We start from the raw sequence: 576716 nt of genomic DNA, 5'->3' as shown, positions 1-576716 counted from the left end.
TTGTTCCCACACAGTAATCTTTAGCACAAATTGCTGCAGATTACTGAAACATTACTTTCCACTTAGATTGAGGATGAAGAGAAAATGGAGGGGATGGGAGTTTTAACTCTTAAAACCCCCTCTGTTATCTGAAAGGTATACATTTTTTGCCAAAACACAATTCAGATTTGTATGACAGCCTAAATATAAACCATAAGGTTTTACAATTTTTAACATTATATGGGTCAACCTGTTCAGTAGAGTCTTTTTTTTAAAGAAAAGCTTGCAGTCTGGTACACGGGCTGTGATTTCTTTAAGTAATTGTACAATACAATGTTTTTCAGCTACTGCTATTCAACTGTATAGTGTATGTCCTATAGTAATTACAACCAAATTCAAAACGACTATTTCAAGATAAAATTTGGACAACACAAACTGTTATGACCTTAAAAGCAATAGTTGGCAACCCTGCAAGGAGCATGCAAGACTGTCTGTTGTAATATCATAGGGTTGATTCACTAAAGTGTGTTAAAACGTGCACTATTTATAGCATGCGTTAAAAATTTTATCCCATCTAATTTTTTGCATTTTAACGCACGATTCACTAAAAATATATTTGCGTTAATTTAGACGCAATGCTGTTTGCGTTATTTAAGTCGCGAAGACTATTTTCGTGCGGTATTTGACGGAACACGAGCTAATCAAGCATCGCGCACAAATAGTCACCGCGTGCGAAAAAATGCACGCCATATTAGCCATACATGGCATTACTTTCGTAAAACTACTTTTATGAAAATGACCATTTCCCTACAAACTGGAGGCTACATCACTCTGGGGCCAACACAGACTTGAATAAATCCCACTGCAAAGTCCATATTGTGTTGCCAAAAGCTCATTAACTGTACTTTTTTTTCCTATAATTACCGCCTGCCTCAAGTTGGTGTTAATTTTCGCACAGACAAATGCGATATTTAGCGCGTCTCAGTGTTCGTGAATCATGCGTTAGTATTATTTCGGCGCGCAAATTAACGCATGTGTTAAAATTAAAGCATGGGGTAGAGCGAAATTTAACGCACGCGATATGCGCCTTAATGCATGCGTTAATAGTTTAGCGTGTTGTGCGTTTTTTTGCGGCAATTTTAAAGCAAAAAAAGTGCAATAAAACTTATCAACCTTTAGTGAATCAACCCTCATGTGTTTTATTGCATAAAAAAGCCTTGTATCCTGCGCTATTGCATTCATTTGCTGTGTTTCTGGGGCACAAGCGCATTGTGACTGTAGGCAGTGCTGCTGCTGCTGTTGTGCGCAACTTCCCCTCTCCTTTTTCTACAGGACGGAGCACCCCTGCTATAGCACGCACAAAGGAAGCACCCACCTACCCTTATTGCATTTAACTTTTCTGTTAATCCTGCACTGTACTTGTATTGAATTCACCTTTGGATCCTTGCCCTTGAACTAGGGGGTAAATATGTACATCACATGCCCATTGATGCAATGGCCGGCATTGGTTTGTGTTTAATGGTTATAAAATAAGAAATGGTTTCCATTTGCAAAAATAAGTATTCGTTGGGGCAAGGATCTTTGTATAAACATGATAATAAAGCTGTGGCCGACTTCCACCCAACCCAGTAGTCTCACCTCTGTTCTTTTGGTATATGCCACACCGGGGGGGAGGGGGTCTTGAGGTGAAATGCTATATATCTGGATATAGTGAATCTGGAATCATAGCATAAAAACTACATCTGCACTGAAGGGAGGTTGATTATAATCAAGGAGTGTCCAAATTTTATGAGGGACACTGTTACATTCTCCACAATATCTAGGTTTACTGGTACACTGTAGCTGAAGTCAGAACTTACTGCATTATGGCTGCATTACAGTACCAGTATGATGTTAAGATATTTACCTTTTCTTTGTTCACTTAGCTATGTTTTTTAAACAACAATCATTTAAAAGAGTGACTTTTGGTAGTCAATTGGTATTGCCTTCATGGTACCTTAAAGTCATTGTTTTAGGATAGAGCCTTGTGTCTTTTCTTTGAAATGTCTTTGTTTACTAAGATAGCTATATTGATAAACATAGTAAATGTGATTACTTTCTCATTTTGCTTCTCTATCATAAACTAAATATATTGTTTCCAGAGATGCAATAAAGAAGGCACAAAGACATGCCATTCTGGTTCCTTATTCATTTTTATATATTTTTTGACTAGTAAGGTGACTTTCTTTGACTTTCCCTTGAAGGAATTTTCCGTGGCCTAACTTTTTTCTTTCTTTTGGACACTGGAAATGGAATAACAATTCCATAAATGTATCTCCTGAGAGCGAGGCCACAATTTCAAAGAAGGAACCAAATTTAATTATCTATATTTGAGAACATATTGCTGGTCATATCTGCCCCTGTACATTGCTATTTCTCAGCACCATTTCAGAAAAATCCTTATGTCACTCTAAGGTCTTGAAGCTTCAAACAGCTTTCATTACTGATCTTCCAAGGCTTTACTGGGTCACTGCTCATGTCAAATCTTGTTTAGTTTCATTGATTAGAAGTTAGCTGCAGGCAAAATAAGAAGCATTCTATAAAGGACCATTCATATCTAATGCTTGACTTTTAAGGGCTTTTTACATTAATTATAAGCGATCCCATGAATATTTACACAAAATGTCTTAGTGCAGCAACTACTTAGCAGTTATACTAACCTTTGTTCTACACAAAATTATTCAGTCAAAAGAAATGTAATAAAGTAGGTCTATATTACTGTCTTATTGAATTCAAAATGATGGTTGTGTATAAATAAGCCATTTGCTAAGAGAAAAAATACTGTAATTGCATTTATAAAAGATAATCTTTATGCAGAATATAAATTGATGATTAAACACATATATCTTTTAATTTTTTTCTCCGACTATAATCTATAAAGCAATTATCTAGGATTCTTTTAGGATGGTTTATGGTTGTCGTAGAAGGCTCCCTCAGCAATATTGTCGCATCAACACCGCAATTTATTCCAGGCATTAAAGACAACTATCATATTCCCAAGGCAATAGATGAGCTAAAACAGGAGGTTATATATAATAATCACAAGATAAACCTTATGTATGGAGTAGATAAAAGACTGTACTGAAGTGTAACACTATTATGTAAACATTCTGACATATAGTTGTGTTGTGTACAGTAGATTGAGGGAGTTGCTGTTGAGTGACAGTGGTATCTTTATTCAATGAGAGAAATATACAGCAGCCTCATTTACTATAAAGGGTAGGGTGCAAAATACAAAACATGAAGTGCAAACAGCTGTGTTTTTTTGTACTTTGCACTGTCCCAAGCTTTGTGCACATAGGTCTTCAGAGATCTGTGTGTTTCTCAATAATATAGTACAGGTATAGGACCCGTTATCCAGAATGCTCGGGACCAAGGGTATTCCGGATAAGGGGTCTTTCCGTAATTTGGATCTCCATACCTTAAGTCTATTAAAAAATCAATAAAATATTATTTAAACCCAATAGGATTATTTTGTATCCAATGAGGATTATTTGTATCTTAGTTGGGATCAATTACAAGGTTCTGTTTTATTATTATAGAGAAAAGGAAATCAGTTTTAAAATTCTCAATTATTTGATTATAATGGAGTCTATGGGAGACAGGCTTTCCGTAATTCTGAGCTTTCTGGACAATGGGTTTCTGGATAAGGGATCCCATACCTGTATAGTGTTCAGATATACAAGCTAGAGAGCGCCAATGGCCAAACAGTGCTACAGAACCCTGCTTACCACATCTGTTGGATTGCCTTGGTTATGTAAGTTTTTTTTAATTACTGGAGGCTAAAACTAAATATAAAACTATTTAACAAAATCCTGTTGCATATTATCCATACAAATGTTCATTAAAAGTGCATATCACATTGTCCATTATTACTTTATATGAGCTCCTGCTGTACCTAACAAGAAAATTATTTCTCAGTGCAGGACCCCACATCTTTAAGAAACTCCTTAAAACACACCACCAACAAGGGACTATTGTTATGGGAACAGTTTTCTATCTATACGTTTTACATTACATTTACAGTTAAAATAACAAACAAGAAGCAAGAAAGCTGTAGGAACAGGCGTGTTTCCACTCCCTTTACCTTGAGGTATACAGATTTAGTCAGTGATTAGGTTTCAGAGTTATGAACAGTCTGAAAAACACTGATAAATATACATATATGTATGTATGTATGTATATTTTATTTATACAGGGCGATGTAAGCAGCACTGTACAACAGAACAGTAAAGGGAAGTTTGAGAACAAACTTCATGTTGGTTTGAACAATAGTGTGAGAAAGGCAGCATTTTAAATTTAAACTAAAAAAAATTCAATGGGTGACGTCTGATTGGCTGTTGGTGGCTCCACTCACCTTTTAAAACCTAGAAACGCAGTCCCCTAGTGACCCTGGTGTTAATACTGCAAGAATGTCAGCAGGTTGAATTTCCCCATTGAAAGTCAATATGTAAAATCTGTTGGTGGCTCCACCCACTTTTCCTAACTCTGAACCGCAGTTACCTGGTGACTAGGTCAGCTTAGTATTAATATTTAAAAAACGGCACCCGTTTAAATTTAAACGTATGACATCTACAGGTGAAATCTAATTGGCTGTTGGACCCGCCCAATTTTCTTTGTGCAAGTTTGGAGATCCTGACATTAAACATGTGAGAATGGCAGCAGTTAAAATTTCCCCGCTGAAAACAATGAAAGAAATGTGATTGTGAGTATGAAGTCACCCAGTGACTGACTGTGCAAAGTTTGGGAACCCTGGCATCAAACCAATAAAATTCAATAGATGAAATCTGATTGGCTGTGGGTAGCTCCGCCTACTTTTTTAAAACTAAAACTGAAGTCACCTAGTGACCAAGTTTGGGGACCCTGGTGTTAATACTGTGAGAATGGCAGCAGGTTGTATTTCCCCATTGAAAGTCAACAGGTAAAATCTGTCATTGGGTGACATTTGATTGGCTGTTGTTGGCCCCTCTCACATTTGGTCATCCAACAAATGTTGCTATTTCATTCGGGGTGACCCCATGATTATGTTATTCAAGTTTGGGGGGTGTAGCTTCAAAGTTGTAAGAGTGGCAGCAGTTTAAAATCTCCCCTGTCAAAGTCAACGGGAAAATTGGGGGGTTCGCAGCGGCGCCACAAAAAGACGGGGGGGGGGGCGGGATCGCTTATAAAAGCACAAGCAACCAGCTCCGCTATAGGGCAAAGAAGTGTGGCGAGTGTGGGTGTTGTACCCCTAAAACTGTAGGAAGAGTATCTTTTAGAAAATTGGGGGCGCTAAGAAGAAGAAGCAGAAAAATAAGCTGAAGTGAAAGAACAGTATGTTGGGTTCAAGTTAGGAAGGCAAGTTGCAGTATTCTAGTCAGGATAGGATGGGGCATGCATAAGTGTCTTAGTTGTTGCTTGTGAAAGAAAGTGGCCAATTTTGACAATATTGTGTGAAGAAACAGTGACAGGTTTCAAAAGTTGTGTTAATATGGTCAGAGAAGGAATGAGAGGAGTCAAAGATTACCTCCAGACAACATGCTGAGCTGACAGGGTTAGTAAACATGGCATCAACAGTAACAGGGAGGGGGATGGGCCAGGCCAGGTGGGAAGACGACAAGTTCAGTTTTTGTTACGTTCGGTTTAAGGTGCCCAGTTTGTGCAGGAATTCGAAATATAAGTCTACGTTTCACTGATATATAGGTTTAAAGTATATTTGGAAATCATCAGCATAAAGAGTGCATTTAAAGCCAAATGAGCAAATGAGATCTCCCAAAGACAAATTGTAGAGTGAGAACAACAACAGACCAAGTACAGAGCTTTGTGTCTGGCTCTTCTATTTATAATCCAACCTGATGCATAGTGTTTCAGTTATGTGCCTATTTACTAGAATTCTGGCAGAAATTCGCCTCACCCTATTCTGAGTGATTTTGGAAGGCCAATACAGTTGTAGCAAAACCTATTTTATCTCATTATCCAAATGTAAGAGGCCAAATAGGAGAAAGTGATGGGAAAATATCTGACAAGCAAAAAGCAAGAGGACAGGAAAAAGAAAAATTACTTTAATTTTGGTTCCTATTGGTCTCTGATAAATTGGGAGCAGTATGATACAACCTCAAACAGTAGCCTTTAAATGCTTTATTTTTATGAAATTGCATTCTAACATCTTTTCACATCTGCTGTGTAGTTTGCTCAATATCCTTCAAATTGATATGTATTTAAATACAGTGTCACCATTCAGAGACTGAGGAGCTAGACAGAAGTATGCTTTTACTAAAGGGATTATTTATTTATTGAACAGGAATGTTGGACAAACACAGCGGAATCAATGTATAATTTCTCTAGCAGCAGCTGGGAAATGATTTTTTTAACCCCCTGACATTCCATGGGGGATGGAGATGAGAGTTTTATGAATGCCACGCGCTAGGGATCAGTGTGCAGAGTTCTCACATTTAGGCTGATTACATCCCTAATCTATCAACATAGTCATAGTCTAATCTAAGACATAGTCAATAATTCTATGCAATTTCAGGGACGAAAATTCATCTATTTGGTAATAAACTTCTAAAGTTTTGTCTTCAAAAAAAGCACCCCAACTGTATGTTTTGTAGGTTAATAGGGATGGCTACATTCACAGAAATTAAATGTACCAATTGCAGAGATTTATGCTACAATTACTTATGTATTTAATGAAGAGTGCATGGCAAGACACCCAAAAGACATGTGGGAAAATAGAAAATTGGGATATAATCACAGCAAACACAATTATTTCCTTATGGCATATTCTTAAATTGAAGTGGCTAATAAGATATAGGAGAGAAATGATGTCTGTAACCTCATGAAGTGGTGGGAATCAGAAGTTGAATATATAATTACTTGTATCAGTATTTATTATGATGGGCAACAGCAATAATGATTGGGAAATATCCGTTCTCTGTTCTAACTTGATTGAATACATTTGTGGACACTTGAATTCATTTACAAACACCAGACAAACCAATCAGGAATTAGTATTGATTATTCTAATACATACATGGCAAAGCAGACTTTCGAGCCAATATAAAATTGTTAGAGAGGCAAGGATCCTGGAGCACTCCCAACAGCTGCTAACCTACAAACTGTACCAGTGAATAACTAAAAATATCTGAATATGCCTGGAAGGCTGCATCTCCCCATCTCAGCACCAGTATTATAAGGGGTTGTTTATTTAGGGGTACAGCAAGAAAGGCTGAGCTCTCTAAGTCCAACCTACTAAAACTGCTCTTGACATGAACTCATATTAAGGGACAGTTTAAATATTATTCAGGCATCGAGTTCAGGGATATAAAGGCAAAAAACGTGAGCTCCTCATTTCGTTTTCAGGCATTCATTTTATTTTATATTTTTTTTCACGTTCTTTCTATTTTTATAACGTTTTCACGTTCTTCAATAAGTAAAAAGCTTGCCAGGTTTTATGTGGCGAATTTCAAAAGTAATTGGTGCCTGAAAAAGGAGTTAAATAATGGACTTCCATTTTTGCCTTTTTATCCCACTGTGAACCTGATTCCCATATAATGATAAATCTGTCCCTTAGTATCCAGAACCCAACTGCCCAGTTAAAGGGAATCTGTCATGGAAAAACATGTTTTTGTTTTTTTTTTATAAAATGCATCTGTTAATAGTGCTGTTCCAGCAGTATTCTGCACTAAAATCCATTTTTCAAAAGAGCAAACAATTTTTTTTTTATATTTAATTTTGAAATTTTACATTTCTTAGTTTCCCAGGAGCCCTCAGCCATGTGACTTCTGCTCTGATAAACTTCAGCCACTCTTTACTGCTGAACTGCAAGTTGGAGTGATAACACCCCCCTCCCTTTTCCCCCGCAGATCAGATCAGCAGAAACATGGGAAAGTAGCAAGATAACAACTCCCTGACATCTGTATTGCTTAAAATGCTCCCATGCCCCACATAGTAGTAGATATAACAGCACTCAACACTAAAAATCCAAGTGTGGCTCAGCCAATTCATGAATGAATTATTTGTAATGTACACAGTGTAATTTAGTAGTAAAAACTACACCATAAAATCATGACTGAATCCCTTTAACAAGCCTTCTCAGGACCTTTAAACAACCACTATCCAGTCTATATGTAAAGAGATTTGGCCTAGCACCTTCAAAATATAGAACACCTAGCATGCCCTCTGTACTACCCAGCATGGCAGTGGGCAATGCACCAATCTAGTAACATACTATTGACTTCATTCTTGAACTAGCATGAAGTTGCCATAGACTGGAACTTTATATCAGACCTACTGTATGTGGGAATGATTGGTCCTTTGTGTACTTTATATACTAGGGCCTGTTTTGAAGCTCAGTCTAGACGTAGCTGACTTACAGTAAATAGTTAAGCACAGTTCACAATGTCTTTAAGAGTAACCAAATTGATTTGATTAGAAAAAAACAAAAACATGATGAAATAATGAAATGTATAAAATAATGAAATACAATCGCTATATATATATATATATTATAAATACCGTTATATATTATATTATATATTATATATATCACACTATAATTGATAGCGTTAAGCCAGAAAGTATCTGTAAACAGTAACATTAGCAAAATCTATATTGTCGCAATTAATATTTTTGGAAACATATCAATTACAGCAAATAGTGGTGTGGGCAAAAAGAAATACCGTTTTGTGCAAAATTTGTTAAACAAGATACTAGATTGACAGTAATAGCTGCTAGGTAACTCTTATTTTCCTTCTGCTTTTTTTTTCATCCCAACTCTACATTTATCTTAATGTTTACATCTTCGGCCTTGTGGCAAGCACTTAAGAGGACCCAATAAATTTTGCATGGCTTTGAAAGGCAATCAATAGCACTGCAGTCCCTTTAGAGAAAGCTAATTAGTTTTTTTTTCATTGTCAGGTTCTGTGTTCTGTTCTGAAATGCTGTGCTGTGATTTGTACAGTAGCTATCAATATGAAAAGCTTCCATGGATATAGGCTTTAGTCAAAATGAATGGTCGGATACTTGAGACTTTAAACAAAGCAACTTCTGGAATTTCTGAAACCAACTGTAACAATCAACATCCATGGTCGTCCTAATAGTTTAATTCATAGAGCTAGATGGAGCAATATTTATTGTTTATACAACAGAATCATTTTAAAGTTTTTATGATAAATGACAAGTGTCTATATAGTTCCAACTCTAAAGAGGTTGTTTATCAACATATTTTTTTCCTTCATGATTCAATTTTATGGTGATAAATATCATGATTTTGAATAATAGTTTTAAAAAAGCATAACAATTTTGAATACAAAACTTCCCCATCCAGGTTTGCAAGGTAAAGTCAATGGGAGCTGCCCTAGGCAAGATGTAAACATTTTAGTCATTTTGAGTTTTTTCAATCCTTTTGAGCTTGTTGACCCATTAAAAATTATGGTGTGTTTCTAACATTTAACATTTGCATTTTTTTAAATTTGAACTCATTCAAAAACATATAGTTTATAAATATAACATACAAATATATATTTATACAGGAAGTTAAAATGATATATTTTCTACAGGGTCATATAACATTAACAAAAAATAGAAACATAAACTGCAGCTGCCTTTTCAACAATGATGTTCAAATTTATCCTCTATTTATATTGGGGCAACCATGCATGCTCCCTAACACATACACCAGATTAATAATAAGAAAGCCTACCAAAACCCTTAGGGCAAGGGCAATTGGAAAGTGGACAATCTACTTATTGAGGTGGAGTGAGCACTTCACAATGAGAGGGCACTGGTTGGGATCCTCAGTACTCTGGGGCATTGGTACTAAACATACTGTAGTACCCCTGTGCTGATGATTAGGCTTCACATTGGAACAGATGATTAGGCTTCACATTGGAAGGCTTATTTAGATGTAGACCCATATTTACAAGCTAATGTGCCAGTTTCCTATTGTATGTATAATGGGTTCCATAGAATAATAGGAAACTCTGGGTCCCTTAATAACAAGGAGTCTTTTGATCTTTATATTTGCATAGATTTTGCAGAAAACAACACAAATTTAGGTCAAAATAATAGCTGCAAAAGGCATAACAAAAGGGAATGCTGCTATATATATAATGTATCAGCAAATAGAAATTACAGCATGAAAAGATTATAGCAGACTGTTAATATTAGAAGCGAGGGTAGGAGCAAGACACTGGAGGAACCTGGAGCAGGCACGCTTTTGGTAATCTATTTCTACAGAAAAAATTATTGAAAAATCTTTTAATACCCTCATAATTAGAACTCAGTGAGCTCTGTAAAATGCTTTTAACCTATATCTACTGTGTCAGTGGTACTTCTGCCCATGCTGGTGTCAAAAAAATAATAGAATTAATGAATTTATTTGAAGTGTTCTCTCTGAAATGCTATCCCTGAATTCCTCAATAGGGAACTCTTTCTCAACATATTGAAAATAAAAAGTTTAGATCCTAACTTTTGGAGCTCTACAACATTATCTAGTCTAGTCCTGGCACTCAAGGGCCAATGTCCAAACTTTTGTGCACTTTTACCCTCCAATTTCAGCCTGTATGTTATCCAACTCTTAAGGTGGCCATACACGCACCGATATTATCGTACGAAACCTCGTTTCGTACGATAATCGGTGCGTGTATGGCATGTCGGCGAGTCGACCGATATCGCAGGAAGCTGCCGATATCGGGCGACTCGCCGATCGGACAAGTTTGAAAATTTTGATCAGGCGCCATAGAAGGCGCCTGACCAAAATTCTCCCTTCAGAGCTGAATCGGCAGAAGGAGGTAGAAATCCTATTGTTTCTACCTCCTTACCTGCCGATTCAGCCCTGAATGGTGTGTGGCGGATCTTACGATGTTTCGTGCGACCGATGGTCGTACGAAACATCGTCAGATCGCCACGTGTATGGCCACCTTAAGACTCGCTTGATAAAAGGTCTTATGTGACCTGAAACGTTGCTGCTATTGTTGTTTGCCCCAAAAAAATGTTGCAATAAAGGCATTTTAATCTACAAAGACAAGAGGTGCTGTTCCTGTTCTTCTGTACCAGGATATGCCGATGGAAAGTGGCCATTGGGGAACCTGCACTACTTCTAACTAATCACAAGGCTTGGTGCTGACTACTACTCTCCAAATCCAACTCTTAGGGGCTGATTTACTAAGACACGAATTCCGACCGAATTGGAAAAATTCCGAATGGAAAACGAACATTTTGCGACTTGTATTTTTTGCGATTTTTTCGGCGCCTTTACGACTTTTCGGAAATTATCGCGACTTTTTCGTTACCAATACGATTTGTGCGAAAAAACGCGAGTTTTTCGTAGCCATTCCGAAAGTTGCGATTTTTTCGTAGCGTTAAAACTTGCGCGAAATGTTGCGCTTTTTTCGTAGCGTTAAAACTTAAAAGGCGCGACTTTTTGCGCAAGTTTTAACACTACGAAAAAATCGCAACTTTTTGCACAAGTTTTAACGCTACGAAAAAATCGCAACTTTCGGAATGGCTACGAAAAACTCGCGTTTTTCCACAAAAATCGTATTGGTAACGAAAAAGTCGCGATAATTTTCCGAAAAAAATCGCAAAATACCGATCATTACGAAAAAAACGCAATCGGACGCATTTGGCCCGTTCGTGAGTAAGTAAATGGGCCCCTTAGACTGCAAGCTTTATAGCAGGGACCTCCTTCCCACTGTGTACCATATGATACTTAATTTGGCTATATTTACTCATTTATTTTATTTATTATAATAATTGTCCTCACTGTTTGTACTTTTCTACTGTACAGTGTAAGATTTTTCACCACTATATATCCATGTTTCATAGTTACACATGCATAGAATGACCAAAGCCCCCTGTATCAACAAATTCCTCTCTGCCGTGGTTACTTTTGTTAGGCCTTGATTTGGGTAATATTTACTGTCCTGCCTCTAATGCATTGTTTCTGTGAGGTGCGGAGGGGAGAATTTTTTAGCTTTAATTACAAATGAAACCTTGCAAAGGGTTCTGCTAAAAATGATTACCTTATCCCTAAGCATAATTTGCAGGTCATACAAGCTACAAGGTGCAATATAAGAGCTGTCATAGCAATCAGGACCAACTGCTACAATACTTCTATACTGTCATGTGGACTATAAGTTAGATATGTATTCCTCCAGTATGTGAAACTGTTTAGCTATGCATGGGATAATTTAATCAGTGGAGCACATAAAAGCAAGTTGAAACTGCATGTCTATGACAGACTGCTTGGCTCACATAGCAGCACCAACTTACTCATAAAAATGCTGTAGGGCATATTCAAACCTCCATAGCTATTTCTTTGCAAACTTCAATCCCATGTTGCTTTAAGATATTCTTTAAGACCTAACAGCAAATTTTGTATTATGTGCTTAGATATTGAAGTTTTTAGTCACTGAACTTTTAGCAACTAATGGAACAAACCCCTTAAGACAGTCACAATTTACAGTTCACTGGAAAAAGAATTCAAGTAAGATATTTTCTAATGCAGAATAAGATGTCTGGGGAAAAAATTACAGAGCTGACAAATAAAGGCAAAAACTATCTGTCAAATCTAAGTGAAAGAAAGCAAAGGTTTATATGGTATGTTGGCCATAACTCTTACTTTCATGTATTGCAATATCTTCAGTACCTCTGTATTATAGGTAAGCAGGAATTGAAGATAAACAATGTCTCCAAAAGAAGTCGCAGAAACCTCTAAGATGTGGGCAGTGAATATGCAGTAAAGTGGGAACTGCATAATAGAGTATAAAAGGGTAAATAGAAGGAGGCAGTTACTATAGGTGCAAAAGAACAACTGGACAAAAGTGGGACTAGAATTCATTATTTTAAACTAAATGTTATCTTCATATTAGCATTCTTATCTTGACCTGCAATGCCAAAGCTTTTATATTGTTTGTGCTAACAAAATTTATATTGAGCTAACAGCCATCCTTAATGAAGAATATTGATCATACCCAAGAAGTCTGCCTAAAGTTTTAGACAGCCGCCATAAACATCTGGTAACTATAGAAAGGTGCTTTAATTTAGACTAATTCAAGACCTGTTGTTAAATTCCATACTGAAACGGAATGTGGATAGTAAATACAGATGCTACAGCACAAGAGGTTATTGAGAAGAGGCAGCAAGTCCATGGGACTTTGAATAGACCTTTGTGGATTAACTCTAGAGGAATAAACAATGTCAGTGGTAAAACAGCAGGAAAATCATACTCGGGTCTTCCTATCCTTTATCATTTGTAAACAGTAGTTCCATGAAAATATTTTTGTGTCTCCCAGAAATTGAAATTCATTGGAGGTAAAGAGTCTGATTTAGATTATTGTAAACAAGGTCCAAAGATGAAAAAAATGTAGGAGTGTTTTAAATAAGCCTTACAGGTTTGCTAAGCCAGAAATTGGGTTTGGAATACATATACACTGGATTTCAATTAAGAAATTTCCATAGAGGAGTCCTTGGAATAATATACTTGATAATGAAAATTCAGAGTGAGAGGCCCCTTCTGTGCTGCTGCTGATGTTTTTATGGGTTAGGGTCTGTTTTTAAAGGAGAACTATACCCCCGGGTGCAAAAGGCTCTCATAACTATCACTGCCTAGACCTCCCTCACCTCTCCCTCAAGTTTAATGACTGTCCCTATCGCAAACCGCTATATTGGGCCCCCTACCTGCCCAACATCTTCTTACTGACTGAAGACATTTCTGGTCTCACCGCCGAACCTAACCAGCTTGTGCATGCCCAGTTGAAGAGAATTTCCTGCTGCCTCCAACTGCACATGCGCAGGCAGGTACGTATCGGTGAAGAGTCCAAAAAAAACCAGAAGTGTCTTCAAGATGCTGGCGAGGTACGCGGCTACGCTTCTCTGCATTTTAGTTAGCGGATAGAGATAGGCATTCAACTTAAAAACAATGCTATAAAGGAGAGGTGAGTACAGTAGTAGTGTATAGTTCTCCTTTAACCATTTTTTGCTTCTTCATTTTGTGTTATGTTAATAATAAAATATTTTCTTTCTTTTTAAATGGCTTTGACTGATAGATATAGGTTAATCAGGGGTTTAGTTCATTTAGATTGAAGTATGTTTGTGGATTTTAACACTGAACCATTCTGGATTATTAAAAAATGAAAAACCATGTGCTCACCTGGACAGAAAGTTTTTAATGGTGATATTGAGTAAAGGAGGACAGCACCCCTACAACACGGAGAATACCAAAATCTCCAGCACACGCGTTAAATGCAAAACCCCTGCTTTTACTTGTGTCAAACTAAATACAGGTATGGGCCCTGGATAAATGAGATTTCCATAATTTGGAAGGTACTGTTTTATTATCACAGAGAAAAAGGAAATTATTTTTAAAAATGTGAATTATTTGATTAAAATGAAATCTATGGGAGATGGCCTTCCTGTAATTTGGAGCTTTCTGTATATTGGGTTTTCAAATAACGGATCCTATACATCAGGGGTCCCCAACTGCCGGGCCGCGGACCAGTTGCGGGCTGTGGACGGCATGGCAGTAGGCCGCAGCGACCCCCCCCCAGCGCGTCGCATGTATTACGCGCCCCTCTCCCCTCTGCCTCCGGTCCGTGGAAAAATGTTTTTGCCTCCAACCGGGCCATGGTGCTCAAAAGGTCGGGGACCCCTGCTATACATGTCATTATAATTGTAAGTGTTTGGTTTGACACAAGTAAAACCAGGGGTTATCCCCATTCTGCATTTAGTCAATATGTTGCCGTGTTTTGTATTCAGTCTGTAATCTCTCAGTCATCCTGCAATTGTTATAAATACATTCTAGTTAACACTTACAACTCATCATAGGAGTACTGGGTTGTACTCTTAAAAATATAGAGAACTAATAGGGATCAAGAACAGGTAACATGACATCCATTGCAATCTATTCAGTGTTAGTTGGAAAAATGTACTAACATGTTTAAAATTGCTCACCCCCTTAAATAAGCATACCATATATTATTATTATTATTATTATTAACAAGTACTTAATAATAATATGCTCCAACATATTCTTCAGTGCTGTACAATAGAAACATGTACACATACTATATACAAATTAATAGAAATACTGCCCAATACCAGTGGTAAAGCCCTGCTCAATAACGCTTACAATGCAGGCTGAAAACCACACTGAATAAAAAAAAATAGATTACTAATTAGCCATGTAGTATCTGTTTTACAAGAGACACAAATCAATGCATATCAGCATATTTATTTGAATGTTAGAGGGCCTTTGACAGCAGACAGCTGAGATGAACTTCAGGAATTGAAGCCCTTTCAAGTGTGAATAAAAACTGATGCCTGTCGGTAGGTCTTGATGGTGATTGCTACAAGGCACTCTAACTAATTAGCCAGAAATGTTTTCACTAGTGGCATTATATCAAGTGCCTGGAAGTCAAGACTCTTGAGAATATGAGTATAAGCTCACAGGGGATAAAGGACCTTTACCGTGATCAAACAAATTATTGAAGTCTTCGTAGACTTTCCTATAAAATGAACTGTAGCAAATTAGACAGCCGTACATTTGTTCTTCCAACCAAGGTACCAATTTAGCAATGTGCAAATAGGACTCCTGCACTTGCCGCACTAATTAACACTGCTCAATAATTTGTCAGGATTTCTACTTTTTTTTTACAGTACATTCCAGAAGGGTTTCAGCTGCAGCTATCCCACTGTGAAAAATTGAAATGTTTTCTGTAGATTTACCAAGTTCTCCCAGTAGCAAAACCAACAGCAACTCTCATGCTTAAAAAATGTAAATGTGATTTGATTCCTATTAAGGGCATTTAACTTGCAAATCTGAGCATTGCTCTGCTAGCATCTCCAGTCTCGGTTCTGCATTCTGATTAGCCTCAGGCTGTGATGCCTCTGATGAATTAGTAATAGATGTAAGAGGAAGTCATAAATAAAGGTTAATAATAATGGTGAAAGTCAACTTTGCTGTAGCTCTTTCAGCACCATGCCTTCTTTGGTATTTGGATTTTATGCTGCATTGCCTTTTATATTGAAATACATATATAGATTCCTGTTTACTATATTCTGAGATTAGCAGGAAATATTTAGAACAGTAATATTTGAGCAAGCTTTTTATCCTCTGTTTGTTTTTATTCTCAGGGTAGGCTGACAAAATCAAATGTTTAACCAAGGACTCTTGCTTAAAAAAAATAGTGTTTTCCCAATGTTATTCCTCATGGATGTCCACCTGGGTATATAATTAGATAAGGGCCAAGTTAAAGGTGATGAGAATGAAACCAATATACACATAGGTGTTTAGGGATGTTGCTCATCAGTATCTAGACTCATGGGGTTCTCATTGGGATTGCAAATCTCTTTGAGAACCCCATTTCCTGTACACTTTGTTATCTTGAAGACCTTGACCTTTGCTATTTCTGGTTTGCGAATTGCGTGCATATGAAGGCACAGTTATCCCTTTAATAAGCTACCTTTATAAAGATCAAATTGTTCCTGGGGCTAAAGGGGTTGGGATATTTTTTTTTAAAAGCTTTTATGCTCATCATGAACCAGTAACTTACAGTACATCTCCAGCTCTCTTGTCAGTGGTTTGACTGATGAACAATATCTGTACATTCGCACCGGAGCTATGGTTGATACATCGTATAAGAATTAATATGTTAAGTATTAAAAGGCAATGCACCTATTTGTATTCTTACAACTATGCCATTTTATATCTGTATTAGAACACACAAGAAATAAAAGACATAAGGTTATCACTGTGTGTAATAGTTTAATTGCACAAAAACATTGATGGGGAGTAATAACTACATCATCTCAGTTTTATTCCCACTGTTGTGTTGTTATGAGATGATGCAGAGCATTCAGGTGTGTCTTACACACATGGTTTAGAAAAACATTAAACAAATATTTTATTCATTAAAACACTGCTCACCAGCATAATTTTATAAAAAAAATATCAGGCCAATAGCCATTTCCCAGCATACTCAGTGTTCATCTTGAGTCCTGCTATTGTAGGCAATATGTAAGCCCTTCTCCTCCTCTGAACACCAGTATTTTTTAGCTTTTGCAGTCCTCCTGGTTTTTTTGGGCTGAAGGAATTTCAATATCTTCAGCATATAGTGAAGGAGGGTGGGTCAGCTTTTTCCTGCTCCTTGGGAAAATCTGTGTAGATGCTCCTTACACGTTTCAGGACATGTGACCCGTCATCAGCGGATGCTGTTCTCTGAATTCCCCTTCCTTTTTAAAGGCACAGTGGCACAAGTTAACTCCAACTTGTACCACTGTGCCACTTGGTTTCCAAACTGCAAATTGTATATCTTTTACTTTTTTCACTTCAGTAACATGAAATGGATTAAAACAAGATTTGAAGTGAATAAAATCTAATTTGAACCACAAAAATATTTTTGGTGCCATATGTTTAAGGTACAGCATGTACTGCTTGGCCCAGTAATGAAGGGGCCTCCTCCCCCTGCACAAAAGAACCACCTGTAACAATAAAGAGTAATGTAGAAAAAAGCCTCAAATCATTTAACATCTAGAAGAATCAGATAAGTGAAGAAAAGGAAATTCTGAGCAGCTAACAACACAATGAAGAGCAGGGTTTTTCTTGAAAATATTAAAAAATTGTCACCTAAAACCTGACAAACTTTTTACTTAATGAACAAATGCTAATGAATGGAAAAAACATGCTTCCAATTTAAAAACATAGATAGCCTTTTTTGAAAAAGGATTTACCTGGCCCCCCTCCTGAAAGGTTAAAAATCAAAGCCACAAACTGATGAACAATACCCCAACTTTTGTACAACAAAAACACTGATGTGTAAGGTGGATTTTTGTTATACAGGAAGAGGGAGGATTCACAAATAACTTTAAGATTTATCTTAGGACTCCAAAACTGACTTTGTCTGGTCTTGCCTTCTGAGATAGCACTGAGGTACTATTTTGGTTTATGCCCCTATACAGGAGCAACTGTTTTTTCAAGTCCCATCCTAGGTCATAACAAAGTTACATGTGTAAAAAAATATGTATGTACTGTATGTTTATCTATATGTATAAAGTTCTACTTATATACGCAAAGCTGTACAGTAAAACAATAAACCAAAATATTGGTTTATCAGCCATAATTCAGATAATTTTACTGTGTTTACCTTGAATCCCACATTAACTGACCATCTAGCTGGTTTTTAAGGTTTATTCCTGTAACCAAATAGGCATTAATGCCAAATCCCAGCTGAGCCTTTAAGCCAGGGGTCCCCAACCTTTCTTACTGAGCCACAGTCAAATGTAAAAAGACATGGAGAGCAACACAAGCATCATAAAAATTCATGGAGGTAACAAATAAGGGCTAAGATTGGCTATTAGGTAGCCTCTATGCACACTATCAGCTTACAGGGGCTTTATGTGGTAGTAAATCCTGTTTTTATTCAACCAAAACTTGCCCCCAAGTCAGGAATTCAAAAATAACTACCTGGTTTGGGGGCACTGGGAGCAACATCCAAGGGGTTGGTGAGCAACATGTTGCCCCCGAGCCACTGGTTGGGGATCACTGCTGTAAGCTAAGCCTTTTTGTCACTCCACAATTTGGAACTGCCACTGTAGCCTTGCTGTTCAAAAAAAAATATCTATGATATTGCCATCTTAGGCATGGATAATCTTAAAGATCAAACAACAAAAGCAGATAAGGGGACAGAAAATGGGAGAAAAATGTAATGTAAATCTGGCCATACACGCACCGATAATATTGTACGAATCCTCGTTTCATACGATATTCAGTGCGTGTATGGCATGTCAGCGAGGTGACCGACATCACAGACGGCTGCTGATATCAGTCGTCTCGCCCATCGGGCAGATTAGAAGACTTTGCGCCCGAGCAAAATCTATGTTCAGGGCTGAATCGGCAGAAGGAGGTAGAAATCCTATAGTTTCTACCTCCATATCTGACGATTCAGCCCTGAATGTCAGTGGAGGGTTGGAACTATCTTTCGTGCGACCATCGAAAATAGCCACGTGTGTGGTCAGCTTAATGGCTGTTTTTACAGGTTGGTGCAGGTGCTTTTAGTCTTTCCTCTTCCAAATAGTAAATGGAAAAATGAATTCCATATCAAGTAGCTGTAAACAGAAAAATCTGTGCATAAGAATAATCTGCATACATTGTCTTGATTTCATTGCTTGATTGTGTATCTATTGCAACAAGTAATTCCTCCTTGTCTTCTCTGAATGGAGTGGTTTTCTTTGTGGTATATAACAAGCAGAAAAAGAAAGCTCTCCAGTAGGATTTGGTTTTGAGAATAAAATATATTTATAGCCTGTGCTTTAAGCATAACTTCTTTTTATTTCAGTTTTATGTAGCTTTTGAGACCACATTATCCCTCAGCAAAGCATGTCTTTCTCTTGTGCAAAGGTTTTAAAGGCATACTGCCATCATGCAATTGCCCCCTTTATATAATACAATTTATTTTTTTAGAAAGACTTCAAAAGTATTCTGTAACTTTTGGTACTTTAAAGGTTTGGATTTCATGTATTTGCATTGTTTATAAGGGCAATCACAACTATGCCTCCTTGGTGCAAATTCCTGAAGCAAGTGCTAACTGCAAAATATGGGTGGAAATCAATATGTTTTATCCACGTAGTTCCATATTGTTTTCCAGAATTCCAGCATAATTGTAATCCCCTTCAATTAATAGTGTAAATGCCTTACATGATTCCTGTGCAGGTTCAAAAACATGATTTCAGAGTAGGGAGGGCTTAATTTTTGCCTTACAGAGTTAATTACTGCATCAGTATGCAATTCTCTTGGAAAGTCAGTTGGGTCCATTGACACAGCTCTTACCAATGAGTAAGGTTTCTGTTGTTTGCCTGATTATTGTGGTGTTTTGTAAACACGTGTTAAAACTTGGTACAAGAGATAAACAAGTGGCCAAGGCAGAATGCATATTAATATTAGTAAAGCATAATTTATCCCTAAATAACACATGTTAATCATCACTCTGAATTAATGGTCAGTATATCCTCACCAGAGAGTCTATCCTTCTACCTCCAGTACAATAATTGCTTTCATATTCACATTGGTTAGTAGCACTTTCTTACATTTTATTCACAGATATCTTATCAATTTATCTCAAATTGGAAATATGACTTGACGTTACCTAGGACAACTCCCATTGACTTCTATATAAACTCACAAGATTTAGATGCTGAAGTTTTACATTCGAGGTTTTGGGGGGTTTTGCACTTAATACATTTCAGACATTCATGTTGAGGAATAATTCAAATTTTGCAACTTTTAGTTCAGAAAAACTTGAAAGACCATGAAAAAAATAAAAATTCGACCGTTGAATTAATGGTTTAAAAAAAGACCTTTGAATATGGGAAATACATGTGGTGGCTAAACAGTTTAGAGTTTTTTTGTTATTCTTAATGCTGTTCTGTTTGGAAATGGTTTTGTCTGATGAAATAAGTTTTTTTTTATGCTTTTTTTGTACTGTGCCCTAATCCCTTTCTTGTTGTTCAGTTACAGGAGCTATGAGAGAATTTTATACAAACTTCCAGTTCTGCTCTCAGTCAGTATATAACTAGTGATATACCCCGCAAGGTTATACTGGACTATACAGAGCTCATACACGATAATCCACTTGTCGCACTTTGTTACCAAAATATAAAAACGAAAAAGTTGACTTACTGGACCTTCTGAAGCCGATCAATGAGATTCTTGCAAATTTCAAAACTTAATTGGTACTTTTAGGATTTTTTATTTTCATCATAGACATCAAGCTGGATGTGTTTGGTTGTATCCAGATGCTGCCTGACAGACATAAAACATGATGATGATGATGATGAACATTGATTATATGCACTGCTGCTTTGTTGTTTCTATACAGGGATGGGATCCATTATCCAGAAACCCATTATCCAGAAAGCTCCCAATTACAGTAAGCCCATCTCACATTATAAGAAAATAATTCTAATTTTTAAAAATGATTTCCTTTTTCTCTGTAATAATAAAACAGTACCCCGTACTTAATCCAAACTAAGATATAATTCATCTTCATTGGAAGCTAAACGATCCTGTTGGGTTTAAATGACGCGTAAATTATTTTTTTGTAGACTTATGGTATGGAGGTCCAAATTATGGAAAGATCCCTTATCTGGAAAGCCCTGGGTCCCGAGCATTCTGGATAACAGGTCCCATACCTGTATTTGTTAGTCTGACTAGTTGAGAATAAAACTGTTAAACACTCTGGAATGTGCATCAACTCAAATGTTTGGTATGGGCCACATAGAAGCTTGCTGTATAGCTGGTTAGTAATCATTTATTAATACTGGCTGAGCTTGAATTTTTGTCACTTTAATTTTTTTTAAAACTTTGAATAAACTCATTTTCACAAATGTCAGATATTTATAAAAATATCTGAACTGAAAAAGCATGTGTGGGATACATTCACGGAAAAGACATGATAACCGCAACTTTTTCATATTGTCGCACAAAACCCAATGTCAAAAATCCAAAAACTTATAAAAATTAGGAAGCAAAGAAAGATCTTCCAATTGTAAAATGGGACATCTGCCATTGACAGGTTTTAGATCAGTGGTTCTCAACCTGTGAGTCGGAACCCCTTTGGGGGTCGAACAACCCTTTCACAGGTGTAAAAAATTGCTCATCTTGGGTGCCATTATTTGTGTTATATACATATGTGTTTGGGTCTCTATACATATTTATGTGTTATACACTGAGTATGGAGGAGTTCTACTGATTACTATAAACCAGTTGTCCAAGGCACACCCGAAGCCAAATCTCCATATCAAAGGATTTTTCTGTGGATGGTGGTGGGACAGTAGGTCCCACCACCACAAAAACTCAACAACTACCTAAGACCATTGGAAAACACATATTTCCGATGATCTTAGGAATAACTTTATGGTTGGGGGTCACCACAACATGAGGATCTGTATTAAAGGGTTGTGGCATTAGGAAGGTTGAGAACCACTATTTTAGATGGAATATTTTTGGATTTGGAATAGTCGCAGTTTTGTCTCATAATAAATCTTGGCAAAGTTGTGACTTTTTTTTCATAAAAAATACGATTTTTAGAGTAAAAAAATCCATATTGTGAAAAAAAAAATATGAACGTTAATAAATGCCCCCCTTAGTCTTGTAACTGATTATACTACTCTATTATGCCCATATTGCTTGCTTGGGCTCTTGCAAATCCATTCCCAGGCAAATTACTGCCTCAGCTTCCAAGTAAAGCAGTGCAGCTATTTTTTATTTTTTAAATAGGGAATGTATTATGCCTTTAAAAGCCATAAACGACAAACCTCATCCATTTTTTTTAAATCTATAGATTAGGCCAGAAGCAGGGCAGTTTGAGAGTCTCTAATTCATTCTGAATGACCAACTTGTGTTTAAGCCAGAAATATGGCCTCAGATACCCTTGAGCACATTGTTTTACACTGTTGGCCTCAAGTAATCAGAAGTCCTTGTTAACCGCAAGAAGCATCCAACTTCCCGGACACTGAAGTATTAAAAAAAAAAACAAGGAGCACTATTCAGTCATACAAAAAGTGCTCTTGATACACTGCCAGATTTAATGAATTCCTCCACTCAACTGTATACAGATCTGCATTGCTGAGCCTCAAGGTGCACAGAGAAGCCAGCATATGTGAACTGTAATTACCCTTGTTTCTTAAATTCTTCATAATGAATATAGACAGCAGGGATGTACAGAATGACTTTTAACCTCTTCCATTCCACAAGTGCCAGAAGAGATTTGCAGATTTCTTGGCACTGCTAGTACTATCAAGCAGGTTAGGTGTTAAAGCTGTAAGAGAAAATTTATCATGCATGGCGGCCTTTATGAAATGTTCCTAGACTGAATTTTTCATGAATATGTTATACATGTAATGTACAAAAAATATCATATGGAATTATGTAGAGAAAAAATATTAAATGAAAGCTTTTTAGCTTATGCTAACTCATTAAACATTAAAATGTAAGACAAGATGTGATAGGAATGCACATTTACTCTCTATTTTCCATACCAGACACGGCTAGAATGGAATATCTATCATTTTAAATCATTTGTATGTCGGCCCAATGAAAGTGTATGTTTAGCCTTTGAATATTATAAATAAAACAACAGAAAACACAAGACTATTTTTTTCTGAAAAATCCTGTTTTGGATGACAGTTAAAACCAAGGCCCAAACTATGTGTTGTTCTCTGATGTTCCGGAAAATTCATGTAGATGTAATGTTGTTTTGTACTACATCCCCAGTTAGGGCTGTCTGCTCAGCTTACTCTTTTGGAGCTTTTAAAAAACTAAGCATTTATTGCTGCCATAAACTAATAATTACGCAACCGGAGTATATGCACAAATCCAGTTATTGTACTAATCCACCCATGCTAGCTGAAAATATAATTATTAATAAGTTCCTACCCAGCCTCAAGAGTCTCCTCATAAGAGCAGCGTTCCATTAGTTTTGTCTAAAATGTCACTGAAAAACACCTCTTCCCAAGTATAATCTGTGGTCTAAGGACTAAACTCCATAAGTGTTTTCATCAAATTTTGTGGGCAGATTTTATCTTTAAATACGCACTACAGACTGCACAGCAATCCAGTTTGCAGCTAAACAAATTCCTTATTACGCATAAAGGATTAAACATTTGTGGTTATAAAGAGGTAAGGTGTTGACTTTAGATACATATTAGTTTATTTGTGCAATAGTGTAATCTGGCAAATAAGGTGATGACATGAGTAACTCCAATACGGAGTAGGAAAAAGGTAGTAGGTAGTCATGGATTTGCTGCGCTTCAAGAAAGTCTTGCAGTAGCTGCATTCTGTGCTGACAGAGCTCAAAGAAGCCTCTTGTGACACATATAGTATGAACTTGGAGCATGTGACTCATTTAACCACCACAAGGAGCAGGGCCGGATTTCTACTTGGGGCGCCCCAAGGCGCCCCCCCCACCCCCGCCGCGAATGCGCAAGCGCCTAACTTGCGCATGCGCGAACAAGCCCCCCCGTGACCGCTAATGCACATGCACAAGCGCCTAATTCAGAACTCCCATACGGAGCAGTGGGGAGATGTCCCCATTGCTCCGTATGGGAGCAAAATGTTAAAATTTGCTTGCGGCGGGGCGGCATGCCGCCCCTGTGTATGTGCCGCCCTAGGCCCGGGCCTTTGTGGCCTCGCCACAAATCCGGACCTGACAAGGAGGAGAGAGGAAGTTGGTCCGGGATCTAGTGTGAGATGGCTCACTGCAGATTAAACCTTGTAAGCTTTGGTTAGGGCAACCAGTCATAACCAGTAGAAGGGATAGTTTTGTTGTGTAATAGCCAATGCATCAAGTGATCAATCAAGGGGCTCATAATAGGAAAGAGGAATGATTATGAGGGTAGTTTAGTATAAAGGTAAAGCCAAATCTTCCTAAAACATTTTAAAAAACTTCAAAACCAAAAAAGGTTTGTCCATTCCCTGGAGCTGTGGATTTTGGGGTTGGAGCACTTGGACCATTTGCTTTACATTGATAAGCTTTTTACAGGCTATGGGTGCCTTTCTGCTAAAAAATATATATGAGATGTTATACTACCAATCTATTTCATAAAAAGTTTACCCTTAGAGGAAACTGTTACCTAGACATAAAAAGCTGTATTATAAAAGTCCTTTACAATACAAATTCTTTTTTTTATTAAAACATCACTCATTAAAAAGTTTGTTGTTAATTACATTTTGATCTAGGTTTATTTAGAGGAAGCAGTGTTTTACATGTGGGCTGTTTTATGAGATATATTTGTATAGAGACCTGCTGTTAAGATATGCAATAATATATGTGCTCTCATACAGATCTCATACAGATCTCACACTGATCTGGTGTCATGTGACACAATGTCTGTTTGTTAATGCAGAAGTGTTAATAAAGTTGAGACTTCCTGAAGGAAGAGAAGCATGGTGTCTGTGTGCAGTTTCTCCTCTGTCTAAAAGAAAGCTGAATGCTCAGATATCACATACCGGTTATCCTGTCTCTTAATCAGAATGGCAACAGGTTATGGGCCCAGGAGAGATGGAGGAAACCGATGGAGCAGGCTGTTATTTGACGGAGATGAAAAGAATTATGAACTATGGGAGACAAAGTTTCTAGGCCATCTGCGCCTGATGAAACTTAAAGAAACCATCCTGCATGAACCCTCAGATGATACAGACTCAGATGGGGACACAAGTAAGAAAGAGGAGGCTTATGCTGAGTTAGTCCAATTTTTGGATGATAAAAGTCTGTCTCTGATTATGAGAGAAGCAGCTGATGATGGCAGGAAAGCACTGCAAATCCTGAGAAACCACTATGCTGGCAAAGGTAAGCCACGAATAATTAGCTTATACACAGAGCTAACATCTCTTCAGAAAACTGCAAATGAAAGTGTTACAGACTATATCATACGTGCAGAAACAGCTATTACAGCACTGAGAAATGCTGGAGAGACACTGAGTGATGGTCTGTTAATTGCAATGATTCTCAAAGGTTTACCTGAAACATTTAAACCCTTTGCTATCCATATCACACAAGGTGATGGAAAAATGACTTTTACTGAGTTTAAAACACAATTAAGAAGTTTTGAGGACACTGAAAAATACCGTGTCAGCCCAAACACTGATAATGTGATGAAGGTCAGCACCCCTGTTACAACAGCAAGGGAGAGAGGAGACCTTAACTTTATTTGCTACAACTGCGACCAAAAGGGACATAAAGCTAATGCGTGCCCAAGCAAACTAAATAAAAGGAGGTCACAGTGGTGTAACTATTGCAAGAGCCCGACACATAAAGAGGCATTTTGCAGACGCAAAGCACGGGATAATGTAAAGCAAGTGACTGATGACGCAGAGCAAACATTTGCCTTTAAAATAAGTGAAAACCAGTCAAACAGTTTAATAACCAAAGGACTAATGGTTGATACAGGAGCAACATCACATATTATTACAGACATTAAAAAGTTTCAAAGATTTGATGACACATTCAAGCCGGAAAAGCACTACATGGAGTTGGCGGACGGGAAAAAGTCTTCTGGAGTAGCACTCAGGAGAGGTGACGCAGAAGTGTGCCTGACTGACAGCAAGGGAAACCAAGTGAAGACGACGTTACTTAATGCACTGTATATCCCCACATATCCACAGGACATTTTCTCTGTTGAAGCAGCAACAAGAAATGGTGCATCTGTTAAATTCCATCAAGATGGGAGCGAATTGATCCATAAGAACGGTACCAAGTTCATCATAAAGAAATATAATAGGCTTTATTATCTGAACACTTTTGATGAGACAAATGACAGCTGTCACGGCTGTTATGATATCCAAACGTGGCATGAAATCCTTGGTCACTGTAATTATGATGATATTTTAAAACTACAAGGTGTAGTAGAAGGAATGAACATTAAGGGTAAGGTTGATAAGTCTAATCTAAAATGTGAAATTTGTACCCAGGGAAAATTTGTTCAAAACAGGAACAGAGAACCTGACACTCGTGCCAAGCACTCACTTGAACTAGTACACACTGATTTATCAGGCCCTATAGAACCAGTAGCAAAAGATGGTTTTAGATATGCCATAGCATTTACTGATGATTATTCAGGTACAGTATTTGTATACTTTCTGAAAAATAAGAGTGATACAGTGTTAGCCACAGAAAAGTTTATTGCTGATACTGCCCCCTATGGGACAATTAAATGCATGCGGTCTGATAATGGCACAGAATTTATGTCAAAGAATTTTCAATCACTGCTCAGTAAGAAGAGTATAAGGCATGAGACCTCAGCACCATACTCACCCCATCAAAATGGGACTGCTGAGAGAAATTGGAGAACGCTATTTGAGATGGCGAGATGTATGTTACTTGAGAGTAAATTACCAAAAGAGTTATGGACATATGCAGTAATGACTGCTGCTATGATTCGCAATAGGTGTTTTAACAATCGTTTAAGGCAAACCCCATACTATATGCTAACGGGGAGAAAGCCTAATCTTTCAAAGATGAACATTTTTGGGTCAGAATGCTTTGCATACCAGTATGATAGAAAGAAACTAGACTCAAAGTGTAAAAAGGGAATTTTTGTAGGATATGACAGAAATAGTCCCTCATACCTGGTGTATTACCCAGAGACTGGAAAGGTTTTTAAACACAGGCTAGTGAAGTTTATCACAAAGTGTGTAACTGAGAGACAAACGGATCTGTCAAATGATGATGATGTCATTTATAGGGAAAGAAGTGTACGCCCTATATCAAATCAAAATCCAGGGGAGGCCCCAGTTTCTCAAACTGAGATTACAGAGGGTAATGATAATGGCCAAATTCAGGATAGCCATTGTACACGATACCCCAAAAGAGAAAGAAAATCCCCTCAGTACTTAGATGATTATGTACTCAAGTCAGACTGTAATGATCAGATACTGACAAATATTGATTACTGTTACAGAGTACATGATGTACCACAAACATTTAGAGAAGCAATAGATTCACCCCAGTCACAGGTATGGCTTAATGCAATGAAAGATGAAATGGATTCATTAAAGGAGAATGATACTTTTACACTGACTACCCTACCAGAAGGTAAAAATTCAGTGGGGGGTAGATGGGTATATGCAATAAAAAGCAATACCGATGGATCGGAAACATACAAAGCTAGATATGTAGCTAAAGGTTACAATCAAGTAAAGGGAATTGATTACATGGAGACATTTTCTCCAACTGTAAACTTTACTTCTATACGCATTTTGATGCAAATGGCAGTACAATATGACTTTGTCCTACATCAAATGGATGTGAAAACAGCTTATTTACATGCCCCAATTGATTGTGAGGTATACATGGACCAACCAGAGGGATTTGAGGTCAAAACTGAAACTAATGATAGGTTAGTTCTCAAACTAAATAAGTCATTGTATGGTCTAAAACAATCAGGTAGAAATTGGAATAAAATGTTACATAACTATCTATGCACAAGTGGATTTGTACAGAATTCAGTAGACCATTGTGTATACATTAAACAGTCTGGAAGTGAGAGAGTAATACTATTGATATGGGTTGATGATCTTATTATTGCTGCCAGTAATGAAACACTACTCACTGATGTGAAAGCAATGCTCGCTACAAGATTCAAAATGAAAGATCTTGGCAAGCTTAGGTATTTTCTAGGTGTAAATTTTGAACAAACTGGTGAAGTGATAAAGATGAATCAAAAGAAATATATATCAAAAATACTTGAAAAATTTGGTATGTCAGATTGTAAACCAAGATTGACTCCTTGTGAGCAAAAACTGGAGCTTAATGACAGTGATCCCACAGATGCTAAAAGGTATCGGGAGGTAGTAGGCAGTTTAATTTATGTGACAACATGTACAAGACCAGATTTGAGCTGGGTGATAAGCAAACTGTCACAACATTTTTCAGAACCAAATGAACAGCATTGGACTATTGCTAAACATGTGATGAGATACTTAAAAGGTACTATTGATTTTGAGTTGTGTTACAGAAAATGTAACGAGAACCTAAAACTTGAGGCATACAGTGATGCTAGTTGGGCTTCAGACCTAAATGATAGAAGAAGCACAACGGGATATTGTTTTAGTCTAACCAAGAATGGCCCATTAATTTCTTGGAAGTCAAAGAAACAACCCACTGTTGCACTATCTTCCTGTGAGGCTGAATATATAGCACTAGCTGCTACTACACAGGAGAGTTTGTACCTTGTACAGTTGCTCAAAGAAATGGACGGTGAATGTCAATATGAGCCAGTAAAGATTTTTGAAGATAATCAAGGTGCAATAGCACTGACAAAGAATCCAGTTTGCCGTCAAAGGTGCAAACATGTTGATATCAAATATCATTTTCTTAGATCTGCACTGAGTGAGGGTAAGATAACCCTAGAGTATTGTTCCACAAACAAAATGGTAGCAGATGTTATGACTAAACCAGTAACAAAGTTTAAACTGGAAGAGTTTACAAATTACATATTTGGTGAATGAACCAGTGTATTATAAATTTATGATAAATAAGTCTTTCAGTAGTATGTGAGCAAGTGGGGGTGTTAAGATATGCAATAATATATGTGCTCTCATACAGATCTCATACAGATCTCACACTGATCTGGTGTCATGTGACACAATGTCTGTTTGTTAATGCAGAAGTGTTAATAAAGTTGAGACTTCCTGAAGGAAGAGAAGCATGGTGTCTGTGTGCAGTTTCTCCTCTGTCTAAAAGAAAGCTGAATGCTCAGATATCACATACCGGTTATCCTGTCTCTTAATCAGAATGGCAACACCTGCAATGATCAGGGTTAAAGTTTCCCTTTAAGCAACAAATTCTAGTTGTTCCTGGCTGTTGAACTCTGTTATTGCTTCTTATTCTGAAATACACTTACTATGCAGAAATCAATGAATCTGGGAGCCCTGCAGGGATCTCCAGGAAATCATCTTTTGGATATTCACATTTAGAAGAAATTTGTCGCTTTTCTGTCCTGACACAAAAACTATTACCAATCATACTTTGCTAACAACATTCAGTACCCATATAAATTCTGCTTAATGTTTGAATTAGGTGCAACCATGTACCAGGGATAAAACTGTGTTACTGATAGAAATAACCATTTTTGCTTCAAATAACAAAGTAATTGAGGTATAAATATTGTTGCTTTCTCATCTGCTTTGTTCTCAAGCACCCTCATATTTACGGCTGCAGTCAGTGCATTCCTGGGTCTCACTTGACAGAAAAGAGTACGCTAACTCCTTAAGGCAGTCATTACTTATTCAAAGAATTGTGCTGTGGTGTATGTTTTCTTGCAGGAAGCAACACCGCACTCCTACTTTATCACTGCTGCTTCTGCCTTTATTCGTTGATAAGTGTGACAATCCTCAGGGGATACAACTGTGCTATTCAATGTGGAAAACAATGTATCTGGCACCGAAAGGTTATACTGACTTTATTACATTCGAAAGGTGAAACTTATAAAAATACAAGTCTTAATTTGCCTTTGGGATAGAAGCATTAGGGATAGTAGGTAACACAGCTGGATCATGTATAACTGGCCTTCGCCTCCCCACCATCTCTGGAGGCCAAGGTTGGGAAGGTGAAAATTTGTCTGTTCCAAAGCTAGTCTCTCTCAGTCTGGTTAATACAGCAGGTAGAGGTTAATAGTTTAGTCAGCTGGCTTGGTCAAAGCGGTGAGGAGTTCCTCTGTTTAAGTCTAATAGGCATGCACGCAGGGTCTATACTAGAGGTGGGCAGAAGCACATGCCTAGGGCAAAATTATTTTGGGTTTGTAGGGGTACATAATTCCTTTTATCAGTAAAGTAGCAAGTACACACAGGAAGGGTAGTGGTGTCAGTGAACTATCATCCCATAATTATAAAGGTTACAGGTAGCCAGCCAAGATCCAGTGCACATTGTCAGCAGAGATATCCTCTCCACTGTGTGAAATCAACTGTCACAGGACAGTAAAGGTGGCCATACACGGGCCGACTATAGCTGCCGATATCGGTCCCTTGGACCGATTCGGCAGCTAATCGGCCCGTGTATGGGGAGAGCAGAGCGGCCTGGCCGACCGATATCTGGCCTGAAATTGGCCAGATCTCGATCGGCCAGGTTAGAAAATCTGGTCGGATCGGGGACTGCATCGGCTCGTTGCTGCGGTCCCCGATCCGACTGCCCCATTGCCGCCCACATAATCCGATCGTTTGGCCCCAGGGCCAAACGATCGGATTATTATTTTTTTTACCTAAATGGTCCCCGATATCGCCCACCCGTAGGTGGGGATATCGGGGGAAGATCCGCTCGCTTGGCGACATCGCCAAGCGAGCGGATCTGCTCGTGTATGGCCACCTTAAGTGCTGCTCACAAAGTGGCTGGCTATAGGTTTAAGGCTGCAGTGCTACTCAGTAGGAGCAGCCAGTTGGCTCAGCTCAGAGTTAAACAGTGTGGGCCTGCAGAGTAGGATTCTACGTGAGCTTACTTTGTAGTTATTGCTTACATCATAGTTGTACTTAATCTGCCATTGCCTGCACCGCAACATTAGGCAAGAGGGATCAAGAGAGAAATGAAAAAAGAAGGGAGATGGCAGTGGATGTGGGTGGTTTGAAAAGTCAATAGCTCTGGGAGGAACAGTGTATATGAGCAGGAACATGGTTTTTATTTTTCACTAATATGTAAATTTATAAACTTAAATAATGTATTTTTAAACCGTAAAAATACATACTTTCTCATAAGCGATTTATATTCTTCCCATGGCACTGAATACCTTTGCTCAGATATTACCAGTTTCTCTTGTGTTAAATATTTTGCAGATAACTATGCCAAATACACTAATAACATATAATTATTTCTAATTAATGTTGCAATAACAAACAAGCAACGCATACATTATAGTCATTAATATATTCTTAAACAGTCTGCCAAAAGAAAGTAGTATGGTACCATCTTGTGGCAACACAAGAAATTGCTACACATATAATTCAATTAAAGTCCTCCATCCAAACACTATTTTATGCTGTGAAACAAAATATAACTCAGGAGTCAGAACCAGGAGTGCAGAGGGTTTTAAAAGTTGTAAAAGTTTTAATTTGACTGGAGTTTTAACATGACTGGAGTGTGTACCAGGTCTCTATCTGTGGTGGCTGAATAGATTTATGCATTCACACTTTAAATACTTCTTAGTTATTTTTATAAGTACATTTTGATATTTTTAAGGTTATCACATAACAAAGATATTTTAGGTTAATGCTGATTAGAGTGGAGTCTCATTTAGGGTGGTTCTCGCATGTTTAAGGAACTCCTAGATCCTGCCCTACCAGGTATTCTGTAGCACACAAAAAGAGTCTCCCTCTTGATATGGATCTCTAAACAGAGGCAATATGGGACAAAATGGAAATTTGGAAAAACTAATGACATGCATATAATAAACATTTGCATGCACATAGGAGGTTTTCAAACTTAATTGGTTTTACACCCCTTCCAATGCTTTTGGCTCTGTGCTGCTTTTTTTTGTCACGCCCACTTGTAAGCGCACCACTTTTAAAGTAAAGTGCACAATTAACATGATACATTCCAAACACAGTAACCCCAGAAATATATACAGGTATAGGATCCCTTATCCGGAAACCCGTTATCCAGAAAGTTCCAAGACAGCACTTTATTTGCTTTAGTAGACTCTGAATGACATTCTTGAGTGCACAGTTACACAGTTTTTTATCCACAAAAATCCCAAAATCTTTCTCAACTGAGGATACTTCCAACACAATTTAGTGTATAACTCACATTAATGTTATTTCTACTAAAGTGCATATCTTTGCAACATCAACACTGAACCTGATTTACCAGTCTGCTGCCCAGTACAGTATAGCGCCTATAAATAGAGAAGCTGCAAGAGAGCTGCCTGCCCAAACCTGCCCGACCCGCGGGTATCACTAGCCCAGTATTCAAGTTCAGTCTACAAAGTGCTTATAGTTTTGCACAATTTTGTATCATCAGCAAGAACAGAGACAGTACTTTCAATACATACTGGTCCAAATAGAAAATGTTCATTTTACCACTACTCCTTCAGCCAGTTTTCTATCCCAGTACAAATATTTTGTTCCAACCCAATATTCCTTTATTTAATCAGTAACCTTTTGGGGCAGATTCATCAAAGTACAAGTTCGAATCCTGAAATGGGTAATTTTCGGATTAGATAATCCGAAAATAATAATAATTTCTGATGATCGAAAATTTAATGAAGATGCTTACAAAAAATCGTAATAGTCACGATAATATTGTATTGGCGATCCGAAAGTCACAAAAGTTTTACAGTATATCCGAACAATTGTAAACGACGGGAAAACCTTTCTGACTTTGATCCTTCTGTGAATGTTTTTTGAAGCCTCCCATAGGACTCAATGGCACTCTGCAGCTCCAACCTGGCCCAAGGAAAGTCTCCCATAGGACTCAATGGCACTCTGCAGCTCCAACCCGGCCCAAGGAAAGTCTCCCATAGGGCTCAATGGCACTCTGCAGCTCCAACCCGGCCCAAGGAAAGTCTCCCATAGGACTCAATGGCACTCTGCAGCTCCAACCTGGCCCAAGGAAAGTCTCCCATAGGACTCAATGGCACTCTGCAGCTCCAACCTGGCCAAAGGAAAATCACGATAATGAAGCTGTAATGAATCCGAAACTTTCCTACTCGGCGCGACAAATACGATTTTCTTGCACAAATTGTTTTGCAAATTGTCACAAAGTACGAAAAAGTCGCAAAAAATACACTCAGTAGGAAAACTTAAAAAAAATACAAATTTTTTATCATCAAAAACAATCATACTTTGATAAATGTGCCCCTTAGTGTGGTAAAAATCAAAGTCTTTAGTAAAGTCTGAACAGATCACATCCATTGCCATCCCAGAGTTTAGGTTCCTGCTCAATTCAATTAGTCTGGCAACATCTAATATGCATAAACCCATGCAGACACAAACTTATGGTATTGTGATTTTTTTTATGTATTTAGGTTTCTTATCCCTTTATTACCCCTACCAAAAGCTTTTCTTCCTCTGAAGTCAAACTAACAGGCTCAAATGAGATCCCTTTTTAAAGTGGCACCACATTAGCAATTCACTAATTTGTCACTACCATGCCAGAAACTCAAGAAATCCTAAACAATTAAGCAAAGAAGTTAAGCGATAACAGTGCCAAGGTTATTTAGTATCCTGGGATAAATATAATGCAGTCCTGGACTTTAGTTTCCCTTCACATGTTTCCTCCTGAATCCCCCCATGCAACAACTGTTGTGTTAATAGAATTAGGTCTATTTATAAAGGAAGCTTTCATTAGTTGGTCCCTCAGTTGTGTAGATAAAAAATGTACAGAGGAAAACAGTTCAGAATCTCTGCGTTTTCCTTGCTGTCATCAACCAATTGACCTAGCTCTGATAATAGGGCTCCACCCCTTCTTACTTAATTTTTTGCTACTTACTTTAAAATTTAAAAAATAATTTTAGATTTTCTCTTCACTGCAATACCCTTCCATTTCTGATATACATTGTCCGATAGCTTTTTTTGCATCATAAAAGTTTTAGATGTCCCAGCTAACTTGAATGCCAGCACTTCTATTAAACCATTGTAGGGGATCAGAGAACCCTGTCCCCTGTTTCTCAGTCTGTGATCTCATCCAGCCTAGCTACAGCCTAGGGAGGGATCTGATTGGCTGGATGCCCCAGTGCACGTCTGGGAGAGGTGTGCCTAAGTTTTGGAGCCAAAAATCTAGGGGCGTGCCCAGCAGTTTATAAAGGGAGCCCCTGCTGTTGTTTGCCAGTACAGAGATAGAGACCCAGAGTGAGCAGTTAGCACAAACTGTGTTCAGACTAGAAAGTATAAAAGTCTGCTGGGCTGCCAGGGAATATAAAGTCCTCTGTGGTACTCTCAGTGTGTGTCCCCTGAGTGAACAGATATTGCTCGGTTACCTGCTACGTGGGAGCAGCCACCCTTTTCAACAGGGAAGGTACTCTGGGGCAGGTAGCGCTACCTGGGGGGACTAAAGAGCTCTTGGGGAAGGGACTGATCTGATTAAAAGGTTGGGGGGTCTGTCTGGATCAAAGTTGGGGCTGGGCAAAGTACAGAGACTGTGCCAGCCGTGGATAGCCCACACAAGTTCCTCAGGACAGGATTATCAGTCATCTCTAAAGCTGTTCTACTTTCTATTTCAAAGTTATATAAAGTTTGATATTGCTGCAAACCGTGTGTGATTATTTCCTAGTGGAAATCCCCTAGAGGTGTGTTCCTCAGTGTCCACTAGGTGGAGGCACTGCGCTGTTCCCAGTTCCCAGTATCAATATTCTTTGAGAACACACATCTCCTGACATTACAGCCCAATATTAAGTGAATGTGCCAAGAAAGGGTTACACCATAAAGGTTTTGCTGTCCTTGCTTACAAGGGCATTATGCTGACAAGTATGTTTGTTAAGCAGCATCGTTAAGACATTCCATTTCCTTCTGTAAAAAAAAAACTGAAAAACCCCATAAGTATATTGCAGAGATGCCCCTATACAGGTACGGGATCTGTTATCCAGAATAAGGGTCTTTCCGTAATTTGGATCTCCACATCTTGCATCTACTCATAATTTAAACATGACCTAGTTGTCAAGCCTCCTTGAAGCTCTTTAAGTACCCCAGGTAGTGCTACCTGCACCAACATACCTCTCCCTTTGGATAAGGCAGTTTCTCCCACGTAGCAGGCACATGATCAACACCTGTCCTCACACAGGGGACCACACTCTGGAGTCTTCCAAGGCTGCTCTCTGCTTCTCTGGATCTATTTGGATGCTGCCACAGGGTCTCCTTTATAACCACTCATGCACTGCTTGTAAATTTGGTCCCTCACTTTTCACAGAGGTGCACTGGGGCTAACACCCAACTGGATTGCTCTACAGCCTGTAACAGGAAAAACGGGAAAGGGTTCTCTGAGCCTCTACAAATAATTTTCTTTGTAACTTTTACCTGAACTAAAATTATTTCCCAAAGGGGTCCACACCCGCCTCAAGAACCTTGGGTTTTCCGGATAAGGAATCTTTCTGTAATTTGTATTTCATTACTATGATTCTACTAAAAATATTTTTAATGTTAAATAAACCCAATATGATGGTTTTGTAAGCAATAATGTTAATTATATCTTAGTCGGGATCGAGTACAAGGTTCTGTTTTAATATTACAGAGAAAAAGGAAATCATGTTTAAAAATTCCAATTATTTGATTATAATGGAGTCTATGGGAGATGGCCTTCCAGTGTTTTGGAGCTGTCTGGATAATGGGTTTCCGGATGACGAATCCTATACCTGTACAAGCAATCAATTTCAGTTCTCCCATTTTACCTGCCAAACTCTGTGCATTTGCCAGCAGCCAGCGGAGGTTTTTCCATCATTCTGTTTTACCCATGTTAATGGTAGTTAAAGACATTCCACTGTTCCTTGTTAAGGTTCTTGTTCATATGAATATTTTTTGTTAGAGGTGCCATTAGTTACTGAAGAATAAGTTTTACCTCTCTGGTTCTGGGATTATCTTTGTATCTAATTCTAAGACTTTGTAGAAACAATTTCTAATTCCTCAAAGCTGGTTCTTGTATGGTCCAAGATAATTCACTGAGCATTCTGGCAGAATGCCTGAAATCTTTTTGTGTCAAATGGACCAAATGTATGTCAGACATGAAAATATCTTGTTTTGACCATGATATCTATGGAATGGGTCTCTACCAAGCTGATATGGAGCACACACAGTTGAAGCTGATTTGGTTCCGTCTTTAACTGAAGATGCTCTGTGTCCATGATTGTGTTGTCTTCTCTTCCTCCTCCTTCTCTTCTGCGTGAGGCATCTAAAGAGCTAAAAGTTTGAATTAGTATTAGATAGACCTGTGGGGAACCCACACAAATACACAGCTGACTGCATTCATTGGTGCTGTATTGGTGAAGAATCCCAACCCTTACTCATCCACTAACTTGCACATCATTCAGACGCAACAAGGCCGTCCTATGGCATGCATTAAGGAGATGGCTTTCTGACTAGCCCAGTAAAGTACCTTTTTGCCCAGTAAAGTTTAGCAGTGAAATTAGTGGTTTAGCAGTGAATTATTTTATGAATCTGTACTTTCTCTATGAGATCTGTTTCACCAGAAGACACCCCCAGCAGATGTCATTAACTCGCCTCTTGCCTTCCACATCTGCTGCTTCTTTGCTTTCTGAAGAGACAGCTGCATTCACTACAGTGTATAATTAATAGTAAATTAAAAGGGGGCGTTTTATAGGCGGAGGGTGACTTTTTGTTTGGGGAGGCTAAAGATGGGTCATACATAGACTGGCCTAAAGCTAATGTGAAACTAAGTGGATTCAATGCTGGTGTAAAAGATGAACCTCCCAACTACCTATTGCTGTCCCTACTGACTTCCAGGGGTACTGTGCTAAAGTGCATTTGGGAATGCTTTTTTCACTCTAAAATGCTTAGGATGTAAAAGTATTTATACATGCACTTGTGCTTGTGATCAGTTAGTTTTATAGAGAGAAAGGCAATGGGTACTGACATTTCAGGAACATTATACAAATCCAGCACAATACAGTGAGATGCAGTGGGTGCTCATGCCAGATATTTAGACATACCCTCGCACTATAACAAAAAAACATTTAATTTCAGCAAGTGATTCAGCCTTTAGAACATTTACAGTATAGTACTCTGTGGAAGTGGGATGAAATCTGCACCAAAAGCAAATGGGGTCCTTAGGTAAAGTTTACAGTCTGCAGCTCCTTTTTACCAGTCTTCACTTCTGCACTGTCTTCATTATGTAATACCTCCACAGCCCTGCTTACATCTGTGCCTTGATTGGTCAATTTTACTGTCTGTCAAGAGTGCTTAGCAAGGGTGACCAGCAGTTCACACACACCCAGGATCACAGTTGCAGACAAACATTCTGGGATTTCAGAGATGCACATATACACACTGGTACAATATTCTATGCAGGCTAGTTGTACAAATCATTACTGTCCGGAGGACTCTTACTCAAGAATGGCTAAGCTGGGTTCTCACACTTGTCTCCAGTCCCTGGGAATCCCTGTTCTCCACCTGTCTCAGCAATCCGGCATTCACTGCAGTGCCCCTTTGCTATTCCAATGAGGCAGACCTTTGGCCCAAAGCCCATCAAACCCTTCTTTGCTAGCCTAACTCTATCTGCTGGGTCTCTATCTTGTGGATGATCCAATGGGAAAACTATTTCCCGCTACCATCCTTGTTGGAGCAGTAGACAGCCCATGCTAGCTAAGCTAATGCAGACATCTAATGCCTGCTCCACTTCCCTCTTACCTATACTTGCCTGATTCTATCTCTCTCCATCTGGTCCTCTTCTCTTCCTAACATCTGGTCTGAAGCTGTTTCCTCCCATAAAGACACTGAATCTGGGTGTGGTTTCCTTTTTATACCCTTTTACCTCTTACACCCCCTGGTGGCCAGCATTACACTAAACTTATTTTTTACATATATAAATAACATTCTATGTACAATAGTTTCTTACTGCCACCTACTTTTTTAACAAAAACATGCAAAACAGCATACAATCAGCGCCGGATTGGTGTTCTGGGCGCCCCAAGGCCCCCCCCCGCTGGTCGCTTCCCCCCCTCACCTAGTGCACATGCACGAACCCCTCCCCCCCGCCGCGGCAGAGAGCGTGAGCATACATTTAAACTCCCATATGGAGCAGTGGGGAGAGGTCCCTAAATTTCTGCCGCCCCAGGCCTGGGCCTTAGTGGCCTCTCCACAAATCCGGGCCTGCATACAATATACAATCATGCTTTTAAACCTACAATCAGAGTGTAGCTGATTACAACAGAACCGGAGCTTACAGGAACGCAAGAACATTTCCCAATGTTACAGGTTCCAGAGTAGTGCATAAACGGAGTGATTTTTAAGGTGCTAAGTAAGCTTAGCCTCCCATAGCCTTACTGATAATATGCCTATGTTTTGATCAACATAATTAGGAGACTTTCTAGCATAAGCAAAAATTGACAATATGGGAAGATACAAATCCCAATTTAACACATATATTAGTTTTATTGGGGCCACATATTAGTAGTCATTGTACCATTTTATGCTGATGGTCACTGTACGGTTTCATAATGGGGTTCACTGTGCCTTTTAATGCCTAGGGTTTAACTTTTTATAGTGAAAATCACTTATCAATAAATGGTGTGGACCAGAGAGATAATACATATTTCTGTTTTAAAATTCTAGCAGTCTCTGGGAAGGAACCATAGTTGTTGCTGGCCTCATATTAGAAGATCCACTCTAAAACATCAATTTCAGTAGCTGTTGGAGTGTTAAAGATTGCTTTTCATTGCTGATTAATAATCTGCCCTGCAGACATGCCATGTGTGTTTGAGAGTAGATCAAATGTATATGTCTGTAACTCCAGGAAGAAAAATAAAGAGAAAGCACATAAGGGCAACAAAAAATGATCTAAAACATTTTTTGCATTTCAAACAGCTATTATAATGTGCCATGGGTGTCACACATGTAGCCCACATCTGCTGCAGCATCTTCCGAAGCTGCAAATCTGAAGTGTACTGATGGAAGAAATTGCTAATATTTGCTCTGCTTCCAAATCACTGCATTATAGACATGGCAGCTTTTTCTGAGGAAAGGGGACATATGCTATAATTATAAGCATCATAAAGCATTATAAAGATATTGATCTATCACCATGTTACCCAGTTTAAATAATCATTACCATTTTTCCATTAAAAAAGAACTCTGTGACATTTTGTGCCTTGATGTGCCTTATGAGCTGCTCATGGTCATAACAAAGTTTGTTCCATCATCATTTTTCTATTATTTTCCCTGCAAAATAAGGGACATAGGTTGCAGAGATGATTGCTTCCCTGTATATTTCCATACATAAACATAAGAGATAGAGCTGTCATATTATATGTACAGTCAAAGGCATCCTCCATCCACCTCAGTAACAATGCAGCCCCATTTTGTTTACTAATTATTACTTAAAGCAACATCCTTGGCATTGACTTTTGCTTCCTTGCAATAGATCCCATTGAATTGGCGCAGTGGTTAGCCATAGGGTCCTGAGCTTAATTTGTAAGGAGATTGTAAGGGTCTTTTCCCAATCCCCAGGGCACAAGAAAGTGCCTCTTAGGGCTCTGGCACATGGGGAGATTAGGCGCCCGCAACAAATCTCCCTGTTCGCGGGCGAGTAATCTCCCCAAACTACCATCCCACCGGCGAAAATGTAAGTCGCCGGTGGGATGGCACACGCTGCGCAGGCGATTTCGGCAAATCGCCAAAAATGCCTCGCGAGCCAACTTCGGCGATTTGCCGAAATCGCCTGTGCAGTGTGTGCCATCCCACCGGCAACTTACATTTTCGCCGGTGGGATGGCAATTCGGGGAGATTAGTCGCCCGCGAACAGGGAGATTTGTTGCGGGCAACTAATCTCCCCGTGTGCCAGAGCCCTTAGTGTTCACTTACCGAGCACTTGCTCTCCACAGTGATTGCCCCAATGTATGAATGATGCACAAGTTTGGAGACAGCAGGCAGAACCCCTACATGCCTCCCTCCTGCTCGCCCCTTTTGAATAGGATATTCACTAATACAGGTAACAGTTTATCAAGGGGCCCCAGGTCTCTGCGCTGCTGTGCTAATAAACAATCACTGTAAAATGCTTTGTAAACATAATAATAAAATAATTCTTCTTAAGCCTAAAAATATATAATATAAGGAAACACTATTCCAAAAGCCCCTTAAAAGTCTCTCAGAGAGCAACAAGAGATCCTCTGCACTCCCCCATTATCAATATCTATAAGACATTCTGTGCATTAAGCTACCAAGAAATACCCTTCCCTTTAAGCACAACAGGGATTGTTTGTCCTTATATTTACGATATACTTCAAGCTGGCCAACTACATTAAAGTCATCCCCAGTCTGGCCAGTCCTACACTCACTTTTATCTGATTCATTAAGAATTCTACTGCTTTAATATACATTTAACAAAGGGACTGAGTTTTACCTGCAGCTTGCTTGCTTTCAAGTAGTGATGAGCTAATCTGTCCCTTTTCACCAAAAATTTAGCCAAACTTTGAAAAGATTCACGAAATGGCGTTAAATTTACGAAACACCGAAAATGCAGCGCATCAAAATTGTTGCGTGTGTAAAATGTTTTTGACCTGTGTCATTTTTTTTATGCACACAACAATTTTTTTTCTCCCGTTACGCAAAACAATCCACTAATGGCGAAATTTGCCACCAATCCATGCCTTCCAAAAAATGTTGCTCATCACTACTTTCAAGGTTAAAACCCCCAAATGGCTGCCCTTTTATTGGCTCCACTGGGATCACCTGACTGTACCTGGGAATGGAAGCTATAACATGGAGCTGGCCACTGCTCCTGTATAAACTATAGCAAACAAGGGAAAGTTGTGCTCACCACTAAATTTTTAACCATTAGGCAGGGTTGCAATGAGGCTGTGACCACAAAATTCATACAGACAGCGATAAGGTTTTACTCTCTCTCTCTCCAGCTAATGGTTAAAAATTTTGTGGTGCGCACAACTTTTCCTTGTTTACTAAAGTCTCTCAGAGATTAAGGCCTTGGAAAAGACTTGATTTATAATGTATTGCAATCCCTTTGAGTTATTTATTTTTAGCAAACATCATTTTATACTTTGCAAGGTTCTAAAAGTCCACTAGGTGTCACTGTTGATCTTCTGGCTGTAGAATATATTTTCTTTGTCTAAAAAGACACAAAGGATCGGCTCAGTGCTCAATGGCAAATAGCAGCTGTGGTAATCGGTGTATTTGTGTGTGAATAGAGAGGACTTTGGTTTGAGCTTGGATCTTATCTGGATTCTTTGCTCAGTGTTGGACTGAGGTGCTAAGGGCCCACCAAGAAGCCTTGGACTACAGGCTCACAGTCCAAACTAATTTCCTTCACTCACCTTCTTTATCCAGCTTTCTGTCATTCATTAATGAGTAGTGGCCATGATTCAGACACGCAAGGCTACATGGTTGGGTGAGCAGGAGGGACCACTGCCATTTGGACTCACTAGGAATTTTCCTGGTACCCTGGTGGGCCAGTCCAACCACTGTCTTTGCTCTCTGCTTATAATTCATCCTCAGTACATATTGAAATCTCTCTTAATCTCTTTGCTGGAAATAGAAAAGTACATGAATTTGCTTTAACAAAATATCTTGCCTATTGTTTAAGAATTTCCAAACAAGATGCCAGAATATGAGTGATCTAGTAACCCAGTAGGTTTGGTAAGATTACTAGGGGTATGGCCAGACAAACAAGAGCATAGCTTACAAATGAATTCCCTTCTTGTTCCAAATGCATTTGCTTTAAATGCCTGTTACCCTTAAATATACTGTATGTGACCTATCAACTCCCTAGAGGGGTAGTTCAACTTCACAAAACTTTTTATATTTTTATATTTAAATTATATAAGAAATAATTACTCTGCTTCCTATTTTATTTGTATTTAATTTCATCATTCATTTCTAAAATGTATGTTTCTAAAATAATTTAAGTCTATTTTCCGGCACCTTTGTAGGCGTGCTCACCAATTCCCTAAACTGTTAGCATTTAATACAGTAGTTGCTGGCAGGTCCCAGCAGGACAGTAAGGGCTAAAGCTGCTGATGGATGGAAATGCCAGCAACTAATGTGCCAGCAATGGTGGGGAATTTAAAAAATAATTTCATTATTTGTTATTTACAAAAACAATACATTTTGTAAAGATGAACTACTCTTTAGGGCAGTGATCCTCAACCAATGGCTTCTGAGCAATATGTTGAACACCCACCCCTTAGATGTTTTTCCCAGTGGCCTCAAAGAAGGTGCATATATTTGAATTCCTGGCTTGGAGGCAAATTTTGGTTGCATAAAACCAGGTCTTGTGACAAACAGAGCCTTCTGTAGGCTTGTATTGCTGTATCCTATGTGGATAGGGTCTACCAAATAGCCAATCACAGCCCGTTTTTCTTTTTTGGCACCCCAGGATTTTTTTTATGCTTGTATTGCTCCCCAACTCTTTTTACATTTGAATGTGGCTATGTGGAGTACACAATTTGTAGTTTTATCTACAGTAATTCTCAGCACCCATAATGGAAAGGAATTTTCATAGTGACAAATCACGAGACAAAATGCCACATTTGTCAGCTATGGGAAAAGAGACAAGTACATTGATTTGAATAATGTAAAGTAACCCAACCACACACAGTGCCAAACCATCCAAAACCTCCCCCATTGATTTCTATGGCAATTGCCTGTAATGTTTGTTAGGTAATTGCTGCATGGATATGTGGCCCTTCCTTTGGAAGACTTTGCATAAGAGGATCAATAGAGCAATATTTTTAATATCTTTTCTAAATCTTATCTAGGTTTTCTGTAAGAACACTTTAAAATCTCCACTGTATATTCTGCACAGATACATATACCATCCATTTCAATGCTGAAACGGTCAAAACAGAGGAAAAACAGTGCACCTAAATATACACAAAAAAAATCCACAAAAAGTCAAAGCAAAAGAAATATTGCCATTGGACACTAGACAATACTGGGAGTTACAGTTCAGCGACAGATGGTGAGCTCCAGGCTAGCTACTAGCACTCGGCATTGGCAGCGAAAGGGGTTAATGAATTCAAAACGACTCAAAGACCCGAAGCATATGGTAATATTCTGGAATCTCAAGAGCCATATGCGCAGACATACAAACTGCCGAGATGTTACACGCTGCAGATAATATCCGTGATAAATTATTCACTTAACCAAAATCTGTACATCAAACCTCAACAGCTGCTAGAAGCTGGCTCAGTGCCCAGCACATTAAGGAAGTTTGCTTCCCCAAAGCGCTATTGTACTTCTGGGGATTTAATTATGCATGTTACCATGAAAGCTAATGCTGTACATATGCATCCTGCGTTATTATTAACCTTATCAGGCATGGGGGGGAGCAGAGAGAAAGCAGCTGTTTTCAAGGATTGTCTGAAGACTGTCAGAGTATTAGGAGAAGGACACAATACTATGACCATATGGCTTACTATTTTGTCTGTTACTTTACCAAAACACAGGAAAATGTGAGCACACACACACTCTAGTTTTTGTTAAACAAAGCACATCAAGCATGGCCTTTTCCATGGAGTCATAACCTTGTGTCTGGGCTGGTGCATGTGTCTCTTAAAGGCAGCACTGGTGCGGGATACTGTCTTCTAGAGCACTGCACTACGGTGTTTGAGCCACTTCCCAAGTATCCCCCGCTCCTCTATAATGACTGTACTGTACTTTCGCCTACCCAGGGCAGTACAGGGATTAATTGGGTAAGACAGTGCTCTCCAACTGAAAGGCCCGCAGCCCCCCCTCTGTGTGCCCCCCCATCTGTGTAGCTGCTGTGACTTCTTACCTTTGTGTAAGCTTTAAATGGTATCAGTACTGAGATCAAACAGCCCCTGCATTGTCACACCTGTAAGCCCCTCCATTGTTCACACCTGTGTGTGCCACACTTTTCCTGCCCTACAATGCTTGTGTGTGCCACACTCTACTTGCCCTGTGCTGCATGTGTGTCATATTCTGTCTGCCCTATGCTGTCTGTGTGTGCCATACTTTGTCTGCCCTATGCTGCCTTTGTTTGCCATACTCTGCCTGCCCTATGCTGCCTGTGTGTGCCCTACTCTGCCTGCCCTACCCTGCCTGTATGTGCATACTTTGCCTGCCCTATGCTGCCTGTGTGTGCCATACTTTGCCTGCCCTGTGCTGCCTGTGTTTTCTATACTCTGCCTGTCCTGAAATGCCTGTGTGTGCTATGCTCTGCCTGTCCTGCTCTTCCCTGCCTGTGTGTGCCATACTCTGCCTGCCCTACCTGTGTGCCCTACTCTGCCTGCCCTATCCTGCCTGTGTGTGCCATACTCTGCCGCCTGTCCTGCTCTACCCTGCCTGTGTGTACCATAATCTACCTGCCCTATGCTGCTTGTGTGTGCCATACTTTACCTGCCCAATGCTCCCAGTGGAAGGTGAACCTGGCAGGGGTCTGTTCTAAGAGTTTGTTAGCATTTGGATATAGTTGTTAGGGGGTCCCTAAGTTGTATAAATATGTATTGGGGGTTACTGTGCTATCCACAGGGGAGAAGATGCCATATGGATTTAAGGACATGCATTAATATGACTTCTTCACATAAGAGTGAAGGGTAATATGTCTGTAATGAGCACCAACCGTTTGTCTTTTGGTGTGCTACCACGATTAATGTGGATATGGTCTTAAAAATGATTGTGTTAATATGGGTGTGGTTTAAAGTGGGTGTGGTTTAAAAAAAGGAAGTTGGCAAAACTGACTTCCATTATCGACCCTCCACCATTCTGGAGAAAAATTCTGGCCCTTGGTACCACAGAAGTTGGACAGCACTGGGGTAAGGGATCAGACACAGCCCAGTGCAAATTTTATGGAAGACTCTCACCAGCCTAAGACACAAAGTTTCCCTCATTGCCCAACATATTGGCACCAACAGTGTTTTGAGCATTAGTGTTCCTATAAACTCTGCTGTATAAGTGGCAATGCTGTATTTTATCAATATAAATGTGGAAACCTACACTCATGTTTTTCTAACATGTTTTTGGAATGATACTAAATAGATTATTAAATCTGAGGGTAGGTTGGGATGTTGCCTTTAGAGCCACATACAGTCTGGGGCCTCCAGTTTGAATAGCCTTTTTCTATGTTATCTTTACATCTCTAGTGTCTGGCTATAAAGTTTCTAAATACTAACAAATACATGGAAATTAGTCACCCGCGATAATTCTCCCCTTTTAGAAAGTCCTGAAGCCAGCCCCAGCCTCTCCCTACCTGCAAAACTATGCATTTTCCCCAATATCCTATAAGTGTGTCTGCACACAGGCCAAGACCATGCTTGTCAGTGGAGAGACATTGGAAGAACAAAGGGGAGCACATCAGCTTCTCTTTCCCTACAGAGAGAAGCCAAGGCTGTAACTCGTGTGATATAAGCCTGGGGATAAAAAAAAATTTGACCTTTTCATATTGGTGATGTATGATATACTTTAGATTTAAAGGACATGAAACCTCTACCATGTATAACAGTTTGGCACATTTTCCCCACCCAAACAGCATCATTTGTATTGCATATATCCCCTCCATTCACCAGCACCATCATTTTCCTAAAACAAATAGTAGCTTTCACCCCGCGGCCATTTCCCCTACAACACATCATCAGTGACATTTACATCTGCAAACAGCACGTGTGCTGTAAAGTTCATACAATGAAGAAAGCAGGCTTACACAGGCAGAACTTTCATGAAATGTCCAGCTTCGATTGAGCACTGTGATGGTTAAGCTAAGCTTAGGACAAGAGGTTAGGAGAAAACAATAGGAGCAGGCAACTAGAGCAGAGTATCTATGGGAACTAGGGATGCACCAAATCCAGAATTTGGTCCTGGATTCAGCCAAGATTGGGCTTTTTTAGCAGGATTTAGCAGAATCTATCCCTCTGGTGAACTGAATCTTTAAAATCATGTGCTTTAAGTCACATACACACGCTTCCCTCGTGCTTCTCTTTGCACATTCAGATTCAGTATTCAGCCAAATCTTTTGCAAAGGGTCCTAAAATAGTGGATTCAGTGCATCCCTAATAGGAAGCAGCATTGCCAGCTTTTCATTGGCTGCTAGACTAGAGGGCTTGTTTAGTAATCTGAGCTGAGAAGAACTGAGCATGCTCAGTAGCCAACGCCAAAGTAAATTCCTGAGGGTGGGGGCTGAGTGGGTTAGAGGTGGAGAAGGAATCCTGCAGCCTTACTATTAACCTTTGAACAACAGGAATGGCAGGTATTGAAAGATTTCAAAGAGGCTGTTTATTGATTACATTTGTGTGTGGGGGATTTACATGTCCTTTAAGTAAATCGTTGAAATGCATGCCTATTACTGATCTATGTTTACAGGTATGCAGGGGCGGGCCAAGCCGACCGGGCGCCCTAGGCAACCCGGTCGGCCTCCCCGCCCCTGCACCTTTCGCCCCCCCCCTCGCGATTCAGCGCGCATGCGCAGTTCGGGGGGGGGCAGCGGCGGCTACGCGATACTTCATTGCCCCCACCGCGTAATGACAAACGGCAGGGGCAATGAAAAAGGAGCTAGGGGTAGGCAGGAGAGGCTCCTGCCTGGCGCCCCCCAGTCGTTGCGCCCAAGGCAGCTGCCTCTTCTGCCTACCCCTAGCTCCGGCCCTGCAGGTATGTCCAAGTTGTTTGGATTCTTTAGGAAACACCTTTGCCTTTTTCATTATTTTTTGTGGGAATCTATAATCAGTTTTGGCAGTCCACTTTGTTTTAATACTATCTGTTTAAAAAAAACAGCCAGGTAATTGTTCAATACTTATTACAATAAAGATTGGACAGGAACTTGCTTACACGATAGGTGCAGCAAGGCTCCTCAGAGGTTAGTTTATGGGCATTACATCATACGAGATACATCACTGTCAATCAAAATCAATTGTTGCTTGGTTGTTGATCAAAGCACTGGTTGCATATTTGCCAAGTCTTAGTAAATGCCACTTTGGACTGGGAACCTGGGGCCTTATGGGAAAGCTGTCACTGGCCAACCAACCCCCTTCACATGTACATGTGTGCCTACATTTGCACAACCTGACTCTAAACCACCCTCTCCTAAATCAACCACCCATGTCTGGGAAAGGCCTAGTGCAGGTATATTACAGATTGCAGGTGCGTTGAGAGAGTTTGAGTTGGAGGTACTCACAAGGGCTGGGGCCCACTTGTTCTTTTTTCACTTGTACCCCAGTGGCCCAGTTCAATAATGAGTAAATGAGCCCCACTGTCTTTAACACAAGAAAAGATCTGAGCATACACAGACAGTTTTAGATCAGTAATTCCAGTAATAGAAAGAATACTTGATTCATATCAATATGAAGGCATTGTGTCTAACTATATGCAAAAGAACCTTTAGATAAAAGAATAAAGTGGTTATTAATGCCGTCAGTCAGAGTTAGCGCTCCTAAGCGAACACTGAGCGCCATGTTTGTCTGTTAAATGAGCTCTGGCAGGATGCTTCTCTTCTGAAGCCGCTCTATTACCTGCCCATATTGGAGCTTTGTGAAACAATGTTCTCTCCGTTTCGGCTCTTATCAGGATTATCTGCCCATGTGTGATATTGACCTGCCATTCACCCCTTTTAAATCTAGAAGATGACTGAAAGCAACAGTTAATATTGAAAGGACAACACTGGGACGGTTGAACTACAACTGACCTCCCCAGACTATCCAGAGTCAGTGAATCAAAAAGAGCTAGCGTTATTTGGTAATCCAATCTCAGGAAAAGAAATACAGCTGTGAAGTTTACCAGCGTTGCGTGCTAAGTTCCATTGTTCCACGGCCATTGAAAACACCCTGGTTCCTGGAGAGGTTAATGTGTCTGGTAGAGAAGTGTCACTGTCTGGAACTGTATTGGTTCCACTGTAACAGCGCTCAGTAATGGGAGCAGATAGAAAGGTCAAGAAGAAGAAGTGGTGCACATTTGTCAATCCACTTTATAGGACTAAGTCTTTATTTGCCCCTGTGTGACCCAAAGACCCCAAATCCACACAGATAGGTGCCACTCAGCTTTGCTAATAAGGGCATTTGAATGATTTTTATCACAAAAGTCTAAAAAAACATAATGAAATAATTATTTCCTTAAAACTTTTTAATGCCAGATAATAATAATATTAGGCCAGTCTGGGTAAATATATTTGAACTTGCCCGCTTTAAGCTCATGTGTGGTCCCAAAACAATCCACATTAGCTGAAACTTCTATCTGTGCCCCTCTATAAAGAAGTAGCAAACTATTACTGAAACACAAAATATAAATAGAAGTCAATAGTGGCATCAAAACACTCCTTCAAGTCTGGACTGGGATTCAAAATAGGTTTAGTTGCCCGTGGTAGCAGAGATCAATTGCAGGCAGCTAATCTCTGCATGGGACATTAGCCTACAAAGTGCAAGCAAGTAGCACAAGTGACATGAAAACTGAAGCTTACAAGCTAAACTCAATGGTTTCAACTGAAGGACTTATAAGTGATAAAGGAAATCAAAGCATGAGGAAAGCCAAGGAGTAAAACAGATAAGAAGAGCAAGGCAATTTGTCTCTCTACAGCCTGGTCAGCCTGATTTGGGCCAGTATTTAGAGCAGGGATCTCCAACCTTTTTGACACCTGAGCCACATTGAAATGTAAAAAGACTTGGGGAGCAACCAAGCATAAAATATGTACCTGGGTGCCAAATAAGTACTGTTATGGTAGCCCCTATAAGGACTGGCAGCCCACAGGAGGCTCTGTTTGGCAGTACACCTGGTTTTTATGCAACCAAAACTTGCTTTCAAGCCAAGACTTCAAAAATAAGCACCTGCTTTGAGGCCACTGGGAGCAACATTCAAGGGGTTGGGGAGCAACATGGTGTTCATGGGTCACTGGTTGGGGATCACTGCTGTAGAAGGTTCAATTAGGCAAGATATCAAACTTTCCAAACAAGCATACATGCACATACATGCATGGCCATACATGCACCAATAAACAATGATTTCTGGACCATTTGTGGGCTCAGAATTACATCCCGATAATTTTCATACCATGGCGACTGGTCATTTAGTCATTCAGACAGGTTAGAAAATTTTGATTGGATAATGATAAAAATCTGTGCATGTATTGTGTATTGGACGATATCCTTAGGGGACCTACAATGGATTTTACATTCGTATGATTGTTGCCAACTATTTCATGTTCAGTACATCCTCAGATTTGTATTTTTAGGACTTTATCCTACAATTTCAGTCTGAATGTTAGTTTCAAATTGTTGCATTTAAATGTACAATATCTGATATCGGATAATTAATATCCGAACATTCGTCAGAGGAAGACCAAAGTCTGAATGTGTATGGCCAACTTTAAGCATTTTAGATAATATTTATTACAGGGAATCACCTTGAAAATTATGCACAGAATAATATTTGTGCATCTAAAAAGTCTGTTCTCTCTCTGTACTGGTGAAAGCTTCACCTGGCCACACCCAGACCAACCACTGTGAATCTGAATGAGGATAATGCAGAATAACTCAGAATGTCACTTTATATCATGTGACTCTAAGTGGAAACACATGATGGGCAAATTGTGAGAAAACAAAATCCACTGTCCCACGCAGTCCTTGCTGTTGGGAATTTCCAGCTAGGCCAGTTAATACCTGCCGGAAGTATGACAAGGTATTGGACAAAGAGCTGTCATTTTGGTCTCAAACAGGTCAATTTGCTGCTTTTAAGAGATGCCAGGTCAGCAGGGAGTAAGGCCCACATATAACCAGTTTTAGTCTGGAACTGAAGAAAGTCAACAGATTATCATTGCAGAACTTTCTAAAGATCAAGGTGGTTATTTATCACAGAAAATCTAAAACAAAGACAGCAGCACTAAATAAATGTGCTTACTCTGCGAAAGGTTTTGCTGGAATTACTTACACAAGGTACACTATATTACACTGGAATAAGTTATGAACCTCGGGAAAAGTCCACGTTGTAATGTATTGCTGTGACAAATAACCTTAAACACATTTTTCACTTTCAAGATTAACCATTATCTGTTTCCATTGTACTAAAGCCTCCACTGCTTCCATAGTTTGTTCTGCTTAGGACACCATTTGGCTTACATTGACTTTTGGTAGCAGACAGTTAAACTGAACTGTGTAAAATAAAACAAATCCAGATCATTTTATTGCTGCACTAAATTCTTGTTTGCTAATCTTCTGGCATGACAACTTCAGATTCTTTTACAGGTACCCAGAGAACATGCCCCAATGATAAGACCAGTGATAGGTAGTACCGTGCCAAAGTAGCTAGCTCTGCTGCCTTGGATTTATTTCAGACCATAATCTGTAGGGAGTTTATATGATATTCTTGTTTCTGTGTAGGAAACCCCTTTATTCTCTAGTTTTTTGCCATTAATAATATTTTGGTATCTTAACTGGCTTTTCATTAAAGCAATCCAAATATGTGTATATTAGCAAGAATGTGAGAGAGAAATTAGTGGCCAGCCACAGTCACTTGCATATCTGGTGAGACCTGACGGAACTCTTTGCATCTCGAACATGGCTGTAGATGTTTCTAGAGCTCCACAATGTGGGTCAAAATGTTGCTTTCCTATTGTTTTGGAATCAATGTAAAAACACAGTAGTAATGGATTATACTATTTACCCTTCATTATTATTATTGCTGTGCTGTTGTTGTTGCGATCTAGGGAGCAAGCTGAGTTCTGGCTTTTGTATTATGTACCAACAAGATTCATTTAAAAGCAGCCAATCACATAATGTTGGTTCAACTATCAGCATTGGTTTAAAAGTGACAAATCTGTAACCCACCCTTTGTCTGGCTCCTACATTGACTTTTAAACAACAAATGTTTGTTTTTCACCAATACAGGCGGGTGCTGAAATGTAATAGTATGGGCCATTACCCTGAGGAAGGCACAAAAAACAGCCGATTAGGAAAGCCAATTAAATGTAAGATTGTTAGGACTGTTAGCAGATTCCCAAGAGATTCTGCACAATGAGCCTTGCTTGGCAATAATTGATTCTTTAACTTATATTGATTCCTTGATTTCCAATGTGTGATCGTTCAGCTAATTTCCAAGGTAAAAAATGCTTGCAATTATTATTCAATAAAAGTGATGCAGCTGCTGTGTGTGTGAAATCATCCTAAAGGGAACACAGAAGTGGATTAAAATACATAGTTATGCTCGTAGCCACTGCTCCTTTGGAAATAGAATCTGAAGGAGAGAGTCAATCTTAAAAAAAAAAAGCAATACTTTGGGAAGAAAACGTTCCACTGTGAGCAATAAGATGCAATCCTGCGTTCTGAGTATACAGTACTAATAATGATGAGGATGTTTGGAGTCTCTTTTATACTTCTCAAATTTTGCCACATTTTACTGTTTTGGGTTTTTTTTTAGGTGCCTAAAGCCACACAGATGCAGAACTTCATTCGTAGGTAACAATATGAAGAATGGCTGCAATAACATGGACAAGCACTCACCATAACTAAAATATATGTGTGGTGCACACCCTAACTTTCTGGGTTCATGCATTTATGTACCATGTGGATGCATGGACCAGTAATAGAGAGAGGACAAAGTAAGTACCAAAAGAGAGATTGGGGGTATAAATGAATAGGTATGGGGCAACTCCCAAAGCAAATTGGAATAGCATCCCTATGCATTAATAATAACAAACACTCAGGTCTGGACTAGGATTCAAAATTGGCCCTGGCATTTCCAGTATATAAAGGCCTAAACAGCCCCCACCAGCCTGTCTATGGCATCTTACAGCAGCCCCTCTGGCATTTGCCAGAATCCACAGATTGTCAGTCTGGGCATGCCAACATCTAAAGCACTGAGGATTCTTGCTCTGCTGTCCCAATTACGTACTCCTTTGGTATGCAAGTTTATATATATTCATATATACAGTACATACACATATATATTATCCACAAAAAAAACAAATGTGTATTTTTTTTGTATTTTGCCTTTCTCAAGGCAATATATATATTAGGGATGTACCAATTTAAGGATTCGGTTCAGTGTTCGGCCAAGATTCAGCCTTACACGGCACCATTTGACCGAATCCATGCTGAATGGTGCTTAGTGATAATACTGGTTTCAGTGAGTCATGTGACAAATTACATCACTGAGCAATAATTATAACTGACAAATTACATCACTGAGCAATAATTATAACTGATGACATCACTAAGCACCATTCATTAGGATATAATTTATAGTAGATCCATTGTGTATTATATACATATTATTTTTGTGGCTCCTTCTCTGGATAGAGCAAACACCTCTCCAAAGATACAACAGCACTGTTATTGAAAAGGTATTGTTGTCTTGATTAGGGATACAGTACCAAAGGGTAACGAGCACAATCAGTGCAATTCCTTATACTGCCATTGCTCCCCAGCAACACACTAACTGAGATGCATGTTAGAAGAAATGGAGCAATTAGATGGTGAAGCCTTATAGATTAAAGTGTGATCAGACTTCAGTCCCCTGTGTGAGTCTGCTATTGGCAGTCTTGTCAGGGACTATGCAAATAACCGCTAATTAACTCATTAATATGTATGCAGGCAAACCTAGTCTGCTGCATACATAATGTATGTGCTAATTAGTTATCTACAACATGGAGTATACAAAGCAATGTTGCCTAAAGAAAGGCAGGTACCTGTCCAGGAATAGCTGGTGGTTTTACCATTGCTGATCATGTATATGCATGTAGGTGAGACACCTTTAGATATTTAGAAGAGGTGTAACAATAAGGGGAGCATACCTTGTAAATGCTGTGGGACCAGGAGTGCAGAGGGTCCACAAATAATAGTTAATTTGAAATTATAGTGTGTGTTTGTGCTTGCATATGTGCATCTATGTGTATTGTAGCTTTAATGTTACTATGGTCCACCACAAGCTCTTATTAGAGGTGGTACCCCATCCACTGAGACAGAGAGGTGCTGAAGACTTCTCAGTTCCACTTTCCATTTTGTTTGCAGTTCATGCCTTCTATTATTTTTCTGTTTGCACACTAAATGCCCCTCCACTAGTATGGAGCATAAAGCATATTGATATTTGACAGTGCTGTAGTATTTACAATTTACATAGTTGAAAACAAGACACTAGTCCATCAAGTTCTACCGCCTCCAAATGACCCCAGTGCATTAATATACACAAAGATAATACAAACATTATCATTTTAAGCATGTACACTTGAGATTGTTAAAAGCTTAGATTGTCAGACCAGTGAATCTTTGTGTTGCTTGTACTCTTCTTTAGCTAATGGCAAGAAGCCTTTTTAATCACTGTCTAATAGTTACATAGTTACATAGGGTTAAAAAAGACCAGAGTCCATCAAGTTCAACCCTTCCAAGTAAACCCAGCACACATAAACCTATACTGACCAATCTATACTATTACATACATAACTTATACATACAAACATCAATACTAACTGTAGATATTAGTATCACAAAAGCCTTGGATACTATGCCCACGTTTGGTTGGACTTGTTGCCACCTTTTCCGTAAAAGAAAAACTGACCTTCTTATCTGTAATATCTTTCTAACCTATTAACATTTGCATCCAGTATTTGTTTAACCAACTGGGCAAGTATATACACCCAGGAGGCAACCTGCAATAAATAATGGCAGCCAAGAACAACTGGCTGCGATCTGATCCAGCTGGAAACCAAGGCCTAGTGACAAATGAATCAAAAGAATCAGCCTAGGTAAAAATAAATGAAATACACAGAATATTGGCTGATGATATTTCTTAACACATAACCAAATTTACATAACAACTTAAAGGAGACATATCATATAAAATTAAGAATGTACCAGTGAATTATACTCCTCGAGATATAGAAGGATTGTGCTTAGAAAAGTTGTGTTGTGGACTGATTTATTGAGAAATTGCATCAAAACCCCACTAGTCCATCTGTTCCACTTTGTGCTGGCTGAATTCTCTGGATGTGCAGGGGAGCCAGAAGCTCTCAGTACACTGCACTGTAGGATAGGAACCAATCAGCAGTTAGGCCAACCTGATAGGGAACTGAAGCCTGTCTGTGCTTGAGTGAGTGCAAGGCTGTGATTGGCTATTCCCTTCCTACTGTGCTTCTGACAGGGACTGTTAGGAAACACCCACCCTTAATTTGAAATACGGACAGAGAACTAATAGGATCTATAGCCTTGGCTCCAATAAAGGGTCCATTTTTATAGATAGGATTAATGTTTAGCCCAAAATTATTATTCATAATTGCCTTGAGGATTAGGGTTTTTTCCATTTATATTTCTCCTTTAACATAGACCACTTTTGTGCATCTCAGTAACAAAACAAAGCTGTTTTGCTTCTTGTGGCATTCAGACACAGACAGTAGTGGCTGGAATAGCCTAATCAATACAATCTTACCCAGTTATTGTGCATATTAAGGCAAGGGCCCCAAGCTAAGTGGCATTAGACACATATGTTTAACTGGTAAAGTGAGCCATCGTACTGAGAGCAGTTCGGCAACAAAAAATTTGGACTTAGTGGAATTGCAGTGAAATAATGTAACCTTTTAGACGTTTAGACATTTTATAGGCTTGATTTAGCTATTGACTTAACATTATATTGGTGTTTTTTTTGTGTTCCAACAAAATATATAGATGTTGTTATGAATTTAAAGGATACAATCATTTTTTCAATTTCAAATGATAGTGAAGAATGACACTATATATATACTGTAAATATATAAATATATATGTTGTATGTCCCTAGCTGCCATTTACAATGGCCTATGCTCAATATAGAACTTTTTGGACGGTTTCTGCATTGTACATATGGTAAGTTTAAACATGCACAGCAGTGGCACAATTTCGGGGTTCCAAAAAAATCGCAGGTCATCAACAACATGCAGAAAACAATGGCTTACCTGCGATTTATACCATGTCTTGGGTCACCTGACCCATGGGCAGTAGATGACGGATCACCCACAACCCCCTATTTGGAGCCCCCTGTTCCCTGGGCCCCACATGACTGTGGGTCTGCTTTGCTTATAGTTATGCCAGTGCTGCACAGGAAACACCTGGGAGTAGATGTCAGTGGCCCACTCTGGATGTACTCTGGATACCCTGCTTTTTAAAGGGGAGCACCAGCCTGTGTTAGGACATAAGCAATTAGAGTCACGTAAGGGGTGTCCAACAAAACAGCCACCCCCCCCTCCCCATGTGTTTACATTGCCTAGTGCTTTAATGCCCATATTAAACCTGCCAAAATATTTAGAATGCAATAGTACACATGTACTGTTGCATACAATGCAATTTAATGATATCTTTCTGTATCCAGACATAAGGGAAGCAAAAGCAATTTAGCACCTTTAAGTAAATCAGCCCCTGTGTGTCAGGATCAATTTTACAGAGTCTCCTAGTAATGTGCTTGTTAGCAGATTGTTAATATACCTGTCTGGAGAGCTGTGCAAGCTTCGCTGAGCGCAGTCCCTGCTTCTAAGCAAGTCATTCACTTCTAGCAACATCTGCAATGCAACACAATCCCACACAGCAAGGTGCAAGGGAATTGCAAGAAGGAAATGTCACTTTGGCAGTGAAACATATGCCTACACATTTCAGAAGATTTTAGTGCCCTAAGTGTCCCTCCCTTAAGTGTACTAGAGAAAAAGATTACCCCCTCTAATCTGGAAAACATCTTATCCATTATCTTTGGGTTGTAATTAAAGTTATTATTATTATTATTCTTTCTCTACACCGCACTGACATATTGTGCAGTGCTGAAATCATATTTGTAATTTTTTATTTGAAAACAATAGATTTGACATCACTGCCGTCAGATTATAGACAGGTATCCAAACTATATGAGTGAATTAAATGTGGGAGTAGACTTAAGACTTAAGACTGTCTTTTTCACATTTGATAAATACATCCCCTTATGTATACATAGAACCCTCTCAGTTTAAACATATAAGCAAGTGTAATCTTAGAAGCTATCTGGTGTACCCCTATGCAACATTGTATAGGTATGGGACCTGTTATCCAGAATGTTTGGGACCCAGGGCTTTCTGGATAAGTGATCTTTCCGTAATTTGGATCTCCATACCTTAAGTCTACTAAAAAATAATTTAAACATAATTTAAACCCAATGGGATTGTTTTGCTCTAATAAGGATTAGTTATATCTTAGTTGGGATCAAATACAAGGTACTGTTTTATTATGACAGAGAAAAAGGAAATCATTTTTAAATATTAGAATTATTTTCTTATAATGGAGTCTATGGGAGATGGCTTTTCCGTAATTCGGAACTTTCTGGATGATGGGTTTCTGGATAACGGATCCCATACCTGTAGAGACAACTAATGTGCCATATAAAAGTGCAGTTAACCCTGTGTATGTGGTTTTTAAAGAATTCTCAGATATATTTAATTAATATATCCCTCTGTTTTGGACAAAAAGAAAATCAATAGCATATAAATACTGTTATAAGAAAAAGGCAAGTTAAAGCTTTTTAGTCATTTCAACAGTAGGGGGAGCTGTTTATTTGTGAATCAAATCATTGTATATCAGAGCACACATTTTAAGTCTCTCAGCACTCTTTCACTGCTGCAGAAGCTTGGCATCATGTTTATGTGTTGGCTCAGACTGACAAAAATTGTACTTAATCCACAGCAGTATATTAAAGTATGTTAAGATTTCTGTAAATTAGCTGTTATTATTATTAGCTGAATTAGCTCTTATCTCAATGGGATTTTTTATGCCATTAACCTGACAGACTTTTCAATTACCTCATCAATTTTTTTTATGATATGAAAGGGATAATTTGCTGACTACATTGAAAAAACTGGCCAAATATAATTTTGCATATGCAGGTCTGACATCTATTATCTGGAAACTGAAATTCAGTATGTTCCTAATTACAGAGGGTCATATTCCAACTACAAAGTCTGTGCCACTTCAAATCCCAATAATCTAATTATATATTATTGTTTGATCCTTCAGTGCATGATTTTGGAAGCCTCCCATAGGACTCAATGGCACTCTGCAGCTCCAACTGGGCCAAAGGAAAGTCACGATAATGAAGCATTTCTGAATCCACAACTTTCGTAATCGACGCAAGAAATAAAATTTTGTCGCACACATTGTCACGCAAATAGTCGCGAAGTACGAAAAAGTTGTGCAAATTAACAAAAAAGTCGCAAAAAATACGCACAGTATGAAAAAACAATCGTACTTATAAAATGTGCCCCATAATGTATTCTTGGCAAGCAGAAAAACGCTACCTCTACGGGAAGCTTGGGTGCAGGCACATGTAGCTGATATCCACCAAAAAACAATGGTTTATCTGTGTATATCAGCTACATATGCCTGCACGCGAGTATATTCCGTGCAGGCACAAGTAGAAGTTTTTTCAAGCATATGGCCATATTCTCGGAAAGCATTTTTTGGCTACGTGTGACATTAGCCTTAAGGTATAGAGATCCGGATTACAGAAAACCCATCTCTGCAAAACACCAGGTTCCAAGCATTTTGGATAATAGATCCCATACCTGTATCAAGCCCTCCAGCTGTGACAATTTTCCTTGCTAACTACAAATGATAAGTTAATTACCAAATATCATGTTGTTAAACCCCCCTAAAAAGACTGGCATTTAGCAGTTGTCCTGTTTTCACCCCAGGTGAGATACATGCAGCATTTCTTGTGATCCAGAGGCGCAGACTGTCAGAGCAGAATTGATGGATGAGATTTCTGGGCAGCAGGCCCAGCCCTGGTCAGAATTAGTATGCTTATTTAGCCGTTGATGGCTTTCCATTACAATATTGGTTTGAAAGAGCACTAAACAAGAAAGCTGTGTTTTTATATTCACGTTTAATTACCTCCATCAGGGCCATAAATGAGCTCATTAGTTGCAGTGGCAGTAATTTGTACAGACAGTGTTACATTACTGCTACCAGTGGATGGAGTTTAACTAGTTTAGCTCCAAATGATTGCTGCAGACATTTAATTGCAAAACGCAATGACTGGGATTTGATTTCTAGGGCCCTACAGAGATAAATAATACATTGCAGACTCTCTGGTGATCAGAGAGTTATTAATCTGTGTCCATAGCAGGGGACTGCAAAATACGATCATGGTCCACATTGAATACCTCCCTAGCCAAAATGTGCTTCATTCCATCTGCCGGCTTGGACCCTAGCCTGTTCCTAGGCAGTCATACCAAAATGGGCTTGTGCTTAGGACTGGAACAGACGACAGAGAACAAAAGATTCTCCATATGGTGCCCACTTACAAATAGGGCCTAGCCTGCTTAGAATTTATAAACTGAAAACTGGGGCAATATTTTGATATGATTAGGATGCAAATCTTTATGGAATTAATAGTGAGTATATAAATAAAGATGTTGAAACATAATGAGTTCAATTAAGTGCTTAAAGGGGTAGTTCACCTTTAAATTAATTTACAGATAGAGTTGCCACCTGGCTGGTTGCTACAAATAGCAAATGGCATTACAAATTTACCAGCAATATATTTGTGTGTAAATTTGTAACTGTCTCTTGTTCCAACCCTGTCCCACCCCAATCCCCACCTCCAGCTCCACCTCTTTTTTCCTACTTATAGAGATCCTCCCAGATTGGCCTAGATCTGGCTGTTTATATCATGGCTCTTGTGTCATGATATACCTCTTTTATGTCACAGCTTTTCTGCCAATTCCACTGTCAAAGGCCCAGAATTTTTCAAACAAAAAGGTGGCTACCCTACTCACTGAGCAATAATAATTTGCCCAATATCTCCACTTACATGAAGATATCACTCAAAACCTGACAGGTTTCTACTCCCTTAATTCTATTGGACACAGAATGCACCATTGAGGCAAACAAGCTGTACATGGATGTGTGTCGAGGCTGTTTATTACCCTCAGCATAACTGGCAGTCCTGGCAGCAACTGGTGTAATAACTGTGCAGGTTATTGCCGTAGTGTCCAAATTGCAGCACTGATCCATTACCAACAATAAATGTGGGTCCTCTGTATGTCCCCAGAGACACTGTTGGCGTGACAGAGATGCTTACAATCAGATTTACAAGCAATTGTTTCAGCTGCTAATTAGTTGTATTGCTGTAAATTCCATATAAAATGACTTCTACACTGTCAAGATATCTGACCTCAAAAGCCTGCTTAAAATAACTAATAATTTTGTTAATATTTTCTGGAATGTACACAGAATTTTGTCATTTCCAGGCACAAACTGGGGGGGAAATATTGCATTATGTGTAAGACAACACAGAAGCTGTTTACGGAAGTGCACTTTGCAGACTGGGCTTGTGGTAAGTAAATGACACCTATTGTAACTTTAATCACTATATCAGCCAAAGAGATGTCTGAAAATTTTGCTTGGATCCTCCATCAGAAAACTGAACTGTCTCTGGGGGCTCTAACCACTGTGCTTTTTCCAACCTTTTGTTACTTCTCTAGTGTGGTCCCACATACTCTGGGCAATCTACCAGCTGGGCACTCAGTCACAAGCTTGTACAGCTTGTCTGGAGCTGCTGCTTCTTCATTGGGTTCCAAACTCAATGTATAAGGTAGCCCACCTTTTTGGCCACCTCATTGCAAGATACCAAGGCTGTTATCCATCCCCCCAGAACTGCTTCTGGTAGGCAATATATCCCATCCTTGTTCTAAAACTTTTTCTTAGGTCTTCCCCACAACTTGTTTTAGACGGTTATTATTAACAGGGGCTGAAACCAATATGGCAGCACTAACCATAACTTGGACTACTTCACTTCCATATGGGCATCTGGGAGGGCCGCGCAAACAGACAATTAAGGGCACAGTGGGCAGGAAAAATAAAAGTGTATTTATACTAGTGCATAGTATGGCTAAAATTAGGTGTCATTTTTAAAGAACTGCTTTATTTATTGCAATTTGCACACTACATTTGTGTTTTTATTTATGTCACCACTTGTTTTTACACTTTCTTTTTGACAGCTTGCAGATAATCTGAGCACAATTTTGTTTCCAAGCCACAACATCAGTTTGACACATCTTTTAAGAACCATGAGATTGTGCTGGCAGATCCAGTAGCAATGGCTGTTTAAAGGAGTCACATTACAAAGACTGCTTTTCCTTCACATTGCTCCTAAGAAAGGAATTATTGGGAACATAAAAAAGTGAGAGTTGCTCTCTAAGTGCCAGTTGTGCTACCAGTACCACTTAATAAATAGCAGCTCTTTCTGCCTACTCACATTTCTCTGCCGTAACTAAATAAGTTAATCACTTTACCAGTAGGAAAATCTGCAGGTGCCTTAGAGGCTTTGTTAACACAGTGCCTAAGCCGGATCTGTACTCTTTTCTAATCCTTTCAAAGTCAGTGGAATAATCTGCAATAAGTTTTAGTGTAAGGAACAATATTCAACAGTTCCAGAATGCCACAACACATATGGAACATCTCACACCACACATATTAAACCACATTCACACTGTATTCCACTGTGAAAAACAAGCTTTATGCTAAGACAAGCACAGTGATTGTCATTAGGGGGCATTTACTAGTACTGTAAATGCATTGGGCTAAGTGCACTCTCAACCACAATTGTCATTTCTTTTTACCAGAAATGCAGTGTTTTCCAATGATTCCAGTGTAATTGTGGCCACAAGGGAGAATGTGGCTGATGCATTTTGCGGCCAAAGCTTCAAAACGAATGCAGCTTCTAAGTCCAGTTGGTGTCCGGCATGGAAGTGTGCACCTATTTTATCATCACAACTGCACAGCCATGATTGACGAAGGCCACTCTGGAAACCCTAGATTTAGCATCTGGTTTGGAAGTGGCGGGGTTTTCCCTCTGTGTCAAAAGAACACAACTTTGACACCAATTGCAATTATACAGAAGTGCAAGGAGTGAATATTGATGCAAGTGCCTTTAACAAATGGGAATTTTGGTGCAACTGACTGTGGCCAATTTAGCAGCCCCACAACTGCCCTTGCAGTCATAAATGACTATTATACTGGGGAAAAAATGATACCAGAAATGATTAGATAAGAAGTCTCTGCCCCAAGTAAAGATCAATCTAAATTTGGAACCTTAAAACTCGAAGGGCTGACACCAGAATATTATAAATGTTATTGTAATGACCCATGTTTGTTCTATGAATGTATTATTCTGCCTAACAGCTGTGTATTCTAGAGGCACGATATAAATAAATATTATGCATACATGCATTGATCTCAAGAGAATGTTGCCCAAAATATGGCACCTTCACTCAGGAAACTGGCTGTCCAGCATTTGCCAGTGAGAGTTGCCAGTCGCTGGGAAGACAAAGCATGTTCTATTTGCATTGCATACAAGTAACAGATGGCCGGTTTAGCACTAGCTCAGAATAACTGTTGTCAGGATCCAGTGACTAAACAACACTCTGGAGAGGTCAAGTTCAATACTATAACACAGCCCCCGCATAGGTCACAGCAATTCAAACTGTCAAGTATCCAAATGTCATGTCCTGCTGCAGGGACCCAGTGCCACTTCACACTGCTGAGTTTTACACTTGAAAAAGCCTTAGGCAGGGAATAAACATGCCAGAAGCCCAGTTAAGTTGGGTGGTTGTTGGTATGAATGACCCAATAACAGACAGGTTATTTTCTCCTTAGTTTGGCAGATACATGTGTGGTTCTCAGAGGATTCTAGTGTGTGGCTTCCAGTAACAACATATTATGCCACAGGTAGCAGGCGCTGACAAGTCTTTGCTACTTTCAACAACGGTATATTGGTCTAGTGTCTTACCGAGTCAGGTGCTTCTAACAACTCAGCATTAGTTTTCACCAAGAATATATGAGAGCAGTGCAGTCTGCAGTTCAGCATCCTGGGCAAATTTGGAGTTTATTTGATTAATGAGCCAAAATGAAATGGAAACCCAATAGAAATGGTTATGAACAAAGTAGGTGGTCCAAACGCATTTCATCTGTCCTCAGATACTTTGTTGGCACGTTACCATAAAAAGCAACCTTCCGGACATGTCACAGACCACTTAGCACTGTAATGCTCTGCTTCTTACAACAACTACTTTATTTGTGAGGCTCCATTCATAGACCATATAAAGCAAGTAACACTGCACTATGAAACCAGAGATGCAAACAAGCCCCTATTGTTCTTCTGTATTTATGAGGCCTACGTAGGATTAAGTCCTTATTGGTTATCATGTGCTGAAATACTGTGCCTTCAGCCGAGTAGCAGCAATGTGCGTATTTTACATCTGTTTAAACTTTATTATTTGTTTTTATATAATAAGTAAACTTGTGCTAATTTGTATTTTTATTGGGGTTTTTTTCAAGGTTACATGAGAAGGTCACAAGCTGGAAGACAGCTGAAAGTAGAGAAGGCCTCAGGAAATCAGACGAACTCCAAGCTAAATGAAAACACAACTCCTATTTCATGTTTATAAAACCAATTGTTCAAGTTCCAAGAGAAAGTAATTTTTTTTCTGCTTTTATGACTTTCAGCTGGTGCATATTATATATATATATATATATATATATATATATATATATATATATATATATATATATATAAATTTATATTTATATATATATGGATTCCCTGCAATCTGAAGCAAAAGCAGTTCTAAATGATCAGCAAATATTGTTGCAAACTTTCATGTAGCCCCAGTGCGCGCGTAAACAAGGGCTTCCAGCATGTCTGCGGTGCCTTTGTTCTGCAATTTACACTGTAGATTATATGATCGGCTGCTGGAGAAATAATCAGTGCAATAAAAGTTTTATGTCACATGTATATTAAGCTTTTGGCTGTTCTGTTGTAATGAAATAATACAATGTTCTTGGGGGTAACTAAGCAGCACAATATATACTGTTGGCAAAACAATCCTACTGGATTTATGTGATGTTTAAACTACAGAAAACCCCAAGCATTCTACATAATAATCCCCATAATTGCACTGCTATATCACTATTGTGGTGCATGTTTTGCCTTTTGCCGTATTTAACATTCTCCCCCTCAATGTCTGTGGCTAACACTACTGACTGATGTCTGCATAAATGCTCTGTTAATGTGCTAAATGAAATACTATAGGCAGCTCAGAAGTTTGCAAGCGCTTCATCTTATATTTCCCCAGTGCATACACCAGTTTATTCCTCCCGAACCTCAGCCTTGTCCTCATCTGCACTTTCTCCCCAACCTCATTTTAGTCTATATCCTCTTGTCGTCTGCTCTTGTCTCCCTATTTTCTTCCTCCACGTCTCCTTGCCAGGCATATTTTATTTGCTGTCACTTTCTCCACCCTCCCTCCCCTCCCTGCTTATGACTGGAAGAACCAGTTTCCTATTTACCTTCCACAGTATAGAGCAATCATTCTTTCAGTGCACAGTGCGGTCGATAATAATCTGGCGGAAATTCTCAGTAGCATTTACATCCATACTCATGAACATACCTCTTGTAACCACAATAACCACAAGAGCATGCTTTTACCTCACAGAGTTACTAAGCTGTGAAGTCCTTTTTTTGTGTATAATAGCGAAGAATGAATGACAAAACTGGCAGAATCTTGTTTTGCACAAACCACAAATGTGCAACCAGTAGTACGATAAAAATTTGTGCCAATTCTTGACCACAATTTATTGAGGTGCTGGAAATCTTTAACACTATCTGACAGGCTTTTCAGCAGTGCTGCATATTTTTGGCAACAAACTAAGATAGATGCAACCTGTTGTGTACAGTAATCATGTATTTCAAGATCCTTAACTCATCTTTTTTGCATCTGTTCAAACAATAAATCATCTTAACTTTAGACCATAGATGACTGGTGTATATTACACAAAGTAACTCTTAATCTCATTTTTCTTAAGCTGGCCATACACGTGGCGATCTGACGATGTTTCGTGCGACCATCGGTCGCCACCAGCGCCCGATCAAAATTTTCCAACTGGTCCGATCGGCGAGTCGGCCGATATCAGCAGCTTCCTGCGATATCGGTCGACTCGCCGACATACCATACACGCACCGAATATCGTACGAAACGAGGTTTCGTACGATATTATCGGTGCGTGTATGGCCACCTTTAAGCTAAACTGGACAAAAAGGGAAGCTACTCCATTTCTGGTTCTTGTGACGTTGACAATTGGATAACAAGTACACAGATAAACAGAAGTCTATTGTACACTGGGAATCTAATTATCTGCCTCACAGAGACCAACCATAAAGTAGCTTCAGTTTCCCTGTTTGCTCTGTTTCGCCCAAGATTATGCTACATAAGTGAACCTAAATAGTTCAGCTTATGTCAACCTTTATATCATCATAGTGTCAATGCTGGAGAAAACAAATTGTGATTGTGATCTATATTATGTAGTTTAGGGTTTTTATGTGGTTTTATTAAAAACTTCACAAAAGAGAATTAACAGAACTCAGACCGACATGCCGGCCAATAATTTCAAGTTACAACTAAAAATTCACCCCCCCAGTCCACTGGCCAAATGTCCTGATGAAGATCCTGACATATGGACAAAAGCAGTCTCAGTCCTGGGGGATAGAGGCAGTGGCATAATTACTTACAAGCAGGCCTGGGGCCTGGGGAAGAGGGGCCCAGTAAAGGCCCTCCCTCCTGCCTACCCCTGCACTGTCTGATCCATGTTCTCACAATAGCATATAGGGGGTGCATGGGCCCAAAACACTTTTTGCAAAAGGGACACTCAAGTTACACCACTGGATAGAGGTTGTATTGATCCATTACAGGGTAGTCCTGTGCAGAGAAGGGGTACTGATCCATTACAAAGAAGTTCTGCTGACAGCTTTCAATAATGTGATATTGCATGTCTAGGCTTATTGATTTTTGTTTCTAATTGCTTGCGTGACCTCCCATAATGTGTAACTGCAAAGATATGATCTTGAATACTCAAAAGATCTAAATCATTTTTCAAGAAACATTGCTTTGTTATTATGAATTTATAGTACATCATAAAGGGGCAGTTCACCTTTAAATTTGATTACAGCATCTCATAGATTGGTCTATTCTTTGCAACTTTCAGCTGTTCTTTATCTTTTTTTGTTTTAAATTTACCTGACTTTCTGTTCTGCAGTTTTATATCATGTTTCTGGTTGATAGGGTTTTGTACCCCAGCAACCAAGCTCCATGAGGCTAGATGTTTATTGGTACAGTTACTTATTGCTTATTTTTCTATAGAGGCCTTCTCATATTCATCTTACATTCTGACTTGTAAACAATTGGGAACCCTAGCAACTAAAAAGGTGTTGCAAATTGTGTTCAAATATTACTGTTTGCAACATGACAAGTGAATTTTAATTAAAGCAATAAAACAGCAGTATGCGACAGGATGCAGCATGGATCACATAGTAACTGCATGTTGTAGATCCTGTAGTACTGTAGCACAGGACAGCAATGCTCCCCTATTCTAGATGCAATAACATAGCATTTTTTACCGTTGCTCGTTCTAAAATACCAGGTATGTCTTTACAATAGAGGAGCTATACTTGCCTAATTTTGTTCTTGCTATTTGTTTTCTTCTACACTACCAGACAAAGCTGTATAAATAAAGCAAATAATCTGGATTATTCAGAGAAAGTTTATTTCAGTATCATCCAGGTATGCCTTTATAGCTTTTCCTCATGCACCTTAGGGCTACAGACCCAATTTTCCACTGATCACACTGTACGCACAGAAGCCACAAGGCAGAGGAATTATTGGCTGACTTGCTATGTACCCCCACCTCACTACTCCCTGCCTTGTTATTATGAATTGCCTGCCTCCAGCGTATGAATCACCAAGGAACAAACAGAGGACACAGAGGCTTGGATCTCTGAGAAAGGCCCCAGAGAGCCTGCTGCAGATGCACAGAACTAATGATCAAGACATGGGATTTACAGCGGTGTATCTCTCAGATCTGTATTATGAGCACTCCAGAAAGGGGGCTCTGGGAGATGAGTTAAGACCTGCTGGACTAAGCTACGAAGGATTAGCTGTTCTTTTCCGCCTGCCACACGCAAGATGAGCAAACACAGAGTGAAATACCAGACAGTCTGTTGGAAAAAACCTTACTGACTTTAGTGGAAACAGTATATAGATAGATAATGACCATAATGCACCAAAACATAAGATGGGCAGTTGAACTGTGAAAAAGAGGGATAGCAGTGTTGGAGTTCAAAAAACAACACTTACATTGGGGCAATAATAAGATACAAATTACAGGAGCAAGTTAGAGTAGATAGGCAAGTTTTAGTTTGGTTGATTTGGTATCAAGAAGTAGACAGTAAATTACAAAGTAATGTGGCACGTACAGATAAATGTTTTAGTACATGTGTGCTTGAGGTTCTTAAAGCACTGTTTGCTGGAACTTCATCTTTTAGAGGTCGCTTCAAGATGGTTATTAACCATTCCAGCACTTCACAGTACAGGCATGGGACATGTTATCCAGAATGTTCAGGATCCGGGGCTTTCCTCAATAGGATTATTTTGCCTCCAATAAGGATTAAGTACAAGGTACTGTTTTATTATTACAAAGAAAAAGAAAATAATTTTTAAAAATTTGAATTTTTTTTTTTTATCTATGGAAGACAGATTTCCTATAATTTGGAACATTCTGAATAACAGGTTTCCGAATAATGGATCCCATACCTGTATTCCAAATGGATACTTTTGTGATGTTATTAAGCCTGACAGGGCATTACTCAGTAATCACAAACAATTATCCAGTCCCCAGGTGCCAGGGCCCTCACAGTTTGTCTTGGGATCTTTCTGTCCCTTAAGGTGGCCACACACGTGGCGATCTGATGATCTTTCGTGCGACCATCGGTCGCACGAAACATCGTCAGATCCGCCACACACCGTTCAGGGCTGAAACAGCAGATAAGGAGGTAGAAACAATAGGATTTCTACCTGCTTCTGCCGATTCAGCCCTGACGGCAGATTTTCTATGGCGCCCGATCAAAATTTTTTAACCGGTCCGATCGGGGAGTCGACCGATATCAGCAGCTTCCTGCAATATCGGTCGACTCGCCGACATGCCATACACGCACCGAATATCGTACGAAACGAGGTTTCGTACGATATTATCGGTGCGTGTATGGCCAGCTTTAGCCTTGATTTATTAGGCTGGTGAGTAACACCCAGAAAACTAACCTTTTTGTTTTGTTTTGGAGCTTCCGATTGCTCTGCTAACTACCATCAGATTAATGAGCTATGACAGGACCTAACCTCACTTTGGCTAGTCCTATCTTCTTAAGCTTCTCCTCGTACTTAAGCCTCCAGAGTATCAGCACCAATCACACCCTCCAGCAAGTGTGGTCCAAAGTGAGGGAACCTGGTGCTGCTTCCTCTTTAGAAGACTATGGAACACCTGACATCCTTATCCACTAAGGAACTCCCATGGCATACCTTAACCTGAAAAAGGAACCCTATATATACTCAACCATTTATAGATGTGTCTGAGATAAAAACATGCTCCACATTCTTTGACTTTGCTTACGTAAAGGTACAACAAAACCTTTTTGTATATATTTGTATATATGTGTCTAAAATAAAAACATACTGTACTTTCTATTTCTGGCTATAAAAAGAAACATTCTAGCAAAAGAATCAAAGATGAAAAGGCAAATCAAACAAAAGGAAACATTAGGTACCCAGTGTCGAAAATAGGGCCAGAGTCTGCTAATAACAGTTATTTAAAAGCCACGTGGGTTTTTGGTGAACGGCATCTATAAAAAAATGTTCAGCGGAGAGTCATTAATAACTAACATTACTCCCCTAAAATGATAGCAAGCCAAAGCTACCCAAAAAAAGAGAGCTTTCTTCACTGGGTAAATTGATATTTTAATGCTGTCAACTGTCAGGAATAGATTTATTGGCATTAATAACAGTGATTTGCCACATTTTGCTAGTTAAATTACAGTGCTGCATAGTTAGGCCCTCAATAAAGGCCTGGAGTTGTGCCAGGCACTCAGGCTCGACAAGCAGGATGTTGGCCGTCTGCCCAAACTGGCATTAAACCCAGAGTCAGAAACATAACAGATGCAAAAACAAAACACAAGGTTGCTCCAGGGATCATGCAAAGACAATTAAAACAAATTACCAAATACGTTTAAGCGGCATCTTGAATGGAGAGGATCCACTCTGCTGGTGGTAAGTAAGGGGCCACAAGAGCCAATGGTGCTATTGTACCTGAAGCGAAGGGCAGCACAAATTCTTACCTGCAAATTCAAATGGAATCATTTTAGTAATTTTCTCAGCTTATGCAGAGTGGGAAATGAAATGGGTTTATAATCTGCAATCACTGTAATAACTGTAATAAAGGCAAGATGTTACCCCATTTATTTTCAGTATGTATAGAATACCATTAATCATGTACAAAGTACAAGACAGGGTGTAAAGTGCCCTTTACTATGGCCTATGTCTCTGTGCTCCAGCATTCAGCAGCCCTGTATTTATGAGGGTATGCTGAGGCAGGCACATTAAACTATCACAGGCAGTAGAGACATGGCTGCTTTGAACCTGCTTGAGCTACACTTTGCATTTAAAGCTCCATTTTTAGTGCAGCAAGAGGTGTAGAGTATAGCTAGTCATGGACAAGTACTTACTAAATTAACACTAAAGGTGGGGCAATTTTGCAGTCCTTGCATCCAGGGCATTTTAAAATGAGGCCAATATGTTTTTGTTTTGAGATACTTCACTGCAGACTGTATAGAAAATACACAACTATGGGCCATTCTGTAGTTGTAGTTAACATGTATCAATAAGTATGGCCTATTGTGCCCTGCAATAGGCATGTACAAATTGGTTCAAGCAGTTTATTTTATATATTGTATAGCCTTACACAGCGTAGGCTTGTATAAGATTTTTTTCTAGAGGTAAAATCCATTTTATTCTATTTTCACCCTTTGTTAAACATCATATACTAGGGCATAAATATACCCCTAAGCTCCCCTGTGAACCTAGACAAAGTATCTGCTTGAAACCCCTTTTTATAATGCACAATAAATGAAGCACTGGCTGTTAACTCACAGAGCTTAAATTCTAATGTGTAAAGAGAGGAGAAAGAATGCTGCCACAGCCATTAGTACCATTGCTATTAGAAAATGTACAGCTAGTCTGGCATAGTTACTGCATAAAATTCCTCTCTGACCATCATACAAAAGAGCTCAGTAATACGCACTGAGCAAAGGTTTGTCTGGAGTCTCTGTAAAATAGACATGAGGTTTATACTTCAGGAATGCAAATTTCCTTGCTGCCTGCGGAGACCAGCTGTGTAAGACAAATATGGCTATTCTAATGCAGGAGCAGACTTGTAGCTGGAAAAGTCACCTTCCTTTCCAAGTCTTTCATATGGAGTTGTCAGACTCCTGGACTTAACTACTGTTGTGAGACACAGCTCACCACTTAGTCAGCTCAAGAAGAACTAGCTGCCCTTGTGTCGTCATCTGCCAGATGGGCATCTTTGATCCAAATGGTAATGCTGTGTGTAGTACCAAATTATTGGCTTTTGCTCAGTGTCTGACTGGGGTCTAACTGGGGTTTATTGACATAAAGAGCATTATTCATGGGCCACATTACTAGTGCAGACAGCACAACTGCAATCACTGCAGTAGAAAAAAATAAATATTTTTTAAAAAAATAATTAAAACCTACCATTCTGGCTATGTACCAGCAGAGGTTGCCAAGAATTTTGCATTCCAATTCATCCAATGTTTGGTTGGGGTTGAGTCAGGTCTCTTCTACTTCCATCTCTGCAAATCAGCAAAATGTTTCCACATAGGATGCACAGAATTGTCAAGAACATACTTTTATAATGCAGTGGTACCTGTGGCAGCAATGATGGGTGTGGCTTAAATACACAGCCACCAGTGGTTCAAGAGCAAAGATCTCATTGGTGAACCTCCACTGCTGAGTCAAGAACAGGACTACCCTCAAGCATGAGAACTTGAATACAATAAGGCAGGGAATAATCAGGCTCCTTTACAATATGGAGGGCAGGATGCAAAGTGCAAAAAAAATGGGTGCGCTCTGCACAAACTAACTGCAACACAGGAAATTCTGCATTAATGGGTGCAGTCATTGCCTTCTGTAAATGCAATACAAAGATCTGTGACTGCCCTTAAGAATTCAGCAATGTGTATATTTAGCATATTCAGACATTCATATTCAGACATGCAAGGGCTGGCCTAACCAGCTGTACAGCTCACTCCGGATTTTTTACTTACTTATTGATTAGTGATTAGTAAGTAATTGCTTTTAGAATGTAAGCTATCTTGGGCAGGGCCCTCTTTATCTCTTGTACTGGTTACTGGTCTGTTTAATGTGTACACCCATTTATTGCACAACTGAATGTTTTGGCATTTTATAAATACATGTTAATAATAATTGCTTACTGACTTGGTATATGGTGATGTTCAGTCTAACATCCAGAAAACTCCAAGCACTACTAAGGGCCGTGACAGAGGGGAAGATTAGTTGCGCACAACAAATCTCCCTTGTCGCAGACGACTAATCTCCCCGAAATGCCATTCCATCAGCAAGAATGTGAATCACCGGTGGGATGGTATATGCGGTGCAGCGAAGTTGCCTTGAAAGGAATTTCAGCGCCACGTATGCGATCCCACTGGCAATTTACATTCTCGCCGGTGGGATGGCATTTCGGGGAGATTAGTCGCTGGCGACAAGGGAGATTTGTCGCGCGGTGACTAATCTCCCCATCTGCCACGGCCCTAAAGAAAAAAAGGTGAAAATTGTCTATATACCTCGTTCATGAAGGGCAGGATGCAAAAGTGCAAAAAACTGGCACAGACATGCTTTCTGTACTTTTGCCATCTGAACAGAGGCCTTTGTGCTTCCAAATAGAAAGCACTGCTTTAATGAAAGGCAAGCTGAGGGAACACATAGGTGTCCCCTATGAGCTCCCTCACTGGGGTGCTGGTTGGTGTAAGGTGCAGCAGAGCCCTGTACTTACTGTATTACTATGGTAAAGCACAGGAATGCTCCAGCTGGACGTGTCTGGGACACATGTTAAGAAAATAAAAGTTTCCTAGAGAGACATCCACTGTAGTTATGAAGGACAGGCTGAGGAAGTGCATAAGTGTCCTCTACCAGTCCCCTAACTGTGGTGTCGTAGGGTGTAAGGAGCAGCAGAGTCCTGTTCTTAATGTGTGGCATAGGCCCTAAGCCAACATCCACCTAGGTTAAAATAAATGGCCATTGATTTCCAGCTGTTTGAAATGTTTAACTACAACAATTTCAACAACACTACAACAATTTCATCTTAAAAAATAAAGCCAAATGGCTCATTTATAAAAGGGGTGGGCAGAAAAAGAACGTGCCCACACTCCCCCCACGCTGTCACTGTACATGCATGGGCACACCTTGGGGGGGTATGGGTTGACCGGTCGAGTCACCTAAAGCACCCAGGCAGCTGCAGACACAAAACACTACAGCAGGCGTGGACTGGCAATCTGTGGATTCTGGCAAATGCCAGGGGGGCTGCTGTAACATGTTATGGATTGTCACTATTAATTGGTCTGGTGGGGGGCTGTTTGGGCCTCTTAAAATGTCAGAGCCTGCACTACAGATGTCTTTTATGACCTTTGGAGCTGTGTGCAAAGTGCAAAATGCAAGGTGCCTATTTTTTGCACTTTGCACATGCCTCTTGCAGAAAGATCTCTACAGTTACCCCTTTAAATAAAGTGCTGTCTGCATTTAGCAAAAATGGGAGGATGGGGGGGCATCCAGTCATTTAGACACACAAGTTAGAGAGGGGCAGAGGACACAGGCTCCAACAGGACCTTGTTATATGGTCATCATAAATGACCCCTTATGGGTTTTTCCCACAACACAACTCAATTCATGAACATCCATATGTACCTACTTGTGCATCATTCATAAAACACGAGTAGGAGCACTTGCAGGTGCAAAGGTGCAATGCACATCTGTAGCCCTCTGTAAAAAGGTTCCTTTTGCTTCACTGGGCGCTATTCTCTGCACCTTGCACCTACCCATAAGTGGAGTCCTCAAAACCTTAATTCTCTTTTATTGCTATGTAATTATTTTTCATCTGCTCTCTTTTTGTCCACACATACATAAAGTCTGTGTGTGATCTTAGTGGGATACTGTTTAACAATTCATTCAAATAAAAACACTGATGAGCCCAGCTATAAAACTCATACAAAACAGTCACTAGATGGCACTTTTATCCAAGTGGTGATGATAATGGCAGCTACTGAATAACACAGAGAATTCTTCCATGGATTTTAACTATTGCTGGATTTTATGTAGCCTGAAGTGGTAATGGTGTGCAGCTGCATACTATGTTAAGCTTTGCACAACCTCACATATGCCAATATTTAGTGCAGAACAATGCTAAACAGTTTGTGAAATAAAGAGGTGTACAAAACAGTTTTGAAATAAACAAATACTTTATTGCTACACATAAAATCATATTTAGTTATTAAGATATGTAATCTTTCAATGCTTCCACTTTTTATACAATTTTTGTGTTGGAATTAGTCCCATTGATTTGATGGGTTATGCCCTGTTTTAGGTGGTGTAAAATAAATTGCTGTGTTTAACTGGCTGGCATAAACAATCATCTTTACAAATACACTCGTACCCCAATTAGATCTTCAGGATTTATGGCATTCATTTACATTTGCCATGTACAATCAGATATAGTTGTAAAGCTATGTAATGATTAAATACAATTGTGGAACTGAGAATCATATGCATAAACAATACACTGCAACTAACTATAGCTCTAACAAGTCCCTATTGTCAAAATAGGAGAAGCAGTGCCAGTGGTTGCAGGGGGGCCAGGGGCACTCTATAGCCACTCCAGTAAGGTTTGTATGCCTGAGCTATCAGTAGCAAGCACAAATGAGCAGGCAGCAGGTTGGGTAGTTGTGTGCAATGGGCCCCTCCGAAGATTTTTTTGTGGGGGGCCAGGCCCAGTGTCACTTTGCCATTGCTTGCAGAAACCAGCATCAGGTTGTAGGAAGTAATCACTTGTGATAAGCAATTTTCTTTCGCCAGACATGGATTCGCAGTGAATTTCTGCATTTCACCACTGGCGAATTGTTTAGTGAAACTTCTGTGAAAATTTGCACGGAATATTTTTTTGTCGCGCGTCAAATTGGGCGAGGTCATGTCAAAAAAGGGAGCAGACGCGTCAAATTGGGCGAGGTCGTGTCAAAAAAGGGAGCAGACGCGTCAAATTGGGGCGCAGTCATGTCAAAAAAAGTGCGTGGCCGTGTCAAAATTGGGCACGGTTGCGTCGAATTTTATGGCAAAGCGAAACAGGACAGATTCGCTCATTACTAGTAATCACAGCAGTGCCAGTACTGCACATGCTACAGTCCCTTCCTTAATAATTTTTATAGAATGAATCATATTGCCAGCCAATAGAATTCATGTTATGCCAATGAACCAGGAGGAGGCATCACTTGCTCTGCTTTGCTGTGAAACAACTGGAGACCATGAGAAACAATGTTGGACCCTCAGGTAAGTGCCCACTTTTTTGAATAAATAATTATTTTGCCCATAGGGGCTTATTGAACAAATGTCAACAAAAAGCTGGACATCCCCTTTACCAGAATATGCCATCAAAACATCATATGCAGGGCACTGCATATTAATTGTTACATTTCTTTTCCCAGTTTAGATGCACATCTCTGCACTCTCTCCAGCTCATTAATATCCTTCTTAAGGACTGGAGCCCAAAACTGCACTGCATACTCAAGGTGAGGCCTTACCAGGGACCTATAAAGGGGCAAAATTATATTGTTATTCCTAGAGTCAATGCCCTTTTTATGCAAGACAGCACTTTATTTGCTTTAGTAACCACTGAGCGATAGTGCCTAGAGGTATAGAGTTTGTTATCCACAAAAATCCCTAAATTCCTCTAATTTAAAAAGTCCTCCAATACACTACCATTTAGGGGTATATTTATCATGCTGTGTAAAAAGTAGAGTGAAGAATTACCAGTGATGTTGCCCAGGGCAACCAATCAGCAATTAGATTCCAACAGTTAGAAAATCAAAGCAAAGCATCTGATTGGCTGCTATGAGCAACATCACCGGTGATCTTTTACTCCACTTTTTACACAGCATGATAAATATACCCCTTAGTGTATACCTAGCATTTATTTTATATGACTTTTGCATGCAAATATGCTCCTTGCACTTTGTACAGCTGCGCCACAGGCCTCAGCATTCATCCTGTCTTTTCTGATGTATTGAGCATGTATGCCTATTGAAACAAGGCAACCCTGCAGCTACTGCCACTTTAAACATGGCTGTAATTCCAGGGTTTTTACTTTGGCTGCGTCAACAGACTTGCACACAATCACGTGTAAACAAATTTTAAAGTCAAGCCAGAAATGACAAAATCCCCACTCTGACAATTTTGCATACAACCAATTCATACAAACACATATCAGTTGGGTCCTAATCTCACACCTGGTGGAAGTATGCCTTAAACTGCCTGTACAGGAAAGCCTTGGAGCTATAAGCACAGGGGATGCATGACAAGGAATCCGAATGATCAGCAGCCAGATTACACTGGTTTGTGTTTAGAGATTGGCAGAATCAGGTGCAACCATAATTAGGTGAGAAGGAAAGTGTTAAGGCAGGAGAAAGCTGAGCTGGGGGCAGAGAAAGAGAGGGATGTGATGTTAGCAGGTAGAAACATTTCACTTGAGAGTTAGCATTGTTTTAATCCATGTTAACTACGATTGCTTGATCCAGGGGGAATATTTCCGATCGCAATGGGGGTCAGGAAGGAATTTTTTTCCCTCTTGAGGCATAATTGACATGGGCTTCAGGTTGGGTTTTTTGCCTTACTCTGGATCAAATAGTGGATATATGATAATGCATTTTAAGTTTTACTTGTCACAGCAGCGGTAGGACCTTGCCAGAGTACTACACAGGTAATTTTAGCAGAGGGAGAAAGTAGGTTTTCTCCTGTGACTTTACGGTGGATTGATAGATACAGACGCTACTACTGCTTATGCTAGGTGACAGTCTGCTTGGATTTCCTGTCATCGAGGCACTGCAGATCCAGGACCGACAGCAGGGCTGCTGAACTTCTCTCTTCTCTCATGGTTGGTGATGCAGCTCCTGCTGGTAGCAGAGTTTGGGGCCATCCTCTCTGTAGGTAGAGGAAGCCTAATAGTGGTGGATATAATGACATAGTGCTGATCTCAAATGGCAACTATGGAAGTAAAATTCAAGTCTTCAGCGAGGAACGGCAGAGCATAGTAGTGACCTCTTATGGAATTCTGGCTTTGAATAATGCCTTGGGTTCGGCTGGCAAGGTCCTATTTATTTGATAAAATGTGAATAAACGCTGTGGCCATCTCTGTCTCCTGGTGTTTCATTAAGGTATGTAACAAGGGGGTTCAGTGGGGTGCCTCAAGGTGAAGGGTCAATTGAGGAGTCCCCTTGTCATGCTCAAAGGTGAATGGAAAAATATCTGTACCAGTGGTGAAATGACAGGCAGTTGCTATTAAACTCTATGACAGATGGCACAGATGGTTTCAAGCATTTGTCCACAGACATAAATTCACCACCACATTAGTCTTAATGATACTTTCATAAAATACTGCTATCAGCTTTGTCTCAGCCACTGAATAATTAGCACATAATGTATGGTCTTATTCACACCACGAATGTTAGTCAGAACAACTAGTCAGAGGCAAACTTTGCAGCTGAACCATGTGATCTGAATCTGCATTGAAATTCAGAAGGATCTGCCTTTTCTACTGCTAAAATTTTGAGTCTGTAGTGCAAACAAGACCTTGGCCACAGCATTTCAGGCATGTATTGTTTAGGCTACTATTGAAGGAGAAGTGAAATAAAACAGACTCGGCTCTATCTAACTATAAAAGAGAAGCAAGCAGTTGCTATGATTTTTCTTAGTAATCAGTTTGCACAAAGCCTGCCGTGATTTTTTATATATATTGTGTTAACCTAATCAATTTCTCATTTACAGGAACTGCGAGCAGAGTTGTCTGTTTCTAGGAAATACAGATCTTCCTATCATTGTTATATTTACTCATTATTAATAATGAAAATAATTACACTGTCAGAAAGTATCCGTTTTACCAACCAGACCAGTCATATACCAGTTAGGTGCAAGCATTAGGCCAGTGCAACAGGATAGTAACATAGGGAAGATTCTCGGCCTGCGGATAAGCACACCTGCCCCTCCTCTTTAAAAATCAGCAAGTTTCACCTGCTTCCGTCTGGGTGCAGACACTGCATATTTCAGCCCGAGACTGCATACTAGAGTAGTTTTGGGCTGAAATACACTGCATGTGTCTGCACCTAGGCGAAAGCAGTGCTTCCAGGTGCAGGCACAACTTGCTGATTCTTCAAATGTAAGTGTGATGCCAGACGTGGCGTAGGGCTGATATTTTCGGCAAGCAGAAAAATGCTTGGCGAAAATACAGCCCTACGTCTGCTACTTGTGCCTGCACCCGAATGAATGAGATACACTCGGGTGCAGGCACATGTAGCCGATATACACATGAAAACGTGAGACTTTGCATTATCTTGCGTTGTTATGCGTATATTGGCTACATGTGCCTGCACCCAAGCGTATCTCATTCATTCGGGTGCAGGCACAAGTAGCAGGCGTAGGGCTGTATTTTCGCCAAGAGTTTTTCCACTTGCCAAAAATATCAGCCGTACGCCACGTCTGGCATCAGCCTTAAGGCAGATTCTCAGCCTGCATTAATCCAAAAGCTGAGAATCAGCCCCGTGTGTCACTAGCCTTATCGTACACACAAACCTAAAATGCAGCGTATGCCCTTAATCGGTGGTACTAATGCATTTTTCTTTGCAAGATACTAACATGCATTAAACAGTAATCAGTAGTGAAATATGTGATGAGTTTCAAGATTGCTTTTAAAATTCATGGGACCCTTATAAAAGTCTTTCTGTTGCTCAGCAACACTTCTCACTTGCAGCCAATCAACCGGTATCAAAAATACCCTTCCAAAATCTTTTGAACCAAATTTCTCCAGGGGCAGCTGGCATCTCTTGCTACCTTTAGGGCTACAACACACAAGCCCTCCTGCTATCTCTTGCTTGTGCTATGAAACAGCACACTGCCAGTAACTATTGCCCTAAATCGTAGTAGTCTTACCATATGTAATAAATGATACATTTGCCTAAGTTCAGTGACTCATAGCAAGCAATAAGATTATAAACCTACTTTTAAATAGGTGACCTGTTAATACTTTCTGGTTTCTATAGGTGATTAGACCTTTATGAAACTTTGTACTGTTTATTACATAACACTGTTAAGCATTGCAAGACCACATATGCAATTTAAATAAAAAAAAAATAAATGAGTGCTTTGACCAGCTGCTTACTTTAATATGCCAGTGCTACTCCCTTAGTGGCTCTGCTGATATCACCAGCTCCATATGATATCCTTCACTGACAGAGAGCCCGAGGAGCACTCAAATAGCAGTTCAACTGCAAATATTTCTTTATTTAGGTGACATGTTTTGAACTATGTTTGGCAAAGAAACTTGTGAGGATTAAAACAAGTCAGATAAATAAAGTTTTTGCAGTTGAGCTGCTATTTGAGTGGTCCTCTATGTCCACGTATACTTCTCAGATGCATCTCAAGTTGGAAGCATTGATTTCAGTGATTGGATATAAGGATGCTACCAAATATTTTTTTGCCCATGACTACCCCAATACACCAAATGCAATTTTCTAACTCTTTCTGCAGGAGAATTTTCAGAATCATGTACTGGTATAAGGCACCTCATCTCTTTTGGTGCAGCCAAAAATGCATTCAACGTTCTCCAATTATTATTTCAAGTCGATATTTTTCATTATACTACAAAAAATTCATACGCTTCCTGGTTTGTATTTACAGAGGCTAGTATTCTAATATCGAGACATGCCTGCACAGAGCTTGTTATTATAATATCCTCCACTGCCTCTACTGAATGTCACTGTGACAGAATCCCAGGGACATTTCTGCATATGTTTAGCATGCCGTTGGCAGATGTCAGGGAACATTCACAGACCTGTCACTCAGTCCATGGAGCTTTAAACACTCACTCTATGGAATTAACATCACATTGATGCATGGTCCTGCTATACAGACGCAGGTGTCTTATTTCAAAAACCACAATTATAGTTTTGCAATACAAGCGTGCCAAAGAAGTGTTTATGATATGATCGCACTTTTTAGTGTCACGCGCTGCAGGCTGAATAGAGCCACTTGGATTGAAATGAAGTCTATAAAATCAATGATCACTGATCTCAAGTCAATGAGAGATGACTGAACTCTATTACACTGAAATTTACTCAAGTACCTCCTATGAAATGGTCTATGTATTCATTTACAGTATCTATCTATCTATCTATCTATCTATCTATCTATTTATCTATGTATTATCTATTTCTATTTATGCACACCTCAACCCATAACATGTCAGGCAGAGCTTTTACAATATGGGAAGCAGTTCCTGTTACTGGCACAAGAATTTACTGCAATTTCAATGTGTTTGCAAAACAGATCATCTAGCTGGTTATGACAGGCTCTAAAATTAGTTCCTAAAGTTCCTAATTTTGTAACATTAATCTTGTGTTATGGTAAAAATTAAATAGACACTCCACATGCAAACACAAACATCTAGTGTAATGTTTAAACAAAGGCAAATAAAGCTTTCTGCAAAAACAACATAACTTTACACAAAACAACTTAATGGTCAGAGCCACAATCAAAGACTTAATACTTTGATGCCAGTAAGCCTTTGGCTAAATTCTAGTGAAGAGTTTTGTCATTGAGAGAGTCTGCGAAGGATAATATGGCTGGCGGAATGTAGCAGGTTGGGATTAGAGAACAGAACATTGTAAGAGATTTATTTTTTGATAATTGGAGAGGCGTTTGAGGCAGAAGAGGTATAAAGAACCTTGTAGGCAAGTGTTAACAGTATTTATTTAGTGGATGCATTACAGTGTCAGGCAGTTGACTATAGATGATAATTCCCACTCTTCCTTCTAAGGTCTATGCATACAGAACTACTTTTAAGCTTCAAAAGTTATAGTCTTTTCCAACAAAACCAGCCCTACCCTGGAATCCATCTGGAGTTTAATTGACTGTGCGGCTTTGTGGTCAGATGCATTGTCAGTACAACCAGGATTTAAAACCCTCTTAAATAAACACAAGGATTAAGTTATCAAGACAGCAACAGAGAGAGACAGGAAGATAATTTAATATTTGTGTTAATCCGATATTTGCTTGCCTGTGAATTCTACCCTTTGACCTTTAATAATACTTGTTACTCAGATTTAATGTGTCAAAAATAGAAGTCTATTATCGAGGTAAAGATAGCATCTTCCCATCATCCGAGTACCAAAATAACAGGTCACAGAGGTACTTACTGCAAATAATCTTGGAACTAATGTTAGGAAGTGGCAGCCTAGTAGGAAGCACACAGAATTGTAGCTAAATTTGAATGTAAACTATTAGTAAAGTTATAGTATGAGCAAATTAGAAGATTGTTTTATGGGTGTTTTAAGCCACAATGCTGGTACATATAATTTAGATAAAATATACAGTACCTGGGGTTTTCTATGTAAGGGGTCTTTCCGTAATTTTGGATCCCCAGTATACACAAGGTATACTGATGCTAAAAAAACTACTCTTAAAAATATTAATGTACATTAAAAGTTATTTATAGGTCATGTTGATCATTTCTCGCTGATAGGCCTGCTATATGGCCTGCGTTATGATAGATGTAACAAAAAGGTTTAATTTCTGGTGTCAGTATCTCTTTAAGTCTACTATTACATACAGTTAGCGAGGCACTGTATCCTTAGGCTAGTATAAAAAGGGTGGTTTTCCTGTGCCAAAATAAAGGAATACACATATGAACTAGCTTGAGCTGTAAAAACGCCAAGTAGTGATGTGCGAATCTGTCCTGTTTCACTTCGACTAAAAATCAGCAAAACTGCTGAATAATTTGCAAAACGGTGAAAAAATTTTGAAATTCGCCTACCATAGTTACATAGTTACATAGGGTTGAGAAAAGACCAGTGTCCATCAAGTTCAACCCATCCAAGTAAACCCAGCACACCTAACCCACACCTACCAATCTATATACTCACATACATAAACTATAACCACTAATACTAACTGTAGATATTAGTATCACAATAGCCTTGGATATTCTGCTTGTTCAAGAACTCATCCAGGCTCCTCTTAAAGGCATTAACAGAATCTGCCATTACCACATCTCTAGGAAGGGCATTCCCCAACCTCACTGCCCTCACCGTGAAAAACCACCTATGCTGCTTCAAATGGAAGCTCCGTTCCTCTAATCTAAAGGGGTGACCTCTGGTGCATTGATTGTTTTTATGGGAAAAAAGAACATCCCCATACCATGCGACTTTGAAGCCTGTGACTTTTTTGGCACAACCACAACTTTTTTTTATGCAACTGCAACTTTTTTTGGAAAAAATTTGCAAATTTTTTCAGCAGTTTCTCCAAAAAATTTGCAATGCGGAATTTCACAACAAATCCATGTCTGGTGAAAAAAATCACTTATCACTGGCGCCAAGTCCAACAAGGTCAGTCTTTTGTCAACCTTATATTAATTGTTTTGGAGAATGACAAACTAAGCCACATAGATTGACAACTGTTAGCAACTAAATACCTTTGTAGTATTTTTTTTAATGTTTCTATAATGAACATTATTTTGACTTCTAAAATGTAAAACTTTTTACTGTTGTTGAAGGTCATCTGACAGTTACATTCCTTTTTATCCAGATTATTTAAATTCATCTGTCAGACACATCTTTTATACAGCTTTCATTCCTCGGCAAAGACAAACACTTCAGTATCCAAGAAAATAAATAAGAGGATACAAATAAAGCTCCTTTAGGACCCTTAACTAAATGCCAGTAAGTCCTAGTGTTTTTATCTTATTATATTATTATCCTTTATTTATATAGTGCCAATGTATTCCCCAGTGTTTTACAGAGATTATACATTCACTTCTAACATTTACATGGTTCCCAGGGGGCTGGTAAACTTATTCCAGTTGCGTAAAGTGCAAGGCATGTTACCTACGCAGTGACAAATTATAGTTAACATAGTAGTTGACAGTCAGCAGTTACATTCCACTTGCTGAATCTTATATTGCACTCACCTAAAGGATCCATCATATGTCCATGAGCTTTCTGAAGTATGAGTATTTTATCTGCAGGCATATCCCCAAACCACATACAGTACAGGTATAGGATCTGTTATCCGGAATACTTGAGGCCTGGGGTTTTCTGGATATGGGGTCTTTAATTTGGATCATCATTTAAACATTTAAAAACCCCAATTGGATTGTTTTGCCATGAATAAGGATTCATGCAGCAATTGTTTTATTACTACAGAGAAAAATGAAATGGTTTTTAAAAATTGAACTTATTTTCTTAAAATGGAGTCCATGGGAAAAGGGGTTCCCATAGTTTTGAGCTTTCTGGACAACAGGTTTCTTGATAAGGGATCCAAACCTGTACAAAAAAAGAAACCTCAAGGACAAAATTTAATTCCTATAGGACTACTGTAACTGTTTTTACTCATTTCATCCAGAATGATAAACTTTTCTCTCGGGGAAAACGAGAGGAGAAATTTACTTTAGCTTTAGTACCTTTCCCAGGTCCAGTCCAGTACAAATTCCCAAGAAGAGAGATAAGAAGTCAATGGAGTGCTTCTCTGGGGCTAATAAAGATAGATCTGTGTGAGTGTTAATGCTAACAGAAAAAAAAAATCTAAATGGAACATATGCCTAATAAACTAAAATATATACATTTACTGCAGTTACAACAAAGGATTGACCCCCTTAACACAGTTGACTTACAAAAGACAAAAGCAACTAACATATACAGAAATGGAACATTGGAGGGCCTTGGTGCTAGAATATTTAGGGAAAAAGATTTCTGAGCAGTTATAGAACCATACTACCAGCCCACAGCTGTTGGTGGGATTCTGGAAGTTGTAGTGCCACAGCATCTGAAGGGCTGCAGGCTGCCTGTGCTTGAGCTATTTTAAAGAAATTAATGGACAATATCAGTGTCGGACTGGCCCACCAGGATACCATGAAAACTCCCAGCGGGCCCAGATGTCAGTAGGCCCTCTTGCTTCTAACTATTTAGCCTATTTCATGGTCATTCCCTATTTCTGTATGGGAACAAGGAAGCTTGATAGATGGAAGAATAGAGTATAGTATGTAGAGAAAAGAGACTAGGATAATAAACAGTTTGAGGGAGGAGAGGAGGAATTAAAGTTTTGAGAGTGGACCTATGGTCCAGGGTTTTCTGGAGGGCCCCTGCCATCTCAGTCTGACACTGGACAATATAATGATAATTTGTATTGCTGTTTATCAGTACATTCAACATAATGTGTATATTATTGCACATAATGTGGGCCCTCCTCAGATATATACTAAGCCCATGCTATAATGATCTATTGTGGGCATTTTTGAGACTTAATTCTATTTTACTGCTTACAGTGAAGAGGAATTAGGTTTCAAAAAAATGCAGGAATGGATCATTATCTAACTAAAAGGCCCCCCGACTTGCATACATGCTTCAGTGGTTGAGCAATATAGATGAAATCAGCCAAACTGTCCCACCAAACCTATGCACACATACAGTAGCTAGCTTTCAACTGACTTGTAGCCTGTGGTTTACTTCTGGGAGGGATTTGGGTTTAAACAAATTCATTTTTTTTGAACCCTTATGTTGTCCCCCAGATAAATCTGAACTCTTCTTGTCCTGTGACTGCACTATGCATAGCTTTTTTTTTTATTTTAATTTCAATATGAAAAGTAGAATTTCCCTTGCATTTACTTCAATAACTCAGCATGTGATAATGACTTTCAGCCACAATGCAAAAATAATGTATTGAACTTGCCTACTTTTCACTTTCACCTAAATAAGTCAGCAATAGCTTAAAGTTGCAGTTCAGCAACCAGCAAACAAGGAAGCCACTTTGTACTGCATATTGGACTGACAGGTCATTACATTAAATATGATCAATAATGTTTATTTATAAAGTACAAACACCTAGAGCAGCCATACAGTGCTTTTATGTGTTGTTTCTGGTAAATGAGTATGTTTAAATGAGTCTTGTTGCCGGGTAATCCCAAGCTTTCTAGCCATACATAAAACATTCTTTGCCGCTGATATAATTAGCAAGCAGAATTTCAATATTAGAGCCTTAAAGTGATGCTTAATTAGTTGACTGAGTGCTCTGCTTTTATCAGTGTTGACAGATCGTAATTAAAGCTCGGCTGCTGAGAAATAGTGTAGCAGCTGATAGATGCTCCGGCATCCACAACATCTCTATCAGGGCACACAGGCACAAAGTGAACCAGAGCTCTTAATCCTTACAGTGCTGGAGTGAGGATCAGAGCTCTGTTAGTGCAGGGTACACTCTACTCATACCCATGTGTTCCCAGTGACCAACAGTTTCTTAATATTACTCCCTCTATTCACACTTAAATGCCTGCTTCTGGAATTGTGAAGTGGGCCCTTATAGCCACAATATTTCACTTTATTTGGTGCATACAAACTGATGCACCCAGCATGCAGTGCACCCCTGGCTGGAGTGAGCAATACAGAGCTGTATCTTTGTGAGCTCAAGTTAAATAAAGACTTTGTGCAACAATTAGTTTTATAAAGTACTTTAAAAGGTTATAAGCAGGTGCTATTCAGATTTGCAGTAAATGTGTTTAGTCACTAGATGGCAGTCTGGTACAGGAAGCCTCATGGTGTGCAAGTGTTAGTAAGGGCAAGGGGGGTTCCTTGACAATGTCATAAAAGCTAAAGGTGACTTGTCCTAGGTCATTTTATGGCTGATAGTCATGACTCAAATGAAACCTGAGGTAAAAGGCAATACTATCAGTATTTAGGAGCTAGGCCAGTTCACGATGGGGCAGATTGTATAAAGCTTACCTTAGTGGGTGTGAGTCAGGAAGAGGCCACCTATCTGAGCAGCTTAGGCTCCACTTAGGAGTTTAATGGAGTCAGCACCCAGACAGACACTCCATCAGTTCAGGGCAACAAAGACAAGGTCCTTGGAAATTATTATTGATGAACCCGTTGTGAAGAACAAATGAAATCAATTCCATAGGTGTCTAGTAGCAATGAGGTTTTACACCTTGCGCCTTCATCCATATTTTCTACTATTGCCATTCCATTGCTCCATCATTGGCTTTGGTAGGGCACTGATCTGCTCTAAACCCCCTGCCAGCAGCAGTATAGACATAATGGAGTTGAATATAACAGACAAAGATGCCTTTTTACACCTTTGTGTCCACTGCAGTCATTACACAGAAAGATCAGATATTAAGATGCAGTCCATTTTACTAAGCATGAGTACACCAGCTCCTTGCCTCATAGATAATAATTTTAAGCAAAGTCAGCAAAGGGAATATCAGGAAATTCTGCTGTTAAGTGGAAAAACATCTTGAATGCACAGGTTTATACTCCAGCAATCACACTTGTCTTGCTGTTATTGACCAGTTACTTCTTAATTTAATATTGGCATTTGGTGTGAAAAACACTTTTCTCTAGTAGGATAATCCTTTCAGTACACTATGCCAAACTGCTCCCAATGTAATTATATAGCCAGCTCTCATGCAAAAGGCACAGGCCTCGAAGTGAGCTATTACCAAGTAATTATCCTGTAATTATGGGGCAATCAGAACACATTACAAGTGCCCCATGCAGTAAATGCTTTCCCTGACCTCCCTATTAAACAAGCATTTTGACGCTTCCTCATGATGGTTTCTCAGAAAAAGATCTCTCGTAGAAACCAAAGATGGGGGGTAGAAAGCTGACAGCGGCACTGTACAAAAAAAAGTAGAAACTGCAAGCTCACATTGACTTTAATTAATGAAATATTAAAGGGAGGTATACCAATGAAAAAACACCACAGACATCTGTGTATTGTGGATACAGCATGACTGTGCAGATTTTAACTGTGTATCCATATAATTATACTATATATCATCATCATTTAATTTTATAGCTTAAGCAAGGTATGCAGTGCTTTACAATAATGTAGCACTTATGTAGGTTTGCCATTAAACTGTCCTTTCTTCATTTTCATGCATTTTCGGTATATTTTGCTAATCATTAGTAAAAATGTTTTTTTAGTATTTACCCACTCCATCTTTCTTGTAATAATGACTTAGAATTCAAAGAGATTAGTTGGAAACACTGTCACTCTAACCAATTGATGTCAAAAATAAAAATTTTGGAGTAGGGTGGTGCAAAAAATCTAATTATAAAACTGGCCAGTCCTACACTCACTTTCATCGGATTCAATTAAGAATTCTACTGCTTCATTATACATTTTACACAGGGACTTAGTTTTACCTGAAACTTGCTTGATTTCAAGGTTAAAGCTCCAAAATGGTTACCCCACTGGGATCATCTGACTGTAGCTGGAAAGGTGGGAGCCAGTGCCGATCCTGGGGCTACTGCCGCCTAGATGTCGCCCCCTCTCTCCCACTCAGCGCTTACAACTTTAGCATCAGAGCGTGCCCAGAGGGGGCTGCATCACTAGCTCTCTCTGCACTAGAAAAGCCAAAAATGTACTCTATATATTTATATATATATATATATATTGAAAGCAGAGAACCTCTCTTCTTTGTCTGTTTGAATTCTGTGGTCACAGCCTCTGGTTTCCACCCTGTGACTTTATTGTATCTAATTTTAGATTATATAACACTTTCAGCATATAATATAGTTTAAAAAAACCTGCTGTAGGTTGCATCTAAAATACTTGTTTATTACATACACAGGAATGTGTCTGGCCTGGCCGACCGATATCTGGCCTGAAATTGGGCAGATATCGATCGGCCAGGTTAGAAAATCCAGTCGGATCAGGGACCGCATCGGCTCGTTGATGCAGTCCCCGAACCGATTGCCCCATGGCCGCAATCCCCAGGGCCAAACGATCAGATTATTTTTTTTTAAGGTACTTGCTACCCGATATCGCCCACCCATAGGCGGGGATATCGGATGAAGATCCGCTCGTTTGGTGACATCGCCAAGCGAGCGGATCTTATAGTGTATGGGCACCTTTATTTAGAATGCTCGAGACCTGGATTTTGTCTCTAATAAAGATTAATTTTATCTTAGTTGGGATCAGCTACAAGGCACTGTTTTATTACAGAGAAAAAGGAAATCATTTTTTAAAACTTGAAGTATTTGATTAAAATGCAATCTATAGGAGACAGCCTTTCTGTAATTAAGAGCTTTCTAACACATTTCTGCAGAGTTTACAGATATTATAAATCTTTCATATTAGTTGCTGCCCCAGTGAAGCTAACAGTCTAAGACTTCTATCACATTCATTATGATTAGTTTAATTAAGAGCCAATTAGGCAGCCTGTATGTTTGTGTTAGAGGAAACTGGAGTGCCCAGAGGAATCCCACATAGAAAACATACAAACTCCTTGCAGACATTGCTCAAGCTGGAATCGTTTTCAGGACCCCAGTGCAGCAAGGCACAAGTGCTACCCACTAAGCCACTGTGCATTATGAAAGGTTGTCCTGAAATCTATGTAGCCCAGCACCAAGCTCATTACATTCATATCTAAAAATCACCCCTTGACAACAAATAACAACATTTCCCTATACCGCATACAACTATATACCAGCCTTCCTCTACAATTTGTAATGTTGCAAGAAAGCAGAGATTTGTACATAACTCTTAACAATGTTCTTCTGTAAGGATTTCTAATTTAAGGGAATGATGGAATTTGGTACATGAACTATAGGGGGGAATATATAGTGTAGTGGCTTAACTAATGGCTTCCAGTGCAGAAACCTCCCCGACCTCTATAATTCTTTCTCTCTGCCCACTCATATCCATCAGTCCCTGCATGTAGAATTGTGTATTGGCTCCTTAACATTGCATTATATCTAACCTCTCTAACCTTGAATTATTTTTGCCTATCAGCCACTATGAGGTTCCTCGGCTCTGATGCATTTTCTGCCCTCTGGTTATATGCTGTTACAATCCCCACAGACTTTAATTGAGTTAGTACTTTGATCAACTGTATGGAGTGACAAGCTTTATGGTATAGTATCTATGCATTGTTCTCTCAAGCTGCTCCGTATCCATTTCTGCTCACAAAATGACTGAGAAAATGGCCAGCCATGAAAGAAAGGCAGCCGCTCTGTGGCAGTGATGAAATCAGATGGCAGCAGCTGTTCCATATCCTCTCACAATTATCCTCCATTTACCTCCCTAACTAATAACAGCTCTGAGCAGCCAGGCCTGAAACAAATCCAGAGAACCAAGTAGTGGAAATGTTGCTCCTTTACTGTATATAAGGTGTCAGGTCTTGGGTTTCATTAGTTACACCAGTGAAAAGGCAAGAATAATTTACAGTGCACCAACTAATCTATGAGTATGGAAACATCTCTGCAGGAAAAGGTTATAAATAAGATATATTGTTATTTTCCAGCTGTATTTCACTGGTCTGGCTTCTCTCTACAGCCAGCAATCCAGTACACGACAGACTCTAATGCTGTAGCTGTGCCAGCTGCTTACAAGCAAACCCCAAGGAACCCCAGTAGCACATGCAAGAGGAGGGGAGTGGATTAACCTGTATTTAAAACAGTTACTAATTTTGAATACATTATACTTGAAAATCTTGACAATGGCCAATTCATTATTAATTAAATGTAAACCTTGTTTTGTGTATTGTGCAAATTTTGTTCATAGAATGCAATAGTATATATAATATATATAGTACTGTCAGATAGTACAAAGTACCTACCAGGGGTGCACCAGATCCATAATTTATGGCCTTTATTCAGCAAATGTATACGGAGTAGAGAGCCTGACCTTTCCTAACACTAATGCAGTTAAACAGCTAAGAGATGTGAGTGACAGACCAATTGATCTATAATATTGGGTCCTACAGCCATAGCAGAACAGTGCAGGCTGTGTGAGAAATGATGGGAATACCACTGTTAAATTGTGCCTGACAAGTGCAAGCAACGTTCCCAGAAAGCATTTGCTCCAAGTGGCCTTTTTGTCTCACTTGATAAATAACTTGCAAAGTGTCTTGCTTGGATTTGTGTCTTGCTAATCTTGTGTAATACAAGGTTGCCTGGGAATAAATCTGCATCAATTAATCGGGGATAAAGAACTGTGATAAAGCAGACAGCTCCTGGGCAATGCTACAGTCATTTAAAATGATCCCAGTAATTGTGTAATCCATTAATCAGACTCAAAAATCATGGTAATACAAATGATATTCTGCTGGGATTCAACTTGTACAGAAGGTGTTGTCCCACATTGCTTTTATTATCGACATAATATAAACAATTGAACTCTGTGACATGATCACAATACAGGGTGCAAGTCCACTGGATCTGGAGGATCATTTGTGTGTATATAATAATAACGGCAGCAATGCCAATAAGCTGTTGTAAGAAATTGGGTTTTAAAGGATCACCAAACCATTGTAGCAGATTCCCATGTCAATGCAAGTTAGGCAGCACTTTAAGAAAATATTAAATCAGGTAGGAAGACACATTATTAAGTAACAGAGAATGCATAATAAAACAAGAGAAAAAAATATAAAGATCTGGGGACCAATCAAAAGGTTTTGTGTTGCTGTAAAGAGGTGTTCCTTTTTCTTAAAGTGCATTGGTTATCCAAAATCCATGGTGTGTGTGGTTGGTAAGTATGCCACTGTGAGGATTTACAGAGACACGGAGAAGCATGTAAAAAAAAATTCTCTGAAAGAGGTTTGGAAAATGGTAAAGATCAGAAATAGATCAATGGAACATTAAAGAAGTTTGTAAATAAGAGGCCAAAATAAGGAATCTAAGGAACATTAATCATTGCAATAAGGAGAAACCACAAACCTCATCCACCAGATGAGCTACAGAATATTTTGCCATACACCAGCCAGCTATTAGCTACAGTGGCATAATAGTGACCCACCAGGTCCCAACATAAAAAAAATCTTCAGAGGGACTCTACGTCACCTGCCCAGACCTCTCGCCAGCCCCAGCCTGTGTACTCCACTCCCTGACCACTCTCACTGAGTAGGTAAGAGAGCAGCTAGGGTGGAGGCACTTCTTAGTCCTATAGAGGAAACGAATGGCTGTCCCCTGGGCCCCCTGCAACCGTGGGGTCTGCTCTCTCTAGTTATGGCACTGATTAGCTAGTGCAATTGGTACAGAGGGCAATACATGATTGTATAGTCTAGAAGAAGTAGAAAACAAGAGAAACATAGTGGGGCATATTTACTATTTTTATCTCACACGTTAGCCTCAATTCGGCATTTTTCACAACATTTATCATATTCACTAAAAACAAGTATTCTGTTAAAGGGGTGGTTCATGCTTACATTAACTTTTAGTATGTTATAGAATGCCATATTCCTAGCCACTTTGCAATTTCCTAGCCACTTTGCAAAAGCTTTCTGCAGCTGGCTAAAAAAATCTAACTACTGATTGGTTGCTAAAGGTAACTGCCCTGGTTCAAATTAGCCTAGTGTTCACAATGTGTTATAAGAAGTTCCCCTGCAGAACCCAGAAATGACTGAAGAGCTGGTCATCCATGGGTTAGTGCATATGTAGGAGGCTTTTCCAAACAAATGACTGCATTTTCTAATAGAGAAGCAGTGTCTCACACCTTCAAAACAGTGTTAATAGCTCATGAAGTGCTATCCTGGTGGTGATCCAATGGACACAATACTCTCCCTAGGATACACTCTGATACGGGGCTTTAATGCCCATGTCATATTACCAATGGAAGAAAGTACCAGCAACTGGCTAGTGGACTGACCTGGAGTGAACCTGATCCATTTACTCTGAGTCCAGCACAAATGTCTATTTATAGCTTGTATAATGGATAGAGTTTAGCATAGCTAAACATCTCCTAAGATATTTGTTTGTTAACCCATAGATGTTGTTAGTGACATGCTCGAACCCAAGGGGTGCTGTATGGCCTTTCTCTTTTATTCTTCCATATCGGTTCTCTAAATGAATGTCTGTGACTACTAAGCTTTACAAGGGCTAAGAAAGAAATCTTAGCATTTGACATGTATTACAAGAAACATTTCTCATTTGAGAGAACCCTATATCAGTATAACGGCTGTCTGCAACCCCATTCTGGACTTATCTATGACCCAACACATCCACTTCCTGTATAGCCAAGAAGGTTACAGTCATTTTCTTAACTGTTTATTCTCCTGCATTCACAGGATAACATGAGAGATACCAGATTAATCCAAAAGCAGCGCATTGAAATTCCATAGTACATGGGACCTGTTATCCAAAATGGTCAGGGCATCAGGGCCTAGTTTTCCAGATAAGGGGTCCTTCCATAATTTGGATCTCCATACCTTAAGTCTACTAAAAAATCATTTAAACATTAATTAAGCCCAGTAGGGTTTCCTCCAATAAGGATTAATTATATCTTAGTTAGGATCAAGTACATGGTACAGGTATGGGATCCCTTATCCGGAAACCCATTATCCAGAAAGCTCCGAATTACAGAAAGCCTGTCTCCCATAGACTCCATTTTAATCAAATAATTCAGATAATATTAAAACAGTACATTGTACTTGATCCCAACTTAGATACAATTAATCCTAACTGGAGGCAAAACAGTCCTATTGGGTTTCATAAATGGTTTATTTTATGGTTTAATTTTTTAGTAGACTTAAGCTATGGAGATCCAAATTATGGACAGACCCCTTATCCAGAGTACCCTTGGTCCCGAGCATTCTGGATAACGGGTCCTATACCTGTACAGTTTTATTATTACAGAGAAAAGGGAAATCATATTTAAAAATGTTAAATTATTTGATTACAGTGGAGTATATGGAAGATGGCCATCCCATAATTCGGAGATTTCTAGATAATGTGTTTCCCGATAACAGATCCCATACCTGTAGTTAATTCCATTTCCTGTGACCTTCAGTTTGTATAATATACTTGGGATACTGCAGCTGTCGGCGGTTATATTCCGTATGAGAATCAAGGTTTGAACAGGTTAATTTAAACAGAAATAGAATACAAGTTATTCTTGCATGAAAATGAAACTGGGAATTGGGAATCAAACCAAGATGAAATTAAAATGAGATTTTTAAACATGAAACTTGAGTAAAAGAGGAAATAGCCTGGCTAAACTGAGCCGCTCAGAGGTTCTCAGAGCAGGGACCTCTTTATGAATTTTACAAGAGGCAAAAAACACTGAATAATTAAAATGTGCATTAATCCCATCTCCTGGAGAAGCAGCGCATGTACCCATAACAGTGTGGAAGCAATATAAGCACTGTGTGTAAATAAATAAGACTGCACTTCTCACTACAAAACTAACAATAAATGAGCTTTTTTTTTCACTCCTACAGCATGCAATAAACATTGTCCTTATTCTTTGGATTGCATTTTTATTATCCTTTATTCTTGAGAAGCAACATGTTTTGCACGCACTTTACAGAGATTCTATGCCAGTCCCTTTCCCAGTGAAGCTTACAATCTAACCTTACACACATGTTGGTCAATGTTATAGCGAATTAGCCTAATATGAAAATCAGTGTTCCCCAGAGGATTCCCACACAGGCACAGGCAGAACATACTAATTCCTTGAAAACAGAGCCCTTGTTAGAATTAAACGTAGGACCCCAGTACTGCAAGGCAGCTATGCTAACCGCTATGCATAAGAACTGCTAGGACTAAAAGGAACCAGTAATTCTAAAAAATGTAAATTTGATTTGATATATCAGTGATTTTTTTATACAGTAAATATAAATAATACTGATTGAATCTGTTTTGCTTTGCTGGTAAATTAACTAAACCGCAAAAAAAATTCCCAAAATGCTTTGAAGTCGATGGGCATTTTTCGGCTTTGCTTTTTTTTTTTTTTGCACAAATAGCATTGAAGTCAATGGGGCTTTTTTCCATACAAAATACATTGGAGTTAATGGACATTTTTCACTGCAATTTTTTCACACAAAATGCAATAAAGCAAATGGGCATTTGTCACTGCATCTTAATTTTGTCGTGTGGTTTTTCCATGGTAAAAATCTGCACAACATTGTCGTTGTCTATGTCCTCAGTTGCCTCAGTGTCTTTAAGACATTATTTAATAATTATTCATAACTTGGACCAGACAGAAAGCCCTTCAGTATAAAAGTAAAAGGGTTTTAATAAAAAAAAAAATCCTATGCAGTCTAATAATACACTAGTAGGACACACGTACTCTTATCATTCCCACTCTATGTTTAGGTGGTCCATTAGTGCTAAAGAACATCTAATACAGGCAATTTATTACATAGGCACATCCCAAAATAAGGCATAAGATTTGTCCTTGGTGATATGCTGTAATACATTTAAACTAAAAAAAAGGAACTAAAGAAATGGTCAGAACTAATAGTTACTGGATTTGTATTAAGCCCTATATTAATTAACCAGTGCTTTTACATTTATATGATTTAGCCTGTTCAGTTGCACTGCAGGGCACTATGTAGTGATTTCTCCTATCACATAAACACCTTAGCTACTCAGTTGTATCCATTTATGAGGACGTGCAAGTTATTAATGTGCTCTCTGATATAAGTTCCATAGGTAATGATGTGAATGAATAAACATACTCTGTAAAGGGTTGCTTGTGTTATATAAATGAGCAATCAGAGCTTGAGTGATAGTGGACTGGTGTGCACACAGGCAGAGAACTGCTGACCTGGCATTAGCCTGATGGTTATAGTAAGGAAAGGTTACACTATCACAGTGATATAGGGGTGTATTGTAATTACAGTAGACAAGTGGAAACATTTTAGTACAGGTATAGGACCCATTATCCAGAATGCTCGGGACCAAGGGTATTCCGGATAAGGGGTCTTTCCGTAATTTGGATCTCAATACCTTAAGTCTACTAAAAAATCAATAAAACATTAATTAAACCCAATAGGATTGTTTTGCATCCAATAAGGATTAATTATATCTTAGTTGGAATCAATTACAAGGTTCTGTTTTATTTCTACATAGAAAAAGGAAATCAGTTTTAAAATTCTGAATTATTTGATTAAAATGGGAGACGGGCATTCCGTAATTCGGAGCTTTCTGGATAACGGGTTTCCGGATAAGGGGTCCGATACCTGTATTACATTTTAAACAAAAATATAAAACTTATATTTCCATTGAAATTTCCTGGCATGATACAGTCCTCACCTCGCATCCTCCCCCATTTCCTCATTTGGATCCAGTGGCCTTCAAAAAATTCCCAAAGGTATTGTGGTATTAAACTCTGTATTCCACAAGATCTGACAGCAGAGTCAGCTCCTTCCCTATCACTACATGATGCCTGCTCAGCAATACATTGTACTCTAGTGTCCTTCATGAGAAAGAATAAAGAGATGAGTAATGAAATGTATGTAAAATATATAGAACTTACCTTCAGAAAGGACATTAGAGATTACTTGAACTCAAGCCTTGTCTTCTAATGCTGGAAATAATTAAAAGGAATTAGCTACTGGATTTTATACATAAGGGAAACAATAATGTCAGCCCTGTCAAATGTCATGTCAGACAGTGATGGAAGTAGCTGTGCAATAGCAGCTGAGAGTTAAATAACAGATGCAGAAAAAAAGAAAAAACAGTTTATTTAAAGACCATGTAAAGGTTAAAACACTGGGGGTGGCAATATGTTGGGGCTCCCCAGTGAGTCACATTAAGAAATATAATGATACCTAACCCACAGTATATTAGTGGAAAAAATATAATTAGTAAGGGTGCACCAGCTCCAGAGCCTCATCAAAGGGAGCAGAAAAACCACATACATCAACACATGGAAATGGAGTTAGGCACTCAGGAACCATGTAGGCCAGAGATCCCCAACCTTTCTTACTCGTGAGCTACAGTCAAATGTAAAAACACTTGGGGAGCAACACAAGCACCATAAAAAAATATGCAGGAGCCAAATAAGGGCTGTGATTGGCTATTTAGTAGCCTCTATGCATAATCTCAGTTTACAGAAGGCTTTGTTTGGTAGTAAATCTTGTTTTTATGCAACCAAAACTTGCCCCCAGGTCAGGAATTAAAAAAAAAACACCAACTTTGGGGGCACTGAGAGCAACATCCAAGGGGTTGGGGAGCAACATGTTGCTCTCGAGCCACTGGTCGGGGATCACTGATGTAGGCCATCATAAAAATAATTAAGAACAAAAAAATTTTTGGCACAACATCTCCATAGCCCTCTGTGAGTCCAATCACTAACCTTGTGTCCTGGGCTCGTGTGAGTTTTCAGTGAGAATCTTACCAGACTGGGATACTTTATTAAAGAACGCTACATCACTAAGTTGTATCCAAGTATCCCCTGCAGCTAGTAGGTACCTACATGTGCAAGTACCCAGAGCTGCTGTGATTTTTATGGAAGATGGACAGAAGCCACAGGGATAGCAATTATACTCACATGGCAGTGCCCAAAATATTGGCAACCCCCAGTATTTTAACCTTTACTTTTGTTGTAAACCATGAGGCTTATGCCTCATTATTAGCATGAAAAGCACTTGACTGTATATAAATATATAGATATTCCTGACCCCTTGATAATACATCTACTAAACAGATGTTTATTGGAACAAAATGCTAATAACTCTGTCCTGACACCAATGGATACTTCATCAGATGAAGGGCCTAATGCAGTCACTAAAAAGCATTGAAACTTTGAGAATAATGCAGACAATGATATTCTCAGACAATTTGCAATTGGTCTGCATTTAATAATGTTAACATTGAAACGTGAGGGCAATTAAGTGCAATTTAGTATATATGTGTCTGCATGCAATTGTGTTATTTCAAGTTGTGCAATGAATTTTCACATGAAGGGGCCTTAGAGCTCCGAAAGCTTGCAATGTATTTTTATTGTTAGTCAATATAGGTATCATTTCTACAATACTCTTGTATTTGTGTTTTGTTGTTTTTTTATTATTATTTTTGACACTGGCTAACACGGTACTACAGTTTTTGTTTTGTGATTCACATTTTATAGAAACTGATATCACAGCTATAGATTTTCTTCAGATTTTCTTGGGAAGTCAGTAAAATAAGCAAGTTAATTACAGTCGTTTCGTTTTGTCTTGCCCTTACTCCTACTTAAAAAGAACAACAAATGGCAGAGTTTAATTTGAGCTGTAATTGTGTTTAATGGAACATTAAGGACAATCAGAGCTTTCACTGCCACCTCTGCTTACCCTCCAGGGTGATTAGCATTTGAAGGAGAGAAAGCATTGACTCCTCAGCAGGAATTTAATAACAGCCTGAAGGGTTAAGCAATTAACCTCTACTCTGCCAGGAGCCTACTGCCACATGTTCATTATGTGAAGGCCAGACAGCTATTTACAGTTTTAAGCACAATAATATTTTGTCACTTTCCTAAAGACAAACATTATTTCTCCTAGAGTGTTAATTAGATGTGCCTTTATCCATGGTAAGAAGCATAATTTCCTTCCTTCCTTCAATCCTTCCTTTAAATCAATTCCTCCTTATTTATATACCTAAAAGTTCAGGTAGCACATTACCCCTCCATACACTGTAACAAAGATTCACCCAAGTTAGGATTCAATGGAAAATGAGTTTACGCTGCATGTGCAGCTTTTATGATTCACACCAATATTTGTATTTATCAGAATGCTAATTACCCCTATCCATCTCTAATTTGTACCAGTCCAGGAACCAGGCCAATCGGATGTCTGCTGTCATTATGCTATCAAGCAAAGGGAAGTGCTGGTTTTTAAAAATCCCATAGGAATAAATAGAAAGTGGGTGAGTTTTTCTGTTGTGAGCTCGAATCTCACATTTTGATAAATATACCCCTAAGTATGTGCAATCAACATGCTAAAATTAGAGACAAAGAGCTTGGGTACCCAAGACAAGGGTGACATATTGTGGTTCTACTACACCATCTGATCTTGCAGAGTTAGTTGTGGACCGTGACCAGCTGACAAGGGAAGGGTAAGGAGAAGCAAGCAGCTGGTATAATGATGAGCCGCTCGCGGAGCTTGCTGCTATGCATACCAACATAATCACTGTGCCCAGATGGCTTCCTGCTTTGCAAGTGCCTCTGTTCTCTGAATCCTTGGATTTTATACTGCTCACGTACTGTCATGTGACTATGACATCATGGCGTCACCTGTAGCAAGTTGGAATTTGGCTAACTGTATTATATTAAAAGTGGAGACCAGAAAAAGGGAAACCCCAATGGTGCAGGCACAGTGGACACACCAAGAAAGCAAATTTAAAGGTATAAATGCAGAAGCATGTGTAGTGTAAGGGTTCCTACTCACAAGCATGTTTTCATGCAGTGCAAAAAATGCATATATTGCATTTATTTCAGTTTTTTACTGTAGCTGAGTACATTTATGTCAGTTCCAAACACAACCCTCTATTCTATTGAAATAAAAACGCAAGTTCATTACATGATATGCGTTTACTGTTGCAGTGGTAAAACAGAATTTAGGGTAAATAATTAGTACAAACATTAAAGAGCTTCCTTACTTAGTCTGATATGTAAAGGCTATGAATTTTAAAGCACATGTAAGCAAACAAATACAGCAGAAAAGTAGTAGCCATTTTTAAATCAGTTCTTTTTTTTTTCCAGCTGAAACTAGTCAGTATACATATTATGGCCTCAAAAGTGAAATCCTAATCCCTGATCTAATTTCCTATTAGAAAACATTTTATATGTGCTAGTGCTAGATGGACTGGATCCTCTAGGGGCATTTTGCATTTTCTTAATACTAATGTTACTTACACAGCGATTTTCTTCCAATGGGACTGCCCCAATTTCTGCTAATTATCTGCCTTTAAGTGGAAGCCTTGGTAGAGATGGCTATTATATATTTTTAATAAAGAGTAATACTTTGTAGGTGGTGGTATCTATGTCAGTACAGTAGAAAGTTAAGGAGGCAGACAACTGTAAAGAATTTGACACAGTTGAGTATGTTTGATGATATAAACTTACTGCTTTTATACTTTTTTTAACCCAATTGGATTACACACTATTCACTGCACTCCCTCCTCTCTCATGTGGAGATATTATCCCCACACCGTCTCACATAACTGTTCATACTCGCTATCCTACATCTGCCTCACTCTCCTAGATCAGCGTTTTTCAACCACTGTTCCGCGGCACACTAGTGTGCCGCGAGATGCTGACTGGTGTGCCGTAGGCAGGGCCGCAATTTTTACTTTCAAAGGGGGCCCGGCGATGCTACAATTTTTCTTAGTAGCTCGGGCCCCCTTTAATAAAATCTGGGCCCTGTCATTGGTTGCGCCCCGTGTGTACGGGTGACGTCAGTACGCACGGGGCGCAACGTTATAAAAGGGCCTGTGTGCGGTCGCGTGTAGGCAGAAGTGAAGAGGCGGCGCGCCTGAGGGATACGAAGATGCTGCTGAAGCCACCGGAGAAGCCGCCCAAGAGCAGAAGTAAAATGCTGCTGGGCACCAATGTATTAGGGGGGGCCACGTGGCACACTGACTTATGGGGGCACTGCTGCTGGGCACCAATGTACTAGGGGGGCTGGCTCTTGGCACCAATGTACTAGGGGGGCACTGCTGCTGGGCACCAATGTACTAGGGGGGCACTGCTCTTGGCACCAATGTACTAGGGGGGCACTGCTGCTGGGCACAGAGTTAAATTTTTTAACATTTTCTAATGGTGGTGTGCCTCGTGATTTTTTTCATGAAACAAGTGTGCCTTGGCCCAAAAAAGGTTGAAAAACACTGTCCTAGATCATGTTATAGCAGGAGCGAGGCTTACACTTTACTTGCCCTCATTAACATGGTCAATATTATATTGGACAAACAATCTCAGTTCGTTAAAAGGTGAAGGCATATAGAATTTAAAAATGAATATCCTTAAATGTATCAATAATAGTTAAAGTTCAGATTTCTTGCTTGTACATTATATGGTCTCAGTCTCACTGCAAACCCCGCTTTATAGTCATAGAAGCACTGTAGAACACTACATTTTTTTCTATAATGGAGTCAGTTAGTGTATCATGCAGTGTCTAATTACCCATACGAAGCCAGTTTCTATCATTGCTTCTCTTCCTGAAAGGCACAATGGGAGTATCCTCTTTTTCATTAAGTTGAAATTCTTTTCACATTTTTAAACACCAAAGAAAACCATTTTTTGGAAAGGCACAAATACTATGATGATCCACAGTGAGAGACAGAATTAATAAAACACACAAATGAGCTCTGCAGATGGCCAGAAGAGTACTGAAAACTCCATTAATGTGTTACCTTTAGTCAGGATGACAGATTACACTTGTGATCTTGCAAAAGCATCCTTTCAACCTAACATATGTTATACTTAAATACTTTATAAATACTTCACAAAATAGCACAGTGCCCTCCCATTTCCCTGCCTGCATGTTGCCTTAGTGCTACCTGCTGCCTACAATACGCAGTCTCCAAGATACTGATCTCATCTAGCCAGGGAAGTATGTCTTCCAAAGGCAGCAATGACTGCATTGTCACAGAGTGCCAAGAAGATGGTTATCCAGGCATGGCACAGGGTAATAACTTAATTATCAAAACAAAGTTTCCTGCTTTTTATTGCTCCACGGGAGCCACAAAGGGATAAAATCAATATATTGTGCCTCTGCATGATGCCATCAAGTACAATAGCACATGTGCATGAGCTGGAAACTCTTATTAATCTAATAATGTGCATTAATATTTGCTGCCCTGATTCATTATTCTTTCAAAAGAAACCTACCAGCAAGCCAGTCTTCTGCAGGTTCCACTGTAGAAAATAGCTGAGAAAGGGGGTTATTCAGATGGAATAAAAGCTCTTATGCCTTTAACCTGAAATACTATTGAAAAAGTATATGATCCCTTCAGAGCTGCCTAACCTGAGCCATGACCCCATTTTCCAAGCTAACAGAAGATTAAATACAGTACACGACAACTGTGATCTGGTCAGACTTTGATTTTATAGGGGATGAGCCCTTGCAAAGCTTAATGTCTATTGCCAGGATATATGAAGGGACAGTAAGTTGTCAGTTTGTGAAGGAAGGTGCAATGGGGTCACAGGGCTGTAGACTCTGCTGCTCATCAACAAGCCTGATAGAAGGAGATGTCTGGGGACACGGGTTGAGATGCAAAAAAAAAAAAAATAGTGGGGATGAGATAGCTCTGTTGCCAAGTCATATACTTTATGAATAAATCAGTATCATACCTTTTATTATTATGGGGGTAATATATACACATTTGGAATAGCCTACTGCATGGTTTACTGGTTTTATTACTCTTGTTATTTTGAGTTACTGGAGGTTCTGGTATCCCTCGTGGCTCAGTTACCTCAGTTCAGACATCCAAAGGTTAGGCAAGGAGGCTTGGAGGATTATTGATAATTCTATGTGTCCAGGATTTGGAACTTGTACACATATACTGTATTTGTGAATGTTGCAAAATGAATTTTTATCAAACTGTGCTTTTGGTTTTGTGACTATTTAATAAATAACAGATTATGGTTGCAGTATTTAAGCATTTCAGTGAACAGGACTTGTGCTTAACATACCTTTTGCATGATGTTTTAATATTAAAAACTGATTCATAATTACCACCTTAAAAAAAGGTGTTATAATTAACTTTTTCTCTAATATATTTGTGTAAGTACTATGGTCAACAAACACCACTCACCAAGGTGATATTTAAAGTATATTTAATGTGTGGAAAAGAGTTACAGAAGTTACATACAAATTACCAATGATTAAGCCAGTCACAAACAATATTGACAGCTTCCCAATACAATACAAAGTATGTATGTATTAATTTAAAATAGTAACAATGTATGCATATGTGTTAGAGTGAATATGTGTAAGTGAGAGCTTGTGTGAGTGTGTAAGGGTGTGTGTGTCTGTATATCTGTGAGACCAGCCTTTTGTTGCTGATATATATCCCTGTTGGAAAATCCTCCCCCACTGTATTACCCCTAAGACCATATGTTTCCTATCAATCACATTCCAGACTCAAGGAACAATGGGGTATGTATAGTGTATGTATAGAGATATAGTGTAGATTGTGAGTCAGGGTGCACATTTGAACCATGTTAACTCATTCAGGCCTGGGATACAACTTATTTTCCAATACCCAATATTTAACATTTCCCCCTTTGCACACTGACTTGACAAGAACATAATATTTGTACACAAACTGGAAAAGAACTTTGAAGAGAGAGTCCTTGAAAACCCAGTCTACAAATTTCCAGAACTCCTTTGCAATACACCAAATGTTCATTGTACAAATGACAACTGATGTAATATCATGTAATGAGATGGTAAACAGTGATAATTTAGAAGATTTAAAATAATCTATCTATAGGCGGTTCCATCCTCTGCTCATCCATTCACTGTTTCCTGGTTTGACTTTAAAAATCTTCCATTACAGTCTTTGGTCATAGCACTGTGTTTCACTGCAATTGAAACTGTAACTGCCACTGCACTGCCAATTAATTTCTTACCACACCTCTCATGGTCTTGCATTAAAATGTGTCAGCAAACATCAAAAGTGGCAAATGAAAGTACGGTACTCAATTATGGGAGTCAGTTATACCAAAATACAGTCTCTGGCATTCCTTGTTACATTGTGTTATTCCATATTCATCAAACATTTCTCCTGTGAATGAATCCAGATGGGCTCCCTGTAGCTTGGGTAAATCCCCGGCATCCTGCAACCCTTTGTCCTGTAGGGCCCAATGGATTTAAGCCTTGGCTCTTATAGCAGATCAGCCACTAAGCACCTGTATAGAATCAGGGAGTTGTACCAGTACCGGCATCACCAATGCCCCTCTGGGGTTCTTGGCATTTTTGCAACCATAACATAGGCCGTACCCAATGAAAGGATGGTGGGACTTGAATAAGCAGTAATAACACAGTCTTTAGCAGGATCTTAGAAAAACAGTCTGTTAGAGACTGAACCAGACACAGACAGAATCAGGAGGGATAAGACGGTCACTTTGTGAACAGTTCATAAAGTTCAGAATCAAATAATTTCTCCGGTAACCCTTATGAATGTTATCTTTCAAGTATAATTTCACCCTGAGTCACAGTCTGTGTTGTAAATCACTTCACACCAAAACCAGCACTTCTCTTCAAAGGATGTTGTTCCTCTTCTGTTGTTTTGCAGAGTCTTGTCCAGCGCGGCCTATAGCTACTGCTAAACTGCACATTTTATACTAATCTAAAATTCTATCACTGTATTACCATGCCATTCTCATGAATATGATGTTATGCATTTCATGATTAAAAATGTCCTTCCTATTGAAAATCATAAATATCTTATGAAAATGCAAGGAAAAAATAAATGGGAAAAAATTATAAATAAAAATGAAAACATATAAAAATTATGCCTTCTTCCCAGTTCTTAACAAACATGTGTTTCAGGCATAGACATAAAAATCATTATTGTCCATTCATTACTTTAACCTTTTAAAATGTTGTAAGTAATAACTATTTTCATGGTCCCAACATAATTGCATATTAAGGAAAACATTCTTAAACTGTATAATCTGTTATCTATCGCAGGATGTTTTTATCCATGTGATACTTTTCCCCATGATCAACACATTTAATATTTCCTATGAAATATAAAAGAAATATTTCAGCAGCTGATGTTATTCAGATGTTTCTTCTCATCCAGATGAGTGTATAAGATGTATTACCTGTACAATGAAATGTTAAATCCCCAACTTTGCTTTATTTTGTTGAGCCGGCCCATTAGCCATGAAAACTTTACTCTTATTTATACAAATAATGATACCACATATACATGTTGTTAAAACAAGAATGAGTTCTTTGTTCTTTGCTTTGGAAAGTATTTGTCACTGGAGCCTTATGGTCTTATCATTTTTCATTAGTGTTAATATAACTATTGAGAAAAAACAAAATCAAACTCCTAACACATACACTTTATACCCTGTATTAACTATATAATATATAGATCAGTAGTATGTGTGTATAGTATGGAACCACATGTGTCCTTGTGTAATAGGATACCAAAGCCCATCTGTTTCAAAGACCCTTAAAAACCAAGGTTCTCAACCAATTTAACCAGACTCCATGTTAAAACAAATAAACTTACATAGTCAAAAAGACCATTATTTGAGACCTTAAAAAACATAATCCTATCCATCCCAGCAGTTGCCTCATGCCTTAATAATTCCTGCCTGCATTAAAGTTGGTCATCATTCTTACATCATATCTTAATATGTGGTCCATAGTAACATTTCTATAATGACATCTTCTTTCATCGATTTAGAAATAGTATCTAGATAACATTTCTTATTTATATTAAGTTAGTTAACCTCTTGCAATAATGCACCTATCTACTGGAAACCAGTTCAATAGTTTGACTAACCCCATACAGATTAAACTAATTAACCTGTGCAATTTAAACTTTGCTGGACACCATATTTTACATTACATGTATAAAAAAATTAACACTGAGTATGACTTTATACCTCCAAACAAAACTAAAACATATGTATATACAGTTGATGATCTTGTAAGAAAAAATATCGGATCCACAATCATAACTTTCATAGTTATTAAACATATACATCTTATAATCATCTTTGATAGGTTTAAACATGTCATCACATAACTGGCCAGGTCATATGATAATCCAAACCATCAAAGGTCCATAAGCTGTATATAGAGTACTCTTCCAACATATTCATAATATCAATGGATTAAAAACGTACGTTATCAATAATAATTTATATAAAAAAAAAACAATTTATTAACCTGCGCAGGACTTCAGTATGTGCACCTTTAAATTTCAAATTTAAACACATAAAAATTACTTGGATCCAGTACATTGTAGTTAACAGAGAGCAGATTAATCAATGTTAATTAGGATTTTCCTGCATTGGAAGCGTGCAATCATGCTCCTGTTAGTTACTACAAACAAACATATAACAAACTTATGAGACAAAGGATTGACAGACAATCCTTATAAAGTTCCTTAAACAATCATCTCATAAAACCACACTGCATGCATTGTCTATCCATTGACTACCAGAAGACAACACCTTTCTTTATTATCCTTGGTCTGTTCAGTAGAGGAAGAAACCCATCTGAAAAAATCACAAAAACTTGGCAAATTTCACAATTAGTAAACAATATATAACTTAGTATGCTTTCATTTTACTAATTTACAAGGTCCTAACATTCTTTACACCTTCAGTAAATTCATCTGTTTAACTTTTACTCTCCTTATGTATCACTCAGGGCCTAAGCCTTCCTTTTACTCTCTGTGAATCCCCCTCGCAGATGTTAGTGTATTCAAGCTTTTTCCCATCTTTCCCTGTTACCCTTTATCTAAATACAAACCAAAAATTGTACTAATGCAATTATAGATTAGAAATGTATCTACTCTCTTGTTCCTGTACTTATTTGGTAAAGGTTAGTGAAATAATTCCCTTATTGGCAAATATGCCAAAATTTCCTATAATAATAATTTCCCTCCGTTTATGAAACAATTTACATGGAAATACAATGCAATCTTCACAAAATAAGCTTTGTTTAACTGTCCCAACTTTTATACAGTAGAAGTATGCTCATTATATGAGCACAATACCTATGACTGAGCAATTCTACACATCACTCCCTGGTGTAACCTGAATGTTACCAGTGTGCCCCTTGGAACCAAAGACTGCTATAATAAGGCCCCTGTATGAATGGGAATGACCGTATGGCATTTTTGGAGAACCAGATGAAACAACACAATGAAGACAGAGGATGTACACACAAAAGGGTTCCCAGGGCCTGAGTTAGGGCCCCAACAGCTGAAAAAACAAATGGAAACTAGACAAAGTCTTAACAATTTCTGGGCCCCCACATCCATCAAAGATCATGCTCCATGCCTACCTTCCCCCTCTGAATCCACAATGTGCCTACCATATACCCTATATTATATGTTTCAAGACTATCCAGCCCCATAATGTCAATCAATCACTGGGCATATGCTTCTTCAAATCACCTCGGATTTTGTTAGAGACATTATCTTTCTAACATATTGGTCAGTGGAAACACAACATTCTACTGGTTCTAGTTAGACAGACTAGAAAAACATGACACAGGGATGGGGGTTGGTACAATATTCCTGAGAGCCTTGTTTAAACAGGAAAACAGTGCTACAGTGCTGATACCTTTTAACTACACTGAACCTTAAAAATCCTCACAAGCAAACTTTAGATGCCTTTGAGCAATAGATTAATAAATGCTGCTCCACAACTTTTGGGTGAGATCATTCTATTTCCTTTAATATTCCCTGTCTCCCTTATACCCATTATAATATCTGGGCTGCATAATCTGAAGAATAATTTCCTGACATTTGGGCTACAGACAGTATAACTTCAAAACCCATATTGCATACAGAGACACTTTATGCTACAAATAAAACAATACAATTCTGATGTTTATGATTCCACTGCCAAAATAGCTTTTCAACCAACCTAACTTGGCATTTGGCTAAATAGGGGGTTATCATTTGCAGCAATTCTACAGTATAAAACTTTTAACATACATTAAACTTCCCTGCTTCTGCAGTTCAATGAAAAAACATTACAATCACAATAACACTGCTACATATTTCCATGTAAAAGTTTTTCTCCATAGGTATACCCAATTATATTAAATTACACAATGTTTACAAACCTTTAAGAAATAAGTACTAACATTTCTTTAGCACTAACCCTATAATGTGCATATTCCTTTTCTCAGTAACAATGAGTAACTCCTTTTCTCTTCAGTCCTGGGTCTTTTATACCGACAGACTGGTCTATTCATGGGACACTGGGAGCGGCCATTCTGTGCATCAGGCTCCCTTGCCTGTTTAACAGCACAGACCTGAGCTTGCTCTTGCCTCATTTCAGAATCTTTATCATTTTTAATTTGCTTTTTGATTAAATTACGTCTCTTAAAACATCGCTTAAAGAAGTGACCTGGCTTTCTGCAAAAATGGCAGATTGCATGGGTATATGCCTTTATCTTTGCTTTATTTGATTGGCATATTTCCCTTATCACGTGAATGATTGAGGGGTCTGAGTTCTGCAGTATAAGCTGTCTCCTGTACTTATCTATATGTGATGCTGCTTTCTGAAGAGTATCCAGACTGCAAGCAAAAATATTAGCACCAGGATCTAGATATTTAAACTTGTTTACAAAAGCTTTTATCATTTGCTGTGTAACTTGATCTTCTTCAATGCCCATAACCAGTCTGTAAACTTGCTCAAACAAAACCAGAAATGTAAAGGGGTCATCATCTATAGAGGTCTCTAGATTATTAAGCACCTCTATATCAAGTACCTTCTCACCATTAATTATATAATTAAGCTGTAATAGCCTGTCCCTTCTTGTGCCATGTATTAGATTCCCATCTATATCAGTGCCGGGAGCACTCACAGGGATTGATAACCTCTGGGAAATACGTGCTGGCACCCACAGTTTGAACACTTTATTCTTCTGTTCTTCACTTAAATCATATCTCTCTATATGAGACTCGAACAGATCACAATTCGTTAAAACACTCTTATTTGCATTAAAATGTGGAATGTTTTTCACAATTTTTAAAAGTTGTTTATTAACTTTTAATTGCAGTTTTGCCCTATCATAATCTAATTCTGGATCACTGAGATCCGGAATAAACATAGATCTCTGTTCTTTTGTAATAACCGAAACCTGGTTATTCCTTTGCAAAACTGATTCTACTGCTGCCAATCTCAGTTCATGCTGAGCAATCCCCTTAGCCAGACAGTCAGTACTAACTGTGTCACATTCCACTTTTTCCTCATCAGAATGAGAATTAGTCTTTCCTACATCATTTCCCTTCCTACCTGAGCACATCAACATATTAAATGTTTTTACCATTAACATAACATTGTTAATTTTGTGCTTCATTTTAGAAAATGACATTCCTTCCTCTAACTTAACATTTGCCCCCACACACTGACTATACATATCTGACCATATCTCTGCATCAGACATAATGCTATGAGGGATTTTAAACTCAAATTTGCTTTTCCTAGCCAAATTATCAAGAAAATCCATACTCACCGGAAAGCAGAATATTCCTCCTGCGCCCGCTATTAATACTTACACAAGTTACTTCTAGGTTCTTTTACTCATATAGACATCTGGAAGCTTCAGTTCAGCTACACCCTTCTGTCCCCCTTTGAAGCTGACAGAGTGTGTATATGTGTAGTGTCCAGGGCTATATTTTGGTTGGACTCGCCATCTGTTATAATTAACTTTTTCTCTAATATATTTGTGTAAGTACTATGGTCAACAAACACCACTCACCAAGGTGATATTTAAAGTATATTTAATGTGTGGAAAAGAGTTACAGAAGTTACATACAAATTACCAATGATTAAGCCAGTCACAAACAATATTGACAGCTTCCCAATACAATACAAAGTATGTATGTATTAATTTAAAATAGTAACAATGTATGCATATGTGTTAGAGTGAATATGTGTAAGTGAGAGCTTGTGTGAGTGTGTAAGGGTGTGTGTGTCTGTATATCTGTGAGACCAGCCTTTTGTTGCTGATATATATCCCTGTTGGAAAATCCTCCCCCACTGTATTACCCCTAAGACCATATGTTTCCTATCAATCACATTCCAGACTCAAGGAACAATGGGGTATGTATAGTGTATGTATAGAGATATAGTGTAGATTGTGAGTCAGGGTGCACATTTGAACCATGTTAACTCATTCAGGCCTGGGATACAACTTATTTTCCAATACCCAATATTTAACAAAAGGACACCTTTAAAAGGCATTTGTGCATTTATGTCTTTTGGGAGTTGGTTAGCAAACCATGTGTACGCAATGCTAAGAAATTTATATTAGACATTAACTCCCATATGTAAAGGCACTAAGTTTGCCCAGGAGCAGTAACCCATAGCAACAAATAAGCTATTTGGACATTGTGCAGGCAGACGAAGCATATTTCAGCCCAAAGCTGCATATACAAGCAGTTTCCGGGTGAGATACCCAACTGAAATACAAGGTATATACAGGTACAACTTTCAGATTCTCCAAGATTCTTGGCCTGCATTTATCAGCAGAATACGCCCCCCTATGGCACTAGACTTACAATAATAAATATGCAACTATATATATATAGCAGACCGGAGGGGGCCATGCAACAGGGGGCCAAGACCACGGGGTCTGCTGTACCTTAGTACTCCCTGACCCCACTCCTTCTTTAAATATAATGGTGTGGTCAGGGCCCTGGAGGGGGTGGGGCAGGGGAGGAGGGACTGGTCATGCCAGGCCCTCTCAAAAGATTTTTCTTCAGGAGGCCCGGCCCGACCAAGTTACACCGCTGCAGGCAGGTTAATTGGCTTTAGACTAAAGTGACCATAGTGTTGTGTGTATGCGATAAGGACTGTAGATTGTAAGCTCTTCAGGGGAAGGGATTGATTTGAATGTTTAATAATCTCTGCAAAGTGATGCGGAAATGTTTTGGTGCTATATAAATAACAGGCAATAATAAAGAAATAAATAAACCTCAACATTAATAATTGCAACCCAGAAGCTCTAATCCCTATGCAATCATGCCAGATAATGCTGGCTGGGTGTCAGCACTTTATGATAATGCCTGTGTTATTTTCAGCTTTTTAAAGTGAAACAAAACACATGGAAAAATCTGCCACGGACCCACAAAAAAAATGCTGTAGTATTTTTTGTAATGTATACATTTTTAGGGTGCACATCTCCTTAAGAATCTCCATTAATATCTAGTTCTTTTCTTTTCAGCATCACTTGCATGATTTACTATAGATCTCCAGATAGCTCATTGCATCACCAAATTTCCTTAATACCACTGATTTATACATATTTAAATCTAGTGCAGATACTTTTCCTGTCTTGTCAGTTCTCTAAGTTACTATTTCATGGTTAGAGTCAAGCTGCTATAAAACTCAACTCAACTGTAGAGGTTTTAGTTTTTAGAATTACTTTTGGGGTTTAATTATTTTCAAGGCAATAGTCTTGTCTTGTCTTTTTTTTTTTTTTAAAAAGGAACCTCTCCAAATATTCAGTAGACAAGAAATGATTGTGTTTATTGGCAGGATCATGTACACGTGTAATAGCATTTGTATCAAAGTACCAAATTGTTCAAAGGCACAAAAAGTCAAATAGTTTCCAAGCTAATAATCAACTGGATTATTTATAGAATAAGAAGTATCATTATCTGCATTGTGTCTAAATCCAAAGTTCTAAAAAGTGTTTTTCCATGGTAAAAAAAAAAAAAAGCTATTCACCCCATCTAGCATACCAAAAACCTTGAAATCATAAGATGAACAAATAGATAGACCTTTGGAAAAGACTATTGATCCAAGCTTAGAAGGAAAAAGAGATCTAATTTATTGTCTGTTTCAGACTATAATATTTTCCCCTACCTGCTTTCTGCCCTGCCTTCTCTGTAACTGTTGCACTCAAGTCTCCGCTCACCAATATACATCAATAAATAATGCGTGTCATTTAGCCTTACAAACACAGGATGACAAGTGGGAGTTCACTGCAACGATCTAAAGTTTCTGCAAATAAGACATTGCATGATTAAATGGAAAATGTAATTTTAAATAGGATAAGGGTTTGCACACAAGAAACACAAGCACAGTGGTAGTATTCAAAAATATAGTCCTTTATATAGTATACAAAAGATTTAACAGCAGTCAATTTTAATTGCAAAGTTACAAAAAGTACATAGATTAATAAGATAATACATACCACAAAATGTGCATAGGCAAAAGAAGACACACAAGTTAGAGGATACACTTGCCAAAGATGAGAATTAGACAAATGGAAAATGTACCAGATCTATAACCAGTATATTTTTCTGTAATGCCCAGGCCCGTGCTGGCAATCTGTGAGTTCTGGCAAATGCCAGAGGGGCTGCTATAGGATGCTATAGACAGTCACTATCTATTGGGCTGGTGGGGGCTGTTTGGGCCTCTCTGAACCTGAAATGCCAGGGCCAATTCTGAAACCCAGTCCGGGCATAGTAATGCCTTAGGATAAAAGCTGTTTACACATGACATTAGTGGGGCATTTGACCAATCCCATCTAACATTGGATTTTTTTTCACAAATCGTATTTTTGCACGTCAAAATATGATTTTGTTACAGAAAAAACATGATTTTTTACGATTTGTTATGCAAAAATCCAAAAGCAAAAATAAGCCATCTAAAAGCTGTTGAGATCATGTAGAAGTCAGTGGCAGATCTTCTTTGATTTGTGGTTTTAGATTCTTACAATATTTTTGACGCTTGCATTTGTGTGACAGCATGGAAAAGTTGTCATTTTCATATTTTTCCATGTCTTTTTTCGCTTGTGCTTTTTCAATTTGGATCTTTTAATAAATGGCTTGACATTTGTGATTTTTTTGTGGAAATGAGACAAGTCATGGTTTCAAAACCCTCTAAAACCACATGTATCAGAATGTTAATGAATCTGCCCCTAAATGTCTGCATTGAAGTGAGAACTGCAGTTTTGCTTCTCATTAAGTACATATAATAGTTGCCCTACACAACTCTCCTCTGTAGCTGTAGTTTCACCTGAATTATTTGTGATAGTAACATAGATGAACCATTTCCATGCTATCAATTAGAGAATCAACACCACCTCCACTTAAAAGGGCCATAGAAGCACCACAGCAGATGCTTCCTCTCTTTGATCTGGGCTCTGCCTTTATTTCTATGGCAGTGAATTCCATAGATCAAAGAGCTGACCATGGTACTGAAAAGGTTAAAAAAAACTTGTTGATCTTACCAAAATGAGTGTCTCGTGTCTGGTACAGGCCTGCATGGTTTTCTTCTTCTTGCCAAATACAGATACTGCTATTGTTAGTAAAGAGTATGACCTATAATCACAATCATCTAGTCTAACATACTTTTAGAGAAAAGCAAATCATACTTATATAGAGTATTTATTCAATAAAAGGGCAACTGAACTAAAACAGAGGTTTTCTGGTTTGCTTGCAGTTCCATTTCTAGTCTTGTTATCTGCATACACCTATCTCCTGAGCCATCTTGTTTCTGTGGCACACTGCACTTGGGGTTGGTTGCTAAAACCAGGGAGGAATCATGACAGTGAGTATTTTTATTGTTTTGGAATGGTGTCCATGTCTTACAGCAGTTCCTACATAACCAAGCATATTGACAAAATATGTGTATTTTCCACTTTCAAACCATCCAAACAATTGCTAGATATCTCCATTGCATTGACCGCAGACTTAGCACAAGAAAATATGATTTAGCTTGGCTTCTCCAGTAAATGTCTTATAATATGCAAACTCTTGAGGGCAATTTGTTTTCCTAATCACGTTTACTTTAGTTTTACTTCCTTTTCTCTATCATAAAGCTTATAAGCAACACATATGTATTACCACTGGATAAATAATATCACAGACGTTTAATATTTCACTGTCTAATTGACTTGTAAGCAAAGAGTGTAAGCACATCTTATAAATATTTCAAATACCTCTCCATTGTAAAGCATTGCAAGGTATATGTAGAAGCCAGGGTCAGGTCACAGCCAGTCACTGTGCATGGGCAGTTACATTTGAAGTATTTTCTATTAAATGTTTAAAAAATAAATAATAATAACTTAATTAACAGTATATTCAAATTTCTAACTGATTGAGATTTTAAGTAACAGCCCACAATGTCCCTGAGTCTTTTAGCCCATACCAAGCTGTCACGTGACTGCTTTCATTTATCTAATGGCAGTGGACAAATGAAAGTGAACTGCTTATACAGTGGGTAAATTCTCTCTCTTTTAGTTTATAACTCCCTATTTTTTCTATTTTTCTCTCTAGATTAGTGAGGTACTTTGGGTTCAATTTCTGGCCCCTAATGCAGCTAACAGCAAACCGGCACAGGCAAAGAATAGTAAAGTGCTTTTGGCCTAAAAATATTTCCTTAATGTTGGCTTATGAGACACTGTTCTGTACAACAGAAAGAAACCACAGAGACTGGAAGTGTGAATAGTTAATTAAACATTGCCATGTTGTACATTTAGAATATGAATATTGCATGGTTGAACAGCTTCCAATGCATATTTTATGTGTATGTAGTGGTATATTGGATGCTAATGCTCACCACCTGGGTATAAGATGAATAGTCAGGCTACATGCTGATCAGAACCGGACCAGGCGCTCTTCTTGCAGTTCTTCAGCATAGTGCAGGATTTTTGATCACCAAATTCAACAGTAGCTGGAATGTGATCAGCAGGTTTCTGTAATATGAAAGAAGTTGTCTGCTTCCTAGTAGTCCTGTTCACCATATAAAATGGAGCGCTTTTTTTTAAAAGTTTATTATGTGCTCTGTGTGAATTACCTCAACGTTTGTAGATTAAAAGTTCTAGACTACTTTGAGGTCTGCCAAGAGCAAAATAGGTCTGACACCCAGGATCTGATCAGCACATCTAATACCCTCACTTCATGGAAGCCAGTGGTTAAGTGCTAGCCTATTGGGTTTTTCTATCAACACTAACAAAATGAAGTTAAAAGTCTGTTTTCTGTTCTGCTGTATATATAAGAATTTCTCTCTCCAAGCCCCTGCCAATTTAGCTTTAAAGAACCAGTCTCTTATATGGCTACAATCTTTTTCCAAGCCTCCCACAATTATGGGAAGATAATATGTAATACTTGTTTGCTGTTGGCACTGGTGAAACTTAACATGTATGTAAGTAAATCGGCCCCAATAAATGGTATTTGATGCAGCTATTTGAGAGAGCAGCTGACCAAATGGACAGTATCCATGTAAAAGAATGCATGTATCACATAATTAAACCTCTTATAATGCCATAAGATATTTTCATTTTAACTGTCTTGTTCAGCATTGGACTGGTTACGGGGATGGGGGGGCTGCATTGTTGGGGTGGTGGGCACATGATTTGGCAGCCCCTGATGGGTCCTGGACACCCCAGTCCAACACTGGACTTGTTATTAATTTATTGTTAGATTAGAGTGTAGATTTTATAAATTTAAACTATCGTATTTATGTTTTAACATGTACACCCATTTATTGAACAATGCTATGGAATCAGTTAGCCCTTTATAAATAATAATAATACATTGTAGGCACCCACAGCTGCTATTTATTTAGTGCTATCAGCAGCATTTTACTGTCTTAGAGTAGATTATTCTTCTTGCTTCTGCTACAGTTAATCTGTGTATTGTTTACTCCTCGGTACTTACGTAGCTTTAATGTGTGTCCACAACTCTCCAAACTGTCGGCACATGTATAAATCAGACTGTTACTTACTTCCCCCTAACAGGAACAGTGAAAGGGAAAACAAAACATACTTTAGTGTTATGTCATGTTGTTTGAAGTCTACAAAACAAATGCAGCAAGGTCCCGAGGTCATTCTGTGGTCTGACCAGGGCACTAACTTGTAAACTAGACTCACATCCGCCTGTGCAGCTAAAGTTAATTATCTGTAAATAGCTTCCAGAAACCTCAAATCAATTTATGAAAACAAAAATTAACTTTTCGTATAAACATAATTACAGCGATGGAGGTACGCAGGCCAGCACATGTTTAGGAAGCTGGGCTGAAAGCCAAATGAGTTTATTAGGCAATGCAATTAATAATGGCTTCTCTGGCTCCAGGACGCTCTTAACGTTCAGAGGAGTGAGGATCTAATGGAAAACAATTGTCAGGTTTAGTGAAGCGCTTTGGTGAATGAGCGCTCTGTGGTAATGCACAGCGAGGAATAGGGGAGTGATTATTTCACATTCCTAAATTTCCTACAAATATTCAAAACTAAATAGTGGTGTAGGAGACAGAGTGAGTACAAATGGACTTGCTCTCCTGCAAACAAACAAGATTTTTTTTTTCTTTGTATGTACCCCATGCTCTGGTACATACAAAGAATAATGAGAAGGAGAGAACTGGGGATCCTTTCTTCCCTGCATACTTTCCATGAAGTTCCCATTTTTCATATTACCTGAGCACTACATGAACAGACGTGATTCTGGGCAAACCTAGACTCATTAGAAATGCATGAGCGGGAGAGCTGAAAAGGTATATTATTCCTGAGGGATTGTAAACATTCCTGTTTCTACTCATCTGCATTTTTATAACTCTGGTATGTACAGACTCTTCTGATCGCTCTTTAGATGCTTGAAGTCAGCTTTATGGTTATATTATGTATTATTATAGAAAGGAACTTTACTTAGATGTAGAACATTGGACACGGAAGTTAACTGGGACCTGGAAGCGATTGATGCAGAGAAGAAAGAGATAAAATGAGACTCCGCAGAGCAGAATTTCTATCAATCTAATAGAATATGTATGCTGTGTAACACTTCCCAAGTTTCTCCGACAAACATCACAAAACACAGGGGACCGTATCAGAGCGGTGTACCGTGATACATTCATTCTAATTCCATTGATGTCAGTTTAGTTCAAATACTGCTTTGGAACATGTACTGTGTGTACTGCAAAGCCTTGATCCATGCTCTTTCTCTACATTTGCTGCAATATATTGTAAACTGAATGCAAAACCCATAAACAGAACAGAAATTCATATCACTGTGTTGCATTTTATCATCATTTATAAAAGAGCGAAAGCTGACCTATCCTATCCTAGGGTTTTGTGTTGTTATTTTGTCAACAAGGTCTTTTTTGTGTATAATTTATTGCGACTTGTTTCATATTCTGTCAGCATATTGCCCTTAGAAGTCTGAGTAAGAGTTAAGTAAACATAGGTCTTGCTAAAGAACCCATTGTAATTGGTTGCTCAACAGCTCAACAGTCTAAACCAGTCTTTATTAAAGTTTTGCAGCTGTAAGCATGGACAAGCAAGTGCAAATTGGGTAGAATATTTTTACCAATGCTGTTATGTAACATAATCTTGCCGATTCTTCTGCTTGCTATTTCTGTCCTTGTGCAAATCAAAGAGCCAATATCACCAGAGAGAAGATATGTTATTTACAATAAAAGATTATAGGGTTCATTTACAATGTTTGGGGCATAGGTGCTAATTGTTTTGCAATTTGCCCCTTGCCCCTAGAGGATTTGCATGGTTCACAGAATATGTGAAACATGGAATGCAATGAGCTGTATCCATTTATTTACCCCAAATTTTAATTTTTATTTTACTGAGCTTTGTTAATTTTATAAACACAGATTTCAAAAATCGAGATGGAAAGGAAGCCCTGAAGCTATAAATGCAGGGGCTGCATGACAAGGGATCCGAATGACCAGCAGCCAGATTACACTGGTTTATGTTTAGAGATTGGCAGAATCAGATGCAGCTGTGATTGGATGAGAAGCAATGAGTTAAAGAGGGGGAAAGCTGAGCTCGGGGTGGAGAAGGTTAGGGATGTGATGTCACAAGAGAAGCAGTTCACTTCCTATCTTCTGAACAGGTAGAAACATTCCTCCCACCCTCCCCTCTTTTTTACATATTTAAAAAAATGCCAGGATATTCTCTCTATGCGCTCATATTATCTATTAATAACAGAATGTGAATGTTTTCCTATATTATATTGTGGTTTCGATAACGTTATACAGTATAAATGTGCGAATCTGCATGGTATCATTTATGTTAAATGAAAGTCATATCCTTGATCCAGGGAATTTTCCAATTGCCATGGGGGTCAGGAAGGAATTTTTTCCCTCTTGAGGCAAAATTGGCACAGACTTCAGGCTGGGTTTTTTGCCTTCCTCTGGATCAAAACCGTGGCTGCATCGTAATGTATTTTAAGTTGTATCTGTCACAGCAGTGGTAGGACCATGCCAGAGTACTGCACAGGAAATTTTAGAAGAGGGAGAAAGGAGGTTCTCTCCTTTGACTGCACGGTGGGTTGATTGATACAGATACTACTACTGCTTGTGCTAGGTGATAGCCTGCTTGGATTTCCTATCATCAAGGTACTGCAGATTCAGGACCGGCAGCAGGGCTGCTGAACTTCTCTCGTGGTGGGAGATGCAGCTCCTGCTGGTAGCAAAGTTTGGGGCCATCCTCTCTGTAGGTAGAGGCAGTCTAATACTCAATGGTGGATATAATGACATAGTGCTGATCTCAAGTCTTCAGTAAGAAACAGCAGAGCATAGTAGCGATCTCTTATGGAATTCTGGCTTTGAATATTGCCTTGGGGTGAGGCTGGCATGGTCCTATTTATTTGATAAATGTAAATAAATGCTGTGGCCTCTTTTTACCCATTTCTGGCTCCTGGTGTTTCATTAAGGTATGTAACAATGGGATGGTTGAAAGCAAAGGGCAATTGAGGAGTCCCCTTGTCATGTTGGGGCTTTAGAGGCTGTTGCTTTTCGGCAGCCCATTTATATTATTCCACCTATTACAGTGGGAAGTAGCTTTGTTCTGAGCAGCGACTGACAGATCTGCTGGACAAAGTTATGTGCGCTGCATTGGGAAAACCTCTTACTCAGCAATGCTTGTCAAGTCTGTTCAGCTTCAGTTATTACTCATAATTAAGAGCACTGCTTGCTCTCTACAGTTCATTTTCTTAACTCCTTTATTGCGAGATGGATTTTCATTTTTTTATTATTGCATTCCATTCTCAGCACAAAGGCTCCTTTCAGTTGTTTCTTTCTGCCTTGCTGGGGTATAACATTGTACATGAGACTGCCTGGGGCTCTCAGACTGTTGCCAAGAGCTGTAAGATGTAATTATTATGAGGTTTGTCAAAGCTTTATGTAACAACTGTAAGAAAAGATTTTTATACTCATCTCTTCCTCTAGTGTCAGATCAAATTGATTATAACATTAGTTTTGTACAAGATTGCAGAGAAAAGTTCAAATACACACTTTCTTTAAGGAATTTGCATGTTCAAGAGAGCACAGAGCACAAGGAGATTCAACAGTGAAACAGGGGCTAAGGAGGTTGGCTGCTGTTCAGTAGAGCCCAAAGCCCAAGTTTTGTTGATTTCTAGGAAAAAAACTGTAACACTTGTTTGGCTTAATAGGGGTATTATTCCCAGGCTAGTTGGACATTAGAGCACGTGTTACAGCAACCCCCTTTCCCAGGATGGGCCTCCGCTATATGGGAGCTATGTCAGGGGCTATATGGTGTTGCTGAACTACAACCCACACTGGTGTTGTGCAATACAATAAGTGATAGGACGCCAGGAGCTCTTGCAGTTAACTGGATAATACTTTATTGGACAAAGGCACATATGGAATAGTGCAGCAGGGTATATACTCACAGTCACAGCAGTATAGAACTTGGTCACAATGGATACAGCAAATGTGACACTTAAGGAACAGTATAGCCCACTTGGAGGATATGCAGAGTATTAGCTGTGAGCCCAGGATGGATGCCCTTTACTGGGACGGATCCCTTCCAGCCAACTATGGTTCAGGGTAAGGAACTGCCTGAAACCTACGTCTTAACTGTGGTCCCTACAGCAAGGCATACAAAGCCTGGGTTAGACTAAACCCTTACAGTCTCCTTTGATGGGGCTAGTGCTGCCCTTACTAAATAAGCTATCTATGCTCACCACTCCTAGAGGGTGCTATTATATATAACTGACTGTGCTGGCTTGATCTCATTCACGGGCCCTGTCCACGACTTACAAATTGGCAGGTTCTCCTTACTGGGGCCGAGTGCCTCAGGCTCAGTGAAGTGCAGCCTTGAGACAACAGCAGCCAAAGAGGAAGACACTTCCTTGTGCAAGACACTATATAGTCTGACAAGGGGAGTGGTCAACCTGGCTAAACCTATAGGGGGTAGCCTAAGAACTGTAATCTATGTGTAGAGGGCTCTGCCCTATTACAGCACAGATAAGGAAAAGATAGGGGATAACACCATAGGGAGCTTAACCCTATGGGTCCCTACAAAACACCTAGCGAATACTAAAGGTGCCAGAACAGCTTATGGTTTTCATGGGAATTCCTTGGAACGGGGCACATACGTAACTGAATTAAAATTACATGCGAAGTCAAGAGATACTAAAGTATAATGATATCAAGCATTATTGCCTCCAAGAAGCCTTTTCATGCGAGTACAGTATTTTTTACCCTTGTCTCTTGCTGTCCAATCTAGACAGAATATGTAATGCTGCTTTTAAAGGGGAACTCCGACTTCCGAACCAAAATTTGTTAAAGAACCCACACAACACAGAAACCCCTAATAAACCTAGGAACTACATAACCCACAGTGCATTGCACTATCATGATTATTAACATCACATGTGCAGTGAATTGTGGGATTTGGAGGTTGCAGGCTGGAGGCAGGCTGAGGACAGGTGATGCATTTACAATTTTTTTTGAGTCTCAAAGTAGTCATCCAGATCAGCAGGAGAACAGGGGGCTAGACTAAGGTAACTGTTCCAAACTATATTATTACATTAAAAATCATGAAAAGGCTCCATATATTTTTTTAATTAATATATATATAGCAAAGTTGCTTGAAATTATGTTTACTTTTCTAAAAAAAAGTTGTTTTTGGGTGGAGTTCCCCTTTCAGTATGGGAGTCCTTACTTCAATTCTGACAAGGGCAGTCTTTACACAGAATTAGTATGTTCCCTTCTAGGTCTGTGAGGGCTTGTATTCTTTTTTTTTTGTTACTTGTAATATCCACTAAGACTGCTGTAATAACAAAAAAGCTGAAGGCTCTGCAGTACTATTTCCTGTATAAACACATGGCAGAAATGCCCCTAATTGTCACTATAGGTTTCTGTCTGGTGATATCCCTTATTTCTCCACCCAGAACTAGCTTAACTGGTGTGGAGCACCAGTTACATTAGACCTTCTGTCACAGCTGAGCCCTCACATACATGTGTGGAGGAAGGGAGAGCTGTTGCAGAACTGTACCTCTCAGGAACACAAGCAGAACAGACACCAGGAACGATTAAACCAAAAGCAAATGTTTATTTTGCATACAAATATAGTACTAAAGTAGTACCAGGTAAAGTGGTGACAGCAATATAAAATGGCAAAGCATAGCATTTACTGACTCTCTCCTCAGACGACACTCTTAGCAGGATCCCATTTAACCTTTGTGACACCCTTTAGTAGGCCTGGATCACCTCCAAGGAAATCTTCTAACCTCATTCCCTTTCCACTGGGATCCCTACACTAACGGGCAGTCACCTGGGGAAGATACTTCCAATCTATCACTCCAATGCTGGAACTTAGAAGTTCTCTTTCTAGCTCAACCGATCTGCCTTATACTCCTTGGGTATATTATAACAGGAGCTGATCTACCAGTATCTACATAATTTATTCATGTGGCCCTAACCCCCATTTTCACTAAAGGTTCCTTTCACTTAAGGGCCTTCCTTTACTAGGGCCTTATGTCCCAAGCTTCCCAGGAAGCATCCACCCTGGAGCAGCCAGCTGCCATTTACTATATAAAACTCCATACAAATCGGTCACCACCCACACAGGTCAATAAGGAACACATCATTATTTGCTTTCCTTTATATAAAAATAGAGGGAAAACCAGATAAGGGATTTAACACTATGGGGAGTTATCACTATGGGTCTATACACTGGTTATTAAGCCTTAAAAACGGGAAATGCATTTAATATAGCAGTTGTCAACCTGATTTTATCAGGGCCTCATCTTGTTGGACTATCACTACAGAAATTGCAACACTAAAGCAGTAGTAGCCATGCCATATTATGGGGTGTAAAATGCTTGTGCAATATCACATTTACATGAATTTTTCTTTACATCAAAAAAGAAAGCACTGGTCTAATTAATTTTGAATAATTAATTATTTCTATTTTTTTTTATATTTTCTTACTGTGTGTAGGCTAGTCATAGGTCTCTTTCTAAGAGATTCAGAAATAAATTGCTATTGCGCATTATATATAATGCAAATTTAAAGACATTATACTGATGCCAGTACATAGTCTTTACCACTGTGTGTTTAAACAATTTTTCACATGCATGTAAAATCACATATGTGATTTTCCCAAACACTGGGAGTGGAGAAACCTTCCCCCATATGTAATAAAAGGCACTAAGTTTCCCTAGGAGCAGTAACCCACTGAGCATAAGTTTACAAGTCTTGAAGGTGAAAAGGCTCAACCTACAAAGTCTGATAGAATTTGGCATTTGGCATTTAGAACACCTCACATAGCAGTAATAATATAACACCATACATTACATTAACAGTGTAATAACCTGAGAACACGCTAACATGGCATAAAGTTCTTTAAAACTGGATATAGTATTAATGTATATTTACATGTATGCAAAGCCTAGAGCCTTATCAAACTGTATGAAACAAAGTGCAAAATGATCTGGGATGAATGGGTATAGCAGAGTATAACTAGATTACCTAATTTAGAAATTTGGTAGGGCAGGAACATGAATAGACAAGTGGGCATCCTGTAATGTCTCCAAAGAACATACGCTATTTGATAGTGTTTTTAAAAAGAAACAGTGTGAGAAGAGAACAATCATTTATTGCTTCAATAAAGGCAGCCAGGTTTAATTATTGAAGAACTTGATTTGGATAGATGCCACAGACAGGTATAAATAGGAGCATTAAATAATTCATGTAATGCTGTTTTATCTATGACCTTCTTTCACTGAAGTCTTCCTAAACCTTGTAACTTCCAGGCCTTTAGTAGCAATATTTTTTAGAGCTAATTAGCTTTGTATAGTAGAAAGGCATCTCGATCTAAACTAGTTAACGCATTTCAACAAATTGTAAAAAAACAGAGCGTGATTCTGTATGATGGTAGGGATGTCTGTCTTTCAATAAAAAGTTTTACTGCCCCAGTTTTAACTTTAGTACTTTTAGGGGAGTGGTGCAGCTAGTGAGCCTGAAAACAATGATATACTTTATAGTGTTTATAATGTAAAAAGAGATTGTGTACAGTGGCATAACTAGAGATTTACAGTCCACCTCTGTTGCCTTCTTACTGCAGTGCCTTAAGCCTTCTGGTGAGCCACCTGCAGTCACACTCCCAATAGTTGCCCAACTGATTGTATAACAAGAGTCATACATTATATACAGTATATATAATGCTGTAACTACAAGATGCAGTTCTGTTGTAGTCACATTGCTGTTTCATTCTTTTCAACTAGCTTAGTAAAAACCAAGGTTATATAGGATGGGCCTGTGCTATGTTTGAATTGCGGTATAATCAAGGAGTTATGGGGGACTAGTTATTGGGTCCCACAACAAGATTATTGGGTTACTAAACTACAACAAGATTATTGGGTTACTAAACAACATTGGGTTACACAACAAGATTATTGGGTTACTAAACAAGATATTCCATTAACATATATTGCAGCTGCAACACCATTTTTTGGTGTTACTATTCCTTACTAGGTATAGTGCCAATAACTGTGGGGAAATGGCTTGAAAGTATGGCACCATGATAACCTGTCCAAAATTTGCAGGGAAACACCTTTTAAATGAGCAATAACAAAACTGATTTAAAAGTAATAATTTTTTTTTTTTTTTGGATATTCTGAAAGTTTGCTCTGATTATTATTTTAGTTACCCAGAAATCCCCATAAGGCAGGCACAGTGTTGAACTGGGATGCCAGGGGCCCACCAGAAAACCTTAGACCATGGACCCACTCTCCAAACTACTTCTACTCCACTCCTTACTGAACCTCTATATTTTCCTAGTTTTTTTTTATCTTTACGCACTATAGTCTATTCTTCTGTATATTTAGTTAATTTGTTCCCATAGAGAAATGGAAAATGACAATGGTTTCGGGTAAATGGTTAGAAGCAGGAGGGCCCACTGACACCTGGGCCCACCGGGAGTTTTCCTGGTATCCCTGTGGGCCAGTCCGACACTGGGCAGGCACTCTGAAATGTATCAGGCCAATACAGAGAACATAGAATTTATTGCAGAAATAACAACATTCCATGTTGCTATACATTAGGCTTGTTGCTAAATCCAGTTTCTTCCAGTAATACCTTTTATGTTTCCTTTGTTCCATTGTCTGTGGGTTTCTGTAAGTGCCTGATGTTTCTGGGATTAGGTTCCTATGCTGAAGTTCTGGGGTATGGGCCTCTGAACCCCCACTTAGGGAGCATTTATTTCTATTTAGCAGAACTGTGCTGACTTCATTGTATACATCAGTGATCCCCAACCAGTGGCTCAGGGGCAACATGTTGCTCCCCAACCCCTTGGATGTTGCTCCCAGTGCCCCCAAACCAGGTAGTTATTTTTGAATTCTTGACTTGGTGGCAAGTTTTGCTTGAATAAAAACAAGATTTACTACCAAATAAAGCCTCCTGTAAACTGATAGTGTGCATAGAGGCTGCCTAATAGCCAATCTTACTTGGCACCTTCATGAAATTTTATGATGCTTGTGTTGCTTTCCAAGTCTTTTTACATGTGACTGTGGCTCATGATAAGAAAGGTTGGGGACCCCTGCTATACATTATCATCAATAAACCTTTACATTACATTTTTGTTTTCTTATTTCAAAAGTGGTACCCTGCAACTGGTATAACACTAGTTATATACTACTTTTTACTAAACAGTCAAACAAAATTATGAACTATAAATATATACTTTCTAGCAAGAAAAAAAAGAACCAGGGAGGGACATTTTCTTTTCAAATGGGTTCTCTAGCCTACGCTTTATTATTGCACCACTAAGAGGCTAAGAAAAGATTAAGAGGCTTATATAGAAATATAGACAAGAACCTGCTTTGTTCTAACATTTTGTTTATTTAATATTTAATTGTAAATATGTAACTAGAACTCCAGTCTACAAGTTGTGGCTTGTGGAAACCTTTGACTACAAACATGTTATATTACCAAACCATAAGGTAGTGGTACACAGTAGCAATTTGCCTTATAGCAAAATAAATGGAGAGGTATGCCTCCAACAATGCAGATACGCAATAAACTATGGTGAACAATAGAAATGGAAAAACTCATAGCATTACAACAATCTACACAATTTTGAAAAAGTATGGGAAATATGGTTATTTCGACAAGGACTGGTACAAATTCTCTAAACAATATGGGCCCGATTCACTAAAGTCCGAAAAAAGGAGTGCTATTTATAGCATGCGTTAAAAATCTTATCACTTATTTTTCGCTCGATTCACTAAAAGGACACTTGTCATAATTAAGAAGCGATGTTCTTGGCGTTATTTATCTTGCGACTACATATTTTCAAGCAACGTGCTGCGTAATATGTTGTGTGCTGCGTAATATATTGCTTGAAAATATGTTGTCGCAAGATAAATAACGCCAAGAACATCGCTTCTTAATTATGACAAGTGTCCTTTTAGTGAATCGAGCGAAAAATAAGAAGTGATAAGATTTTTAACGCATGCTATAAATAGCACTCCTTATTTCGGACTTTAGTGAATCGGGCCCTATATGTCTAAAAAATGTATATTCAATCGCTAGTTCAAAATCAAGTGTCTGTTACTCGGAGAGCACAATTACTAGGGGTCATCAGTGTTCTGCAGGATTCTCCATAAAGCCCTTACTATAAAAATACAGAATGACAGAACAATTCAATGAATAGTGATGGGGTGGACTTAATATTAGTAGTAATTAGTTTAAATTTTTGTAGGGCAGGGTTATGGGAGCACCAGATGACAACATTTGCAGGAGGAGGAACAGTCACTTTTCTAGAGTCAGGGAAACACCAATAGCAAGTGCTACACAAGACACATCCACAACTTGCTCTGTGGAAAATATACAGTCCTACATTATAACCCTTTTTTGTTCAAACCTTAATTTAAAACTATGTTCAGTGTTAAGAACCAATAGATACTATTGAAGTAAAGCATCTAGATTTTCTGTATTAATGTGGTCATACACAGGCAGATAAAAGCTGCCAACAACTGGCAGTTTATCGACCCGTTTATGGGGCTATGGGGCCCTCAGATGGGCCTACCCCGCAAGGAACAAAACACACCATCCGACTTTATCTAATGCAGCTTACATTACAGTTGTGGGATCCAATTTTGTAGAATCCCTAAAAATCTTGTGTTGTTGCATGCTGATACTTGACAAGATTTTGGGGGTCTGATAAAGTCTGACCCACATAATCTGATAAAAATCATGTAGTTTAGGGGAGGTGAATAGCTTCCAGGATAAAAAGGGGGCTCCTGCTGGGGTCTGAACAAGAAGTTAAACAGATAATTTCTAAAGACATGCTGCATGTCTACGCCAGTGATCTGTTTTGCTCGGTCCCATAATATGAACTATATCAACAAAGTAGCTGTCAGACTACAGTGTATGAAAATCATATTTATCTGACGGTCACAGCTTCAGTTATCTATAGCAAATCAATAAGAGACACAGATGTTTCAGCTAACATATTTGATTTAGGCCCATGGAGATATGATCCTATACTGCTTGGCTTGTCAACATTATTATATATTAGTAGCACTGTATAAATACATAATGCCAATAAAAAGTGTCAATAAAAAGAACATTCAGCTAAAAAGACACCAAGTTTTAATCCTTGCACTGCAATTTAACCTCTTTAATGTACGACTGGCATCTAAGACTGAAAAAAGATTAAATAAAAAATCTTGCCAAGAATTTAAAGAAAGTGAGTAAAACGAGGTTGTTTAATGTTCCTGGCACACCTACTCTCCTTTACATGAGGCCAGCCCTTGGTAATATACTATAATAAAAAATACTTTTATTTACTGCCACTAAATACATGTATAATAGCTCTGCCAGCTTGTGCTTTTATGACTGGGATTTATGAGGCGTTTGATTTAAATAAGGGTCTTTATCAGTACCAGCTTTTAAATGTTGGTATAAGTAAAAAAAAGTATCCCTGTTAAGTGAATGGGAGTTGACTTCAAGATTCAATATTCATAAATGTCAATGGGCTGCAACCCCAACAATATAGGTATAGGCAGTAAAGAACACATTTGTGGACAGTAAATGGGCCTAGAGGCACTAGATTACATACTATAGTAGTAGTACAGCAAGGACTTCAATTTATCAGAAGCCCAAGAGTTCTAGAAAAATATTGCTACAAAGAACGTTATTCCCACCCCTGATAAACAGAATATCAGGTAGACCAGTGGTTCACAAACTGAGGTGGGCCCATACTAATGGGGACTAGTCTGAGGAACGATAAGGATAAGTATTTATATACTTTCTTGTCCGCTGCTGCAACAATAATCTAGGACAGTGAACATGTTTCATATATTTGTAACCTTGTTATGAGCAAAGAGGGGCCAAAAAATATTTAACCACAAATGTGGGCCTGACCCCAAAGACAGTAAACAAATGTTAAGAATACCAGGTATCTTAGCATATCATTAACTAACAAATTCATTCATTAATAGAGCTTAGAATTTGTTCAGATGATCACTTTAGTGCTCACATAATAGACAATATGGGACTTTAGCAGCTGGGACATTTATTGGCTTATTAATAAATTTTTGAGTTTGTGAATACGAGTTTTGTTTTTCTAAATGGAATAAACTTGCATATCTAATGCTCGCTTATTTATTAATCTTGTTTGAAAATATAGCTTCACTTTTCCTAGGATAACTCCGATTGACCTCCATGGAAATTCACAAGTAGCTGGTGAATTTTTCCATTCCAGTTGTCAAGTTTTTTGCACTTAATTAATACCAGACATTCAAGCTTTTGAACCATAACTTGAATTTGTGTTTTTTCATCGTATCATGAAAAAAATCAAACTTGAACACTGATAGATCTCCTCTTAAATATTACAGCTGAGCAGGCTCAGACCTCCCCCTAAATATTATAGCTGAGCAGGCTCAGACCTCCCCCTAAATATTATAGCTGAGCAGGCTCAGACCTCCCCCTAAATATTATAGCTGAGCAGGTTCAGATCTACCCCTAAATATTACAGCTGAGCAGGCTCAAATCTCCCCCTAAATATTACAGCTGAGCAGGCTCAAATCTCCCCTTAAATATTACAGCTGAGCAGGCTCAAATCTCCCCCTAAATATTACAGCTGAGCAGGTTCAGATCTCCCCCTAAATATTACAGCTGAGCAGGCTCAAATCTCCCCCTAAATATTACAGCTGAGCAGGCTCAAATCTCCCCCTAAATATTACAGCTGAGCAGGCTCAAATCTCCCCCTAAATATTACAGCTGAGCAGGCTCAGACCTCCCCCTAAATATTATAGCTGAGCAGGCTCAGACCTCCCCCTAAATATTATAGCTGAGCAGGCTCAGACCTCCCCCTAAATAATTTAGCTGAGCAGGTTCAGATCTACCCCTAAATATTACAGCTGAGCAGGCTCAAATCTCCCCCTAAATATTACAGCTGAGCAGGCTCAAATCTCCCCCTAAATATTACAGCTGAGCAGGCTCAAATCTCCCCCTAAATATTACAGCTGAGCAGGCTCAAATCTCCCCCTAAATATTATTGCTGAGCAGGCTCAAATCTCCCCCTAAATATTACAGCTGAGCAGGCTCAAATCTCCCCCTAAATATTATAGCTGAGCAGGCTCAGACCTCCCCCTAAATATTATAGCTGAGCAGGCTCAAATCTCCCCCTAAATATTACAGATGAGCAGGCTCAAATCTCCCCCTAAATATTACAGCTGAGCAGGCTCAAATCTCCCCCTAAATATTACAGCTGAGCAGGCTCAAATCTCCCCCTAAATATTACAGCTGAGCAGGCTCAAATCTCCCCCTAAATATTATTGCTGAGCAGGCTCAAATCTCCCCCTAAATATTACGGCTGAGCAGGCTCAAATCTCCCCCTAAATATTATAGCTGAGCAGGCTCAGACCTCCCCCTAAATATTATAGCTGAGCAGGCTCAAATCTCCCCCTAAATATTACAGATGAGCAGGCTCAAATCTCCCCCTAAATATTATAGCTGAGCAGGCTCAGATCTCCCCCTAAATATTACAGCTGAGCAGGTTCAGATCTACCCCTAAATATTATAGCTGAGCAGGCTCAGATCTCCCCCTAAATATTACAGATGAGCAGGCTCAAATCTCCCCCTAAATATTATAGCTGAGCAGGCTCAAATCTCCCCCTAAATATTATAGCTGAGCAGGCTCAAATCTCCCCCTAAATATTACAGCTGAGCAGGCTCAAATCTCCCCCTAAATATTACAGCTGAGCAGGCTCAAATCTCCCCCTAAATATTATAGCTGAGCAGGCTCAGATCTCCCCCTAAATATTACAGATGAGCAGGCTCAAATCTCCCCCTAAATATTATAGCTGAGCAGGCTCAAATCTCCCCCTAAATATTACAGCTGAGCAGGCTCAAATCTCCCCCTAAATATTATAGCTGAGCAGGCTCAGACCTCCCCCTAAATATTATAGCTGAGCAGGCTCAGATCTCCCCCTAAATATTATAGCTGAGCAGGCTCAGATCTCCCCCTAAATATTACAGCTGAGCAGGCTCAAATCTCCCCCTAAATATTATAGCTGAGCAGGCTCAGATCTCCCCCTAAATATTACAGCTGAGCAGGCTCAAACCTCCCCCTAAATATTACAGATGAGCAGGCTCAAATCTCCCCCTAAATATTACAGATGAGCAGGTTCAGATCTACCCCTAAATATTATAGCTGATCAGGTTCAGATCTCCCCCTAGATATTATAGCTGAGCAGGCTCAGATCTCCCCCTAAATATTACAGCTGAGCAGGCTCAAATCTCCCCCTAAATATTATAGCTGAGCAGGCTCAAATCTCCCCCTAAATATTATAGCTGAGCAGGCTCAAATCTCCCCCTAAATATTACAGCTGAGCAGGCTCAAACCTCCCCCTAAATATTACAGATGAGCAGGCTCAAATCTCCCCCTAAATATTACAGCTGAGCAGGCTCAAATCTCCCCCTAAATATTACAGATGAGCAGGTTCAGATCTCCCCCTAAATATTATAGCTGAGCAGGCTCAGATCTCCCCCTAAATATTACAGATGAGCAGGCTCAAATCTCCCCCTAAATATTATAGCTGAGCAGGCTCAGATCTCCCCCTAAATATTATAGCTGAGCAGGCTCAGATCTCCCCCTAAATATTACAGATGAGCAGGCTCAAACCTCCCCCTAAATATTACAGATGAGCAGGTTCAGATCTACCCCTAAATATTATAGCTGATCAGGTTCAGATCTCCCCCTAAATATTATAGCTGAGCAGGCTCAGATCTCCCCCTAAATATTACAGCTGAGCAGGCTCGGCACTGGCAGCTTGTATGTACATGATTGCTGTGTATGTGTGAAGAGTGTATCTGCTAATGTTTCCTGTTGATTAATCACTTGCCACACATCTCGGTTAACAAAACAATATGCCAGCACCACTTTCAGACAACTCTGTAAATTTACTTTGGTCTTGAGCAAACCTTGTGCACAGCAATAAAACTCAAGCTAATGACTTGTTCAGTACAAAGCCAGCAATTTCTTGCCAGTACACTTTACGGATGGCTAACACCAGGGTTAATTATCAACTATGGGTTTAATCTACATAGATATCTCCACAGTGGTAAAAGCTGCAGGTACTTAACATTTTATTTGTAACAAAAAACTATTTATATTTTTTATCATTATATTTAGATATTTGGATGTTAGAATGCTTTTAACTGCATGTATAATGTGTCAAATGGTGATTGATTAATACTGCTTTACATTCTAATTGATGTGTTTTTTTTTAATAACTCCTGATAATAAGTGGGGTCAATTAACAGAAAGACAGACCTTTGCCAAGCCAAACAAATAAAAACACACACTCCCCAAATTCACCCCAATTCAATTAGAATCAAGGTCCAATTCCTCCCACTTGCCAACCTCACACATCCTTGGTGTTGGATGTAAGCAAATCTCAACAACAATATTAAACAAAAGCCTTCCCAGGAAAGTAGTGCAGTTGCTGTTATAGCAGCAAAGGAAAGATCAACTGGTTTGGGAAATGAGTTTGGGCAGAAAGGTGTCCAGATACTATAGCCATAAAGTGTGTCTCTGTGGATGGATGGTTGAATGAATGCAGGGTTGGACTGGGCCGCCAGTCCCCGCAGGGTGCTCCACCAATCAGCCGGTCTCTCTTCCCCAACGCGCTGCAGGTAATTTTACTTTACACGCAATCAGCGGAGGGGGTCGGACAGGTGGGGTGGCCCTGCGGGGGAAAAATGAAAGCGGCGGGGGCCATTGGGGGGTGCAGGGGCCCCTGAGGCAGAAGCAGAAGAGAGACCATGTGGAATCTGCCTGCAAACCATGCAAGTGGCAAGAAGTAATAAAATATATATATGGCTTTGTATATGGGATTTACATAAAATGATAATCATTTTATATATTTGTATCTATTTTTCTTGATAATAATTTAGATATATGCAGAAGAAGGCTCAAGATTGCGCTATTACAATCCTTTCTTTTGTGTAATGGAACAGACAGTTCTCTCTTTCCTTTAAAAGGCTTTTGTTTGCATATACTAAGCCAAAGCCAAGATGAACAGCAACAGTTCAAGTATCAAGTACCACTAATTAGTCGTGCACCTCAGATGTATTCAGGGACTTCAGATGAGTTCCCTCTCTGAAAAACATGCAGATCTTCCTTTTCCTCTTGGTTCTTTTATCATCTTAAATACACGGCTGACTTTTCCATAGTTGCCAATTCCTGCACAGGTAGCTCAATAACCAAAAAATATCATTGGCACTTTTCAGTTTTTTTCTGGACTTACAGTATCTTCAGATGTGTTTTCTTGATCTGTCTCTTGTGACTAAAGAGGAAAAGACATGTAGATTATTAGCAAGCTTTCCATATAATGTATTGTGACAAGATGGGCAAAAGATCATACAAATTTCTAATTCATAAATCCACATCCCCAGCCCCCTAACACCAATGTGTGTGCCAGTGAGGTGACCCTGGTATATTTGTTAAATGACAGCCTCACAATAAGGAGCAGATGAATTGTTTTGGAATAATAGCACTGCTTGGCCAATCCTACTGAACAAACTAAATCTGTCACCCGGATGGAAAATACTGACAGACAAATTTATTACCTTTCATGCTTTCATACAGCAACTCAATTTCCATTACTCCCACCGGCAGAAGTGCTGACAGCCCAATACACTGCTGCAGGAGGAAGCTACTGCTAGAACATCATTAACCAATTCACTGTCTTTTTGGCACTAGAATTGCACAAATGGTGCTCTCTTAATAGTAAAGAGCTAATTAGGTGCACCATGTGCTGCATTGCTTACCATTGAAATCTACAAACATCACATATTATGAGCTATATTTATTTTTACTGCACGGTTAAAAAAAAATTTCAGGAATTTCTGCTAAGCTATATATGCCCTTGATGGTCATGTTGTAGGAAAAAGGGCTATTTTACATGTGTGTCCTTTACCATCTGTATGCAGGAAGCTATAAAAAGATTTAGCTGTTTCCTCTGGGGACAGTTTGTACATGTACCATTATGCTTTGAAAAAAGTCTGCTGCACTTTTCCTTCTGGTTTTATACATGTATTCCAAATGAAGCACAACATCAAAAGCAGTCAAGTGATATACAATGTCTTATTTTCTTAAGATATGACCTACCTATGACTACGTGTTGAAAGACACGAAACGCGTCAGGATTATTGTGAATAAAGCTTTTTCTTAACCACCTTAACCTGTGTCTGGAGTGCATACCAATCGAGAAATTGTGCTTGTGACTGGTGGGTCTCCCTTTGCGATGGGTCTGGGGCGCTGCACCCGGACCACTGGATCAGTGGGGTGAGTGTCCATGAAAAACTTGGATTTATGTGATATTTTAACAAAGAAATAGTCATGGAAAAATTTTCCCTGAGTGAAGGGTCCGGGACAAGGCAGCTGACCCACTTTGTGAAGGGGTGAGCAAATGCTAATTGAGATTGGCTGTTTTAAATTTGGTTAGATGTGGTGGGTGACTTAGAGCAAGTTTGGAATAATTGTATTTAGTTGAATTAAGGATGTAACAAAAACAGAGCAGACAATAATGCTGCTTGAGAACCTCCTAATAAAGGAAGGCCATGGAGCACAATACCCAATGTGCAGGTGTAAATGTATTTGCAGATAAAGTACAGATGAACTTTAAGTACTTATATATCTATCTGATCTTATTATCTTTTATAAGACGAGCAGAGCCCCATGAATGAGGCATTAGATAGTGGCAGATGTAGCTCCCTTTATAGTACACTCTGGGAGTGTAAGGCAGTTAGGGTTGAGCTAGAAAGAGCAGTGCTGAGCTCCTACATAGGACTGGCAGTATTGGAGATATCTCTTCCAGGCCACATTGCCTGTAGTGTAGGGATCCAACTGGCTAGGGAATCACAATAGAGAATTCCCTGAGGTGATCCAAGCCACTACAGGGTCTCACAGAGGTAAAGTGAGATTCCTGGCAATCTGTCCTCAGGGGAGTGTCAGCCTGTATTGCACTCTGCATGTTATTTTGCCTGTTCCACTGGCCTCTGAGAAATTGTGCTGTGAGTAACCCTGTGGATGTTAAATAAACCCTTGTTAATTTTTTTGTTTGCAAGAACCTCTGGAGCCATCTGTTATAGCAGCAAGAGAGGTGTAGTTGCCGAACTCCCTTACCTTCCCCTTCCACTTAGCGAAGGATCATTCTGGATGAGAGAGTCCAGTGTAATCCATGTTCTGCTGGTCCAGTAAGGCAGTCATTGAGCCGAACTAAAGGTTACAGAACATAACATTTCAGACTATATTTTCTTTTTTTCTCTACATTTAGCTTTGCCAGCTACAGTCATTCTATATGCCTTATACTAAGTTGCTCTATCTAGTAGCAGAAAAAACACTGTCCTTGCCAGTATGGATAAGATCACCTTCATGAAAGTCACTAAGGGGCCTGTGATTGACACACAGAGTTCAGGAACAGTTTACCATGTTTGATCTCCTAGTCCCATAGTAACAGGAGAAGGATGTCACTCCACAGTACACAACAAACTTGTAAATGTGAACGGGTGCATAAGCTCTTAACCATATTTCTGCAAAGACAAGGTTATTTTTAAAGCAACGAATTTTGGAGGAGTTGTGAGGTTATAATTAACATGGATGCAACAGGCTATAGATATGTCAAAATGTGTTGTTTTCTTCTTTTTCTCTATAATCAAGTTTTTAGATTCCATTGGCTTTCCCTGAAAAAGCAAGGCGATTTTAAGGGCATGTACACATGAGCGATTTGATGCTCTTTGACCTGTGTTCACATTGCCTTTAATCCACCTTAAATGCATGGGAAATGGAAAGTTCTGTTTTCTAAATGAAGGATGTAGTGGGAGCATTGGACTGTATACCTATCCTAATGTCCAATTTCCTTTCCTACCTTTTCATCTGACCTACTGTAAGAGTCAAAGCAAAGACTTACAGCCATCTGTCTAGGATTACACTGCTGTAGAGTGTAATATACAACATAAAATCAGAAGCAGCACTGACAAATGTTGTCCTATTCATATTTTGAAATATCTATACCATTTTTTCAGATCATTGAGAGAGGACTGAGTGATGATGGCGCTAGTGTTTATATGCATCTTGCCCTTGATACAATAAGAGCAGATTAAGCTAGCGATACACATAAAGATCTGGTTGTTTTCATAACCTAATTGTTTTACTGTCCAACCATATCAAGAGCAAATATTTATAAAGTTTTTGCTGAAAGGAAAGCACTCACCAAAAACAGTCATGTCTGTATGAGTAGATGTAGGTATAAAAAACAAAAAGTAACAATAAGCTACAAATAAATACATTCATTGTAGGCAGGATTCTTGCCATTCTTAATTTATTAATATTTAAAGGAAAAATAAAGTCAAAGTCACTTGGGGGTGCCAAAATGTTAGGCACCCCCAAGTGACTTTGACCGCCTACCTTTTACCCCGGGCTGGTGCCCCTGTGAGGAAGGAACAGCACCAGCCCGGGGTAGCTGCCGGCGCTTCCTTTTCCTGATTCGCTGCGCGCGCATGCGCAGTAGAGTGAAAAGCCGAACTTAAATGTTAAAGTCGGCTTTTCACTCTACTGCGCATGCGCCCACCGCTGGCACTCAGGAAAAGGAAGCGAGGAAGACGGAAGCGCTGCGCTCCAGGTGCCCCGGGCTGGTGCTGTTTTCTCCTAACAGGGGCACCAGCCCGGGGTACGAGGTAAGCGGTTAAAGTCACTTGGGGGTGCCTAACATTTTGGCACCCCCAAGTGACTTTGACTTTCGTTTCCCTTTAAGTCAAAGAAGTTAAAGGAGAAGGAAAGGTAAAATTACGGGGGGATGCCAAAATGTTAGTTTTCTTTCTTCCTAACATTTCGTCATCCCCACTACCTTTCCTTCTCCTTTAAACACAACATAGTTATCAAAAAGTAGAAACCAGTTCCCTAGAGGGGGACTCCCCAGCTGTCTTTTCCCATGAATAGAATACTTATGGCCATATTTATCAAATGGTAAATATAAAGTTTACTAATTTTCTTGCAGTTTAAAAAATATTCTCATGTTATTGATCAACCCTTATCAACAGACCATCATTCCTTTTGTGGGAACCCAAAATAATAATTGTGACCAATGACATGAGAATTGAACACACAAGGGGGCCTATTTATTATGCTGTGTAAAAAGAAATTAACTGAATAAACGGTGTAAAAAGCTGTGTAAAATAAATTGTATGTATGTATGTATAACTGTATTTATAAAGCGCCACAAGGGTACGCAGCGCTGTACAATCTTACAATATACACAGTTACACACAGGGAGGACAAGTGTTATAATAAATACAATGAATAAATATAAATACACAGGGAGTTAGAACCATGTGGTATGAGACACAGTAGGAAGGAGGTCCCTGCCCTGTAGAGCTTACAATCTAAATTGCGTATTTTGCTGTCTGATCAGTGGATTTTACATAAGTTTCGACAGAAGAAAAATGCAAAAAACTACGTCATTTTCTACATGGTGAAGCCTGCCAATTTGTGACAAAATTTGTCATCATTTTTTACACAGTATAAGAAATAGGCCCCAAAGTGCAGAGCATGGTTGCCCAGTAACGTCTATTATGTATGGCCAAACTACCCCAGATACTGTAGGCTATAGATTGTTTATGTGGGTCCAGCACAAAGTTTGCAGCAATAGGAGATAATGCAGTCTATAGAAAGTAGGACAATTCAGTATAGGATTATACACAGAACATTAGCTTATACTGGCAGAAACATCAGTTAACAGTCTAAGGGGCCTTTATTAAAGTACGACAGGTACAAAATACAAAAAATTTGTATTTGATCATACTGTGCGTATTTTCTGCGTTTTTTTCGTATAGTTGCACAACGTTTTCGTATTCTGCGCAACTTTTTCGTACTTTGCGACAAAATTTGTGCAACAAAATTGTATTGTCGCACCAAGTACGAAAGTTTCGGATTCATTTAAGCTTCATTATCGTGCCTTTGCTTTGGCCAGGTTAGAGCTGCAGAGTGCCATTGATTCCTATGGGAGGCTTCCAAAATCATGCACTGAAGGATCAAAGTCAGAAAGGTTTTCCCACTGTTTACAATCTTTCAGATACGAAAATTTTGTGACTTTCGGATCGCCAATACGATATTATCGGGACTAATATGATTTTTTCGTAAGCATTTTCATGATATTTGCAATCATCAGAAATTATCATATTTAATCCATATTTTTCCCATTTCGGGATTCGAACTCGTAAAGAATAGACCCCTGCGACTGTATTCCAGTTTATACCACATGTCAAAGAGTAGAAAATGCCTTGGCAAAATTGGGACCGGATCAATGATGTCTTATTGATGCTATGGAGTTAATTTGTGTCTCAGTACTCTGTGTCCTTAGGGAACAATTTCTATGTAGCAAAAATGTTATCCTGTTCCAGAGGATATTTCATCTCCCTGATGAAGGAGATTCAGATCATTGACTCAAATCATCATCATGTCATGAGCTGTCATAGTGACACCTCCAGCCATTCAGATGACCATGTGATTGTGAGAATCATTAGGTTACTTGCTCTAATAATGCCAGTCCCTTGCCTGTGATATGAGCACCAGCTTTATTAGGCAGCAGAGAATTATTTGAGCTAACTGAACACAGCTCCCACCTTATCCTGGCATTTTAAGAGCGACCTGAGGCTCATAACAGCCTGCTGATCTCATTAGGAGTTTTGTGCAGTTATATTCAGACCCGCGAATGAGATGAGCCGTCTCTGGCCATGTTAATCTAACTCCAATAGTGCTCTAGGTTAAGTGCATTAATCTGAAGGATAATTACCAACTGCACTATGTAAAATCTATTCAAAATTAGCTATAGATTTCTCCATTCTGCTTTTAATTTCCCAGAAATGGTGATTTGTATAAGGCTTAATAAAAGGTTTTATACAAAAACAGAGATGAAATGAAATGCAAATAAAACTCAAATAAACAGATCTATTAAATCTGAGTGACCAATTCATAACCCAACATAAAAAAAGTGCATTTTTAATACTATTAAGGACGTTAAAAAAACCTTCACTGGGTGGTGCCAATATGTTAGGCACCCCATGGGAGCCAGTGCGCTAACTCTGAAAATATTACTGGCAGTTATCACTTTCACATTTTCTTTATTCATATTGCTGAAATCTAAGCTACAATCATTTATAAATCAGCCCCCAATCTCACAAAGCAAAGTAAGATGTCAATGTGGAGCTGCTTTTGTACCCTATGCTGGTTGTTTTTATTCTTTATTTTATTTTTAAAGGGGCCCTGGAAAAAACTATTACATTCACTGAGGGTCCTTAATATATTGACACCCAGCCAGTGAATCCTTTGTTCAGTTGTCGCAATATGTGTTGATACTGTTGTCTGCCACAGTGTAGTTGCTAGGAAAAACATTTACCTTAGGGCTATAAAAAACAAGTCATTTATTGCTTATGTTAAAGCTCAGTTTACAAACTTTCTGAATTTGCCAACCACTGAAATCACTGCAGGAAAATTGTCAAATTTGTGCATATAGTCAAAATTGCTCACCAGTGTATTTGCATTTAATTATTTGATTGACTTACCTCCAGCAATTCCAATGGTCAGCAATTGCAGGATATTTTGGATATTTTGCCAACCAACCTGTCATAGCCTCCTTGCCTGGAAAAAGTATTGGTACTTTTTATGACTGCAAAGGTAAAATCCATTTCAGTGTGACTCTATTGCCTTTCTGGCTAACAAGCAATGCCTTCTCTTGCTTTATAGCAGTGATTCTACACTCAGGGTCAAACCCAGCATCATGCAAGATTAAGTAAGAACATTTACTACATTGCTGCTTGCAAATGCCTCTGGCTGATATAGCAATGAAAGTGAAATAGCCAAGGGACAGTAGCTATGACAAAGTAAATGGATGCATTCAATTTACAAATAAGATAAATATATGAAATGTGAATTGGTAATGAGCATTTAAATAGGAGTGTCCCTTTCACACTGTATGTTTTATCCACCTCTTATGCACCTCTTTGGTAAGTAGCTATTTTATTGCAACTCTTCTTACTGGCCAAGTTTTCAGAAGGATAATCAGGAAGTGTTTAGGAGATGGGTTGTAAAAAAGAGGAAATGTTTTTCTCTCATTTCTAAAAGCAAGCTTGTAATAACACTGTTATGGGAATAAGGTTCCAGGCCAAGATTTTAGTGTTGATCAATACACATCCAGATGTATTTGCAATATAACAGCATATATGGTGATACAAGCCATGGAGCAATAACAATACATCCCGCAGTACATATAAAAAGTAAATATAAGAAAAATAAGGCTCATGTAGCTGAGATGATAGACATTAGTTTGGTTGTCACTTTTCAGGCTTTTCTCAAGAGGAATCCCTTGTTAAGTAGATATTTATTTCCTCACCACCTTTAACTGTTGCTGGGTGCTGGGAGTTGTACTCCAACAACAAAAGAAAGGCAGCAAGTTGGACTGTACTGGCACAAAGTGTTATTGTTGCTAGCTTTCCTTTCTGTTGCAGTAAGCCCTATTATACGTGCTATCCCACAGACTCAGTACCTTCCCAGAGGCAATTATCACCTCGGAAACTATAGGCACCGTCTGCACATTCAAGAGGTATTTTCATGCTTTAATAGAAAGCTTTCCAGCATTCTTTCTATGTACAACAGCTGAGCTGTTGGGCTACAGTATATGTAGCTCCCCATGCTTAGACCTCCACCCTCCCCCCACTAAGGGCAGCTCTCTCCATAAGTATGCCATCAGTTTGCTGCAATTTAATGGCTACATTTTTTGTATATTGTTGTTATATTTAGAAGGGGAAGATATATTTAAAAACACATGACATTTGTGTCAGAGCTCAGATTGTAAGCTCTACGGGGCAGGGACCTCCTTCCTACTGTGTCTCATACCACATGGCACTTATATATATATATACATATATGTATTTATTGTATTTATTTATTATATCACTCGTCCTCCCTGTGTGTAATTTTGTATTCTGTAAGACTGTACAGCGCTGCGTACCCTTGTGGCGCTTTATAAATAAAGTTATACATACATACATACATATTTTATTAATTCATTAAATGATTTAAGTCATTAAAAAATTTCATACACATTTTCACAGCAAGGCTTGTTACAGCTGGTAGCTCCCAGTCATGGTCTCTCTTTCTCTATGTACCATGAGTCGGTCCCTTTCAAATACCATAATCTCTGACACACATCATTGTGTTTATATGCCGTTTTGAATAAGGAGGTCACACAGCCAGTAACATTGCCATCATCTGCTAGCTGATCCCTCAGGCTCCAGGTCAGTTAATTGGATAATATGCAAGAATACCCAGATTGTAGGGGGGGGGAGGAGGGAGGTGCCAACCCACTATTTTCTCCCTCACACATTTATCACCTTAGCCAACCAAGAAAAGTCTAGAACAAACCCGTATCCACATACGAAAATTGTATTGGTTGATCACTGTACCTGGTCACAGTATCAATGATGTGGTTGGTGAGTTTTACAAACAACATTTTCCAGGAACAGAGTATCAAAACCAGCGAAGCATTTGGAACTTTGAGAAGATAAAATAGGTGCAGCTCCTCTTCAAGGCCTTATCTGTCAGTACACCATGCACTCAGCAGCATGATGCTTTAGATTTAGAAGATGCCTTTTTTAAACAGGACCATTTATAACCCAATAGGAACACATTCTCAGATTGTTGGCCCGTGCAGTTGAAATCAGCCAAGCTGCCCAACCAAATCTATGGATGTTTAGTCCCAGTATACATCCTCTTGTCACCTATCCAATCCAATTAAAGAAAATCTTATTTAAAACTGTTTTATACAGAGCTTGTACAAACTTGTACAATGGACTTTGCTTTAAAAAACATAGTAGCCTTTAATTGTGACTAGTATTTCTGCTCACTTCTCAGGTTAATAAAGATACCTCCTACTTGTTCTAAGCCTTATTCTCAGAGGTCCCCTTAATAAGTGGTCTGGCAAGACTGCTGTGAGGGGCCTGAAGAATTTTGGCTATTGGCTGGCCCTTTAGCAGGAGGCCCTCTGGCTCTCGAGCTCTCACCAAAAAAATGTCTGGGTTCTACTAGAACTTTAAAAAGCTGCTGCTCTTATTATGGGAGATGAACTCCAAACAAGATTTCTAATGTTTGCCCTGCTTATATGCAAATGAATACACTGTTTTCTTGTGGGACATGATGCAATACATGAAACAAAAAGATCATGTTAACAAGCATCTTTTTTTTCATGGTTCTTAAAGGGTTAACTTTTTTGTGCTAATTAGACTGGGAAAAAAGAAATGTACTGACGGCACCTTGCTGAACATGTTCCAGCGGAGGGGTTTACAGAATCAATGTAAACCTATTAAACATTTCGCCCTGGCTCCAGTTCTATTTTCTTAGTATGCACACAATGTTCAGTGCCTAAGGAATTAAACTCCGTTGGCCCCACTCTTAATTGCTAATTAGGATGCAGGACGCAGAACTGTAAATTTCCTATGGGATGCTCATTATATAGAGCATATGAATGGGTTTTAATCAAGCAAATTAGTTGCTATGGTAAAACACAAGCGGCATGCTTTTGCCTCTTGGGTGGTACCTTTTTAATTCCTAGATACCCTGGCAGTATTTTGACTCGTATGTATGTGAGAGAAGAGAACTAAAGACATGGAGGGAACTAGTACACTAAAAATCCATTTTTCTTGCTTGAATGCTTTTGGCTTACATAGATGTTACTCCCTTATTGTTTCCTAATAATTGAAGGGCAGAGGTGCCTGGGCTATAGCCTACCAGCTGCCGTTGAACAACCACTGCCAGTTTTGCTCAGCTACAACTAAAATAAGCAGAAAGCTTTTTCGTTTAATATCAGGAAATGATTTAAAATCATTTGTTTGTAAATGCCAGATATTGTATAATGTTTTGATAGATCCTATTCTGACAGTACAAAACAATAATGTACTCTTTGTACTGTAAATTTTGCCATACAGAAATTGCACTTTTGTGTCAATATAACAAAAACACGTTGAATAATAAAAACAGAATTGTGCAGAGCATCACTTTTGATCATTTTAATAAACTCTTTGCATAATTGTTTGCCTTACTTTTGTTGAAGGCCAGAAGCCTAAAACGCATGATTCAATAAAAATTGTTACGGTGGTATGCCCTTCTAGCTTACAATCTAAAGTCCCAATGAAACACTCTGGTTAATTTTTATCATTCAGTTATCCCTCTTGTATGTCATATTTTTTGGAGCATGGGAGGAAACCCAGGCAAGTATATAGTGAACATAAAAGGGGTGAATGAACATACATGAGGGTGTATGGAAAGTGCATATTGAAACAAAGTGACTTCAGTCAAACTTCTGCACTTCAGTATGGCTGCCAATGCTTCCATTTTGCTCCTTCAGATAAATGATGTGCAATTACAGCTACTGACACTGGGGAGCCTGGAGCTGTCACTACCCAGAACCCATTGGTGACAGATTTTCCACATTGGGTTGCCTCAACAGACACACCGCATGTTCGACCGTTGAATTGCAAGCTAACACCATTTTCAGTGTGTATTCTGGAAGTGATGCAACCACCACTTTGCTTACACTTGTGTTTGTAGATGGCCCTTATAAATGCTTTGCAGGTAGTATCCTGGCTGGAATCTAACCTATGAACCAGTGCTGCAAGGTAGCAATGTTAACCACTGAACCATGTGTTACTCTTTTGGATGATTGTTGTTTCACCATGTGTGTTCTCCATGTTTATATATAGTGAACTATGCACCCCCATTTTAAAATTCAAGCATATTTTATTTATATATATATTGCAACCCACAGGTAATTTCCATAATGTTCCATCCCTACTGTACATGATTGCTGCGAAAATTATGATCTATATAGTTGTTCCTCTTCATGCATGACTTCTTAGGGGCTGATTTACTAACCCACGAATCCGACCTGAATTGGAAAAGTTCCGACTTGAAAACGAACATTTTGCGACTTTTTCGTATGTTTTGCGATTTTTTCGGATTCTGTACGAATTTTTCGTTACCAATACGATTTTTGCGTAAAAACGCGAGTTTTTCGTATCCATTACGAAAGTTGCGTAAAAAGTTGCGCATTTTTCGTAGCGTTAAAACTTACGCGAAAAGTTGTGCATTTTTCGCGTAAGTTTTAACGCTACGAAAAATGCGCAACTTTTTACGCAACTTTCGTAATGGATAGGAAAACTCGCGTTTTTACGCAAAAATCGTATTGGTAACGAAAAATTCGTAAAGAATCCGAAAAAATCGCAAAATACCGATCATTACGAAAAAAACGCAATCGGACTCCATTCGACCCGTTCGTGGGTAAGTAAATCAGCCCCTTAGTCTTGCAGCTTTTCTGAAAGAGGCTTCCATCCCTTACAAGATAAATCCCATATGAACTGAAATCATTGCCCATTCTCCATTTTCTCTTGGAAACAACACACTTCCTTCAGTAACATTTAAGTAATGTTAGCCCCATAAGAACAACAGATGCCTATCTGAAAAGTCAACATGGAACTTTGGTACGGACTGACAGCTATAGATTTAGTAATGGTATGTGGATAGCTCCAGGTCACTCACAGAACAGAAGAATTTATTCTATTTTACCAAAAATGCTTCAATTAGTATTAGTTTTTCTGCAAGCTCCCAGATGATGTAAAGAATGAAAAAATACTTTTAACTCCAATTTCCTTCATCTCAGCCATAAAATGTTGTGAATAATCAATAATACAAAATATCAGAGTGCACACCTTACCAAAACCTGAATAAAGAGCGAGGTGCAGTACACTGGAGAAAACCCATTTAGCAACTCCAGAAATAATCACATATGCAAAAAAGTGTCTGCACACTCAAAAATTGCAAAAGAAAAGAAAATTTTATTAAACACAAAACATAGAAAATAAAGCTTTATTTTCTATGTTTTGTATTTAATAAAATTTTCTTTTCTTTTGCAATTTTTGAGTGTGCACACACTTTTTTTTCTTATAAAATGTTGTGAATCAGAATAGCACAAATCTAAAACAATGAACTATACATATTCTAAATGAATAACTAAAATGTCAGCTCCCTATCAAGAGCTCTGGACTTTGCAACTGTGGTGAATTCAGGGAATTTCTGCTACCCATGTACAACGTAGATGCTATGCTATATTGCAATACTAGCTATACATTTTACCTGCAGAACTAGCATAATTCATGCTGTGGTCTCAAGTGCATGTTTTATTCAATTCTAGTATGGTGGCAGTCATTGTCCAAACATGGTATCATCAGACAAGACTGCACAGGGGCCAATTGACAAAATGGGGCCTGACCTGCCACAAAAGAGGTGGGGTTATCCCCTAAAGGGATGGGATTTTGGCAAATTAACAAACAAAAGGAATTCTGGGAATGAAAGAAAAAATCCCATTTACATGGGTTTATCCTATAGGCTACAGCTCACCCACTGGGTTTGAAGCTGAAGCCAGGATAATAGCTGATCAGATTCCCAACTACAGACCGGTTTCGCCTTTCTTGAGGCTCATCAGTGTAGTGCAGGGTTTTCTGATCAGCTTAGGTAGAGTCACCATGTGGTTCTACAAACAAATAAATAAGGTTGAGGAGACTGCCTCATACAGACAAAATCTAAGCTGATCAGAAAACCCTTTTTCCTTCTCTAGTTCTTTCCTAAGGTTGAGTTGGATGAGGCACAGAGTAATGTATCCAAATGCAGTTTTTTATTGACATACAGACTTAGTATAATTTGCACATTAAAAATAATATTTTTGTAAAAATATTATTTTGAAAATTAATATTTGCATTATGTTTTTTATTCGTTTTTTTTTTCTTTCTTTATGCTGTCTGTTTACACAAAGCAAGCAAGGGAAGAAGGGTGCTCGAGAGATAACGGTCTGATTCTCAGGCTGCAGAAGGGACAGGATTTGGGTGTGTTAAGGGAGGATTAGGGACATGGTTAAGTGGGAATTTTAGTTGGCTATTTCTATAAATAATTAGGGCCCCATTCTATATTGATGCCAGTGTCCAGGTGGCCCAAACAAACCCTGGAATAATAACTGGAGCGGCTACAGTTATTATGGGGGTAGGGTCCTATTAACTAAGTACTACATAGCCCCATGATTTCTGATGACAGGCCTGGGCCAGGTCACTGGTATATAAAATAAATATAAATAAATATAGCAGTTGTTAAAGGACAAGTCAACCCAGAACATAATTTTTTGCCTAATGCAAGAAAACAAAATTTGAAGCATTTTGCAATATACATTCATTACAAGTTGCTTAGAAGTTTTCTTTTATTAGGCATAAACTTGCCTCTCAGCTCTGACCTGGTCTTTTCAAAAATAGAAGCTGAACTGGTAACATTCAGAACTGATCAATTTTGCTGCTTACTTTATTTCTCAAATGTCAGCAGGTGCACCAGTAGCAGCCAGGAGCCAAAATAATGCAATGAAATCATAAAACACCAGCCCCGTTGTTATATAATTGTAGTTATGCTAAGCAAGATTCCAAAGACTATAAACAAATGTAACTTACAGCAAAAACTGTACAATTTTACTATTTTCACTCTAAACACTCTTGGGTTCAAGGAGGCAAGGTGGCAAATGCAAAAAAGAGATATATTTTCTGCACTTTGCTTCACTCAATTCCCATAGTATGGGGTGCTGCATGTAGGCTTGGTAGAACATGTGTGGAATTTAGGTGTCCCTGAACACACAACCTTGGAACAGAAATAAGCTCTGCAAACCATGAGAAAGTGCATGAATTGTAAGTTTTTGGGATCTAATAGAGCAAATTTGCACCCCATATCACTTTAGTACTTGTGTCACTGACCATAGTAAATGAGCCTCACTTTCGACAGATGAAGGTTAAACATCCTTTCTTTTAATTGTACAGAGAATCTATGGGACGATTTTGTAAACAGGTCTCTTTTTTACTGACACTGAAAATTTATTATACCCTATTAGGCAGTTCATCTCTAATGTAAATAAAATCCAGCTTGAGAAATTCCATTATCCCTTCACATCAATATTGCTGACCCTCTCTGGACTCCCTCTACGTTGGCATTGCTTGTTACAGCTATGTCTATTATTTATAAGTATTTATAGATCCTTCTCCATCAAGGTTTCACTTAACACAGGCTAATTAAAGGTGTAAGTTGCCTGCACATTTGTTTAACCCCAAATGCCTAATGTGCACTTTTCTACATTAAACGTATAGGCCCAAACTGCTGATCTGTCCAGGCCACTCTGCATGCAGTTTTCTCTCGTTTGCAGACACAAAGGAATTGTGACAAATTAGGAATTTCATCAAACAGATATTCACCTAATTTAGATATTTACTAGGAGAAATGATTTCAAATCATAAAACCAGATTAAACATATTTTATATCCCAGTGAGATCACATTTAAAAGAACATTTATTTCCAGCTATTTCATCCCAGCCCAGTGCTAATGATGGTAGGGCGGCTCCTGTATAGGAAATTAACCCCTGGTCATCAAGCCTAAAGGCATCCGCAATTTGCTGCGGGAGCTAGAAGAGAAATGAAAAGAATGTCCATGACCATCTCATCATTTTCTCTGCCCATTTCTAAGATGTTAAAATAATATTAAATTAAAGATTCTGTAATACTGAACCCCTCCTTAATACATTTTGTCATTCAGTGCTCAATGGCTGAGACTGAAGGCTAGGGAAACGGTCTGCCCCTGATATATATTTGTTGCTGTTTATTTTTTATAATAAAATAGAAACATATAAAAACAAGATCCAGGCACTCTAATATGTATTCTGTGACTGTATTCCTTGCAGTATTTTTTGCCTAATCTCTTCTATTTCTTCCTCTTTTGGTTATATGACTGATTCATATACAGGTATAGCCTCTATTAGCTAGAAACCCATTATCCAGAAAGGTCAGAATTACAGGAAGGCCATCTCCCATAGAATTATGGGAAGGCCATCTTCCATCGGCCATTGTAATAACATTTTTTTAATGATTTCTTGTTTCTCTGTAATAAAAAAATAGTTCCTTGTACTTGATCCTAGCTAAGATATAATTAATTCTTATTGGAGGCAAAACAATCCTATTATTAAATGGTTTTTTTGTGTTATTTTTTTGTAATTGTATTGTTTTTTTGAAAATATATTATATTAATATTATTATTTTATTATTTTATTGCTGGCATTAGTATTTATGCAGTAGTTTATATTTATAGAAAAGAAAGGTACAATACAATATAAGAAAGAAAATAACTATTTACAACATATGCAATTATATTGAAGAATAAGTCCCACATTATAAAAGACACAAGAGGTAGTTACATAGTTACATAGGGTTGAAAAAAGACCAGTGTCCATCAAGTTCAACCCATCCAAGTAAACCCAGCACACCTAACCCACACCTACCAATCTATACACTCACATACATAAACTATAAATACAACCACTAGTACTAACTGTAGATATTAGTATCACAATAGCCTTGGATATTCTGATTGTTCAAGAACTCATCCAGGCCCCTCTTAAAGGCATTAACAGAATCTGCCATTACCACATCACTAGGAAGGGCATTCCACAACCTCACTGCCCTCACCGTGAAAAACCACCTACGCTGCTTCAAATGGAAACTCCTTTCCTCTAATCTAAAGGGGTGACCTCTGGTGCGTTGATTGTTTTTTTGGGAAAAAAGAGCATCCCCATCTGCCTATAAACCCCTCTAATGTACTTGTACAGAGTAATCATGTCCCCTCGCAAGTGCCTCTTTTCCAGAGAAAACAACCTCAACCTCGACAGTCTCACCTCATAGCTTAAATCTTCCATCCCCTTAACCAGTTTAGTTGCAGTCTCTGTACTCTCTCCAGCTCATTAATATCCTTCTTAAGGACTGGAGCCCAAAACTGCACTGCATACTCAAGGTGAGGCCTTACCAGGGACCTATAAAGAGGCAAAATTATGTTCTCATCCCTTGAGTCAATGCCCTTTTTTATACAAGACAGCACTTTATTTGCTTTAGTAGGTAGGCACAGAGTTTGCTCAGGTGCAGTAATCCACTGCAACCAAAAAGATGTTTGTTTTTAAACAGGTGATTAGTAAATGCTACATGTTGATTGGGTGCTATAGGCAGACTTTCTACTATATAACCCCATTAGTGGGTGGGGACCTTAAAGACACAAACAGAAGGGTAAAAAGTTTTGCAGTTTACAGTGATGTACTGTGTCTGGCCTAAGGGAGGATTCTCTATGGAAGAATTCAGGGACAGCATTATAGCAGAAAGGAGCATCAACTGAGGAAGGGTTAAGGCAGGATACAGCCATAGAGGTGGCTGGTGTAACCAGATGGTGGCTCTAAGAGGCTCAGAGCCAGCCAGGAATTTATGGGCACAATAGAGTAAATGTAGCAGGTTGCAGAGCAATGAAGTTTTTTGAAAGTCATGAGAAGGAAGTTGTTGTTGCATGATTCTTTGTACTGTAATAACTGATAGAGTACAACTGTACAGCCACATTGTATCTCCGGTGTGTTGTCTATCTACTATTAGATTTGCTGACCATGTCAAGAAAATGGTAATCTAGCAGCCTGTGAGTGGGACAGCCTTGCACATATTCTCTCTGACCTCTGCCATATAACAGAGCCAGGCAGCTTCTTTTTGCTTTAAAATGTACAAGACATAGCACTACTGTTGTCTGTGCTTAAATGTATGAAAGTGGCAGCCTGACAATGAGGCTGTCTGTCCTTTGTGAGAGGATTAGCCTGGCACAGCTGCTCTCTGTCACAGTGTGTGACTGCGGAAAGGAACGACTTCTGTATGTGATGCAGGCCATTGCAGAATAAATCAGCCTGTGATGTTTCAGAAAAAAATACTTGTATTACTGCCATTTAGTATTGACTATGTTTTTTATCTGGAAAGTGGTGGCACTAGCAGCACAGTGTGCCCTGTACTTTGTGAGCAGGGCAGTCAGGCACCGGATACTTTGTTCTATGTAAGGCAGCAGCCTGACATTGCACTCAATGTACAACAATTTGCGATGGAGCAGCCTATCAACTCCATGCTTCAGTGTGTGTGCTTTTATGGAAGGTCAGTCTGGCACTGCTATTTATGAAGTATAATACTTATAAGGAGCAGTCTGTGGTATAATGTATGAGAAGACTATTATTATGGTTAGGCAGCTGGCAAAAGGTTTAAAAGATGATTGATTTTGGGTTTTCATACCTAGCAGTTAATCTTACACCCACATATGCCACAATTCACAGGGAACTCACTGAGAGAAAGAACGCCCTCTGTGACTATCCATATGATCTGCAGTAGCGCAGCAATAGTGGGTTATCCAATATAATAAGGCTTTTGTGAGAAACTGATACAAACAACATTTTTTGAGGAGTTTAGGATATGTACTTTACTGTGTGAGACTAGCAGGCTAATACATCTTCTGTGCTATTCCATTTAGGAGGGCTAGATCTGCACCACTATTGCCTGTGCTTTAAAGTGTAAATTGATAGCCTGACCATTTTGTAATCACACACTGTAAAGTGCTACAGAGCACAGCTCTCTGTGCTGAAATGTGGAAAGAATCAGCCTAATTGTGCTCCTCTTTCTGTGCTGTACTTTTAGACAGAATTCTCAGGTTCACTGAGATCCCTTATCCGTAAACCTGTTATCCAGAAAAGTCACATACCTGTACAAGCTTTATAAAAGGGGGCAATTTGGAATTCTAGAGTGTGTTTCATTTAGGATCAGGGGTAGGCCAGCTTGCTAATGTATTATACTATCAGCTGTTGGTGCATATACATCAGGCATGCCTGACCTAAAGACACAGGTTGGTCAAAGCTTCTACTGAAATTACTGTATTTTTAAGAAGGCTAGCCTACTGTTATTCCTACCTAAACTGTAATGTATAGTCTAAGAGCATGATTTTGGGGTATCAGTGCTGCTTAAACACACACGAGCTGGTATGAGAATGAAGAGAAAGATGCCCAGATATCAAAGCATGGATGCAGGAGCTTGTAAGATTTCTAAGAGAAAGCATTACATTTTATTTTTTAGCTTTTTAAAATTCTTGTTTTTAACCTTCCATATCCTAAGTTAATTCATATAAATGATCCACTTAAGATGGCTGCATAAGTTTTAAACCTTAGTGCATAGCCTAATATTTACATCCAATGCATTTCATATGTTTAATTAATGTTTCATACTCTCCCTGCAAAAATTGTAACTCTTGAGAATTATCATTTAGTTTACAGTATAAACTGGAGTCAAAATCATGCTCAAAATTTGTAGGAATAAACAAAAGTGCTGCCAGAATAGTGCCCTGTTATAGAGATGTGGGTATTAGATGTGTCTTAGGTGGGAAAACAGAGTTGGTTGAGGATAAGGAAGCCCAAATGCATTTTCAATTCCTTTTTCACCTTTCTTCTCCTTTGGATAATTTCACTTCCAGAGTCAAGTGACAAATGATAATTCTGGTTTCTTTGTGACCAACGGGAAGTGGGTTGGGATGTGGACAGAGTTTTTGTGGGTCAAATTAGGTAGCAAGTCTGAAGGTATAAAAATGTGGGTACTGTATGTAGGTCAGCTGGTCAAGTGCAGGTCTACTCAATAGACTAGTACAGGTCTCTGTTGGGTTTTAAGGTGGCTTTAACTAAAACAAACTTGATGGGAGCCCCTTCTGACACTCATGCTAATTCTATACATAGTGCTGTAGATTTTGGACAGTCATCATCAGAACACCTCCTCATCTACAAGGTACAACTACAAGTTACCTGTTATTAAACTAAATTTGTCTTGGAATATTTGCGTTGCTGTTGGCACAAGCCAAGAATTTATTTCATTTAACCCCAAAAACACATTAGCAGAATTCATGTGTCTAAGGCTCATATATGGGAGGGTATACAGAAGAAACAAAATTTTTGAGAAGTTTATCACCTAGGCACAGAGCATAATGCATCATCTTTTCCATTATTTTACATACAAGGGAAAATTACAATGGATAAGTTGCATGATTCCTGTGTTTTCTATAACACAAAAACAGCAAGTATAGCTATCAGCTGTTTTAATGAACACAGTGCTATAAAAGCCTTTCAGTTGCATAGGGGTTACTGGAACACCCCAGGGGTTGGAGTGTTTTAAGTTGTTCAATTGTAATGAAATCTTGTCTTCCATGGTTCTTAACCACTTGACATTAGAACAAAAGCTCTCTAGTACAGAGCAATTTGCTGGGATTATAATAATGAAACACGTTACACCCACGCTTGCTGAATTTAAGATTCCATTTGAGAATCATCCTGAGTGTTTCTAATATGGTGGGGGTGAGTATCAACATGTGTTTAACTAGTTGTTTGCAATTCAATTCAACAGTGTAATGGTTTAAAATAAGTAACTGTCTGACAGTGGATATATCAGTATGTCTTTTATCTGAAAAAGAGACAGATTCCCATCATATAGCAATACCATCATTTTCTTCAGAACATAATTTGATGAATTATATATTATTTGCACAGAGACATAGATCAGCACTTATAGTTTTGGGTTTTCATCATTTTGACATCTCCAGAAGTGAGTAGTAATAGTAAAGAGGGATGTACATGACTATAATCCTTTTTGTTTCCATAACACAGGGCTCTTGCAGGTGATAAAGGAATAAATCATCAGCCACAGCAAACCATCACATTGCACTAATGCACTAGAATAGTTGCTCAGTTTTTAAACTCTATTGTTATGATTACTTTTGACTAAACAAAGGCTGAATTGGCAATGAGTGAAAACCATGAAAATGGGAAGGGCACATGCATTTTGCTCGTGGGAAAACATTTACTGAGAGCAAAAATTGTGGGCTATCTGCTTATCAACCTTCATGACAGCATCCAGAACCTCTGTTTGTTGGGAACCCAGGCATTTGTTTCCAGTTAGAGGGGGTGCATCCCCCAGCAATTAGTGTGCTCACAAATGGCACCGAAATAGACTGGCAGGTAAATAAAAAGCTCCTTGCCTCCTCTAAAACTAACCAGTTGTGATGCATATATGCATACTTACTGTATTTAATAAAAAGGTATCTTCCTTTATATACACCTTCCTATTAATAGCTATAATTGGAATGGTCTTTATGTTAAACACCTTGAGTTCATATAAGGATATGCTGAAAAAAAAGCACTGCTTGGTTCTTTGAAATCAAGGAATTGGAAACGCTTGTACTGTGCTGATCAGAATCATTTAATCCCCTTAACAACTTGTATTACATCTAGCCCTCCCTTGACTCCAGAGCAATTTTCACACCAGTTCACAGGGAATTCCTACCAGGTCAAGTTATTCCCTGCATAAACATAGGAGCATTCCTTAAACTGAATTAACAGACCAAGTGATTTTGCATGAACTCCATTGTGTCAGTGCAAGGCATCAGACTTGCAAGAATTATTTTTATTGCATGTCCTTGGAAATGAAGGCAGTGCACCAGTTCTGGCACTACAACCTCTATAAACGCAGCTTATCCCTTTGAATATTATGATTATTCATTGTGCCAACATTGTCTCCAGACTTTGCCAGTTTAAGGGCATCTCTGCAATGTGTCAACTGGGAAAGGCTTTTCATGGGGTTAGACACAGAAGGAAAATGGAACATCTTTAAAACATTGCTTTGCAGGTATACACAACAGTATATTCCCCTTGTAAGCAAGGAGAGGCATCGCAAAGCAAAACCCTTATGGCTGAATAAAAGAGTTAGGGTCGAGGTTGGTAATAAAAAACGTGCTTTTAAAGCATTCAAGTTAGCTGGGACAGCGGAAACTTTCATCAGGTACAAGGAAGCAAATAAAGCATGCAAAAAAGCTATCAGGCAAGCTAAAATAGAGATGGAAAGGGATATTGCAGCTAGGAGTAAAAAGAATCCAAAATTATTTTTTAATTATGTGAATAGTAAAAAAATGAAGCAAGAAGGGGTGGGAACTTTATTATCACGGGGGGGTACGTTGGTTGATGAGAACGGGGAAAAAGCTGAAATTTTGAACTCTTATTTTTCATCTGTCTATACATCTGAGGAGCCAGATAATGAAGGCTTCCCTTTTAATATACCCAGTGCTAGTAATTTAGCTACTGGCGCATGGGTCACTCAGGAGGAAATTCAAAAGAGACTTGAACATGTAAAGGTAAACAAAGGTCCAGGACCGGATGGGATTCATCCCAGGGTATTAAATGAGCTGAGCGCTGTGATTGCCAAGCCTCTTCACATAATTTTTCAGGATTCGTTGAGGTTTGGCATGGTGCCGAGAGACTGGCGGATTGCTAATGTGGTGCCGTTATTTAAAAAGGGATCTCGTTCTCAGCCTGAAAACTATAGGCCTGTTAGTCTGACATCAGTAGTAGGAAAGCTTCTGGAAGGGGTAATAAGGGATAGGATAGTTGAATACATTGCAGTTCACAATACTATTAGTTTGTGCCAGCATGGTTTTATGCGTAATAGATCTTGCCTGACTAATTTAGTTGCCTTTATGAGGAGGTGAGCAGGAACCTTGATGCTGGAATGGCAGTTGATGTCATCTACTTAGATTTTGCTAAAGCGTTTGATACAGTACCTCACAGAAGGTTAATGATCAAATTGAGGAATATTGGCCTAGAACATAATATTTGTAATTGGATAGAAAACTGGCTGAAGGATAGAGTACAAAGAGTGGTGGTAAATGGAACATTTTCTAATTGGGCCAGTGTGGTTAGTGGAGTACCGCAGGGGTCAGTCCTTGGTCCTTTGCTTTTTAACTTGTTTATTAATGACCTGGAGGTGGGCATAGAGAGTACTGTTTCTATTTTTGCTGATGACACTAAATTGTGCAAAACTATAAGTTCCATGCAGGATGCTGCCGCTTTGCAGAGCGATTTGACAAAATTGGAAAACTGGGCAGCAAACTGGAAAATGAGGTTCAATGTTGACAAGTGCAAAGTTATGCACTTTGGTAGGAATAATATAAACGCAAACTATCTACTGAATGGTAGTGTGTTGGGGGCATCCTTAATGGAGAAGGATCTAGGGGTTTTTGTAGATCACAAGTTGTCTAATTCCAGGCAGTGTCATTCTGTGGCTACTACAGCAAATAAAGTGCTGTCTTGTATAAAAAAGGGCATTGACTCAAGGGATGAGAACATATTTTTGCCGCTTTATAGGTCCCTGGTAAGGCCTCACCTTGAGTATGCAGTGCAGTTTTGGGCTCCAGTCCTTAAGAAGGATATTAATGAGCTGGAGAGAGTGCAGAGACGTGCAACTAAACTGGTAAAGGGGATGGAAGATTTAAGCTATGAGGTTAGACTGTCGAGGTTGGGGTTGTTTTCTCTGGAAAAGAGGCGCTTGCGAGGGGACATGATTACTCTGTACAAGTACATTAGAGGGGATTATAGGCAGTTGGGGGATGTTCTTTTTTCCCATAAAAACAATCAGCGCACCAGAGGTCACCCCTATAGATTAGAGGAACAGAGCTTCCATTTGAAGCAGCGTAGGTGGTTTTTCACGGTGAGGGCAGTGAGGCTGTGGAATGCCCTTCCTAGTGATGTGGTAATGGCAGACTCTGTTAATGCCTTTAAGAGGGGCCTGGATGAGTTTTTGAACAAGCAGAATATCCAAGGCTATTGTGATACTAATATCTACAGTTAGTATTACTGGTTGTATATATATAGTTTATGTATGTGAGTGTATAGATTGGTTAGTATAGGTTGTGTGCTGGGTTTACTCGGATGGGTTGAACTTGATGGACAATGGTCTTTTTTCAACCCTATGTAACTATGTAACTATGTAACTGTGTGCATAATTTATGGAAGGAGATGTATGACACAAGGACAGGTCAAGCTGGAGGTCCAGTGGCTCTGAACAATGGCAAATTGTATGTTATCTCAGAAAGTAATTTTCTATGCTTATGGGTCTGTAGCCATTGGATTGAAAAAAAATGATGAGCTAAAAAATTAGTTCAAAACAGTGCTCCTTCGCATCTTCTCATACTTTCCCAGAATGGTACACTAACCTGCTTATATAACATCTTGCCGTTGGGTTGCTTCTGGATCCCAGTCATTCCTGGCATTCTCCTCAGTGGTGCATGTAAAAGAGAACCCTTGGTGCTATATGTACTTTTCAGTGCTAAAAAGTAAATTAATATGCCCTATTTCCCTGTATTTATATATCTTTAACACTGTGCCTATAATATTTTATTCCATAGCCACATCTAAATCCTGACCCTGTTCTTGATATCTTTAATGCAAACATAACTATTGAAACATAGTTACTTGAGGCAAGCCAAAATAGCTGTTCAAGAAATAAACCCTGTCAGTTACTACATAGGAGTACCTAATTGTAAGTAGTCATTAAGCAGTACCCATTGGCAAGTACAATCAAATGCATATGGAAATTATATAGCCATAAACAAAATATCATGTTCAAGTATTTAAACTGCCCCCATTGTGCCCATGGGCACAGGGAAACTGTTAGTTACTAATACTTATCAATTTCCATGTGATGAAAACAAGGCAAAGATACAATGTTTGCCAAGGTCTTATATTCCAGTTCAACCAATAAACAAATCTCAATAACCTCCAATTGCAATGACTGACTTTGTTATAAAAACAAAGGCCACACAACAATTACTCTACAAGTATAATCCTCCATTTTAGTTTTGTTCTACCAATCGTCCTGGAAGCCTCTGTTTGCCTACAGTTGAGTTTCTAGACATTTTTTTTTATGAGAACACTGATACAATGTTTTCTGGCATTGTGTTTGAAAGCATTGACCGGCAGATGATGCAATCACCATTCAATCTTATTGAAACCACATGGGTTCCATTTTATCCATTTGTTCATTAAGACATCCCACTTTTCACTTCAAATATATGTCTTCTTCACTGCACTAAATTATAGGGACTGTATTTCACTGCTGCCTGGATGCAATTATACAAGCCAAAGATTCCATCTCTTTTGGGAGGGCAGAGTAGGTTTGGATCATAATTTTAGCTTTCCTTTCATGCAGAGTGTTCTTAGTAAATCATTACTCATTCATTGCAGCCCATAATTCCTCCTCCTCTGACACTGCTCGAGACAGAAGCTTCTTTTAAGAGGCAAGAGAGCAACAGCTTGAACACAGAACACTGCTTGCGGCCAGCAGATATTTCAAGCAGGTTTTCATCCATGTGGCTTGTATTAAAATACCTTTCATTCCCTAGAGTGTGAGGAGCCACATCCCTAAGTATAAGCCGGCATGTAGTGCTGTAAGCCCTGTTTCCACAAGAGGGACTCTCAGTATATTGCATTTGGGTTAAAAGGTCACACTCCAAATCCCAAATCCCAGCTTTCCACACCTGCACCTGTTGGTGAATGAGATATTTGTTTTGAATAATGAAATTATTTTGTAACCCTCACAAGCTCCTTTAGTACAGGGTCAAAGACCAAAATACTCAGGGCACATAACTGCTGGAAATCAGGCAAAGCTGAGAACCCCCCATGGTACTGTGAGAAAGATTCTTACACCTGGGACTTAACTGGGTAGTGCCTCCATCTAATGGGTCCAAAGGAACTCAGCTCAGGGTCTCCCACTAGGAAATAATACTGTAACATACAGCAACCAAAACTTTATAAGAAAGAGAAAAACGCAACAAGTATCTAATAAAATATAAACGCAAGTCCAATGGTGATGCAGGGGGGATCTATGTAAAGTCACAGTTCATTTCCTGGCACAATTATCTTCCTTTCCCCATGTATCACTACACCACGAAGTAGCTCTCCTTAACAAAAATTAGTTGGGAGCAGGCTCACAAACAAGGCCTGTCCTTGCACAGGGGCCACAAACTTGTACCTCTGCCAATGTCCTCCCAGTAGTTGTTTACTCACAGGTCTGCTTGCAAGGGCTTGAGTTCACAAGTAGTTCTGCAGCACTGACTCTCCACAGTGGCATCTGCTGTTATCTCAAAGAAGACTGCTGGGGGCGTCAGACAAAAGGGCAAAGATCCTATGACATACACACCATTCTAGAATTATTTTATATTTATGAATAAAATGTTTTACTCTTGACACCAAGATCGTACGCAGAAAAAGATGGTCAAACAACATATTTACTTACTAACTGTCCCCTGTCCCCGAAAGATTTCTGTAAAATATGACATCACTTTAGCAGAATCTGCCTATAAATACCTAAAACAAATCAATGCCCCACTATTTGGAGATAAATGTCATGATTAATGTTTTCCTCAGATTAGTAACAGTTTGTTGCACAGAAACACTGCTCCATTGAAACAGGCATGTTGATGATCCCCACGTGATAGTATAGAGACCCTACACTTCCAAAATTATTGCTACAAGCAAAATGCAATAAAACAAGCTATTAGATGAAGTCAGCTGGCATTTTGATGACTCTATAAACTTGGCATACTGGGATATGATTAATTGCACAAAACAACAGTTCTGCATAAATGGCAACATTAAGAAGGAATCGTTCCTTAGCAAGCAAAATATCGGATGCCTATTACAGTTTTACTGTCTTGTGTTGTCCCTGTATAGGTTTAGAAGATCAGAATGCATTAGCTCACCACGTTTGCAATCAAGTTATAACACTAAACATTTGTGTGAATGTTATTGATGCCGTATATATCGCTTTTTTAGGCATGGTGATTGAGAAGTACGAGTTCATTGTAGCAATATAGAAGATAGAGGACAATGAATTTTTTCATAAATGACTTAGGGGAGGGTATTATAAGTAATGTATCAGTGTTTGCAGATGACACAAAACTCTGCAGACCAGTCAGTTCTATCCAAGATGTGACATCCTTGCAGCAGGATCTTGACCAACTGGCAATCTGGGCAGCTAAGTGGCAGATGAGATTTAATGTGGATAAATGTAAGGTCATGCACCTGGGATGTAAAAATATGCAAGCCCCGTATACCCTTAATGGGACTGCACTAGGCAAATCCATAATGGAGAAGGACCTTGGAGTCCTTGTAGATAATAAACTTGGCTATAGCAAGCAATGCCAGGCAGCAGCTGCAAGGGCAAACAAGGTTTTGAGCTGTATTAAAAGGGGTATAGATTCACGGGAGGAGGGGGTTATTCTTCCCCTTTACAGAGCGCTGGTAAAGCCCCATCTAGAATATGCTGTTCAGTTTTGGTCTCCAGTGCTCAAACGGGACATTATTGAGTTAGAGAGGGTCCAGAGAAGGGCAACTAAGCTGGTAAAGGGTATGAAAAGTCTCAGTTATGAAGAAAGACTGGCCAAGTTGGGTCTGTTTACACTGGAGAAGAGGCGCTTAAGAGGTGACATAACTATGTATAAATATATAAGAGGATCATATAATAACCTTTCTAATGCTTTATTTACCAGTAGGTCCTTCCAACGGACACGAGGGCACCCACTCCGTTTAGAAGAAGGGAGGTTCCATTTAAATATTCGGAAAGGATTTTTTACAGTGAGAGCTGTGAAGTTCTGGAATTCCCTCCCCGAATCAGTCGTGCTGGCTGATACATTATATAGCTTTAAGAAGGGGTTGGATGGCTTTTTAGCAAGTGAGGGAATACAGGGTTATGGGAGATAGCTCTTAGTACAAGTTGATCCAGGGACTGGTCCGATTGCCATCTTGGAGTCAGGAAGGAATTTTTTCCCCTCTGCGGCAAATTAGAGAGGCTTCAGATGGGGTTTTTTGCCCTCCTCTGGATCAACTAGAAGTTAGGCAGGTTATATATAGGCATTATGGTTGAACTTGATGGACGTATGTCTTTTTTCAACCCAACTTACTATGTTACTATGAAAATGGTGATTTAACTCTTAATGTTCCAGGCAATAGTGAGCATGAGCTACATTACTCTCAGGATCCACACTCCCACTGTGAGCCAGAGAAGACATTAAGATTGACAGTGGTGCACCAGTTGTGCTTTTATACTTAATATAATAGTGTATTTATTAATTATTAAATGAACCCTAAGAAAAAGTATTTAAAAAGTAGAGGAACTTCTAAAATAGGTTGATACAGGAGCTAGTTTTCATCCACATGAACTTTTCTTCTGAACTTCTTCTAAGACACACTCCTACTTATTATTATTATTCTCTAGTTATATAGCACTGACATATTTCACAGCATTCTTCAGAAATTATAGATCATTCACATCACTCCCTGCCCCAGTGGGGCCTCTAAGATCCTTATCACATTGACACACAGTATCACAATATTGTCAGTTTTATCAGGAACCAATTAACCTTCCTGTATCTTTTTAGAATGCAGGAGGAAAAGGAAACGAGAGTACCCAGAAAAAACAAGCAGAAACAAAATATGTTAATGGTGGGTGATAAATGTGGAGTTTGCCATTTAGTAGATTTAAAAAATGACCACTTATAAAAGATTTTCAAAATGCTTCTGTAAACATTTGCTTTGCATTTATATTACCTTACAAAAAATATATTTCATTGATTGATGAAAAGTCTTGAGATAAGGTCTTGTAAGTATGACTGCTCTTATCCTATTTTTAACTCTATGACCCTAATGTGTTAAGTTAGTGCAAGACCCCTGTTGGCTATCACTGCATAACTTGCTGGTGCTATATAATAAATAAATAAATGATGATGAACTGGAAAAACCAATGCATAATGAGTGTGTAACTTTCCTCAGATGTAAATTCTTATTTCTGTCAAACCATTAAAGTAGAAATGGATTATTCTGAGTATGCCTAGTCCACTGGCCTTACCACAAGCCCCAGTAGTTCTCTGTTTGCCAAATCTGTGAAAGAAAAGCAAAGTAGCACAACAGGTTAGCGGGCACCTGCTTGTTTTGCTTGATATCATGTGCCCATTACTCACCAACCAGAAGTAATTTGAAGTGAAGAGCTGGGAAAATGACATCAAATGATACTAGATAGAGGCCACCAACCCCACTGCACTACTCTGCTTTTTCTTCAACGTTATGGCACACTAGGTAGTATTGGGGGGTCTGCTGTGATGTGGTTTGGGAGGAAAGCATTGGAGGGATCCTAGGAATTATTCCATTTATTCTCCTTTATTAAGACATGTCATTAATTATGCTGCATCATAGCTGACTTGACTGCCTTTTAAAAATCCTCATACCACATTCCTTTGAGGTTCCATATTTATTCCTTCCTTGCTTCTTGCTTTTCTTTTCACACATTAGTAACCTAGACTGCATTTCTTTGACCTTAATCACCAACATACTGACTGTGCTCAGCTGCTATACTGCAGATGTGATGCAGGCTGCATCCAAATAGGGGGTTATGCCAATGTCTTGCATTAATTGCTCTCCCTGTTCAGGAAGTCCCATGGTAGGGGTGTATGCTTTGCAAGAGAGAGACATTGCCATTGGTCCACATGTAGTGTGGGAATGTCCTGGTTCCCAAGTGTATCAAAGAGGAAGGAGTTCATGATTTTATCTCATTGGACTCCACCTAGTGTAGGGGATGGATGTGCAAGAAAACTAACCATCTTAATGAAGTTAGGCAAAAGGGTCCCAGTGATCAAGGTTAGACAAGTGACACAGACATGCGTTACACATAACTCTTAAGTAGGTTCTCACTGCAGTAATAGAGAAAGGGTTCTTAGTAAGTTGTCCTCCAGGGGTTTTAGCATACATCTCCAGTATTAGGAAAATGTTCCTATAATTTCTCTTTAACTGCTATATTGTTGAAAATTTCCCAAGAGACAATTTAACTCATAATCTTAGCTTTTTCTCAAATACAGTATAGCTGCAGATACAGAACAGTACATTCACTTCTGGAATCAATTCACAGATTATCTTTCAATAATAATATTTATTCAGTAGGTGTACAGCCAAAGAGTAGAAGGCCCTCACAGCAGTGCTTGAGTAGTAATCCTTTCACTGTCCTACATGAATCCTCTGACTGCTCTATTATCTACAGCAGTGTTATCCAACTGGCGGCCTGGGGCCCCCCTTCTGTGTGGCCCCCCACCTGTCTGGCTGCTGTGACAGTTTGCCTTTGTGTAGCTTTAAATGGTATCAGTACTGAGATTAACTGGCCCCTGCGTTGCTCACACCTCAGATTCAGGCTGTAAACCCCTGTGTTGTTTAAACATGTAATCCCCTGAACTGTTCACACCCTTTAGTCCCTGCATTGTTTATCCCCTGCATTGTTCACACCTCAGGCTCAGACCGTAAACCCCCTCATTGTTCACTTGTTCATATCTCAGATAGACTGTATGAGCAGGGCCACGTTACAACCATTTGGGGCTTTTGCTGCACTACCAACATTAATGTGGGTATGGTCTTAAAAGCCCTTCTGATAACATGGGTGTGGTTTAAAGTAGGTGTGGTTAAAAGGGGAGTGGTCAACACTGGCTTCCATTATCAGCCCTGCGCGATGTAGGCCAGAAAAATTCCGTACCTTGGTACCACAGAAGTTGAACAGTACTGATCTGCACTACACTTATCTCTTACTGCTACAGTGGACTATTACATAAGCCAAGCCTCACTCTAGCTAGTCCAATATGCCTCTGGCTCATCTGCACTATCCATCCACTTCAGCAAGTGGAGTCCAAAGCAGCTGAACCTTTGGTTTCCCTCCTTTCAAAAGGACTAAAAAAAACAGTTTACACCCCTGGTCAATAGGAAACTTACTGCTTCCCCCCTGATGTGTACATTTCTAACTTGGACAGGGGAACACCATCTCCTTCTAATTCTCTACATGTCCATTCCATATTTGGATTTAGATGCACAGATCCCCTCTCTTTTTTGTATGTTCATATTTGGATTTACCACCTTTTGGTAAGGAATGGATAAATTACCTACTCAACCACACTATATTTTGCCATAAATCTCATTTTACAAATGCTCTTAAATACAATGACATCAAAGATTTGCAAATTTCAAAGAAGAGGATAACACCTCACTTTTAGTTGGTTTATCATTTCTACTACAGTCATATAAACAACTATAAAATGAGCATTTTAAGCACCCTTATAGTTATGACTTTGCGTATAAATCCAAAAAACAGTCAGAATTTCTCTGATGATAGAAAAATGTCTTACTTATTTAGTTACTACATCAAACAAATTCAAAGTCAGTAACTGCTCCTCTGGTGAAATTAGTGATTTACTTCATCAAAGCTCCTTAGGACTGTCTTTCTGTTTCTATTAAAGGACATGTATTATTCTCAGCTTCAAAATTAAACACATTATAAAAGCTTTTATGCTCCCAGAACAAATGAAATATTAAAGAAGCTCAATTAGTCTCTTGGAGGCTTTTTTCTCTATAAGTCTTATTTTATGTATGTTTTGCATATAACATTTGCACATTGAACTTGCTAAATAAATGAGCCCTTCTGCCTTTTTAGCCCACAACCTACTCACAATCTAAGTTCTGATTATGAATGGAAAAAGCTAAAGTTAAAAAAACATGCACACAATTTATCTAATGTTTACCTCTTGAAAAAAGATATAAACATTTGGTGTCTTTCCATGATGTTTTTCACAGCCTGTAGTCTTACTGCAAGGGATCTTGGCCTAATTAATTATAAGACCTGTGTTAATATGCCAACTGACATAGCGGTTTAGACATTGTCAAGTCTTGTCTGCCAGCTTGGCCAGGCCCTGGCAAATCTGTAGGTTACATAGTTACATCACTAATTTGGAAAAAAGACCAAAGTCCATCAAGTTCAACCTAATCAAATAATCCAAAGTGTACATATATACACATACCTATACAGACCTATCTATACATTTGCATATATAAATGATATATACCAAAAGCTATACTAACTGTAAATCTTGAGATCTACTTCACCTGAAAGGGCATTCCACAACATCTATACTAACTGTAAATCTTAAGATCTACTTCACCTGGAAGGGCATTCCACAACATCACTGCTCTATCTGTAAAAACCCAGCTGCTTCAACACTGCTTCAACTCTCTCCAGCTCTCCAGCCTTACCAGGGACCTATAAAGCGTCTCTTGAGTTAATGCACTTTTTTTTGCAAGACAGTACTTTATTTGGTTTAGTTGACACTGAATGTTGCTGCCTAGAGTTACATAGTTTGTTATCCATAAAAATCCCCAGATCCATCCAAATTGAGGATACCCATGTCATAAACATTAATGTTATTCTTACCAAAGTGCCTACCCTTGCACTTTTCAACACTAAATCTGATTGCCAGTTTCCCCTAAAAATGTTGCATACCTGTCACGATCGGTATCCCAACACTCAGAACAGACTCCACGGATCCGGTCTCGGCTCACGCTTCTGCCTATAACCGCCGCCTTTCACGTCGGGAGGAGCCCTTCGCTACTCAGATGCCGCCAGGACTTGTTGTGAGAGACCCGAGGAGAGAGTTCTGAGCAGGCACGGGAACCAATCGTATGAAAGGAAGGTGGGGGAACACTTAGCGTAGTCAGGACGGGCCGGGGTCAGCAACAATCGAGCAATGCAGTACAAAGTCAGGATCCAGTAGAATAGTCGGTCAGGCAATGGTCGGTCCAGGCAGCAGGCAAGAATAATCAGGAACAGGCAAGGTCAATACAGGCAGCAAACAAGAGAAGGTCGGGTACAGGCTAAGGTCAAAACACAGCAGGAACACCAGAGAAACACACCCAGGAACTTACAGGAAGCAGAACCTACGTTGGGCAAGGGTTTCAAGCTAGAAGCGCCTTAAATATGTGAATTTGGCGCCATCATGACGTCATATGCGCGCGCCGAGCGTAGACCCGCGTGCGCCATGCGCAGAAGAGCCGGACGCGAGCGCGCATGCACACAAGGCAAGGGGTTTAAAGGGCCGCGCGTCGTGCGCGCGCGCCTAGGGAGAACCGGCGGGTGTCCCCGCAACGGAGGAGGCGGCGGGCGTCCCCGCCGCCCCACTAGACCACCAGGTACCCTTACAATACCAAGTTGATTATACTGGCCTAAAGGTTCAGTATTTCTATCTTGCACATGCTCAGTGTGTCTCTGGGCAGCTGTTTAGAAGCTAAGTCATCATCAAGCAGAAAATAAGATTTGCGCGTCATAGATGCTGATGCTACAGGGCTGATAATTAATTTCTGACACTAATTGCACTGGTTTTGGAGCTGTCATATAATGTAACTCTGTATTAATTACTAATCAGCCTTGTATCGTGACTTTCATACTGCATATACAGTATATTGTGAGTTGGCTCCTAAGTTCAGGTAACTGACAGCAGCACAGAGCATGTTCTGAATCGACTGAAAAGAAGATGGGGGCTACTGGAAGCAAAATCTGAGGCAACTGGCTGTGGTGGCCTTGGGTTATTACATCTAGGCGAACTTTGTGCATATATCACAAATGGGGTTAAGTGTCTATACACTATCCCCTAAAGCAGTAGTTTCCAAACTGTGGGTGTTTTGAGCATTTGTTGGGTGTCTGAGGCTCAGCCTGAAGGCCAATTAATATTTATATCTGTAACATTGTTATTAGCTATGGGGGGTGCTAATCTGACAGATACTGCACTGCAGAGCATATTAATTATGGTATAGGCCAACATCACCAACATCACCGGTAATGTTGCCTATAGCAACCAATCAGATCTTTGCTTTTCTTTTCTAACTTGTAGGTAACAGTTAAATTCTAATTGCTGATTGGTTGCTATGGGCAACATCACCAGTGATGTTGGTTTGCACACTGTAATAAATATGCCCCTTAAAGTCCAAGCTGTGATAAGCCACCAGGATCTATCTGTTCAATGCTATAGATCTGGCAGCAAAATTGCAATGCACTGGGGATTTCTGTCTAGGAATGTATTAATATAATTTCAGGCATCTCACGTTTTCATTTTTCATGACTAATATTTTTAAAAATGAGCAGCTGCCTTTGCTTTCTACATGAACTCAATTCTTCTAACAATAGGTACAAAGAAACCCATTGGAACTAGTCTCTGTTCAATTAGTTATTTGAACTAGTGAAGATTGAGCCAGTGTTCCCACATCAGTCGGCCGCCCCCTTTCCACCTTGTAGCATAATCAGTGTTTTACATCTCGAGAGGAAAAAAAAATAAAAGGCCTTCCCGAGGACACTATCTGACTCGGGGTCATACATCACACAAGATATATCGTTATTCATGTCAAGAGGGATGATCAAGGTCTTCCTGTTTTATCAGCGATTAGGCTGCAGAGAGAAGCAGGCTGCTGTACTTGGCAGCCAGCCACAGATCCTCTTTCCATTTCCATATGAGTGAATCACAGGAGAGGCCACTGCTCTGTATAGCCAACAGCATATTTATATATAACCGTATTCCCACAGTTCTAATGTTTATTTATTAATTCTCCTAAAGAACTAAGCAATGGAGACCTAGGCATAGATCACTCTTTCTACACTAGTATGGCATGAATAGATGGCAGGGAAAAAAACACTAAACATTTTTATATATTATATATATATATATATATATATATATATATATATATATATATATATATATATATATATATACAATAAAAGTGGTCTGTACTCCAAATATCTGCGTTTCTCAAAGTGGTTTATTCAGTAAATTTCACCAACATTTCGATCCTGCTTGGGGCCTTTTTCAAGGTTAAATAATACAAAGTGAAACATACCATTTATACCATGTGACAATTATTGACAACTAATCTCCTCACATGCCTATTAATTATACATGTGCCAACTACTTATTCATAATAGTTTGCCAGTGAATCTGTATACTTATACCAAACACCGCCTTTACATATATATATATATATATGTGCATATTTAGTAAGGGGTGGCAATAGGTTTTGCTGCAGTTTGTTATGGGGGAACTTCATAGCTTTTTGATCACTTCGATTGGATTTTTAGGGACATATTTATCAATTGATGAAAATAAAGTTTAGTTAATAGTTTAATTTAGTTTAGTTGAAAACTGACCCTTACAATTGAAGTGAAAACAGAGTTATTAAATTCCCCTGTTGTAAACTGTGGCAAAATCTATTTTTACCCTTTGATAAGCATATGTATTACCTATAGAGAGCAGCAAGCAGCCAGTGAGCCGAGCATTATATCAAACCATCTTTCCCTGCATTGCCTTAGTTGCACAAGACAGTAGTGCCTGTGACTTCCCTACAACATCTGATACTATAGCAAAGGGGATAATATACACCAACATAAACCACACAAATAGACCTTGTATTGAACATATGATCTGCCTTACTTTTACATTTGGAAAAAAATTGTACTGATCCTTTTTGTTTTTCTGTTACATAAGGCTTATATCTTAGCTGATATCTTGTCTTAGGCTAAGGGCAGGCACACTTTTATATTTGTGTTTCTTGCTTAGGTGGAGAAAAGCAGATCTGCTCCCATCCACACCTTTATGTAGCTCCACTGACTGACATCGGCCTGTGTGCAATTACACTGAGCAGCCTTTGGGTTCATGTTCAATTCAGCAAGATTTTGACCCTTTATGTTGCAGCATTCAAAAGCAAATAGCTGACCTGTTGTTTGGAAAATCTTCAGATGCTTAGAGTTGCGCTATCCATTTAGCAATATAATCTTTACATTTTTATATAAAGCCACTGTACAGATGATTGAATAAATACCATTCTGCGGGAATATTGGTAGGTATAGTGACCTTTTTATCATACCACTCCCTCATGGCCCCAGTTCATATACCACCCCCTTTTTAATTCTATCAACCCCCCTCACATTCATTTTAACCACAGCATCTCTACCCTTCTCCATTTCATTTTACTACCAGTACTTCCTCCCTCCTTTGACTTCTGTTCATTTAAACTTCACAACTCAGTCCTTACCCAGTATTAATTTTAACTCCACCACTTCCTTTCTCCTCTCACATTATAACCACAGCAGTTTCCCCCATGCCTTCATTTTGTTTTAACCACACCACTCCTTCCCTCCCCGGTCTAGAATTCCCACATGGACTCTGCAATGCCACATCTCCTTTTTATTGGACCTGCTCCAAAGAAACTGGCTTCTAAAAACCAATAAAAGGTTAATTAGTAACATCACTGACTACTTTTGTTTCACTGCAATAAACATTGTGCTAGGTGCTACTTTTTGTACTCTTGTTACACATGGCATAGAATGAAAGGCATTTATAGAGGCCAGTAAAGGGCATTTATTGAGGAAAGTGAGCTAAAAACAGAAACCACGAGACAGAATAAACAAGACTAGAATGCTGCATTCAGATTTACTAAACAATTAAGAAAGTTATGGCGTGCATGCTTACAATCCTGTGCTAAATTGTAAAACTTTGTTTTTATTGTTTGCACAAACAGAGAACCATACCTTGATGTTAGCACACAGTCACAATACAATAAATACAGATATCAGTTAGATAAAGTTATAGATATAATTCTCCTCCTATGCAAATGTATAACTTAATGTGCATTTAATTTTATAGTAAATATCCTTATTTATTGGTGCTTTAAGTTCAATCTGAACCACATAAGAGTATTTTCTTGTAAAGTACAAATATTAATTTAATATTAATATTTAATTACGCTTTGGTTTTTCTAGCAATTACTTCTGCCAAGTGACACAACAGTATTATATGCAAGTACAATCCTTTCCTATATACAAATACATTATCCAGGTCTGGACTGAGATTCAAAATAGGACATGATCAAGAAGTTCAAATAGCACAGGCCTAATTGTTTCTTACAGCAGCCCCTCTGGTCAGAAGCTACAGATTGCCAGTCTGTGTCTGACACAATTTTTCTTAAATCTGTAATTGTCCTTTAGCTCTGAAGAAGCAAAGTGTTTCTACACTGCTGTCTTAAGTGTTAAGGCACTTATGAAACCTCTGCACCAGCAGTAGGTCGAGCTACTAAAACTATAAAAATCTGCCACTACCCTACCAGGGCCTACTTTCAAGATATTATTCCAATAGCATTGGGGTAAGTGTAATCTGTAACTAAATGGAGACCCATATGCATTGGCACATTACTTAACATTACTTAAAGCCATTTCCAAACTGCTGGGCTGGTGGCAGCTAGCCTGCAGGTCGTTAAGGTGAGATTTGTGACAATATTTATTTCCCGCCCTAGAAAATTCTTAGAAACGATGATGAATTGATGAATTAGCAATGTTTTTATTTATCTTGAACCTTTAATACACTAAAAGCAGAACTGACCAAATCTTACGTGACATCATTAAATTGGAAAAGGGGAGAAAAGGCTGAATTTAGGTCAAGCCATTAGTATTGATTGAACAGGCCAGAACAGCAGCCTCAATGTCAGACCAAGGATCAGAACTGCCACTGCACAAATGCAATCAGTAGCCAGGCCAGATACATGAGCAAGAAGCTAGGTATCAATCTGTAGACAGGACTGAGGTCAGCACAGAAACCCAATTCCTTAATCTATGGACAGGGTGATAGACAGCCTCAACATAGTAGACTATTTGGATGTTGGAGCAGCTTTGCATCATGGTAAGTAGACGGGCTGGAAGTCAGGGCAGACAGCTATGCAGCAAATTCAGTAAATAGGCTGAAATTTATGCAAGTCAGCTTTTCATCATGATCAGAGAGGCCAGCGCAGACAGCTCATTATTGTTGTCAGTAGAGAGGCTGGAAGTCAAGGCAAGAAACATAAAAGCATTGGTCAAATATACAAGTTGCTAACAAAAGTTGGAGCCAAAGAGACAATGTTACACCGAAATAACAGTGTTGTAGAAACCTATGGACACAGTGATTTTAAGCAAAAAATATGTTTTGTAATTTATTACAATGCACTGTTATTAATATTAGTCTTACTTTAGATATTATAATCCAACATGGACATATAAAGGTCCACAATATAGCGGGCAGTTTTTACTTCAGACACAGAACCAAAAAAAAAAGATGTGTAAAAACACAAAATGTGCTTTTTAATTATCAAAGATCTAACTCAGTGCATCACATACAGTTAGAAACTAAAACTAAGGAGCAAGGATTCATGTGGACAAGATCTTTTTGAACTGTTATCGGAAAACTGACATTAGTACCAGAATCTTATTGATCACCAACCTTTGTATAGCACCATTCAAGACTAATGTAGACTAAAGACTACATTTTCTTCTCAGGCAGTACAACTACCACTAAACTGCCAGCATTATCCCAGAGATAATAATAACATTTTTAAGTGCTGAACAAAAAGTGCTTTTAACACTGTTTAGTGAATCTGGGCCTATGTCTCACACCCATATGTTGATCATGCTGCCTACCACTGCTATCATTGTTACACAAAAGTTACCCTACCCTCTGGCCCAGAAAGCCAGCTAAAACTGTTGGCTTGAACTGACTGTTTAATAAGGTGAAGTCATTTTTCATCATATTTACTTAGCTGATACCTTACTACATTCATTTCAGTGGACGTCATACGTGTTTCTGGCCATAATTCCCCATGTTCTTCCATTTTCATATCAGAGATAAGTGCACCAACCTAATGAGGATTTTAGAATATAAATGGTTACGGGGCTGCTAAACAAATAAATATTTATGCATTGTATAGTAGCCCAAAGTTGCCTTTATAAATTCCACTAGGAATGCAACAATAGATGCTTAATCTCCTCCAGTGCAGGTAACAAAATGTACTGTCTGCCAGGGAAAGTGTTGAACTGCTCTACACTGGCATAAAATTTGCTATGCATACATATATTGCTTTGAAAAGCCGTTTGTATTTCCTTTTTAAGTCAATCCACGTGGAACAAGTCCTGCTCTGAAAAGAATATACTTTCACTCACCTGAAAAGTTCAAGAATAATAGTAAAGTGCACCAAAAAATGTTCTTTTGCACAAACAGCACAGGTTAGCATTTGGAAAACTAAGGTGTGAGAATGCAAGAGAGAGTCACAGCCTTAATGCTTGTTAGCAGAGCATTCAGGAAAGCCTGTTCTGTGCCTGACTCCTGTAGTGAACTGCTGCCAAGTCTCTACTCACACAGCCTCATTTTGTACCCTGACAGGATGCATCTAAGTGGAGCAGGAAATGAAGCCATCACTTTTGGGGAATGACTTAGTCCAGGGGACTAACTGTATGTATATTTACAGCACTGTATGCTAATGCTGCCTGAGGCCTGTGGCGTGTCCACTCGAACGCTGGGAAGCTTGTGATGCGGTGCCAAGGGATATGGCTCAGAAACTTCATTTCCTAAAGCTAAACTACTGAATTCCTGTTCATTAGCTCACAGGCCAGCAGCGTGTCTGCATATTTCACACAGGCCTCTCCTACAAACCATTTTACAAGAGCTACAGCTTCCCTTTTGACAGGTTTGCCCAGAAGCATTTTGAACTGTTGTTCTGTTGAATTAGAAAAGGAAACATTAATCATGTTACAATAATGACATGTGTAAACATATTGCAAAAAGTATAAATGGCAGGTGAATATCCAATGAGATGTATGTCTCAATAGCTTCTGGCAGATGGGTTATAAAGCTCCAGTCAATTTCATTAGCTCTGCACTGCAGGGGAGCATTGTAACAACTTTTGTGATAAAAATGAAAGAAAGGGCCCTGTCTGCCAGTCCTATGTAGTGCATATGTATATTACCGTATATACTCGAGTCAAGCTAGCCTGCAGGTGTGTTAAAAGAAATGGCTGCCATTATTTTTATTGTTTTCCCTTCGCTTGAGAGGGGACTGTCAATTCTGAAAATACACAGCTTAATTCATACAGTGTTCATACACCATTGATGTGTATATAAAGAAATAATCACATTGGGTTTTTTTGCACTCTGCTCAGTTGTGAAGCATTAACCTCCTCCAACATGGATGCATGTTCAAAAATATACAACAAGGAAAACTTTAGGCAAACTTTTCTCACCCCCATCCACTGGATGATCGTTACCTAGAGCTTCTGACAAGCAGCAGTTGAGAACACTGCTCTGATTGGTGGGGGATTCAGTGCTCAGAAAGGTTAGAGCTCATTGCCTTCTCATTTTCATGTAACATTGATAGAAATATATTTGTTAATACATAAGTGTTCTGGAGATATGTTAGTTGACTATAATACATATTATTGCTCTTAATCTGCAGCTGGCAACATTACATATTTATGTAGAATTCACAGGGGGTCACGCTGAGTGTCCTTTAATTAAATATTTGATTATTGAAACTTAGCAGAAGCTGCTGCATTTCCCACCCTACGCTTATACTCGAGTCAATAAGTTTTTCCAGTTTTCTTAGGTAAAATTAGGTACCTTGGCTTATATTCGGATCGGCTTATACTCGAGTATATACGGTACTCCACCTTCAATTTATAGACTAGGAGGTCACCTGATACTAGTGGGTTGTGCTAGATCTTGCACTTCACTACCCCAGGGTAACGCCACCCTGACAAGTTATATCTCCATGGAGATATAACTATAATGGACTTCCTTTCCTAGAGTAGAATATCAGCCCCACCCACTTGTAGTGTTGCCACTTCCTGGCCAGTAAAAATTATGCTTGATGCCAATGTTATTAATAGGGGGAAAAAAAAAATTTAGGAAGGCTGGTGTCCAGAAAGGCAACCCTACCTACTTGCCTAGGACAGTGGAGGTCTGAGGAGGAAAAGGTATTTCCCATAGAGCATAGATGCACTTTGGCTGGTCAGTCTAGAATCCCCTTGACAAAGGACTGTGTTCCGAAACATTGGGGTTTTCTCAATGCATTAAGTAATTGATTGGTGGGCCTAGATTTCCCTAGGACTAGCATTCACTCTAGGACTGAAATTTATGCTTACGGTAGCTGTAGAGCAGTAAAACGCCTTTAAGGTTAGTATTCTAGGCATCACATGCAAACCTAGGGCCTCGAGTGGATAGGTACAGGAGTAGAGAGATGCCAAAGAAACACAGTTGTGAGAGCCTTGTAACCTAAAGCTGGACACCTTTTAGTGAATACTGTTGCTGGTTTTAACTACTGTCCTGTCTGTGTCTGTAGCATCTCAGAAGCTATTAATTGTTTACTATTTGACAGAAAGGTCTATTGAGAGATTGCGGTCCAGAAATGAAAAATGGACTTTTAAGACCCACCTGTGAAAAAGGCAGGGGTGTAACTTTAAAGGAAGCAGACCCTGTGGTCATAGTGGGGCCCAGGGGACAGGGGGTGGGGGGCTGACCATGGGGTCTGCTTTCTCTATAGTCGTTAAATTTCCCCCTCCCCAGCCACTTGAAGTGAAAGGACTGCAAAATAAATGTTCCCACACACTTCTATTGATTTCTACATGACCTTGCAAGCTTTTAAATGGTGTATTTTTATATTTGTGTTTTTTGTGGTTTTGACGCATAATAAATTGCAACAAAATGTACATTTTTTTTAATAAAAAACTGTGATTATGAGCACAAAAAAATACAAATCACAGAAAAACAATATGAACGTTAATAAATATAGCCCTTAATGTTTTGTACCGCTCTCCTAAAAGAAAAAGATAGCATAATACCTATAAACAGCCTTTCAATAAGAATATTTATCTGTAATGAGTTTGTGAAATAAATTTCAGTGTTTGCCATTATTAATATATTTTATTAAATTACTGTTTAAAAGTCAAAAGGGGATTATAAAAACAGATGATATAAATACCGTTCATTTTTGATTATGCATTCATACAGCAGTGTATAATTCCTGGTGCCAAACTAATCCACCCATAATAAGTTACATAATGATAGCTATTTCATGTTTGTTTACATATTTGCAACCTGAGTTAATGATGAGCTCAGGGAAAATGTTAGAGATGCAGTAACAGTAAAATTCAAGGCTTTGACAAGAACATGTTGGATTGATACAGACGTAAAAAGCTTAAAGAAACAACCCTCACATTTTTCTGCAGTTATTGCTACAGATGAATGTCTATATATCAAATACCTAATGGACCGCTTGGAACATTCTGCTTTCCCAACGTATTTGCCAATCCGGGAGAAGACCCAGAAACTGCAGTTCCCCTTACAGTTGAGACATGCATTCCAAGCTCAGTTCACCACTCTCTCCCCTCACACAAAAGGAAATACTCCATTCCTCTACCTCTGTCAAACTAAGTCTAATATTTGCCAAATCCTGATGTTAACAGGTCCAAAACCATTTAGATCAGCAGAGGAACCTACCTCCCCTGAACATACCTCTGATGATTGGGAGAAGGCAACTGAGCACATTTAAAGTGTCTTTATTTGGATATTTCGTACCCTTATTTTTGACAGGCTTATCCAATATAAAACTTTTCATCACCTATACATACCACCCATGATATTATACCAGATAGCAAGAGTATCTACTAACTTCTATACTAGATGTGACATGGCCTTAGCCAACTTTTTTCATATGATTTGGTCCTGTTTACAATCTGAGCAGTTTGTCCGCAATAATAGAATTCCTGGCAACCTGGCAACAACATGCTTTTTACAAGCTGTAAGTGTATATGACAATGTAACTTAATTGAATTGATTTTCTTTTTTTCATTTTATTTCCTAAATTTTTGTTTATTTTTGAAAACAATAAAGCTTACCTTTAAAAAAAAAAAAGTATACCATCAATCAACCAATCGACAGGGGTGCTCAAGAAGTTACTGCTGTAACTGCACTAGTATCATTGCTAGTGCAGGGAGCACTCTATGCACCAGAAGAGCTAAATTTCCATTTTAAAGGAACAGTAACACCAAAAAATAAAAGAGCTTTAAAGTAATAAAAATATAATGCACAGTTGCCCTGCACTGGTAAAACTGGTGTGTTTGCTACAGTAACCCTACTATAATTTATATAATAAGCTGCTGTGTAGCCCCGGGGGCAGCCATTCAAGCTGGAAAAAAGGAGAAAAGGCACAGGTTACACAGCAGATAACAGATAAGCTCTGTAGAATACAATAGTGTTTTATCTGTTATCTGCTATGTGCCTGTGCCTTTTCTCCTTTGAATGGCTGCCTCCATGGCTACACAGCAGCTTAATTATATAAATTATAGTAGACTTTCTGAAGTAAACACACAACTTTTACCAGTGCAGGGCAGCAGCACATTATATTTTAGTTACTTTTATACACTTTCATTTTTTGGTGTTACTATTCCTTTAAAAGAAGTAACATTTACAAAAGGTGTATTTTTGCTGCCTGTGGGAAAGGTTCTCACCTTGCCTCACGCCTGAAACTCCCCTGTCTATGAAAGTATATGGATATAAATTGGTGCAAGTTTAGTTAACTTGTTTGGAAACCGGTGTAAGGTACTACTAAATATGCAAATACACAATTTAATTAGCTATGATGGTTTCTATACAAGACTACTGAACATTTCCTGCACAGTTTTCAACTCCCAGCATTTCATATTATTCAAAAATGGGCACCACTTGCACCAGTTAAGACTATTTGGTCTCTGTGGGTAAGAAGGTCTTTTTATAGCAAATGATGCATACCATACGCTTGTATGCATATTGCATATGATTGTGTCCCAGAATAGCCACCCGCACCCTCCCTCCTGCAGTGGGCGGCAATTTTTCCTGAAAAATAGTATTTTTTCCCCCAAACAGAGTGCTGGCTCTATTAGCACACAAACCCTGATAGGTGCCCTTTAAAAGCCAAACTTCCTGTTTGAGAAGCTCAGCTCCCCTACTGGATAATCACTATACCACTGCAGTTAGAGATCCTACACCCCAACCTGCCATGGGCCAGGTAAGGGGTAGAATGGCCTGCATGGATTTACAGGTCGCAGTTTATGTGTGTAGGCAGAGAAAGCCTTGGACATAAAGTACATAAACTCTAGCCTAATTGCTCTTATTTTACACAAAGAATTTTGTCACAAAGACAAAGTTTATTTAAGAGCAGAGAAAACAAAACCACACAATGTGATACAGAAGAAACTGTGACACCTTTGAATTTGCTCAAATGTCTGCACAATAAAACTGCAATTGTGGAATGACAGCATCATTCTAATGGGCAATATACATCTTTGTTCAATTTGAGCATGATAAATGAGGCTTGAGATGGAAATGCGTTCCACCATTTGCCTGACTAAAGCTTTTATTTGCTGTACTAAATTACAAAGAACAATAAACTTCTTCTTTAGAGCAGTTGTGGGAGAAGGATAAAACTATTTGGTCAGTAAGACTATCCAAGTTCATTTCCTTATACAGGTATACATAAGCAGAGGGTGACTTTTTTGCTGGGGAGGCTAAAGATGGGTCACACTAAGGGGCACATTTACTAACCCACGAACGGGCCGAATGCGTCCGATTGCGTTTTTTTTCGTAATGATCGGTAATTTTGCGATTTTTTTTCGGCGTCTTTACGATTTTTGCGTAAAAACGCGAGTTTTTCGGCGTCTTTACGATTTTTGCTTAAAAAAGCGAGTTTTTCGGCGTCATTACGAAAGTTGCGCAAAGTCGCGATTTTTTCGTAGCGTTAAAACTTGCGCGAAACGTCGCGCCTTTTAAGTTTTAACGCTACGAAAAAGGCGCGACTTTGCGCGCAAGTGTTAACGCTACGAAAAAATCGCGACTTTGCGCAACTTTCGTAAAGACGCCAAAAAACTCGCGTTTTTACGCAAAAATCGTAAAGATGCCGAAAAAATCGCGTTTTTACGCAAAAATCGTAAAGACGCCGAAAAAATCGCAAAAAATACGAAAAAGTCGCAAAATGTTCGTTTCCAATCGGAATTTTTCCAATTCGGATTCGAAATCGTGTCTTAGTAAATCAGCCCCTTAGACTGGCCTAATCCTAATGTGAGACTAAGTGGATTTGATGCTGGTGCAAAATGAACTCCCAACTACCTCTTGCGGTTCCCACTGTCTTCCAGGGATACTGTGCAAAAGTGCGGGTGGGAGTATTTTTACACTCTAAAGTGCTTAGGTTGTAAAAGTATTTATACATGCACTTATGTGAGGAGTTCTCCATCCATTTGTGTTTGTGATCAGTTAGCTTAAATGTTTTAGTTAGTTTTATAGAGAGAATGGCAATGGGTACTGACATCAATAAATACAAGGTACTAGGGCTCATTTAAATCTGCAGAAGCAGTGGGCAAAGTGCAATTTCAAGCACTATTGGTATGTCTTTTTCCCAAAATGCAGCAGTTTTTCCCAGAATGTAAGCGTCATTGCTGATACGGCAAAGCTGATGCACATTTTGTTCAATTCGAAATCAATTGATTGAAAGTCCATCTTGCATCATTTGCAGTGTTTGGCATGTAAGTGATGTCTGTTCTTGATTGACATGGAGTGCTAAGGGAAACCTGGAATAAACACCTGGTCAGGAGGTGCTGGTAGCTCTAGGGTTCCCATGTGTCAGTAGGCACAGCAGTGCTCAACTGGTATGGAAGGCAGAAGGACTGAGCAGTGCTGAACGCAAATACTGTACATATGCAAAGATTATCTTTAAATGTTTAATAAAAGTGTTTTTTAGCTCCACTGACTGCAGGCAAATATGCAATTGTCCACTGCACTTGTGGACTTAAATGAGCCCTACTGCTTTATTATAACAAACAAAAGGAAATATAGTGTATCTAAGCATTGATAAATGTGTCAGTTATTAAAAACTTTCCTAACAAGAAAGTTTTCATAAATGGGAAAAAAAAATTGAGAACATAAGCAATTATTCTTGTGTTTCTGAACAAAAACATGAGCAATAACAAAATTGAAGTCTGTAACTTAAAAAAAGAGGTAGCAAATAAAGCAGAAGTAAATAAGCTTTAATATGTTTCACCTACAGAAGTTAAAAAGGTTTTAGATCTACAAATATCTTTTTTGAAAACAATAAGTCTTAGGGAAAAAACTCCTGCCTCTAAGCAAGATGTCATATGGTTCATCAAGACATCTTGTAACAGAATTGGCTTTAGTCTGACTTGGTAAATATTTCTATTTTAAGATGCTGAGTAAAGAAAAAATATGGTTTTGATGGCATAAGCAATAACTCCAGCCCTCACACAGGGTGCCTATGCAGTCGGAAAATTCATCAGTGCCACAGCAGAATAAATATTTATAAACGGATTTGTTCTTCATGTGATAAATTATCCTTATCATCCCTTAACAAATGTCTTTTTTCTAGTTGGTTTAGCTAGATGCCACAGTATCTCGATGCAGAAGCAATCAGAAAACTCCTACATTTCTCTTTTTGACCACATTTTGCGAGTTGCATGAAATCCACAAGCCTTTTAGCTCTCTAGGACTTTCTGTACCGTGACTGATACTAATTCCAGTTGTCACAGACTGCAGCAGAGCCATGAGAAAAGAGGATGGCTGGTCGCTCTGTTTTATCCAGTCAGTTTATCATTGATTTAGGATCCTAGTTACAGAATATGTAGTTACATGATAATAATGTGTAAGAAGCATAATCCCTACAACCATAATCGGAAATGATTAATAAATAAATTGATACTTTTTTATTATTTCTTGCAGCTGTAATTAGAAAATTGTGCTATAATGAAATGTTTATACATGCATATTGTTACAGGGGCTATCATTTCATAATGATTTATTTCTAAAGGGCAGTAAATAAAGTGAAATATTTCTTTTCTGTCCTTTTGGAACTTGTAAGTGCTATGTTATTGCATAGCAAGCTGATATATACTTTATAAAGTATTAAAAACTAGACTGTTTAGAGATCCATTCATTCTATTTTTCATAACAGGCAAATCCCTAAGCATGCAGGCACCAAGAACAGCCAGATCAGTTATGGAGTTCTCATCTGAATTAACTGGCTTAGTCAGTAAGAACAGATTTTCTCCTCTGGTATCAAATTATGGAATTAAAAGCCAGTTTGGCTTAAGTAGGCCAAACCAAATCTGCCTTAGTATGCCTTGAATATGAAAACTGTATGAAATAGATTGTTGCAGCAATCCAGCTCAATTCACCAAGGGTAGAAAACCTGAAGTACTAAAGATGTTGCTGACTTCAATTTCCAACACCCCATGCAGCTAAATCCTAGGTAGATATAGTTTAAGGATATGGCTCCAAGAGATCAATCCCCTTGTGCTTATGGGGCAGCTGTGGATCACTGCTCCTCAAAGAGGATTCCAGAATGCACAGAAAATGCATTACAAGAGCCCCATTGGTACTCATGAAGAGATATTTGTTATACCCCTACAAGAAACGTCTCTGCTGCTGAAGGTGGCAGATCGATTTCTGCCCATAATTAGACAAGATGATGAATTTGGGATGTTGAATACAGGGACAATTCTAGCCCATAAACCACCCTAAGGTGAAGAGATAAATTTCAGGTTTAGCAACCAGCAATTTGGCTCTTGAAGTTTTTTTTGCTGCCCTTGGAAACTTGGGAAGCGCTGCCATCTGAGGCAAGGTTCTCATCTTTCCTCATTTTAGCAGCAACCCTGATTGAATAAAGAGTGCACCAAAAAAAGCCAAATTACCAGGAGTTTTGACTAAAAATTACCAGGGTGAGCTACTAGTCATGCCTGCTTTATGGTTAAAATTACCCTATTCTTGATGTATTTCGTACATTAATTTGCAGCCATTACCAGCTTAGCTGATTGTTGGCCTAAAAGAATGGAGGTGGACAGCAACCTCTTATTGCTTACATTGTAGCAGTTTCTGGTGCAGATCTATCACTTGTCTAACCATAGTACCCACCCTACCTATATTAAAGACACATCAAAAATATTGTGTATGGAAATGTGTTAGGGATACTGCAGTAAGTAAAAATAACTCTGGGTCACTAAAGATTAATATTTGCAATTTATAGCACTGCTCTTGTGTTGTGTTGGGCATTTATATGGGAGTGGCAACAATTGCCAGAATCCCTCATATCCTGTCATGTTTATACATACACACAGTTCCCATTCTAACACTGACAATATCCGAATGTCTTTGCTTTTGGAATACGTAGGAGTGAAACCCATAATCTAGAATTTAAAGTGTCTCCAGTGTTGCGATTAAAAAAGACAGTTTTACAAAAATGCCATCTGATGTGTCATTCTTCTGAAGGATACTTCAAGGAGTCATAATACTGCAGGCTGAGAGCTAAACAATGCCATTTTATTCCTAGTAGCACAGTGAAATTACAGACAGCTGCTGTCTCGTTTGAAGATTTCTGTAACATATCTCTCTGAGGTATTTAGGCTGCCTTTAGAAAACACACAACTCTATAAATAGTGAGATTTAGTCATCCAGACGTATTCCATCAAAAGAGGGGAATCAAAAAAAGATGACATATCAAAGAAAAACACAAAAAGAAACTGGGCCCTGATCTAAGTGTGTGCTTAAAAGTTCATATTATTGCCAAAATCTAACCAGGCAGAATACAATTAGATAGGTTGAATCGCCATTCATCAAGATTATTGCCTGTTTTGTAGCTATGCTCTTTGATTTAAATGACAGACCTGACAGGTCCCTCATTTTAGTCAATCCCACAGCTTGGAAAGATTTACTCCAGTATTTTGTTTAAATGATATGAAACCACCCAGGCTTTTTTTATTTTTGTTTGGGATAGCAATTGTATGTATGTATACAATGTATACATTATTTTCCTTATTACATGTGAGAGGGAAAACTATGTAACACTACCACTGGAAGTTACAAACATTTTTATACAAAATTATTATTTTTTTATACAATATTTCATCTAAGCCCTTGCTGACTTGATTTTTAGCAATGCTTTAAATGCAGCCAGTGTAATTCTAAAATATATTATAATTCAACTGTTATTTTTTTTAATAAATTGAATTAACATACCATACTGAACAGTGCTGGGCGAAGGAGAAAGGAGGCCCAAGGTCAGTCTCCGCACTCATTCAAATCACCCCCCCTGCACTCATCATGGGCATCCTCCCATAAGTCACCTCACCCTCCCACATTTCCTATACTCTGTCACTCCTTCAGCCACTGTTGGGTTATAGAAGGGCCTGAACCGAATAAGGGGTAGGTAGACAGAAGAGGTACATGCTTGGTGCCCCCACTACCACCATTGCCCTTTAGATACATTCCTTTTCCCCTAGTTCTGGCCTTGGTACCAAAGCTCAGTAAGTTGGAATTGGTATCTAGTTGCTAGAATGTAACAGACCCTAGCAACTGGGCAGCACCTGGAACAAAAGAGGGACATTAAAGAGCCTGAGCAGAAAGTAAATTAAGTAATTTAATGAGGGTTTTAAAAAAATGTCACCCTGAAAACTAGTAATAGTAATTTTCAGGTTTTAAAAATGCTGTATAGAAAAGGAAATAATTCAACCCTCTCCCAAAAAAATAAAAGAAGACAAATCGCAATGTGTCTTAGATTACATCATACTAAAAGTTAATTTCAGAGCAAATGTCCCAAATACTACATATGCAGAACAATGGGGGTACATCCAACCATGCAAGCAAATCTGACTTATCTCAGTTGTCAAGTAACCATATTTCAGAAGAAATTAAATGATTTTATTTTCAGTAGATATGCTGAATTCACAGCTCTGCTTTCTATGTGAATTGCTTGTTGGAGATATAAATAGAAGCTTCCAGAATGTAATGTTGTAAAGAAAATGCTTAACACTAAGGGGCAGATTTATCAAAATGTGAGTTTAAAATTTCATACATAAAAATTCACCCACATTCTATTCATTCCTATGGGATTTTTAGAAGTGTATTTATCAAGGGGTGAAAGTTAGAACTCACCATTAGGAATGAATAGAATGTGGGTGAGTTTTTATGTATTAAGCTCTAAACTCATATTTTGATAAATCTGCCCCTATGAGACCTTGAAAAACATAAAGGCCAAATAAAAATGCAATCATTGATATCAGCCAGCCATGTCAAGTGCAATGTATGCCCTACACCTACCCTGTTTTGACCATGTTTCAAAGAAGGAGTTGAATGTATTGTAATTTTGGACAGCATGTAATAAAACAGAGGAAAGAAAGAAGCAGAACTCCAGCAGCTGTTAAAACCATGTCTTAGTGCAAATTGATGAGCCATCCACAAATTAATTACACAAATAATTAGATGTAAGTTAATAAGCTATCTGACCTCATATTGGGAGCTGCAGGATTTAAGTTATCGCGTTCCCATCGAGCAGTAATTCCCTACATGATATCAATTATCATTGTTTAAGGGATGTTTTTTGCAGCCTAAGCTGTCCCTTTTGGTAAATGCCCAGTTAACAATTTGTGTTCCAAAAATGCACCTACATTTAGGCTTTAGAGGGACTTAAAGTAAAAATGAATTCATGAACAATTATCAGTAGGTAATTAAAAACAGTTACACAGCAGACAGCTTCCAGGATCCACAAAATAAAAATATTTAATTTACCTGTATTTGCTATCTGGGCAGAGAACAAAGCAGCTGAGAGATGTGGCATAAAACCAACTCATAATATAGCAGGAAACATTTAAAATTCAAGGAGTCAGTCACAACCTGCATACCTCTATAGGGGAATTAGGAAAATATAAAAAACATGTACTATAACAGGGATCCCCAACCTTTTATACCCGTGAGCCACATTCAAATGTAAAAAGTGTTGGGGAGCAACACAAGCATGGAACTGGTCCCTGATGGTTCCAATACAAGCAATAGTTGGCTATTTAATCGCCCCTATGTGGATGGGAAGCCTACAGAAGGCTCTGTTTGTCATTATACTGGGTTTTTATGCAACCAAAACTTGCCCCAAGCCAGGAATTCAAAAAGAAGCACCTGCTTTGAGGCCCCTGTAAGCAACATCCAAGGGGTTGGGGAGCAACATGTTGCTCACGAGCCACTGGTTGGGGATCACTGTACTATAATAATATATATGATACTTAATTTTAGTTTATTAAATTGTAATTTAATTGTTATTAAAACCGCCAATGTGCTACATGCTAATGTAATATTCTTCGGTGTATGAGGTGAAGCAAAAAAGTCAAATCTATCTTCCCTCAATAAGTGGGGGATGGCATAATGAAGGAAAATGCAATTGTAATCATCTATCATCTTTCCAACACTTCATCATTTTCTGATGGTTGTAAAGTTATTTCTAAATGTAATTGAAGTTGAAAGTAGTGTTTATCTATTTCTGTTCTCTGGGTCTGACTCTTAAAAGAATCTAAAAAGAGCATCAGCTTTAAAGCAAAACTATACCCCAAACAATGTAGGTCTATAAAAATGTATTGCATAAACAAGCTTATATATAAAACCTTGCTTCATCTAAATAAACCATTTTAATAAAAATATACTTTTTAGCAGTATGTTCCATTGGGTAATCCTGAATAGAAAACTGCCATTTTAAGAATTAAGGGCCGCCCCCTGGGATCATAGGATTCACAATGCACACAAACAAGCCAAGGCACACATACATGTTAGGCCACATCAGCCAATTAATGGACAGAGTTCTGCCTTTTGCTTCCACACTACTTCCTGTTACAGTTAGAGCTGTAATATTTCTGGTCATGTGATCTCTGAGGGAGCACACAGCCCATTACTAAATGGTGGCTCAAAGGAAAGAATGTAAAAGGGCAGTATTTACTGCTATATATTCCAGTTTGGTGAGATTCTTTAATAGATCACTTAACGTAATATAAACTATCAGTTGGTTAAGTATTCATTCTGGGGTATAGTTTTCCTTTAATCTGCTGGCTTGTAACATCAGAAGTCAGAGTCAGGAATGAAAAGAGTAAACCACCAGACACATGCTGTTTCCTATAACAATTACATTTACAAATAGTTTTAAAACCAATTGGACATTAATGTATATTGGATAGTTGCTTAGCATTACATCTTCTTTTACTAAACAAAAATTTGTTTTTGGGTGGGGGGCCCATTAAGAACACCCAGTTTCAAGTATTAATCACTTGACAACAATTCCTAACACACCTTATTAGTGACCAGCATCCCATATCTATATTATAATTAAAAATACTTCCCTGAAGAATTAGATAGATATGAATTAAGCTCATAAAAAGACAACATTTAAGATGTAATGGCAACAGCTGGTCTGTGTGTTTAATTTTGTCAATAAGTGCTCTAATGATAACTATATGTCTCTCAGTCAATCATCAGTCAATGAGGCCACCTTCTGCACTCCATCATTATTTACCCCATGTCAAGGATCAGCATATAATAAAATATAAATGTAGGTAATCCTACTGCAGGAACAGATCAGTAGAAGAACATTTTTCCAGCGTACATTACAATTATTTCCTGTAGTTTATAACCATTATTATCCTTTATTTACATAGCTCCAGCTTATGCTGCAGCTCTTTTCAGTTTCATTTTATTAAAGCACAACATATTATTCCTGAAAAAGATACTGTAATAGTTACATCCTTAGAAAAACATGTTGCGAATTGACATATTGAGTAGCTATAAAGAATTTCTTAAATAATTTAGAGGGGGGATATAAGAGGGATTACTAGGTAATGACATTTCCTACAAGTGGTTAGTTAACTACTCTTTAAAGCCATACAATAGTCAATCCTGCATCTCTCCAGTAGCTGAATTCAAAAGCTTTTTTTTAATGCCAAAACGTTTAAGAAAATATCGGGTTATATAACAGCAATTAACAAATATGATTGTTTACAATGATTTTTTAGTAAAGGAACTCTATATTGTTTAGGGGGTTTTTGTACCTCAATTAAAAAAAATCGTGTCAGTGCCAGTGGAGTAAAAGGACTCCCCATTACAATAACTAGATCCATTTCTACTATTCTCCTTAAAGGGGTACCATTGTGAAAATGAAAATTTAATTCACCTTCATCTCACAGAAACATCAATCTTTCTAGAACATAATCAGTTAAAAATTCTGTACTGTTTCTGAAATAATCAAGATAATGTTGAATATCCAGTTCAGTGTTCAGTGTCAGATTTAAATTGACAGTTACCTGAAAGACAGTTAGCTTTAATAAAGTGCAAAACAGGCAGCAATTGGTCATTTTTTTGCACTTTGCATTATGTGTCTGGGTGTGCGCAAATAGCTAGAGGCTTCTGGGCTCCGCTTCTGCTCTCTTGAACCCCTTAGTGTTCTTGCACTTGTGTCCACATGGCCAAGAATAACCCCTAATGTCTTGGCAAAGAGAGCACACTCCAATGATATATTAGAGCTGTCAATCAAACTCTGACTCTAACTTGCATGAAGAAACAATGAAGAGACATAGATTGCCGTGAGGGGGATATGGAGGAGTAGCTTTATTATTTCAGACATGAAGTTCATATTAAATTTTCATTTTCACAATAGTTCCCCTTTAATGAGTTTTAACTCTATCAGTTCTAATAGCTCAGGAATAGATTTTGTAGAATAAAAAGCCTTGGGGTTCTTGGAGAGTTTTTCCCAGATTGCTTGTGTAGTGCAACTAATGAGCAATTGAGAAGAAATAATAATAATATGAAAAGCAGGTTACCCTGTTGAACAGTGATTAGACAGACTGCATACAACGTACAGGCTCTTGCCCAGTGCAGAGACAGCAGTATATTCCTGTAGAGGCGCAGTAATAATATTGTTGCTTTATTCCACATGAGAGTGCAGCAAAGTTAAGCAACAGAATAGACATAGGTCAAGTTCAGAAATCATTAGGCAATTCCAATATTAGAATGAATTGTTGACATTTTGCTCCTGACTCCTGTCCAGTAAGAAGTATTCTCAGCCTAAACTTGCCTTTACTGTTGTATGTTATGTGGACCCAACAGCACAACCTAGCACAACATATCGTCAAAATCTCAGAATTCTCAGTGAGGATGAAGCAGGATCAGTTACCATTTATCTGGCTTATTAATAACAGTTCCTCTTGGAAATCGTGTGGCTGATATTACAGTAAGTAAAACAGAGAAGTAGGCTTAGCTGAGGCAAAGTAAATGTATGCGTAAAACATATAAGCAACATAAATATATTGAGACACTAGTGCAATACAATATATAAAAGACTCCAACTCCGATATGTAATAAAAGGCACTACGTTTGCCCATGTCCAGTAACCTATAGCAACCAATAATATGTATCCTTTAAAACATGACGAGTATTGCTGGCTATGGATTTCTGCATCTGGGCAAACTTGTAATACGTTAAGGAGGGTTGTTATTTGATGACAGCATTCCTTTAAATCAGGAATAATAATTGGAAAATGATGGAAATGCTTGTCCTTGTTCAGTAAAGCACAATGTGGCATAAACTCCATTTATTTTACAAAGCAAATTAAGCAGCATAATACAGTTGTAACAGTAGTGTTATGCTAATGTAACTGACATATTCAAGGTTGCTTTTGCAAATCCTACATAAATCAGTAGAGCAAAATTGTTTCTGCCAGAGATTCTCATGCTGGAGATATGAGTGTAACCAACACTCAATTACACTTCTCTGCCTGAACCAACACCATCATTTCTTCCCTTTCTATCACTCTGTTTAAGTTCCATGGACAGGTCCTTTGTTTTAATACATTTTCTACATTTTTGCTGTAGTTGTTCTGGCTATAAACTTCCCGCACAGCTCACTGCCTACCCACATTTTCTAGCAAAGTACAAACAAAATCACTAGCCCTAGTTCCCACTCTACAGTAGGCTTGAAATAAAAATTTAAAATAAAAGTGTTTCCTTCCAGAACCATTATTTGTACAACCTGTTGTAAATACATTTATCTTCAGGTAGTATTACTGCTTCTGTGATCTCTGAGACCATGATTCGCTTGGATAAATGCAAGGTCTTTCACCTATAAAACAAAACAAACTGCAGATTATTGTTTCCTGCTTTAGAGGAAAAATGCCCTTTTCATAAGTAGCATTTATCATCCATTTATATAGGGAGGCATACACAGTAAAAGGTGTGCTAAATATCTCTTGTCCACATATTTGTATACGATTGAATGAGCACACCTCTCAGCTGCTTTGATTGCAGTGTGATATTCCAAACTTGTGAGCTCTAAAAGAGAAAGGCTTTTCAGAATGTAAGCAGGGATACTAGCAGATCAGGCAGGTGTCAGGCATTAATGGGCATGGACAGGGCAGATAAAGTACCCTTTTTATTTTCAAAAATTTTGAAAAAATCTTTACAATGCCTGGTAAATATATATATATATATATATATATACACAAACATACTTATTTACAGCTTAATTTGTGTGACAATTTATGCCTAAGTATAGAGGTGCAGAGTACTTAATGTGACTGTGATATCTATATGCTCCATTAACAGATACAAACTTGAAAATTCATTCATTTCATTTTTCCTGTTACTGGTTCTTTAATATATGGAAGGATATCACTGGATGTTTGGGTTTGAAGGCCATTTCTCCAGATTCAGCACTGGCAGGAGGTGGAGGATCTACAGTGCCAAAATTCTGGGGGGAAATAGCATAACATTCAAAGAATGTATAAACTACTCCACTAAGGGGTGAATTTTTCTCCTGACTAAATGCTGCCAAAGTTTGCCTCAGTTAACCAGGTGCATTTTCACAACATCTAATATTTACCAAAAATCGTAAGTATGTTGTGAGAAAAATATTTTGAATACAGTAAAACTAGATCAGTATGTGAAAGTTTTAAATCTATACAATTAATGAACTTTAGCTCCTGGCATTCATGACAGCCAATCCTGAGAGCTGTAATAGCAGTTAAAAGGTTACAGTTTGTACATGCACTACATTCATAGAAAAATATTTGTCTCCTGTTTATATATGTAAAAAACAAAATTCATACCTAAAGCTCTTTGCTGGAATACTGCTGGGAGGCCAATGGATCAGGATGAGAAATGTGTTTATTGTTTTACTCTCCTTTATTATAATGGCTTATATTCAATAAAATTTTATGTTAGAAAATAGTCTGAAGCCTTTGTAGAGTTCAAAGCTGATGAAGTTAGAATGATAATGGATTTAATCTTTAAAGATCATAAAATAACATTTGTGCTACTAATAAAAAGTTTGTCTTTTTGTTACCAAACATGCAACAGTGTTTCCTGACACAAATAATGTAGCCGTTTCAGTGCATTGTTTGAAAAGCATGCTGTTAATATGATCCCGGTGCTTAACACTGTATTGAATACAAAGACTCCCTGATGCAGCTAACACAGTAGGACAGGCAGATCTGAAATGTCAGCTCCACTGCTGCAAATACTCGGCACTGTTAATTCTTACATCTGCCTCCATTCAGAAGACTTTTTTGAGCACTGTTTGCTGATACACAGAGCCACATTGTTGTGAATAACAAAACAGCAGATAATACACATCTGTTGTTACATATCAGTAGGGAAGTACAGACAAAGAGGGACCTTGTAGATATGTGGTTGTTTACAGAGTTATGTACAATCTTCAAAATTTCACTGCCAATAAGGTTTATTTATTGAATCCATGACCAAGTCAGTGAGGAGGACCATTTACATTCTCTTAACTGCAGACTTCAAAAGTCAGAACACTTTTGCAGTTATTTTTATTACATAAGCACCATGGTGGCCTGCTGGGGTCGGGCCTTATTAATTTGGATATAAAGCACACAAAGTAGATTGCCAATTATGTTGCACTTACAAGAGTTAGTAAATAATAAATGCAGACAGAAACATTCAAAGCCCTTGCCTGCAGGCTTACAGCCAAATGGGAGAGCTGACAACATAAAAGGGAGTTGTCAGAAATGTGTAGGAGTAATGTAACCTTTGGATGCTATATGGAAGCTATGTGAATTCCTTTCAAAATTTGAAAGGGTCACCGTTATTTCATTCAGTGTATTTTATATCTCATAATTGTGGCACTTTCCATAAAATAATGGTTTAGGTACTGTGGTCGTGATTGCTTGGAGTTTATTTGGCTTTCTTATCTCTCCCTCTTTGCTACTTCACATTCCCATATTAATCGAGCTATGACATTTCCGTCTTTGTTTATAAGCTCAGTCATAAAACTTGGCTATGAAGAGAGAGAGAGAGAGTAGATAAAACTCACATCATTTATATGAGATAAGCTTCTCCATGAGAGAGATTTACATTTTTACAGATCTACAATACTTTAGTCAATGTTAGAATTGTTATTCTTATTTTATAAATCGATGGTAAAAGACCAGTTGAGCAAAAGAAAGGAAAATTATAACAAGTTTATTTACCAGTGAGTTATTTCATGCACTTAGTAAGACCGGGCCATTCAGTCTCAGTTCCAGTGTTTTATTTAATGCATTTTCATGATTTGGCCCATAAAAACCCACACTGCATTTTTTACACCAGACTAACACCTAAAATGACACCATTATTTTGCACCACTCTAGGCCTGGAATAATCTACTATAGTGAAAAGGACAAATAATTTCTGGTGTGAAAAGAGTTGTATAATGCTGTATAAAAGTTAATGCCTTGTTTTACTCCAGGAATTTACATTCCTATAAAATCATTACACAGGTTTATAAAAAATATGTGATTTTACATCATAGGGTTCATGTTCAAATGTCTGGTGTATTTCAACTAGGTTTTCTTTTTACACACTTTTATAATCATGGCCCTGAGCAGAATATTTATTAAAATGTAATAAAAGGGGTTTTTTTGTTTTGGTTTTTTAGAAAATCATGGTCAAAAAATTGCAATTTTTTATTTTCCTGAAAGCTTAAAAATGTCTCAGAACCTAAAATTTGTCCAGGCACCGTAAAAGTCAATGGGAAGTGTATTTTCAACATTCAAGCAAGCTTCTTGTCCAGGTGCTATAGAAGTCAAGGAAAGTGCATTTTCAACATTCAAGCAAGTCACCTTTTTTCCCCATGACAAAAAGCAATCTAGATTGGAGGGCATTTTTTGCACAAAATATCTTAATGTTCTTTGGATTCCTTGTCTGTATGAAATTGCAACCTCCTCATAATATAAAATTGTTTAGTGGTAAGTACACCTTTCTCTTTTCCTACAGTTTATACAGGAGCCATGGCCAACCCCATGTTGTCACTCCCATAATTCCAATTTCTGTCATGTAATCCCTGTGCTGTTGAAAAATAAGGCCCACTATTGGAAGTTTTAACCATAAAAAGCTAGAGGCAGATCAAACCTAGTACCAAACATAACGAAATGCTGGAATTTTCAAGTTTAGGAAAGATACTCTGTATACTATTCACAAAAACAGGGGTGAGCCAAGCACCCTAGGCAACCCAGCTGGCCACTTCACCCCCCTCCCTGTTCCTGCACATGTGAACGACAGTGCTCATGTGCAGTGGCCCAGTGGCGCAGTAGGGCCAGCACTAGGGGTAGGCATAAGAGGTACGTGCCTTGCACCCAAAAGATACATACTGATGGGCAGAAAAGAAATATGCACAGTGACAATTTTATAGAAAAGTGCAACATGCAACACTTTATCACACTTTAACAGCTGAACTGTTACTGCTTTTGTATAAAGGCTAAATTAGCTCTAAATTAGCATTTATATAATGTTAAAAAGCAGAAGGTCCTTTTTGTACCAGCAGTAAGAGGGCCATAACATGTTTTTTTTTTAAACAGAGAGGGTAGGGGTTGTTGGTTTATCAGCTCCATCAGTACAGCATTAGAGCAGTTATTTTGTAAGACAGGCCTTGCCTGAAATAATCTGTCTTCTCATTAAAGGCAATCCATGTTCCCTGTAACAACAAAGTCGCGTTAGTTACATCATTTAAAAGGCAATTAGGACCAAACGTGTGCAGAGATGTCAGGTTATGATGCAATTAAGTAGCAGAACTGAATCAGCAGACAGTAAACACACAGGCAGCGAGAACATCTCTTTTACATATTCATAGGCTGTTTGTTACTAAATTCTTTTTGTCATAAGTTAATTGTTTAGTGCAGTCTATACCGACAGTGCTAAATTCTAAGCATTTCTGTTATTATGTGGAAGTGCATTACACACCTCCCCAGACTGCTGTATTGCTTCCAATCCAAACACAAATGCCTAATATTTCAAGGCGGCAGCTGAGCCTTTTGGATATCTGGTAACAGGAAGGGATTAGAGGCTCCTGCACTTACTGATCGGATTGGTTTACTAATGTCAGCAAGGCGAGAAGGGGAGCGGGAGCTTGCTCTCCTCTACAACAGAATTGTGCAAAGGCTCTGACTGCAAGAAGCTGACAGCCAAAGTCAACAGCCCTCAATCCCAGAGGGGCTGAGCTGGAGAAGGGAGGGAAGTACAAACCCAAGCAAATGCAGACAGAGTTTTTAAAGCTGCAAGCTTATTTACAGAGGGATTAAACAAGCATGCCTTGGTCAGTATGTTTAACCCTTGTGTCTCCTGTGGTGCTTGCAATTTAAATTGTCACCAAAGAATGCAAATTAAGGTGATTTATATCCTTGTTATGTTCCAAAAGGACATTTGGTGCATTACATTTATTATTATTTTAATGTCAAGTAAACTGCATGCAAATTGTAGTAGTCAAGTTTCAGGCAATGGCTGATGCATTGTTACAAAACTGATTGTAACTGCTGAGAGGGGATATTCAACCTGTCAATCAGCCGCTGTCCTTAATACATAGTTTCCATTATATGTGCCCTGGAAGTATTGGGAAAAGTCAATATCTCACAGTCAGTTATAATTGGGGTTGGATATAGTAAAAAATAAATCTTACTGTAAAGGGTGCGTTAATCTTAAAATTAACTATTAGTACATGTAAATGGACATTTACATTTTAAGACAACTGATGTTGGTACTTTCTTGACTTATGCTTAGCATCCAAAGTAGGTTGATTATGAGGCTGCATTTTTATTCTTTACCAAGCCCAATGGCAACTCCTCTGAAACATGTCTGTAATGAGAGTCTGCAGGAAGGAAGGAGAGGACACAATTCAAAATTAAAGTTAGGTTTTAGGGAGATAGTGATGTGATAGTGATGTGTTTCTTATAAGTGTGGAAGGTGTCATCATGGTTGGTCTACCAAGTAGCGAGGATTAATAGGACCCTTAACCAATGCTATACCAATTTGAAAGTTCTGCAAACATGATATCTGGCTAAATGTCTGCTGAAGCTGAGGGTTATAGGTAACTCAGATTGCTGACCGTTTATAATCTGCTGGACACCCAGACCACTGCAGTAGTAGTACAGGTATAGGACCCCTTATCTGGAAACCAAATATCCAGAAAGTTCCAAATGACGTAAAGGCCATCTCCCATAGACTCCATTATAAACAAATACTTCTAATTTTTAAAAATGATTTCCTTTTTCCTCTATAAAAATAAAACAGTATCTTGTACTTAATCTCATCCAAGGTAGTAGTGTGCCCTTAAAATTGTTCTTTGAGAGATCACTGACTTTCTACTCAGTTACTGAACAATTAAATCATTTTGGTAATTAACTTTAAGAGCACAGGCTACATTTGTTGACATGTAGGAGATGTAAATAGGCTGTAAATAGGCTGTTTGGTTGTTAACCAAACATATATGTGCTTTTATGTAAAGGTGTATAACAAAAGGAAAGAACACAACTCGTGTGATCTTAGCAGAACTCCAATTATCCCTGCCTGTCTAGCACCCAATGTGCTTCTGTCCCTTGCATGAGAAGAAAGAGATAGAGAGGCAAGGAATGATTCAGGGGAAGAAAAAGGCTAATGCAACAATGTATCTTTACCTCTCCAGCCTTATAAAGTATATATACTACTGTTGTCTCCTCATCACTTAGTAACTTAGCTTCCTCGCAACTCAGTAAAGAGATTTGTGAGTGTTACCAACTATATTCTCCCAACACATGAGATAGCCGATGTCTAATTACCTCTCTTCATCAGTGGAAAAAAAGTGTGAAGCTCTTGAAACATTTGGTCTGTATGTGCACTCCGTAATAAACAGGTTGGAGGTATCTTTTTACACCAGCAAATCGTTTTGTGTGCTTTTTCCTTTTTTTCTTGTGCTCATTGTTATAGGCACCTGGCCAGGTGCATCAGGAGGACCTGCACCAGTGGATAATGGACTGAGTTAGCAAGGAACCGTGAGTGTATGGACTTACTTTGTTTGCTAATTACCTCTCTTAAGGTGCCCATACACATTAAGATCCGCTCGCATGGCAATGTTGCCAAGCTAGCAGATCTTCTCCCGATATCCCCACCTACGGGTGGGCAATATCAGGAAAATGTAGGCTAATTCTAATGGCGTCAATGGCACAATCGGGTATGGCCGTCGTTTCTGCCCCTACATGGGTTCAAGAGACCGATATCGGCAGCTACAATCGGCCTGTGTATGGCCACCTTTAGCACAATCACCCACCCTGGTACTACTAATAGCGTTTCAATTAAGCATCAACATGAAGCCCTAAAAATTTGACACAATCACCCAACCATCATCAGACCCCATGATTAATCTACCCTCACAATTAAAAGCCCCATCAACACCCTTCAACAGAAAATTCTTGGAATTTTAATTACCAAGATAGACACCAATTTATATATGTATACTATATGTAAATATTTTTACACACGCTCTTTTATATAATATGATTTAAAAGTATATGAAACCATATATTCTAGTATCCACAGAGCCAACATTTTGCACAGCCTACAAAGCAAATCCAATTTATTTGATAAACTTTAATATATAACCACTACAACTTTAGCATTGCATATTAACTTCTGAAACAGCAATGATCGATAAAGCCAGAGCTGTCAAAAGGGATCACTCGGGAGTGTGTAATCCTAATGCAAAATTTAGAGATTCATTTATCAATATTTGGATTTTTGTGGTATTAGAGGTTTTTTTTACACCACGACTAAACTAATTTCCACAAATGTAAGTCATTTAACAAAAAATCCAAACAAAAAAAGAAATGAAAAAAAAAAGACACAGAAAAACACCAAAATTACAACTTTTTGTTATTGCTGAACTAAAACCATTACTTTTTCGTATTGTCATACAAGTGACAGGGAAAAAAGTTTTTTTACATGACAAAATCATAATGTGGTGCCAGAAAAAATCAAATTGTGAAAAAAAGTTGAGCATTAGTAAATGTCCCCCTTAGTGTTTTCTATGTCAGTCTGTGTCAATACAAAAATAATCCTTACCTAATTCTACAATTAATTGCCTAGGGCAGTGGTCCCCAACCTTTCTTACTTGTGATCCACAGTCAAATGTAAAATGACTTGGAGAGCAACACAAACATCATAAAAGTTCATGGGGGTGCCAACTAAGGGCTAAGATTGGCTATTAGGGGCCTCTATGCACACTCATCATCAGCTTACAGGAGGCTTTAATTGGTAGTAAATCTTGTTTTTATCCAACCAAAACTTGCCACCAAGTCAGGCATTCAAAAATAACTACCCGGTTTGGGGGCACTGAGAGCAACATCCAAGGGGTTGGTGAGCAACATGTTGCTCACGAGCCACTGGTTGGAAATCACTGGCCTTGGGGCATAGACTGGTAGATGAAATTGTTATCTGCCATCATTAAAGAAGGCTTTACATGGGCCACGTGACTAATCCTCAGGTCAAACAGCTGAATGCCATACCCCCTCTATGTCTAAATAGTATTGATCCATTTGTTATGGACCAATGTGCTAAATTAGTAAATCGGAATAGAATTTGCTTCACTCTCTTCTGAATTTGCCCTGCTTAGAAGGTCAATTGGCAGATGTAGTGCCTATAAATTAAAGGGGAATGTTTGCCTTGGTTAACTTTTAGAATGTTATAGCATACATTATTTAAACATTTCTGTTGATTATTTGTTATAATCATCCCCTTTTGCCTCTTTTAGCTGTCAGATGGGGCAACAAAAAACCTATTGCTCCGCGAGGCTACAATTTTTTTTGTTGCTGTTACTTTTTATTACAGCACTTTTTATTTAGGCCCTCTCTTATTCATCTTCCAATTTCTAATTCAAACCACTGGCTGGTTGATAGCGTAAACTACATACAAGGGTCCTAGCAACAAGTTAGCTGCTGAATAAAATACTGGAGAGCTGTTGAATAAAAAGCTCATTCAAAACAATTGCAAATAGTCTTAGAATATACATGTCTACATCATACTAAAAGCTAATTTATAGCTCTTTAACAGAGCTTCACTGAAATAGGAAAGCTTTCATAAAACCAACTGTTCAATGAGTTAATTCAAGATGATACAAGCTTGGAGCAATATATACTATAATATGAAATGTATCTAACAGGCAGTAATAATTGCTGGTTGTTAGTTATGTTTCAAACCATCAGTGGAACATACCTACCATGATTTTCACCTTACAGTGTGCAAAACATATCAGCACTAAATGCTTGGTTTCATTCAAATACATGGGCCTACTTGATGCTTTATTCATGCTTACAATTCTTCATGAGGAACTGAGAAATGTGAACAAAAACCAACCTTGCAGAGCTCCACTACAGGACAGACTTTATGCCCATAGCATAGGGCTTTCTACCAAAATATTGGTACATGAATCACAGAAATAAACTATAAGTGGTCCTTCCCAAGGTAACAAGGGGCTGAAAAAGGAATGTTAAGTTTGCAAAAACAATTACAGCTAACAGCTATTGTATCTGTGCTATTGAATGAATGGCACTGTAAACCCCTATAATCTATCATTACTGTTCGTTTGATAATTCTCCATTTGTTTCCAGTTTATATATCTGTTTGGTATGTTTAGTAGATGCAATTTTATTCAAATTCAAGATAAAATGCATACAATAATGAGTAATATAAACATGCTATTTTGCAAGGCCAAAGGATTTTATATATTAAGCCTAATCTGATCTGAAAATAGCTGCAGTAACCCTAATGTTCTCCTTTTTTACTTTGCTGCTTTTCACATTCCTCTCACGTGGCTGGGATGAAATGCACGAGTGTAAGCAAAGTAATGGAAGCTGACAGCTAAAATTTAAAGGAAAGCATGCTTATTTTCAGATCAGTTCATTCAGCAGTTAGTCAGCTGGAAATCAATGTGCTGTTAACAGAGGGAGAGACAAGTATTAAAAGCACCGCAAAGCAACAGCATGATCTGATCCACTTCTACTACAGTACGTGCAACCAGCAATGACTTATTTAACCCTTTGGTTATCAGTGATAAGCAATGCATAATGAATGGCAAGAAAACAATCCTGAAAAACAGATAGTTAATTTTATTTCACGTGTAAAATACAGTGCTCCACACATTCAATCTACAGTGGAGGAAATAATTATTTGACCCCTCACTGATTTTGTAAGTTTGTCCAATGACAAAGAAATGAAAAGTCTCAGAACAGTATCATTTCAATGGTAGGTTTATTTTAACAGTGGCAGATAGCACATCAAAAGGAAAATCGAAAAAATAACTTTAAATAAAAGATAGCAACTGATTTGCATTTCATTGAGTGAAATAAGTTTTTGAACCCTCTAACAAAAAAAGACTTAATACTTAGTGGAAAAACCCTTGTTTGCAAGCACAGAGGTCAAACGTTTCTTGTAATTGATGACCAAGTTTGCGCACATTTTAGGAGGAATGTTGGTCCACTCCTCTTTGCAGATCATCTCTAAATCCCTAAGGTTTCGAGGCTGTCTCTGTGCAACTCTGAGCTTGAGCTCCCTCCATAGGTTTTCTATTGGATTAAGGTCCGGAGACTGACTAGGCCACTCCATGACCTTAATGTGCTTCTTCTTGAGCCACTCCTTTGTTGCCTTTGCTGTATGTTTTGGGTCATTGTCGTGCTGGAACACCCATCCACGACCCATTTTCAGTTTCCTGGCAGAGGGAAGGAGGTTGTCGTTCAGGATTTCACGATACATGGCTCCGTCCATTTTCCCGTTAATGCGAATAAGTTGTCCTGTGCCCTTAGCAGAAAAACACCCCCAAAGCAAAATGTTTCCACCCCCATGCTTGACGGTGGGGACGGTGTTTTGGGGGTCATAGGCAGCATTTTTCTTCCTCCAAACACAGCGAGTTGAGTTAATGCCAAAGAGCTCTATTTTGGTCTCATCAGACCACAGCACCTTCTCCCAGTCACTCACAGAATCATTCAGGTGTTCATTGGCAAACTTCAGACGGGCCTGCACATGTGCCTTCTTGAGCAGGGGGACCTTGCGAGCCCTGCAGGATTTTAATCCATTGCGGTGTGATGTGTTTCCAATGGTTTTCTTGGTGACTGTGGTCCCTGCTAATTTGAGGTCATTAACTAACTCCTCCCGTGTAGTTCTAGGATGCTTTTTCACCTTTCTCAGAATCATTGACACCCCACGAGGTGAGATCTTGCGTGGAGCCCCAGAGTGAGGTCGATTGATGGTCATTTTGTGCTCCTTCCATTTTCGAACAATCGCACCAACAGTTGTCACCTTCTCTCCCAGCTTCTTGCTAATGGTTTTGTAGCCCATTCCAGCCTTGTGCAGGTCTACAATTTTGTCTCTGACATCCTTGGACAGCTCTTTGGTCTTTCCCATGTTGGAGAGTTTGGAGTCTGCTTGATTGATTGATTCTGTGGACAGGTGTCTTTTATACAGGTGACTAGTTAAGACAGGTGTCCTTAATGAGGTTGACTAATTGAGTAGAAGTGTCTAACCACTCTCTGGGAGCCAGAACTCTTAATGGTTGGTAGGGGTTCAAAAACTTATTTCACTCAATGAAATGGAAATCAGTTGCTATCTTTTATTTAAAGTTATTTTTTCGATTTTCCTTTTGATGTGCTATCTGCCACTGTTAAAATAAACCTACCATTGAAATGATACTGTTCTGAGACTTTTCATTTCTTTGTCATTGGACAAACTTACAAAATCAGTGAGGGGTCAAATAATTATTTCCTCCACTGTATAGCTGCTTGCAATATGTTACATTGAGACAATGTTTAAGAATACTGTATGTCGGCCCCCCTGCATTGTTCACACCTTAGATTCAGGCTGTAAGCCCTTGCATTGTTGACAACTTAAAGACCTTGCATTTTTTACTTCTGTAAGGCCATGCATTGTTCACATCTGCAAGCCCCTCCATTGTTCACACCTCAGATCTATGCAGCCTGTGTGTGCCCTACATTGCTTGCCCTATGCTGCATGTGCGTGCCATACTCTGTCTGCCCTGCTCTACCCTGCCTGTGTGTGCCATACTCTTCTTGCCCTATGTTGCCTGTGTGTGCCATACACTGTCTGCCCTATGCTGCCTGTGTGTGCCATACTTTGCCTGCCCTATGCTGCCTGTGTGTGCCATACTCCGCCTGCCCTACGCTGCCTGTATGTTCTGTACTCTGCCTGCACTATGCTGCCTGTGTTTGCCATACTCTGCCTGCCCTATGCTGTCTTTGCCATATGTCGGGGACAAAAAAAAAACAGGAAAAGGAGTAAAATTCACTAATTTTGAGAGCAACCTACTGATCCACCAACCTCCATCCATAACTACATGTTCAAGTCCTGTCCACAAAATACTTGCTTTTCTGCAAGTACGCATCACAATTCAGGGCACTAGCACAGAGTTTCTACCCTAGTTCAAGTTCCTAACCTGTAAAATTAATTGGCTACATGGGCTATTATTAACACCAATTGGATTACTTTAAAAAATATTAATGCCAAGTATTGTGATAAAGAAAGTGCTGTGGTATTCAGATCCAACTGGACTTGGCATTTTAGAGAGATGTCCCTCTTTATTTCACCCCATGCATTAAAGAGCATAAGTATACTGCAAAACTTGTTAGGAAAATTTGCCTGTAGAAATACATTTTCAAGATTCTGAGTGTCCAGTGGCATCACCTGACAACCCCTAGGCCCTGTTATCTACTTGTTAGGAAAAGCTACAGGAAGTAAAAAGGAAGGCATTAGGAATAAGTCTGAGACAATATCAGTTTAGTCAATACCAAAAATGCAAGCTCATGCATTAAAATGAACTAAGGAAATATAGAACAGCTAAAATAGCTCAAAGATACAAAGAAAAAAATAAAAACGTATAACTAAATCTATTGTTTGGGCAAGGATTTCTTTCTTGTCCCTCCCAACACACTTATTACAAGGCAATCTCTAATGCTGAAATCTTTAGTGCTCCATACCAATTAAACAAGGAGAACATTTTTTAAAAAAGCACATACACACATGAATAATTCCATACAAACATACTGGTAACTCTAAAATCAAAGAATGGAGAATATATTGTAATTCACACAACTGTCAGTCTCTTGAACAGCACTGAAGCACCACGTCCTGCATTTCCCAGTCTCAGTAACAAGGCAGCTGGAGAGGCAAATCCACCAAGGGTTATATTATGAAGCAATGTAATCACAGAGATGAGGTATTAACAATCACTGACAGTCTGCAGGATGGAGAATATAAACACTTTAATGACAGAGGCCAGAATCACTCTGAATACCCTGCTCTATTTTCTATCCTTTTCACGACCATTTCTCAGATATTGCAATGTATCTAATCATCCCTTCATTATGATCTGTATTCATTTATGTTTTTATCCTTTGCAAGCTGTTCCATCTCTGGCTGAATATAATGTTTCCTGCACATTGAGATGAAATGTTCAGGTGGCTGCCTTTTTTCTGGTGATATTGTACTTCTACATAACTTCTATGATTCTTTTAAGTCCACCACATTCTTTCAAGTTAGACTGCCATCCTGACATTGCCCTTTGGCCAGGCAGTAAAAGACCTGACATGGCAAAAAAAGGTAGCAATATACTTTAAATGGCTACTTACATGTTGATTTGCAAAAGTGGCCCTTATATACTTCTTGTTAAAAAATAAACAGGCAATGTATTTAGAAACCAATGAGGAAAGAAATTTTCTAGGCTCTTCAGCTGCTCTCAAACTGAACTCCTAATATGCTATGGCCTAAACATATCTAGCTTAACCATAGATCTAGATGAGAAATAACCCTAGCATATTAGGTTTGCACAGAACATCCAGATTTTACTGTAGGTTGGGATGGGTCTGGATGATCGATCTACACTACTTTTTTTGATTTGCCATGGCCCTGTCCAATCCACCATTGATAAATTAACAAAAGTGGCTTAAAATGAAATTGGAGTAACAAATGTACTAACCAGAATAAAAATTGGAGTCAAAAATGCCAATTCACAAAAGCCTTAACATGTTTCATGAATGCCACTTACCAAATTTACACAAATCTGGAGTACAACTCAAGCCATGTTGAAGTGTTTTTTTAGGTTAACTTCATTTTGCTGGCCTTAATAATGTCAGTTTCAGAAAGATGGAGTTAAACTAAGAAAAATCATTATGGCATAGGGTGGCTTAAAATATGGCTGCAGTTTAAAACTAAATTTGTCTTAATGTCACTTTTATGGACATTTATTTGTCCATTCTCAAGTGCATGCCTGTGAAATTTAACTGGAAGATGTCTCTTTTCTACCATGTAAACTGTGTGCACTTAATAATAGTTCTGCCTTACTTGGGTCACATATGAGGTCTAGATTCCCTTGCTTACACTCTCTGATAGGTTGTTTCACTCCATACTCACATGTATCCTGTTATGGATATGCTTTATCCCTTGCTCTGTTATGTACTTTGGGTACTAGACAGCGTCTTTCTCATTTATGCTTCTGCTCTGTATATCGGGGGAATACCTTAATTCTCTGCACGGGTATGCACACTGAGAAGTGTTCAATTGTTGTTAATCTAATATATAATCTGTGTGCATGCATGTGTTTTCCCTGTTCACTTACATGAGACATGCCTTCTGTTAATTTATATGAGATGTACTTCCCCTTCATTGCTCACTTTCACTCTTTCAACAGCGATGTACTTTCCCTCATTGTTCATTCAGTGTATTCCCCCTTGATGGTTCATGTTTTGCACACTGGGATGGACTTTCCTCTCCATTCACACAGTTCACTAAAATCTCACTCAAGATCTGCTCAGTAGAATGTACTCCTCACTCACTCAAGATCTGCTCACTAGAATGTACTCCTCACTCACTCAAGATCTGCTCACTAGAATGTACTCCTCACTCACTCAAGATCTGCTCAGTAGAATGTACTCCTCACTCACTCAAGATCTGCTCACTAGAATGTACTCCTCACTCACTCAAGATCTGCTCAGTATAATGTACTCCTCACTCACTCAAGATCTGCTCAGCATAATGTACTCCTCACTCACTCAAGATCTGCTCCCTAGAATGTACTCCTCACTCACTCAAGATCTGCTCAGTATAATGTACTCCTCACTCACTCAAGATCTGCTCCCTACAATGTACTCCTCACTCACTCAAGATCTGCTCAGTATAATGTACTCCTCACTCACTCAAGATCTGCTCAGTAGAATGTACTCCTCACTCACTCAAGATCTGCTCAGTAGAATGTACTCCTCACTCACTCAAGATCTGCTCCCTACAATGTACTCCTCACTCACTCAAGATCTGCTCGCTAGAATGTACTCCTCACTCACTCAAGATCTGCTCAGTAGAATGTACTCCTTACTCACTCAAGATCTGCTCCCTACAATGTACTCCTCACTCACTCAAGATCTGCTCAGTATAATGTACTCCTCACCCACTCAAGATATGCTCACTAGAATGTACTCCTCACTCACTCAAGATCTGCTCAGTAGGATGTACTCCTCACTCACTCAAGATCTGCTCAGTAGAATGTACTCCTCACTCACTCAAGATCTGCTCCCTAGAATGTACTCCTCACTCACTCAAGATCTGCTCACTAGAATGTACTCCTCACTCACTCAAGATCTGCTCAGTAGGATGTACTCCTCACTCACTCAAGATCTGCTCCCTAGAATGTACTCCTCACTCAAGATCTGCTCACTAGAATGTACTCCTCACTCACTCAAGATCTGCTCCCTAGAATGTACTCCTCACTCACTCAAGATCTGCTCACTAGAATGTACTCCTCACTCACTCATGATCTGCTCGGTAGGATGTACTCCTCACTTGCGCTGGGCACACTGGACTATACTAATAATTATCTGCTCTTACACATGCACTTTTATATCACTTTCTTGTCTCAGGTTCCCCTCGGGACTGTGCAAGTACAAGTTATTCCCCCTTAGTCACTATTGCTAGTAGCAGACCATATGTGCTTATTAACCTGATTTGCTCGGGGACTCCCCGTTTTCTCGCTTTCCCTTGCCACCGGTGCCTGCCTCATCCTTTCATCATGTCACTGTCACTTATGCCCTTGCTTACACCAGCAGTCCAAGTTTGCGTCTCTCGTTCCGGACTTTCCGCATGACACTTTTTCTCTCCGGTAGAAATCACGTATTTCCACTTATCAGAAGGTGACGAAGCCTTTCGTGTGGGATCCCCTTGGCTCTCAAGCGAACTGCTTGGGTTTGGAACTTCTTTCTAAGGCTGGTGCAGCGGAGTGATATGAATCAGCCCGACGCCTAGCGGAGGTATCCTTTCCGTGCTTTCCTGTCAGCCCGTCCCCATAGAGACCGCCCGGATCCGTCGCCGTGCAGTTAAGTAACCGATTTTATGTCTGTCGTTCGAGCTCCGTTTCCTCCTAGTTGCTAGAGCCTGGCGGGCGAGAGTGAGAAGGTGACGAGAGTGGGCGAGACTCGGTCTTGTAGCTTCTGGCTGGGGGAGGGGGCATAATTATTAATAACACACATATGTTTACTTATATGAATACATCCCAGAGAATACGTAGTGCAGAGAGTGGAAGCACAGATCACAGGGAGCAGCGCACCGGGGATTACCGTATATACTGTCAGCGCTCCTCTGGGCGCCTGTGTATGCTGTGCGGGCATGGCATAGGGACATCCAGTATGCGTCCCTCCGGCCATTGGCTGGATACAACTTCCACAACCCCACACTGCCTCTATATATCGGGGGGTACTAGGACTTACACTACAGTAATAGCAGAAAGGCCGCAGTTGGGTATCTGTGGTCCAAGGGAAGAGCAACAGGAATGTTCAGCCTGATGAGGAAATCCTTTAGTTAGAATCTTTGTGTGTCACAGACCCAGATTTGCAAAAGTCTGTGTATAGTGTGTGCACATTTGTATATGGATATAAAGTATATGATCAGGCCAGGTTTACTCATGCCAGGCTGTGTTTTTTAAGAAATGACACTTGAAAGAGTTAATAGCACAAAATGGCATAAGCCACCAAATAGCTCAAGTTCATATTTTATTGTAGTGCTTTGTGCTATTTATACTGTGCCAATAGAAGAGGCTGTGTTCCCCCAGCTTGGGGGTGACCAGGGAAGCGCCTAATCATATTTTTTCTATAAACACATAAACATTCTCTCTGTCTCCCAGCTATAATTTAAATTTAGTGCACGCCTGATATTTTTCATCTGTCGGGCAGGTCCTTGCTATTGGCTGATGTACCTGATAGAAATGAAATGTTGTTTAAAGAAAAATGATCTTTACAAAGCAAGTGTTTTGTCTGCAGGTGACAGTATAGGAGAAAGGAACATTTTAGTCACTTTTATAGATTCTTCCTGTTCATACAACTTCCTACAGCAAAGGCCAGATGAAAGACTTTGATGCCATGCTTAAATGTTGAAAGGAATCCCCCAAATGTCTAGAACTATTTGTCAGTGTCTGCAGTGCATCCATACTTGCCAGTGACATGAGAATGCCAAGGTGCCTGAGTCTCTTGTAATGTAATCATCTTGTGGCAGCAACTTAAGATGGTTGGCCAGTTTAGGTGTTTAGCCAAGTTGAACGTTGTTTCTTTATCATTTTGGCTGATTGCAATTATATGCTCTGGTCTAAAAAGTACTGACCAGACTAATGGATCAGTAATGTTTGTGTGGTCAAACGGCTCATGATTTTTTTTTAACCTGCATTAATTGTCAGTGAAAAGTTTCCACTAGGATTTAATATATTTAACTGACATGGAATATAAAGTACAACTGAAACCTTTATTTAAAGTGTGCCTGTTATTTTACCCACATCACAGACAAGATGCACATGACAGGTGAGACGGTGTATTCACAATATGGAACCCCATAAAATCACCACTATCCTACTCTTTAACAAAGAGCTGTCTTCATTATTACCCCCCACCCCAACAGCACTGCCAGTTTGTGCATTAATAGTGCATTTTAGGCTAATGCATGTGCCCTGGGCTATACATGTAAGTGGTGAACAAAGGATGTATGCAGTGCCATTGGTAGGAGGCCAAACTGTTAGCCTGAGGTGAATGCAATATTTCATCTTCTGTATGTGTTCTACAATCCTAACATAGGTTCTTGTGCTTTGCAATATTTAATTGAAGGCGTTAGTGTCAAAAGCTCGGTCAGTGCACGTTTTCCCCTTTCACAACAGCTAATAATGTAACTTACTGTATCAGGGTAATTCCTTTGAATATACTAATAATATTAATTTATTAAAATACACCAATAAAGGTTTAACGTGATACTGACACTAGAAAACTACTCTTCAAAGTAATAATGTACATAACATGTTACCTATAGGTCATATTGATGGTTTGTTGCTGATTTGTAAGTAATTGTTACTTGCTGCATTTGTAAGTAATTGTTACTTGAAGTTCCTAAATCTGACTCTTTTGCCAATCTGACAGTCCCTTTTCAACCTGTCTATTATATCTTCTAATGATAACGGCCTCCTGCTGCACAAATATGGCAGCCCCCTAATACAGGAACATGGGGGATCAGACAGGTAATGCAAAAGCATAGGGCAAATACTTTTATGGTGAAAATATAAATAGCATTCAAAGACAGTGTAATGACAGATGTAAAAATAGGATTAATTTCTTCTGTCAGTATCTTTTTAACAATGGGCAAGCAATAATCACCAGATTTGTTAGTGATTTTTTCAGGTCCAAGTGATTTCTCTACAAGTCATTGGAGGGGCAATTGCCATTTCAAAATGCTGGCAGTCTCCTTATATGCAACTGCCCTAATTCTGATATACTCAAATGAAGTGAGATGACCTTTGCATTAAAATGAGCCCTAGGACTCATTAGAAAAATTTGCTTGGGTAAGCAGTGAAATAGATAATTATCACAAAGTAACCACAGTCCATCTCTTCAAAGCCACCTGCTCTTCAGGGTTATTTGTCTGTGCCAGTATGTATTTCTGCTCGGCGTCTGGGAGTTGGACTGGGGAGCAGAGAAAAAAAAAAGCATGATAAGTGCTTGGTTTGTCAAAATAAATGCCAAATAGGTATAAATTTGCCAACCCTGTAATATCTACTGTGGCTTCAGGGTTCCTCTCAAGTCACACGTTTTATGTGTGAACAAAGCAAGGGTGGCCCACAATTTCTAAATTTTTTGTTTTGGAAGCTATTTGCAATTTGTAGGTCTGCTTGTGAAAGCATTATATACATTGCAGGCAGCGAATGCCGTAGGTACAAGTCTTGGAAAGCTCCTTCAATAGCTGACCGAGTAGTGCAATACATATTCCAGGTTGTGTCAAAAAGCAGGTGTTGTCTGTCCCTTGTCACCCATCAGTTCAACCAAAACTGTGCTTCATACGTAAAGGTGTTTTAGGGGTTGCGCTCATTTTTTATAGCACATGACTGAGTCGTTTAGGGCAGGCGTCCTTATTTTCAGCCATCAAGCAGGCACCAGTGAGTTTGTTAGCGACCACTGTCAGTGTCTATTCACAGCACCCAATTATTTATTTTCTAACATAGTCATTATGCAGAATGCTGCTCAGCTTGTTGCTAGACATGCTGGCAGTGTGTGAGGGGAGGTTGCCAAACGAAACGTCTGTGCAAAATGAATCACAAGTTCTTTGCTCATCTCTAGTCACAAACCAGTACAACAGGCATTAGAACAGCACTGCCCATCTGGGTCAGACAACATCTTAGGGTGCTGGATTATATTAAAATTATGGAATAAAAAAAAAAAAGAATGCCATACAGTTTATGTACAGCAAACAAAAAATATCCCTTGCAGAGACACATCAAGATTGTTGGTCACCATCTAGACAGGCCTGCATTGGTATAAAAGTATTCTAAAGCAGAATTTACCTTAGGTTAATAACTGCCATAAACAACATAACTATATTTAGACTGTGTAAATCTATAGTTTCCAGTAGATTTAGTGGAATTACAGGTAGTGTACTCACTCGAGTGCTAAATACAAAGGGTGTCCAGACAAAAAAGTTACAGGAGATAAGCTTGCTACAGGAATCCAGGGGAAACCTGGATTTTGCATCCTTGTTACATGTGGCTTCATACATCTTGATATTTTCTATATGGGAAATAATATTGTAAAATTTAAAGGTAATATAAGTCACAGAAAAGTTCCAAATCTATATAAAAGCATGAAGCTATAGACTGACTGTTTTATACAGGTCGTGGAACTACATGGTGACTTCTAATATCCTCATATATTACAAAAGAGGGTAGATACTTTTTATAATATACATTTAGTGAGTTATGTAACACAAATTACACCACGAAGCACTGGTTATAGTATAACTAGGTACCATTTATAAGAATATCATTTTAAGGATATTAATGGCTCTTGTGTATTTACAACATATATTGTGAGAGATAAGTAAGGAGGCAAATAGCGCAAATAGCGCTATCAACTTTATCATTTAAATTACAGAATTGTTGTTATAAACATTAAGAGGCAGATTTATGAAAATGTGAGTATAGAGCCTAATACATAAAAATTCACCCACTTTTTAGTCATTCCTATGGAATTTTAATTCGCATATTATCAACTGGTGAGCTCCAACTTTCACCCATTGATAAATATGCTTCTAAAAATCCCATTGGAATAAATAGAACATGGGTGAGGTGTATGTATTAAGCTCTTAATTCTTTGATTAATCTACCCCTTAGGCTCATTTACTAACTAAAGTGTAAAGTGCACAAAGGCACTTGTGTCAGTACCCCTTATTTTTACTTCTTGCACCAAAAATGGCAGTTGCTTCCATTCTGCTGAAGAAGGTGCAGAGTACAGAATGCATAGATGCAAGGCAGTGATGGAATAACACCTGCCTAATGACAGTTTAGGCAGGATATGTGGCATGATCATAATATTTACACCCCATCAACACAAATGAATGCAACGTGGGTGTGAGTTGTAACAAATGCTACATTGTGGATAATAATAACGACAATTAAAATTGCTATGTAGGTAAAATACGTGACAATTTGCATCCTTTTTGCACTTAACTTTAGTACAGTTGAGTAAAGTTCTGTTAAAATATAATTTTTACTCTGTATATGTTGATGCTTTATTCTTTTCATTTGTTTTGTGTCAAGGTATTTGCAAGTAGTAAAAAAATAATCTTTTAAACATGTTTTATAGAAAGTTGCCATGAACCTTTTCTGTAAAATGGAATCCGCTTCTCTCGCCAAATTGTATCTGTACCACAAATAGTTATCTCTGTTTGCACAACATGATCCATGCCTACTTATTCATGTTGATAAACTACCCATTCACATTTGCTTTGATTACAGGGACTTAAATCACTTTCCAGCCATATGGACTGAGCAAGTTTATCAACAGAGTACCTCAGACATTAAAATATATTTAGGTGTTCCTTTACTGGTGTTTTCCCTGCCCCATTGGTCTGATTGCTCATGGTATGCAAGGGACATTGAGAAACACCTATACATAACCATGTACCCTATGTATGAATGGAACTCAGGTGACAGCCATATTTTACTAATGCAAATAAAAGACTGCAATATCAGGTTTTTATGCCGACTGAAAACTGCCAGCGCACAGTATGCCTTGTGTGCAATGAACCTTACATGTATGCTCCTAGTGGGGAGCAGCTCAAGAAATGGACTGCTATACAGGAAGTAAAGAAAGGTTTCATTGCTATGCATTGGCACAGATAGCCAGAAAAGATTTTGGGACAGAAGAAGCTAAATCTAAGTCATTTTCTGCAGTTTTTTTATGAAAAGTATCCATCCATTGGTCAATAAATTTCTTACTGCCAAGAGAGAACATTCTTAATTTTTAAGTCTAGCATACAACAGGAATCCTCCTATAAAGGTAATAACTATTCTAAGAAGACATTTATTTGGCAATGAACAGAGACTTGAGAAAGCCCACTCCATTGTGTTTGTTCTGCAAGTTCTTATGGCTTTAAAGGACAATGAAAGGTTAATATAAATTAAAAGTAAGTCTAAAGACATTATTTTTAAGTACTTACTGCATATCTAAATTCCCAGATCCCTGCTTGCTTCTCTGAGATATGGTGCTGGCAGCCTACAGCAGTGTGAAGACTACAGTGACATCGCTGAAATCTCTCTGTCCTTCCTGCAGGCTGCCAGCGGCAGCCTTCCTATTCTCTGAGCATGTGTGTAACTTGATCCTGTCTCCTGTTCTGAGCTACACATGCCCACCAGCCAATCAGAAGCGGATCTGGCAGAGGGGAGTGGGGGCGAGGGAATCAAACACATGTGCAGTATGAAGCAAGGAGGGAAAGGAAGGGAGAATACCTTTTTAGAGATGGCTGTCTGTTCTAGAAAATGTGAGTGTGACTGAGTAAATATTTGATTAGGTGAGCCAAAAGTGTGGCGTTTTTACTAAACAATAGGAGGACTATTGGGCAGTATGCTTTTTAAATTTTGACTTGCATTCTCCTTTAACTATAGTAAATATTTTCAGTAGACCCTACTCACCATTCTCCCTTATTTAAAGTTTGTTACAAAACTGTTACATTTCGATACAGTAGTTGCTAGAAAATGCCAATATGGAAATCCTAACAAGTGTATCTAATTGTAACAGTTTTATTACTTGTGGTCCTGCCTTACTGAGCTTCTACTGGGAAACAAGAGTGTGGGGGGGGGGGGGATTTATTTCATTTGTAAAATATACAGTTTAGAAAAACAGTGAATAAAATATTTGGCAATTAGTTTTGTACAAAATAAAAAATTGTACATAATAAGTATTAAAGGCCTCAGCCCCCCCCCCCCCCCCCCCCCCAGTGGCTACTACTGCTTACCTCCTACCCTAGGCCAGTGCATTGTTTTCTGCAGGCAGGACACAACTTTTTTTTCCACTTTCTCAGTCCCTGTTGATGTTAAAGGAACAGTAACACCAAAAAATGAAAGTGTTTTAAAGTAATTCAAATATAATGTACAGTTGCCCTGTGCTGGTAAAACTGGTAAGTTTGCAACAGAAACGCTACTATAGTTTATATAAATGAGCTGCTATGTCAACACGGGGGCAGCCATTGAAGCTGGGGAAAAGGAGAAAAGGCACAGGCACATAGCAGATAACAGATAAGCTTTGTAGAATATAATGGGGTTTTATCTGTTATCTGCTAAGTAACCTGTGCCTTTTCTCCTGTAAATGGCTGCCCCCGTGGCTACACAGAAGCTTTATTATATAAACTATAGTAGTCTTTCTAAGGAAAACACACCAGTTGTACCAGTACAGGGCAGCATTACATTATATAGTAATTGCTTTTATACACGTTCATTTTTTGGTGTTACTGTCCCTTTAAGGCTGATGGCAAACAGTCATTTTCTCCACTAGCATATATACACCAGCATCTGTTGCCCTAAGTAGCTTCTGTGTGTGTTCACTGACAAGTTTAAGATCAGCCTGTTAGGGAACACAAAAAAGTTATAGTGCTAAAATGCATACATAGTGCATAAAATGCATTTTGTGCTTTTGCACCAAAATCTGCCAGTAGAGAAAATTACGGTATGACATTAGCCTAAGGCTGAGGGCTCAATAGCCACTCTGTAGGCCACTCTCACTCACTCTTTATGACCCTTTAAAGTCCCCGTGACACCTTTATTACCATAAAGCAGTGTTGTCCAGCTTCTGTGTTATCGAGGGCCTGTATTTTTCTGGTGGAGGACCGATAATGGAAGCCAGTTTAAGACCATACCCACACTAATGGTGGTAGCACAGCAAAAACCAAATGGTTGGTGCTTACTGTAGGGATATCACCCTTCATTCATATGTGAAAGAATTATATTATGACATAACCTTCCTTCCTCTTTCCCTATGGATAGCACAGCAACCCGCAGCATATAATTACACACCATGGAAACAAACCATGGAAAAGGGTTTTGTGCATGCACGCTGACTTCTGTTAGCTGCATCAACCAACCTGGCCAATCTGTGACAAAACATAAGAGCTGACACACGCACAGTAGCTCTTTGCTCTCTATTTTCCCATTGCGATCTGAATATTTGCTTTTCCTTAAAGCACACCCTTTATAAATCCATTATAATGGATAAATCTTATTTAACAAAGTCCTACCACTCTGGTAGGGCTTTGCAAAAAGTGAACATCCCCTTTAACATTGAAGACAAACATCACCAGTAATGGTGCCAATAGCAACCAATCAGATCTTTTCTTTTGTTTTCTAACTTTTAGGTGACCGTTCAAATTTAATTGCTGATTGGTTGCTATGGGCAACATCACTGGTGATGTTTGTCTCCAATATTAATAAATACACCCCTATAGTATCTCTGTCTCCAGTTTTATATCCATATACAAACAGCATCACACAGACCTCAGTTTAAAAAACAAAATTTAATGTGGCACTGTATCAAATCAAACTTCCTACATCATAAAAAGAAAATAAAACCATTCAAATTACTACTCCCAACTTGTAGATTCCAGTTTCTGACATTCCTTACAATTCCATCCAATCCCTTTTTTTTTTACATACTGGTATGGGATACAATATCTGGAAACCTGTTATCCAGAAAGCTCCAAATTACAGGAAGGCCATTTCACATAGACTCAATTCTAATCAAATAATTCACATTTTTAAAAAAGATTTCCTTTTTTTCTCTTTAATAATAAAACAGTGCCTTGTGCTTAATCCCAACTAAGCTATTATGATTTCTTATTGAAGGCAGAACAGTCCTATTGGGCTAAATTAATCTTTAAATTATTCTTTAGTAGACAAAGTATAGTGATCCAAATTACGGAAAAACCCCAGGTCCCAAGCATTCTGGATGACAGTTCCCATACCTGTACTATTGCAACATTGTTTTAGTAATCCGCTTTCCTATAGCCAGCACTCCAGTTCAACAAATGTCTTGCATGTTCCATAGATAAAGGAGAAAGAAAGGTAAAAACTATGTAAGCTTTATCAGAAAGGTCTATGTAAATACAGCCATAACCACTCACAGAAAAGCTGCACTGAGTCCTCTATCAAAAGAAACACAGGATTTCTTGTCTTCTTTTGTGTAAAATGTTCTTCAGTATCAGAATTCCTCTCCTTTAGGGCTCCTTCAGGTTTGGGGCACAAGCCTGCGCAGCTCTCTCCTCTCTCCCCCTCCCCCTCCCATCAGAATGTGTGATTTGAATTGCCAGTTGCTAGAGCTACAGCATTAAGCTACTGATGCCAAGCTAAAATGGCAGCTGCTATCTTAAACAAAGGAGGGAGCTTCTAGGACTGTTTACTCAGGTAAAGTTTTCTGCAGAATAAGTATAGTGTTCTAGGTGGCACTAATGTGGCAAATCTATTGTTTAGCCAAGACCCACTCACAGATGTAGTATTGCTTAACACTTTACTACCTAAGCTTTGGGCTAAATAGGTTTTTGCAGATTCATGTTTCACTATATGGAAGCCATAAACTTATACTGTTATAACCATATGAAATATTCTTGTAGTACATGTTATTTTATTTTTCTGGCTTGTTACCTTAGGTCAGAACTGGGTTTCAGGTAATTATACAATAGCTTTTCTGTTTGACAAGATTGCAGATGAAGGCTGTATTTGCCAGACTTGATATTACATTTCAGTGTCAAGTAAATGGGTGCTCTACAGTCACTTGTAAAAGGAGGCATTGCAGAGGCAGCTGGCAAAAGAAACAGCAGGGCCTCACAACTCATTTTGGTAGTTATTGGCTGAAGTGAGATAAACAATCAGTTAATTCAAAGCTAATTCAGTACACTTTGCAATAGACCAAAATGTCAGGTGCTCAATTCAGAAGTTAAAAACAGGAAAGGAGAATGGCAAGAAAAACACTTGAGATGTTTTGGGCTAGTAGCTCGGGTGGTAATTATTTAAAATACAACCACAAATTGATACTTTTAAAAGAAGAAAATAAGTTACAAAAGTGTGACACAAGCCTATTGACTGTAAGACGCATACTTGCATAAATTCTCTTTTTATCATTCCAACTTTTGACTTATCTGATGTGTGATAGGTCAACAGCTCAGAATTTGTGGGACTTGCCGCCAGTGACACCATTTAAATGGCAAATTAGGTCATTTTGGCGGGGCCATATTTTTGTTTTTTTAGGTGACTTACTTGTAATTGAATCTCAACAAATAGTTTAAGGATCCCTGCACTAGATAGAAGGTGTAACTGCTAAAAACGGTCATCCAATATAAAAAAACAAGTTGTTGTAGTGCTTTAGCTAGGGCAGAGACAGTGTCCTGCTGCTATGCAAAGCTAATTTGATGTTACAAGCAACAGCAGTAAGCATACTTTTGGTTAGTAGAAGGGGAACACTGTTATGCAGTAGTTCGGTGACAATCTGGCCTTTGTTTCTGATTTGAAGCAGCGTAGCTATTTATTTTCCAGGGATAATAGTCAATAACATGACTTGAATGAAATTTATTTCAAACTCTGCAATAAAATTATGCTACAAACACAAAGTACAATGCTGTTTGTAGCTTAAACAGTTTTTTCATATAGGTAGCTCATATCTCAAGTGTTTATGTCCGAATTGGTGCAGGACTGAAATCACATGTAACATCAGCTCTTGGACTTTATCCCATATCATTCTGCTCACAATAAAGATTGTGTTCTGCTCCTCCCACCCGGTCAAGCCTGTGAATAGATAGACTTTGGTGTTCGTGAGCCAAAGGTCTTTGCTTGCATAGCTCTCTACAAGAAGCTTGGCTGTTTTGTTTCCCAACAGACTAGAGCTAAGCATCAGCATGTTGCTGTTATGTGTAAGGTGAAAATGGAGGATAGAAGTTTGACTTGAATTCTATCAGGCTAGAACCGCATCAGCGTTTTGATACAGTGCCAGTAGGCCCACAGTACAATCCACGATTTGGCCCTGTGCGTCAGTGACCAAATTGGACTAAGATCTGCTCTTTTGGTGATCCCTTTAAATGAGTGGAACTTTAAATTTATGATCAGCATTATGCTATCATTACATGTGGGAATAGTGAAAAGTCCAACCTGTATGATGTATAATGGAAACCACCTGTTCAGGCTCATACAAATCATTTAGTCAAAAAATGCTTACTTTTCAATCATCCAAACACTGCCTGTACCAGTGGTTACAGATAGTTTCCATTATGCTCCATAGAGTGTGGAACATGCAGTTTTAGGTGTTTTGCTGGCAGTGAAATAGTGTAATTTGACATCAGCCTAAAGTCATCTAGAACCACTAATATCACTTCAGCCTATTTTAAGTGAAAGTACAGACAGGCAAATTAACTAAAAAAGTAAAATGTATTTATTATTACAATATGCATATATAGAAACCTTTTTTATGATGATAGTGACCATCAAAAATAGGCCCACACAAAGGGGGTAGTCTATGTAAAAGTAAGTACTGTTAGTTTTCAACTGATTGTTACTTCAAGAAAATAGGACTGATGGGAGCTACTCCTGAAGTAAGTCTTATAAGAAAGTATTTAGTACCTTACAGTTAAAGTTTACCTTTAACCTCCATTGTTCGATGGATCTATTCTGAGTTATACTGCATTGTGACTGCTTTTTACCTAACCCATCAGTATGCATATAGCTTATGAAGATTTTTTTATATGTTGTCCAGTATATGGTTTTTAAAGTATACAGGTTTTCAGGAAATAATGGAGAATATCTTAATGCAGATTTGAAAATCTGTTATCCATAAAGATCCAAAACCAGCAATACAGGTTTTCCAACTGTGCCTTGTTTTATTAGACTGTTCTCAATATATGACTGATTTGTTTTTCTCTTTTTGCCCTGTACTTGATGTTATCTAATGCAGCATAAATCCCTGTTGATGGCAAAACAACCTTTTTTAAAGATATTTTTAAGTAGACTTTAGACATGCATTCCAAATAAAGACTTTGTATCAAGAAACCGCATTCTGGATAATACAACATGTAAAACTAGTGCTGTGTTTTTTATTATAAGGTCATTGGTGTCAAACTGGGAATTGAGATATATCTGAAAGGCATTTTCATGGTTTAGTACTTTTTTTTTTAAATAATTATTATTCTATCAATTATTGTACAGTGCATAAAATATTTCAAATAGATTATTCCATACAAGTTCCAAGACCATTAGCGTATTATCATTATGTATTAGTTCAGTTGTCTGGTTTTATGGTATCTATATGGCTGGGGAAGATCCACATGTTATTAAAAAGCAGCTATTTTTGTCATGTAAATCTTGAATAATTGAATGCACTGCTAAGGTATAATTGTATGTTGAAATAAAAAGCATATTTTTATATAAACTAATAAACAGAAAAGAAGAAAAAAAACAATAGCAAGACATATTTACATTGTAGATATAATCTTATATATGTGGTCTCTAGTGAGTTTTTTTTATTATTATTATTAACTCCTTCAGAGGTTATCTGGGGTTAACTCCTCTTTCTGTCTCTAATTGTATAGGTCATAACAGGATTCTGGGAAGAAATTCCTTTAGGCTCTTAGATAAGTCCCATTTACATGGGCTTGTCCCATTTACATGGGTTTATCCTATAGACTAATGCTGACCCACTGGGTTTTCAATGCAAAAGCCAGGATAATAGCTGATCAGATTCCCAACTACAGACCGGTTTTGCCCTTCTTGGGGCTCATCAGTGTAGTGAAGGGTTTTCTGATCAGCTTAGGTAGAGCCAGGAGTGGGGATACACAAACAAGCTAAAAGGGTTGAGGAGACCGCCTCATACGTATGCAAATGTCATAACAGGATTCTGGGAAGAAATTCCTTTTGGCTCTTAGATAAGTCCCATTTACATGGGCTTGTCCAATTGTATAGGTGGGACACCTCTCAGTGTCTGTGTTATATACCAATTGGTAGTTTTAAAGCAGTTATGTATTTTGATTTTCAGTGCCTGTGGAATTATTCTAATAAAATATTCCCATGGTTCGAAAACTAATGACTGGTTTAGTACTTTTTGTCTTGTCTCTTGCTGTTAGTTTTCTCCCGTGACCAGGGCTGGAACTACGGGTAGGCAGGAGAGACAACGATGGGTGGATGCCAGGCAGGTACATCTCCTGCCTACCCCTAGCCTAGCTGTTCTTTTCCCAGTTGTATGTTAACTTAATTTTATGTAATTGTAATACCATGTTTTTGGGTTGACATATAGTGGATCTGTACTTCTTGGCTGATAATGACATCTCTAATGTGAATTGGCAACCTGTAGCCCTCCAGATGTTGTGTAATAGGAAATCATGGTTCAGTAACATCTGGTTATGTGTGTGCTGCTTAATGAAGGAAAGTGTCATAAAAGAAGTGATGAATTTCATCAAGCAAAGGTGACCAGTCATGTCTGATTTTAAAGACCCAGGGCCTGAACTTATTTCAGTGTTATTGTTTAAATTAAACAAATTAACAGCTCATTGTCTCCTTTTCATGTATGCAACCATGTCTTGTGTGCTAAAGCCCTTTCACCCATCTCTGCACAGACCCATGTGATCTTGACCAACACCATAATGCTACAGAAATGGTGCATCAGATTAAACGATTTATGAACCCATCAATATGAACATGAATGCTGGTTGTAATTGTTGGGCCACCATAGGTGCCTGTATGTCCAGCTTTACTCCCTGAAATGTAGTTTTGTATGTGATATAAAATATTGTTGATATTATAGACCCATATGTAGTTACAGCTGCGAGACACAGAAGCTAAAGCAACATATATACAGTTCTGTCTAGGTGAACAATAACTCTAGAAAAAAAGATCTTAATTTTGTTCTACTATGAAATTAAATTGCAGAGCTTGTACTTAAAGGTGCAGGATACCCCCTTTTCAACATAAGTTCAGTTCATTTGAAATGTGCTGAACATAGTTAGATTGTTTTTATCTAAAAAAAATAAATCTATGTTTTTTTTATTTCTTGAACTAAACAAGGAAATTGGTACTACTCCAAGTATAGTTTTTGCAATGTAGATTATTAATTTATTAGCCAGTTCAAAGATAAAATTAGTTATTTTCTGTGCACTGGTAATCTAAGGGTAAGGTCATATGGGCATATTGTTAGTCTGTGCTAACATGCAGCCGATATCTGCCAACTAACGCAAAACTTGCCATTTGTCGGCGAATATCACTGCATGTGCCTGTACCCAGGCAGATTCAATGCTTCCGGGTGTGTGTTGTCAGCCTGCACTTATCTGAACACCAGTTAAATCAATGTGTGGTGCTTAAACGTGATCTTCAACAAACATCCAATATCCATGTACTAAATTGCAGCCTTCTGAATCATTCCCTATAGGGAGTCCAAAATCTGATATAGAAGTAGTAGAAACTATATAGTGTTGTAAGTTAGTACAGATTGTGTATTTGTCAAGATATATGTGAAAAAGTGAACAGTCTGCAGGCTGCTAATACGCCCATGTGACCTTACCCTAATTCTGCACTTTGAGGTGGGTGATATCGGCTGATCTGATTGATTAGCCCACAGGACAACCAACCAGTCGATTAACAGTGACAGCAAATGAAGGCCGTCAATGATGCAGTCCTCACCTTGACAGGATTTTTAAACCTGCCAAATCAAAATCTGCCTGATTTTTGGCCAGATATCATAATGGCAGGCTTGTTGGAGATCTCCATACATGGGCCAGTAAGCTACTGACTTGATCCAAAATGACCAAATTGGCAGCTTTTATTAGCCTGGGTATGTTCACCTTTACACAGGAAGATAAGTGGTCCAGATGCCATTAATGGCTCTTTATTGGTCTATATAATAAATATCTCTCTCATATAAAATAGGTCATTTGTTGCCAAGTAATTGTTTCTTTGTAAGTTCTTACAAAATGAAAAAATCTTTTCACTTTTTGGTGTTACTGGTCCTTTAAGGCTTATATTATTGCCAATAACACCTTTCCAATCATCAGCTGTCTGGCTCTTGTATGCATTACACTAATTTTTCCTTTGCTTTCTATTATAATCTGTTCTGCAGTAGCCACTGTATTGTAGATTTTGACTTTGTAAAGCTCTTATACTGTTTTGGTTGGAATGTTTGGTCCCATGATTATTATGTTTGGCAGTTGCTGACCTTTTTCATGTTACACCTTTTCTCTTTAACCTATAATTTTAACACAGTTCTTCCACTCAGATGCTATCTATTCATCCTTTATGAAACTTTCATTACCCTGAACATGTTTCCTCTGGATGCATCAAGTAGCGGTTTTCAACTCTGCTGTCCTTATTGAACAAGGGACAGTGATTTGCACTTTGTAATCCAGCCATTTTTTTCCCCAAGTTACAAATACTGTACTTTACATATACAAAAAATACATATTTGAGCTGTATGCTATTAAAAACACAACAACAAAACAGGCTGTTTTAAAATTGCAACATTGCACAAACATTTGCCTCTAATACACACACTGTTTTTTTTATCTACAACTACTGTATAATAGTAGGTAATTGTTAGCTGTCCTTTGTAAATGCTGTATGGTTTCTGCTCTACACATTGAACTTCAGAATGCTTATTAGTGCTCTTGCAGTTTCTGCAGTCTCATTGAATTTTTTTTCCTCCCAAACTGTGTCCATAAACAGTGTCTGTTTGTTTTTGATTGGCACCTTTGGAATTCTTTGCATGTATCATTTGCCACTTATGTTAAACATCCAGACTGGTTTTCTTCTTGATTTACATAACAGGCCGCAATATGTTTTGCTGTAAAATAGGCTTGTGACGCACAACATAAATAAAGGCAACAACATAAGTGATACTTTAGAAAGCATATATCAGTTTTATTTGCATGTACACTTCCAGTCTTTGTTTCTTATTTTCCTGCCAGTGCTAATTTATCATTTCTTTACACATAATGGGGAATCATATGTAGGAAAATTAAATGCTGGTTATAACAGTCATTGTCATATAAGGGTGAATGAACTCCTAGCCAGAATCTCCTAATGTGCTGTCATTACAGTAAATTGTCTATAATGAGCATTCTTGTTTAGTATCACATATGTTATACTATCTACAGTGTGTAGATTCACTATTAGATATTATTTTATTACATTTGTTCAGTGATTGTTCCTTTGAACATATTTAACGTTTTCATTTATGTCAGGGTTAAATATGTGCATTGTATACATTACACATTAAACCATTTAACAAGCTTAGGAAATTAATATGTATGTAATATCAGCAGCTGTTACACATTTTATACTTCTTGCCAACTAGGTCTATCTTTATATATTAAAGATAACATTGTTTCTTAAGTCCTTCTTCTTTTAGAATGTCAGCTCTTTTGGGCAGGGCCCTCTTTACTTCATGTAGTTATGGGTTGTGTTTGTATGTAATTTTGTTTGTTCAGTGTATACACCTATTTTATTGTATAGTGCTGTGGAATATGTTAGTGCTTACATCATAATAATAATACTTAACACTGTAAATATTCTATGACTAGCCACACTAGTTAATTGGAATCTCATTGCCTTTATTAAGCAGTAACAAGAACCCTGAAGTTAGTATTCGTATGCACTAGCTGCCTTCTGGCCAAACTGTCTGCCATAGACAAATGCATAGAAAGTGGCTTTAAGCAGATGCCAGTGTTTTGATTGTCTTGATTGCCTTACTTCTTCCTAAATAAGCATTTGTGCAGTTAAATGCCGGACAACATCAAATAAATGGCACTGACTTGAAAGTACCAGCATGGTAGTTACGAGATGAAAATGAATGTTGCGGTGGGCAAAGGGTTAAAAGTTTTATTTATATATATATATATATATATATATATATATATATATATATATATATATATATATATCTACAGTGGGGTAAAATAAAAAATCAAATAAAATTATAAAACCCTGTTGTCACCTCCAACTTTATACCTGTAAAATATATTTGAAGTGTATCTTACAATTAAAAATAGTATTCAAAGTCAACTGAACTGAGGATTTAAGAAGTATACAAATATGTAGTGCTGTATTATCTAAATAATAGTAGTGTGTTTTTAGTAAGAATGTGACATGGTTTATCACTTAATTGCAATTCTTATAAAGTCTGCTGAAATGCCCTACTTGTAGCTTAAGTGAACAAGTAATCATTTTCCAACAACACACAGTGGCAAAAAGCCAAGGCAGAATGTCACACCTGGCAGATCCGAGTAACTTGATGCATTAAAAGTTCATAATTAACCCTATTACTACTGGCTGATGTTCTTGAAAATATTACAGTTTTGTAGGTGTTTGGCTGTTCAGTGTGGGGAAAAATTTTCAAGAAAAGATCATAGTGGCAAAATTAAAAAATGTTAGTTATTAAGGGTCATTCCTGTTATGTTTGTGTGTGTTTATATGTATATATACAAAAATTATTTTTACAACTGGCGCACCCTATGTAAAAAAGTCACAACTTTATTGTGAATGCATTGCACAGAATGTGGACTAACTCTGTGCAATCTGTTTGCAATAAAGTTGGGATTTTTTACATAGGGTGTGCCAGTCCTGAAATAATTTTTGTATACACTTAATTTGGCTGGGCACCCCGCAATACAATTATTTTTGGCAGACACTCCAAGGATTGAAATATATATATATATATATATATATATATTGTTGTAAATTATAGAATCTATCAAAAGGAAAAAAAAAAGATCTCCACAAATTTACATTAACTACAATGCAAAGAAACTAAAAATAACTGATTGCATAAGTATACACCCCCCTCCCTCCAAGTCAGTGATTAGTAGTGAGCAGCAATTACAGCCCTTGAGTCAATGTGGACAATTCTCTTATCTGCTCTGCACATCTGGATATTGTAATTTCCCCATATTCCTTTTTACAAAACTGTCAGGTTGCAAGGGTTTCTTGAGTGGAGATCCTTTTTCATTGCAGACACGGACCTGAACCTGGCCAATAACATTGTTATTTTTAAGCAATTCTTATGTTGTTTTGGCTTTATGCTTGGGTCATTGCCTCACTGGAACACAAATTTTTCAAGGTACTTGCAGCATGCATCAGGTTTTATTCTGGGATTTCACAGTGTTTACCTTCATTAGTTATATCCTTTACTCTCTCAAGACTGCAGAGAGGTATCCCACAGCATGATGCTTCACGGTGGGAATGGTGTTTTATGATGATGGCCAAAAAGGTCATCCGAGCATAGAATCATTTTCCAGCTGACTTGAGAGCTCCACACTTGCCTTCTGGCAAACTGTAGGTGAAATGTCATGTGAGTTTTAGTCAACAGTGTTTTCTTTTTGCCGCTCACCCATAAAGCTATGACTGGTAAAGCACCCTGGTAACAATTGCTCTATGTATAGCAACTTCAGTGTCACTTGCTGAGGCTTGTAATGCCTTCATAGTTGTCTTCGATCTCTTGGTGGCCTACCTCACAATTTACTTTGCACATTTACTCACTTTTCCATTTCTGAAAATTGATATAACCATACTCCAAGGGATTCTGTAATTTTTTACAGTATCATGTATCCCTGCCTTATGTTTTTAGCCACCTTTTTATGGAGTTGCTTGGAATGTTCTTTTATCTTTAGGGTGTAGGTTATGACTAACAACAGACGCCCCAAAACATACCAATACCCAGAAAATCTACTCACTGCCACCATCTATCATTAGGTAGTATGATTAAGTTATACATTTAGGCATAAGCTTTCATACAGGCTAATACAAAACTTATGAAATTTTAGATTTAATACTATTACAAAAAAAAGATGTTACAAATAGTGATGATCAATTTTTTTTCACCAGGCATGGCTAAATTCCGCATTTCGCCATCAGCGATTTTTTCCACAAACCTGAAGCAAAAATTTGCCACAAAAAAAGTCACCAAGACAAAAATGCGGGCAAGATAAAAAAAAGTAGACACAAAAAAAAGCTCATTGACTCTAATGCATTCGGAGTAAGAAAAATTAGTAAAAAAAAAGTTAGTAAAAAAAGTTGCTCGTAATAAATATCACGCATAAAAAAGTCACATATTGAATTCAATGCATTTTGCAAATCTTTCTGCAAATGTTTTCATAGATTTTCTCGCCACTAGTTACAAAGAAGACATACAAATAAAAATACATATTAAATACATATATACATACATATTAAATTAGGGATGCACCGAATCCAGGATTCGGCAGGGTTCGGATTCTGCCGAACCGAATTAGCATATGCTAATTAGGATTTGGAAGGGTTAATGCCGCCACATAAACATGGAAGTGTTAAAATTTTTGCCACACGCAACATTTAACCATTCCAAATCCTAATTAGGGAAAAAGTAGAAGTAGAAGCGGAGCGCCGGGCAATAGTTTAGTAAAAACATGTATTTATTTCCATATCATTAAAAACATGAAAAACATAGAAGAGTGTTCTCACCCATACAGCTTGACGCGTTTCGTGGCTAGCATGCCACTTCCTCAGAAGCTGAATTGTAACTCAGACCACCACCAGTTTTTAACCAATAAAAAAACTGGTGGTGGTTTTCTGGCCTGCTGGGACATTCTCCCTCATTACGTTATGCATGAGGTAGGAGTGCCATTGATTACTCTTTGTTGGTGGCTGTTGATTTCAGGCCAGTATCCGGTAATGTAATATAATATTGGTATTTACCAGTACCCAATATTATAAAGAAAATAGGGGCATGTGTTTATATACATATGTGGGCTGTCAGAATTATATCAAACATTAGGGGTGTCTCTTGTTCCAGTCCCCCAGAAAGTATCCCTCCTAACTTGTGGGTATAGGCTGGCCCTGTTTGGAATCATTAGGAAGAATGCAACTCCTCATAACTAGTATGTGATTTATGAGAATATGAACCTTATAGCAGAGGAAATATGAATCCTTTCCTATAAACCAATGTATTTTTCAACTGCTCCCCCTTCAGATCAAGGTTCACGGTTTCTTTCTTTGATCCATAGATCAAAGAAACCAATTGTCCCAGCTTCCTTGCCCAAATGGTCTGGCTTGAAAAAGTCCTATATGACAGTAAGTGTGACACCTTTCCAAAGCCTTCTGCTGGAATATCTAATTTAGAGTCTCTTTGTGAGCCTGAGACCAAATGTTTTCGGTGTTAACTCCTATAATGATGATCTACTGGTAGGTCTGATATATCTGATATTGGATATATCTGATATGGGTAAAGTCTGGTACACCTGTTACAGGGCTTTCCATCAAGCTGCAAACATTAAAAGTGGGATATAGATATTAGAGGAGCTGCCTGTTCACAAAGGAGGTCAAGTAAATACTGTATTTATGTACATATTGTATGTCAGATTATTTTGATGTTTAAGTGTTTATGCCTTTACATAACATTTTATTTGTGATAATGAACCTAGCTTCATTTGTATTGGCTAAAAATATGTCACTTCCTGCGTTTTACAGAAAGGTGGCCAAATATATCAAAAATTTTTTGGACAGTTTCACAGAGCTGAACTTTACAGCCTGACCATCTGTGTACTTGTATGCATTTCCACCTCTGAGAGAGGAAAATTCCAATAGTCAAAGCCTTTTCTTACACGAAAGATGAATTTTTATACTTGGCCCATCCACTTGAAAGGCCATACTGATTGGGCAGGGAGTTATGAGTTTATTGCGAGCATGATATGACTTTGGGTTGATCTAGAAACAATTTGCTGTGCTTTGGCTGTGACATTTGGAAAGTGTAATAAGTGTCAGTTCCTATAAAAGCACTGTGTTCTGTAGAACAAGATTGTAATTCTACCAGTTCCCAGCATATGCTCTGCTGTGAAGTGTTATCTTGACAAGAACAGGTTTATTTTGATAACACAGATGATAAGGTCACAAATTATTGTAGCTAAGGAAATCACATAAACATTCATCAGAACAATGGCATTATTATCTGGAAATCCAACAGCACTCTATTTTTAGTTAAGCAAAATCTGTATGCCTAATGACTAGAATCCCTGGAGGGATAAACCCAGGGTTAGATATTTTAATAAAATGCCTCTTATTGGAAAGCAAGATCACATTCTTAGGTACGGTTTCAATTTAACATTTGGATAAGCACTAATATATAGAAGAGTGTCTTGTTAAACTTGTGCTGCCCATCTTTAAATGTATGTAGCATTTACTAAGGGGCATATTTACTTACCTTTGAACATCAGTGGTTGGGCAGCCAATTGATGAAAAAACATGTTAGTTCCTGATCTCATTTTTTTTTAACAATCGAGTGCTCTGGCTTGCTGCTGGCCAGGTTTTAGGTGGAGACTGATGGAACTAATGGTGGAGATATGACTGTATTCCACCCCCAGTGGGACTCTTTGAGAGGCACAGCAGCAGTACTATGATAAAAGCTGCTTTGGTTATGGGATGCAGCCCAGGCATGAAGGTTTGTGGGCAATGCAAGGGGGATAATATGATACATTTTGCACTAGGGACCATAAGCCATTGGTTGGGTTATTGTAAGTGGTTGCTTCCCTGGTTTATAAAGCTATTTTTAAATATCAGATACCTTTGATCCCTTGTATGGGCAAGCAGAAGTTCCAAGGATTATGAGGGCTGCTAGAGTGTTGGCACTGACAGCTTCATTAAAATTTGCTGGCTTCTTCGAACTTGTCCACCACATATAAAGCCTACCTGATCTCTGTCCACCAGTCTAGGGTTTCACAGAAAATAGTAGCGGAGCACCACAGGGGTAAAAATAAAAATCAGTCTTTATTCCATCATCGGTAAAAAGCACACACGTGCTTTTTACTGATGATGGAATAAAGACTGATTTTTATTTTTACCTCTGTGGTGCTCCGCTACTATTTTCTTTAAAATTTCTGTTGTTGGGACCATCTGGGAACGGGTCCAGGAGTAGCACACCTGGGCTTGAGCGGTAAGTGCTCCCGTGTATTGTTCTTTTTTGCACCAGTCTAGGGTGTATGCTACTGGCCAAATTATTTGTAAATAGCTTTTGATCTGAATGTAACACATCAGTATTTCTGTTGCATCTTCATATGTCTTGGTATAGTATTTCTTTATGAATTACTGTAATAAATGAAGCATATGTGGCATAATACTAACACCTAACTAGCCGAGACAGTTGCAGGTGAATCCTTTACCATGTGAATCTATAGGTTTAACTATAGGTCTATCTGCACATTCTGTAATGTGCTTTGAAAGTACAGCTAATTTCTCTGAGTCTTCCAAACACATCAGTGGGGATATCAAGAGTGGTTTAACCATCTGGCCTGTCCCCTTGCACTCCCAGCAACTAAATGCTGTTCTGAAATCTGCTGCTAATTCCTCAACAGAATAAGGGAACATGCTGGGCACCCTAGCCGCTTAGCCTAAGGGACTGCATCTTATGGCATACAATTGTGTTATTTCCTTCATAAAGTTCTAGTACAGGAGGCATGACACACTGGAAACAAATGTTTTTGTGTTTGGAGGGTTTTTTGTAATCTGTGGTAATAAAATCACCCTGATTCATTTCTTCAGAAGGGTTTTCCTGAACACACTTTCTGCATAACAGGAGACCATTCTTAGACATTTGAATCATTTCTGGAGCATGTTATTCACAGTTACTGGAAGATGTGAAAGTATTTTACATAAAACATTTGTAGCTATTTAAAATTGTTGCCATTAATGCATTTTACAAAACAAATGTTATCGCTGTTGATGAGATGCTTATTACTGTAAAGGTAGCACTCTACTAGTATTGAGGTGAATAAACTATGATAATGTTTCTATTCAAGCATACATTCAACAAATGTCTATTAAGACATACTTTTAATACATTTTCTTTAGCTGCATTTTCTTAATCTAAGCAGAGTTTAAAAACTTTCACACAAAATTCAGAATGTATGTAAATAATAAGATATATCATCTAGTCCTTTTCTGTGATCATATTGCATTTTCATGATGTAATAAAGATTTCCTCAATCAGTATAGACAGAGTGACATATAAAGCTGTATAAAAAATTGCTTTCACATATAGAAGATATCACCACTTAATGCCATGCTTCACTCTCTAAAATCATCGGCTTATGATATGTATGCAAAATAATAACAAAGTGTAAAATCTGGTAAAAAAATAAGTGTGTGCTTGAAAAAAGCCAAATAAAAGTTATAGTTGACTGATGAATCTATCTACATTTTCCAAACATAATATGTCTAGAAAAGTGAGCGGGGAAGGGAGTATTATTGAAGAGAAATCAGTGTTAGGCTTGTGACCACACTTACCACAAAATCCAGTGTCCTTAAGTGAATGCAACCACATATTCATTATGGCTTTAAGTAGACAGTTACTTTTCATTACAGACTTTTTAAAGTACTTGCTTTAGGGCAGGGGTGTCAAACTCAATCACATAAGGGGGCCGAAATCTAAAACACAGGCTAAGTCGCGGGCCAAATTTTTTATTAATAAACTTAGTATGATACTAAGGGGTATATTTATCACAATGTGTAAAAAGTGGAGTAAGACATTACCGGTGATGTTACTCATAGCAGCCAATAAATGCTTTGCTACTGTTGAAATCTGATTACTGATTGGATGCCTTGGGCAACATTACTGGTAATGCTTCACTCCACTTTTTACACAGCATGATAAATATACCCCTTAGTTTTAGTTACTATGTGAGGAAAATGGAAATTGATCAGGCTGGATGGTCAGACACACTCACTAAGGGCCACATAAAACAGCCAAGTGGGCCGGATATGGCCCCCGGGCCTTGAGTTTGACACATATGCTTTAGGGTGTTGCATTTTTGCCTTACCTACTGATTCACTAGTTTACTTATGAGGGAGATCTGAGTTCAGTCCCTACTTTTTTTTTTTACATCCTTGATACATATGGGATGTATTATTTAGAATGCTATGGACCAGGCTTTTCTGGATAAGATTTTTTTACCATAATGGGGATCACCATTGATGGATTTATCCAGCTTTGTTATCACTGTTAAAAGGTAAAGTGTAAAATGCACAGTTTTATTTTTTACAAATTTTAAAAAAATATCATTTGGAGGATTCCGGGTATTGGGTTTCCAAATAATAAATTCTTTATCTGTACCTAATAAGCTATATATTATATTGGGATAAGCCATTCTTAAGGTCTGATTTTATTTATACGTATACAAGTTGTGGGGGTGCCACGGGTTAAAACCAGGCCAAGGGGGTGCTCTGATGACATTGGTGGGGTGCGAGAGAATGTAATAGCAGGACATTGTAGTGAAGGTCATAAAAGAGGGGGAAGTAACCATTTTCTTACAATGGGTGTGTACAGTGCATTGCAATAGTGGTTAATGCAGGTTAAAAGGATGGATTGAAAAAGGTTGATTCAGAGCAACATTGTTAAGTTATATATCTTATTCATTGAATGAACCCGACACTGCTCATCACATTTTTAGTGTGTTTATTTTCACTTTTATTTTTTTACATCTGTCACAGCACTGTCACTGCATTCTACTGTTCAACAGCAAATAGTGTACGATGCACATCATATTCCTATAATGCTTGGTTAGGGGATTATCTGTGGTGACAAAGGTTTATGATAAATCTCTGTCTTTATCTTTCTTCAGATTAGAATCATTACTGGATGCTTTCTGGCTGTTTTAAATAAAACGGTTGTATATTTTTATTTTGTGTCACTTATGTTAGTAACACTTGTTTGCATTTTGCCAGATAGGTGAATTCCCGTAGCATGTAAATTTTCTTGGGGAAAGCCACCCCTTGTAACAAAATATTTGTTAGGTTTGCTGTTAGTTCTAGGATGTAAGCATACTCTTGCAAACATAAATAAGTTTAGTGTACATTTCATTTATGTATTGTTACACAAGGGTCAAGAATTTCATTCATACTGAACGACCCTAATCTGCTGATTCCTTTAATGTACAGGCACTATGTTTTTCCTGAACATATTGTTAGATGTGCAAACTATCTCTCTGCCCAATGCTACTTAAGTAGCATGTGATTTTTGTTCTTCCTAAGAATAGTCCATGTAAGTTAGTAATAGCAATTTATGCCTCACTTTGTCCTTTCAGGTACAAGATAGAATTGTGATCACACTTTCTTTTCTGGCTGTGTCTGTGACCTCTGACAAATGAAGTGGTGATAGCTAAAGACAAAGATATGACAGTGTGATTCTCATGGGACACTTATGATGAATACAATTGTTCAAATTAGAAGTGAGAACACAACAGACTGCATACACCATAAATAAGTTAATGATTTGACTGTGAAAAAAAATCACACAATATAAACTATTTCTAGGGCTATTTAAAAGGACAGTGTGAGTTATTTAATTCCAGAAATATTCAGTTGCAAACATAGGAGAAACAACAGGTTACCTGAAAGCAGTTCTAATGTGTAGCGCTGGCTCCTTCTGAAAGCTCAGACACAGGCACAATGCACTGAGATGGCGCCTACATATCCATATTACAACTAAACAAAAATATATTTGTTGGTTCAAGATTTTAAATGGTAGAGTGAATTATTTACTATGTAAAAAGTGTAATTTAGAAATAAAAAGTATACAATAAAAATCATGACAGTATTCTGTTAAGAACATTTGAAGTTAGTTTTAAGGGAGAAATTAATTAACAAATGGTAGAGCTATACTATGGGGCACATTTACTTACCCACGAACGGGCCGAATGCGTCCGATTGCGTTTTTTTCTTAATGATCGGTATTTGGCGATTTTTCGGAAAATTGTCGTGACTTTTTCGTTGCCATTCCGAATGTTGCGCAAAATTTGCCGATTTTTTTCGTAGCGTTACTACTTGCGTGAAAAGTCGCTACTTTTTCGTAGCCTTCGCGCCGAGTACGAAAGATTCAGATTCATTCAAGCTTCAGTATGGTGACTTTTCTTGGGCCAGGTTGGAGCTGCAGGGTGCCATTGAGTCCTATAGGAGGCTTCGAAAATCATGCTAAGTCTGAAAGTTTCGCTCGCTGCTTACGAGCGCTCAATACGAAAAAGTTGCGACAAGATACGAGTGCATCGTAATGGCTACGAAAAACTCGCGTTTTTCTCGCAAATCGTATTGGTAACGAAAAAGTCGCGACAATTTCTGAAAAGTCGTAAAGGCGCCAAAAAAAACGCAAATAATACGAAAAAGTCGCAAAATGTCCGTTTTCCAATCGGAATTTTTCCAATTCGGATTCGTGGGTTAGTAAATGTGCCCCTAAGTATCTTTAATTTGAACAATTGGGAATCTGTACTTCCACTTTAAATACTGGACACATTTCTGCATAGACAAAAGTGCTTAGTTGCACATTGTATGTGAAAGGGCATACAGTGCCTTAAATAATATATTTGTGTTATTTATGCACTACTGTAAAGTTTATCTGTTACAACAACTGGAAGAATAAACCATCTAATTCTCCCTCTAACTACATACCTACTTATCAATAATGAATCCTCAATTAATAATTGATTAACAGCAGAAAAAGGATGATGGTATTTTGTAGATTATTTTATTGTTTCCTTTTGGGCACCAATGTCATAATCTTTGCTGTATGGTTGGGACAAGGTTGTCCAGCTGCCAGCTGTTTGGGCATATACAGGCCACAGTTGAAAATACTGTGGCTCACAAAGCTATTTATGGACTATTCTTAATCCAGAGTTTTCCCCTTTCTTCTCATTCAGTTGCTGGCTCCCTCACTAACCTATTAAAACCACCTCACAAAAAAAAGTAGATTGGACTCTGGAGGGAGATTTAAACTTTGGTTAAGCTGTAAACCAGTTCCAGTATTGCACACAACTTTTTCTAACTGTGTGCAGTTAGAAAAAGAAGCAATGTTGGATGTTGAACCAAGCTAATAGGCGGAGAATAGAAGATAGGAAGGAAAATGGGGAGCACAAAATATAGGTGGATCAGGGGAGTTCATAGGAAGTAATTTACAAATAAGGCAAAAATACAGATTCCTATTTCTAGGATGCAAGAATAAAGCTTAGTTTTTAATAGTAATTAGTTATGAAACTAAATAGTATTAATTAATATTTAAGGCAATTACCAGGGGGAGGATGGGTAAGGGATGTAAAGCCAATATAAAAGGGATCACAAGACAAACAGGGTAGAGAAATGGAACAAGATAGAATGTTCTGAAAAAAAAAAAAAGAAAAAAAATAGTAAGGTCAGAGAATGGATAAAATAACAAGGGGAAAAGGGGAAGAATGGGTTGGGGACAATATAAAGGTGACAACATAATGAGACTGGTGAGCGGTGAGTGTTGAACCACAACATTATACCCAACATGTTTCATCAACAAAGTGAAGTCAACCCCTGAGGAAGTCATCCCCAGAAATGCATTGGGATTATGATTCTATTGATGGATGAGCAATTTAACCATTTTTGTTCTGTAAGTGCAATTTAATTAATAGAATAAAATTTTGTAAGCGTATTACACCAGGTGAGCACTTGTCTTTGTGATTTGTTTTAATGTCCCTGTGGCTTTTATTTCCTTACTGAATATTAATGAGTGAAGTAAGGTGTCATAATGACATGTGATCATTGTCTGCTATAGAAGTGACAACAAGGTGTGAAATCCCTAATCCACTGTTACCAAGTGATTTGTACAAGCTGGACACATCTTGTCCTGCCAAAATCACAGAAGGCAATATAACTTTTAAATTGAAAGTCAGTGTTATGACGTTTGATGTGTCTTTGATGAAAGATTGCCCATTTGCTGCCAATATTGCTAATAATTTATCTAGAAAAGTGGCTGCAAGAGCCAGTAATGACCCAATAGTCTGCCTTTAGTTGACACAACAAGCTGGACACTCAAGCTATCAGTGTAAGTTACAGGGTACCTTCATGCTCCAACTTGTGAGCAGTACCAACAGCAGCCCAATTCAGTAGAACTACTTTAGAACTGGAAATATCTACTGACATGCAGATGGTACAGGGGTTATGTAAGGAACATTGCAGGGAGCCTAAGGTATTGCGATGGATGCATAGGGACTTTGTTGTGTGTCATGAGTGGCCTGCCGTATTATTTATTGTTCTTTTACACAAGCACCACACAATAGGGAACATTGCCATTAGCATTAGTCTGAGGGGCCAGTGGGTTATTTTCACATATGTTGGTTTAGGAATATTCAGAAACAAAAAATGAGATGGGCACCCCTTTTCCTTCAGTTGGCATTGTCAAGTCAAGTCAAATAGAGCTTTATTGTCATCCCAACAATATAGTTAAAGTACACAGTGGGACGAAATATCGTCCTGGATCAAAAAGGTGCAATACACAAGATATTACGTAACTATAATGAAAAAAAAACGAAAAACAATAAAACCAAGAATTCACAGTATAATGAATATATAATATGCAGTGGTGCACACAGTGTAGAATAGTGTGACACAGAACTATGCAACACATAATCAGTGCAGTGTTGGAATGGCTAGATGAACAGTGCAATACAAGAATAGTGCAATATCATAAATATTGGAGAGGGGTAAGCAGCATTGTAAACATTGTTCTTTTTTTTTTTTTTCTTCTTCCTTCCTTTTTTCAATTGTGCAATACAATAAATGTGCAATATGCAAGTTTGTGCAAAAGTATGTTCAAATAAATATGAGTGTAAACATATACACTTGTAGCTATATTAAGTAAAAGAAAAGTGTTATGGTACAGTGTTATGTAGTCCATAGAGGGTGTGGAGTAGAGAGTCCAGTGTGGAGGGGGGCAGCATGGTGTTTAGGAGCCAGACTGCTTGGGGAAAGAAACTATTGCACAATCTAGCAGCCTTGCTCCTGATGCTGCAGAGCCATCTTCCAGATGGAAGAGGAGTAAACAATTGTTGGTAGGGGTCTGCCATGATGCTAGTGGCTTTAGGAAGGCAACATGAGGTGTGAATATCCTGCAGACTGGGTAGAGATCTGCAGATGATGCGCTCAGTGGTCTGCACAATCCTCCTGAAAATTGTAATTCCAATCCCATTAATACTGTATATTACTTGTTTTCTTATATGGTAAGTAATGTAATTATATGTAGCCACTGGCTACTTAGGTTCCAGTGACTAATTCTAGTTGTAGCCACTATAGCTACACCCCTGTTAAACATGAATAGGATCAGTTATAAATGAGTGCCTAAAGCAACAAGATTGAGCAGTTGTTACAATCCCATCTAACCAACTACTCTACAATTTTAAATGTGATACAAATTAAGGATAAGAGCGGACCTCTTGTTAGAAGTCAATTCTTTGGAGTCGCTGAGCTGCTCACATGGTTCGCTGACACTGGCAGGAATGTTCTGATTGTTATCTAGATTATGTACAGACTTGGAGCAGTAATTCACTGTGTCTGACGAGTTGGCTTTCTAAGCCCCTGGATAAATAATCATCCCTCTGATACTAAGCCTGCTGTCAGAAGTGCCTTTCTGCCTTTTACTCCGACACAGTGTACTATTCAATTTCAGGTAATAAACGCTTTAAATATATGCGTAGGCGTAATATTCTGTGCCATCAGTTAACTGTTTTCTGGAATAATAAATATTTCTCTACTATGATTATAGAAATATTATAAGTAGAGATAGGTACACAGCATGTTTTCAGTCCAGCTGAGCCAGGTTTAGGTTGCTCCATCTCTGTTCTGCTGAGAGCAAAGCTTCTTTACTGTAGGGATCAGAGATGTGGCTACAAGAGAAATGATTGCTAGCTAGCAGGAAGACAAAGAAAATAAAGCTACAGAATTCGGCAGCAGCAGTGTCACAAATTTAAGTAAATTAGTTTTGGGCACAAACATTAATATTAGATTAAAGAAGCAACATAGAAATATTCACTTTTATTTAATCACTTAATATTAATTGAATTCACATAAGCTTGTTTGGTAGTATAGTCCTTCTCAACGATATCCAATCCTCTGGTATTACATTTTAAATCTGTCCCACAATTGGTGAAAAAGCACCTAGCAATGACGGTTTTGAGGTGTCTATAGAAATATATGCCAAGTACGGTTAACAATATAACCGGTTTCTAACTGCTCAGATTTTGTTTCAGCAGACCAAGACTTCTGAATTCCATTGAAATAGACAAATCTGCTTAACCTGCAGTGTACATAAGGCTTTGTTGGGAAACATAGACCAATCCACAAACAAACCTACTAGGGAGCCTCCAATGAGTGAATCAAACCATGCTTCAGGAAAGTACTTGCAGTTTCTTTTAGATATAGGACCTGTTAGGTATAGGACCTGTTATCCAGAATCCTCAGGACGTGGGGCTTTTCCTGATAAGGGATCGTCATACCTTATGTCTACTAAAAAATCATTTAAACATCATTTAAACCCAGTAGGATTGTTTTACCTCCAATAAGGATTAATTATATCTTAGTTCGGATCAAGTACAATGTTCTGTTTTATTATTACAGAGAAAAAAATTTTTTTTTTTTTTTAGAAAAATTAGAATTATTTGCTTATAATAGAGTCTATGGGAGATGGCCTTTCCGTAATTAGAAACTTTCTGGATAACGGGTTTCCGGATAAGATATCCTATACCTGTACAATGAACTTGAAATTGGGATTTACCTGAGGAATCATCAGTGGTGTCCTTGCCCAGACAGGGATTCAAAATGGGTAGTGGCCTTGTAATTACACAGAGGCATAAACAGCCCCCAACTAGATAGTGACTGCCTATGGTATCTTACAGCAGCCACTCTGGTATTTGGCAGAATCTACAGATTGGCAGTCTGGTGGGCCTGGTGGTATCCAGAACATGTGGTGCAAGTACATCTCTGCAAAACAAGCACAGCTTAATTCATTGCTTGAAAGGCTTTGCAGTGGATTTGTTTATTATAAGTTACTTGGGAGAAGCAGGCCTGACCAGTGTTTGATTGAGCCTGGTTTAAATGACTTAAAGGAACAGTAACACCAAAAAATCAAAGTGTATAATGTACTGTTGCCCTGCACTGATGCAACTGGTGTATTTGAAACATTACTATAGTTTAGTAAATGAAGCTGCTGTGTAGCCATGGGGGCAGCCATTTAAAAGACAAAAGGCACAGGTTACATAGCAGATAACAGATAAGTTCTGTACAATACAATGGTGTTTTATCTGTTATCTGCTATGTAACCTGTGCCTTTTCTCCTTTTTCCAGCTTGAATGGCTGCCCCCATGGCTACACAGCAGCTTTTTATATAACTATAGAAGTGTTTCTGAAGCAAATGTGCAAATTTTACCAGTGCAGGGCAACAGTGCATTGTATTATGATTACTTAAAACCATTTTTATTTTTTGGTGTTACTGTTCCTTTAAGTGTACAGCTATATACCTCAGAACTGTGTATTTTTGTCAGGAATTCTTGGTGATCATGTGCAGTTATAGAGGAGAGAGAAATGAGCAACATGTGCAAAAGTATTCTGCCAGTTGCATTTCTCACACGGGCAGCTCCAAATACTTGGGATATAGGGATGATTTAAAGAATTGCTTAGTAGCTTCCATTGTTAGGGAGTGCAAAAACAGCAATAATTACACAAGGGAGAAACCAAAGAATATGATTCTAAACTGTTTTATCTAGGGACGCACCAAATCCAGGATTCGGGCAGGATTCTGGCTTTTTCAGCAGGATTCGGATTTGGTTGAATCCATGGTCCTAACCGAACCAAATCTGTGCGGCTCTTGGTTTAAACACCTTCTGTACCTTAATTTGCATATGCAAATTAGGATTTGGTTCTGTATTTGGCCAAATCTTTCACAAAGGATTCGGGGTTTGGCCTAATCCCAAAATAGTGGATTCGGTGCATCCCTGGATTTATCCTCTTTAATAGAGCGCTGAGGAGAAGTATTATAAATAAGGTGAAGAATTATATATGATATGCTGATCATACCTTTCAAAGGAACACATGTTTCATGTGCCCCCACATAGAGAGACCTACTGCATATATAAACAAGAGAAGATCGTTAGCAGTTGGAAGAGAGTCCAGTGGAATGGAATACTGGGGGAAAGCCAGGCTCTAGTGAGGAGCTTGCTTCACTGAGTAAAGAAAGCATACTGTTGCTATACTGGGATCAGCAGTAGAGTGGTACTTGTAGGCTGGCCTCAAGATATGGGTAATGGCACACTGGGCATTTTGAGCATTTCTGCCCTCAAGTGGAAAACAGTTGAGATCAATACAACCCAAAGCTGCAGAATGTAGGTGCCAAAACATACTTCAAGGTTTGTTTGTCACAGCTATGTGTGTCTGTCCAATATACACTGTAGCATCAGTAGCTGTGACTGATGGGCAGGGTTGTTTTCATTACAACAGTTTTCCTTTGCAGTGTAGCGACAGTCAGAACACCCCATGTACTGCTACTCTTACTGAGATGTCCCTGGCAGGCTGAGCATGATAGACTGCACTACAATAACCATAGTGTAATCATCAGTTGTTTGATAATGTTGGCCACTGGCATTTTGAAGTTAGGACAACCACAGGCAGTCATCATTTACAAATACTGGATCCAGTGTGATAGCCTGTGCCCATTCGACAGTAACAGCCAGTTGAAGACCAATATGCATTTGTATGTGTATGTGGATCTTAGTAGGTTCTGGCCAACTTAGAATTTTTTAACAATGGGCTTACTGATTATGCCTAGATTTTGCTTAGTTTGAATGCTCTTTTATTTATTTATTTATTTTTTTGAAAAGAGTAATGGTTGAGAAAGGTTCAATAGCAGAAACCTGTTACAAAGAAAGTGCTTCAAAAGGTAGCATACCCTCTCAGAAGCCATATTCCAATATCTTGCTCTCTGCAGATTTGCATTTAGAGCTCTGAATTATTTGACTGTATCTATACTATTAAACCAGCAGATCCCAATGCAAAGTTGGCCACAGGATCATAATGGAGTAATGTCCATGTCTCCACTCATAGGTTAAGGCCTCTAATTTCTGTTTTTTAAACAGTGCTATGTGTGTGTGTAGCATTAAGTAAGTGAATACAGTCTGGTCTTAGCAATTGTCTCAAGAATGCCACTTGAGACGTTATCCACTCAGTATCTTAGATAACACTTATCTAACTACAAATTTGGTCAATTTTGGATGATTTCTCATGGCCTTGAGCCTATGTCTGACAGATGCTGTTCAATTGTATTCAAAGGTAACACATTTATAAATGCATGCACAAATTTTATTCATTTGTTTTGACAAATTTACAATTGATTTCCTTAAGTCTAGGACTGACATTTTACTGGTTGCTGCAAAGAACAGTATGACAACACCTTGGCCCGATCCTGAAATCGGACAGATCTTAATCAGGCAGGTTTAAAAATTAGTTGGATTGTTGACCGCACCGGCTTGTTGATATGGTCCCCGAAGCGACAGACACCTATACCTGTTGTTTTAATTCGATCGTTTGGCCCCAGGACCAAACGTCCGAATTAACCCTATATTGCCCACCCATAGGTGGGGATATTGGGAGAAGATCCGTTTGCTTGGTGACCTTGCCAAGCTAGTGGATCTTAGCATGTATGGCCACCTTAAGTCTCCTGAGATCAGTATAGGCACAATGAGGACAACCACAGGCAGTCATGATGTAAATGAATAAGGCATCATTTACAAATGCTGGACCTAGTGATTGCCTGTGCCCATGTGATAGTTGAAGATCAATTTGTGAGTCTTGGCAGGCTCTTGCCCACCTAGCAGTTTTTACCACTGGACTTACTGATTATCCCTGGATTTTGCTTGGTTACTTTTATGAATGCTCTTTTTTTTTTTTTGGAAGGAGTGATGGTTGGCTAAGGTTCAACAGCAGAAAACTGTCACAAATCATCAGTAAGCCTCCTCAGATCCCCCGCACATAACCTTAATATGCATGTGCTATTTAACAACAAACTTTTAGGGCTAAATTCCTTGAGTGCTTTTGACCAGATTTTGTGGGTCAGATTTTATCTGTTCTTGTCGTGCAACAACTCAAGATCCTAGAAAATCTAATTTCCATTGGATGTAATATAATGTCTGATCTAATTAATTAGAATGTTTTCTTGTGTTTATTCAGTATATTTCAATGAGAAAAAATGTCTTTCCAACACCAAGTCCCATTATATTTTGACCCATGTGACTACATCCGACTTGTCAGATGTGATCTCTTGATCTGACTTCATCCAACAAAAGTCCTCTTGGAGTTTAGCCCTTCCATATTAGTTGAGGGCAAGGTATTGTGCTATGTTTTTTCTGCACAAAGCACCTGTCCACCCAGTAGTCTTTGTTCCTTTATTAGAAAGGGCAAGTGCACACTGGCAGCCACAACTTGTGCCTTATATACTATACTTAAATCTTGTGTTTGCCTGACCCACTGACACTGTTGAGGATCTGAACTGAAAAATGCAAGACATGACAAAAGCGTTGGGAAATGTATTCAATAAATCTCATCTGGCTTACCAATCAAAGAGATGCTACTCAAAAGAAAATGTGTAGCAGCTTTTCAGGGAAAGATGAACCCTACATTTGTTTTAATTTCAGATTGTATTAGTCCTTTAAACATTCTGATTTACTGCATTCATCTCAAGACTGTTTGAAATGTGCATTGTTTCATTTCCCTGGGCTTATTAGGAGTCCTGTAGGGGAATATTTGATGAATGCAAGATTGTCTCCTATCAGATCACAAGCATATTTCTTAAGCACACAAAACAAAGCTTTTGGGAATTAAGTAGCATGAAGCTGCTTGCTCTGAGGTCACATTTATCTGCTGCTTTTTATTTGTTAGTATAGGTAAGAGTAAATCTGAAGTATGATAAAAAATATACCTTATAAACAATAAATTGTTTGGAAAAATTATTATGTATAATTTTTTGACTTTGTTAGTTTTTTGGTGGTGTTTGGTGCCTTTGATTCAATTTAAAGGCCAATTCCCCCTTTGAATTTACTTTTAATATGTTGCAGATTAAAGCTTTTCAACAGGAGGTCCATGGGCTGGATCACTCAAAGGTATTTTTATGGCCCTCTGACTGCCCATCAGGCTCTTTAAACTTCACTGTATGATAATGTGACTTGTAAATAATAGTGCCCTTAAACATGTGGCAGATCATATAATGTCCCCATAGCAAGTAGAAAGTTGTTCAGTTATGATGTAAAACATGATTCTTAGGTCGGCCCTTTAGGCTTCACTAACTGGGCATGTTTTGTAGGCAGACTCACCTGTCTCCCATCTGGAGCACCAGCTGGTACCGAATACTACATTTGCTCTTAGAGCCCTTACACACAGGCATCTCAGTGTGCATCTGTAAAAATCCACACTAAACACATCAAAACCAAATAGACTACATTTAGACATAATTTTGTGGGTTGAGAATGCATTGCTTTATTATAAGTTATTTAAAAAATGCAACATTTTGCCTTGCATTAAAAAATACAATGAAATGCAACTGTGCTTAAACACAGCTCTAAATGCTGGTGAGTTCTTTGAGGCAGTATGAAATGTAATCAGTTAGCTTACATGTTTAGGTTAGCTCAAACTAATTAAAAAAAAAAATATGCTGGCCTAGTGATCCCTGATGATATCTGCGTACTATGGATATTGATCAGTTTGTATGACAATTTTACCTACCAGTACACCATTTCGGCCAGTGTATGGTGCATCTACAGATGAATAAGTGGATTTGTAGCTCCCCTATGGTTCTTGCTGTTTCTGTCTTTCAGGCCTTCAGCCTAAACCAGCAGAACAATAGAAAAGTGGCTATATTGTGTATAACAGGGTGTCTTCTTTTCCACTATAACAGGGGTAGGGAACCTATGGCTCGGGAGCCAGATGTGCCTCTTTTGATGGCTGCATCTGGCTCGCTGCTAAATCTTTAATAAAAAAAAATAACGGGGGCGTGCCCTGCGCTCGGCGGATAGAAGACGTGTTCTAAGCCTTAGAATACGTCTTCTATCCACCGAGCGCATGCCACGCCCTCCTCCGCATCCGGCATCCTTGGCACTCACCCTACCTTGCCCCTGCGCTCGGCGGATAGAAGATGTGTTCTAAGCCTTAGAATACATCTTCTATCCGCCAAGAGTGCAGGCCACACCCTCCTACGCATCGCATCCGGCATCCTTGGGACCCACCCTACCTTGCCCCGCAGCATCCACAGCCAAACATATTGTATGGCTCTCACGGAATTACATTTTAAAATATGTGGTGTTTATGGCTCTCTCAGCCAAAAAGGTTCCCGACCCCTGCACTAGAACCTCAGGCAGATCTTCCGGACGCCATGTATTATCAGCCCATATGTGGCTGTCTCTAAAGTGCCCATTAATTGTAGTGCACTTGTGCCATTATGGAAAGTAGATAGAAAACATTCACTGCTGGTGTGATATGAGGACAGGTTTGTGATCTTGCCCAAGTATTTAAGGACAGTAGTAAGGTATCTGTTGATTTTCTTTTTAAGCCATATCTGTGTTTTGTTTTAGTGAAGTGCATAGATCATTTTAGACTCGTAGCTCAGGACTGGAACTTTTTCTTGCTTCAAAAATAAAAACCCTTTGAAAAGATTTTAGGTCAGAAGAGAGTGGCTTTTATAACTTGTAGATGTATAATGCACTGTAAACTCGTACAAATTGCATCGCTAACAGTTCCCCTGGCATCAGTTGTAATCTCACTGCTTTTCTATGCTAGAGGCTTGCATCCCTTATCATGCATCTCATTTTACAGCCTCTGATCGTTTAGCTTTTGCGGGCAGTCATTGGATTCAAAATAGAACTTTGTTTGTATTTTATATTGTGAAATGCAGAATTGATTTGGCTGCGAAAACATACAAAGAGTAGCGCTAACTTAGTATTATTTCCTAAATATTATATGTGTGTTTTTATATTGCTAATTAAACAGGCAGTATACTCCCTTCTTTAACATGAATTAATTGAATAGCGCTTGTACTGAGCATAATTTTTGCCTGTTGTTTTGTTTTTTAGTTAATTGTTTTGTTAACAGATGTCCATTATGTGCACTTTTAATTTATTATTGTGATTAAAACAATAAATACAAATGTATGGTTATTAAATGTGTGATTATAGTACAGGTATGGGATCCCTTATCCGGAAACCCGTTATCCAGAAAGCTCTGAATTACGGAAAGCCCGTCTCCCATAGACTCCATTTTAATCAAATAATTTAACATTTTAAAACTGATTTCCTTTTTCTCTGTAGTAATAAAACAGTACCTTGTAATTGATCTAAACTAAGTTATAAATAATCCTTATTGGATGCAAAACAATCCTATTGGTTTTAATTAATGTTTTATTGATTTTTTAGTAGACTTAAGGTATGGAGATCCAAATTACGGAAAGACCCCTTTTCTGGAATACCCTTGGTGCCGAGCACACCTGTACCTTTTTAAATTTGCCTGTTGCCACCAGTTCCATATAAAAAAAAATATAAATATATATATTTATTTATTTTTTTGCTTCCTTTTGGCGCCTATTGCACAGAGCAGATGGCCTGACCAGTGACTGCTTACGTTTCTGCAGCATTAGAGCAGGGCCTGAGTAATGTGCATTGGGGCATTAAAGAAAGTAGATATACCTTAGTGCATTTTTAGAGATCCCTTTCACCGGCGATTCCCTCTGTTGCCAGTTGAAAGGCATTTTGGAGAAAGTAGTCGCCCGCAGTAGCAGAGATCTGTCACAGGTGACTATTCTCTGTGGGGCATTAGCCTAAACCAGCCTGGTTTCTGCTATCTGATCTTAAGTTTAATGTTTTAAAGATAAATGGCTAGAAAGGTGCCGAAATGTGCAATTGAAACTAATCCCTGAATCATTAACCCATTAACATTTTAGCAATAAAGTATGATTTATACCACTTTAAAGCTGGCCATACACGTGGCGATCTCACGATGTTTCGTACGACCATCGGTCGCACGAAACATCGTCAGATCCGCCACACACCATTCAGGGCTGAATCGGCAGGTAAGGAGGTAGAAACAATAGGATTTCTACCTCCTTCTGCCGATTCAGCTCTGAAGGGAGAATTTTGGTCAGGCGCCTTCTATGGCGCCCGATCAAAATTTTCTAACTTGGCCGATCGGCGAGCCGACCGATTTCAGCAGCTTCCTGCGATATCGGTCGGCTCGCTGACATGCCATACACGCACCGATTATCGTACGAAACGAGGTTTCGTACGATAATATCGGTGCGTGTATGGCCACCTTAAGAGACATTTTTAGGAGTCAAGGCTTGATGTATAGTTTAGAAGGTTTTCATTGTGTGGTCTAATTTGGTTGGGTAGCATAAACCAATCCAATTTAGTAGAATCATGCCATGATCAATGAATTTCCATGCATAGCTGGTGTTGGAAAGCATTGCAGCCTTAAGCAACTTTTGTAAATCATAATTAAGCAGTCTAATATTTGCATCCACAGCCATCTCTGTAGCCCTATTCCAACTTAGTTAATTGTATCTGATTTTATAATAGAGAATTATAGTTTACATTATGAATTTATTGCACAGGGTTACCATACTAGCTCTCTGGTGCATCAGCCCTATGCTGAATAATCCCCTCAATTCCTACCCTTGCACGTTTATAGTATATTGTAGTGTGTTAATAAAGTATGTGCTAGATATAGAAAGTTCAGGCTGTGGCTTGTTTAATTTACAGGTCTTAAGATGGCCATACATACACGGATACAAAGACCAAAAATGAATGTTTTGCAGATTATCTGTGCAAAATAAATGGTTCAGGGATTGATAAGTTTGAAAATTGTATCTGCTGATGTACTTTATTGCCATGGCAAAATGTGAAGAGGAGCCACCGTTCCGTTTCACATCCTTTTATTCCGATTGTTCCTGCATTCGAATGGAACAATAGAAAGGTGTCCATACCTTGTGTATGCTGTTTATCTATTCATTCTATGGCTTTAGGGCAATGAAACCAATATATCTTTTTTGAAAAAAAAAAAAACAGTGCTATTTCTCTAACAGATTCTATCTTATGATAGAGAAGTGCTTTAAAAATCCAGAGACAGTTTGTAAAAACTAATTATTGTTTTTAATTTGTAATGCTTTGATATTGAATTGTGTGGTTGTTAAAGAGCTAATTACACTTTTTAAAATGTAAGTGGAACAAGAAACTCAAGGTATCGGTTATAAATTAGAATTACAAATACAGCACAGTAATATACCTGGAATTACCATTTACTAAGAAAAAACAGACTGACATAAAACTGTATGAAGATAGAAAGATTGGTGCAAGGGGGATAGTGGAAAATTACTTATTTTAAAAATGGTACATAACTTTTAATCATATTTAGAAAGTCTGTTATTTCTATGAGATGACACATACTGATGTATTTATAACAGTTCTATTTTAAGATGTTTATACTGAGGTGTGATCATATACAGCAATTGCTTTTCGGTCACTGTGTATGCAGATTTGAATAGATCTTGACAGGACTGTTATTGTTTTCAGACTTGGACACTCCTAAATTGGCAGATTCTTGGACCCTGTATGGGGCCAAAACTATACAGTGATATGTGTTCAAGGACAGGCCAGTGGTCTTTTGGCCAATGTATGGTTTGTTTTAGAAATGAAAAAGGAGCTAACATTTGGTACAGAAAAGCCAATATTGCAAGGATATTTCAAGGATAAATACTATCAGTGTCATACCCATGCATATCTTTAGACTCTGCTTGGGAGTAGGGTGACCAGATCACTTGAAAATTCAGGTACATGTCTAATAAATGCACGTTGCAGGGCAGCACTGTTTGCATAAATACACTGCAATCAGTTCAGCCCTGCTAGCTGGATATTATATATATATTTTTTTTTTAGATGTGTCCTGAATTTAATTGATCTGGTCACTATACTTGGGTGAAAATGGCTTTTGATCTGACTTTATAGAAAATCTGTTTATATGATAATAGCATTGTCTTGTGTATAGTCATGCCCAAAATGACAATGAAAGTTTCCCCAGAATCTGGTTGTTTGGCCATTTGCCAATGGCCCACCATTAGCCAGTTTTCTGCAATCACTTTTAAATGATACACACCCTTATTTTTTTCTAATCAGGTACAAAAAAAAAAAAGATAAAAGCAAAATATAGAAAGAAAGTTTGTTGGTTCCATTCATTGTGTGTATAAGCTAAGCCCTCCAAAGGATTTGTATGGCCCTCAGCAGTCTGAGGCTCCATAGACTTCACTGTATGACATCATCATTTAACTGAATCTGGCCCTCCAGCACCCTGTATGAGGTATAACTGTAAAAGGTTGGATAGCACTGATGTGGGCTATGGATAGCTCTGTGAATTATGATATGAAATACATATTAAGTCTTGTTATTGTTCAGGTTTCCCAGTATAGAATAGGTCCAGATATGCTAACTCTTGACTTTTTCCCTAGGCTGCAGCTGTATATGAAGTATCATTATACACCTGTACTTGTGGGGGGAATTATAGGTAATATGGAGAGATTCAAAATTCCTTGCCTGAGTATTATGGTCCCTCCGTCTGTCACTGTATCACAGACATATATGTATCAGTCCTGGAAATGAAAGAGTTCTAAAACAAAAAAGGAAATGCAAAAATAGAGGTTTTGTTGCTGCATATGGTGTGCACCCTTTGTTGGACTATATATATAATATATATGATGTAAGCTACAGACAGTAGTACCGGTAGCTGTACCAAATGAGCCGGCACACCGCAGGTTAATGCTGTCAGGCCTATGTGTGGGGTTACGGGCAGCGCTGTGCCGGGGTTACCGTGCTACAGTCGCTGTAGGGCAGCTGCTCAGCTCAGGGCTCTCCCGGCCGGCCGTTCCGGGGTTGCAGCGCCTCACAGCCGCCTGTAGCACACGAGAGGTTAACCGAGGAGCTAAATGTAAACTCTTTTAATAAAGTCGCTCACTTCCTTTGGTAATTACAAGCTGGCGGAAGTACGTCAGTTATCTGCTTTGGGCTTTTTTTCCTGCTGCACTGTACAATTCACTGAGAAGAAATTTCCTCCCCCTCCGCCTGTCCCTTTAAGAGCTGTGATCGCTGATCTAATATTTCCCCCCGTTTGTGTCTGCTTTCAGGAGCGGAGTGTCGGGGATCGGGGGAGCCGTGTGCCTCAGCCTGCACCCCATCCGGTTCCAGAATGGAGGTTATTTAACAAGAGACAACGAGGAGGGATAATAATGGCAAAGGCAACAGAGAGGAGGTACAGGATCGGCATTGAGCGTCTGTGATTAGGATCTGGGCTTTTCTCTTTTTCAGCCTCTCACATTCTTCCTGTCATCTGCGGTGCAATTGATCAAACGCAAGAGGCATAGGGAAACAAGGATTGCTGGCTTTTCCTGACAAGGGTATCTTTACTTTTCTCAACCCCACGACATGAGGGTGTTCTGATCCCCCCTCCTGTTTTTACCAGGATGCTGTTGCTGCAGCCTTTAAATGATCTTGGGCAGGGTCTAAGCCATGAAAATAAGGAAATATTATGGCAATATAATTGAATCAAAAAAGTTGCAATACAAGTGCTCACTGATCACCTTATGGTTTGTGGTGTCATAAAGTGGTTGTCAGCTTTGAGGTAATACTTGGATTATTGGCAAAGAAGAGTGCGTTCATCTCTCTGGATCATAAAAACACACACTTGTAGAAACACCTATTGGATTGCTGGAGTCAGGGGCACACCGTGGATCTTACCTGTGGATTTATAATTATTACAATAATTAAGAAATAAAGGAAGATGGATATCAAAACTAAGCAACCAAGCAGGCGGTCCAGGTCCCAAAGGGATAGGGTGAGGAGGAGAGATCCTTCTGTCAGAGATCCACGAAACCAGAGCCCATCCTCTGGTTCTGAGGCAGAAAGGGGCTTGGGAAAGGAAAATTCGAACCAGAATGGCACAAATGGGAAAAATCCATCTGCCAGAAATGCCAGACCGCCCAGACGTAAGAGGAGAGAATCTAGCTCTCAGGAGGAGGATATAATTGATGGGTTTGCAATTGCCAGCTTCAATACCCTGGAAGCCTTAGAGGTAAGAAAGAGTTATATTATCTCTTTAATAATGGATTTGCAGGATACTGCTTATCTTTCGTGCATTTTTAAGAATAAAAGGCAAATGGTTTTTACTTTTTTGCTACTTCCCCTTACCCACTGTCAAAGCATTTTGTGTCATGTCAAATGTGTTCTTACAATCATGTATAGATGATAGAAATGTAAAAAAATAAATAAAATATATAGCATTTTTTAAAACACAAGTTTTCCTCTAAATCCTTTTTTAGTCTCCATACCTGAGGAATATTTAATATGAAATCGTATTTATTAAAGGGTGATTCATATTATAGTATTTACATTTTAACAGTGGAATTGTAATGCAGAAGCTTTGTGTTCCTTATTTTGCTCAGATGAGCTGCATTACATTGCAATGTTTACACCTGAGCATATCACCCCCACATTTTATCTATAAAGCATATATGCTCCTATTGTTATGCTAATGAGGGTCAATGGTATAAAGCAAGGATTGGGGGTTTGTCTGGGTATAATCCTGCAACTCTTGAACTTGGCTGTTAGCTGACCTAGCTAGCAGCATGTGACAGTCCTTTTTAAGAAATTCACAGTCCTTTTTTTTGTCACCCAGCTGAGTTTATTGAAAATGTAAATATTATTGTTGCTATTGGTCACTTCCTAGCTTTTGAAATAAGGGCATTTTGATCATCATGGGTTTTGTTAAGTGTGACTATAGGACTTACGAATGAATTTTGTGAGTAAATTTCATTCTAACATTACAGAAAAGTGTAATTATTATGTTCTATGTTTACAAATATTATTGGAACAAATATGTGTTTCCCAGACTGTGGCCAACCTCATTTCTGAGTTTTGCTTTGTAATTCTTGTGAGATTTTTGTGGTGTCCTTGCTCCCTTATAATCTCAACATACAAATTTGCTGCAGCAGCAAACCTCTTCTTTTGTTTCTGAATGTTCTATTATAATTTTTTTTCGTTTATTGTAAAAACAAACAGACAAAAATATTCACAGACACTGTTAATTTAATGTAATATTCAGATGTTGTTTTCAGTTTATATGTGCACACATTGCAACACCAGTGTGTTGCTGTGTTAGAAATATGTTTTTCACCTTTTGAGATCTGTATTCTGCACTTGTTATGCAATTGAACTGTGTTAAATTATTCAAAAACTGCTAATATACTCCTACTTCTCGTCTCCACATGTAAATGTACACAGATTTTATCACTAGAGTAATAATGTTAGGTTATTTTAAATTTTTTGTCTTTTTAGCAAACTTTAAATTTGACTATTTACTTTTCTGTTGCCCTCCATGATGAATAAGTATACTGGGTAATGTTTGGTGTTATATGATTAATACAAAACTGCACTGTTTTGATTCCCATGAGTTGTATGAAATTGCACCTGCCTGCATTGTATTCTTCCAGCTGTCTGTAAAAGCTTTATAGGAACTGTCAGTATCAGCTGTGTATCCTGACCTTAAAGGAAAAAAAAATGCTGATAATGTACATGTACAAGTAAAATGTAAAGCCTTAGGTGCTTTCACTTCATTCTTTTCTTTGTGTAATTATGGATGGGAACTAATGTGGGGTCTCTCCATTGCCCTGGTTAAATCTAAATAGAATCTACAGAATAGAATGGTTGCTTGGCATAATCAGGCATTTCTGCTAAGCATATGGAAATGTCCTTGCTTTACCCAGCAGCAAATAAAAAGCCTAAACCCTAACTGGTCAGTATTATGTCCCTTTGCTGTAAGGTCATGAGTTGTTTTTAAACTGTGGTATGGCCAATGTGTTTTTGCTTGTTAGCTACAGTGCATGCAGCAGTGTTTGTTACTCTTATAGAAACCCTTATAACTACATTGTTGTACACAAATATAATCCCTAGAGACATTAAATTAGGTGGGAACAGGTACTCACACTTTTGTGCTGATGTAATGATTCCTAAATAACTTTGTATTCTTTTAGATTGTAATGTTTTTTTGGGCAGGGCCCTTTTTACCGCTTGTATTTTTTATAATGGAATCTATAGGTTCACTGTATACACCCATTTATTGTACAGCACTGGGGAATATATGGGCACTTTATAAACACAGGATAATAGTAATAATCCTGAGAGACATTGTCTATATCAGTGGGTTATAGATTTTTGGACTAGCTTTTTGTTGTCAGGTCAGCCTTACTAACACAGTAACAGGTACATGAGAACATTGTGACTTAAAGGAATACTGTCATGGAAAAACATGCATCAGTTAACCAAGCTTCTCCAGCAGAATCCTGCATTGAAATTTTTAAAAGAGCAAACAGATTTTTTTATTTTTAATTTTAAAATTTCACATGGGGCTAGCCATATTCTTCATTTCCTGGGGGGCCACAGCCACGTGATCTGTGCTCTGATAAACTTCAGTCACACTTTACTGCTGAGCTGCAAGTTGGAGTGATATCATAGCAGCTACCTGACACCTATGTTGCAAAAAGTGGTAGATATCAGAATAGCACTCAATAGTAAAAAAAAGTCCAGTCCGCTACAAAAATCCCAAACTCCTCCAGTTACATGGGAGTATGAGAAATATTTTGCTATGTAAACAGTGTAATATAGAAAAAATAAAGTACACCATAAAAATCATGACAGAATCACTTTACATGTTATGTTTCCAAGTAAATAAGGGATCACCCTGTAGCTTGCAGAAACTGATATTTGATTATAAAAATCTGAGAGCCCCTGGCTTTGACACTTGACAATTTTAAAGCTAAGTCAGTATAGGGTTTTTTTTTTTTTTTTACTGTTGCTGCATAATTATATATAGTGTATGTAGGTGTGAGGTAAAGACAAATTAAAAAATAAAGAAATAATAGATGCAGAATCCCAACACTTTTTACAGGATTTGAGTATTATTTTTGTGACACCTGAAAAGGGCCTCTTTCTCAAAGCATGATGTGATCATTTAGTTAATAATGCACAACAGACATGTAAACCTGGAAATGGTTTAAAGTTTTTTTCAGTACATTTTACTGCACTATTTTTTATTAACATTTTGACAGCATTTGCATTTGGAAATTTAGCAGCATTTTATTGTAAAACCATTTTTTATGATGTAAGATGTTCTACATGAAATACAGAAAATACAATTTTTACAGTGCAAGAATGTGCTCTTGGAGGGGTTGTACACCTTGTAAATATATTTTCCATGAGTTGTTTTTTTTTTTTTTGTTGGTACACCAGAAATAAATATTTTCTTAATTTGATTCACATTTTTATTTTTGACCATTTTTAAAGGAGAAAGAAAGGTAAAAACTAAGTAAGCTTTATCAGAAAGGTCTATGTAAATACAGCCATAAGCACTCACAGAAATGCTGCACTGACTTCTGTGAAAAGATTTTCTTGTGTCTGTAATTCATGTGCCAGAGACACGCAGCTTTCTCTTTCTCCCCTCTCCTGCTCCCCCCTACCTCAAGAATGCTAAGAACTCACTCCCCCCCTTAGGAATGTGGATCTGAGCCAATCAGCAGGAAGCTTCCTCATAGTCTAACTAACTGAACATGTACACTTGATCTTGGTCTCGGTGCAGGAGTGAGGCATTATGGGAACTTTCTTTACACAGCTCAGAGTTTTTTCTTCCTGTTTGGCTTCTGATCATCTGAACGGGAGAAATATGGGGAGACTTAAGGGTACTATTGAGACAACTGAAGGTATGCCTGCAGCTTGAAATTAACTCTTTACTAGCCTTTCCTTATTAAATTTAATCTTCTACTGTTTCATTCCTTGGGCTGGCAGCTGAGTATTCCAGGTGCAGATTCTGAATGTTTACTATTTGCTACATTAGGTGATACATTTTTCAGGAGCATCTGTTGACTGTTAGCAACTATTGTATCAGTTCTTAGGCCAAGAGCACACAGAGTGTTGGCTCTGAGGCTTTAAGCTGGCTTTTTTCTGCAGGCTGAGAGAAGCGAATGTGCTACCTTCCGCATCTACGTATATCTGAATTGAAAATGACTGCTTCCGCTTGAGTGCAGAAGCTGACCAGAAAAGGCCTGCTTTCACGTTTTTCAGGCTGGCCTAAACTCCGCTCCATTTACCTGCACTGAAGCACAAGCTCTTCTTTTCAGTGCATATACACAGAGGTGCAGAAGGCTAACAGCTTCCTTTAATGAAACTTAGGAATTATGCTCAGCAGGGCCAAAGATGAGAAACATATCAACTAAAGTGGTGAATTTGAACTTTTAGAGTCAGTCACCCCCCCCCCCCCCCAGCTGCTTTTGGGAAACAGGTGAAAAAGAAAATGTTTAACTAGAAAGCAATTGAAAAGCCTTTATTTCTGCTGTACCGTAGTTACTGTGGTTAAGGAAACCTGAGCAGGAAAGGTGTTTGGAAGGTGAACAACTCGTTTAAAATGGTCTCTTTAAATAAGTTATTTGAATTAACTTTTATGATATCTTTTTATTTTGTACACTAAATTGTACCATCATGAGTACAACTTAGTGTGGTGGGCCACACTGTCCGATTTGAATGGTCCACCATGGGCCCTTGGCCAGATTTTTGGACGGATATCTATTGGGAAAGCCTGTGGAGTAGGCCTAAACACAGGAAGATAAGCTGCAGACATGAAGGGGCCACTTTAAGAGGTATATGGAGGCAAGGGCAGAAATATTGGACAGGAGTCCTACATTTGGCAGTTGTGAAGTGTTATGAAAGATGCAGAGCCTGCCAAGAACATCATTGCCCTGGGCCTTTATAGCAGCCCTGTGTATGTGTTGATAACCATTACTTTGAAACTGTCGCACCATGTTGACGTCCATCTGGTTTTGGCCTAAGGCCCTTGGCAAGAGTGGTTAGCTGAAATTTATCTAAAGCCACTTACCATTCATTTGTGATTCAGCTCCCATTGCTGGCATGTGGGCTAAGGAAGCTGACTATTTTAGATGTTTTAATGCTGAATTTTCATGAGGAATGTTACAGGTAAAACAGTAGCAACATTGCCCCTCTACTATAGGCCTATACAGGGCATATTTTCTATTTAATGAAGCAGTTTATCTTTGTAAGTATAGGTTATGTCACTGCTCATTTGTGAACCATTTTAAGAGGTCTTGCACCTGAAATATTTTGAATAGGTATGTTTAAAAACACATTATTTAACACTCAACAACAATCAGCAAGCTGATGGTTCTGACTGCACACACAGAACTTAAAGTGGTGACGTTAGTGACTAGCAGGGCCCTTTTAAGGCCTTGGTGGGCCCTGGGCAATGATTCAACTGTCGGTCCCCATGATCCTGCCACACCCACTTTTGGCCACACCCTTAAATACCACACCTATTTACCCAAAGCATAACACAGGCATGCCAGTATAATAACTACAGAAAATGAACAATGAACACATTAACCGTAGACGTGCCAATATGGTCCCTAAGGAAAATGAATAACTGGTATATTTACCATGGATGTGCCAGTATAATTACTACAGAAAATGAATAATCAGCATATTAACCCCAGGCATGCCAGTATAATTGCTACATAAAATTAATTATCAGCATATTAATTCCAGGTGTACCGGTATAATTGCTACAGAAAATAATCAGCATACTGACCCTAGCTGTTTCTATATAATGTCTGAAAAATGGCCAATAAGCACTCCATGAACTCCACACATGCCTGTACATTCACTGTAAATTATCCAATAAGTACTCCGTTAACTTCATACATGGCAGCAAGATTACTGGAAAATGGCCAATAAGCACTCCATTTAACTCCAGACATGTCAGTCAGGTCAAATAGATTGAAAGCATTATTTGCAGAAGCAGAATACCAGTAGCCAAGTTTTATTCTTTCCAGCCTGGCACTCTCTCTTTCTCTCTCCCTGCTTGGTTAAATACTTGTGAAGAAATCCAAGATGGCTGTGTGTTCCACAGCAGAATGCATGGCCATCTTGGGTTTTCTCATAAGAGCAGGGAAGGAACTGAGCACTAAGCGAACAGAGATGCAGCACTGCCACAGAGATGAGGAGGGCAGTAGCAGAGGCATGGAGGGTATATCTAAGAGGGATGGAGGGAGGGAAAAAAATTAAAGATGTAGTGGCCCAGATGCCCCTTTTGCCCATTTTGCCCATTTAGTAAAGCAGCCCTGTGAATTATAAGGGATTTGTAGCAAACTGTGCAGTTCTTATACAATTTATATTACAAACCAAAGTGTAGTGGGAAGACCTTGATTTGCAAAGACAGCCTGGTGAGCCAGTGTGTATGCACATTGTACTTATTATATTTAACTAAGACTGCTGATTTCTCTTGGCAAATTAACCAAATAAACATGATTTGTGCTTCACATAAATAACAGTTATAACAAAAATTTATTTCACATTTATATTAACTTTTAATATGTACACAATGATAATCTGAGACAATTGGTTTTAATTTTTAATTTTTTGTGTTTTTTTTTTAATTGTTTAGCTTTTTGTTCAGGAGCTCTCTTATTTGCAATTTCAGCAGCTATGTGGTTGCTAGCATCCAATTTACCTTATGAACCAAACAATGGTTTGAATGAGACTAAAATGTATAGCAGAGGGCCTGAAAAGGAAGCTTACTAATAAAAGTTACAATACAATTATAGCCTCACACAGCAAACTGTTACAAATATAAAATGAAGACCAAATAATAAGTTGCTTATTTTTAACATGTTATGCAATTATTAATGTGAATTACCTTTTTTCAAGTGGACTTGCCCAGCTATGGATTTAGCAGGGTCTAAACATCAACTTTGCAGTATAAGGGTATACTTTTCTTAGTAGCATATCTGATCAAATAGCTTCCAGGCCAAATCTGCAGCTTATTGGCCCATGTATGTTGCCAGCCAGTGGGCCTTCCCAACTGATACATTGCTGAAAATTGGGCAAATATCTTTTGGCAGGTTAGATTTTTCTGTCGGATCAAGGACTACATCTGCACATTACGTGATCCTTGCCCCACGGCCTACATTAGCAGCAGTTATGATCTAATCATTGGCCCGAGGGCTAATCCATCAGATCAGCTTGATGAAAAGGCTAGTGAAAGTGTATTTTGTTTTTTACTAATCATCACTGACTTCTCTTTTTTTAAAATAGGAAAGCTCTTTATATTACTGCATAACCCAACGTGTAATTGGATCACGATAACATAATGACTTCCATGTAAAAGGAGTGGAAAGATCACTGAGACATAAGAAAATGTAACAACAGGAAAGAAGGAGAGAGTGGCAAGTTGTGATTGAATGAGGAGATTGTTACATATGAGGAGAATGGGTAAAGTAGCAGAGTATCGGAATCTGTAGAGGGGGATAAGACAATGGTACATGGGAAGAGGAACAAGTGAGAGGTTAGGTTATGGAGGACTGGAAATTAATTGGGGTAAAAAAGGAAAAATGAGAGAATGTCATGTGGTGAAACTTGGCAAAGGTAAGTGATAGAACCAAAGGAGGGACAATAAAGAGCAGGGACCGTCACACCTAAAATTACAGTGAGAAGAGTGGAATGGCTATAATGAAGTAAAATAAAAACAGGGAAACTAGAAGTGTGGAAGACACATCACAGGCTGAAAGGTAAAATAGACTTAAGAATTGGTTGTCATACAAGGGGGTTGGACCCTGTGCTTGGATTGCCTAGGGCACCAAAATACCTTGACCTGCAACTGCACTGTGGCATATGATAACATTCATATATCATCATTCACAAAAGTCAGTGGATCCTAATAGGACCACAAAAATCCTTTGGAGGATGCATTTACCTGTGAGCCTCCAGTTACACTGCTCTGCCATCCAGCCTTGTATCTGTAACATACTTTACTAAAAGTGCTAAAGGGGCCTTCACTGGGCCTATGCAGTGTCATCTACATTGCCCCAGATATTATTATTATGTTGGGTTGAAAACCCCAACATTACTGTTCTTTGACTTTACCTTATTCTTCCGCTTCTTCTTTTTAGCACCCCCCATTTTCTAAACGCTACTCCTCCTACAGTTTTAGGGGTACAACACCCAAACTCCCCACACTTCTTCGCCCTATAGCGGAGCAGGTTGCTTGTGCTTTTCTAAGCGATCCGGCCCCCCGTCTTTTTGTGGCGCCGCTCCGAACCCCCCAATTTTCCCATTGACTTTGACAGGGAAAATTTTTAAACTGCTGCCACGCTTACAGCTTTGAAGCTACACCCCCCAAACTTGAATAACATAATCATGGGGTCACCCCGAATGAAGCAGCAACATTTGTTGGATGACCCTAAAGTAGGAGGGGCCAACAACAGCCAATCAAATTTTAATCATTGACTTTAATGGGGAAATTAAAACTGCTGCCAATCTTACAGCTTTGAGGCGACACTCCCCAAACTTGAATCACACAGTCATGGACTCAGCCTGAATGAAAATAGGATGATTATTGGATGCCCAAAAGTGGGCGGAGCTGTGAACCACCAATCAGATTTTACCTATTGATTTGGTGAAAATTCAACCTGCTGCCATTCTCACAGTAATAACACCAGGGTCCCCAAACTTTTTACACTTGGTCACTAGGGGACAGTTTAAGTTTTGAAAAGTGGGCAGAGCCACCAACAGCCAATCAAATTTCACCTATTGATTTTTATTGGTTTGATGCCAGATTTTACAAACATTGCACAGTCACTGGGTGACTACGCATTCAGGTTTTTTTTGTTTTTTTGTTTTTTTTAAACCCGCAAAGTGGGAGGGGCCAACAGCAGCCAATCATATTGTACCCATTGACTTTTATGAGGAAATTGAAACTGCTGCCAAACTTTGAGGCTACACTCCCCAAACTTGAATCACATAGTCATGGGGTCAGCCTGAATGAAAATATGATGATTGTTGGATGCCCAAAAGTGGGCGGAGATGTGAACAGCCAATCAGGGTCCCCAAACTTTTCACAGTTGGTCACTAGGGGACTGCAATTTTAGTTTTGAAAAGTGGGCGGAGCTCCAACAACCAATCAGATTTCACCTATTGATTTTTATTGGTTTGTTGCCAGGCTTCCCAAACTTTGCATAGTCAGACACTGGGTGACTACGCATTTAAGGTTTTTTGTATTTTTGTAAGTGGGTGGTGCCACCAACAGCCAATCAAATTTCACCTATTGATTTTTATTGGTTTGATGCCAAATTTTCCAAACATTGCACAGTCACTGGGTGACTACGCATTCAGGTTTTAAAATAAAAAAAACCCCGCAAAGTGGGAGGGGCCAACAGCAGCCAATCATATTGTACCCATTGACTTTTATGAGGAAATTGAAACTGCTGCCAAACTTTGAGGCTACACTCCCCAAACTTGAATCACATAGTCATGGGGTCAGCCTGAATGAAAATATGATGATTGTTGGATGCCCAAAAGTGGGCGGAGATGTGAACAGCCAATCAGATTTTACATTTTTTTGGCAGAAATCCAACCTGCTGCCATTCTCACAGTAATAACACCGGGGTCCCCAAACTTTGCAGAGTTAGGCACCAGGTAACTGTGGTTCAAGGTAAGAAAAAGTGGGCGGAGCCACCAACAGCCAATCAGAGTTTACCTATTGACTTTCAATGGGGAAATCCAACCTGCTGCCAGTCTCACAGTACTAACACCAGGGTCCCCAAACTTTTCACAGTTGGTCACTAGGGGACTGCAATTTTAGTTTTGAAAAGTGGGCGGAGCCACCAACAACCAATCAGATTTCACCTATTGATTTTTATTGGTTTGTTGCCAGGCTTCCCAAACTTTGCACAGTCAGACACTGGGTGACTACGCATTTAAGGTTTTTTGTATTTTTGTAAGTGGGCGGAGCCGCCAACAACCAATCAGATTTTACCTATTGACTCTAAATGGGGAAATACAACCTGCTGCCATTCTCACAGTATTAACACCAGGGTCCCCAAACTTTTCACAGTTGGTCACTAGAGGACTACAGTTTTAGTTTTGAAAAAGTGGGCAGGGCCACCAACAGCCAATCAGATTTCACCTATTGAATTTTATTGGTTTGATGCCAGAGTTTGCAAACTTTGCACAGTCAGTCACTGCGTGACTTTGTACTCAAGGTTAGAAAAAGTGGGCGGGGCCGCCACAAGCCAATCCCATTTCTTTCATTGTTTTCAGTGGGAAAATTTTAACTGCTGCCATTCTCACATGTTTAATGTCAGGGTCCTCTAACAAGTTTAGAAAAGTGGGTGGGGCCAACAACAACCAATTAGATTTCACCTATAGACTTCATATGTTTAAATTTAAACTGCGGCCATTCTTTAAATATTAATACTAAGGTATTTGCAGAGCTAGTTACCTGGTAACTGCAGTTCAGAGTTAGAAAAAGTGGGTGGAGCCAACAACAGCCAATCAGATTTTACCTATTGATTTTCAATGGGAAATTCAACCTGCTGCCATTCTCACAGTATTAACACCAGGGTCACTAGGGAACTGCATTTTTAGGTTTTAAAATTGGGTGGAGCCACCAACAGCCAATCAGACTTCACCTATTGAATTTTTTTGGTTTATATTTAAAATGTTGCTTTGCTCACACTATTTATGTTAGGGTTCCCAAACAAGTGGGAGGAGCCACCAACAGCCAATCCATTTCCACCCATTAGATTTCATTGGTTTATATTTAAACTGATGCCATTATTTAAATATTAATTCCAGGGTTGTTAAAGTTTCCAGAGTTAGTCACTGGGTATTTGCCATTCAAAGTTAGAAAAAAAGTAGGCGGAGCCACCAACAGCCAATAACATTTCACCTATTTACTTTAAATGGGGAAGTGTAAAATGCTGTCAGCCTCACAATGAATGCCTGAGTCCCCAAAATTTGCAAAGTTGGTCACTGGGGGACTGCAGTTCAAAAATAGGAAAAGTAGGTTGGGCCACTAACAGCCAATCAGATTTCATCCATTGAATTTTATTGGTTTAAATTTAAAATGCTGTCATTCTCAAACTATTTATGCCAGGGTGCCCACTGTTTGTTACTGGGTGACTTCAACTCAAGGTTAGAAAAAGTGGGCGGAACCACCAATCACAATTCACCTATTGACTTTTATTGGTTTAAATTTTAATTGCTGCCGTTCTGTAACTATTAATCCTAGGGTCCCTAAACTTCGCAGAGGTAGTCACTGGGTCACTGCAGTTCCAGGTTAGAAAAAGGGGGTGGAGCCACCAACCGCCAATCAGATGTCGTTGACTTTCAGTGGGGAAATTTAAGTTGCTGCCATTCAGACACTATTAAAACCAGGGTTCCCAAACTTTGCACAGTGGTTTTTACTGTATAACTGTGGTCCAAGGTTAGAGAAAGTGGGTGGAGCCCATTCAGTGACTTCATGTTTTTCAACCCAACATGAAGTTTGTTCTCAAACTTCCCTTTCTAGTTATTATTAATATTTATTTATAAAGCGCTAACATATTCCGCAGCACTGTACAATAAGTGGGTTTCATACATTGGACATACAAAGCATATAAAGCAATCAATAACGATACAAGAGGTGAAGAGGGCCAAAAGAGCTTACAATCTACAAGGAGATATATGACTGATCTCCATAATAGTTGTATGTTTGTACCATGAGCATCCTGATCTTCCGATGATGTATAAATCTGTTTCCTGTTATAATCAGTTGAAGTCATGCTAATCATGACACAACACTCAAGTAACTCAGCCAAAAGCAGAAACCACTTGGATGTTCTCTAGTTTTATGACAAAGCATGCAGCATACCATAATAGTTTGGATGCTTTTAGTCTGTTTGTGTAGGCATGCACAGAGTTTGGGAGATCAATTTCAGGCTTTTATAGTAATGTATTTATGATTTTCACAGTTGTAATTGTCCCCCATTCCCTACATTTTCTCTATTCTATTTCCAGCTGGTGCAGGCAGTGTTCTGCTTGATCTAGTGAGTTTAATGCACACACACTTGAAAATGTCAATAATTTCTAAGCTAAAGTGTTCTAAACAATTGCCATGGTTACCTCTCATCAAAGGCTAATTGTGAGAGCACAACATATAGACTGAGCAATACGTAAAGCATTAAGTGTCATCCTTTATGAATTATGTAACTGATTCTCCAGAATGCTGATAAGTCCAAAAAGCCGCTGCATATTGATTGTAAAGTTTTTTTTTAAGTATTTAGCTTATAAAAACAGAAATGCAGTTTGTATTTATCACTTTTTATGGTCCTTCTTCTTTGATTAGGTTTTTTTCTGCTGCACACAAGGAGAAAGCATTCATGCTTTGTATTAGAAAGTTTTAATGAAGGGGCATTTCAGTTTAGAAAGATATTGATTGGAGATCTGGAACTGTCAACATGACCACTTCATAGCAGTCCGTAAAGACTCCAAACAGAAATGGCACTATCTTAGATATACCAAACTATAGCAACAAAGAACACTATATATTCCCACCTTAGACTGTAAGACCCTGCAGTGTTCAAACCTGTAAGACTTCAGACATTAGGCACCCACATTGTTTACCTGTTCATACTTCAGGCAGACTGTAGTAGCAGTGCTGACATTGTTTCACTGTATGTTCTGCAGTACAAACTGTTCATCTTGGAGTGCTCATGATCAGTAACTTACATAGACACAATAGGTTTCCCTGTCTTCTTCCCTACTCTGCCTGTCATATGCTGCCTGGCTTTCTCTGCCTGTGTGCCATACTCTGTCAACCCTATGCTGCCTGTGGGAGGTGAATCTGACAGGGGTTTGTTCTGGGATTTCATTATCATTTGTGCTGGGGGCTGCTGTGCTCCTCCACCCAGTGGACCAGAAAAAGTATGTCCCTTGGTACCACAGAAGTCTGATAACACCGCTCTATAACATTGTTTCAGTAACCAAACTCTGGTTCAGTTTCACTATAAATGTGAAAAAGGAAAAACAGATTAGCCAATTGACCCTGCTGGCATGTATTTAGAGTAAATGGTAAATCCACAGCTGAATGGAGCTGTAATGCTGCATTAGTTATAACTGATCAGTGGTTAGTCCCTTGGCGGCATGGTTGTAAAGAGTTTGGCCAATCACCTGTAACACCCTGAGCAGCTAGTACAAGCTATAGCAAGTTGTGTCTGTATGGAGAATACCAGTGTTTGTTGAAAGGGGACTGAATCGCAAGAGGAGCTCATAATTCTCTTTTTATAAAGCTCAGTGAAGGCAACATCTGTGCACTATAGTTTTAGTCTCTAGTTCATGAAGTTCAAGACATTATGGTCATTCCATCAACTGACTCACTGAATAAAAGGAAGATCACAATAATGAAGATGAGCTGGCCAGATTGGGTTGGTTAACACTGGAGAGATTGTGCTTAAGGGCGGGCATGATCACATGAGTTTATTTAGTGCACCCTGTCATTTCTGCAGGTGCTTAGTCATCGTAAATATAAAGATGAGTACACAAGAGCATCATATAATAAAGACAGTGAAGCAGAGAGGGAACATAATGTTTTCTGCAAATAAACTGCAGGTTTATTTGTGTTAATACATAGAATTCATTGTTGACTTAGGAACTAGTCAGATAGCAATAAATGATTTTGGAAGGATTTTTTTTTACCTTTAAAGGACAATGAAAGGTTAATATAAATTAAGAGTAAGCCTAAAGGCATTCTTTTTAAGTACTTACTGCATATCTAAATTCCCAGATCCCTGCTTGCTTCTCTGAGAAATGGTGCTGGCAGCCTACAGCAGTGTGAAGTGACATCACTGAAATCTCTCTGTCCTTCCTGTAGGCTGCCAGCGGCAGCCTTCCTATTCTCTGAGCATGTGTGTAACTTGATCCTGTCTCCTGTTCTGAGCTACACATGCCCACCAGCCAATCAGAAGCGGATCTGGCAGAGGGGAGGGGGGGAGGGAATGAAACACGTGCAGTATGAAGCAAGGAGGGAAAGGAAGGGAGAATACCTTTTTAGAGATGGCTGCCTGTTCTAGAAAATGTGAAGTAAGTGTGACTGAGTAAATATTTGATTAGGTGAGCCAAAAGTGTGGCTTTTTTACTAAACAATAGGAGGACTATTGGGCAGTATGCTTTTTAAATTTTGACTTGCATTCTCCTTTCAAGAATGATTGATTGTGTTAGATGCAATTCACACTGGCCCTTATGTAGACTGATCCTCTTAAATGCTTATGCAATTTACTGTACAGTCAGTGACTGGTTTTTTTTTTTTAATTTATGTGGCCATACAAAGACGTTGGCATCTGACTTGGCCATCCTGACTCAGTCTTTGGCTTATCAACACATGTATGCAATGTCACATTCTGTCTGAGGCTCCATGGTGGTTTCAGTTTGCATGCTCCTAACCGCCAATCCTGCGCCATAGCTTCTGCGCCATATGCACAATATATCAACTAAGAGGTACTGCTGCATCAGCAGCCATGTGTTCAAGCAATTAAGTGGGCTTAGTTAAAATGAACAAGTAAGCAGTATAAAAATAGACATGGCTATTTGCTTTCATTAAAGGCTTTACAAGCATGTCTCTAATTTATTTAATTATTTCATCATTGTAAAGGCAGACTAATTCTAATTGTCTGTCCTTGCCTCCATTTTGTTCTCCATGTAAGTGTATGTTATTAGCTTTAGAAGGAGATTGTTGCTTGCCGTGATTGCATTATGTTCTATAGACCTTACATATAAGTTACCAAATGTCTGATAGCTTTTTGAATATTTGATATTTGAGCTATTTATGGTTTCAGCATTTTCTTATGTTATGTAAATATGTGTCCTATAGATTTTTCAACTTGAAAGGCTAAAGCCATGTACTGTGGCAGTGACATGTATTTACCAGAACTGGGTTTATTTTTTGTTTTGCTGTTTTCTTGATCACATTAAATTGGAATACCCTCTGCATCCATTAAGTTTAATTTCAATATATACATTGCCTGGAATTGGAACTGAACAAGTATTTTTATTTCTACACCACAAACTGCTAATAAAAATGTATTTCCCCACCCTGGGCTCATCAAACACTGTAGTGGGCCCTTTCAAATCCCAGTTTTAAACTTCTCTTTTTGTATTGTGGGTATATGGCCAAAATAATTGTACTCAATTGAGATAGGGGTCTGTTCTCATAGGTGGTCTTGTAAAAGCTGCCTAACTGATATCTGAACTACGCCTATTTAGATATTGAGACATCTTGGAAATCTAAGGGGGTCATTAGTACATGGGCCAGTAGATTGATGATATGAACAAGAGTGGCAGTGATGGTGATCATTGTTCCCCTATGTATGGAGTGCTTTAACTTAACTGACTTTTATTTAAGGGGTTGTTCACCTTTAAATTGACTTTTGGTATAATGTAGACTAGAGAGTGCTATTCTGAGACAATTTGCAATTCGTCTTCATTTTTTATTATGTGTGGCTTTTTGTTCAGCAGCTCCCCAGTTTGGAATTTTATCAGTTATTTTGTTGCTGGGGTCCAGATTGCCCGAGCAACCAAGTAGGGGTGTGAGTGAGACACTGGAATATGAATAGGAGAGTCCTGAATAGAAAGATAAGTAATAAAGTATAACAATAAAATTGTAGCCTTACAGAGCAATAGTTTTTTTTGCTTCTGTGGTCAGTGACCCCCATATAAACCTGGAAAGAAAAAAAAGGCAAATAATTTAAAATATAAAACATTAAAAATGAAGACTAATTGAAAAGTTACTTCTCCTGTAACATAAACATACTAAAAGTTAATTTGAAGGTGAACTACCCCTTTAAAAGAATACTGTCATGTAAAAAAACATGGTTTTTTTTTCAAAACACATAACTTAATAGAGCTTCTCCAGCAGAATCCTGCACTGAAATCTGTTTTTCAAAAACAGATTTTTTTTTATATTTAATTTTAAAATGTCACCTGGGGCTAGCCATGTTCTTCATTTCCCAGGGTGCCACAACCATGTCCCAATTGAAGTGATATCACCCTCCTCCCTGGGAAGGCAACAAGATAGCAGATACCTGACATCTGTATTGCTAAAAGTGGTAGATATCAGAACAGCACTCAATATTAAGAAATCCAAGTTCGGCTTTTGACTCCTCCAGTTACATGGGAGTAGGAGAAACAATAGGTTACCTGAAAGCAGTTCTAATGTGTAGCGCTGGTTCCTGCTGAAAGCTCAGACACAGGCACAAAGCACTGAGATGGCGCCTACACACCTATATTACAACTATAAAAATACATTTATTGGTTTAGGAATAACATTTAAATGGCAGAGTAACTTGTTTACTATATAAACAATATAATTTAGAAATAAAAAAAGAATTCCTCGAAGCATCTTTATTAAAGGGGATATATACCATACATTTTTACAATGCAGTAAACCATGTAAAATAATGTAAAATAGAAGTAAGTGCTTTTATTTTAATACCTTTGGGTTCAAATATGCCCATAACTGCTTAAAAACTGTGCTCTACCCAGACCTTTTGCCAGCTTCCGGTTTAGGCTGATGCCACACGCGGCGTAGGGCTGATTTTTTTGGCAAGTGGAAAAATGCTTGCCGAAAATTCAGCCCTACGCCTGTTACTTGTGCCTGCACCCAAATGAATGGGATACGCTCGGGTGCAGGCACATGTAGCCGATATACGCACGAAAACGCGAGAGAATGCAAAGTATCACGTTTTCATGCGTATATCGGCTACATGTGCCTGCATCCAAGTGTATCCCATTCATTCGGGTGCAGGCACAAGTAGCAGGCGTAGGGCTGAATTTTCGGCAAGCGTTTTTCCGCTTGCCGAAAATTTCAGCCCTATGCCTCGTGTGGCATCAGCCTTAGACTCTTTAAGTATGTGGCTCTGGGCCGCAGGCCCTGATGGACTTCAGTAACACACCGCAGAGCTACTTAAAGTGCAGTGAATATGCATAGAGTGGGCAGGGCTTAGCAATGTCACAGGCAGTCTGTTCCTGCTCTACTTGCTCCTCTCCCCCTGCTCCCCCCCCCAGCAGCAACACAAGCAGAGAGACACAGAAGGAGGGAACTGGGAGGGGTTTTCCTTGCTACTGTTGAGTAAAGCCTGTCAGTGCTGTGACCACTTCCTGTGGGAGACTGAAGCGACACACCCATGTTTCATTTTGCTCTGGCTTCTGATTAGAGAGGTTGTGTATCCAGCTCTCATATAACGACAGTTTTACGAGGTAAAATGCTTTCAAAACATCTTTCTTTCTGCATCATTTCACATTTTGAGGGAGGATGAATTTTATAACTGAATATGAACTTAATATAAAATGTCTCCTTTACAGGAGAAAGAAAGGTTAAAACTAAGTAAGCTTTATCAGAAAGGTCTATGTAAAAACAGCCATAAGCACTCACTTAAATACTGCACTGAGTTCTCTGTCAAAAGATTTGTTGTGCCTGTAATTAATGTGTCAGAGACACGCAGCTCTCTGCTCTCTCCTGCTCCCCACTCCCTCAAGAATGCTAAGAACCTCCCCCTCTTAGGAATGTGGATCTGAGCTAATCAGCAGGAAGCTGACTCATAGTCTAACTAACTGAGCATGTTCACTTGGTCTTGGTCTCGGTGCAGGAGTGAGGCATTATGGGAACTTTCTTTACACGGCTCAGCGTTTTTTCTTCCTGTTTGGCTTCTGATCATCTGAACGGGAGAAATATGGGGAGATTTAAGGGCACTATTGAGACAACTGAAGGTATACCTGCAGCTTGAGATAAACTCTTTATTAGCCTTTCCTTCTCCTTTAAGAAAAATAATGTAATTGTTTATATTGATTTATACCAGATATGAGATGCAATTTTTCTAGTGTAAAATAATGATTGCAACAGATGAACTTATGTTAAGGGAATTTCATTTTGCTTATGTTAGATATAGTGGGATGCAGTACTATGCAAACAGGATAAATCCAGTTATCCGTAGTGGTGTGCAACACAGGCTGGTGATATCTTACCTGTACATGGTAATAAAAAGCATTAATACATCACTGTGATTATAGCTTAAATCCACATTCTGTAAAATCACTCAGCAGGAAAAACCTTTCCTTTGAGACTCTGCAGTCACAGTGACACTGGAATAATTTAGAGTGATAGAACTATAAATATTTGTGATAACCTTGCAGACTAGGAATTAAGCATTGACTGCAGGGTAAAGACGTTCATGTACGGCTGAGAGGCTAAAGTAGTGAAGTTATTTGAATAAATCAGTTATCTTAAAAAAATATAATGTTGACATCAGCTCATTGTCCCGTGGGAGCTTATTAAAAACTTTGCATGTCTGGAGTCTTCTGTATGAAACGTTGCTCTACTGCCAAATCTCTTAATTCTATGAATACATTACAGAGCTACAGTCTGATCATTAGTAACACTAAGGTTATGTGCCAAAAGCATGCTGGTCCCTACAAATGCCCAGATTTATCCTGCACTTAGCTGACCACTGCACTTTAGTTGCCCTGTAGGCTTATTATTTGTGATTTGATCGGTGCAGTCCAGAGTCCAGGGGGGGGGGGGGGGGGTTGGCAGCTAGTAGAAGGCTAGACATCTCTGTGGGAGATGGCCTATAATTTGGAACTTTCTGGATCAGAAGTTCAGGATCCCATACATGTATTTGTTGAGTAGGGTTGGAGTCCATAGCAAAAGTTATATTAGCAGCTCCTTTCTGTCCCTTCCTGCGCATTGTCATAAAAACAATGTTGCATGACTCCTTTAGTCAAGACTGTGTTCTTTAAACATCTGTCAGCTGGATTCTGCTACATTGTTTCAATCGTCAGAAACAGAGATGTCCAGAAAAAGGGCTAGAGTGAAACTGCTTTCAGTTACAATTCCATTTACAAAAACATTTTAATATTTTGACTCAATGTATATTAAAAAGTTGCTTTGGATTACATTTTTATTCATGCCTAAAACACCCACCCCCAAACAGTCCTGTTTCCTATTAAATGTCAGACTTTAAGATATTTATTCTGAGATGAGATTTTAAGTCTGCCATGGTATGGTTGGGCATCCCTGCCCAAATGTAACAGCAAGTGATCTGATCATTTCCTGCAGATGGAAATGCAGGCTGTTGTTAGGTGATACGTCATAAACATTTCAGAGCTCTGTTACCCATTTTTGTAATTTCGCACATGTTTCTAAAGCAACTAATTGGTGTGCTGGTCCCTGCTTGAGATAAATGCAGCTCCTGCTGTACTTTAATGGAGGCTCTGGAAGAAACTGATGCAATCAGAAAACTTAATAATGTGTCCTCTACACCTTCATAATTCACAAGCTCATATAATTACCAGTACATATTAAATTCAGATAGCATCTCAGCTTTGCTCGAATCAAACAGGTTGGCTGGAGGATTGCAATTTATCTTGGTGTGACAAGCTCTCTGGTTAGCTACATTTGTTTTGAATGAGAACTCATAGTACCAATGGGATTATAATGTATAAAATAATCAAAAACTAAAGTGTTAGCTTTTATCTAAAAACAATAGTTAATAAAGTATTGTAGTTTTGTAGAATATTATATACTGCCCTAAAAAATTATATTTACTCTCTGTGCTTGGCTGGGGGCTGTTTGTTCGGAGTTCAAATGTTAAAACTGCCCTACATTAATACAGTTATGGTGCTGCTAGCTGGTATGGTGGACTTTGTATAATACAGCAAGGAGAGTGTAAGCTAGAACCAACAATTTGGTGAACATATATAAATAATATCAAAACATATATAAATAAATTAAACATTGACCTTTAAATGTGATAAAAATTGATTGATAGATAATAAACAGATAGATGAAGAAAAGATAAGAAGATAAGCATTGTATTTGCATTGCATTTGTGTTAAGTACCCTACTCAAAAGAGCTTGCAGTCTCAAATCTTCTCCTTTAAACTGCATTTCTTTTTTTCTTTTGTCTATACATGTTCTTCAGTGTCAGACTTCCTTCTCTCGGAAAAATCCTTCAGGGCACGGGCTTGAGTCTGCTCAGTTTGCTCCTCTCTTCCCCCTCCCTTCTCTTCCATGCCTTTTCATGACAATTTGCTCCCCCCTCCCAACTGTGTGTGGAAGGAAGCATAATATGAGAAATAATTAAAAGTTGTGTGATAAATTTAATTTTATTTAAAATATGGGGGTAACTACATATCTGCACTTGGTTTGCTTTGGCATCAAAAGATATAACACTTCACGATAGTAAGCATATTGTATTATTTCAAATGTTTTATTTAGCTAGGGCTCAGCAAGCTTCTCATTAAAGTGAAAAGAAAGAACCTTTTATTTCCCCCATAATTAAGAAGAATGGTTATTCTGTCACAGAATTTATATTCATCTGCATTGTGACCATTTAATGTGCATTTAAACATAGGTTGTGTGTTTCTAAACATTTAATTGTGTGTTTGGGGAATGGTGGCTGTGCCAATTCACACAGCAATTTGAGTTATGAAATGAGAAATAAATTGGTGGCAGTTGTAAACACAAGTGATGGACTTGAGGAGGTGGAATAATGCCTGCTGTGCATGCTTACTGCTTTGCAACACAGACTGCATGAGGGAACAGTAAGCACAGGGTACTGGTGTTGGAAGAGTGCTGCAGTTTTCCCCTAGGCAGGCACAAATCACAGCAGAATTAAACACACAGCCAGGGGTATTAGTTACTGAAACACATTCTAGCTCTAAGGAAACAACAAAACTGAATGTACTAGTCTGACATTTTATTCGACATGTATGTATAACCTTTGGACACTGATAGATTTTAATGGTTTAGTAAAGGAATCTGTGCATTGTGCAGCATATCTCATAGCTGCTGGTGTTCTGTTGCTGTGTTAGCGAGGGAGTTGTTGTGACACTGCAGCGTTAATGATCTTTATTTGTTATTATGGTTGCCCATACAGATTTTGTTGGTAATTGTAAATGATTTTGACCATGAGTCATTGGGCATGTTGGGGGAATGCTGGACCGTTCTACAATCCTATCTTATGTTAACTGTTTATAATCATCTTAGAGAAACCCCCATGCAAAGTGATGATTTACCAGGCAGGGCGAGAATGTTCCATATGATAGACGGTCATGATCCCAAAAAGAATTTTGTGCAATAAAAAGCAGATTATAACTGGATGTGGTAAACTTAAAAATATCATTGGTAGGTTATGCACTTACTTCAGGAAACCACACCTGAAACTGTGCTTCTATTTATTTTCTCCACTCGTAATTCTAAGGCTGGAATGATCTTAATGGCAATAGACCAGTGTCTACATATGTGTATGTGTGTGTGTATATATATATGTATAGTAGTATGTATAGAGAGAGAGAGAGAACACGAACACAGAGTGGAGCACACCCGTCACCATGCTCTGGGTGCATGTCGAAAAATAGACATATAGACCGAACGCTCAGGAACTTGATTCAAAAGAAAAAAGATAGCAGCTGCTGTTTCAGCTTGGTCTCAGTAGCTTAGTGCTGCTGGTAGTTCAGAATACACAGAGTTGGGAGGGGGGAGCAAATTCTGATGGAAAGGTATAGAGGAGAAGGGAGGGGGAGAGGAAGAGAGGAGCAAACTGAGCAGACTCAAGCCCATGCCCTGAAGGATTTTTCTGTGTGAGAAGAAAGTCTGACACTGAAGAACATGTATACACAAAAGAAGAAAGAAATCCTGTGGTTTCATTTGATAGAGGGTTCTATGAGTGCTTTTGACTGTATTTACATAGACCTTTCTGATAAAGCTTACTGAGTTTTACCTTTCCTTCTCCTTTAGGGCTCCCTGTTCGCGGGCGACTAATCTCCCCGAGTTGCCTTCCCCCTGCCATCCCACCGGCGAACATGTAAGTCGCCAGCGGGATGGCAGACGCGGCGGCGCGATTTCGCGCAAATCGCCAAGAAAGACTCACAAGTCTTTTTCGGCTATTTCCCGAAATCGCCCCGCCGCGTCTGCCATCCCACCGGTGACTTACATGTTCGCCGGTGGGATGGCAGGGGAAGGCAACTCGGGGAGATTAGTCGCCCGCGAACAGGGAGTTTTGCCGCGGGCGACTAATCTCCCCGTGTGCCAGAGCCCTTAAATATGCAAGATAAACCAGCCATAAAGATAAGCTTGGTATATTGTTAATTTATTGCAGTTCCAACATTTTTCTACACAAGCCTGCTATGTGAAAAGCTAAACTGTTTACTAACATTAATCTTTTTTTAATACAGTTTGTAATTTTTTGTGCCAAAATAAGATTTTGTTGTAGAAAAAAATAAACCATTTTTTTGCAATTTATTATGCAACAAATCTGAAGGACAAATATGCTATCTAAAATCTGTTCTTTTTGAAGCTGGAAGATGTTTTTTTGCTTTGTAGTTTTAGAGGTTTTTTAGGGGGTTTTTGACACTTGCGTTTTGGCGACAGTATGAAAAAGTTGTGTTTTTTTTCTTCTGTGTCTTTTTTCGTTTGTGTTTTCTCAGTTTGGACCTTTTAATAAATGATTAATGTTAATAAGTCTGCCCCTTGATGTAACATTATGAACAATTTTAGCGTATGCTTGTGTGTTTTACTAATGTATACCTGATTTTTGTACCTGTACTTGCTCAGGCAGTGTGTACAATGAAGGAGGAATGAATAGTTAACTATATCAGAACATTCTAAGGAATTTTAAACTGTGACATGTAATATATGTTATACTGTATGCACAAGTAGTTATTTGCATACTGCTAATTGTTCTTTGGAGTGAACATATCTGTATTTTAACTGTGTGGCACTACCCAGTGCCTACTGTAAGGCATTAACATTCCATAGATAAAATTAAACTTCCACAATGTAAGTAGTGCTATAAAATAGCATGTACAATTACAGAACGAACAGTGAAGCAGGTATTTACTGCCACCATTTACTATTTCAGTTATTTATATAATTGATTAGTGTCATTTGATTGACTCTTTTTATTTCAAGCCACTCCCCATATGATGTAACCATATGGCAGGGCCCCCTTAGCTGCTAATTCTAATAATATTTAAGGCAAATAGGTTTTCACAGACAATCATACCCTATTTGATTTTTAAGTTGACTTTTCAGGTTTACCTAGGACAGAAAACAGATATTCTCTCTATATCTCACCCTTACTTGCCTTCAAGCTCAGACCCCCAAGGAGTGCAAACGCCTCAGTACGAGAGACACTGCCTTAAGTCAACCATTTAAGGCAGTGACACACATGGAGATTAGTTGCCTGAGATAAAGCTCCTCTACTGTGGGTGACTAATTTCCTTCAAATTCAAGTGATATATTTCAGTGTCCACTTGGTAAGTGTACATGGTGAAGGGGGGAAACCCAGGAACAATGTGCTGTATATCTAGGATTAAAAATAAACTGCTCTTACAACATTCTTTTTGACATAATTGGGAGTATTGTGTTTTTTCATAATGTCATTCATAGTTTCAAGTGACTATGATTGCAGTTGCATGTAACTATGTTTTATAGCTGCTATTGCAAGTTTGATCTGACTCCTCTGCAGCTCTATGTATTTGCACTGACAGGCTCAGCTTTGGACTGAGTGCAGCTACACAAGTGGGGATTGGCCCCAAAATGGCTGCTCTCATGTTTTTGGGCCAATCTCCACTCTACTCTTTTGCTTGTAGCTGCACTCAGGCAGAAGCTGTAATTTTCAATGCAGCTACACAGAACTGCGGGAAAGAGCAGAGAATCCTGACTATAAAATGCAAACAGAGAGAAGTGAAGCTTAATCTGTTTTAGGTTTGAGCGCACCTAAACACATAATTTAATTGTTTCCATTATATTCTGCCTGGTTGTCCCCAAGAGTATTCAGAATTGTGTTTTATGGCATTTGTGTTTAATTGCAGTTTTTTAGACCAGCGTTTTTCAACCGCTGTTCCGCGGCACACTAGTGTGCCGCGAGATGTTGCCTGGTGTGCCGTAGGCAGGGCCGCAATTTTTACTTTCCCCTTTAATAAAATCCGGGCCCTGTCATTGGTTGCGCCCCGTGTGTACGGGTGACGTCAGTACGCATGGAGCGCAACGTTATAAAAGGGCCTGTGTGCGGTTGCGTGTAGGCAGAAGTGCAGAGGCGGCGCGCGTGAGGGGAAGATGCTGCTGAAGCCGCCGAAGAGCAGAAGTAAAATGCTGCTGGGCACCAATGTATTAGGGGGGGCCACGGGGCACACTGACTTATGGGGGCACTGCTGCTGGGCACCAATGTACTAGGGGGGCTGGCTCTTGGCACCAATGTACTGGGGGGCACTGCTGCTGGGCACCAATGTACTAGGGGGGCACTGCTCTTGGCACCAATGTACTAGGGGGGCACTGCTGCTGGGCACAGAGTTAAATTTTTTAACATTTTCTAATGGTGGTGTGCCTCGTGATTTTTTTCATGAAACAAGTGTGCCTTTGCCCAAAAAAGGTTGAAAAACACTGTTTTAGACCATACAATGCAATGGAAAAATTCGGAGTAACCACAATAATTTCTGATGTGTTGAAAATGCTTTTATCGTTTCTACGAAAATATTGCAATTCCATTCCGAAAGTCACAATATTTTCGTGCCGAAAAGTTTGTTATGCCATGAAAACCTTTCTGACTTTGATGCCTTTTCTACCCAAACACTGCACTCAACGCTATAATTTTATTTTCAGACCTTGCATAAGCCGTTAATGGGCAAAATATTTTACGGTGGAAGTATCCAGACAAACAAACCATGGTGAATGAACACTGCATTTTCCCATAGTATTTCAAACGTCTGCTTACTATTACACTGGATTTGTACACAGTGCTACACATACACAGTTTGATAAATACGCCAGTTATTACAGAGCAGTGCCTGGTGATGTGTGGTGTATTTGGTTGCCATTTGAGTAGTGTAGGATAGGACTCCATGTGCTGCAGAATAAAAAGGTCCTGCTGAAATTCCTGAGCAAGAAGAAAATTCAAGAGAATGCAGCCTCACATAGACAAGCATGGCGGGTTGCCTCACAGATGTCTTGCATTTTCCTTCAGATAGGAATTTGGAAGTATAAAGAATGAGTGCAAGGGGGCATTCTGCCTGTGTAATGTATATGCCAGCACTCACTTTTCTCTGTATAAACAAACTATAGTATAACTATAGTATTTTGCTTTGCACTTCCTATGTTTCCTTTATGCATTGTTTTTATATTATGGTTATCCCTGGCATTTTATTTCAATTCAAAACACACAAAGATTACTGTGGACGCTAATAGCCACTTCATTTAAAAATTACTACAATAATAATAATAAATGGTTTGGGTGTGACTTTTTGTCACATTAACACGGACTGTGAAATTTTTTCACCACACATTTTTTCATCGCACAAGGTTCCCTTTAACCTTTTCTTATCTTAATTTGCATACTTCTGGGCTTGAACTGAAGAAGTTACTTAAATCCAATACCACAGTTGTGGTCACACAAATTTTCCCACAGTCAGTTGCACGTAAAACCCCATTCATTAAAGGTACTTGTGTCAAAGGGAGCATTTTGTACCGTATAGTTGCACGTGGCGCTGCTCAGTCCTCTGGGCCCCCTGTTTAAAATCAAGCACTGCTGTGCCTATTGATGCAGGGTGCTGAGGGAATCCTGAAGCTGGTCCAGAGAAAGCGATAGCTCCAGGATTCCATAAGTGTCCCCAACCTTTTTATCACCACGGCCCGGTAGGAGGCAAAAAAAAAATTTCCACGGACCGGAGGCAGAGGGGAGGGGAGCGGGACGCGGCACACAATACATGCGACGCCCTGGGGGTGGGGGGGGGGGGGGTGCGCTGCGTCCCACTGCCATGCCACCCACGGCCCGGAACTGGTCTCACACTGAAAAATGGAAATTACATCAACCAGAAACTTTCTGTGCAAATACTTCTAATTTACTGCAAAGTGTAAGTGCAGTTGTGCTAATTTTGCTACAGTCATCACAACTGCATCAGTCTCATCTCATTTGGGAGGCCAATGACACTGGAATTCAAGGAAAATGCACTATCCTCACTGCTCTTGCAGTAAATGGTACAGCATTTCTGACCTCAGTGTATTTGGTGCCTTACATTTGCTTAAAATGCACAGTTGGAAATATTACCATATGGCTATTTCATTCAGCTGGAATCAGGTGCTTCCCCAGGAGAGCGCTGCCTGCGTGTGAGAACATAACTTGTTTTCCTTGGCTGTGATCTGATGGATGTTACGTTTCTTGTTGTGTCAATAGGGCGTCATTACCATTCACTTCAAGGTACTGGAATGTACAGGGAACATTATTATAGTAATTATTACCACAATAAGTTCCTTTTAATTCACTTGGAAAACCTTTCATGCTGTCTTTGTATAGGATGATTTTTATGTCAAGTCACGCTCACTGTGTTTTGTTGTATTGCAGCTCCTGTCACACACACAGTGCTAATTGAGACATATGATAAGAGCAAGAGGGGTTAAAGGTCTGACCTTCTCATTAACGTTCAAGCTATAACAGGATCACTCATTGTATTGATCTGTAGTGTTGCTTACTTTCCCAACTGTTTCTCCATGACTTAGAGTTGTGTTACATGTTTTCTTTCAACAGGAGATTCCTGTTCAACCTGCCGTTTCAAATTTCACTAATAAAGCTACAGTTCACCATTCTGAAACATATTTTGTGGTCAGATTGTATACCACAGAATTACTTTTTTCAGTTTGTTTTGAAAAATTGATATTGTGAATATAACCATGTGCCAAAGGAACCTAGCCATAAAGGGTTAACATGCGTTTCAAACAGGCAGTTAATCAGAGTCACTGAAGTGCACTCATAAGTCATATTCCGTTTTGGGTATATACTTATACAAACGTTAAGGGGCCTATTAGTGCTTGTATTTTGTTCCTTTTCCCAAATCATATTTTTTAGTGCTAAAAATTGTGTCTTTTTCTAAGTATTTAAAAACACAAATGTTGCATTATTTATTAAGTGTTAAACCAAGGTCACGGCTATGTAGAAGTCAATGGGAGCTCTCCTAGGCAAATTATATCAGTCGTTATTTAATTAGTGTTGTTAAAGGGTTTTTGTGGTTTATTTATTTTTTTTTGTTATTCTCACAAAAACAAGGGTTTCAACGTTTACATATTCGTTTCATGTTTTTATTTGTTTGAGCTTTTTTATGTTGGATCTTAATAAATAACTCAGCAATAAATAAGAGCTCTTTTAATTTGTGATTTTTGTCATGGTAGAAAAATCCATGAAAATAAACCTGCCTCCCTTTATTCAGCATGTGTATCATATGCATATGTATCAGTGAGGCATACACAGAGGCTAAATCTGCTGCTCTTGCTGAGCAATGTATCACATTTTATATTAAATTGTAACAGATTTGGAAGTCGGTGAACTCGCTTTCTGAGCTACTGTGGAAACATAAGAGAAGGAAAATAAAACTTAAAGCGGACCTGTCACCCTAAGAAATAAGTCCAAATTATTTTCTATATTGTTAGTTGAGCAAAATAAACTTTACTTACTCTATATAAATAATATAAATCTTGTTTCCTTCCGTCTTGGAATTACTCAATCAAAGCAAGCAGGCAGGCACCATTTTGTGGACACTGTTATTAAGGCAAGCTTTGTATCATGCCAAAATCTTGTTTATGTGATAGAATGGGGGGCCTGATGCCCAGGCCCATGCACTGGCTACACAGTTAGATAAGGAGGAGGGAGGGGAGAAGTGAGATGTGCAGTGACATCTAGGAAGTGCTGAATGGAAAGCTAAAGTTACTGTCTGCCCCGCCTCTATGCCTAAGGCATAGAGGCGGGGCAAGCAATATATGATTGACAGCTGGGATTTTTAAATGCCTTTATAATGGGTTTGGATGTGTTAATATAAAAATGAATTTGGGTTTCATGTTTAATTTGAACAGGACTTTTATTATACAGATTTTCATGTCTGGGTGACAGGTCCACTTTAAGAAAAAAAAAAAAAAAAAGAAATACCAACTTTATTTGTTGTAGGGATGCAGGAGCCAGGCTCTTGGCTGAACCGATTCTGAATCCTATGTATCCTATATATCATGCCATAGTTCGCACTCCCTTATTGCTGTTCTCACTCACTAAATCCACGGGTGCTGCATATGGTTGTTTCTTGTATATATTTCCAAAGATTATGCGCACTCCTAGGAGGAGTGTGCATAATCTTTGGAAATATATATATATATAGCTTTATATTTTTATATTTATTTCCTTTTCCTGTGGTGGTGGGTAAATCACACCTTTCCCCATTAGCCAGCAATGCAGGTAGGTTGCTGTACAGAGAAGGCAAGTGCATTTTCCCAAAAAAACAGTAAAAGCATGATAAATTTCTTACTTTGTGCTGCAGTACAATGTCACCAACTGATAACTTATTGCCACATTAATGAAGTGCTGCTGTGTGTGCTGTTCTGGCATTTTGTCACGGCTCATATCACTGTCAGTTTTCAATAAAACATTATTATCTGATCAGTGCCTGTGGTTACAATAGGTGCTGATTGATTTTTTTTTCCTTTAACATCCTCTGCTGTCAAACCTATTATTAAGTCATGCTTCTGATTTTATCCTACTCAGATCTTGTCTCTGGGTTAGCTTGCTTGATTGCAACATGATATGCATTCCTGTTTGTTTAGTTGTGACTGACCATGCGTTTTATACATGGTGAACATCTTATTCTCTACTTTCCTTTCCTCCTTTTCAACCAAAAATGAAAAAGTTAAATAAGAAGCTTTTAAAAAAATAATTACATGTCATGAAATTCTTTCCTTCTTCCTAAAACATCCTGGAAAACTCTCTTATAGTTAATAACTCTACCCTTCACCCCAAGCTCAGTGTCGAGAGGGTTTCCATTGATTTAGCCACCACTTCACTCCTTATGTTCAACAATAATTCATGTGACTGTCACCTACAGAAAATTTAAAAACAATGTGCCACCAATATTCCAATTAATTCTCTTATGTCACATCTATCAACTGAACTTATCATTCCAATTCATTATGAATGCTGCTATTATACTCTTGCACCTTATCAACCACCCCTCCATTGCTTTCCTACTCTTTCAGTTTTTATCATAATTTCACTACAGTTCTATAAAATGTATCCTCATGTGACATATAGGGGCATATTTATTATGCTGTGTAAAACGAATTTTCCAAAAAAAAAAAAAAAAAAAAAAAAACGGCATAAAAAGCTGTGTAAAATGAACGGAGAACATCGCCTTCTGAACGCCAGGTTTTAAGCTGTTATTGTACGCAAGTTCCAGTGGAAGAAAAAAAAGCATAAAAAAATTACGCCAATTTTACGCCGTTTTTTACACAGCGAAGCCTGGCGATGTGTGGCGAATTTTCTCGCCATTTTTTACACAGCATAATAAATATGCCCCTTAGTGTTTTCCCAGCTGTTTCCCACCATTTTTATCTGTGAGCTTATGTTGTAGGGCAGTTGTATGCACCACACACCCTTGTTTTTATTTTTTGTTCATTTATCGCCGACATGTTACATAGTGTATTTATTATAAATATTAACTATATATGCCAGTGCATTAGACTTAACTTTGCAGACATTGATTATCATATTCAGCAGGCCCTGCCCTAGTAGAGTTTACAGCCTAAAGTGCCTCTCACATTCACACTCCGTTTCATCAGGTGACAAACTTTTCGTATGATTTTTGGGTGTATGAAAAAGCCAGAGAAACCTGTGCAGATATAGGCTTGACCCACCCCTGAGAAAAACATATAAAAATACCTTCAGATAGTGCCATGGTCAGAATTAAAGTCAGGACCCAGTTGCTGCTAAGTATAGAGCTGCCACTTTCCAGACCTTTTTAATCATTCATTGCTTGCTTTCAATATGTTTTTTATTACATTGACACAACATGCAAGCACTGGGGTTAATTCAGTGTCGGACTGGCCCACAGGGACACCAGGAAAACTCCTGGTGGGCCCAGGTGTCAGTGGGCCCTCCTGCTTCTAACCATTTACTCTAAATCATTGTCATTTCCTATTTCTCTATGGGAACAAATTAACTAAATATACAGAAGAATAGGTTATAGTGCGTAAAGATAAAAAAACTAGCAAAATATAGAGGAGGGGAGTAGAAGTAGTTTGGAGAGTGGGCCCACGGTCTAAGGTTTTCTGGTGGGCCCCTGGCATCCCAGTCCGACACTGGGTTAATTTTATCAGGAGCAAATTAACCTGCCTGTATGTTTTGGAGTATGTAAGGAAAGTGGAGTACCCAGAGGAACCCATGGAGGCACAAGAGAACATACAGCACTGCAAGGCAGCAGTGCTTACTGCTGAACCATAATGCTGCCCTGTGATCTGTTTGTTGGAGAAAAAAACAAGAAAGTTCTAGTTGCAATGAATTCATCCCTATTTGTGGAACATAGTATGATCATACCTTGTGGGTTGTTAAATGATTGTACAATGAGATTGTTACTTTTTTCAGAGCTTTTGAACCATGTACATTGCAACTTGATGAATGTTTCACATACAAAACGGATCTCTATTTGGCTATTAAAAATGTATATCAGTGGGAATGTACTGCATCTTGGAGAGAGGGTTCTATTATTTCAAGCAACTCAATTGGACTATGGCCCAGATTGCGTCTCGTCATACATTTGTTCATACATGGAAACTATTTAACGGGATGCTGTTATCAGAATCCAGATGTTTACATTATCTGGAAAACAATATAAAGTATGATGTAAAGTAATGGAATTGTCAAAAGAGAAGTGTTAGTTTACAGCTTTAAAACTTATTTGCACTTTTAAGTCTTGTATGGGGCAAGACCTGACTATTTCTCTTTCTTTTCTGATAAACAAAAGAAGCCTCTCTGCTTGATGGCAGGCACATTAGATACATTTTCAGGATCGTAGCCACAGTCCCGCAGGTCGCATCAAAATCAAATACACTTGTTCCAAATGGCTGAAAAAAATGTAATACATAACTGTTGGAAATGCCTGTAGATGCCTTAATCCCCTTACTGTGGCAGCTCTTAAAACTTGCTCTGCCAAGTGTTGCCTGTAAACACGTGGCATAGAAAGGCAGAAAAAAATCTTTGGCCCTGCCAGGAAGTTCATTGACAGCTGTTTCATAGATTGAATCGCCTATTGCAAGATCAACAGTGAAACAATTTATGCTTCACAGAGCATGACCCTTATTAGACCCTAACTTCTTTAAACCTTAGCCATTTCAATCTTTTAGCCTTCATGAGCCAAATTAAACTATATTCACTTTTTATTGATCCATTCATTAGGCCAGTGACCCAAACAAGCTGATCTGAAAGAAAATGGGGAGAAGGTACATGCCCTTTAACATTCTAGTCTGTCTTACTGTAGTCAAATGGGTTTGTTGTACCTTCTTCTCGAAGGGTCTGTATATGCAAAAGTGGTTAGGCAGAAAAATAATATCAACCCAAATTGCCAGGCTATGTTGTCATATGTGCAGCCACATTATTGGGAGAGTAATTTTTTTACAGATTAAAGACCACAATGTCAGACTGAGATAACAGGGGCCCACAAGAAAACCCTGGACTATGGGCCCACTCTCAAAACTTTAATTCCTCCTCTCCTTCCTCAAACTCTTTTATTATCCTAGTCTCATTCCACTACTTACTATACTATATTCCATCAAGCTTCCTTGTTCCCATACAGAAATAGGAAATGACCATGAAATAGGCCAAATAGTTAGAAGCAAGAGGGCCTACTGAAACCTGGGCCCACCGGGAGTTTTACTGGTATCCTGGTGGGCCAGTCCGACACTGAAAGACCATCATGGTTTGCTTATCTCTGACTCATAAGAACCAACTCCACTTAGACTCCTCCCTCACCTTTGTAGAATAATGATTTCTGGGACTTAAATTGATTTCCAGAGATTTGTGCACTGCAGACAGTGGATAGCAGAAGTCCCAGAGTCCATTGCTTCACAATATAACAAGCTAAGGGATGGGTTACCTGACTACCAGACTAGCAAATTGGGAAATGATTAAGATGAGTCAGGCAAAGACAATGACGTTTTCCTTTCAATATGTAAAATGAGCTATGTCTGTGTAATAGATTAAGAAAAGAAAATGTATATAATTTAAATATTTATTTCTGGAAACTGTGTTTATATGACCTCAGGTAAACTGCACTATGAGGCTATAGACAAACTCTAATCTAAATTATTAATTGGATTTATTTAAGTGAGTGAATAAATCAAGGCAAATTTTTAGCTGAATGCTCAAAATCCCCCCTCCTCAATCACTTGTCAGCTTGGGATGTGGGAGTCTAACTATACTTACCTGTTTCATTGCCTGTAAGTGGTAATGTGCCTGCATTTTATAACTGCTTTTCTAAGCACTGAGTTAAGTTGTCTTTTGTACTTAATTGATTGCTGTTTAGTGCATGAATTATTACCTTGTTCTCCCAAATTATCTGCTCGATGTATCCATTCTAGAATAATGCAGTTAAAGTCTATTAATCTGTTGGATTTGTTGGAGCAAACTCCTTTCTGATTCTAAATTTAGTCATTTGGCTCTGAAAAATCTTCAGAACCTTTTAATTGAATTTCTGTTTCTAATTTTATTTCAAGCTGTGTTCGGGCCAGGTCCTGAACTGTTTCCAAAGCTAATTTCCTAGTCTCAGTCAGGAAATTGCTTTGCTTTATGTTCCTTAACCACAAGAATCACATGAGAAGAATCCCTGAATAACTGAGATAGCAAAAGGGTTTTTTCACAACTGCCAGTGGCCCAAGAACACAGTGTTAGGTGTTAATATACATCCATTTTATTTGTCTCTGTGGGGTAAAAAGTAAAGAAGCAATATATACCCCCTTTTCAACATGGGTGTAATGAATAGTGTTTGCACTAAACACACTTTTTGCCTATTGCTTTAATCATGAAAAATCTGTTTTTTGTTATTTTTTAAACATGGCAAACACAGAGATTGAAGCTAAACCATTTTTGGTCCTTGAATGGTAGATAATTAGATTTTCTGTGCACAGACTATCGCCCTTCATAATGCATTTCTGCTAGCAAACCAATCACAACAGAGTATGAAAGGGGTTGTATACTGATAATCCATATAACTACCTAGCAAGGTCTAAACATTGAGTTTTTATTCATTCCTGTAAAAGTTTTAGAAGTGCAATTATCAATGGGTGAAAGTTAGTCACCCACTTTCTATTCATTCCTATGGGATTTTTTAGAAGCGTAATTATCGGTGGGTAAAAGTTAGAGTTCACCATTTGATAAATAAACTTTTAAAAATACCATAGGAATGAATAAAAAGTAGGTGAATTGTTTTGTGGTGATTTGCTAAATCTTCCCCTTAGTGTAATTACATCTGTTATCCTTGATTCTGCCCTGTCCTTCACTCCTCATATCCAATCACTTATCAAATCATGTCACTTTCACCTAAGAAATATCTCCAAAATCCGATCATTTATCACCCAAGATGCTGCCAAAATTCTTATTCACTCTCTTATAATATCTCGCCTGGACTACTGTAACTCCCTATTAATTGGCCTTCCCCTCCAAAGACTGTCCCCTCTCCAGTCCATAATGAATAATGCTGCCAGGCTCATACACCTCTCCAACCACTCCTCCTCTGCCATGACGCTCTGCCAATCCCTGCACTGGCTTCCCCTACCATCCAGGATAAAATTGAAGCTATTGACCCTCACATTTAAAGCAGTCCATAACTCTGCCCCACCCTACATCTCTGAACTCAGCTCTAGGTACCATCCAACCCGCTTGTTACGCTCCTCTACTGACCTGCTCCTCAACTCCTCTCTCATTCCCTCCTCACACGCTCGCATTCAAGACTTTGCAAGGGCTGCCCCCCCTTCTCTGGAATTCGCTCCCACAAACTGTCAGACTTTCTCCCAATCTCTCTGCCTTCAAGAAATCTCTAAAAACACATTTATTTAGAGAAGCTTACCCTAATCTAGTTTAGCAATACCCTGTGCCCCACCTCTCACAACTCTGGTCATGCCCATTCCCACACCTTGTGTCTCAACCCTTTCTCCTTGTAGATTGTAAGCTCTTTTGGGCAGGGCCCTCTTCACCTCTTGTATCGGTTATTGATTGCTTTATATGTTACTCTGTACGTCCAATGTATGTAACCCACTTATTGTACAGCGCTGCGGAATATGTTGGCGCTTTATAAATAAATGTTAATGTAATGTAATGTAATCTGTCTTTCAGCCAAATTCTGTTTGTTACTTCATGTGTGTTATTGAACTAATGTTTTACATTTGTGTCCGCTCTTTACCGATTCTGGAATTTACCATAAGAGGTTGTTTAATCCCTTATGAAGTCTAGAAATGTAGCGGTCAGTACAGGGAACTTCTGTTACATTATGATAAGTACTTGAGTCAGACACAATTTTATTTGTAGAAATTGTTTATCCTCTGTCTTCATCCTCGTGTCTCTCTATGCTGCATAGTTTCATAGTTAAGTTGAGGTTGAAAAAAAGTCCAAGTTTAACCCCTCCAAACGAAAACCAGCTCACATAAATACACATACTTATACAGCCAATCTATAAACTTATATATACCAATTTCTATACTTACTAGCTCTATATCTTATGATCACAATAGCCTTGGATATTAGGCTTGACAAGGAAATCATCCAAGACCCTCTTAAAGGCATTAACAGAATCTGCCAATACAACATCACCCTGCAGTGCATTTTGCAACCAAAACTACCCTCACAATGAAGAACCTCCACTATCTGTCTATAATCCCCTTTAAAGGAGAAAGAAAGGTAAAAACTAACTAAGCTTTATCAGAAAGGTCTTTGTAAATACAGCCATAAGCACTTACATAAAAGCTGCACTGAGTCCTCTCTCACAGGATTTCTTGTCTCCTCTTTTTTTTCGCCAGATTCAACAACCTTCACAGTCTACCCTCATACTTTAAATCCCCCTACCTTTTACCAGTTTAGCTGTACGTCTGTGCATTCTCTCCAGCTTATTAATATCTTTCTTAAGGACTGATGCCTATATTCTCTATGGAATATGCGAAAGTGTTTTTTCATTACGACAATATAATATAGCATCCTATTTTTCAGTAAAAATACAATTTTCCTTTTTCCCTTTTCCCCTTTCCTAAAATTCAGCTTAGCTGCTGCTGTTGAACATGCCTGAAGGTGTTTGCTCGTTGATGTAAAGTAACAGGATTAAACAGCTTTTCTACTAATCCCTTCTAAACAGCAGACATTTCTAGCCATATTGATGGGGTTTATGTAGAAGGGGAACAGTTTTCAACCACAGGGGAGTCATGTTGAATGAAAAGGCAGCTTGAGAGGCAGACAATCGAATAAAAGCATTCAAAATGCTTTTTAAATCATAATAACAGGAATTGTGAATTTATTTCAGCATTTACCTCCTTAGGGGCAATGAACAATGCAATATCTGAACAAGAGTTTTGTATTTTTGGTTAGATAATTAGCATTTGCTGCAGCACTGCTAATGATTGCAATCCACCGCTCCATCTTGGCATGCTAAATACATACTTGGAGTGGGGAGATGTCTAACATAATAACCAGAACCCTACTTCCTCCTTTACAGCTCTCTAAGCTGATAGCAGTCAGTAGCCAATCAGTGACTTGAGCAGGGCCACATGGGACATAACTGCTCCGTTAGTTTGCATTTGAATCTGACCTGTGTGCTCACAATCTGACTGAACATCTATGTCCCATGTGCCCCCCCCGACTAACTAAAAGGTTAGAGAGCTGAAAGCAGGATATAAAGTTCTCCAGCCTTTATACATTACATTTTTGCCTAACTAACTATATTGAAAACATTTTGTGCGGTTAATCTATTTTACCCAGTTTCATTTATGCACTGAACTGTTCTTTTAAGGTACAATCTCTGTATAGTAACAGGTCTTTATGCATGTATTTTGGTCTCATTTTAATGAGTCCAAAGATACTGAATTTAAAGATCATCAGACAGATGTGTGTATTTATAAATACACACCTCCAACGAGAGTAATAAAGAAGCTGTGTACTTATGATGTGATCACCCCATCACTATTTAAACCTTAAGCTTTTTCTCGAGTTATGCCTATGATTATGCGTGCATGCGCACGAAACGTGTCAGGCTTGACTGTTTTTAATGAATGGAAAAACTGACATACGACTGGTTGGCAGGTGTGCAAGAAGCCATTTTGGAATTGTATTTAGTGACATTATCACATTCAACAAGAAAGAGCCCTAAAGTGTTTCCATGATTTTTAAGAATGCCATAGTACTTGTGCTTTTCCTGCCAATAAAAAAACCTTTGTTGTTGGAATAGTTCTTACATTGTTCATTTTGCAGTTTGTACACACATGTACATGTGCTTTAGCACTCCCTTTCTGTTGGGGTAATGGCCTACCACTTCACATCTGAAATGTTGATGTTTCCACTTCACAATCCCTTCACTTACAGTTCACCACGGTGCATCTGGCAGAGCAGGAATTTGATAAACTCACTTGTTGGAAAGGTAGCATCCTATGACAGTTCCTTGTTGTATGTCAGTGAGCTCTTCAGTAGGGGCATACTGCTGCCGTTGTTTGTAGCTGGAGATTACATGACTTGAGTTCTTAATTATTTACTTGTATCAGCAATAAGTGTGGCTGAAATAGCCAATGCAATTAATTAGGTGTTTCCAGATACTTTTAATTGTAAAGTGTTCTTAACATGATGTTAAAAATGTTATGAATACTAATAAGTGTCCCTTTATTGTAAACTGTTAATAAAATCATGTACTTTTTGCAGGGTTAGAACTAGGGGATAGACTGCACAGGGAAGTACATAGGGTCATTGTGGGAAAAATGGCAGTTTCCAATTCCAGAAAATATACTTATTGCTCTATAAACAACACCAAGTAATCTGCTTAGCTCTTCATTAAAGCAGCATCTCTTCTCTATTTGCCCTTTGCCAGCTGGTCTGTATGTATGACACAAACTCTTCTAGACTTGGAGTGGTGAGATCTTAGTTGGGGGTAGAAGATTGCCACCCTTGCCTTAACTTTTATTTGACCTTTTCTTAAATTCAGAGTACTTAGACCTCTGCACACACACAGTAAAAAAACAGTGATTATGGGCAAAGAGCACTTTTTGTTACAGCCAAATTGGCACTACCATCACTCCCTAGCCAGCCATATGTTCCATTTTAATCATCCTGAATGATCCTTTGTGCTTCTGTGAGCTGTCTAACAGGTGTGGAATCAAAGCCTTAACCCCAGCAGCTGTAGGGCTTTTGGTTGGTAGGCTGTGTAATATGGCATTTCTGGCAGACCAAGAAACATAGATCTAGCATAATCTGAATCTCATTCTGTTGTGTTTTTTTAGTTTTCACTGTTTTCATCTCTTTAAATCTTCTCTACTACCCAAATCCTTTTCTTTGGTTCAGTTCATTGGGTGTGACTTTACTCTTATCACTGTTAGCCTTAGGGTTAACTATTTATTATTACTATTTTAGATGAAATTCTTCATGAATCAGTGCAGTGTTTTCTTGAAGGAAATAGGTCAATAATGTCATCACAATTCCTTTCTCCCACTCAACATCTTAGCATCTACAGCTATGTCTTACTGTTATGTTAGGGGCACTCATCTAATCAGCGGAAGGCATAGCATATTTTTGTGCTGCTAGTCACAGCCACAAGATTTCAATAACAGTTGTTTGCAGCAGGGGAGACTCATTGATATTATGAATTAGGGCATGGCTCATTCTGAACTATACTTTATAAATGGGTTGCTTTTCACATATGCAATGAATTTGAAAATAATTGCTTATATTTTTGCTTCATTTGTGCATATCTGAACAAACCCAGTGCTGATATGCCTGTTATTCTGTTAGAAGTCCAAAGTTACAGTACTCAGAGTAGACAAATTGTATTGTGAAAGTTTGAAATGAACACCCTTAGAGCATTTTACATTGGTCTCTGAGGAATTCTGTGTAAGACAAAATCGCAAATTGCTTGGTATCTGCCACTAAGGTTAACCGAAGCTATCAAATGATATTGTATTCCACAGAGCATTGCATTCTGATCAGTCTTGGGCCATGTCTTCATATTTAAAAAATGATGTAGGAACACAGTGTCCTCCAAAGAAATTGATGCTCAAATGGCCCCTTAACAAGCCTGTCTGCCAGATTACTGTGGGAGCGCCTTGCACAGAAAGCTTTTTATTTTCAGTAATGATACACTATCTTTTGTTTCACTTCACTGCCTCTGTGACATAAGAGTAAGTGATCTTCTCTAGAGCCCCTTAAAAATGCATTGTGAACAGGTGCTGGGAACATGTCAACACCTTTACTAGTGAAAAGGGTCATATGCTGTGGAGGGTTTGGAAGAATGTTTGTTATAAATCTATTTAGTTCTTTTACTGTGAAACTCTACGTGGAATGGTTTTAAGTATTTAAGTGTTGCTGGAAGTTGAGAATCATTAGCAACAGCTAAATAAAAACCAATAGATATAAAGTCCTCTTCCACAGATTCTGCAAAAAATATTTAGATGATTTTCGTTTCGTTAGAAATGTAAAACAAGATTTAAGAAGAATGAAAGGCAGTTATTGCCAATAGATTAGCCACAATAGTGTAAGCTAGAATGCTATATTTATTCTGTAGAATGCTTTGCCATATCTGAGTAAACAGCCCTAGAAGCTTCCTCTGTTTAAGATAGCACTTTCCTGGTAGCTCTGGTCTCAGATTACAGCAGGGAGGGAGGAGGATGGAAAAGGTAGGGGGAGAGAGCAGCAAGCTGAGCATGCTCAAGGCCAAGCCCTTGAGGTTTGAGCTGAGAGAAGGAAGTCTGATGCAGAAACTCATGTATACAGAATAGAAGAAAAGAAGTGCAGTGTTTCTTTTCACAGAGCAGCAGTACTGTAAGTGATTATGGCTGTATTTACATCTCTTTCCTTCTCCTTTAAGCTAATAATTGTGTTTTTATCTAGAGACTTGATGTCAGTTTGCTCCTCCTGTTAATGCTATTGGGCTGTCATGTTGTTGAAACAAATAAAATAAAGTCTCATTTAAAGATAGGGTAGTATGATGGCACAAAACTGTATGTGCCACTTCCCGTAATCAGCAGCAATTCATGGAGTCAAAATTTGAAAGGAGCAGTTAAAAAGATAGGAAGAGGACTAGGATGCAGTCTGGAGATCATTTGCAACTCTGCATAATGCTGTCTCAGTGGAGTCTGCAGAACGAAAACCATACTGCATAGGGTCCAGCGAATTATAGGTGCAGAGGAAGTTAGTGACAAGAAAAGACAAGACATTCCAGGGGTAGGAGAGAGACCAGGCGATAATTATATTGACAGGATGGGTCCAGTTTAGCATTTTTTAAGAATGGGCTTGACACAGGCTTGTTTGAATAGAGAAGAGAAAGTACCAGAAGTCAGAGAGGAATTGAATATATGAATATAAAGAGCTGGAGTTAGGACAGGGGCACACTGTTTAATAGTAATAACATTTTCTTCTGCTCCTCACTGTATTTAACGTGTTTGTTGGACCACTACCCTCTGTCTCTCACTGTATAATGTATTTAGGATCTGAAGCTATTGTTCTTGGAGTCACTATACCAATATTTACAACTGCATACAGCGTGTGTATATCTATATATCCTTTACTGTACAAGCTAATTCAGCCTTATGGTTTATGAGGCAGTATTTCCACAGTGTTTTTAGCTGCCCGAGAAATGCCCGAAGCCACCCATGCCACTTCCTATTATAAATAAATTTACGTTAACGCCAACGCAAAGGAATTTTCAGGAGATTTGTCACTCATGGGTAGCATAGATTTTCTGACATGCAAGTGACTTCTTAGTGTCCCTGTGTCCAAATATGCATCCAGAGGGTTTAAAGGACATGTAAACCCCACACACAAAAGTGCAATCGGTGAACAGCCTCTTTGAAATGTATCAATACCTGCCACACTGGTTATCCAGAGGTTAATAATAAGACTGCGACATCTCCTTAATCACTTAGATTTCCTTCTCCTCCTGAAACCCACTCGGCCCCCTCCCTCAGGAATTTGCTTTGACTTCTGGCTTGTGGGCATCCTCGGTTGTTCTAAGCTCAGATTACTAAACACGCCCTCCAGTCTAGCAGCCAGTAAAGAGATGGCATTGCTGGTTCCCTTAGAAACTCAGCTCTGAATAAGTGTCTGTGTGTGTGTATGCTGTTTGCAGATTTAAATGTATCAGAGGAAAATTAGCCACCGGGTGAAATCTGCTATTTACTTTAGGAAAATGGGATGGTGCTGGCAAACAGAGGGGATATATGCAGTACAAATTATGCCATTTGGGTGGTGGAGACATGCCCAACTGATATACATTTTAGGCAAATGTAGGCTTTACATGTCCTTTAAAGGCACAAATATAACCTAATAATCCATAGCCTTATGTATTCTAGGACTCAATGAACATTCCTTTGAAAATTACATTGGCACAATTGAATATGCTATATAACAAATTATTGGCCCACTACATCTAATAAGTTGGACAGCACTGGCCTAAGGCTTCTGTATATATACCACCATGTCAGATTCAGAGGGGTGTAGTGTTCTTAACATTTAAGGTATTCTGAAAAATGTGGATATTCTGTGATGCTTGTGTTCCTCACTTTTAGGTACAATTGGGCTTTTGTATATAAGCATTATTTTTTTTCCAAGTGGTCAGCTTTGTACTCAAGAATTGAGGTTGATCTAGAATTGAGGTTCCAACCACATAGGTCTTGACTCTACCACATGTTTGGCTGCTGAGTTATTTTCACTTAGATCAGAACTTCACTTTTTAACCATAAATCCACCCTAGTATGTAAATGATATAGAAGCAGACCACAAGTTTTATTGGCATGAAATGTGCTGTTAGCATTATATATGAAACCACTGACAGCAATTCTACAGTGTTTTGCTATGTATTGCTTACCTGGGAAAGGTTTCAAACCCTGATACCTGTCCAATTTATTAGATTTTCTGGAAGTCTTTATCTAAGCCTGGTTTTCATGGGGCACTTTAGGTCTATGATTAGTTGAAGTGTCTGTTACTTATATAGAAACTGCTTATGCATGATCACATCTGTTACTGTCATACAATAGATTTCCGCAAAAGGCTTTTATTAGGCAGTAATATTACTATTAGATAAGCAATGCACTGTGTCATGTTCTATGGACAAGTCCCCTCACTCAATCATTCTGAGCAATAAATGTCAGAGCTGATTTTGCCACATCCGCTTTTGGTGAAAAGGGGACCTGTCACTGTAAGAAATAATTCCAAATTCTTGTTTTATCATAGTAAAATTAAACATTACTTAGACTATATAAATGATTTAAAGGGGACCTGTCACCCAGACATAAAAACTGTGCAATAAAAGTCCTTTTCAAATTAAACATGAAACCCAAATTAATTTTTATAGTAACACATCCAAACTCATTGTAAAGAATTTAAAACTCCCATCTGTCAATCATATATTACCTGCCCCGCAGGCCTCAGACATAGAGGTGGGACAGACAATTACTTTAACTTTACGTTAAGCAATTACTTTTCCCCACCCTCCTCACCATGTAATTGTGTAGCCAGTGCATGGGCACGTGCATCAGGTCCCCCGTTCTGGCCCATACACAAGATTTTGGGGTGATACAAAGCTTGCATTACTGTGTTCACAAAATGGCGCCTGCCAGCTTGCCATAATTGGGTAATTCTAAGACTGAGTGTTTCTGATGCAAATACACAACTTTTACCATTGTAGGACAACAGTACATAATATTACTTTGTTACATTTTGATTTTCTGCTGTTACTGTTCCTTTAACTACTAAATAACATACTGTATTTGGAATATTCTGTCTGCTAAATTACCTGACCACATTGTTCCATGTATGGCCAGCTTGAAACCTTTTCCTTTCTTGTTTACTTATACTTTATAATAATCAAAAAAAAAACCAAAAACATATGTATTAGTGTTCATGCTCTGTAGTGGGAAAAAGACTTTTCAGTCCATTTATATATCATGTTTCTTAGATGCTTCACTCTGTGGAGTCATACCCTATCCAGTGTGCCCTGTGGCTGCTGGCATTGTGTAATCCTCAGAAAATACCCAACGCCTATCAAACACTGAACACAGCAGCTTTCTAAGTGCTCAGAACTAATTTCCAGATTAACTCTGCTATCTCAAACAAACTCTTTGGCACAGATATAACATCTACGCTATGAGTGGCACCTTAAAATAAAGTAAGAAAACTGAGCAACACGTGGTTAGCAAGAACACACACATATCACTGTAGAACAATATTGATTGAGGCTTATGTCAACACTGGCTGTGTTTGTTTACTGTGCACTACAGTCATAAGACTTTGGCCAAGCTGTGCAGTTGTTTTAAGACAGAAGCCCACTAAGTATTTTTAAAGTATTTGCTCCTTCTTTAACATCCTTTATTCCTAAAGTTACTGACAATTTTTGCACTCAATTTATAGGACTTTTAAAGTCAAATCAAATAGTTATTACATACGTAGGCATCATATTTTTGTAATAATAATAATCCTAAATATATCCTCTTTAGAAACATACAGGTTGTTGGTTTAGCTTTTTCGCTACCCACTATATAAATTGCAGCATCCAATTTGATTTGGAGCTCATCCATAAAGATGTTTGAATGTGTGTCTAGTGAAATACGTGCTGAAGATGTCAGTATGGGAATATGTTTATATTTGTTTTTTTAGGGCTCTGGCACACGGGGAGATTAGTCGCCCGCGACAAAACTCCCTGTTTGTGGGCGACTAATCTCCCCGGATTGCCATCCCACTGGCGAAAATGTAAATCGCCGATGGGATGGCATACGTGGCGGCGCAAGTTTCTTCTCGAGGCAACTCGTGCGATTTCACTGAAATCACGCCGCCACGTTTGCCATTCCACCGGCAATTTACATTTTCGCCGGCGGGATGGCAATCCGGGGAGATTAGTCGCCCGAGACACAGGAGATTTGTCGCGGGCGACTAATCTCCCCGTGTGCCAGAGCCCTTAAAGGAGCAGAATATACCCTTTGTTTATCCTGAGTTCAGTGAACAGGGCTTTTGATAAACATACTTTAAATTCTTAAAAATACTTCTGGAGTAACAGTGATATTGAAGCTATTCCATGACTGGCCCATCAGAGGTAAATAACTAGATTGCCAGTATACAATCCCATCTTTTTACCCTTAGTTATGATTGTTTTGCTTACAAGAGTCTATTATGCAGGGGTATTATCTGTTCACTGGTAATATGTTTACCATGATTAAACATTAGGCAAAAAGTATTTCTGCATAAGTACAATTCATTTAACTTATGATAAACAAGGGGGTATACTGCTACTTTAAGGCAAGAAAGTGTGAGTATGCATACGTCTATTGCATTTTATTGATTTTTGATGAACAAGTTTAATTGCAAAAACATACAGTGAAATTTACTATGCAAAAACACAGGTTTTATTGGCCACCAGTACAATCAAACAAAATAATATAGAATGATGCTTTTTGGGGGTGCTAAAATCTGCATCTCAGAGGCAAGACAAAATGGTGTGTCAATCTTCTTGCACTCGAAAATATTTATGCCACTGAAGCCTTTACTTTTTTAGGTTTTCATAACCATAGACATAGCAAATAATTTTATGACCCAGCTTCCAATATCTAATAGGATATTCTACAAGATCAAATGTAGCAAGGGTGTCCTTTATTATATATAAAGAATTCAGGACTACTTGGAGAGCTTCACTAGTAGTTACCAAAGTATCTCCTTCAGGTGCTGGTGAAAATTAGCTGACACCTCATAGGTGCTGGAAATTTACCTTGCTTCTCACAGAGGTGTAATTAGCACCTGTTCAATGAATATAGAAGCAGTTTAAGTTCTAGTCCTAAAAATAGCAAATGTTAGTAGCAAGCTGCAAACAAACTGAGAAGTGCCACTGGCTCAGCATTTCATCAAAATATTGTTGACAAGTCAAATGAGAGAGTTTGGACCCTTTTAGCACCACAGACATTTAAGGAAATTTTCCCCTTCATGAGTAAATGAATAGTTGTGTGGTGCTCCCTTATAATAGCAATTTCACTGCATTAATGGATGCACTTATTGAAGATGGTGCAGAGCTGTGCCTCTCAAATCAAGTAAGCTCATTTAAAATAAGCTGGTTCTGTTATCGTCAACAAACTGCATATTTCCCAATGAACATCTTTCTGCAAATTAACAGACCGTATAGACTGATTCATTTAAGGGCTGGATCTGTATTTGTCATTTATGCCAGCTAGCTTTTTTCCATCCATGCAGCGAACACTACCACCAGCTGAATAAAATAAAGGAGTAATAGAAATTACTTATTAACAAAGCTGTTTCTCTCTAACTGCACATTACCAGTAGTAAAACAGTAAACCAAATCTATAAATGCATAAAGCACATTGTTTGTTTGATTCTGCTAAGAGCTGTGTCTTACGGTTAGTAAACTAGTCACACCTATCGTGTAATAGACACAAACTTCTTGTGGTGGGGAGTAGCTTTAAACACAAGCACATTCATAAAAATAGAAACATGATTCTCTAGTGTAGTCAATGGGTGCTATGATGAAGAACAGTTTCTGTTACAGCTGCACAACATGTCATTACTGTGTAAATAATGGATGATATATCCCCTCCCCAAACAATCACACCATCTTATTAAAGGGGACCCAGGAATAAAAAGCTGAATAATAAAAGTCCTTTTCAAATTAAACATGAAACCCAAATTCCTTTTGTAGGCATAGAGGTGGGGCAGACAGTTACTTTTACTTTGAATTCAGAAATTCTTAGATGTCGCTGCACTATTCACATTCCCACTCCTTCCTCACCATCTTATTTTGTAACCAATTTTGTAACCAGTGTGTGGACATGGGCATCAGAAACAAGATTTTGGCATGATGTAAAACTTGCATTAATAACAGTGTCCATAAAATGGCACTGCCTGCTTGCTGCAATTGTGAATTCCAAGGCTGGAGAAATTAAGATTATAATAATTTATATAGTGAAAGTGAAGTTTATTTTGTTTGACAAAAACAATAGAAAACAATTTGCAATTATATCTTGGTGCGACAGGTCCCCTTTAAAGGTGACCATACACGGGCCAATAAAAGCTCCTGACTGACCGAATCGGCAGCTTATCGGCCCAAGTATGAGGCCCTCAGACGGGCCTGTCTGATCAGGCAGATGGCAATCGGGCAGGTTTAAAAACTCCATTGGAGTGCATTAGTGCATTGATGTGGTCCTCATCCTAACGACCTGTATCTGGTCAATGTGATCCAATTGTTCACCGAGGGCCAAACGATCAGATCAATCCTCTATTGCCCATATCAAGGTGGGCATATGGGGAGAAGATCTGCTCCTTTTGCAACCTCACCAAACTAGCTTTATAGCGGTTCTGTCCTGCACTATCCAACCAATTTATCCAGCTCACTGCAACTATTCTGTGCCAACATTTCTACCCTTGCTGGCTCACACATCAGTCATACCTTATATTGGACGAAGCACACCTTTCAATTTCATTATCTTGCTACTTGATAAAGAGGCGGGAGCCTCGAAACGCAATGCAATTGTTCTGCATAATGCAGTAAAGATTTTTTCTTTTTTCATTTAAATGAGTCTGGACCTTTTTGTTTCTTTCTATATGTACTGTCCGTGAGTTCGGACTAGGTCTTTCAGACTGGTACGTTAGCTCCACTTCAGTTTGTACAATTATATATATATATATATATATATATATATATATATATATACAATCCAGAGTGGGAGCACACCATTAAGTATAATAAAAACCTAGGTGCCAGAGCTGAAAAAAATCTACAAACCAATTCAAAGTGTCGGCACTCATAGGATTTCCGCAACAAAAGCACAGCAAATAAAGTTTCTTATTAATGCAGGTGATGTGGTTTATTAATCCGACGTTTCAGTCCTTTACTTGGACTTTCATCAGGGAGTGCAGGGGAACAAACAAATCGGCGCTTTAAAGGTCAAGTTTGGCGCCACAAGAACTGTTGCTAAGCAACAGAGCATAAACAGAACGTGTAGCGAGAGAGAAAGAGGAAAGAAGTGCCCAAAACACAAAATTTTAGAGACACGGATTCAGTATACTTGGTACTATTGGGACGCCTACCCAAACATTAGCCTTGCAGGAAACATAAAGGAGGTTACTCACAGTGAATTCGCCACGATCGCCAGCCTGTCCCCAACTCCTGACATGCAGGAGTTAGTTGTGCGCATGTGCAGTAGGAACGGCAGTGAGAGAGCCGAGCGTTGCTAGGTGGCTACGGGTAGTGGAGACGTCGTACTGATTGCCGACCGTGCTCCCCCTCCTGGGGATTTCTGGTAAATACATTCCCACAGTAGCGCATATTCAGCTCATCAGCAGACATTGGGGGGACACATACTCGGTAGTGGCCGAGTAGCTGTGACCATCCTCAAGTAATGTTAGGAAGTGTAATACCGGGAGGGAAATGGTACCGCCACCAGAAAACGCTTAACCGGCTAGTTAATACCCCCCGCGGGGCATCTGGGGAATACTGCTCGTCACCATTACATAACTACCCCACGCGGGGTAGGTACATTCAAGGGACATTGCTCAGGCGGGATAACCTCATACGCATGAGGCACATTAAAGGTTGGCTCACAGGGGTAATGCTGCTGCCCCTAACGTGATTACTCCATGATCCAAGTAGGCAATGAAAAGGGTATTAAGGCGGGCCTCGTACCAAAGGCCTGATCCAGACAAAAAGGAGAAGTAAGGATACAGAGAAGACAAAATAAAAATGAAGCATAATGTAACCATTCTGGAAAACATACAGACAGATACAAAGTTAAGCAGCCTCGAGTTATCGTAGCAAAATGGTTGCTATGTCAGAGCCCGTATTCAGTGATGGAAGGTGAAAGTAGGGCTTAGAGACAGGACACAGTCTGTAACATTTGAGTGGAAACAAAGTAATACAGTGAATCACATTGACAGTAAAATCACCCTGTAGTTACATAGTGTATATATATATATATATATATATATATATATATATATACTTTGTCATGGACCATAAGTCTGCTTAAACTAACAATATATGTAAAGGCAAACTTTGCTGTTTTAAGTGCACATTTTTTTTTCTTTTGAGTGTCATCATAGTTTAGGTGCCGGTAAATGCTCAACAAAAATTGTTATCTCTTCAGTGAACAACATTGCATTTTGCCTACAGGTTCACCCATCAGTGACTCTCTCAGCAGCTGTCAAAATGTTATTCTTTACAGCAGCCTCCTTTGTTTAGTTAAGAAATTGTTTTAAACATTTCAGTTCACGTTTGTGTGAAGGAGGCTAAGTATGGCAGCTGGGTCATGTTCAAAAGAAAGCACAACACACTAAAAGGCAAAGGGGGAAATTAACATTAATTGTTGAAAGGGAAATTCTGTTCTATTTTGTATTGTGTTTTTCCTTTTGATGTGTTTGTGTAGGAAAATATTGTCTTCTGTGTTTATATCTGTAGTTGGGTGCAAGCTTATGGCACAACCACATCTGTTTTCACGTTAGGTGATTGGTGTGCCATGTTTATCTAATGCAGTGCTGTCCAACTGGCGGCCCGCGGGCCGACCCCCCTCTGTGTGGCCCCTTACCTGTCTGGCTGCTTTGATGGCTTAACTTTGTGTAAGATTTAAATGGTATCAGTACTGAGATTAACTCCCCCCCCTGCATTGCTCACACCTCAGATTCAGGCTGTAATCCCCCTGTATTGTTTAAAAATGTAATCCCCTGTGTTGTTCACACCTTTTAATCTCTGCATTGTTTACCCACTGCAGTGTTCACACCTCAGGCTCAGGCTGTAATCACCCACATTGTTCTCCTGTTTACACCTCAGACATTGTATGTACTGCCTGGCCTATGTTGCCTGTATGTAGGCAGCATAGGGTAGGCAGAGTATGGCACATAGGCAGCATAGGGCAGGGAGGGTATGGCACACACAGGCAGCATAGGTCAGGGAGGATATGGCACACACAGGCAGGGTAGGGAAGGCAGAGTATGGCACACACAGGCAGCATAGGGGAGGCAGAGAATGGCACACACAGGCAGGGTAGGGGAGGCAGAGTATGGCACACACAGGCAGCATAGGGCAAGCAGAGTATAGAACACACAGGCAGGGTAGGGCAGGCAGAGTATGGTACACACAGGCAGCATAGGGCAAGCAGAGTATAGAACACACAGGCAGCATAGGACAAGCAGAGTATAGAACACACAGGCAGGGTAGGGCAGGCAGAGTATGGTACACACAGGCAGCATAGGGCAAGCAGAGTATAGAACACACAGGCAGGGTAGGGTAGGCAGAGTATGGTACACACAGGCAGCATAGGGCTGGCAGAGTATGGCACACACAGGCAGGGTAGGGCTGAGTATGGCACACACAGGCAGCATAGGGCAGAGTATGGCACACACAGGCATCATAGGGCAGGCAGAGTGCTGCCTGTGTGTGCCACACTCTGCCCTATGCTGCCTGTGTGTGCCACACTCTGCCTTCCCTATTCTACCTGTTGGAGGTGAACCTGGCAGGGGCTTGTTTTGGGAGTGTGTTAGCAGTTGGAAATAGCGATTAAATGGTCCCTAAGGTGTGTAATTATGTGCTGGGGGTTGCTGTGCTATCCACAGGGGAGGAGGAGGCATATGGATTTAAGGGTATGTCTTAATATGACATAATATTATTCTTTCACATATGAATGGTGGTTGATATCCCTGCAGTGAGGACGAAGCATTTGGGTTTTTGCTGCACTACCACCATTGTGATAAAATGGGTGTGGTTTGAAGTGGGTGTGGTTTAAAGGGGGGAGTGGTCAAAACTGGCTTCCATTAGCGGCCCTCCACCATGTATGCTAGAGAAATTCCGGCCCTCGGCACCGCAGAAGGTGGACGGCACTGATCTAATGTATCAATAGCATCAGCCTCATCTGTATCTTGCTGATGTAGTAAAAGATGAAGCAGGTGGATACATACCCCTGATTTCCTAAACTACGTATTATTGCAACTGTCTGTTTCTATTTTATGGCATTGTTGTCTTTTATATATGGAGGACCCTTTAACAAACAACACTGAAATGTTGTTGAAAGACCTTAAGTGAGTGATTCATGTAAGGAAACTCACCAGCCAATAAGGGTTAAATTCCTCAGAGTTAATGTGCAGGACCTTTGCTGCACAAAGGGGGTCACACAGACTATAATCATTTTTTGTTTATTAGTTTTAACTGGGTTTTCTTCTTCTACTTTTAGGATTTGTTTGAAAATCAGATGATGTTTTTGGTCACATTCATATAAAAATCTAAAAAAATTTAAAGGGTTCACAAACTTTCAAGCACTACTGTAGATAGTATCTAATGAATTTATCAGTTGCACCCCTATAAGATGATAAATACTTCACACACAATAATCTATGCTTTATTAAGCATCTGTTTCAGAGAATAGATTTATTCGATAAACCAGACATATAAATGGAATGTATTTCTCCTTTAAAGACTGCTAGGAAAATATTTATAATATGCGTGTATGGGATCTTGAAACCCAATATACAGAAAGCTCAGAAATATGGGAAGATCATCTCCTGTGAAGCCCATTTTAGGTATGAAATTCAAAATGCTTTCTCAGTAATTAACATTGTAATTGATGGTAACTCAGCAAGCATTGATCAATACTGATGGAAAACCAATCCCTTTTTATTATTGTTTTTTAGTAGACTTGAGTTATGGAGATCCAAATTACTGTATCTTGACTGTTTCCCTCCTCCATGTACCTTCTAAGTCCAGTTTTTGGAGTCTATGTTCTCCCCTGCAAAATCAATTCTGCCATGTTTAGACCAAAGTGATCATTAGCATTTATCTGAAAAATCAACCAGCAAATTGGGTTATCTATGCTATCATCTGCTAACCCAGAACTACATTCAGGCATGCCACAGTTGTACCGATATCAACAACTCAGGGCTGTTGTACGTGAAGCCTAGTGATAATTATGTCAGTATAAGCAAATATTTCCCTTGTGCATTTGTTACCCTTCAGTTAATCCATCACTTCTAGATAGAAATATTTCAGGCAGCAGAAATATCCAGTGCATAACAGTTATGTTGTTTGTTCTTGACATATAAAGAGTTAATTGAGATGACATTATTTGAACCTTAATTGCTATCAGCACTGGTAAGTGTGTAGGCTGAGAAGTGGCTTATGTGAGTGATGTGCTAAGCAGAAAAGCTAATTTATTGCAACAAAGCAGCTGTAATAGACTTCTGCGGAGTAAGGGAAGGATCCGTTAATTACAACTGAAGCTTATTCTTGCCAAGGGATACGGTTCACAAGCTGTGTGTTTCATTGTGTCTCTTTTTTTAAAAAAATTTGTATGTGAAGAAGCAGATTGGGTTTCCATGTTATTAACTGATTCACTTGCTCCTGATTTTAAAAGACAAGAGATATCCTTCAGGATTATCATGACTGGGAAAGACACTGCAGAGTATGGCAACTTTTTTAGTTTTACCTACTGTGCCCACTGTAATGTCCAGGTAGGGAATTCTACTTAAAACTGCACATAGATTTCAACGGAAGAATGGGTAAAATAAAATCAGTAACTTGAGCCGTAACCCATAAAATAATCAAGCCAGTTGTCAAAAACTGCGGATGAAGGGGGGGCTACAAAGTAATCATTTGGTTAAAAGTTGAACACAATTAGGCATTCGGGGCGATCAGTGAGGGACTAGGGCAGTGATCCCCAACCAGTAGCTCGGGGGCAACATGTTGCTCACCAACCCCTTGGATGTTGCTCTCAGTGCCCCCAAACCAGGTAGTTATTTTTGAATTCCTGACTTGGGGGCAAGTTCTGGTTGAATAAAAACAAGATTTACTACCAAATAAAGCCCCCCTGTAAGCTGATAGTGTGCATAGAGGCTCCCTAATAGCCAATCTTAGCCCTTATTTGGCACCTTCATGAACTTTTATGATGCTTGTGTTGCTCTCCAAGTCTTTTTACATTTGACTGTGGCTCACGAGTAAGAAAGGTTGGGGACCCCTGGACTAGGGGCATCCAAAATATGCCCAAAAATACACACCCAATTTTAAAGGAGAAAAATCTAGAAAAAAAAGATTCTGAACTATATAATATACTAATTATCAAGTACTTGCCATCCTGCTGTGTGCTTTGCATGACTAGAGGTGCGCGCGCCAATGTCAGCAGTGTCAGTGCGCGCCGATCAGCACTGCAAGGGGAAGAGGACACATGGTACGGACGTCCACGGGGGGGGGGGTAATATCCCCCCAAATATTACGAAAGTGCCCCCATACACAGTGCCCCAATTGTCCCATAGACAGTAGCCCCCACACACAGTGCCCCAATAGAAAGTGCCCCCACACACAGTGGCCCAATAGAAAGTGCCCCCATACACAGTACCCCAATTGCCCCCATAAACAGTGCCCCCATACACAGTGCCCCAATTGCCCCATAGACAGTAGTCCCCATACACAGTGCCCCAATTTCCCCCATACACAGTGCCCCCAATTGCCCCCATACACAGTAACCCCATAGACAGTAGTCCCCACACGCAGTGCCCCCAATTGCCCCATAGAAAGTACCCCCAACAGACCAAGTCATTCCCGGAGGCTCCTTCTCTCTTATGCCGCTGCAACAGGCACTTCTATAAGGTTGCGCCTCGTTGCTGATGTGTGACGTCATACGCACGGATGCAACCTTATAAAAAGGCCTGACGCTGCCGCATAAGAGAGAAGGAGCCTCCGGCGATGACTTGGCGGTGAGTATTCGTCATATAAGACGTACCAACTTTCCCCCCCCCCAGTTTTGGGGAAGAAAAAGTGCGTCTTATACGGCGAAAAATACGGTAGGTGACGTAATAATCCATCAATTATAAATAGGTATCACTAAGCACTGTTTATAAGGATATATTTTACAGCAGGATTTCATAGGGTACTTCTAAGGGGGCAGCTCACAACCCAAAACTGGTTTGGAGTAGATGATTTTAATTACATTTCTTGTACAGTACCTTGCCAAACAAGTGGCTACTATGCAAGAAAAACACCCCTTTATAAAGGAACTACTTTGGTACTAAAGGCTAAAGATTGTTTGTGAAAGACTTCTTATTTCCAAACACTTCAAGGAGTCTTGTTGCAACAATTGGTGGAAGATTTTTCAAAATGTGAGTTTAGAGCTTATTACATAAAAACTCACCCATGTTCTGTTATTTTAGAAGTGGGTGAAAGTTAGATGTATTAGAAAGTTTATGTATTAGGCTCTAAGCCACGTGTCAAACACAAGGCCCACGGGCTAAATACGGCCCTTCTGCCTGTTTTATGTGGCACTGGTGAATGTGCCTGACTGTGCAACACAAATCACCTGATACAGTATCTTAATAAAAAACGTAACTGCAACTTAGGCTGTGTTTTAGATTTTGCCCCCCTCATGTGATTGAGTTCGACACCCCTGCTCTAAAGTCGCAAAGTTTCATTGCTGTATGCCCATACCTCCCAAAATTTGAAAAATGTAAAGAGGGACGTGGAAATTTTTTTGTTTCCACACCCCCTGAAAACCACTAGTTGGGAGGTATGTATGCCAGTAGTATCATTTTAAGTGAATATATTGGTTGTAAGCATGGTGGCTACTGTATAGATTAGCAGCCGATGTATATGCCTTAAAAAAATGCCTCTTGTTAAAGGGGTAGTTCATCTTCGAAACATCTTTTTTAGTTCATGTTCCTTATCTTTTTTGTGCTTTTGAAATAAATTAGCTTCAGGTTGCAAACTCAAATCTGTTACAATTTGCTACATTAGGGGATACATTTTTCAGCAGCATCAGAGGAATGCCACCAACTAATGTATCATGTCTGCAGAAAACCTTAGTAAAGGAACCGATTATGCATTTCCAAAAGTTGCTGCTGTTTGGAAATGTATCAACTATCTTTCAATGGGACTGGGCTAAACATACTTTCTGCCGGTTGCTTTTCTTTCTCTCGGGCAGCAATTTCCACAGGCAATTAAGAGTGTGCCAGCTAGTGTATTTGACCTAATAGACTCCTGCTTGTCCTTGCACTGGCAATCTAATTATCTACCTGGCGAGGACCAAACATGGAGTAGCTTCAGTTTCCCTGTTTAAAAATACCATAGATTTCTCATGAGTTAAACAATAGGCAAAAATAGTGTTTAGCACAAGCTAAACTTGCTAACAAGCTAAGAATGTAGAATAATTATACCTCATATTGGACCAGTTATACCCTATGCAGGAAGTTATCCCCTATTAGTGCTCATCAAAAAGTACTTGCTTTTAGGGTCTGGCACCTGGTACAGCACCTGTCATGCTCAGCTTTGCCATTTACTGTCTGCCACAGGGCAGGTGGAAACCAGTGGTCTCCATTTTGTATCCTGTGGTTGCTAATGCTCCCTGACTTACAAATCCGAATGACGCAGAAGTTAGGGAACACATTTGCAGGGGGGGGGGGGCACAAACGCGTGCCTCATGAATACAGTGCTGCTAAACACAAGCAGAGGGCAATTTATTTTTTGCACTTTACCCAGCACTTAATAAATTATCCCTGAGATACTTCCCTGTGAGAGTCAAAACAATGATAATGTTTTTCAATTTTCAGATTACACATTATATCCCTTAAGTATTTAGAGAAGAATAATTATAGCAAGTAACAATTTTATGTATGTTTTTGGAAGTGCATTTTTATCTAGAGGTAGAATAATACATGGTACCAAGATAAAAATATGCTGCTAACTTTGAAGAAGAAAGGTGTGTGCAAGAGAGACATAATGGCTTTGAAATTTGAATTTGCTGGTAAATGTATTCTTTAGCTACACAATAATTTGCAAGTGCAATAGCATGGATTGTTTTCATTTTGCACCTTGTCCTGCGCTTAATAAATGCTCCACCCCCCCCCCAATATGTTTCAACTTACTTGCAGAATTTAGGTAAATTCATGTTGTATAGATGCTTCAGCATATATTAGTGTTATTTCCTGTGACAAAAAAACAGTCTAAGGAGCAATGGTTTTCAATGGCAAGTTTCTTTCAATATGCAGAAAATTAGTTTTTGGGTGTAGGACAAATGGCCATGTCCCTTATAAAATAAAAATAAAAAAAACTCACAGCAACCAACTCATGCTAAACCTTTTAACTCATTGTTAAATCAGCCACAGGCATTTCAAGCAGCAATCTTGTAAATATTAATGAACTATCATACTAATTATAGTAATCCCTGGTGATATTTGTTATCACTGTAAAATGTATAAAGAAATTACATTAACAACATTATTTATGACCAGTAATCTTCAGCAAAGTGAAGGATCAGCATTACAAACAGAATATTTGCATTTATGTCTTTTTCGTTCTTGCTCCCTTTTGTACTTGTGTTGGAGTTGGGCTGTGAAACGGAATACAGCCAGCTGAGCCTGTGCAGCTTCCCCTACTCTCAGCGCCACAACATTATGTAGCCTATTATGTCGAAAGTGTCCCTAAGGGCAAAACAAGCTTTCTTAACAAAGAAAATCACTTTACACAGGGCCTGTTTTACGCTCTGCTGGTTCCAGTTATTGTGCATATGTCTGTGGTTATTGACATTCTATGCTTACTTTTACAACCTCCCAAGGTTGGGCCACTGCTGTTTAAATACAGTTTGTGTCACTGACTGGAGGACACTGATCATATGTTGAAACACACTGGTTATTTAGGCTATTTCCAGGGCATTACTTGAGCGGGCATTTCTTTTTTATTCTTAACAAATCTGATTTACAAATTGAAAGACACTGTCCAGTGTAAAACCGAATGTGAAATGTTACATGGAAATGAAACCCAAACAACCTAGTTAGAAGTTACTGGGTATTAGGTACTGTACTTGACTAGAAATTAGCTATGAGAACAGATATTCATAGCTTCAGCTGCTGTTCTTAATAGTATGCCCTGTGTGTTGAGTAGGAACATCACCGTAAGCATTACTGTCTATGATGTTTAGTTTCTTGCATTGTAAATTATAAGATTTAGATACAAATCGAAGGGTGCCAGGTTGGGAAGCTGACCTTTAACCCTTTTTTAAAAACACGAAAATGCATTCTTTCTATTATCAGTTCTACATTGATGACTCATGGTTTTCAGGCAAACATTGGCCCATATTGGCTAACATAGCATAGGTGTATGCACACTTATTTAAAGTTATAAGGATTTTCTTATAAGACTTTTTCAGCCAATAATATCATTGTCTCATACAATCCCTGGTCCAGAGGGGAATATATAAACAATTCTAAGGGTAACAGTGTCCACTTTGCCATTATTTCTCTTTACGTATTCTTGTGCTGTGTTGCAAAAATTGATTGGGATTTTGTGCCATGTGTTCTCAGAGCAATCTGTTTAACACCGGCATGCAAGCACACAGATTATAATTTGCTAATGCCTGCAGGAAAACCACTGTTATGGCCTTTCTGTCAGTGGGCAGGTTAAGAGCAGCAGCTCCTGCCAAGAGACAAATACTGTGTTCAGTAAATCAACCAGGACACTGTATGTTGGGTTCCCGGCTCAGTCTTTTGTGTTTTTACACTATAAGAGTTTGCCAGAAGCCTAAAACACTAGGTTTGCTGTGCGTTGTGCAAGGCACATCTGTTCTAGAGAATTGCAGTTTTTCATACCTCAAAGCAGGAATGCCAGACTTCCAGGCTAGATGTTGGATACTGCAATAATCCATGACTGGAAGCTGAAAATGCGGAGGATGTAGTACCCAACAGCTTGAGGCAGCAAATAGGTAAATTGAACTGCTTTAAAGGAGAACTAAAAAAGTAGTACATTTTGTTTTGGGGTTGTGTCCCAGCCCAAGGCGACCACAACCTTTAGCAGGGAAGATCTGTGCCTTCAAAAATGCCCCAATAGCTCCCCATCTTCTCTTCTTTTTTGCTGCTGCCAGTTATTGAGCTTAGGGACCAACTCACATTTAAGTGTATATAAAAAAGATAAATGTCACAATACAAGGCTGGTTAGTAAATAATTCAGATTATTTGTGCATCGCTGCTCAGAAAGCAATACAAGTAGCATCAGATTTAATTAAGCAGCCCTGTAGCCTAAGCTTATATTATAGGCCAGACTAATTTTCTGCTTGATGATTTGTGACAACCCCTAACAGAATCCAAGATGGGGTGCTCCAGTGACAACTTTGAAAGCCTGGATCATTACTACTATAGGGATGCTGAAACTTTTAGACTGGTGCAGTAAGTTCAGTATATTAACTTTGGCATATCTAGCCATTTTAATTTTTAGGGTTTAGTTGTCATTTAAGGTTATGCTCACTATGGCAGTCGATTAAGATTGCTTTTGCAATTACTAGGGGCGTGATTGGCTTTTGGGAACTGTCTAAATGAAGTTAGGCTTGTTTGGTGCAAATGTTACAGAAGCAGAAAAGTGAGTAGGGATTTATTAATGGAGAATTCAAGCTTCCATCCCATATTTGTGTTTTTTTCAAGCTAGTAAGAAAGCAGGAGTGCCAGACCCCCCAAGATCACTACGTGCCATTGCCAGAAATGGAAAGAAAGAGCTGCTTTCGAACAGGTTTTTTAAATGGTTTACTTCCAAGGGTTCCCTGACTTCCCTGTAAAGAAGGCCACAATGTAAACTATTCAATAGAAACAATAATTATATCTTCAATTGTACTTGCAGCATTGGATGTAATAGACCAAAAGGCAGTCTTATTGATGTTCTAGATCAGCGCTGTCCAACTGGCGGCCCGCGACCCCCCTCTGTGTGGCCCCCCACCTGTCTGGCTGCTTTGATGGCTTACTCTTACATAGTTACATAGGGTTGAAAAAAGACCAGTGTCCATCAAGTTCAACCCATCCAAGTAAACCCAGCACCCACAACCCACACCTACCAATCTATACACTCGCATACATAAACTATAAATACAACCACTAGTACTAACTGTAGATATTAGTATCACAATAGCCTTGGATATTCTGATTGATCAAGAACTCATCCAGGCCCCTCTTAAAGGCATTAACAGAATCTGCCATTACCACATCACTAGGAAGGGCATTCCACAACCTCACTGCCCTCACCGTGAAAAACCACCTACGCTGCTTCAAATGGAAGCTCCATTCCTCTAATCTAAAGGGGGTGCCCTCTGGTGCGTTGATTGTTTTTATGGGAAAAAAGTACATCCCCCAACTGCCTATAATCCCCTCTAATGTACTTGTACAGAGTAATCATGTCCCCTCGCAAGCGCCTCTTTTCCAGAGAAAACAACCTCAACCTCGACAGTCTAACCTCATAGCTTAAATCTTCCATCCCCTTAACCAGTTTAGTTGCACGTCTCTGCACTCTCTCCAGCTCATTAATATCCTTCTTAAGGACTGGAGCCCAAAACTGCACTGCATACTCAAGGTGAGGCCTTACCAGGGACCTATAAAGGGGCAAAATTATGTTCTCATCCCTTGAGTCAATGCCCTTTTTTATACAAGACAGCACTTTATTTGCTTTAGTAGCCACAGAATGACACTGCCTGGAATTAGACAACTTGTTATCAAGAAAAACCCCTAGATCCTTCTCCATTAAGGATACCCCCAACACACTACCATTCAGTAGATAGTTTGCGTTTATATTATTTCTACCAAAGTGCATAACTTTGCACTTATCAACATTGAACCTCATTTTCCAGTTTGCTGCCCAGTTATCTAATTTTGTCAAATCGCTCTGCAAAGCGGCAGCATCCTGCATGGAACTTATAGTTTTGCACAATTTTGTGTCATCAGCAAAAATAGAAACAGTACTGTCTATGCCCACCTCCAGGTCATTAATAAACAAGTTAAAAAGCAAAGGACCAAGGACTGACCCCTGCGGTACTCCACTAACCACACTGGTCCAATTAGAAAATGTTCCATTTACAACCACTCTTTGTACTCTATCCTTCAGCCAGTTCTCTATCCAATTACAAATATTATGTTCTAGGCCAATATTCCTCAATTTGATCATTAACCTTCTGTGAGGTACTGTATCAAACGCTTTAGCAAAATCTAAGTAGATGACATCAACTGCCATTCCAGCATCAAGGTTCCTGCTCACCTCCTCATAAAAGGCGACTAAATTAGTCTGGCAAGATCTGTTACGCATAAAACCATGCTGGCACAATCTAATAGTATTGTGAACTGCAATGTATTCAAGTACCCTATCCCTTATTACCCCTTCCAAAAGTTTTCCTACTACTGATGTCAGACTAACTTGTCTTGTGTAAGCTTTAAATAGTATCAGTACTGTGATTAACTGGCCTCCTGCATGGTTCTCACCTCAGATTCAGGCTGTAATCCCCCTGTATTGTTTAAAAATGTAATCCCCTGTGTTGTTCACACCTTTTAGTTTCTGCATTGTTCACCCCCTGCAGTGTTCACACCTCAGGCTCAGACTGTAATCACCCCCATTGTTCCCCTGTTCACACCTCAGACAGACTGTTGGAGCAGTAGAAATCCATAAATAATCCCTGCACACTACAAAAAGAACATATACTGAGGTGGTACTGCAATTAAAAAGTTTTTTAATATATAGTTATTGTACAGACTGTAGGAGCAGTGCCAGCATTGTCACTGTATGCTGCCTGTGTGTGCCATACACACACAGGCAGGGTAGGGCAGGCAGAGTATGACACACAGGCAGGGTAGGGCAGGCAGAGTATGGTACACACAGGCAGGGTAGGGAAGGCAGAGTATGGCACACACAGGCAGGTTAGGGAAGGCAGAGTATGGTACACACAGGCAGGGTAGGGAAGGCAGAGTATGGCACACACAGGCAGCATAGGGCAGGCAGAGTATGGCACACACAGGCAGGGTAGGGAAGGCAGAGTATGGCACACACAGGCAGGGTAGGGAAGGCAGAGTATGGCACACACAGGCAGGGTAGGGCAGGCAGAGTATGGAAGGTTTTTGCTGTACTACAACCATTAATATGGTTATGGTCACGTGATAACATGGGTGTGGTTTCAAGTGGGTGCGGTTTCAAAAAGGGGAGTGGTCAAAACTGGCTTCCATTATCGGCCCTCCACCACGTAGGTCGGAAAAATTCCGGCCCTCGGTACCACAGAAGTTGGACAGCATTGTTCTAGATCATTGCTATCCAACTGGCAGCCTGTTGCCACAAATCTGTCTGGCTGCTGTGGCATATGGATTTAGGGCTCTGGCACACGGGGAGATTAGTCTCTCACGACAAATCTCCCCGAAATGTCATCCCATCAGCGAGAATGTAAATTGCTGGTGGGATGGCATACGGGGTGGAGTGATTGGCAAAGTTGTCTCTCGAGGCAACTTCGGCGATTTCCGCAAATCATTGCGCCGTGTATGCCATCCCACCAATGATTTACATTTTCGCCAGTGGGATGTCATATCGGGGAAATTAGTTGCCCGCAACAAGGGCAAATAATCTCCCTCTTGTGCCAGAGCCACTTCTTTCACATATGAGTGATGGGTGTTATCCTGCCATTAATGTGGGTATTGTCTTAAAAGCTCTTGTGATAACATGGGTGTGGTTTGAAGTGGGTGAGGTTTAAAAAAGGGGAGTGGTCAAACTGGCTCCTGTTATTGGTCATCTACCACTTAGGCCAGAAATAGTCCAGCCCTCATTGCCACAGAAGTTGGACAGCACTGTTCTAGATAATGAGGTGTAACGAGTAGTTATGCAGGAATGTTGTGCCCATATAAAGGTAAGCGCTGAATTTTATACAGTGCAATGAGCCAGTGGTAAGTCATTTTATATAGACTGGTGTAGATCATATTTGGCAGTACCATGGTTTTTGTGATTAACACAACATACAAGAATCTATTTTGCCGAATGTTTTGCTATTCTCTGCTTAACCCACTTAGTGCTTTGAAGCCACTTGACAGCACTCTTTTTAGTGCAGCTACACAGAATCATTCTACAGCTTTTGTTCCTGTCTTTGTATTTCACTATCAACATTTTTAATCTTCAGTTTCCAGTGTTCTGTGGGTTTATCTTACACATATACATAAACACTTGAGGTGATTGTAAAGGGAAATTATAGAAAAGGACAATAGAAGTATACAAAAGGAATATTCTTGTTCTCTTCAGATAGCAGAAAATATCAAATCATGACAACCAGCTTTTCCACCTTTTTCTGCAATTGACAATTGTTGCTAATGATTCCCACTACTTAGGTAATAATTTTTTCCTTCTCCTGGTTTTGAGAAAAACATGCTGCTCACAATTTTAAAAGCCAAAATATGTATATGTGTTTAGGAGGTATGAGGAGCAAAATTACTGACTGTAAAGGCCTAAACAGAATCTAAATCCACTTTTGTATCTGTGTGGCTTTCAGGAACTGTCACAATTATCTTATAATTAAATGTATCACTTTGCCTTTATAATAAGGGCATATTCTGTCTTTTATCAAAACCTTATCACAGTTTTTGGTACTTCACTAGGCAGTAGGCCATATGTTTTAAAAGACACCCCCCCACAGATTCCTGGACTGTACCCTGCACTTGCCATCTAGACCTGTGTCTCTCCCAGTGTTTCCTCATTACAACCTCCCAGTGATACATAGTTAATTAAAACAAATACTAACAGTAAAAACATATTAACGCCCAAAAATATTTATGTTCAGATTTAGACAGGATTCCAATATTGTCTTCATATTTCAGTACTCTAATGCCATTCAGTGTTGGTAACAGAAGGTACTAGAAAGAATTTAATATAGGTTTTGAAAATGTAATATAGTTTGCCCTCTCTGATTCTCAGTAGCTGATAAGCTAGAAAAAGTTTTCCAGATTTTTTAGTAAACGTACCCCTTTGGGGTCTAACATTTGATCAAATCCTTCTTAAATAATATATACATTGATTTTATCTGAAAACGTCTAATCAGAAGACATTTTTGTTCGATTGCCGATGTAAAGATTTGCACATACTGTGGTATGTAGAATAGGAGAAAAATTAATTTCCTACAGATATCAAAGCTCCCTGTCTGTCTTTGCCCCTAACAAGCAAACAGCCAACAATTTGCTAAATAAAAGTTTGTTCACTGTTACAGCACATTACAAGTTTAGCCTTAAGTTTAGTCTGTAGTGTGCATGATGCTACGTAGTAGAAAAAAAACGTAGAACAAAAAAGATTAGAAGTAACTTTCATTTAAGGTCTAAACTCAGGGATTGTCAAGCTCAAAACAGGCATCCAAAGTCTGGGCACTGTCCCATTTGGCAGCTTAAAGATTGGATATAAAGGAAGCAGGCAAAAGGAAAGGAAATTAATTATGTAGCCCTATGGGGAATATAAAAGAGAAGCTCCCACCCTAACAAAGGATGGTTTATAAAGAACTTTTGTTAACACAAACATGAATTCACAGTATAAAATGCTCCCAATGACTTGACAGGCCTTCACATTTGTAGAGAGTAAAGTCAAGCAGTAATGTTTTAACACTGCAGCTCTTTTAGCCTGCCTAAAGTATTATAGACACTTCTGTCCTTGCAGGCATGCCAGAGGTTGGACTGATTCCATCCTCTTTCATTATGATGTTGGCCTTGGCATAAAGCATTCGTATCCATCAGTACATAGGCGCCCTCTAAGCTTTGTCTTAATCCAGTTTCCTCTGCTCAATAAAATGACCCTCTCCCCACAGAGAAAATATGGTTGTATCTGGACTTAAAGACTGTCAGTTAACTCTTCCCTTCTTTAATTCAATTGCACATTTACACAAGTTAATTGGTTTCTGATAAAACTGACCATTGTTTATGCCTAACTTTGGTAGAGTACAGAGACTGTATATATCTGTACTGTATCTCTACATTTGGACACAGGGACTGTAAATAATGAACATTTAACGATTTGGCATAAAGCTTAATCTGTCTAATATTCCTATACTATATAAACTGAAATATATAAAACTACGTATTGTTATAATAATAGCAACTTTTTCACTTTTGGCTCAGAGTAGGGAGGGGTATTTAGTGTGATTTTCCTGGAGTTCTTGCAAAGTGACTACTATGGTAATTTTTTCACTATATGACAACATATCTGTACATCTACCTGTCAGTTATCTCATTCTCAAAGATGTGTGGCCATGCTTTGCCACTTTAAGGGCTGTGGCAGACGGGGAGACTAGTCACCCCCGACAAATCTCCCTTGTCGGGGGCGACTAATCTCCCCAAAATAACATCCCAACGGCGAGTATGTAAATTGGCGGTGGGATGGCATATGCAGAGCAGCAATTTCCCCGAAATTGCGGAAGGTTCCTCTCAAGGCAACTTGGCACTGCGTATGCCATCCCACCGGGGATTTACATTTTCGCCGGTGGGATGGCATTTCTGGGAGATTTGTTGCAGGCGACTAATTTCCCCATGTGCCACAGCCCTAATAACAGCCTCTACTCATCTGGCAAGGATTTTTTCTGGATGGTACAACCAGGCATAAGCCTGATTTTAGGGGTGTTCTTGTATGGACACTGTCTAGAGATACATCAGAACTTACAATGAGTGTTGTACTGACATGGATTTATTATGGACTACATTCTTCACCGCTTAGACTTGTGAGTTTGTGTGGCCTCCCACTTTGCGACCTAAGCATTATTGCCACCAGAAATTTATAAGTTCTGCATTGACCAAAGAAGCTCTATCAGGGCAGAAATGTAAGAACTAAATTGTTAGAAAGTTGGCATCCTGTGATGGTGCCCCACTGAAGGACACTCTTGAACAGGACCCATTCTACTGCCATTATTTGTTTCTGGGCTAAACAGGGCCAACAAAAATAATTAAGATACTCCATGCTTGGTCCTTGGGAGGTAGTTAATTAGACTGGTGGTGCACAAATTATTCCCCTGCATGATAGAGCCCCCCCAATTCTAATGCCATTGCCATAACCATAAGTAGAAACAGAGTTTTTACAAAAATCCAAAAGATATGATCTTGAGGCCATTTGCTTTGCTGTAAAAATGTTTTTTGGGAAAAAAGTTTAGTTAAGACAAATGCGTTGGCATTTGTGTCCTTTATCCACTGACTGGCAACTTTCTGAACATTTTCCCTGGAACTTTTACTGAAATGGCTAATAGAAAACATTCTGAATTTTTTGTTTTCAAACCATTAGCACTACAAAATATATTTTCTAGCCAGAACATAGACACATTTGATGATGAGTCAAACAGATGATTCCCTTTCCCTGTAATGCAATATTAAGGCATGGCTGCATTCAGCATTAATATGTGAAGATCTCCAGGTTAAAGCATTTAGTAGGTTCTTATTTATGGTGATTATATTTTGTGTCGAAGACTAAAAATATTCTCAGCAGGTTAGAAGAACACCCAACACAAGTAATAATTTACTCAAAAACTAGCATCAAAACACCTCAGAGGCACCTATGCCCACATTTTGAATGAGGAGAATGAGGGAAAATCACAGTGTAAGTCATATTTATATATGACTGAAAATTTAATAGAAAATAATTTCGATATAAAAAATGTAATAACGGCTGATTATACCCATTTGTTTTTAAAGGCATGTTTATTGATATCGATCACAGCAGCATTTTTAACTTTTTTTAGGTAGATTATAGGATACTCCCAACATTTAGGAAAGAATTATATGCTTATAAACATTTAAATATTCCAAATTATTAGCTTTAGAATTACTTGTTTTTACAAAATGTGTACAGTGTTACTTAAAGTTTACTAATTTCTGCTATTAGGAGTTTTTCTGATGCCTTTAAGTACAAGCACTTAAAATTGCAATGATCTCTCTTCCAACAGAAGGATATTGCATTAAAGCCACCAGAACGAAAAGAAAAATGGGAGCGACATCCAGCTAAGAAACCGAGAGATTCAGGAAATTATATTTCTGCGGAGCTGAGTGAGAATGGGCACAATAATGATGCCGGGAGCTCAGAGAGAGAGACAGAAAGGGCAAAAGAGCGTGACAAGAAGAAGTTTCCTCTAAAGACTTCCAATCAGGTGAGGCTAAAACATCCTTCTCCATAATGAGTACAATCTCCTGTAATGTGCTGTTCGGTAGAAATAATGCAACACTAATGCAGGTCTCTGAAATAATGTGTGTGCACAATCAAACAGGAATAAATCTAAACCACCCAGACACATCATTTTCTGTTCATTTTATCTTTGTCCATCGAGTCCATAGAGAGCTGTTAGAATAACTGAAGCTTGCAGATTTATTTGTGTCCAAAGGGAAGGGTGAGTGAGGAGGCATGAATAGGAGGGGGCTATGGGGTGCTGGGGAAAGGAGCAAGCACTGTGTGAAGAGGGCACAGATGGTTGTCTCTTCTATTGCAGCAATAATCTGGGACTGCATCAGATTCACAGCTGCTCGTTCAATCCACCGGGGATCCCAAAGCACAGAGTGCAGGGGTGGGAGACTCTATATCCAGAGCTTGAATCTGCTAATCCTAAATTTCAGTGGAGAAATCAGTTCTTCCCCATCAAGAGCTCAGATTTTCCTTTTCAGGTTAAATTGCTGGATTAACACCTATGTTTCCAAAGCTGTAAACTTTTGTCTACACTCTGATATATGAGAAAACTGTGGTGGTGTACCAGAATACTCAGTGACTGGCTCTGTTTCAGTTAGTCAGTCACTCTAAGTATACTGTGACATCTGCAGAAACATAACAGGAATTCTGAACCTGGTTCATCTGAGCAAGTAACACCTGATAGCGTCACATAAGTCACTCCTGTAACACTAGTATTAGGTTTCTGTCTGTTATGTAAAAAAGGTCCCAGCTTGAAGTTTTTTGCTGTGCTGTATCCATTTCAAGGTTTTCCTTTATCAACATTATTATTATTATTATTATTAACTTTTATTTATAAAGCGCCAACATATTCCGCAGCTCTGTAAATAAGTGGGTTTCATACATTGGACATACAGAGTAACATATAAAGCAATCAGTAACCGATACAAGAGATTGCAATAATATAATATTTTAAGTAGATTACATTTTATTAAATGAATATGTATTCTGTGCTAAACTCTGTGTTGCTATATATTGCTATGGAGATGATTTTACATTTTTTGAGGGTCACCACTTATTTGAGTTTTAATTCTTTTGAAATAATGAAAAGATACTGTACAGGTACTGGCACACAAATCAGCCGTATCTGTATGTGATGCTGATCTTTACCTCTGCCCAGCACAAAGGTACTTTGTAGCCAATTGCAGCCAACTGTCAATTCAGTAAATCAATAACAAAAAATTTTGGCCACATTTCTCATCTTAATCACTGAACTATGCATCCATGTTATAGTGTATTTAAACTCATATAAAAAATTGTCTGAAATTATTGGCATCATATCTATTGATTTTTAACTCAGAGTTATTACTTTAATGGGTATTTGATCAGCAGTGCCGCAGGTTGCCATGTATCAGTGTTGTGTAGATCAAACACCTTAAAGGGGTTGTTAACCTTTAAATTAACTTTTAGTATAGAGTGATATTCTAAGATGATTTGCAATTGATCTTCATTTTTTATTTGTGGTTTTTGAATTATTTAGCTTTTTGTTAAGTTTGGAATGTTAGCAGCTATCTGGTTGCTAGGATCCTAATTACACGAGCAACCAAGCAGCGGTTTAAACAAGGTACAGTAATATGAATGGGAGATGGTCTGAATAGAAAGATAATAAATATTTTTCATATGGGGTCAGTGACTCCCATATGAAAAGTGAAAAGAGTTAGAAGAGAGTTAGAAAAAATGCAAAAACTGTAAAAAAAAAAAAAATAAAAAAAAATTGGCATGCTGAAAATTAACTTAAAGGTGAACCACCCCTTTAACAGAAATGTAGAGTCAACAGTGCTGGCACCATTAGACAAGCACTGTAGCATCTACAATCCAAGGCATTAGAAAGGTTAAACCAATCTGTTCACTAACACAAGTATGTAACTTATTACACTGCTTGTAGTGAACCTGCACATTGCAGGTTGCAGACTGTTTAAGAGATATATTTTGGCAGTTGATACAAATAAAATAATTGAATAAGATGTAGAGATAAAACAACATTATTTAGGAGATACTAACAGATCAAGGTCCTGCATGGGCTAGCTTGTAGCAAAGTGTGTCCAATAATAATTATTTTGGGAAGCAAATAAGGAAAAGAGCTTTAATGGGCTGCAACCCCAAAAATAAAATTCTACATAGTAAAAATAACAGTAAACAAGTAATTCTAAGCAACTTTCCAAGGTACATTCATTAACATTTCTTGTTGTTTTTAAAGTTATTTGTAAGTGTAATTGCTATTAAAAGCAGTGTATTTCTATAGCCTTGTGGTTCCTCAAGGCTCTCTCCTAGAGCTTATAATCACTTTGTATAGTTCTCCTGTTGGCCGAATACAGAAGAACCCAGATATTGTGTTTCCCATAGGACAGCTTGAATTCCAGGAAAATATAAAATCCGGGGAAAAAAGACAGCACTTGCCTGTATGGAACCTAGAAAAAATGGTGTCTGTTCTAGGATAATATAAAATCCAGCTATGTTAAATTTGGGTTCTTTTGTAGTCAGTTCATGTGGTTTAGAGTACTACTTTTATCACCTGACAAAAGGCTTTGTGGTCAAAAGATATTGTTGCAATAAAGCACTAATCAGCTGCTAGATCTTCATTCTTGCTGTCTCCTCTCCTTTTTAAAATACTGAGATTTAAGAACCCAGGTGAAAATAAATCCCCTTATATGTCTGGTCACGTTGTTTCCACACACATGTATCTTTCCTCTTCCAACTGCTGCCACATTTGTTCTCTTTCCCCCAACAACACCCATAACATTGCAGAAGCAGTATTTGGTAGCCGACTTCTGCCTTCATTAGCAACATGCTTAGATCAGCAATGTGGAGTAATAGTGACCTGTACCATAGTAAGTCAGTATTTAGTAACATCCCCCTTGGCACAGATCACAGCTTGTTAACACCGTCTGTATCTAATTATGAGTCTTTTCATTCTTGTTGTAGGATTTTTTTTTTAAATATAAATTGTATTTATTCGGAAAGTACAAGAAGAAAAATAGATATTTAAGCCAGAGGACTGTAAGGATCATTTCAATACCTTCAGCTTTCTTTTCTTCAATTTGCTTATGGTGTATTTTTGAGAAATATTTAGGATTGTTGTCTTATTGTAGGAGCCACCCCCTTTAGCTTGTTGGCTGACTGTTTCACTTATGTTATCCAGTATTAGCTGACTATTTGTGAAATCCATTCTGTACTTACAGGTACACTTATACTTCCAGGTATGAGGTTGGTTATCTGGACTGTTTGGGACCTAGGGCTTTCCAAATAAAGGATCCTTATAACTTAAGCCTGCCATTTACTGGCCTTCCAGCAAGCCATAGTTTTCCATGTTTACCAGTTGGCAAGGTGTATTATCATATGTTGCGCCTTTTTTTCTCCTAATATACCTTTGGTGATTGTGGCCAATTCTTACCTCATCAGTTCACAATGGCTTCTGGCTTGTCTAAAAGATGGTTTTCATGCCTCACATTTTGTAGTTTGTGATGAAGTCCCTTGTAATACTTCCTGCTGATTACCCTTCCATGCAGATCATGTTTGTACAAGCAGCATTATACCATGGATATTTGCAACTTCATTCCTATGAGCCAAACCTTCCTGCAGATCCTTTGCAGTTGTATGAGAATTTTCCTTTGCCTTTGTGACCTATTTATAATCAACTCTCTCTAAAAGAGAGTTTTCCCTTATTACCATTTCTTGATGACATTTGCAACCTTTCATGGCCTTCCTCTTCTTTGGAAGCATCAATCAGCTTCATTTACAGCTCCTCACTCATTTGGTTAGAGGAGCCCATGGTTGCTGATTGACAGCCCAATGTTTTGAGATTTTATTAAACTCTGCATTTGTTAACAGGTGACAACTCCTAATGGCTCTATTGCAACCTAATGAAATAATTAGGCCTGGGAACTAGCAAAATCAACCTTTATCACTGGGCAAGGGAAAGGGTGTCCAAGCTTTTGCACATGCCACATTTGCTATTTTATCTGTTCCTGTGTTTTACATTTTGTGACATAAAATGTAACAGTGCATGATACTTAGAGGGCTTTGGTTGTCCTGAAAGAAACAATATATAATTTTCCTGCGTAAACTACAAGTACCTCGGAATGAGAACAAACTGATAAAAATGCCTGGCCCTTAATACGAATGAAGTGTGCCTTGCGAAGCTAATTTGGGACTACTATGCAGTGTATATGTTTTACCTCCTATGAGTTACATTAATCCTGGTAACAATGTAACTTCAGATTTTTAGATGCCCGCGCTGGAGAAGATTAAGCTAAGAAGCAGCTCATTATACAGAAAATTTATCTGTGGACTTTTATGTTTTACTCACAAGAATTCAGAGAAAATATATTGTAATAATTGCAAATGTTTTTTTTGTTGAAATAGAGGTACATCCTTTGTTATACATCTTCAGGCCTCATGTTCAGTTTATATAGAGATGTGTATTTAAAGGTTTGGTTTCATAAGTGCTTCCCTGTTCTGACTGGATTATCAAGTAGTTTTGTTTTAGAAGTTTAACCTCTAGACTCTGCCTTCAAGCAGTTTGTATAGTCTCCCCATGCTTGCATGGTTTTTTTCTGGGTGCTCCGTTTTTTTTTCCATACTTCAAAAACATACAAGCAGGTTTATTGGCTCCTTGGCCCCAGTGTAGCTCCACTTGGACATTGACTGATCAGAATAATATATAATATCTGTAAAGGGCTGTGGAATGTGTTGGCGCTATATAAGCAAAGGATAATAATTGTAATTCATTCAGTCCTATGCATGAGCAGGACTTGCTTACTTTCTGTATCAGTCCATATTTGTATGTATTATGTATGTTTTGATATATATACCCTATATATACCTGTTGTAAAGTACTGTGTAATAATTGCCCCACTATGTATACTTGTTAACAGCAATACAGAAGTAATGTTTCTTTGTGCATCAGTGGTGCTTCCAGTTCACTGCCTATAAGAATAGAAAGCTGAATGTTTGCATTAGGAATCCCATCACAGATTCTTTCCTGGCATATATGGCGTATTCTGCACCAGTGTTTTTAGCCAATAGAGAGTCTTGCAGAGAAGCCTGCTATTAGTTTTATTGGAAAGCACCTGGCGTTTGTTTGTCAAGTACATGCCCTTGTGCCATAAGCCATACAGCTAACAGTATCTCAGGCTAGCTTCTGCAGTCTCAGTGCAAATCCCTGAAATGTCTGTGATTTCATGGTAGACAAGTGAAACACAGTCTGGCAAGTGAGGTCACTTGTGGGAGCTTTGGCCTGAGGCACAGCCCCTGGCTGTCGGCACGCAGCAAAGACATACTGCCTGTTATTGTTTATAGAATCACACTGGGAACATTCAGGATTCTTCCTTTGTTTCCACTTTACCCTTTCATGCTTTACAGATCTTGTTTTCTTTTAAAGTACAGAGTGCTTTCTCTCCCACTACAAGATGTCACATTGACTGACACAAGTTTCAGTCCCAGCACAGTGATGGATTTCTTTGGGAATAGGTGTTTGAATGACTTCCCTTCTCACTTGAGAATTGCAAGTATATAGTACCTGTAATATGCCTTGAGAATGAAAGTCCGGTTTATCTTTTACATAAGTGTGGCGCTTGCCATGTTAGTTTGCAATCTGTAGTGAGCAGGGCCTTTTTAACCTCTTGTATCCCTCAGTATTTGTATATAGTGTGCTTATTTTTAATGTGTAAATGCTTTATTATGGAAAGTGGGTGATTTATTGTGGAATTATACCAACCTTTTTTAACATTAGTTCAATGAATATGGCTTGTTTTAAACATACTTTTTGGCTGTTGTTTTGAATTTGATAATTTGTATGTTTTGAGTTATTTCTTGCACCAACTGGGGTAAAAACTGAAATTGAAAGTGTTGAAATTCATCAAATTGAAAGAGTTGCATTCATCAAATTAAAATTATTTGGGTCCAGTTACACTAGTAACCAGGCAGTAGTTATGAATAGAAATATAAGTATTAGAAAGTTATAATAACAATAGAATGCTGGCCAGAGCATTAATCAAAATGTCATTATAACATTTTGTGTACTCTTATTTATCTTTAAGCGCAGGAAAAAACAAAGTCCTGTGTATTTTTTTACTTTACAGCTATCACAGTTTCTAGCTATAATGGCTGATTTTTGTACTTAGGTCTTGCTTTCTCTGCATAAACAACCTTAGATAATTCAAATGATCCATTTATGTTTTACTTCTAATTATAATAACTATAGCATTGCTTGTGCTTGTGCATATAGACTTCATTTTCTGCATACCCTTATTCCTGATGTGTGAAAGCTGATACAATGCCTCTTCTCCAATTTATTTATCTATGTAGTCTACAGTGAAACATTTAGTATCCAGATCTAACATCATATTAGATAGGACTACACTGGGAGACCGTAGTCATAAAGATTATGGTGGATTCAGTAACAGGGTGCTAGGTGAATTTCAGCAGAGACTGCATCATGACAGGAGGGTTTCTCTGAATTATAGAATCCAAGCTAGGGAAAGGGGATAGTGATTATTTCATTGCTGGGGTTTAAAACACATACCAGATAACTTTTTATAGCTTATGTAGTTTACTGCAGAGCGTCACAAAATTCTGATTGAGTGCTGACATTTGGAACAGCAAGAATATAACTGGTGTGATTCATCATGGGTTAACTTTATTAGGGATTTCCACAGGCACTTGTACTGCTACCCCCAATACACACACATATACATGTTTCGCAAACGCTCAAAAATTCCAAAGTAGAAATGGAGTCGATTTTTGTCACACTGGGACTGTTTTGGTCACAGAAGCTGTGCTGTAGGATCCAAGAACTGTGAAATGGCATGCCAGCTGGGATATCTTGGCAGAGGTGCTAGTTTGGAGGCCTGTTTTAGGTCACATTGAATCAGCAGGACTGTTGAACTGTGGGGATGAGGACATCCAGGAATGAGTGTAGCACTATGGAATGTGCTAGCCCTGGATTTAACAAGGGAAGCATTACACTTTTATTCCAAAACATTGCTTTACTTTGTTCAAATGGCATTACTGGGACTTATATCAATGCCTAACTGCTCCAAATAGCTCAAAATTATTCCTGTCTGTTGACATAGTCGACTCATTTATATTAAATTATGAATTTCTGGTTCCCCTGTAAAAAAAAAACAAAAAATGTATTGTTTCTCAGTTAACCAATTATAATTTTATTTTGCCAGCAAAAAGCTGCTAATTTATTACTTGAAAATGTATGGTGCATCCATGAAAGTGGTGTCCTTGCAAACGTAGTGCATTTGATAAATGCTATCTCTCTTATTTATGACATCATGTCTGGTGAAGTCCCACAACAGATTACTACTGGACATTTAAATGTAAGCAAACAGCACCACCTGTGCCTGACTTTAGATGTTAACTAGCTAACAGGGTCTGCACCAGCTTGAGAACTGTTTCTCTAGTGCCCTCTAGTGACCAAACCATGACAAGCTATATGAATTTTTATCTTTGTAGCTATATGTTTCTTCTTAGAGGTTTTAAATCTAAATGGAAAATTCATGCCAAGGATAAAAACAGTCTTGCAGTCTTTCCTTAACTGTATACAAACATTGTTTTAATAATTTAGCTGATACTTTGTTGGTCAGCAAGGTTTAACCTAATTCAGGTGCATGTTAAAAGCAATATGTGGCCTAAATGGTGCAGATATATTTAACAGCAGATGACTAGATAATCAACTCACATTCTCGTATTTAGAAATTCATTGGACCCTAGCTGGGCATTGGCCCCAGTGGAACTGCTGCTAAGATACATCTAAGTAAAATGTATCTATATATTTTTTAATTCTCTCTGGGATTCGCTACCCTGAATAGAGAGAATTTAACCTGTAAATTATACAGTTAACTGGAGGGACAGTGATGCTTTAACTGGCACAGAGAAGAAACTTCAATGCAGAATGTTCTTATTGGACTAACAATCCCTGGATAAGCCTCTGAATGCTCTTACCAAGCTTTTGACATCTGCAGACTGTTCTGTGAATATCATACTAAATAAAACTGTAAACTTGTGAAGCCACGAGTGACAGATTCAGTCTCCATCTGTTCTGCTAAGGAAAGATATGGAGTGAAAGTTGTTAACTGACATATCTGTTACTGCCTGCGGCACTTGTACAACTAAAGAATGATGGTCAGGAATTTATGTCAGTGCAGTACAGTTAACAATCCCTGACAAATCATGAACACGGAGGAAATGACAATAAAGACACAAAAGCAAATTCACCTGCTGAAGCTAAATATATGGGTGAGAACAAAAGGCAATAGAAAGCTTTAATGATTCTGCCCCTTTCTGTGCAGCTTGGAGACCACAGGCACGTAGTGTGACCTCAAGTGTATATTTAACCCTCCAGAGCCAGTAATGTGTTTTGCTTGCACAGGTGCATTATATGAGTGTATGAATTTAATTTTATATTTGTATGGTCAGACCTTACTAGAATAATTGTCACGTAATTGCTCATTTTTATTGTATTTAATGTTTACACAAGTATTGCCTTGTTTTCCTGTTTATATGTAAGTATTTAAAATGTAATTGGTTTGTTTGCCCTTCCTGTGCTGGAGCTATTATCTGTTGTACTGTAATAGCTTATATAGACACCAGGTGCCACCGGGCAGCAATGTAGTAAGCACAAATAAAGCCTTCCTGTCAGGGGCAGTTGAACATGATCCAAGTCTGTATCTAGAATCGTTGACATATAAAGCAAGAAAGAACAGCTGTTTTGTTGCCAGAATGGAAGTATAAATAATCGCATTAGTACCAGGAAATATACTTACATTGATTTTAGGTAACACCTTTGTTCCCAATGAGGGCATAGTGCCTATGCCTGGGTATAAATAGTGTGCATGCTCAGTATGCATCAAGCCATGTCCTAAATTGTTCAGATTTTTAATTCTAAAATTATCATATTTTTAAGGGCAGTGGTACAAGGGGCGACTTGAGGTGTTTTGCCAGCAGCCTGAAATTTCGTTCCATTGGTCTTTTAAAAGCACCACCCCCTTTTCTAGTAAGTCTTACCTGTAAATGTGTGTGTTTTAGGGCAAGCTGGCTAGAACTTGTGAAGAAATGTAAATCCTTCATTGAGGCAGTTGGTGGTCATTTATTAATGTATTTGGTCCGTTCCATTTTGAATTTGTTTTGTCTGCATGTTTAATCATAGTTGGAATATACACTATTGCTGCAATTGCAGGGTCACAGTCGACCCATTTTGCAACCTACCACTAGTTTTTTTGCCAATTATACAGAAAAAACCTTCATGGTCTTGCATTCTGATATATCTGGTATGATAGAATGTGATAAACATTGGCATTCAGAAAAAAAAGATTTTTGTTGAAAAGTTTCAATTTCAGAAGTAAGTCATCATCATGGAGTAGGATTTCATTATTCACAAGGTTCATGTTTCTGGTATTAAAGGGCAAGAGAATGCCCTAAATGGTTATGTGTTATGCGCACTAAATGTAGGCATGTTATTTAACCATGTTTCCCTTTAACAGTACTGGCTTAGAGGAATTTAGTTTAGGCAACAGATCTATAAATATGGTTAAGCACTGCAATACAGCAAAAATCATTTTTACATATAAAGAACAGAATGAATTGCAATGTCAGTTCAAATTAATATATATCTTGTTTATGCATAATGCCACTGGTCCTTTTTAAGCTAAGGGAAAAATTACACATACATTTTTAGAAGATTTTTTTTTCTTGCCTCTGGACATCAATGTCTTGATTTAAAAAGCATGCTGTATTATCATAAGCAACACGTGTTAAAGCCATTTAGCCTGCTCATAATGCAGTTATTTCACTTTATGACTATTCCTTATTTTGTTTAAATGGCCGAGTGTTTTACCAGATACATATTTATGTTGTTTGTAGGTCATAATGGGAACTGGATTCCTTATGATACTATGAGAATTTTCATTTTTTCCTGGAATAAATAAATATTTAGTAGCCTATTTACATAAACTTTATTAGGCTGATATTACATGGGGCCTTTTGATCGCCACTGTTATTAAGTGGAACCACAGCATCAGTGAAAACCCCCTCTCTGCTTGTCAACAGCAAGATGATCCTCAGTTCAAAAATGTCCAAGGAAGATCCGCTTGTCGCCATAAAGTGTATGCTATTTCTCCTATAGATTATAATGATACGCAATGACAGGAGGAGAGGGGCGTTATGACCACCACTGTATTCCACCTGATGGCAGTGGTGGTCCTTAGGGACAAGGTACACATGGAATTGTGATCAGTGCTACTTGTGTCTGCAATCAAAATGCATTACATTCAACTAAACTGGAGTTGATCTTGGAAATATAGTAGCATTTTGAAAAGGGAGAACTTTACCACACATGAGTGTACGCCACACATTCACATTTCAAATGGGCCTTTTTTTCCCCCTGGTAGGTCATTCAAACCAGTGCCTGGATTCTGGAGTAAGTGCGACCCTAGCAACTAAACTTGTGAAACAGTCCTTTTATTTTTACTGCATATTGCTTTGGACAATAATTAAGCAGCAATGAAACTCACTTTTCATTTATATATATACTGCTGCAGTAAGGCATAGCTGGATTAGCATCTCGATTTTAGTACTGTTGAACTCTGCTTGACAATTTAAAGGACTTTGGTGACTTGTTCCTATGGTTTATTGCAGGGGTGCAGATTTCCACCTATGTAAGTAAATGAGTGCTGATTATACCCTAGCCCCGTACTAAACAGCAGCTGACAAGCTCACGCAGGAAGCATTGTAGGAAAATGAGATGAAAATTGGTAGGTAATGTAGCCAGCTTATTTTCACATAAAGGAACACAAGTGCTGATATTGTTTTATGGTTTTGTTCTTTGTAGGATTGTAACTAATATATATGGGGTTTTCCGGCTAACTCTATGCTGTAGCATTTCATTACTGCCCATTTTTGTTATCAGGCCATGTTCCTTGGGCTGTTAGCCAACTGCCATGACTACCTTCTGGTAATGAGACAAACTAGAGCAGTGTTCCCCAACCAGTGGCTCGTGAGCAACACGTTGCTCGCCAACCCCTTGGATGTTGCTCCCAGCGGCCTCAAAGCAGGTGCTCATTTTTGAATTTCTGGCTTGGAGGCAAGTTTTGGTTGCATACAAACCAAGTATAATGTCAAACAGGGCCATCTGTAGGCTGTCAGTCCCACAAAGGGGCTATCAAATAGCCAATTATAGCTCTCACTGGCACCCCCAGGAAACTTTTTCACGCTTGTGTTGCTCCCCAATACTTTTTCCATTTAAATGTGGCTCACGGGTATAAAAGGTTGGGGACCCCTGAACTAGAGGATGATTGTGGGATTACACATTGCAACTTGGTCAAAAAAGTGGATCTTTGTATAATTTGGCCACCCACATTATGGGTTGCTTACTACAGACCTTTAGTCACCTGTTAGGAGAGGACCAATGTTGTTTGACAGTATTTTATGACTTGTCAGACTTTTATTAGTTCAGACAATTACAGTTAATGCCCCGAAAGTCTGGGTATAGGCTACTCGTGACAGGCTGAGAGCAAAGGAGCTAACACTCCATGTGCCCTTGGCCTTACACTTGGTAATGGTTTTGGCCAGCCAGTTTCATAAAATTTATCACCCAAGTAACATGACTGATCTTTACCAGCTACACCCTTTACCCGGCTCCAGGATATTCAGTACAAAGTAATATCTCATCTATCAGATGTGTGCCCTGCAAGGGCAGAACTAAAGTCGAGTCTTTATTACTCTCTTATCATGCAAGCATGTGTTTACAAGTTCACAGAGTAATAAGTACATTGCTATAGAACTAACTAACTAAGATAAGGTTGAACACAATGGCTGCATACTATCTTCATGCTAATCTCTGCTTCAACTGCCTAGATAGAGAGGGTATAGCCTCAGTAAGGACATTGAAGGTAAAGCTCTTTGGTCTTTTCTTCCTTTGTGCAGTTATTAAAACGTAATCTCTAATAATAATTTAAAAAGAGATTTTTGAAATTCCAACATCCTCCTAAAAATATTCTCACTTCTGTAGATAAACAAGGGGGCGGCTGTGAATCAGTGCACTCAGTCCCCCTTAAAAATTAACTTGGGTTTGATACCAAGTACCAGAAATTTATGAAGTACTAAAAATGAAGCATTTGAAGCACCTGAAGTAACTGTGCCATTGCAGTAAAAGACCACAGGTCTTTTATGTTTATGTTGGAAATATCTTTCAAGAGAATTATTTAGATGTGATTGTCAAGAATGCCAAGAGTGCTGCCTTTGCAGCAGAGCAGTTAAGAATCACAGCAGAATGTTTTTTTGACACTGGAATATGCCCTAAATATATATATATTTTTAAAATTAATGTATTGCCTGTCATTTATGTAGCATGACGCATTTATGCAGGGTTTTACAGAAATTATACATCACTCAGTCTGTGCCCCATTGGAGCTTACAGTCTAAGGCCCCTGGCAAAGGGGACAGTCATTTTATGAGGACCCAATTATACTGCCGTAGAACATACTACTTGCAACTAGTGTCAAAGCTGGAGTCGAACTCAATCCAACAGATTGGTATAAAAATGGGTCAAGTGTGGGTTAGGTTAAATATACATATGAATAAATACCATTAAGAAAAGGATTGGTAAAAAAGCAAACATGATTGTGCACTCTGCTTCAGCTTCCCTTTTCTTATCTTTGTCACTCTTCTGCTTAAATCTGGAATACTCTTCTGCTTAAATCAGGAATACTGTTATAAGAAAACATGTTTTTCTTCCAAAATGCATCAGTCAAGAGAGCTTCCCCAGAAGAATCCTGCATTGAAATCCATTTAAACAGATTTAATTTTCAAATTTCACATTGGGCTAGCCTAATTCTTCATTTCCCCAGGTGCCACAATCATGTGACTTGTGCTCTGATAAACCTCAGTCACACTTAACTGCTGAGCTGCAAGTTGGAGCGATATCACCCCCTCCCAGCTTCCAATCAGCAGAACAAAGGGAAGGTAGCAAGATATCAATTGTAAGAAATCCAAGTCCGGCATGGGACTCTTCTAGTTACATGGGAGTAGGGGAAACAATAGGTTACCTGAAAGCAGTTCTAATGTGTAGCACTGGCTCCTTCTGAAAGCTCAGACTCAGGCACAACGCACTGAAATTGCTGCCTATACACCAATATTACAACTAAACAAAAATACATTTGTTGGTTCAAGAATAACATTTTAAAAGGTAGAGTGAATTATTTGCTATGTAAACAGTGTAAGTTAGAAATAAAAATCATGTCAGAATCCCTTTAAAGCCCACCCAAGCTACAGTGGTATAGATGTAATCTTTCACTTTTCAGAATCTTTTGTTTTTCCACGTGTCATCCAATTCTGAATCACATTCATAGGGTATGACAGCACCGCAGCATTTTGTTTTCAGGCACTAATAATGAACCCTGGGTAATTTCTCAGAGAAGACACTGATCTTGTCATTAGACCTCTGAGACAGTGTATCTTGTATACTGTTATTTTTATGAACATGAAAAGCTTGAAGAGAATCTGTCTTGTCCTTTGGCCATCAAGAACTGCAAGCAACTTTTGAGTGTGGCTACAAGACTTTGGGATATTATTTCTGCAACCTTATTTGCCTAGAGCAGGGATCCCCAACCTTTTTAACCTGTGAGCCACACTCAAATGTAAAAAGAGTTGGGGAGCAACACAACCATGAAAAATATTCATGAGGGTGCCAAATAAAGGCTGTGATTGGCTATTTGGTAGTCCCTATGTGGACTGGCAGCCTACAGGAGGCTCTGTTTGGCAGTACAACTGGGTTTTATGAAACTAAAACTTGTCTCCAAGTCAGGAATTCTAAAATAACTACCTGGTTTGAGGCCACTGGGAGCAACATCCAAGGGGTTGGAGAGCAACATGTTGCTCACGAGGCATTGGTTGGGGATCACTGGCCTAGAGTATGGTCATGGCAAGCTGTCCAAGCTGCTCAGTTATCTTTATAACATTCAGTAGACAGAAATCTCTCAAACGTTTGTGTTTCTTTCAAACCTCACTGCGTGATTCTTGCTCTCATGGTTTGTGTAACTGTAAAATCATTTCAAAACCTTTTGGCAACCTTTTGTACTGAGAGCTTTAATTGCCCTCTAATATGAATATTTTTTCTTGTTTAGCAAGAGAGGGTCTTGTCCACTCTAGTCACTTTGTAGCAGTGCTTAATACTAGGGGCAGTTGCCTAGGGCGTCACAAGACCTAAATTCACCGCTGACTAAGGAGTAAAGGTTTGTGAAGGTCATTTATCCAGGTCATTGTATATTTTTAGTAATAAGTCAAATCCCTGCCCTGTCCTTCACTCCAATCCTTATATACAGTCACATATCAAATTATGTCACTTTCACCTAAGAAATATTTCCAAAATACGATCATTTATCACCCAAGATGCTGCCAAAATTCTTATTCACACCTTGTGTTTCAACCCTATCTCCTTATAGATTGTAAGCTTTTTTGGGCAGGCCTTCTTCACCCTTTGGTCATTGGTTGCTTTGTATGTAACTCTGTATGTCCAGTGTATGAAACCTACTTACTGTACAGCACTGCGGAATATGTTGGTGCTTCATAAATACATGTTAATAATAAATCAGCTGCACTTGCTGTGTTTTGCTTGAAGATGTTTTGCGAGTCATTCAATCTCAATTCAGAATGATTTGTACTAATATCTTTCTGGAATAAATACCCTGGATTACACATAATCAGTTAATTACCCAGCATGGGTTCAGGGATCTCATGGAGGTAAGGTGTTTATTGTACAGGTATCGGACCCCTTATCCAGAAACCCATTATCCAGAAAGCTCCGAATTACGGAAAGCCTGTCTCCCATAGACTCCATTTTAATCACATAATTCAGAATTTTAAAACTGATTTTCTTTTTCTCTGTAGTAATAAAACAGAACCTTGTAATTGATCCCAACTAAGATATAAATAATCCTTATTGGATGCAAAACAATCCTATTGGGGTTAATTAATGTTTTATTGATTTTTTAGCAGACTTAAGGTATGGAGATCCAAATTACGGAAAGACCCCTTATCCGGAATACCCTTGGTCCCGAGCATTCTGGATAATGGGTCCTATACCTGTATTAGCATTATCTGAAATGCCTTTCCACCGGCAACAATAGGAGTCACTGGTGGAAAGGCTTAGGGCTCTGGCACACGGGGAGATTAGTCGCCCGCGACAAAACTCCCTGTTCGCGGGCGACTAATCTCCCCGAGTTGCCATGAGCCGCCATCCCACCGGTGAACATGTAAGTGGCCGGCGGGATGGCACACGCGGGAAATCGCGCCGCCGCGTGGAGGTAGAAACAATAGGATTTCTACCTCCTTCTGCAGATTCAGCCCTGAAGGTAGATTTTGCTCAGGCGCCTTTAATGGTGCCCGATCAAAATCCTTTAACCCGCCCGATCGGCGAGTTGACCAATATCCGCGATATCGGTCACCTCGCCGACTTGCCATACTCGCACCGAATGTCGTACGAAACATCATCGGTGTGTGTAAGGCCAGCTTTAGCAAAATGCTTACTGAGTGGTAGGAAGTCAAAAAAGTCTCTCATGGTTTGGCATCTGTTTTTAACTTTAATTGCTGAAACTACCTTGTCTGAAGGCCTTATCTGCTGCTGTTTCAGTGATTGTTTGGTTTAGATAAGCCATGGAGGGCGATAAGCACTTGATAACATTCTGCAGATAAAGGGCTTATGAAAGTGTTGGCAGCACACAGGGGCACAGTTCCCAGCTAGGTTGTTTAAGGTGTCTGTATTACCTATGTAGTCTGTTTTTCCCACATACAGTTTTGTGGTGTAATATACAATGTTTTTTTTCTTTTCCTTTATTGGCATATCTGCATACATTTAGACATTTTAGACATTTGAATTTCTAGAGTTGTAAACTCTAGGGATATCTGACTAATGGGCCATTCATTTGGGCTGGTGTGTGGAGACGTTAGTTCTTGTTTCTACAATGATTCAACAGGACTGATAAAGGTTATTTTTTTGTATAGCAAAAATGTAATCAGGCAGATCGCTTATTAGAGGGGGGCTTTTCCATGCCAATGCATTACAGCAGACTCAGTTGGTCTAAAAATCTGTAAAGTTGGAAATAGCAATCTACAGCAAAAGTAACATTGGGGTACGGCAGTAACACCAGAGTGAGACCACTAGTAGACAGTATATTGTTATATTAGTGGCACCATGAGCTGGGCATATTAGGGGCACTTCTGAGCTGGGCACTATATGTATGTGAGCTGAGTGTTCCGGTTTCCTCCCACGATTAAAAAACATATAGTTTATGTAGTTTAGTGCGTAATGGTAAAAAATTGACCCAATTGTGTATACCCTTATTAGGAATCACACAATGTAAGCTTCACAGGGGCAGGGATTGACTTGAACAGTTAAACTTTTTTTATGTTTATCTAGGCATACTATCACAGTGCTATAAAAGTTAATGAAAATAATTATATTACTGTATGCAATCAGTCTACATCTATTATCTCCCCTGGATACTGGATTGATATTCAATGCATCTGGCTAGCTAAAGGCTTTCCCTTGTGCGCCATGCTGAAAGTGGAAGGGTTAAGAGCTAGCACTCGTGCAGAAGAGCCTGTGACTCGCAGCTGGTAAGTTCTAATCAGCAGCAGATGTGCAGTAAGATCTGGCCTATCTCTGGCAACATTTACACAGAGATAAATAAGCCTTAATCATCTATAAATAACAGAGTGTCATGTCTAAGGATCACTAACCTTCTGTGCATCTCCCCCGGGACCCAGGGCAAGGCTTAATTACTGCAGCCTACTGCAAAGGACTAAGTAATCAGAGGCCCACTATTGCATGCTGGGAGGCAAGGGTGTCTCACAGTCAAGTTGGATCTTAATGCTATATGCACACACACAGGTTTCTTGCTTATTAACCCTTCTAGAAATATAGGATATGGTCCCAGCTGTCAGAATAGTTCTTAATTAAAAAAAAAAAAACAGCAACTTTTCAAATATTCTTACTTAGTATGCATGAACATATGTCAAAAAATATTGTGTCCTCTTATGTCTCGCACTAGACTCAATAATGGTGTCATAGGGCAATGCATTTGATAAGAAACATAGCAAAAGTAACGTAAATCCAATTACTTTTTTAAACTGATTGCAAAGAAGCAATGGTGGCTCTGAACACAAAATATAAATTAATATAAAAAAAGTGAGTTCTGTGTTCTGTTGCTCAGTTGGGCAAGTGACTCTTGTTCAGTATTTATACAGATGATGAGGTGCCATCTATATAGCAGAAGTATACTAGGTGCTAAGGGCTTGCTCTAGTTCTTCCATAAACAGGTTAGCATACTGGGGTATAAAGTTGGTTCCCAATAATAGTCCCCATCATCATAGATATAGGTCCTGGCCAACACCCTTATCAGAAATAATAGTGTCACTAGCTTAAAATGCATGTTTATATTCTGTCACAAAGAACATGGCACATTCTCATGTGTCGGTAAACTGTAATCAATTGTTGTATGGCCACAATTATTTGGCCCTTGAGCATGTAATATATTATAAATTCAGCCAATTTCACAAAGTGGAAAAAAACTGTTCTTGAAAGAAACCCACAACCTGATACTGTTTAACTCAATATATGTTGTAGCAGGAAATGTTGCATTTATTCACTTTTTTGTAAAATGAACCTCATTAGGTACAGAGTATGTAGTTGTCCATAAGTAATGCAGAAAAAAGTACACTGCAAATAGTCTAGCCTGTAAATCTTTGCTAGCTTGGCGATGAGGCAATTTAGGTGTGCATTTTGCCACACTCTGCGCAGTTGGCATTTATCTGAATTGGAACTGGAGTTGGCTACAACAGAGAAGGGATTTTGACTGCCATAGTTCTTATCAAACAAGTTCTTAGACTGCCGTTAAAACAGCACGTGTTATAACCCTATACTATAGACTAAAGTTGGAACCACATGGTAATTCAGTACAGATACAGGACCTGTTATCCAGAATGCTTGGAACCTTGGGGTTTCCAGATAAGGGATCTTTCTGCAATTTGGGTCACCATGCCTTAAGTTTACTAATGAAAATAATTTAAACATTATTTATTGTTTAAATGTTTTTATGTAGACTTAAGGTATGGTGATCCAAATTACAGAAACACCCCTCATATGGAAAACCCCAAGTCCTAGTCAATACATTAATTGTTGTTACATTAAGCATAGGTTAAATAATGTATGCTTATTGTTTTAATATATACTATTATAGAGTAGGCAGCATATATTTTTTTTTAAGGCCTGATTGCACTTATGGTGCATTGGTGCCACACTGTGGGGAAAAAGAATATCAGTATGTTTAGCACTGCTTCTGAGCTTTCACTAGCACATTTAACTTGTCACAAAGCTTTCCTCTTCATTTTGTGGTCCATGACAAGCTAAAATGTTCTGCATCCAAAATGCAAACAAATGCAGGCAAAGCAGAATTGTCTTTCAATAAATGGCAGTTTACATGCAAAGGAGTTATTTAGCAGCAGTGCTGCAGTTGTTTTAGATATTTAGAGTAGTCATTTTCACTATCTGTCTTTGCTAAAGCCTCTTTTTATCTCTTTATTAGCCAAAATAAGACTAAAGGAGAAAACATATGCCTAATTAGCCAATATTAATAGTATTTAAAAGTAGTTAACAGCCAAATACAAGCTGTTTCAAAGTATTCCAGAGAAAAAGAATCTACTATTGTTATTTCTATTGTTTTATTTTTATTTTATTCCTACCTAATATCTGGCCCAAAATCAGGCAGGTATTTATCAGGCAGGTTTGAAAATCTCTGGTCACTAGATTGAAATCTGGCTCTGTTGGCTGCAGTGGTATAAAGGTTGCTACCATTGGACTCTAGAGCAATGAAAATGTGTTCACCAGAGAATTATGCTCACAATACCTTCCTAAATGCTTAATTTGCATTGTAAAGTTTGATAAGGGAGGAAAAATGGTAGGCAACTGGTTTTGGTATGTTGGGGCTATCTAGAATCTTAAAAATTCTAGTTTCTTACTTCGTGTCAACAGTCTGGATTGCACAGTGCCCTGACCTCAGCACACAAACTACAAGCTAGGACTGATCTCCCACTATGAGAAGCCAAACTCTCTAATGCCCTATGGTTTAATGGAAGAAAATCTTACCAACAATGTTCAGAAAATAGTGGAAAGCCTTCCTAAAAGGCTTCCCTTATTAGCAAAAAAAAGATTAAATTAATATTAATATCCTTGGTTTGGGAATAAGATGTTATATAGGCCAGTGTTCTCTAAACTAGCTTGGTATTAGTGGCAGTGCTAACTGATGAATCGAAGACCTCATAATCATATTTGCCTGGGGTTTGCTTCCCCCTTTGTTTTTTTTTTTTCTTTTACTACTATACTGACCTTTGGGTCAGAGAGAGCAGGAAGGGGGTGTCACATAGTGGAGGGAAAGGGGTGGAGTGGGTGGGAAAATTGGCAGGGTATAGGCAGGTCTGTCCTTATAAGGTGCTGGCTTTCTCAATTCAGAATGACTTGTACAAAGATTTTCCTAGAATAAATACCCTGGAATGTCGCTTCAATCGGCATTATCTGTTTATCATAACCAACAAACAGATTATGCTGATTGGAGCAACATTCCAGGGTATTATTCCAGGAAGATCTTTGTACAAGTCATTCTGAATTGAGAAAGCCAATTGCATATCTGGCGAAACATCTTCAAGAATAAAGGTGGCCATACACGAGCAGATCCGCTCGCTTGGCGATGTCGCCAAGCGAGCGGATCTTCCCCCGATATCCCCACCTACGGGTGGGCGATATCGGGGAGCATTTAGGTAAAAAAAAATAATAATAATCCGATTGTTTGGCCCTGGGGCCAAACGATCGGATTATGTGGGCGGCAATGGGGCAGTCGGATCGGGGACCGCATCAAGGAGCCGATGCGGTCCCCGATCCGACCGGATTTTCTAACCTGGCCGATCGAGATCTGGCCAATTTCAGGCCAGATATCGGTCGGCCAGGCCGCTCTTCTCTCCCCATACACGGGCCGATTAGCTGCCGAATCGGTCCAAGGGACCGATATCGGCAGCTATAGTCGGCCCGTGTATGGGGACCTTAACACAGCAAGTCCAGTTGATTTGAATTATTACTACAGATATACCATGACCTGGATGAATGAGAATCTTCACAAATAGAAAGAAAGAACCAATTTATATGGGGAGTGCATATGCATTCTCTTCTGTTGCTGTGTTTTTTACCCTTGACTTGTCAGCCCAGTCCTCAACATTGCTACTGGATCATCTTCTCTTTCAGTTACAACTGTGGTTTATTTAGCTATATCCCACTACATAACATATGTGCTTTGTCTGGATATTAGAGATGGAAAGAAGACAAAGGTTTTCCCTGAGGGAGGTCAGGAATGTAAGCGGTGTCTGAGTGACATCAGGATTGCAATCCTTCTGTCTGTGCCTAAAGCCATGTTCAGGACAAGGATGAAATTATGTCCGTCGCTGTTTATAAAGAGAGAGAGAGAGTTTGGAGTTGAATCTTTAATTGAAGATGGGCTGATTCATCTTAAACTTAGAATATCTGCATCTGCAATGCATTAAGTATGACATTTAGAACTGGATTTTTCTTCATCTATTATATATATAATGGAAAAGTGTGTATATACTGGCCAGCCTGCCAGTTTTGTTTATTTGGGCCGATGGCCAAACAAATGGATCTGAGTGAAGAAGCAGGATGGTCTGTTGAAAATTCCATATATGCCCAGACAGTCCAGAAGTATGGTCAAAATAAGCCAAACAACCAGGCCAAATATGGGTGTCTGTGGCCACTTTTAAGAGTACCAAGGGATATGCATAAAAGTTGGTGTAGCGTTTTGTTTGTAATCCACTACTATATGTATATACAGGTCAGTCTTCCATCATCACAAGTTATTGAATCTTTTCTATGTATTCAATCAGCTTTTGGGTAGTGTGGAGGTTTATTGTATGGCACCTCTCTATTATTGGGGTTACAACGCCTTTAGAATTTTAGGGAAGTGTTGAATGTCTAGGTATCACAGAGGAACCTGTATGTAATAAACATGCATAAAATACCTATACTTTAGTGCTAAATTGGGAAAACAAAACACTTAAGTTATTATAAACCATGATGTAGTAATATTATGTTTAGACTCAATCGAGACACAACCCTTTAAGGTATACCAGTGTCCACCTGTCCAGTGCCACATTGTTTTTCTCTCATAGCTGAAAAGCTATTTTGCTTTGTTATAGATTAGTAGGGAATACCAAGTCATCGTATGGGTCCTACAGTATGGTGCCCTACAATTCTGTAGGATAATTGTAGAGCACAGTAGATGAATGCTGATATATAGTACCAGAATTTCACTTTACTGTGTGTTGCAACAAATGCAGCCTCTGCGCTAAACCACATGATTCTAGTGAACTTCACATTTCTGAGCCAGTAAGTGCCAGCTTCACAGTAACTCCATATTGATTAGCTTGGTGCTTTGGTTTGCAGCCTTGTAAGCACCCCAAACATGCAGTGTGTCATCTGGCAAACTTGAATCAGTGATTGGACTTCTGTTTGACAGCACAGCCTCATTCACTGCTTGTATGAGTACACATACCTTGCTCAGTTTATCAGCTGATGCAGTGTGTTATATATCACCCAGGTTTTTTTTGCCTGCAAATTTGGGAGGGTTGGGTCCACAGGCTGGCAGTATGCCACGTAGCCACCTGCTCCGTATGACATCTGCCAATAGCAGCTATTAGATGCACAAGACAAGGCCCAAATGCAGCACCAGGTTTTATGGGAATTGATTTGAGACAGTTCTGCAGGATTTGCTGTTGATCTTTTTCCAGAGAAGACTCATAAAGCCATATTGTAGCCATGTCCCTACATTAAGGGAATGTAGTCAATTCTCTTTGTCATCTGAAGCAAAGTACATAAAATACAGCCAAGGCTTTTAAAATACAGATGGCATCCCAAAATCCCAAGTGAAGAAATAGACTTCATTTTTCCAGCTTGGATTGTGCCATTTTTTTTTTCGCTCCTCTTTTTTTTTTAATTTAATCTCAGGGTTTGACAGATCAGAAGAAATGTTCCTATCTTGATGCTGCTGAATTTTTCTCTTGCATGAAAGAAAAACATCTGTAACGAAATCAGTGAATTTTACCAAAGGGCTCCACTAAAAAGCGCCCTTGCATCTGCCGGAATGGCATACATCCCAAAGGAAATACAGTTGTCTGTAATTACTTTTCTCATACCAGACGCTTTCTGCATAGAGCGTATCCTTGTTCCCACTGTCTGTAGAATTCCTCCAAGTATACTGGATTTTCTCCCATATGCAAGTTGATTAGCTTCTGATGAAATTGACCATTATGTGTGTTTATAATAAGGCCCATTTTGGAACTGGGATTCAGAATAGGCCCTGGCATTGCAAGTACACAAAGGCCAAACAGCCCCTGCCAGGCAATTAATAGTGAATGTCTGTAGCATCGTCTCTGCTATTTTCCAGAATCCACAGATTGCCAGTCCAGGCCTGTTAAAGGACAAGGAAAGGCAAAGTCACTTGGGGGTGCCAAATGGCAGGGGCACTAGCCCGGAGTACAAGGTAGGCGATTAAAGTCACTTGGGGATGCCTAACATTTTGGCACCCCCAAGTGACTTAGCCTTTCCTCGTCCTTTAAGGACCATAGACTATAAACTCCACTGGGACAGGAACTTGTGTCCATGATGATCTTAGTAAAGAATCTCATAACATGTCTATATAAATAAAGAATAAGAAGCACTGAGAATGTTGGATTGAAGAACCAATGTCTTTCTTTTTTAATCTTGACAAGGCCTCCAGGTTTCCTAAATTCCTGTTTTAAAATTATATCAATTTAGCAGGCAAATAGATCATCACAGTAAAGAGAATCCAAACCCCAGATGAAGTGTTTCAGCAACCCTGTACACGCGTTGGGATTGAGTCAGCAGGGCATAGAAAACATAATCTCAAACAATTCATGTTTCTACTTTAATTTAAATGTTAATGCAGTGTTCAGTGAGCATCTTTCACAGGTACAACCCTAAAATTAGCACTTAGATCTACCCACACATATATTACACTAAAACATGGGTTTCATAATGTCGATGTTTCCATAAGTCAGGTTTAAAAAATTCTGTGTTTTTCTTTAATGAATAGTGATATCTGTGTACAGGTTAGGTGGTCATACATGCCCAGATATTTTTGGCAGCTTTAGCTGATTTTGATCGTATTGCCAAACTGTCTAAATAAGTATGGCACCAGGGGGTCAGGCAATAGACCATGCATGTCAATCTAACCAGCCCACTAAATAGTAACTGTCTTTGGCATCTTACAACACCCCCTCTGGCATTTGTCAGAATCCACAGACTGGTCATGTGATAAATACATAACATAATGCAAAACATTTTCCCTTGGATGCCTTGTATGGACGACCAGATAAATCTTTTTGGTCATTGTGTGTATGGCCAGCCATAATATTCAATTGGAGCTACTGGGGTGATTCCATTGGTAAATTGCATCTCAGAGAAAGATAACATAGGCAAAATACTCCATAATTTGTTGCGTTGCTTTAACCTAAATGTAAAGAAGCACCATTGATTTGCATGGATTGTTTTTACAGCCCTATGACATACACAAAACATCTGCTACTGAGAAAACAGACTGCTCAAATCAGCTATGAAGTGCATTGCCATTCTAAATAAGAGCAATGTAATTTTAATTTTGGTTTATTTAGCACCTGCCTTTCTCCATTCACTGGATGGGACATACCAGAAATACTCATCATAATTGTTGAATGACAAAGGTTCCAGGGGTTATGTACACCTAACTCTTAAGGGGCTGATTCATCAAAGTACGAGTTCGAATCCTGAAATGGGTAAAATTCGGATTAGATACGATAATTTCTGATGATAGCAAATATCACTAAAATGTTTAAGAACAAAATCTTATTAGTCACAATAATATTGTATTGGCGATCCAAAAGTCACTAAATTTTTGTATCCGAACAATCGTAAATGACAGGAAAACCTTTCTGGCTTTGATCCTCCTGTGCATGATTTTTGAAGCCTCCCATAGGACTCAATGGCACTCTGCAGCTCCAACCTGGCCAAAGGAAAGTCACGATACCAAAGCTTGAATGAATCCGAAACTTTCATACTTATTGTGACAATACAATTTTGTCATGTAATTTTTGACGCACAGTATGAAAAAGTCGCACAAATTAGCGAAAACATTGGTGAAAATACACAATGTACGAAAAGTTCGAAAAATTACAATTTTTTTTTTTATTCGGAGGCAATCTGAGCAGTCACTTTGACAGCTAAAGAAAACAAAATATCATGTGAGGCTTGAGGTTCACCAAAGCAGCAGTTTTCCTTAAAGGGATGACTAAATACCCTTTAAATAGTTTTAGAAGTCATATAGTCATATGCCACAACATTAATAAGCATATCACATGTATTCTAGAAAAAAAGAGGTTCTCTATGGGGAACTATGGGACTGGCCACCTGGATGAAACATGATGTGATCCCATTACCACTAAGTCAACTAAAGAAAAAGATCTACATGGAATAATCTAGAACAGCATAGGGATGCACTGCTGCTTAGGAATATTAGTAGGAGGTCAGATTCTCAGACAGCTATTTGGCACATTTTCACACTATTTGGCACATTAGTATTGTACCCCTGTACCATTATCTATGGAGGGGCATGAAGGTTCAGAAAACAAAACACCAGAGGACCCATGTGCCACTGCCATCAAACCTGCAGGTTATTTAGACAAAAGCAGTTGTCATGTATTTGCATCTGCCTGTCCTATTACTTATTTGTGAGATATTCAATTATGACATTAGAGCAGACATTAGTGCTTTAATATAAAATAGAATTTACTAGAGGAAATATTTACATTTCTTTTATTTGGGTTGCATTTTGTATTTAAATTGCATACCATTTCCCTAACTTTAAATGAGGTGGAAAGATCTAATATGAGTAGTTTTAGACAATTTCATTTGTATGTACTTTTTGTGATACGCTCTAATATATTTGTAATTAAAATGTCCATTTGTATATATGAGGCAAATTGCCTCATAGCAGAGTGGCGATTAAAGGTAATTTAGTGAGGAAATAGTGGTGGTTGGATATTAGCTTGTGTCCTTGAACTGCAATTCATACAGAGGTGGCTTATTTCTGGGAACTGCATTTCAGCCACAACTATCCTTTCTTTGGTTTTTACTGTATGTTTTGATAGCTTTAAGCTATACCTGTTCCTTTCACATAAATGCATAGATATAAAAACTGTCTGTTACAGAAGTTACAAAATTGTTTTTGCAAGTTATTGATATCTTAGAGCAGTAATGCTCAAAAGTTGGCTTCTATTCTAGGGGCCCCACAAGGAATTCTTTGTTTGCTACCTGCACAGAAGTTATGGGGTTTATGGAGTCAAACATGTCTATATACATACACATAATAGGCAGTATTTCATAGAACCAACTGTGATTAATAGAGGTTAAAAAAATGCTTTACAACTTGCTTTCACCTACATAAAATATGTGCAGCCCTTTTAAGTGTCAGGGGTTCCACCTGACTGTTAGAGTTATGTCTGTGATGACAGTGGACTGTGGTCTTTGAAGCCAGTTTGCCATTTAAAAGATTTAAAGGAAAACTAAACCCTAAAAAATGAACATGAGCTCCCCATCTTATGTCAATGACATTGCACATGCTCAGTGCACTCTGAGAAGCTGTTTAGAAGCTAAGCTTAGGGGTCAAGCCAGGGTCGGACTGGGCCACCAGGATACCGGGAAGAAAACCTGGTGGGCCCCGGCACGTTCAGGGGAGGATGTGTGGCGGTGACCTCTGTGGCCTGTATTGGGGGTGCGGGGGACGTGACCGGCGGGGGGCACCTTGGGGGTTGAAGGGCCGGTAGCCCCAGTGGACCTTGCACCCCCCATTCTGACCCTGGGTCAAGCAGAAAATTATGTTTTCCTGTCAAATAAGCTGATGCTACAGGGCTGATTAAATTATGATGCTAATTGCAGAGCTGCCATGCAGTAATTATCTGTGTTAATAAGCCTTTTTTCATGACATTTATATTCTATATATACATTATATTGTGAGTCAGCCCCTGAGCTCAGTAACACAGTAAATATTGTTCTGAATATTAAAGATCATGTTCTTGTTTTGAAAAAGATAATGGAGTATTTGGTTGGGCTTCAAGCCACAGATGGTGCCCTACAATCTCAGACTAAAGCTGACATTTGTACACCAAAGATTGATCTGCTCCCGCCCACCCCACGTGGGGCACATTTTGGCGAAAAAATGCATAGTTTTGCATTTTTTTGTTAAAATCTTCGCAAACATCAAGGGTTCAGAGACAGAGGGAAGCAAATTGGCCTCTTCTCCGCTGGCACATCTAAAGGTGGCCATACACGTTAAGATCTGCTTGTTTGGTGAGGTCACCAAATGAGGTGTTCTCCTCCCGATAAGCCCATCTAAGGGCCAAACGATCGAAATACAATGATAGGTATAGAAGCGGTTGGACTGAGGACTGCATCTATGAGCAGATGGGGTCCCCAATCCGACAGGAAAATCAAACCTGCCCGATCGACACTAGGGCGATTTTCTGCCAGATATTGATCGGGGAGGCCAGTTGGGTGGGCCTCATACATGGGTAGATAAGCTGCCAAATTGCTCTAAAGGACTCAAATTGCCAACTTAAATCTGCCCGTGTATGGCCACCTTAATGTGCCACTAGCCTCCTGCTTTATATACTTGCAGTGCGCTTCTAAGATAAATTCTTTGGTATTCCCCAGTCTGTACCCAAACAGGTCCCCAAGGAAGTAGGGAGAGGCTGCCATTAGAAGGATTTCTCCAGGAGAACATATATTTATTACAGAGTCCAGTTTATTGGCAGCTTGGTGAAGTGTAAGGGTAGTTATGGGATATGGGACCTTTTTTCATTTTAAGGCTGATATACATGACAGGTTGTACAACAGCCCAAAGTGAAAAGTATTAGACAAAAGCAGCATATTAAAGAGAACAAAAAAAAAAAAAAAACCTCTGACAAAATGACTAAGTTGCTACACAATTGTCTGTACCAGAGACTGGCATTGTCAGGTGGGCATCTCTTGGCTACACAAAAAAAATGAATGCCCCCAAGGATCCTGCCTGGCATTGTCACTAATAGAGAAGGGTATTTAGAGTGCAGCAGTCCTCCTCTGGTGTACTAAAAATGGAAGAGTGGATCCTGTGCCTTTAAACAGAGAATAAACAGCCTGTAAGATCAATAAATGTTTAGCCTGTTTGCAGCAGCTGCAGTTACGGTTGTGCAGAAAATGAAAGCAGATGATTCAATTTGGCCTGTGCCCTGAGTACATTTCCAAATGCTTCTCTGTGTGCTCTAGATAATGAACAAATATATTGAGATGGCACAAGATCAGAGTGAGTTTACAACAGAAAAAACATCTCCTACCCCCACCCCAGTGAGGGCAAGTGAACTCTGCTGGGTTAATGGGGGTGAGGGTTCCTTCGCCTGCCACCTTTCAGAACAACTTAAGAAAAGAATTTGTCTCCTTTTGCCCTAGGCTCCCGGCTGTGTTCACAGGGATCATTTGATAAATGGAAGTATATTTATTAATAATGAGCTAGGGCAGCCTGTCTGTGATCTGAAAAGCGATGCTTATCATGTACTGTGTTTTCCTGTCGTATAGGAAAGCTCAAAGCACTGCAACAAACTGCAATCAAGTGAAACTGATCAAACAATTAACACCTTTTTCTTTTTGGTTCTTTTCTTGACTAGCCTGGGGTTTATAAAATCTACTGTGCAATTTGCTGACCTTATTGATTTTGTTCAGATCATAGACAGCAGTTTTGCATCAAAGTGGAGTTGAATTCTGGCTGCTGAAAAGCACATAAGCTTTTTGAATTTATGTGAAAGGCCAGTATCCAACATGGTGTAAACATGCTGGAGAAGAAAAGGCTGAGCCATTCCCTTCCAACCCATCTTAAAGGGGTAGTTCACCTTTAAATTAACTTTCATTATATAATGAATTAACTCTTCATAAATGAATGTGATAAGTCTTCTGAACAATTTGATTCCCGACATGATATGCTCTTGATTAAAAAACTGTCACATAGAGACCCCAAAATGAAAACACTGTACCTAATAGTTTCTATGGACAAAAATAATCAAGAAAAATGCAGTAAAATCTGTCTAATAAAAACAAGTTGATCAGCTTGAAGTATATTGTAATATGTGGAGGGAGAGCATTCCTTGGTAGCTTAATCTTAATGCTTGAGTCTTAATGTCCTATATATATATATATATATATATATATATATATATATATAATATATAGATAATGGGTGAGTGCAAAAGACCTCTTGCTGCTGTCTGTATGAATTTTGTGGTCACAACCTCATTGCACTCCTTCCAAATAGTTAAAAATGTAGTTGTGAGCACAACTTTCCATAGGAACAGAAAAAGAACCATAATATGGCTCAGGGAGCAGTGGCAACAGCACCCAAGTGGTTTCCATGTGCTGTCTGTTATATTGGTGGCCACTGGTTTTCCCCATCTTCCCCACTTTGGTTGCATTGTTTCAAATGGCTGGAGTTAATAATGATAAGCACATCTGTTCTGCATAAATAGTTTCAGAACACCTGGTCTAAACCCATTTCCTCTATTGTGCAGGTCAAGACTTCCAGAAACAGGAATGGACGAAACATTGAAGATGGCAACATCAAGGAAGCCATGAGCTCCCGGAGAAGCAGTTCACGTGACTGCCTCAGTGATGTAAGTACCCGTGAATCATTCTTAGAGTTATGCTGCAAACACAATTTAAACTTGTTGACTAACAGGCTCGGTATTTCTGATCATCACCTTTTTGTTTCACATTCACCTATTTCATCAAATCCTCAGCCAAATGTCCTTATTAAAATACTGTTGACTTATTTTCTTTTTCCTGTGTCTGTGGCAGCACCTATAACTTCATGCCCCCTTAGAAAACCTTGAACTGTGCTCAAATAACCCCACCGCTGTCTAAATACACATACATTTATTGCACATTTGTACAAGATCTGTAGAACCCATGTGGATGAAATTCTGCACATTTTTTCACTATAACTTTATTATTTCTCCTGTCTCCCAGGCCAACCAACACTACAATAATTCACACATAAACAATAAGAAACCCAATCCACAACACTTTTCTGATTTCCATTCTTTATCTTTCGCCAACAGAGCATCCTACCTATTGTGTCTCTCAACATTTGCCACTTAATCCTTTTGTTAATGTGTATGTTTTTATTTATTGCACTTTGTCCCCCTGTAATATGTTTTTATAAAGACCTGTATTGTTTGGGGGTATAGTTTTCCTTTAAAGGAGCTCTAAAAAAAAAAAGTAATAAAAATCATTCTACCCTGCTCCAATAACAACTCTGTCCTGCAGAAAGTTCATTATATTCAGTACTATTTCAAAAATACCATTATAAATCTCTGATTCCAGTTGTACACTTTATTCTCAGTAAGGATCGGCAAGTTCCAAGGTGCAACACTCCACATCTCCTCCTAGCCAGTCTTCTAAACCAGAAGTTAGTTCATGCGGCTGAGGATTTTTTAGCCTCTGTGTTATTCCTCAGCTAGATTTATCTCTGTAAGTGCTGGGTGCAGTAAAGGCAGCAGGAACCACAGAAGACCTCATAAAGTCAACTACGTACATTTCTTTACAGTTGACAGCTCTTACAGAAATAAATTATGGCCCTGGATACAAAATCTGAAAAAAAAAAGTTTAGACTGCCATATACAATTTGATCCCCTACATCAGGGATCCCCAACCTTTCACTCTTGAGCCACAGTCAAATTCAAAAAGACTTGGAGGGCAACACAAGCATCATAAAAGTTCATGGAGTTCATAGCTAAGATTGGCTATTAGGTAGCCTCTATGCACACTATCCGCTTACACAAGGCTTTGTTTGGCAGTAAATCTTTTTTTTATTTAACTAAAACTTGCCACCAAGTCAGGAATTCAAAAATAACTACCTCTAGCCCTCATTAACCACAGACATGTCAATAGGATCATATCAAATAGGATGCCGGTGTTCAAAGAGGGTCAGCAGGAACAGCACAGTAGTGGGCAGTCAAGGGCCTGGACAGTATACAGTGAATTGGTAAATGGCCACCAATATAGAAAATAGAAATAGAATTACATAATGTTAGAATTACAGACACTGTGTGACATATGTGGCTGAAAACCATTTCCATTTTGGACATATCAGCAGTTGCGTTTTGTTTGTCTAATTTGATTACTTCAGTTTGTATGAAATTTATTTCCAGAAAAAATATTTGTTTTAAGCTGACAGTAACGGCATACACTTGTGCTGAATTGTAACTAATCATGTATTTAGGAAAAATAAGCAAGAAAATTAATGACAAGTCCGACTAAGAGCAGGAGACAGCTGCCTTCTTCTTGCAGTACTAGAGTGCTCTGCCAAAGAATAACACATCTAACAATACTAAAAAGAAAGTTTTATTTGTTATTTTGTATTTTATGTATGTGTGCTGCCTTGACTGTGCAGTGCAGTCTTTTCTATGTAGGTACCTGAGGGCCCATTCCTAGGTTGGCAGCTTCAGGGGGCTCTGGTGCTTTTGTTATTTTTATAAAGAGCATTTTTTAAAGGGGATGCACACATAACGGAGTAGATCAGAGGTTGGCCTGGAAAACGTCCACTTTCATATTTTTCAGCCGTTCTGTTTCTCTAAGTGTGCCTGCACTTGGGCGGTTGGTGCAGTTTTTAATGCAGGCACACAGAGGAGTGCAGGCAAGCAGAGTATACAAAAGTATAATTTTGCCCACCCGCTGTCATGTTTTTCACCCACAAAACTACTTTTCCCCAAACTTCATTGTAATTCTACTACAATATGGTGATGTACCTATTGGAAATGCAGACAGTTTAAAGGAACAGTAACACCAAAAAATGAAAGTGTATAAAAATAATTAATATATTATATACTATTGCTCTGCACTGTTAAAAGTTGTGTGTTTTCTTCATAAACACTGCTGCAGTTTATATAAATACCCTGCTGTGTAGCTGCTGGGGGCAGCCATTTAAATTGAAAAAAGGAGAAAAGGCACAGGTTACTAAGCAGATAACAGATAAGTAGCAGATTCCCATTGTATTCTACACAGTTTATCTGGTATCTTCTTATGTAACCTTTGCCTTTTCTCCTTTTTTCAATTTAAATGGCTGCCCCCATGGCTACACAGCAGCTATTTCTATTAACTATAGTAGTCTTTCTGAAGCAAACGCGCAACTTTTACCAGTGCAGGGCAACAGTACATTATATTTTAATTATTTTAAAACATTTTTATTTTTTAGTGTTACTGTTCCTTTAATACATGTCACACCAAACACAGTTGTGCTGAAAATTGATGTTAAAGGAACAATAACACTAAAAAATAAAAATGTTTTAAAATAATTAAAATATAATGTACTGTTGCTCTGCACTGGTAAAAGTTGTGTGTTTGCTTCAGAAAGACTACTGTAGTTAATAGAAATAGCTGTTGTGTAGCCATGGGGGCAGCCATTTAAATTGAGAAAAGGCACAGGTTACATAAGAAGATAACAGATAAACTGTGAATACAATGGGAATCTATGCTACTTATCTGTTATCTGCTTAGTAACCTGTGCCTTTTCTCCTTTTTTCAATTGAAATGGCTGCCCCCAATGGCTACACAGCAGGGTATTTATATAAACTGTAGTAGGGTTTCAGTATCAAACACACAACTTTTACCAGTGCAGGGCAATAGTACATAATATATTAATTATTTCTATACACTTTCATTTTTTGGTGTTACTGTTCCTTTAAAATTGTGTCTGCGCACAAGAGTGGCAGTAGCTCCAGGGTCCCCTGCATCAATAGGCCATCAGCATGCACAAGAGAAGGCTAGATAGGAGTAGCACTACCAACCTCAACTATATGAAAGTTCAAGGAGCAGCTTTAGGCACAAGTGCAATTACATTTTTTTAGACTGTGTCTGAAGTTGTGTGACTGCAACAGTACTTGCGGATCACAAATGACCCTTGCTTGATGTATGAAATTGGTCGCTGCCCTAATATAAGGAATAGCACCTAGAGGTAGATTCTCACTATGCTCTGTAAATGGTGCTTTATGCAAAGCTCACATGAACATTGTATGTTTGTATGTAATGTTCAGCATGTACACCTATGTAATAAACAATGCTGCAGTATGTGCAAATGCTTTTTCAATAGAGTTGATAAATAATAATACAACGTAATATCAGTGGCAGAGCACAAAATCCCCCTCTGACAACTGCTCTGCTTATATGTGGGAATCACGTTGCGTTCTTCTACTGTAAAATATGCTTCATAACTACAGCCTGTCACAAGGAAAGCTTTTTGTAGCAGCCAAATTCAACAGGACAGCTAATTTAGGATTAAATTGAAAACACAGACTTTTTCTAGAATAAAAAAACAGCTTGTAAACTCAGAGACTGAGGTCTCTGCAAAACAAAAACATTTCATATTAACTAGCTCGCTGCCAGTAAAATAGGGTTCAAAATGACTAGAAGCAATTATTGCACAATGCACAGTCCATCCAAAATAGCACATTATATGGGCATGTACATTCAAAGGTCAAGGGGCCTCTGTGGTGCTTGGTATGGAGTTGATAGTATTTTAGTGTGAGCTAAAATTGTAGTCTATTTTAGTGGGCAGCCCTCAGTATCCAACTGCGGAAATATCTACATGAGAAAATGGCTACTGAGATGATGTGGAAGGTTTGTAAGCCTTAGCTCTCATGATGTCCTTTAATGTAGGTGTGTATGTCGCCTTATTAGGACCTTTGTGTAGCATTAGCACATCATTTACTGTACAGTGGGGATGATCCCCAGCTCTCCTCTCCTCACAGTATTTCTCCTTTTATTCTGCCTTGAAAAGAGGTTGTGTGGGGGAGGTGGGAAAGGAGATATCTACAGCAAATGTGTTTAAGAGCTGAAAGTATTTATTAAAAATGTCAGGAGAAAAGTGCTCCTGGCAGATTAAAGCTGTATTTGAGTTGACAGCTCTGACAGGCAAAAGTGATGGGAGGGAAAGGAAGAAAGGAGGGGTAGCTCTTTCTACGCCTTTAACTCATAAGCATAATCTGTGTAAGGAGATTGTTGTCTTGTCATCATCTTGGAAAAGATAGTAATCAAAATGAGACTGTAATGTTGAAAGGCCCTGTATTTTCTCTTACATGGGTATATTCTTCAGCAATAAAGGATGTTTACCTGTATTTCTGAAATGGCAACTGCATTTTAGTTATTGCAGATAATGAATACATTGGTTGCTTCCTTATTTGCATCTTTTTTTATTCTAGAATTTGCACCAAATAACTACTGGTGAAATTGAACATTCCAAAAAAAATAAGTGCTTTGACATGTGAGGAGAGTTAGGCCTGGAGAAACCAATACAGCATCCTAAGCCTGTGATACCTTTACCATCTCTTGTTTACCTACAGTGCACTTATTGTGTTTTGTCTGCCCATAATATATTGACATGTAATACTCTTGTAGGGCAATGGTACACATGGTTCCAGAGAGGCTACCATATCCACCGCTGTTTTACACTTTTACCATGAAACTGAAAGGATGGCACAGATGGCTTAGATCATGTTTCCTTTGCTGACCGAATCTCAACGAGTGGAGAATAGGCTACACATGGCACCATTCGTAGTATTTTAAAATTTCAGCACAGTTTCTAATTATTATTTTTTATAAAAAAAAATTACTGGCAATTTTGTTTGGCTGGGCTTTTTAAGGGGTAGGTCATGAATATGTTGTTATTTTCAGGGCAGGTAATGAATATGTATGGTTCTATTAAACAAGACTTAGTGAGGTTAGTTTAGACAACACATAAAAGATGGCTGAGCAATAAATAAGTCAATAAAATCTGTGATTCAAATTGCATGTACAGGATATAAATAAAAGGAATGGTAAATATAAATGATTGCCATATTTTGTCCTTGCTGGTCCATTAACTGCACTAACTTCTACCTTCTCTCTTCCACATATTGGGCCAACATTTTCTCATAGTGATCTAGGCTGAAATGGTTTGCAATACACTTTTATTGTAGGGTATTTCTCCATTATTTTTTATGGCACCCTTGTGTAAATATGTTGTATTTGCTACTTTTGTTTTTGATGTCCATTGCTATCCAGCAATCTATATATGCCTTGCGTAATAGCTGTAAATGGGTAGGGGGAAAACATGATCTTTTTTTTTTGTTCATTTCATGACCCAGCTTAAGCACTGCCTGTGTTTTAATGGATTTTCTCCCTCGCTCAATTGAATGGATTGCCCCTCATTATCATTTAAATAGAAGCTTCAGTCCCTGTGAACATGGAAAATTTGAATGCTGTTGTAAAGCTGTGATAATGTGAAATATTCAGAGATGAAGGGAGGATGGGGGAGGGTTGTAGATGGAAAGAGAAATAACTCAATGTAATTGTCACGGGTTCCTGACTTCTCTCCGAACACCCACTACATGATAGGAGGATAGAATAATAATTTTCTCCCTAGCTTTTCAGAATAGTCTGCCCTAGTTAGCTGAAGCTAACACTCTAATTGTCAAGAGCATCCCCCAGATGAATGAAGATGTATGCAGGGCACAGCAAGGGCTAAACATGAGTGATACCAAGAGGCAAAGATTAAATTGGCAATTATTGGCTTAGCAGGAAAGGTTGGCAGGTGCTCAGTGCGATTCTGAGTCACTGGGGAAAAATGGGAAATGCAGACACATTATTCACACGTATGCGGCAATTGGCTTTAACCCTTTATCGCTGATTTTGCAGTATCTGGATAGACTGCTCGGCATGGGGCTCTGGTAAAATAACACCGTTATGCTTCTATGGAAAAACATAAGGAAAAGGTTATTATTATTTAGCAAACAGCTGTGTGCTTGTCAATTTTATCTATAGGAAGATGTACCACAAACTCTGATTGGATAAAAAGGCACAGAATTGTGGCTCTAGTAAATAACTCTCATTTGACTGTGTGTCATATGGGCTTCAATCTGGTGAGAAAAACGCCACAAAAGATGTATTGTTTGATTGTAGTATGAGCTGAAAAGGCACAGCATGCTATCCAGGTATAGATGTAACTATGTACAAAAACTATGGAATTGAGCATTTTATATCTTACATATTTACACTGTATATTTATATATATATTTTTGACTATGTTCTAAACCCTTTGCCCTACCCTACACACAATGTGAAAGATCCAAGTTTAAGATCCTGCACCTTAGGTGCTAAATTGCACCAGTGCATTAGATTTCCAGTAGCAGTCAATCAGCAAATAGTTTTAACGTGTCAGAATATGAAAACAAATATTTGATTAGTTGATATTGGTAACTATGCAGGCACTTTAGCACCTACATTAGGAAGTCATGTGCATGTCAGGTAAATGCAGGAACTTTCAACAAATGTATTGTTCAGGTAACTAAATGGTTATTTTACTGAATATATGGGAAAGACACGTGCCATCAGCTACATCAAGGAACTCTACTGCTTACAGCCATTTTAATTCCCAGTCTTTACTCATTTACAAATCTATAAGATATTGTTTCAGATCACTCCATACTATAGTTGCCATAAATCACTGAGAATATGACGCACATGCCTGATGGCCTACCAAAGCAGAGGCAGGTGTATTTTTAGGCACCAGTCATACCATCAAAGTAGTGCCTATTAGCTATTATTATTATTAATAACATATTTTTATAAAATTCCACAGCATTTTACAATACATGGGTGTATACATTAAGCGGAAAAGGTAATAAAGAGGGCCCTACCCAAAAAGATATTACAGGCAAAGTGTAAATTAAGGGAATCTGTCTTTGTCAAGTAGTAAGCCAGAATACATCACTGACTGAAAAGTGAAACAAAAAGTTTAGTTTTGCTGACAAGCTTTTCTTTTTTTCTTTTACAGAGTTCAGCTCAAACATTTTCAGGACATGGCTACTCGGTAAGTCTGTGATTAACCTTACTTTGTAGAATTGTAATGTTTTAAATCTCATACAGTGTGCAATGAATGTCTCCACAAGTATGAAATACAGTCGCATACTTTGGACCACTCAACGTGCTTTACACATTTTATCTGCTTCAACTATTTGTCCGATCTGTCATCTATATTTTACATCACCTTTGTGTGCTAGGTGGACTCTTCCAAGCCAAAATACAGTTCCTAAGAAACAGCAGCACAAAAATAATATATCAAGATGCTCAAAGGAATATGGTGCTGTATTTAGACATATATCTCCTATTCTGTAAAATGTCAGATAAGGTTCTCCATTGTCCTCTGCACAACGTTAAAATTAATGCTCACGATTTTCACACTATTCTTGGTTTTCAAGATAAGTATTAACTAACAACCCATTAAGATGTTTCAAGAAGAAGAGTGCAAGCATTCAGCTGTAGAAAAAATTCTTTGGTAACAAATGTCAGTTTAAGTGTAGGATCATTACAGCCTGTTTATAACAAATGTTTTTGTTTTTACCAAGATTTCCACAGAGCTACCAGTGTCCATAACTTGTAGAATAAGAGAACAAAGTTACTTTGAGATCATTCATTGATATCTTTAAAATTCCCAACACGATTTTCAATTTAATGATGAATTTATTTATAATTCAGTATATAAATTACTGTTTTTTTTTACCCTTGTTACATCTACCAACATCCACCTGTACTCGCTTTTGTTAAATAAAAGATAGAGCTCTGTATAAACAAGTCCTTCCCTTCCCCCAGCTGCATCCCGTGTTTTAAGTTTACAAGTGAGGAGGAGTTCTTTATTAAGAGATTTTTTTTAAATGTAAGGTATGTTTAACTGCCTTTTAGCACTTTTACTTTTCTATCTTAGGGGCACATTTACAAAAGCACGAACGCTTGAGCGTTCATGTGAACGCTCCGAGCGTATTTTTGCTGTTTTTTCGGGCGTCCGCACGACTTTTTCGTATGACGCACAACTTTTTCGTACGGCGCACAACTTTTTTGGACGTTTGCACGAAAAAAGGTTTTACCGCTGTTTACAATTGTTCGGTACGAAAATTTCGTGACTTCCGGATCGCCAATACGATATTATCATGACTAATACGATTTTTTCGTAAGCATTTTCGTGATATTTGCGATCTTACAAAATTTTCGTTTCCAATACGATTTTTTCCCATTCGTGATTCGGATTCGTGGATTAGTAAATGCGCCCCTTAGGCTAGTTAATAGGTTTATCTATCTCCTAAAGTTTTACCCTTGCTCTCTGGTATCTTTGCGTTCCACCAAATACTCAGGTTTTCTCCCAGACTTCAAAAACACACTATATGGAAAGAGCTTAGAATGTTTTTTCATTAAACAGTCTGCTTCTTTTACATATACAGTTATTTGAAATTAAAGTACACTCCATGCAAAGTATTTTCTTTTTATAACATTCAGCTGTGTGATATTAAAGTAGTTTTTTCCATGCACCGCCCCTTACAAATCCCCACTCAGCATCTCAGTGAGATTTAGATTGGAATTTGACTTGGCCATTCTAAAACCCTCCATTTAGCATTTTGTTTGGCCATTCCTTATTGCTGTTATGTTGCAAGGTTCACTTCCATTTGAGCTTCAGTCTTCTGATAGAAGATTATCCTCAAGTACCATTTGGTCTAATGAAGAATTCATAGTGTATTCTATAATGGAGAGCTGTCCAGGCCATGATGCACCAAAGTGCCCTAAATGTAACATTTCCCCCACAATGCTTTACAGTTTGTATCAAGTTTTTCTGGTGAAATGCTGTCTTTCGTTTTTTCTAATTATATCTGTGGTCAGATAACTCTATTTTTGCCTCATCTGTCCAGAGCACATTGATCCTGAAGTCCTGGTCTTTGGCTAATTGTTTATGGGCAAATTTACCCTCTGTTCTTCTCTAATTATTTCTGGAAATCAAAGGTCTGCTTGTGGCACACCTCCCATATAGTTCTAATTATTTAAGCCTCTTTCTAATGTAGATTCATGCAGTTTGACTATCTATAGCTCTTGTGTTTAAACTCTTGGGGCTCTTGGATACTTCTTTCAACATTGTGTGTGAATGATACCGAAAAAATGCTGTGTTGTTTGACAGCAGACTCAGAACAGCATTACTGTGGGTGTTTATGGCTGTATTTACATAGAACTTTCTGATAACCTTTCCTTTTCCTTTAAACAACTGCATAGAGGAGTGGGAAAACTTTTCTCCCATTTAATGTCAGAGACTGGTAGACAGTTATTTGAAATGCATTCTTGAGGTTGTTCCTGTCAAAGGGATCAGTACTAAGTATACTTACTTTTTCCACAGAAGGAATGTTAATCTTTTTAAAGTACATTTTTTTTACATCACCTTTGAATTAAGATGTCTCCACATTTAAAAATAGAAAGCTTTACATATGGTGTATTTACTTTTTCACATCACTATACTATTCTAATTGGTACCATGGCTGCTAGTGGAATGCCGTCTAGCTCCTTTACATATAATATGTCAAGTTGTGCTTTGACTATTTGTTGGAACAAAGTTTACCTTCATTACATAATATTCTGCATAACTGTACCAAATGTGTTTCTTGAAACACTACCCTTTCTACAGGTCTGTATTTAGTTCCAGTTTTGTTTAGGTAACAGAACTTAGTCTGCCCCTCTCTCTGACCAACAGCTAGTGCACAGACACTCCTGTTGTACTGTGCATACGCTGATCACTGAAGATCAAGGTACAATTCCCCTCAAGCAAGTATCCAGAGGAAAGCTGGATACATAATCCCAACATAATTAATGATCTCAAATGGGTTAATTGAGAATTATGTAATAGAGACCAACAAAATAGTGGAAAAATGCAATCATGGAAAACTTAATTGACAGCTTGGTAAAATACTCTTTCTGTTGACTTCTACAGCTTCCTGGCAGGTTTTTGGTGGTGGGTTTATGTGTCATATCTTGGCTATTCAGTTGAATACTATACATTCTACCACCAACATTTTGCCATTGTATAGGTATAGGATCCACTATCGGAAAACCATTTATCTATGACAGTTACTGTAAGGCAATGCTGTCCAGTCCAACTGGTGGCCAGGGACCACCCTCTGTGCCCCCCCCCCCCCCACCTATCTTGCTGCTGTGACTGATTACCTTTGTTTAAGCTTTAAATGGTATCAGTACTGGCATTAACTGTCCCCTGCATTGTTCACACGTCAGATTCAGGCTGTAAACTCCTGTATTGTTTAAAATGTAATCCCCTGAAATGTTCACACCTTTTAGTCCCTGCATTGTTCACCCCCTGCATTTTTCACACCTCAGGGTCAGACTGTAAGCCCCCACATTGTTCACACCCCAGACAGACTGTAGGAGCAGTGCCAGCATTGTGTCACTGTATGTACTTGTATGTACTGCCAGCCCTATGCTGCCTGTGTGTATGGCAGGCAGAGTATGGCACACATAGGCAGCATAAGGTAGACAGAGTATGGCACACACAGGCAGCATAGGGCAGGCAGGGTATAGCACACACAGATAGCATAGGGCAGGTAGAGTATGGCACACAGGCAGCATACTGAATGATATCACTCCCTTCCCCTCTCCCCCAGCAGCCAGGTAGCAACTCCCTGATGCCTCTGCTGCCTGAACTGATAGTGCCTTCATGGGCCAGTAGTGCTGCTGCTAATGTCCTGAATTTTAGCAAGTGGATGAACAGGCAGAACTGCCTATACTCCATCCCAATAATTTAGGGTTACTATAGGCATTTCTGCTCTAGCTAACAACACTGTAAAAAAACTGCACCGTGTCCGATTAGCCTCAATTAGCTTGTACGGTAAAGGATATATACACCCAGTATGCACTTGTAAATAATGATATGTTGACTACTATAACCGATAACTCCAGATCCTAAATACATTATGCAGTGGAGGGCAGAAGTAGTGCCACCCAGAATACATTAAATGCAGTGAGAGTCAGAGGGCACCCAAAATACATTAAATACTGTGAGAAGCTGTAGCAACTTTTGTCCTAAATACATTAAGTACAATGAAGGACAGTGATTTCTGACCAGGCCCCCCGTACCCTTCCAAAAAGCAGGTTTACTAAGGCTGGAGAGGATTTCAGCATTGTAGAGTTCAGAACCAATTCACAAAACATTTGCATTGCTAAAGGTGCTTACTAGCCCCACCTAGTGGTGGACATGAGAATTGCTCCTTCTGAAAGCTCAGAATCATGCACAATGCACTGAGATGGCTGCCTAAACACCAATATTACAAATAAAAAAAATACATTTGTTGGTCCAAGAATAAAAATTCAAATTGTAGTGTGAATTACTTGCAATGTAAACAGTGTAGTTAAGCAATAAAACTTACACCATAAAAATCATGACAGAATCCCTTTGGGAATAGAGATTCAAATTAACAAGAGACTCCTTATCCAGAACACCCCAAGTTCCTAGCATTCTGGATTACAGGTCCCATACCTGTACATAATATGCTTTCTTTACATATAGTACCTGACCCAGGCTGTACCTTGGTTATTATGTAGAACACAATCTACTTTCTTTACATATAGTACTACAGGGTTTATCTAGTCTAATTGGTTAGAACACAATCTACTTCTATAAATATATAATATAAATATATATAATATAATGGATTATACCTTGACTATTTGGTAGGACACAATTTACCTTATAATATTCCTAATGTTACCTAGGCAGTGTCATTCTGTGGCTACTAAAGCAAATAAAGTGCTGTCTTGTATAAAAAAGGGCATTGACTCAAGGGATGAGAACATAGTTTTGCCTCTTTATAGGTCCCTGGTAAGGCCTCACCTTGAGTATGCAGTGCAGTTTTGGGCTCCAGTCCTTAAAGGAGAAGGAAAGTCATTTTAGCATATTACTTCCAATAGATTTGCCACATTAGTGCCACCTAGAAGGTTATATTAATTCAGCAGAAAGCTTTACTATACCTGAGTAAAAAGCCCTACAAGCTCCCTCCCATAGAAGCTTCCATTTTAGCTTGGTCTTGATAACTTCCTGCAGTTATAGCCATTGGAAGCTCAGATCACAAATTCCCAAGGAAGGGGGGAATGAATTCTTACGCATTCTTATGGGAGGGGGGAGCAGGAGAAGGGAGAAAAGAGAGAACAGAGCAGACTCATGCCCCAAACCTGAAGAAGCCCTAAAATAGAGGAAGTCAGATACCCTAAGAACATGTTTACAAAAAAGCAGATAAGAAATCCTGTTTTTTTTTTGATAGAGGACTCAGTGCAGCTTTTCTGTGAGTGCTTATGGCTGTATTTATGTAGACCTTTCTGATAAAGCTTACTTAGTTTTTACCTTTCCTTCTCCTTTAAGATGGATATTAATGAGCTGGAGAGATTGCAGAGACGTGCAACTAAACTGGTAAAGGGGATGGAAGATTTAAACTATGAGGTTAGACTGTCAGGGTTGGGGTTGTTTTCTCTGGAAAAAAGGCACCTCCGAGGGAATATGTACATTAGAGGGGATTATAGGCAGATGGGGGTGTTTTTTTCTCATAAAAACAATCAACGCACCAGAGGCCTCCCCTTTAGATTAGAGGAATGGAGCTTCCATTTGAAGCAGCGTAGGTGGTTTTTCACGGTGAGGGCAGTGAGGTTGGGGAATGCCCTTCCTAGTGATGTTGTAATGGCACATTCTGTTAATGCCTTTAAGAGGGGCTTGGATGAGTATAGTATTCAAGGCTATTGTGATACTAATATCTTCAGTTACTATTGATGTTGGTATATATGGTTTATGTATGTGAGTGTATAGATAGGTCAGTATAGGTTGTGTGTGCTGGATTTACTTGGAAGGGTTGAATTTAATGGACTTGATGGTCTTTTTTCAACCCTATGTAACTATGTTACCTTTAGCAGGGCTGTGAAGTCGGAGTCGAGGAGTCGGAGGCAATTTTGGGTACCTGGAGTCGGAGTTGGCAAAAAATGAACCGACTCCTACTAATTTTAAATGGGAATAAAAAAATAAAAAATAAAGCAAGTTTAAATGTCGGAGGAGTCGTAGAATTTATCTACTGACTCCACAGCCCTGACCTTTAGGGCTTGAACTAGAGGGATACAGCAGAGACACTTGCCTAAGGCTCTTAACCATTTTAAGTATTATATCTAGCAAAACTGGCAGATATCAATTGAGCAGGTTTGAAAATCTGCATGACAAATCTACACATAGGTGGGTCTCTGTAGGCCCCAGTGGATCATCCAATAGTTGGCCTTATGGCCAACGATGGTATCAGCTTGATTTGACCCAGAATGTCAAATCAGATTTGCTTGTTTGGCAAGGTCATTAGAAGGTTGCAGATTGTAACACAGTGAGGTAGCCTTCTGCTGTCCACAATTAGGCTGATATATTGATTATTAAGAGCTTCTGACAATTTTGATATACTGCATAGTTCATTTATACACGTGCTTACCTCTGAAAGGAGATACTTGGCTAGATATTGCATGAATTTTCTTGTGATCAGCAACTAAACCCACAGAGAAAACAGTATCCCGCAGGATCCGATTTCTTCTATGTGCTACAAATACTTTAAAGAATGAGTGCGCTAAGCTGTCTCTTTGAAGCACTGTCACATGGGATAAGTGTGCTTACTGGATCTTTCGCATTGTGGCAGCAGAGGAATAAACAGCCGTAAATAATCTGCCACTTGTCTATGGAGATGTGAAAATTGAGTACAGGGGGATTTTGGCTTTTGTACAGATGCTGCAGGGGAAGGAGGAGAGGTTATGATCTAAGCTTGGATGCAGACAAGAGGATAACAGGATATTCTTCTGACAAATCTCAAATTCAAAAAGTAGTTTTCTGCAGCCAGACAATGCATTATATTTTGTATTATACCATGTAACTGTTTTATTATAGCCATGTCCCCAAGCAAATAAGATCAGTTATTGGATAAAAGAGCCAGTATGTTCTATAATTGTAAATGCAATGCACTACAACACAAACACACAATAAGCTGCAAGCAACAATCTTATTTAACCAGTTCTTTGGAGACTATTTTCTGTTTTTGTATCACAAACATTTTCTCGTAGGACACAATTAACTTAGCCATAATATGAAGCTGTCATCCTTTTTATCATTATGGCTAAATCAATTGAATCCAGTAACTGACGTCTTGCAACAACATAACTTAAAAATCAGTGTTGTACATTTCACTGATCGGATGTGCATTTTCATAGTATAAGCCTGACTGAGTTCTTGTAAACTGATAACTTTATATGGTTTCCTTGCGCAGAGCCTGGAATGGAATTAACAAGTAACAGCTATGTAAATTTATACTTTCCTTATTAACACTGTAGAGGTTTAACCCAGTGACATGAAAACTGGCAAATGGGGGTGTGATCAAGTCTCACAAGTATATTAGCAACTTGATTAACATGACAGCTGACGAAAATAATTCATTCTAAATATTACAGTGTATAGGTACCATTTTACCTCTTGTTGTGCCAGTCATTACAGAAATGCGTGCAGAATTTTGTATTCCAAATTAAAAATAAAGAGTTGCAGCCTTCATTCCAATTGATTAATTTTCCAATTCAGTAAAGCTTTATGTAATTTGTATGCTATAAGGGTGAGGGCATATGGTGCTAATATCCGCTTCTCTTAGCCCTTTTGTTTTTCGGCCAGGCTGAGAGAAGCAACTCCGCTTGCCTACCCTTCTCTGCATGCCTCCATTAAAAACTACGGCAGCTGCCCGAGTGTGCGCACACAGAGCAGAGTAGATTGGCTGAAATTGGACGTTTTCCACACTGGGACCGTTGCCGTAGTTTTTAATGCAGGCACACAGAGGAGCTTAGGCAAGCGGATTTGCTTCTCTCAGCCTGGCCAAAAAATGCAGGGCTAAGGGAAGCGGAAATACGCACCATGTGCCCTTGTCCTAAGACTCAAGAGGCCATAATTTTTACTTTTGCATTACATTTTTCTGTGTAGTAGGAGTTTTGTAATAATTTGGTGAAAGACACAGTGAATCAGACTAATTTAACGTTGTTATATAGAGTATATTATGGAGAATTGTCCATGCACAAACAGAACCAGCACATGACAGCACTTGCCTGGTATGTTCCCCTGTGGTTAGTGATTAGTCAAAAATGGAAACACAACGTGCCCTATTGTCAGACACCTGACAAAGGGGCACAGTCCCAAAGTGGGGGCTTTCAGAGGAACATGCCCTTTCGTAGGTATCTGATACAGGTGCACGCTCCCCAAAAGGCGTTTCCACTTTTGACTAATAATCCACAGGGGAACATCCCGAAGCAAGTGCTTTTGGGGGATGGGCACCTTTGTCAGGTGTCTGTTGAAGGTGCAAACTCCCAAAGGTGTTTCCATGTTTGACTAATAGACCACAGGGGAACATCCCCAGGAAAATGCTTTCGGAAGGTGTGCCCCCTCGTTAGGTGTCTGACGAAGGGGCACGCTCCCAAAACTTGTTTCCACTTTTGACTAATAAACCACAGGGGAACATTTCCAAGGGAGTGTCTCCATTTGCTGGTTTGTGCATGGACTGTGGAGGGTGCTAGTTTCCCCCAGTACTACAGCACAAGGTAGCCATAACAGGGTCATTTTATATTACTGTTGTGGAGAATTGTGGCGAATTGTGGCATTGTCTATTATTGGAGCATTATAGGTTTTGTGTATAACGATGTTGGTAGTACACTGGGCAATAATAGGCAACTTCTTGTGGTGCTTACCTCTTGTCACTTTGTTGTTTAAAGTCGTCTAAATACCTGGTACTTTATAGAGCCATGCCCCCACTGAGGTTCCAAGTATACATGAAGAGTTGTACTCACTAAGACATACCTCCCAACTGCCCCGATTTTTGCAGAACAGTCCCTCTTTTGAAAGCTCAACCCGCAGTCCCGGATTCTTACTGAAAAGTCCCTTATTTCCCTTTGATCTCCCAAAAGATACAAATTTTGGCAGAGAGCCCAGAAATCTTAACAAGTGTCACCTGCACTTAGAAACTTTCAATTAAATAAGTGGGCTTTTGGCAGAGAGCCCAGAAAGGTAAAAAGATACAATTGTAACTAATAAGCTAAACAGGTCTCTTGGGGGAACTGAGATTTGCAGCTTAAAGGGCAATTTCACCTTTTCAGCAAAACTGTAAAAACACATAAAACAGGACCTCAAAAACCCCAGAAATGTGTTCAAACTTTAAATAACCTGCCAAATTTAGTCAAATGGGAGTGGTATGTAGGGGGGTGGTCGTAAAAAATGGGCATGGTCAAAAAAACTTGCCGCGCTGCGCGCCAAATTAATTTTTTTCCCTCTTTCCGTTTTCAAAATGTTGGGAGGTATGCTATGAAAACTAAATTAGCATGCAGCATACAGATTTCCTAAAGAATAGGGAAGAAATTATGCAACAACCTCTCTTAGCAAAGCGGCTCTTGGGACCTGGTTTACTATTTTCATCAGAAACCATCACAGTGTCTTCCACTCTTCATGCCCTAATTACACTGTAATATTGAAATAGGCCTTAAAGGAGAAATATACCCTCGGGCGCTAAAAGCCCCCTTAACTATAACTGTCTTGACCCCCCTCACCTCTCCCTTATCGCATAGTTTCTAAGTTTAAACACTGTCCCTATCGCTAACCCCTAGCTAAAACAGCGGAGAAGTGCAGCAGCGTATCTGCCCGACATCTTCTTAGCAACTGAAGACACTTCGGGTCTCACCGCCGACATGTACCCTGCTTGCACGTGTGCAGTTGAAGCAGATTTCCTGATGCCTCCAATTGCGCATGCGCAAGGAGGTTGGTATTGGTGTAGAGACCCAAAGTGTGTTCAGTTGCAGGGAAGATGTCAGCCAGGTATGCTGCTGCGCTTCTCTGCTGTTTTAGCTAGGGGTTAGCGATAGAGACAGTGTTTAAACTTAGAAACTATGCAGTAAGGGAGAGGTGAGGGGGGTCAAGCCAGTGATAGTTGAGGGGGCTTTTAGCGCCTGGGGGTATAGTTCTTCTTTAAGTCGATCTCAGCAAAGGCCTAACACTTAGGGGCACATTCATGAAAACGTGAGTTCGAATCCCGATTGGGAAAAATTCGGATTGGATACGATAATTTCTTAAGATCGCAAATATCACAAATATGCTTATGAAAAAATAGTATTAGTCACGATTATATCGTATTGGTGATCCGAAAGTCACAAAATTTTCGTATCTGAACGATCGTAAAATGCAGGAAAATCTTTCCGACTTTGATCCTTCTGTGCACGATTTTGGAAGCCTCCCATAGGAATCAATAGCACTCTGCAGCTCCAACCTGGCCCAAGGAAAGTCTTGAATGAATCCAAAACTTTTGTACTCGGCACGACAATTCGATTTTGTTGCACAAATTTTGTCGAGAAAAAGTCGCCGAAAATATGCCGATTGAACACTCGGAGCGTTCGTGGATTAGTAAATGTGCCCCATAGAATGTATCTTCTTGAATATCGCTCTTTTGAAATGTCCAATACAGGATCACTCCTTAGTTTCTTTACTGCTTCTTTGGTGAGAGTCTTCCGGAAGTTGTCATTTCTCCAGCTGTGCGCTCACTGTAGACCACAGGCATTCCACACATCTTCTGGCTGATCACTTTTGCCCCGTTTGCTCCAAAGGCGCTTTTCCATGAAAGCAACTCCCTGCCAGGGCTTACTTTAGAATGAAGTAAAAAAAAAATCACACACTATAAATGGCCTGCACAATAACTGTCTGTTCTGTTCCAGCTATTGTAGAATACTGGCAGGTGCAGTTCAGCAAATATGTTTCTGAGGAATAAAAAGGCAGATTGAGCATACACATATGTAGAGAATACATTAAGTATATTATTTTGGTGTGGATTTTGAATGGTCATAAATATTAATTTCTTTGGAATTTATTTGGTTATGGTTAGAAACACAATAGCAATACATAATAAAAAGATTGTAATGTGATGTTCCACTTCTAGAATAGTATCAGCATATGCTTTTAGCATTTCTAACACCACTTAGGTGAGAAACTACCAGGTCTTCACACAGGAAGAGGCATCTCTGTCACAAGCTGTAACTTTTATCACGGCATTATCTGTGGTGAGACTCTTGATACTGTTTGTGGGCAAGCTTAGGTTTTCTGCACATTGAGTCACCCGAGGCTGAAACGTGTTCCCACCTACTGTGTGATTGAAACCCAGATCGAAGTGGCAAGGTAGAAGGGCTAGGTCTTTCACATTGTGGTTTCCCAAGGCAGTGTAGCGGAAAAGCACAGGCTGACTGAGACGGAAATTACTTGGTTATCTGGCGGCCACCACACAGTTAGATAGGATCAGAAAAGAACACCGTTTTTTTTTTTTCATTTTTTCTAAGAAGCCTTTGAAACTGTCATTATCTGTAAACAGCAGGCGTATCATCAACGTCAGGGAAAAGAAAATCTGCACATGCATTTTAAAGGTGAAATTGTAAGTTTGGCCTGTTGGTTTCCTGCCATAGTGACCAGATACACAACTGACACTTGGCTACCCGCAAATATACTGAAGACTTAAAAGGTATTTTATAAAAACAGCAACAAATATGGTTAGAACATGCATGGCATTATAATTGCAGAATTAGCCTAAGACCTAGCCTCAGGGCAGTGCAGTGCAGTTTAGCAACATCCTCAGGCCTACAGGTTGGGAATCAGTATCACAACAGCCAACTTTCTTCTAAATGCATGGCAGGGCTTTGTTATGGCAAAGCATGAGCTTGTGGTTCAGCTAATCCAACTGAGGCTTCAAATACACAAGCTATTCCTACCACTGTTTCAACTTTGGTCAGAGCAGCTTTGGAATGCACTGCACTGAAGTGGTCCATGGAGGGACCCAAAAGGTCACTTCATCAATCTGGTTGTGCCATTTAGTCATTTTAGACACTGGAAGTGATGCAGATTGTCTATAAATTGATGCAAGCAAATGCAAACACAATATGCATACAGATTGCATGTGAACCCAAATTACCAATTGCATTTGTGTTGCAGCGAACACTACATTATGGGAGTCTGCAGATAAACTGGAATTTTGGAAATTATCCTGCATTGTGGGTAAAAAACATGACACATTTTTTTGCCTAGTAAATGAACCTTGTAGTATTTTTTTCTAAACATTTGTAAGCTGTAAACAGCATCATTTTCCTAGCCACTCTTTGCCTTTAGAAAATTAGACGTTCCCACAATTCACAGCAGAATTGCTTGCAGGTGTTCAGGCGGCTCATCGTCTTACATCCACTACAAATTAGTAACAGAATCTAATGGCTCAGCATGAGTCCATCAAATAACTGACAATTTTACCCTTTCTGAAGGGCTCTTTATGTCAAAACCCTCCTATGAGATCTGTCCAGCTGAAAAGCCCATTTGTCGGTCCCTGTGTGCGGGCCTACTTCTGCAAGGAACCTGCTGCTGCACCCCATGCTGGGACTCTGGCAGTTGCTGCTAGCAACACATAAGAATCACTGTTAACCACTGCAGGGAGAGCAACACATGAGTTGTGTGTCAAGTAAAAAGCAGTTTGAAGTCCTTGGCCTCTGATTTAGTTGTGGCTGAATTATTTCCAGTGGCTGAACATGTTTTGCATAGGCAGGGGCATTCACTACTGGACTTAATTTGCTTAAGCCTTTAATTTAGACCCTTCTTACTCCTCTTTGTAGTTAGTACTTCCTTTTATTTCAGTGCAACGTCCAAAAGATATAGAAATAAAAGAAATGACCCTATAAAATAATAATTAGATACAGAGAAACCAAGAAAGGCATTTGTTAGACTGTCAGCTAGTCATTATCTGTTGTATAAAACTGTGTAGATTACAGCCACATTGCTTAGAATTTCTTTTACTGGAAATTTCTGTTTTGCAGGCTAGCACACTTCAGTATAAAATGAAATCTATTTTAACAGCAGGGTTTAACGTTCTTTACAGATACTATGCTATACCTGGGATGCTATGCTGTACCTATACATTTTTCTCTGACAGTGACACCATGACTCTGTGGGAGATGGCCTTCCTGTAATTCAGAGCTTTCTGAAAAATGGGTTCTTGCATAACAGATTCCATATCTGTGTATGTATATATATATATATATATTTTTTTTTTTTTTTGTATTATTATTTTCTAAAGCATTTAATAAAATCCAGTAGCATTGTTTTTGCTATTAATAAGAACTTGTGTAGCTTAATTAGACATTGTTGTACAACACAGATAGGGAAAACAGTATAAATAATTTTCAGATATTTTTTCTTTTAGGCCTGGGTAACTGACAAACAGATATAATTTTCATTTGTTGGCTTGAAATAGGCAGAATAGGAACACTGACAATTCAAAGATAACATTCTAAAAAAAATATAAAGGTGATTTTTTTTTTAAATTCCTTGCATTCCGTGCTGCTAAAGTCGATGTTGGAGCTGACAGTGGACCATAGTGCCAGGTGTCATGTTTACTGGCAACACATGGTGAGGTAAGATCAAAGACTAGTGTAGTCTCGTGAATAAAAAATATATAGGGGACATGCGCAGGCAGTGCCAAGGACAGGTAAACTCCACACAAAAAAAAAATCAGTGAACAGTCTCTTTGAAATCTTTCAATACCTGCCACTCTGGTTGTTCAAAGGTTAAAGGTAAGGCTGCAGCTTTCCCATAATCACTTTTTTTCACTGATTTTCTTCTTCTCCTCCCATTTGGCCCCCTCCTTCAGGAATTGACTTTGGCTCCTGGGCATGCTCAGTTCTTCCCAGCTCAGATTACTGAACACACCCTCCAGTCTAGCAGCCAATGAAGAGATAGCATTGCTGGTTCCCATAGAAACTCAGCTCTAGCTGTCTTCTCATATTTACGCCTAAGGGTCTTTGTGCGTATATGCTGTTTGCAGATGTAAATGTAACTGATGTATCAGAAGGAAAATGGCCGCTGGGAGAAAGCTGCTGTTTGTTTCAAGAAAATCTGATGGTGCTGGCAGACAGAGGGGATATATGCAGTACAAATTATTCCGTTTGGGTGGGGGAGATGTGCCCAACTTATATATATATATATATATATGGTAGGAAAATGTAAAAATGTTAAAGCAAGCCCTGCAGAAACTGTGTGTGATATAAGACTAGGAAGACTGAGTAATAGAGTTGGTGAACCTCTGCTCTGGGAAAACCTTTCAGAAAGCTTGTTGTGTGGCATTGGAAATGTGAGCGGATATTTCCTAAACCATTTCTTTTTGGTAATGCAGATATATTGAAAAAATACTTGCTTAGTGAAAAAAAAGCCATATAAACAATATTGTTTTGAAGGCTAACCACTTCTTTAAGTCTAATGGCACATGGGTTGTTTTCTCCTTTGGCATATATACATAGGAGTATATACATCCTGTGTGCTATTAGCTTAAATGGTCAATATAAAACTTTTTCAACATAAGTGCAATGTGGCATGTACCAAAAAATATATTTTGGCTATAGTTTTAATCATGACAAATCTATTGTTTTTGTTATTACCTGAGCTAAACAAGGCAAGCAGAGATTAACGCTACTCTATATTTGGTCCTTGCAAGGTAGATGATTAGATAAACCCCTTCTGCATAATGGACTCTTAACATAACAGTGGCAACAAAGGGTGAAGGTTGGGTCAGACCAGTTGACCTGTTTAGGTTTGTGTGTAATGCAGTGCAATGTAATTTGTCCACCCATGCAATGTAATGTTTGCATGGGTGGACAAATGTAATAATCACTGTGGGCAGTTGTTAGATGTTAACGCTGGCAAGGGGGCCTTGAGATCAATACTGGTAATCTAATTATCTGTCTTGCTCTGTGTTATGTGAATGAGAATCGCTTCACCTCTGCCACTGAAGTCTTAAACTCAAACAGAAACCTGCTGCCTAATATATAGTACATTTACCCTTTTTGCGTAAATCTTTCAAGTATTGTGGGCAAAATAGAAGCCCACATACAAGCAGAATTGTTTTTTCTTAATGAGTAAAAATGTTTTTTAAGTAAGGAAAGGCTAATTCTTCTTAGTAAGATGTATGAGTTACATTAATGCCAGCAGCTGTTATTCCTGAAACAGTTCTTTACTTTTGACTAGGACACAATACTCTAGTTTTACCCTAGAAAGTAGCTATGCGTGTAAGCTGGTCCCTTCATAGATATATAGGCCTCCCCAGCGGCTATAATAAAGCAAAAACCAAGAAGCCCAGCGGCACAGGCTCATCCTTTGATCCCTCCTCATGACTTTATTTCATTAGCCCTAAAGTATAAGGAGGAAAGTTAATGACATCATAAAAGCCAAGACTCCATAAAAGATGTTTCTGCTGATTTACTGCCCATGTACTCACAGCAGGTCGTATAACTGCCCATTAAAGATGCTGGTCCCTGCCTTGCCTGCAGCTCTCCTTATCTGCAACCTTTTATTTATGGCAAGAATATTGAGACTGGCTGTGCACTGTAAATCATAAAACCTGTTTTATTGCCTGTGTAATTAACCCCTCAATTATCCGCCTCTGCAAGGAAGCTGGCGGCCTTCTCTATTTCTTTATTAAAGGCTGTGAGCTGAACATTGCTATTGTCTCAGTTTAAGGTGCAGCCCAACATGTCTGTGTACTGTACTTGCCATAAAATGAAGGCAGCCTGCTAAATGTGCTGTGTGCGTTTCAAACCTTATTTTGCAATCTTGATAAGCATTGTGTGCAGTAAATGCTTTTTATGGCTGAACTGTTTACTCATGCAGTATATCTTTACTCGTGAGTCACGTAGCAAAATTCTAAATAACCACTTATGGCTCTGTTTATTATTACCAATATCTACTATATTGTTAGGTTGTCATGACAAGGGACTCTTATCTCCCAATGTTTGTCTTTCAGCACTTATCCAATTTCAATTATTTGTTTTACTGTATTTTATAGTAAATATTTATCAAATGAAAAGTGCACTGTACTTCTGGGAACAATTTATAACATTCATCATTCGGATAACTCTTATTGTTTTGCTAATTCATTTTAGGTTCATGTTTAATGATGTTAAAGCATTTGCCTATTGCATGGCACCATGTGATCACCCCTGCCACACAGAAAGTAGTGACATTTGTGTTGGGCATTACCTACTTTCCCAAAATTTGGTTGACTGGAAGACAGTGAAGATTTGTTGCATTATAAAGTGCAATGCGTTTATTTTAACTGAGGGTGGAATGTGTCTCATGGAAGAAGTACTGCTGTCCATAATGCTATTAAGATTTACTGCGTCTTAGCATAAGTACTTGATATTGCTCTCTGGCTTTCCCTCCATAGACAATTTGTCCTTGGAAAAGGAAACCAATGTAAAAACCTTTGCTAGGTGGGGGCAGATCCAGTCCCTTCACAGTGCCAGACATTTGACATTTGGCACCCACAGCAAGGGGAGATTTTTGTTAAGAATTGTGATTCAAGAAATTTGCACTGAATTAAAAAATAGCTACAACACAATAAGTTTTTTTTGTTTTTTGTTTTTTTTTTATAAAGGGCTATTATATAAAAGAGCTTCTCCAGTAGAATCCGGCATTGAAACCCAATTTTTAAAAACACAAACAGACTTTTTTATATTTAATTTTGAGGGATAGCCAAACTCTTCATTTCCCATGGTGCCACAGCCATGTGACCTGTTCTCTAATAAACCTCAGTCACACTTTACTGCTGAGCTGCAAGTTAGAGTGATATCACCCCCTCCCAGCAGCTGATCAGCAGAACAATGGGCAGGTAGCATGATAGCACCTCCAAGTAGATATCAGAATAGCACTCAATAGGAAAAAATCCAAGTCCGGCTTGGGACTCCTCCAGTTACATGGGAGTAGGAGAGTTTACCTGTAAGCAGTTCTAATGTGTAGCGCTGGCTCTTTCTGAAAGCTCAGACTCGGGCACAGTACCTCACACTTTAACAACAAACTAAGTAATGGGGTTATGTAATAAAAGGCACTACGTTTGCCCAAAAGCAGTAACCCATAGAAACCAATCAGAAGGTAGAATTTACTGGTCACCTGTTTAAAAGAAAACATTTTATTGGATGCTATGGGTTAATGCTCCTGGGCAAACCTATTCAGAATGTTCTTTAAAGGTTAATGGCATGCATATGTTCTCTCTATTGGCAGGAAAACATCATTACATCCTGCAAAGTGACAGGTGATGTCATTACTGTCACTGCTGAGGGACACAACATGGGGCCATGCCAGCATTTTTTACAGTGTCAGAGAAAGCATATTGTGCACTTTAGCCCAAGTTAATAAAAATGTAGTATAAACTCACAATTCTGGAGTGGAAAAAAAGCACTGTTATTGAATATTGTGTCTTTAACAGTAGGGAGTTAAGCAGAGTTTGTGAAGAAGTGTAGAAGTTGAGGGGGGTAAAATGCAGGCATCCTTCTTGGATATTCTTGTAATCTATACATATAGATATATCCAAAGTCACAATGGTTTCTTGTTATTATTGAGGGATAAGATGTTTTAATTTTACGTAGGTAACCTGGTATACTTAAACTAAAAATTAGGTGTTTTTCAGCACCCCGTGAAAGCATACGGCACAGCAAATTTTCCTATCCTGTTTGCATTCATGTGCTTTGAGAAGTGGAAAAACAAGCGAAATAATGACTTCTGTGAGTAGCAATCCGCAGAAGACATTCTGAAAAAGTTGCTGTCACGCACACCTCTTTTGGAAACCTCACACCTGATTATACATTACTGGAACCGACTGATAACATCTCATGAGGTTACCCACAAGAGTTAGATTTCAGAAAGAACTGTATATGTACCAGTAGGATGTATTGAGACATTTGTGGGCTTCTTTGATCATATATCTGACTTCTGCAAATGTGCTCTTACTGTTAACCGTTTTGACTGCACTGTTATTATCCTTTATTGCCAGATAAGCCCTGCAAAAGCATTTTCCCATAAACCTGTCTGTGCAGAGGGTTACTATACAGCAGGTTATTCGCACTTTTGGTTCCGTTGTACAGCAGGGCAGTGCAAGTAAGGATCTGGTGATCCTAATCTTTTCCCAGTTTGGCCTTTGTGCATTTGCAACTTGCACCTCCATGAGTTTTTTCTGAATGAGTGAAGGACTACTGAATGGGTGGACATGCTGGCTACATGGGTCAAAGTAAGTGTGGGTTAAGGTAACACATTTATTAATATTGTATACAGCTTCTGCAAATTCAGTCTGTAGCACTCTGCACTGAGACAGCTTTATGAAAACTGCCCTTTTATAATACTAATATACATCATCACAGAGGACATGACACAATAACATTGTATCTACCTTTGTCTTTAGTGTTTGTTTACTGGGCTGCTGCTTAAGGGCAGTGACATACGAGGAGATTAGTCGCCAATGTATATCACTGTTAAAAAAATATGCGTCACTTAAGCTTTCCGAAGTCACCTGAAGTTTCCTTATGAGGTTGCTTTATGCGACTTCGGAAAGCCAAAGAGACACGTGTTTTGCTGCCAGCGATTTATATTCTTGGAGGAAGTAAAGCATTAAAGGAGATTGATTGTGGGGTGATATCACCCTAAAGAAAATTTGCCCTAACCGCTGGTGTAACTACTGGAGTTCAAGGGGTGCCGCCACTCCATGATGCCTGGCATTGTTGGCAGCAAGTGGCAATGATAAAGAATAGTGGGTGTAGTTCCCAAAAAGTGGGGGCATGGGCACCCAGTTGAAAATTTTTTGTCCTCTAGGCCTCTTGACATTTAGGTTCATCGGCCCTTGATCCACCCACCGCTTTGCAGAGTGCTTTCTTCTCCACGTCCATCCAGTTCTGCTATTTTTTGTTCTCCCTCACACACCTGCAGAATGTAAAGGTGGCCATACACTATAAGATCTGCTCGTAAAACAATTGGATCTTTGCCCCAATAAGCCCTCCTTGGGTTGGCGATATCATGCTAATGTGATTGTTTGGCCCTAGGGGCCAATGAAGGGAATAGAAGCAGCCGTAATGAGGGCTGCTTTGATGAGCCATTGCAGTCCTCGATTCAACAGAAAAATCAAGCCTGTCCAATTGATATCTGCCCAATTTTCGCCCAGATATGAGTCAGGGAAGCCTGTTGGAGCGCCCCATACATGGGCAGATAAGCTGCCCATTTTTAGAATCATAAATACAATTGAAAAATCCCATAGGAATGAATTGAAAATGGGTGTATTTTTCTGTGGTGAGCTCTTATCTCACATTTTGATACATCTGTCCCTTTATGTTGCATTCAACTGTCAAAAGGTAATTTTGATTTTATGTATGCATATCTCAATATTCTTACTTTTCTATTTATTTTCTCCTACTTTCCTCTCCTTTCCAAAGCAAGCCCCTGCACAAACAGGCCTGTGTTCTATTTTGTTAGTTTGATACCAGTATTTCCTAAAAGAGAAAATTAGAGATCTGGAAGGTGTTACAGCAGGCCTGTATCCCTTCTTTTTGAAACCAATACTGCTTTTTTTTATCTGATTTTTATTTATCTATAAAAAACCCAAAAACCTCTGCTCTCAGCTTGGGTTCATGTGTTGCTCTTTGCCAGTGAGATTCAGTCTGTGGCTGTTCAGCTGATACCAGAGTGCCTATGCGAGCACCCCATTGTGTAATCTGATGTGATCACACCACATGTAAGCACATATGGTACTATTTACCAATTTGCCAGTTGGACCATCATGCAACCATCCCCAAAGTCTGCCCATGTGGTCATCATTAGACTAGTAGAAACAAATGCCTCCTTGGCTGGCTCAGATCACTGCAGTGTTGGAAAATTGTGCCTATGTTTCCTATTCTGCCTCAGAGTGTTAAAGCTTAGCACACTTATGTGAGTGAATGATGTGTTCTAGCTATGTTATGGCAATAAGCACCTAAACAACCTTATAAAATCAGCACCTCAGTTGGAACACTCAACTAAACTGTCTCCTTTCTAGAACATATATGCTGTAAGGCTATGGAACGCTGAGACACCTTACAGTTTAGTTTGATATGATAAAATGTTTAAAGGTGGCAGTACATGCTGAGATCTGCTCGCTTGGTGAGGTCGCCAAGCGAGTGGATCTTCTCCCGATATCCCCACCTACGGGTAGGCTAATTCGGGCATTTGGCCCTGGGGTTAAACGATTGAATTAGAACGATGGGTATAGGCAAAGTCTGTTCAGGGACCGCATCAACGAGCCAATGTGGTCCCCGATCCGACTAAATTTTTAAACCTGCCCGATTTCAGGCCAGATACCGGTCGGGCAGGCCTGTCATTAGTGCCCATACACGGGCAGATAAGCTGCCAAGTCGGCCTAAGGGTCTAAGTTGGTCTTTCATTGCAATTAAAAACAAGGTCTATAGCCCTGACCTTAAACCCAATAATATACCTGTGACATAATTATGAATGCTAGATGGGAGCAAGGCCTATCATCTAGCATTTTCATGGTCCAACATCAGTGTCCAACCATTAGTAAAGAAAGCCTTTACAGAAGATCACAGCAGCAAAGGGAAAAAAACAACCTATTATTAATTTTGAACTGGATGGTGTTCAGTTTAGGAAAGACTAACTGCCTGTACCATCTGAAAAGTTAAATTTAAGGTGAAATACCCCTTATATTTACTTGATTAAGACCCATTGTCTGGTAATTGCCCAGTTAGCTATGTCACTACAAGATTTTTACAGCCATTCAACTAGTAATTGTAACACCTATGCTAACATCATAGCAACATAAGCGAAAGCAATTAAATAGCACATACATATACACACATGTATTCTATATCCCTTTGTTCAACAAAAGCAAAAAAAAGTAGGAATTGTGTTCTATTTTAATCAGAGAAAATTAAATGTTTTCTTTCTTTTTTTTGTAATTATTAATCAGCAGTGGGTCATTGTTTTGCTTTTACCCTTACAACCTCCCATTGTAACCAGAAGTGTATGCTTAAAGGACAATGAAAATTGTGAAAGCCATTTTTATGGCCTGCTGCTTGTTCAGTATGGTAAAGTTGGAAAAGATTGATGCTGTAATCAAATGTACCCTGGGCCATGAATAGTGATAAGTCACTACTGGGGTGCCTAATATGTTGTAACTTGACATCATAAAGACCTTTGCTATATTAAATGCATAACCCTAGTTTTTTACCTGGTCTTTTGAGAAGCTATGAGCACCCATGAGCCTATAATCTCTAACACTCACTCAATATCAGAACTAATTTCTCTGCTACAAAATCTGTGTAACTAGCTCCCTAGACACCCCTCATACTTTTATTATAATATGGGTCAGGAGACCAGGAAAACAATCTGCATCCAGGACTTGCTGTGTGCCTGCAGATAGTTATTTCACCTAAATATACTCTTTTGTGTGTCTTTTGTGGTCTTTGTCTTTCAAAGGAAGTTAATGTGGGAGGCAATGGTATTAAGCAATAATAGCCACATTAGCCATATTAGCTATGCATGTTTAAAGGATGAGTATGCAATAGGTATGACTGTGTTGCAAGGAATACTCTGTGCATTTACATATCATTGAAATTCAGTGTGGGCAGCACCAAACTGCTTGAATTTTTATAGAGCAGAAAGGTAGTTTTGATATCAATTCTGAGATGAAATCCGTAAGGTGACCTCTGAAATGAGACTGGCAAATCTCCCAGTGTCTCATAAAGTTCTGTGGGGAGGCAGACACATGCACTGTAAGATGAAAATAATTGCTAGATCTTGGCAAGGGGTAATAATTTCATACCAATCCATCATTTATCAAACAGACAACTGTTCCCTTAGTCTATTGCTGAGCTTCCTACTCACGAGCAGTAATGTAAAATTAAATGCTCACACTGTGGTTGCTTTCCTTTGCTGCTTGCCTGGTGTTGTTTTAATCAGGTATAGTCCATTTAAGTTTAAACCCAATTGTGCTGACAATTTTGATATTTATTTACATTAGTTAAAAAAGAAATATACAGTGATGTCCTATTTATGACCAACAAAGCCTTGAGAAAGGCTTTACACTGAAACATTGGGGTAATTCTCACTTCTAGGCTAAATATATCCATTTACTTGTATTTTTCTCTGTATTTGTCAGGATTACATTTGGGTGATGTGTATTTTATGTATTTAATTGATTGCACAGATATGTCATATGTATCATTGATGTTAATCAAACCTGTATGCTATATATCTTTATAAAGGAGAATCTCTTTTTGGTAAATTCCACTGTGTATGTATTTGTTTTTGAATGTGCAAGCCAAGATTGTTGACTTTAAGTTGCCCTATATGGGAGTACTTTTGGTTTTGGCACCACTTTCTTAATTTGATATAACTATTATTGATACTGGTGTGCCCTCCATTTATTTAGAATATCATGGGCAGTGCTAGGCTTTGAAAAAAACAGGCATTACGCTGTTTTCAGAACATAGCCTTACTTTTCACTATATGCAATAATATGGATTATATAAATGCTTACTGGCAGTTACAATTGCCACATTTTTGGGGAAAAAATGCCAGCCTTCATATATTTTTATATGTCTTCTTCTTACTGGCCAGGCCCATAAAATACCAGCCAGGTTGCAACCCTACCAGTAGTGCACAAGAGAGAGCCCCACGTCTAACACTTAAGCTGTTTAATGGTTAATTTTGAGATTCTTATGTGCCTCCCCTTTTGGAAGAATCTAAGGTGCAATAGCAAGAGTACTTACAAGCAACTCTCATTGGGTATTATCACTGCTCACAATCCACCATGGTTCCTAGAGTCCTCCATCTGGTCAGAAGTGCCTGGGTTCACTGCAGTCTCCTCACCAAATACATTACTAGGCACTCCAGAGTGCCAGTGACACAAAGTCTAATTTATTAGAAGCAGGGTGTTGAAACACACAACATTTCATGGCCTTATGCATTCCCCAGGTGCAATTAGACCAAACATCAAAACTGTAAACTATATCAACTGTTTTTAGCCCTCATTAGAGTGTTAGGACACCACCCCTATCAGTCCATGGGAAATCATGACCTATTTAGCCTATCCTTTTTATGAAATATAGCCCATATAAAGCACTTAATACATTATAATGCAAAAAAAAAAAAAATTTTCCCAAAGAAATCTGCCCCATGTACACTTTGAGGGGCTGATGCAGTGCCTGTCAGTGCACACACACGACAGGGCAGATAGGAGCAGATTTGCCTTTTTGGCCTATATACGCCATAAAAGAAAGCACTAAGTCTTCCACTGCTCCTGAAAGCAAGTAACTGCATTGCTGCATCTGACTATAGCTACAATGTAGCGAACACTATTGCTCAGGTGCTTATAACCACACTTTCATAGGTTGTAATTTTAGCCCACATAAACCTGTGAACAACACTTTATCATCTTAAAGGGAAAAAGATGCATATATATATTTTTTAAGCTTTAAAAATAAATATATATTTTTGTCTCTTAACACAGACATACCTGATTTCACAAATTAAAAGGAAACCATGGTACTCTGTGTGTGCTGAAGGGACCAGTCCCCCCACTTACAAAATGATTCAACTGTTCCCTCACCTTGTTTCATGTGAAGTGATAGAAGATTTCATCATTTCACATTGGAACAAGGGGAGGGAGGGGTGGTTTTACACTGTGAGCCTAAGCAGGATTATGAAATGGTTCTTGTGAGTAACATGGCTTCCCTTCATTATGGAATCAATATTCTTTTTTTTGTGACCCTACTTCCATTATTATGGTAGTAATTTAATTGTCCTGTAATGTTACCACTACAGTGTGGGCAACTGAAAAATGCAAATGCCAGTGTTTTTGCCTATTCTTTTCAAGATTGGTATCATATTGGGCTATCTTCCATATGTAGGATGACCTTTTAAAATACTTGCCATTTTAGTTGGAATTCACATCATATGTAGCTATAAAATAAATCATTTTAGCCTCAAGAACTAAAATATACTAGAGGGAGGAGATTCAACAACCATTTTGTTTTTATTGTCTGAATGTAGCTGTAGAGAGATGAAAACCTAAAATTTTAAGTACTTCCACATCTTTCTACCAATAAAGTAGGCTTTGTGACCCCTACTCATTAGAGTGCCTAGCGATTTATTAGCAGATTCAGAGGTGCCACATGGCATAATGGATTTGGGGAAGAAAAGCTTTTCCTGATCCATTACATGGCCACTTAAGCTGTGATAATGGGATACACAGGCTACTAGAGGAGAGTTTTGGGTTCTCTTACCAGGGATTGCTGAATAGGAAATTTATGCGGATCTCTTACATGGGCACCTAGTAGAGAGTAACTGTGCTGGCAAAGACAAGAAATCCTTTGAACTTACCCATTATAAATATATTAAGGATATTGACATTTTGTGCTTTAAACTACTTACCCCCCCCTTGAAACAATACAGGGATTTGGTCCATAAATTGCAGTATATTCAAGCTGGCCCACTACGTCAAAGTCATCCCTGGTCTGGCCAGTTCTTACTTCCATCTGATTCTATAAGAATTCTACTGCCTGGGACTGTGTTTTACCTGCAACTTGCTTGCTTTCAATGTTAAAACTCCCAAATGATTGCCCTTTTATTGGTCACCACTGGGATCACCTGACTGTAGCTGGGACTGATGGGAGCTACAATAAGTTGCTGACCACTGCAAAAATGGAAAGTTGTGCCAACCACTTAACAATTTTAAACCATTAGGCAAGGGTGCAGTGTGTGACCACATATGCTACAGTAACTGAGCAAATTCGGGGGCTGCTTAGGAAGAGAAAGAATAGTACTAACCATTATAGGAGCTAATTGAGGAGAAAGGCTTTGCTAATACAAGGCTGTTACAGAGGCTAATGGGAAAGTTGTATATTACGTGGGCTTCTGGAAAAGCTATGTCAACCATAATATAGTGCTGAGAGCTGTGCATTCTGGGCATCTAGGAGAAGCCTTTTCATCTCCTGTATTGGGTGATCCAGTCCAAGGCTACTGGGAATAGCCAATCTGTTGTTGTTTTGCTTTATTTTTTGTTTGGTTGTTTTTCAATAATGCATTTTAAAGGTTTTCATCCAACAAAATATTTGTCAAAATGAAAGAATCCTGCTTTCTAGAAATGAGGCAGTTAAAAGGTTCACAGATTCACATCTGAAATATTTAATAAAAGCTGCCTGTTCTCTTTCCAGCATGTCATTCCTTTGTTTTGTACAGGTTATAAAGCTGCGCTCTCCTGATTAGGCCAGCAAGGGTCACCTATCATGAAATCAGCTTTCTATGGACACTGGCATGTGAAGTGCTTTTGCCATTGACCTTGGTCCTCCTCAGTATGTCCGCTGAGAGTAACAGTGACAGTTCAAGTGCAGTACAGGCAACTGCACTGCGTAATAAGGTGGTATCATTTTGATAGAAAAGCCTAGCCCTGTTGTACTATTAAAGGTTTAAATTATTAATACTCATTAATTGTATCATTTCGGCACTTTATGTGATTAGTTTTAAGCCTCTCCCGGGCCAAAAAGATGAAGAATTTTAATGAAATGTTCCCCACGCATCTGACCTGCTGTATTACAACATGAATGCCATTTTTATGAGGCAGGTTTATGACATTCATTACTCTGCTCTTTGAGCCACTTCATGAGTGCTGTAATTTTTAAAGAAGAGATAAAAATAAGTCAGTTCCTTGCTTGCAGTCAAGGCACACTACATTCTGGCTTTGACCTTTAAGCTGTCATGCATGGATTAATCACATTTCTTGTTCAGATTGTCTTAGGCTTAATTTGAGCGCTAGACGTGATTAGATGATTGGACCTGCTTTTTGCTAAGGTTTGTCAATGGTGACAAAAGTCATGTTCAATTCAGGCTTTGCATTACCATCAGCCCTGTGGTACCTAATTATCTGCTGCTTGTGATCGTTATGAATCACCTTCAAATATCCTGCAAGCTGCACTTGCCTTTTGAGAGATTATTCTGTAAGGAAAAATTGTTCCTGGAATTGGAACAAAATCTAAAGACAGACAGATGGTTTCACGTCATGACTAAACTAAATATGCGGCATATAAGACTAAGTACATATAGACCAGACTGTATCTGGACATTTAGCTCCCATGTACCCCCATGTCAGTTCTTTGTCCACACTTTATTGAAAGAAATACTGAGATGTATTTTCTCATTGTGTGTCGTTGTGCATAGTGTGTCAAAACAAGGTTTGCTCCATCTACACTATAGAAGCATTCTTTTTTTTTTTAAATCAAGGTCCAGTAACAAGAGTTAATACATAGGTAACTGATTGTGCCTGCCAATAAGAAATTTAGCCGGCACAATGAGTGTGATGCAATGCCTTGAATAAACACGCAGGGGCTAAGCCCCGCTTGCATCACACTCCTGGTGCCAGCTAAATTTCTTATTGGACTGTACTGGGAGCGCCGGCTCTCTGGGCTGTGCACCAAGTATTAAGTACTGGAGGAGGTAAGGGTGTGCTGGTGGAACTTTTTCTTTTGTTGAACTGATTGTGCCTGAGCATCAATTAGTATTTTAACAGTTGGAGAGAATTAGTTTGACCAATGTTGACTTCTCCAGACCGGAATGTAAGGAGATAGAATTCTTTAGATTTTAAGGCAAGAATGAGTGAGTTGTGCGGAAAGAGGTAAAAACCCATAAGAAACTTTGGAACACAAGTAAAGCAAATTGTGATGCTCTGTAGATGTAAGGTATTTGAACATGCAAAGAAAGGCATAAAAAAAGATTTACAGAGTTGCAGAGTTATGGTTATCTTATCTACGAGGTATGGGTGGTTCAGAATGGGCGACAATGGGCAGTCATGGGCAGTCATGGGCAATAGGTGTGTGGGAAAGCTTTACTGTTTTCTATAAATTTACCTCTCATTGTTGTGCTCAGCACAGTAAAAGATGGTCCATGAGAATATGTCACCTTGGCATGACTTGTTTCACGTCATGGAATTACACGAGTAGCACATGGATTTAACACTGGGGTTAGTTATAGGCTTAACCTTTGCATCTTTCTATAGAAAAAGGAAGTGCCAGTTTAGCCCAGGAGGTAAAAATCTAAAAACACAGATAAACCAGCAAGAACAAGACAGCTTATTACATCTCTCTGATGTTTGCCTCTCTAACCTTTAGAAAGTGTATGAAACTCTTAGTAGCTGTGTCTGATACCTGCCATTGTAATTATTCTTCTGTTCCAAATGTAGCACAGTTTCAACTATAAGAAAATAATGTATGGAAACTGAGAAGTTACAAATGTATTTACAGGACATACGCGATAAAGAGGGATAATATGTATAAGGACTTCTGAAGCACCCACCTTATGATTCAAGTCTGCATTAATTAAATTACATTTACAATGTAATTCTTTCTGGAAAAAAATTAGAAATTATAGCTATATTGGAATTATAACACCATGATCAATCTGCTAGCAATGCTGAACCAGGCAATGCTATACAGTGCAGAATTATTTTCTTGGCCTGCGTAGTTGTGGCGTCATAGCTTTTTTCTCAATAAATTGATGCACAGCCTGTGGTTAAAGGCCTACTTCTGCAATGCATAATATGTTTCTGTCTCTGTTATGTGTTTAGGTTATGACCTGGTTAATTATGTAGTGAAATAATTACGTAATACGATTTCAGAGGTTGCTTTGTGGAGTAAATATGTCATTGATTTCATTGATTTAAATGTTCAATTAAGTATGCCCTGTTACCTTGCATGTACCTCCCATACATTATAAAGAGATTATTAAATGTTTCTCTTCTTGTAAATGTTCTAACAGCAGAACACATTGCCAAGGTTAGGTGGTTGGATACTTGATAAAAGGGGACATTAAATAAGGTCTAAACCTTTTTATGCCATACTTGTCCCCAAGGCTAATTTCACATTATAATCTGTGAAAGAGGTGATTGAACTGCTAGTGTCAGCCAAGGCAGCCAAAAGTCAGAAATACCCCATTGATGATTGTTTGTGGGATTTAGTGTGCCTAAAAAAGTATTCACCCCTTTTGAAATTTATGTTTTATTGTATTAAAACATTGAATCGTGGATTTACTTTTGCTTTTTGACACTGATTAACAGAAATAGACGTTCATGTTAAAGTGAAAACAGATCTCCAAAAGTAATTTAAATGAATTGCAGCGAAAAAACACAAAATAATTGCTTAAGTATACACCACCTTCAAGACAACATTTAGAAGATGCGCTTTGGGCATTGAGTGAGTGTGGATAGGTCACTATCAGCTTTGTATATGGATGCTGCAATTTCCCTCATTCCTCTTTGCAAGACTTCTCAAGATGTCAGGTTACATGGGGATGGGCACACATTCTCTATAGAACTGAGAATCTGAACTCTGACTCAGCCTTTAACATTGTGTTTTTTAAGCCCTTCTTGTGTGTTTTTTAATGCTTACGGTCATTGTTTTGCTGGAAGACATATCTTCTCCCAAGGCTCAGGTTTCTTGCAGCATGCATCAGGTTTTCTTTCCACAATTGCACTCTCAACCCTCACAAGCCTTCCAGGACCTGCTGCATAGAAATCTCTCTGGCATGCTTCTGCCACCATGATGCTTCACGGTGGGAATGGTGTGTTTATGATGATGTCTGCTGCGTAGAAATCTCTTTACGGCATGCTTCTGCCACCAAGATGCTTCACGGTGGAAATGGTGTGTTTATGATTATGTGGAATGTTTTGTTACACCAAACATGGCTTTTGGTTTGTTCTGTCAGAACACAGAACCTCCTTCCTCCTTACTTTAAAGCCTCCCACGTGCCTCCTGGCAAACTGTAGGCAAGTTGTCATGTGAGTTTTCCTTAACAGCATCTTTATTTCTTCCAAGGAGGTGAATACTTTTTATAGGCACTGTATGTATTGCAACAGTAAGAGGCATATGTGAACTGAAAGATAATGTTAAAGTTTAAGGCTATTGGCATCAGAATGTTTTCAGTCTCAGTGCTGGTGCTTTAGGGTGTATTCCATTCAACTCAATAGTGGGAGGTGTTGGTGGTAAGTTCAAGCACATTTAATGTCAGACATTATTGTGATTTTAATGTATAATGGATTAATGATCAATAATAATATCCCTTACATTAGATTAAGACCTTTTTAGAAAAGATATGTCCATATAAAATGGGTGAGAAGTTACTGATAACTGACATTGATCACTGGTTCCCGGTACTAGATATCACTGTGGAGCAATGATAGACTTGTACTAATTACTTATACCCTTTTCTGTGTGATAGCCTTTGTTCTTTACTTCCACTGCATTTGTGTAATTACTGCTTGAGAGACATAAAGCATGTTATTATTTCAATGGAAGAGCTAGGATTGAAATAATACTAGAGTTTGGCCTATATTGTCTCTTGCCAACTAGTAATTTCACGGATGAAAAAAATACCTGTTCAGTAAAAATCTTTTTTTTTTTTTCTCTCTCTTTTAATTTGTCTCTTTCCTTTTTAGTCCCTGAGTAGCCTGAAAACAAGCAAATACCACTTAGGGTTTTTTTCTTATAACGCCCAGATTTAATAGTATTAATTTGTTTTCAAATTCAAGAAAAAAAATACTTTTTTCCCTATTAAGAACATTGGTATCAAGCATCATTTTTACCAGCCAGGTCAGTAAAATACCAGTCAGGTGGCAACCCTAAGGGGTATATTTATTACAGTGTGTAAATCAAAATCACCAGTGATCAGTAATTAGAACAGTCACCTACAAGTTAGAAAAAGCAAAGATGCTATGGCAGAAAAGTTACCATCATTGCAGTTCTTGATGGAGGCAAAATTATTTAAATTTCATGAGTTGCTCCATGGTCCTAAACATGGGAAGGCCATCTCCCAAACAGTCTAAACAAACATGTCTTATTTTTTTGAAATTGTTATATTTTATCTGTAGTAATTAAAGGGAATTTTGTACTTAAGCCATGGTGATCAAATGTACAGGAAGATCTAACTAAAAGTTGATGTGAAGGTAAACCACCCTTTTACTACTCTTCCTTTGGACCAGTGCTGTCCAACTTCTGTTGTACCGAGGGCCGGAATTTTTTCTGACCTACGTGGTGGAGGGCCGATAATGGAAGCCCGTTTTGACCACTCCCCTTTTTGAAACCGCACCTACTTGAAACCACACCCATGTTATCACATGACCATACCCATATTAATGGTTGTAGTACAGCAAAAACCTGCCATACTCTGCCTGCCCTACCCTGCCTGTGTGTGCCATACTCTGCCTGCCCTACCCTGCCTGTGTGTGCCATACTCGCCTTCCCTACCCTGCCTGTGTGTGCCATACTCTGCCTTCCCTACCCTGTCTGTGTGCCATACTTTCACTGTGTGTGCCATTCTTGGCTGGTTTGTGCCATACTTGGCCTGTGTGTGCCATACCCTGCCTGTGTGTGCCATACTCTGCCTTCATTACGCTGCCTGCATGTGCCATACTCTCACTGTGTTTGCCATTCTTGGCTGGTTTGTGCCATACTTGGCCTGTGTGTGCCATACTCTGCCTGCCCTACCCTGCCTGTGTGTGCCATACTCTGCCTTTATTACCCTGCCTGCGTGTGCCATACTCTCACTGTGTTTGTGCCATACTTGGCCTGTGTGTGCCATACTCTGCCTGTGTGTGCCATACTCTGCCTTCCCTACCCTGCCTGTGTGTGCCATACTCTGCTTGCCCTATGATGCCTGTGTGTATGGCACACACAGGCAGCCTACAGTGACACAATGCTGGCACTGCTCCTACAGTCTGCAAAATAACTATATATTAAAAAACTTTTTAATTGAAGTACCACCTCAGTATATGTTCTTTTTGCAGTGTGCAGGGATTATTTGTGGGTTTCTACTGCTCCTGAGGTGTGAACAGGGGAACAATGGGGGTGATTACAGCCTGAGCCTGAGGTGTGAACACTGCAGGGGGTGAACAATACAGAAACTAAAAGGTGTGAAAAACACAGGGGATTACATATTTAAACAATACAGCCTGATTACAGCCTGAATCTGAGGTGAGAACCATGCAGGGGGGCAGTTAATCACAGTACTGATACCATTTAAAGCTTACACAAGAGTAAGCCATCAAAGCAGCCAGACAGGTGGGGGGCCACACAGAGGGGCGTCGCGGGCCGCATGCGGCCCGCGGGCCGCCAGTTGGACAGCACTGCTTTGGACCATTACAGCAACCCTGTGGCCAAGTAAAGGGATATTGGTGTGTTTGAGTGCCACGGAGAAGGTACCATTTTAAGCCATACCCTATGGTCTTGTAATTTCTGGGTTTGTGAAAATGTTTATTTTTATATGCATGTAAAATACAAAGAGCAACAAGTAGGCATCTGATAAAGCTGTGGATTTTCTTCATTCTTTCCATGAACTAATACGCAAGCAGAGTTACCAAGTGTTCTTCCCTATGTGATATTATATGTCCATATGTTGCATGTGTGTTTTCAGTCACCATGCATAATATATGAATAAAAGAACTAAATATCCAGGAACTTTTATCCCTGGAACAGTTAAGAGTTTTTTAATCCGATTTGCCAATTCCATTCTGCTGAGAGTCATTGCATTTGGCTTTCTGAATTTGGCCATAGCCTGTTTTCCTGGGGCTCAGCTGGAGCCTTTCTTACACTTGTCGGCTGGATGAAGGGAAACAGTGAAACCCTTTAGTCTTTCACCTTCTGCACCTTGCCCATAGTGCTTATAAAAGGTATCCCGAGGTGGTTTATACAGATCTCCCTCCTTAACTGCAGATTGAATCCAGATGAAAAGCCCCCAAAACACAGACCCTTTGTTAGCAAAAACAAAGACTCTTGTAATTGGATTCACATTTAGGGAGGCACTTAAAAACAGGCCAGTAACAAGAACAATCTGCAGGGTTATGTCATTACTTTCAGAGAGGTTGTCACGTTGTTTTAAGAGAGCACAACAGCCTGATTTTTATGAGTTTTGTCTGGTGAACTGCAGAGGTTGATTAAATACTAATAATTCTGAAACAATATAAAGGTTTGCTGTACACAGTTTATCTGAATGCCAAATATAGATATGCATATTGTCTTTCATGGAATGCTAATGTCATGCATATCCCTCCCACTTGAAATATGGCAGTTGATTAAATGCATAATGTCATCACATAATTACCCTTTCTAATATAATACCATATTATTATTTGATGCCAGCTTTAATAATATATGTTATATAATAGGTTGAGATGCCTTTTCCAATTTCAGTTTGAAACCATCCGCAGATATCAGCAGGCTGCAGTCCTGTGAAGTGTTTGGGACAGCAGAAATTGTCCATCCCCTGGAAACTGGAAAATGAACTGGGACTTATTTACTAACAATTGGCAAAGTTGTTCTGGTTAAGTAACCCATGGCAACCACTAACATTTTTGTACTTATTATCTTTTCTGCAGTTGTCTGGACAAATTAGTATGGGTTGCTATTGGTTACTGCCCATGTGCATTTGCCCAGTGTTAGTAACTGTCTGTACTGTATTAAACATTTTTTATTTTTATTTTTTTTTCTTAACCTGACCAATCAGATTAGGAGTAGGCATTTAGTGCAATGTTTATTCAGCAAGTGCTTAAATTTTCCAATGTCAGACAGACAAGTAGGAAAGGCAGCCAGGAAATCCCAGTATTGGTACAGCGGCCTGTACTTATATTTACTAGATATGTGGATTGGTGGTGTGAGTTGTACATCTTTATATCATACACATTGGAAATATCTGCTTTGGGAAACAGTTGTGTATTATTATATGTTGGGATCCAGGAAATGTGGAACAATCTACCCCATTTTGATTTGTAGCCAGATAATGATTTTCTTGCTTGAAAAACGGAATTAATTATAACACCAATCCAAAATAGCTAGAGGTTGCAAGACACTAGTGAATACAAACTGCATATTCAGATTAAAAATAAGCCCTGGCATATTAGGTACACAGAAGCCCAAAACAACCCTCTGCAGACCCAATAAATAGTGACCATCTATGGCTTAGTACAGCAGCCTCTCTAGCATTTGCCTGATTTGCCAGTCCAGGCCTGACGACAAGATTCCAGTGCAGAAAGCTTTGTAAAGGCCATCGTTTTGTGTCCCCTATAACTCTGCACTTGCACCTAGCTTTTCATAAATAAAGTGTTTTTAATTGTGACTTGGCCCTGCAGTGGCCTTTTACACACATCAGAAGCAGTGTACAGGATGAATGAGCTGTGTTAAGCATATATCAACAACACCCCAGATGTCTGCTTCTGTTTGTTGTGGCTCCCGCTGGCATCTTTCCTCTTGCAGCAGACACCCCTTACAGCATCATGACTTGGTTCTCTGATTGCTTGTCTAAAACTAAAATTCAATTATGAAATGCAGGCAGGCTTTACTGTGACACAGAGGGTTAGAAATTAATGTTAACACTGTTTCTGGTTAAGACTTTTTGTGTTTATAAATAATTCATAAGGCAGTTAGCTCTGTGAATCTTGACAACACAAGAATATATTAATACAGTAGACACTGTGAAAGGTCAGCTCCATACAGTGAAGCATCAGAGGCATCTTTTATTCATTTTCTGACACTGACTCATTAATTATTAGCGCATTTGAAGGTCTACACGGACAACGCGCTAATGAGAAAAAGAATATTGCATTCAGAATCTGACACTTGTCTCTGTAGCAACTTAAACAAAAATCAGATTCTCATTATCTGACTGGTAATTTGGAGACTTCATTTATGATCAGAGAGGCCTGACTTTACTTATGTGTGGCATGTGCTTGTAAACTAAAAAAAAATACTATTGTTTCCCTGAAAATCAATATGTAAGAATGAATTGACCTCTCTATTTATTCATAGGATAAAAAAAGAGTTTGGTCAAATGCCAGTCTAGTTTTTGAAATAACTGGGAAAGGAATTGGTACAATTTTTTTAATAACTTGTGGTTCAATAGTGGCCATACACGGGCCTATAAAAGCTGCTGACTGTCTGAGTCGGCCCGTGTAAATCGGCCAGAAGTCAATCAGACAGGTTTAAAATTCCCATTAGAGAGCAGAGTGCCTGACAGCTTGCATTCTGTTAATGTGATCTGATCGTTTAGCCAAGGGCCACAAAAAAGGATCACTCCCATATTGCCCACCTCAAGTTTAGCACAGATTAGCACTCTTCAGGTGTATGCCCACCTTTACATGTTAGGCCTCCCCTTTGGTCCTGTCATTTGTCCAACTGGACAGGAAATGCTGATGGCTCTTTAATATACTATGGACAGAACTACCTTTGTTGCAAAGGTAACACTGCAGACCAAAACACTTTCAAGGGCCCACTGGTTTCTTAAAAAAGAAAAAATATGTTTTTTAGTAATTTCCTGTTAAATAAGCCCAAAATATGCAACCTGTGACCCTCTTCTTTGTTTAACTGCCAATATTCCACTGCCAGCTGGCTGTCAAGGTGTGCTGGAACCTGCATTTCTATGATATTGGGCTGCAGGTTGCCAGTCAGTGAAACTGGGGCTAAAATTATTCCTGCACTGATATCCTTGTCTTAATTATTCTTTCCGTTACCTTAGTCCTTGATAATACTTTGCGTCCCCTTCTACATTATGAGACCTGGAAGCCATATTTCTCCTCAATGCCACTGGATTCACTACTAAGGTGATATGCAGGTAAATCGCAGATACTTTTTGGGCAATGTCACACTGGGATGTGCACTATTGGCAGCAAGAACAGTGTTCAAATAGCCCAAAAACATGGCTTCAAAGTGCCTACAACAGCCCTTATAGCCTAACACACTGAAAGCGCACAAGTGCTCTTGCCAGCGCTCATTATGCCAGCTGCTCAAATGCTACTTCTTAGATAAGAAAGTGGTTGTTTGTTTAAAGGTAGGTAGTGAGCAACAAATTGCCCTGTTTATGAAGTAACATAAACATGAACGTAGCCCAGCTTTCAAATTAGTTCTTTATAATGGCAAAAAATTGTAGGCAGAATGTAATTTTAACTCAACTACTATATAATATGCTCCTTTAAGTAAAAGTGTTTGTAGGTGTATATTGTCCCTTTAATTGTGTGGGTTCTTGCTGTGAGAGCTTATTTATTTATTTATTTTTGAGAGGCACTGTTGCCTCTGGAACATATATGGAACATATATAAATCCATACAGTACTGAACTTATTATTGAACCAAGGAAGAGAATCCATTGACTTGATTCAAAATAAATGAGATTAGTTTTAATAGACCCACTGATTGATACCATTTATTTATGTGTTTCCTATGTGAACTCGGCAAAGAGAACCTTCATCCGATTCTGTGTGTGTTTCTGCTTCTACGTGATGCAAATGACTGCAATCTTTAGCAACTCTTCTTCATGAGAAATTCATAGATATGTACCTTGCTGCTTTCTAATGAAAGGAAGAATGGGGGATTGTGCACATTGTAATGCAACTTGTAAAAACTCCCTAAGTGAAAGCGGCTGTGAAAAAAACAGCACATAATGTAACATCTCTGAATATGTCGTGTTTGCTACAGCTGTGTATAAATTTGTTTAATGGGTCTCTAACTCACCATCAAGCTCATAAAGGCAGCCAATGTACAGGCTATTAGGCTGCAGTAACTTAATTGCTCGTTAATTGGGTAATTAGTGCTTTGTTTTGCTTTAAAGCTAAACACTCATAAAAAGTGAATTAGCTGAGTAAACAAGAATGGAATTTTCATGATATGCTGTCCCAGATAGAGTGCATAATTAATCAACCTTTTATTATGAGCTTTTTTCCCCACTCCCAATCTGTTTGATGGGGGACAAATATTTGAGAAGAAACAGAGTACAGACGCCGATAATTGTTGATTATACCTTCAGAGCTGCATCAGGTTCTAGAACCATTTTAAGACCTATGTCATTCTGTATTAACCCAGTCATTTCTCTAAAGCTATTAACAATGCTAATTGATTATGGTGAACTTTTTATCTTATTACCTTTAAGGCTAATGCCAAATGGGGCAGATTTTCAGCTTGCACTTAAACAAGGTACATTGTATTTTTGGCCTTAACACTATACCACAAAATTATACCACAAGGAAGAAATAACTTTAATGATTGTAATATGAAAACCAAATTGCAAAAAGAGGTAATGCTGTGTGCTTGCAAGAGCTTACAATCTAGATCAGAGGTAAACCACATTCAAATGTGAAAAGAGTTGGGGAGCCACACTAGCATAAAAATGTCCTGAGCCATATAAGGGCTGTAACTGGCTATTTGGTAGCCCCTTGCAGACTGCCCTCCTGCTATTTGATGAAGTAAACGTGTATCTTTATGCCTTCAAAACTTGCCTTCAAATGATCACATGCTTTGAGGACACTGGGAACAATATCACATGGAGCAACTGTTTGGGGATCATGATTAAAATGGGAGTTGTAGCATTAGAAACACAAAGAGTTTGACTATCACCTAAAATGTTTGTTTTTAAACATTAGCAGGAGAAGAGGTCATGTAGAATCCTAATTTTAGGGAAAGACCTGTAAGCTTGAAGCAATGGCTTTATAATCTGGACCCAGAGCATGTTGTAACTTAGGGTTGCCACCTCTGCGAAAGCTGGGATGGAGGAGGCTATGATGTGGCAATTGCCCGAGTCCAGCCTGGGTTTCCTAATTTGATAAACCAGGTAGGTAGTTTTGACCTGGACAACCCTTCAGAAATTTGGGCTGTCCAGGTTGAAATCGGATGGGTGGCAACCCTGTATAACTATGCTCGATTGAGTTATCCCTGCAACAGCCTCATAAGGGGCTGCAGGGTTTACATTTAAGGAAACAAGAAATGTGTAGTTATATGAAAATATTTTGTGTAGAATTAAAACTTAATAAATTAAGATGAAATTAAGTAATTAAAATTGTATTCGCCCATTTGCATAAGAAGTGTTTTTGCGCCCTTCACTGTTCTCTATTACTTTTCTTCAGTTTATCATTTCAAACCACTTCTTTGCCAGAACATTGCAGTTTACTTTTGCAGAACACAAAAAAGTGACAGTTCTAGCCTCCTAAGCAGGCTGCAATATATTATCCTCAGGGTTGCCACCTGGCTGGAATTTTACTGACCTGGCCCGTAAAAATGAAGCTTGATGCCAATGTTATTAATAGGACAGAAGAATACAAGTATAGGCAGAGATGATGCAATTATCTTCAATCATGTTATTGAAAACTCAGTATTCACTTTATTAACTCCTTTATTACTGGAAAAAGCTATGAATTCCAAAAAACTACCAGGAGGTGCTCTGTATTCGCTCAGCTGCAAAACATGAGCAAAAATCAAAAACACAGGCACACTCCAATAATTGCTACTTTGTGCAAATTTTCTTACTTTATTTTATTTCTTTTGGTTGAGATCCAGCAGACATTTCGGGGACCAAGCCCCTTTTGAAAACTCAGCCACAGATCTAATGAAACCTTATTCATTTCATGTATATATTTTCATTGTACAAGCTAATGCATAAATAGGTATATATGCAATTCTTATGCAATAGTTTCTTAGCTGATGCTGAATTCTGTCAAAATACAGGTGACTGAAGACTTTCCTGCTTATTAATAATCTAAAAAGTAAAAAAGTTTTAGCCCTGGGAGAAATTCAGGATTTTCCCACATGTATTCTGAAGCCTGAATCAATTTTCTTTTAGTCGATAACTAGCGAAAAGTCCTAACCTTCATTTGTGCTCCAAATACTCAGCTGGGGATGTAAAACACATACCAATTAAGCAATTCAGCTAAAAAAGGAGGCCATGAACCAGCAGAGCTTCTCCAGCAGCCCATAGAGATATGGGGTTATCAGCTTGGGGAAAAGGTAATTACTGAGCTTAATAAACTGCAAAATGTTCTCATGATAATAAGATTGTAAGAGCATTTTATTATCTTGAGTTATGTTGAAAAGGTCATTTCTCATCTATGCATGCCTTTTGGTCATGTAAATGAAAAGTATTCATACAGAATAGAATATTTAAGCTATTATCAAGCACAGGTAAAATAAGTGAAAAAAGAATGTTTGCACACATGCAACAGGCCTTGAGATACATTCATAACCATACGAATGGAAGCTGCCATGGTTTTCTGTAGCATCCTTTAGAGAATGCCCCAATAGGAAAGCCCCTAATTTTATTTTACCACATCAGCCCTGTCATGTGTCCCAGCATAAGGTTTGAGTGGAGCTGTACATAAGACAAAGCTTTTCCTGACCATAGATTCTTTGGTGTTTAAATAGTGAAAGCATGTCAAGACCTAGATTGTACTGCAGACCATGTAGATAGTCAGTACGCTGCTCAAGCTTTTGCCAATATTGCTTCCTCTTGACCATGTGGCATTTAATCTTCTGTGCAAGAACTGCTGGATTTAATCAGTTCTATGAATTGCCATCAACAGCTATAAGCTGTTCTTAGTCTGTAGTTATGTTTGACAGTATAAAAGTTTAATTAGTGAAATAAAATAATTATTAAACTCCTGTGTACTGGCCCTACTGTACCCAAAATCCACACCAAAATGTGTATTGAATACATTGATTTGATATAGATAGCATTTATATATACCCATAATCTCTTGTGTGTTTAGTGTTCTGGTCACAAAGGTGTCATAGAGCCAACACACCTATTTGTTTGTTTTGGATTCCATTTTATATTAACAATTACTTTGGATTTAATTAGTGGTTTAAGTGGTTGACTGTATTGAAACATTGCCCCCTTATACAGTCTTGACTTTTTCACACTATGACTCAGTTCAGTATAAGAGAAAAGATTGTTCTGTTATTAAATTAATACTTTAGTTGAGCTACTGGATGCAACTACTACAGTGTTATACCTAGTCAGTGTGTGTCATTGTAGAATTCAGTTTTTTAGGCCCAACAATGATTTTGCTGTGGGGCCCAGTAACTCTTAGTTACGTTACAATTTAAGAAAGACGGTTAGGGTGCTTGAGCCTTCCTCTTTGCATTTTTCTCTTATAATCTTAGTGACAGCGCTATGACAACCTAACACACATTGAATCCCTAGACCTGCTGCAAGAAGCACACTAAAGTGTTTGCAGGGATTAATGGAGGAATCCTATCATTCTGTATAATAGTGAGCATTAGGTATACTTAGTTAAAATGTTACCATTGCACGTATTCTTTGTAAGATTTTGTCAGCTCGTGAAATCAGTTGTAAATTGTGTGCTAATGCATTAATGGAAAATTGCTTTGTTATTCCAAGAACTTCCGCAACCCCCCTTGCAATGTATGTAAATGGAATTATGAACTCCATATAAACAATCTTCTACATTCCCTAAGATGCAGTCATTATTAGGCTTGAGATAAGGAGCTTATATATGGACTTGTCATTTTGCCGTGCTACCTACATCTCTTTAAAAATTATACCCAGCATATGGAAGTATACTGTCCCTTTAATTCAAGAGCAAAGTATCACTCACCTAATAAAAACATCTCCCCCTCACTTCCATTTAGATAGTATTTGCTTTTTGCCTGTGCTTGTGGGTGACTAAATTGCACAGTATCCCTGTGGCTGCTATGCTTGTGGATGGCTAAGTTGCACGATATCCCAGTGGCTTTGTGGATGGCTAAGTTGCACGATATCCCAGTGGCTTTGTGGATGGCTAAGTTGCACGATATCCCAGTGGCTTTGTGAATGGCTAAATTGCACGATATCCCAGGGGCTTTGTGGATGGCTAAGTTGCACGATATCCCAGTGGCTTTGTGGATGGCTAAGTTGCACGATATCCCAGTGGCTTGTTATAGTCAACTGGGAATGAACAGTCATAGAATACTCCAAATAAGTATGGCTTCTGGTGGAAACTTGGGCACTTGATTCTTTTAACTTTGGGCAGGCTACGCGCTGTAATTACTTACTGGAATGAGACCACATTCATGTTGTATTTGAATCCTCCTTTCATGAAATAAGCAATGTCCTTAGCCAAAGAAATAGTAAGTCATGGAATCTAATTTCACTTAAATCTCTTCCCCCAGCACTTTTCTGTAGTGAACGTTTGATAAGTCCTCTCTCTCTCTCTCTCTCCCCTTTTCACCTTGTCTGTGCAGGTCCCCGAGGCCCTTTATGGATTATCATAAATTCCAACAAGAACTCTTTAAATTCTTTTTATCCTTGCCTAATATCCTGCTCTGTTATTGAGCTCCAGGGAGCTTCTCCAGAGACCAGTTTTGGGCAGATTATAAAGTACAGCATAGGAGAAAGGGCTATTTAAACCCTGCACCTGTTAAGCATGTTAAATATAAAGATTAGAATCACTTAGTTTGTAACCTCTGTCTAAGATATCAAACCATGTCTAGCAGAACAGTTGCAAGAGTGACTTTGACTATTAAAGGGCAAATACACCTTCCAAAATTCATACCCCGTTTGAAGGTTCTTTTCAAATGGCAAATAGGAAATATAGTTAGTTCAGTTAGATGTCGCCTCTGTGTTGACAGTTTTTCTTTACTATTGCAGTGAATGTAGCCAGGACATTGCATGTGATATATACTAAGATTTGCTTCCAGAAGGCTTCTATGTCTGCAGAGTTTTGTTTTTTTTAAACTTTCGTATAAACTTTTGTTTATACTTTGACCTAAGAATAGAGAGTGGAATGTTTCTGTCACATTTGCAGATAAAAGAAGAGACTTAGAAGTCCTATTTTATAAAGACAATATTTTGCTGTTACAAAACTTCAAACGAGGTCAGATTTTGACCCCAAAATTCACAGTTGCATGTCTCCAATATTGGTTGCCACCTTTTAAATCTGTTAAGTCTGGGCAGGTGGAGTGGTGGGCAAATTTGGGACAGGGTTGGTAACATCAGAGGTGGGAAGGGTGATGTCAGGGGCAGAGTAGTCGGTGATTACGGATGGCTTATCATCATTTACTGTACACTCTTATTGGAACCCTATTGAGACAGTTTTCATTCAGACTGCCCATTCAGAAACTGGGCTCTCCAGGTGGAAACTGGACAGGTGGTAACCCTAGGCCTATTTGAGCATTGACAGGTAGTTTCTGGGCCTCTAGAGCATGGGGTCGATGGCATATTTATGCTGGTGAAAAAAAATGCAATGTGTGACAATTAGCCTTATATTATCAAATGTTACTACATCATAGAAGGCTCCTCCCTTTCTCTTTTCCTTCTGCAGCCCTGTGCCACTTTAATTGTTTTTGGAGTAATGAGTTCCCTTAACAAATTCCATATTATCTCTAAAGTGCATTTCCCCACTTTAAAACTAAAACAAATTCCAGCTTTTTCCATAAGTCAAGAAATCCAACTCCTTGATTGTTTACTTGCCCATTTCAGAACTCTTTCAAGTTTATTTCTTTTAGTAAATACTGGTGTACCACATTTAACTCCATATCCAAGATGTGATTTAGACATGTATTTATATAGGTGAAATCATATTCACGTTACTTAAACACTTGCTTTATCTGTCTACTAGTATTTTTAGTTTCTTTTCATGAATTATCAAGTATTTCATTTTTGGCATAAATAGTTTGCTTTTAATCCTTAAATATATAGCCTTTCTATTTTCTACGCTTAGTAGGCTCCTCTTTTCACTTGGCCATTTTTGCAATCATTAAATGTTTTTTCACCTATTTTACAGAGCTTTAAATTATCTGGAACGAATCTTCATTGTTGAAACCTAAATCAACCTCATTCTTATACAAAAAAGAATGTTGCGCTGTACTAAAGCCTCTGGTAACTACCTTTAGGGGCACATTCATGAAAACGCGAGTTCGAATTCCAAATGGGATAAATTCGGATTGGATACGATAATTTCTTAAGATCGCAAATATCACAAATATGCTTACGAAAAAATCGTATTAGTCACGATAATACCGTATTGGCGATCCGAAAGTCATGAAATTTTCATATCCGAACGATCGTAAAATGCAGGAAAACCTTTCCGACTTTGATCCTTCTGTGCATGATTTTGGAAGCCTTCCATAGGAATGATAAAGAAGCTTGAATGAATCTGAAACTTTTGTACTCGTTGCGACAATACGATTTTGTTTCGTAATTTTTGCCACACAGTACGAAAAAGTCACGCAAAATAATTAAAAAATCGGCAAAAATACGCACGGGAGCCTCTTAGTCTAGACTAGTGTCTCTACCCTTTAGATTTGGCCCGGTCTAGTCTGTATTTACTTATATGTAATTTCAATAAGGTACCAAATAGTTCATATATTGGATACTTTTAATAAACTAACATGTCAGTCTTTAATATGTCTGAAACATATCGTGTGACCAAAACTCTACAGGTAAATAAAGTTTCAGTGCCAATTTCACCTCCCTGTCTTGTAGATCTACTATTCACCCTACTTTTTAATGAACTAAATTTTTGCTACTCACTGCGTATTTAATCATTTTTCATGCTTATCTCACTTGTTGGCAGATAATTAAAGTACAGTACAATCCCTTAAAGGAATAGTATACACCAAAAACGCCTTTGCCAAAAATGAGCACAATAAATAGGCCTTTGGTTGGAAGGAAGTCCATATTTTCCCTATTTTTTGCCAGTCTAATTTGAAATATGTTGTTTTGCAATAGAACATGCCCTCCTTTCCTTTTTAAACGGGGCACTTAGTTCAGAGTTCTTTATCTATGTTTATATAAACCTTCTCTAAGGGCTCTGGCACACGGGGAGACTAGTCACCCGCGACAAATCTCCCCGAAATGCCATCCCACCAGCAAAAATGTAAATCGCCGGTGGGATGGCATATGCAGCGAAGTTTACCTCTCAAGGCAACTTCCGTGATTTCGGGGAAATCGTGGCGTATGCCATCCCACTGGCGATTTACATTCTCACCGGTGGGATGGCATCTCGGGGAGATTAGTCGCAGCCCTAAGAAGCAGCGTTTGAGCAGCTCATTATCAGGGGATTTTTTATTGGACACTTAGGGGCAGATTTATCGAAGTGTGTAAAATTCCATTACTCATTTCTGTGGGTCTTTCAGAGGTATATTTATCAATGGAAGAAAGTTAGAGTATACCATTCGATAAATACACCTCTTAAAATTCCATATAAATGATTAGATAGTGGTGGAATTTAATTGTGCTGAGCTTATTCCACACTTTGATATATCTGCCCCTTAATTAGTTTTATCACATCCTCCATTGCTCAGCTAGATCAGGAAGTGCTAAATTGAGACTGGCTTCATATTTTTGTTTAAAAACCATACATATTTCATAATTAAAGCAATAGGCAAGACCTATTCATCTAGCTCATTTTGAAAAGGAATCTATATTGTCTCTTTATACTGTTGAGCCTGCATTCGGCTCTTCAGCTTGATAAAGAACCAATTGCAGGCTCAAAATGTTGCTGCTAAATATATGGGTGACTCCAAAAATATATGGGAGAGTAGTTAGGCCTAGGTATGATTGCCTTGGGTAACATGCAGTGCAATTTTCCAGAGATATTCAGCACAGGCCCAAAAACCGAGGTATGGCCTAAGTGCTTGTGCTGTTCTGCATTAGTTTTGTTGTATCAAAAGCACCAAGCCTTTTTTCTTGCTAAATGTCATGCACAATATCACTGTGGAAAAATACATGGAAATAAAAATGATTTAAACAAAGGAAATAATTTCCCTGTAACTATTAATGAAGTAGCACAGATCTGTTGTTTAACCTTTTATACGAACTGGAGTGCCAAGTGATCGGCACTGAAGCTTCTTATGAATTTTTTATGTCTTTGTTAGAGAAGTGCCAGGCTGTAAAGCCATCTTGTTATGTGTGCTGTAAAGCTCTGTAATTAGTGTTCAGGTTCTTCGAAAGAGGAAAACTGTTTTGTTTTTGCTGAAGCTTAATTGCTTTGCTGATTATATCTGCATGCATGTCTGTGTGTGTGTGCTTCTCTAATTGTGAATTTGTCGTGGTTTATCTTTTCCCTTTGTGTTCCGAATTTCTCTAATGACAGCTAATGATGCAATTCACCTTCAGCGATTTCCTTGGTGAAGTGTGGATCCCGTATGCCTACTGCTATAGTGTTTTTAATATGGTTTCATTTCTTAATTTACAGTAGCATATTTTGTATTGAATCCATCTCCATGTATTCTTTTTTTTTTTTTTTACTTGTCAATAGCAAAAATGGTTGTGGGGTGCAATATATAGTAGTACAGGTATGGGATCCCTTACGGAAACCCATTATCCAAAAAGTTCAGAATTACAGAAGGCAATCTCCCATAGACTCCATTATAAGCAAATAATTCTAATTTTTAAAAATGATTTCCTTTTTCTCTGTAAATATAAAACAGTACCTTGTACTTGATCCTAAGATATAATTAATTAATCCTTATTGGGGGTAGAGCAAGCCTATTGGGTTTATTCAATATTTAAATGATTTTTAGCAGACTTACGTTTTGGAGATCCAAATTACGGAAAACCGGTATCTGTACTGTCTTCTCCATAGCAAACTATAAACTATAATTACTGCGCCATGTTTTCCGAATTCATTGTTAGTGCTTGGGTTTCCATGTTGGGGAATGTATAAAACTGCACTGTATGGCACTGTTATGTTTACCCGCTTGTCTGCCATAGATCATAATTCCACAGCAGCTGCTGTCTGTGACAGTAGAACTTCTGATCGTTATATGTTCAGTAAGCATTGTCAGACTTGGTATATCAGAGGGTTATATCAGGCTTTCCCTTCCTTAGTGAGAGAACCTTGGGGTAATGGCTGACAGGATGTTTTATCGCCCAAGCCTAATCTCCATCAGCGACAGCGTGGGGATAAAAACCTTCAAAAATACCTTTGTATTGAAGTCAGCCTGATTCTCTGCTGGTAAAAGGTTTGAATCACATAATTGCACCAAATTGCCTTCTCCAGCATTTACATGATGTTTTAAATAAATGTTTTACTGTCGGAGATTCAGAATGTATTAAATACAAAGGTATTTTTAGATGTTTTGTCACCTGCACTGGAGGAGAATTATGCGGGAGACAAATCATTCCATAGGGATGGTGCATCTTTAACATGAATGTCAACCAAACCCATGTCCTGTAGGTGATAATGATTTAGTCCTGGATATTATAAGCCTACATTTTTCTCACACTTAATGGTAATTTGAAACAATGCCTGTAGTGGATCTTTATCACAGTCAAGACATGGGGTTGGTTGACATCTCTGCTTTATTATTGCTGGACTACAATTCTCACAATACAATTAAAGTTAAAGTATGATGGGAGATGCTGTCCAGCTACTATAAAATGGAGACTGTTATTTAAAGGAAATTATGGTCATTGCATACTCCAGGGCTTGATAAAAGTTCTCAACATAGGAAATACCTTAAAAAAATTTCCTTGGAATTTCTGCCTTTATTTTCCTTTAATGTTGCTCACTAATGTAAATGCAAGTTTTTAAGTCTGTTGTAAATGCTACTTTATTGCACCGAAGAGGGTAACTGTAGGAGGTAATCCATGCTCTGATGAGTCTAACCATTTAGTATTTCATGTATAGCACAATGTTGTATTGGGTGAAGTATTTTTCTAATCTTTTGAACTAATCCCTCCTTAACCCCACATTTACGGTAACGCTGCTAGGGTTTTCCATTACCAGGCCCTCTGATGTTTTAAACCCTCTCTGCATTAACAAACCCCAGTTTCACTCTCAAGCAGCATATGACTCATATTCAGATTGGTACAGTACTGCTATAAGTTCATCTTAGCTGTAAGATTTGCCCATTTTATTTTCTGTTAAAAATTTGACTTAAAGTGACCCTGACACCTGTGAACATTTAGCACCAGCAGAGCTATATGAAACATGCATTATACAGAATTCTCTTCAAGCATCCATAAAGGGCTAAGAGGGGCATAACAATTTAGTAACCGTAATATCAATTCCTAGTACCACTGCTATGAAATCTGCCATAGTCACAGTAAATGCAACTTGCTGCCTCAGTACAGGTTATGTTGAAGAATAGCAGGAACATTAGATATATAAGGGTGATACTGCATTAGCAAGTTCACATTTTTCTTTGTTTGTGTCCTAACAGTCTCTGCCAGAAGCATAATAGGAAAGGAAAGTCTGCAACCTTTGTAGATTATAAAACATTATATCAACACTTTTTGGTTGCACTAATCAACTAATACATTTAAGTTGATGAGGCTAAACTGAACCTACTTTTCCTCCTTTTAAAGCACACATCCAAATTTAGGGGGCGGCCATCAGGTGCCTATATTTTCTTTTTTTATTCGAAAAAAAAAAAAAAAAAGTGCCCTCAGCCCCAGCCATGGATTTCCATAGGCAACGGAACTGAGGGGGGTAGGGGTCACAGGCTTTGCGGAAGTGACTTGGTGCATGTGACGTCTTGTGCACCACACGCACGACATATGGGTGTATTTAAGTCTAGTGCCTAGTTCAGTAAATGAGATTGGTAATTTTAAAAAAATCCATATGATTTACAGCTCAGCAGGCAATCAAGAACTTGCTCAGAATTGCCCTTCAATTTGGAGCAACAATTGTAGCTGTGGGTGGAGGCGACTCCCTTTGAAATCAGTGCCATATTTTTTATACATAACCTACTGTAGCAGAACAGAAGTTTAGCAGCCTTATATATTTTAGCAGCCATTAGCGTTATATGTCCTTTTCACCCTCTTTAAAAGTGGTAACGGGTAAATTCTGTGTGCAGAAAAAACAATACCCTTGCACTTAACCTTAATGTGTGATCATTTGATACTTGCCTTCCATAGAGACCTGTCAGACTGTCACTATGGACAGATGCCAATTGCACACACACAAAAACCTGATCCAAGGCAGTTGATAACCCAGTGTTTTAACTATGCCATGGCAGCCCCCGCCAAAAAATCTTCGGAGGGGCCCAGAATAGCAACCCACCCCCGAGCCCCTGGCCAACCCCCCCACAACCGCGGGAACTGTTTCCTTTATAGTTATGCCACTGAAAACTACCTAACAAAGTGATGTGATTGTCCTCCCAAATTGTTGATCTATCACAGGTTGCAACTGTAGCTTTAATAAATAGTCAAAAAGCCATTTATGAGATTGGTGTGTACCAATCATGCTTCTTTTAATATATTATGATCCACAGATCATGTCTGATTTTCTGCTGTACAGACAGCTAGAATCCTATGGCTGCAATAAAATACTTTTTCTATATTAAATATGCAATTTTAAACTAATACTGGGTTCATCCTCTATTTTCTATGTCATTAATTCCAAATGAGGAAATATCAGTGACTGTTCTTATGCACCCTTCCATTCATTCTTCAATTAACTGCCTTCGTTCCAACTTTATAATAGTTTAATACTAATTCAGCAGAAGCTAATAATGAATTCTGTTATGATACTGCTCTTGCATTAATGAGAAAGCTAGCTTTTTTTGTTAAAGTACTGTAAATGCAAAATTCAGGTTTAAAGGCAATACCCAGTTTATATGTAGGTTTTATCTTCTAAACAAAAACTGCAACTAATATATAAATACAAAGCATCGTAAAAGGGAAGCGTTATACACAAAACTGTTCTCAGACTTTTATAATGTCAATTTCAGAGAAAGTAAATTGAAATATAAGGTGTAGAAGGTACATAAAATATGGCAGGTTGTATCTGTTGTTTGCACTTTGCACCCTATCTTGTCTCAGCTGTTCTCTTACCTGCTAATCTAAAGTTGGCCATACACGCACCGATAATATCGTACGAAACCCCATTTCGTATGATATTCAGTGCGTGTATGGCAAGTCGGCGGGTCGACCGATATCGCAGGAGGCTGCTGATATCGGTCAACTCGCTGATCGGCCAGGTTAAAAGATTTTGATCGGGCGCCATGACCGGCAGAAGGAGGTAGAAATCCTATTGTTTCTACCTCCTTATCTGCTGTTTCAGCCCTGAAGGTTAGTGGTGGATCTGACGATCTTTCGTGCGACCGATGGTCACACGAAAGATCGCAAATCGCCACGTGTTTGGCCACCTTAAGTTCTGCTAATCAGGTCTCCCTTCTGGGCTTGATCACATTGGTAGTTTTAGGAAACACTTATGCAAAGGTGGTCAAGTCAAGTGTACTGTATGGCTGCATCCTCACATGCACTAATAGTGTTTATGATTATCATAGAAATGGCAGACTAGGTGGGCCTAGCTTGTAGTTGCAAGTTGTCTTACCCATATGAGGAACTGCTAAGGAAAGCTATTCAGAAATCAGCAGCAGTTGAATGACTTTTCCTAATAGATTATTATAGAAGAACAACAGTTCAATTTCTGTTTTCTGCTTAAGATATTAACAGAGCTCCATAGATGGGTGAATATTTGGCTAAACTATTGCTTGTCAAATTTTAGTGTTAATAGAAATATTTGCAAAGCTTGCATCCCAGTTTCACTCTAAAAGAAGCAACTGTCATGTTTTATTATCAACAATAGGGCCTGTCCTTGGTAAGTAACCATATAGCAGTGCAGAAAGAGTGCCACCCACCTAATTATAAGTGTTATATAATGTGCTTTGTTTTTAGTTACATAATAATTATAAGCTTTGTTGGATATGTACAATTAATTTCTGAGATGCCAAAGGGCCTGTTTTGAGTTCTAGCTCTTCTGCAAGCAGAGAAGAAGTGCAACTCACCAGCTTTTGTTTAGTCCTTTGCCACACAACCCACTCTCACTTTTTAGCTCCTGTGGTTCTCCAACCTTAGGGTGCAGATCACATCTATTTGTAATTAACTAGAAGAGCACTACAACATATTTTTATACAGGTATGGGACCTTTTATCCAGAATGCTCAGGAACTGGGGTTTTCCAGATGAGATCTTTTTCGGAATTTGGATCTTCATAACTTAAGTCTACTTAAAAAACATTTAAATATTAATGATGGCCTTCCTGTAATTTGGAACATTCTAAATAAAGGGTGTCAGGATAATGGATATCTATATCTATATATATCTATATCTATATATCATATATAAATGTTATAGTAGAATCTCAGGGGGTTCTTTTTGACATGAGTTGGTGTAAGTATAGAAGAAGAACCTTACAGCAAACATTGTAGCATAGAGAGATATTTCAGACTTATTAACTCTGAGTTGCTGTTCTCCAAATGATTTTAAAAACATTACTGAAATTAGATAAGACACAACCTTACAAATGCAGACTTTTAGCATTTTACCATATTAGGTATCAGGTAGGGTTCTTTTGCCTTTGAAGGTAGTCCTGCAGTTGGGCAGTGCTCCATAATGAAGCCACCCTGCCAATCAATGCAGACCGTTTTATATTGCTCATCACTAAATTGAAAATGCTGTTTTACTACTGCATTAAAGAGCTGATACAGATTGAGGTACATTTTTATACAACTCTATGAACTTTGTCATTGAAAACATTATAGCCTTGAATGTGAGAGCACAGAGGAAAGCAATATAATTTGATTACCTATATTAATCAAGTAGAGTACAACATATAAAACCAGTAATGTGAATGTCTGACTGGAGCCAGATAACAGTCTTGTGCATCTTAATAAGATTTATTTTTGTAATATAATTCATTTGACATGGAAGTATCATCATCATTGCAGTTGCTATGCTCCTTTTTATTTTTTAGCATCAGCTTATTAGGATTTGGGTTTGTGTTCCCTGCAAAATGTGGACAAAGCGTTACAGTAAGACTGGTAAGAAATAGGGCTTCGCTGTGTGTGTGCATGTGCATCTGCACAAGGAACACACATTAAATATGTTTTGTATTGTAAGGCCTGGATTTCATAAGGAGGGTTATCCTTATAGAGCCTTTGTTGGCTGTATATATAGGTGTATATGCATGGGTTTTTGCTTTGTTGAAAATCTTGGTTATTTTTCATTTATATAGTTCTAACTTGTTTGTACAGCATTTACCGCAACTGTGCCACAATGGAGCTTACAATCTAAGGCAGGGGTCCCCAACCACCAGGCCGTAGACCAGTTCCGGGCCGTGGACGGCATGGCAGTGGGTCGCAGCGCACCCCCCCCCCCCCCACCCCCAGTGCACTGCATGTATTACGCTCCACGCCCTGCCCCCCTCCCCTCTGCCTCTGGTCCGTGGAAAAAAAATTTTGCCTCCTACCGGCCCATGGTGCTAAAAAGGTTGGGGACCCCCAGGAGCCATTTAACCTTCCTGTATGTAGGAGTTCAGGAGAAAACTAGAATATTCAGATATAACCCACAAAGACACCAGATAACATACAATCTTCAGTAGATAATGCCCTGACTGGAACTGAACCTTTATGTTACTGCTTAATAAATGATTGGTTTAGTCTAAAAGTGTAATCAAAGATCTGGTACATTAAGCTTGTTAACAAAAATGACACTATTAATTTATCTTTGGTAAGCTAAATTAGTTTCCTCTTTAGTAACTTTGCTACTTAAACTTATAAACATATGTAAGGTATCATATGTTTTGGTTTGTATGCTTGATAACAGACGTTATAGTTGGGATTCACCACATCTGGATATAACAATTCAACTGTAAAGAAAAACATTAAGAATGCAGCAATTATGCTGAACAATGGGTAGGGTCATATACAGAATATACAGTATATCTTTTATCTATATTGTGCAGCCAGAAAAAGGCCCAACAGACAGAGAAAAAAAATCCATCATATTCTCCGCTTATGGGCACTCTAAAAATACAAAAAAAAATTAACTACCTTATTGCTGCTCCGCAAACAGAAGCTCCAGGGAGCACACAGCAAACACACAGAAGATGCTTCATTGCCTCTTGCAATGAGTTATGCTGCTCTGGGCTATTGCTAACTGACAGTGTTAATACTTTTCTGCTTTTCTGTTCTGCTTCCCCCTTGCTTCACACTTCCTCGGCCCCTAAAGCTATCCAAAACCCAGAGGCTTTTTAACTGAGTTACCAGTAATTCTAAACAGTGATACTCATGATCAATAGAGAAACACTGTAGCCGTGTAAAATCTGGAAATTGCTGGAGAGGTGTGTGCAACCTTTAACATTCATGTCTAGAAAGCATTTAGCTTGGTGCTATCTTTCTGGCACTTAACTCTTATCTTGCACAATAATTTTACTTTAACAATGTTGCTAATGTCACTTTCCTCTTAACGCTAAAAAGACCAAAGAAAAAAAGAACCTGCAGCTTGCCTAAGGCTCAATCTGTTCCTCGTAGCTTCAGCCTGGCTCTCTTTAGACTGACTGCTGAAGGCCACGGGGAGCCCCAGATTCATTTTATCAAACTGTCACAAAGCTGCTGGAGCTAGGAGAGTCCTCTCATGCCTAGGGCGAGATCGAGAGAGCATTCAATTTCCAGTCGTGTTTCATTTCCGTGTTGCTGCCGGGCAGCTTTGGATGTGAACCCAGTGGCTCTATGCCATCCAGAAATGGCTTGTGGGACCCTCTAAAGGATAGAGTGCTGAAATTGCTGCAATAAATCAGCATCCCCTACTGACTTGGCAGGAGCTAGAAGTTCTGGCACTGTGGTTCTGCGGCTGCTTTGAGTCCCATTAGCAGGTTTTGCTGTCAGCTTGGCTCCGGATAAAAAACCTCCTCCCCTATCATCGTCTAGTACCCCTGCAGACATAAATCTATGCCAGGCTGAGCAATTCATTTCACCCCTCTCTATATCAGTGCCAAGTTCAAGAGGAATCATATCCGGAAACAAGAGAGTAGGTGTATAGCTTTGCTGTAGAATGTGATAAACAAAGAAGCCAATTATTTCTGTTTATTTTATGCAATAAAGAGCTGTGGATTTGACTGACGAAGGTCGGATTATATTATACATTTTGTAACATAGAATTTTAACCAAACATGTAAATATTTCCAAGTGAACTAACATGAGCAAAATCTGTTATTCTTAAGGTGGCCATACACGTGGCGATCCGACGATGTTTCGTACGACCATCGGTCGCACGAAACATCGTAAGATCCGCCACACACCATTCAGGGCTGAATCGGCAGGTAAGGAGGTAGAAACAATAGGATTTCTACCTCCTTCTGCCGATTCAGCTCTGAAGGGAGAATTTTGGTCAGGCGCCTTCTATGGCGCCCGATCAAAATTTTCAAACTTGTCCGATCGGCGAGTCGTCCGATATCGGCAGCTTCCTGCGATATCGGTCGACTCGCCGACATGCCATACACGCACCGATTATCGTACGAAATCCTATTGTTTCTACCTCCTTACCTGCCGATTCAGCCCTGAATGGTGTGTGGCGGATCTGACGATGTTTCGTGCGACCGACGGTCGTACGAAACATCGTGAGATCGCCACGTGTATGGCCAGCTTTAGGTTGGTAGGTTTCTGCCATGGCAAGGTCTGTACTGGGTATTAGTGCTGAACTGTAACAACATAGTAACTGGCAGCGCATCAGATGGCATAAGGCTTTTCCTTTCTACAATAAGCACACAACATTATTTCAGTCACGTCTGGCAATGTCTTCTCCTTTTGTAGGTTAAACCTATGTTTGCATGATTTTGTGTTCCACACAGGATGTGTCATCTTACTAAAGTACACATTATATGACCATTCCAGATGTAATGCGTGTCCTCTTTTCTATGATACTGTTCCCTTCCATTTTTCATCCAAATAGTACAGATTTTATTTATTCAGAACAAAAAATGTAATTCCCATGCTAAAAAGCAAATGAGTTTTTCACCATTGTATAAACCACAATATTCATTAGTAAATGGCAAAATACCCATGAACAATTGTAGACGCTAGACTGCCTGTGGTGAAACTGCATACACTACCTCAAGTGTCCAGCTACTGCATAATGATGTGTAGTAAATTATATATCCACTGCCCTTACCAGCAGCAGCATTCTTATTGTATTTTGTGCTGTGGGGCAATCCTCTTAGCTGTCAACATCATTGGTCAGGACTGCTTCCTGGAAGCAGAACGACAAAGGCTTGACACAGCCAATGGTCTATATTGGAACATACAAAGCATCAAAGCAAAAAGTAGAAGCTAGAAGTGAGGGGAAAAATATACCTTTCGTTTTGATATGAGCTCAGTCAGTTTGAAAACAAGGTGCATAACGACTGTCTGAATAAATTTGCAGGCATACCTGATTCCACACATTACAAGGAAACCATCATAGACTCTCTATGCACTCTTTAGGATTCCCACCCCTTAAGGTGGCCACACGTGGCGATCTGACGATGTTTCGTGCGACCATTGTCGCACACACCGTTCAGGGCTGAAACAGCAGATAAGGAGGTAGAAACAATAGGATTTCTACCTCCTTCTGCTGATTCAGCCCTGACGGCAGATTTTGGTCAGGCGCCTTCTATGGCGCCTGATCAAAATTTTCTAACCTGGCCGATCGGCAAGTCGACCGATATCAGCAGCTTCCTGCGATATCGGTCGACTCGCTGACATGCCATACATGCACCGAATATTGTACAAAACGAGGTTTCATACAATATTATCGGTGCGTGTATGGCCAGCTTTAGGCTCACGGTGTAATGCAACCCCTCCCTCACCTTCTTCCATTGTGAAGTCCCTCTGCTTTCTGTGGTAGGTGGTACACAGATTATCTGGAAAGCAAAAGAAAGTCCCAGAATCCAAGTATGTCTGTAAAATACATTTATATATAAGCGTTTTCCCTTGAAGGGCTGTGTAACAAAGTACTGAAATGAGCTCCAGCTTAAGCTAAATAATAAAATAATGCCAATTTGGTTGAAAGTAATAAGGAAAAGTAGAGATGAGGAGGAAACCACAGCACGATTAGCAGTACCACTTTAAGCCACAAAAGTGGACAGGATCATATGAAACCTTATTTTATTCCTGGTTGTTCTTTGACCAAAAAGAGTTTGGTAATTTGATTGGCTCTCACCAAATGCTTGTTCAGAAGTTTCATCTTTGCATATTTGGACAGGTTCAGGTATGAAATTCCAATTCTTGATCTTTTGAACATGAGTCTCTACTATATTATAATGAGTCTTTCTTGATCACTTGTCTAACAATGTTCTGAAACAAGTATAGCTATCTTCTCTGTTACTCAGCAGCTGGTCCTTCCTGATTTGTGCAGGGAAACATTGGTTATGTACACTGTTAAACATGCATTGTGCAAGAGTTGGTTCACTAGAACCTCTGCATTTGTAATAATGACCCCTAAATGTTTCAGACACTTCTTTGGGAGAAGAGCAACCATGCACAACCATTTACACTGGTTAAGCACTTTAATTCGGAAATAAAAACCGACAGTATTTTTTCCAGACTAAATTGCCAACACTTTAAAATTAGTTTCTGACACCTTTCTATGTGCATTTTCCTCTTCTAAACATGAATCATCCCAACTTGAACCTGTCAAGGGACGGTTCACTTTCCAAAATGTGTGGGCAATTAGGCTTTGCTTTACAAACATTCTTGGTGGAATTAAATGGCAATTGGCACAACTAAGCAAGTAATCCTTTTACAAGCTTTTCTGAAGGAGGCCCACTGGGCTGTTTACTGTTTAGCTTCTCCTCCGGGAGTGTTAACAGGGCCCTTTAGAAACTGCAGGTAATTGAGGCTCTTGTCTTTCACAGAGAGCTCCCAGAGCTGTCATCAGTTGCTTTTCTACACATTTCTTTACCTCGATATTTTGACAAGGGCTTTTGTCCTGATGACAACAGCTGCGTGGGAGGCAGAGCTGGAGGACTATTTTCATCTCCTTTGTGCAAGGCTTTTTCTCAGTTGTTGACATTCTTTTGGGCAAAGCTTGTGTGCAAACTCCTTGTGACTTACATACTGTTCTGTTTTTGCCTCTTTTCTTCCCCTGTGGCGAGTGTTAGAAGCTTCTCATTTGTATTTTTTCCCCTCCACCCTCCATTTCATAATCCAGTTTTGCAAGAGTCCCCCATAGCCAGCTATAAAGAAATCATATTTGCACACTGGTTGGTGTATTATACTATAACATTTAAGGTATTCTGTTGCTTTGTACAAACATGTGAAGGGGATTACCTCTGCATTGTTCTATTTTTCCTCTTTTGCCACTTAAAGTACTATTTGAATTTGCATGTTATAGAGCAGTGATCCCCAACCAGTGGCTCGTGAGCAACATGTTGCTCACCAACCCTTTGGATGTTGCTCCCAGTGGCCCTAAAGGAGGTGCTTGTTTTTTAATTCTGGGCTTGGTGTCAAGTTTTGGTTGTATATAAACCTGTGTATTGCCAAACAGAGCCTTCTATAAGCTGCCAGTTGACATAGGGCTTACCAAATAGCCAATCACAGCCCTTATTTGGCACCCCAGGAACTTTTTAAATGCTTGTGTTGCTCCCCAACTCAATTTACATTTAAATGTGGCTCACAGGTCAAAAAGGTTGGGGATCCCTGTTATAGAGTGTGGTATTAATCAAGGTACTGTCCCTTTGTGTCCCATTCTGCTCTGCACTGCATTGTCTGTCACTATACTACATTTCTCTCTGAGTTCCTGCCTTTCACTATTGCTGTTACTGGATTCCCTATTCTGTCTACCTCAATCCATTCAATAGCATTTCATTAGCTGTCTCTACTACAAAGACTTCCCTTTGGCACAGGCTAGCATCCCTTTGCAAAAACTGATAGGACACAACTATTTAACAAAAAAACGGGTTACAGAATAAATCAAAGGCAAATTCATTTAGTATTTAGTGGTATGGGTATATATATATATATATATATTATTTTTAATCTTTTATCATTATAATTATTCTGTTATTTATGTAGTAGTACAGACATATTCTACAGTGCTTTACAAAGCTTATATACATTATTCCCTGACACACACTGGAGCTTACAGTCCCAATCAAATCCTAATTGATAAATATATTTATCAGGACCCTTTTAATTTTCTTTTATGTTTTTGGAGTGTGGTACAAAAACAGGATGCCCAGAGAATCCCCCAGGGAAAACATACGGACTCCTTGAAGGCAGTGCGCTGGCTGGGCCCCAGCAGTGAAAGGCAGAAATTCTAGCCAATTATCCTCTGTACTCTAAACACATAGGCCAATAAAATTGTAGCACTGAGAATTTTATAGTCCCTCTTTTACAGAATATTACTTTTTATTTGTCTAATAATGAACAGATTTTAAGTTATTTGTCCCACCCTTAAAACCTGTGGAACATTGTCCTGCAGTAGTTTTTTTCTTGCCAACTACGTACTTATATGCTGATATGTTGACTTTTCCAGGAACAGCACGGAAGAGCTCCAGTTAAGGACATAGCATGTGTTTGGCTTACTAGAATCTTCTCATGGGAAAGTCTTGAATGCAAAACGCTTGGGTCTTCTCGTAAGCACTGCCCATTTTAGAGTGTGGGTATTGTGCTTGTTTATGGCACACAAAAGCCATAATTGTGTTAGAATGCTGTCTTCTTCAGTTTCTCACTTTAGCATTTCTCCTTTGTGCTTTTGCATCATATTTCTATATATTATACAATCAAATACCTGCAAGCTGCTCTGGTGGTTTTATTTGCTAGATTTTTTTGAGAATGCAAATGTTTTCAAATGGATTGATATGCCATTGCCCTGAGGAAGCCATGTTGATAGAACCCTTCTTTATTTAAAATATGAAAGTGAAAAATAAAAAGGTTAATACTTGTTGTTTCAGCTTGTAGGTAATAGCCACCCTCTAGCATACATCTGTGCAACATTATGTCCTAGTGTTGGTATACTAAATGGTAGGAAATAGTTATACTTTAGCATACATCTCTTCAAAATAACACGTCTCAGCATTGCTATGCTAAATTGTAGGAAATAGGTACACTGTAGCATACAAACATATCACTTGGTGCCTGGATGATCCTCTGTGTCCTCACCAAACAATCTCTCAGTGACAGAACTGGTGTATGGACCAATACCAGATTTGAGTCAGAATTGCACAGGAATTATGTACCTGACGACAGGTACTGCAAACCTGTGTACTGCTGCATGGCTTAGGACTATAGTTGGATAGGCATAGTAAGCTCTTTACAAAAGATAACAAACATATGCAGATTATTTGCAATAATACATGGGTACAATAATTAGTTAAAGTGATATTTGATTGCAAATGGTATATTTCCATGTAATGTTGGCACATGAGAGAGAAAATCAAATGGCACTGGCTAAATATTGATCAGCACAGCAAGGAATCTGAAGTTCTGCTGCTGCTGCTGGGTGAGGGCATTCAGCAATGGTTTTCATTATACTGAAACTAATGGTTTGTGGTGTGTGTAGTGGTGGAGGCCTGTGCTACCAAGCAAAACAGCTTCTCTGTGTACAGGCAGTTTCACTTCTATTTTTTTCCTTCCTCATTTTGATTAGGAAGTAAAGAATTTTGCATGAACCTTTTCCCCAACCATTTCCCTCCTTTGCCATGCATGATCCACATCAGAGAAACTTACCACCGCTCACTTCTTTTATGTAAAGTTACTTTGGCGGACCATTTAGGATTCATATTGTGATTTCATGTATATGTGTATTTTTTGTAAGTATACAGTATATGTACAGTTTGTTATACTTAGTGGTTAGTAAGTGTCAGTAAGGTGGTTATAATGTGTTTTTACTATTGTTCATGCTAAGAATACCACCTTTTCAACATAAATTCAAGCTCTATGGTTTTTGCAAGGCCTTACCAGTGCACAGATAAACAGGAGTTCATTATGCAGGGGGATTATCTCGGCACTGATAATCTTGTTTCTACCTTGTAAGGACCAAACATGAAGAGGCGTCAGTCTCCCTCTTTGTCCTATTTAGCTCAAATAATAGCAAAAACCTTAGGTTCAGTTCATTGACTTCAAGTTGAAATAAGGCTATATTGCCACTTTATGACTTTGTGATGAAGTTTGTAATAGTTTTTCCATTGTAAGAAGTACTGCCACAGATACATAATATTCAATGCTTTAGTGGGTATTAATAAAATTGTATTTATTTTTCTTATTTGAAACAGGTAACCTATATTTGAAACATTTATAACACATCTAGTACCTTTGTGTCAGTTTCACTTATATTTTAAGAATTTCAATTCAATTTTTGTTGAACAATAAAAATGCTGGGCATTTTTATATACCCACTCCAGCCAGTGGTGCATGACAAGCAATTGGATAAGGGGTGCTGTACTGACCCATGCCCTGATCAATATATTTACAAGCCCTAACCAGATATAGAGAAACTGTGATATTGGCTACACACACAGACTGATACCTGCTGAGACTGTCAGTCAGCAGTTAATATCATCCTATGTATGGACAGCTTTTGTACAGCTGACTGACCTTATAGCCTAAATGGCATGCTAGGCTAGGGTAAGGTGCAATTCTGCCATATGTTGGAGTGTTCTATACACTTGTATTCCACCCAATACCAGCATGATAGAGTGAGTATGTATGATGGAGCTGCATGTCTCTCTAAGGGTTAACTATTACTGCTGTGGGAATGAGTTAAACAATTAGCAAAGTGTCTGTTAGTATTCACATCTCATGGCTAAAATGCACCTGCCTTCAACCCAAGTATATCTTTATAATTATCTCTTTACCATCAATGCAGAACTTATATAATGGTCTCTTGACATATTATCCATGGTGAAGAAAGGATTTTAATGAATATACATATTTGTAAATTTTAAATACTTTGCAACAATAAACAGTCATTGGTTGGATTTCTTTTCCTAACACCTTTATTTCTGTTTTTTGCAGTGTGACAGTGAAAGTGATATTGATGATAAGGTAAGCAAACTGATATAGCTCACTATATATAGTATATAGACTGGGCACCATACCCATGTCATACTAGAATGCACATTGAATTAACCACTGAATGATTAAGTGTAAACAGCAGTGCTCATGAAAGTATAACTTTTAGGACAATGGTGCATTAAGCCATTTTCACCTGCAGGAAATTACCCAAAAACACCTTGCCATCTAGATCTTTTAGAATCCATGTAACACTTTACATAAGGCAGTCCCACTTAATATTGAGAAGATGCATAAGAAGGGTTGTGAGAAAATGTAGAAGAGAAAACACCACGTGTCATTACCCTTTAACTTAAGGTTAAAAAGGCAAACCCCTCTTCTGCTTTTATACACATAAAAGCTCCGGAAAAATACTTTCTATAAAGCAGAGCGTTTTCTTAAACATTACATCTTCTGTCTTAAAAACTGAATAATACTAAAACCGAAAAAAAAACGTTTTTGCTGTCATTCAAGTAACCCTTATTCCAAGTAGCTCTGTAACCCCCATATGTAATAAAACCACTAAGTTTGCCTAGGTGTAGTAACCCATACTGCATTCTTCTCTAGTTGCTTTGACACTTCAATACTTGCCATACATGGGCTGGCATAACCGTAGGGCAGAGTGTTAGCGCAACAAGAGAAGTATGTAGTAGGTAATGTCCTTACTTATGGTACAGATACTTAAGGTTCACTGTTAAAAATAGTGAATAAAATAACAATTGCCATTCTGTAATATCGTGGCAAGTGCTGACCTACATATTTTGTGTTGAATCAAAACTGCTCTAAGGAGTAATTACACAATGGGGCATGTTGTTGCCCGTGTAAAATCACTTCTCTAGTGGGTAACAAATGCCCAAGATTAAGTTCACATTGATGATGATGAAAATCACTGTCCAAACCAACTAAATGGAGTAATCGTATGGAAGTCCTTTCTTCCCCATTTTTATGTCATTGGGAAATTCAGCTGGTTTGGACACACAAATACAAATGTATTTTCTACCGTTAGTTGCCTGCACAAGAGGCAGTTTCACATGGGTGACAAAGTGCCTGTGTGCTGTTGCCCTTACCCATTTTAGCAATATGTGTAGGGTGACGGAGCATCTTTACATTTCAATACTGATTCTACACTAAAAACTACCCTAGCAAAAGAATTCTTCCATTTTATTAATAGTCGGTTTATAGGGTTTGCAACAGCAATGAAAATGCCCAAAATCAAATAACTAGTAAACATTAATATACATATAAAGAACACATTTTAATTTAACTTTGGTGTATTCTGGGGCATGCATCCTTACACAGTAGTTAGGGATATTGACTAAGGGCAAGTTAAGGTGGCCATACACGGGCCGACTATAGCTGCCGATATTGGTCCCTTGGACCGATTCGGCAGCTAATCGGCCCGTGTATGGGGAGAGCAGAGCGGCCTGGCCGACCAATATCTGGCCTGAAATTGGCCAGATCTCGATCGGCCAGGTTAGAAAATCTGGTCGGATCGGGGACCGCATCGGCTCGTTGATGCGGTCCCCGATCTGACTGCCCCATTGCCGCCCACATAATCCGATCGTTTGGCCCCAGGGCCAAACGATCGGATTATTATTTTTTTTACCTAAATGGTCCCCGATATCGCCCACCCGTAGGTGGGGATATCGGGGGAAGATCCGCTCGCTTGGCGACATCACCAAGCGAGCGGATCTGCTCGTGTATGGCCACCTTTAGGCTCATATTTAGGATAAATGCTTGATTGCTGCTTTGGATAACACTGGGGCTATAGCAGGGTGACTGTTAAAGCAGTGGTTTCATATCTGCAACATTATAAGCTGATTCAGTCTACCTACTTTTGGTCATCAAAAGGAACTTAAAAAACGTAGAAAACCTCGGTCCCAGAAGCTGCTTTTTACAGACACATTAGCACTCCATCTTGATGCTGGTGCCACACTGAGCTATCTGGCTGATAGTCAGATGTATTCCTTTGGAGACAAACTCATGGGGTTCTCACCCTATTGTCACATTTTCAGACCTAGTGATTGCTGTTTCGCAAGCATACAGTTAAGGTAAGCTTAATCAGTCGTTGGCAATATAGTCTTTGAACTCACTGAACCCCTGCAATTTAGCTAAACCAGCTGTTTCATATTTTTCTGTGGACTTTATATTGCTTCATTAATCTATATAGCTGTAGACCCAGGTAGCAGCAGTATTTTAGCTGATCGGTTTTGAACTGAATTACCTGAATACAGACTATTTGTGCCATACAAGAACTGGGGCATAAAGGGCACTACCTAGTGTGTAGATCATAGTGTTGGTTATAGTAATACTACTGTATTTGAAGTATTCCTTTTAACAGTTAGAGGCTAGAGTATCCTGAACACTAATTTTGTGGGATAATTCATTTGTGCTGTTGGTCATTTACAAAAGAAAAATACAGGCCTATTTCCGGAGACAGTGCTCTAAAGCCAGTAAATACCCCTGGCAATGAGTGACATTTGGCAAAAATGTACTTTCATTTTCTGTTCTAGAATAGATTTTCAAAGCACAGCCTCTTTAAAGACAGTTTTAATACTTAGGGGTTAAAACCTTACAATCAGACTAAAAGCAATTGCTCAGTAGCCTGTTTAAAAGATCTGCCTGTCAGAGTTGAGATGAAGTTGTAAGTGGCATGTAGTTTTATAATACAGCTCTGCTATTAATGATTGTCTAAATTACAGCAGCAGGCCCAGGCAGCTGCATTACATTGGAGACTGACGTCCGCTAGATTAGGTTTGACTTCACCTTGTAGTGGAGAAATTGAAATCTGAACAACATTGATTAGCTTTCAGAATGTGAGATCGGAGGTTACCTTCAGGGGAGACTACATTCTGTGTGACTGGTAGGTTAGTGTCATGCACAGAGCAGAAGGCAATGCAATTCTATACTGTGATTACTTTATTTTCTTACCTGTGCTACAAAAACACACTTGTCTTTTTCTCTAAGAAGCTACTATGGTTTGCTGTATACTACCTTGCTGGGTGAGGCTTTCCTACTGGGCCTGAAACCTCTAGTGTACTAGAGAGCTCAATAATAGTACGTATAGTGCAGTACAGGTATAGGACCCATTATCCAGAATGCTCGGGACCAAGGGTATTCCGGATAAGGGATCTTTCCATAATTTGGATCTCCATACCTTAAGTCTACTAAAAAATTAATAAAACATTAATTAAACCCAACAGGATTGTTTTGCATCCAATAAGGATTATTTATATCTTAGTTGGGATCAATTACAAGGTTCTGTTTTATTTCTACATAAAAAAAGGAAATCAGTTTTAAAATTCTGAATTATTTGCTTATAATGGAGTCTATGGGAGACGAGCTTTCCGTAATTCGGAGCTTTCTGGATAACGGGTTTCCGGATAAGGGGTCCGATACCTGTATATATTTGGGTTTTTTTTATAAACCTTATCAACATAAATGTAAATGCAGTGTAACCTTCAGCCATCAGAGGAAAATAAAATGCAATAGAATATTAAGTGATTTTTAATACAGGTGTCACCATACCTTTAGTCTGCTATAAATCATTTAAACATGAAATAATCCCTATAGCAGGGATCCCCAACCTTTTATACCCGTGAGCCACATTTAAATGGAAAAAGCGTTGGGGAGCAACACAAGCAGGAAAAAGTTTCCTGGGGGTGCCAATAAGAGCTATGATTGCTACTTAATAGCCCCTATGTGGACTGGCAGCCTACAGAAGGCTCTGTTTGGCATTATACTGGGTTTTTATGCAACCAAAACTTGCCTCCTTACCAGAAATTCAATAATAAGAACCTGTTTTGAGGCCACTGGGAGCAACATCCAAGGGGTTGGTGAGCAACATGTTGCTCACGAGCTACTTGTTGGGGAACACTGCCCTATAGGATTAATTTGCCACCAATTTGGATTCAAACAGCTTAGATACCATCAAGTACAAGGGACTGTTTTATTATTACAGAGAAAAAGGAAATACTATAATAAAAATGAGCTATTTTCTTTTAATAGTCTATGGGAGATGGCCTTCTTGTAATCTAGAGCTGGATAACGCTTTTCCAGATAAATGATCCAGTACCTGTATAATGTAGACAATATATGATATTCTGAGAAAATTTGCCATTGGTCTTTAATTTTTTTTGTGGTTTTATTATTTAAGTTTTTGTTAAGCAGCTGTCAGTGTACCATAATAACCAGACAGTGGTTACTGGAAGATTAAATTTGACAGACTTTTTGCTTAATTGTCAGGCTCATGTACTATGTTGATCTGCAGCAAACCAAACCATGTTGCATTTAATTCTATATAATACACAAGAACCATGAATATCATGTAAATGATCCTTATAAATGGTGCTATAATCAGTGCTTAGTGATGTAATTCACATGACTCCCTGGAACTTGTGTATTATAATTAAAAATGTATCCCTTGTTATAAAATATAAGGATATTAAAAGTCATCTCTAAATTCTATGATCTGTATATATGGTTATGGAACTCCTTGGTGACTTATCCATATATTTTACAAACGGGAGTGCATTATTTGCTATCTGTTAAAAAATGGATACCTTTTTCTAGAAATGACACATAAAAATATAATGGCATACTGTCAGTCCTTCAGGAAAAATATAATCAGTGCCACAGCCAGTGGCTGTCAAAACTTTAAGTTAAAAAAGAAGTGGCAGTCAAAATGCCTCTGTCCTCTTGCTTTGGCTTTTTCCACAGAGGTTCCCATGTTACATCTCTTTGTGCTATAGCCAGTTTACTTCCAGTTAATAACATTACAAATTGTGACTGGTAGACAAGTGCATTTTGTTTTTTGCTGCTTTCTGCTGGCTTGCAGCCCTAGTGCCATTAAGCCTTAGTGTTGCAAGTAAATGAACTCTGGTGTAACAACACAATGCGATTGTCACAATTTATTTCACAATATATGTTTTATAAGACATTATCATAAAAAATACTTGCATATAGTAAATTACGGGACACTTAGGAAGTGAAACTGCTGCTCTCTTGCTCCATAGCAAGTTGGGCCTAATTGGAATCAGACTTCTGGATATCATATACCAATTATTTTTAAAATGATATCATCTTTAAATATTAGCAATCCATTGTGCCATTTTTTATTAGGCTGATTCTTTGCTCTTTAAATAAATATTATGTACTATGATACAGTGTCAGATTTGGGGGCCACTACCTCAAGGCCCCGCCTCAGTCCCAGGCAGGAGTCAGCCCCCCCCTGTTTTTTCTTAGTCCAACACCAGTGAAATAATGAACTTTTCTTTTTCTTACCAAGTTTTCTTGATTTGCTACAAAAATAGCTAGATGATAGTTAGCCAGAAATTGCCCATAAGACAGTTAACTGACTTGCTTATACTTTGCGCTACTCATTTAGATGAATTCAACTTTAATTTTACTTCTTTGGCCATTTGGTTTCTAAACATTACCACGTAAGAGATATATATACTTTTTCAGCAACTACAGGATTAATAGTCAATTACTTTTCATATTCAGGGAGATAAAGTATCCATTAATTCAAGAGTTATGTACTTATAGCATTTAGCTCGAGAATAACACCGCCGAGAATTGGTTTATACACATGTAATGAGAGAGCTTATGACATACTTTAGTGAACCTAATAGAGTAATTTAAACTGTCAACACTTCTACTTATTGTCTCTTACCTGCATCAGAATGTCGACAGAGCAGCTCGGAAAAACACTCTTGCCGCAGAGTGACACTACAGAGTCATCAGTGGTACGAGAGTGAGTAATGACTTATTTCCACAGGTAGTGCAGCAGGTAAAAGAGTGATTCTAGCATTCTAGCTTTTAACTCTTCATAGATTATGGGATGGAAAGCTATTATGGATGTCTTCCATTGCAACCCCAGAATTAATTAAAATTAGATGCATGATTAATTTTAAACTATTGTCTGTTATCAGAGAAACTTTCACTGTATTAACAGTGATAATGGAGACCCGCCATAACTAGCTTGCAAGCCCATTTTTAGATTCTGACCCCCTGATAATTACTTCATGCATGGGCCATGTCTATTACAGAGAACAAAGGTTAAATATATTGTGACTAATGAACGTAAATATAAGCGTTTTTATATACTCAAAGTATACTGATAATTATCTAGGAATGCACAAACATCATTGCTGGACAAGGAATAGTTAGTACAAACGTGAACAGCAACACGCCTCTCGCACTGTTATTGCAGAAACTAGACTATAACTATATTTAATAGTACAAGTGTAAATAGCAGCACCCCATTCCTAGTATAATGATGGACTTCCCAGCTCAGGTAACTGGATATTAGTACTTTAGTACAAATGTAAAGAATGACACCCCTAACCTAGTGCAACAGGGGCCTGTCCATCTCAGGTAACTGGATAAGTAGGGATGCACCGAATCCAGAATTCAGTTCGGGATTCGGGCTTTTTCAGCAGGATTCGGATTCGGCCAAATATGAATCTTAAAGATCACGTGAATTTTTGTCATGTGAACACGGAAGTTGAAAATGTAACCGTTCTGTAACCTAATTAGCATATGCGAATGAAGATTTAACCCTTCTGTAGCCTAATTAGCTTGTGCTAATTCAGATTCGGTTCAGTATTTGGCCAAATCCTTTACGAAGGATTCGGGGTATCGCCAAATCCAAAAAAGTGGATTCGGTACATCCCTAATAATAAGTGCTGAAGTATAAATAAGTGTAAACCTCCAGCTCTTAACAAAGGAATGTCCATCTAAAGTTAGCCATACACGCACTGATATAATCAGACAGGTTAGAAAATTTCAGTCGGATAACAATAAAATCTGCGTTTGTATTGTGAATCTGACAATATACTTTGCAGGACCTACAATGCCTTTCCGGGACGTCATTTTCATACAATTAGTGCCAACTATTTCAAGTTCAGAACATCCTCTAATTTGTTCATCCTAAAATCCATGTCTGAATGGTAGTTTTAGATGGTTACATTTAAATGTACTATATCTGAATGTTTGTCGGAAGAAAACTAAAATCTGAATATCATGAATAGCCACCTGGAGGGATGGTTATGTAGGACTTTGGTTGTGGAAGTACTACTGATTTGGCCAAAAAAAAGACATGGCTTTACTTTTAAGATCATTAGTCAATATGGCAAAACTTTTGTTAGACATTTTCATGCTTTCTGCAGTATAGCATTCTGGTAACACCCATAAACTCATGTGCCAGTGTGTTATCACTCTATGCGGCTGCATGGGTTAACTCCCACAGTCTGCTAGCTGATTCACTAGGATCTCTGTGCTATAGCAATTGACAGCAGCTTTCCGATGCGCTTTAGTGATCCCGACAGCTGACGGGAGAAGCAAAGCGCAACCTTCATGTGCAGTAATAAAGAGCCCACCCGCAGACCTCCTGACAGACTTAATGGTTTCTCATATAGAAACGGACAGACTTAATGTTTGGACCGTAGCAATCATTCGTCCTGATCTTCTTAATGAAATTAGATTAGGCACACCTGGGAAATTGCTGAGATGGCACATTGCTTTCATCACCTTCTTTAATTTAAAAGCAATTTGCAGGGAAAATATTCTCAGAAGTCAAGGGAAGTGCAGAGAAAGAGAAAAGGAGATTGGGATGCAATTTAAAAGAGTATTGGAAAAAGACAGAAAGTAGGGAGGGTTAGACTAGGTCAAGAAAGGCAAACCAGTAATGAGAATAGGGGGAAACAAATATTGACTTAAGGGTGACCACATATTTTTAAGGGGTTGTAGACCCAAGTATAACCTTTTGCATAATTAAATCAAATATAATTATATATTATGAGTAAGGATACACCGAATACAGTATTTGGTTTTGAATGGAGCCTTTTTCAGCAGGATTCGGATTCGGCTGAATCCAAGGCTGAAATCTGAATACTTAAAATCATGTGACTTTTTGTCAAATGAACACGGAATTTGAAGATTGCATGCACAGTTCTCTTAACCTTTATATAGCCTAATTTGCATATGCAAATTTAGATTCAGTTAGGTATTCACCCGAATCCTTCACGAAAGCACATGGGCAGTACATATCTACACTGATTTCTATACTGCACATGTGGCCTGCCTTAAAGGAGTTGTTCGCCTACAAATTAACTTTTAGTATGATGTAGAGAGTGACATTCCGAAACAATTTGCAATTAGTCTTCTTTTTTTATTGTGTGGTCTATAATTATTTTGCTTTTTGTTCAGCACCTCCCCAGGTTGGAATTTTAGCAGCTATCTGGTTGCTAGGGTCCAAATTACCCTTTCAACCAAGCAGAAAAGTAATAAAATATAAAAATAAAATTGTAGCCTCACAGAACAATTGTTGGCTTCTGGGGTCAGTGACCCCCATTTAAAAAGCTGGAAAGAGTTGGAAGAAAAAGGCTTATAATTTAGAAACCGAATGAAAAGTTGCTAAGAACTGGCCATTCTATAACATTCTAAAAGTTAATTTGAAAGTGAACTACCTCGTTAATAGGTGCAGGGGATGTCTGGGACATGGAACAAAGTGGTGCTGCAGCACTCATACCCCAGTCCATTGTGTTTTTTTTAGAAGAGTGGTGGCACAGGCTAGAAGGTAAGCTAGTAGAATCACTGGTGGGTGCTATACCCAAGGTATATTCACAGTTGGGTAAGTGAAGGCCAGGGACCATGTACAGGTTTTGCTGGCAGTCCTAATGAAGTAAGCTGGCACAGGTCATGCTGTTAGCTTTAGTTTAGAGCATATTCAAGATGCCTTTATAGAGAACTGGATTGGCGAATGGCAGTGGGTTAGGATGCAGGATGCAAAAGTAGTAATCTGTGTGCCAGAGCAGGAGTTCAGCGAGAGTACAGGCTTATTGAGGAACATTAATGCTAATTAGAAACAGCCCGTGGAAATTAAGTGATGCTGCGATTAGCCACCAAATTTATGCTTCTGTGCATCTCCAGATCTCATCACTGCTTAAAATGATTTTAATTGTGCCTGCAGAGCTGTAGGAAACCAGAGAAATAATTTCATGACTATTTTCTGCTGGTGTCTTCGAGAAAAGCACATTCAACAAAGACTAGCACTTTTCTTCCTTCCCTCTTAAGAAAAAAGTATAAGCCAACTGTTGGCATTATTATGGTATATTTTACATATGGGCACAACTTGGATTGACACTCAAAGAGACCTCAAATATATGAGAAGCCTTTAATTAACCAGATGACAAGATTAACGGTGATACAATATATCTTTGTATACACAAGTGTTCATTTTAGGTTCCTTGGAATGTAGCCTTATACTGTTGCATAAAAATGGGTCTCTGTGGTGTCAATGTGTATTCTTATAAATGTAACTGTAGGATACACTGTTTCCTTTGATACAAGGCCTGTAACATTATATTGTATCAATCATCTTACATTTTAGAGACATGTTGTAACATTATAATTATCAGGCCTTATGTCATATTGTACCAACTTTAACGCCGTCATTTGATCCTTCACAGTAACTGTAGGAAAAGCTGTTTTGCACAGCACACTTCACTGAGAGGTAACCTCAGCAGGCAGCTGTCACAAATCGTTCCAACCCAGCTCCTTTTCATTCAGCAGTGAATTTTAATAAATTGCACAGAACTACTGTTGAATAGAAAAATAACACTCCCTTCTAGGCATACAAACATTTTGATGAGTTCCAGGACCTTGTGTGTAATGTGGTTGGTTGGTTTGTCTAAAATCAGGACAAACATTCCTAGAACAATTATTTATAAGGGTTACATGATCCCTCGTAATAAATTAAAACCAGGCCCCCTCTTTTTATTTGCAGCCCCCACCAGACTGTCAATGCAAGGGCCACTAGGCATATGATCCCTTGTGCATTAAATATAATTGCACACTAACCCATTTAAACTGCAGTGCTTACTGGGTCAGAGAACATTCTTTGTGGCCATCAGTGACTAGGGATGCACTGAATCCACTATTTTTGGGTTTGGCCGAACCCCAAATCCTTTTTGAAAGATTTGGCCCAATAACGAACTGAATCCTTTGCACTGCATGGCTTAAAAATTTTTTTTTACTTTCAAAAGTAAAAAAGTCACATGATTTTAAGGATTCGGTTTGGTCAGAAACTTGGATTCAGCTGAATCTGAATCCTGCTGTAAAAGGCATGTGACACATGGTTGATAATAGTAAATATAATGTAAAATTACCCATGCATCATAATATAGTATATTCTATTTTTTGTATTATCTCTACCTACATCAGGGCTTATGTACAGCCTGGCAGGTAACAACACAAAGACCTAACTTTCAAGATGCAAAAGCATGCATTTTTTTGGCCCAATCTCTGCTTTGCTCCGCTCAGTGTAGCTGCACTCAGGCTGAAACTATGCCAGTGCAGCTAAACTTGTGTGCCCTTGCTCTTAGCACAGATATATTGCTACAGGGAATGACATTTTGATTTTAGTGCATACAGTCAGCTGGCCTGTGATGTTGTCACTGTGTCCAGGACCATTGATTTTCACATACAATTGTAGTAGCTCTTGTTGATTCCCAGCCGGACACGCTCAGGGACATATATCTTTTGTGATTTTACTTACTCTATGTGCAATTGTGGGTTGATTTAGACAGTTCTATAGACTGCCTTCCTTCCCTTGCAGTTTTTATACATTGTAGGCTTTATTGCAGCGGTCAGGAACCTTTTTGGCTGAGAGAGCCATAAACACCACATATTTTAAAATTAATTCCGTGAGAGCCAAACAATATGTTTGGCCGCGGATGCTTCGGGGCAAGGTAGGGTGGGTCCCAAGGATGCCAGATGCGGATGCGATGCAGAGGAGGGCGTGGCCTGCGTTCAGCGGATAGAAGACGTGTTCTAAGGCACCCACCCTACCTTGCCCCTGTGCTCGGCAGATAGAAGACGTGTTCTAAGCCTTAGAACACGTCTTCTATCCACTGAACGCAGGCCACGCCCTCCTCTGCATCGCATCCGCATCTGGCATCCTTGGGACCCACCCTAACTTGCCCCGAAGCATCCGCGGCCAAACATATTGTTTGGCTCTCACGGAATTAATTTTAAAATATGTGGTGTTTATGGCTCTCTCAGCCAAAAAGGTTCCTGACCCCTGCTTTAGCCTTATGGTCTGTAGCTTTTTGCTTTTTATAGTGTCACTGGACATGAAGTCACTCAATCACAATTTTCTACACACTACAAGTCAGACTCATTTCCAGTTAGCAGTGTGTGCCAACAATAAGGGTTAACTCCACAGGAGTTTTTCGCAGATTGCGACAGATCAACAAAAAGCATGCAACAAATCTCATGTAGTCATGCTCGTCAAAATATAACGCGACTGATACAAAAATCAGATGTGTAAACGACGTAATTTTTTTCATCCAACGTGGTGTGTTGGATTTGCTGTCTAATTGCTTACCCTTACAGCAATAAACTCTGTATATTAATATGTCAGAACTGGACCTGAATCAATATACAGTTGTATGTAGCAGTTGCATCTGTCTTTAAGCAATTTACAAGTGAACTTTTGACATATACAAAGGCCATTCAGTTTTCTGCATTTGGTTAAATTACAGGCTGATAGTGACATAAAAATGTTTCTCAAGGGTAACATCTCTGAACAGAGCAAAACTGTAGAATTCATCATAGGATTTAGGGATTGGCATTAAGGTGGCACAGCTGCCTTCAATTAGTTGACTGTAGGTAAGTAATAGCCCCTCAGCCCTTAACAGCTGGCAGCCATCATGTGTCTTAAAGATTCAGCTTACTGCACCAATAAGCTGGTGGCATACATGGCAGCTGTTATCCTGCCAGTCTAATGAAGCTTACAAGCTACAGTTGAAGTGTATGTCTCCAGTGCCCCAGAGCAAAAGAAAAACGTGCACTGAAACTTCTGTTTCAGAACCTACTCTGAGCACCTTTACGTTAAGATATCCAAGTGTATTTATCACCTATGTAACTTGCCTTTATGAAAGAAAAAAGGCATCTTTTTTGGAGACAGAGTTTAACTTTTTAAAAAAACATTTTTAAAGGGATTCTGTCACTGAGGACAATTTTTTGCCTTTTTAAAGGGAAGCACAACCGCCAGTTCTGAGTTTGCAATCCTGTGTGGCACAAAAGATATCTGCAGTCAAGGCCTGTGTGCAAAGGCCCACTCACTGGTCCCTGCACTAGCACCCTATATATATATATATATATATCCTTGCTATTCTATTTAAAGCTAGCCAGCCAGCCAGCCAAAAGAAACAGTGTAACTTAAGATTAGTCTCAAGAGAAAATAGAAGTTTTATAGGGTAATGTAAAACGCACTAAGGATCAGTTACCCATAGCAAGCAATCAGCAGGTAGAATTTTCTGGTCACCTGTTTAAAAGCATACATCTGATTGGCTGCCATGGGTTACTGCTCCTGGGTAAACTAACTGCTTTTTATTACATATGGGGGATAGTCTGAAAACAGTGTTGTAGAACAGTCCAGCCTTGTTTTGGAGGTACAGCAGCATCCCAAGTGAACGACTTTAGACAAGTGGGACAAAGCCCTGTGTGAAGCTTAGGTCTGTATTTAGGTTTACTTCCAGAACCGGCTGGTGCGCTGGCTTTGGGGCATATCATGGAGAGAAGGACCCTTTAATCATGGAGCTGAATATGACATAATATGAACATTTAGACTGAATAACATCTGTGTTCAGCCACTGAGAAACTGAGCATTTCTGTTCTGTTCTATGAATCACTAGCAAAGGGGAGACCTACGCCCCACCTACCCTACAGCAGCTAAAGCGCAGGCTAAAAGTTCTCCCTGCCCCCACACACCCATCCCTCCCTCCAATCCCAGCTCTCTCCAAAGAGTTGTCAGAAAATTCGTTCCACATCTGTAGAGAGAAAGAGAGGTGTAAACTGCCAAGAAGTGTTTTTAATGATGGCTGGAGATAAAAGCTGCCAGATGGCAGGCACTGCTGGGGCTGCGGTTGGTATTTAACTGCTTTTTTATTGGAAAAATATGGGGTGAAAAATTGTGTGGGACTCATTAGGCAGCCTGCTGTGATTGTGATCAGCCCTGCCAATCTGTTCCGAATGGCGCTGTTCCAAGCAGCAGAGACTTGTAATCAAAACCTTAGAACTGGGAATTTTATTTTCTTCCTTTCCTTCTTAAAGTCACTTGTCTACTTTTGTAGCAACACATATTGTTGCTATGTCTTTACTCTCCTTCCCTGTTGTTCTTGGAACAGCTTACATGCTCTCGCTATCTTCACTTCCAGCCCAGGGCTTGGGGCTTTATACTATCCCCTACTCTTTCATTTGCACAGTGCCAGTCTGCCCTTTGCATAGCTGTTACACAAGAAAAATCAAGTGTAGCAGGTGCAGGCAACAATTACATGTTAAAATGAGGGTGCTAATGGGCAGCCCTATGTATTAAATGCATTATGTCACATCTATAAAATGGCACACACAGGATCTTTGCACATTATGTCTTTTTTAGAGTGGCATTCTGATTTTAAGGCAGATATGTTGTAATAAATGGGCAAATTTGGCATTTGCCCAGGGCTCACCTGAAAAGGGTGGAACTTTTGACAGAATCTGTGTTGGACTGGCATGTTCTGAGCCCACTGGGGCAGCCATCTCAAGGCCCCACCACCCCAGCCACAGAGATCATGCTCTCCTCTCACCACCATTGCAAACCAAATAAATCCCCAGTCCCAGGCACAAAAGGGTCCTGGGTTGGTGGGGCCCCCCGGGTTTTCTTTTGGTGCTCTTCCAGTCTGCTGCTGGACTGAAGAATCCCCCAGTAATAGCAGACCCCTTCATGCAGGTCCAGACTGGGATATAATATAGATCCCAGCATTTCAAGTACACAGAGTCTGTCTATGGCATCTTTCATCTTTGTCCTGTGTCTATGAGTATCATACCGCAGCCATGTTTGAATGGCACCTTTGTCAGCTTACACCTGTCTCTAACAGTAGTCACCTCTAATTTGGCCTTGTAGTATAGGTTGATTTTATGCCTTCAGCCCAGAATGCTATATTTTTTGTCCATTATTTCTATACCTTCAGCCATCTCTGAGTCCTACTGTGGATCCCCCAGTATAAGACCTTGCTCAATGCCCGATTTGTGCCCTCAGATTCTGCTCCTAACTGGGCTTGCTGGATTCATGGGCAAATTCTCTAATTCAGTCCCAGTACAAATAAAGCTAATATGTATAACATCACTTGGGTTTAGCAGAGTGAAAACAAGCCGGCAGTGGCTGTATGTAATAAATATGCATGTTCCGAGCCATGTAAGCCCATAGAAAGGGAAGAGGGAGGCACAGCAGGCCGTGTCATTGAAATGTGCAATTTCTAACCCGGGAACAGTTCCTCCCGCCTCCTCAGCATCCCAGGAGAGCGCTAAGATTATGAAGGAATTCTCCGAGGCCATTACTGGCAAGAGGAAAAAAAGGCTTCGCTACAGACAGCTTAATGGACTAATTTGTAACTCGGAGAGCAGGAGAAATGAGTTGCTGGCTGCGTTTTAATTTGACAGCGAGAGGCAGAACGAATGTGAAATGGGTTGTCGGAGCAGCGGCGTGGCATGGGGGCAGGGCTGCTTTCCTAGGCGGCAGCGGGAATCGCTCGTTAACTCGTTCATTCCGAGCACATTTAGAGCTCACGTCCCCCTTTGGTTAGAAATAGGTTTTTAAAGACCCAGACGCAGTTTATCTTTTGTTTTTAATACCACCGTGTTTGTAACATGGTTATTTGCCAATATAATCAGTGTTGGACTGCAGTGCTGCTGGGGTCTGTAAGGGAACCTGTCACCCACTCCGCTGGTGTTTGGCCATTCTCTATTTTCCCCTATCTTTCTTTAGCCTTTCCCTTTCTCATATGTTCAGCCCATGTTTCAGTATAAATTCTCATTTTATTCACTATCCCTGCTTTTCTTAAGACCACTTTCCTTATTGTTTTTCTTTTAGTCAACTTTACTTCCTCCACATTTTTTCTTGTCATCTTTCTTTTATTCTGTCTTATCCTATCTTTTTTCAGTATTGATTCTTTCACCAACCCTTCTGTTCCATTTTTCGTTTGTACCCCCTTTCTCTTCCACCCCGTTCATCTTCAATTGTCTACTTTTCTTTACCTTTTCTTCACTGCCTTATTATCCCTTTTTCCAGACACCGCCTCAGTTGTTCTTTTCTTCACTTTTTATCCTTTGATCTCTTTCATTTTTACTTCTGGCCTCCTCTTTTTCTCTTTCTTCAGTTGCTAGACACATTATTTCTCAAGCCAGTCTTCTATTCTATAGGATTTAGCTTCTGGGCCATCTAGGTCTAAACTAAGATTAAAAATAGGCCCTGGCATTTCAAGTATACAGAGGCCACAAAGCTCCCCACCAACCCAATAAGTTGGAAAGTTGGCAATTTTTCGTAATTTCCCAGGACTGTACAAGGTTTTGTCTGTTTGTTTTGGTAAATTGCAGTAAGAATTTTTGGATTTCAAAAATCTTTGTAAGTTTATGTGGTATCAAAAAATTGTCTGTACATGGTGTGGTTCTTTTCACATTGATATCACTGGGAAGCACCACAGCTTAAAAACAACATCTCCAAAAAATGTGCTGGTATCAAGGCTGGTACTAGGGGAAAGCAGAAGAGGCATGTGCCTAGGGCGCAATGGTGGGGGGTATGCTATAGCTTCGAAAGCTCCTCACCAGTGCGGCTCTTAAATGCTTGTCCAGCTTCTTCCCTGGCCCACTAATCCCAGCCCCTGAGCCTCCACTACTCCCACCCACCCCTTGTGCTTTGCTGGTAGCAGGGCAACAGAGAAATTTATTGCAGAGGGTAAGGAGCGGGAGGGAGGGGTCATGAGCATGGTGTCTTGCCTAGGGCACAGTAAGCCCTGCTCTGGCTAGTATGCTGGCTCTTATACAGATATAATTCTTCCTTTAGATAAAAATTGACTGTACATGAGCCAACATTAGCTTCAGCTTTTTAGCCTGTGTATAGACCAAATGACAGCCTGCCTGACACATCTGTTAAATGTACCTTAAAATTAGTAATTTTGTTTGACGATTATCAAGAGATTTCTGCTTTTTTTGGTGAATTATGTCTAGGCTCCTTACGTAAAATGAGTGATTCATATCTGACCAGATCAAAGATTATAGCTCAGAAATGGAAAATAAACCTAGTGACCTTCATTGGCACAGCTGGAAGTCTGCTGGCCAAGTGGCAAGGTCCTGCAGTTTTCCTCATTATAAATGTAGTTCATTCATACTGCATATGGACCAAATGATCATAGTGGTACTGTATCCCCACTTGCATATGTCCTGTTGTGCTGGAACATTTTGTTCATCTGTGGACTACAGAGAGGGCACCTAACCCTTATACTGTGCTGTAGAGAGAGCTAAGATTTATCATATTATTTTAAATATAATAAATGGAGTGTGTCAAGCAAGATGCATAGCTGTGTGTGTTTTTTTAAATGCATAGAAAAGGCATAGGTAAATAAAACCCTTAAGGGACGATACAATAATCTAAGTGTGACACTATGAACATTTGCTTTAACTAGTGAAAATATTTGTTTTTTAACTTTTTCTTGTGGGAGGCAGGAGTGGTTTGGACTTTGCAAGCATGCGTGTAGCTGGATTAGTGTGGGTTAAAAAAATACACAAGGCATTGTATGCTCTATTGTTGTCACTCCGTCCCCCCCTAGGGATTTTTAAACAAGCAGGAGATTGTTAGCGACAAAAAGGCATTTCAACACTTAAAGTGGTAGGTTTTGATTTAACCACAATGCTGTCATCTTCCATATGCAGGACATGGGAAATGGGAGGTGGGGTGAGTGCTGACGAATCACCTCTCCCACGGGAGTTCTTTTATTTCACCTCTTCTTTCATCCCTTCTTTCCTTTCTTTTCATGTATGTATGTTATGTCTAAATCCTCCATACAAATTGGTGATCTCCAGGAAGTCCCAGCGGGCCCCATTACCGCCTGCAGGGCAGGGAAGATCATTAATAGCACTGTCAGCCAAGGCCGCCAGTTAAATTAATCCATCTCTTTCATTAGCACAGCTAGGCGGGGTGCTTTGTCTGAAAGAAAGCAGAGCAGTAAGATTTGGAAGCGTGTGCTCGGTAGAACATTAACCTCTTCCATTCTACATTTGGTCAAGGCACCAACAGGTGCTGTTTAGGCGAGCAGAATTCAGCAACTGATGTAGCTTTTGCATTTCTATAAAACCAAAATCCCATTCACTATTCTTGAGAAAAGAATAGTTATTAGAATAAGAAAAGCCATAATTAGGCAATCCTATGCATTTCTACTATTAAACTGTACCTAAACATAGTCTAAAAAACCATGATGACTAAAGCAAAACCTCTATTTTTATTCTGAAGTTACCAACCGAGACATTGCCGTGTATTCAAGCCCAAACACTGGACTCTGAAATGGAAGATCCAAGTTCTTTGGTAGATTAGTGTACTTTTCACACTTATGCCACAATTATGTCAACTTATATTGCCCAAAATGGATTATAGGCTTCATATAATTCAAAGCCACAACATTTGCTGCCTGGCACATAAAATATCCATACAGGCCAGTCAATGTATCAAAAGTCATCACGGTGATGTTCCAAGAATAGTATATATTTTGCAGTTTGGCAGCTTGAAATGGCCAAATAAGCTTGTATTAATGAATTCCTAATTTGAATGGAGATTTTGGTGGTACGCATGATTGTATACCTGTGTTACTCTGTGGCATTTCATGATAACCACTGTTTATTTAACATTGTAACAGTCAAGCAGCCTACATAGAAAGACATTTTATGATTGCTGATTGCTGTAAGGCAATGAGAGAGAAATAATTGTGTTAAAGTATGGAGACCTCAGACTGTAATATTACTGGCATATGTATTTTTTGGCAAATGTACAGTTAAAGTACAGGAAGGGCTGTGCCTGCTGTATACACTGAATGGTTTTCTCTATTGAAGTGCTTAAATCCTTGGCCTCATTTCCCCCCAACTCGAGCAATTTTACCTTCCTTTCCTTTCCAGGGCTGCTATAAACAAGTTATTGTTTTCCTGAAGGAAGTGAGATAAAAATGTAACGCTTTGCTGTGGAGCCAAATTCACAGCAGGGGGAAGCACATCATATACACAGATTTGCCCTGTATGTTCATGGCTATTCTAAATATAATGTGCCAGACATAGTGTTTATGTTTGTAAACATGCCTGTTGTAAATGGGGCAGGGTGAAATCAAGAAATGAGGATACCTTAAAACACTCAAATAAGGCTAAGCAAATACTCCCAAGGGCAGACTGAAGTGAATATATACACCAGCATAGAAAGACTTTTAGATACACTTACACACTAGGGGGCCCGTTTACTTACTCACGAACGGGCCGAATGCGTCCGATTGCGTTTTTTTCGTAATGATCGGTATTTTGCGATTTTTTTGGAAAATTATCGCGACTTTTTCGTTACCAATACGATTTTTGCAGAAAAACGCGAGTTTTTCGTAGCCATTCCGAAAGTTGAGATTTTTTCGTAGTGTTAAAACTTGCGCAAAACGTCGCGCCTTTTAAGTTTTAACGCTACGAAAAAATCGCAACTTTCGGAATGACTCGCATTTTTTTGCGCAAATCGTATTGGTAACGAAAAAGACGCGATAATTTCCGAAAAGTCGTAAAGGCGCCGAAAAAATCGCAAAAAATACGAAAAAGTCGCAAAATGTTCGTTTTCCAATCGTAATTTTTCCAATTCGGTCGGAATTCGTGTCTTAGTAAATCAGCCCCTAGATCTTGAAAATATGTGCTTGTCCATAAAGTAACCCAAGCCACCCTTAAGAGGTATGGCAGATGGGACCTTTTGTTGCTTGCGCTTAATCCCCTCCAGCACGGGCAACAAAACATCTCAAAGTTACATTCCTACTGGGATTATTGTATATTACCAGTGGTAAAACATATGCATCACATAGTTGGCAGAAGTTGCCTTTGTATATGTTTTACGACCTGCAACTTGCATTAATCCCAGTAAAAAAGTAACGTCTGACGATTGTGTGTTCCTCTGCACTGGAAGAGATATAGTATTGGTGACAAAATGTCCAATCTGCCATTACCCTAAAGGCAATAACAGAATCTGCTATCACCCAGCACGGTGTTCTACAGCCTCAGTGCCCTCACTGTAATTAACCATTTGCACCTGGTTTCTGTACTTAATAACAGCAAAATATTTGAGATACAAAGAATACTATTTGTCTGTTTGATCTTAGCCCCTCATTCTGGCCAGAAATATGCTTTTCTATCCTCTCCATTTCACACCCAGCATCAAATCAGGTTTCATTTCTTGCCAACCATATTGATCCATGGCTATGGAAGATGCAAATTATCTTGGCTGTCAGGATCAGGGTGTATTATCATCAATGCAGAGTAATTATCTTTGGCTGCACTGATATTGGATTGTTAAGCCCCAGGATAATGCACCAGGTAAAGACATTTAGAATGCAGTCCAACAAGGGGATTTGTATTAACTTGATGGATAGAGTAAGAGAAGTGCAGCTGCCATGCTAACCTTTGTTAAGTTCCCAGGCTTCTGTGGGTCTGCACAGGTTAAAGTAGAATTCTCAATAAATATAGTTAAGAAATTGGTAACATTGAATAGGTAACATTTCTTTACATTAAAACAGTATTTGTGGCACATAAAACACTTTTAAACAAAGTACCTGATGCTAGAAAACCATTGTACAGTAGTTAGGGCAATAATTTAGTCACTTGTCCGCAACCTTATGCAATCAGTTAAGCAATTTTGATATTGTAGGAGCTGAACTTAATTTCATTGTCACTGGAAACTTTCTTTTTGATGCTGGGGGCTAGCCAGTTTCATCGGGCCACAATGGTTAGTGTGGGTGTGTGACCCCAGGTCAAATGGAAACAATCTTAATTGAAAGTGTTGCATCTAATGCATAGGGTTTACTATACTATGAAGAGCATTCATCGGTTTGAGACAGCAACGATCTGTGCCTTACAAGTTCCCTCTGGAACTCCATCTTTCTGCTCATCCATTTATCCGTACATGAGGAATTTCACATGCTCAGCTTCTCTATGTGGCTATTTGTGGTTACTGACTTGGGGACAGATGGAAAATATCTTACACTTAAAGTTATGTTACACCTGTCAGATCTTTAACTGAAAGTAGTACATCATTACAGTGTCTCAAAGATTTTAACCTTTATTCATCTGGATTGCAAGTTAGATGGATGGCTTTTACAGTTAGAACTTTAGTGTGATGGCACACAGGGACATTTGCTCCACACAGTTAAATCTGCGCTACCGCAGGCAACACATTTCCTAAAAATGCTTTCCCACCGGCAATAATGTAAATCACCGGTGGGAAATCACACAAATCGCTTTGGCTTTCTCATGCTGCTGCGTGATAACATAAAATCTGACCCATAAAATCTGATCTAAGTCTCAAGTGTAGTTTAGCCATTATGGTCTATATCTGGCAGTCAGCATATTTCAGTGGAAAAAAGGGACACCATGCAGTCACAGCATGCAGCATTGCATTCCAATAGGCATGTTTTGTTGGATGACAAAAGTTTACACATTTTTTTGTCTGTCCCATCACTGCATCTGACTTGTAGGATGCTTTCTTAATCCAACAATGAGAGAAAATTTGAAGAGAAATTGCACAAATACGTTATTTCATCCAGGCAGGCAGCTTACCCCTTTTCTTGTGACCACCTGTAATGTTTCTGTGGGTGCAACCCTCCCATTATCAGGATACAAACGTTTGTCTATGGAGATCTGTACCAACAGTGCAGAAGGGATTAAAGAGGGGTTAGAGGTGAGGCAAGTATTTAAATTTGATTTATGCTAATCCAGCACTATTCTACAAAATGTCCTGTGTTGTTTCATAGCTCCCAACATTTGAAAAAATGTAAAGAGGGACAAAAAAGGGGTGAAAATCGTTACCACGCCCATTTTTGTGACCACACCCCCTAAATACCACTCCCATTTTACAAAATTTTGCAGAGCTGTCAAAATCGGGACTGTCCCGTTAAAATCTGGACAGTTGGGAGGTATGGTGGCACACAGGGAGTTTTGTCACCTGCGGTTAAATCTCTGCTACCAGGTGTGACTAATATCCCCAAAATGCCTTCCTACTGGCAGTAAAATGACTTGCCGGTGTGAAGGCATGTGTGATGCTTCATTTTATGAAGTTGGCTTAAGTTTCCTGCGATAGTGGGTTGGCAATTCAGAGAGATTAGTCCCCTGAGATAGCCGATATTTAACTGCAGCGAATAATTTCCCCGTGTGCCACTGCCCTTAGTGTTATGCTACTTCAAATTTTGGTGGCCATACATGTTACAAATATAATCTTTCCTGTGAAAGAATGTTTGTAGACTACACTAATGTTCAGAGCTGACTGTGTGTTCTCCCTGTGTCTGTGTGGTTCCTCTGGGTACTCCAGTTTCTTCCATACTCCTAAAACACACAGGCAGGTTAATTGGCTTCTGACTAAATTGACCAGTGTATGTGTGAATGTGAGAGGGACCTTAGATTGTAAGCTCCACTGGGGTGGGGATAGATGTGAATGATGACTGATGTCTGTAAAGTGCTGCGGAAATGTGTCTTGGCGCTATATAAATAACTGGAAATAAATTAATAAAAATAGTCAGATATGCAGGTAGAAGTTAAAGAATTCTGTACTAAACATTTGCCAGTGCTGTAAAAGCAAGTTGATCTTTAGGGCTCTGGCACACGGGGAGATTAGTCGCCCGCGACAAATTTCCCTTGTCACGGGCGACTAATCTCCCCGAACTACCATCCCACCGGCGAAAATGTAAGTCGCCGGTGGGATGGCACACGCTGAGCAGGCGATTTCGGCAAATCGTCGAAGTTGCCTCGCAAGGCACCTTAAAAGTGCTCTTTGTTTCACATAGATCTATGATTAACAGATATCAAAGAGCCGTCCATCCAAGTGGAAGATAGTATTGGGCTGTGTATATTTTACCTTGATTAGTTCTAGGAGGGGGGCACACATTTGCATGTTGTGATTTCTTGTGTAGCATGGTTCAACTGTGCCCCTCTACCCCCCCCTATGTTATTAGGGTATGCTCCTCTATAGTTATGTCTCTACTTCCCTATTTATCCTTCTTGTATATTTATTTCATTTCCTTTTTCCTCTCACTAACTTTTTAGGTTTTGAATTGGGTTGTTGATAAAGCCAGCTAATGCCTAAGGGAAGCCAACACAAGCCCCTGCCTTCAACCCCACGCAATATATATATTTATAAAGCACCAAGTGTCAAAAAAAAGTAGCAAAAATACAAATAAACAATGATGCTGGAAATATGACAGGCAAGCAAGGCCCCAGCTAATGCATTCAGTAGACAATGGCGTGATTTGATTCTGCCAGATCTGTACATACTGCTGTTATTTAGAAGGCTTTTGATGCCCCAGGCAAAAGCAATCAAACTGGAGGCAGCGCCCACCCAGATCCTTGTTTCCTTTAATTGGAGACACAGCCTGGGATGCCTGTAGGCAACTGACAGTGTTTATATGCAGCGTGTGCTGCGGTGGAATGTTCTGGAGAACAAAGCAGAGCGCGCTCCTTTGTGTTCTTTTTTTATTAGTTTTTTTTCCCCTTTCTGTAGTGTGTAAAAGAGCATGGGGGTGGGGTGTCGATTCATTACTGCAGTAGCATATTAGAAAATGGAGATCCTTCGTCTTCTCCACTTTTCATGGACACATACATTTACCCATGCTGTGCAGTGCCATGTTCTACAAAGAGCCTGCCTCTGTCAGATCTGCAACCCATTCAGTCTTATTCCGTATAATTATTCATTTACATTGCACTTGCAATCATACTGATTCATATATATATAACACAGTGCCATATACTTGATGTTAACAGAGCTAGCATAGATCCAGACTAATGGCAAAATAATCTTATTCCAGTGTTTTTATAGTTTAAAGGTTTTGTAGGACATATTGCTCCACATTATGGAAAAACCCCTTATCTGGAAAACCCAGGATCCCAATCATTCCGAATTATAGATCCAGTTGTGTGTTGTGTTATGTGTTATGTGTGTTGTATTTGCTAAATGTATGAGAGTGAATTCTTCACATTCTATGTTATTTAGCAGCTAATAACAGAAGGCAGACATCTCGCCTTGGGTTCAGCTGTTGTACTTTGCCCCTTGTCAGTAAAGTCAGTGCATATCTTAGTTTGTATAATCCAAGGAACATTTGGGGTTTTTTGATTTAAAAATGCAAATTCCAGGATATATATCATCTGCTTCTGCCCAGTTCCATGAATCAAATAGTAACAGATGTGGAAAAAATTAGAATGCAGCACCATGGGATAAACCATACACCTCTTTTGTCATTACAGTAGTTTTTTACAATTACATAAATCTACCTAGAACTCATCCAACTTAAAGGGGGAAGGGGTCATAAATTAAATAATTGTATAGCGTTTTATGTTTGTGATAATATGATTGTGCTGTTCTTATACTTCAGAAGCAGTAGCATCTGATAGACTCTTCTCTGTATTGCCTCGGGCTGTACAAGGTGCTCTGTTAAGCATGTTAATTTTATAAGGAAATGCACCATCTGGAGAGCTAATTGAAGTTTAGAACTAACCTTGATAACCCCAAAGCAATATCATTCAGACCGACTGATGTTTATTAGCGCAACATATTCCCCATTGTTGTTATGAAAATGACATACAGGGTGATTGACAGCTTTTGTACCAGTTAGGCAATTTCAAGCTTGGCATGTGGCAACACATTGGGAATTGCCCCTCGATTAACTTTTATGGAAATCTCCTATACCACAGTGGTGCACTAACTGGTCACGCATTTTGTACTGGAAAACACAAGTGTTAAGCACCCATCCCAAGAGCAGGCTATAGGTCAGGGATCCCCAACCTTTTATACCCGTGAGCCACATTTAAATTGGAAAAGTATTGGGGAGCAACACAATCGTGAAAATGTTTCCTGGGGGTGCTATAATTGGCTACTTAATAGCCCCTATGTGGACTGACAGCCTACAGAGGGCTCTGTATGGCCACTGGGAGCAACATCCAATGGGTTGGGGAGCAACATGTTGCTCTGGAGCCACTGGTTGGGGAACACTGCTCTAGGTGATTGTCATACATGTCAATGACACATATACTTTTAGGCTGAATTCCCAAAACACACCAGGGCTTGCTTAGTAACCATGAGCAAATGTGCCCTAGTGTAGTTTACTATTGCAACTGATCACATTTTTGCTATCATTATTCTTCCTGTCGCTGGCTGAATAATCACCAGTATTCAGAGTTAGTGAATAAGGCTGACTGTGTGTCATTGTCCTTATATTGTTTTTTGCCATCCTTTGAGGAAAAAAAATTGTTAATTCTATGATGCTACATTTAAATCTAATAAAAGATCTGTGTGATGGAGGCAACAGATTCCATACCCATGTTCATGTTGGTAGCAATATACAACTTTTTCCTCTTGACAAACTGTAAGTCTAGAAATAAATTCATGCCTGCACACATTAAAGGAGAAGGAAAGTCTAATAAAGAGTTAATCTCAAGCTGCAGGCATACCTTCAGTTGTCTCAATAGTGCCCTTAAGTCTCCCCATATTTCACCTGTTCAGATGATCAGAAGCCAAACAGGAAGAAAAACCGCTGAGCTGTGTAAAGAAAGTTCCCATAATGCCTTGCTCCTGCACAGACACGGAGACCAAGTGAATATGCTCAGTTAGTTAGACTATGGGGAAGATTTATCAAAACACGAGTTCGAATACCAAATGGGAAAAATTCGGATTGGGAACGAAAATTTCTGAAGATCACAAATATTATGAAAATGCTTACGAAAAAATCATATTAGTCACGATAATATCATATTGGCGATCAGAAAATCACGGAATTTTTGTACCGAACCATTGTAAACAGCGGCAGAGCCCTTCCGAATTTTTCGCGCGGCCGCGAAAAAATCGGCGAGAATATGCTTGGAGCGTTCGGGTCTTGGTAAATCTCCCCCTATGAGTCAGCTTCCTGCTGATTGGGGGGGGGGAGTGAGTTCTTAGCATTCTTGAGGGAGGGGGGAGCACCAGATAGGAGAGAGCTGAAAGCTGTGTGTCTCTGGCAGAGGAAAACCGACACAACTAATCTTTTTACAGAGAACTCAATGCAGCGTTTCTGTGAGTGCTTATGGCTGTATTTACATAGACCTTTCTGATAAAGCTTACTGAGTTTTTCCCTTTCTTTCTTCTTTAAGCTAAAATAATTATACATGGTGCTTGTTTTGCTTAAAACCAGCAATTTGCTGCCACACTCAGTAAACCAAAAGTAGTAAAATTAACCAACCAAGATAGGAATATATTTCAATGGAAGAGTTCTAGTTTTAAAAACAAAGTTTAAAAAAAAAAAAAAAATTCTTGATAAATCTGCCCCAAAGAGTATGATGAAGTGTACTAATGTGCATATTTTACTGCACAGTTAGTGGTGTCCCTTATTTAAATAGTCTTATTTGAGTTTAATATTAGACTAAAGTAGTGTCCTCATCAGTTTTGTTCAGCCTGTGAATTTATGCTCATCTAAAACGTACTTCTTGGTGTAGGCGAAGAATAATTAACAGCATTATGGCTTTATATATTATGTCCGGATTGCACTGATGGGTCAAAATTTCCAACTGCTAACAAACTCCCAAAACAAACCCCTGCCAGGTTCACCTCCCACAGGCAGCATAGGGCCGGCAGAGTTTGAAACACACATGCAGGGTAGGGCATGCAGAGTATGGCACACACAGGCAGAATAGGGCAGGCAGAGTATGGAACACACAGGCAGCATAGGGCAGGCAGCACAGAGCAGGCAGAGTATGGCTCACACAGTCTGGGTAGTGCAGGCAGAGTATGGCACACACAGGCAGCATAGGGCAGGCAGAGTATGGCACACACATGCAGGGTAGGACCGGCAGAATATTGCACACACAGGCAGAATAGGGCAGGCAGAGTATGGCATACACAGGCAACATAGGGCAGGCAGTACAGAGCAGGCAAAGTATGGCACACACAGGCCATATTCTGCCATATGCTGCCTGTGTATGCCATACTCTGCCTGCCCTATGCTTCCTATGTGTGCCATACACACAGGCAGCATAGGTCAGGCAGTACATAGAGTGACACAATGCTGGCTCTGCTCCTACTGAGGCGTGAACAGGTGAACAATGTGGGTGCTTACAGTCTGAGCCTGAGGTGTGAACAATGCAGGGATTAAAAGGTGTGAACAGTACAGGGGATTACATGTTTAAACAATAGAGGGGTTTACAATCTAAATCTGAGGTGTGAACAGTACAGGGGGGCAGTTAATCTTATACTGATAGCATTTAAAGCTTACACAAAGGTAAGCGGTCACAGCAGCCAGACAGGTGGGGTGGCGCTGGCCGCTGGTTGGAGAGCGCTGATTTATCCTATTTGAAAATGGTATATGCTTTGCGCTGTGTGCATAATGCATCGGCAAATGGGGAAAAAAGAGGAGCTGCAGCTTGTGTTCAATTCCTGCTATTTCTGTACTACCGGGTGTCGGTCCAATCAAACAGACTCTCATGTGAATCCATCTGGTCTGCCTGAAGTTCCGTCTGTCATATAATATGGAGCATTGGCCAGTGTATGGCCACCTTAAGCTATTAAGCAGCCAGACAAGCTTGTTAATTAATTCTGAATGCAGTAATAGTGGCAAAATGTACCCCCACCCTTTTAACCTGCGGCAAGCAGTATATGTATGATAAAAGCAAATGGCTTTTTGGTTGTTGTGTGTTACTATACAGAATCATATTTTTTACGTGCTACTTAAAGGCCTGTTTGTGGGTATAAAAGAAAAATCTGCTTTTCTCCGATTAGCTATCCAGTAGTTGTAATGCACAGACCCCTTTGAGAATTCAGCCTACAGAAAATCAGTAAAGGTTATGTATTATCAAAAGGTTTTAAAAGACAAACCTGCGCCTATTGAGAACTACAATTTGTAGCAGAGAATTCTGGGAATGATAGTTTGCAATACTGTATGGCTCAGTAATTGTATTGGACCTTATTTGTGTAATATTTTTATAGAAGGGTTTTCTTTGATTAGCTTTTTATTTTGTGTTCCCATTTCTGTGTGCACGTTGGAACACATATGTAACTATATAATTCCTTTTAATTCATCTACTTCAGTTAAAGCTTTATAAGCAATATATTCCTGTGCCTGTGGTTACCAAGGAGTTAACGTATTTAAGCGAGGAAGCAGGCAGCCTTTGAGAAACCACATGCCTGCCTACAGCTTCAAATCATGTCATCTTGGCTGGATTTGTCAGGCCTGGAGCTGTCTGCTGTTACCTTTTAGCAGCTTGCATTCAGCACTTCATAGAGCAGTTGCCTGAGCGTTAGAGCTCTGCACACAGGGAGCTGCAGCAGGACCCCTCTAGCCCACAGCACTGGAGGCATGGACCCCAAAACCTAAGAAATCCAAGGAATCTCTGATAATTATACATGAGCTCTGCTTCGGATTCATCATTTTTTTTTTTTATTTTTTTTTTTTTTTACTCTTTGTGTTTTATGCAAAGATCTCAGACCGTGCTCTGCCAGCCTCAGCCTGTAAAGTTGGTGCTTTGGGATGCTTGAGGGTTTATTGGCTTTAAGCTATGAAAAACGCAACAGGAGATTAAAAAAAACGCACAAGTCCAAATCTATCCACTATTGCTTACCAAGGATTTAAAATTAGTGGGGAAGAAAACTTGGATTTGGATGTGAAAGGAAGCTTTATGTTGGGGATTGGAGGATTACAAAGGAAAGGCTATGTCTGGAGAGAGAAATGCCTCACACACTCCCCACCAGTAACCCATAGCCGAGTTCCGGAGAGCCGTGCTGGAGACTATTTCTCATTTACTCCCCTCATCTTCAAGCATTTCCTTATATTTCTTTTTGTTGGATTTGTTGGATTAATTCTTATTATTATATCAGGGTTATTGCATGCACAAACTGGATTCATTTGCGGATTATTACATTGTCTTCTTATTTAGTCCTGGATTTGACCATGGGTAAGTTACTGTCACCGATGCTTTTTGCTTTATGCCCTTGTGAGAGGCAGCAATATGAAATATAGAGCACAAAGAAACAGCCATAGTGGTGGAAGCACCAGGAACTGCCCCTTATATCATATATACAGATTGTCCCTTTGCTCCTCTGTTCGGAATACAGAAATTTAGTGGTTTGCATTGTAGCATGAATGATTATTTTTATTTGGCAGAAAAACTAATTATATAATAATCATACCCAGCAAGTGCATCTGTTTACTAGCAGTATTTCCTCCCATTTGTACAGTTTCAGTTCTGTGTGTGTATATACTGGGGTAATCTAACTGGAATGGAATATGTGATGTGTCCTTAGGGACTCAGGGAATGAGCCAGAATCTGCCAGAGCTGCTCATCTTTGAGACTGAAAAGGGGTTATTAATAGTTAACCCACTCTGCTTTTGCTGTTTAACCTGCCTTTTAGTGACGATTGACTCATTAACTATTTCCTGTACTGTGCCTTTCTCTGTTCTCTCTAGCTGGAGCTTTTCAATGATATGGGGTTTTTTTGGGGGGTGGGGGTGGTTTAAAGGGACAAGCAAGGATAAATTTGTTAGGGGCAACTAGAAGGTTGGTTCAGCTACAAGAGTACAGCCCAAGCTTATTGACTTATCTGCTGCGTATCTAGAATGTCTGCGTGCAGCTAACACCCTTACCCTGCCACATGCATTCTGATCACTGCAACTACAGCACACATATATATATATATATATATATATATATATATATATATATATATATATATAATCCTGAGAAGAACATTCTCCATATCTCCATACCACAGAATTTTTTGGAGCATATTCCCTAAACCTCTTGATAAATACGTCCCTCTCAGTGTAATTTCATTAGCATACATAGAGCAACGTAACGGTTAATATGTACTGCCATCAAACGATGCCCGGGAACTAGAAACTAGAATGGCAGCATTCTAGATTTGCTGTCATATTTTATATCTACTGAGTATTTTGGGGCTACATACAGCAATAAGGCAATAGCAAAAGCATTTCACTGAAATAGGAAAAATCCCCAAGATTAGACACAGCATGTTGCAAGCGCTCTGCAGTGAGACAAGATTATATATAACCCCTTCTGGTAAAGCAACAAATCAGAACAGCATCTGAATGCTCTACATGCAATATACGCTAGCTTGCTGGGAGATTAGACCTTCAGTACAGAAACCTGTTTATTTTTTCACATAAATCCCAGAATCAGATTTATTTCCAACATATGTATTACAGAAGATATATTTGTATATATGTGTGTGTGTGTGTGTGTATGTATATATCCATCAGCATTTACAGAATTGTATATATTCTTTCTAAATAAAGCTGTCAAATCTATATTAATAGAAGGAATATGTATTAATCGTCATAATTTATATAGCTCCATAAAGTTACTTCGCCCATGGAGGGGCCACAGAGTAAAAATGGTATCTATCAATGGTTCCTGCTTAAAGAAGGGCTTACAGTCTTAATGTTAATGTAGCATTTAAAAATGCTAAATTGTTACTTAATGTGTTTTTTTGACAATTTGACAAGCAGATTAAGAATGTATTCAGAAAAGGCCAATCCTGTTTATTTTTCCCATGCCAGTTCTGAGCCTCGGAGGCTTACCCACCACCTTGGGGATGTTACTAATTTAATAGGATCCACTGACCTATCAGACACCCTTGGCTCCATTCCACAGGGTTAGTGGGTTGGCAGAAGTAAACATTCCAAGTGTCATCACTTTAGTTAAGGACAACAGTTCTGTCTAAGAACATATTCTTGCAACTCCTGAAATATCATCTTGTGGAAAAACTGCATTCGTTTAAATACAGAGTTCCAAAAAAAGACCAAAGGAACACCTTGTCACAACAGCGAATGTGAAGTATGTAAAGTATTTGTTCTGAATAGATAAGTCATTCTACTTGACGCCCTTCTGTATTAATTGAACTGCAATTTTTCAAAAGGAAGTTGGGGGGTTACCTGGGAGTTGTAGTTTAGCAACAGCTCATTGGAGGTTGTATGTTATAGAGCTCTATTGTACATGTGGCTTTATGACTGATTTGTTTGTCATTAGATAAAAATTTGCATTTTATAGTAATATTCTTAATTAAACCATTTTCCTATTATTATTTTATTCATTTTGTAAGTAACATATTCAACAGTTTTGTACATAATGCTGCACCAACTGATATGCAGACCCACTGATAAGGTGGGTAATGGGGGCTCTGCCCACAAGGGCTTACAGTCTGTCTCATCCCCTTGGCTCTGGGGGGTTGGACGATGAATATCAGAATTGTTGACACCTCTCACCTTTCCACCCAAAAGCCAAGTGAGCTCAAAATATCATATGTCTAAGAGCGAAATCCAATCTTGCCAATCTGGTGAATGTGAGCATCGCATACTTTGTGTGTTGTGTAAGCTGTTATATTCTTACCTCTCCCGGAATCCTTTTCACTTGCAATCTCAGCGTTAATAAAGGGATCTCACAAGTGTTCCCTACAACAGTTTTGTGGGAGAAGTTTACATTCTAGTTGTTAATACAAATTGCATAATAAAGTAATGAAACCTTAATTATAACTAAAATGTTCTTCTTTATTTCACTTTGCTACAGTGAAGCTCTGGCACTGTATAAATAATGATAATACAGCACCTATTGCATGAAAGCCAAATGTTGGCCCCCCCTAGAATGCTGGGTATTGAAGTTACCTTACAACCACTTTAGGACTGCTCTTTACTGAAACTTTAGGTACACAGAGTTAATTCCTGTTAAGGCATTTGTGATTATCGTTTAACAAGCTAATAATTAAGCTGTATTATCAGTACACGGGGAATGCCCTTGGTGTCCTGTTTGTGATAATGCCTATGCTTATGTTCTTTGATAGGGGAAGGAAACTTCTTTGGACAAGCTGGTGATGTTGCAACTACCTAGGCGATACTGTGTATTTAGTAAAATGTATACAAGTGTATCTTTCCTCTCTGGTTTGCTTGTGTTATTAGTAGCCTGTATTTTGTGTAGAGCCGACATACAACACAGCATTTGACAGAGGCAGTTTTATCTGTCCCTGCCCCAAAGGAGCTAACAATCTAATTTCCCTATCACAGGCACAGATGCACACCCTAAATTCAGTCCATGAAAATTACAAGTATGTTTTGATTGTGAGAGGAAACTGTAGCTTCCTCTCATACTTATATATTGATATATATATATATATATATATATATATATATTGATTTATTTATTTTTTATGGTCTTACTCTAGCATAAACATGTCTTTCACAGATGTGCAGTGTCTAATTTTCTCTACAAAAGTCTGACATTTCTTCTACCCAGATGCATAGACATAGCTTTCCTGAGGATATAAAATTTCACTTCTTTTTTTTTTTCTGAGAAACAAACAATTCCAGGTCTTTGTGACTAATCTTGAGAAAATAAGCCTCAGCCAATATCTACATGTGACAAAAGACTGTCCTCCAGCTAAATGCGAGCCACAAATGTCCCAAAGCCATAGTGGATTCAGAAATCCATTTGCACCCTTCTTAGGGCCTAACCAAACAGATTAAAATAGATGTCATAACAAATAAAGCAGCGAGTGGTCTGAATTTTCTGAGCTCCTTTGGCAGCAGAGAGGTTAACCTGATCCTCTTTTAGCAAGCACCGCTAATCCCTTTTTATCCCTTCATATCCCTTCTCCCATGCAGATTACCAAGCAAGGAATAATTAGGGGGTTACAGTTCACCTGTCACAGGCAATAACTCAAGTCTTGATTCACTGACACATCTGATATTATTGGATAAGTCTGTGGGGTGATCCGCTTTCTCTTTATTTTCTTCTAAGACCTTAGCTCTTTGGGAAATCAGTTGCTTAGAGTGCTTTAAGGTCAAGCTGTGAATTCTGGATACATTTCTTGCAAAAACAAAATTAATTTCTTTAATTTATCATTTAATATATATTTATGGCTTTTCAACAAATACCCAATTTATAAGTAGGTTTATTAAAGTAGTTATATTAAATCAATCCTAATAAAATTGTAATTGTGTACAGAAAGCTTCCTTGTTACATGTGTGTGTGTGTGTGTGTATATATGTGTGTGTATATATATATATATATATATATATATATAATAGAGAGAGAGTGCTCCCTCACTAATGACAACCCCAGGAGGATTGTTCATCTGCAACAATAATATATGATTATAATGTAGAGCTGCTGCATTGGTATCTATGGAGAATCATCAGAGACATCAGCATGGCACTTATAATCCATATGTCTTAATGCAGATATAGAGAGCAATTTTGCTTGGAAAATACAATATGATATGACGTAATTCTTTGTTGTGCCAGATCCTGTATTTCTCTTAAATAGACTTTGAAATGTCTCGGCATAATTTCTTTGCTCAAAACATCTCACATGCATTCATTTAAACCTATAAGTGGCACAAACAGTTTGGCTTTGAGAGCTTTAGCAACAGCACCACCATCTATATACACCCACTAGGGGTGCTGTTACATTGCTGTAAATGGAGAATGCTACTCCAAAGGCAGGAAATTATGGCATTTCCAAATTAATAATTGCAGATGGGTAAAGGTGTGTTCAATTCCATTATACTTGTTATGTCTGTTTAAGGGGTAGTGAATGAAAGATAAACACTGCTTATAAATAAAGCATATTTCTCTTTAAGTGACACAAACTGGAATATGATTAGTCGGAAAAGCAGAGCATAAATAGAAATGCCAGGGTTCCCAATCACCCCAGGCTTGTTCTTGCCTCTGTGTACAATGATAATGGTTTGGACAGCTGCTTGGATTAACAGATATGCCGGGAAATTTATCTCTAGGCCTGTTTGAAAAGTTAAAACCGGATCTGGGCAGTAGCGGAACTGATAAGCCTGGTAGCAAAGTAGAAAGGTAAGGAGCAATCCAACACTGGCAAAGGAAATAAGCTTTTCTTGCCTTTCTTTTCAAGTAGTGTTTCTTAGATTTGTTTTGTAACATAGTAAGCAATTGGGTCTTTCAGCATAATGATGGGGTCATCAGCTGATTTGCCAGCATTCCTCATTCAGGATCTCTAAGAATTTCACAAGCAGTAATGTTTCATCCACTCACTTCCACTTTATTATCCAGAATTGGGTATTTTCTGTATACACATTTAAGCTGGACTTGCCATAGAGCTTGATTCAGCTACTACACTATACTATACACTACTATAGGTGGCCATGGAAAAGCACTGTAGCTGAAACGTAATGTCATTCTGTGCAGTTTCCTTGTGGCAGGATCACAGCTATGGCATCCTGTTTGTCATGGGAAGCCCTAGGCAGATAGCTGCTTGTTTATTCTTACCAAAGAAAAATAAATGTTATTTTCCGAAAGCAGAAAAAAGGTTAAAAGAAAAGGGGGTCGGGATTCGTGCATTCATGAGTCTACTCCTAAAGACGCAATGTAGGTGGATCCCCTGCTTAAATAATGGGCACAGAAGCACATGTGTTTGTCATTTGGCAGCATGTCTGATTTGTAATGGTAGCTGAAGGCTCTTAATAATGGATGCACACATTTCATGTACCTTTCTCCCTATGATTTCACTTCCCTGGCATGTATCTTATTTCATGTGCTGATTTATGTGAACTAGAAATGGAATGGAAATTTACTGCTTACTTTGAGCATTGCAGGAACATTTGGCAGTAATGGTAGAGATATTTAAAAAGTATTTAATGACCCTCCCACAGCGCAAGTTTTAAGAATAACCTCACATGGGTATAACGGATCAGTTGTTAAGTCAGATCAGGATTTCCTCTGTGGTGTCTGGCAGTTGCTGCTTATGCAGTAATCTCAGTACAAAGTGTTAAGTGCTAGGGTTCTGCGCAGATTTATTTTCTTCCTATACTCTGTCAGTCTGTTGCCCTAACCTTGATCAAAAAAAGGAGCAACAGTAGCAATTGATTTGTTAAAACAGACTTACATAAATATATTTAGCAAAGTTCTAAAAAATATATATTTCTATTTCACGGGTTTCTTCAAAAAAAGTTACATTTATCCAATATGGTTTTACTCTAGCACTCTTTATTACCCATTTTTAGAATTGTTAGACTAATGTTCCACATTCATCCACACAGAATAGATTTCAGCCTGAAAATGCACACTTCAGTGTTTTCAGATTTAAAAATTTATATCAAGTAGCAGGGACTGTATGAAGAGGTGCCAGGAGAGGCACTTGGTGTGACTTTCAGTGTAGCCCCAGGATGCCATCTTTACAACAAGGTAGTTTGTCAAGTGTGGGACCTGTTAGAGATGCCCTGGTGAAGTGATTACGAGGTGCAAACATCTCAGCAGTTACATACATACATACATACATACACACATAAATGCACCAAGTGCATAAATATCCCATGTCCTCAATTAATACGCTTGCTCACGTTTACACAAGTCCCAAACTATCTAACAGCAACGTTAGCCAAAAACTATTTGTGAAGAACTTATCAAGATGGGTCCGAATGACCTTTTAGATTAAATAGTGAAATATCATGTTAAATAGCAGTATAATATGGCAATTGATGAGTTATATGCCATGCTCACTCTGACACCATCTGTTGGGCCTAGTTTTGGAGACCTAAGTTATAACATCTATAAGGTGAGCATGTGTAGAGTATCACATAGTGTTGGTCTTGTTTCAGATTCTTATGTCCATACTGTTTCAGCCTTACTCTCCCCATGCTGGAGTGCAGAGGCTGCAACTATGCTCCTATACCTATGGCTGAATATGAACTACAGGTATACAGTATAGGCAGAATATGAAGTAAGTGCCTTTCAGGACAAATGGAAAATGCTTCCTTGTTGGTCATTATTTATTAGGTGGCTGCTTGCACATATTTATCACCTCTTTCTAGTATGGAAGACTGTTGTACTTCACTTCTTTGTGATAAGGATTCTATCTGCTGTAGAGAAGTGGCTTTTTGTTGCCAGCAAAGGCCCTTGAATTATGCATGGCCAATTTCCAGAGCTCCAGCTTAAGAGCTGATTGTGTCCTTGGGATATATTTACTGGAGACTGTGGTTTGCTGCCTTGGCCTCTCTAGAGCGGCCACTTAGGTGGTTGATGGGAATTCAGGCTTATTACAACAATGGAAAGGAAGCTTGGTCATTACTGGAGGTTTTGTATTATTGAATGGATTAGACAAAAAACATAATGCAAGTGATTGCCTTTAAATAGATTTGAATGGTTGCATTGAATCGATTTGTATCAGTTGTTGTCAAAACAGAATTTTATTATGCTACTTGGTTTTAATTTTAGATGGTAATTCCTGCAGCCCTCATAGAAATCACTGCTACATTAAGAACATTTGAAAATACACAATGTATCTGATAGAGATATATGCCAAAGTTTCCTGGTAACAATTACATTTTCTTGTTACCTCCCTTCCTTTGTGAAGAGTCACATTTTCAGATGCTTCTGAAGAAAAAACTGCTGTATGACATTGTGTAAATGTTGCATTTCTAAAGAGCTTTATGGCACTACAAGATCAGAATAACATATTTTCTAGGGAAAAGGCGGCAGGACAGAGAGTTATAGCTAACGGAGGGGATTTATGCTTCAAACGCAGACATCTGTGCTTTCAGAATAATCTCCTGTGTGTGTGCCAGTGCCACAGAGATAGCCAGGCACAGATATTCTCTAGCATTCTTATCCTTTTCTCTTGGGAATAGTCTAAATGTTTCTCAGATATATCCTAGCATGTATTCCTGCTGTTGTTTTCCCTGAGGGACAGTCTCAACTTTTCAACTTTTCTCAGACATAATTCCTAGGTTTGTTCTGTCATCTGAGGACTATGGATTTTTGGTAAAGAATTGCAACATTTCTTGGCATATAATAACTGGCAAAGTATTTAGCTTCTTTGAGTATACCAAGGAGAGGTGATCATTTAGTCACAATCTTCCTCCCATTTCGAGACATATTTCTGTATTTTGGCTGTCTACTGACATAGTGCCCATTTTTACAGTAGGTAAAATTATCTGTTGTACTGTTGTGTAAGTCGCACTCTCACAGTCTATTTCCTACTTAACTGGCAAAGTAACTGACCAATCAGGATTTTGTTGCTGGTCAACATGTGCTAATATTGTCACACTGCTTAAGTTGGTCATACGCTATAAGATGCACTTGTTTGGAAAGGTGGCCAAATATGCAGATCTTCTCCCCGATATGCCCACCCAAGGTGGTCCTCCGTCCAACAGAAAAATGAAACCCAGGTATCGGCCAGGTAAGCCCGTCAGTGGTCCCAATACACAGGCAGATAAGCTGCTGAATTGGTCCGAAGGACATGAACTACCAGCTTAAATCTGCCTGTGTGTGGCCTATTTTAGCTATGTGCTTTTCATATTGGTTGCATACTGATATTTGCAATAGCGCATGATGTAACCATTTGGCAATTTATAGGTCTGTATAACCCACCACTTTTGAAGCCATATTGGGCACACACATAGTAGTTGCTCAGCTGATTGTCTATCCACTTTGATGTGGCCAGCATTAAAGTCATTGTCTGAGCACTTATTCATGGCACATGGTTGGTTGTAAGGCAGGTCTTGCAGCAAAAAAATATAATACAACAAAATGTAGCAATAGAACATAACATTTTGAATCAATGTTAAAAGTGGATTTTAATGAAGTTTTACATTGATTAGTGTAAATCTTCTGGGATAATTGCTCCTTGTTACTGTGCTGGAGCAAATATTTTCCATGTTAATGTATAAACCTGATTCAAAGTAGGGTGTTATTCTTAGAATGTTGGGATTTTCTTATATGTAAAGCTGACCACACAGCTCACTGTATTCTATACAATTCAGTTATTCTAGATACATTCGTAGTGTATCTTTTCATTTAAGACTGAGACTGAAGCAGAAGTCCATTAAATGATTTCTTTTTGGTATCTAATATATTGAATTTCCAGACATGCGCTATAGCTAACCAGTGTTTTCAAAAAGACAAAATAATAATAATTGTACTTGGGCCACATCACTTATGCTTTATTATCCTCTCCAGATACAGTGTGTGTGTGTATGTGTATATATATATATATATATATATATATATATATATATATATATATATATATAGTGCTTTCTAGGAGAAACCCCCTCTTTTCTCCTACTGATGCTTGGGGCAAACCTTCCTTTCATTATGTATGATCTGGTGCTCCTTGATGTTACCTTGAAGTAGAGATGAAGCAAATAAAAGCGGCTTTGTCCAGTGTGCCCTCCCCATCATCCCCGTCTCTGTTCTCAGGCAGGGCAGGGGGTATAGGAGAATGTAGTCGTGCGAATGCAATAGAATTGCAGCCACAGGAAGCAAGTAATGAAGGCCTGCTGGGAAAGTGATGCAGTTCTGAGCTGCGAATATGAAGCTTTCCAATTACTGACTCAAGCTGGCATGGCATCCCTGAGCCGCACACACTCTGCAAATAAGATAAGGGCCATCTCTCTATAATGCAGTAGGTATTGCCTTTTACTCGTGGCAGAGAAAGGTATATTGATTTTATAATTGTAGAATCACTTTAAATCATTTATAAAAAAAAATATGCAAACAAGTCATGGATATTGATGGATGTTGATGAAAATACCTTTTACTGAAGACATTTCCAACCTTATATTAAGAACAAACATTTGGCCAAATAAATGATGCTGAATTACAACTCTCAGAAGCTCAAATGAAAGAGGATATAAAGAGGTCCCTGCTCATTAGAGACAGTCATGTTAATTTTGCCATTACTTGCTGTGCCACAGGCCTGTCTTTCCTTTCAGCATGATATCTGCTCCCTAAGCCCCTCTCTCCTTTTTCTCTGTCAGGTTTGGGAGCAATTTACATGCTTAAGCTGATGCAGCCATTGAGCATTTCAGCAGGGTATCACTCTGGCGCAGTAGCAGGGAGTATTTGATGGTGCTCCCTTCCCAGCATGTGGCAATCGACTGCTGTCAGGAGCAGCCTGTGTGCCGAGCACAATCCCAGAGATTAGCCCCATCTGCTATTCTTTTATCTCCAAGGGAGTACAGTTTTCTCTCTGCAAATCTGCTGCTTCAGGCAGCTGTAGCTCCAATATCCACTATTATTGTGTTTTGCCCGTTTTTAGGGATGAAAATGGAGTTAAGATTGAAACTCCTTAGAGAGCATTTTTGCTTTAACCTCTTCAGTGCAAGTATTTAGCTGCTAGTCATGACATGCTACTATCAGGGTATGGTACCAAAATTCAGCCTTGTTTGAGTCAAAGACCAGGGGCCCAAACGAGCCAGGGTGTGTGAGGAAGTATAGATTTGCTCTCTCTCATGCTCTGAACAAAAATGTATTCAGCAGTTTTCCTCTCTTTCTTTAACCCCTCAATTGCAAATTGCCTATAATATTCTCTATGCATTGGCTGATTCCAGCAGACGTGTGCTGCTTTGGGAATGTATTCTGGCTTTGGTCTAGCTCCAGAAAGCCATATATCTCATTAGCTGAACATACGGCTGCAGTAATCTCCCGCTTGTGGATCACGCAAGGGTAGGCTGGGTTTTGTTTTTAAAACCTGCTTGTGTATTAAAATAAGATTTTCTGTGCAGTGTTTTTCTGTGCACTAGTATAAGGTAGGGTTAGTAATGGCTTCTAACGCTCAGTGTGATCATTAACTGTAAAATGAAAAGTGCGTTCCTTTTATTGGAAGGGTTTATATTCCATTTATGTTCCCTTAAATAGGTATGGGGGGAATGCTCATTTACGTAAGCGAGGCATGTGTTAGGCAGGTTCCCTCCATGCTTCAGTTTTAACAATAGGGATCTTGAGACACGGCATCATTATAACATTTTTCTGGTAATAGTCACCATTGCCTATTCTACAGATGATTTTGAAGTAGAATCAGATGGCTGTAACCCGCTGTTAGCACTTAGGTTGGAGGGAATTAAAAAGATTCTGTCATGAATTTTATGGTGCTCTTTTTATTTCTAACTTTACTGTTAACATAGCAAATAATTCCCTCTACCATTTAAAATGTTATTAAACCAACAAATGTATTTTTTTTTAGCTGTGATATTGGTGTGTAGGCGCCATCTCAGTGCATTGTGCCAGAGTCTGAGTTAGAACTGCTTTAAGATAAGCTATTGTTTCTCCTACTCAGTGTTCTGTCACTAGGACTCAAGTCCTATAATAGCAAAACAGGGTTTCTCCTTCTTGGGTGCTGTTTTTATGTGTACCACTAGGTGGACAGCAATGGAAACGATTTCTGAGCTCATTTTGATCTCTACAATGCGTGATTTTTGAGGTTTGGAGTATCAGAAATCATTGCCTCTCATTGTATTTGGGCTAAAGTATGCACTGATTCTTACTATATTTAATGTATATTTGGTGCAACTACCCTCTGTCTCTCACTGTATTTAATGTATTTTGGGTGCTGCTACTTCTGCCCCTCACTGTATAATGCATTTAGGATCTGGAGTTATTGTTCATAAAAGTCAATGCACCATTAATTACAAGTGCATACTGTGTGTATATATCTATATATATTTTACTGTACATGCTATGGCACATTTTTACCACAGTGTATTGGCAGAGAAATGCCTGAAACTAAATTATTGGGTGACAGTATAGGCAGTTTTTCCTGTTTACCTGCTCAGGTACCAGTAGTATAAACGGTACCAGTAGTGCTTTTAGCCTATGGAAGCACTATCCATTCAGGCGGCTGAATCCTTCAGCAAAGGTGTCAGCAAGCTGTTGTCTTGTTACCTGCTTCATTGTTCTGCTGATCAGCTGCTTGGGGGAAAAGGTAGGGGAGCGATATCTCTCTAAAGGTGGCCATACACCTTCAGATCCGCTCGCTTAGCGAGCGAGCAGATCTTCTCCCGATATCCCCCACCTACGGGTAGGCAATATCGGGCGAGTCCAGGCTAATTTGGTCGAATTAGAATGACGGTTATAGGAGATACATTTTATTAACCTGCCCGATCGATATCTGGCCGATTTCAGGCCAGATATAGGTCGGGCAGGCCCGTCGTTGGTGCCCCTACACGGGCTGATTAGCTGCCGAATCGGTCTAAGGGACCGATATTGGCAGCTAGAATCGGCCCGTGTATGGCCACCTTAACTTGCAGTGCTGCAGTAAAGTGTGACACATTTTGATGCATCAGGCACAACTTCCTTTTGTGGTCACAATTATGCTTGAATGGAGGGAAAAAATTCTCCATTCCAGGTAAAAGACACAGCAAATTGCATCTTAAAATTGTGATTTGCGCACACATTTGTTTATGACCCCTCATTTCTTCTTTGGCCTAATGAGATCCTGCCAGCTATGGGAGATCTGCTCAGTCCTAGAAAATTTTTTTGATCTTTAGTCCCATAGAGAAAGTTCTAGCCTGAGAAAGAAACTTGGCATCAGTGGGAAAACATTAGAGGTGATGTATGGATATTAACATTTAAAATGTTGGTTCTGTCCCAGAATACTGTGGGCTATATGCGCGCATATCTTCCCTTGTTATTTGCACCCAGGAATGGATTCAGTAATTTCAGTGTTGCTCTGAATATCAGCTGTTTGGCACAAGGGGGCTTTAGGAACTGGGGACCTCTTTAGCCAGAAACTGTTTGCTTCAGACAAATGTTTCTCTTCCAGACCAAAAATGGCCAAGGATGGCCAATTGTTCTGGTGTATTCTGGCCTAGCTGCAGAAATACTGATTGGGAAGAGCAAATAATTGAGAGAAAGACACAATGGTTTCCTTTGAAGGAATATTTATTGGCAGTGGCACGTGGCAAGATTTGTTGCCTGCAGAAAATATTATTTGTTATTGAGAGAAAATGCTAATACAGGTATGGGACCTGTTATCCAGAATGCTTGGGGCCTGGGGTTTAAAAAGATAAGGGGTCTTTCCATAATTTGGATCTTCACACCTTAATTGTACTAAAAAATAATTGAAACATTTAAACCCAGTAGAATTGTTTTGTCTCCAATAAGGATTTATTTTTTTTTTGTTTGGATCAAGTAGAAGCTAATGTTTTATTATTACAGAGAAAAGTGAAATCAATTTTAAAAATTAGAATTATTTGCTTATAATGGAGTCTATGGAAGATGCCTTTCCATGGAGTTTCTGGATAACGAGTTTCCAAATAACGGATTCCATACCTGTATTACACTTACACCAGTTGGATATTAAACAATATGGCGCTAACTGCGTGGCTTTCCCACCTTTCTGACAAGGCTAGTGTGCGGCTACTGATGTTACTCTATGGCAATAGCATTCCGTGGCTTAAATCTAAGAGTTAATCACTTCCTGGTCTAATCCTTTAAAGCCTCATCACTTTCTTCAACAGGAAGTTCCAAACATTTATGGTAGTAATTATTTTTAAAACTTTCTAAATAATTAAAACATAAATTCAGACTTTATACATGGGTTACTATATAGTGTAAATTTTGTCCTTATAGATTACCTTGTGAGCTGGGTTCCATTGTTCCCATTTCCTTAGTTTGTTTGCATACATTTATTGTCGAATAATCTGTGTAGCATATATAATGTCAAAAGGCCTTTTTAAAAGTTTTCTTAGCAGAGGTCTTTCCGTCGTTTCAACCTCACTGTAGAATCTGTTAAAGCCATTGAAGCTCAAGTCAAGAAAGCTGCTTTAAACTGTAAGCACAGTTGCCTTTTCTTGCTAATACTTTTAACAGTATTATGTTTTTCCCAGTTATTTGTCTAAGCCTAGTTCTTACGCAGCTTGTTGGAACAAGACCTCACTGTGGCAGGGCACTTGGAGGAGGGGAAGAGACAGAGAGCTTGGGTACTGACAAGAGGCCCCATGCTTCTTGTTTTGGCATGGATTCGTTTGTGGGTATTCATCAGAAATACTGCACCTCGACTTGCTCTGCCAAGAATTTCTCGCACCTGGTATTAAATCAGCCAGTGCTTTCCACCTCCCGCTGCCTGCAGTTATGCTCTGCGCAGCACAGTTCTACGCTTGTTATTGCAATTTTGTTGAGCTCTTTTGATTTACAGCTGTTTTTACGACCGTTGAGACGGCCACAAATTGAGGAAATCTCATAAAACAGAGAGAAAACGTCTCCTTCACAGCTCCGGCAGAGTTCTGGCAGGACTGCTTTATTCCACTGAGCAGGATGTGTAAACAATATTGAGTCTCCAGAGTGACTGTATCAGTACAGTTAAGTGGTAACAGCTTGAAAAATGCCTCTCCCCCTATTAGAGGTAAAACTTTCAATAGCCCCCCTGGCTGAACCAAATTGGTGACATTTTGCAGAAGGAAGAAGGGGATAATCTTATATGCAAAAAAATAAAGCAAAGGGCAAGAGCTGGAAAGATGTCAAAGAGTAAGCTGAACATAGGATAAACCTTGGGAAAGGAGCCAGGGCTGGATGCAGCCCCCTGTAATGGATCTTTCACACTTCCTTTCCAAGACATTTCCACTGCACTTCCAGAATGCCTGGGTTTGTGCTTTTAAAAATGGAGGGCTTTAGATTTATTACTAAGAACCCTATGTAAAACATATTGCCTTTCAATTGGATGTTTATTAAAAAAGATGATTGAGCAGTAAGAAAAACCTATGGTGCAATTCCTCTAATATGCAGTGGGTTATTAGACTATTAGCATGGAATCCAACATACCTTCCTGGGTTGAGTTTATAAAAGAAAGGTTACAGGCAGCTATTCTGCACTATGCTGTGTTTTTTGGCATTTGAAATGTATTTCTCGCTTTAGGTTTTATAATATTTTTCTCCTTATGGCATTTAGAAGTTTTTGTTGATGGCAGCCTCACTTGTAATACAGACAGTTCTGTACAACAAATGGCTATATTCAGCCTGTCCAAACAAGCCATGAGAACAATATTAATGTGTTACAGGCTGCATGTGCTACCCTGGGTATATGTACTTTATACAGGTATGGGACCTTTTATCCAGAATGCAAGAGACCATGGGCTTTCCAGATAAGGCCTCTTTCCGTAATTTAGATCTCCATATCTTAAGTGTACTGAAAAATCATTAAACATTAAATAAACCCAACAGAATTGTTTTGCTTCAATGAGGATTAATTATACCATAGCTGGGATCAAGTACAGCTACAAGTTACAAATAGAGTTGCAGATGGTGCCCAAGCTGGGATCGGACTCAGGATTCGAGCGCTGCTGGGCTACCCCCTAGAATTTAGTAACAAATTTCCTCTTTTAAGTCGATATTTAAATTAAAAGGACATTTTGACTGTGCAGAAGTGACTTAGTTTTTCCAGCTGTCAGTTTAATATGGAAAATATAGATTTATAGTTACATTTAGGTATAAAAGCACTATAGATTTTTGTTTTTGTTTAAAAGACAGGTTTGATGAGAATTTTCTTTATAGGTAAACTATACAGGTATGGGATCCCTCATCAGAAACCCATTATCCAGAAGGCTCTGCGTTATTGGAAGGCTATCTCCCATAGACTCCATTATAAGGAAATATTTCAAATGTTGAAATATCTTTTTCCCTGCAATAATAGTCCCTTGTACCTGATGGTAACTAAGCTGCATGAATCCATCCAAATAAATTGTCATTCTACCCAGAGGAATTTTATTTTCTGGGGAGAACACTGTTTAATGATCTGGAATAAGACTTAAAATACCTTAAAATAGGAAGCTATTAGGCAGTGTGCTCACTGAAGAGTTAAGCTGGCCATACACGTTAGGATTTTTCTCTCCCTAACAACCAATTTCAGTGCGATTCGAAAAATCTGTCAAATTATCGTAGGGTGAGTAGGCACCAAACGATAGTGCATCTAGCGATTTTTAATCCAACATCGGTCAGAAAATTGGTCAGGTGTGTTTGAAAATTTTCAACAATAAAATTGTCCATTATTTGTAGGGCAAAGCAAGTAGCTTAGTAGTTTAGGATAGATGGTATCGCTTGAAATGGTTGTTTTTGTTGAGGGGCAAAACGTACTTCTAAACAATTGTTTCAGGTCCAACCATAATGAAAAGATCTTTTAAAAATGTCCCTGTGTATGGGCAGCTTTACTCACAAAGCCCAATGAACGAGTGTGAGTTCTGATGGCTGCCCATAGAAGTCTTGCTGACTTGCTCTTATGCTCCTGCTCCTTTTGTTGAAAGTCCTGTGAAATGATATTGAAACATAATTAGAATCTGTTTATAGCAGATTAAATTAGACCAAATGTTCATTTCACAAGTAGAAAGTGATTGGAAAGGCCACTGCCCAAAATAACCCTTATAACATGCAGCATTTAGAAAACATTTATTATGTGAAAAGTGGTGTAACTGTGTGAAAAGCAGTCTTGCTAAAATGAACAAGAAATGCCTCTGCTTGTTCTGAAGCAGAAAATATATGTGTTACATGGGGTGGAAATAATTGTGCAAGTGTTTTTCTTTTTTTTTTAAGTTTTATTAAGCCTTTATTGTCCCTGGTTTGTATTAAAATGATTATTCCATATGCAGAGGCCTTTGAAGCCAACAAGGGCTCACTGGGTTTTCTCACTGTGCCAGACCAGCGACTTGTCTGAAGGGCCTCATTTTTACACCTGTATTGTAGTCAAGTTTCGGTATCCTTTGAACAAGACTGCTTGAGATGAGTGGTTAAAATAAACCTTTCAAGGCCAAATTAAAGATCATCCGGCCTGTCACTGTCCGTACTTTTATATATGTATCATATTTCCAAATGCCTCCGGTGAGGAGTGACGTTATATGGTTGTTAAGATTTGTGTGAAATATGCACTTGCTCACCCATGTGAGGAAAGCCTCGTATAGTCTGTTCATGATGGATGGGCCAAGGTCCCCACTGCTGTCAGCTGCTGCTCTAATTATTTCCATGTTTGTGTTGCAAGTCACTCGTGCTCCTCCTTCCTCTAGGCCAGGCTTTCTTAGGCTTTTCTCAGGGGACTTAAATTAAGTCAGTTAATCAGCTTTGGTACCCAAACATTGGTTTAGAACTAATTAGGCTCCTTGGTTCAATGACTGTTTCCTCTTGTAGGAAGAAACTTCACATTATCAAAAGGGGCATAGAGACCTGTTTCTGGTCCAGACCCATTGGTTAAGAATCCCAGCTCTAGAATTTTATTCACATGTGGTTATGTTAATGGCCCTTACTCCATTGTCTGTATTGCAACCTTGGGTGGAGATGTACAAATAAAAATCTAGAAACATGCTACATTATATTTTACCTTGTAAATAAAAATGATTGCTGTTATCCATTAATTCCTTATACATTTTGGCCATCTGTCACTGTTACTGTGAATGTCTATAATGCTACTGTGGCACTTATACACAGAATGCCAAGTTTATCTGACACTGGAGTCATTCTGCCAGGTTACTAGAGGAGAGAACATTACCAGTACATAACCATAAGTCTATGTCATTAATGTAGTGTCTCTTTCTTTCTTTATAGGGCTCCAATGTTGGATCTGAGATTCTTTTCTCACCAGCTGTCTCCACAGGTAAGCAAGTCAGAAACAAATTTATCTTATGTTTGTGCTCTGATTTGGCATTGTTACCCATTTCTTTCTATTTGAGTAAATTGCTTAGATTGTCCTTGATAGCATGTAATCCAAAGCAACTTCCCAATATATGTTAATTAAACATTCTATATTTAGTGATTTTCCAGCCATTTGTGATCACAATTTAAAGCAGTGTTTGAGTACTCCTTTCTGTTCTCTAGTTCTGACTCTTGAAACATTATAGAAGAAATCGTCCAGGTCTGCTTGTCAGCAGTCAGAACCAGTCAGAATTGTTTCTGCAGAGAAAAAAAAAGATGCAGACTCAGTAGAAACATTTACAAAGAGCTTTAAAAATAAATGGACAATTTGAATTGATGTATATTAGAAAACTGCTTACAATTGCACCTTTTACGTTTTTCAAAAAGATCTTTAACAGCCACTGATTTCTGGGACATGCTGCAGCTATGTATATTAAGCCCGTTTCTTCTGTACCACAAGTGCTTGTTTGACATTAAAGTATAGTATATCTTTTTCATTAGGCTGGTTAAAATGGTATTTTACCCTTTATAAAGTCTTCAAACAAAACTGAATGATCACTTACCTTGTATGTGACTAATGGAGCTTTCCCTGCCCAGAATGCCTTGCCTTTAGTGTACTGGCTAGTAGAGTGCTACTAATCTCCTGTCAGTAAGCTGCTGGGCTGTAGGGATAACACTGATTTTCAAATTAGTTGTTCTCTTCCAAGTGCCATGTACTAATAACATGAGATACATTCTAAGCTTCTTTATCATATGTAAAAGGATAATACTCCAGATATTTTGCTGCAGTGAGTATATGATAGGGATACTTGGCCTATGCTTCCTTCTTGGTAAGGTAAAATGGTGTGGCAGGTAACTCATACTTAACAGCTATTTGCCATTCAGTATCTGAGGCAAAGGTGTAAAGGAAAGGTTTTACCATTTGCATTTGCAATGGACTTTCTAAAACTGTTCCAGAAAATATGCTTTAATTCTTGCCAGTAGTTGCTACTGATCTGCTTGTTTTTATTTATGTAAGAAAGAGCTGCCATATTGTTCCTTGTCAGTGGCACCATGTTATTCATACTCGCCAATGTATAGCGCCCTCTGGTGTTTCTTGCTTAGAAATACTTTTTGATTCCTTTTTGATGCACCTTCTTTAAAATATAGGATCTCTTTGTTCAAATTTCTGCTTAATTAGTATAATGCCATTTAAAAGGGTGAGCAGCAAAGTGCAGTGCAATACAAATGTCCGCTTTTTGCACAGCAAAGAATTATTTACTCAGTGAACATATTTGCCCTGCCCCTGTTTGTATTTATAAAGTTGGAAAAGATTGGTGCATTTAATGTGTAAACATAATTGCAAATTTTATGTGATTGTCCTTTTTAAGCTTTTAAAATATGGCATAATTGCAAACTGTGACAATTTATGCGCACACTCTGCATCCGAGTTACGCCACAACTTTGGTGGTGGAAAAATATTCGCTAAAATGATTTCACAAATTGCTAATTTATATTTGCAAAAATATGCGCTATATTCGCACACAATGAACACACACAACCATTCAACTGGTTAAGTAATCTCAGCTCCCTGGCACACACATCTGGCTTCCATGAGGATCGGATGCAGTGATCCAACCATACTGGTCAATAGCTGCATATAACAGCTGCTTCCTATAGTCACTTACTTGCTTATCAGCCAGCCATTGGCATTAACAATATAATTATCCCCATCATTTTCTGTAGTGTGTATTCAGATAGTATTTATGTTTTCTATATATGTTTTTGATTAAATTACTGGGGGGAGGGGTATTTGTCAGAGTGACAGTTATGCGAATGAATTCCCAGTGGAGAGTTATATTTGGGCTGAGTGGCAAGGTAGTGTGACTAGTGCCAGGGGGCATAAAACTACTCATGTCTATTGTAATAAAATGACTTTGACAGGCCATTCAGATTTCTGCAGGATCTATTTATTAACTGTGCAGGAAAACCAACTGTAAGGCATGAAAACGTATATATTATCTAATATATAATATAATATATATAATATGCAGAAATATAAATATATATATATATATATATATATATAAATCAGTAATTAGTGTGTTGGATTGAATATAAATCCTCCACAGGCAAGCTCCAAGCTGACTCAAACCATAACTTGCAATTTCAAATTTTGAATTTTTTATGTGGAAAAAAAGGTCACCTATAGCTGTGTTTTGTTTTAAATCATGTAATTTTAATGGTCAATATTTAAGCAAGAGGTCACCAAACGAGCAGAACTTTCTCCTGATATGCCCACCTAAAGGTCAAGGAATCAAACTACGATGGGTACAGGAGCCATCAGAGTGAGGCCCCATCAATGAGCCAATGCATGATCGACATAAGGCTGATTTTCTCTGGATATCATTCAGGGGTCCCCACACATGGGCATTTAAGCTGCTGAATTGCTCTGAAGGACCCCATGTATGCCCATGTATGGCCAACTTTAGGTAGGCATATTGGGGCTTCGCCAAACGAACAGATCATATAGTGTATGGCCAACTTTAGAGTAAATACTTTAACCCCCTTTTTGGTGACTTGTGGCTTATCAGTAAAAAGAAGCACATTATTCAGTAGGTTTAATCCGTGCACTGGTAATCTTATAATATACCTTACAATAATTTTGAGATACGAAGTTGCCTTAGTTTGCCTGTTTATCTTAAGAAATAACAAAAAGCATAGATTTTTCTATATAAAAAAATATGCAAAACGTATGTCAAGCTCTGTGACGGAAATAATTAAGAAGAATTAGACTTGATGGCACCAATAACACTACAATAAACTGACCACATTGGGCCCTCCCCTTTGTGTCTGTGCACAATACACGGATTTTCTTTGCGTTAGTTGCGTTAATTTACATAGCGATGCCACACTATATGCTGACAGAATACCAATCATATGTTTGCTTATTGAGCTCTGTAAAAGTACATTCTAATTACAATATATTCAGCAGTTTATGGAAGCAAGTTATTGCATTAATCAGAACACTCGTAGGAAACTCGGCACAAATATGATGGGAAAATGCACAGAACAGGGCAGGAGAGCATGGTGCTGGAGAGAGCGGCCTGGCACGCTACATTACACACAGCAGTGATTAGGAGTTTTGTACTTGGAGCCGGAGCTGTGCGCCATATCTTCAGCGTGGTGATGTCAGTGGGCCTACTTGCACAGCATGGCTTTAAATAATAGGCAGCTGCATTACGCTCAACAGTAATTGCTTCTGGAGGTTTGCTCATATCGATCTGTTGCTGGAGGTTCAATATGAGTACCGGGGCCGTGTTCATGATTTAATTGCTGTGATTAATAACTCACTCAGAGGCCTGGATGACAATCAATATAAATAGTAAGTGACAGTGGGCAAACCCGACTCCCTTTCTGCACAACATTTTGTGGTTAGCTCTTCTCATTTCAGCTCTTGAGTGCCTAGTAACCTATCATGTACCGCATCACAACAAATGGGCATTATTAGCCGGCAACATGGCTGTCATAACACTGTGTGTGATGGCTATGCAGTGCTTCTGCCATATGCATGTAGTTTAACTTATTAACCACCATGTCTTCTCTAGTGTCTCACCTTTCTGAGCAGATGCAAACTAGAGTGTATTATTTATCTAAATGTAGATCAGTTATCATTAAAGAACTCTTCCCCCCTAGAGGAATTAATCTGAGAGGAACAATACGTGTGTATGGCTGTCCTAAGCACAAGCCATGAGACAGCTTGTGACAGACTTTCACAGTATGGAGATATATGCACACACTCAGATGTTCTCTTCCCCCAAGGTGTCTCCTCTCCCTTGACATGCGGCTTAGCTGCCTTCATCAATTTATCTCTGTCTGCAGCTTGTCTTGGCTGCCAGGCTTACCCCGCAGGTGCTGCATTTACAGCCTTTTTGTGTGAATGAGCTGTAGAAGCCGAAGGGAGGGGGGCTTCCTAAGGGGCCTGCTGATATGTGCCCTTTGGGGACACAAAGGGACAAGACATGACTGTACCCTACTAGCCCCTTTGTGAGGGAACTAAAAGAAGACAATATGCACTGGGGCAGGGTGTCAAACTGAAAAGCTATGCAGCCAAATGCCCATATAGCAAAAAAAGAAGGGCTTATACTCCCAGCCCTGATCTTGGAGTAAACATAATGTAAAATTGCTGACCCTCTTACTGCTACAATACAAAAATATCTAGTAATTACACAAGAATAATAGCATTACCTACATTGTGCTTTTAGCTTAATTTCCCCTTTTAAGTATAAGGGGTACTAGTAACCACATTCGTATCATACTGCTTGTTAGGTATTATTATTATGTGTTATATAGCACCAAAATGTTTCCCAGATTATTAAAGAGATAATTTTATCCCCAGTGGGCAGGGCTGGAACTGGGGGGTAGCCGAGAGTAATCGCCTTGGGCACCAAAGCTATCTGGGCCAGCTCTGTGAATGGGGCTCACAGTTCTCCATGACATTCACATAATGCTTGGATTTCTAGTTTTAAACTGAAATGTTCATAAAAAAAGACATTAAATGAATTGTGGTGACTGTTAGCTTGGTAGTTTTTTAAACCAATGGAGATGCATTACTGTATTGGCAAAGTACTTCTAAATACAGATATGGGATCCATTATCCAGAAGCCTGTTACCCGAAAGCACCGAATTACAGGAAGGTGATCTCCCATAGACTCTATTTTAAGCAAATAATTCAAAAATGTTCTCAAATTCTAAAACAGTACCTTGTTCTTAATCCTAAGTAAGATATAACAAATCCTTATTGGATTCAAACAATCCTATTGGGTTTATTTAATGTTTAAATCATTTTTAGTAGACTTAATCAAATCCAAATTATGGAAAGATCCCTTATCCAGAAAGCCCCAGGTCCCAAGCATTCTAGATATCATGTCCCATACCTGTAATATATTTTGTACTTGGCTGTGTAAAACAAAGAAATTTAAATGCATTCAAGATGATCTGATCAACCAGTTTTCTACCAATTTTAATGACACGTTTGCCACTTTTTCCACTGTTCATAAATAAACAAATTACAGATAGAAGTAATGTCTGGCATATTAAATCCACTTTTAGATGAAATTTATTTCGTTTTAAAGCAGGTCATACAAAATTTGCAGGGTATGGGACCAGTTGGACATTATCCGTGTATGGCCCTGAGTTGTGAGTTGGCAACTATACCCATGCAAGCAGAAGTGATTAGGCAGCTAGGACATTTCTGATGAAACATACTATAAAATGTTAATATAATTCAGATATAATTGAATTACTAGTTCTGACTGTAACTTATAAAGCAGGGGATTCTGGCCTCTGTGTACTTGCAGTGCCAGGGCCTATTTTAAATCCCAGTCCGGGCCTGCTACAAAGGATTACTGGCTTATTCTTGCTGGACCTTTTGACATCAATTAAATGCCATATGGTGCATGAAAACATAACTATGATCTCTATGCTTGCTTAATATGGTGATATGATAAATATGTAAGAATTTATATATTTTATAACTCATATATAAATTCTCATGTATTTCATTGCCCTTATTCTATAGACAGGAGTTAGAGAAGCTCAGTGCCATTGGGTGATAATTAGGGGAGGCAAGGTTACAGGGTATAATACCTCACACTTCGTCCTTAGATCTTCCCAGGCCCAAAGCTGTCTGACCACTAACATCACTAGGCCGGAGCAGTTTATTAAAGCTGGCAAGTGCCTGCTCTGCTTTTTCCCACTGTCAGTCAAGATGACAAGAAGAAGTAATTGCTAGTGGCAGCTGTAGGAATGGTGTTTTCTCTCATGCTAGGCAATTTTCCTTGTCTGGCCACAGCTACATGCAGTTACTAGTTCTGTTCCATTTTTCAGAAGCAGTGTGCAGTTTGTAGCAAAGCAACCTCTTTGGAAACCCTTTGGGGCTATTGTTGCCAATGTATTCTGAGGTGTTCCGGGCCACATTGCACTCAACATGTTTGAGAAAAATGGACAGTAATTAGCAACTTTGCAGGCTATCGTACTGATTGTTGGAGTTTTCTGATGTTATATTCCCAGTGCTCAATTCAATGCCAGCTTTTACTGAGCAGTCATATATTGCCTTCTATATAGATATCCAAGTACTGTTGTACCCATATCTGAACCAAGAGTAAAACCAAGACCCAAACCCAGTCCTACATCTGCTGATACCCCATCCTGGCACAGCAGGAGTATCAGCCCATAACTTAAACTTCAGTCCAGGCAGACCAGTCTGTTTGATCTCTTAAGAATACCATATAAACCCTAATAGTCTAAATTAGCCAAAGTGCATGACCAAATGTTCATGTATGACCTTTAGGTCATATTTTGCCTGGATTTCATAGTGTTCTTGCAGGCTGCACTTATTGGCCCCTTTATATAAACTGCTAAAATACAAACAAGAAATAATCATTTAAAACACGTAAATGGGGGTTTTGTATTGCCCCTATTTTCCTAGATTTGAAATATAAAATAAAATTCAAGGTGGTAAATGTAATTAAATACTTAACACCCCAAACATTTACTGAGCCTACCCCTTAGACTGGGTCCTTTACCTCATTACTTTCCCTGCCTTCTTGTTGGTAAAGAAGTGGCTCTGATGTGATGTTAAACGATGTAACAATTTAAATACTGATGTGGCCTTGTTTAAAAATAGCCAATCACAGCAATCAATTAGTCTCTTAGTAATGACATTTTAATCAGAGCAGAGCATCAGTTGATTCAAACAGAAGAGAGTGGATGATATCTGTATATTTGTGTTTTTCTTACTTTATGGTGTTTAAGAAATTGTGAAGATAATGATGATTAAATTACAAGTCAAATTACCCTGAATATAGCTAATTTACTATAGTCGGCTAGATCTTACCCCAATATATAATGATCCAACCTCCAACTTGGGACTTAATAATTAACTTAATTTCCCATAATGCTTTTGTTCTATCTGATAGAGAAAGTGCAAAATAGAATAGAATATGACCCTGGCTTATAATTTTACCCCAGCTACCCCCCCCCCCCATTTACTACCCACCTTGTGGACAATAAACAAAAACAAGTAGAAAAATTTGGTATCACCCCTGTCCTCACTCCACTTATTCATTCTTTGGGAGATTGCTCATCCTCCTGGAGTTACTCTCAGTCAGACACTCTAGCTCAAGTGTTGGAGTACCTTCCACTCAGAGTAGCCTTCGTGCTCTGTGTTCAGTTTAGAGAGACAATCCTAAACATCTAGAATCAAATACCTTTCTACAGCACATATCCTATGTAAATCTGCTTCAAAAAACGTTATATTGCCAGCTGTATATTAGAGCTTTTACAAATTGGTTGCACTATTTACCCCCTAAATATTTAGCTGCTGGGAAACTTTAATGAACATTTTTTTTTCAGGTACTAATCTGAATGATAAAACAGAGGTACAGGTTGCCTGTCACCCAAAGGTGTCGGGGCTGGAGCGAAGCCAAGAGCTGAATACAGAGTTAATCTTTATTCCGCCTGTGCACAGTCCGCAACCTCCAGCTGTTGCTATTGTCACATCTGCCTCCTCCACACCTGCATCCAGCACCCGGGCAAGCCCTCTGGTGAAGAAGGAGCCGCCTGTTCTACCCCCAGCTCCTCCACGTCTCACCCCACAGCCTCAGCCTCGTCCTCATTCTCGTCCATTGTCGCAGCCACAGATTTTGCCTCTAGAGCTTCGTGCTCAAAATCCTATCCCGACACTTCACAGCTATAGTGCGCATCAGCCATTGCCACTTAACGGAATCACCAACATCAGGTAACAGTGCTGAACTTCCGTTTTTACAGGGGTTTTCAGTGGGCAAGTGTCTCTAACTGGCAGATATCTAGCACTACTTTGCCTTTAGTTTTTCTTCAATACTTTGTTTTCAAATAGCAAATTGTTTACTGAAGTTATTTCATAAAACAATGGCACTAGAGCCAAGCTCCACACCAACAACAATGAATAACTAATGCACCCACTGAGGAATTAGAGAGCCCTAGGCTTGTTGGAGGAAAGTATTTACCATAGGTATTGTTAAATATAGTTATTCAAGGAGTCAAAATAGCCATTTATTGCCATGCATAGAGACTCAGCTGACTGATTTTGACAATTGGTTTAAAAAAAAAAATATTTATTATGACATTATTTTTAACTCTTAGGTGGTAAAGTAGTATATTTAATAATTATTGTTATTCTTTTTTTTTTTTTTCTTTCTTTTTTATATTCATCTCCTCCACAGTCGGAGCAGCAGTGCCAGCAGTGCAGCAAGCATAAGCCTTCCCAAGCACCTCCCATCATCACCTCAGATTCCTCCCCACCACCCAGCTGGGCCAGGCCTGCCTCTTCCCATTTCCAACCTTGCTACCTCGCACTTTGCTCTCAGATCGCAAGCTCAGCACCACCCAGCCATGTTTGCACCCCCACCCGCGCTGCCACCACCACCAACACTACCCACTAACAGCCTTGTTATTCCTGGACATCCTGCTGGAGCAGGATACCCTGGTAAGTACCTCTATTCTACCACCAATTGCCCTTATGAACATGTAACTAACAAAAAGTTACAGAGAGATTGAGAATGTGTGTGTCTGATTGAGTGGGAATATGTGTGTCTGAGATAGCGGGAATATGCTTGTCTGAGAGAGTGGGAATATGCGTGTCTGAGAGAGTGGGAATATGCGTGTCTGAGAGAGCGGGAATACGTGTGTCTGAGAGAGCGGGAATATGCGTGTGTGAGAGAGTGGGAATATGCGTGTGTGAGAGAGTGGGAATATGGGGGTGTGAGAGAGTGGGAATATGTGTGTGTGAGAGAGTGGGAATATGGGGGTGTGAGAGAGTGGGAATATGCGTGTGTGAGAGAGTGGGAATATGGGGGTGTGAGAGAGTGGGAATATGGGGGTGTGAGAGAGTGGGAATATGCGTGTGTGAGAGAGTGGGAATATGCGTGTCTGAGAGAGTGGGAATATGCGTGCCTGAGAGAGTGGGAATATGCGTGCCTGAGAGAGTGGGAATATGCGGGTGTGAGAGAGTGGGAATATGCGGGTGTGAGAGAGTGGGAATATGCGGGTGTGAGAGAGTGGGAATATGCGGGTGTGAGAGAGTGGGAATATGCGTGTGAGAGAGAGTGGGAATATGCGTGTCTGAGAGAGTGGGAATATGCGTGTCTGAGAGAGTGGGAATATGCGTGTCTGAGAAAGTGGGAATATGCGTGTCTGAGAGAGTGGGAATATGCGTGTCTGAGAGAGTGGGAATATGCGTGTCTGAGAGAGTGGGAATATGCGTGTCTGAGAGAGTGGGAATATGCGTGTCTGAGAGAGTGGGAATATGCGTGTCTGAGAGAGTGGGAATATGCGTGTCTGAGAGAGTGGGAATATACGTGTCTGAGAGAGTGGGAATATGCGTGTCTGACAGAGTGGGAATATGCGTGTCTGACAGAGTGGGAATATGCGTGTCTGACAGAGTGGGAATATGCGTGTCTGAGAGAGTGGGAATATGCGTGTCTGAGAGAGTGGGAATATGCTTGTCTGAGAGAGCGGGAATACGTGTGTCCGAGAGAGTGGGAATACGCGTGTGTGAGAGAGTGGGAATATGCGTGTGTGAGAGAGTGGGAATATGCGTGTGTGAGAGAGTGGGAATATGCGTGTGTGAGAGAGTGGGAATATGCGTGTCTGTGAAAGAAAGACTATGGGTGTGTGTGAGAGAGAGAGTGAGTGTGAGAAAGTATGTAGTAGGATAAGGGAAGTGTGTGACTGAGTATATAAAAGAGAATGACAATATGAGAATGACACTATGGATGTAATTTACAGACACCCCAGAAGCAAATTCAAGAGTAATAAGGGCGCAATAGTGTGTCCCTGTGCTTATTTAAAACCCCTTACACCTGGAGTGTGTTCTGAATAAAAAATCCTCTGCTATGCAGCCCTTGTTCTTACTGTCTTCCATAGGGCAGAGCTGAATAATGAGCAATTAGGTAATGGTAGGGGGTGCCTTTGCTTGCCCACCCTTCATGAATACAATTTTAATGGGGTGAACATCCATTTTGTGTGTGTGACAGCATGTCTGTGGGGAAATGAGAGATTTGTTTGAAAAGTCTGTCTATGTGAGGTGGTGAGAGTGTGAGTGTATGTATCAGTCTCACTGGGATTCAGCTGTGAGAATAACTGGAAAGCAGAAAGTAGAGCAGACTATATGCACTCATTTTAAAATTAGAGCTGCTACAAGGTAAATGTGGCAATGCCATGCTTTATCTGTTGTCACTTCTAGCCAGGAGTTTAGCCATGTATCATAGCGGGACTGGGTAACAGCCAGCCTTTTATATGCTATTGTACTACACTTCCCAGCATCATAGCCTTCTGTGGCTACAGCGAAGGGGAGTTATAGGTGAGCTATATCTGTTGGGATGCAGGTTGTCTATCTATGCAATTTTTTTTCTTCCTGGGTATGAGATGATGTGAAGATTCCCAGATTGCTTTATGTACTGAATGTGCAATGAAAGCAAAACATTTCTAGCAAAAAAATAAATGATTCAAAGATGTAAACAAAGATAACTGTAACATAGTTACATAGTTTCTTCTGGGGAGATGTAGTCAAACAGTGTTTTGAATGGCCACAGGTTTCCTCCTCTCAGCCAGACCAAACCTTTTTGTAAGCTCTCAACTGCTGTTTAATCAATCAGTATCCCACTACCTGCCCTTATCCTTATTTGGCCAGGCTCCCTTTTTCCTCTAGTGGGCACTTACCCTAACTGCCTCTCCCCCTCAAGACTCCAGCCAAACTGTCCCCACTACATGCAGCCTAAAAAGTGATGGAAACTAATTGATGGACACTTGTGCTTGTGTCATACAGTATATCACAGTGACAGATGAATGGCTGCTACTTGGCTGAACTGTATTCATTGGGGCCCACTGTCTAACTACCCTGTTGGAAACAAAAAATATTTCTAGGTAGCTAGAGGAAATGACAGTGTTACCAGTGTCAGTTAGTCCTATTGATTCATTAGCTTTATAGTACGACTAAAGCTTGCCATATCAGATCTTTACCAGGCTGAGAGACAAATTGGGACAGGATGATAATGTGGGCCAAGGTAGGCCTGTTGGGAGAAAACTGCCTCAGTGTACTGATATGGTCCTCGCCCAATAGGTTCTTCTAACCTGAAAATAGCCCCCCCCCCCAGGAGCCCCATACAAGGGCCAGTGTGTGCCCAACTTAAGGCAAGTTTTTATTTTTTTAAATCCAACTGTACTGCAATGTGAGAAGCCGCCATAGCACCGCCATTCTCTTTATATTGTGTGTACTCATATGATGGAGTTTACATACCTGATGACCATTTTATACAATTTATAGTTATTTTCATGTTCATTTTTTTTAAATTATGGAATTGTAAATTTAAACGGCATCAGTATCTCTTCTGTCTGGTACACAGGTGTCAGCAGAAGTAAATAGAATTTTTAAATACAAAGTTGCATTTATTTGCAGTCTTCAAATCACATGAAGCCATGTACCATGCAATCTGCTCTTGGAAATTTCACATCATCTGTTTCCGCTGCTGCCATTGTGCACTCAAAATGCTTCTTTCCCTATAGGCGGCCATACACACACTGATATTATTGTATGAAATGCTTAGTACAATAATAAGTGCGTGCTTGGCAGGACACAAAACGACCGATATCGGCAAAGGCCTTGGATATCAGTCATCTTGACGATCAGGCCGGTTGGTAAACATTTAGTACTAAATCATTAGATGGAGTAGAATTATTTTGTTTCTACCTGAATATCTGAACATTAGTGTAGTCTACAAATGATCTTTCATGGTAGCATGAAAAATCCTAATTGTAACGTGTATGGCTACCATAAACCTTTAGTACCTAAACCAAATCTCCGCCCAGAATAAATTAACCACCAACAGGCTATCCACTGACCGGCCAGAAGCCTCATTTACACAATGAATTGCTTTTTTATGATGCAGATTATAGCACACTTGTTATCCAGGTCTTTCATAATTAGCCAGCAAGTAACATTGGTAAATCTTTTGTGCAGCAAGGAGAGTTTCATTCGTATGTATGTATATTTCATAGTGCTACATGATATGATTTATGATGCAACTAAGATAAGTTTTGTGTATGCTGTTTAGTAGCAGTAAAGTCTGACTGTAGTTTGATTCAATTCTAAAAATATATACTGTACCAGATACTACCAACCCTTGGGTTTTACTGTTGGGATCATAGATTCTGCTTGGTCACTGCCAATTTCTGATCAGAAATGTATATCTTGAAATGAATACACTAGCAACCCCATAAATATTTTTATTTAAAAAAAAAAAAAAAAAACCCAGAAATCTATAATATCCAGAAGGATACAATACAGATCAATAATAGTGGGTGGGAAGCACTAAAGTTTGGGTTTGGCTTATTGTACTGCATTTTTAAAGGCCCATTGTGTTTTCTCCTGAGATGACTCATGGTGTTCTTTCTTGTCTTTAGATACCAGCCTGTTGATATCATTCAACCAACCAATCATGTATTGCCAGCCTCATTCGGGGATTCTGATTGGTACTTTGTCACAGGCATCTCTCTTACCTCCACCAATGAGTCCTCACGTAGAAAACCACCACAGCATGACCTGCAGAAACAGGGAATGCCAGGTGAATATCTGCGCTTCTTCCTTCATTGTCTTTGGGGAAACTGATGGGCCGATGGGCCTCTGTGTCTTTTTTGTCTCTCTGTCTCTTCTAGATCATGAACTTCTCAGGCAGGAGCTGAACAGTCGCTTTTTGGTTCAGACCTCGGACCGGGCAGGTGCCCCTCTCAGCTCTGTGCCGTTGCTGAGGGCGGAATTTCACCAGCACCAACACACGCACCAACACACGCATCAGCACACATTCACCCCCTTCACATCCAGCCTGCCCCCGACGCAGCTTATGCCGCCAAATGCACCCCCCATGGTGCGTACCCCAGCCCGAAATGTGAGGATAAGTAGAGCATCTAAGTCCAAGTCCACTTCCCTCTCCCTCCACATGCTTAGCTTTTGGGATATGGGGCCCATATGGATTCTGTGAGCATGTTATTTCTAAAAGGGAAAATGCTGATGGCATATCCGTTCATAGCTGTATTGGCACCTGTACATATCTTGCTGTGATGCATTATTTTCCCATAGTAACTCTATATAAGGCTCCTTATCCTCTTATGATCCTTAGTAACCTTTTTCTGAGGTTTTCTGACTTGTGTGCCTAAGTGTACAGAATTCATTTTTATGCTGCTCACAAGAGTTAAATATAATGTGGGAGCATAAACGCACAACTTTGTTTTGACTTTGGTTAAGGTCCCAAGATTGAGTATAGGATGGCCAAAATATTCCAGACATATGTGCTAAGATCTCCAGTTCTACTTTACCCCCCCACCAAAAAAAATAAAATTCTATGTATCTATTTATCTACCTATCTCTATCTATCTATCTATCTTTCTCTGTCTATCTGTTTATCTGTCTGTCTATATAATGTGTCTAGACATATCATTGGCCAAAAACAAGTTAATGACCACAGGTTCTTTGTTGTTTCAAATCCAAATGTTATAGAACACAGATATGCCTACTTTTGGGTATATCAGTTATAAAATAACCAATGTGATTGGATTCAAGTGATGATTTTCTTAAACTTGGCTATATAAGCATTTGTGAATAATTATCAGAAGCTCCTTTCTTTATGTTATCGAGTTAACACTTAAAGTATTTTACCTGCAAAAGACAATCTTCAGGACTAAACTATTTATAAGAACTAGAACTCCCCGAATCCTAATCTGGCGGGAGATAACTGATAATTTTGCTTCTGCAACTGCTGATGAACAAAACGATTGTATCCTAATATATATTTTATGTGTTTTTTCCTTATTGTACTGTTAGCATGCAAAAAGCTACCTGGACCTTAAATTATTGAGACAAATAGCAAAATTCTGGGGGAAAGAATGCAGATTTAGGATCTCTTATGCAGAAAGCTCAGAAATAGAACCAGTTGTCTTCAAAGTGTTCTGTTTAATAGATCCAAAAACCTGTATATTTTAGAAAATATGTTTTATTATATGTATAAGGCAATAAAATTGCTTCTGTTTGTAGAAAAGGATAATTGGTCCTTTATGTGAAAGAATTTCTGCTGTGCACAGATTTAACCTAGAGAATACTGGAAATGCCCTGAGCACAAAGGGTGTATTCCTTTATTGTCATTAGTAACCTTTATTTCTAGGCCTATGAAGAAGGTGTTGTATTGCTCTGCCAGCTGATGTGACTGATCTGCACTACAGTTTCATCTGCTGGATGAGCTCTGATATTGGGGAAATATGCATTTTCATGAAAGTGGGTATTTGCTGAATTAGAATGAAATCCCAATGGTGCAAAGTCCTGCATCAAATCTGGCACAGCAGTGATATAAGTAAATACCATACAGACCAATCATATGCTGGTATACCACTGAAGAAGCGCCAATGACCAAATGCATTATAGTAGCATATGTGTTTGCCGATGCTTGCAATGATTCAAATTGTAGAGTGGAAAATGTTTAGTGTGAGTAACTATACCCATACTCATTGTTTTCTCTTCCATTTTAGTTTGACAAGTATACTCCCAAGTTAGACAACTCTTATTTCCGCCATTCCAGTGTGAGTTTCTCATTGTTTATAGAAAACTACTGTATGTCGCCTGCACCCTGCTGCCAAATGTTATCTATTGCTTTTCGGCTTTCTCCTTCCTCTTGGCAATGGCTTTCAGGGACAGATTCTCAGTCTTTGCTCACTGGGTGCAGATACCTCATACTGACAAATGTATAATCAGCCAAGTGTCTGAATTCTGCACAGATCTTTATTTTAATCCATGTCTTTCTGATCAGACTTTATATGCTATCTGACTATAACTGCTTTGGGGTGTACTCACTTTCTAAGTGTGTGCTTAGCGCAAGTTCTCAGGCTTTTATCTGCTGTTGGGACAATATCCAAGTTGCTCTTTCATTATGAACAAAATTGCAAAATATCCACACATACTTGATGTTGCTGGAGAATAAAATACTTACAGAGCAGACCTTACTAAAGCATTTAGCACACAAAGCTATTAAAATTAGATGTATTATACTATATCGACTCTGCCCTTAGTCTACCAGATTACTCCCTTACTCACTGTGTTTATGTGTCAAATACATTAGTAAAGTCTGCTCCATCTGCATTTTGAATTTAGTGCTTTCATGCAATGACAGCTTGTAATTTTTCCTGTGATGTAAAGTAATGGCAGCATGAATACCTGATATAGGATTTCCTCTGCCTCACTGCCTAGCAGTGCCTCCAGTCTGTGCCTCCAGAGATGAGCCCTAATCACAGGCATAAGCCCAGTACTTTTCTTTGTCAAAAACCCTGCAGAACGAATGCACAGAGGCTGCTTTTAGTTTATAAGAGTCTGTATGAGACATAAAAAGCATTCACTCACATGCACAGTAACATTGTATGTGTGCATGCAAACGTATGATATTTAATCATGTTGATGTGAAGCTATTCTGTGTACTAACTGCCGCCCATACTCTGCAGTGAGCCCAGTGGCCAAGTGCAACAACAGGTTACACACTTAGTGCATATTGCCTAGGGAAATACATATTTATTAGGCAAGGGAGAAGGAACAGTTCCATAGGTTTGTGCTTATTTTTATGTGACATTTTGTTGCCCAGAAAAATTGTAGTAGGAAAATGTCTATAAAACATCCAGAATTGATTTGTAGCATTGTTTATGTACACCAGAATGTGTAATACTAAAGGTGGCCATACACGTGGCGATCTGACGATGTTTCGTACGACCATCGGTCGCACGAAACATCGTAAGATCCGCCACACACCATTCAGGGCTGAATCGGCAGGTAAGGAGGTAGAAACAATAGGATTTCTACCTCCTTCTGCCGATTCAGCTCTGAAGGGAGAATTTTGGTCAGGCGCCTTCTATGGCGCCCGATCAAAATTTTCAAACTGGTCCGATCGGCGAGTCGTCCGATATCAGCAGCTTCCTGCGATATCGGTCGACTCGCCGACATGCCATACACGCACCGATTATCTTCGTACGATAATATCGGTGCGTGTATGGCCACCTTAATGCACCATGGGACTGGCAATATCAGTCAGATGTAATGGTAAGATAAATGCAGACTTACACATTGCTGATACAGTTTGTGTCAGAGAAAAGCCACAGCAAGAAAACACTATAAATGACATTGCTCTTACTGTTCTTAGGATCTTATTTAGGATAATGTCCCTTTAAAGGAGAAGTTGACCTTTAAGTTCACTTTTAATATTCTTTAGATGGAATTTCTCCCAGCAGTTTTGCCATTGGTCGTTGGGTTTCTTTAATGATTTGCCTCTCCTGGCTGCTAACAGCCGATCTGGAATGAAAATGATCTGATTAAGGTCCTTCACTCCCAGAAACAAGATGATAGATCGATTACAATGCTTGATTTTTATAACCAGAACACTTTCACTCTTGCCCTATTTGTTTTTCAGTCTGACATTGAAACCACTGCATGATATATTATATAGTATATTAAACAAAGACCAGCATTTATATACTTAGAATATAATATGGGGGAGGGGACATAAGAAAAGCAAAATGCAAAACCTTAGAACTAGTTCAAAGAACAAGCATTGAAAATGTTCAGCTAAAATCCTAGACAATTACATTGCTGCACAAACACTAGGTATTATTGAAAGGAGCCCTTTGCACATTCAGCCTGCATGTAAGGGTGCAGAAATACAGCCTAGCTACTGCCTAGGCCAGTCCAACCCCTGTCGCACAGGGAAAAGTATTTTAATCACAGTAAGAGGGGATTGGCATATATTTACATACATTTTTCTTTAGGTGTTAAATAAAAAATGAACCTATTGAACAGTATTTAAATAAGTGAAAGTGTCAGTTGAAGGTAAACAGTAAATCATTATTCCTGACCTTCTGTTAGCAGGTACATAGGCCGCACAGCTCCCTCACTCTGTCCTCAGAAGCCTTGTTACCCTATATAACCCCTTTGGCTGGTCCTAAACTGTTTTTTGGCCTCATTTAACGATTAACTTTGGGTACGTTTTCTTGGATCCAGTTCAGGCTGCAAATGTACCCAGCTGGTTGGATCACAGTCACACTGTCAGTACAATGTCTATGAGAGTTGCAAGGGTGGACCAATGCTGGGTCATGCTGCAGCTCCTTCTGACTCTCACCATCAGATAGGAACCCACAGAAGCCTATGTGCCAACACCCAGATACATTTGTTGTTACCAATTCTGCATAAAAAAAGTTGTTTTTCTGCAGCTGCAGATACTTTAGCAATTTCTGAGACCCAGTTCAGGACAAAATAAGAGTTCTTGTATTTATGGGGCACAATTTTAATTGCAGAATAATTTTTCCTGCATTTTGTTAACACAATTATGAAGGAAACTATTAATTTGAAAAGTTTTCCAAAATTTGTTTTTGTTGCAGAATGCTATTTTTTTTGTACTAAGAACAGAATTTTTACAGCAAATGTTGTTGCAAGTCTTGGTAGCACAACATTGAATTGCTTTTCATGAAAATAATATGGGGGAGAAGATTTGGAAATACATTTTTTTTTAAATGCTATTACCTCACCAGGTTCATCTGATTCCAACAGACATTATGGGGCGTGACTGCAGTGTAGCTTGATTGCACTTGATTGCACCCAATCTGCACTGGGCCCAGAGCACACACTCTAGATCAGTAACATAAAACTTGCAGCCCTGCACAGCCTACATAGTTGAACCAAAAATCTGGAATACTGCAGGGTGAAGCTACCTGTCCCTGTAGGGTTTGGGAGGAAAGATAAATCTAGCTTATATCAAATTAGAACTGTTGCAACTTGCTGCTAAAGCAACTATTCATTTGCAGCAGCCATTCAGCTGGGCAGGCTCCTCACATATCATTGCTGGTATCAAAGGAAAGGTTCTGCCCACAAGGAAGGAAAGCAGTAGGTTCAGGTGCACTTAGAAGTGCAAGATTCAGGAGCTGATAGCAGTTAGCAAGAATCAGGTTGTTTTACCCTGCTATATCTACTGCATCTTTACTGCATGTTTGTACATAATGGCAGAGATATAAAGAGCCTTCCTTGCTGTATTATTTGATGTAGAACTGCTTTTGTCTATTTTATGTACTGTCTTGTGGCAACTCTTCATTTTTAAAATACAAATGTATTTTATTTTCTTTCCAGTTCTTTCCAGCATATACAACTCCAATGCCAGGGATGCCTCCAATGCTTCCACATTCAGGTCCCTTTGGTTCTCTTCAGGGAGCTTTTCAGCCGAAGGTGAGCTTGGGGGCTAGTCTGGGGTGTAAATGGTATGTAAAGGTTCTACTTGAATATAAAGGGATTTACCATATTTTTGTAAAGACAATGCAAAGGTTTAAGGTAAAAAAAAAAAAAAGGTTCCACTTGGCTCTCTTGTCTAGGCATATAGTGATCTTATGGCATACACTTTATACCTGGGTACATATTCCCATTTACAGCAGTGCACTGGGCTTCCACACCTTCTCCATGTTGGGACAACCAAGCTCACTGTAACAATGCACAAATATTATAAGCTATTCCTGGATTGCCAGGGGCCACTCTATACATGTACTGTATCCTGACACCATCTAGAGGGCTGGACTGGTATAATATCAGTTGAGGCTAGGGGCCATAGGTTTCAGTGAATGGGGCCGCTATACATGGGAATAAGCAGATTTGTGCACCATGCTCACCTATACACCACAGAACTTTGGTTGCCTTTTATAGGTACATGGCAAGCAAACGTTTGTATTATTATAACCTCCAGCCTTCATGCAGGTTGACAAGGCAGAACATTCATGCAAGAATTACAAATAGGCAGCAGCAGTAATTTGCAATTGGTCTAATTTTACTGCATTTTCTTCTCAGACATCAAATCCCATGGACGTCACAAGCAGACCTGGCGCAGTTCATCACACACTCCTACAAAAGACACCAGGGGTTTGTATATATTTTATTGCCATAAATATAAATGTGTAATTTGCTACAACCTACATAATGGTGGTATACCATTCACTTGTGGAGTACTTCAAACTAAACTGTCCTAAAAAGCTAATTTGGTAGAATAATAGAAGGCGATTTAATGCAGTGAACTGTATGACATGTGATTACTTAATTCTGCTCACTGACTGACATATTTGCCTTTTCCATAGGTATCTGACCCATACAGGACATCAGTAAGAGTAAGTGGGCTGCATTTAAGCAATTTTATGCATTACCAGGCTTGGGGGCATTATGCAAGACTATTCCCACTGGCAGAGTATTGCTTAATTAAAACTCAATGAGTAGAATGAAAGAGCTGTTATTATGTTTTTCCTCATGTGACCCTGTTAATCCTTTCGATAGGTTTAAAAACCTCAAATGTATAGGACCGCTTGTACTGTAGATACAGATGCATTCCACATGAATCTGCACTCTCCTTCTCTTACCTCTCTCTCCTAGTATGGCATTTGTTGTTTTGTAGTGCCCAACTTATGGCTTTACTTTATCCCATGGAGTGACAAAGATCTTGCATTGCAGATCCATAACTTGTGTGAAGCATATTTACTTTTAGCATTCTCTCAAGTGGAGTAGCTAGAGGTCCATGGACCTTAGTGCAGAATTTGGTTTCCTTATCACCCCATGTCTCTTGTGAAGATCAGTATCCTAATCCCACCTCCTGTTAGCACATCGACTCCTCTACCGCCTGAGGATCATGAACTTGCCCTGTTGCACTGCAGTTCCCCTTCTCTGGCAATAGATCAGCAGGCAGATGGGTCTTAGACTGCATGTGTCAGTGTTTGAAGCTTTCAAGAATATTTTGATAAACCCCTGAACAGTAAGCGATTAAAAGAAAATATAGCTAGGCCCTTGGATCTGCTTGTGGCCATAAGCCTGGCAATCCTTTCGCCTCTAGCACTCACTCCAGTTTCTCTTGCTTTTGCAGAAACCAGGCAAGTGGTGTGCAGTACACGTGCAGATAGCATGGCAAATCTACCATCACCAGCAGAAGATGAAGGTAAATGCCTTGCCTAAGACATGCATGTCTTGTCACTAAGACCAGTATGTAGGGAACCTTTCATTTCTAACACAACACATAGACCTGCACATTACAGTGTTTAGATCAGTGATCCCCAACCAGTGTCTCATGAGCAACATGATGCTCCCCACCCCCTTCAATGTTGCTCCCAGTGGCCTCAAAGTAGGTGCCCATTTTTAAACTTCTGGCTTGGAGACAAGTCTTGGTAGCCAAGAGACACAGTTTTACTCCAAGCAAGCCAGCAGTCCACATAGGGAACAGCCAATCACAGTCCTTATTTGGGATCCTTAAAGAACATTTTTTAATGCTTGTGTGGCTCACCAACACTTTTTACATCTGCGTGTGGCTCACGAGTAAAATAGGTTGGGGATCCCTGGTCTAGATGGCATGTCCCACATTAGGTTTCCTGCTAGATTCTTTTTTTTTTAGAGATTTTGTGTTTGATAAAATGGCATGAATCCTTTGGCTGGTTCCCCTACTGTATCCAAGGAATTTACTTATATGCCCAGATGCAAAACCCAAAAGGTGCTGTTTAATTAAAAAGCTGCATCAATGAAGGAGAAATAATGAGGATGTATGGCATAGAAACTTAACATTTTATCCTGTACCTACGGAATTTATGGAGTTTTTCCGCTGAGCTGTTGCTGCCTACAAATAATCTAATTTAGAAAATCACCCAAAGGGAACAGGCCAGATAATGAGGAAGTGTCGGACTGTGCGGGTGTACAGCCTTGCCAAGGCGGGGGAGGTTGTTTGAATGCTACAGGCACACTTTGTAATGAAGCAGAAGCATTTCATACAGCTCCCTGTAGATTGTTAACCTTTTCACATGGCCAGTGTATGAATCCACTCTGACAGTGCTGGAAGGAATGACATAGAAGATCTCTGGGTCAAATGATTTGAGGTCACAACATTACAAAAAGTCTGTGTAGGAAAAAGGACTTAGCTTGATTTGACGGCAACAGGAATCAGTAGTGGAAAATGAAGTGCTCCCAGTTCCACTTGCTCTGTTGACGTGCCAGCCTGTTGGGCTGCTGAGATAGCTATTTATTTGACCATATACTGAAAGAGGTAAGAGTGTGGAAAAGTGTCTAGATCTGACCTCTTGGCTGATATTCTTTTTAGAAACAAAACTGAGAAGCTTCATAGGGCATGGGAAACGCTTGCTCTGTTAAACTGGCACGGTTGTTCCAAAGGGCTGAATTATCTGTGAAAGCTGTTCCTGTCTCTTCTAGTCCTCTATCCTATTCTCCATCTCAGCAAGAGAGGGCTCTGGGGTTACATTTAAGGTCTCAGACTGAATTCCTCCTGTCCCAAGCAGGGTGGAAGTTTAAGTGATAGTAACCACAGCATTTAGCACTCAAACTACATCATAAACACAACCCTTTTGCTAAGGAATAATATTATCAGCTTTGATACTCCTAAAGTATATTAACATTTTGTTGATACCTTGTGTAAATACTTAGCATTGAGGATTATGTTAATAGATGCATTAGTAATTTCCATTTTAAATTCTGAAATGTTGTTATTGTTGTACTATCCTCGCTGCCAAGTGGCTGTGCCCAACTGATGTGTAGCATGCACTTTTGCAGCAAATGCCCATGGATCCACACAAACTGGATATTTGTGGAAAGCTTGATCTATTCAGCAGGCCCCCTGCTCCAGGAGTATTTCCAGGATTCCCCTACCCACATGACTTGGCCAGGCCACTTTTCTCTAGTACAGGTAAGAGAAGAATGCTATGATATTACTGTTTGGAGCTCAAAAAATAGGTTCTTTGTTTTTATTGCATTGTTCTCTCTCTCTCTCTCTCTCTCTCTCTCTCTCTCTCTCTCTCTCTCCTCTCTCTCCTCTCTCTCCTCTCTCTCTCTCTCTCTCTCTCTCCTCTCTCTCTCTCTCTCTCTCTCAGTGCAAATCAGATAAACAATGTAAATATGTAAAAAATCTCAGTTCCAGCAGATATCAAACCAATCACAATTCCAGGTAATCTGTAAAATAAAGTGCATAATGCATAATATTCTATAAAGTGCAACGTAAGATAAAGTGCAATACATCATGGTGTATAAAAATGTATAAAACTTGAATTCCAAATGAATGGTGCAATGTCAGTTAATATTAATTACATTTTTAATGATGGGGCACAGGTTACCAGCTTTTAAGTTCAGAAGGAGATGTTTTGGATTAGAACTCTGGATACTGTCTCCCCCCGGGGTCTTAATGAGTATTGTTCCTTTGCCTCTTATTTAAATACCAGGTAATGTTTGGGTTTCACCCAGTACACTTCAAACTCTGTTTCTACCATTGCAAGTGCCATTTTATTCTAGGTATTTTTAAGTAATATTTCTGCAATGCTTTTATTATTATGTGGTAATAGTGTGTATTTGTATTTGGCATTTAAGTCCTTTTATTTGCATGCACCTCAATGGACTGCATTTTAACTGACATTGCACCATTCATTTGGAATTCAAGTTTTATACATTTTTATACACCATGATGTATTGCACTTTATCTTACGTTGCACCTTATAGAATATTATGTATTATGCACTTTATTTTACAGATTACCTGGAATTGTGATTGGTTTGATATCTGCTGGAACTGAGATCTTTTTTAAGGGTTAACACAGCCACTCCAGAGAGGGGTGTGGTTTAGTGGTGGTTAACTGGTGGGTGAGTCTTTATAAACACTGTTTGTTTGCACATTTTATATCTTGATAAAGGTCCCGGGTGAGGACCGAAACGTCGATCTAAATAAACTAAGTATCTTTTTTTTGATCAAATTTTCCTGGTGTGCATCAGCATTTTTTACATATATATATATATATATATATATATATATATATATATATATTTATAAAGCCACCTTCTACTTCTGTCTTACTTGTCCTTTGTCCTTTAGTAGGCTGTACATTAATTCTCTATATTTTAGGATGTTCTGAGTGGGGAGCCCAATTATTAGATTTCTTTTGTTTTCAAGTTGGAGCTGTTGTGTTGAAACAGCAAAGCAACTGTTGCCACAAAGTAGAAAGCATGGCATTATCAAGAATCTGATTGTACACTGTAGCCTTATGGTTTGCTTTAAGTAGGCCAAGATAATTATTCCTCCTCCACCAAACTTACCACTGACTTTGTGCATCTATAACACATCTGCCAAACCCAGACTTTTCTCATCATTAGGCATTAATGAAATGTGTTTGCACTACTCCAAATGGGATTGCTCTTTACACCACGCCAGTGGACACTTAACATTGAACATGGTTATATTAGGTTTGTTTGCCTCCAATCATCCATAAAAACCCATGCTCCCTACAAATAGTTTTTGTGCTGACATTGCTTTGCAGTGCCGGGCCAAGCCCTAGACAACCTGGTTGGCAACATGTCCCCCCTCACACATGTCCGAGCGCGCACACATGTATACACAAGTGCACATAAGCACATGGGTGGAACGAGGTCCCGGACTAGGAGTAGGCAATAGAAGAGGCATGTGCCTAGTGTCTGCTTACACAGGGATGGATGTATTGTACAAATCTATGTGGCCACAAATTTGTTCAAATTCTTAATCACTCCCCTGGTGTTTGCATTGAAATGAATGTGTTCCAAAGCTGAAAGTAGACAAACTATCAGAAAAATTGACATATTCATCTTGTTTGAGGTATCGGTTTTTTAACAGTTTCCTGACTGTCTTGAAAGTGTTAACAAATGGGGAATATATCAGACTGTTCAATATGAGTAGAGATGAATATACATGTTAAGATCTTGCCAAACGAGCCAATCTAAGGTGAGCGATATTGGGCTAATTCGATAGTTTGGCCCTAGGACCAACAATCATAAATCTGCCCGTGTATGGCCACCTTAAGGGTGAGTGTCTCACAAGGCAGAGCAGTATCAATAACTCTGCATCTGAAAAGCTTGTTCACTTTTACTGCACTCCTACTTGGAATGTCTGTGGCTGATTTTGAATGGTAAAAGAGATGAGGCATGACTAAAGTAATATAAACCTGGATAACATATTTCTATAAATACATACAATCGGATGCTGTAATATGTCACAAAAATAACAGAATATTATTAAAGCTTGTGGGAAAAAGTAAATTATATTATAATAAAAGGCAGGAATTATGTGATGACAGTATATTTCTTTAGAATAATGTCTGTCCTGACACCGCCTGTCATTGAGTTTAATGGAAGCCGCTTGTCAAAATGACATGTTTTCAGACTGAAAACCACCAGAACCAATGGGGCCTGGAGGTTCCCATTAAACTCGGCATTAGGCAGCATGGAGTGTTGCAGGTACAGGTAAGGTAAGTCTGTTTAATCCGAGAAACAAGTAGGTGCAACATAAAATTTAGGACCCTTTACAGAGATTATACATATTCACAACAGTTTCTTACCCAGTGAAGCTTACAATCTATGGTTCACTTATACAGGCTAGTTTATCTTGATTGTACATGGGATGTGGGTGGAAACACAATGCTAGTATGTATGGCTTGTATGTATGGTTAGTATGTATGGCAACCTTAGACCCCTTTAACCAAGTCAAAATGTGCTCTTTGAATTTCTGTAAAGCTGAGCTTGGCTCCACTTAGTTCTTTATGCCTCCTGTTTCTAACTGAGTGCTGTTGACACAGAGGATCCCTGAAGCTACCTCCACCTCTGGTCCAGTCAACAGCTTCAAGGTTCCCTGGCTGCAGCAAACCCCTGTCTAAAGAATAGGGTGCACTCATCCACACAGCGAGACAGGACCTCACCCGGACTGATTGGCGATAAATTCCAAGCACAGTTGCCCCCTGACGAAAGCAATGACACTGGAATCCTGTGGGGAAAAACATGCCAATTGCAATTGAAGTCTCACTTTGCTAACTTCACTTGCAGTTGTAAATGACCCCTATAGTATATATATGTGGAGGAAGGGCGTTAGAGTATAAAAAAAACCTTGTGGCAGGAGCAAAGGAGGGCAAGAGTTTAGTGTTAAAATGTAAGATTAGAGCTGGTTTTAAAATGATACTGGCATTTTCTTGTTAACTGTGTACATATCCACTTTCACTTCAACCTATCTCCCTAGAGTGAAGTGTCTGGCCAGATTGTTCCTAACAAATACTGGCTGCTTATATTGGCCTACCTAGACTATAAGATAAACACAGTGCCAGTCAGAGTGGCAGGGCTGAGGATCCCATCATTGTATTGGCAATGTAATCAGTCAACGGGAAATTCCACCTCCTGCTTAATCTGATCATTTAGCATGGGGGTGATGATCTGTGCATTGCTCTGTGACTGGTACGATGTACAATCCAATTGTTGGTCTTGAGTAGCAGTGTATCAGACTGAGCCACCTAGATAACAGATTGATCTGTAGGAATAGTGTCACTCGCAGCAGTTTGGAGCCATGGCATTGAGCGTGCAGGGAGAAGATAGGACAGATGCTTTATTCACAATGCATCATGCAACAAAGTGAGGGGTCACATTAAAATCAAATTCCACCCACCTCTTCCCATCAGTTAGAAGTGAATTAGCAGAAATTATTTTTTTAAGAAGACCATTCCCTCCAATATACTCGCCTGGGACTGGTTGGAAAAATAAAAGGCAAAGTGTATGAACATCAAATGTATTATTTAAATATAATAAGTCCATAGTGGCCTTCACACAAGCCTAGGCCTGACTGAGACAAGTCCCACTAACTGCTGCTGGCAAACAAAACATGCTTGGCACACACACTGCTCTGTACTGGGCACACATTGTGCTACTGCGTTCCTGCCTAACAGTAAAATACTGATTTGTAAAACAGTCTAACGGCAATAATTCAGGTACCTTACACAGGGGAATGTCCTTACACTGACTGAAAATGTTACATTATCTGGTGAAAACATTCCATTCTAAAATCCACTTTCCATCTGTCCACAAGTTTGTCCTTTAATAAAGCACTTGCGTTTTCCTTGAGGAAAGCCATCAGCAGTATTGCGCAGCCTCCTCAGGGAAGTGCACTCGGGGTCAGCTCTCTCACTCTGTGTCCTCGCTCTGTTGAGCGGCCAGATAAGCTGCAGTTGGAGTATTCCCTGTATAGCCCGGCTGCACAACTACACGTGTATCCCGCAGCTGTCTGAACGTGAGAAAGTATTGATTTATGCTTCAGTATGCCAACGCTGCCATGAAAAACATCCCTTAGAAACCATAATGCCAGATTGGAACTGCTCAGAATTTTCCCTTAGATATTGAGGGAACCCTTTGTTAGATGGATGCATACATTTTCTCCCTGAAAGCTTAACCTCTCCATGTTATTGGAGCAGCTTTATTTTTCCTGTGTGGTCTGCTCTTATATGTGAGCAGTCTGAATGGCTGCCATTGTATGGAAACTGCTAGTGTGCACAAGGCATTGCCTTCATCGCTAGCCTTTTATTCTGCACTTTCAGCACTCCTACATTTCTGTGGTTTGGTTACCCTAAGCTGCCCAGCATATGATAGGGGCACTATAGTAATATCAGTAGATCAGCTGGTTGGTCGTGCACTATAAGACACCTTTCATGAGCAGTAAATATAGGTATTGTACCTGAGAGTCAGAAATACTGCAACCTTTGTTATAGTAATGCAGCTGTATATTCAGACTGGCAAAATGGCCAGTATCCAGAATAGCTGGCATCTATTTAAAGGAAAACTAAAACTCTGCAAAAAAATAGGCTAGAAATTTTACACCTTATCATCATCATCATTTACCTTTTTAGGACCAACAAGTTATGTAGCACTTTACATTCATTTCTAACAAACCGGGGTCTTACAATAATTTAACAAACAATGGTTACAAGTAAAAATAGGATCAATAGTCACAAGAACTTACAATCTATGCTTTGATCTGTTTCAGCACAGGCCCATAATAGATTCAGCAGAATACCAAACTGAATTTACATAAAGACACCCAAGTGTGGTGAAATATTTTCAATTTCCGTGTTTATGTGACAAAAAGTCATGTGATTTCAAGGATTCAGATTCAGTTCAGCCAGAGGCATGGATTCGGCCTGAATCGGAATCCTGCTAAGAAGGGCCGAATCCTGAACCAAATCCTGGATTAGATGCATCCCTACATTAAAGGACAAGAAAAAAGTGAATATAATCGCTAACTTTTGGCCCCCTGGCTAGCACTCGCCTTGCTTACAAGAATGCACTGGCCTGGGGGTTTTCCACATAAAATGCTGTGCCCTGCCTGGCAGTGGTTAGTGATTTCCTTGTCTTATATCTTGTAAAGCTTGGGCTGGCACAGAATCATTTTGTCCTTTACAATCTGTGCCTCAGAATATGCCGCAATAGCACCCCATCTTTTCACTTGATACACATGCTCTGAGCTGCTATCAGTTACCTGAGCTTAGGAACCCACTCACAATATATAGTACATCTAAACTATAAATTTCACAATGATGGGTTGATTAGTAATTCAAATTCACATTACATGGAGGCATATACACCATAATCCATTAATCATTAGCCCTGTATTATCAGTTCTATGAGAGGTGCAACCTCATCTTACAGCATACACTCCATCTCCTTTACTGATACTGGATTTGTTCACCGGGGGGCAGTAACCCATAGCAACCAGTTGATGATTAGGGTTGCCCAAACAGCTGCAGGAAGATCACAAAATAAAACATTTGGTTGGTTCCCAGTAGTTAAGGCTAATGCCAGACGAGGCGTAGGGCGGATATTTTCGGCAAGTGGAAAAGCGATTACTGAAAATTCCGCCCTACACCTCCTACATGTGCCTGCTCCCGAATGAATGAGAAATGCTCGGGCGCAGGCACATGTAGCCGATATACGTATAAAAACGCGAGACTGTGCATTATCTTGCGTTTTTATGCGTATATCAGCTACATGTGCCTGCGCCCGAGCATTTCTCATTCATTCGGGAGCAGGCACATGTAGGAGGTGTAGGGCGGAATTTTCAGCAATCGCTTTTCTGCTTGTCGAAAATATCTGCCCTTATGCACTCATTTTCCTTATTGCTCTCCTTTAATAAAAAAATGTTCAGAGCCCCTTGGTCTATATAAAGAGATGATGCTGATCAGAAGCAAATCCTAATGGAAATGGGAATGAATATCTTGATGGGAAGGATAATATAAAGAAAAAATATATATTGCTTGTTGCTCACAGGCATCTCTCATTTAGGGTGATGGCACATGGGGAGTTAAGTCGCCCAGCTACCGCGGGTTACTAATCTCCCAAAAATGTAAAGAGAATTGCAGGAGGGAAAACACACACAGCACTTCATTTTCCAAAGCCACCCGAACTTTCCTATGAAGGCAACTTCAGAAAACAAAGCACCACGTTTGCTTTCCCACCAGCAATTCACTTTATTGCTGCTGGAAAACATTTCGGGAAGATTTCTGGCCCGTGGTAGCCGAGATTTAACTGCAGGCCACAAATCTCCCTGTGTGCCTTTACCCAGATGGGCAATGCACCTGATGAAGCTTGCACGCATGATGGGAATGTGCCGTGTAGTCTCACTGATCAGTACATAAACACATGCAATAGCGAAGGATTCTCATGTAGAAGCAGCAAATGTTTCTGTAATAAAGCTATGTGTGTAGGATTTTGGTTGCTGTTACTTTAGAGCATATACTGGTATGTTGCTGTTTGTTTTTTTTAATACCAGTTTGCCCTTGGCATTTATGGTGTTACGGTGTATGTCAAGGCTGGGCTCTTTATTGAGGTAGCACAGTGAAAGGGATAAATAAAATGCCTTGCTCACAGCATCTGCGTCATTCTTCTCTCCTTATCAGACAGGAAGGTGACAGCATGAACCATTGCTTAAGCTGAGCTCCCTTGTTACTCACAAGAGCCCCATCTATCTCCAGGTTTGCCATCTGTAAGATGGATGTGCAGCCAGCTGTGAATCGTTCCATTTAATAAGCAGCAGACAGCTCTCAGGGCTCTGTTAGTGGCTTCACTTGGAGAAGGCTTATTTTCTTTTCCTTTTTGTCCTGGGCGCACAGCGTTTGGGAGCTCTAAACAAATTCCTTTTATTAAGAGTTGGAAATCTTTAGGGATCAGAAATAGGCATTTTCCGGTGCAGACACTGTTCTCTGAAGTGGAAAACGCTTTACTGGCTTAGGATGCCTTTGTAGAGCTACTTGTCCTTGCCCTTAAAGAAATCATTTGTAAGGCTGACTGGAACTGTACTTGAATCACACCATTCTATACAATGGAACCTTCCCATACACAGCCAAAAGACTTTCTATGCGCTTTTATGTTTTTACACAATAGAATGCAGTTAACACATGTATGTTCCTCTGTGAATGATAATGTACTGCTAAACCTGTGTTACTGGCACTGATTCTAAAGGTGGCCACTCATGGGCCAGTACAGATCCTTTAGACCGATTCAGCAGCTTGTCTGCCTGTGTATGGGCACCCCCGACAGGTCTACCAGACCAAAATCTCAATCAGGCAGATTTGATTTTCCAATGGCTCATATGGCCTGAGTCATAGGAGCCGATTGAATTAGCCTGGCTCTACTGAGCAGCGCCCTCCGTAATTATGTACCTGTATTTCTATGTGATCTGTATGATTATGCACACCTTCTGTTGTGCTTTATATATACTACTCACAAATGGTGCTTACGCATACATGGTTAATAGTAATTGCAGATATGTGCAGGGGAAACAGTATATAGATGTGCTACTCAGAACTAGAACTTAAGGACTGTATAAATATCCCTGTTGGATGCCACTAGTTATGCCTCCAGGGAAACTAATATTATTTGTAATGGTCTTACATGTTGGTGAAGAGGCCAACTGATAATGAATATGTCATGGCATTCTCTCCTGCCAGGATCAACACACCCAGCAGCTGCCCCATTCGGACCATCCCCGCATCACAGCAGTTTCCTGCCCACAAGCCACCTGGCGGGTAAGTGTAAGTAAAATGTGCTTCTCACATTCTCATTCCTATCCAGCTGTGACATTGTCTTTGTGGGTTGGCTGCTAGCAGGCAGTATCCACAGGGGGAAAACCTATATAAAAGATTAGAGGGGTAACATAGTGGTTTTCTCCTTCTGCATATTGTAGGAGAATCTGGGTATAAAGCAGGTGTAGTACAGGGAAGCAGCTTCCTCACCAGTACATGGGTTCAGGATCTCCTGAGCAATAAGAACATTTCATTCATTCTCACACCTCTTTAATCCATAAGTATCTAACTAATAACCATTTATCTTCACGTACATATCTTCTTTCGTTTTCTGTTTAACCTAAAAAGAATCCTGCAGATCTGGGGAACTGTATTATCTATTCTAGAAGAGGGGTCTGCAGATTCCCAATGCCACTGAAGCCAAATTCTTTGTGTCTGTGGAGGGCAACATGAGTGCCTTTCTATGCATCTGCTGATCACTGTTTAAATGCTAGCCCCTGCAGTTTCCAAGGCAACTTAGGATGGCCAGCCTGGGGCCCTTAAGCTTTTCTTTGTACTGCAACTACCAGTTAACCCCTTGATAGGCAAAAGTGTTTGTTATTTAGCTTATGAATTAACCCAAACCATTTGAGATATGGAATTAGGAAGGCCTACCCATTACTACTGATGGTTGGGACACCCGCTTCCTTTCTCCCCACTGCATCCTTACTGGTTAAAAGCAGATGGGTGTAAAGACTGCACATCTGTATTGGCAGGGTTGCAGCTGTTATATCCCAGAATGCTGCACACATACATGCATCCCCATATATACATACATGCACCCCCACATATACATACATGCGCTCCCCATACATACATACATACATACATGCACCCCCACATATACATACATGTGCTCCCCATACATACATACATACATACATGCACCCCCACATATACATACATGTGCTCCCCATACATACATGCACCCCCACATATACATACATGCGCTCCCCATATATACATACATGCGCTTCCATACATACATACATGCGCTTCCATACATACATACATACATGCACCCCCACATATACATACATGCATCCCCATATATACATACATGTACCCCCACATATACATACATGCGCTCCCATTCATACATACATGCACCAGAACACAAGCCAATTCCATAACCCAGTCCCTCGGTACAGGAGAGAGCCGTAGGGTCATGAGTGCGTTTCATTCTCCAGTGCACTTGGATAAACGCCTCTTCAATCCCTGTTTGCCTTTCCAGATCCATTTAGCAGGTCAAGCAGCTTCAGCGGCCTGGGGAACTTAGGCAGCAATGCCTTTGGAGGATTAGCCAGTCATGCTCTAAGTAAGTACTGGCTGAGGGCTTTGCAGTCAAATGTAATTAAGGCCGGGCACGAGAACTTAGATTCCTGCATACTGATTGGTTAGCTGTTGCCCAGGGGAGTGAAGGAGTTAGAGCTCTTTTAGGGCACATAATCACCTTCCATCTACATATCCGCCGAAGTGCTGCAAGGCAAATTCTCAATGTGCTTTGGTGGCAGTGGTGCTGTGCTTGTGATTTCCATAGAACTGTAGTTACAAGAGCATTGCCATGGATCTCTGTTGCACTCATTGTAGGATCCTGGGATTTAATTAACCCTTCACTGCCAGGATCAGCTGCTGTGCAGTGCAGGGATACACTGATGTCAGGCTGAAAGCTGCAGTGCCATTACTGTTTTCCATATGACAATCGCTCCAGAGAAATCTCCTCCGGAAATAGGAATTTGCAGACTTATGTGAAAACTGCTTTTTCTTAAAGGGACAGTAACACCAAAAATGGAGAGGACATCCTATAAATAAATATAATGTACTGCTGCATTTATGAGCACTGAATAAAAAAAATAGTGTGCTGTTATTCCATTTATAACCCATTCCTGTTTACATGATTTTGAGTAGTGGAAGCTGCTCTCACTAAGGGATCTGTAGGGCTCACAGCAGGTGGATTCTCTGCTGGGGTATTTATACAGATAGAAAAATGCCTGAATCTGCCTTCCAAAGACTTTTGTGTAAACCGCCAGTCATTGCTATTACAGCCTAAAATTGGGCTGAAAACTGCCTGCAGCAGCTGTGACTGACAGTTTCTATTTAAGTTTGTGGGCGGCAGCATGGGGGGAGGGGATTCTCTCATTTCTGTACTGGTAGGAAATCTGCCTGGTGTCATATTAGGCTTAAAGCCAACATTTTATAGCACAGAATTTGGGTTTTTGAGAATACAAATGCATTGGCAATAGGACTTTTAATGGCACTAAATATTTTATGTGGAGATAAATATTTATATAAAGTATACATTTTTGGTGTTGTTTGCCCTTTAAATTGTTGCCAGCAGATACTGTTCATTTCATAATTTAAAAACTCCCCCTTAGCTGATGATTAAACAATCAATCATTATATGTAAGTGTCGCTTAGAAATTGCATGGTGGTGAGTGTTCCTTGACTTCTATCTGTGTATATAATCTGAGTTTGCTTGGTGGCACTGCTGCTTTCAAACAACTGTACAATATTTTTAATGCTCCTGCCTTGGTTTTTATTGCAATTTTTATCTTTTTTTTTTTTGCAAATGCAGCTCACAACAGCCTATTTGCTCACAAAGAGAGCCCCACTCTTCAGAATTTCCCCAGTCCCCATGAGCCATGGAACCGCCTTCACCGGACACCTCCCTCGTTCCCAACTCCTCCGCCGTGGTCCAAAGTTGGAGACCAGGAGCGCTGTCCTTCTGTGACCAACCATGACAGGGATGAAAAGAAGGACCTTTTGCTCGCAAAGGATGAAAGAGACAAAGAAAGGTGGCTGCTAAATATTAAATGCTGTATTTGTATTGCTGCGTGCAAAAAGCTAGTGCTCAACCCCTAGTGTCCAAGGGGAACATTTCTCAAAATTCTTTGAGACTTTTCACAAAATTTTCCAACCTACCCAAATTGTTCCTATTGACTATTGTGGCATCTCAACAGGGTTTGACTGTTTTTTCCAAGATTGTATTTATAAAAAATTGCATAGAACTGCTGAATTGCAAATTCAGTTTAGGTCAGGTATTTTAAGGTGCTTTATCACCCAGAGGAGAGGAGATTTCCCAAGGGCTATAAAGCACCTCATCTGTCAGGGCCCTTGGTTATAAGGTTTTATATTATTAGTTTTTTTCAAAGAAAAAGGCATAATGAACCCAATTCTTCCCACTGCTCTGCGCTATTATAAATAAGGTAGCAAGTATGCACCCTCACTCAACTCCCAATGATTCTGTGTATCTCAGGAAATGATGGAGCTCTATCTCTATTGCCAAATCAAAGAACGTCAATAATTTTGAAATGTTTTTCAGGGATATCCTGGACAAGAGCCGCCATCATTCGAATCGATCTTCTCCAGCATCAGCCCCAGTCAGTCATCAAATAAGCAACCTCATTCGCAGCAACAGCCAAACTCCCAGTGATTCACTCAGGCAAAGCAGTATGGGAGATCGCTCCAAAGACATTGAGCGTGAAAACTCAGAGAGGCTCCGGGAGCCCCCGCAAGCAGAGCACAAGATCAAGGAGAGCAGGTCACCAGTGAAAGATCCCCCAAGCCATGACAAGAGGCTCTCAGAGGATGGTAGCAAGCCCGTCATCCAGTCTGTATCTCCATATGGAAAGCCAGCCTTAAGTGACAGCTTAAAGCTAAGTAACCTTGTTGGCAAAGAGAGTGAAAAGAAGCTGGAGCTTCCCTCAGATTTTCAAAAGATAAAAAGTGATGTCAAAGTTAAGGAAGAACGCAAGGAGGATTCAGACGTGTTGGTTGTGGGCTCAGAGCCACCTAACCCAGCTAGGACAATAGAACCCCAACCACCTGCACCCCCTTCTTCTTTACATGGGTTAGCATTGCATCACACAATGGCAGCCTCCATGCCTCTTCAAATGGGGGGTGTACACCCCATGAGCAACTTAAATATGTTGGACCGAACACGGGTAATGACTCCACTTATGGCAATGAGTCCGCTGGCCGGCAGAGAGAGGCTGCCACATACAGGCTTTGGCTGGGACCCAATGAGGGATCCTTTACGAGATGCCTACCGCACTCTAGACTTGCAGAGGAGAATGGATTTCCACCTGCGCGCTGACAGCATGCACAGATACCCAGCAACAGCTGCTGCCAGTTTTTATGACCATGAACGGTCATATCGGGACCGAGAGCCACATGATTACAGTCATGAGCAACTTTTGGAAGCAAGGAGAGAGCAGGAGCGACTGCGGCAGGCAGATGAACGTGAGAGGGAACGATTGCACCTAAGAGAGGAGATTGAGAGGGCACGTATGCATCACCTCCACTCCTCCCCACTTGAGAGCCACTTGGCACACATGCCATCATTTATGCCTCACCTCAGCAGTGTGCCCTATCCTAGACTAAGCCCTTCTAGCGCCATGCACAATGGGATCCTAAACCGGACCCCACCCACAGCGGCACTTAGTGCACCCCCACCCTTAGTGCCAGCCAGTAACACAAGGCCCGCCTCTCCCCGCAGGACTAATCCCCTTACAAACTCTGAAGCACGGGACTTCTCTCCCTCCAGAAACCCTAAGGAAGTGGAGGCGCGATAGTATCCTTGCTTTGGGGGAAAAGAAAACCATAAATTTTAAACGTGTCCTGTATATAAAGACTTTTACAAAAGTGCACTGCTCAGAACCTTCTATTCTCCTCTTTCCTCCTGTTTTTTTGTAAATGTAAATTTGTAGGCTAAGCACACTTTTTCCTTTGTCCAGGGGGACAGTTCAGGGGTGTGATATATGTTCCAACCTGGAAGTCAAGGATTCTGCGCTTTAGGTTTTTGGTCAAGTGACTATTTTTCTGACATGGTAGGCCCATTAGCCGGTGGGATGTGTCAAGTAAGGGGGACCTTTTTAAATGGATTTTGTAGTTTTTACTGAATTTTGGGTTTTTCGCTATGGTGTTCTTAGTCTCTTCCAGAAAAAAAAAACAACTTTTTTCTTTAATTTTATATTAGTTGCATTTTGCCTCATTTGTGAGGGAGAAAAAGGAAATCTGTTCTTTCCATAACATCCTTAAGGGTATTAACTGCTTCACTACGGGAGGTATCTACAGAACACTGCAATTCATATTTATACATTACGCTCTGCAATCGGATGCAGGCACCTCCAGCACTGAAGGGTTATCAGGATTCTATGAGTTTCTCTTTATTCTGCAGCTAACAGATCAACAATCCTGCTACCTTTTTTTTTTTTTTGAACAGAGATCACAGATCTATTATTAAATAATAAGTTTAATGTACAAAACAGTTGCTTTTATTGCCTTATTTTATTATATAGATTCTAAAAGTTATTTTCTTCTGTTTTCCTTTGAGAAATACATAGATATTTGCAGGATTGTACATATGAATTTGGTAGGTTTACTATGCTTCGTATGAAATACGGAACCACCACAGACTTTGTGAACTTCATGCAGAAAACACGGATTTCAAGGATCACACTGGCAGTTCTGCTCAAACCTCGTCATCTTACTATGCAATCGGTGTGTGAGGCGGGTCCCAGAAGAGGGTTATCAGTTATTTCCCCACATTTTATTGTCACTCTGTTCCTCCTTGTCTATCTCCCCACCACCACCTTCCAAAAGATAAAGGGCACATGCTGACTTACCCTGGAGAAATAACATATAAAATGGAAAAGAAGAGCCTTAACCCACCCACCAGGTCACGCAGGCTCTGTGCTTTGGATGTGTGGGCACTAAAAGGACTGGAGCAACATCATGCCTTGTGTAAGGTGGTGGGCTACTCCAACTACTATTCCCACCTCAACTGGGCCAGCAAACGGACCTGATTATTTTTCCCTGTGTTTTCCTTCTTTTTTTTTTTGTGCTTTGAACCTGTGCAGTGTTTTCATTGAAATCTGTATGCAAGAGCGGTAGAATCTTAGAAGTGCGCAAAAGTAAATATATATAAATATATCTATTATATCTTTATATATATATAATGGTGGAAAACAAAAAAGTGTCTAAACATAAGAAGCTTCTGGTCCATTTTTTTCTCAAAAGAAGATCCTTCGTTGTGTATTGTTTCAGTGTATCATACTTATTATGCTCATTTGGGTTGAAAATACACAACTTAGCCCTTCAGAGTATTTGCCATTCCAGCATCACTTATAGACATAATAGCAAAAAGGGAAACAAACCAGCAGCCACAGGACTTATAGTGAGGAGCAATGTTTTGACCAAATCACTGTGCTTCTGGTGCTTCAGCCAAAACACCAGCAATACAGAAAGCAGTGCAGATCTTTCTTTCTGGCTACACTATGTGTGGACTGCACCCATGCTCAGGGACAGAGTAAAGCTGGCAATACACATTAAGGTTTTTAAAAGATCATTTCGTTATGGCAGGACCAAGCTTATCCTGAAATGATCATTTTTGCTCCTGCAAACAACTGGACAATGGGCAAATTTCATTGCTAACGAAAAAAAATTTCAAACCTGCCCAATTTATTTCTTGGCTGATGTCGGATGAAAAATCACTAGATATGCGATCATTCGATGCCCAGTAACCTTTGACGGATCTGTCAGATTGCACTGAAATTGGCCCTTAGGGAGAGAAAAATCTTAATGTATTTGGCCACCTTTATACATGGAGTGCATAAATACAGTGGCAGGCTGAGGATATGCACGTGAATAAACATGCAGCGTTGCACAGTATTCAGGCTATAGCTGTATTTAAGTGGCCTGGCGACCCTTTGCAGGGAGTGGGAGGCAATACTCATTTGTAGTATTTATACATTGAAATCAGTTTTTTTAAAAAAAATCCTTCTTTATAATATACAAATGGGTATCTAGTTACCACGGCCTGGTTGGACAGCGCTGGGCTGACACTGACCATGGGTTAGAATGCAATTACTTGCCATTATATCATTAAGTTACTAGATAACTAGCAAGTAGAAGCTTTTTTTAAGTGTAGGGGCGTATTCTCTGCAAGCGTTTTTTTGGTTTGGTGAGAATACACTACGCATAAGCAGAGTCTGACTTCCATTCATTTTAGTTTTCTGCATCTGGTTTGTGATGGATAACCTCAGTAGAAAATAAAAGGGACAATAGAAACACATTTTGCACACTTTTCCCATGCTGCTGCCAAGATGACTATTCACTATAGTGTAACATCTGTCAAGATGGATATACTTGCCTACATATTACAGATGATTTTTACAACATTTAGCCTTTAAGTTAGTGCAGAACAATACAGAATATAATTCTAAGCAACTTTAAAATTCGGTATAATTGAACTCTGCAGTTGTTTCAAGGTTATGTGTAAATGTAATTGAAGTTAAAAACACTGTTCATCCCTATTTTCTGATTCTGACTTTTAGTGTAGTAGAAGCCCATTCTCTTCCAGGTCTGTTAGTTTGCTAACTTTTGCTTTGTTGTTTCAGGAGTCAGAACCAGTGGTGCAGAGAATATAAACAGCCACTGTAACAACAAGAGGTAACTTATAATATGCAAGGGGTGCTTAATTTAAGGTGCTCTAGGCGCTTGAAGAAAGGCATATTGTTATCTCAAACATTTGCTTCCCCTGTTGTCTTAAGAACACCTTCAATACATTTGGGAGCACCCCTTGCATGTCATCAAGCTACCGCTTCTTTTGTGGTGCAAAATTACATTTACAAATAAACTGGAAATGCTAAACTGAAAGATTTCACTGGAAAAAAGTTTCTCAAATGAAATCTTTGGGAAAAATGTTAACCTTTTACATACCACAGACCTAAAATCCACAGTGCCAGCATAAATGTACCATCATAAACGCTATGGTTCCATTTTGATCTCTGGCATGCTGTGTGTTTACTGGCTACAATCAGCAAAGCAAGAGCCAAAGTACCCTGGCAGCGCTGAAAGAGTTAAGTGCAGTTACACAGCAAGCAGCAAGCAATATATAATAAAGATACGATATCAACAGTTATCTAAGTACAAGGTAATACATGCCTATATTTGGTTCTAAAAGAATGGTGCATATGTGTGTATAGGTATATACACAAACTCACATATACACAAACTCACTATAGCTTTTCTCTCACTCCTCACACCCAGGCACCACTACATGGGCTGAGCAGACAAGGAGGATGCCAGATGTGTACAGAGGTACTACATGTGCCATAGGAAGCCTGACCTGGTCTCCTCAAGCTCATAGTTGCTTTTTTTGCCAGGAAAATATTCCCTAGAAATGATGCAGCATGGTGGGACAGTGATTATCGTTGCTTCCTTAGCAGTGTCATTACCTCATTTGAAAATTAGAAAGAAGGACAGAAAGATCAGAAAATGTTTAACCAGCCCCCTTATGAGCATGTAGAGAGTAAAGTAAAGCTAGGACCAAAAGCTAAAACCAAAGGACAGAGGACAGAAAGGTGGGTTCAAAGGGAAATTAAAAATCAAAGTCAAGTGGCAGGGTGAAAAAGCCAGCGGGGAATTCATTACTCCAGGAATGCGGCCCCTGTCTGCAGCAGAACTGAGCACATCTCCCTTGCAGATCCCATGCCACACAATGAAGTCTCTCTGACTAGTTACCATATGACAAAGGCAGCATTGCAGTTCTGTAAGTTGTGAGATGCTCTGCCAGACTACAGCCCCGTACAGCTCGCTTCTATTCTTCATCCTACACACCAGACAGGGATCACTTCCACCAATGGGATTCAGAAGAAGCCGAAAAAAGAATCCAGGACAGTGGGATGAGGGATAAAAATCAGGATGGGATAGTTGGGTCTAGCATGTAACCAACTGGTCAGATGGGGGCAAGTCCCCCTATCCCCTGGTTTATATTCTTTTGCGTGAGTTTCTCACCATAAAGTAATGAGGTTTATGGTTTACAAAGCAAACAGACAACAACAAAAAAATATTTACAGAAACCATAACCTATTGATGATTTGACTTTGGGTTCCGGGAGAGCATGGTTCCTGGGAATCTGGCTCTGTAGTCAACACACATCACCCATGCACAGTGCATGCAACTCCAAGGCCACAAACACATATGTAATAGAGAAGTCATTTCTGACATTCCAGTTTTCTCCCGCACACCAAAAATATACAGGAAAGCCAATCAGTCCCTGCTAAATACATGAGTTGAACACTGATTGAGGAGCAATAACTTTAATAGTTTTTGGTATTCCAAGGCATGAGCTGTTGTGTAGATTTGCTTTAAACAGCACTAAGTACCTATTATAGGTGACATTCCAGCCAGTTATGTTCATTATACTTGCAATGACTTGAATGCTCTTTCTCTATACCTATAACTCAGTGACATTCCTTGTCTGGTTATATAAATACTACTACTGAGTCAGGACATTTCCAGGGACAAAGGTCCCATTAAAGGAACAGTTCAGTGTAAAAATGAAAATATGCAAAGTAAATAGACTGTGCAAAGTACAAAAATATTTGTAAAACAGTTAATTAGGCAAGAATGTAATCTATAAAGGCTGGAGTGAGCAGATGTCTAACATAATAACCAGATAGAACTCTATTTCCTGCTCTTAGTCAGTGACTTTAGGGGGGGGCACATGGAACATAACTGTTAAGTTAGTTTGTGAGCATGCAGGTCAGATTCAAATGCAAACTAACTGAACAGTTATGTCCCTTATAACCCCCCCTAAAGTCACTGATTGGTTACTGACTGCTAACATCTTAGAGAGCTGTAAAGAAGGAAGTAGTGTTTTGGCCATTATGTTAGATACCTGCCCACCCCAGCCTTTTTGCCTTACTAACTATACTGAATTTTTATTTTTATTTTGCGCAGTCTGTTTTCATTTTTACACTGAACTGCTTCTTTAAGAGCCATAAATAGGTGCTGTCCCTGGAAATTAAATGAACCACTATGCACCCTTATCAACATGAGTGCAAGGAACAGGGCTTGTACTGAAAATACTTTTTGCCCATTGTATAAATCATAAAAAAAAAATCTGTAGATTAAGTAAAATTAAGCTAAACAGGGAAACTGAAACTACCTCAGTCAATGTGAGGTAGATAATTAGATTACTTGTGCCTAAATAATGCTCCTGCATAATAGACCCCAGCTAACAAAACACAAACAAAGGGGGAAGGGATGGAGGTGTATACTGGGAATCTAATTATCTACCTCACAAGGGCCAAACACACAGGAGCATTATTCTCTCTCTTTGCCCTGTTTAGCTCAAGAAATAACAAAAAACATACATTTTTATGATAAAAACAATAGGCAGAAAGTATGTTCAGCAAAAAAACCCCTATTTATTGCACTAACTAAAGCCAATGGGGTACACTGCAACTTTAAATTATTATATTCCAGGACCATATACTGAACTTCTAGACATTGCACACTTTTTACAATTTGTTTCAGAAAATAACATTGTTTTTAGCAAGCAACATGATAGTACCCCTGCCCACCCCTGCTCTTACAGCAGTCTCCATGGCTAACTGAATATCCATCTCTCTGATGTCAGTCATTACAAAGGAGCTGCCCACTGCAATGGCTAAAGAGAGAAGAAAAAACACTCTAGTCGCAGTGCCATTAAGCTGTATAAAATGTTCTCCGGTACCAAATTGAATTTAGAAACAGAGAAAAGAAAAAATGCAACTAACCCCATGTTATTTTGGGGCCATAATCCTGTATATCTCGCCAAGTGTCACCAATACTGAGCCTTTAAGATTTACCAATCATTGAATCATTTCAGCTTTAGGGGATAGAGATTGGGGCCAGGCCAGGACTATTTATTGGGCTAATGGGGGGGCTGGTGGGGGCTGTTTGGGCCTCTGTGTACTTACAATGCCAGGACCTATTTTGAATCCTAGTCCAGGCCTGATTGGGGCAGTTCATAGTGCTCATTGCAGGGTGGCTTTGTAAGCCTGTGCTTAATGCTGGCATACAGTCCTTAAATGTAAAGAACTCATGTCAGGTTACCTTTATAAAGTCTAAACCTAATAAAGCTGTGAGCCCTAAGGCTAATGCCACGCGTAGCATATGGAGCATATTTTCGGCAAGCTCCATATGCTCAAAAATGCCACTACCTGTGCCTGCACCGGAATGAATGCAATACGCTTGGGTGCAGGCACATGTAACCGATATCCGCAGAAAATATGAAGTCTCAGCTACATGTGCCTGCACCCGAGTGTATTCCATTCAGGTGCAGGCACAGGTAGGCTAAACTTACAGTAGCGGTGCTAGCCGAGCATACGCCCGTGTGGCATTAGCCTAAAGTAGACATATATTCTCCCTCACAATTTTGGTTACACTCCTTGACAAAGCTCACACACTATCCAGCTGAAAATAAACCTTAAACCTAAATAAACACCAAATAATTAAGTACTGCCTGAGCTCATCACCTGGCACAAAAACTGTAACTACAGCTTTTTGACATAAAACATATTGGAGTTGGGTGTTTTTCTGGTGTAAACAAACATTTTACTTCACGTCAATGACAATTTTGGGCTAACTCCACTTTTGTGTATTTCCCTCATACTGTTATCCAAGGGTAGTGTTACACTAAAGGTGGCCATACACTGCTCATTTTGGCGACCTAAGGTGGGCGATACCGGGCTAATTGGATCGTTTGGCCAAAACAATCAAATTGAAATGGCTGGCATAATCGCCATCAGACCAAGGACCACATTAACGAGCCGATGTGGTCCCCAATCCGATGGGAAAATCAAACTTGCCCGATTGAGATCTGGCCAATTATAGGCCAGATATGTTTCAGGTAGGCCTGTCAGGGATGTCCATACACAGGCAGATAAGCTGCAGAATTTGTCTGAAGGACTCGATTCGGCAGCTGAGATCTGCCTGTGTATGGCCACCTTAGGAGTGGATACTATCATCTGAGGTACATGTTACACTGGTAAGTGGATGCTATCATCTAAGGGTGACATTACACTGAGGAGTGGATGCTATCATCTGAGGGAGATGTTACACTGGGGAGTGGAAGCTATCATCCAAGGGAGATGTTACAGTGGGGAGTGGATGCTATCATTCGAGGGAGAGATTACTCTGGAGAGTGGATGCTTGCAACTGAGGGAAATGTTATACTGGGGAGTGTATGCTCTCATCCAAGCAATACATTACACTTAGGAGGGAGATGTTACACTGGGGAGTGGATGCTATCATCTGAGGGAGATGTTACAGTGGGGAGTGGAAGCTATCATCTGAGGGAGATGTTACAGTGGGGGGTGGATGTTATGATCCAAGGGAGACATTACACTGGGGAATGGATGCTATTATCCGAGGGAGACGTTAAACTAAGGAGTGGATGCTATCATCCAAGGGAGACATTAAAATGAAGAGTGGATTTTTGAAAGACTGATCATGTGAATCCAGATTTCTCAGTAGTTCTATCTTGTTTTTCTTATCTGACTGTCAGCAATGTGTTAAAGAAAAGACACATTTATCAGTGATTATTGGGTGCTTCAGTTCCTCAGAATGTGACTGACTACTTTAAGCAAGGGAAGAAAATAAGTCAGAAATAAGTGCTTCTGCCAAGATACCCTAACACCCATTAGAATCCTTAGACTAATGCCACACAGAGCTGATTCTTGGCCTGTGTTTATCCTTATTAACAGCCCCTACACTCGTAACAGCCTTTCCCTGTGCCTGCACCCCAAGTCAATGGGCTGGCCTGGGTGCAGGTACACGGAGCGGATTTTGGTGCAAAAATGCACAAGTATGTATTTCAGAGCCAAAATCCACTCCATTGCCCTGCACCTGGCCCACTGCATCGCCTCCAGGTGCAGGAACAGTGATGCCAGTGAAGGGGCTAATCCTTAGCCTGCATTTATCCACAGCATCAATAACACATGGTAAGATTTGTCACCTAGGGTACATCTGCCCTACCATGGGTGAGTCTGCCAAAAAATCCCTGCCATTACATAACAATAGGATTGCTGCATATAAAACATATTACTCACAGTTATACATTAAATGACATTGTCTTTAATGATTCATTTGGTGGAGTTTCTTTTAAAGGCTAAGGGCTCTGGCACACGGGGAGATTAGTCGCCCGCGGCAAAACTCCCTGTTCGCGGGCGACTAATCTCCCGAGTTGCCTTCCCCCTGCCATCCCACCGGCGAACATGTAAGTTGCCGGCGGGTTGGCACACGCGGCGGCGCGATTTCGCGCAAATCGCCCCGCCGTGTGCCAGAGCCCTAATACTCCATTGAGAGATTAGTTGCCTGCGATACATTCCTACATTTCTCTGCCGTAGCAGAGAGTTATCGTGACAACTAATCTCTCCGTGGGGCATTAGCTTTTAGCTCCTTAAGCCCCCACTGATGCCCTTTATATTAGAAGTTGTTTTACTTTTGTAGTTACTGGTGCATGCAATCAGTTCACAATAGGTAAGCTAACAATGCTTATATAGGCAGAATTATAAAAAGCAAAAGTAGCACCACTTGGTTTGGTATAAAGTCCATTGCTGTAATAAACAGTTCATAAGCATCTTAGGTATTAGTGTCTATCATCAATAATCTTTCAAGATAACATTTTTCTGATTACAGAATTGCAATAACTTTATTCCTGTATTTTAGTTGCCCAACTACAGAACTGGCTGTCAGGAGGCCAGAGTCTTCATTCTCAGTCCGATAAGATTTGCAGAGAATGTCTTGCTTTTCTAGGTACTTCATAATGACCAACTTAAAGGTCAATTAGAATTAAGCTGGCTATACATGTACCAATAATATCATTTTGTAAGACTACTGGTCATACTATTGCACGGTGTCCTGCTAACCCCCACCAATATCCATGTATTATGAATACTGGTCGGCTCCATAATCAGGCAGGTTTAAAACCTAATCTGCCGATGCACTATTGGTCAGTTTATGGAGCATTGGCAAAGGAGTTGCTGCTCCACTTCACTCCCTGCATAGTGCCTTGTTGGATCTTAAATCGGCCTCTGTATCACCATCTTCACTCAAGGCAAATAGGCTTCAAATGATAAGCAAAACATTACTTTTGTACAAGCCCTATTCATTAAACTCATGTTGGACAAGGGGGTATACTGTTCTGTTAATGCCAACATTTTCTGACCAAAAGGGGCCGTCTGAGACTGGCAACCTTGGGGGAAATGCCCTTTCTGCCCTGCTCTTTTGCAAAAATGAACGTTTCTCACTAACCGTGGTAAATATGTACTTCATCAGATGCTTTTGGGTTGTTATCTGAGCAGAAGTGAAGAAACTGGTACTTAAGAATTGGTCAATATCTTATCTAGAAATGTGAATGTCAAAGTTTAAGAGCTTTGAGCCGTTTGCGAAGATAAAGCACTCACAAAGTGACAGGCACTAATAATACCAATGGTGTGTCAACAGGAGTGTGACCCCCTCATTAAAAGGTGCGGTGCCACTTTGTAGCAGTAGGTGTAATCTACTGAGAAAAAGTGTTTATCTGTTTTATATGTGCTCTATCTGCTGCCGACATATCTACTCAGTAGACTTTGATATTAGAACTGCAAACTACAACATAACAGGCTATAAAACAGAACAGTAGATAGTATGGCTTATCTTTCTCCACTTATCTACTTAAAGAAAGGATTCTGTACCTCGCTGCCAGCAAAACTGGATTTGTACATAAGTATAAAGCTTAGAAAGGAAATGGATTGGCAAATACAAAACAACAAAGCACCTATCAAAAATGTAAAAAGTTCAGAATGGGTGGGTGAAACATAGGTTTCTAGGAAGAATCTTTATTACAAGATGTTGGGGGGCCCTTTTATACTGTCGAATTATATATAGGCTCACGTGCCTATAAAAAGCATCAGGGCAGATTTTGTAGACAATATATAAAACCTTGGCGCTCTATAATACACTAAAGAGGCCCATTTACTAATGTTTTTTGTGAAAGCTCGAATTTTTTTATGTTTTGTTTCTTTTTTCCAGATTTAAATATCTATTTTTTTTTACATTATACGATTCTTTAATTTTTTTCTCCAAAAATTCAAGATAATTCTGAGTATTTTCTAGAAAAATTCAAGATTTTTTTTTTTTAAAAAACAAGAGTTTTAATATTTATTTATATAGATTGTGTGACTTTTTTTAACTTACAAAAAGCATGCTAGGTTTAAGCGGCCAAGAACCATTGAGTCCTATTGAAAAACACAATGACAGCCCCCCATTTTCAAGGGGAAGTTAATCACATCATTCAATAAATGAATAAATTCTCTAAATTTTTGTACGAACTTACAAATTACCATGAATATTAATAAATACATCATTGATCAATGTTTTATTAGATTTTTAGTAAATAAACCCCTAAGAGAAATAAGTTGCAAAGTCCCCTGACATAAGTGGGTTAAAAGACAGACACAAATAAGAAAAATGGTATATATTTGCAATCTGTAAATTGCACATTTCAGCAGGTTCAAAAAACATGTTTATACAATGGCCATTATCACCCTCTGCTCATATTTTATTCTGAGTTATCTTTTGGACTAAGCCTTAGTGCTTGAGAGATTACATAGTCAATAAAAAGCATGATAAATGGAAGATAAGGAACATAATTTGATTATGGATTTTAGATTCTTTCCACGTTGTAGAAATGACTTGTTAGAAATAACTGCTCTCCAGGAAGGAGATATATAAAATGAAACGGGGAAAATGAGCATAAGAGGAGTAGCAATGTTCTTTATTTTATTAGTGCACTAAGGAAAAGATAATCAGCGGCACAAGAAGGAATTTGTTTTTGCCACCAGCAAACTGACTGAACCTGCACAAATATTGTCAACATATTCAGAATCTAGGCCCAAGTACAGAGTTCAAGGTGGGGAAGCTTCTTAAAGCACCAGCAATGATTCATTTTGACCTCATATACTGCCTAATCCTTATAAAATATTTTCTTTCTCTTTTTATTGCAGGAGGTTTGTTCCCATCTCTGCTTGGTTCCTCCACCTTGTATTTGTTACATAGTTACATAGTTGAGTTGAAAAAAGACCAAAGTCTATCAGTTTCAACCTTTGCAAACATATATACACACAGTCCAACCTCACATATTTACTATATATGTACCAATATCTATACTAATTGCAGATTTTAAAATCACAATAGCCTTTGATATTACAATAGTTCAAGAAGTCATCCAAGCCACTTTTAAAGGCATTAATAGAATCTGCCATCACAACATCACCTGGCAGGGCTTGTTGTCTAAACAAAGACACATGTGGTTTATTGTGTTCATTGGGGTCTATGGCCCGTGACCAACAGGATGTTTACATTTCCAACCCCACCCTGACAGAAACACTGCCAAACTGGCCTTAACAGTCAGATCCCCATATGGGAAATGATCTACCTAGGCAGACCTGGCTGTGTAAATACATTTTCATTCAATACAGTTCCATAAAATCTACAGGTATTTTTACCGCAAAATATCATGTTTTCTACAAATGGGGTGAATTTTCAGAAGTGCAGACTAAGTGGGCAAATTTTTCGACACATAGAATTAAATTCAACTTCACTTTTTAATGCCATAGGCAAAAAAACAGGTAACAATATTTCATTTTCAAGTATCTACCATTGTTGGCAATGTGGAACAAACTTGCAAGTCTTCTGTCTCCAGGATACGAGAGGAAAAGGTTATTGGGACAGGAGAAAATGCAATGTGTTACACTATCCCTAAACTTACAAGTGCAACTGAATGTATCTGCATGCAAAACCACTCAACAACAACTCCACTTGCAAGAACACACATACTGAGGCAGTAGTGTTACAGGAGTGGCGTTATGGTAAACATTATACCCACTATATCAGTGCGTGTATGGCCAGCTTTATTTATAAAGTTTAGCAGTATGAAAAAACTGTTTACTCAACTAAGCTTTCTTATCTCTTTCGGTCTCATTGAAAATCAACTACAGGCATCTCCATGCAGCAGTGTAGTACGTAAATGTTAAAGAAGCATTAAGATAAGGGGCAGTTGGCACAGCTTTGTCTTGTGGGACAGTGACTCCTGCCTCCGGCACAGCTCTATTTCATGTGCAACTGCAGTTGGAACAGATGGTGCTTCCAATACTAAATGAGCTTAGATATCACACCCAGTTTTTACAAAAACTCTGAAAAAATAGACAGACGTAGAAACTTACAGCCCCTTATCTGCCATATACAGTGGCTTGCAAAAGTATTCGGCCCCCTTGAACTTTTCCACATTTTGTAACATTACAGCCACAAACATGAATCAATTTTATTGGAATTTCACATGAAAGACCAATACAAAGTGGTGTACACGTGAGAAGTGGAACGAAAATCACATGATTCCAAACATTTTTTACAAATAAATAACTGCAAAGTGGGGTGTGCGTAATTATTCAGCCCCCTTTGGTCTGAGTGCAGTCAGTTGCCCATAGACATTGCCTGATGAGTGCTAATGACTAAATAGAGTGCACCTGTGTGTAATCTAATGTCAGTACAAATACAGCTGCTCTGTGACGGCCTCAGAGGTTGTCTAAGAGAATATTGGGAGCAACAACACCATGAAGTCCAAAGAACACACCAGACAGGTCAGGGATAAAGTTATTGAGAAATTTAAAGCAGGCTTAGGCTACAAAAAGATTTCCAAAGCCTTGAACATCCCACGGAGCACTGTTCAAGCGATCATTCAGAAAAGGAGTATGGCACAACTGTAAACCTACCAAGACAAGGCCGTCCACCTAAACTCACTGGCCGAACAAGGAGAGCGCTGATCAGAAATGCAGCCAAGAGGCCCATGGTGACTCTGGGGGAGCTGCAGAGATCTACAGCTCAGGTGGGGGAATCTGTCCATAGGACAACTATTAGTCGTGCACTGCACAAAGTTGGCCTTTATGGAAGAGTGGCAAGAAGAAAGCCATTGTTAACAGAAAACCATAAGAAGTCCCGTTTGCAGTTTGCCACAAGCCATGTGGGGGACACAGCAAACATGTGGAAGAAGGTGCTCTGGTCAGATGAGACCAAAATGGAACTTTTTGGCCAAAATGCAAAACGCTTTGTGTGGCGGAAAACTAACACTGCACATCACTCTGAACACACCATCCCCACTGTCACATATGGTGGTGGCAGCATCTTGCTCTGGGGGTGCTTCTCTTCAGCAGGGAAAGGGAAGCTGGTCAGAGTTGATGGGAAGATGGATGGAGCCAAATACAGGGCAATCTTGGAAGAAAACCTCTTTAAGTCTGCAAAAGACTTGAGACTGGGGCGGAGGCTCCCCTTCCAGCAGGACAATGACCCTAAACATAAAGCCAGGGCAACAATGGAATGGTTTAAAACAAAACATATCCATGTGTTAGAATGGCCCAGTCACAGTCCAGATCTAAATCCAATGGAGAATCTGTGGCAAGATCTGAAAACTGCTGTTCACAAACGCTGTCCATCTAATCTGACTGAGCTGGAGCTGTTTTGCAAAGAAGAATGGGCAAGGATTTCAGTCTGTAGATGTGCAAAGCTGGTAGAGACATACCCTAAAAGACTGGCAGCTGTAATTGCAGCAAAAGGTGGTTCTACAAAGTATTGACTCAGGGGGCTGAATAATTACGCACACCCCACTTTGCAGTTATTTATTTGTAAAAAATGTTTGGAATCATGTATGATTTTTGTTCCACTTCTCACGTGTACACCACTTTGTATTGGTCTTTCACGTGGAATTCCAATAAAATTGATTCATGTTTGTGGCTGTAATGTGACAAAATGTGGGAAAGTTCAAGGAGGCCGAATACTTTTGCAAGCCACTGTATTTTTGGCTACAAAGAGAAATCATCATAGATAGAAATGACATGGTTCTTCTGAAAAGTTTGCACATTATTATCCTTCTATCTGGGAAATGAAGAATATGGCTAGCCCCATGTGAAATTTCAAAATTGTATATATAAAAATCTGTTTGTGTTTTTGAAAAACAGATTTCAATGCAGGATTCAGCTGGAGAAGCTCTGAAGAAGCTGGAGAAACTGATGCGTTTTAAAAAAAAAATAAATTCCCATGACAGTATTCCTTTCAAGGAAAGGTAAAAACTAAGTAAGCTTTATCAGAAAGGTCTATGTAAATACAGCCATAAGCACTCACAGAAACGCTGCACCGACTTCTCTGTCAAAAGAAACAGGATTTCCTGTCTCTTAGTTTTCCTGTCTCTCCTCTCTCGTGCTCCCCCCTCCCTCAAGAATGCTAAGAACTCACTCCCCCCCCTTAGGAATGTGGATCTGAGCCAATCAGCAGGAAGCTTCCTCATAGTCTAACTAACTGAGCATGTACACTGGTCCTGGTCTTGGTGCAGGAGTGAGGCATTATGGGAACTTTCTTTACACAGCTCAGCGTTTTTTCTTCCTGTTTGGCTTCTGATCATCTGAACAGGGGAAATATGGGGAGACTTAAGGGCACTATTGAGACAACTGAAGGTATGCCTGCAGCTTGAGATTAACTCTTTATTAACCTTTCCTTCTCCTTTAAGAGCTTTGTCACAAAATGTGTAAGACTTTCATTTATCCTACTGTTGTTTAAATAAGGGTTTAATCTGTAACTGCCTGCCAGAAAATTTTGATAGTGTTGTTTCCTCCTCAAGCTGTAGGTCTGGGACATGTGCATGTTAAAGGACAAGAAAAGGCTTCAATTTGATCACACAGAACAATAAAGACACTCTTGCCTGTACCTCGACAAATTTTTTTAAAATAAATATTGTTCCGTTCCCCCACACTACCCTTTCAAAGTTGGCGCTATTCCCCCTCCGTGGCAGCCACCATTTTTGGGAAGGGAAATGCACATGTGCCAATGGCCCTGCTGTTAGAGGGGAATGGAAGGGACAGATCACTATAGCTAAGTTAACTCTATCCTATGGGGCTGAACTAAACCCTCTGGCTCAAACCAGGTCAAGAATGGCTACTGTACACAGGAGTGCCAGCCTTTGAAAAAAATATGACCAGAGGTAAATAGATAGGACCACCATACGGGGTTTACCTTGACGTGGTATGGTGGCTTACCAATCTTATGATCATAAGTTTGTAACTAAAAACCCCTGTTTTTGTAAACACATGCACTAACATAGATAATTTACTTATAAAACAGGGGACCAGGGAATGTGCATTGTGCAACACATGTTTTATGGGAAAAAACAAATAGTTAATAATAAATGCAGAGTGCAGTAACATCACTACACATTCAATAAAACCATTCAAAGCAATAAAAAAGTGTATCACAATTGGAGTCCCTGATATACTAGCCTCACCGTGCAACAAACCTTTAAATCAAGTATCAACCACAAAGCAGAAAGGCAATAAAATCTCTAAAATCTGTCTGTTTTGCAGGCCTAAAAATGAGATCAGAAAAAGGATCGCTCTAAGGGAAACCCTAAAGCGAAACAAAAATTCCTCAGAAACAATATAAATAAGTAATGAACAAATAAATGAAAAAATGAAAAAGGTATAATAAACTAACAAACTATAAGTACCACGTGGTTCAATGAGGCCCGGGTGTTTAAACCCCGGGCCTGCCGCTCAAGTTTTAGAGTCTATCTCTTATGTAGTTTAAATTCTGAGAAACAGCATGCTCACCAAAGTCCGGCAATGGTCCGGGTGCTCACAGCCCCGAACCCGCAGCTGAGGAGGAATAACTTCAAAGTGGAAGGAAGGACATCGAGCACACTTCGGACACAAGGAATCCGTTAAAATTCTGTACTTTATTTCATCATGTTTAAAAACAAAAGTGTGCACACTTCGGACACAAGGAATCCGTTAAAATTCTGTACTTTATTTCATCATGTTTAAAAACAAAAGTGTGCCTAGGCACACTTTTGTTTTTAAACATGATGAAATAAAGTACAGAATTTTAACGGATTCCTTGTGTCCGAAGTGTGCTCGATGTCCTTCCTTCCACTTCTAAAAATGAGATCAACAACAATGCAGAGAAAAAATATTATTATTAGCCTATGGGACACATGTTTCGACCAGTGCTGCCCTTTAGTGGTGAAAACAGTAATTACACAGTGTGATCTGTGCTCACACTATTCACACTGAGCAATAGAAGACTTTTTTTTTACAGGAAAAAGTGTAGGGGTGGGGATGCTGACGCCCTGCTAGCATGAACCACTGCCAGGCACACACAGTGCTTACTTGGCTATTAGTGAGTAGAGGTCTGCCAAGCACCACTTCATTTATGGTGCATCTCATTCAGTAGTTCGTGTGGTGACAGCCTTACCTTGTTGTCTGGTCAAAACCCCCATGTATCATTAGGGTGAAGGACAAGATCAGGCATAGCTCTTTGTAATACGTGGGAGATTGCCTCTCCTGCAAGAAACAAGCATACTGAAAACACCTTGCAATCTAGAATATGGGCATAATGAGGATAAAACACTTTACATGCAGTGATCTGTATTAAATATGGAGAAATGTGGAAGAAAGTGTTTTCCTGCAACAAAGGATTTTTACATGCAGTGATCTCATTCTTCTAGATTACACAGTAATTTTGGATTCAAAGTACTATGACTGACATTGTGCTTAAAGTGCACCTATCACCTGAAAATTGCTTCCTCCACCAAAGATGCCCCCACCTGTGGGAAACAACTGTTTTTTGTTTTTTTTAAGAAACAATGCCCTCCGGTCTCCCTAAAATGAAGGCCCTTGGATCTTTCTGAATATTAGTCCTGAGGACCCCCTGTAGTAGTCTCCCAGTAGGGGGTTACTCTAGGGCAGTTGAGTAGGGTAATGTACCTTTCCGTCTGCATTTTTCCCAGCATCTATCTGAGGTTAAGGGGAACAGCCTATGGAGTGTTTCTGGGATATAGTACCAGTTCATCAACATCTTATACATATTCTCCTTATATTGAACACAGCTAGATTATTTTTTGGCATTATCTTCTTCCTAATTTTTATAGGTCAGGTCTGCTGGGAACTGTTCATCCCAGTATTTCATGTACATATGTTTTGTAAAGGCTGTGGGCAGCCCTATCAGTATATCATAAATAGAGATTTCCAGAGATTTCACTCTTGTAGCCTAGATCCCTGCGGCATAGCTGTTTAAATGCAGTTGATGTCGTAATATAGTCCTTGTTAAAATCCCCATCAATTATTAAATATATATTTGGTGAGTTTGGCCAGAGCCGTCTATAAAAAGGTAATCTCATTAGTATTTGGGCAGTATATATTTACTAAAGCTATTTCTATACTGTCTTGAGTGCCCCTTAAGATTAGGTATCTCCCATTGACAATCTCAGCTGGGGTAAATGCAAGGTTTTTGTGACATCACCACTACCACTTTTTTGGGAGGTGAAGTGGATCTGGGGGTATAGGTTTGATTGGCTCTTACTCAGTTTTAGTCGAGAGAAGTGCCATTTTGGCCTCTTTTATGATTAGGTAGCACCTCTGCAGAGTATTGAGGCCTTTACCAATTTATCAATTTAAGCATTGTGGGTGTGTATAGAAATAATTAGAGTACTCCCAGGTCCACAAGCCCCACACCTCTCTCTCCCACTTGAAGCATCATATTTTGCCTGCCTTTGAGTCAACATAAAAAAAACTAAACCCAAATAACATGCAGAACAATATACAAATAAGAATATATACGAAAAAAGCATTGGTGGGTCTGTGGAAACACAATGGCCTTGAAAAGCAAGAGTGATGATTACTGCTCAGAGTTTCCGATGTAATGAGGACCGTGTCCCAGTTCAATCCCCAGCTTTTATATACAGTATGTGCCTGTGCAACACACTTAAGAATGGGGGGCTTGTGGGGGCTTAGAGCAATAGTCAGGCCAAGGCCCTCGGGAACCAGCAAAGTCAGATCGGCAAGGCATTGTTACCATTAGCCTTAGAAAGTAACAGCAGATTAAATCCTGGTGCTTCAATCAGTCAGGAGTGCTGCGGGATGTCTCTCTCCTCGCTTGGAGTTGCAGGGTACATTGAGCGTAGTCTAAGTATTTTCCTGTGGATCTCCTGCCATTGAGGCCTCTGAGGTAGTGGTGGGGCTTGTTGCAGGTCCTGCCAGTTTGGGGTCGTGATTATTGAGATATCCCATGTATTATGGAATGCAGCCAAGTCTTTAGGTGTTCTCTGAGTAGCTGTTTTATCTTCTGCCCTCGCTGTTAGTTGGAATTGGTATTCCCATCTGTAAGATATCTATAAGGTATATTACCTGCTCTCGCTGTTAGTTGGAATCAGTATCCCATCTGTAAGATATCTATAAGGTATAATACCTGCTCTCGCTGTTAGTTGGAATCAGTATCCCCATCTGTAAGATATCTATAAGGTATATTACCTGCTCTCACTGTTAGTTGGAATCAGTATCCCCATCTGTAAGATATCTATAAGGTATATTACCTGCTCTCACTGTTAGTTGGAATCAGTATCCCCATCTGTAAGATATCTATAAGGTATATTACCTGCTCTCGCTGTTAGTTGGAATCAGTATCCCCATCTGTAAGATATCTATAAGGTATATTACCTGCTCTCGCTGTTAGTTGGAATCAGTATCCCCATCTGTAAGATATCTATAAGGTATATTACCTGCTCTCGCTGTTAGTTGGAATCAGTATCCCCATCTGTAAGATATCTATAAGGTATATTACCTGCTCTCGCTGTTAGTTGGAATCAGTATCCCCATCTGTAAGATATCTATAAGGTATATTACCTGCTCTCGCTGTTAGTTGGAATCAGTATCCCCATCTGTAAGATATCTATAAGGTATATTACCTGCTCTCGCTGTTAGTTGGAATCAGTATCCCCATCTGTAAGATATCTATAAGGTATATTACCTGCTCTCGCTGTTAGTTGGAATCAGTATCCCCATCTGTAAGATATCTATAAGGTATATTACCTGCTCTCGCTGTTAGTTGGAATCAGTATCCCCATCTGTAAGATATCTATAAGGTATATTACCTGCTCTCGCTGTTAGTTGGAATCAGTATCCCCATCTGTAAGATATCTATAAGGTATATTACCTGCTCTCGCTGTTAGTTGGAATCAGTATCCCCATCTGTAAGATATCTATAAGGTATATTACCTGCTCTCGCTGTTAGTTGGAATCAGTATCCCCATCTGTAAGATATCTATAAGGTATATTACCTGCTCTCACTGTTAGTTGGAATCAGTATCCCCATCTGTAAGATATCTATAAGGTATATTACCTGCTCTCACTGTTAGTTGGAATCAGTATCCCCATCTGTAAGATATCTATAAGGTATATTACCTGCTCTCACTGTTAGCTGGAATCAGTATCCCCATCTGTAAGATATCTATAAGGTATATTACCTGCTCTCGCTGTTAGTTGGAATCAGTATCCCCATCTGTAAGATATCTATAAGGTATATTACCTGCTCTCGCTGTTAGTTGGAATCAGTATCCCCATCTGTAAGATATCTATAAGGTATATTACCTGCTCTCGCTGTTAGTTGGAATCATTATCCCCTTCTGTAAGATATCTATAAGGTATATTACCTGCTCTCGCTGTTAGTTGGAATCAGTATCCCCATCTGTAAGATATCTATAAGGTATATTACCTGCTCTCACTGTTAGTTGGAATCAGTATCCCCATCTGTAAGATATCTATAAGGTATATTACCTGCTCTCACTGTTAGTTGGAACCAGTATCCCCATCTGTAAGATATCTATAAGGTATATTACCTGCTCTCGCTGTTAGTTGGAATCAGTATCCCCATCTGTAAGATATCTATAAGGTATATTACCTGCTCTCGCTGTTAGTTGGAATCAGTATCCCCATCTGTAAGATATCTATAAGGTATATTACCTGCTCTCGCTGTTAGTTGGAATCAGTATCCCCATCTGTAAGATATCTATAAGGTATATTACCTGCTCTCACTGTTAGTTGGAATCAGTATCCCCATCTGTAAGATATCTATAAGGTATATTACCTGCTCTCACTGTTAGTTGGAATCAGTATCCCCATCTGTAAGATATCTATAAGGTATATTACCTGCTCTCACTGTTAGCTGGAATCAGTATCCCCATCTGTAAGATATCTATAAGGTATATTACCTGCTCTCACTGTTAGTTGGAATCAGTATCCCCATCTGTAAGATATCTATAAGGTATATTACCTGCTCTCGCTGTTAGTTGGAATCAGTATCCCCATCTGTAAGATATCTATAAGGTATATTACCTGCTCTCGCTGTTAGTTGGAATCATTATCCCCTTCTGTAAGATATCTATAAGGTATATTACCTGCTCTCGCTGTTAGTTGGAATCAGTATCCCCATCTGTAAGATATCTATAAGGTATATTACCTGCTCTCACTGTTAGTTGGAATCAGTATCCCCATCTGTAAGATATCTATAAGGTATATTACCTGCTCTCACTGTTAGTTGGAATCAGTATCCCCATCTGTAAGATATCTATAAGGTATATTACCTGCTCTCGCTGTTAGTTGGAATCAGTATCCCCATCTGTAAGATATCTATAAGGTATATTACCTGCTCTCGCTGTTAGTTGGAATCAGTATCCCCATCTGTAAGATATCTATAAGGTATATTACCTGCTCTCGCTGTTAGTTGGAATCAGTATCCCCATCTGTAAGATATCTATAAGGTATATTACCTGCTGTCGCTGTTAGTTGGAATCAGTATCCCCATCTGTAAGATATCTATAAGGTATATTACCTGCTCTCACTGTTAGTTGGAATCAGTATCCCCATCTGTAAGATATCTATAAGGTATATTACCTGCTCTCACTGTTAGTTGGAATCAGTATCCCCATCTGTAAGATATCTATAAGGTATATTACCTGCTCTCGCTGTTAGTTGGAATCAGTATCCCCATCTGTAAGATATCTATAAGGTATATTACCTGCTCTCGCTGTTAGTTGGAATCAGTATCCCCATCTGTAAGATATCTATAAGGTATATTACCTGCTCTCGCTGTTAGTTGGAATCAGTATCCCCATCTGTAAGATATCTATAAGGTATATTACCTGCTCTCGCTGTTAGTTGGAATCAGTATCCCCATCTGTAAGATATCTATAAGGTATATTACCTGCTCTCACTGTTAGTTGGAATCAGTATCCCCATCTGTAAGATATCTATAAGGTATATTACCTGCTCTCACTGTTAGTTGGAATCAGTATCCCCATCTGTAAGATATCTATAAGGTATATTACCTGCTCTCACTGTTAGTTGGAATCAGTATCCCCATCTGTAAGATATCTATACGGTATATTACCTGCTCTCACTGTTAGTTGGAATCAGTATCCCCATCTGTAAGATATCTATAAGGTATATTACCTGCTCTCACTGTTAGTTGGAATCAGTGTCCCCATCTGTAAGATATCTATAAGGTATATTTCTCCAGCAGTGGTTTAAGATTTTCCTTTAATATAGTGTTATGCTGGAAAGAACTGGGTAGAATTGAATCCAGGGGTCTGTCTAACTTTGTACATAATTTTCTCTACAGTGCTCTATGAGCTCAGTCCAAAAGGACTGTGTCTGCAGGGGACCTTTCAAGCAACTTATTAAATATCAGTCTCAGAATTTTTTTCAGGTCCTCGGGGCCAGAGGCTTCTAGGAGACCTTTTATTCTGATACTGTTATGTCTTTGGCAGTTTTCTAGATCCTCAACATGTAGGTGGAGGTCCTGTATTTGATCTGATTGAGTATGAACCAGTAACAAACCAATTGTTCACCATTTCCAGTGTGGTGGTATCTGCTTGCTCTGTCTGTAATCTTATTCGCTATATTTTGAAGATCTTCTTTCATCTCCTGCATATCTACTTTATGTATCTCCTCTATCTTTTGGATCAATTGCTCTAGATCTTTTTTAGTAGGAAGAGCACAGAGGTGGGCCTTCCAGTTCCGTTCCTCCTCGTCCCTCAGGAAAAGAAATGGGAGTAAAAATCATACAGTAATATGAAAAAGTCTGGGAACCCACAAAGTTGAAGTTACCTAGGGGTTGGATATTCCAACAAGACAATGACCCTAAACGCAGTTGGAAATCTACAAAGGCATTTGTGCAGAGGGAGAAGTACAATATTCTGGAATTGTCGTCACACTCCCCCGACTTGAATATTATCATAAATCTATGGGATGATTTGAAGCAGGCTGTCCATGCTTGGCAGCCATCAAATTTAACTGAACTGGAGAGATTTTGGATGGACAGAAATCCAGACACTTATCAAAGGCTATAGGAGGTGTCTAGAGGCTGTTACATTTGCAAAAGGTACCTCAACTAAGTATTGATGTAATATCTCTGTTGGGATGTCCAAATGACAGGTGCCTACCTGTATAATTTTGTTATGATGCATGTAAGGATACTCACTGTGTTCATCGCGCTGTCCGCCATCCGTGTGGTGTTCGACCGGAACGTCCCGTAGCATTGTGCGTGCTCCTGCGTGTGCGTCTTGATGCGCCGACTATGCACGGTGTACATATGCACGCGTCTTTATGCTTCCCCTGGGCTATTCCCAGGGGAATAGCCCAGGGGCTATTCCATCCTCAGGTGAGCCTAGGGCTGTGTGGGGCGCTTGTGGGTCTCTCATATTGGATATCCCATATTGGATATTTTCTGTTAATCAAATAAACTTTGTAACTTCTGAAATACTACTGTTTCCATAAGGCATGTTATATATTAAAAGGAAGTTGCTACTTTGAAAGCTCAGCCAACTCCAAAGAATTAAGAGGGGTTCCCAAATTTTTTCAGATGACAGATGTGTGTCTGCCCTTTGTGTGTGTGTGCACAGAGCCAGAGGAGCTATAGTGCTTAAAATATCAGTGTTTCAATATGGAATTATGCAGTGGCATATACTACTAAGGGGTATTTAACTCCCCAAAAATGAATCAATGCAAACTTAATTAAAGTGGTCTTCTGAGTACTAATGGCTTCTGAGTTATTAGACCACTGATAGGGGGCAACCCTGTTCAAAAGGACCCTGTCTCTGCACTTTTTACGCTCTTCCTGTATTCAGTTAAACCTAGGGTTGCTGACTCTTTGCAGTTTAAAAAGCCAAGGCTTGAGAAAGGGCTGGAGTAAGCCCGAAACATTGCCTGTTTTTCTGACCTGAAAATAAAAACACCTTTTCACTTTTGCAACAAGGACGTGCTGCAGTTTAATTTCACTGTGATATGGTATCTTACAGAAGCCCCTCTGGCATTTGCTAGAATCCGAAGATTGCCATTCCAGGCCTTGTTACTTCACTACACTTAGCGCCCTTGGGCCAAACAACCAGTTCAAAAAAAGGAGAATGCAAGCCGTCAGGGCAAGGAATGCATCAATGAGTTGATGCTGTCCTCACCCCAGTGAGATTTTTAAATCTGTCCAATATTTTTCTGCACGATTTTTGGCCAGATAATGGTCGGGCAGACTGCAGACTCGGACCAGAAGGCCAGTGTAAGGCTACCTTAAAAGTAAAGGTGGCCACACCTAAACTGCCGATTTGAGTCCTTCAGACTGATTCGGCAGCTTTTCTGCCCATGTATGGGGCCCCACCAATGGGCCTCCCAATCAATATCTTGCTGAAAATTGGCTAGGTGTCTATCGGGCAGGTTTGATTTTCCTGTCGGATTGGGGACTGCTTTGGTTTGTTGATGCGGTCCTTTGTTCAAAAGCCCCCGTACCCATTGAATTAGTCCGATATTGCACACCTTAAGCTGGCCATACAGGGCCGCCATCAGGGGGGCACAGGGGGGACTGTTGTCCCGGGCCTGGACACTTCTCGTGATACAGTATTTTTAGCCCGGGCCCCCTTTAAAAATTACGGGCCCTATCATTGGTACATTGGTGGTCAGCGGGTAATTTGATTGGTTGCGCCCCGTGTGTACGTGTGACCCCAGTACGCACGGGGCGCGACCTTATAAAAGTGAGGATGAGCCGGAGGATGCAGCGGGGCCTGGAGCCTGATGGACGCAAGTCAGGACGAAGCGGGGAGCCGGAGCCAGAGCAAGGGAGGGAGTTGGTGGATGCAGTTGTACGTGGGGGGGGGGGGGAAAGCAGGTGGACGCAGTTGGACGCAGGGGGGAAACAGGTGGATGCAGTTGGATGCGGGGGGGGAAGCAGGTGGATGCAGTTGGACGCGGGAGGGGAAGTTGGTGGATGCAGTTGGACGCGGGGTGGGGGAGTTGGTGGATGCAGTTGGACGCAGGGGGGGGAAGCAGGGGGATGCAGTTGGACGCAGGGTGGGGGAGTTGGTGGATGCAGTTGGACGGGGTGGAGTTCGTGGATGCAGTTGGACGCGGGGGGGGAGTTGGTGGATTCAGTTGGATGCGGGGAGAAGCAGGAGGATGCAGGTGGACGATGGGGGGGAGTCAAAGCACGCTGGGGGGGGCCAGAGGAAGGAGGTAGATGATGGGGGGCCGGATCAGGAGAAGCAAGTGGACAGGCTGGGGGGGAGCCAGAGGAAGCAGGTGGATAATGGGGGGGGGGGGGATCAAGTGTCTAAGTGTTTGTGAATCATGCGTTAGTGTTATTTAGGTGCGCTAATTAACGCAAAGCGGTAATGGGAGAAAGTAGGTGGATGCTGGGGGGGAGTTAGAGCACGCTGGGGGGGGAGCCGGAGAAAGCAGGTGGACCATGGGGTGGGGGATCAGGAGAAAGTATTTAGTTGCAGGGGGGGGTTGGAAATCAGAGCACGCTGGGGGGGAGCCAGAGGAAGCAGGTGGATAATGGGGGGGATCAGGAGAAAGCATTTCCTCTAAGTGCCTGTACTGTATTAATAATAATAGTAATAAATGTGATTTAACAAATAGAAAACTCATTTGTGTTCTGTGTAGTGTGTGCCATTTGTTAAAGAGACATTTTATTGCATAGGCTGCTTGGAAACTGATGGGAGGGGTCACTGGGGAAGGGGCCATTGGGGGCGTGGGAAGAGGGGGGCCCAGAAAATGTTGTTGTGAGGGGCCCCGTGATTTCTGATGGAGGCCCTGTGGCTATACATGCACCAATATTGAAGTCACTTTCATACGACTGGTGTCTATTTCATGTTCAGAACATGTTTCATGAAGCGAGTTAAAAAAGTTGAGACTTACCTCAGGCGGCAGCACCCAGCAAGTTACCAGGGGTGGCAAAAACCTGCTCCTGGTAACTTAAAGCGCCAAAATTCCAATCTTTAAGTCAGAATTTTGGTTCTTCTAGTGCAGATAGCGCTATTGCTCTCTCTGCACTAGTAATGCGGGGCGACATCAACTTTGCTGCCTTAGGCGGCTAGGGCCCCTGAGGCAGCACTGTATTGAGAAATTATACCTATAGTCTGCATGTTAGTTTTAGATTGTTGCATTTAAACGCATGATCAACTTAAATCTGACCGTGTATGGCCACCTTTAGGAGTTAATCTCAAGCTGCAGGCATACCTTCAGTTCTCTCAATAGTGCCCTTCAGTCTCCCCATATTTCACCTGTTCAGATGATCAGAAGCCAAACAAGAAGAAAAAACGCTGAGCTGTGTAAAGAAAGTTCCAATAATGCCTCCTGCACCGAGACCGAGGGCTGATTCACTAAAGGTCGATATTTATAGCATGTGTTAAAATTTTTATTGCTTCTTATTTTTTGCGACAACGCACAATTCACTATAAGATACTTGCGTTAATTTAAACGCGATGTGGTTTGCGTTATTTAACTCGCGATGAGCGTTTTAGTCGCGATAATTTCGTATTTGCGATCCGAAAATCACGAAATGTTCGTATTTAACGAACGTAAATGGCTGGATCCTGGATTCCGACTTTGATCCTACTGTACATGATTTTGGAAGCCTCCCATAGGAATAAATGGCACTCTGCAGCTCCTACCTGGCCCAAGGAAAGTCACAATACCGAAGCTTTAATGAATCCAAATCTTTCGTACTCGGCGCAACAATACAGTTTTTTCGCAATAATTTTGTTGCAAAGTACGAAATTGTCGCAAAAAGTATGAAAAATCGCAGAAATTACGCTAGGAGCCTACATATATTAATAATTCACCCCCATACTTGAATAAATCCCACTGCCAAGTCCATATTGTGTTGCCAAAAGCTCATTAACTGTACTTTTCTATAATTACCGCCTTCCCCAAGTAGGTGTTATTTTTCGCACAGACTAATGCGATATTTAGCGCGTCTATGTGTTTGTGAATCATGCGTTAGTATTATTTATGTGCGCTAATTAACGCAAAGCGGTAAAATTAACACATGCAGTAGCGTGACTTAACGCATGCGATACTTTAGCGAATCGCGCAATTTTTTGCGTCAATTTTAACGCACAAAAACCATGTGATATGCGTTATTGCACTTTAGTGAATCAACCCTCAAGTGTACATGCTCAGTTAGTTAGACTATGAGTCAGCTGATATATATATATATATATATATATACATACAGGTGTGTGTGTATATATAATTATTATATCTTTTTTTTGCCGTTTTACCTAATATCATAGGCGGATTTTCAATAAGGCTAGGGGAGGCTAAGCCTCCCCAAACCTGCTCTGGCACCCTAAAAATAAAATAAAAAAACCTGGCTCTGTTTCTGCGCTGTCCTGCAAATCTTCTCCTGTCCCTGCAAGCTCCGGGTTCTGCTCTTATCAGCTGTGCTCTGATTGGATCTTTCTTCTTGTATATTCTCCAATCAGAGCACAGCTTTCTTGACAGACAGTAAAATTGACCAATCAAGACACAGATGCAGACAGGGATCGGGAAATTTTGCAAACTGCAGAAATGAAGAATCTGCAGACTGTAAGTTTACCCATGAACCAGCTTTGAACTTTGCTGCAGTTTTCATCCCACAGGTACTGTACTGTATATGTTCTAAAGACTGACCCACTAGCTGGAATTAAATTGTTTTTTGTCATCTGACATTTATAATATCCCCTACCCTAACAGATGGAAGGTAAGTTAATTTTTTTTACTTTTGTCATTGTTTTTTTCATTTATAGTAAGTTACAGTGGAGCCAATGCTGTGTATCCGTGCCAGTGTTATAGTGCCAGGGCCTGAATATCTGCCATCTGTACCCACTGCTCCTCATGGCATATAATGTGCTGGTTTTGTATATAAAGACTGCGTCTCACTGTATATAACGTGCTTGGGATGTCAGTACCTGCTGCCTCACTTTCTATAAAGCTAACTTAAACACATCTAATGGGGAGGTTCACTTTTAAGTTAACTTGTAGTATATTATAGAATGGCCTATTCCTAGCAACTTTGCAATTGGTCTTCCTAGTTAATTTTATATAGTTTTTGAATAATTTGCCTTTCGCTTCTGCCTCTTTCCAGCTTTCAAATGAGGGTCACTGACCAAAAAGTATTGCTCTGTGAAGCTACAGTTTTATTTTTCCATGCAGGCCCCTTAACTATTCATATTCCCATCTCTTGTTTAAACCACTACCTGGTATATAAGACCCTAGCAACCAGATAGCTGTTGAAATACCAAATGGAGAGCTGCTGAACAAAAAGCTAAATAACCGAAAAACCAATTAAAAATAAAAGAGGACCAATTGCAAATTGTCTCAGAATATTAGTGTCTACATCATATTAAAAGTTAATTTAAAGGTGAACTACCCCTTTAACCTAACTGAACACAAATGTATAGAGAACCCCTAACAGAAGTGCACGTATGAATGCTTTTACATCCTAAGCATTTTAGGGTTAAAAAAATCCCCCCCACCCGCACTTTTGCACAGTATCCCTGGGAGTCAGTGGGAACTGCCAGAGGTAGTTGGGAGGTTAATTTTTTACACCAGCAGCGAATCCACTAAGTGTCACATTAGCTGTAGGTCAGTCTGTGTATGGCCCATCTTTAGCCTCCCCAAACAAAAAAAGTCACCCTCTGCCTATGCCTAATATATATGTTACTAGTTGCCTGAATTGTTCAAAGGAAGAGTTTTTGCAAAGCCCCAAACCCAAGATCTGAAATAGAATAAAGCCTCCACTTTTCAGGCTGCTCAAGAGACACAAACACACACCCAGACTCCCACACAAACTAACACACAGACTCACACAGACACTGAAGCTACATTACAGCGCTTCTGACACAGTAAATTCTACCGTGTGCCTCAAGAGGACGCTGGTTACAAACACTATATAACAACATTGCCCAAAACGAATATGGCACCTTTTAGCTTTACGTCACCCACGCATTTGCCATAACATTAGGCATGGTGGAGTTTCCATAAAATATGCCAAGTTCTGCAAGAGCTCCGCCTCTCTGGATCAGCTGACGCTGCCAGGTTTGTGTTGTGACAGGAGGAGGAGGTGGCGGTGGAGGAGGAGGAGAAGAGGAAGAAAAAGACAGCGGAGAGAAAGCGGCTCGGTAATAAACTGCCCCCACTGCACCCACACACGCGTTACTACCCCGCTTAGCCGCCATTATACTACTACACCGTCCCGCAACAGCATCTTGATAGGCTCACTACATACTCTCACAGCCACCTCCACCCAACCCCAGCTGGCCTGCCCACAGCCACTGCCTGTTGTGGGGATTGCTAGTACCATGATGCACTTCTTACAGCCACTTGCAACGCTGCAAGCACCCACCCAGTTTACTTCCCAGATACTTTATAAAAGCTGTGGCAGAACATTCCTATCCACTTGCCTTTGTATGCATTTATATATCATACCCCCCTGAGCTGGATCCCCATCACATCTGCTGCATTCTATAGATTCTAAAATCCAACCACCAGGGCCGTCTGTACTTCCTGCATCAGTATAAGCGTTTATATTCCCCTTCTACTGTTCTATATTCCCTTTCTACTGTTCTATCTTCCCCTTCTACTGTTCTATCTTCCCCTTCTACTGTTCTATCTTCCCCTTCTACTGTTCTATCTTCCCCTTCTACTGTTCTATCTTCCCCTTCTACTGTTCTATCTTCCCCTTCTACTATTCTGTGCTGCAGGCAGTACCATTAATATGTTGGTGCATGGGAAATGGTACATGTTGCTAATAATAATTCCAGTTAATGTATATAAAAATGTACCCCATACTGTAAAATGTCACCAACTATATATATATATATATATATATATATATATATATATTCACTAAAGTGCGATAAGCATTATCGCATGCTTTTTTGTTTTAAAATTGGCGCGAAAAATAACGCTCGATTCGCTAAAGTATTGTCGCATGCGTTAAGACGCATATCACATGCGCTAAATAACACATGATCGCAAGGTGTTAATTTAAACGCATTGCGTTAATTCTCGCATAGAAATAATACTAATGCATGATTCACAAACATATAAGAAGTGTTAGACGCGCTAAATATCACATTAGTCTGTGCGAAAATTAACACCTACTTGGGGCAGGCGGTACTTAAAAAAAATTTTTGGTTTGTGAGCTTTTGGCAACACAACATGGACTTTGCAGTGGGATTTTTTCAAGTCTGTGTTGGCCCTAGAGTAATGCATCCTCCAGTTTTCAGGGAAATGGTCATTTTCAGAAAAGTAGTTTTACGAACACGCAGGGGGGAATTAACGCACACACGGAAAATAACTCAAGAAAACGCTCATCGCGACTTAACGCAAACAACATTTAATTAACGCAAGTATCCTATAGTGAATCATGCGTTAAGTCGCTGTTGTACAGCGCTGTGTACCCTTGTGGCGCTTTATAAATAAAGTTATACGTACATACAGGTGGTGAAGCTTAGAGGTGATATTTTATTCTCTCATTCAGATTCAGTGAGTCACAGCTTCTTGATTGTAAGGGCCAGCAGTGCAGGCTCTCTTTACTTTCTATATTGGTTTCTGGCATGTAATGTGTATGTTCCATGTGTAACATGCTGTGGAATTATTGTTATAAATATTAGTAGGAACCCTTAGTACTGTACCTATTTCTTGCTGGTCCATTGCACCATTTGAACATTGCTCTGCAGAACATACCAAACCAGCTCAAAGTTGGCAATTCAGTACTTCCAGTGACATTTTGATAATGAATATTGTTATAAAATAGGCAAAGTGAGAAAACACAGTTCTGTAAGTTTACGAATCATATGATTTAAGGAAAACTACATGTTCTGTACAATTTTATCTTTTGGTACAGCTTCATAGGTTGTCTGTCCCCAACCAACCAACAAAAAATGTTTGTATTCCACTTTTGTTGTTTACTAGGTACTATAGCAATGGATTTTGGTGCCATTTTTCACATGAATGGGGGAGGGTTGGATTTTTCACTATTCGGTTTGTTCCCTTAAGAAATGTCCTGATCAGTGATTAAATCATTGCACTAATAATATTTTTTGTCATGAAAGACCTGTTGAATGCTGTAAATTTTTGGACTGTTAATTATTTTTTTCTGCCAATTTCCTTTTTAAGGGAATGCAGCTCTTTGGTGTTTGTTTATATATATTTTAAAAACTGACTTGCCTTAGGTTTCTGTCAATTCACCTGTATATATTATTATACTATATATGAATAATGAATGCCTATAGCTTTTAATAGCACTGTTGAATAAAAAAAAAAATAGCAACATGTATACATGCAGATGGTAAAGTGAACTCTGCTTTAAAGATATTTAGATAACTGCTATTTATTTTGTTGGGTGTTAAATAGGGAGCAAATAAGTTTCATCCTATTTAAGCCATACTGTGGTCAGAATACGTTTTGAAAACAAGGATTTTATTGTGTTAGCCTGTGGATTGGAAGGAAAAACTTCTATTTTTGCTCTTAGGTAAAAACATCATCATCACCACTGTTGCTCTGTGACACTTTTTTTGACATTATGTGGTTTTAGGTTTTTAATGGCTTACGGTTAATTTAATTTAACCATATCCACTTTATAGACTTCTATTTATATTTCAGTAAGTACATCTGAAAGTGTACCACCCAGCTTTGTGGCTTCCCCTCCACCCCTAACTACAGAAAGCTTGCACTTACTTGCCATTTAAAGGGAAGCAGCCCTCCCCCACAAAATTGTACACCTCCCTACTACACTCTGCCCCATCTCAAATTCCATAGCACCTCTTCACCCAATCAAACTTGCACAGTCATAGACAGCTGTCCCCAACCCCCAGTCTGAGGGTTTAACTATGAAAACCCTGAAAGCAGTGAAAGAGACCAATTGTTATTATAAACAGATTCCCATTATATTTATTTATTGCTAAAGCAGCAGGGATTGTGCATCTGAACCAATCCTGCTTATTCCTTTCTAGTGTGATGCTGGGATGGTCATTTGTTGAGCGTTAAAATGATATTTAAAAGCATAGTTATATGTTTATATATTATAGTTGCAGAGTTAGGATTGTAATATATATAATTTGTATTATTTATCCTAATGGACAATTTGTTTTCAGTAACCTTTTAAATATTAACCATTGCAAAATGGGCCAGGATTTCTAAGGAAAGAGTGTGGTGTACAAAAAGGGTAAAAATCTATTGTTCCTAATGAAACCTCATACAATAATGACTTTCACTTCAGACTGAGCTGCTACTGTTGTGTCTGGTTGCTAGTGGTGGAAGCTCTCTCAGTCTCTAGTTTTCTTACTGTGTTATTTTGGGCTGCTCTACCCCCAACTTGCTGTTATTTTCCTCTTGATTGTTTCAGAAGTGAGCCGAGATGGATGGCTTAGGGGAGAAGAAGCCCTGGGGGAAGCTAAGTAGATTGTTGGGAGCTGAGACGGAATCCTCATCTGAACTGTTTCTCTACAAAAAGGAATGGACAATAGGCAGAAAGAAAGGTAATCATTTATTTAAAATGTAACACAGGATATAAAACCAGAACCTTTACATATAATTAAAACCTAAATGTGGTTTTAGTGCTACAAGGCAGAAAACTAGAACTTATGCACCTAAAACCATACATGCGAAACATGTCTCTGGTGTACCTGACTGTGAACAAACTTGCATCCTGGCAATTAAATTTGTACGTATGTTAGTGATGGAGTTGATGCAGATTTAATAGCAGGAGTAGATTACAGCATCAAAATTATCAGGCGATGCTTTAGGGCCGTGGCAGATGGGGAGATTAGTTGCCCGCGACAAGGTGTCCTGTAATATTTGTATATTTTCCCAGCATGTTAGCATGAAAGAAGAAATTCTCCAAACCATAGCTGTATGTGCTTAAACACAGATGAGCAACTTAGTGTAACTAAGCCTATCTATAAGGTTATTTTTATAATAAAAAATGATTGGTGAACTTTGTATAAAATACTTATGGAAAAAAGCTTTAGCTCCTAGTTGTTGCTCTGTGCTGCAACCAAATACAACTGCAAAAATCCAAAAAGTAGGAAAAAAGCTTCAGCAGATTTACTGCAAACCATTTATTGTGGTTAGTGGTAACAGGTGTTACCACTACCCACAATAAATGGTTTGCAGTAAATCTGCTGAAGCTTTTTTCCTACTTTTTGGATTTTTGAAGGTTATTTTTATATTGTTCTGAGAGAACACCTTTTTATTGATGCCCCTTTATCTCACTATTCATTTGAGACTCTCCAGTACTACTACTACTGTTTATGTGTCATAAATCCATATATAGATATTGATTGTCCATGTAGTATAAATTTGTGCATTAAAATTTTGTGCATATTAGTCTTATACCTTACACCTGCCTTTTTTAAGTAATGGAAATTACTGACCTTTCCCCTTGGACTTAACCTCTGGTACCTGGTGTTTATCAAGCAGCTGCCTCCACTGATAATCCTTTGCTGCTTTGCATGCCTTTACTATACATGGGTGAACTTCATCATTTGATTTGGTTTCTCTTGCTGTGTTCTGACATTGTTCAGCATTTAATCTTATCTTCTACCTGTTGTTTAAATGTTCTAGATGATTCTCCTTTGGCAAGAAGCTGTTAAATCTGTGGCTTAGCAGCCTATTTCATATTTTTAAATTTGGAGGTATATATAAAACTGGGCTCATTAGAACAATATAAAGAAAGCTGAGATAATACCTTAGGCTTAGGAGAATGCATCAACATTTCCAATGAACTGACAAAAAGGGGCAAATATAATTCTAATATGTACAGTAAATTTCCTTTGCAGCTTGTGACCTGTCTTTCCCTGGAAACAAGTTAGTGTCTGGAGAACACTGCAAAATTACAGTGAATGAAGAATCTGGTAGTGTTTCCTTAGAGGACACCAGGTAAACAACTGTAAATCCATCTGTAAATGTGCATTGACATTTCAGACTTTGGCATTACAATATTATAGGCAAGAAACTGTACAACTTCTTACCCTCAGTTGATGTCAAAACCTTTTATTTTTAGTTGAATTTAAAGCACACTGTCATTGTGATACTGATTAACTAGGTGCTGCATTTCGCAGCAGTGCCCTCGTGTATGTTAGGTACAGAAAATGACCCCAGCTGTAAACATGCTACCCTGTGCAGAGAGAGGGATTAAGTTAACCATGTGCTGAAGGATCCATTCATTTGGTGAGGTCGTCAAACAAGTGAATCTTTCCCCGATATGCCTGCCTTGAGGTGGTTGATATCAGTCTAATAAATTATAGTAGGGTTACTGTAGCAAACACACCAGTTTTACCAGTGCAGGGCAACAGTGCATTATATTTTTATTACTTTAAAGCTCTTTCATTTTTTGGTGTTACTGTTCTTTTAAGCTGTCCATACATTGAAAGATCCGCTCAATTGGTGAGGTCACCAGGTGAGTAGATCTTTCCCCAATATGCCCACCTTGAGGCGTGTGATATTGGGCTAATCTGATTGTTAGGCTCTAGGGCCAGACAATCGGATGACAGTGATAGGGGATACAGGCTGTCGGGCTGATGCCCCCATCAATGAGCTGATGCAGTTATCGCTCCAATGGATATCTAGATGATTATGGGCCAGATATCAGTCGGAGAGGCCTGTCAGAGTACACGGGCTGATGAAGAAGCCAAATTGGTAGCTCAAAAATCTGCCCAAGTATGGCCGGCTTTAGTCTACTCAAAAGGGGTTTTAAACTTAGTATGGCCATATTCTACACCAAAAATGTCTGCACAGCTGTACCATGTACTATTCCTTTGTTTTCTAGATGTATATTTTTTTAAAAACTTGGCAGTTTAGCCGAGAATTATATCAACCAGTAAAATTCAAGTTATGAACAGAAGTATATACATATATAAGTTCAAACAGATAAATTACATTATATTATTCACACTTAGGTATTAAGAGGACATAAAGGGGACCTGTCACCCTAAGAAAAAACTCCAGATTATTTTCTATCATGTTGGTGGAGCAAAATAAGCTTCACTTACACGATATAAATAATATAAATCTTGTTTCCTTCAGTCTTGGAATTACAATCAAAGCAAGCAGGCAGCTGCCATTTTGTGGGCACTGATAGTAAGGTAAGCTTTACATTGTGTCATGTGATAGAATGGGGGGACCAGATGCCCAGGCCCATGGACTGGCTTCACGATTAGATGGAGAGGAGGGAGGGGGAAAGTGAGGAGGGCATTGACATCTAAATGGAAAGGTAAAGTTATTGTCTGCCCCACCTCTATGCCTAAGGCATAGAGGTGGGGAAGGCAATATATGATTGACAACTGGGAAATTTAAATGCATTTATAATGGGTATGGATATGTTAATAAAAAAAAGACTTTGAGTTTCATGTTTAATTTGAAAAGGGCTTTTATTATACAGCTTTTTATGTCTGGGTAACAGGTCCCCTTTAAACCCCTTGTTAAAGGGGTTGTTTACATTCCAAATTTTTTTTTTCAGTTGATTTGGTTTCAGATTTACACCAGAACTGAAGAATTCTTTAAGTTGCTTTCTATTATTTCTTTTTGATTATTTTTTTTGAAGTTAAAGTTTAACAAAAATGTAATCAGTGAACAGCCTCTTTGAAATCTTTCAGTACCTGCCACACTGGTTGTACAGAGGTTAATAGTAAGACTGCAACATCTCCTTAATCACTTAGATTTGCTTCTCCTCCTGAAACCCACTCAGCCCCCTCCCTCAGGAATTTGCTTTGGCTGTTGGCTTGTGGGCATCCTCAGTTGTTCTAAGCTCAGATTACTAAACACGCCCCCCCCCCAGTCTAGCAGCCAGTAAAGAGATGGCATTGCTGGTTCCCATAGAAACTCAGCTCTAGCAGTCTGCTTCAATTTTTTTTTTTCTCCTAACCTCCTCTCATGAGCTCAGATCAAACAAAGCAGAACTTTTATCAAAGACAGTTCTGCCTGTGTGAGTCTGTATTCTTGATGAAATGTATGCTGAATAAGGGTGTGTGTGTATGCTCTTTGCAGATTTAAATGTATCTGATGTGATGGTGCTGGCAAACTGAGGGGATATATGCAGTACAAATGATGCCATTTGGGTTGGGGAAACGTGCCCAACTGATATACATTGTAGGCAAATGTAAGCTTTACATGTCCTTTAATGTTCCTCTCTCTGGTGTTTCAGTATGGCAGCTCAGTAATCCAGGTGCAGACTCTAAATGGTCTGCTACATTAAGTGATACATTTCTGTGGAATAAGCAACTATTGTATCAGTTATTTCAACTGCCTTCATAAAACTCAAGGATTATGCTTTCACCAAAGTCTAGAACTGAACCTCCAGTCCATAGCACTACAATATGTGTAAACAACAAATGAATTCATATAATACAGATATGGGATCCCTTATCCAGAAAGTTCTGAATTACGAAAAGTCCATCTCCCATAGACTTCATGATAAGCAAATAATTCAAATTTTTTAAAATGATTTCCTTTTTCTCTGTAATAATAAAACAGTACCTTGTACTTGATCCCAACTAAGATATAATTAATCCTTATTTGGGGCAAAACAATTCTATTGGGTTTATTCAATATTTAAATGATTTTTAACAAACTTAAGATCCAAATTACGGAAAGATCTGTTTGCTTTTTGGTAAATGGTTGTCAGTGCAGGATTCTGCTGGAGGAGCACTATTAACTGAACTGTGTTTATTGTACAGTAGTATACAACTTTGTATGGGTTATTTGTGAATTGTAAAATGTATTCTTCAAATTTCACTTTAATTACAGCACAAATGGCACAGTAATCAACAAGCTGAAAGTGGTAAAGAAGCAGACATACCCCTTGAAAAATGGTGATGTGATCTATGTTGTTTATAGGAAAAATGAGCCAGAACAAAGTAAGTTGAATTTTTTTGTACAAGAACCTTGTATGTAATCATATGTTTTTCCTGTCTGTGTATGCATGCATATACTTGTCACTTATCAGATGTGGTACAATAACCAATTTTTGTGTTTCAGATGTTGCTTACCTATACAAATCCTTAAACCAGGCAGAAGATAGTATGCAGAATCCAGCAGGTACAGTTACTAAATAATGTCAATAAGCAGAGGAGAATCTACCTAAGTACCTAATTTTATAGAAGGGAAAACCCTGCAAAATATTCCAATCCTACATTTTTTCTGGGGCAAATACAAAGTACTAATTAAACACATTCTTTTTCGGCGGGTGTCTCCACTACTCTGCTCAGCAGCAACGCCGGGTAGTAATATTTATCGGAATTGTTAGACCCTGATGTGAATAACTTGCACAGATTAGCGATTCAGACAATTATTTTCCATGCTGAAACAAAATGTTCCAGGATGGTAAAAACAATTGTTAAGTCTAAAACTATTGTTAACTCTTTTACAAGCAAATACATATCAGTACCAGTTGTAAAAAGATGAGGACACTTGGTAAATCAGTCCTACATATTTGCTAACAACAGTCTTTGCACAGTTTTGATGCATTTGTGATTTTTTTTGTGTGTAGAATACTAGTACTTCCATTTTGCATGGTATTTTAAATAAAATTAGCAATGGCAGACAACAACGGAGATCTATAATGGCCACCATTTGGTCTAGTTATGCTATTGACTCAAAATATGCAGAATAGCAAGTGTAGAAAATTTACTTCAGCAGTGTCAGGTTTTAAATCCCTAGTTTAAACTAATTTTCCTGGCTAACCCATACATTTTTAGTGCAGCCAAATTTTATTAATTGTCCAAGAAAAAGTCCTATTAGGTTATAAATGGTTGCCCTATGCTACATATTAGGTTATTTCTATAAACTATACAATAGTTCCTGAAGCAAACACACATTTTTATTGGCTACCTCATGTTTTTTGCAGATACCTCAGGTTCAGAGGAAGCTGACACTCAGACTTTGTCATCTCAAGATGATCAGCTGTCATATGAGGAACCTCAGCCGTCCACTTCCACATCCAGTCTCTTCAGCACACCTACTACCTCTGCAAGTGAGCCAGCTTGCACTCTCTTGTATAAGTCCCAGGCATCAGGTAACTGACTTGCTTAGTGGGCAGATCTCCCTATATTAGAATCTATGTTTTATAAAGACTTATGCTTTTAGAAATTATGGTATAGTTGTTTATGCATACTTTTTTCAGAAGGTATGATAGTTTTTTTTTTAATCTTAAATGGGTTAGATGTTATCTGCTGCTGTTTTTTTTCATAATCCAGTGTTATCAGGTTATTTACGGAGAGGGATTACCTATGAATGGACACACAGACCTCTGTAAAATTACTTATTACTGGACATAAAGACTTTTTAGAGATTATAAACACAATGTGCCAAGAGTTAATATGGCAGCAAAATTGAAAGTAAATTGACATTACAAAGGTCAAGACTTTGTAATGTATCCCTTTACTTTAAAGGGATACTGTCATGATTTTTATGGTATACTTTTTATTTCTAAATTACATTGTTTACATTTCATATAATTCACTTTGCAATGTAGTTTTTTATTCTAGACACAAATTATATTTTTTAGTAAGTAATATTGGTGTGTAGGCAGCCATCTAGCATCTAGCGCTAGAGGATACAACTGCTTTCAGATAACCTATTGTTTTGCATAATAAAACCTGACCAGGGAACTAGCACTTATATTGTAATGTCACCCACTGTGACCTACAGCACTTATATTTGCCTATTTGTGTCTGTAAGTTACCCTCCCATATAGATTGTAAGCTCTACGGGGCAGGGACCTCCATCCTCTTTGTGTCTTTGACTCTTAACTTATTGCAACTGTATCTTGTATTTATTTGTGCTTATTGTAATACTTTGTATTTATCTATTTTAATACCCCTGTTTATATTAATGGATTCTACTGTACAGCGCTGTGTACATAAGTAGCGCTTTATAAATAAAGTTATACATACATACATACATACATACATACATACATACATACATAATAGCTAAACAGGTTTTCTCCTGCTTGGGTGCTTTCTCATGTTTACCACTATGTGGGGCTAGAAATGCAAACGTTTTGTGAATTTGTCCAAACAAATCACTAGGGTTGAGGAGACTGCCTCATACAGATACAAATAAACAAAAGGAATTCTGGGAATGAATTCCAAACAAGCTCCAAAAAAATCCCTTTTACATGGGTTTATCCTATATGCTAAAGCTCGCCCACTGGGTTTTTAAAACAGAAAAAATGAATTTGGTTTATTGTGCCGCCAAATTTTTATCTGCCTGATTTCATAAAATATGGATGAGTTGTATAAATATGTAAAACCTGCATTGTTCTTTTGGTATTGGTGTATATGATTTTCTTTATGTACACTAATTATGACTGTTCTGCAAACTTGATATTTGCAGTTCCTGGGGTACAGCTTGAAAGTGGTGAGAAGTCTGGGGAAAGTCTTGAAGGACACAGCTCCACATCGGATGCAACAGCACATGAGAAGGGATCTTTAGGTCCTCCAAAAAAGAGAATGAGAACAGGTCAGTAATCCGGATGTCATTGCTTATAAATAAACACACATAGGTCTGGGATAAGTTTACAGCCCAAAATCAATGCATTTTTGCAGGACATTGTAACTCATATGTTTTAACTGGTTTATGTGTATATTGTATTCATTGCCCTGCCTTGCACTATACATTATGTACAGTACAGTGAATTATGCTGTTAAATCTTAGATAAGTGTAAATAAGGGAACATCCTTGCATTATTCCATAGGTGGTTTCTTGGTAAAAAAAAAAAAGGCAGATATTTAAACTTTTTCAGAGAGAAAGGTTATCCTAACCAGAGCAACCAACGTTCTGCTCATATAACCAAAACATACATTTTACTGAAGGAAATAAATGTAAACCCTACTGATAAATCAGATAGGGTTTTGCTCAAAATAAAATACCTTGGAGGGAATTCATGAGTGGAGATATACTTTACTCCAGAAAAAGGCCATGTATGTATAACTTTATAAAGCCCTACAAGGGTACGCAGCACTGTACAATCTTACAATATACACAGTTACACAGAGGGAGAACACGTGTGATAAAAAATACAATAAATAAGTTTAAATACACAGAGATTAAGTGCCATGTGGTATGAGACACAGTAGGAAGGAGGTCCCTGCCCCATAGAGCTTACAATCTAAGTTGTTGGGAAACCTACAGGCACAAATTAGAAGGTAGGGGTGCACCAGGTATGGGCATTTGCTCTTAAGCGCAAAACTAGACAAAATAATGTTTTAGTGCTCCAGAAGGTAGCATCTGAGATTTTTCTTAAAGAGAGTTAGTGAGTGTTCCCTACGGAGGAATTCAGGGATAGAGTTCCAGAGGTAAGGAGCAGCGAGATGGAAAGGTTTAAGATGAGAGAAGGCAGTGGGTGTGGATGGTGTAAAAAGGTGGAGGCTCTGAGAAGAGCAGAGGAGGTGACCAGGAACATGCAGGGAGACCAGTGAAGAAATGTAGTGAGGAGCAGAGGAGTGAAGGGCTTTGAACATTAGCAGAAGGATTTTGTATGCTATGCTTTGCTTAACAGGCAGCCATGCTAGAGAGCTTTAGTGAGGCTGAACAGGTTCCCTCTTAGTAAAGAGCAGGAGGATCCTGGCAGCAGAATTTAATATTAATTGCAGGGGAGAGAGGTGGGAGTCTGGTTAGTAGGAGATTGCAGTAAGCTAAGCGGGAAAGGATAAGGGCATGGATTAGTGTTTTAGCTGTTACTTGTGAAAGGGGTGTATCTTGGCAATGTTGTGGAGGAAAAAGCAGCGGGTTCTGGCAGTGTTATTAATATGGTTAGAGAAGGAGAGGGATTGGTCAAAGATAACACCAAGGCAGTGTGCTGAATTAACAGGGTTAAAGGGGAAGGAAAGGCAAAGTCACTTGGGGGTGCCAAAATGTTAGGCACCCCCAAGTGACTTTAACCGCTTACCTTGTACCCCGGGCTGGTGCCCCTGTTAGGAGAGAACAGCACCAGCCCGGGGTAGCTGCCGGCGCTTCCTCCTTCCGGCTTCGCTGCGCGCGCATGCGCAGTATAGTGAAAAGCCGAACTTAAACATTTAAGTCGGCTTTTTCGCTCTACTGTGCATGCCCGGCCACCGGCAGTTTAGGAAGTGGAAGGCGGAAGGAGGAAGTGCTGCGCTCCAGGTACCCCGGGCTGGTGCTATTTTCTCCTAACAGGGGCACCAGCCCGGGGTAAAAGGTAGGCGGTTAAAGTCACTTGGGGGTGCCTAACATTTTGGCACCCCCAAGTGACTTTACCTTTCTTTTTCCTTTAATGATCATGCCATCAATAGTAATGATGAAAGGCGGAGAAGGACTAGGTTTGGGCGGAAAAGCCATGAGCTCTGTTTTAGCTAGGTTAAGTTAGCCAGGAGGCAGTTAGCAATCTGGGTTTGAACATCAGTGGGTGAAGGGGTGTCTAATTACAAAAAATAATGAGAAAAAATGAGTACATCAAAAAACTGATGTATAGTTTTCCTGGGTAAACTAAAATTACCCTTCAGGAAATGTTCCAAAAGTGAATGACTAGTAAATTAAATGCAAAATCCTGCTGGCAGGATCCTGATTCCAAAGCTTATGTAGATGTGGGACTGGGTTTGATGGCAGACCGACATTTAATAAGAGCTAAAGACAAATTCATAAAAAGATGTCGCTAAGATGTCATCTAAATAACAAAATCTAAAGTGTGTGTTTTAAAAGAAAAAAATCACAAAAGTGAAGATAGAGGTTTGTGAATAAGGTGAAAAATCTTCACTTTTATTTTGTCTCAATATCACCACTTCTGTGAATTTTCTCCCTTGAGTTTTTCACCAAAAAAAAAAAAACTTGAACTTTTTTTTTTTTTTTTAATTAAGTTGAAAGTAGCTGCATGGACTTCATGCTGGATCACACTGAAAGTAGTACCCTCTTTCTTGGGTAATAGTTTGTAGCCTCATCTTGCATGAGGATCAGAATCCAAGCTGCTCAAGGTTGAATCCACATAATTAGATAAAATGCCAAATTTGCTTATTGCTAGGTACATTTTCTTGGGAATGTGTAAATTATATGCTCTCCAAATTTTGAGGGAGTGCAGAGAGACAGCACTTATGATGTCCGACTCTGTAATTATTATACATAGTTGAGAAAGATAATAATATTGATTGTAGTATTAATTATATAGAGGACCTCTGGACGGGCAACAAAAATCTTGTTTCTGCAAGTTGTTCCAAAGGAGCAAGCGATGAAAGCAAGACACCAAGTATGAAGCCAGATAAGATGGAGGAAACGCTCACCTGTATAATCTGTCAGGAATTGCTGCACGACTGTGTCAGGTAATCTTGCAATCAAATGCACTGCTTAAAACTTTGGTCATTCACTATGGAACCAAAATAATATTATATATATATTAAGTACTCCCCTACTTTATGATAATGTTTACTATAGTTACATAATTAAGATGGTTTAAAAAAAAGACCAAATTCCATAAAGTTCAAACCCTCCAAATGAACCCCCATTGCACATATAAACAAATACTTATACAGGTATAGGACCTGTTATCCAGAATGCTCGGGGCCTGGGGTTTTCTGTTAATTTTTTTTGTAATTTGGATCTTCTACCTTTAGTCTACTAAAAAAATTATTTAAACAGTAATTAAACCCAATAGAATTGTTTTGGCTCCAATAAGGATTAATTATATCTTAGTTGGGATCAAGTACAAGGTACTGTTTTATTAATACAGAGAAAAAGGATTGGTTGATTATTTCCAACATTTAGGAGGGCCCTAATATGATTTTCCTGTAAGGGCCACTAACTTTTAGTTACACCACTACCTCCTGTAAAAGGCTTTACTACCACAGACGGGTACAGTCAGTTTAACTTCTCATAAATTAGCAATGAACACTGAGAAACAAGGCAGTGTTGCTTCCTGAACACCAGCTGCAACTCCCCAAATAAGTCCTAACTGCACCTAAAAGGGAACACTAGAGGGAAATTTTTACAACATTCTTGCAGCATTTAAATATAGCAAGAAAGACTAAGCATATAATTTCAGATAATGTCCGATCTTCAATGCCCAATTTACATGTATATCCCTTTAAAGAGACTTTACACTGAATTAGAAAACCAAGCATTGCAGAGTTTTATAAACTGGCTTTCCTCTTACGTTGGAAAGGTTTTATTTTCTTTGTCTTCAAATTAAACTTTTAGAAAAAAGCTGCCTATCTGAGGTATTCTTCTCTTACTGTCAGTTTGCAGCCATGTATGCACACTTTTTGTGCTGCTTGTTATTCTGGTTGGATGGAACGCTCTTCCCTCTGTCCTACCTGCCGCTGCCCTGTTGAACGTATCTGTAAAAACCATATACTGAACAATTTGGTGGAGGCCTATTTGATCCAGCATCCAGGTAATCTCTTGCTTTCAACCTCAAAAAAAACTTTATATGTCTTCTTTTCCCATATTCTGTGGTCTTTTAAGTGAAAAAATATTTCTGTATCTATCTGTTTTGCTTACATGTTTCCAGACACTTACATAGATGTAAGTGCTGGTACTTGTTGATAGATAGATAGATAGATAGATAGATAGATAGATAGAGATACGGATAGTTAGACATACGGATAGATATAGATAGCTATAGATAAATACAGATAGATAGCTACAGATAGAGATAGAGATACAGATAGATAGAGATACAGATAGATAGAGATACAGATAGATAGTGATACAGATAGATAGTGATACAGATAGATAGTGATACAGATAGATAGTGATACAGATAGATAGTGATACAGATAGATAGTGATACAGATAGATTTTGAATACATTTATTTTATAACAGTATTATAAACTTTCACATCAGACTTAAGGCGCTCTTTACATCTTTACTTAAATTGTAAATCCGCAAATATGCAAATGACTGAATAACTATGTCTGCAAAATGTCAACAGTGACGTTATGAGCACTACAATTGGGCAGTTTTAATGCATGTATATTGCTACAGAGAAATGCCGCAGTGAGGAAGACAGGTGTAGTATGGATGCACGGAATAAGATTACACAAGATATGTTGCAGCCAAAGGTACGTCGGTCGTTTTCTGATGAAGAAGGGAGCTCTGAGGATCTGCTGGAGCTTTCTGATGTGGATAGTGAATCTTCTGATATAAGGTTAGGGGCTGCTATTGGTTTTTAGTGGTCATATTATACTATTTGTATGCCTAAATGTAAAATGTTATTAGGTGTGAAACTGGGTAAATAGATGGATAGATTTTTACATTGAACTATTCCTTTAAAATGCAGGAAAACTCACTACCATTCAGTTGCCAAGTCACTTAAATGAGTGGTGAAACAATTTCAACATTACTCAGAAAGTCCACTTGCTTTAGACTTATAACTGGATTTCTTTTCAGTATCTAGTAGTTCTAAGCAATACATTAATTGCAAAAGCTATTTTAAAGCTATTTGGGTATGTCATTTCTATCAAAAGTAGTATATGTCAGTCCCTTGCTTTTCTCTGCACTGCTAATCCTTAGTACTTGCTGGACAACTGACTAATATATTCAGTTTCAGAATAGCAAAGGACAGGCAGATACTGCTTTTAATAGCAATTACATTTACAGTTGGAAATTTGCTTAGAGTTACATTTTCTTTGACAAATTTTTGGTTTACAAACAGAAAAGAGCACATTCTTTAGGTTTATATATAAAATGGTAAAATAGTTATTTTGTCAACTGGTGTAAAATAATTTAAATGGTATTTTATAAAGCTTTTTAGATTTCTCCCACACTCTAAAAACATTTAGGAAGGTAAATAAGCTTTTTATTAAGTGTAAGCCTGAAAGGGACATTAATAAAGTTCATCGGGGGGTAGAGAAGAAAAGATATATAAAAGGATGATAATAATCTTAAGCTTCCATGTTGTTCTTTGGTGCAAATCATGCTTACATTGTAACATGATGTAAAAGAATTGTTGTGCATTGCATGCTAACACAAATTCTCTACATATCATTAAATAAGCCCTTCGGGCACTTGCAAAGAGCATTTGATAGTGTTAAATGTTCAGTTATTTGGGGCTTTTACTCTTGTAGGCTTTGCTAATGAAGTTATATTGGAACAAGGAAATAGAAAAAGGCAGGCACTCTGGAAACTCCAAAAATGTAGATATAAAGCTCAGGTTGTCAGTAAAATCAAAAGAGGTTTATTAACATATACACATAAATGCTAAAAGCCTAACGCGTTTTGTGCCTAACTGGGCACATAAAAATGAAAATATATTGTTCTGAGATTACTTTGTTTAAATCTTGTAGCCAGCCTTATACTGTATGCAGACAGTGCCCTGGATATGTCCGCCACAATATTCAACCCCCACCATATCCTCCACCTTCTGACACAGAGGCTTCACGTACTCAAGGAGATGCCCCTTCTACCTCTACTAACTTTCCTACAGGTTAGTGATCACTTGTTTGTATAGTGGGTGTAAATATTCTTTTCCTGTATTATAGTATTTCAAGCAGTAACAATATCTGGCCAAAAATAAATGGATCAGGTGGATGGTAGGTTTAGATTTCACAAATACAGAGAATGGATTTTCTTCAACTGACCCCTCCCACTACCCCCTTAGCCCTTTTCACCCAATAAGGCCCTACCTTCTGTGACATCACTGGTGCTCTAGGAGACCACAGAACAATATCCTGTAGCTGGTTGTGTAAAATGGCAGATTTGCGTTGGTTAAGGTACCATTTTTTTCAACTTGCTCATATCAAATATTATCCACGTGTCACAGACTAACAGAAGTCAATGAATGCAAGACTTGTATTTTGTGCTTCAAATATTCCTCACCTTTATTGCAAATGAGAGCAGAATAATACTTATTCTTATTGTTCCTATCTGCAGAAAAGGAGGCCAATCAGATTTTCCTTTATTTTTGTAGCTACCCAGGAATATGTGTGCCCTTCTCATGGAAGCCACGTGATCTGCACCTGCTGCTTCCAGCCGATGCCAGACCGAAGGGCAGAACGGGAGCACAACTCTCATGTGGCACCTCAGCAATGTAAGGCTAAGTCTCACTCTCTGCCACTTCACCATGGTTCCTTGGCTCTTTGGCCTTTTTGGGGGTTGATGGGTGAGGGAAGTTTTCAGAAGCTGTTCCATCCTCACTTTAAAAGGTAACATAGTTGTTATCAAATGCTGTGATAGTTTTATATATTTGTAAAAACTCTTAGTTGTATGGTACAGATATTTGCTTTCTAACTCCTGTCATGCATACTTTGTCATCTTGTTTTGCTGGTCTTATCAACTCTACTAAATAACCTTTTTCTAAAAGCTTAGTTTAATATGTTTTCAATGATGGACTGTCGAGTTATATGTTAATAAGTTGTTAATAAATCCTGACTTGACTACTTCTTTATATCCTGGAAGAGGAGGGGCCATGATTGTACTTGGCCTTTCTGGGCTTCAGTCACTTGACAAGCAAATGCACGCTCTCTTTATCGCAATGGAGACAAAACAACATTGCAATAGTCCCGTATACTATTGACTTAAATGTATTAATAGAATAAGAAATTATTGTTAAAAAAAAAAAACAAATGAAAAAAACTGTAAATAAGAACATATATGGCAGGTTTAGTACACTTTAATTTATCCAAATTGGGTAATAAAAAAGAGGCTCCTTTTATTTATCCAGCAAGTTGCTCATTTTGCTAGTGAATGCCCTAAGACAAATAACTGCGACCATTTGGTGCTGCTCAGTTCAAAAAAGTTTCAGCAGTGTCAGAGTACATCTGTCTACCATTCCCTTAAAACTAATATACAATAAATACAGCGAGTAAGAACATTAGTATCATAGCCAGTTAAACGCAAACATGTTTTTCAGATGTATTAAGCACCACAAAGGTATAACAATTATGAGTATAAATATTTATGATTAGTACAAAATACTTAATAACTAGATAAGGTGCATTTTCTTAAAAACTTGGGCGTGGGTGGGAAATATCTCTCTTCCTCTCTCCCAACAAGACTAAAGTTAAACGTATTTGTAGGAAAATCCCCATCTTATAGAAATTATGTCAAAAGGAAAGACTCAAAAACAGAGCATTTCTATTTTTACTTCATCTCACTTCTGTTCTCTTTGCTTCTACAGGCACTATATGTTTGGAGCCCTTCTGTCACATGTACTGGGGATGCAACCGGATGGGTTGTTTTGGGTGTTTAGCTCCATTCTGTGGTAAGGCAAGGACACAGATCTCTTCCTTAGAGAAACTTCTTTTTTGTTATATAGTTGCACACATTGTAATAGCCATTACATGGGGTCTTCTTTATGGTATGTTTCTTTTTATATATCAGCCCCTTGTCCCCCCCTTGTTTAACGTGAATACAATAAAAAGGGTTTGTGCTGAACATTTTGCCAGTTGCTTATTGTTACTTCTCGCTTAGAAATTGAAGCTACTCCATGTTTGGTCCTTGACAGGTAAATAATTAGGAATTATTTGTACACTGGGAATCTAATTATCTGCCTCACAAAAGCTAAACATGCCGTAGTTTCAGTTTCATCCTTTGCCCTGGTTATTTTATCATAAATCATAGATTTTTCATGATTACGACAATAGACAAGTTTTGTACAAGCCCTGTTCATTAAACTTAAGTTGAACAAGGTGGTATGCTGACACTTTAAATATGTATATTTAATATGTTTATTTAAATAGAGCGAAAACAGTCACAGAAGTACACAGTAATTCACTGACATGAATAAATATTTTTACATGGTGATTCAGAGACATACAAAAACATTCAGTAAATAAATTTTACTAGGGCATGTCAATTATACTAGAGTTTTCCCATTAAGTTGTTGTATTAGTAGGTTGGGGCTGAAAATAGTGAGGCTTGTAAGCTTTTTGTGATTCTTTCATAGTATAAATATTGAACATTAGTATCATAGCCAGTTAAATTGTGCGAATTGTAACAAAATTACTCAAGTAACTATTCAAAATACAGGTGTCCTTCCGTACCTGGAGATGAAGATTGCCTGTGTGTGCAATAATCATGCATGGAGTCAATTTAAGTAAAGAGATTTAAATTAAATTATTAATAGACTAATGATAACTCACATGTGCCATAAAAGCAGAGATTATTGTCACTGACATTACAGTTTGTGATGTTTTGTCTTGTGACTCTTTCCTGGGAAATTTTACCATAGCAATTCTCCCTGTGTGCTATAATCTGCTATATAAGTGAGAACAAGGAGAGGGTCAAAAAAATGAATTTAGGAAGTTCTGAGGGGGTTACTTTAGAAGGGAGTTGGGTTATATAACTTGGCATAGCTTTTAACTGTGTTTTCCTGCAATATTAATAACTAACTTACTCCATTAATACTGCTTTATATCCTGGTGAATATAACTAGGAAAATGCCATCACACTACCCTGTAAAACAAATGAATAGTCTGGTAAGCTTGCTCCTCTGTGCAATATTGGTTTTTGCCTAAAGTTGTCCATACACGTTCAGATTTTAGTCTTCTTCCAACGAACGTTTGGATATCAGTCGTATGTTTAAACTAACATTCAGACTGGAATTGTAGGAGAAAGCCCTCAGAATAACAAATCAGAGGATGTTCTGAACATGAAATAGCAGATACCAATCGTACGAAAGTGACTTCCATTGTAGGTCCCCAAAGGATATCGAACAATACATGCACAGATTTTATTATTATCCGACCAATGTTTTCTAACCTGGCTAATCATCTAAACCAGTGCTGTCCAACTGGTGGCCCGCGACCCCCCTCTGTGTGGCCCCCCACCTGTCTGGCTGCTTTGATGGCTTACCTTTGATGGCTTACCTCAGATTCAGGCTGTAATCCCCCTGTATTGTTTAAAAATGTAATCCCCTGTGTTTATCACACCTTTTAATACCTGCATTGTTCACCCCCTGCAGTGTTCACACCTCAGGCTCAGACTGCAATCACTCCCATTGTTCACTTCTTCACACCTCAGACATAGGTACTGTAGGCAGAGTATGGCACATACAGCCAGCATAGGGCAGGTAGAGTATGGCACACACAGGCAGCATAGGTCAGGGAGGGTATGGCACACACAGGAAGGGTAGGGCAGGCAGAGTATGGCACACACAGTCAGGGTAGGGCAGGCAGAGTATGGCACACAGAGGCAGCATAGGTCAGGGAGGGTATGGCACACACAGGAAGGGTAGGGCAGGCAGAGTATGGCACACACAGTCAGGGTAGGGCAGGCAGAGTATGGCACACAGAGGTAGCATAGAACAGGCAGAGTCCTGCCTGTGTGTGCCATACTCTGCTTGCCCTATGCTGCTTGTGGGAGGTGAACCTGGCAGGGGTTTGTTGTGGGAGTTTGTTAGCAGTTGGAAATAGCCATTAAATGGTCCCTAAGGTGTGTAATTATGTACTGGGGGTTGCTCTGCTATCCACAGGGGAGGAGGAGGCATATGGAATTTAAGGGTATATCTTAATATGACATAATTCTTTCACATATGAATGATGGTTGATATCGCCACAGTAAGGACCAAGCATTTGGGATTTTGCTGTGCTACCACCATTGTGATAAAATAGGTGTGGTTTGAAGTGGGTGTGGTTTCAAAAAGGGGAGTGGTCAAAACTGGCTTCCATTAGCGGCCCTCCACCATGTATGCTAGAGAAATTCCGGCCCTCGGCACCATAGAAGTTGGACAGCACTGATCTAAACGACCAATCGTCATGGTATGAAAATTATCAGGATGATAATTCTGAGCCCACACACAGTCCGAAAATTAATTTTATCAGTGCGTGTATGGCCAGCTTAACTTTACTGCTCGATTTTTTTGATTACTCCAGTAATGCCCAACCAGTGGCCCAGTGAGCAACATGTTACTCACCAACCCCTTGGAGGTTGCTCTCAGTGCCCCAAACCAGGTAGTTATTTTTGAATTCCTGACTTGGTAACAAGTTTTGGTTGAATAAAAAGATTTACTACCAAATAAAGCCTCCTGTAAGCTGATAGTGTGCATAGAGGCTACCAAGTCTTTTTACATTTGGCTCACAAGTAAGAAAGGTTAGGGATCCCTGGGTTACACAGTGTTGCAGCTGTTGTACCAAGAAACCTACATTTAAAGCTAAGATGCTTAGTCACTGTTATTACAGCATCTGAGAGCAAAAAATATTCAAATTGGTAATAGATGTAAATGTATTGTGGCTACATTGCAAATAAAACACTACATTCTTTTTATCAGACTTAAGATTAGTTTGCAGCTGTAAAAAGTTGATGTGGGTCTCCCACTTTTTCCCTACAGAGTTGAATCTGGGAGACAAATGTTTGGATGGAGTTTTAAATAACAATAACTATGAATCTGACATCCTTAAGGTAAGATTATAAAGGTTTTCAAAAGGCACAATATATTTTTATTTCTTATATTGCTTATTTTATTTCTTATTTCAACACGCACATTATAACATGCAGGATTGGGCTAACTGACTTTATTTATCGGTATATCTTTATATTGTGGGCAGAGAGCCCCCATGCTATTGATCTGCTACAATAATATGAAATATCAACGACAAACTAAAAAGTAACAGTGGTTCAGGAAGTCACATTATCATAACAAACCGTAGACTGTTTTAGATTTGCAGAATAATAATTGCTTTTTCATACAACAATATACTGTACAAACAAAAATACAAATGAACAAATAAAATACAAATTAACTTCTAAAAAAATGTATTTTCAATGTGTAAGTACTGTACCTATGAGATTTTTTCCCTAATATTTATTTTGTTTCAGAATTACCTGGCATCCAGGGGACTCACATGGAAAGATATGCTGAATGAAAGCTTGTCAGCTGCTCAGAGAGGGGTGTTTATGCTTCCTGGTGAGTTAATAGTGTATACACCTTTCTTACTTATTTTGTTCTGAGTTAAAGAGAAACCTCAGCTCAACTAGTAGTTGCCTGTAGAAGTAAGAATATGGGGTACATGAGATGTACTGTAGGTAGCTTATAGTTAAAGCATTGCTGCAGATGAACCTTAAGTCTGAGCTGCAAGTCAGGAAGAGGCTACATCTCCCCCAACTACCAATGAAGTCTGCTTGAGTCAACCTGATGAAAGAAGCATATCAGTGCTGTTTTGCCATACATGTGGAAGATGAATACAAAAGATAACCATCCTGCATCAGTTAGCCTTTGTGTGGCAGCTTTATTTTACAGCTATGCACTGCCCACCATTACATTAAAGGGACGGTTCACCTTTAAATTAATGTTTAGGATGATGTGGATATTCACCTTCTAGGACTGTTTGCCCTAGCAACCTGTTAGTGGTTTAAATGTAGACTTACAGAACAATAGTTGGAAAGAGGTAGAAGTAGATGACATTATTTAAAAACTATAAAAAGTAAATAATGAAGACCAGTTGAAAAGCGGTTAGAATAGGACATGATAGAACATTGTAGAAGTTAAAATAAAGGTGAAACCCTTTAAAGGAGAAGGAAAGGTAAAATCACTGGGGGTGTCAAATGTTAGGCACCCCCCAGTGATTGTAATTGCTTACCTTTATACCGCAGGTTGGTGCTCCTGTTAGGAGAAAACGGCACCAGCCCGGAATAGCTGCGAGAGAGTGATCTTGAGGATCTAGGGGCCGGTGCATGTGCAGTAGAGTGCAAAATCCGTTTTTCTTTTGTGAAAGTTCGGCTTTTCACTCTACTGCATGTGCACGAGCGGCACAAAGACAGAAGAAGAAAGAGGATCGCTGGCTCACATGCTACCCCAGGCTGCTGCAGCTTTCTTCTAACAGGAGCACCAGTGTGGAGTAAAAGGTAAGTGATTACAATCAAAGGGAGGTGTCTAACATTTGGAACCCCCCCCCCCCCACAAGTTTCCTCTCAAGGTAATTTCGGTGATTTGGGGGAAATCGCGGCGCCACATATGCCATCCCACCGGAGATTTACATTCTCGCCAGTGGGATGGCATTTCGGGGAGATTAGTCGCCCGCGACAAGGGAGATTTGTCGTGGGCGACTAGTCTCCCCGTGTGCCAGAGCCCTTAAGCACTCAACACAACAGACTCCCTGGAATCTGAATTTTCTTTCTTTATCTGGAATTAATAGTGCTGGTGTGTGTTATTGAGGGGCATACTGGTCAAGTAAATCATTTAGTTGTTATTATAACTGAGAGGGCCTTAGAACTTACAATCTAAAACAAGAAGTAGTATGAGACACAAGGTGTTGGGACAGGCAACATCAGGAGTCGGCAAAGTGACATGTGGCACAGAGCACAGAAAAGTGCACACTAAAGCTGTGCTAGGCTAGATATGTGTATGCTCATCTAATGAAATGTTTATTGAGAAATTGTTGAAAGGGATAGATTCTAAGAGGAATTCAGAGGAATTAAAAGATTATTTGAGTGATAAAGTTGTGGTCAGTTACACTGATGCATCTTCAGGGATGGTACTGTTATAGTCTAAATGCAAATGTGTGCATCTGCTTGCTTTAATGCATTTGCTATAAAGAGTCTGTGAGTACACATAGATTCAAATAGCTACTACCCTAAACTCAAATTAACCAAAAGATGATTGTAATCTTTTGATTATAATGTTGAATGCTTTGATATAGACTGATGAAAAACATCCAGCAGCTGAAAAATAGTACATAAAGTGTATATCTGTGCCCCCAATTACAGTATTTGATAAGAAAGTGTCCAGCAATTATGTGCAGCAAAATTTCAAGTGCTAGGTTAATAGATTCTGCCCCTGTAGTTGGAAGCTAAATGCCTTTAATGGCAATGTAGAAATCTGTTCCACAGAGAGGTACAATATGTCTTATTCAGAACCTAATATGTTTTATGGCCTCTGGGTTTCCTCTAAAATAATGGCCACTCTGATTGCCTACATAAAATCAATGTGTTTGAAATGAATTTCTTCCCTTTATTGAAGAGCTGCTGCATTGCATGGCTTTCCTCCGTGAAGAACTTGCTAAGAATTCACTGAAAATGTAGTGTAGTGTGACCTGCAGTTGTGCCATTCTGCTCATCTTTTTGGTTGCAGTACTTACTGTATATCCATCAGGAAATGTCATTGGTTCTATCTGGCCAGTGCTTTGTTTGGCTGCTTATTATTGCAGTCATGCCCTTGCTGTAAGCGGGTTTTGTTCTAGTTGTTTTTATTACGCAGTATTTGTAGTGCGCTTATTTATTCCTCTGGAATGAAAAGTGCAATCTTTGATGTTAAAAACAGCAATCTGTGTTTGGAAATAATGGAATATTGGCAACTGTGCATCTGTCTTGCTAAGCTTCCTTATGGGCCTCATGGGGCACTCCTGGAACCTGACATTGAAGGCCCACTCTCACAACAGTTAGATGCAGACAAAGATACTGACACCTGAAAGTAAACTTTTTTTTTTTTTTAATATATCATAACATTTTCTTTGCGTTCTATTTATAATTTTGCCATAAAAGTATTTCCTGATGCTTTTACATTACCTGTCTGATCCCCCATGTTCCTCTATGAGGGGGCTGCCATATTAGTGCAGCAATAGGTCATTAGCATTAGAAGCTGTAACTGACAGGCTGAGAAGGGACAGTCAGGTCGGCAAAACAGTCAGGTTTAGGAACTTCAAGTAACAATTACTTACAAAAGCAGCCCTATCAGTGAAAAATGATCAACATGACCTATATGTAACTTTTCAAGTACATTAAATAGTTTTGTACCGTCAGTATCACTTTAATGTAATAGTGTCATATAAACAGTCCTATGGACTTAGAAAGGGATGATCAAATTTGTCCTTTGCTGAAAGTCCTGCAGTGGTAAGTACATGGTTTGTGCAGAGAGAACTTCTGAATTCCCAGTTATTAGGATAAGCTAGTAACACAAGGCAGGGTTGAACTGCTTTTTTAGAGGAACAATGAAGGCTTATTAATGTGCTCCTCTTTAAAATAATTTTTTCTACTATTAGAAATTGTGCTTGGGTACAGTTATTTATTCTTTTAACAAATTCTACACTGCCATGTGACATTTATTCACTAGATGGCGCTCCTGCTGCAATGGATTGAAATAACAAATAATAGAGTGAATAGTTTCTTTTTGTCCTTCTTGTTTCTTCTAAATTGCACAATACTTAAACACAAAATGTGCGCAGTTCCTTGACATTTAGCATGTCTCTCGTTTAGAACCGGGCTTGGGTGGGATATCAGAAATCCTAATCAGTCACATTTATTTCATGTTTTGAAAGGGCATGCTGTATTATGTGCATGTTCCCCTTATTCTGTGTCACCAGCACAGAAGTCTGTTTACATAGCAATAATTATTTTGTTGTCCAGTCAGACCCATGCACTGTCATTAAACGCAGTCAAAGTGTTGTGTACAGAGACAGAAAAACTTTGATCATGTTACCTAATCAAGCACTGCAGATTGCGGCATCAGCTGTAGTGTGCCTTCAGTTAGAATCCACATTTACTCACAGAATGTAGGCATTTGGGCCTCGCTAGGAAAATACGACCATCTATAGCAGAGATTTCTCACTTGTCAGAATGAGATTTAAACATGGCAACAACCCTTCAACTCACTTACTCCAGGATTAAGTAGCTGTGTACTTTCCCTTGGTATTGGATTAATCCGCTTTGTTTTCTTTTTTATTGACCTGGGTGATATTTCTAATTCCAGAGTCTGCACAGATTTAACATGTCATTGTTGGTCCCACAGATTACAGGATAAATGGAACCACTGTACTCTGCTACTTCTGCGGGCTGCGGAACTTTAGAATTCTAACATACCAGTACAGACAAAACATCCCAGCTTCAGAGCTACCAGGTAAAAGGAATTGTGATTTTTTTTTTCTGTGAACCCCGTTAAACCAAGGCTCCAAGCTGCCTTTTCCCTGTACATTACACATTGCAGATCTCTAATTCAACCATGCACTTTCTGCAACTCTTAAGTTTTTGTTGTCCTAACATGTCATAGTCAAAGGCCTTTGGAAAGAAAGTCTGGGGAAAGGTGTGGGAGTTGCAGTTCAGCACCATATGGAGTGTTGCTGATAGCTAATTGCTTTTATTAATACCCTGCAACTCATGAAGTACAAGCTGACACATTGATGTAGACAGGTTAAGTCTGAAATATATTGAAGGTATTACTGCAGAAGACATATTTGCTGTGTAGGGATGTTACTTTTCCTTAAGATGATGAGCCCTATACAAAAAAAAAAATCAAACAGTTATATGCAGTTTTTATTATTAGCTTATTATCTATTGTTATCCTGAGTTCTGCAGGCTCCTATGGGTGTCCAATCATTAATATTGATGCAAGCTTTGCAGATTAAGTTCACAAAATCTTACCCAGCACAACATAAAAAAAACATAGAGGAAAGAACCATATAGTGCTCTGGCCCAAAGTCACTCTCACAAAACATGGCAGTTTTCATCTGTATGGATTCATCTGGGAAGTGATCCTAGACACTTGCAGTTAATTTTGTAAGAAGTTAAGATATTTATTACCTGTCACAAGAGAAGAGATCCTGCCAGTTGTTTATAAGCTAAGCTTCAGTAGTAATTAGCTGAGAAAAATTGTGCTAAGCAAAACTGCATTCAGAGTTTTATAGGTCTGAAATAACTTTTGACTTTTTTTTTTTTTTTTACACAACATTGTATTATTTGATGTGTGGTGTATTGTGTGAAGCTTTAGCTTTCTGTTCTTATTAAAGCATTTTAAATACCTACCTTGTGAATTTTTGAAATTCTTTGACTTTTGTATAGATTAGGATGTGTGGCATTTATTCTTTAACATATTAAAATAAGGAATGTATGTTTTAGTCATTTAGAAAGCCGACTCCTTTCCAAAACTGATTTCAAACCTTATTTATCCTTTGTAGTGACTGTTACTTCTCGGCCAAATTGCTATTGGGGGCGGAATTGCAGAACTCAGGTTAAAGCTCACCATGCTATGTAAGTAAAATGGAACTTTCTTTCTAGTGATGTGTTTAGTCTGCTCTTAGTGTATTTCTCCATATCATGTTGGACTGTTATTCCCATGGGTTATTACATTGATACAGATGAACTATTGGAATTTGGGGACTGTTGCACACGCCTTTGTTCTGGGCATGTTGTTGCTCTGCATGAAGGTGACAATGCTCATAATTACTCCCTGCTGATTTTGTTGGCAGTTGTATGGCACTGTTAGCACATATACAAGTTAGGGAAATGTTGATTGTTATTATAATCCATAAGAAGACATTTCAAGTTTATTGCCATCCTGCCTGCAGAGCTATTAATTATCCACATGATAATAAGCTCACTATTGTGCCATAGCCTTTAGAAAATGCAATAACACACAAGGAGTAAAAATGCAGCTTGTCCTGCGTTACTAGAGCTCTGTATTTCATTTAAATATTTTCTAGTGTGTGCAGAGCTGATCATCTTTGGAGAATGGCAAATACATTTAAAAGGAGAATAAGCCTACCTGCAATCACAGGCCCCCTCCAAAGGCCTCCCCTCTCCCAAACCACCCAGGAGCTGCAGAACTGCATAAGTCTATGTACCAGGCTAATAAATGTGCAGTGCCATTGGCAGGTGCCATCTCCCACCAGGGTCCAATATAAAGATAGATACAGTTCTGCAACTGCAAGTTGGTGTGGTTTGGAAGGCAGGCAGCCTTTGGAAGGGTCCTGGGGTAGTTGGTAGATTTTAGATCTGCTTTAAGAAAATATTTCACCATTCCTTTTGCATTGATTCCCTCTTCAGTACCTTGTATTTACAATGTGTATGGTACCTTCCACGATGCTTTGGTGCTACTATGTAACAGAAAATAGCACGCATGCAAGACGGGTCTTCTATAATGACCAAACCATTTTGTTTGTGGGACCCATGGTTTCTAGTATATTAACTGCTGCACATTTTCTGGTATCTTTATCTTTCAGGAAATTCAATCACATATGTGAACAAACCCGCTTCAAGAACTGATAACTGGCAATGCTTGAACTATCTTGCGCCTCTTTAAAGTGGGATCAAAACAAAGAAACTTTCCCTTGGGACTGTGTTTTAGCCTTCTCTCTAAAGTCATAGAGAGACTACCCTGCTCATCACGATGTCCGTGACCTCAACGTATACATTATAACCCTCCGTTCTAATAACTTTGTTATATAGTGGGCCTTTACTTGTCTTTCACCTCCATAGCTCTCACGTCTGCCCAAATTAATGTGTAAGCGTCACATTTCTGTTTTATAAGCTGCAGCTTGTGTTAAATATAGAGGGCACCAGATGTGCTTATTCCACAGTTGCATCGGGCTATGCAAAGTGTATGACATTAGGCCCATTTTTATCAGCTCTCATTGGAGTAACTGTAGCCCATTGCCAGTTGTCTGTATATGTGTGATGGGCAAAATATAAACTGTTTGATATGATTTTTTTGGACTTTTTTAATTAGTAATGTGTTTCTACTTTATATATATATATTTACCAGTGAAGAAACATCTTCCTTTAATGTTGTGCCTATGTCAGCAGCAGCCCCATGTACTAAAGCCTAAGCCACACTGCCTGGCAGTTTTCTTTTTTTTCATGTCTGTTCTAGCTTAGACCCAAAGTAGTCTAAATGCATCCTATTCCTTCAAATGGCTTGTTCGCACATGCCCATAGCTGGACAGCTATTGCTCACATAACTTTCTCCAGAGACTTACTGTAAAATACAGAGTATCATTTGGATACCCGACAGGCTGCTGACTGAATGGAAGCAATGAAAGAGGTGCTGCTTCTATCACATTCACACTTAGAATGACACTCAGTGAAAGATTTAGTAAAAAAAAAAAAACTAAAATTCAAATTATGGTTCAAAAACTTGAATGTCTAGTATTTATTAAGGTAAAAAAAAACAAAAACTCAAATGTAAAAATTTGCCATTTTAAAACTTGCGAGTTTCTATAGAAGTCCGTGGGAGTTGTCCGAGGCAAAGGCAAAGTATTTGCAAACTCGATTGTTTTGAGTTTGTAAAATCGAAAAACCTGAGGTATTCGAACCTCAAACCTGAGGTATTTTCTTTAATAATAAAAAAGCGAGCATTCGATATGTGAGTTTTTTCAATCTAGAAAAACAAACTTGAATTCACTAACTGGAAAATTGATAAATAAGCCCATTAAACATGCAGCTATAGTATGTAATACACACATCCAGCTGTGTGTGGTGGTGGAAAGAGTTAGAATGATTGCTGCTAGTATTCATGTAGAAAGTATGTAACATGTATGGGGAATGCTGCAGTACAGTGATAGGCAACATTGCGTGTGACCCCTGACTGCTCATATCTGGGCACATCACATCCATATTGTAACATATCCTTTTTTGTGCACTTTGTTGTGGGTCCCCAGGATGGTGGCTGTGACTAAGTATAAAGGTTCTAATATGTTGTAACAATCATCGCTGGCCCATAATGTTCTGTATAATTTAACATGATGTTTGTACTTTCCAGTGGCTACAACTTATCATGACATTGCTGTATGTGTTACTTGGCCAATATATGACTATTTATGCTCAATAGCCTGTTGGACTGTTTGGCACTCCAGCAGAGCAAGGGTAAACTACAACTCTAAGAATAAAAGGTACAGTTGTTAGCTGCCTGGCAGTGCCATGTTCCAAGGTTCGATTTCAACCAGTATGGACTCCCCATGCTTAGGGTAAGGGCACACAGGCTGACAATATGTACATACCATGGGCCTGCACCCTAAAGGATTGAATCTGCCTGGGTGCAGGCACAACCAGCCAATATCCTCCAACTAACGCAAGACTTGGCATTTGTGAGGGTGAGGCCTGTGTGACCTTACCCTTAGGTTTCCTCCCATTACCAAAACATACAGGCAGATTACCCTGCTCAGTTACCATAGTGAATACATGTGATAGGGACCTTGGTCGAAGACAAGGACTGATAAATTAAATCTATCTCTGTAGAGCACTGCAGAATATGTTGGGCTACACTAAAGATTGATTCAATTACCCTATAAAATAAACTTGTAATTGGAGTGCAAACAATTGGTTGTACAGGATGGTGGAGCACTCTGTTGTTTCAGGTTTAATAATGTTACCCAGACCCTGTTTTGCCCTAGTAGTTTATTGGGTAACATCCCTTATCATTCTGAGGTTATATAGTGTTGCAATGGCATGTGTTTTCTAGGGGTGCAGTCATTTTCAGTGCATTTCTTGAACTTCGGTTAATATTATAGAAGTATAACAGGTGAGAAGTGGTTAAAAGAATAACAAATGAATTAAAAGTCATACAATAAAGGGCAAACATTTATAATAACAAATCTGACAATATATTTGTATTTCTCTGTCTCACACGTGCAGTGGTATCCTGCTTAGGTAATGGCACATGTGTTGGTTTCTGTGTAATTGGCACCACATTAATGGCATCCACTTGTACAAACCTTACCTGAGCATCGTCACTGATGCACAATGCACTGCACTCAAGGCAGGCAATAAGTATAGGGCTTCCTTGCACTAGATGTGCCAACAAAGGTGCACATATTGCACTATACTGAGGCTCAAATCAGTGATGCCTAAAGGGGTGTAAATGTGCAGTCTGTACCACAACAGCACTTACAATTATGTTATCTTTAGCAAGCCTTCTTCTCTTACATAGGCCAGCACTACGTCCTCTACAGGCCATGCTTACCTTGCATTTCCCTTTAGCGGAAGCAGATTAGCAGCAAACATAAGAAATGAACTATGGTTTACAGGACCTTTTCTTTCATATTCCGAGCATGGTATCGGCCATAACTGTAACTAAGAATGTTCTTCCTCTTTTTATAACTTGTGCTTGCAGCAAAATAAATTCTTTTAAGCAGTCACTTTGTGTTTGTGTTGAAGATTTATAAAACTGGTTGTGCTTAGTTACCGGTAAATGTTTTTCATAAAGAAACATGTGACCACAACTGTAAATGTATTGGGTATGTCAAGCCACTGTGAGTATTGTCAGTGTTTCTTCAGGATACTCACAATGCTGTGTCGTAGGCACACATTTAATAAGGAGCTGCCAGAGTTCAAGGGATTGCTGCCAGTCATCTGGCCGCTGCTAGTGTAAGAGCATTGGACTTCAGCCAGATTGCTACTCGCAAACAGGCCACTTGTTTACAAATGCTCTAGCACTGGTGCTCTCTGTCAATCAATAAATCCAACTCTAACACAGCAGCCTGTTAAAGCAAAGGCAGTTTTGCAGTTGGGAAGAGTTTATTAAGGTGGCACAGAAGCAGAGAGAAGGAAATGCTTGAGTATAAGGCAGATGGGGGTGGAAGGTATACTTCTCATATTAGAACCACCTGAAACCTCCACATTATTGAGTGCTTTGCTGCTGGCACATTTCAGTGTTAGTGAGCACTTCCAGGCTGAGTTTCACTAGTACCAGAGCTGGCACCTTTCCTGTTCAAGGGAATGAATGGGACATGGCAGTTTTTACCACCCGAAGGCAGAAATGCGTCAAAAACACAACCATAAATAATGTACTAATAAGTGGCTACAAAATACACTGTATTCCTACTGCCTAGGTTATTACACAAATGCTTTAAATATACCATAGGAAAAAAATTGTAGTAATTCCAGTGGTGGTGTGCTCAGTTACAACAATGTTTAAACTCATGCAGAACAGAACTTGATTGTGTGCCCACAAAGAAGCTGAAATGTTGCCAATTTTGCACCTTCTGTTGAGAAGCAGGAACATATGGGGCAGGTGATATGATCAGGATCGGCTGCTGGTATAATAAAAAAAAAAGAAGATTTTGATAGAGTTCCTTGGCAGGTTCTGGCATACCATGGGGTACACATAGCACACATTCAGAATATAGAAGGTAGGAGGTAATGTAGTAAAATTGGTGGTATGGCCTGGAGTAATGGAACCATTTAAAGGGATATCCAGCTTTAGCCAGAAAACAAAGTGTAATATTGTATATAGCAGTGTAGTTCTGCAGAAAAAAAAAAAATTATATTTCTTGAAAAAGTTATTAACAATTCCCAAATGCAGGCACAAAAATTGCTTTCTGGTACTCATGTAAGTTTCTTGTGATTTCAATGGGGCTTGTGCTGAGCATACTTGGAATGCTGGAAAATAAAGCATTTCGCATTTATGTCCAGGAGACTTTGTAACGGAGCTGTACTGTTAGACATATGGCTTCTCAGTTACAGGATTCTCCATTGTGTAGTTTTAAATATGTTTCACATCTAATATAATGCTGTATTGTTGTATGCCCCTCCCCTTCCTTAGCACTTTAGAACTGCCTTTTACCGTTGCTAACATTTCTCTGTTTCTTATATTTGGAATTCCCAGCCAACGTGTTACACAACATGTAAAACTAAGGCACACACGCGAGGTTTTCCCCAAGGGAAATAAATGAAGCAGGAAGTCGGCAAAACTGTGGCCTTGGGCCTTTTATATTGTTTGTCACACAGGAGCACCATTCATCCACTATCTTTCATTAAAAAGACCAGAAAGTAGTGAAACCTGAAGAAATAGTAAGCTAACAATACTGTTTAATAATTTCCGATGTCTGATTAGCTAATTTTTAAACAAGTTATTGCTATAATTTCCATACTCCTTTTTCTATTAAACTTAAACTGAACAATAAAATAGAAAGTTTTAAAAACCGGAGTCCCATTATTAAGGGGGCGCAAATAGAAAAATAAAAGACACTAAGGGGGAGATTTATTAAGACACGAACGCTCGGAGCGTTCATTCAAATGCTCCGAGCGTATTTTCACCGATTATTTCGTGCTTGCGTGACTTTTTCGTACGTCTGCACGACTTTCGTACGCTTGTGCGAAAAATTCGGAAAGGTTCTGCCGCTGTTTACAATCGTTCGGTACGAAAATTACGTGACTTTCGGATCACCAATACAATTTTATCGTGACTAATACAATTTTTTCATAAGTATTTTCGTGATATTTGCTCTGTTCTGAAATTATCGTATCCAATCCGAATTTTTCCCATTCGGGATTCAAACTCGTGTTTTAATGAATCGGCCCCTAAGTCTGCTCAGGAGCAGTAACCTATAGCAACCAATACAATGTTTGCTTCAGTAAGGCGTGGGTTCCCTTTATTGAATGGAGTTGAATATGGTGGTAAAAGCACCTTCCCTCATTGAAGGACTGCAGTAAGACTTATCACTCGACGGGGGAAGCAGCAGGGTATATACTACTGAAGATAGTGTACCTAGAAAGAAAAGCAGATGCACTGCTCATAACTACTGAATGTGGCTTACAAGGCTTGCCCAGGGGATCTGCCTGTTCATTCCATTAAATTGTAGATATGATGATGCTGTAATACTGATGATGTCTTCGTTCTACATCAACCAATGGCAAAGCAAATCACTTAAATAGGTGTTTTAATGTGATCTCAATCGTTTACAATTCTTTTTGATATTTTGCAGCAACAGTGAAAAACATTTAGCAAAACACCATCACATAGAACTGTCCTGCTTTACACACATTATCACTTTTTTTTAGAAGTGGAAGTCAATCGGTACAAACCAGTGGACCCAAAAGTGGAAGTAAATCTGTGCACTCCTAGCCAAGGTGGTAGTTACTCCTCATGTGTTATTTGGCACAACTGTCTGAAACACGTGAACCGGGGCAGGTAATAGGAGTTTAAATCAATCTTGACCAAGAATAGTGGTAAGGAATTTCATTTAAGCCCTGTATCAAAGTTCAAATGAATTGAAGGTTGGTTCTTATATAGACATCCAGGGTTCCAAAGGCAGTCATTCTGCAGCTAAACCTACCTGTGGTAAGACAGAGTTGGCATCTAGCACAGACTCTTGTTTGGCAGCGTTTGCAACACATGGAATGTTCTGATTCATGAATGAGTTAAAACCTGGAATCTCCTCTGTATATAGATTCGTGGAACAATCAGCAGAATTTATACGAGAACTGAATTCATGAAGGGACTCTGTGGGTTCGAAAGAGTGAACATCTACTGTACATGTAATAGATTTGACTTCATTCTCAGGTGGCAAACAGTCTCGACTTGGACTTAATTGGTCATCTAATACCAATGGCTGTTTATCATCTGCCTCCTCACAAATGGCAAAAACAGTCTTGGGCATGTCCAGATCTACAGTGAGCTCCTTAGATCTAATGCCGTTTGTGGTGGCACTTCTGCATAAGGTAGAAAATTCCAGAGCTGATTTTTGATACAGGTTGTTATTGTCCCAAATGCAGGGGTTTCTGAAGGTGCTGGAGTGAAGACAGTCAGAAGAATCATTAAGAGGCCCAATAGAGGGCCGTGATCTCTTGAGATTACAAGATGGAAGTTTACGCTCAAGCTGCGCAGACCGGGTCAGAGGATAGGAAGCATTGCTGACAGAGGACTCAGAATACAGCCGACTAGTAGTGCCGTCCATCTGTGCTGCAGAGCAAGCTCTTCTAGAATTTTCCTGAGGTGGAGATTTTGGAGTTACTTTAACACCCTAAACATAACAAAAACAACAAAAATGTTAGTGTTAGGGATGCACCAAGTCCATAATTATTAGCTAAAACATATGTTAAGTAGCATTTCTGATCAGTTCCTGCTTCTCTAAATATTCAGTGAAACATAGAAACAAAGTTTATTTTGCAGAGCTTTATTTACCATTTGTTTTTATTCATATAAAGGGATGTATTCAATCCTGCTTTGGTGTGGAATTCAGCTCAATCCAAATTCTTTATGCATCATTTGGTCGAATCCTAAACCAAATAAAATCCAACCCCTTAGGCTAATGTCCCACGGGGAGAATTAGTCGCTGCGATTTTTTTAAAAAATGAGTTCCAGCGACAAGTCGCTTGGTTTGTCTGTACATAGAGAAGAATATAAATCGCCAGTACCTAAACCAACGATACTACTTCAAATCGCTTAATGTTCCGAATCGCTATGAGACCTTTTTTTCGAGCGATTTTACAAAGAAACATTGTCATTCAAAACTATTGGAATCGCTAAAAGTAAAACCCACTGAGTGGGAAGTTGCTGCAATTTCCCCGTTGCACTGAATGTAATTTCTAATTGTGCGTGGGGAATATGACACCTAGACTTGTGGGAAATAGAATCGCTCCGTTGTGGAAATCTCTAGTAATCGCTGTTAGGAAAAGATGAGCGACTTATTGTTTAAAAATCACAGCGACTAAATCTCCCCGTGTGACATTAGGCTTAAAGTCATACAGACAGCCAAATTCAACATTTTGTTTTTGATGTACAATTATTGGGGGTTCCCAAATGTTATAGGCACCCCCATGACAGTAATCACATACCTGATACAACAGGTACCATGAGTGCACATGGTACTATACCCTAGTGAATAGAAAATTGAATTTATAAGTCAAATCCATTAAAAAAAAACCAAAAACTTGCCATGATTATAGATGCATTGAAGGAGATACATGCAGTATGCTCCATGAATCAAGTTCTGGAATGTCTAGAGTTGTATATTGTACATGAAATACTCACACTATCCACTAGTTTGGTAAAGGAACCGCTGGATGTTCGTGCACGCCATTTCATTTGAAGCTGGGTTATGGGAGGCAGCAGGCTGTTAAATGTGCGAACACTCCAGGTCCTGTGTCTGGTTGGACCGGTCTCCTTATTTTCACTTCTGTTATCCTCTTCCCCTAAATCCACACTTGTGTAATCTGGGTTCAACCAGTCAGATACAGAGGCTGGGCTAGTCACGCTCCTTCTCAGGCTCCTCTCCTGAAAATTAGACAGTGGCCTTCAAGACTCTTGAAAAGAAGGAACATGCAGCTTTCCTCTAATAATCTGCAATCTTATTCTAAAAGGAAAACTATACCTTCAGAAAAAAATACTTAATATATATCATAAAATATACCTATTAAAAGAATCCTACCATGTTTGCATATATCAGTAAATAATGTCTGTAACAGGAAGAAGTGCGGGTAAAAGGTCCCATCAGCCAATTAATAGATAGAGCTTTATCTAACATGTATGTGTGCCCTTGGTTTGTGTGTGAGCACACTGAATCGTTTGATCCCAGGGGGTACTTTCAGTGGCAACTATCAATTTAGGATTACTTAGTAGCATATACTACTAGTAAAGTATATTTTTATAAAAATTGTATATTTAGATGATGTGTCTGACTATTTCCTTAAAATTAGAGTCATACTGATTAATAACCTGTATTTATAAAGGATACACCTGTACAAACAAGAGGCCAGTCGTGGACTGGCAATCTGTGGATTGTGGCAAACACCAGAGGGGCTGCTATAAGATGCCATAGACAGTCACTATTTATTGGGCTGGTGGGGGCTGTTTGGGCCTCTGTGTACTTGAAATGCCAGGGACTGTTTTGGCTCCAAGTCCAGGCCTGCAAAAGGTTATTATTTTACCACTATTTTTCTGATGGCTTAAACTATTTAAATGTAATTCACAACAAAGGATATTTATTTGCATAAAAATTATACACAAATCGTCTGTGGGAAAGAAACTTTGGCCGTATTTTTTGCCCATGCTAAAGAGATAAAGCACAGGAGACCAATTGTCCCACAGGGCCCTAAGATAGAGCTCGTAGTGCAGCCCTAACTTCATGCTGTGCATGTGTGGCACACACCTGACATGCTCCAAGATCCAGGCTTACCAGATCGATAAACTATGACTTCACCGTGGGAAGGGAAAAGGCACATAGCATTGCTGGGCTTATTGCACACAAAATTACTTCTGGGCTTTAGTTCCCCTTACTTATTACTGAAGGATAAAAATTGGAATTACTGACTTGATGGGAAAGCTCTTAAATAAGGAAGCCTAATCAATGGGATCAAAATAAAGAGGACATATATCTTCCTAGGGAAATTGTTGTACTAATTTACCTTGTAGCCCCTGCAAACATGTATATTAGAGTACCAGCTATTTTTGCCCTTCTTCCTCTCATGTATATATTGTGCATGTAATGACTACGTAGGATCAATATGTATAGAACATTTTACAGCATAATTTTTAATAATAACAAATATTCTTTAAACCCACAGAGAGAACCCCTGCAGGGCCTCACCTGTAATGGGAAGCTGCTAAAAGTGAAATGGTGAGTGTTGCTGCTGGATGAAATAACAAAAACCTCGTCACTGTGGGAATCAGTCACCGTGGCAGCAGAAGATGAGGGATCCACCTGCAGGGTCTGGTGAGAGGTATCTGCAGCTGTAAAGGGAGAGATATGGCATCAGCTCTACATGTTCAGACACTGTGCCCTCCCTCACACCCCCCACATAGGCCCAGTATAGGTGAAGCAAGTGTCAGGTCAGATTTTGTCATAGTTACTCTAGGAGTGAAAGAGAAGTTCAGGAGGAGTTAGTGAGCAGTTCAAAGCTCCAGCGAGGAGATTAATTGGGCTAGTTTCCTGCTGTGCTACTGCTGCCATTATTGGGACCCAAGCAGATAGGCTCAAGACTAGTTAGGTCTTGGAGCAATTTACCTTTGTGGGCTTGCCCTGGAGATTGGTCACCAGAAGGCAGGCTGTACTACCTCATGATTTGAGATATGGAAGATATATGTGAGATTGGCATTGATATTGTATAAAATGGTTCAATAAATCGTTCAACAGTTTTTGAGAGAGTGAATTTAATGTTGTGTGCACAGATTGGTGTGGTAACCCTTCCTCCATATTAAACGAGGGCCCACCTGAGGATACAGAGTCCATCACAGTGCCTAATGGGTATTGCTGGGAGTTATTACCTTTGCCGGGTCTGGGTCATAGCGTAAACATAGTAACAGAGCATTTTAGAGTACCCCCATACACCAGTTATGCAAGATTCTCTATTCCATCCTTACCTTCTTCAGAACTGGCCACATCCAGTTCCCTTTGCTTAATAGCTTCACCGGGTACAACCAACTGAAGCTCGCTGGCTTCCAGTGCTGCATTTTGGCTTCCACTCTGAGAAAATAACACTAATGAACAAATTGCTGCAGGGTGTGGGAGAAGGGAATGGATACAATACAAGAAGTGAAACGTGTACAGTAGATGAATGTACTGCTCCAAATACTTGTGATGTGTGTGTGGTGTCTTTGGCAGTGGTAAAGTGAGTTAGGTGGCTGCTGACTGGCCAGGAAGGGGTAGAATTTTATTGTCATATTAAATTACTGTACTTCTATTTTGTTCCCTTCTATTTATTGTCATTGTGTTCCCACAGGATTTGCTAATGACTCCTATAATTAATATACTCAGCATTACTGTTACTTTATAACTAATTAACTGGAACTTCTTAATGCCATAATATCAGCCATAAAAGCTCTGCAAACATATGTGAGAATATGAAGCTTACTTACAGACTGTTGCGTTGACTGTTCAGGTTCTGGATTTCTTTTGGGACACATTTTTTGCCTACAAATTCAAAGATATGACACAAAGACAATTATAGCTACATACATTTTTTGTGACTTGGCAGACTTTAATATCACAAAAACATATAGTCAAAGCTTTCAAATCAAACTTGTAAGGGAATTTTCTGCAAGTGCTTATGCAAGAATTCATCATGCAATCGTCAACTAGAACTCCAATCCAAACATAAACATCCTGCTAACCACAAAAACATATGCCAGCTCTTGGACACCCTCAGCAAACCACATGTGCTCGGATGCCCTTTATAGATGGGGTCTTGGTGTATTACATAACAGATGTTCAGAAATGACAGAGCCCAAAACAGTTTTAACCCCTGTGCCCTCCCTGTGATGGTTAGAAAAGATTAAAAAGCCACTACACCATCATATTTGCTTTTCACACCAAGGGAGCGTGTCATAATAGTGGAAGTGTAACCAGTAAAATGGGGGCCTCTTTGTTTATTTTTATAGCCTGTTTAACAGATGCCTGAAACAATGTCAGCATATGTATTTTGCTGTATGAATCAATAACATCTGATGGTATAGTGGTTTTTTTAAAGGTGAAGATTTGCTGCAGGGATTTTTGCACAGGCAGGTTCCTCTTTGGGAACAATTTTTCTAAGAAGCTGAAGGTCCAATGAGCATCTGTACAAACAATTATATGAAAACAGAAAGATCTTTGGCCAGTGGATGTTACTGGGCCTCACAGTAAATTCAATTAAGGACCTCCAAAATATTAGTAATTTGACCTGTTCTACCAAGATATATTGAACTCTGCAACCACAGGATCTGCTTCCTCTATAGTTAAGTCCCTGCCTGGAGCTACACATACACTGCATCATACAGAAAGGAGGCTCAACTTAACACCCAGGGATGAATGAACTTTGCAAGGTTCCCCTGAGCCCCAGAACAATAAAGACACTGGTGAAGGAAATGGATCATGCTGTTGTGGCGTTGTGGTGTTTTACTGGAAAAGTGATTGGTGCAAAGCATCATACTGTAAGTATTGAAAGTATTGGATTGGCCTTCACAGTGCCCAGACCTGAATCAGAGCAAGAAGGCCCACAAAACTGAATGACTTTCACTGGTTCTGTCTGAAGGAATAGGTAAAAAAAAATTCTAGCAAATATTACAAAGTGTACGTAAACTTTTATTTACAGGGAATCAGATTCATTAAATAAAAGCTGAAATATATCAATCATAAATTATTACTTTCATGCACAAATAAATTAGACACCCTGTCTGACTTTTTAATTGCTTTAGCATTGATGTACATAGACTTTAGAAGCCAACTGTATGTACTGTATGTCATTTTGTAAGCATTTTGTAAGGCAAAGAATTGATATGTCTGAAGAGTGGGATGTTTATATTCTTCATATAGTTTAGCAAGGTTATGATCCAGCTTTGATACTGGAAAATGATCCTTGATTGATTTCATTTTTGGTTTTCTAATACACTTGCCCATGTTACTGGTCAGATCAGAACTGGGGGTAGGCAGCAGAGGCATGTGATTAGGTCACAACTGGAGTGGGCAAATGTCAATGGCTTGGTACAATGTAGGCATAGTAATGTAGAAGGCCTGTGACTCACATTCTTGCCTTGGGCACCAAGATCCAGCCCTGGTCACTGACACAAGAGGGACAGAAAAGATAATATCAACAAATCAAACTTTGGCGAAAATACATACTTTGAACCATTCAGATAGACATGACTATTTTCATATATTCTTTCTGGAAAATAAACAGTTGCAAATTTTGGAAATTGCATTTCTTGTTTCCCCTGGTGTCAGAGCGTATGCCCAGAAGGGATGAAGAAGGGCATTCATTTAAATTGAAAACATAGTAGCAAACACAGAATCCCTGGCTACATAACAAGCAAACCTTTCAGACACGACACAGTAAACAAGGAATAGAGCCCATTACCTCCCTGCGGCAGAACGATGAGCCAGGGAAGTAACACTTATTGGCAAAATGAACTGTGAACTATCTGTTCCTACATGGTGGCCCACAATAATGATCTGCTTTGTAAGAACAAGAAGTAGTCAATTGCTAGTGGCCTCGATAATGGGTCTTTATAAAGGATAACTCACTGCTTGCCTCATATGACCCTTAGCAAGACATTATTTCTGCCGCGAGATTATAAAGGAAACATATAACAAGAAATGACCAAGCCTGCATACAAATTTAAATGCACATTTAGTTAAGTGCTGCTAATTTGACCACATTCACAGAGGCAATAGCAGAGAATATTAATTCCTTTTCAGTCATTTTCATTGCTTCATAAAGTACTTGCACTGGAGGAATAAAAAGAAGATTTATAGTCATAACAAAAGGCCATAGAGAAAGCTTAAATACTCTATGGCCATATGGTATGACTAAAAATCAAATTTTTATTCATCTAGTGCGGGCATTTTATACAACAATCTGTATGATGAGACATTGATAAGGAGTGAGACTAATATTCTAGGTTACAGTTAGTCTGGAGATGTGATGCGCATTTATGGTCACATAAATACATTTTTACTAGTACAGGTATGGAACCCATTATCCAGAATGCTCAGGACCTGGGGTTTTTCGGATAAGGGATCTTTCTGCAATTTGGATCTCCATAACTTAAGTCTGTTAAAAATCATTTAAGAGTTAAATAAACCCAATAGGATTGTTTTGGCTCCAATAAGGATTAATTATATCTTAGTTGGAATCAAGTACAAGGTACTGTTTTATTATTACAGAGAAAAAGGAAATAATTTTTAAAAATTTGAATTATTTGCTTATAATAGAGTCTATGGGAGATGGCCTTCCCGTAATTTGGAACTTTCTGGATAATGGGTTTCCGGATAAGGGATCCTATACCTGTCCCATTTTATTCAGAAATCTACCTCAAACCAATGTCATTCTGTCTTTCTGAAAAGAAGGCGGTGCTCCACAGAAAGTAGGCAGGGATGAACTTGGTCATGGAGTAAATGTTCTGATTTTTAAATCTGTGAATGTGGCATGTGATCTGACTAAAGGAAAACTATAACTTCAAAATGAATATTTAACCAACAGATTAATTATAATAGGGGTGCACCGAATTCAGGGTTCAGCCTTTGTCAGCAGGATTTGGATCCGGCCAAATAGAGTCAGAATCTCTAAAATCATTTGACTTTTCATCACATGGACAAGGAAGCTGCAAATTTTTACGGTTCTTTTTAGTGCTTTGCAGTTTTGATTTCCATATGCATATTAGGATTCAACTGAATCCCAAAATAGTGGATTCAGTGCATCCCTACCTAATAAAGAATCTTACCAAACTGGTAAGATTCTGTAAGATTCTGTAAGATTCTTTAACAAGGCCGCTCGAAAGTTTTACTCAAGGAACATTCAGTTATATCACCACAAGCAAAAAACAGTACACTCTTTGGTTGCGTTGGACTGGCAGAGACTCTCAAACTATAATGCGCAGCATTTCTGCCCTACTTCTTTGTTGCGCTTTAGTTCTACTTTTAGGACAGGAAAAATAATTTAGAAAGCAACATATAGGGTGACATTTTTAATTCCATCAACATGATAGATTTGCTTGTCTATAAAACAAAAAATATATATTAGGGTTCCTTAGCTTTAATCAACACAGGTTTGAAAAAAAAGATACAGTAGGTCAGCCAAAAAGCAAGCTCCAGAGAATGGAGTTGATTTTATACTTTGTCATAATGCAGAGCTGGCACATGGGAGAAGTGCCCTTGGCAGCTCTCATTACAAAGTTACAAAATGTTCTTATTTGTCAAAACCTTTTTGTCTGCAGACGCAGCTACTGTGCACTAATTCCTAATTACACAGGACAGAAGGCCCTGGCCCCTTTTCAAGGAACTAGAACAGTCTTGTAATTCTGAACGGTCTGAATATGTGAATGAAGTTGAACTGATTACAAGGCAGGACAGGTATTCGGAGAAACAATTAGGTTCTGGCAAGCGTAATTTGGAAGAAAAAAAAATTATCTTGGTTAAAGAAGCATTTACGTCAAAAAGACTTAGGTTTTCATATTTGAGAAACTGTATGTTTTGCATTCCAAGCTATATAATGTCAATCTGTCCATAACAACTTGAATGGATGTCATGCTGTTTTTTCACGGAGGGTGGTAGTTTATATTGGCCTAATCCCTTACTAGGAAGGCTTGTTTGCTAATCTGCCATAATCTCCAGTCCTTGCAGTCAGGAACACATTGTTATTAACATGTTGGCAGTAAGTCAGAGCACCAGAGTGCAAGACTGGGGTTAGCTGGTTTTGTGCCACCTAGTTTTTAAATATATCTATATAGCATAACTGCACTGCATAGGAAAACATTGTATTCATTTTGTGCTGACCCTACCACTGCTTAATCTGTTTAGATTTTAGTGCCCTTAGTAGACAGACAAATTGCTGTGCCTATGGAGAAAGTATCTTCCTTGGTAGGGTAGGGTAGATGGGCAGTTGGTTGCATGGGGGCTGAGCACAGAGGGCCTCCCTTAGGCACCAAAACTACTTGGCCCAGCTTTGCACTGATGGTATAAAAGAACAGGTTAAGATCATGCTCTGGTTCTCCATGTGGGTGGAAGGATGTTTCAGCAAAACCAGTGGTAAAAGAGGTCTTGAACAGAACAGCAAGCTAGAAAGGAGACATTTGTCTGAGTTTGTGTTTGTCCTGGAGCAGCACAAGCTAAAGAGGGCTAACAAGTTTGCAGACTTCCAAACAAGCAGTGCAGTTGAGTTAAATCCCCCATGGATAAAACCAGTGTAAAACCCAAGCAAGGGCAGAGTGGCATGCCCTAAAGTGCTTTAAGTGAGTCCCAGAATGTTGGCTGCTCAATTTTTTGTACATCTCTAATGGATATGATTTTTGGTTGTGCAAATAATTTTTTTTTTTTATGTCTGGAGGACCTACATATAGTTTTGTCTTCCATGTTGCTAATACTCTCTTTCTCCTGCTACACATTTATAGCCAACTAAATTTTACAGAGTAAGGGGCCAGTATGACCGAACAAGAGCAGACACACAATTTCCACCTGTCTGGCAATTGCTCTCTAGTGGTCACTCTTAACCTTCTCTGCTCATTGCCTTGGGGTAGGAAAATGGGTATCCAACACTAGCTGTCAGGCAAGTGGCACACAGGGCTGTTCATCAGCTTTCCCAGCCTAGGTTTTCTACACAGGGAGCCAGTAAAGGGATTGGCATAGCTGAGCGGCTCATGTGGAGTGATAAAATAGATGAGTCTAGCAACTGCATTGGAAAGGTGATATGTTGGAAACACCTGCAAGTAAGTGGCAGTATTTAAGGTGGGAATAATAAGAGAATGAATAAGTGTTTTAGTTGTATCTAAACCAAGATGAATAAAAGATTTGGCAAGTGGTTGAATGTGTGGTGTAAAAGACAGATGGGAGTCCAAATAACTGAATAAGTAGGAGGTAAGTTTAGAGAAAGCAAATTCAAAATGAACAATCAGAAAGATAAGATTTAAACCAGAAATGCCAGCTGAGTGCAAAATGTTCCAGTGGGTGGTCAACTGTGTCAAAGGCTGCAGAGAGATCTGGAAGGATTAGTACAAAATAGGGAACTTTAGACTCAGGAGAGGATCATTGGTTACTTTGGTGAGTGCAGGTTCTGTTGTGTGTGTGTGTTGGTTGGAAGTAAAATTGCAGGGAAAAGTTAGTGAGATGCTGGACCAGGCAGTTGTAGACAAGCCTTTCCAACAATTTGGATGCAAATGGAAAGCTGGAGGAAAGCTGGACTGAGATCAAGAAACTTTTTTTTTTGAGGATGGAAGTGATTAATTCTTGTTTGTATAAAGGTGGAAACATACCAGAAGAAACTGAAAAGTTAAATAGGTGGTTAAGTGGACGGCTAAGGTTGCTTCCTGGAATTATCAAAGTTGGTACTTTAAAGATGCTCTATATTACAACCCAAATGAACATTTCACTTCTTGTTAAAAGGGTCAAATAGACTTAGAAATTTAGACCATAAAGAATGGAAATGAATTGTAGATTTTTTGTTATTAAAATCATTACACAGCGCATCTTGTAAGCTCATTGGAATAAGAGAGGATTATAGGTCCTTAGTAGAGGGAGACCAATAAAGAAAAATGTGTTTTCTCATCAAACTTATAAACAAATGTTATCAATTTTGCATTTTTCTCTATTAAGTTATTTGGTCTAGGAAGATTTTTTCATTAAGTAAATCGAAAAAAGCAAACATGGAGTTAAGCTTAATTTTTATTTGTAGTTTATGTGAAAGAAAGGATTCCAATTTGTTCCATTGTTGAGAAATAAGCAGGCAGGACCATAAACCATGAAAAAATTTCTCAGCATTGCATGGACAAAGTAATGTTATTTTGCATTATCTTTTTTAAAACAACAACCAAAACTTAAATGGATAAGTAAAATATTGTGGCCTCCAGTTTTCAGCACAAAATATTTTATTATACTTATTTAATGAACCGATAAGCATAGTTGGTGTAATGCATTTATCTAAATATTTAGACCATCTGTCAGCTCTCTTTTGTAAAGGTGATCAGTTTCTTAATTTAAAACCAAAATTGTATTGGAAATAAAATTGGTTTTATTGTAGTTGGGAAGCTTAATTATTTCCGCAATGGAGTATACTAAATTGTGTCTCTCGAGAATTAGCCAGGAGCAGGAAAAAAAATATTACCATTAGTTAGATCTAAAATATCCATTATCGATTAAATTAAGGAAGAAGAGGATGGTAAAAGTAAATTACCTAAATTCTGAATAGAAAGAAAAGGAGTTAGACAGGCATCAAAACTGTGTTTATAAAAAGGTATTTCTAAATATAAATATATATATATATGTCTCTGAATAAGGAATGAGATTTAAAATATTTTAGAACTTCACTCCACTTTTGATGGAGGATTGAAAGAATATGACTATAAGGGTGATGCCATAACTCTATATCTGGGTGAATATAAATAACTCCTCTATGAATCCATTCTGTCACATAACTCAATATAGATGTTATATTAAATGTATTGAATCTAGTAAATTCAAGCAACCTTTGGAAGGGGGAAATGGAATTTATACAGAGATTTTTGTTTTTCAGTTGTTATTCCAAATAAAAGATAAGAGTGAGAAGTCTAAATAACAGTGGCAAGTTAATGTATCAATTAATTTTGGAAAAAATAAGCATTTAAAAAAAAATGCAAATTCCATTATTAAACTATTTAATTACTTGGAAAATAGCTGGTGAAATAGTTAGTATAATCGATTTAAATCTACTAGTATTTTCAGTGCCAAATAAAGTAAATAGTCTCTAGTATTTTTCATATGATTTTTTTTTAAATTGATTTGTCAGTTGTATCAGATAAATTTAAAATTTGTTTTGTTTTGGTTAATTTTGTATCTAGAGATTTTCCCAAATTTTGTGGAATAAAGAGGAGTTTGGACTACTAATAATAAATCACCAGCAAAGGCCATTAATTTAATTCAAGAGCCATTAATTTTGATTCCTTTGTAAACATCTGAAAGATTTAAAAACCTAAGAAGTGGTTCTATAGATAGATTAAATAGTAGCGATGACAGAGGGCACCCTTGTCTGGTCCCTTTATTTATGTTAAAAGGTAAAGATCGTTCACCTGCTGCTGCTTGTTTGTGATTTTCTAGAAGAGGCCTTGTATTCCAAAGGACTTTAATCAAATGTTTCCAAAGTATATTATAAAATGATTTTTCTACATCATTTTTTTTATAATAGAACAAGGCTTTTCCTATTTTTTTTTAAATAAGAAATTTGAATACATTTTCTAATGTTTTTAATGCCAGAACTATGCTTAATAAACCCATTTTGTTCCAAAGAAACTAAAGAGGGCATAAGCAATGAAAGTCTGTCCCCAAGGTTTTTCAATAATCTTTTAATATCTTAAAAGTGAGAATGGGCAGTAGAAGAAGGAATAGTGAGATCTTTGTTATCTTTGGGAATGAGTTTCAAACTAGACAACAAGCCTGAAGGGAAATATTTACCTTTAACTTAACTAACTAACTTAACTAAAATATCATTGAAAAGGTTACATAAAAATGGAGCAACTTTAAAGTGATTTTTAAAAGGAAGAAGGTAGGCCATCCGGTCCACTAGCTTTGCCAGGGATTTTATCATATTTGTATACCTCCTCTATAGTTATTAGTTTACTCAAAGATTCTAACTGCAGAGAAACTAAGAACTTTCCTCTTTCTGATTTATCAGTGTAGAAGAATAAAGTGATTTAAAAAAAATTAAGTGATTTAAAATTTAAAAAAATATTAATTTTCAATGGATCATTCGTCAAAACATTTTTATCATCTTTAAGTTGTAACAAGATAGATTTTTTGGACCAAAATCTGGAAATATTGGCTAATAATTTATTTCCTTTATTGTTTATTCAAGTTTTTCCTTATATCTTTCCAGCTATTTAACTTCTCAAGAGAAGTTTTATAACAATCAATGTTATCAACTGTGGGATAGTCTTTTATTTTTAGATAAGCCTCATATTGTTTCTTATTGAGTTGCAAAAATTCATCTTTCTTTGCAATCTTTTTGTGAAAGCTATAATTTCTCCTCTCGCTATGGCTTTCCAGGTTTCCCAAAAAAGACTTAGATTATTCTTGATGACATTAATTTCTTTTACAAAAAGGTTCCACCCATTCTCCAACATTTTCAAAAACTCTTGTCTATCTAGAAGAAAAGAGGGGGAAGACCAAGGTACAAAAGGCTTTTATTCTATAGGAACCAAAATATTGTAGATATAGGGGTGTGGCTCGAATATTCTCTAAGACCTATTTTAAACTTGCTAATTTTGTCAATAATATCATTAGAAACAAATAAATAACCTCTTTGTGTCCATTTTGTGAGGGTGAGAAAAGAAAAGAAATCCTGTTCAGATGGGTGAAATATTTTCCAGGCATCATTTAAACCTGTGTTTTTTATAAAGTCTCCAATCAAATTAGGAAAACCAAATGAGAAACTGGCACTAGAAGATAATTTATCCATATTAAAAGTATGGATTTCATTGAGGTCACCACCCAAAACAATGTTCTTATGGAGGTTATAAAGAAATATTTTGGTTTTCTTGAGTGAAAAATAAGTCTCTCTCTCTCTAAGAGCATATATTGAAATAAAAAAAACAAGTTTTGTGTCCTATTAAAACTTCAGCTAGAATATATCTACCTTGTTTGTCTCATTTAGACGAACCAGTCCGGCATTCAAATTCTCATTTATTAGAATTGCCACGCCATTTTTTTTCTTAATAACTGCTGACACAACTACTGTACCTACCCAACTCTTATGTGACTTATGTGACACTATCAATTTAATTTAAGTGGGATTCTTGAAGAAGAGCTATATCTGACTTCAGTTTACCTAAACATTTTAGAATCTTATTACTTAACAAAGCAATTTAATCCATTTACATTCCAAGAAACCAAATTACCAGAATTATGTGACATTACCCACAAGGAAAGAAAAGAATTGTAATGAAGATAATATAATCATTTGCAAAGAAAAAAAATAAATTCTGGGCATACTTTCCAAAAGGCATTGGATCTATAGGGCCTGGAAGAGTCATAAACATTAAACATTGATAAAACACAATAAATGTAACTTTTGAAGTTGTTGCAATAGGTTAGAAGCATTATGATGTGGAGTTCCAGAATTATGTTTGTCTAATTAAAGAACAAAATGAGCGGGTTCCTTTGGATTAGCAAAAAGTTTGCTACCAGAGGGAAAAAATGTATTCATCTATGCAGGATAACTTAAAGGGATACTGCCATGATTTCTACGGTGTACTTTTTATTTCTAAATTACACTGTTTACATAGCAAATAACTTACTCTACCATTTAAAATGTTATTCTTAAACCAACAAATGTATTTTTTTAGCTGTAATACTGGTGTGTAGGTGCCATCTCAGTGCATTGTGCCCGAGTCTGAGCTTTCTGAAAGTAATTTGCACTTTTAAAACACAGATTTCAATGTAGGATTCTGCTGGAGAAGCTCTATTGACTGATGTGGGAAAATAAAATATGTTTTGCCATGACAATATTCCTTTAAAGGAGAAGGAAAGGCTAAGTCACTTGGGGATGCCAAAATGTTAGGCACCCCCAAGTGACTTAAATCGCCTACCTTGTACCCCGGGCTGGTGCCCCTGTTAGGAGAGAGAACAGCACCAGCCAGGGGTACCTGCAGCGAGCGCTTCCTTCTTCCGCATTGGCGCGCTTGCGCATGCTCAGTATAATGAAAAGCTCTTTCATTAACAACAAAGTCGGCTTTTCACTCTAATGCGCATGCACCGGCCCAGGGATTTCGCCGTAGAAGAAGGGAGCGCTCGCTACAGCTACCCCGGGCTGGTGCTGTTTTCTCCTAACAGGGGCACCAGCCCGGGGTACAAGGTAAGCGATTAAAGTCACTTGGGGGTGCCCAACATTTTGGCACCCCCAAGTGACTTAGCCTTTCCTTCTCCTTTAAGTTGATGTTTAATTGTAGTTTTGCCATAGATTTCTCAGTTGTGGATTCTATTAATGGATTAAGCAGTCTGGCAACTTCTGAAGTAATCAGTAAGTAATCCTCGTTAGAAGAGGCTTTTGGAGGAGAGTTAACTAAAGAATTTCCAGTCTAGTCTTTTTCCATTGTTTTTTTTCATATGTTTTACTGTTATGTCTAGGAGAAACTGAAGTGCCCAACATAACAGGATCCATGTGTTAGTACTAAGATACAAATGTAATATAGAATTTTTTTTCCTTATCCTTCCCCCCCTCCCTTTTTTTTTTTTCTTATTCTACCTTTAGATGACTCTTATCACAGAAACCAAGCCAAAAAGTTTGTAATATTCACAGATGGTTGGAGGAAATGTTCTATGGGAAAATTGGTAACAGACACATAGCAAGAATGAGCATTTGAAGTGACAATTCAGGCATCTGTGTAAAATTGACAATCTCTGTCAACAGCTGACACCAACCGCCATTTGTTGCGTAATATTACATAAAAGCCACTGGAAAAAATGTACCCAGTATCAAGGATTTATATTCTCAAAGTCAGAGCCCAGTAACTTGTGGCTTTACCATTTCCTTGTGGTAACTCTCCAAACTACAGATTACATTAGCTTGTAAATGTCACAGTAAAAAAGGTTAAAGACAGTCAAGAAACTTTTAGTATTTGCAAATAGTTGAAGGAGATTATTTATTTAGAAGTATAAGCAATTACTTAACAAGTTTGGGTATTTGAGATGTGATTCCAGGCAACTATGTTGGATAAGATTAACTGCCATTAATTGTGCAGAAAGAGATACTGAGAAGATCAGAGCCTTATTCAGTTATCAGCACAATATTTCTGTGACTGTACTACAAGTGCCTTGTCATCAAGGTATGCTGATTGTAACATGGTCAATTTTGTCTTGAGCAGTTACAATAATGGGCGGAGCATACAGTTGGGGCACAGAGTTAAATGTGCCAAATAGTCATTGTGGTTTAGAGGATAAAGAGGAGATTAAAGATGAGATGTTCAATTGCTTAGTTATTGAGAGCTTGATTGTAGAAGGGAACATGAACTTCAAAAGGATTAAGTCAGGATCAGTTTGTGACCGATGTGCTGTGGGATGGCACACACGTTGCTTCAGTTTTCCAAAGTCGCCCAAAGTTTGTTGAGAGGCAACTTTGGGTGACTTCGGGACACCGAAGCAACGCATATGTCTTCCCAACGGCAATTTACATTCTTGCCAGTGGGATGGCATTTCGGGGAGGTCACCCCCAATAGTGAAGATTTATCGCAGGCAACTAAGGTGTACGATCTTGAATTACCTCTGCTTAATGAGTCTTAGCTGTGGTAGCTTTGGCCTTTTATCATACCTGTGTCATATATTTTGCTGACATCAGCAATTGGTCAGAATATTAAATAGTATCACACTATTGCACTTTTTGGGGGTTATGTAATAAAATGTGCAGTGTTTGCACACCTGTAGCAACCAATCCACAAGCAGCATTTACAGGTTACCTTCTTAAAAGCTAACATCCTATTGGTTGGTTTCTGGGGCAAACTTTACACTTTTTATCACATATGAAGGTTTGTGTGTTTTCATTTTGATCCTTTCTATTTTAAATTATAGTTGTTCATGAATAAATTTCCTTCACATAAATTTCAGTGCACAACATGCTTTTGTCATTATACTTGTAGAAGCAAAGTAAAAGTCACTATGCAGCTAACTAAGCACTAAAGAGATTTATGTATTTTACTGTTAAGGGCAACAACACATAGGGCATTTTGTTACTCACAATGAATCCTGGTTACCATGGGTGACAAAATGTCCCTTGTTTCTTTACCCCTGGTTAAAATGCAAATCGCGGTGGGGAAACATATGCAACATGGCTACTTTCCAAAGTAGCTCCTCTCGCTGCACATGTTTTCCCACAGGCGATCCATTTATCCAGTGGAAAAGGAGATTAGTCACTCGTGGAAGAGGTGTGTTGGAAGGTAATACAGTTTTAAGATGATCTTACCTGTAAGACAAACAAAGAATCATCATCAGCACAAAAGCAAATGAGATGGCAGCAGCAGTCACAGCAGGAAACATCATTCCATCTCCTCCCTGCCTGTTCTGAATACCCATAGATGTAACCAGGGTCTGGTTCTGGTAAGTAAACAGCATAGCAAAGCCTCTTCCACGATTAGTTGTAGTAATGAGTTCCATAATGACTTCCATCATCTCTACAGGAGATCCAAAGACCAAGGTCTTGTTTAGGGGTGAATTGGATCCACAGAAACGAGAGGAGAAAGTGACAAGGTCAGAAATATAGAGTACATCAAAAGGGCATACATCCTGCACTAGAGGCTGGCTGGTTGAGTTTTCATTGTCAGTATCCAAAGACAAGGATGTTGCTTCTTCACTGTGTGGTTGCCAGTAATCCAATGACTCTATTACTCTTGCAGTAAATGGAGCTGGCAGATCCACGGGTTTGGTGGATTCTTGCTCATCAAAACTATTTGATTCTATGGTCACTTTCTGAGATGTGCTTGCCCCAGAATGATATAGATCTTGTTCCTTTGTTAAACCTTGTAAGGTTGACAACTGGTTTTCACCCTTATCTGTTTTATCCCATCTCTTACGAGAGATACTAATGTGATTGTTAACCTCATTAACATTTTGAGTTGTAGCTTTAGGAAAGTCACCAATCAAAGAAGTTTCAGTAGTAAAGGAATCATCTTTTTTTTTATTTTGGTTAGGATGAGCAATGGAGTCTGAGGATGAAGAGGGCATTAGGAAATCATTGCTTGTACTTTCAAAGACATCAAAGTCCAGAGTTTCCACAATTAGCTGAGAACCAGCAGGGATGAAGAACTGCCACACACAGTGCGACCCGGGGAGGTAGTGATTGGGGAAACCAGGAGAAAGAATGAGGCCCTTTTCTGTTGAATCCAAGACAGTTCCACATTTATAATATACCTAAAAACAGAAGCAAAATAAAAATCAATTGAAAGTATTGCCTTTTCGAACTCATATGTTATTCATTTCAAAACTTTCAAACAATTTCACAATCATTTTGCTTGTTTGATCATTCGCAATTGTTACACACCTATCTACTTTTATTTTTTTTATTTTTACACATATGAAGTTATATAATAAAAGGCCCAGGAGCAGTAACCCATAGCAACCAATCAGCAAGTAGCACTTTCTGATCACCTGTTTGAAAGCAAACATGTTATTGGTTGCTAGGAACTGCTCCTGCCTTTTATTACATATATGGTACAGTGTAACATTGTACTGCATATAAAGAGTGCTTTAGGTAGAATAGAGTAAATAAAAATGATAACTAATATTTTACATGACTTGAAGATCTATAATTATGCCAATAATGGCATTTACACTACAAAAACTGCACAAAAATACTCTTTTTTTCCCCCACAGGAGAATAGGGGATTTAATGAAAAGATGATGTGCATATTTCGATTTGTTTTATGCAGTTTGGCATATATAGAAGTGGCAGTTAGGATGCAGATGCCTAAATTTGTGATGTCGTTTGAAAAAAAAAAAAAAAATGATGTTCGGGTGAATGTACGATTGGTTATGATTAAGAAAAAATTCATATTCATTCGATAATTTGTGCAACTATTTCGTACTTTGTGACAAATCGTATTTGTTGCAACTAGTACAAAAGTTTTGGAATTCATTCAAGCTTCAGTATTGTGACTTTCCTTTGGCCATGTACTTACAAGGTGTACTCGGCGGTTCAACTTGTACAGGTACCCCCTAGTAGTTTGGCGAGTTGGATTTTGTTTAACTACTGCGACAGTGGGCAGTGACATAAGTATTGAACAAAGAAAGGATAGACACCCCGTTGGTATAATCATTTATAAGTTTGAATATATTTTCTTTGACCATCTGGTATGAGTTTCTGTATCGGAGCATGCCGCCAGATGGTGGTATGGAGGCACCTATGTTTTAACCCCCGTGCAATAGACTCCATCTAGTTACTGACCAATGGTGGACTTGTACCCCAGTGTAAATTGTGGGTGATGGTTCACACAATGGACCTTCCTGAATCCGGCAGATTTGGTCTGTTTATTTATTGCGGCTGCAGTTGCTGCAAAAGAAATGTGTGTTTCCATTTGATACTTACCCTGATAATACAGACGATGGCGCGGCTGCGGATGCTGCTAAGCATATTTTTACCTCTATAATGCAGCCAATGGTGCGGCCGCAGATGCTGCTAATGAGACTCTGCGGATGTTACTACATAGAAGTGGGTCTGATGTTAATTCAACTAGCAGACACACGATCACACCAGTTTTTTCCTTTTTTCTTTATATTGGTTGATATTTGACACACGATCACTCAAGACACAGTAAGTTTGTATAAAGTTCTTTATTAAGATTTAAGTGTAACACTTTTTTATTGGAATGAAGATTTGTGTATATTTTACCATGGGTGTGTCACGCAGGTTCATATGTTATTTTGTCATGTCACGTCACTCCAGGGTTTCCAGCCACGCTGTATTTAGGTTTGTTTGTTCATTTGATTTGTTACTTTGAGAGTCATGTTGTAGTTTTTATGAAAAAATAAGTCCTGAGCGAAGCGATACACACACACTATACACATTACCCCAGCACTCCATTATAAAGCTTCAAGAGAAAATTAAAAACCAATTTTGCACACACTGAAGGAAAAATGTCTGCATTTTATAATATATATACCCATGTGGCAGCACACATTAAAACACTTCAAACACTTAAACAGATTACACCAAGACAGGTACTGCACATTTTTAACACATATATATAAATTTTATCTATTGTGGAGGGATGTGACGGCATCCTGAAGTTGCAGAGCACCGGGATTCACATTATGGATGAATGCGGTGACAGTGCTTTTTGAGGTATATATATATATATATATTATATATAAATATATATATATATATATATAAGGAAGAGTGGAGCACACCCTATAGGAATTCAAATGCCTTGGGTGCTGGCTAAAATGAGGAAATATACGGACAGAGAGCCGCACACACAAGGACTTGGCAATAAAGTGAAAAAATGTATTGAAAAAAATCGAGTACTGACTGTACTCTTCCTCAGGGACAAACCAGTCCCTGGTCAGTACTCGAAACGTTGGATTTTTTTCAATAAATTTTTTCACTTTATTTTGTGTGTTTGTGTCATAATAGAAAGAAAAGTTTATGATTCTCCAAACTTTATAACTTATTTGTCAAGACTGGAACTAATGCTGCACCAGTTGGTGCACCGTAACTGTAAGAGAACCACTGTAGGCTCAAAATGAAATACTTTGATGATTTCTAGTACAATATATTCCTTCATATGTTTTTAAAACCATCAGTTGGCATTTTTAGTGGGTAGGAGGTTTAAAGTCGATGCTTTGGAGTTCTGCACTTGCTCCACTACTCTGCACAATGCATGTTGTGTGACTTTTTTTAGACTACTGAACATTTACATAAAAGACATTTTGAAATAAAAGCCCATCAAATGGATGATGCAGAATATCCTAAATTTAAAGTTTGCACTGCCTCTGGCCCCCAAAAAGGTCAAAGCACAGTGAGCACTTTGTTTATCAACGGTCAAAAGAAATTGAGGCACCAGGAGCCATACAAGAGGCCCAGTGACCCCTTTTGTAACTGGAAGGAGCTTCAGGCTTCCCAGGATTAACTATATAATTAGATCACTCTTTCTATGAATTAGGAGAGCAGGTCATGCTGCCCCCATATTTGCTTGAACGCTCTGATAACTCTGTTTGGTTAATGACAATCCTTATGGCCCTGTTGGTATTTCATACTTCAGTAATTACTTCCCATGAAGAAATAGCTTAAATTGTTGATAGTTTACTAATTAGAAAACATTCTTTGCTAATTGAAGAACAAATGAAACTTCCTTTTTACTTAACTGAAGCTTCTCCAAAAGAACAAGGTTTACTCTTGAAAGGTTTCTGGCCTATAGCAATATCTGAAGACTGTAAACTCTACAGAGCAGAGGTCTCCCCCCTCCTGTGTCTCTTAACACTTACTCACTTAATCTCTAACAGTCTATACTTATTGTACTATTAACCCCCCCCCTCCCAATACTGTACTAAAAACATTGTAAAATGTACAGGGTTTTGTATACAAGTTGCACTATACAAAGATGGAGAGTGGCCAGTTGTAAAGTGAATCCAATGATTGTCTACTGAACTACACTGTTTTAAATCATTGTGAAACAGGCAATTTAAAAATAAAATAAATTTTTGGATCACATGATTAAAGGAGAGCAAAACCCTATAAAAAAAAAACACAATACAGTTGGAAATGCTTTATCTTACATACTGGAGTTACTGTACTTCTGAAGCAGCTTTGTACTACAATTTTGTATTTTAAATACACACAGTATTTTTTGAGGTCATCCCAAAGACATAACAGACAGCAGCCCAGAGTACATGTTATGAATAGAAGGAGTGTGGTGAGATACTGGGGGCACAGACTTCACTCCTTTTGGGCTGTGGATGCCTTGGGGCTGATTCTGAAGCCCACAGCATTTCTAGACTAATTCTTTGTTGACCTTTTGTTCTCATTTAAAGGTTGGATATGGTCAGCTTAACATATACCATCAACTGGGTTGGCTTATTTGTAATTATTAGGGATGCACCGAATTCAGGATTCGGTCAAATTGAGATTATTTAGCAGGATTTAGATCTGGCTGAATCAAAGTACCTGGCTGAACTGAATCCAAATCCTTTTGGTCATGTGAACACGATAGTAAAACCCTTCAGGAGCCTAATTTGGGGGGGGGGAAGGTCAATCAAACCCTAAAATAGTGGATTTTTGTGCATCCCTAGTAATTATTTAAGATGTATTTTATAGGCCCCTAGACAAATATATGGAATCTAAAGGTTAAAAGCCTTGCAGCAGGCAATGGCCGCCATTACAAACTTTGGGGCCCACCAATGAACACAAAAGCACAGTACCAACACTACACAATTGATCCACTAGTATGTAGGTAGATTTAGCTAGGACAAAAGGTTCCGTATTTTTTTTAAAAAAGATATTTACATGAATGGTGCTGGAAGAGAAACACATCTTAATTTGCATTGCTCTAGCTGAAGCAAAAAAAATAAACAACAACAGCACAAGGAAAGTCTTACTTGTAGAAGTTAAAATGAGAGCGTGAAGGAAACCAGAGAGATGCCACATGGACCCTCCAGCCTGGAGGCTATTAAGAGAAGATTTATGAGAAACAGCACCTTCCCTCTGAGTATGCAGACCCATTAGCAAAACAAGTTAGCAAAAACATGAAAAACTAAGGGGCATAATTACTATAGTGTGTAAGCCAACATCACCAGTGATGTTGCCAATAGGAACCACTAAACAGATTTTAACATACAAGTTAAAAACAAAAGCAAAGATCTGATTACCACTACCCACAATAAATGGTTTGCAGTAAATCTGCTGAAGCTTTTTTCTCCTACTTTTTGGATTTTTGCAGTTGTATTTGGTTGCAGCACAGAGCAACAACTAGGAGCTAAAGCTTTTTTCGTAAGTACTTTATACAAAGTTCTCCAATCATTTTTTATTTTTGAAAGATCTGATTAGTTGCTATGGGAAACATCACCTGTGATGTTGGCTTACACACGTGACAATCAGAAAGAGGGACATGCATTATGCAGTTACATTTTGACCATGACCACCCTTTAGCCACACCCCCAAAATACCATGACCATAAAAAAAAACAAAAAACCAAAAGCATTAAAAACCCCAGAGACATGCCATTCAGATCACAGCAGAAATGAATAGATTGAAAGCATTACCTCACCTACAGTTGCACAAGCTGAATACCAATAAACTCATTCTTATTTCCCAGTCATTATATGCTGCTCCTATCTCTCTGTCTCCCTATGCGTAGCTGAAACTCCTTAATTTTATTTATTTATTTTTTTAAACGACTCGCTTTTTGCCAACGAGATTGGCAAGTTGCATTGATCAGTAAGTTGACAGTGACAGCGGGCAAGGGGTAGAACCAGAGGGGGCTGCATTGATAGTGCAAGTGTGTGCAATGGTGCTCTCTGCACTAGAAGATCTTAATTTCTGGTTTAATAGCTGGAATTTCAGATCTTAAACTTACCGCCCCTGGTAATCTGCAAGGAGCTGCCACCGGAAGTGGGGTTGTCAATTGCCTGCATACACATAGCTCCCCAATGTCCCGATTTTTGCGGGACAGTCCCTCTTTTGACAGCTTAACCCACAGTCCCTGATTCTTGCTGAAAAGTCCCTCATTTCCCTTTGATCTCCTGCACTGAATGGTAAAAAATATACAAATGTACTTTAAAAAGTAGCTTTTAGCAGAGAGCCCAGAAATCATAATGAGCTTCACTTACATTGTTTCTCACATTTAATTAAATAAAAGTGGGCATTTGGCAGAGCCCAGAGAAACTTAACAAGCCACACCTGCACTGAGATACAATTGTAACTAATAAGCTAAACTGGTCTCTTGAGAGAATTGAGACTTGCACCTTAGGCTGATGCCACACCAGGCGTAGGGCTTCAGCCCTACGCCTGCTACTTGTGCCTGCACCTGAATGAATGGAATACGCTCGGGTGCAGGCACATGTAGCCGATATACGCATGAAAACGCGAGACTTTGCATTCTCACGTGTTTTCGTGCATATATCGGCTACATGTGCCTGCACCCGAGCGTATCCCATTAATTCGGGTGCAGGCACAAGTAGCAGGCGTAGGGCTCATTTTTCGGCAAGCGTTTTTCCGCTTGCCGAAAAAATCAGCCCTACGCCTGGTGTGGCATCAGCCTTAAAGGGCAATTTCAGCCTTTTTAACCAAACTGTAATAACACATAAAACAAGACCCCCAAAACCCCCAGAAATGTGTTCAAACCAAATTTAGTCAAATGGGAGTATTTAGAGGGTGTGGTAGCAAAAATGGGCCTGGTCAAAAAAAATTGCCAAGCTGAGCATGGCATTTCTTTTTGTCCCCCTTTCCATTTTCAAAATGTTGGGAGGTATGCATACATCAGTATTAGAGGTAAAACAATCCTATGGGGTTTATTTTTTTATCCAAATTATGAATAAAACACTTATTTGGGAAAACCCAAGGTTCCATGCATTCTGTAGAACAGATTGTATAGCTGCAATATTTTTTATATCTTCTTATTAACTATTCAGAACTGCAATCTTTTATAAATATGGTCAGTAAGATTATGACAATTTTTGCTGTAGTTGAACCATTTGCAGCCATTTGGAACTTTGCTCTGGGATAAAAACCACTTGGAGGAGAGTTGTTATAACTGGGCAGGAGTGGGCCAAGCCGACTGGGTGCCCTAGACCAGGGGTCCCCAACCACCGGGCCGGGGACCGGTGCCGGGCCGTAGGCTGTGCTGAACTGGGCCACCTCTGCTCCCAATTACCTGTGATCCCAACTCCATGACTTCTTCTGATCGCGAAAAATCAAAAGTATTAAAGCTCCATACTAAGCATCAGGGGATATCACCACTTAGGTGGGAGTAAGAAGAGCAAGGGGGCTGGGCGCATCTAGTTGCAAGGAAACAAGCTCAGGTCTCCCACTGATTTTGTATTATGATGAGCTGTATTATACCCACCACCCCTGGTCCTTGGAAAAATTGCCTTGCTTGAAACCGGTCCGTGGTACAAAAAAGGTTGGAGAACATTGCCCTAGGCAACCCGGACAGCCACCTGGCCCCTGCACCCTAACCCCTGCATGCTGCACTGGGGGGGCAAGTAAACTGCACTAGACAAGCGGTGGGGGAAGGAGAGCATTTAACCCCCCCCCCCCCATTTTTTTTTACCCCTAGTTCTGGCCCTGTAAATGGGACATACTTGACCAGAGTTTAATTCACAGAACCAAAATGATCAGCAGCTTTCAATATATTTATTGATGACTCTGTAGATGGTATATAGGTAAATGTATAGAAATGCCTGTATTGGTAGATGACACATAACTTTAATTTGTGGGACCACATCTTGATGTGTGCTGACTCCAGAAAGACATTATGGCAGAGAGGCATAGCATTGTATATTTTGTTTTAATGTGGATAATCATAAAACAACAAAGAAGGGAATTATAGTTTCAATTCAAGTCATCTTTGTCCCCTTAATCTACCCTGAAGTCTACTGAAGTCATTATACCTCCTCTGCCAATGCCACCTTCAAACTCAACTCCACAACTTTTCTGTATCAGTTTATGACAAATGCCTTCCAATAATTACCTTGCCCCTTGCTGCCATCTCCATTTCCACTTCCCGTGTTCCTTCTCTGGCAATTCAATGAATACCCTCTTCACATGATCTCCTCCACCATTTCAAATCATTCCTTTTACCATCACCTCTCCATCAAACCAAGGCATCCATCCCCTAATCCATCCCTTTACTAACCCCATTAAGGCTCCATTTTCACTATCCTCTTTTTACTATGCAACTGGGATACTATTAAAATGTGTTGATTTTACTTTAGCACTCATACTGTAATCACAACTCTGCCCCCTTTAATAAGGAATTTGTTTCTTGGGCATTATATTTTCACCACAGTCCAGAGGCTATGTGAGAATGTTGGCCAAGTGTACTTCTAACTACATATTTACAGCAATTTCTATCTCCAGCAGATACTTTGACAAACAATCTGTAGAAACCAATACAGCTCTTATTAATAGGGTAACATTAGGATGTTATCAGTTGGACTGACCAGCTGTAATCAGACCTGGATTTATAGTCTGGGCACCCCTAGGCCACCTTACTTTACACTCCTCCCCCACCCCCCGTGCAAGCACAGTAGTACCTTTCCTCATGTCCTCCCCACTGCCCCTTGTCGCACGTGCTCCTCATCATCTAGACCTGGAGAACTGAGGACTTGGTACACAGGAGAGTTAAACAAATCTCCTGCTCGCCTATTTTCCCAGTGCTCCAGAAAACACAAATGCAGCTGGGCAGCATGCCGCCTTATACCCGGGCCTTTGTGGCCTTGCCACAAATCTGGGCCTGGCTGTAATACACCCAGACAAAGGCTTAGAGGTGCTAGTGATTAAACCAAACCAGAAATGTTAATGTTGAATATGTATTTATGCCTAATATTCACAAAGTCTGTTTTTTTTTTTTTTTTTTTGCAAATTTGACACCATATCTACTGTAGAAAGCATGGTCCTCTACGTGACCCACAGTAAACACAGGGGCTGGCAGGCACAGATCCCTCAAGAACTCACTTTTGCATTGCAGAGTTATGCACCCCAGGTGGGACCAGCCCACCTTTCAAATGGACAGGAAATGTCTGAAAACAATGTATAGTTTTCTGACCACTGCAATTGTTAGCATAAGGGCAAAGGAACACTAAGCTGATTCACCGTTTTCCTCCAAAAGGTATCTTATATAGACACAGAGGAAAGCGGATTCGATCTTATGCGCACACACCCATAGCTCCATTGACAGGCTCAACGTTGGTCTGTGCAAAGCTATTCAGAGTGGATATTGGAGCAAAAATGTACACATTCGTGGTTTCATGCTGATATGCACTCTGTGTATGCATGTTGTCATTCAACAAAATTTTCAACTTTTATATACCTTTAATTACTTAATAAAAGCCACATAACAAGGCAACAAGTTATACAATGAAAATCTTAGCTTGCAGAAGTATCCACTATAGCTATATGTCCCTCTTAATGTTTGGGCAACTCCCATGGCTGGCAAAAAGTTTTCACCCAGTAGTGTAGTGTAAGCACATTTATTGGGCCAGCACACACTCACAAACATCCATAGGGGACACAGAGTTTCAGGGGACAAGGGTATGAACTTCAATGTCATAATGCGGATTGTACTACTTACAATATAATGTCTTAAGGGTTTTAGTTGTCTTTTCAACATTATTAACACTACAAATTTCTAGTAAACCATAGTACCTGTATTTATGTTGTGCAAAATGACTTTTGACTAATTTAATAGTAGCAGCTCTTTCCAACAAGTCTTTGTTGCGATGTCTAACTGAGGATGAAAGGGTTACAGGTAAGAATTCCCTAGATTGCAGTGTTCAGTATAATAGCAGGCTCCACAACTAATAGAATTTGAAAGAGATCAAGCACAGCTTTGGCATCTTGGATGTAGCTACTAAGGCAGTGAATGCTGTGCACTGCATGCTTTTAAGTTTCAGTAAAGGGCAGCTACACATTTCCTTTAGCCTATCTTCATCCTTCCAGCCATGCACTTTTAATTAGATTGAGCAGAGACAAAACTGCAGAATCAATGCAGCCCTGTGTCCTCAAATAACTGGACTGCATTCCAAAGGGGGGTGCACGTCACTGAATAAGGTAGGCGTGAAATTGATTAAGAGCAGAAGCCATTGGCAAGCAGAAGGCAGGCCCAGCACAGTGCAGCTACTCACTAGAAATGCCCTGCACGGATATAATAACATCTTTTCACACAATTTACTTTTAATGCAAGCACAAAGAGCAGCATCCTCCATTCTTTACATTTTGGCTAAGGCATTGAAGGGAGAGGTTTTTCATGTTTCTTCTGGACCAGTGGCCATCCAGATGTTACCTGCACTGTTGTCAGACTACAACCCCATCAGTTTTAGCTCTCCCTTGTACTTATATACAGTGGTGTGAAAAACTATTTGCCTGATTTCTTATTCTTTTGCATGTTTGTCACACAAAATGTTTCTGATCATCAAACACATTTAACTATTAGTCAAAGATAACACAAGTAAACACAAAATGCAGTTTTTAAATGAGGGTTTTTATTATTTAGGGAGAAAAAAATTCCAAACCTACATGGCCCTGTGTGAAAAAGTAATTGCCCCCTGAACCTAATAACTGGTTGGGCCACCCTTAGCAGCAATAACTGCAATCAAGCGTTTGCGATAACTTGCAACAAGTCTTTTACAGCGCTCTGGAGGAATTTTGGCCCACTCATCTTTGCAGAATTGTTGTAATTCAGCTTTATTTGAGGGTTTTCTAGCATGAACCGCCTTTTTAAGGTCATGCCACAACATCTCAATAGGATTCAGGTCAGGACTTTGACTAGGCCACTCCAAAGTCTTCATTTTGTTTTTCTTCAGCCATTCAGAGGTGGATTTGCTGGTGTGTTTTGGGTCATTGTCCTGCTGCAGCACCCAAGATCTCTTCAGCTTGAGTTGACGAACAGATGGCCGGATATTCTCCTTCAGGATTTTTTGGTAGACAGTAGAATTCATGGTTCCATCTATCACAGCAAGCCTTCCAGGTCCTGAAGCAGCAAAACAACCCCAGACCATCACACTACCGCCACCATATTTTACTGTTGGTATGATGTTCTTTTTCTGAAATGCTGTGTTACTTTTACGCCAGATGTAACAGGACACGCACCTTCCAAAAAGTTCAACTTTTGTCTCGTCGGTCCACAAGGTATTTTCTCAAAAGTCTTGGCAATCATTGAGATGTTTTTTAGCAAAATTGAGATGAGCCATAATGTTCTTTTTGCTTAAAAGTGGTTTGCGCCTTGGAAATCTGCCATGCAGGCCGTTTTTGCCCAGTCTCTTTCTTATGGTGGAGTCGTGAACACTGACCTTAATTGAGTCAAGTGAGGCCTGCAGTTCTTTAGATGTTGTCCTGGGGTCTTTTGTGGCCTCTCGGATGAGTTGTCTCTGCGCTCTTGGGGTAATTTTGGTCGGCCGGCCACTCCTGTGAAGGTTCACCACTGTTCCATGTTTTTGCCATTTGTGGATAATGGCTCTCAACTGTGGTTCGCTGGAGTCCCAAAGCTTTAGAAATGGCTTTATAACCAGACTGATAGATCTCAATTACTTTTGTTCTCATTTGTTCCTGAATTTCTTTGGATCTTGGCATGATGTCTAGCTTTTGAGGTGCTTTTGGTCTACTTCTCTGTGTCAGGTAGCTCCTATTTAAGTGATTTCTTGATTGAAACAGGTGTGGCAGTAATCAGGCCTGGGAGTGACTACAGAAATTGATATTGAAATTGAAAATTGAAATTGATAAACCACAGTTAAGTTATTTTTTAACAAGGGGGGCAATCACTTTTTCACACAGGGCCATGTAGATTTGGAGTTTTTTTTCTCCCTTAATAACGTAAACCTTCATTTAAAAACTGCATTTTGTGTTCAATTATGTTATCTTTGACTAATAGTTAACGGTTTTTGATGAGCAGAAACATTTAAGTGTGACAAACATGCAAAAGAATAAGAAATCAGGAAGGGGGCAAATAGTTTTTCACACCACTGTAGATCTGCACTTGTAATTATATATGCAACCTGCTTCTAAATGTATGATCCTGCTAAAATGATGGCACCATATCAATACAGTAATTGTCTGGACTATAGTAAAGGGCAATCTAGATCTGGATATTGGGTCACTGAACCCTTTCCTGGCTGGCTGTGTCCCTGACTGGAAGTGTGCATATTCAAAAGTAAGAAGCTGTGTAGGTATTATTCAGAGTGTGTCAAGATGGTACACTCTGGTCCTTGATTTCTCCTCCACACAGGGGGAAATTCACATATCCAAGTTTAGTTTGGCTACATAAGTACATAAATCCATAGCAACAGCAGCACTGTAAGCTCTTTTTGGCAGGGCCCTCTTTACCTCTTGTTTTTGTACAACACTGCAGAATATGTTGGCACTTATAAATGTGTTAATAATAATAATACCTTCCAACAGTTGTGTAGTTCAAGGCTAAATACCACCCAGGAGGCACACTAATCAAAAAGTGAAAGTGTCACAGTGACATTTACCACTCTCTATTCTTTTGTATGACTTTCAACTGGCATATTTATCAAGAGTGAACAGTCACTTTCAACCTCTGATAATTATATTATTAAAAATCACTTAAAGTTAATAGACCAGGCTAGAATTTCCTTCATCTTTTGATAAATATGTCCCCATATCCCTAAATTTGCTGCACAGCAATCTTTTTTTAAGGGCAAGTAATTTTTCTTGGCTCCATTATCTCATCCCAGGTACAGCTGAATTATGCAAATAAAATTACTGCTCCCTAAAGACATACTTTGCAAGTCCAGCTGCTCTTGCACCCATGTGCAAACGAATGTGCAACAACAGCATGCAACTACAAAGCTGACTCTTTGATTTGGCATAAGTAAATGGCAGGTTTTGAACACAGCAGGTAGGTCACTGGGGAAAATAAGATATTTGGCAGCATGAAAGATCAAGCACAGTGTGTAAGAGCCCTAACACACACAAGAATAATGTTCTGAGAATTTAATTTCTGTTATCTATTTTCACTATGCAAAGCTGGAGCATCCACCTCACCACCTCAGAATCACACACAGCAGCAGAGAACTATTATGGGGACCTAAATCACTTTGTGGGACATTAACCTAGAAGAGAAGCCATTTAAAAAAAAAAAAAAAGCAGACCTATATTAAAACCCATAAACTAAATGGTTTTTTGTTTTAATGCATAGGAATGCAATGCTGTCTTGTGCATCTAAAAGAGAAAGTAGGCGTTTTTAGTAAAGCTCCAGCAAAACAATGGCTTTGACTGCATAGTTTGAGTTTGTGCAGAAATTATAACCATTTGTTTACCTGTATTCCATGGAAGTATACAGAGATTGTACGTCATCCGCATCAGTCCCACTCTAGTGGAATTTACACTCTAGCTTTGCCATCACATTCACGCACACAACGAACACCCAGGCATTAAAGGGAGACATACAAGCTCCTTGCAGCTAGTTCCCAGGCTGGAATACATATCAACAAACCCATGAACACAAACTACAGAATATCCCCAAACAAGATCTTTCCCCCAATATGCCCACCTGAGGTAGGCGATATCATTCTAATGCCTAGGGCAAAACGACTATTACAATAAAAGTGATAGTAGCTGTTGGAGCAAGGAGTACATCAATGAGCTGATGAAGTCCTTAGTCCAACAAGAAAACCGTGCCTGCCTGATCAACATCTGGCTGATTTTCAAAGAGATAATGGTCAGGGTGGCCCATCAGGGGGTACCCATATGCATGTAGATAAGCTGCCAAATTGGTCTGAAGTACCCAAAATGGCAACATAAATCTGCCCGTATATGGCCATCTTAAGTGTACTTTGTATGTACATAAGTCTTCCAGTGGGCATACTTATGTACAGTGTGCATGATATGCAGTTGAAATAAACTGTTCACTTAAACTCCTTTAAACGTTAAAGCAAATCATACATTTTAACTTAAAGTTAAAGTTAACTTTTAGTATGTTTTAAAATGTCCTATTCCTATCAATTTTGCAGTTGGTCTTCATTATTTATTCTTTATCGTTTTTGAGTTTATTTGTGTTCCTCTCCTACCTGTTTCCAGTTTTCAAATGGGGGTTACTAACCCCAGCAGGCAAAAACAATTGCTCAGTGAGGCTGAAATGTTATTGTTACTTTTTATTAGTTATCAACCTATTTAGTCCCTCTACTATACTTATTCTAGTCTCTTTTTCACACCACTGCATGGTTGCTAGGGAAAACAATACGATAGCAACAGATAGTTGCTGCAATACCAAACTGGAGAGGTGCTGAACAAAAAGCTAAATAACTTAAAACACAAAATGAAGATTAGCTACAGACTGCAGTCAATTTCTCCTATCACCTGCCAAAACCTATGGACTGCAGCTAATAGCTTAAATCACCTGGCTGAACCTAGAGCCTGCAGCCAATTGCTTACATCACCTGGCTGAACCTAGAGCCTGCAGCCAATTGCTTACATCACCTGGCTGAACCTAGAGCCTGCAGCCAATTGCTTACATCACCTGGCTGAACCTAGAGCCTGCCGCCAATTGCTTACATCACCTGGCTGAACCTAGAGCCTGCCGCCAATTGCTTACATCACCTGGCTGAACCTAGAGCCTGCCGCCAATTGCTTACATCACCTGGCTGAACCTAGAGCCTGCCGCCAATTGCTTACATCACCTAGCTGAACCTAGAGCCTGCAGCCAGTTGCTTACATCACTTGGCTGAACCTAGAGCCTGCCGCCAATTGCTTACATCACCTAGCTGAACCTAGAGCCTGCAGCCAATTGCTTACATCACCTGGCTGAACCTAGAGCCTGCAGCCAGTTGCTTACATCACCTGGCTGAACCTAGAGCCTGCAGCCAGTTGCTTACATCACTTGGCTGAACCTAGAGCCTGCTGCCAATTGCTTACATCACCTAGCTGAACCTAGAGCCTGCAGCCAGTTGCTTACATCACTTGGCTGAACCTAGAGCCTGCAGCCAGTTACTTATCTCACCTGAAGAAACCTACAGACTGAAGCAGCCAGCTGTTCATATCATTCTGCTCTCTCTATGAAACATTACTGAGAAGTCAAAACGACAAGTCTACAATATCATATCATATCACATGTAGCCAACTGACTAGCTTACAGATAATGTAAAATGCAGGGCAAATTTTCCCGACTACATTTATTTAATGCCATTTTAAAAGCCTGTCATGACCCCTAGAGAATACAGGAATAAAGCGAATATTACCTTGCTTTCGTTTAGCTTGGCATTCCAGAACAACAACGCTGCCACAAGGATCCATGATGCAGACACTGTCCCCATAACAGGAATCGCCGCAGCTCAAGGAGAACAGAAGAACTGTATAAGTTCAGGCGTTGAGAGCTATTAAACACGGGCTTCCCCCCAGCCTGGACCCCTCTCTCTCCCTCCGGCTCAGCCTTCTCCTCACTCCCTCCCAACATGGGTCAGTTACCTGCTACACTGGGACAACAGCTGGGGCGCCCTCTGCTGTCAACAGGTAGGGTGATCCGAACGCCTGCTATGCTTTTAACTCCTGCGATGCCTCAGCACAAATGTCTGCTTATGTCATTGTGCATCACTTTGCCAGAATACAGGAAATATCAACTAATAAAAACCCGAGTAACGCTTTCATGGAAAGGAGGAATAATGCCTAGCTGTCAGAGGATGGGCGGCATTTGTGGGGCTCATAGGGCATGCAGCAGACACGAACCATAATGAAATCCAAGTCCTGGTTAATGGTGTGTGTGAGTACTTGTTTCTTTTTGATCTGCCAGGGGCTTCGATTCCAGCCATATGTCTGACACGTCTATAACAAGAAACATATTGAAACAATTACCCTATGTAACAGAGGAAGGAGGGCTCAATGAAGAAAAAAAATGCCAGTGACCCCGACCTCAACTGACCCCTCACTCTGCCTTTGTGCTGGGATTGGCAATTTTTGTGGAAGTATTATGAAATGTGTGTTGTTTTATAAATGATAGGACACACTGTAATACATAGCTTGCATACATATAAAGAGTGGCTATAATGTTATTGCAAAACCTGTACTGCACCTTACTGTTCCCACAACATATATTTATAAGTTATACAAAAGGCAAATTGAATTTTATAGGTGGATGCCCTAAAGTAATTGTTTCACTACAACTCCCAGAATCACCTGCCAGCTCATTTGGCATGTATGTTTCAAATTACTGAGTCTTTCTGCTAATTAACTTGATCGTTGAGCTCAAAAAAGCAAGTTATATGTGGCTTTGTTCATGTTTTTCTCATAAATAACAAAGAAATTAAATTCTAGGTGTTTGTTAGTGGCTCAGGTGAGTGAGAAGGAAAGTGCCAGGCAATGTAAATGGAAATTGGGTTGATTGGGTGTTGTATACCTGCCTTCATTTATGTAGCCCCACATTGGTGCACTGTAAAATTTTACATATTTAAAGGTGAATGTTTGTTACTAAAATAATTATTTATTACTATTTGTAGGGCTACACCTTTTTAACATATTACAAAATCTGCCCTACAAATCCTTGCAGTACTAGAGATGAGTGAACATGGCAGGTTCAGTCTGAAAAACAAAAAAGTATGTTGTGTGGTAAATTTGACAGATTCGCCCATCACTAAATTTGTAACTAATACAATTGCAAGAATACATAGTTACTAGCTCACACCTTTAAACCAGAAAGATGTGTTTTTTTCAGATTACATGTTCTAAAATAATCAAGTTACACTCAGCACAAAGAGAGTCCTGCATGAAGAGAGAGAGTGCAGAGAGACAGACTGCGCACTGCATGAAGAGAGGGCGATAGTGCAGAGTAACTTTCTTATTTCATAAACAATATAGAATTACTTTTAATTATATTAAGAGAGTTCCTTATTTCCTTCAGATAAAGTTTATATTACCCTTTTATTTTGGCTTATAAACTTATGCATGGCCCTCAGTTCTGAAACAGCTGCCCAGGAATTTGATAATATGGAGATTGAACTTTAACATCCCTCCAGCCTCTCCATTCACCTCTATGCTTTAAGAGCAAAGGAATCTGGCTTAGAAGCTGCTGCAGCATGGAACAAGCATGGGTACAGAAGGAAAAGAGAAGAAAATGTCACAGGGGAGATTAAAAAGATGGAAGTAATGATATATACTAAGAGAGAATAGTGGCAATATTGAAGAAAAAGGAAAAAGAGAATGGCACATGGGATACTGGGAAAGTGACAGTTAATAGCATGTGGGAGAGGGGAAAAGAGAATGCTGGGGAATAGATGCAAGTAAACAGGACATGAAAGGCAAAATGGGAGTGGGGGCAGGGCTTATTTTTCAGCACAGCCCTTCACCTTTTGTTAGGTCAATTCAATCACATATATACTTTCTATACTGTCCTAATGAATATGGCCAAAGGTGCATAAATATATATACATACATATGACAATAGTGTGTGAAGTCATAATATAAATGTGTGAATGGAAGGTGTGCATCCCACACGTAAAAGCTCTTCCTTTTGTTCCTTACACTGTTCATGTTTGATTTGGCATCCCTTCCTTGGCTCTGGTACTGGGTATAAGGCTTTCCTTATGCTGTCTAACAGATGCTGCCTTTCTTACTTCTCTGCAGTGGGAGTGCTACGCCCTGTTCGTGTATGGAAATTTTTCCCCTCAATGAAATATTTTAGTAGAATATTATTTAAGGGCTGAACTGTGCAAGAGGCTTATCAGTCCCACAAAATCTCATCATGCAGCAATCTAAGTTTTTGCTTAATGCTACAAAATCTGATCTTTCATGCTGTACTATAAAATCTGATCAGATAGAGTTGGATGGTTCTTTTTTTTATGCATCTACATATGACAGTCAATATTTTTCAGTGAGAATGAGCAGCAAAAGTCTATTCAGCTTTATCCGCTTGGAAGAAAACACAACATGCTATAGTCCTGCAGCAGGTCGGCTATAGGGTTGCCACCTGTCTGGTTTTGACCCGGACAGCTGGTTTTTCTGAAGGGCTGCCCGAGCAAAACCTTCTGCCCGGTTTCCCAAAGTAGGAAGGACATCCAATAAAAGCTTCTTTACAGTTGTTTATATTCATTGGTTTATAGCTGAGAGCTGTTTTTTCTTTTTAATTAGCCCCGACAGGCTCAGGTGTATGGTGGGTTGGCTTAACTATGGTTTTACCCCTCCCTGCCTACAATGGCAGTGCCCCCAAGTCTTCTGGCATACAGCCTGCCATCATTTATATAACTGTGTCTGCCCTGCCTCACCAGTGACATCAGTGATGGGCAGGCTGGACATGGGTATAAACTTGGTGCCAAGAAACTTATGGTTTCAACTCCCTTGCTCTACACTTAAGTCTCGCCACTCCTAGAGGAAGTACTTATTTTTCTCTCTGTTCCCCCTTAAAGGAATACTGTCGTGGGAAAACATGTTTTTTTTTTCAGTTAATAGAGCTTCTCCAGCAGAATCCTGCATTGACATCCATTTTTCAGAAATGCAAACAGATTTTTTCTATTTAATTTTGAAATTTTACATGGGGCTAGCCTTATTCTTCATTTCCCAGGGTGCCATGTGACATGTGCTTTGATAAACTTCAGTCACACTTTACTGCTGAGCTGCAAGTTAGAGTGATATTACCCCCCTCCCAGGTGCCGATCAGCAGAACAATGGGAAGGTAGAAAGATAGCAGCTCCCAGTAGATATTAGAATAACACTCAATAGTAAGAAATCCAAGTCCAGCTTGGGACTCCTCCAGTTACATGGGAGTAGGAGAAACAATAGGTTACCTGAAAGCAGTTCTAATGTGTAGTGCTGGCTCCTTCTGAAAGCTCACACTCAGGCACGATGCACTGAGATGGTGCCTACACACCAGTATTACAGCTAAAACAAATACATTTGTTGGTTCAAGAATAAAATATTAAATGGTAGAGTGAATTATTTACTGTGTAAACAGTGTCATTTAGAAATAAAAAGTATACCATAAAATCATGACAGTATCCCTTGTATATAAATGTTATACTCGAAAGTCTTTCTTTATATATGAACTTGTCAGTTCCCTGTACTGATTTCCTACTGTATATCTAAACATTTATCTCTAATTATGCAAGGATTTTTTTAAGGCTGATGCCACACGTGGCGTAGGGCTTAAATTTTCGGCAAGCGGAAAAGCGCTTGGCGAAAATTCATCCCTACGCCTGCTACTTGTGCCTGCACCCGAATGAATGAGATACGCTCGGGTGCAGGCACATGTAGCCGATATACGCATGAAAATGCGAGACTTTGCATTCTCTCGCGTTTTCATGCGTATATCGTCTACATGTGCCTGCACCCGAGCGTATCTCATTCATTTCAGCCCTAGTGGTTCAATATTATTCTGGCTAAAGCCTCTCACCTATAGCAAGCTTGTTATTTTGAATATCATAGTGGCATAAAGGAAAACCAGACGGCAAATCTCCTTGTGTGCCAGCACCCTTAGAATTTCCCCAATCATTTCAATGCACATATGTAAGCAGATTGTTGCACAAGACTTCAAAGTTAAGTTGTTGAGCAGCCTGCAGCTGATTGTGATCATCCATGAATGCAGAGCAGATCATCAGCAAATTACATACAGATCTTCCAAGAATGGGCTGTGCTGTACCCTGAACTCTAGACCAAATTGCAAATCTATTAAAAACCATAACTGTGTCGGTTTAAAAAACACAGCATGAGAAACAGCAATCTAACTATCTTTGGCGCCATCTACAGACAAAGCAGAAATGCATATGAGACATAAATATGATATATGATATATATGATAACTTTGGAGCCATCTACAGACAAAGCAGAAATGCATATGAGACATATATATGATTATAACTATAATGAGACAGATACATGGCTGACCTTTGTGGCTTCTGGTCAATGCAGCTTTAACCCTTTTACTGCCAGCCGTTTTGGTCAAAGCAGAACTTGTATTGCCAGTTTTTGAACATTTTGCACTGTTTCACTTTATGGGCCTTTCCCCGGGGGGACTATTAGTTTACCCAGGAAAACAATATATTGTTTTTTTCAGAACAACCTAAGCTTTCAAAATATGGTAGACTTTTTGTGTAATTCCAATTCTGTAACAAGATATAGGCTTCTAAATCTCTAAAAATGCAAAAAAAAATCAAATTTTCCATAATATAAACACACATTCTATAAACAAAAATTATTTTATGCACGAATATACAACTGATTTGGAAAGTCCCATGTCTCCTGAATGTGCCACTACCAAATATATATAGTTTTA

At 39.1% G+C, this 576716-nt stretch overlaps 3 protein-coding genes and 1 long non-coding RNA gene across 18 annotated transcripts; 3 read left to right on the top strand and 1 right to left on the bottom strand.

Moving 5' to 3' along the window:
* Positions 1–197337: 197337 nt before the first annotated feature.
* fbrsl1 (fibrosin-like 1) lies at positions 197338–478543 on the top strand. Of its 13 annotated transcripts, none has more exons than XM_004910563.4 (20): positions 197338–197451; positions 237896–238839; positions 302365–302565; positions 331338–331439; positions 338636–338671; positions 397049–397078; positions 442473–442521; positions 449955–450339; positions 450803–451065; positions 455292–455500; positions 457152–457202; positions 460777–460872; positions 461482–461553; positions 461766–461795; positions 462539–462610; positions 464209–464356; positions 472439–472522; positions 473787–473870; positions 475128–475347; positions 475875–478543. In XM_004910563.4, the coding sequence occupies exons 2-20, from the start codon at positions 238549–238551 to the stop codon at positions 477124–477126; spliced, it is 3675 nt and encodes a 1224-aa protein (XP_004910620.1). In that variant the 5' UTR covers positions 197338–197451; positions 237896–238548; the 3' UTR covers positions 477127–478543. The 13 variants fall into 13 exon arrangements, with proteins under 13 accessions (XP_004910620.1, XP_004910615.1, XP_004910621.1 ...); XM_004910558.4 differs by having other exon boundaries at positions 455292–455521; XM_004910561.4 differs by having other exon boundaries at positions 197339–197451; positions 455292–455521; positions 472439–472516.
* A 26947-nt stretch (positions 478544–505490) lies between these two features.
* Positions 505491–536286, top strand: chfr (checkpoint with forkhead and ring finger domains, E3 ubiquitin protein ligase). 3 transcript variants are annotated; one of them, XM_012958542.3, is made up of 18 exons: positions 505491–505670; positions 508904–509033; positions 510336–510435; positions 513301–513410; positions 513532–513591; positions 514400–514567; positions 515893–516018; positions 518678–518828; positions 519744–519898; positions 520493–520655; positions 521794–521933; positions 522417–522536; positions 523626–523709; positions 526776–526846; positions 527264–527351; positions 531168–531275; positions 532330–532402; positions 533374–536286. In XM_012958542.3, the coding sequence occupies exons 2-18, from the start codon at positions 508913–508915 to the stop codon at positions 533414–533416; spliced, it is 1881 nt and encodes a 626-aa protein (XP_012813996.1). In that variant the 5' UTR covers positions 505491–505670; positions 508904–508912; the 3' UTR covers positions 533417–536286.
* A 2506-nt stretch (positions 536287–538792) lies between these two features.
* Positions 538793–572251, bottom strand: LOC100495295. The gene is made up of 7 exons (XM_002931903.5): positions 571702–572251; positions 556256–557199; positions 543726–543780; positions 543231–543333; positions 542458–542600; positions 540903–541145; positions 538793–539892 (listed from the first exon to the last, which is right to left on the bottom strand). Exons 1-7 carry the CDS (start codon positions 571774–571776, stop codon positions 539185–539187), a joined length of 2271 nt encoding a protein of 756 aa, XP_002931949.2. The 5' UTR covers positions 571777–572251; the 3' UTR covers positions 538793–539184.
* LOC105948212 lies at positions 571887–572767 on the top strand. Its single transcript, XR_001171618.3, has 2 exons — positions 571887–571972; positions 572250–572767. It is a non-coding gene; the product is annotated as an uncharacterized LOC105948212 (long non-coding RNA).
* The last annotated feature ends 3949 nt before the right edge of the window (positions 572768–576716 follow it).

The sequence above is a fragment of the Xenopus tropicalis genome, chromosome 1, assembly GCF_000004195.4.
Source record: "Xenopus tropicalis strain Nigerian chromosome 1, UCB_Xtro_10.0, whole genome shotgun sequence".
Lineage (NCBI taxonomy): Eukaryota > Metazoa > Chordata > Amphibia > Anura > Pipidae > Xenopus > Xenopus tropicalis.
Note: the sequence above shows the minus strand (reverse complement) of the source record. Positions and strands in the feature narration are given on the sequence as shown.

Bases quoted from the DNA above. Each gene is read 5' to 3' on its own strand.
- LOC100495295 (XM_002931903.5), bottom strand. From the start codon at position 571,776: ATGGGGACAGTGTCTGCATCATGGATCCTTGTGGCAGCGTTGTTGTTC. The intron at 557,200-571,701 runs GTAATATTCGCT...TTCTGTTTTTAG, and splicing joins CCAAGCTAAACGAAAGCAAG to GTATATTATAAATGTGGAAC. The intron at 541,146-542,457 runs GTGAGGCCCTGC...TCTAATTTTCAG, and splicing joins TTAGCAGCTTCCCATTACAG to GAGAGGAGCCTGAGAAGGAG.
- fbrsl1 (XM_004910558.4), top strand. From the start codon at position 238,549: ATGGATATCAAAACTAAGCAACCAAGCAGGCGGTCCAGGTCCCAAAGG. The intron at 397,079-442,472 runs GTAAGCAAACTG...CTTTCTTTATAG, and splicing joins AAAGTGATATTGATGATAAG to GGCTCCAATGTTGGATCTGA. The intron at 462,611-464,208 runs GTAAATGCCTTG...ACTGATGTGTAG, and splicing joins ATCACCAGCAGAAGATGAAG to CATGCACTTTTGCAGCAAAT.
- chfr (XM_012958542.3), top strand. From the start codon at position 508,913: ATGGATGGCTTAGGGGAGAAGAAGCCCTGGGGGAAGCTAAGTAGATTG. The intron at 522,537-523,625 runs GTAAGGCTAAGT...TTGCTTCTACAG, and splicing joins TCATGTGGCACCTCAGCAAT to GCACTATATGTTTGGAGCCC. The intron at 532,403-533,373 runs GTAAGTAAAATG...TTTATCTTTCAG, and splicing joins GTTAAAGCTCACCATGCTAT to GAAATTCAATCACATATGTG.